The sequence below is a fragment of the Hirundo rustica genome, chromosome 5, assembly GCF_015227805.2.
Source record: "Hirundo rustica isolate bHirRus1 chromosome 5, bHirRus1.pri.v3, whole genome shotgun sequence".
NCBI classification, from domain to species: Eukaryota; Metazoa; Chordata; class Aves; order Passeriformes; family Hirundinidae; genus Hirundo; species Hirundo rustica.
Window position 1 is genome coordinate 28,299,815 of NC_053454.1, and position 576,716 is coordinate 28,876,530.

The following is a 576,716-nucleotide window of genomic DNA, read 5'->3' on the forward strand; positions in this document are numbered from 1 at the left end:
ATGATAGTTATACACTATATATTTTTAAAATTATTACTCTTGACATTTTGCTGTATAATGTTGCAAATCTAACAACAAATTGTGGTATTTGCACTGGTACTAGTAGGCTAATTTAAAATATTTGATAACTATATAACAATTCTGCAGAGAACCATGTTTGTAAAGATTCTAATTTGTAAACTGATAGCTGAATACTAAGCAGGCTAATCAGTCATCTTATTGGAAATGTACAGTAGCAGAATATTAGGATAAAAGGGAATTTGAAGGTAGGGAGGGAATTTGACGGAGTGTTGCCTTAAGCTAGTCCAATCAAACACATTGCAGCACTAATAATGTTGAATTCACTTACCCATTCTCACTTCAGAGGGTCCAGTGGGTTTTTAAAAGTAACAGATTCAGACACTTATTTTTTTCTAAGACTGAAATCTGAGATTCCAGAGACTTCTTTTACTACATGTGTGTACCCTAAATTATCTATTAATCTCTCCATTTTGTCTTGGATTTTGAAGCAAAGAGATAGCCTACAATCAATAAATATTAGACACACTATTTCATGAGACTACAGACAACTCATCTAGGTGAGTAACTACATCCTGTATTAAATCTTCCCTTTAGAATTTACCTACATATTTGCTAATATGTGCCTTGTGTTTTAAGACCTCAGCTTTTTGAAGAAAATTGTTTCATATGTTCTCTTTTCAAAGTTCCTGGTTTGTTGCAAAGCATGGCAGACAAAAGTAAGCAGAAAATGAATGACACATTATCATTTAAAAATAAATGGCAAACACTACTAACCAGAAAATCTAAAAGATCAAAACATTGAGTCCTTCCAACTTATTTGCCAATAGAAGTGAGAAAAAAAGAAATAGAAAGCAAAAGGAAAACACAATGTGCTTCCCTTTTCCCACCTCATTATCTGTGAATCCATTTGGGAAGAACTCATCTGGTTGTTCATTAGAGGTTTCAAACTAGCAGAATGATCACTTTAAAAATAATTTTAACAAGGGGCTCCAGCTTTTTGTAGTTTAACTATACAGCAATTAGTGTATTTTTCAGCTGACTTTTACAATCTTTTGTTGCTGTGTGGTAGAGCATAACTTAAACTGCAGCTCCCCCTGAGTACAATTTGCAATATTCAACATGGATTTAGATTAGACAGTGAAGAACACAAGTGAGCTGTAATACATAACACACAGGTATCTTTATGTAACAGTACATTTGAAGAATGTGTTTGATTAATTTATTGACAACTGTTAAAAAACTTTTTGGGGTTTTCTCAAAATACATGGAACAGCAAGAAATACACAGTGGTATTATTACAGCCATAATAACTGGTAGGATTTGATGTAGAATTTATAATGCTGTCAGACTGGGAGTTCTGCAGAGTAATAACTCTAATTCAGTGAGAAAATATGTGTTAATATGTCATAATTTATAAAGATTAAAAAATGAACCTTGTCAGAATAAATACAGACAAGAAAAAGTTGCATTTCACATGAAAGGTTTTTATGTATTAGAGCAGAGAAGTCAGAGGCATGCTGTCCTAGTTAATAGAAGATTTTTACTAACCAGAACAAAAATGAAGGATTATGCTATTATCAGGTGCTAGTTGAGGGAAGAATGCAAAATAACTTTCTAATTAAGATAAGGATGTTCCAGGATGGAAAGATGATGTTAAAAGTGAACAGAAACTCTTAGCAGCTTAGCTAATATGAAAAGAAATAAAGTAATAACTATCATTGAAGAATTGGGGTTGAAAGGGACCTTTAAAGACCATCTAGTTTAATCCCATATAAGGACACTACCTTTCTAGAACATGTAAATATAGAGATGAATAGAAGTGATATTTCATAGCAGAAGCTCTGAGTTACATTCATAGGGGAAAAAAAAAAAAGTATTTTAATGCCAACAGAAAGAGATGATTACATACACACAAAAGTGATAAAATATTTAGAATATTTTCCTGTTACAAACTAAATACAGGACATGATCAGAAGGTTAATAATAATTTGATGTTCTTTTATAAAGCAAGCATTTCAAAATAATTCATATCATTTGGAAGCATCCAAATTCTGCTATTTATCATGCAACATTAAAAAAAAAAAAAAAAAAAAAAAAAAAAAAAAAAAAAAAAAAAAAGGCTTCTGCATGACATGCCTCTGGATTGCTCAAAGGAAAGAGTAAAAACAGTGTGGGAAGTGGAAGTGTTTTATGCAACACTTTCTCTGTACAGCTGGGTAAGGATGGGCACTTTGTATGAAAGGGTTCTGCTTTCAGTAACATCTGTTAGTTTATCTCATCTGACTCATCCAGCCCCTGGTAATAATGCCACTCTTGCACTAGAGTTATTGCTGTATTAAAGCTGTGCCAGTGCAGATTAAAGCAAACAGCTGCCACAGGTACACTGCACATGTAGATCCAAGGGAAGGGGAGCTGCAGGGACAGCAAGCAGGAGGTGCTGAGAGACAAGCAGTGTGCAGGGCTGTGTCACTGGAAGGGGCAAACAGATAAGACAGTTGTCATCTTGCACCAGCTCTGTTCAAAGAGTTGTGGCAAATCTTGGACAGGAAAAGGTCCCTACCCTTGGAGGGCAGGAATGTTAAATGGCACCACTAGAGGCTTTTAAGAGAATAGAGACACTTCATGGCAAGGCAGATTAGAAGAGATTTATTTGATAAAACTTGAAATAGCAAGTAGATTCATTGCATGGTCAAAAACCAAGGATGTACTTGACTCCCTCAGACAGCATGGGAAAACATTGATAGCACTGCATAATGCAGGTTATATTCCCTAGTAGTGAAAGAAAAGTGGATAATATAGATTTATATTAACTTCATCTGAACAGGAAACTTATAAAACCATGAGCTTTTGAAATGCTGGCTTTCATTTGGGGGTGGGGTGAGGAATGGGGAAATTCAGAAGTCCATAAACATGAATAACCTAAACTGACAGTATTTTTAGGTTCAGCACAGTGGAAAACTGGGTATTGAAATTTCATTAGAAGCTTTGTTCATGAAAGCTACATACCCTGTATTTGAAAGAAAATAGTTTAATACACATTTATTTTAGCCTAGATTATGCTGACATGTTTTACTTAGGCATGTTTGAAATGCGAAAAACAATTCAGAGAAATATGCCAAAACTTACACTTTTCTGGAAGGCTGCCTATTATGATACACTGGCACTATTCTCATGTTTGAATGAAAACTATCTAATCTAAGCATCAAATACCAGACCAATAAGGAGACAATTCAACTGACACTGAAACATTTTTTGAATTATAGAGGGAAAAATAAACAAATTTATCTCCACTTTTTTTCTAAAGAAATAATGCAAAAGGAAAAGCATGTTTTCAAGGTAGTTAGAGTGTTTCTGCTGTATTGGAACTGGAAAGATTAATGATATCCAAAATTAGGAAAGGAAACTTTTTTAGCAAGGGCTACCTGTGGTGAATTGACTATCAAAGAAATCTGAAGAGCTGCATTAAATATGTGTTAGGCCTGGCACATCTGGCAGGTTGGGAGGATATAAGAAGCAAAACAGAGCAAAGAGAAAGAAAATAGCCTAAGATTAAGGAGATATACCAGCTTTCAGAGCTGAATATATTGTGGAATTTTAGAGGCGAAAGATAATTTTGTTATGTGCTTTGGGAAAATAACCTGAATGGGCAAGCTATGGTTGTCACAGCAACCATTGGTATGCAAAAGATCCCACAGAAAACATTTATTGAAAATGTCTAATGAATCTGGACTTGATTATGAGAGCTGGTGCAGGCTTACTTCTCCAGGGGAAGATTAAATTTGATGGTTTTTATTGGAGGGAAAAAAAGTATCTTTTATGCTCCTTTAACATTCTACCATCTTAGTTTTTGTCAGGCTTAAGTATGTTCATCACAAAAGTGAGTTTCACAGTTTTCTACATAACAAAATTTGCTTGACAAAAAGAAGTATCCAGCTGGTAATGGATAACAGACCACGGAAGTGATCCTTAAAAAGACCCATAAAATTAAAAGAAAACACTGAAGATGGACAGAAAGCTCTTGTAATTAAAATTAACTGGATTCTAATTTCTGTGAATGGAAGTTTCCTTGCTGAAGATTACCATCCCCTGATGACTACAGAAGCTCTGTTAAAAGTTATTTAAAATTCTGATTTCCTTAAGAGCCGACTTTAAATTATGCCATTTTTATATTTTAATACAGAAAGCCTTGCACATTCCTGCTGTATGATGATGATGACCTTCTCTAGTAAGGCAACATACAGTAACAACTTCTTCTTCCTCAGGTCTAGAAAAATTGATCTCTACTATATGTAATAGCTAACTGGAAGGATCCTAGAGCCAGAAATATCAGTCCGTGATGAATAATCCTGCAGTACTCAGTTTTGACTGATAAAACAAAACATTATGAGGAAAAATGTTAGTATTTGGAACAACCATTAGTTTGTTGATTGTGGATTGTAATTAAACTCCTGGAAAAGAATGTTACTGTCAAATGAGCTGGGATGCATGGCTGTGTTTGAGGACGAAAGGCACGCCTAGTCAGATCATGCTTGCCAGATCATTCAAACATCAGGAATCAGAGAAATAGAGGAGAAAGAGGGAATTTGTTCAAAGCTACATACCCTATATTTAAAAATGTACACATTTATTTTAGCCTAGATTATGCTGACCGGTCTTACTTAAGTAAGAAGAACACTTAGTGCCCTTCCTAAGGTGGTGCCATCAGTTCCACCACTGACTGTAACAACACCAAGGCACACTTTTGTATGTCCTGCACTAATATTAAGGTAAACATTCTTATTCAATCTACTCATATCCTCATTTAGAATCAGGTGCTTCAACAAGCATCGTTAGTTTAGCAACCCTCAAGCACGCTCCAATTGATATGTCCGTGCTGTAATCTAAGAGACTATGCCATGTCTCTGTCGTGCTAAGGTTTCACTACTTGCTCTAACACATTCAGTTGTTAAACCAATTCTTCCTGCTTATATAGCAATTATAAGGATGTTTAAAAGACTCATATGGTAAATATCCCATGATGATAATCTGCTCCAGAAATAGCACTCACTCTCAAATGATTTTGGATATTTGAGAGTGAAAGTTTGAGTAAGGATGGATGTTCATTTTCTTGACCTTACTGCTGAGGTGTAGATAAAAGAAGTAAAATCAGGAATTTCAGTGGTAGCAAGAGGTTGCAAACTCTTGGCAGCTTTTGGCTGAAGCACAGTGGAGATATGTCATCCCTGAGAGTTAACTGTCTTGTTCATGTGGCTGGTAGCACTCTGCCAGCGTAGCTTGCATACTGGCAGCATGCTGCCCTCCTGACAGTGGGGTGGGGAGCAAACTCACAAGAACATCCCCATAAAAACCTCTGAGTATTAGACTGAAGGGAAGCTTGTTCAAGGTGCTGGATATATAGTGGTAGGCTGCATGCAAATCAACATAGAGCCTTCTTCACAGCTATTTTACTACCATGGAACCAATGGAGTTACATTCTCCCATCTCAGTTTTCCCTATGTCTATGTTTTCTTGCAAGCCCTACTTCATCTGTAATGGTTTCTTTTAAAATAAGCAGTTCTAACAAAAAGGTATTTCTAGTTGTTCTAAATAGCATGGTGTGGCTTTCCACTTGTAGTTCATACGAATAGCACCTGAGTATTAAATTTCAGGGCAGAAACAATTAGCTATTTTATGCAAGTCAGATGCACTTATACTCCTCATGAAACATGTCAGCCTGACTCCTTAATTAGGTAAGAAGTGTTCAGACTTTGCTCAGGGTATAATCAAATGTTAAAAGTCAACCACAAACAAAGCTTATCAGCTAGAAAAGTCATTTGAACCTAATGGCAAAGGAAGTTCTGAAAAGCGGTGTGCAGCTAGGAGGCTCAAACATATTCTCAAGAACAAAATCTGCTACAATAATAATTAAAATAAAATCCTCAAGATAAATCCTGTAAAATGGTGCTTTGAGTGTGTGCTCTTTTTATTGAAATAAAAAAGGAGTTGAGAACCAAAGATGAGCAAACAGACATTTAAAAAGTGCTATTACTAAGACAATAACTGTAGTTTCCCCCACGAGATTAGACGGCCGCCAATGGCAAAAGAAGAGTCTGACTCTCTGGCTCCGGGTTGGATATTACAGCTTTTATTCTCAAGTCCTGCTCAGCTTTTGGAGACCTTTCCTGGTGACTCGCCGATGCCAGAGAGACCCGGCCCCTCCCCTGCTGCGGCTTTTTCCCCCAGGGGGCAGGGCCCAGAGGCACCACCCAAGCAGTGATAAGTGGGGGGGAACAGGGTTGGGTTTGAGGGGGATGGTCACTGCTGGGCAAGGACAGATAGAAAAGAACATTACAAATCTGATGAAATATAAACCCAATTAATGCATTACAACAAATAACGAAAGCAATTTTTTTTTTCCCGTACAAGCTTCCAAAGTGAGGGGAATTATAGATTAAAAATATGGAATTTTGCAATACTCAAAGAGCTCAATCTTTCTTTATCTGTTATAGTATGAGATTATAAAACAGAATTTCAAAATTCTTGTGAGATTTCTAGCTTAATGAATATTTGCATTTTAGTAGCATAATCCATTAAGTTATTTGACCTGGCTGAGAAGAAAATTCAACTGAGTTTAGATAACTACTGTCAGATTTGCTACTTGAAGTAACTTAAATTTAAAATCTTTAACCTATGAACAGTGTATTTTTATATATAAACAACATCTTCAGGTAAAATATTCTCAAATTTATAAGTAACCACAATTAAATGTATTTTTGGTATTATAATTTTAACCGTAAACATGCTGGTTTGATGGTTCATCGCCACATAAAAGGCAGCAAATCAAAGCGCACACTGGGCATTTTACTTACATCATTTGAAGAAAGAAAAACCTTTTGCAAAAACACACCTGGGGAAGATTTATGGCTGCATGGGTTCAAATAAGGATTCGCATAAGGAAACAAGATGAGGTAAAAAGTGAAATGGATGTCTCATCAATGCACACTGAAATGAAATAAAAAGTTCTTTACCCATTGTCACAGGCAAAACCATTATGACTTCCTGCATCCTACAAAAGAATAATCTTCACTTCCCTAGTCTTCACAAGCACTGATTTTGCTGTGGTCATATTGAAGCTGTCCCAGTCTCTCCAAGGAGGTGAGGCGTAGTTGCAGGAGTTTTGTGTACATTGTTTTCTTTCTGCTTTTCCATCATCCTTCTTGCTATATTTCATCCACTGCTCCAGGATTCTTTCTGTTCTTGCCCTGCCTGAGGTCACTTACAGCGTCCCAGGGTGTCTCTGCCTTGGCTTGTCACCTTCAAGGCTTCATTTCAGTGCAGGCTCTGTCACCTGCAGCCTTGCTACCTAGGCCCTGCCAGGTATGCTGTAACCTCACTCAAAAGTAATTTCCTGGAAAGAGGGAATGACAAATATTTGGAGAGTCTTGTCTCTCAGCCTTTTCCCTCGGGAATAAGTACTGATCACCATAAAAAGTTATTGCACATTAGTGCAGACAAACAATAACCCACCCCCCACAAAGAAACCAAATAGCAAGGTTGTCTCACAAAGGAGAAAAAACTGACTCCTTTTCATAAATAATAAATGAATAAACAAACAAATAAATAAATAAATAGTCTGGATCAACACACCCACAAAGGGTTTAAATAATTAATATACTTCTATGCACCTTCCCTCTCAGTTCCTAAAAGTGTTCCTTTGATTTAAAAGAAGTTGTAACTGAAATTATTGGAGCAGAACTGAACCAAAGCAGTAACCTACATTTTGAGAAGTCTGAGAAATAAAAAATGCAGATACTTAGATTTTGCATTCCCATGTTTATGACAACCTACCAAGCAAAACAAATAAACCTATGTATGCTTATAATTTAATCTGAGAACAAGGCTGCAATTTTAGACTTCAGATAATGCAATTCAGTTTCCTCTGACCTTGAACGTTGGACATACTCTCAGGCCAAAGACAAAAACCAAGAAGTTTCTTCTTCTGGAAGGTACCCTTTCTAACATAAGACAATGGGATATCTTAATAGGAGATTTTAATATCTACACAAATTTCTGAATCTTCTCAATATCTCTTAATTAAAGACATGATGCCATCAGTCTCTGGGAGGGAGGCATTAAACACGTATCTCAAATTAATCTTGAATCAAGCTGAAACACAAAGATTTCTTACACAAGCCTAAGGGACTTCTGTGCTGCGCATCTTGGTAGGATTTGTAGAAACCTCTCCTCTGCTGTCCACTGAAGTTCCCTCTGATATGAGAAGCAGTGGAAGATGTTCCCACAAGGAACACAGTAGGACAAGGATTAGCTAAGAAAAAGAGAAAGAAAAAAATCACTATCCTATAATGTACATAGCAATTTTTGTGATTCACACCACTCATTAATCTGATCAATCTTGTATAATGTGGATCCAAGAAAGCCAGGATATATAATTGGGTTTTCAAAGCTGATTTCACTCAGCCTAATATCAATACTTACTGAGATAAATTTACCTTCTGTTCATAGCCATATCAGGTGAATGGTAGACTGCTTAATTTTCTAGTCTTGAAAAGCTAGTCCAGCATAAATGATGAATTGATTGAATCTGTCACAGTTAGAGATCCCATATGGATTGACTTTAAAAGAAAATCTTAGATAATGCAAATCTTACCTTTCTACATAATGATGAAGAGTCCACTGGATGAATAGGTAATGCATATCTTATAAAACAGAACAAAAAAAGCTATATTTTTCAGTGTATACTGAAGTGCTAGGAATTAAAGTTCCATTTTCTGAAAGACACATCAGGCAAAACCAAAATAAAACTCAGGGATTAAGGCTTGTCTTAACAAGTAGTCAACTATTTCACTGTTTGTTCATAAATTATTCATAATACATATGAAATTGAAAACCTCCATGGTGACCTCTATGAAGTGTCAATAATTCTGCTTGGGAAAAAAAAACAAAAAAACAAAAAAACCAAAAAAAAAACAGAAAAGAGATTTTTCTACACATTTTTATTCATCATGCAGAAAAATTTATTCCCTTAGATCATAAAAAACTTTTTCTACATTTCAATAAATAAATTGTTGCATACAAAGATCAAGTGGACTTCAAGGAACCAACAGAGACCAGTGATGTGCCAAGGTAGATTAATGGTGTAATGGCAGTTGGGGTGGAGTGTGAAGGGAGAGAAGAATGATTTATAGGCTAATCCTTGAAAGGTTGTACATTAGTTTGTTTAACAGCATGAAGATCTAATTATATGGATACAGATACTTCCTTCAGGGAAGTTCTTGTCCTTCTCCTTATAAAACTGTCAGTAGATAAGGACCAGTTGCACTGATGGTGGGAAGAGAAGAAAGAACTCTAAAAAACTTTGTTGGTTTTATGTACATTTTGTTCCAGTGAACTTGTCCAGTTATGTTTAAATTACAAACTATTCGTAAATAACACAGCAGTGGGTGACTGTATAGCACAACTTCTCTAGCTGCAACATTCAAACTCATATCATTTGACCTGCTGCTGTGAATAACATGCTTTCAATAGACCACCAAAGAAAGAAAATTTCAACATCTTTGATTTTTTTTTTTTTAAAGTTCAAAATAGTGTAGAGAAAGAAAGGTGAAAAAGTTGGGTACTGCCAGCTGATATTATTGTCCCTGTGCTCTACTGAAAAAGAAATAAATTTTCCCTGTGTTGTAAAACAAAAGAAAAGAACTAGATTTTTTTTTTTTTTTAAGATATACTGTCAAAGGCTAAGCCCTTTGGGCACTACACAAAACTGATTTTCAGTCTGCTTTACTGACTGTAGTGCCATTTCTTTCCTACTTACATAGTGGTAAAAAACACACCTTGTTTGAACATTGTGTAGCTCACTGGAAGGTCTGTTTTATTTGTATTGCAATACTTCAGCATTAACAGCAAGCAAACTCAAACTAGCAACAGGAAGGTTCAAACATGAAAACAAAATTGGTTACAACACAGAGTAAATTTATCCACCCCACCATGTGTCTTTTAAAGTAAATCTGTCACAAAACAACTGCATGCACCTATACTACTTTATCTTCTACTTTACTTAACTTTTTTTAAGCAGCTCAAGCATTCAGGTTGACAATATACACATTCAATCTATTTTTAGACTTACAAACCTTCCTAGGTGGATTTTCTAAGTGGCTAACCTGTCTTTATTGAACTTTTCCACAGTGGGCAAAGAAAATTATCTATCTATCTATCTATCTATCTATCTATCTATCTATCTATCTATCTATCTAATCTATCTCCATCTATCCATCTTTAGATGATTTTGATTGGGGCTATTATCTGCTCTCCCCTCATTCTTAGATAGAAAATTGTAGACTGAATCACCTTATTTCTTTAAGCCTTTTCTGAATGAGTTTTACATACTAGAAATCTAATTGCGATAATCCTATGTGAATTGCACTCCCTATTGCTGAATTGCACCAATTTTTTTCATGACCCAAAATTCTATTTAGTTCTACTTGTGTCCTATGCTTTTAGCCCTGTCCTTCTTGATACATCTTGTAAGTTCTCTTTATTTCAACAAATACTGAAAAATAATAATACTGGAGATTCTTTTTTCTGTGCCATTAATGCATCAGAATCCCAGAACTTTGCTAATCCTTGGTTTATCATATCAAACTTGCAGAAGAAATGTAACACAGCACAGTAATATGAGACTAGATTTTCAAGAAGAAATTCAGAGCAGTCTGAGAAATCTGAGAATGCAGAATTCTTAGATCTTCTTAGTTTTAGCAGAAACAAATTTCTAGACTTGTATTACATTAATAGCACCTCTACTTTTTTTGAAAGAGAGGAAGGAAAAGACAGCTTCATTGTTTCAGTGTTACTGCAGTAAAGTATGATTAAGTTTGACTTCAGATTACATCAGAGGCTATGAAATATCTTGGAATATATTAGTAGGGGCTAGAAAACATAGAAAATATTATATGGGATAAACTACACCCTTGTCTACTATTTAACATGCTAAAAAATACAGTACTTAGTATTAACCCTGATTTATTCTGTGGGGAGCCCATAAATTGTGTGGCAAACATAGGACTCTGATGTGTTCTCCTTTTTACAGCTCCCTGATTCTCTCCATTGCCTGTTAAAAAATTGCTTCCTTTTTTAAAAAGTTATTAGAACTTGTGAAACCTGTCCCAACAGATAAATCAGATTCATAATTTAAAACCCAAACCAAACCCAATGAAAAGAAAGAGGTGTGTGCCTAGAGATCTCCCTCAGTGAGATCTACTTCCACACAAACTGTTCTGTCAGACAATTCCTGGTATAAAAATACTTCATCTGTGACCTGCTACTTTGTTGTGAAATATACTACAATCCTTCCAATGAAAAACAGTCTTCCAAAAATATTCTTAGCATGAAGATGAGCATGCCTTTTTCCCTTACATTTTTGATAAGGGATGCAAACTGCATTTATGGTTTGATGCAATTTTTTGTGAGGTAGGTAGCACCTACATCTGGGAGCCATTCATCTATTTTGGGTGCTTCTAAACCGGTGTCAGAAACCGTCAGCAGGAGGTGTGAAGAGTTTCAGAGCCACTGAGGTCTGCCAACCATAGCACTGACAAGCCAGGGAGGAGGAAGTAAAATCTGGAAACAAAACTGAAGAAGCAATTTGAGAGTTAGAAGAATTAGAAAAATTGCAAATCCCACACAAAGTCTATTCCAGGGTTCGGTGGTTTTTTTGGGGTGGCTTTTTTGGTGGTTTTGTTGTTTTTTTTTTCCTAAAGAGGATGGTATAATGAACTTATCCAGTCAAGGCAGATCTTCAATATAACACTTTGTCCTTTTATCTTTTTCAGCATTCTACTCTTTTACATGAACCTTCTATAGTCTTAGCAATAGAGCATTCCTGAAATATATATAAAAAAAATTATCTACCCCCTGTTGTATTCCAGAGCTTTGACATTAACTATGGTGAAGTTTGAAATTGAAGAACTGGGAGAAAGAAGAGGAAAGTAAAGAAAAACTTTTTATTACTACACCCTTTTCTTTCAAAATTTCCCTTTCAGCTTCTTCTTGTGTTCTAATATTGTTCACACAGAGGGTGCTAAGCTTTGCCCCACATCTAATCTCCTATAAAGTGCTCTGGCAGAGGTTCTCTCCTTTAATTTGGATTTTTTTTATTATTATTATTATATTTTTATTATTATTATTATATGGGCTTGCAACACATACTTCATAAATGAGTGCAGGGAAGACTACAAAAATACATATGGCTTCAGAAAGACATAAAGTACAGTTAATATCTACCTGTGACTATTCAGCTGTTCTCAAGTCCCTACCTTCAGGCAGATGAAAAGCTATGTTAGTAGGGTGTAGTCGATACAGAAAGCTTGTAGTAGGTATAACAGTTACTAAGAAAATATATTATTTTTTTCCCACTCTTTTTTTTTTTTTTTTTTTTTTTTTTTTCTTTTCTTTTCCCCTATGTTATGTAATCTTCCTTCAGATTTTGGGCCTAGAGAATATATTTATATCAAGCAAATACTTGATTTGCTTAACCAGATGACAGTACATCTATTCCAACCCAGTGGCCACACTCCATATATGAGTGTGTGTGTGTATACATATATATACACATACATATATATATATGTAATTTCGCATATAGATAATGTCAGTGAGTTCAGGCAGAAATTAGTCCTAGGAAAACAAACTTGCTGAAGACAAAACAAAAATCAAATGAACATTTAGTAAGGACAAATAATTTTGAGAGAGAATAACAAGTGTTCACTGATACATTTGGGACTGTTTTTGGAAACCAATGAATTGAAGCTATGTTATTTTGTACACATAAAAATTCTCGTAGCATGGTAGAAAAAAAAAAATAGATATGCCAAATTCCATTAAATTCTTCGGTAAATATTTTGAGAGTTTTGAGAAAAGTAATTCATGCAGACTCCAACTTCAGCCAACATGGTAAGTACAACTACATTGGTATATGTCAAGATTTCAAGAAGTACATTTTTTTTTTTTTTTTCCCCATAACATATATGATAGAAATATTTAAGACACTCAAAAGTTCTGTTTGCTATGATGGTTGCAAATATAAAATATTTCTATGAACATTGGCTACTTTAACATGTAAAGAAACACTCTTTCTTTAACATACTTTTTCCCATCCAGTCTTGAGAATGCATTGAGATTTTATTTAGACTGCATTGCATTCCCTAATGATATTAGAAAATATTACTTATAATAATTTTTGCTAGGTATCATCTCTGAAACACAGTAATGTTCAAAAGGGAGGCTGGGCCAAGGATTAGGTTTTGAGATCAAGAAATCTGTTATCTTATCTTTGTACATCCATCTAGAAGAATGAAGAAATCTGTATAGACCTCAGTGTCCTTTAGAGGGTCATGATATCCAGCTCCTCACGAGAAGGAATTGGGTACCCATTTACTTTTTAAAAAATAAATCAACAACTAAGGTTTTTCTTAATGTCAGCATACTTTATGATTGCCTGGATTAATTCTTCATGTTCAGACCAGCAAATTCTTCCCTTTCAGAGCAATTTAGAGAAGATGGTGTGATCTTGTAACACTGATGACTATATTTATGCTTTTACCAGTTTTCAATAGAATGATAGCTATAATTCGAATCATTGCATTTTGATTGGCACTACCACCACTATGTCTACCAGCATAAATAATATAAGACCATTTTTCTATTATTCATAAAGGCTAGTTTTTGTTTGCTTTCCTAATCAGTTTAGATATTTAGTTTGTTGGCAGAGAGATGAGTTAGCTATGAATAGCTTTAATTATTTTTCTGCAACTTGACAAAACTGATTATTATCAAGGGAAATTAGATTTTCAAAAGCAATTTTTAAAAAAAGGACAAATTAGCTATGTCAGAGGTCTTCCATACAAGAAGAAGTGAAAGGACTTATCAAGTGGTTTCTAATTGCGACTGATGGTAATAAAAAAAAAGAGAATGCCATTTAATGAAAGATATATGCATCCTTTAAATATACCTCCTGTTGGGTTTTCTTTGTCCCCATCAATTGCTGAGGCTTTCATTTTATCTAATTGCCCCCTATGGGATGTAGGAATACCATTTCAGTGAAATCATATGTATTTTTTAATCCATTATGGTTCTTAAGTGAGTAGAACACCACCATGAAGGAATAACATTTGAAATACAGTTTCAAAATTATTAGATAAATCCAAAGTTATCTGGCTTCTTGCTCAGAATTCATGAAAAATACATCCATGAAAGTGAAATCACCATTGTTCCTTAGCAACACATTCATGACCAGCAAAGTATTGGAAACTGCTTTGCAAACTTTCCTTCCTCTTCACAAATAAAAACAAAGATTTCCCATCAGTAATGATGGAAGTTTTCCATGATCCTAAGACACATGCACATGACAGTTGAATAACTTATTATAAATTTTCCAAAGAAAAATATGTTAGAGAACTGAAACTTGTACATGGTCACTTAACTGGGCTGCACTGGTCTGCATTAGAATAGGTTTCAAGCCAAAATTAATTGAACCTTGGTGTTGGTTGTTATGCTGAGGGTTTTTTTTTTTTTGGTTGGTTGGTTGGTTGGGTTGGGTTTTTTTCTTGTGGACTGGAGGTGGGGGGAGGATTTTTGTTTTGGTTTTTTGTATTTTGTTTTATGTTTTGCTTTTGTTTACTGTGGGCAGGATGGAATTTTTGCATATTTTAGAAATCCCCACTACTACTTTTTACAGGAGAACATATTAACAAAACTATTCAAAATCACAGATTCCAGATACAATGTGATATCTAGATCAAAACAGCAAGATGCATGTCTTCATATTGCGGCAGTATATGTAATGTGCTAGAATTGCTCATTAGAAAGAAAGTCCTTAAAACATGAAAATGACAGCTTTAGACATGCATAGGACTGTAATACTAGGTTCCTCTTAACTGCCTTAGGTCAAGGGCCTGTAATTAAATTATTCTATCCCTACTGAGAGAATAATGCAACAATAGACTGAGAACATTTTAAAACAAATTAAAAAAGGTCAACAAATTAATGACTGAAAAAGACATGCAACTTTAAACAATTTTCCAGCCTGGCAAAACAGTATATACTAAAATATAGAGGATATAAAAGCATCATGAGCAGTAAAAAAAGACTCAATGGAGTTTTCATTGAGAGATGACATCTAACTGATGATATATAAAGCAGTCAAGGTTTACTTAGAAAAGCACTCAAAAGTATCTGCTGAAACTGATCAAAGCAGACAACAATATAAAAACTAAGATTATATAGCAAATTGATATGAATGGGAATGAAAAAACACAACATATTTTGTGATATTAAATAATGCTTGTAATAATTACCAAATTTCAGTGAATTAGACTAATTGTACAACAAACTTGAGTAGGTTTTGGTTGGTTAAAAAGAAAGATTTTGATTCTTTGGTTACAGAAATTAAGAAGTCTAAATTTCTTCAAAATATTAAAGCTTTATAATGTGGGTTGTATTAGAATAATATAGGTAGAATTCCTATAGCTTTTCTATTATTTATTACAAAATGAACCCAGATTGTATCAGTACTTTTGACAACAAACTGGATTTTATTATTTTGAGATTTTTGAAAGCCTTAGACTTGATATATATCACTTTATGAGATTATTTCCATTTATTATTTAAAATGGCAAGTAATAGTAAATGAATAGAGGGATGGAGGAAAGACAAGAAACAGGATGTAAAATTATTTGTATTAAAACAGCAAAATACACAATGGCATAAATAAAGGGGGAAAAAAGTTTAACCAATTTTTTTGTCTAGAACTTTGAAACACTATTTTCCTTTAAAAGGTATTTATACATTAATTATGTGAAAAAAAAATGGCAAAAACATTGCAACAGCTACTATGATATATAATCAGCTCTTACATTTATTCCACATATATGTGGTATGTATATACACATATATACCTTGCATTTTCTCATTATTGTTTTGAGCACTTATATTTTTCCTCTGGAAATAATACAAGTTATATAAATCAGATCATGTTAAAAAAAAAAAAAAAAAAAAAGATAAAAGCACAAGAGTACCACACTTGTTTCATAACAGAAACTTATAGCCCCAGGATGCAAGTGCAAAGCAAATTGGGAATTCAACTAACAGCCAGGGCTTTGTTTCCTTGCAGACTTTCTCAAAGGAACTCAGCAAGAAGTTGTTTAAGACACACAGTTAGTACTGTACTGTTCCTGACTTTGCTTTTAACTGTCTGCCAGAAGTACAAGTTGAGTTAGCTTGGGCTAAATACAGGAAATATGACCCTGCATGCCTGCGTTTGCTGTTGTTAGTTTACAGATCAATTTTGTCTTTGAAGCCGGTTTTGCTCTAAGGTGGGACTTCCAGAGATCCTTTCCAACCTAAATGATAACCAAGCAAACCTGTGAAGCATTGGTTTAGACCTCACAATGTCATAGAGAACAAGTTGTGAAATTGTGTGAGTTGACACATATGGGTAACCGGGCCAAACACCAAACTACAGCGGAAATGCAGAGTAGATTATTTAATTCTGTGTGGCAGAGAGACTCAGTCTGTGCCTTTATGATCTCTCTCTCTCTTCCAGTAGGACACTCAAGCATATCTGTCAGAGTGTGTTATCTCTACACAGGAATTCTACTTCTCAAAACAGGCAGAAGATGAACAACACTAGGCACAATGAATGATAATCTCAGCAATCCCAGCTGCAAGGCCACTTTGAGCAGAACTATTCTCTCCTTGCCAAATCTTCCAGCTTTGACCCTTTCCTCCCAACAGATATTATTACATGCTTTGCTATTCTTAAGACTATTTGAAAGAATCATTAGGATTTCACGCATGACAGGGGAAGTGTCTGGGAGTATCTATGAATCTCCCAAATACTCACCCAATCTAATGCAGCTGCTTTGATGGGATCTCTCTTAGGAAATTTATTACATGGCAGAGGCAGTAGCTCATTAAAGTTCTGGCATCCCTGCTGTATTTCTCAGTCTTTTGATATCAAAACCCTTGCACTCCACCTCCTTCCTTCTTATTCCTTAACCACTGTTCCCAGATCAAAGACTATTAGAGGGAGATTACACATTTAAGCATATCTAATTTCCTGCACTCATCAAAGAAGCTGTGGTTGATACAGGCAATGATGATATAGACAGTGCAATCAATGGAGTCCAGAATTCACTATTGGTCAGTTTTTCTCAGCAGCAAGTATGGATGTCCTTTAGGGAAATCCTAGCCACAAGCATTCCAGCCTCCATGGACTGTACATTGCTGTTGACAGTAGTGAGAGCAGCCCAGATCCTGATTTGCAGACATGATAGTTAAAGTGCTTTAATTAGGAGCTGAAACCCACACCTATGGACTTTATAGGCGAGCAGCTTATTCTGCACTTGGCAAAGCAAGGGAAGCACAACAACACATAGAGAGTAAGAGGTGCTCAGCATGTCTCTGCTCCTGAGCTGAGAAGCTGTGCTAATAACACCACTCCAACTCTACCAAAGTGATTACAGGAGGAAGACAGGGAATGGGAGGAGATGTAAGCAGCAAGGGAAGAAAGGCATGACCGACCCTGGGGAGAGCAGGAGACAAACAGAAAGCCCAGCATAAGGCTCACAGTGACAGTACTGACACACAGTGCCTTCAATATCAGCCTGCACTTACAGCAGCTGCATTATCATGGTAGCATTTCCTGCCCTTTTTAGTGGGAACACATGAGGCTTTATGCTTATCTAATATACTTTTAGCAGATTGATGCTTTTGGCATCTTAGGTAGCTTTCTTAATACGATATAAAACAATGTTCAGTTATGTTATCTCGGGACTCTTAACACTGTTAAAGTGCAAAAAAGCTGTCCTGTATCTGAGGTGTTCTCTGCTGATGCCTGGAACTTCACCAAGATGTTTCTAACCTCAATTTAAAAATAGTCCAGATGGCAACATACACATGCAGTGCTAAAACCATATTATTAAACTATTACTGAACAACACCATAATGATCTTTAAACTCTAATTTTAACAACAAAGTATTTCAAACTTGATTCCATATAAAAATACCAAGCTTTGATTTCAAAAAAGATCATTTTAATAGCCACTTGACATCATACTTGCTTACTTATTCATGTATTTAATGTGGCACATCTTCCTCTCTTATCCACTTAAATAAAAATAACTAGCTGAAGATGTAATTTCTCATTGAGGTATATACTGGGAGTAGGTGACTTGTTGTAGTAATTTCAAGATGTTACTGATAGTCTTCTAAGGGCTACTTATAATGAGAATCTTGCAATTCCTACGGTATTTGTATTTCTAATAACTTCATTTTCTACTACACAGCAAATTAATTTAATAAAAGTATGTGCAGTCTGTCTAAGATAATACAGGCAGGGAATAATGAGCTAAACATAAAAAAAATTCATTTAGAAGAAAAATTCAAAACACTGTAATTTGGAGTGTTCCAAGCAACCTAGTGGACATGACAAAAAGAAGAATAAAAATCAGGACAGGGAAAAAAATAAATCCATTTAATGCTGAACATACTGAGTTGTTTTGACTTGGTCTCTAGAACTCTTAAATCTTCTATTTTGTTCTCTGAGAGAATGTTGATAAGACCTCAAGAGCATAGAAACAACAATGGCAAACAAAGATTTTTAGTTCACACTAATTTTTTTCAGAGCTATTTTTAGGGCACAATTTTGCCAAGTTTCCTTTCAAATCTGGGATTTACATTCAGTTGCTTCGGTAGTAACAGAGGAGTTCTATGCAAATAAAGCATCAAATAACCTGCTTTGTGGCTGCTGATTCAAAACAAAGCAAATTAAGGAAACTCTTAGATATGTGCCTGCTATCCCTTCTCCTTCCTATCACACACTCACATAAAGTAGAATATAATCTCAAACTAGACTAGGAAAAGATCCTGCCAGAAATATGGTAACAATTGTGTGCTGTCTGGGAGACAGACTGAGTAAATTGGGCTTCCATGACATTATGCTCATATATAATGGTAAATTAATGTTGGCACTGCTCTTGGCTGTCTGCATTCACACCCAGAAATGTGGAATTCATTTAATTGGATGAATTTCAAGTAATACTGGAAACTTCTGCCAATAACCAAATTGAATCTTCCCAGAATTAGAAAGATAGAGACCATCCCTGCAGAAAAGTGCTGAAAGGTTTGACAGATAATTGCTGACCCAAACTGAAATAAGTATATGTTTCAGATTGAAAGGCAGAGTTATTCAATAGCTCAATTATATAAAATCTCTGTGTAACCCTGTTTTAGGATATGTGCCTAATTAAAGAAGTGTTTCCCTTATGATTTATACTAGCATGACTAATACCCTAGAAACTTTTTTCTCCCAAAAGAATGTTAAATTTAACCATGGCAGTGGCTTTCTGTTAAGAGTTATCTACTTTTTAGGTAGTAGCTTTTTAGTTTATGTCAGTCATATTTCAGAATAATCTTATCAGTAACGAAATGTGATACTCTGGAGTGATAGAATGCTTATATGCTCTGGATTTATACTATTTTCCATTATACTGCATGAAGACAACTTTTATTAAATGAGTAATGAATTATGGTATTTCTTAATATCATATGCTGATCATATTAATCTCATCAGGTTCAGATGAATTTGTCACACATACCTTTAATAATGACACTAGAAATAGTGATATAACCTTCTTTTTCTTATTCTTCTTAGCTGACAACACATTTGTCCATTATTCTTATTGATTAACCTCGACACTTTCTCTCTCTTTTTAGATTCCTCTTGAATGTCAGATTCTGTTTGTCTGTTTCCCTAGTTGAGTGGCAAGGGAGACAAAATAAGATGAAATTCCAGCAGCCAGAACAACTTAGTAAATATGCTGCTTCAAACACCTCACCTGGCAGATTCAGTTATCTCTTGTCTATATGCAGAAAAGCAATGCATTATTTATAGTAATTTCCATACCATAATTATTCTTACATAATAAAACCATACAAAAAAAACCAGTGTAAAAGACAATGTTCATCAGGTGCTTACACATCTATTATCACAAAATTAAATTTATTTCTTTTATATATTTTTTTTCCTTGATAAGAACAGATCAAGCTTTTATAGATTAGGTCCAGCCATAATAAATGCCTATGGTGCATATAGCTGACATATTAGTAAAGTTAAGAAGAGATTGCTACAATGCTTCAAGGTCATGTCACATAACACTTGTTTAAAATACAGTGTTACCAAGAATGATTAACTGCCGCATTCTAATCACAAAAAAAGGAAAATTTTAAATGACAGTTCCTGTCCCTAAGCATTTTCACATCAATTTAGATATGTGTTAACTGAAATACACTGAATATTGACTTACTCATTAAAAAAAAATTAAAAAAGTATTTAGCATATTTGGCACAGTGACAGACCACATACAGTCTCTGAAATCAGTAATGTTGAATTGGGAATAAACCTGAGTAGGTTGGCATGCTCTGTGCACTTCATAAGCTGCTTTAAACGTAGGCAGTATAGAATCAAGGTATCTACTCTACATCAATGGCAATAGACTGTTATTTCCCATTTGCACAAATTTTTGGTGTGGCTGTTTATCTCCCACTGGAGTCCCATTTCCTGCCAGCTATTATCACCCTAACTCCTTCCACTAATGTGGCTCTTATTTTTTCTATCTATTTCCTGTGAAGTGAGTGTGCAGAAGAGCCAGACTAGTAGTATGCCTTGGATTTTTTTCTCCAATAAAAACCAATCCTAACAGTTTTTCTTTTCTTATTACAGAAATATCTGTGCTATGGACTTCTCAGATTCAGCACAATTTTAGACTTCAGGCCATGTAGGCTGGGAAATTCAGGTCACTTCATGATCTTTATCACAAGGACAGATGCATGAGTTTTTGGAAAGGTTGTTCTCTCTTTCCTTGCTTGGCTAACATTTACCTTCAAAAATGTAGGGGTTGAAGAGAAATGGAAATCCAATATCCATCATCACGTAAAAAAAAAGCTCTGGTGTGTATTAGCTATATATATATGTATAGGTATTATAAAACTGCATAGATATAACCAAACTTCAGGAAGTATCATTAACTGTTAAGGCATTTGAGACAAGCCTCAAAATGTAGGGAAGCCCATGTTATCCAATATGCTGCCACAGAGGAAGAAAACTCACTTTGCCAAACAAAACCACCTCTTCTCAGCAAGAAGTTAAAGATACCTAGCTAAAAAAAAAACCAACAAAACAAAACAAAAAAACCCCCACAAACCCAAAAACAAAAAACAAAACAAAACAAACACCCAAAAAACAGCTTAAAGGACAGCATAATTTCTCCTTTAATGAAAATCATTAACAAAGAGCTCAGACTTGCATTGTGTATAGTGGGAAAAATTGTAGTTGACTTGCATTGTTCCAGCACACATGGAGTAGCATTAAAAAAGTCTACCAGTGTTCACGCTGTGAACCACGCAAACATTTGGCTTTGTAAAATAACAAAAAATTTGCAAAATCAAAGCCAGATCAACAACCTTTTGTGCAATTCTTACTAATTTTTGTAGAGCTGAACTAAAACTGCTCAGGAAGCGAGTGCACTGTGGCCAGTGGAAAAAGGCACAAGATGCTCCCTGTTTTCATTTGTTGAACAAAATAAAGAGAGATGCTGACAGAATTTTCATTAACCAGCAAAATAAGGGAAGCTTATGGGCTAGCTTGAAGAAAATGGGGAAGCTTGGGGGAAGCTTGAAGAAAATACTTTTAGGGAGCTAATTTAGATTGTTATGACAGTAATGACTGTCAGATCAGAGCCAACATTACTATATATGAGGTGATTTAGCAGCAAATGACAAGCCACACTGACTCTACCTAAGGAGTTGTTTTTCAGAACCATATTACTTGAATACCTGTAGGTATAAGGAAAATACACGTGACCAACTGCAGGACCACCTTAAACCAGTTTTGGCTTTCCCTTGTATTCCCATGAGCTGCTGCAGTGTCAGAAAAGGTTTAGTTCTCTATTGAAGAACTGATGCTTGCATAGGAATGGAAATGGTTTAGACTAGAAAGTGTTAATGCACTTCAGACATTTTCTTCTTTAAGTCTCTACAGTAATAATGCATGATTTCTGCTTTGAGAATTTCACTAGGAAGAAAAGATTATAAATAATATTCTTTTGCTCATGAATTCTATACTTTCCCTGCTGTTCAGTGATATTTTCCCTTCAGTAGAATTCTACAAGAGAGAGTGAAATGACTAGTGATGCCTTCTGTTCCTGTCTCTCTCTTTGCTGTCACACAGGAAAGAGGTTTGGCTTTCTTCCCTCTTTTGGCAAAAAGAACTTAATAAACTTTCATTTTTTTCCCCTTAAGTTAGATTAAAAGGTTGCAGTTCTGCCAGAATAAAATAAATGTAGACAAAATCTTTTTATCAATACATATTTCAACATACCACATTCATTCTTAAAGATTATAGTCTTCAGAATGATGTTACTCAACTAATTCATTTGACAATTTTTTTTGAAGCCAGACAATTTAGTAACTTTTAGTAACCAGGAAGAAGTATCTATTATTTAATACTTAGTTTCAGTGGTCCTTAGCCTACCAGATGCTACCTTCTTTTCAATGAGCTTTGGCAGAGATGCAGAAATATAAAAACTAAAGGACAGGATGCAGAATCACATTCAAATAAAATTTATCATCTGACAACAGCCTACTGTAAAAGTACCCCTGCTCTAACTAATGCCAAGGCCATACAAAAATATGTACATAGAGACAAAAAGCTATTGCACACTGGGAGCTCTTGTGTTTCTGTAAAAATGCCTCAAAAATGCAGTTAGAAGATTTATTGGTGTCTAAAATTATGAGCCTTAATCCAGACCTAGTTACTTCTGCAAAATCAACTGGAAATGGACAGGGAGGAAAAACTGGGAACCTAATCCTCTTGGCAGACAATATTCACTTGTTTCAAAGGCCGAAGACTTCTGTGTATTTGTTTATTGTTTGCATTGGCAACCAGTCTGAGCGCTGGTTTATCAAGCAGCACTACCCACCCATGGTTTGACAGCTGAATAACTGAGGAGGAAAACCTGGAGAAAGCCAAGGGACAGGACGGTGGCAGAGCACAGCTGACTCTACACAGGCAGATTAATGAGTCTACAAAGATTGGTGTAGACAATCCCAATTAAAGACACCACTTCAGGCTGAAGACGGTACCAAGGAAACCTCAACCAGCACTTTACGGGTATTGCCTACTCTATCCTTATCCAGGATTTTATGTCAAAAATTTCTGACTATATTCCTTATGGATGCTGAAAAGGATTAAAAAAACATGTACCACAAAGGTCACAAAAGTATGGATTACTGCTAGCAAATGTAAAAGAATATAAAATATGCAGTAAATAAGATCAATTCTACTATTAAGTAGTCTTTAAACTGCTTATTTTTGTAAGCATGAATAAATACATGACATTTCCCTTGTCAATGTTAAACCAGAAAAATACTAAGTTTTGTACAAAGGTTCAAGTTCTTTCAAGTCCCTCTTGACTTTGTTTGGTAGCATTAGAAACTGCATTCATCAGTTAAACATGCAGTGATGAAAGGCAAAAAAGTGAAGATAATTACATAAATTGTTTTCACTCCTTTGCTTTATCTGTGAACATTGAAGGAATGTAAGAGAAATGTTGAAAATTCTCTGATTAAACTCAGTTTTTCCTGCTCTAGTTTATAATCTCTGGAAATTCACTGAACTGAAAGGCATTTTAGGACATTAGAGGACACACAGACTTCCTTCTCAGATAATCTTTTTTCTATTTAGCCCTTCAAGGAAAAGATTCATAAATACAATTCAATTTTTAAAAATTTAACCAAAATTATAATTAATGAAAATATAATATAATATAATTCAAAATAAAAAAAATTATAATTTTGGTTTGATTTCATCACACTGTATTAAAAATAACTATTAAGGTTAAGATCAACAGTTCTTCTTGACAAAGATTTTCCACAGTGTTTGTTGTCTAAAATACAAATTTTCACATTGCCGTTGTTTTTTCAGATGAGGCCTGTATCCCCAATGTTTTTATTTTCAAAGAAATAGAGAGTCTGGAGGCAGATGAAGGAAAAAAAAAACCCAAAACCAAAAAAGGGTATGTGTAGGTAGTAGGCACGTTTGTGCTTTACTTAAAAAATAGTAAAACTAAGTAGTAATCCTCATTTAAAACAAATAATATAACATTATTTTGTCCTGTATTTGCAGTAATAAAAGACAGGAACAACAATAAAAAAGCAACCCAGCTCTTGTAGACAACCAGTAATACTCCAGGTAGAAAAATTGGTGGTTTTAATTTTTCCTTTTTTTAAAATTATCTCCACAATATAGACACTTTTATGGTAATCTATTAAATGCCCAAAATAGTGCAAGTGACTCCATGACAAAATTTGTTTCAATCAGATACAAAGGGCATGAGCATCTGTTCTAGTCTTTATTACAGATTAAAACAAATTTAATGAAGATGTGATTACTTTTATATTATTAATGAGACATTTTAAAATTTAGCAGGAAAATTCAAGATGTACAAAATTTTTATTCAATCTAAGAAACAAATTTGGACTGTGGTGGATTGACCTTGAATGAATACCAGGTGCCCATCAAAGCCATTCTGTCACTCCCCTCAGCTGGGTTGGGGAAAGAAAATATAACAAAAGGCTCATGGGTTAAGATAAAGGCAAGAAAAGATCACTCAACAGTCACTGTCACAGACAAAATAGAATCAGCTTGGAGGAAAATACCCTGAATTTATTACTAATCAAAATCAGAGTAAGATAATGAGAAATAAACCCAAATTTTAGAACACCTTACTCCTACTCCTTCCCTCCTCACAAGCTAAATTTCACAACCACGTTCTTTACCTCCTCCTGCCCAGAGGTGCAGGGGAATGGGAGCTTTGGTCAGTTCTTCATAGATTGTCTCTAATGCTCCTTCTGATGCTCAGAGGCACAGCTGCCTCACCATGGTCTGCACCACAGGCTGCAGGAGAATCTCAGCTCCTGGAGCACCTCCTCCCATCCTTTACTGACCTTGGTGTCTGCAGGGCTTTTTCTCTCCTAGTCTCTGGCTGCTGTTGCACAGGCTTTTTTCCCCACCTTAAGCACATTACCCAGAGGTGCTACCACCATCACTGCTGGGCTCAGCCCTGGCTGCTGTAGGGTCTCTCTGGGAGCCCTCTGGCTTTGGCTCTGCCGAACACAAGGGAAGCTTCTGGTGGCTCCTCATAGAAGCCGCTCCTTTAGCCCCTCTGCTACCAAAACTTTGCCATGTATATTCAATATAAACATTATTTACTAATTTCAAGCACTGTCTTTTGGGCCCTGTAGGAGCAGGAAAACAGATATCCAAGAACAGCTGAAGCTATATCTGTGTCACCTTTAATCTTTAAGCAGTTGATGAAACACTGAATTAATTGGAACTACTGAACCAACCCTAACCTTTTTTTTTTTTTCCCCAAAGTTTTAACAACTTTAATTTGCAAAAGAACAGTGCAAATAAAAATATGTCTCTTGTCCTAAATATTTTTTTCATTAATTCAGAAGGACCAGAAGCATAATGGTAGGCTTCTAAAGGGCTAATGTACCTGAAAAGATGAACTGTCATATATACATATATACCCTACTGTTTTAGGTTCACTGCACTGAGCTAAGCTATCTGTCTAATTTTAAAAATTCTAGTAAAGCAAGCCTTGTACAGAAAAATCTACTTCCCTGTGGATAGCTAACTTTTCCTGAACGTTTTAAAATTTTGAACTGGTTTTGTACATTTCCTCTTCCCTTTTAGTTTCTCTAGGCTGCATACAGAATTCTGTTTAAAACACTTTTTTTTTTTTTTTTTAATTTTTTGTCAGGAATAAGTAACTGCTCAGCTATACTGGGATTAGCTCTCACGATTGTCTCAGGATATTTCAACCTAGAAGAACTATGGAAAAAGGACTGGATACTGCTGTGAGGAACAGAGCATGTTTACGTATGTATTAACACAAAACCCTCTGATCTGAATGCACTCATAAGGAAAGGTTGCAGGCATTTTTGTTAGTCACTGATTTCTAATAATTCTGCAAAATATGCACTGAAACTGGGCCCCATATGTTGTGAATGCACATACTTCCATGTTATAGTCTTTGCTTAGGAACTTTGGAGTCATTATTCTTTTGCATACCTGTGAGGCCAAGATCCAGGTTCGATTTCCCAGACCCTGGGGAGTCCAGGCAGTGAACCAAAATCATTTACTCTCTTTGGTTGTAGCTTAGCTGCAATCTCTGGTCCTCAGCTGTGGATGAGGAGAATGGGACAACTCAAGCAGGGTGTGTGTGGGTGTGTGGGGGTGCATGTGGAGCTGTGTGAGTGTTATCTTTCTTTTCCTTCATTCTCAGCATCTCAACACCCAGTCTCCTGACTGAGCGTGTGAAGTGCCACATCTTATATCCTGTTTGTCCCAACACTTTGTATTATGCTCCTTAGGCTTAGGAGGAAGGTAAGCCCTTCACAGGAGCTGCTCAGATGGCTTCATGCCTCTGAGTTTTCACCGTTTCTGATTCAAAAGAAACACTCTTCCAAATGCTGATTGGATAGTGTAGTGCCATTTTCCTCCAGGAAACAAATCACCACCACTGGTAATAGCTCTCTAGAGAAATACTCACAAATTGGATGACTAATAGTAAAAGATGCTGAACTGTTCTAACCGGATAAGGGAAAATTCACACAAAAGATCTTGTTGAGGAGCATTTCCAAAGAATCCCTTGTGTCTCTGAGAAATATTTCAATAATACTATTCCTAGAACTTAAAACAAATGACTGCTTTATTGAATATTTTTTTTATCACTAAGAAACCAATAACATTTTAATTTTCTAACACCTAATACAGGATCATTGAGCTGAAGAGGAAAAAAAGAAATTACTCAGACTAAGCCCTTGTCATGAAATTGTTTGAAATACCACCAGTTATAAAGTCTCCATAACTTGCATAGACTACACATCAGAAAAGCTTCATAGTATCCACTTCCAATAAGTGCTGTATTGTAGCTCTCTGCTCATTTTCTTACACTCTTGTTGATTCATTCCAGGTACTATTTTTTCTTTAACTGTAACACTCAAATCTGATCAAAATACTGAATACTGATGTTTTTTCAGTGATGAACGTACATATAAAAATGGCCCAACCTACAAATCAGAGGCAAGAATATACTGAAAAAACACTTTGAGCAATTTAGTTTAAAATATTTAATACATCATTTAGTTTGGATCACCTGTGACCTGAACAATCACCATTTTCAGACACTCAGTACAGTTAATTGATTCTCAGTAAATTAAATGAGTACCTCCTGGATAGGTAATTAAAGTAATTAAAGTATTTGATAATCATGCAATACTGTCAAAATCTGTAATGTGGAATAATAGTGTTTGATAGTTCAATGTTTGTGTTTCTCCTTTGTGATACATACAGTTTAAGGACTAGGCATTACAGGCTGCATACTAAACTAGATGTCTCCAAGCAAATGATTCTGCTGAAGTGGAATTATCCCAGATATAGATTGGTATGAATGTAATTGATTGTATTGTGTGCTTTGACAAAGGTAAATATACTTAAACTGGAACATCCAATAAAAAATTCCAAGACAAAAGTGAGTGTTTTAATAACTGATTTACCTGCAATAAAGCTGACCTCCAAAACTTCTAAAAATCTCTTAACAATATGCAAAATGCAAAAATCTACATGTTCTAATAAAAGAAAATCAAAATGTCAGCGATTCAAAAGTAATTTAAAAGATAATAGCACAGAGTTAATGTGGGAAAAGAATGACTTGGTGGGTAAGATATTTTTTTTGACACTCAGATGAAATGTAAAGTTAACTACATTTAAGGTCAGGTGTTTAGATGCATTTCCCTTATTGAGAGCAGAAAAGTTACCTGGCAAATGTTGAAAGCAAAAAATTAGGTAAATTGAAGAAATATCGCTAATTTTAAATTAATTATATTTTTGCTCTACCTTTTAAATTCTATCTTTTCATGATAGAATTTGAAGAAATATTAGATCTCACTAATAATGGGGCATAAGCAAGCCTCAGAGCCCATGATTTAGGAATTCTGCAGGTGTGGCAGCAAATCCCTCATTCCAGTTTCCTATTTTGAGAAAAGAGGATCCAGCCTCACTCAGGATACTTAGCTAACCCTGCAAATAGAAATAAGTGAAAAATAGCTCATATTGTGGTGTAAGAAGGAATGGTCATAGCTGTAGGCAGTCATTGAGCAGCTCCCCCTCTTATTAAATGAACTGTGAAAGCAGGAAAAGGAAGGTGCAAGGCAACAGTTTAAAAGACAGTTTAAAAAACAAGTCACCTATTACTGGAGTACTCAAGCACTTCTGCATCAGTGCTGCACAAATTTGGTTTTTAGGGTTTGTGAGCCTCCATATTCCTGCTGCCTAACTTGGAACAGAGGTGGCTAAAAAATATTGATGAGACTTTCCATCAGCCTTTCATTTTTCAGCAGCATCCAAATATAATAAAACTGTGATCTTAGTATAAAACATGCTGCTGCATGTTTTCTACTCAGAACTTGATATTCTCTATTTTGAAATTTTGTATACAGATAGAATAGGAAAAAAACCCCAAACATTTAATCCTTATCATTAGAAAGAAAACAACTTAATCCACAATTTATTGGTCATAGCCCAAGAATATTTGGTAGCCATGTGTTAGTTTTATTTCCTAAAATTAAATTGCTCAAAATATTGTGGACTGAAAACATCAGGTGAGAAATAATCAAGAAACTATCAAATAGCAGACAAAACCCTCATGACTTTCAAGTCTACTTAGTCAATGTTCATCTGTGCTTACTAGACCGCTTTTCATTTTAAAACATCATGCTATATGATTCGTAGCAGCTGAAAATCTGATTATCTGTGCACATTTACATTGCATGTCTCTATATTATCTGTGTCCAGATATTTAGGAAATCAGAGTTACATCAACTTCTTAATTTAATTACTTGTTTTCCTGAACATGACATTTGAAACAAAGTAATGGTATGGATAAAATTAGAAGATAATAGAAGGTGCATTTCCTTCAAATACTTTAAGATTTATTATTGGTATCAACAAGTGTGCAGAATTTTAAAATCACTTTTTTTTTCGCTCATCATAAACACAGAGAAATAACAAATAATATCACTCAAAAATACATCAGAATAGGGCAAAGCAAGTAAAATAAATATTTGTATAATTTTTCCTGCTAGAAAAAAATTCTGCTTTTTAACTGAATCAGCCTAGTTGGCTCCCATAATTTTGCCACGAGCAGAACAATAACATACCTGTTTTCCACCAGCACCATTGTCCTTTTCTTCATCTGAAATTGGCATTGTAGGGCAAAGCTAAATACACAGCCTTCAGTATCACTTCCAAAGTTATTTGTATCTCTCTTGAAATATAAAATGTACAGAACTTAAAAGAACTTACCTCAGCAAAACAGCTATCATTTTATCAGATTAACAGAGAGCAGAAGTAATTTGAATCTTTACTCATGATATGCAAGAGAATAAGCCCAGAAAAATATCCTTGAAACCAGAGAGTAGCATGCCCAGAGATCTCACGCACTAAGCAGTCACCTCGATTGTTATTTAAACTCAAGATCTTCTGCCAGGTCTTTGACACCAGCAGTTTGGGCATCGAGGCCACCAGCTGTGCCACCACCAGCTGGGCTGCCTGGCTTCTGGGGTAGCCCTGGAGACATTGCCACCCATGGAGCCAGCAAAGAGTGCATCACCCACCCCTGGCAATCGGGTCTGGGACACCAGCAGCTGGGAAACTGCCCCAACCTTCCCACGACTGAGGGGACCAGCCAGTACAGAGCCTGAGGCAGTAGGGAACCTGCAGTGGGCAAGAGCAGAGAGCTCAGAAGAGCTCCGAAGGAAGCATTCTGACCTGTGACTCAACTGATCCACTTTACAGAACCCAACATGTGGGCTGCACGGGAAACAGAGATCCCATGCCAGTGATCCCATGAGCTAGTTACCAGTACTTCTAGCAGCTGAGAAGCCAGGCATCCCAGAGCCATTCGTTCAGTCTGATGACACTACCGTGTCTGCTTTGGAAGGGAGATGGGTAGCAACTCACATCACTGATCACAAGAAGAAAAGAAATCCTTTTGCAAATTGGCAAGGTCAGAAAAAAGGGCCTTGATTTACAAATATTATTGGAATTCTGCACAGCTAAAAATATCCACTAAGTTTGTACAGACCAAGGTTAGAGATATGAGACTGAAAGATCACAAGATTAAAACCTTAGATAAGCCACAAAGCTCTACAACAAAACATTCTACCAGCAAACTGCCCTGAAGGAGATATAACAATCTAGTCTGCATCCACATCCATCTGCTTGTGCCTAAACACTGGTCTCTAAAATTTCAGTGCAATGTGAGGTACTGTGACCATCTCAGTGTAGGCCCAGTGATCCGTTTGCACTGGTAGCCTGCCCATAAGTGGGACATCTCCAACAGCAGAATTGGGGTGCCACATTCATTTTCCTACATTCCAATCTCTTTGAGGGTTTTTTCCTTGTGTCCTAAGCTAACTTTTGAAACACTGGACTCTGGAGATAAAAGGCTTCAGCGCTCTTCAGCATGCTCAGACAAAATACTTGGCATTTTGAAGGCTCACTCTAGCAGCAAGACAAATAGCTGGGGACAGCAAACAGCAAGATGACAGTGTGTGGAGATCAACAGTCCTGTGAATGATTTCCAAGAAACTTGTCACTGTGAACCAGCAGCTTAATGCCTCTCTAAGAGCACAGATCTGCGACATCAATCTGTGACATGCAGCCATTGCTTCAGAATCTTAAAAAACCCCTTCCCACATTTTTCTGGGGTTGCATGACAAACTCCCTGCAGCTACTCAGCAGGTATTCCCTGAGATGTAAGCTGGTCCGACAGCAGAGAATTGGTTGGTCGAACATTATGAAGTGAATGCTCATGCTCTCAGCAGGGAAAATGTTTTTGTGGATGCTACTACATGCAATGGAATGTACAGTGAAAACTCTGCTGAAATGGATGTTCTTGCCTTGATAAGATGGATGGGATGTTTTTGAATATCCTGCATAAAGCTAATGCAGGCAGCACACCACTAACAGAAATTTTAAAAGTCAGTTTTCTGCAGCAAGCCATCATCAATTCATAACTTCCACAAAGAGGTGCTACTGCTCTGAGGATCTGCACTGCTGTTTCGCCATACTTATTTTAGATGCAAATATAAGTTGCCCACACTACTTCCTATTTAGAAGTAAATTGAGTATTTCTAGGCAGAACAATGATTCTTTCTGTGGTGGGTGCTTCAGTCAATAATTTCTTGTTCATTATTTCAGATACTCAAAACACACAGTTTTTCTGACTTCCAAAAAAATGCTAACATATTTATTCTGTTTTAGCATCTCAAATCATATGCCCAAGCTTCCACATCACCTAATTTTGGGCAGAGGCTTTTTACAAAAGCATGTACTGACAGGACAAGGGGGAATGGCTTCAAGCTGAAAGCTGGTCGGTTTAATTAAAAATTCTTTATTGTAAGGGTTCTGAGGCACTGGCACTTGTTGCCCAGAGAAGCTGTGGCTGCCCCATGCTTGGATGTGTCCAAGACCAGATTGGATGGGACTGTGAAAAACCTGGTTCAGTGAAAGGTGTCCCTGTACATGGAAGCAGAGTGGAACTAGATGATTTTTAATGTCCCTTCCAAGTCAGTCTATTTTATGATTCTACAAAGCCTAACATTTTTCTTTATAATACTAAAAGAGGCTTCTTGAAATGCATAAACACATCACCAGTGTCTTTCAGATATCTAGATGGAGACTCTTCTGCAGACAATTGTCTCTGTGAGAGCCCACAAATAGTCCTCTTTTTGTGTATGCAACAGAAATGTTTTCAAAACCAGTATTTTAGAAATTCTTCCTTTTATGCCATGCATTTAATAGTGGCATTCACCTATGTACTGATACTTTAGGTAGGGCTTTATCTTTACCTAGATCTTGGATATTTTATGGTTCACTATGACCAGGATCTTTACTCTCAGTTATCACCACTCCTTGTTTTTAAAAAATCATCCTCTGTTACTTCAAGATAGTGATGGGAACCTAATTAACCATGGCTTGGAGTTAATCTCTCTGCTGAGAGATCTAGGGTTAAAGTTTGCTCTATTTTTGTTCTGGTAAGCCTGCAGAAACCCTTTCTTTCTGCTTCACACAGGTACTAGTCTTGCCAACATCAGATCTTTCTTATCTTTGAAAGTATGTGATGCACTTCTGCAGAGACTTCTCCATTCTTTACATGAAGGAGACCATTTCAAAGAAAGCTGGAACTTTTCCCCTGAATAAGACTACAGCTCAAGATATTACTTTAGCTTGACAGAGCCTTACTTGTAGAGGTGAAAACAGAATTTCAAACCAAATTGATTTCCAATTCTAGTGAGCCCCGAGCTCCCACATATGGAAACGGGACCAAAGTATTCACAAGAATTGCAGGGATGGTTATATTTGGTGCTGATATTAAGGGTAGAAATAGTATCACATGCACAAAAATCCCCTTCAAATCTATGCTGTTGAAAAAGATGAAGTGTAGAAGTGTAGAATATAAAAACCCTCTAAGTACTGCTTGCCGTGGATTTTTGTTTTGTGTGTAGAACGTCAAGACTCTCAAATACTTCCATCTAGAAAAATGACTGCAACAGATGCCAAAGGTTGTACTGCCTTCCTGTGCCTTCCCTTAAAAAATATCCAAATTACTATAATGACCTACTTGGCACATTCTGTCAGTTCACCTGGTAGCCTTCTAACTTCAGTATTTCCAGAGGAGCTGAATGCAGCCCTCTTCATATTTCAATCCATCTGGCCTCATCACAACCCCTTTTCTAAACATTCCAATTTATTTAGGTTTCCTTCAAAAGTTTAATTGGTGTGTAAATACTTCACAAATTCGCTAGAGCCAGGAGTTCCATCTTTGCTTATACTTAAGAAGTATATCTACTACTTGCTTTGTCCAGTAGATATTCCATCTCTCTCATTATCCACACACTATGAAAGGCAAACATGGGATAATATAGACTGATTTTTTTATTCCAAGTGTCCCAGTTCACAGAGAATGGACATTTTGAATGCACCAGACAATCCCCCTGGTAGTTTTCAAGAGATATTTTGCTGGTTTTCCCTTCTGTTTTACAGGGGCTTGGCAGTTTAGCTAAAAAGCCTCCATAAATTGAAGTTTGCTGGCTGCCACAGAAGAGCCTTTAATTTCCTCTATGTCTGCCTGTACTACTTAGCATAGTTCAAGCAAAGAGGAAAATATTACCTTATGAACCAATAACTTAAGGTAAGTCTTACACCCCTTTATTATTTATATACTATTAAAGGCAGGCAAAAGGCTTTAAACATAAATTAAAATATAATCTTCTCTTTGAAAGCATACATTCAAACAGGACATTAATTTTTAAAAATATAATAGACCAAGTATAAAGGCTGGGTACAAAGACTAGAGGTAAGAATAGAAAATGGACTATGAGTAAAAAATAACTTAGTAATGATGGTTCTATGCAAGTATGCCTGTAGCCTGACCTGGTTATCTCAAAAGGCAATAATGTTAGTGACAATATCTCTTTCTGAGAAAAGGTTTATCTTCATGCTGTGACAGATCTGAGCCACTCTGAATTGAGTTATAAGTTTTGTTGTTTACAGCCTGAATACTTTGAGATGCCTCCGCTGTCTGCGAAACAAGTGGGATGTAAAAATCAAAAATTTAAGAAACAGTAAAGGACAAATTCAGAATCATTGGCTGAGAGGATTATGTTCCAGTCTGCTTATTATACATTTCTGTAAACCAGAAACCAGAACAATTGCAATTCTACAAAATCGGTTTGAAAAATCCTAGTTCAAGAGAAAGTTGTGAGAAGCATGAGTGTGGTTTGCAGAGACAACAATACATACAGTAAGAGAGACAAAAATACACTAAAAGAAGCAAGAAGTATTTTTTCCATAGCGTATAGATGATTTATCTTATTTGCCATAGTAGCCTTGATTCTTTCCTTCTATTGTCATGTAAATAAAGGTATATGCAGAATAAAATAAATATATCCACAAGGGAGAGAGGCGGAATAATTTGCCTTCAACGCTTATTCTGTGCAAATGATTCTAAACTGCTCCCTTATGGGCACATGCCTAAAAGCAGGAGAACAAATTTGTCTCTAAACATATGACAGCACAGCTCTGCCATCTGAAGCTTTCTCTCAGACCTCAGGGGTCAATTTCAGTGCTACTCAAATCATTCAGTAATGTAGAGCCAGGCAACAATTATATTTTATTCATATAATGCAAAGTAATACCTTTAAGTCCAAAAAAGGGGGAAAGGGGTAGTGAATCTGAACAGGATATGGAGATTAGCTTTTATAATCATAACAGTGAATATCCTTAGCTGTAAAAATCAGAGAGGTGCCAAATACAGCCAAAAAGCTGTATCAAGAAGCTGCTGTTGTATCAAGAATCCAGGTACATAAACATCTCCTGATGCGAGACTAAAGACATCTCAGAACTTGGAGAGAGGTCTTAACCATCCTGTGTGAAAACCCAGAATCTTAGGTTGTCTTTTTTGTTTGTGAGAGAACATCAAGTTTCCAAAAGGATAAAGAAAGAGGGACCTTTACAGAAGAAAGACCGGTATAAATATAGGACTGGTGGGGAAAAAAAAAAAACTCCATGAATTTACATTGCTTGGACAAAAAAGAAGGTGAAAAAATTACTAAGAACAGTGTGACATCATATTTATTGAAAACTTAAATTGATTGAATAATGATTATTACTAGTAGTCAAAAATTAAATAAAATTTATTACACTTAAATTCAGAATATAAAAAAGGCACTCTGGATGGAAACATTCATTAAGAACTTGTGAAATTTGCTAGGTAAGGTGATGGTAACAGAGTCTGAAATCAGGGTGGCTTTTTTCCCCAAAAGATTATAGCCTACTGGAACAAGAAACAAATTGGGCAAAATCTAGTCAGATACCCTTCAGCAGACAAAGGCTATTTCTTCTGTCTATGTATGTGACAAGTGCTAAATTGAAATTTCTAAAGGTTGAAAAATCTAAAGGTCTCTTTTATATCTTTAAAACATTTGGTACTAAGTGTCTTGTGCTAAGCTTCAGAGAACATAAAAATACAAAATACTTCCTAAAAGACTGTAATACCCATTCACTGCATGAAGAATGAGAAAAAAAAAAAAAAATTACACATATTTCCATTCTCCTTGTTAATGTCCTTACTAAGCATTTAACTTTTTCCTTGAAAATTTTATTTCAGAATTAGGAGAGTAGCATATGATAAAAAGAGTGGTTACTGGAGACTCTGAGTGAAGTTCAGCAGCATATAATCCTTGCACAGCATGCCAGAGTTGCATCTGAAATTTCCTTGAGAGAAGTAATAACAGAAGTTGGTTACCAATCTCTGATGTCTGCGATTACCGCCTTTGGGAAGACTCAAACGTTACAACAGCAGGGACTTGATAAGATATGAGATGGAAGGGAAAAAACCCCAAAACTATTTCCCAATAGAAATGAGAAAAAAAAAAACCAGATACCAGTACAAAGTGACTAAAATCTGACGGAATCATTACTTGTAGAGCACGCAAGTATAGGGAGGCAATGGAAAAGTGACACTAAAACCATTAAAAAAACCCAAAACTAAACCAAAACAGAACAAACCCTAGCTGGATCAAGACCTTCAGAGGCAAAGAGCTCTAAACATAATGTTAGTGAGGAAATGAGAAAGGTTCTTGAGGAAGACACTCATAAAGAAATAAAATATTTTAGATTTTGTTCTTTTTGAAACATAGAAGATTTAGCAGGAAGATAAATACTGAAATAAAAAGGTAGACAGCTCTGGTTGGTTTTTTTGTTTTTTTTTTCCTACAATATACAACTGGAAAGTATTCACAGGCTAAAGAAAGGTAGTGCTAAATAATGTCAGGAAAAGACAAATAGTAAAGTGAACACTCATGATAAGAAGATCCACTTCCTCAAACGTGAGTTACCATTAGCAAAGAGATGGAAAGGTAAATTCTTTAACTCCATAAACATGGGAAATGCCTGAGGTAAAACTGGCTTTGAGGAATCACTAAAAAAGAATTTATCATCACAACTTTCACAGAAGATAGTGTAAACAGTAGGAAAAGAACACTTGGCCCATTAAAAAAAGAGAATTTCAGTGCTACTCATAGTCAAACAATGCCCACGATAGATTTATATCATCAAAATGTGCATATTCATGAAGAATGTGAACGACACACATTTGGATGCAGAGCTAATTTGTATTTACACTGTATTGACTGGGGGAGGAAATCAAGTACAGAGTCACAATAGGCAAGATCAACACTCTGACTCTCTATCATCCACAGTGTAGATGCACCATTGTAATGCCTTCCTGGCAGAGCAAATGACTTACAAGGCAGACAAACTTTGACCATAATTGGCATTGCATCCAGCATATTTTTACAGTAGTTGAGTCTGACCTTATAAAACCAACTCTTCTTTTCCACAGACTTTTTCAATTTGGAGTTATCAGTTCAGGCTGAAAAGGCTCTTAAAACATAACAAGAGTTTCTAGCTATGGGAACTGAAAATACTGAGTCACGTCAGATATCACACACTCTTTTGTCTAAGGCCCTGAGTGACAGGTTGATTTGATTGATATATCTTGAAGTCCCATTACAGCTAAGAATGTCAAACTGCAGTCAGCTCTGTATACAGCTGTTAACTCTCTTTATTCACTTCTGCTACGATAAAACTGAAGGGTTTATTCTACGACATAATAATTAATACATAGAACCTGATTTTTTTCACGTGCTTGTCATTCCTAAGATAAAATACAATGAGAGCAAAGCAAACTGTCTAAGAACAATGCAGTTCCAACTTAAGAATTTCTGTGTGCTGAGGAAACTTATTAAGCATAAAGAACAATCTGTAAAATTTTACTCAGAGACTAATCTGCCTCTGGGAATCAGAAAATCAGACTCTGCATGGTATGAGATCTATCCAGGACACCTATGAGAAGAAGCTGCAAACAATTCCCTTATCCTTATCTATCATGGCTTTCAAAATCACTTTTCCTCAAACTACTCCGGTATCAAATATAACTCAATTATTTCTTAATTCAGACTGTTTTGACCTCATCAGCTAAAAATGTTTTGACATTTTCTCTTCCAAAACTTTTACTACAGTAATTTTACAGGAAAAAAAAGTCCTGGATTTATATATTTTTTTTTCTTCCACTCATTAACTTAATAGAAATAAATAAATACAAGAAATTTACATGTGGTGAAAAATAATAATATCTGAAAGCTCATTCCTGGGTGCTGAAAACTGTAAGAAAGGTATTGAACAGTTTGAGAGTGGTTCATCTAACTTCCCAGTCCACTACCAGAATTCTGTTTTATAGTGGTTTCTATGAATGGAACTTCTTCCTTTTAAAGTTAGTAAAGGTTAATATTGTAGACCCTCTCTTGTATATTTGTTTTAAAGATGGAGTTCTGCCATAAAAAGAAGGAATCAAGAAAACCTAGTCTGAGTTTATGAACTGTTTATATTAGTTCCAAGTGAAGACATTGATTTGAAAAAGAATAGAACGGGGTAGAACTGGAGAGGGAGGAAAAAAGTCAGACATGTGTTGGGTCAGTCATTATATATTTTCTAATCTTTCTTGGAAATGATCAGTGAATAAGTTTTCATAAAAATCAAGAATCTGGATGAAGACATATGAGAAAAATATGAGTTTGCTCTCCGACAAATCTGAAAGCTGTTTATAATTTTACTTTTTTCTCCCTGCTTTTTCCAAGCTTTCTTCAAAGTCATACTCTAGAAAACTTCGATTCTATCTACGAGTCTTTTTTTTTGTTTTTTAAATCTGTCAGTGATTAATATCTCTTCAAGACCTCTTTGTTTCCTTGCATATATAATTTTAAAGTGTATTACAGATTATAAAGTGTATAACAAAGTTAGTCTTCACGCTAAAGATAATTTTTTTCTTTTCTCTTTTTTTCCTCCTTCTTTCCTCTCTCCATCTCTCTCTCTGAATAATGCCATGCAAAAGACTTGGGAAATGAGAGCCTGGCAACCACAGTCATGCTGCAAAGATTGTTGTAGGAATGAGACCTTTATATAAAAACCCACACAGGTAGCAGCAGTGCAGATTCCTAGAACAATTACCTTATTATTTGCTAGTCCAGTATTAGTGCAGTTACCCATAAAAATTAGAAGAGTTCCTCATCTCTGTATAAAGGCTTCTTGCCAAGGCTGTTGTTTCCACCCACTGTAGTGTATTTTTGACATGAGGACACTAGTTCATTCAGGTCAATGATTCACTTTATATGGTCTAGTAAACAGCCAACTTCATGAAAGTTTTTGGCTAATAGTTCCTTATAGCTGGCATAACAAACAGCTGACTAAAGTATTCCAGTGTTCAGGGAACAATGATAACAGCGTCTATTAGGGGTATGCAGCTACGCCAAATACAATCATATATAATCAGCTGCACCAGAAATCCCTGTCGACACATTGCAGAATATCATCAGTCAGATGATGCATCTGCTACAAGTGGCAGCTGTTGTGCTCTGGAGTGCAGACAATTAGACATGAATATACTCCTTGGGCTATCTGCAGCACTCAAGCATGGTATTAACTGACACCTGTTAAGCTGTAATCCCTACAGTTTTGATATCTATCCATGATAATTATTGAAAATACAATTTGGGATATCTAGAGACATGAGATCCCATAAATAACAGTGAGCAGAACAGGAATACTTCATGCATTTTTGGACTTTAGGAAAAGCTCTTTAAACAGTTCACAAATGGTCAGGCTTACTAAAATTATAAAAGCCTCTTAGCAAAGTCATAAATGCCAAGCACCAAATGTATTGACATGTAATTTAATATGTGCTACAGTGTGCCTTTTTATATGTAATTAGTGAAGTAGCAATAAGTAATATTGCAAGATGTATTAGCTATGTGAACATAAGAATCAGAGAAAAAAATCCCGGTATGTAAGGTTACAAAGAAACTGAGCATAAATCACTGCCTTTGGCATAAATATTTACACAGTCAGTGAGCTGAGATTTTTATTGGATTATGCTTTTTTTTACCAGATCTAGGTTTTTCTTTGTATCACTAGATTAGGTAGTAATTTTGATTATCCATCTGACCTTCCCTGGATGACAAATTTTTCTTGTAGTAAGAAAATAATCCAGAGGTTTATTAAATTGTTACATACATCTATAAGAAATATGGACTCTGGCAAATGTCCTTAAAAAATACCAATCACACAAAGATATTTAAAAATGTTCCATAATTAACTCTTCCTAAATCTAGAAAAATATGACTGGGCAAAACATGATTAATCATGAAAGTATATCTGAAGGCCAGGGGTTTGCAGACTGTTTTCAAATCCTTAAACTCAAAGTCTGTTCATTATTGATTGAAAAGAAGCAATGAGAACAATTGTTCTCATACAAAGTGATAAAGCAGATATGAATTAAGCACACACACTTACATACCCTTAAAAATCATGACAAAAATTTCTGTCTAGGTTTATTTCCCTTTCTTTCTGATAATTTTTCTTGCAAAGAGTGAAAGAGAAAGAAGAGATTTTGTATAAAATCTAATTGCATAGAATATTAAAATTATGGCTCTCAAGACACTATAAAACATGTAATGCCTTATTTTACTAACTGTAAGAGTTGTTAATTTGCTAATTGAAAATCTATTATTTTTTAATTTATTTTTTTAAGCACAGTGGGCAGCATGAGGTTAACATCACTAGAAAAACAATATTTTTTTCCTTTAAAACCTGTTGTGTTGCTGAAGATTTGCTTCTTAACTTCATCTAGTTTAGTGGTTTTTTTTTTTTTTTTTTTTTTTTTTTTTTTTTTTTTTTTTTTTTTTTTTTTTTTTTGTTTTTTTTTGTTTTTTTTTTAAATATAATCCTGAATGGTCCTTAAACTGTATCTAAGGCATTAAAAAGAATCTGGTCTTCATCACTGCACGTTACTTTATTATCTGAATTTGGGTAAAGCCCATAGAGTATGCAGTATAAAGTCATTTACTGATGTCTGTACTGATAACTTAGCTATTAATCCAGTGAGCAGCCTCATAAAACTTACTGAAGATTGTAGCCTACCAGCACTTAAAGACTTACATACTTGTCTGTAAGACTGGAATCTTAGCAACTGGCTAAGAGAAGGCAAAGCACTTATGATATTCTCCAATAATGGAGAAAAATCAAACATTTGAAAACAGCTTAGATATCCTTTCCATGCAGAGAACACTAAACAACAATCCTATTGTGATGATTACTCAGCTCTCTGGAGAGCTTTAAGGCTGAGAAGGCACTGGCCACATTGCATGCACTAAGAGACAATTCTTTTTTCTCCAACAGTACTTACCATGCTGCTTCACACATCAGACTGAAGGCACAAAGTGTTACAGGATACAGAACATGACAGCTACCTCAGAAGTCAGCAGCAAAAGCAGCACAAGAGTAAGGATTGGGAGTTGATCAGGAACTAGAGCCAAATCTACTTGGGAAGAGAGAAACCTTGCAGGAAGATGAAGCCACCAGCTGCAACAACTCCAAGCACTGATTACCAAGCAAACACAGCAGGCCCACCTGTAGTCTTAGATAATTTTTTTAAATCCCATTTTCCCCCAGCAAAAAAACCCTCATTTTGTCTTGCTGAATGCTCAGAGATCAACATAATTTATATGCCAGATGAATATGTGCAATGAATTTTATTGCAATAAACATTTTGGGAGTATGAGGATAAGCAAATTACTAGGGAAAAAGGTATTACTTGGAAAGGAGGAACTATAACAGGAAGTTATTCATAAGCTATTTCACTGAACAATAAAATAGTCAAACAAAACTAAAAATGCTGCTTCAGTGGTATATTTTTAATACAGGTTTGGGAAATGAGAGCTAAAGGTCCAACCAATGGCCTGAGAACAGATTGTTTTTGCTTTCTTGCATAGCTTGATTCATGTGCATTGGGAAGGGTGGTTACAGGTCTCTGTAATTTCAGCAGTGTGTACGAATTTTGTCATGAGATCTGAATAACACTAGAGGAACACGTGTACACTCTGCAGCAACACTTTCAGAATTGTAGATTTAAAACCCTCAGTCATCCTGTTAAGACTGCACTTTAATAGAAATTGAACCAGTCTTCCGGCACTTAAAAGGGCTGTAGAGGAGTACTTATGCTAGGGGCTAGGTGAAAGTCAGCAGGCAAATAGGAGCACCTGATTCAGAATGAGGAATCCCCTGAGAGGATGTGGTTGGTATTCATGTGTCTCCAAAAGGCCAGGAGGGAGTAAACATAAAAATAGGGTGGACAAACCAGACTGATAGCCAGGCTGTCTGACTGGCATGTGCAATGACAAATGCAGAGTCACAGAATCACACAGAAATAATCAGTCCAGAAATAAAGACCTCTGAGGTCTTCAAGTCCAACCTATGACCCACCACCACCATGGCAGCTAGACCATGGCACCTAAGTGCCACACTCAGTTGTTCCTTGAAAACCTCCAGGGATGGTGACTCCACCACCTCCTTCATCAGCGCAATATTTTATCACTCCTGTGAAGAAAATCACCCTTTCTTTGGAAACAAAGTAGAGCAAAGGTAAAATTTCCTTTCTGTGCCAGAACTGCAAGGCTTACGCAGAAGAATCAGAACAGAATGCTGATGGTAATGAGGGTATTTCCACACTCAATGTATTCTGTGCAGCAGACAGACCAGAGGGGCTAAATCACTAGAGTATATACGCAGAACTACCAAACCAAGTAAATGAGGTGTTAGTGACCAGGACAGAGTGGGATTTATCTGAGAGTTCTGGAGATTGTAAGAAGACACTGCAGAGAAGATGGGGTCAATTAAAGGGTAAAGAAGATATGTTCAACTTTTATGGTGGTAGATAAAGTGGTTGCAGAGCTATCATTCATCCGGTTAGGGGAGGTTCAGACTGCACATTAGGAAATATTTCTTTATGAAAAGGATGGTCAAACACTGGAATAGACTTCCTAGAGAGGTGGTTCATACCTGTAGCCTGTCAGTGTTTAAGATCACGCTTCAAATTTTGGGTCAGCAATGAAGTGGTCAAGAAGATGGACTAGATGATCTCTGTAAGTCCCTTCCAACTTCCAATGGAAGCAGTCCATTCTGTTATATTTTAAACCCCACAATAAAAGAACTAAGGGCAGTCAGTGAAATTACTTGAAGATGTGTTTAAATTAGATAAACTAATGTTCTTGTAAACTTGCTGCCACAGAAAGAAAACTGTCAACAGTTTTAAGAAAGGATTAGAGAAACCCATGCACAACAGCTTCATAAGCCAATACCAAAGGTGTGAGGCAGGGAATATAACTGTGGATACTAGGGGAATCTCTGGGGAAGAGACTGTGTAAATTGGCCAGACACCCATGCTGTCCTTAAATACCATCCTCTGCTGCCACTGCCAATCTGACATAGACTTGGACATTGCTTGGGCTAAGTGCATTGATGGGGTATTGTTTCCAGGGTTCACAGAAGTCTAAGGGGAGTGATAACAGGAAAACGAAGGTGTTTTATTCAGAGGGATATTAGGATAATTTAATTTGTAATTATGAAAAGATTTTTTAAAATTATCTTATAAAATGAAGCATTATTTTCATGTGTTATTCTTTTAATCTTGAGAAGTTAAGGCTGTTAACCCAGAGATCTTTCCCAATACTAGCACTTGCTACAGGTTCTTACAGAAAGAGTCCTAAGGAGTTATAATGTTAATGGATAAGAAAATGAGATGCCACAAGCAGAATAACTCCAATAATGATTGAAAATACATAACTAAAATGTTTGCAGATAATTATTCTCTACAGAGCAAAGATGACAAAGCGGTCAATTCTTATACAGCTGACACCCAGACCTCCCAATACAAAATCTGATATTACAGAGCTGATATTTTAATGGGGGCAAAACTAAAAACTGTATTTTTCTTCCCTTTCTCTCTTCCATTATACAGTGATTATTGCAGGTATGAAGAAAGTTCATTCTCCTTTCGTTCAAGATCCTCTGTGTCTCATTTTAATAAATAGGGCAGTCATGAAGCTCAGAAGCTTTTTAGAATTTACAAACGTCTTGATTTCTTGTTTGTCTTTTAAATCCCTCTCCAGAGCTGTGGAACAACTGGCAATATATAGTGACCATCTGCACCACCTTCATTTTTTGACAGTTCAAATTGATTTTCTTCATCCTGTGGAATTCATGTCTGATGTTATGTGTTCACAGCATCCAATGCATCTGGGAAGACATTAGTAGAACGTCGGGATGAGCAAACTGCACTATGGCAGATGAAGTATGGAATCAAGCTGTTTTTGCCCTTTATGTGCAGGGTAAAGGTTTTATCCATGTTTCAAGGCTTCAAATTCAGATAATTTCTAGAGCCATATATGTGAAATATAGCCCAATGCCACTGATTTACTTTGCTGATTGATGGCATTTATCCTCAAAGACACAATAGAGTATGTTCATATAAAGTCAGCAGGGCTTTTTAGGACTTGCACAAACCACTTTAACAGAATAGACACTGATATAATTCAAATCAGGAATAAAAATAGTTATGATGCAGAGAGCCAGTGGTGCATAGAAGTCACACACAGATCGGAAAGGGGAAATAGTGATTAATGCCTCTTCTCAAGAACAGCTTTACTCAACTAGATGAAGCAAAAGTGAAGCACAGTTAGAACAGTCTTCCATCTTCATTATTTTACAGTAAATAATTTTTAGACTGGAAAGGTATTGCCTTAATTTGCTTGATTTATGAAGACTGATCCAGCAAAATATTTTATCATGCTCCTGCAAACTTCTTCTGCAGTTCCATTAAGTTTACTGGAATGACTCACATAATTAAAGCTAAACACATATTCAGAACTTTGGATGACTATGACCTAAATGTTAAGTGTAGTGACAAAATTGCATTCAGAATTATTAAATGCAAAGGATAAGTTGATAGGAATTTAAAAATAGAACAAAAATATATGAATTCTGCACAAAAGCCATAGAAAAGTATATCCCACTTACACAAAAGATATCTAAGAGAATGCAAAACACCATAAAATATGAAGAGGATTAGCATGTAGCTTAACATATTTTCCCAATTAATTATCTTAGCAGAAAAGGTCAATAAATTGAAGTTTCACAGAAGTTTTTCTACTAAAGAATTTTATTTACATTTATTAAAAAAAATAGTATACCTTAATTTGTAATACTTCACAACATCATAATACATTACTTACTTCTAAAAGGGAATAATACACCATTCAGATTTATTTCTTTGGAATGTTAATATTTTGTCACGCAATAGTCTAACTGAACTCATATTTCTTAGGCAAACCATACAGTGTCAAATTTAATTAAATGTTTGCTTGTCAGGTTTCCTAAAAATAGATAGGAAAATCACCTAAAACTACAGAAATTATGCTGTTCTGTAAAATGTGAGACAGTATGATTTAAATGTATTTTTCCCTTTCAGTTCTCAGGAACATATGGCCATTAATAAAGTTTTGTGGTTTAGGTGTATAACTTAAATCTCTTAAAAGAACAAAATGTACTGTAGTTAAACAAAAAGATAAAACCCACATTATATTAAAGGCATGCAAGATTTTGGAAACTGGAGGTAAACAAACAAATAATTTTAGAAGCAGCTCCAAGAATCTGGTTAAGCCTGTGGTGACTTGCTCACAAATGTATGCTAACATGCATGTGAGGAGACGCTCATTATCATAGCACCGTAAAAAGGACTGGCACGGTGTCCTAAACTTTCCCAAAGTAAAAGTTGATGTACCAAGAGTTTAAGATCAAAATTTTGGTAGGTCTAATAGAGTCCAACAGCTTATGCTAGGAAACTTGAAGATGAGGTGGCAATAGTCATCATAGAGAAAAAATACATTTATGGAAAATTTGCACTGTATATGAACTAATTCATATGTAGAGATATAAAATATTTCTTTATATGGTAATATAAGAGGACTCATCTGGGCTTGAAAACTGTAATGTGATGTGAGTAGAGATAAATGTGCTTAAAAACTCTTAACACAAATGTGTGTTTGCATCAGTCCCATTCTTTAGCTGATGGATCAACCTCTAATAAAACAAGAAAACTGCTGTTTCCAAATGCTTGTAAGTGCACTGCTTTCTATTTATTCTTTCTCACATATAGATATGCATTTCTTGACTGCTTTGAAATCACAGCACAAGTCTCTTTGTTCTCAGATGCTGTTTGGAAAACATAGTAGAACAAAAGGAAAGAGAAATAAGAAAATAAGAAAATACCTTACAGTCCAGATTCCCTCCTCTTAAAAAACCCTCAAATAAAGAAACAAAACCTCACCAACCTATATTCTCCATTTTGTAATTCTTACTCCAGCTACTTTCCCTTCACACCACTGTAATCTAATGTAAGCCTCAGTGACTTCTTCTTCCAGAACTGTACTTTTGTACATAAAACTTTTTGTCTTCTATACAGTTTCTATAGCTTGTAACCTCAACATCTGTGCCTCTCTTCACAGCAAGGCCAGAGAAGCAACAGAAATTTTCTAAATGTTGTTTGTACAGTCTTGTTCCTATGAACAGTACATTTCTGATCTTGAAAAGGACTTCTGAATCAATGCTATCCGGAAGCTTTCCCCTCCTTTCTGCACTTTGGCGTGATATACTTGACAAGGTCAGAGAGGTAAAGAGAAATTTTAACACTTATTTAATACTTCTCCCTTAAACAGTAAACCTGTTCTAGTACCGCTCTTTGTCTCTTTTCCCATGCCATTATTCTCTTCCCATACTTTTTCTTTGTATGCTCCCTTTCTCCTCCTGCATTTTGTTCTACCATAGCAGTAATTATTATCTTGAGCAATAACCCAATCCATGCTGCAATCAATATTGTCAGCCTTAGTAGCTGCCATCAGATTTTTATCTTCCCTTTTTACTTAAAACCAGGGATTTAGGTAAGTACAAAGATAAATCATGCAACAAAAATCAAGTCCAAACACAATGGAAAGAATTAATTTCCCTAATTTTTCTCTCCTGTGCAAAATGGAAGTGAAGCAACATTGTCTGCAGAACCACTTTGAAAATTAGTGGAAAGCCCAGGAAGATTAAATCTACAGCTTCCAGAAACAGTGTAACTCCATCACTGTGAGGAAAATACTGGGCCAAACTATGAAAAGGCAGTAGAAGTAGATTTTTTTACCCTTTTAAAAATTATGACTAATTTTGGACATCTTGTAATTTTTTCATTTGATTTTGACAAAAGATTTATTTTATAGACACAATTATTTAGTGTTCTCCTTGTGGGGGAGTCAAAATGGTACCTTCAGTTAGAAGCTGGAACAATCTGCAGAGGAAAAATTACACTAATGTTTATGACACATTTTAGATATGCACTAAAACGTCATAGACTATGACAATTTTTTATTTGGGTACTAACCTTTAATGAAAATATAAAGGCTAATCCAGAGACACAGAATTTGTCAGCCAATAGTATTTCCTATTGACTTTACTAAAGTTTGAATCTACCCTACTGTATTGGCCTATTTTCACCTCTTTCTGTCATAAACAGAGATACATGTTCAAACAGAGAGTTCATTGTTGCCTTCTATTTGAGAAGCACAAAATTCATACCTAGGTTACTGCTTTCTCCTTCCTGATGCTGTTTTTTAAAAGAGCCAAGGAAAGAGAGGAAAAAGAAAATTTCAAGGATATAAAGATACAAAAAGGACTCCTAGACCTATTGGAGTGAGTTCCACAGAGGGCCACAAAAATGATTACAGGGATGGAACACCTCTTCTATGAGGAAAGGATGAGAGAACTAGGGTTGTTCAGCCTGGAGAAGAGAAGGTTCCAGGGAGGCCTTAGAGCAGCCTTTCCATACCGAAAGGAGGCTTACAAGAAAACTGGAGACAGAGATCTTTTACAAGGGTATGTAGTGCCAGCTGAAGGGTTACTGGCTTTAAATTGAGTGAGGTTAGATTTAGATTGGTGAGGCACTGGCAGAAATTGCTCAGAGAAGCTCTGCATGTCCCACCCCCAGAAATGTTCAAGGTCAGGCTGGATGGGGCTTTGAGAAAGCTGATTTTGTGGAAGGTGGCCCTGCCTTGGCCTTGCCTGGGTTGGATCTAGGCACTCTTTAAGGTTCCTTTCAACTCAAACCATTCCAGGAAGCTATGACACATCTTCGCTTGACTTTCTTTCCATTTCCCTGAGGCTTAGGGAGAAATCTGGTGACTGTGTTTACTGTTGCAACATGATTTGTGTTTGATGCCTATGCATCACTGTTCTGCACATCCCGATGCAGACCAAAAAAACCACTTCCTTTCTGTCTGTCTCTTGAAGGTTGCAGCACTATGTCTCAGTCATCCTGGGGAAATGGAGCTGGAAAACATCCTGACTATTTTCTTAACAGTATTAAAATACTGTAGATGATCCTCTCTCCTCACATGAGTAAACGCCGTCATAGCTTGTCTGGTTCCATGGTAGCATGGAGAATACTATCACAGATGCTTCTTTCAATATTGTGTAGTTCTTTCTTTCTTTATTATCAAGGGTTTCCTATCTCCCAGATAGCACACAAAACAACAGAAAGGCTTGCCACTGTGTAAGAAATCAGAACATTAATTTACTTAAATTATCTAAATTCATTTAAGATGAATGCAAATGTCAGTCATGAACTAAGAGGAACAATATTCTATTATTAGTAGGGGTTTTAAATAGTTATCTTTATACTATTTAACATTTTAGCTCTGTTTTTTCCTTTCAGATTTGTAAAAGTAAATAAGAGCATTAGTAAAGAGGGACAAATAATGAGCTCAGTGATTTCCTTTCCTATTTTTTAAAAAAATGTAACAGGATAGGATAGTTTGCATTTTTATTTTATGTTTTTTAAATACATTCATTGAATGACAAAACTTTTGAGAAATTAAAAGTTATTAAGGAGTCTACAGTCTAAAATCTTTCACTCTAGAAGTTTCATTCTAATAAGACAGACTAAAAATTATATTTACCTGTGTGTGTTTTTTCTTCTTATATAACTTCTGTTGTCACAAAACAAATAACCTTCTCTTTGACACAGTTTAAGTAAGTCACACAGGAGACATCCTGATAAAGAGAAAGCAAAATTCTTTTTGTTGCCTATTCTTTTGTTATTTGTGAAGAGAGAAGGATGCTTAAGGGGACAACTGAAGCTCAGCTGAAGAGTTAAGAGTGGGTGGGAGTTGCGAGGGAAAATTTGACTTACTAACTGTTGCAGTGTTTGGGACAAGAGAACTGGGTAAACATCACCTAGAAAGAAAATAATGCATTTTTTAAAGAATAGTTTTGAAATATATAAATAGCTGTTGTGCTAGAATGAAGATCTTACATTTGTAAAGAATGACTGTATGCCAGCTCTCAAAATATCATAACGCACAGAAAACAATACATCTTGCCTTCTATAATGTATCTCTAATGCTTCAATCCTATTTTGCATTGTGGTCTAGAGGATGCTGAAAGCTGAACTTCTCCCTCGCGGGTCTCTCAAACAAGGAGGCATACATGTCACTAAAAGCTACTTTTATTTCTCAGATCAAGTCATGCATTAAATGAAGCTGGTTAGCCCCAAGGCCTAATTTTTTAATATACATTGCTGCCACTGCTTAAACATGTCAGAATTTAAGATATTTCTAGAGCTGGACACTCCTTAAAAAGGTGAAATCCACTTAAAGTTTTCCCAATATTTTCAAATTTTTTTTTTTTTTTCCCTTAGTCAAGTAGGCTAGATTTTATTGTGGTTAATAGACTTTAATCAGACTGGATATTCAGGATAAGATTTTACCTCAGCTCTTCTCAAATGATTCCTGTCCTGGCCTCTGTAAGAAAGGTATTGCTTAAAGATCAAATGATACTTTCAAATTCAAACAAAATCTGAAGCTCAGTTCAAAGTTTCAGAGGAGACATATCTATACTTTACATAGAAAGCTTGTATTAAATTCTAGTCTCAGTGTGGACCGTTGAATCAACACAATGCATATGGCATTTTCTTTTTCCTCTTATTTTCTATTTATCTTTTACTGTCAGTAGTTTCCCCAGATTGGACTAGTTAACACTGAGTAAAATGGTTACGAATACGTTTTCTTGTTGCATCAGCTATCATGCTTTAGTTACTTGAGACTTATCAGTCTATTTACTGATTATATTGTCCAATTCTATACAACTGCTGGTCTTGTACAGAAACTGCTGATATTTTAGGCATTGTGAAGACAGCTGCTGTCTGATTATTGATGAAATCTTACTATGGCATCAAGGAGCTCAGTGTAAACAAACCCACTAAATGCTCACCTTGCTTTTTGTCCGAGCTCTGTGCAAGGCTGTCCTGTTACCAGCACTGACACTGCCCAGGGTAAGCACAAAGAGCATTTGTTTGCATTGACAACATCACCGCAAAACATTTTGCAAGACTGTGTAATTCTCAAGTGGCTTGTAAACAAGTGCACTTTAAACATGAATACGCAGCTTAAGCTTATTCTGGCAAGATACAAAGGAACTTGAGTAGTGTAATATGCTTTTATGGTAGATGATATAGCAGCACTGTAATTTAGACTTTACTAATGCTGTTGTAGAAGTAAAGCTTACACTTCTTTTTTTTTTTTTTTTTTTTTTAACATAAGCACTGCACTTAATTGCAGTGTCTGTTGTTTTTTTTAAAAAAAAATTAAATAAAACTGTACAATGTGTGTGAGGACAAAAAAACTGAAAACAAAATTAAAGCTAATACCATGCTGCTGATGTAGACAGAGGTAAGGAAATGCAAACAAACAAACAAACAAAAAAATCCATCACAAATATACAGAAAATCTAAAAGTGTCTCATCAGCTATTCTATATGTTCTTCTCACCCTTAGCAGGATTCCTGTTTGATTATTCTTGAAATTAATTCTGATATGTTTCCTGTTAAATGTATCACATTTATTTAGGGTTATATGGTAGCACCAGATGGAAATGCTATGACCAAAAGTAAGAAGTACAGGAGACATTTCAAACTGACAGTGTTAATTACATGCTGAAAAAGTTCTAGCTTTCCAAGAAAAAGCAATTTCCAACTTCCAAAACCTTGCTATTATTTCCAAGAAAAAAAGAAAAATCCAAGGTAAATAAAATAAAAATCTTAAAAGTTTCAGTGTACTGCTTCTGAATAATATTATCCACAATTTTAAGACAGACAATCCATTAAATAGAAAAAAGATTATTTTTACATAAAGCAAGAGGGTACAAAAGCACAGCTTTTGTAATTTTGGTAATATTGCAGTTCTACAAACATATTGCATAGTATGTGTAAGAAAATAGTTCCCATCTTTTCATATATACTTCTATACACAAGAAAACCATTAACATGAAGGTTACAAGACAAAAATGGTTAGCAGACCTTTACTGAGTAGTGTTTGAAACAATAAGACACTCAGACTTTCATCCAAGTTTCATGTGCATTACAGTGAATCCGCTGATAATTCCATAGTCTAAAATTTGTGGGTTTTAATTTTTTTTTTTTAATTTAGCAATTATTTGGAAGCTAAAAACAAAGCAAAACAAACAAATATAACAAAACCCTCCTAAATGATACATTGTGTTAGTAACCAAATATCTTAAACATCCTTCATTAAATCCTTCTACACATTTACAGCTGTATCTTCCAGACTTAACCCTCTGCATCTAAAATGGTTGAAAGCAAATTCTTTTATCCAGTCAAGCCAATTTTGCAAGCAAACCAGCATAACTTCACTTCAACGAAGCAATGTCTTGGTATGTTTTCTTAGGAACACCAAAAGACCCACATGTGCATGAATAGTAACATAACTGCAAGACACTGACAAAAAATGTAAACCTTGGATAAAAGTGAAAATCTACAGCTCAAAATGCTGCACAGATCTAAACTATGTTACATTTCATGTTGTAATTACAACTTTTCATCTCTTCATTCCAACAGAATTAGTAGAAACAGCAGTGTCATAGTGTTGGATATAATAGAAGTGTCTCTCTTTGGTCTTAACACTTAACCAATGGATGAACTGCAATATAAACCATACAGCTAACAGTGCTCAGAGAGGTTGGCTGATGCTTTTATTTTTCTCTCTCTTTTTTTTTTTTTTTTTTTTTTCCAAACAAGAAAGAGACAGTATCCTATAACATGACACAAATATTTTTTACAGGAGAAAAATCTAACATATATATTAAATACACGTAGCCAAAATGGTCTTTGCAGATATTTCATTGTTGTCATAAGGATGGCATCTTAATTTTTTATTATGGTTAATGCATTGAAATTACTTTTCCAATACTCCCTGAAATCATGTGGGCTGCAAATATTTTTTGAAATAAAAATATGTTTTCTTCCCTTACAGTTTTCAATGGATTTAAAGTAAAACATCAATATTATGAAATACACCAGAATATTATGAGAACTTGCTATTCTATCCCATAGGTTGTTGAAGCTCTTAAGTATATTCTACTTCATATTGATGAGACTCCAATAATGAATATCCTGACAGTGCAGAGCTACGTGAATTTACTGGTTTGTTTTTTAGGACTCCCATGTACTTTCCACATATGTCTTCTGAGTTCTCTTCATACATAAGTGGCAAATTATTTCAGTCTTGCTGTTAAAATTAATCTAGTAAAAAGATATTTTCTTTTCTACCTTCCCATTCACAACCAAGTTGGTGTGAAATTTATTAAGTTTGGGTCCTTCCATCCAGTGAACAGAGACATTTTTTAAACTAATAACGGGTAAATAATCTCAGAACCTGAAGAACAAACAAATAAGAATTTTTCAGCAGAAAATTAATGACAAAGTATCTGCAAGTCATCCTGCAGGTTTGTTTGAGGAGAAAAAAAGCTTCTTAGCTATTTGTAGGAAGCCACAGTTTAATTCACCAAATAGATCTGTTCATCTTTTAAGCAACAGGTGTATGTAGGTGTGAACAGATAATGAATACACATAGATGTATTCTCATACATATCTTTATCTTTTCCTCCCGAAATTAATTGTCATTCCACCATTCTATTACTTGTGTGCATAAGAAAAAGACATCTATATCGCTACAGTTATAAGGGTGTGTTGTATGGCTACATTTTCTGATGTCTAATTGTCATCTTCTTTGTCACCTGTAACTCTTTTTGTCCCTTTTACTGTCTTCAAAATCCTCATGTTCTAATACATTTTCTTGCAATATTTTCTAGTATATTTTCTTTCAAAGAAGATATATCTCAAACAGATAACAAGTCAACTGTTAACAGCCTTCTTCTGAAGACATAAAATAATAAATTTTAAATCTTCATTTAGCTGTTAAAACCAGCAAATACAGAATTCTTGCTATGAGGTAAAATTCACACCTCTGAAGAGGGCCAATGCTAAGGCAAACACCAGTCAAGCCACTGACACATCTTGTACTGGTCTTCTGCATAGGAGTGAATTTCACCTTAAGTGAAAACAAAGTCAGCCTTATTAGCTGTTAATATGGTGCCAAGGGCATCACTGTACTAATTTCCTCATTTTCATTTCTTTTCTCTGAGGGAAAAAAAAAAAAAAAAAAAAAAGGTAGAAATACCCACCTTGCACTATCTCCCTTGGCTTTAGAATTACTTTGCAAAAGCTCTCATTTAATTGGTAATCTTTGATTCAGAAGCCTCTAAAAATACAAGCTAGGTAATGTAATTTAAATAATAGAATTAAAAAGCAAACTTACCTCACACAATCAAGCCATCTTCCACATTAGGAAACAATTTTATATTGTTTTACTGTCCTGGTTTCTGCAACTTTCAAGATACTCTTGTTAATCAATATTGTGACAAATTTGCCAGCAGCATACCAAAGTATTTTTTATAAGATTTCAATTACCAATCAAGCCAAGTAAGTATGAAGATTGATAGAAGAAAGAAATCCCACATGAAACTTGTAAAAAAAGAAAGTTAGTAGGGAGATCTCAATGCAAATGTGGCTGCATAATTTAAACACAGACCTGGTAAAGTCAACATAATATCGATGTACTTTTTAATACTGAATGTCATTTAATATGTGGCTTTATATATAGTACTATTACTTTGAAACCTCAGCAGCAGATGGTAAACAAAAGAGAATAATAAATGTGAATGTCATACAAGTTATTAGTGCACTGCTTCTCAGTATCACACATTACATTACTACCAATGTTTATTCTGTGTTCAAGTGGCAGCAGTTAGACATAATCAGAAAATGGGCAAGATGTACCTTTGAAGATTTCTCTCTTGGTTTTGTATTTGCCAATTATAAGAACCTTGTGAAGAGCAATACACCGATCAAAAAACATATAATCAGAATTTCCTTCTTTAGCCCGGTCTTCTTTTCCAGAAACTGCATGTTCTACTTAAAGCAATCACTTCACATGCAACGGCCATGAAAATACTATATAAGGTCATTCAGATCTGGCAAACAAGAGCATGTCTTTTTAACTTTTAAAGTAATATTGCTGAGCACTTCCAAAATTTACCTAGTGTACAAAACCCTAGACTTAGTAGACAAATAGTAACAACAAATTTTTAAAGAAACCAAACTCAGGGAGGAATTCTGTCTCTTTTTGTATTAAAAACCATTTACTGAATTTGTTTAGTAAAGCAAGCATCACACAATGCCTTAAAATTTTAAAATTCAGGGATAAAAGTTTACATCCAAAAACATGAATGGAAAATTGTGCTTTCAGACAGTAAAGTTATATATCACACAGGGGTAACCAATTCATCTCATCATCTGATTCTGGGTAAATTCATGTACTGTCTCTCTCTCTCTAGGTACAAATTTATGTGCAGTTCATATCCAGGTCCTGCAAAAATCTAGAACAATGTGCTTCACTTCAAGTAGCAAAGGCACCTGTGTTATTGTCCCTTTTGGAAAATAAGGTGATCTTATGTTCTAGGTTTCCTGATGAAGAATACATTGATTTCTGAATATCTCTCTCCCATCTCTGTGTTGAGTGGCAGCACAAACCACAAGAGAAGGCAGCGCTGTATTCCTGCTTACAGTGGAAGAAGTTGCTCTGCAGGCCGTTTGAAGCGTCAAACTGGTCACAAGGGAAACCGAACTGAACTGTGAAGCAGAGGGATAGTAACAAAAGGCTATTCTGGTGTGAGGATAAAATGGAGTCATTCTAGCTCCACAAGCAGATGTTGCTACTGGATTGACATGTGGAGCCTGCTCCTGCTGGGGACAGGTAAAGTTTACCATTGGGACAGGCACAGAGCTCATAGATAGTCTGACGAGGAGCTGAAGAGCTGGGTGAGGAGGAGGACGAGGAGAAGGAGGAGGAGGAGGATGAAAAGGACCCCACTGGTAGATTTCCCAGGCGGATTGTATCTGCATTTAAAAATATCTAGAAGAGGGATAAAAAAAGAAGTACATAAATTTCTTTCAGCAGTGAGACACATTTTAAAGAAGTGCTTTGAGGCAGCTGTTATGTTTTAGAAATATATTTAAAATTTTAGAAATATTTTTTGGAAGTATTATAAAGATATATTTGAAATTACTCTTTTCAGAAATAAAAAAGCTGTCAGCATTTATTGTTTTTCGTCTCTGTGTAGTTATTTCTGCATTAATAGTCATTATGACAATATATGCAATTACTTCACCAACATGCTTAGTCAGGTACAAACATTATTATACAAAAACATTTTGACAATACTCTTGAATAGGATGAATTTTCACTTGTACACTTTATGATCAACATTTATTCATTTATAGCAGCAGCATATACTTACTCAGGCAGACTTTGTATTTTAATAAGTGTGAAGTGATATTAAAGCACATTCCCCAGTGTGTTCCTGTAAGCAGTTGAAAATATGTGCTGAACTCTGCTAAATTGTAGGGGCTTAACAATAGCTACTTCTAGAGAATAATTAAATGAGGTTACAAAGACATAGGCACAAAATAAAAAGCTTCTTTGTCCTAAATTAAGAGGAGGAAATATTTCAGGTTAAAGTCTTATTAAGAAGGTCATCAAGATATTCCCATTTGTTTTTGCACGCTGAATGTGATTAAAAAATATTGTGGGTTTTTTTCAATCTGCCACTGGAAATAAAGTAAGTCAGTATGAAACTGTAGATACCAGTAACATTCATGAATCTTTTTTGAGTTCTCCAATACTCACACTTACATTTGCAGAAACCTACATGTCTTTTACTGCCACAAATAGTAATAGTGTCCAGCTGCTCAGAATTTGCTTTTATTTATGGAAAGAGTAAATAAGAGCTAAAGTAAGATCAGTCATTTTCTCAGGAGCAGACTAAGAACTTCTAGAAGACAGGTAACAAATCAAAAAGGCTTTAAGCTCTGGAGGTGACACTGTAAAGCTTAGGAAAAGATGAGTTCCTTAAATACTTGCTAGTGTTTTTTATATGGTATCTAAAATCACTGAAGCCAACTTGACATTGTTATACCACAGTGTTCACAGTACATGTAAAGAACCTGAAGAAATATGGAAAGTATTGCGGGTTTTGTTTTGTTTTTGTTTTGTTTTGTTTTTTTCTGCAGGAGACAAGTATTATTTTATGATGAAATAAGTGATAATGGCAGCAAAGCAGTGCAGAAGCACTAGTGATGTCTTGCTGTAGAGAAGTCAGGAATAGCAGACTGGGGGGGGGAAAAAAAAAAAAAAAAGTGTCTGGATAAAATTCCAAGCAGGGATTGATGCATATTCATGTTTCCATCCACAACAGAAGCATTGTAAATTACTGGAATTACGGAAGGTTATATAGTCTGAAAGTAGCCCCAAACACTACAACTCCCCACCACTGCAAGTTCTCCAGCTCCCACAGTAAAATACGGGAGGAAATACTCACTATAAGGGACAGAAAGGGAGAATCTCAGAGGCAAAGGTGACATCTGCATGTCACAAGGCTTGCTTTTATTCATATTGTGACTGATAGGGGAAGTGATCACAAAACTAAAATGTAGCAAATTATGATCTTTGTTCTGTACCTTAGATAACAAAGGAATGATGTATTTAGACACACATACACACAATGTTGCTTGGAAAGTCCAGTATTACAGGCCTGAGACAATTAGTACCCATAACTCCTGCAGAAATAGCTTTTATATAAGAAATGTGGGTGGTGTTTGAAACAATTTAATAATGTTCTGCTAGAATTACAACTGAAAAAAAGTTACAAAACATAACATGTAACATTAAAATTTTTAGCTCAGCTAAGAGTAAATGTGAAAGTAACAACAGCAAATATAAAACAAAAACAAAATAAGAGATGGGTGAAAAAGAGTTCAATAACAAACTGGACTACGAACTGGTAAAATGTGGGAAGGAAACAACAAACAATAATGAATGGAGTGACAAGTAATTAAAAGTATTCTTTTATTTCTCATATAAAGAAAAAACAAAAGGTAACAGATCCATTATTAAAGTAATAACAACAGAGTTATCAATAGCATTGCATAAAAATCCAGTAACATTTAACAATGTGAGGTCTATCTAAGTATAAGTGTATCTTTTGTACTAAATAATACTCAGCATAGTTCTGTACTTGGAGAAAGATCAAAAATTGATGTCAGAACATGACTGTGATAAAATACTTTCAATTTCAACAGTAACTCAATAGGATATTAAACTGGAGCCAGTAATGTCATATACTTTTAATCAGCAGTTCTTGATAACTTTTAACAAATAGAGCTAAAAAAAAAATCCGAGTGGCCTTTTGGACTTTCAATACTGATTTTGAGTAAGCCTTGTGTCACGGTTTAACCCCAGCCATGTGCCACACAGCCACTCACTCACTCCCCCACCAGAAAGATCAGGAAGAGGACTGGAAGGATAGAAGCTGGAAAACTCATGGGTTGAGATAAAAGTTCAATAGCGAAAGCTGTGCACACAAGCAAAGCAAACTAAGGAATGAATTCACTATTTCCCATGGGCAGGCAGCTGTTCAGCCATCTCCAGGAGAGCAGGGGCCCATCACACATAACAGCGACTTCAGAAGACAAACACTAGCACTCCAAAGGCCCTTCCCCTTATTCCTTCTTGCCCTAGGAGCTTTATCTAGTGAGCCTGATGTCACAGAGTATGGAATGGCCCTTTGGTAAGCTGTGGTCACCTGTCCTGACTGTGTCAACTTTCAGCTTCCCAGGTATCCCTGGTCTCCTCCCCAGCATGGCAGTATGAAAAGCAGAAAAGTCCTTGGCTCTGTGAAATCCCAGTTCAGCAATAACAAAAACATCTTTATATTATCAACCTTGTGTTCAGCACAAACCCAAACCACAGCCCCATACCAGTCACTGTGAAGAAATTAAACATGATCCTAGTCAAAACCAGCACACCCTGATATACTTGCAATATCAAAGAAGAAAAGAAAAAGACTATTTCTATGGAAGCTGGAGGCATTAGAATATTATATATGTAATAATAAAAAGCACTTCAATATAGAAGATATAATGTAAGGCAATTCAACAAAATACAAGATGAGTTCTTTATGCTTTTGGCAGATTGTGTGACTGGCCATTTTAACATCTTAGCTGCAGTCAGGATGGGGAAGGAACATGAGAAATCTGTAAAACAAAATTAAATAGGTTCTAAAAGACACATTTTGATTGAAACAAGAATTAACTCAAAAAAGTCAGAGGGCCTGTGTGCCAGAGATCTGGCTGGAGTTAAATGTCTTGAACTTTATTATATTATTTGCTGGGAGCTCAATAAATTTTATTTGTTTACATCAGGACAGCTACACTTCTACAGTTTATCATTGCAGGTGTTCTGCAGGGTACTGCTCCAAGACTTTAATCCAGAGCACCTTACTCTGATGTGCATTACAACACAGTATACCTCAGTTATTTTGCTCATTAAATGAAATTATCTTTATAAGCATAGCTATGCAGACTTCTCCACTGGTACTTTCAAACTCCACTCTGTGATGTCCAGCAGTCCAGGTTTATCTGGTATCATAATCCTGCGTGGTAGCTATCGAGTCCTGTCCCAGCATGCATCCCAGAACATCTGGTGAGCAATGTGGATTCTAGGGTATGGTGTCTGAGAAAAACTGAACTGGCTTCTTAAGAGGGTATCTGCTGCAGTGAGTCCAATTTAATCACATCCCTAGAGCTGCACCCTGGTGAAGCCTGAGATGAAGAGGATTAATAAAGATGGTTTAAAGCCAGTATTAAAATCTACCTTGTACATATGCTGTCGAGGTTATAAATGAAAGACAAAATTTAGAGATGCAACATTGCTATTTTTAGTTAAGCAGGAATCCAAATATACCACCACAATATCCCAACGCATTAGGAACTTCAGTGTACATATTTGAGGATATGCATTTCCTCTCCTCTGATCTACTAAAAAGTGAAATTCATGTCCTCCAACAGCAGCAAAACTTAAACTACTTACTGTTTAATGCCTGATGTTATCAGGCATTTAAGGAGAAGGGGAGAAGAGGCAAGATGAAGAATTAAACAGTATGATGTTTCTAGGGAACACAGTTGCTAGACGACAGTAGCTAATGGAAGTGCCTCTGTACATGGTCTTTCTCTAATCTGTTTTGCTGTGAGAGGTATGAGATAAGCCATTTAATACCTCACATGCATCAAGGCAATGTAGGCCAGTCACACTCTTTCTGAGAATCTCACTCCTCAGTAGATAAATAGGCACAAATAAAACCAAAGCCTTCAGCCATTCTTGAAACATTGTAGGAGACTGACTGACAGATCGCAAGATGGAAAAGGCAGCAGCTACTCAGAGAAATGTTATTTCATGGAGAGCAGAATGCTGAGCAGCATTATTCACTCTAAGTGCTTAAGGTTTAGAAATCCCAGATCACTGCTTTGTTGTGTGCATCTTAGTACAGAGAAAAATACATTCGTTCTGTAATATTTAAAAGTAGATCTGATTTCTGACTGATTGAAGCATCAAACTGAATCAGCCTGTAGTGTATGTGATAGGAATGGAAAAATGGTGCTCTTTTTAATACACTTTTTGCTAATGAAGATCTGTCATTCACCTGCTCATCAGCCTGTATTGTTAATCTGAACATTGAGAGGGAAAGAGAGAGCAAGGCAAGCCAGAAAATATAGATTATCTACAATACAAAGAACTAAACTGAAGGAGCAAACTTTCAGTGGGAAATATGTAGGCGTGAAGTAAAAAAATCAAATAGTCGTACAAGCCCTTTAATACAGAGATATGAACCTGTCACGTATAAAATTCTCCAATGGATTTTAGTCAAGACAGCAAATGACAGTTTAACTTGATACAGCCAAATGAAAAACTTAGGATTTATAGACAATGAAGAATTTTCTGTATCCATGTACTCTTTGATTAAACACAGGACTGCAAACACATATTTCAGGTCTAACGTAGATAAGAAATGGAAGGAAATTGGAGGAAATGTGAAAGAAAACAAGGAAATCTGGTAGGTGGGTGCTAACCAGCCAGTATGAGAGGACACTGTAGTGATGTCTCACTAAAGAAACCTTTTGGATTCCCTTAAATATTCAATTATTCTGAATTACAGGAATGCAAGGTTTTTTCTTAGTCTTTTTGCTATTCTGCAAAGGCTATCAGAAGCATCCTACAAAAAAGATTATACAGATTAGGTCACTAGATTCAACTACATAATTTTCTTATGCTGATGTGTTTCAATATTCAAGGTTGAGATGAACTATAGGGTAAATTGAAGTACTTTAGTTTGCATGGACCATTTATTCTAACACTTATCTGTGGCTTTCATTAAATCTAAATGATAGGTCTGAGAAAAGGAGCAAAAAGTCAAAATGAAAAATGAAAATATTAACTTGATAGCATATATACTGGAAAATTTAAGCATAGGGTGGCACAATATTTGGAACCATGTTGGTCATAATGATTAACAGTTTTGAGGAAGAGTTTAACAGTGAAATTAATGCAATGACTGAGATGAAACTGGATATACTACAAATTCAGAGAAGACCAAAATATCTAGTAGAAACTGTGTACTGAAATTGTATTCTCTACAGTACTAGGACCAGTTGACCGCAATACAAATGAGACCTTCAAGCCTAAGGGTGGCCTGGTGTGGTGCATATTCTCTTTCTAAAGATTATACTTGGTACACCTGAGCAGAGCCACCCTTGCAGTATTGCTCCCATTCCCATTTCCATGTTATGACTAAAACTACTGACAACTGAAAGGGATTTGAAATATAATTCAAAATATTCAATATAATTGAAATATAATTATCTATACATTAAAAATTACACTGTACATTAGTAAGTGTACAGTTCATTCTTGAATGGAAGAACTTATGTTTTGACTCATCAGCACCAAAGAGGTGTTCTTGAGGGTAAGATTTCATTTTAAGTATAAATTTTTGTAAATTTAATATATAAAAGTATGTATTGGTACTTCTGAGTTATAACCCCAATGCAATATATGTGTTCCTACTGAAGAAAAACACTTTTTGGTGCATTTATTCTTTCTGTTATGGAAATAATTTTAAGTCTTTGCAAATTCATTCAATCTTAGACGGATGCGACTACTTTGTGGTTTATGTACACAATCCAGAAAAGAAAATGTGCTTGGAATACTTGTGCTTAATTAACAGAGTACAAAAACTTAATTACCGTTTGAGTAATCATTAGATTAAAAGGTGATGCTAATTTTTTTTAATTATATAATATATTATTCATTGTCATTTTTACCTTTCTAATAAAATTTCCTGTGGTGTGGATCTTGAAAGTTTGGCCATAAAAAAAGCATTTTAAATATGGGTGCTGTCGGTTAAATTGCTTTGCTTTTGTAGTTTTGTATTTTTGATTTTAAACTGGTACAGAAGTATTTTTTTCTATAAATTAAATGACACATGAATAACTGGTTTTAAAATGAAAGGTTTTTGGGTATTTTTGTTTGTTTGTATTTCAATAATATGCATTTGATTTTAAGTATCTGTCAAATCATCCTAATACAATTTTTCAGACTTATAATTTTAAAAAAATACACAAGAATTTCCCTTCATTTTCACTAATCTCTTTCCTCACAGACAACAGTAAGAAGTCAACTGCTTAATACCATGAAAAGGCTTTGAAAACAAAATACAGCACAAGTATTAGATAATTTTTGGTGAATAAACAGTGGATCTTTGAGCTGTAGAGCCTGCCATTGTTAATTGTCTATTGAACTCAATTAATGCATATAAACATTTAAATTTTTTGCATTTAAAATTTTTGCATAATCTCAAAAAAAAAAAAACTTGGTTGAATTGAAATAATCTATAAAATGTTTTTTTGTCTTTGATCAGCCATTCCTCCATAGTTATGGCAAGCAGCGTGTACAACAAGGTAATTCAGTTTCAGCGTACTTACTTAATTTAAAAAGTCCTGTTTCTTTTTTATTTTGTTTCAGAACATAAAAACTACCCATAAAAATGCCACCAAATGTTTTAAAATGGTACTATTATTTGAGTTTACAAGTGAAGATTACTGCAGTTTTATTAAATATTAATAAATCTTAATTATTAATCTCTGTGTTAAATGCATCTCCTGGATTTAGAACTGGGTAGGATTATAGATCAAATGTTAATACTATATGCATTTGTTAGACTCTACAGAATAATACCGTGTTTCATTAAATGTGCTGTGCTAAAACAGTAAATATAAATCTGGCCTCTTGTCTGCCATGCTGATTTTGAGTAAACTTTGTCTGTTAAAGATTATTGCTCATTTTTAATGTGACAGCTATAAGCCTTAACGTAATGAGAGATAAGACTCATTATGCCAGAAACAACAAAATATACTCTATAAATGATGCTATGACAGAGTATAATCTGACTGGGAAATACAAGGACATAAATAAATAAATAGGAAAAAAGTCACAGACAATGTGATTAATATGAATACATTTATAAAAAAGAGAGGCCTCTGTACATCTTTCTCCTTTTATTGACTTCATCTTTGACTTTCATTTGCAATGAAAGTGCAGAGCCTAAGTTACAGAGAAGCTCCTTGGAAAAACACATAGTAGCTGCCCAAGATTCCTAAGAACTGAGCCAGCTGAGCCTTCTGCTTCAGAGACTGATGCAGCCAATACCCCAGAGTGCTGTGCAGCCCTTAAGAGGAGCCTTGACAGGCTGGAGAGATGGACAGAGAGAAACATTCTGAAATTCAACAAAGGCAAAGGCAGGGTCCTACAACTGGAGAGGAATATCCTCATGCACCAGCACAGGCTGGGGGTGACCCTCTGGAAAGCAGCTCTGCAGAGAAGGACCTGGGAATCCTTGTGGACAACAAGCTCCATGAGCCAGCAGAATGTCCTTGTGAGCAAGAACACCAATGGTGTCCTGGGGTGCATTAGGAAGAGCATTGCCAGCAGGCTGAGGGAGATGATCCTGCCCCTCTACTCAGCCCTGGTGGGGCCACATCAGGAGTGCTGTGTCCAGCTCTGGGCTCTTCAGGACAAGAGAGACATGGAGCTCCTGGAGCAGGTCCAGTGGAGGGCAATGAAGATGTGTAAGGGATTGGAGCATCTCTCTTGTGAGGAAAGGTTGAGGGAGCTGGGCCTGTTCAGCCTCAAGAACAGACATCTGGGAGGGGACCTCATCAATATCTATGAGTATCTGCGCGGAGGGTCTCAGCGAATGGATCCAGGCTCTTTTTTGTGGTGCCAAGCAACAGATCAAGAGGCAATGGACAGAAACTCTTTCACAGAAAGCTCCACCTAGATATGAGAAGGAACTTCTTTACTGTGTGGGTGACTGAGCACCGGCACGACTGCCCAGAAAAGTTGTGGATTTTCCCTCACTGGAGATGACTGTCTGGACACAATCCTGTGCTGTATGCTCTAGAATGACTCTGCTTGAGCAGGGAAGGGGTACCAGATGACCCATTGTGGTCCTCTTCCAACCTGACCCATTCTGTGATTCCGGATGGTCAAAACTACTAAAATTAGTTGTTAGGCAAATGAGTGGACACCATCAAGAAGACCTTTCAGCTTGCTAACTTTATAAAATTATGTGTTTCAGGTTCAGTTTGAACATTTTTATGTCTAATAAAATCAAGTACCTACAGAAATCAAAAGTGTTTTGTACATTTGCATTACACTTGTATGTGAAAAAACAGCAGTGAACTAGCAGTCATTGTGCTGAATTTCCAGGCAAGAAATGATCTTTTTCTTCTAGTGTGAACCAGTAGATTCAGCTGTAGCCTGGAGCTTCACATTTCATGTTTGTTGTAAATGATTGCTGCTTTAAACCATTGGTTATGGTTTATTTATAGAATAATACATAGTTCAAAATTAATTGCCAAGTTATAATTGAATCAAAGGATTCTGCTGATGCCTGGACTCACAAGGGTGCAGATCAAGAACTTTAGAAAGGGCAGCAGAATTTGAACCTAAATTACAGCCCCCAGTATTCAGTCTGGGATCACACATTATAATGTGTAATAGGGCTAAAAGGATTATTATAATACTGCAGTAAATAAAAAGAAAACGTATCAAACAGCAGAATTCAGGATGCTTGCAGAGGCAATAAGTTTGAGATGCAGGAGGCTAAAGATTATACTGCATAGAAATAAAACTAGAGGAAAAATATTTAATAAAAACATTTATGGTCTTAAAAATATTTTGAAGGTATTCTTAAATAAAAAGAAAATCTATGCTTCATAGTCAGTAAATGCATAATGCTCTGTAACATGACTATAAGTGGTTAATTCCAGGTGCCATTTGCTGTCATAACAGGGCAATAACTTTGCTAGAGAAAAAAAAAAAAAAAATACTAATTCATATATCTTTTATTTTTGTAAAAGCTTTCAAACATTAAAAAAAAAAAAAAAAAAAGTTAGTTAACCAGAATTACAAACCCCTTACATTTCTTTCTAGTACAAATTGCCTTATCATGAAAATGGTTCACAGATCCAATTCATAAAGACAACACTAACTTACACTAACTTATTTGTGGAGGAAACTTGACTGATAAGGCATTCAAATCTTAGGCTAAAATTAAGATTATTTTTAACACAGATACTTTGTCATTTTAGAATGTGTTTTCTTAATAATGAATAATGATAAAACTATATTTTTTTTATACTCTCTGCTAATCTGTGGTTTATCTGTTGAGCTGTAATCAGGAAAAGCAATCAATATTTTGTTGTGTAGATATTTAATCCATCGGACGGTTACCCTGGTTCCTCACACCAGGCTGTAATTAGTCCAGCAATTCCCTAACATAGTAACTTTGCACATCAGTTAATGCTCTGTGGTTGGTGCCTGTCACATGCCTTCCAAAGTGTTTCTGCAGTTTCCTCTAACCCTCTTCGGTGGAAGAGATTAAACAGTGGACTATAAAGGCATTGGTCAGACTTTAGGATTGAATTTCTCTGTGGATTTAGGCTACAGTTCATTTCAGATCTTTCTGAAATTGCAAGCATTCAAGACTTTGAACTTTATCAGATTTATATTTATTGAACAGTTCATTGGGAAAGATGGGAGAAAGGTTGGTAATTTGTTTTCGGATAATTTTCAGTCTAACATCTATGTAGGAAATGATAGATGTACAAAGTCTTATCACATAGAGAAAATACTGATTTTTAATAAGAAGTTCAGAAAAGTCAGGTTTTCACTGGCAATTTTTAATTCAAAACATTTGATACCAAATTGAATTCCATTTCTGAATAATACATAATATAAGCATTATATCTTTTCTTGGATTCCCATTGTCAAAGTCCAACTGAGATGATAGGACATTATTTCCAAAACTACCTTTTCAACAAGGTATAGTAAATACTTAAGAAAAACGAGAAGTCATGCAATTAAGTCACAATGTTGATATAGAGAAAAAAGATGAATCCACAGATAAAATATTTGAAAATACATTTGATAAAAATGTATGAAGAGGTGTATAATACAAAGCAAAGAGAATATAGAAACAAGAATAGCTTAAAGAATAATGGAAGACTAAAGAAAGATAATAGTCTTTCTGTTGGCTTCTTTTTTAATAACTTTAATTTAAGTTTTACTTTTCCTCTCTGGCAATATCATGAAGGGAAAGAACAAAGAAATATTTGTAAAATTTATGTTAGTAAATTTAGGAAACACAATTGATTTGGCAAAGTAGGGAGTTACGAAGGGAAAACAAGACAGGTTAAAGGACACGCTAGACTCAAAACACCCACAGAAAGGACAGTGGTGAGGCAGGACAATATTTACAATTAAAAGAGGACTAGACGTTTTACATCTGCCTCAGTGATAGGAAGTAGTAAGAGAGGTAGTAAGTAAAGATGAGAGACTGGGGAAAGAGCTGACTTTTGGAGAAACTCAAAAGTAAGGTGGTGCATGTGGTATATAAATATTTGAGACTCTAAATTAGAAAAAACATTGTGCTTTAATGGACAGATATTTGCATCAATAAAAAGTGTTATCAAAACGGGCTTTTGATGCAGTATATTGGCCAAAATGTTCCTGTCTACATTGGGATGCAGTGTGTGTTCCAGGGGACTATCTGTCACAGATGTGTATGCTGGTTTTGTTTGTTCTTTCTTATGTTGGATAGTATGTAAAATATCTGGAAAAATTTGGTAGAGAATACAAAATACAAACATAAAAGGCAAAAATTTTCTAAAGAGCTCCATTCATAATGAGATATTTACTTTATGGATTTCCAAAAATGCTGCAATGTAGCAAGCCTCTCTGAGAACAATTTCAAAATCTATAAATTTCTCCAAAGTGCCTAATAGAAATCTGAGAGCTCTTGATAGCCTTCAACAATTTTTTTGCCTTTTTATTTTTGTTTTGTTTTGTTTAATGTTATATCATTTTATGGTCTGAAGATGAAAGGACTCTCATACCAGCAAGCCTTTATGCATTTCTGCAATACATAGATTGCCATCCCAACAAGTGACCCAATTTTGTACAATTTTCATGAGTTCACACAGGTTTACATTTGAAGAATCTTTACCAAAATCTTTTTATGTCAATCACTTATCACTGATATCTGAAACAAGACACTAATGAAATAGGAGAGAACATACAATGGAAGTACTCTGTCTCTTACAGCGATAGTAAAAAATTATGAAGTTAAACTACAGGTTTAACTCCAAATTTCTTAATCCTCTTAATCATGGTTTAACGATGCATTAATCCAAATTAACCCAAACTTCTCTGTTTTATTTTGACAGATTAATCCAAATTAGCTTTTTACCAGTGACAGTTAACCTGCTCTGTTCCATGGAAGCTTTTTCTTTGACTCTTAATTTACAAGAAATTCTTATCTGTATTAATTTAACCAAGTTTACTTTCAGTGTGAATGAAACTTATGGATTCAAATATTTGTAAAAAAAGGAAATAAATATTAATAGTTGAAAAAGCTAAACCAAAATTACTTTAACAAAGGAAAATGCAGAGCACTTTTTTTGTTGTTTATGTTCCTGCTAAATAAACCCTCCTCACTCTGTGTTTTGATGGGCAGAGCTGTAGAACATTTCTCTGCTGGCTGAACTTACCTCCCCTTCTGTGGACTGTAAGTGCAGTTCTTTCCTACAGGTAGCCTTTAAGTCTCCTGCAGCTGCACTGACTTGCACTCCTCTGGGAGCTTCCATCACCAAAGATCTAGTAGGAGATTCAAGTCTGAAAGACAAAAACAATCCCTGAGAAAAAATGCATTTAACTGAACCACCAAAAACTTCCCAGCCTCAAAAGCCATGATGCAGGTAGATATTAACACATTTTGAAAGGTAACAAAGGAAAACCAGATCATAGGTGTGCCTATGACTACCTTTTATGAAAAAGAGAAAGAAAAAAAGTTAAGCATTTAAGAATATACTGATATAAACTTCTCTGCTTAGTGATGTTTTCTGGCACTAGCACTTAATGCATCGAACTGTACTAATACTGAAATATAGGTACTTAAGAATCTGCACATCTCTGTTAATCCTTCTATAATAAGAGTTTAGTACTAAAGTCTTCTTATTAAGTGATGACAAATATTTAACAAAATAAAGAGAAAACAAAACCTTTAAATGTTCTAAATTATGTGAAACTGGTTAAAATGGTTTTGCCTTGACAGACTCATTCATGTTGTGGGTATTAGCAGCTTCGTGTAGAAAGGGAAGAAAATCTGTTATGTTGCTATTATTTGGGGGGCATTGTATGGTTTTTCTGTTCTCTAAAATACTCATTATGTTCATATAACCCTGTTATAGTAGGGTTAAGACACACATCACTGCTTCTTGGTATCTTTACTCAAAGCAATTCTTGTTCTACTGTTAGTCTTTCTGCTTCTCAGTTCCCTATGCTTAAGATCCTCCATCAGCCTTGATGCAGAACTATGATACTTTCTTAGCTGTGCTTTCTCATAAGATTGTAGAGATTTGTCTTGAAAAGGAAGTACTAATGCCAAGATCTTGTAGAAAACATGCTCACATGCTCAATGGTGTTCAGTTGTAGACATTGCGTAACACTATAAGGGAGGGAGACAATTTTTTAAAATCTATTTATAACTTAGTAATATAATGGCAGGACACAGTTCCACTTTACCTGAACAAAGGCATTTTGTAAGATGAAATATGTTAATGATAAAAATGTCTAGACTGAGTAGCTTGAAGAAAACACTATTTCCCTCTTCAGTAAAGTGTTAGGGTCACAGCTACCCAAAAATATAATGAGGTACTAGAGGTATAATGGAGAGAGTAGTTTGACAGAGAATTGGTGCAGAAAAGCCAGATGAAATCTGTCAAGCAACGGAACAAGAGAATTTCAAAGTATTTCAACTATTGCATTTTTTAAGTACAGAGAACAGTACTGGACTACTATTTGAAAACCAAAGTGCCACATTTGCATGCAAAGAAAGTCACTGAGATGGCATCTGTGAAACATTTCTGTTTGCTGCCTGTCAATGACACTCAATAGGGAAAGGAAAAAAAGAAATGGAGGGAAAAAAAGAGAAAAGCATTTATACATCAAACAAAATGAAGCTATTAAAAGCAGGTGTCCAGATAGAGAGAAACACATTTTGTAGATACTGATATCAAAAAACCAAAAAACATGGGATACACATAGATAGGAGCAATAGAAAAATATCTATCTCTGCTACTGCTAAGCCATTTTCTTTCCTTTTTTTGACACTTTGTAGAGAAAAGTTGATAGAAGGTTCTGCAGTTCTTTGTACTGGGGAAGAATCTAAATATCATTAATTATTTAATGACATACACAAGTGCTTTTCAGGGGTTGGTTTGTGAACTTCTGATGGCTACAGGTCAGCAGGAAAAGAATGTTCAAAATATTTTATAAATTATGTAAATTATAAAGTTTAGAAATTAGGTTTCTGAGAGCACTCCATTGCCTTAATGAGGTTTTACCTTGAAGTTAAAAGGAAACTGAATGAAATAAATTTTATTCTTCCATTCCATATTTTTCAGCAGCTTATCATTGTGATTTACAACCTACTTTACAGGAATATTAACATTTCTCCGTGGTTTCAGATGTCATTTCATAATCATAAAGAGAAAAAAGTGCTCTTAGCTACATTTATTGCATTGAATTAATGTGGCTTAGCCAAGTCACAAATATTTCTAGTTTTATAACATCCAAATCCCTTAGACCTAACTAAAACTTTTCAGTAGGTGGACAATTAAAATCTGTTAAGGAACATCCATCAAGAAACTATGGTTTTCTTTGTAGAATAAACTTTTGACAGTGTATAGCTTAGAGTTATTTAGTCTAGTTGCATCACAGTTTTTCATGAAGTACATTAACACAAATAACTTCATGTTTGTCTAAAAAGAAGATATTTGGCCAATTAATTTTTCAGCTTGGAAAGTTGGTATTATCAGCCTTCTCCACACCATAGAGAAGAAATTTGTTTTTTTAGACAATAGCAATAGAGAATCTTAGCAGTCTTCGGAAATTAAATAATGTGGCAGAAATGTCAAGGAATGACTGACGATCATCAAGGAAGATTTTAAAACACCAACCATCTACTAGTAAAACTGAATGCCTAAATCTGTTTTAAAGTTCTAATTTACTTTTCTTATTGTTATTCTTTCGCTGATCTGCATCTGAAAAGAGACTGCAGTATGCTACTGCAAATGCAAAAGTCTATACACATAGATTATTTTCTCAATGTTTTGCGATAATTAGGTTTGATATGCAGCTTCTTTATAATATTTTTTCTTTGCCATATTTCTGATACCTTTAATCTCTACTATAAACTCACTGTGTAACACTCCACATTGTAATGATCATTCCTCCAAGGAAAAGTGTTTTATTATAATAGCATATGGAGAATTTGCTTTCCTTTCAGGTTTACTGATGGCCTGTCGCAGAGGCGTTTACATCTATGAGTGAATCCTATTCATAGAATTAATTTTTCTTTCCCAAACGACAAACTGCTCTGATGGAGAAGATAACTACTGCTATTATTAGACAGAAACTACAAAACTGTAGGAAAGCCAAAAAGGCTTTTAAAAAAAGTTTTAAAATAATATAATTGGTCAAATTGCTATACGTGATGAAGCAAGATATCTATCCATGGCAGAGAAGAGCTTTTTCTTTTTAATTATCAGCAGTTAATTTGTGAAAAAAGATAAATTTCATAAGATCAAAGCCATATGAATTTTAGCTGAAATAATGAATTACTGCTAGAAAAAGGGAAACTTTTAAAATATCTTGAATATGTTCCTTTGAAGGTATTAAATATTTCTCATCTGAAATGCAGAGTCATTTTTTCTTCATTTTGTATTTTTTGTTTGCATGCTGACCTATATTGTATTAGAGAAAAAGAATTTAAAATGTGAACCAAAAGAAAAGGGTTTTAACCAATATTTTAGATTTACCACCTGCACATTCCTCATACTCACATGGGATATAATTTATCTATGTTTATTTTTTTGTGTTGGCTAGTGGAAAATATTTCTTAAAATAGAAGGAAATATAAGGTTATTTGCTTGGTGTCTATTTAAGCCCTATATCTAACCCATGCTACTTAATAAAACAACTCATATAACCCCCCAACAATCTAAAATTTCTATTCAAAACTGTGAATTAAAAATATGTCAGGTAGAGATCTCATATGTAAAACAGGTACTCATTTCCCCTTTATTGACATCTTCATATTTGGCGGTCAAGAAATTAACACTTCCCAGTATTTAACTTTTATGCATGATAGTCTTGCCAACACACATATTGTACTTTTTTTTTCAGTGAGCATAGGAACCCTGATTTAAAAAAAAAAAATTTTGCAAATATAAGACCAACAGAAAGTCTACACATTCACTTGGTAAGCCTTTTGTAGATTTCTATAGGTTAAAATAATTGTACCATTGATCTTGCTACCTGTAGGTCAAGAGCTGTGGCAGACTGTGACAGTGGGTGGGGAAGACATACAAAGAGAAGAAGGAAGGCAAATGGATGTGCCAAATCTCTCTTCTTCTTCCTACTGTTTTATTGTAAACAAGTAGGCTCAATCCCAAAAACCTCAGAGAATGCAGGATCTTTCTCTCCCATGAGTGAAAGGATTTTGGTCCAAATTAGAACTGAGATTTTTTTCTAAATAATTTTGAAAATGTTGTTTTCCAGAAGCCTCCAACAATTAAAAATATAGATTCTTTAAATTTCTATTATTATGAAGAGTTAGCTGTCCTGATGATAAAAGAAAATTATTTCAAGAGTCCTCCAGTGGGACCAAGGGTCCTTAAAGGAGTCCAATGAATACTTATGTTGATAGATAAGATTATGCTTTCCATTCAGTCAATTTCTTGGAAGTGAGGTCGCAACATGAAGAATAGCCAGTGACTTTTATGATCATGGTAACAAAAAATCTTAAAACTTTTCATTAAGATATTGTAATTATTCAAGCAGTGGATTCTTGAATAGCCACATTTGACATAACAGTGGGAATGATACAAAAATAATTATCATTCAATCATTATTACTTGAACTATTTACAAGGTTATATATGCACATTTTACCATATAAAGTGATTAAAAATAATTTGATACATTTACATGTATCAAAATATGCACCTCTTCAAGATACATATGAATCACTGCCAGAATATTTATATTTCTTGAAGCTTGTTGTATTTTGATGCTTTTAACAAATCGCTTTTATTTTCAGGATGATTTTTTTATTATCGTTATTGAAAAGCAGGGGTAAATTTGGAGGCCGCAACATTCTTAACATTGTTTACTGATCATCAGCTTTTCTTTGTTAAGAAGCAAAATTCTTGTATGCTCATAGGAAACTTACTTTTATTTACCTGAAAACCTAATCTTGAGCTTGATTTGTATCTAGTTTTTTTGACAACACACATAAGTCATAAGTAACAGGGAGTTAGATAAGTGCTTTTTGAAATTAGTATTGGTCCAAACCAGTAAATATTAACTTTTTTTCCTCCCAATTTCCAATTGTGCAACTCACAGATAATAAGATTAAACAAATAGGAAACTTCTATGACTGAAATCAAAACAGTAGAATGGCATTTGGTACAGCACTTCATGTAACGTCCATGCTATGCATGTCACTGACTTTGGCATTTGTCAGCATGCCCTTATTATAACTTCTAAAATTCTCACTAACCTAGAAATTCACTGGGCTCAAAGATGAGTTCTAATTGCCCTGTACATGCCACAGATTTAAATCCAATAGATCTGCATTGCCATAGCAACACCTGAGACCACTGAATATTTAATGTTATTTGGCATAGACGATAAATCAGGAAAATTATTTCCCATGTAGGGAAATAAAGGATCTCTTATGAGAATAAGAGGAAAAAAAAAAATTATTGAGAAGGAATAAAAAGGAATGAAAGATCATTGAGGACTTTTCCAGAAGTGTTGCTTAAGGAATAGAAACAGTGAAGAAGCATCAAGGCAAAGAGAGAAAGTCTTGGAAAAAGCAAATATTCAGTACCAGAGCTTGATTAAATAAGCAGGTGATATGAAGGAGGTTAAAGAGAACTTAATGCATGATTGTTTCTTAGCATGGGTGAAGGCATAGCCAGAATACCTAAAGACAAGGAAGCTACCATAACCAGAAGTAATACTAAGAAGAAAACAAATCAAAAACTTAAGTGGCATCTCAGGTAGTAAAAAATCATGCAGTCATAAATCAACTAAAACACAAACCTTTGAAAATGTAGAAAATTAGTAGAAATGTGAGGTTTAGAACATGAGCTTTTATTTCTTAGAGAAATACCGAAACATGCTTGAAAGTCTAAACTTCCAGGCTGTGAGAAAGAGTTCTGAATATGAGACAATCCAAAACAGTTGCTCAAGGAAGGGTACGGGAAAAGGATTTGTCATAGTCATGACAACTTAGAGCTACTCCATTCTACCCCAAAAGTTTCCCTCTGCATTAGCTTCCTTATTTTTATTCTGGCTTGAATCCCTTTCTACACATGCCCTGCCTTTCTGCTAAACATGAAGTTTTACATGAAGTTTATCTTCTTTACAGAAATAGCTCCATTACCTGAGCTATCTTTCAGAATACAGTTCCCTAAAATAGAAATTTGTCTTGTCAGAAAGAGACTGAAGCAACATGCCCACAGAAAATGCTCAAGTGCTTGTCAAGAGTTAGATCTGAAGATAAAGTGCCTGGGGGCATCTGAAGAATCTCAGTTTTGAAAACCATTAGCTTCCTGTGATTAGGAAGTAACAGTCCAGACCACCTGCAATTGTCTAATGATATTTTCTATACAGTTTCTCTAAGGGGTCTTAAGCTGATATAAACAGATTTATTTTAGCTGATGCAAACAGATGTATTTTAACTGAGCCAAAGACATGGCTGATGCACATTTTGAGAAAACTGCATCTCATGGAAAATTATTCTGCTGAGAATCCTTTGACAGGTCTTCGACAAACTCTGCACATTAGGCATAGCAGAAACCTTGGAATATACTTTCCAATGGCCCATATTTGGATTTTATTCAAACATTCAAAAAAAAAAAAAAAAAAATCAGTCAATCACAAAAAAAAATCAGAAAAGTTTTGGTGAGCTTACTTTCAGTCACTTTTTTAGGACAACTGCCATGTTCAAGCAAACTAAAGAGATACTTAGATACTTTTACTTTCTGCAATACAAAATTGAGTAGTAGATTGTGAAGAATTCAAATAGCTTTTTAAATTTTTTTGGCAGTAAATTCCACCTTGAGATCCAACAAATGATAAAGTGTGAATTGCATGATAAAGCATGTAAAATCATTCATTCTTCTCTATGGCTAAAAGTTATCTTCAGAGTTCTCTGTAAAATCATAGATAAAAGCAATAGGACTTTTTGTTTGGTGGACTGCATAACTAATAGTTTCATAAACTCACACACTTCCTGTAATTTCTGAGCCTCCTTTTTCTTATATCCAGTCTGTATGAGCTCCAAATCCTTTGCCTGGCTCTGGCATGGTGCTAAGACAAGAACCCAAACCATACTTCTGCACACACAACCACAGCACTGCTGCGAACTCCATGTACTCCACGTGCTACAACCTTCACCTAACCATGAAACAAGACATTTCTGAAGCTGAGGGTATTCTGAAGCCATGTGTATACAAATGGGTAAAGTGACAGCAGGAAATACTAGTACAGTGAGCTGTTTTTAGACTGTTTCTAGATGGCACTGGCTTTCAGAAAACACACAGAAACCTAAAAAACTTTTGCCTTGTATGAAACTGCCTAACTCCTTCACAAATGATCAGGAACATGAGAGGGGAGAATAGACAGACAAATTTAAGAAGCCTTGTTTTCTTGTGAAAGGGAGTAAACAGTGCCACTGAAAATGGAGCTACACCCAGGAAGGAAAAAGGAACATCTGGAGTGAGGAAAAAATCTCTGTGGAGAAATTTAGTATAAGAAAAAACTTAAAAAACTAAAGATTGCTCAAATGGGGAAAAAAAAATCAGTAGCCTTTTTTAGTAATGCTTTTGTAAGTCTGTTTGCTTAGGATCAAAAGAAAGACATGAAATGAAAATATTATGCATGCTACAGCAGCATTACTTAATGAGATGTACTACAATTTTTATGGAATACAAGTAATATATCAAATCATGTTTCATCAGAAAAACTACAGCAAAATGCAGATATGGGCATGGTGAAACAAGACCATATTTAGAGTCCAAAGCATGTCAGAAATGAGTTCTGGTATCTCTAATATCTCCTGGGCATGGAGGACTGTTACTCAACTTCCATTTAAAAAGACAGTGAAACACTTCTACCTGCAGTATCTGTGAAAATGAAAACCTTGAACATATTGTGGACTGTTGTGCCTAGTCCTAGGCTGGATCTATGTGAAATCAGAATTAATTACGCAGCATTTTGAATCTAGAAGCAGTGTAAAAGCAACCACAGTTGAAACAAGCCTTGCAGGAGCCAAGGGCACACAGGAGGGCACCACTGAAACCTTGAACATCTCTCTCTGGCACTCTGAGCACTCACTGGTCATGCCTGCTATTAGACATGACTGAGCTTCATGTAAACAAAGATCCTCAGCTGCCTTCATAATAATTGCTGTGTAAAGTCTTTCATTAAGTCAGCACTGTGCAAATGCTTTCTGCTGCTACAAGCTTTATATGGGTTTTCAGACGAGTTTGATCGAGTAATATATTTACTCTCATAACCCTGTGCAGGCTGAGACAGCTGAGCTTGGAGCCCATCTGTGGGTTCCTGAAGCCATGACAGGCTATAATCATAAAGCAATCACAAATGTAAGCCCCAGAAGAAAAGGACCTGGGGGTGCTGGTGACAGCAGCTGAACATGAGCCAGCTGTGCCCAGGTGGCCAAGAAGGCCAATGACATCCTGACCAGTTTGAGCAATAGTGCGGCCAGCAGGACCAGAACAGTGATTGTCCCCCTGTGCTTGGCACTGGTGAGGACAAAGTTTGAATTCTGTGTCCAGTTCAGGCCCCTCACTGCAATAAAGAAACTGAGGTGCTAGAGCGAGTCCAGGGAAGGGCAACAGAGCTGAGTAAGGGTCTATGGTGTAACTCAAAGGAGTGGCTGAGGGAGCTGGGGTAGTTTAGCCTGGAGAAAAGGAGCCTCCAGTATCCTAAATTAACCATATGAAACTCAATGGATTTTTCTATCTCTTGTGATAGTAATATTTTTATCCTTCATATCTTGGTTCCTACTAGAGCATTTTCCCTTTCCAATGTCAAATATAATCATCATCACTGAACACTAAAGCAAATTATTCTTCCAGTTTAAGACCCAACTATCTTTTGTTTCTACTCTGTCTTGTCTACATAGCAATTACAACCTTTCATTACTGGTTTTCTCCTCTGTTTACATCAATATTTTAAAAATTATTTTATATATATACATATATATATATATAAATGTATATAATGTATATTTAAAAAGAGAAGAGCACATGCACATTTAAAAAGAGAAGCTTAACTTTTGGAATTTTTTCAAATTTTACTATACCCATACCTATTTTTTTATGAACATGTATGTTAAAAAATCATATTTTCAACAGCTAGTGATAAGACTAAGCAAAACAACTTTCTGTCAATATGTGTGCCCAAACAATGAAATAACTAGCACAAATTATGAAAACAAAAATAGTAAGTATTACTATTTTTTTTCTCAAAGGGCACGGAATGTAAATAGCATCTGATGTCATTAAAACAGCATAGGAAGGGAGACAGGTTTTTTTCACTCTGCTGCATCTTCTATCTTTTGATGAAGTTTTGTTTATTATTTGATTGATAAAAGATGAAAAGAGTCATAGTGATTTTGTCACTCTCAACCTACTCAGATGACTAACAAGTTAAGTTAAAAATTTCTGATGTGCTCTCTGGCTCCAGGCTTTTACAAAATACGTATTTTGACCTATTAGTAAACCACTCCTTAAATGTCACAAAAGGTGTCTCTTACAAACAATCAGACAACTCAGAGTGAATCAGACCTCCTGTGCAAGATAGAAGTATTTTTAATTCTTATTAGAGGTAAAGTAGAATCCAACTATCTTGCATGGTTTCTTGCCACTTGGTCAATTTTCACCTCATTATTCTCAGCATTATCTTGCAGGATTAACTGATACTGGTGTGTGAGGCATGGCATAGAAGAGAAAAAATCTTTTAAATTTGATCATGCAGTTATCTCTAGAGGACAACAACAAATTACTTCATCCCTTTATTAAGGATGTTATCAAGGGCAAAGTTATCTGCATTTAACTACTGTCTGTCTATTTTGTGCCTGGATATTGCCTATTAGTGCAACATTTCTTAATGCACTATTGGCTTAAACACCGTATTTGGGGAATATATGGGCGGTTTGGTTTTCCTAACTGTGTTCCTGTGAGAAAGAGTAGTGAAGGAAACAGGAAGATTAAATAATTAAGATATAATTCATTTTCTTGATTCTAATGCATGATTCTTTTATGCTACTTATCCCAACTAATGAAAATAATCTTTAATTAGTTTTTGGGATTTGACACAAAAGCATTCATAAAGGATTGTGTAAGAGCACTGTATGAAAGCAAAACCTTTCTAGCTATTATTTGAAAATGCAAGAAAGGAGAAAGATGTGACCAAAATGGTTGGACACATAGGAATGAATTATAACAGTACTCAACTAAAGTTTATTTTTACATAACACATTTTTAACAGTAAATATTAGGGGACCTTCTCTGCATGAAGACCTCAAATCTGGCTATAGAACAAAGAGTGTCTGAGGCAAGGCTTAGATACGTAGAGCTAGATATGTCAATCTGGAGTTCAGATATGTGAATCTGACTTTATCTTTTTGTCTCCCTGACCATGATAGATTAAACTAAAATCCCAGGAAGTACTATGATCCTTGTAGGCATCAAATTCTTAGACCAAATTTTCTAATTATGTTTCATTTAGAATAACCAAGGTGGTCATTATTCCATTGTTTAAATTCAGTAGTCAATCTTTTTACATACACAAGGCTACAAGGCTATGAATAGGTTTTCAGCATACTTATTTTGGAGAAAAAGGAAAAAAAAAAAAAAGGCTGATTTTGGTGAAAAAGGAAAAAAAAGTCTGACATCTGAGGTTTATTGATTGACCACAAATACATATTCCAACATGAAAAATATAGGGTGATTTATATTTTAATTAATGATATAATGTATATTCTATTATCTTTCAGCCCTGTATACAATAATTCTCATAACCTAATACATTTTCATTGATGCTGTCAAATTGTATTCAAATGTGTCCACTTAAAAATGAATAATGTTCATCCAGCAAACTTTCTACCCTCCCATTACTTACCATTAAGTTCAACTATCCAAATACACAGGGATGCTGCACTTGGAAAATATGCTAGGTGATTTTAGGATTGCCATTATTGGACACCTTGGGTAAGTTTATTCTAAAACATTAAAAAATAACAGGACCCTGACAGGCCCACTGAAATGTCCTAACAGTAATTATAATTATTTTAATATTATTAAATTGACTTGAGAGTTTTAAAAAAGAATATGATGGAATCCAACTAATAGAGGAGCACATGTGTACAAAAACTTGCAGAACATAAAATGGATTTAATATATTAAGAATAAAGTACTTACAAGTATACTAAGGTTACTTGACTCAACTCCAAGAGTGTGTGTTTCCTCAGTTTTTTGAATTAAAAAAAAATCATTAAAATCATTATTAATGAGAGGACAGAAAGTTGAGTGCCAAATGCTGACTAATTTAAGTCCATCTTGGAAAAATGAACTGAAGTGACAGTGGAGTTGAAAACATTAAGCAACAATCGGAATCATGGCAAGGAATAAAGACAAAAGACTGGAGGGGTGAATGTCCCATGTGTGAATTGCAGAAGTGAGGTGATTTTAACCTTACTTACATTAATCCTGAAGACACAAGATTATCTGTTTTACCATACATTTTCACTCTGTTAATATTATTTAATGATTAGAAAAAAGTAGAGAAAGCAGTGTTTCCAGGTTCTTTTGAGTGGGACAAGTTCCAGCCTCTTACCCAAACTATTGGTCCCTTGAAAAGAGAAAAGCTTGTTATGTTTCTTTGATTTCTGCTGAACTTCCTCTGATTAGACATCATATCACCTTGGTGATTGTCATAATGCATGCCTTTACAATTATTTTCCACAGAGGACTGACAAGAGTCATGGAAATGAAAAAAGATTTTTCAGACAGAAATCTAGTGAGCGGGATGCTCCAGAAGAACCCAAAGCTATACATGACTTTAAAATGTTTAGTGCACACACTCCATGTACAATGGTCAAACTTGTCTACATGGACAGCTTCCTCAAAATGATTTCTGCAACATTGTTATTGGTCAATGAACATAAATACCTTTGCAAATGTAAGGCTGAGAATTTAACCATGCTTTCCTGCAGCACTTAATCAGAAACACTTCTGAGCAGGTAAGGAGTTTGTTATATAATGTTCAAAATTCATAGTAGAATTGACTCAAAATCCATACTGTTTCTCACCAGTTCTGCTGGGAGTAACACAAGGAAGAACTTTTGATTTTCTGTGATTCTAATTATAAATCACATCCACATAAATCACAGATTTAGCAATGCACAAACATGCACCTCAAAGAAAGCTTTCATTTTAATTTTTTCTAAGTTTTCTTTTCTACAGATTCCTTAGTAAATTTTAAAATTACTCTTTTACTATCTACTGATTTCTCCACTTCTCTTACTACATACAGAAAAATTTTACATTTAGAAAAGTAGCCTCACATGGTAATGAATTTTTGAAAAGTGTGTGTGGTAGCATTAAAAACCCCAAAACCCAGGAACACCACTAAATGGAAAAATCTGTGACTTTTTACTTCAACTTGACATATATATTCTGTAGCAGCTCATAAAAAAATCAAACAGCTGGTCTGATGCTATTGAACAATACTACACATGTTGGACCTTGAAAAACCTGAATATTCCAGTCTAGGAAAAAATTATTTCTCAAAAATTTCTACTATGGGAGGCAGGCCATATATAAAAACCACTCTGTTTTACTTTTCATGTGTAAGGAGTTTGTGGGGATTTTTTGACTAATTAGATCAAACTGGAGTCTATCAGTGTTTTTGTACCTATGAGTCATTAAATAGGCAGTATATATATTACTATACAGATACTGTTCTTTTAATCCAGACTTAATTTTTTTGGGAGAGTACTTGATTTTAAAACAACTTTTGAACAACACCTACTTGAGGTCTTGGGAAGGTTCTGCTCTGATATGGGGTGTCTCCACAGAGTGCCCAAACACTGCCCCTTCCGTGCCTAAAATACATAAATAAAATAGAGTACAATTACTTTGGAAAATAAAAACACATTGAAATATATGACCACAAATTGACACTATTAGGAAAAAAAGTCTGATCAAATCCTTTATTAATAATTATAAATGTTTCTTCATATTTACATTTTCATTTCTCTATCAAAATCTGGACGGACATCCTGTGAAACTCTGGATTTCTGCTTTTTCATGTACAAATTTGAAACACCGATCCAAATTTTTCAGCAATGGTTTGCCTGAATGCTTATCTTCATATTTTGGAGAACAGTTATTTTACAGAGAATGAAAATAGTATCATAAACTTGTATGGCAAAAAAACAGTAGAGAAATATCTACTGTGGTTATTTTGATTCTGGTTATTTTGATTACTTAAATTGAGATGTCAAGCTTTTAGCAGGTTTGAGATAACTGTCTCTTGCCTGAAATTGCTGGCTTAATTTAGGTATCTGCCAGTTTCAGAATTTCTTTCCATCAGATCTTTCTAATTGAAAAAATTTATTCTCATGGGAAGTTCTTTAGGTTGTGTTAGTAGTGGACACTAAGGTATCTCCTACTGGGCCTTTAAAATCCAGGCCAAGAAAATGGTTAACAATGTTCCAAATGTGAATTGCTTCTCTATTAAATTTTGATTTATATTACTAGGTCCAAGTTGAATATGGCAATTCCACAGTTTTCATTAGATGACCAATATTTTTAATTGAGAAACTCCAAAAAATAGAACTCTAGTAAACATTCACTGAAGTTATTAAAAAAACAAACAAACAAGAAGACCCAATTCTTTAATCAATTGTAAATGCATTTCTTGAAAGAAAATTATGCAGGAGGGGGAGAAAAAACTAATAAGAATCTTTCTTAAGGAAATAGAAAACTCAAGAAATTTATATGTAGGGAACAACACTAAAATCAGCATTTCTGTTACCTCTCCCTTCTAAAGACTGGACACATAAAAGTTATTTATACCACTTACTTTACATTTAATAGATAGAAATAGCCTCCCTATGTTCTCTGGCATTTGAAGTTTTCCTCCTTTTTCCCACTTGTTGAACAATCATCATGCCTATCCTTGTTTACTGATTTATCCAATACCATTGATTTTGTCATCCACTTACCAAAGTTTTATTTTCCTTCTCTGAAGGTGGTTTACTGGGCATTGTGTAAGACAAATATCCTAGAAGTAGGGATTGAAAGTCTTTCCAACAGAGAACTTCCAGCAAATGTGACTCAATAAAAATGTATAAAACAGATAATGCATTTATCTTCTATTAAAATAAGATCAAGGAAACTGGGATAACTATAATTCATTATTAAATTTTCTTGAATTAATTGCTATATTTCAACAGCAGAAGGCTTCTTTTGTTCTGAGACTTGAATTCTGAGTAGACCTAAAAATATACCTACAATATCTCATATTAGCTCTGCAAGAAGTGCTCAGCAGAACATAGGCACCACTCTAATTGCTACAATATTTTAAATACAATAATGCATTTTCAATTTTAAAAATATTTAAATATTTTGCAAACTTTTTCAGAAACTCTGGATGTCAAAGAAGATAGCTATTAGATACTTTATGGTATTTAGTTTCAAACCCTTACCAGGATTTGAAAGCAGAATTAGGTTATGTCAAATTAGTAACATTATTTTTTAGTGTTTAAGGGAAAATAGCCAGAACAAGAGGAAAAACAAAAACAAGCTAAGCAAACTTCAATTTGGTAATAATTTTCTAAACTCCACCTTCATTAAAAGAAAACAAAACCAAAAACAACCAACCAACCAACCAACCACAACAACAACAACAAACCAAAAAACCCCCCCCAAACCCCCAAAACAACAACAACAACATAAAAACAAACAAAAAAACCGAAACAAAAATCCACTCCCCAAAACCTTCATTGTAAAGTGGTCTACTAGTATGAAGTATTGAAGACAGGAAGAGAAGAGTAATGAATTAAAATCCTAGTTTTTTATCTCCAGAAATCTATAACCTTTACAAATATTCTAGTAAAGAACACTCAAAACAACTTTGTTACAATTGCTGCTTTGAAGATCTCACAAAAAAACCTCAACAAAATCCACTTTCTATAAGCAAGCTTTGCTGAATGTTATGGAAAACCACAGGAGGAAAAAACCCGACATCTCTTTCTTCCTAGGTGCAGAATCTGTTTTCTAAACCTGGCAATTACTTGAGGTTCTGTTTCCTTTGAAAGACTGGAATAGTATGTCTGTATAGCCAGGCCTTCTGTCACTCAAAATAAAGCTCATCCTCATCTATAATGAACCTTTCTTTTCATTAGTAAAATGAAATGCTTTCAATAGCAAGGGCCCTTTATATTTTTGAAGGTGGCAATGGGATATGAAGATGTAAATAAGTGAACAGAAGGCAGTTGAGCCCTCAGCTTCTACTCTTAGGAGAAGACCATGCCTGTAATATTTGAAAGAGCATTATGAATGCAAAGATGCATAAAATTCACTCTACTATGAGTCTGACATTAAATCAATCAGAAGTGCCAAAGGTAATATCAGACAAAGACTGATAATAAAAGTTAAATGACAGCTGGTTATAACCCAGCTTTAGTATTTCCTCACTTTCAGTATCATTTTTTTAAAGGATGAGAAGGCATTTCTTCCCTAAGAAATTAGAAATCTGAAAGAAAGATCAAGTTTGTTAAGCAGACTGGAAATCCAGGCAGGTACAATTAAAGATAAATTGATATAATTAAATGAAATATAGTTAAAGCTAAAACCAGACCAAATATGCTCCTTTTGCTATTTGAAAATGCAATCTTAACATTTTTTCTTCTCATACAGCCTTAAAAGAAGAAGTTTAACAGTTCTTGTGGTAAACATTTTATCCTTAAAAAAAAAATACTTTCAACAAGCTCAAGAATATCTCCAATTCCCTTTATTACATAGTGGAATAAAAGCAGACACTTCCAATTATCTTGGGTTTAGCAAGAAAGGTGAAAAAGATCAGCCAACCAGAATTTACTGATATGTTTCCAGCAGTTAAACAGCAGGATCAAGGAAAAAAAAAAAAAAAAAAAAAAAAAAGATAAATGCGGCCAAAAAATACAGAAGAAAAACTATATTATCCTTTTTTTCAATTTACTATATGCAAATCTGTAGTAATTTGATGGGAAGTTGGACCATGTAGTTCAGTATTCTTAAGAAATGCTACTATGAATGTATCTTCTAATCATATAACTAAATTAATAGAACTATAAAACCAAATTCAAACCCCATAGCATTATTTTCTAAATTAAAGAAATATAAGTATTCGATAAGTTACAAAATTAAAATACTTATGTTTTTACAGAAATAAAAACAGTTCTAATAACTGTATTACCAGACTTACAGAATCATAGCCAAGACCTAATTTGAGATGAGTGAAATTCTAGAGACAGATGAATGAATACAAAAAGGTATAAAAATAAAAGTCTTGAACCTTAATGCCCTTTCAAGTACAGCTCAGAAGGAAGTGGTTAGGAAACTGAATTCAAAGGAACATGAGTTAGAATTAATAACTACAAAAAGTGATTCTTTTAGAGGAAATAAAATCAGAAGGCCACACATGGAGTAGGAACAAAGGATCTAAAATCAAAACTGTAAGTGTAACTGAAGAAAATGACTCACACCTTCAGCTTCCAGTTGAAGAGAATGAGTTAAGTAAAGACTTCACTAAGAAAGAAGCATCTTTCATGTGTACAAACTACATGGCATTGCAGCATCACAGACACAGCTCAGTTTTATCACCTTTATACTTCACTAGGTTTTTCAGAAATGTCAAGAAACAATTACCTGAGATTATGCAAGTACTAGACTAGATGCCAATTTTTCTGCCAAGTTACAGACTTTAAAGAAGGGTTTGTAAAATATCTATTATTTTTGAAGCTTGCAATTTTATTTGTTGCACATTAATTAGTTAAGTTAAAGCATTGACAGATTTCACAAAGAGGGATAGACATTCACTTTTTTTTACCATTGAAGATACCTTAAAAATACAGACTATGTGTTTTATGCTTGGAACTTTTATGTTCTAAAATTTAATTTGCAATAAAAAATAAAATTCTTAATTCTTTTGCCATGTGTACATAGATAAAATTTAAAAATGTTTTTGTGAACTTCAAAAACTGTTGTTCAACAGTAAGACCTTGGAAGAGCTAATCACTACCAGACTGGGAAAAAAAACCCCAGAAATATTCAACTATGCAAACCAATGATCATTAAAAGGTGGCACAAAATGTTTGTTCCCTCTTTTGTAAATGCCCAGTTATTATAGTTTATTTTGGGATGAGTAGGAATGTAGCTTCTGGCCTTCATGTTGGTTGTTGCATCTCTTCACGACTTCCAATTTTTTAAACTACTTGAAGTGTAATTTAGCTAGATACTTGTGTAAAAAAAAAAAAAAAAAAAAAGATTCAACTGGATTTTTGATATGGAGGTGTACATGACTAAAATGAAAGTAAATTAGTTATTTTCTGAAAATATGATTGACATAATTGCTGGCATTTCAAGCTTGCAAGGTCCCTCAGCAGCAAAACGGACTAAAGTTAAATAATAAATGTTTCAGATATGACGCTGATGTGGCTATATATGAGGCCATACATTATAGGTAGGAGGCTGTAATACAGCCTGACTAGATGCAGTTGTTTACTTATAGAAAAAAGCATGTGCATTAAAATCTTAAGAGGTAAGCTGTTATTAAAAAGTAAACTCTAAAGGGAGTGTTTTAGATTTATTACTCAAAGCCCTTGAATATGACTAATTTGTGATGCATATTTTCTGTATGGCAGCCTTACTAAAGCAAAACTTCTACTGAGGTTTTCATTTAAGTAAGAAGAAAAAGTCCACCAATAAATTAAAAGTCAGCATCTTCAGTGAGCAAAATTTTGACCAAAGCAAATTGCAACTCCAGGAAATACTTGCAAAATTGCAACAGCCAATATTTGTATTCTTAAATAGCATCTTAACATATTAAGTACAAACATCTGAAATATAGATTCCTAGTGGCGGGCAGTTGAGACGCCCCTTGTCTTGCAATGCAAAAAAACCTGGATCCATTCAGTTTCTTATCCACAGAAATGTTTGAAGGTTCACATCCAAAAAAATCTATGTTTGGCCACCACTTGATTTACTTTTCTGAAAAAGTAAATCTATTTGAATAAAATCTGGACTGAGAACAGCAGTAATATAATTCAATTAATAACTGGAAATGGCTATTTGAAATACTCCCTCTGAGAGGAAAAAGCCAATAAATGTAAATGAAACTGCTGAGAAGTCACATTAAATCTGAATAGTTCCTCAAAACATGAATGAAATCACAATATATATAAGGGGTTTAGAGAAAAGAGGTTTTAAAAACATAATAATTTCTGTAATATCTTTTACTTTTCCCCCTATTACATATGGCAGACGGGGATACACGTGACAATAAAAATGATGAAATACAATCATTTTCTGCTCGAATTGATCCAGTCTCCTTGAAATTTTACAACAGCTAGATATATGAATAGACTTAAAGCTTATATTGAGATTTCACAGTAAATAATTTCTAATACCTGCACTTCAAAATTCATCATCTTTTCATATAAATCATAATCTGGACTTGCACTTTTTAAATTGTTTAAATGATTTTGGGTACATCATAGTTCATCACATACAAAAAGTGTCTCTGTCTACATTCAAAAGATAGCATTTTAGTGGGACTATTTTCATATTTAGTAAGTAAAAAAGATCACATTTTCAATTTGTTGTCACAGATAACCTTAGATTTTGGAACACTCAGGCTTATGCTCTAATGAATAGTTAATGAGTTTCAAAGCAGAATTGTTATTTTCCTGAGGAAAAATGAATGAATCAATGAATAAGAAGATGATCAAACAGCAGTTAATACCTTCATAACCAGGGGACTTGCCTGGAATGTAAAGGAATGGTACATAAACTTGGATATCCCAAATACAAAATGGGAGAATGAGAAAATTGCTTCTCATACAGTTTCAAGAACTAATAGTGCTGCTTCACATTATGTTATTTTTATATTGGGTTTTATGTTATAATTGTTTGTTCTGTACTGCCCTGTTCTCCTGGAAAGTGTTATGTTCTGAGGTTTGTCCCTGCCTCCCTTCCCTGTCCATCCTCCCACGCTCCTCCCAGTCCCCTCCTGAGGGCCCTGTCTGTCATTCAGCTGTTCCTCCCAGCTTCTGGAGAGTTTGGGTAAAAGACACTGAATGACAGGGCAAGAGCTGAGGAGGTTCCTCCCTTTATGTTCCCATCGGTTTCTTTAAATGTCCGTCCAACCCTGTTCCACTCCCACCTTATCCCTCACTGGGTGTTGGTTTGTCTCCTCCCTTAGCCCCTCCCCTGCATATAAGCCTGGAACATGAGGCTGGGCCAGGACTTGGCCTGAGCAGCAGAACTGAGGCAGATGTCTGAACAGGATGGAATAAAAACCGGAAGGAATAAAGGCCTTGGGCTCACCCTCTGACCAAGTCTGACTCCTTTCCGCAGCCAAAGACGTGGTCTCTCTCATAAGGGGAAAAGTCCCTTCGCTGCTCCCTGGGTTTCTAGGACCCAAGGGAGTTTTCCTGTCTTGTTGCAGTCTTGAGCTAGCCTGGGCAAAATGGAGCCAGCGGTTCCGGTAGAGACAAGCAACAAAATAGCAATAATTTCCCATTTTGAAACTTTCTGGAAAATACATCTGCCCACCCACAAAACCTAGCCAGGAATGTCTATCCAATTTCATAGAATCATATAATCATTAGGGTTGGAAAAGACTTCCAAGGTAATCAATCCCAGCCCTTAATTGATCACCACTTTGACAATTAACCATAGCACTAATTGTCATGGCCAGTCATTTCTTGAACACTTCCAGGGATGGTGACCCTGTCTTTTCCCTGGACAGCCCATTGCAATGCTTGACCACCCTTTCAGTGCACAAATTCTTCCTGATGTCCAGCCTGAACCTCCCCTGGTGTAACTCGAGAACATTTCCTCTTGTCCTGTCACTAGTTACTGGAGAGAAGAGGCCAACCCATCCACTTTCAGAAAGTTGTAGAGAGCGATGAAGTCTTTCCCAAGCCTCTTCTTCTTCAGGCTAAACAATCTCAGATCTCTCAGCTGCTCTTCATAGTGCTCTCTAGACCCTGCATCAGCTCCATTTCCCTTCTTTGTACATGCTCCAGCGCCTCAATATCTTTTTGAAGTAAGGGGCCCTGAACTGGACACAGGACTTGAGGTGTGGCCTTCACCAGAGCTCTGTATAGAGGACTATCACTGCTGTGGTTCTGCTGGCTGCACTATTTTTGATTCAGGTAAGGGTGCATCTGCTTCAAAAAGCTCTAAAATAAAATAAGGCAAGATTCTTTTTTTTATAAAAGTAATGGGCAGTTTCCCTTCAGTGATGATATTCCATAAATAAATTGATTTTGAAAAGTTAAAAGCTCAGAGGAATTTATCAAGAATTTGTCCATTAAATGTAGACATCACATTAGATGACTAAATTAAGAACATAGATTACTTATGGAGAAGTTGGCATCTTTAGAGGTTACTAACTAATGATAATGGACTGAGACTAGAGCAACAATGGAGATACAACATGATACAACCTGATCAGCCATTGACGATCTGAATTTTATCTAAATTGGGAAAATCTTGTTTGAAAATCTCATTTTAACCATATCAGAAGTCATCTAAATTTCTTACCCTTATCATTTTAACTGCTTCATATGGTACCATATTTACTTTTTAAAGGCAAGTTCTCTGTGCCATATGGAAATGTGCATTTATTTCTGTTCTCTTTGCCATTACAATAACATACTGAAGAACTGTTACAAGTATGTGATAATTACTGCTGCATTCATACATCTTTATAAATTGTTTTATTTATGCTAAGGAGGCCACAAAGCAGCAGGACAATTATCCAGATTTTTAAATAACTGTACTATAGTATTTTTACTGTATTAGAATTAGCATGCCATTGATAAATTAGAATCATATATTTAGATGAGTGCATTTGTGCACTCTGTAGAAGTTCATCAAATGCAAGCACATTGTATGTATTTAAAAAGTTTTCAAATGCTTCCAAATACTTCTAAATAAATGCAAAACGTAAAATCTGTGAAGAATCCTCACATTTATTTCCAGAATGCCAAAACAGGGATATGTGGATATAATACATTTTAATGTCTACTAGACCAAAATTACACAAAAATACTAGTAACTTAAATTATTGAAAGTCTTTTTATTTTTCAGATATGAGAAGTAAAATGTAGATATAATATTAATTCCTTACAAGGTGGTTAAAAGCTTTTTATTTGGCATTAGCACTAGTGATTATAACCTACTATGCGTTCCTATTCCTGCTATTTATTAATCTTCTGGTTTTCTCTCTAGAAGTAAAGTACAATGATGAATACAGCACATTTAAACCTGGAATTAGGTAAGTCTTTATTGAAGCTTTAAATGGAAATTCTGCAGCTGTGAGTGGAAGTGTGAATGTGGAACAGTAATTTTGTCACTCAGTATTCTCACCTTCAAGTCTGCATAGCCATGAAGCTATGCTTTTAATTTAGGAACAAAATGGAAGCAGGTGTATTTCAAACTAATTAATTGCAGTGACTGTAAACCACCAATGGTTGTGTTAGCAAACACGTGCCTATTTGTTATGTGTACTAACCACAAGTAAGACAGCCTTTTCTGCAGGAAAGAACAAGATAAGAAAGCATAGTGTAATATGGGAAAGTTGGCTGAAATATGCATCTTTTGCCAAAGACTCTGATTTTTTTTCAGGCAAGAACCGCAAGAGATGCGCCACATACCTTGCAGAAGCTGTAGGAAGTGGGTTTATGGCAGTAATTTACTGCTAGATCTACCACTTTGTTTTCAAGATGGGACTGAGCTGGTCACAGAGTAATTTATCAGTGCCAGTCTCAGTAGTTCCTTCTATATCACCAAGGAGCAGTATCCAGGACTCAGACTACAATCACAATTCAGATTACTTGGCAAATCTAGCAACAGTCCAGCTCTGCTGTGAGTCTTGTGGCAAAACCTTCGTCTAGTCTTTGCTCTTTTACTGTTTGTGAGTCAGGAGAGACTCAAAAATCACATTCTCATTACTGCTGCAATACAACTACCATAAATTCACCTTTCACATACCTGTCATAAATTCAGACTTTTAAAATTTAAGCACTTTCCATTGCCTTGCTACATACCAAGGCATGTCTAGCTAAAACTAGCAAAGCAGGCTTTACTGCTGCATGAAAATTCGGTAAGGTCAACTGCCAGGCAAACCTGTTATTCAAATCCTCTTCAAGTACGTTATGTTCAGGCATTTTCAGAATAGAAAACTCAATCCTGGGCACCAAGACAATCATGCCTAGGGAACAGAATGTCATACAATTTGACAGTCATCATGAAATAAGTTATTTTGCTTTATAATTTTTAAGTTAAAAATGCAGAAAAAATGTATTTCTTTTGTCCAGCTATAAACAAAAGCTCTTACTAGTTTCAGAGACAGGTTAAGCAACAACAAGAAAATCTTTTTTATTTTGCGTTTTTTTTTCAGATCTGTAAGAACTAAAAGAGGTATTTCTCCATATTATCCACTTAATAAACTGCCATGATGCTTACCACTCCAGCTTTTCAGCTTACACTGAAGAGAATGCGACTGGGAAAACCTCTATTCTTTTATTCTTAAACATTCCAAAGGAATATACTTATTTTAGATTTAATCTTCCTTGTCCATTAATCTCCCTCTGGCCTCTAGACATCACTATGAGTAAGATATTCTGTTTTATTCAGCAGGATTCTCCCTCTGCTCCTTTTCTTGTTTTACATTAAAATTCCCTTTAGTATCTATACAATCTTTTTACATTAATTTTTTGTCTAAATGAAATTGTTCTGAGTTACTGTTAGATTTGCTGTCAAGAAGGAAAAAAAAAAAGTGTTCTCATTAAAACTTCAAATTCAGAAATTCTAATTGTCTTTTCCTTTCTTTGTAAATCTATATATAAACTAGGGAAGAAAGGCCAAGAATGACAGTGACAAGAAAAAATTGCAACAATAAAAAAAGCTTGAAAACAGTTCTGACAGCCAAAACACAAAACAAAGTTGTTGATAGATACTCTTTCTGCACAGTACGCTTTATCTGTTGCATTTTCTCTGCTCTACACTGAGAGTGTAAAAATAGATTTAAAAAGTAGTTCATCATTTGGTAATGCTGCTAGGATAAAAAATACCCCAAATAATACAATTGGCTTGCTTGATATGAAAATAAATACTTTGTAGAAAGCTATCTCCCTCTGATGTTTGATGAGAAAAAACTTTCAGATGCAGCTACCAATCCCACTACCATAAATTAGGACAGGAACTTTTCAAGTTAACCTAGCATTTGGCTACTTCCCATATCTTGTTTTGTTGAACTTGGAACCATCTGGGGTCATAGAACGATACCCTAGTACTTCTAAAATTTTTCATGCTGCTGTTATCTAGCCCTCTGACCAACACAACACACTTTGCACACAATGATGCAGATAAAGGACAAGAAAATACCCTATTATCCTGTAAGTAGTGTAACCTATAGTACTTGCTGTCATTTCTATGACACTTAATGAAACAAATTGGTTTAGAATGGTTATAAAGTCTCTATTTGAGCTAAATGACATTTTGGCATTTTTAAAGTGATAAGGCTGCCTGAAAGGACAGGAAAACTATTTGTCTGTACATGATTGTGCATGTGTGCCTATGTATATGTGTGCTCAGATCTACTCTCTAGTAGTGTTTTTCTAGCATACTCACAAAATAAGGTTCAAATGTTTTAGAAATCTGATAGCTTCAATGAAAACCAAGATGTATACTAAAGAACAATTACCATAAAGCTGAATTCTAATGCTGTCTAAGTAGGAAAAGGTGGATAATCATACCCCACTATACCCGTTACTGACATTACTGTTGTCAGGATCAGTAGAAATGTTCTTCATACATTAAAACAGGAAAAATTATGCTATTCATATTCAGTTCAGTTTAATGATGAATGTAACATAACATCAGGAAGCATGGATGTGTAGGTTTTAGTGTGGGATACCAGCTACAGTATGATGGATTTCTGAAAAGAGAGGACCTTTCTTCTGACTGCTTTACCTTGCTAAGCTCATTTATTCTATCCTTTCTTGTAGCAAAGTGTGCTTATTTATGCACAGCTTTCTCATCTTCCCCTTGCTGCACCAAATCTCAGTCAAAAGTGAAGCTGGCAATACATCTCAAAAGTAATTAACCTAGGTGCAAATGCATGTACTGATCTCTAGTTTTGTGGTCATGCTACCCACATTTCATTCTAACCAACTTGTTATAGCTTAAAACACCCCCTTAATGAATATAAATAGGGCTACAATGAAGAGGACTGTATCTAGTATGTTAGTAAGAACTAAGATTAGAAAGAAAAAAACCTTATCGAATTTATATTAGATGACTTGTGACTAAACATAAAAAGGAAATATCTGAAGTCTACTAAGGCTTATTCTTCTCATTATCATTAAATTCAAAACCAAATCAAGATCAATCAGTTCATCTGCAACAGGTTTTATAATTAGCTCTGAAGTAAAAAATGAAGGAAATTCTACATTCTCTACAGCCAAACTTTTTCCCTGTTCCTCTATTCTTTCATTTAAAAGATTTGTTTATTTTTTGTTGATTAGCTGGTATGAGGTGTTTCGTGGGGTTTGGGGGCTTTTTTCCCTTGGTTGAGGGTGGTTTTTTTTGTTCGAGAGTTATTTTTGGGTTTGGGTTTTTAACTAGTAGATAGCATCCCTTGTTTTCCAACAGCTTGTTTATCAGGGCCTCAAGACTGATACGAAATTATCTTTGAGATTTTTTTCTTCAAGGTATGCAGAACCAGCTTCTCTTTTCCTCAGAAGCAATTCTTCTGGACAACTGATCAGTCTCATGGATGTAGATTCTATCCAGTTGTTTACTGAACAATGGTACACCAACCAGGGCTAACTCTTTGAAGAGGACCTTGCCAGTGTGGAATAGGTGAGAAGATTGGCAGGGTCTACTCCTGTTTACACATTCTACCTTCAAATTTGACTTTCTTATTTCACATGATGCTCTTGGCCTTTGATGAAAATACTTTCTAACTTTTTCTAGGGATACTTTTAAGTATTACTCATGATTTCTTTGAGGTTTGAAAACTGACCCCTAGAAGTCAATTTGATTTTGTTTTGCTGTTGTCTTTCCCTATAATTTTGGAGCAGGGAATGTTTTATTTTGAAATCATTTTAAGATTTCTTTTCACCTTCACATTCTCAATTCTTCCCCACTGATCAGCAACACTCCTCACATTACCCGCAATCTCTATGTCTTTTCTATAATCTTCATATTTTCTTTTTTTTTTTTTTTTTTTTTCCCTGATGGATGTCTGTCTCTGTGTTAAAAGTCTTTTGAAGTTAAAAGAAATAAGAGGCCCTCAAATATTCCAAAATGTTGTCACATGAATTAGATGATTCATTTTCCTTATCAAAAGCCTAATATGTTTAATATTTTTGTTCGATGGTCAACATTACTATACAGGTTATTTACCCTTTCTTCAATATCCATGAAATATAAACAATAATTTATTTTGAATCTCAGAGCAGTTATATAGCTTTCAGATGCATCCATTTCTGCCTGGATATTGAGTTTTTTCTTCATTCTATTTTGTGGGATAATTTTTGCCACAGATAATTTCACGTCTTTCATAGAATATGTGTTGATTTTTACCACTCTTACTTCTGGAATTTACATTATCTATTCTGAATTTTTAAACATTTCTATTTATACTTCTTAAACTTCATTACACATACATACTTATGTACTTTCTGAACCTTGAGCAAAGCCACACTGTTACACACATTTCAAATACAAAATCCTATATATATATTGATGATATTTTTATACAGCCAAAATGATAGCTTATTATGTTTGTGTATTGGTGTTCTGAATTTAATGCTGTCAGACACTGTGAAATTTAAACTCATTATTAGCCACAATGAGGATAGGAATTTAAATCCACAATGTAGGCTGAAAGCTGCAGGCCATATTTTTTTGGTTGAATTTTTTTTTTCTGGAGTTGCTTCCTGTGTGTAAAATTATTCCTAGCTTATAGGAGGCTGCTATGAATAAAATTTGAAATGTATTGCAGAGCAGACATTATTAGAATTATGTTTTTCAGAGCTTTGCCTGCATACCTGTTTTGCAAACAGATCTAGAGAAAACAGTGAAGTCCAAGATGTTACTGGTGGCAAGCTAACTTTTCCTCTGAGTAAAGCTTTGTATCAAACGATGACTGCCATGGACTCAAACAATACCTTCATGTGAGGCTTTCTACTACTTTCCACCTAAATTTAGAGTCAATTCATATAAGTTTATAAAGTATGATGTATGTCATGACAAATGCTTGTATATTCTGACCATGCAGTTTGTGGTTACTAAATACGTTAGCCTGTGCTTAAAGTTGGGATAAAAGTTTGCTTAAGGTTGGATAAAAAATGAAAAAAAAAAAAAAAAAAGGACTTTGTAGGGGCTTCTAATACCATTCAGAGAAAATGAAGTGCAGTTCTGACACGTCTTACAGTAAGAGGTACATCAGTATATTAGTGAATACATGTAGATGCTTACAATATCTCTTGAAAATGTAACAGTATTTCTCCTATTCTGAAACTTTACAAATTGAAATCCAAATTATTTCATCTGCTAGCACCCAATGACAATACTGCTCCAGGACAAAGAAAAATATTTTTGGCCTGTAGTGTCACCATTGCAACGTGAGTATTTGGAACCAAATGCTCTTTTTTATTGAACTGAAATCCTAAAGTGTTCTACAGCCTGACCCTTATCTCCAACAACAGATTTTTTTTTCCAGACATAAATAAACCACCACCACCACAAAAAAAAAAAAAAACAAAACACACCCACAACAACACACCAAAGAAACCCCACAAGCAAGTTCTTTAAGGCAAAAAAGAAGAAAATAGGAATGTTGGAGCTCTTTTATGATTCACCTTTCCCTCCTGTGAATAGCTATATTTTAAAAATAGAGATGGTTCTGTCTGCTGCAGTAAAAATGTGCATTTTCAAAACTACAAAGCCTGAGGGCATGTGAGTGTCAGACTTAGCTCAGGTTTAACAGTTAGAATGTTGCTATGAAATCTGATCCCAATTAATACTCGGTTCCTGCATCAAAACCTTCTGAATGTTTAGTGTGTGTTTTCCAAAGAAGCTGTTTTGGTTTGATTTAAGAGTTAGCTTACTAATAGTGGGGCAATTTTCCACGGAGCTTTGACCCTTCCCTAGGTCATGTGGATTTGCCTGGCATCATGTAATTCAGATACTTCAAACTAGAATTATTTTAAATTGCATTTGTAGACTTTACATAGTCCTTCAACAGGAAATGTAGAATATGACTAGGAATATGATACAGACATTGGCAGCTTTTCCTAGAACTATTAATTCTTACGTTGGCCACAAATATCCAATAGCTTAATCCTGGTGTTAAAGGTTTAACCTGAAAATCAGAATCACTTGGCAAGTTGTAACCAACCTCTGGATTGATGCTACTCTGTACCAGAACAGCGAAAATGGTCTCCACTAACCTTGTGAAACTGCTGTCTGCATTGTGCAAAGAAACAGCTCAGACAAGAACAGAATCAGCTTTTAAAAAATAAACCCTATGTAACAGAATTAAATAGATTACAGCCGAGAAGGAGAGGAAAGAATTAAAATCTCTCTTCTCTTGTAACTGATGCTATAATGAAAAAAAAGTAATAATAATAATAAAAAGTTGATTATTTAAGGAGAGTTATTCAGAAAGTATGGATTATACAAAGGTTACTCTCTAGGTAGGAGATGCTTTTCTTCTACCTCTGTTTCAAAAGTGTTGTTTAGCTGTTTGGTTTTTTTTTTTCCTTTTCCTTTCTTCTGCCTGACTATGTGCTGGCCTCCTCTATGTCCCAGTCCACAGAAAAGCCTAGAAGAGTATATTTCACTGAAATGGCTGTAGAGGAATAGAATGTGCTTTCCTGCTCTGACAGAAGTGTTTGCACGTTTATATGCTTTTTGGTTTATTCTCTTTTCAGAAAAATTTCTTTTACCAAGACTTATTTCACTTTACATATGTTTCTGAGACCAATTCTTCTTTTTCTTCTTTAAGTATCAAAAATCAAAATCTTTCTTTTGCCAATAAACTCTTATCCTTAGATTAATGTATTCTTCCAACAGTCTACACAGTCATCTGCAGGCTGGTGTAAGTACATGCTCCTTGGAGTCTGAGCTGGCTGGATGTATTCTACCCTTAAATAGAAGATATAAATATATTTAAGTAATGTCCTGGATAAGATATTTATTTATTTATTTATTTTTACCAAATGTAGCCTGCCCATAAAGTTTTCAGTTCATAGACAAATTGGAGTCATATATATATATCTACATATATATCTATATAGATATGTGTGTGTGTGAGATAGTAATCAGCTCTGTAGTTGTACCTCCAGTGTCATGCCCTGACAGGTTGTTTTATCAAATGGTTAGACTCCCACAAAATATATTTCAGTCAGAGCTCCCTTAAAGGAAAGAATAGACATTAAGTGCTTTCTTGAGACCTAAATAAGCTTATCACAACCTTATTCATCATTGGAGTACATCTTAATGTACTCATTACTCAGGAAACACAGAAATCCTATATATGTGATGCATTTCTTTTACTGAAAGATGATGATAAAAGAATTCGGATTCATTCAGTCTTGAGAGTACCAAGAATTTGTCATATCTGCTTAAAGGATTAAATTTTAGTACAACATCAAATACAGTAGTTTTACTGTGGTCAGATAATTTGGCTCCATTATCCACCTTAAAATGATTAAGTGCTGTCTTTCATTTTATGCCACTTCACTCTCCAAACTCTATCTGTCCTGAACAACAATCCACCCACTGAATGTGGCAAATCCAAGATCTTCTTTCCCATTCATACTGAAATTCCTATTCAGTCTCTTAATGCACTAGATATAAGCCTGCTGTAATAAACACATACATCAAATAATAAGTTATTTTTCTACATTTCAGTACTTGTTATAAATATTTTATTTCTACTTCTCCAACCTAATTTACAATTCACATATATTTCTTCATAATTCTGTCATATTTCCTTTTTATAGCCATAAGCCATATTTCTATTTTATCATTTCCTTTTAACTACCCTGGAAGACCTTTCTATATTTCAATTACCTGCAGACTCCCAGTCCTGTAGCATAATCTTAAAATCAAAACTGAAGTACTGATTCACTCCTCTACATATTAACTCTGATTATTATTAGAATATTATCAGAATACAAATATGCTGGAACCTTCTGAAGCTTCCTTGACACATCATCTTTCATCTAGTGAAGTCAATCACTGATCAAAAGCCAGACTGAACCCATAAAAGTAAGCATATACTTTTGTGTAATGAAAGAGATACTTGCAGCCCTTCACACATTTTTTTCCTGACACTGTTTTGGTGTCAAAGTGGATCTGACCTATATACATCCTGCTATTAGTGTGAGAAAGTTACTAAGGTATGTACTCTACTGTTCTTTTCCAACTTCCATTTTTCTATATGATTGTTCTATTTGACAAGGAAGAAGGGTCTTGGGAAATAATAATGGCCTGCAAATTTTTTACGCCTCTTTTGTTTCTCCTAGTAGGGCTAGCAACAATGTGCAAAACTTTGTACAACTGCAACTGCCTCAGTGAGAACTTTCATGTTTGACATATGGGAAAAAAGTGATCTTCAACCAATTAAATCAGGTCATACGATACAGACGTGGAACTTCACGTGTCTGAAAAATTTGTGTTTTCAAAAAAGCTGAACTCTAGAGAACTAAAATGTTGGTAAAACTGTAACTGACAATTTTCTAAGTCGCTCATTTTTTTTTAGACAAAAGTATTACTGTTGACATGTTAATTATCATAATAATAGTTAAAAAAAATAAATCAGTTCTATCCAGAACTGGATAAAGGACTTCAGGTCCTGTGCTGAAACAGACGACACCACCCAGATATGCAGCAATTAAGAAAGTAGTAGGAAACAAGGTTAATTTGATTTCCTTAAAGGTAAGTAATATTTTCCATCCAATTTAGACTGCATTATTTAGAAAAAAATTATATGCTGATTTGCTACATCTAGAAAACATAATTGGACTTGACTGCAGAACAGCAATGGCTTCTGATTGATGACCTATCTCATTTAATTTGCAATTCTATTTTTGCTTTACCTTTTAAAAGCATGATTAATAAATATAAAAAACCAAATATGCATGCATAACATATTAGAAGCTATATAAACTTGGAGCAAAACAAATTATACTATAGCTTTTATGGGTCTTGGAAGAATGGTCAGAGATAAAATCATGTTTAAATAATGTTATAGAAAAGTGAAGGAGTTGTATAAATCAAAAGAATATGTAGGAGACAATGAGAGTTAAATTACTGTCTCTCCTTCGAAATCATAGGGAGAAAAATTCTTTTCAAAAAGAAAAATGTTTGTAAAATTTGGATAGAAAAGTATAAATTGAATGGGGAAAGGAATTTCTGATAATGTGCATTTAGCCTTAGCTAAGAAAGCCACCTCAGAAGACAAAGGAGAAAAAAGCCTTATTTACATTGTCAAAAAAGTAGCTGTAGTTTGATTAAAACTAGGTGAATTCCAGGTTCCTTCATCTATCTTATAGATCCTTCTTAACTGCTAACTACAAGTTTGCTTTAAGTAAAAAAGAAGAAAAAACACCCCATGTTATACTAACAGAACCATCCAGGGTAGGTTTTTTTATAACTTTATTTCACAGCATTTTCTCAGAAAAATGTATGCTGACCTAAGGGATTCTTAATCTTTCTCAAAAGTGCTCTGGCAGGATAAAGCTACCTCACGAAATGTACTTGTACTCTCGTGAACAAGGCTGACCAGTACAATTCTGCTATGAGAGTATCTTGCAGAGATCATATTCCAGTTAAAAGTGAAATAAAAGCAAAGAGGAGAAATTTTTGAATTAAGATTTAAATAAGAGAAGTAAAAATCTAACAGATGTTCTTGTTCTGTACCTGCAGAGAGACAGAAGAGTCTGTGATGCTATAGATGCTGTCCATTAGAACAGCAGGGTGAATATAAGAAAATGGAGAAAGGTTTAACCATGTGCAGAAAGGAGCCTGTGAGCCCACCAGAAAATGAGCTTCTTGTTACTACTTGTTTCCTCAGTCCTTTAGCAATATGTTCACTTGATCAAGCCTTTCTCTTTTCTCCCTCCAAAGCTCTATGGCATGTGTTAAACATTGTGGCAGGAGGCATCTCTCTGAAAAAGGCCAATAGACAGCTGCAATTCTAACAGCTCTCTCTAATAACACAAAATTCAAATCCTTTTTCTTCATTACCAGAAAATAGCTAATGCAGTTAAAAGAAAAAAGCAAAACTAGCAATGTAAGGAAGAATAAGAAGTTTAAACTAAACCAGCCCAGCCAACTGCCGAATTTTAAAGTGAGAGACTCTTAATATACAAATATATAACTGCAATATCTTTAAACCAAAACGTACTACTTCTGATTCTATATATATATATTTTTTTTTTAATCTAGGAAAGAAACTGATATCTGGATTACCATGTTTCTACTATGCCTTTCTTATTGGAATAGGCTGCCTATATAAAAAGCTTTCAAAAAATAATCACAGTGAAGTGTTTCCAAATACACACTATTGATTGCTACAGAAGAAAATAAAATAATTTCATTGTAGTACCACCCTTAAATAAATACATATGAGAACTTTATCTCCAAATAAGTACATCTTGTTTTCCCTTTTTTATATTCAACTTTTGTTTTATTTCTTCTTCCATAATTCCTTTCTTATATTCACCCCAAGGCACCATGATAATAAAACCACAAGCTTGAGAAGAATAAACTAAAGAAAAAAAATCTGGTTGATGTTTGACATTATGATTTCCTGCCAGATTTCATCAGTCATATCATGCCATGTGGAGTAATACAGTCTGATTGATGCTGTTCACAGGGACTCATCACCTTTCATGTGCTTGCTGAAGAATTTAAAGGTATCACACAATCTTTGTATAAAATTAATTTCTTATGGTGCCAAATTTTTGATTAAAAAATAATGGTCATGACATCAAAAACTTGTGATTGCATTTCTCAGTGGTGGGGAATCTAATTCTTAGCACCATTTGTAAGATGTTTTATTTTTTAACTTATGATAGACATATTTGACGTCCTGTGTTAGTTTCATTTTCTAAGATTAGTTTTCTCAGCCTGTAGTATTATGACCAAGTTTGAGCCCTAGCACGATCCAGCATGATTCTCTTTTTCCACATTTTCCATCTGCTTTCCTGCAGATTGCGGATCACCTCACTGCCCATGGAAAGCTGTGAATTAATTCCTGCTTTTGCTTTTCTTCTGTGTAACTTTTGCTTTACCTAATGAACTGTCTTTATCTCCACACATGAGTTTTTTTATTTTCACCCTTCCAATTCTCTCCCCCACCTGCACTGGTGGGGGACGTGAGTGAGTGGTTAGGGCTTAGTTGCTGGCTGTGGTGAAACCATAACAGCAACCTTTATTTCACTATAAACTAATATAGCCATGTCAAGGCAAAGTATTTCAGCTGAGCCTCATGAAATCTTAATTCATATAGAAGTTTTACTTGATACTTTGTATAGAGGAAAAACAAAGGTCGTCATATATAATATTTTTTTATCATTTTGAAGGAGCATTACCTAATTACCAAATGGCACACACACCACAAAACAATGCTTAATAAAAGCCAGAACACAGTAGTAAGTACCACAGCTGATCCTGCAGAGTTTAAATTCAGATCTACCTTTAGAGGAACTGATATTTGGATTATTCACTATGTTTTGGTTGGTCAAACGATCACTGATAATGAGAAGATGTTTTCTTCTCCAGTGGATTGAAATTTTGTAGAAAATTGATAGTTTAATTACTACTAAAGGTATTAAAAATATATATGTTTACATCCATTTAGAATCTTTATTATTACCATACCTGTTACTTTCAGTCTGTCAGCTCCAATGACAATCTCATCTTCATCTGCAGAAAACAACACTTTTCCACCATCTCTTGCTCTAACTTCAAATCTCTTACATTGAGCTTCCACAGCATCAGCTCCTGAAATCAAGGAAGTGATCATTACATCTAAGATATTTTGTAAGAACATTTCATTGGCATAAATGGAATATCCAAAACATATCAAATCCATGATGTTTTACTAAAGTACCTGACTTTCTGTAAGCATGATAGATAATTTGCATTACTGTTAAAATAGTTTACAGAAATAACAGTGAAAAACATCTATTTCAGCATTATGTGGAAATCAACACTAAAATTTAGAATATACTAAAACACTGAGATCTTGAAATGCCAATTCAGATAGAGCTTTTGGGGGTTTGTTCAGTTTAAATTGCAATTTCTTGCCAATGAAAAAGTAAAGTTAACATACGATCCTATTCCATCAAGACGTACAAATCAACACAGCAGAAAATGGTATTTTTCATTCAGTTCTACTGCAAGCTTAGGCAATGAAATAACAAAAAAGCCACAAAAAACCAAACAAAACAAACAAAACCCATGAACTAACATATCAAAATTTATGTCATATTTTATGAAACAATCTTCCCAAATGTATCAAAACTCAAAAATCCTGAAATAGTTCTGAAACTGGACAGATATATGAAATTGATCTATCTGTAATGAAGAAAGTTTGCAGGTATTGAGACCTAAATTTACTATGCTTTTCAATTACAAGTCTTATTCTTACCCTGCAGTGTTTTATATACTAAATTGTTTCTGAAAATTTTATTTGACTAATAAGTGAAAGCAAACATCACTTCTGAAAATGGTGTTGAAAAGCAACCAACTGCATATGGCACAACAAGATATAAAGCAAGATACATTATTTCAGGGAATAATAATCTGAAATTTTCTCTATGATCCCTAATTAGACTTGTAATGCATTCCTGGAATAAGTCTATATGTGTATAAATCTGGAAGCCATTATGGACAAAGAAATTTATATATGTTATTTCGGTTTAATAATCTGGTTTAAAAGTTTTTTAAAAACTCCTGCCTCCATAATATCTGAGTTTTTAGTTCAATATGCAAATGTATAGTGTTAAAATATGTAATAAAGACTATAAAAACTGTGATAACAAATTTTGGTCAAAGAATTGCTTTAGAAGCTCATAATTAATAGGATCAGCTATGTAATCAAAACAATTCCTCTCACTTTCAGATGAACTTATGCTTTTGTTGTAAAAAGAATTTGGCTATTTTTGATTCACAAAGGAAAAAAGAAAATAAAAAGGAATTATCAAAATACTTGTGATGTTGCATTTTGTTGAATTTAGATATGTTTATTCTGTAAATGTGCAAAATGGTGTTTTCTCCCCCTCTCCTTCTGCACTGAAGCTTTTTTAACATGTGTTAATCAGGTTGTTGGCTTTGTTTTGAAAAAAATACAAAATGTTTGTTAAAACAGACAGGGGCAGATTTCAGATGCAGATGTTTGGGGATGCCCTTGTCCTGCAACCATACTTATGGGTCAGGTAACCAAAGGAAAATTACAAATAACCTAATATGAAATAGTTTCATCTTTATTTAAGAGCTGATGATAGCTTAGACATCTAAAACTAAGTAGCATAAGTACTGTGATGTTACTATTTTACACCCATCAAAGTTGTTAGCTCTGTAAGGAAAATAAATTAACAGAAAATGTGTCAGAAATCAAAAAAAGAAAAGACCTGCCACATTCTTACTCATTATATATCACTGTAAGTGACAGCCCATGTTTCAATAATGGCTTTTTAAAACTTGTGGTGTACTTAGGATAATATAGGTTTTCATGAAAAATGACTTAAATAACAATGATCTGGAACTTTGACTAAGGTATGCATATATTCTAGATGTTATTTGTGCTTCTTCAGAATCACATTGCATAAAACTACACCTAGAATTCAGCTAGTCCAAATTATCATTACAGGAAGTAAATAAATTTTAATGTTAAAATAAATGTGCTTTTATTTCATGTTTCACTCTGGACTTTATAGTTATTACTTGGTATTACTTATTGCTGAAGTGGTAGTTAGTGTGTTGAAGGCACTTGAGAGATTACTAAAAAAACATAGTACATGTTAAATCTGTCTCTTTGACATTGAACCAGGTTGTGAATGTTATAAATCTGGTTTCAAAAAGTTAAACTGCCTACAGAGTAATCAGTGCTATCAAAATGGAATTCTGTTTCATTATGTTTTCATTTCCCAGTTGAAATAGGAGCGAGCAGTTGCATTTGCAATGTATTAGGGTATTATTCTCTTAGCTGTAAAGCAAATTGCAGTGTTCCAAAAACACTCTACAAACATACACATCTCCTAAAATGTCTGAATCTTTAATAGTACTACTAATAAAAACGATGCATCAAGTCTCAGGATGTTATGCATGAACAAAGGAAATACTTTGAAATTCTAATGTCAAACTTGTAGAGCCATCACTATTTTCAGCAAATCATAATCTGTTTGAATAATGCATACTTCAGTCCAGAGAACCAGGTATGAAAATCTAATTCTGTTTGTAAAGGTAATTTCTATCAAGCACATGACTACAAGAAAAGCTGTTTAGCTTTGCTACTTCTTACTGTATCGCTATTCTACTTCACACTAGACAGGGAGTTGGCTCCGTAACAACTTTAATCCGTTCAAGAGATGTCTATGACAAACTCTTTTCTCATCTTGTGTTCAGGAAAACTATTTACTTGTAAATTCAGTTATATGATTCTCAATTAAATGATTATGTTTCTGCAAAATTCCTTTCATTTAAAGTATATAGATGAAAAATATATGTATCGTATTCATATATACATGGTATGTAATGATCGTTTATAACACATGCTTGTTGCACAGCAGCTGTATAATTGAAACTATCATTAAACCAGCTACATTTAAAATGGTACAAAGCCTAAAACTGTTCCTTTTAACTGTAGTGAAGATGCAATAAATGAAAAAGTTGGGCTGTACACACAGTAAAAATACAGAAAATTATGGTTCTGTAATCAAGATTAACAGTAATAGAGACTAAATTTCAAAATAAAACTATCTATTTTAAACTTGTAGTGCCTTACTAATTAAGTAATATAATAATATGAAGAATGCATGTTCTAACGTTTTGCATTTTAAATTCAATGATTACAGTACTTCATTATTATTTAGAAATACTTATTAGAACCCTGTTTGCTGTGAAAATAAGTAGTAACAAGAACTCTCCAGTCTTACAAGGTTTAGATATGATTACAAACATTAGCAATAGTGTCTGATTTGTCAATCATCTTCCATGCCCACCCAGCACACAACAAATTCAGACACAGAAAAAGATAAAAAATCAACAACCTTAAATTAAATATAGGGATTAGAATTCAAATGGAATTAGCACAAATTGATCCTTGTAAATAGGAAACATAATAAAGTTCAATATACTTTCTTCTGGTTCTCCAATGAAAAATGCATGATTTAAACATTTATTAAATGCAGAGTTTTATGCAAAGTCTGGATGACAAAGAAAGATACTTTTATTAGTATGTGTTGATGCTTCTGAGTTTGGAGATTAAAGAGATAAAGCATTTTTAATAAAGATTCAACACTCATCTGGGTCTAAGATCAATTTCTGTGAAGTATATACCTAGATAATTTTTTTTTTTTTTTTTAATATTCTTAGGAATGTTAGATATTGTGGTATTTTGGCCAGCAGAGATCTTAAAAAAAAATCAGTGAATGCAAGAGTAGTTGTGAAAATGAAGGATTCATAACAGCTTAACAGAAGCATTGAGGAATTTGCAAAAGAAAAAGAGCTTTCAGCTGAAAGCATATCTGCACAAAGATTCACAACAATCAGAACACATTCTGTGTTCTGTTTGCTGAGGAAGAGAAGCGACCATCTTCATTATATCTAAAAAGTGTGAAAGTAGAAGTTATAAGACCCCTTAGCTTGCTCTGTCAATAGCTGGTGGTCAAGCTGTAGAGATGTCAGAAAGCTACTGCTTCTAGGAGATGTTGATCTTCAAGTTTTCCTATTCTGAATGATTATCTACTCAGACAAGGGAAGCTGAAGCAAATGCTAGGTGAGAAGAAACAAAGCACACATTTGTTACCTTTTTTGAAAGTGAACAATAACAGCTGTCAACATAAATTATTAGCATAGGGGTAAGCCACACATTATTATAAGAGGAAACTTAGTAGAACCATCTGAATCAGGCCGGACACTTCCTTCATCATAACCTACAGATCCAGTAATATCCATGAAAGATTAGTGATATTACAGATTTAGGACTTTGTCAAATGAAATCTGACAGAAAAAGGTCTGCCCTCCCAGGCAGATTTTACTTCTAGGAACTTTGTAGAATCTTAGAATCATTATGGTTGTAAAAGACCTCTAAAATCCTTGGGTCCAACATTAACCCAGCACTGTCAAGACCACTGTCAATATGGTATATCAGTTTCACTGAAAAACACATATGAAATAGTGTCTGTCACCTCTGCAACAGATCGAATACATTCCTCCTGCTGTCTTCCTGGTGCATCTTGACAGTGAAACCCCAGCTGTGGTGGAAGTAGCACACAAGTTGCAGCAGACAGCACTTTCCATGCTACTTCTATATGAGGCCACAAAAACTCAAGAGCAATTCTGTGCTTTTCTGGATACTATCCCTAACATAAGGTAATTTCCACGAGACTCAGAAATTACATGGCTGAACAGACCTTTGGTCTGATCAGATACAGCTGTTCATAATTCCGTCAGCTGTGAGCAATACACATGGGTGAATGAAAGTAAAATGTGATTCTTTGCTTCTTGAAAGTTGTTTGAGCTTTAAGTCAACACATTTATTTTGCTTCTGTAATGTTTAAAAGGATGTGCATTGTCTGTAATTTTAGCTATATCTTAATTGCTTATATGGGTCCTTAGATAAGAAAGCCAAGCAAAACACAGGAAGTTATGTCAGGCCCCATAATTTATCTGTAGGACTTCACACTATGTTTTGCTCCACTTAAAATCCCATTAAGTTTAATTTACTCAAAACATGATCTAGATTCTTGAACTGAGGCTTGTAGCAAGTGAAATGACTTTTGTATCAGACTGATTTTTCTCATAATACTATAGATGTGTTATAAACATATTAAAATATAAAAACATATATTAATAATAAAAATATACTTTTTTGTAAAATTGATATATTTTAAATGATATTATTAAATCAAGTATTTTAAACATAAAATAAATAGTACGTTAAATTATAAATAAATAGATACTATTTTTTACTACCTATTATATCTATTACGTTTCCTACACATTTTTTCTTTATTGCCCGGGAATCTTTCTTTGTGACATCAATAAATAGTCACAATATGTTAACTTCTTTTGACAGCTGCATTTATCAAGTTAGCTTTCACTGACAAGCTGTTGGGGGTTAAGTTTTCCTGTGGAATTTTTCCCCCCGTAAGTTGCTAAGAGACTAAATACTGATGCTTAAAGGGTGCTTGACCCACACAAAAGGTAGTAGATCACTTAGTTTTGGGGTGGAGGGAAAGGCTCAGGGGCTCCGGGAGACGAGTGAGGTTTCTTCTGCCCTCAGTCTCGGAGATGGTCGGGCGACTGCTGCGTGCGTGAAGAGTCCACTGTTAATGGAAAGTCCGGTCCTGGGAATTCTATCATCAGCTGGAGCGCCCAGGAATTTGGAGTTTTTCGCCTGCCCTGCTGGAGCTGGGTCAGCCCCTGTCCAGCCATCGCGGCTTCTTCAGCACTGCTCACTTTGCTTGCCGTGACACCCCCTGCCTGCTGGGACAACCCACCGTTTCCAGTCATCAGCCCCGGAGTTTTCAACTGTTTCCGCTTGGTGCTCTCAGGGTCCCAAGGGATCAGTGCCCCAGGCTTGTGAGACAAAGCCCCTTGGGGTTCTCGGTTCTGTGTATTATTATTATTATTATTGTAATAAATACGATTCACCAAATTTGATAAATCAAAATTCTGGAATTTTATTGAGAGACAAAATGACAGTCTCGGACAGCCACAATTAAAAGGACAGCGTCGAGCCCGGGATCGGCGCTGGGTGAACGCGGCAACACACTTAGCCAGTATGTTACCCCCCAAGTTCACATTTCTGGCTTGGAGCCGTCTCTTTTTATACACTGGATCGCTGAGAGAAACTCGGGACATCGAGGTTCCTCCTTCTGAGGCAGCCTCATTAGACATTCATGTTCCAGTTCTGGGATTCTGAACAGAGTTGCTCGAGAAGACAATGCCTTTTATCGTCGGATCCAGGTGTGGCGTGAAGATGTTAATTTCAGGCGGAGACGGATGAGATATCGATCTGATGTAATCATCTGGTTCTCTGGGCTCCCATCTCCTTTTTCCGTTGTCTTTGTTCTCCTGTTAACGATTCCCGGCAGAGGCATCTTTGTGTCCCTTTTGGGGGTAATTCCGATCATAGTTTCTTCATGTCCCCTCCTATGTCTTTGCTGGCAAAAGAAATTCCTGTACCCTTCTCTGGGCCGCTTTCATCTGGGTTAACTCTTACTATACTGGATTAGAAACAAAGCTTATATTTATAGGGGTTGAATTACATCTTACATCTTTTAACACGAATTAACTTTACGACATATATCACAATTATTATTATTATTATTATTATTATTATTATTATTATTATTGTTGTTGTTGTTGTTGTTGCTGTTTGTTTGTCCTGTTATATTTACTAGTAAAGGACTGTTATTCCTTTCCCCATAGCTCTGACTGAAAAAGCCTTTTTCATCTTCCAAATTATAATAACTTGGAGGGAAAGGATTAGAATTCCCCATTCCTAGAGAGGCCCCGTCTGTCCCGAGCAGATACCTGTCTTTTCAAACCAAGACACAAGCTCAAAAGTCCAGCTCATACAACTGTATTATTCATAACTCTGACATATTTTGTGCACTACAAAATGTGAATGGGAGTAGAAAACCTCTCAGTTTTTCTTACTCATGATGAATGAAATCTGAATATTATTAAATCCTAAGAAAATTTTCCAAGTTTTCAGTCTTATCCTTAAGATAAGACTGTAATCCCTGTAATTTTTAACTTTCTGTGATGTGATTAGTTTTTACAACGTAAATAATTTACAAAGCTGAACATATACCCTTTGGAAGTTGAGGCTTACTGAAGCAGTCTGGGCACTACTTTTCCATACAAAATTAGTGGGAATATATTCCATTCTCATACAGCTAGGCTGTAAGGCTATAATTATGCTGTTTGGTCACTATGTTTTAGGAAAATACTGAGTTGTTTCTAAGTAGCTGCACATTCCACTGAAGAGAAATGAGAGTTAAAATTAGACAGAACAATTCATAGTGAGAAACCTGACTACCTGCTGTACTTGATGAACACCACATTCAAATCAAATAGCAAGAGAACACAGAAACAGTAAGGGGAGTTATGAAATGCCTTCATTAGATAGATGAAACTCAAGGACAAAACAGGACTCTTGCATTTCTCCTTGGGAAATACAACATCTTGCAGATCATAAGGCCAATCATTTCTTGCTAAGCCTGTTACTATTTATTATTATATATTTCCTTTAGGTCAGACTTCTAGCCAGACTTCTCTATTGAATGTTCTACCAATTTACCAGAATTTCTACTGAAAATCCACTGATGTATAAATCTCTACATCACTGTTTTTTTATTTTCTTAAAAACAAATCTGATTTTTTACTTATTTGCATTTTTGAGGCCTTATCTCTCATCTGCATGCTGTCTAAAATACCTGCTAGTAGTACAAGGACCTTTTACCTCACTTTGAGGTAACTGGACTGAAAATGAAATTGGATGAAGTGAAATACAGTCATGTAACCCAATGGTTCCTTACATTTCCTCTTACTCATTTAACCTATGACCTTTTAACATAACTGTTACAGATTTCTGTGAAGAAAGAAAAGCATTTCAGTTTCATTGTTCTTACTGATGATATTCTCTGAAAACATTAGACAGTTATTCTGAGATATTTTTTCAACCCTGCAGGTATTTTGAACTTTTTTTGTGTTTTCTTAATAGAAATTAAAAGCTAGCAAATATTTTTTGCTCATATTCACAGAATCATTCAAGTTGGAAAGATGTCCAAAATCATGGAATCCAACCTTTGACCAATCCTCACTTTGTCAATATATTCTCTGCGTAATTTTGTTATTAAGAGGCTAGCTTTGTATCTTCCATTTTTTTTTTTTTTTCTCCTGAGTTTATTGAAAAGATACAAATTGTTCCCCCAGATGTTTTTGGCAGTTTCCCTTAGACTTTAAATAAAATTTGTTGTGACTCAAAGTATGGTGTAACATTACTTACAATGTAGGGCATTAGACCATTATAACGTTCCTGAAAGCAAATCAAAACTTTTTGAGATAAAAAATTGAATTAATCACACTTTCAGAGAGAAGACCCAAACAAAGGACATGAGCTACCAGAGTACTTAGAAGCTCTCATGAAAAAGAATTGTTAAAACCCACCATTTTTATAATATTAATTCAATACTATTAGTTACTATATAAGGAAGACTAAAAAGTCTAATTTTGACAAACTACCTATTTCCACGATTATCTGCTTTAGCTAGAGAATATCCTGAAGCTATCTATGCAAAAGGTCTTAACACTTCATATAATTACACTTTATCTGAGAAAGATTTAATGAAAGAACGTACAAAACACTAAATGATACACGACTCATCCACCAAAAGGCTACCACTGGGTTCTTCTGGGTAGTAAAACAAAAGAAAAAAATATAGCCTCATGACGCGAAAATGATAATTTTAAACCCTTCTGCTACTTGGCAGATGAGTGAAATGCATTTGCAGATTTCTGAGCAGCTAGCATCCACTATGATTATGGCACAAGATGATGAGGGCTTAACCTAGCTCTCAGGATTTCTACATTATCCATTCAGGAAATTACGTCTCTCCTTGTTCTTGACAGTGGGACAAGTGCCAGAAAGCTGCAGAAGCAGGATAAAAGCATATTTGGTCTCTTAGCTTCTGGAAGTGTCTCTTTTGATTAATGTTCTCGGTGGAGTTCATTGTTGACTTGTAACACATAAGATGCAATTCAATTCACCAATGGAGACATCTACCTCAGCCAGTTACCCTGCTGACACTGAAATTCTGTGTCTCTGTGATTTGAACCACTGCCAGATTGTCTACCTTTGAAATACCCCACTTATGGAGGCTGCACTGATACCCTTGGGAAATCTGAAGTGTCCTTAAAAGAGTGCATGATTCTGTATCTGGAAAGAAATATAACCTAGATGCAAATGGATGTTCGAATTCAGAGACAAGACCTGCAGCATAAGTGGAATTTTTGTCTGGAATAGCTGAAAGCTTTCACATCAGAATTATGGCAAGCCAACCAGAATCACTCAACTAGAGAAAAATAAATGTGCTAAATTAGTACCTGGCTGCCTCTTCTGCACCAGAAACAAAATGGGTAGAAATTTAAGTGTGTGAAAAATTTGAGGTTGTTACAAGACCAGATACCTTGGCAATATGTATGATAAAAGAGCAACAAAACAACTGCAACCAAAATATCTGTGCAGAATAACACAAAAGCAAAATCATGAAGTTTTGGAACTCTAATGTTGCAACAACTAGATAGGCAACTATAATAAATAGAAAGGCAAGGTAATCCTTAATTTTAATTTGAAAAAAAATGCTCACTCTGTATTATTTTGATCTCTAACTCGTGTTAGTGATTAAGTGAATGGTAACTATTTCCAGTGACTAATTAATTTCAGATTTATTTTTTCAGAATATCAGAATTTTTTTTTCCACAGGAAGAAATCTAGTCAAATTTAAAAATATTCAGCTAATCATTAATTCAATGCCATCTGTTCATAATTCAGTTACAACTACAATATTTATCACTCTAAGAATAGCCTAAGGAAAAAGAAGTTATTTCCAAAGATATATTTATGTATTATTTTTTTTAAATCCATAATAAATATACTTTTAACAATGTTGTACATGCTTGAGACAAATTTCATCCAGACAGCTCTGCCCATCTACAAATGGCACAATTAAACACGTCTAGGATTGGCATAATATGGACTTTGAAACTTAATCCTGTTCTAAATAGAGGCAAAAAAAAAAAAAGGCAAATAAACAATTTCATTTATAAATAAACACAAAAAAGCAGTAGTGTTCTATGTGTGGTAATTAATTGCTATTTTCCAATGTATTTTTAAGATTACTGTGTTACATTGAACATGGTTTTGGAACTATATTTTTTTATGGGACTTGGTGAAGTGCAATAAATAGAAATTAAACTTCAATATTGATATTTTTAGAAAACAATATTAATTGCAACACTGAGATGAAATTTCTGATAGTCTAAAGATATGTGAGGGGAAATTCTATAAAACTGTAAGTTAAAATTTTTAAAATAAATTTATTTTAGAATAATATAATATAATAATTTATAAAAATAGAAAATATTTTCTATTATTTATTTTGTAACACTAGTCATCTAATTGATATGAACCAGAACTTGCTAAGAGGTTCACAATCTCATACGGACAAATAATTTTCATGGGCAAACACAAATGTTTCCAAGCCTGACTTGTAAGAATCTCTTTCATGAATAGAAAAAGGTTAATCTCCCATAGATATTTCAATCATAAAACAGATAGAAGTCAGACTTTTTAAAGATAACTTAGCTGAAGAAAGAATCTAAGTCTACAATCAAATTACTTCTCACCCCGGTTTGACAAATCTCTTTCCTGTTACTTCAACACCTTTAAGATCAGCATGCTGTTGAATTTCCACCTCCTTCCACCTCAGTGTTTTCTGCAACTCTGAAATAAAGGAGAACAGCAGGAAGATCTCACTGCTCTTCTATTTCTTTTAAATTATGTTTCTGTATTTAATTAACTTAAAATAGGCTTCTCATTTTTGTTCCTATTCTGTCCTTCACCCCTTAGAATAATATATTCCTGACAATATCAGTGAGCTGTCTGAACATCAGGGGAAAAAGGGGTAAAAATAAAATCTTAATGTCCTGTCAGAGACTTGTTAAAGGTCCAGATGTTATAGGTAATTTAATAATGCTTAGCACCCAGCAGCAGGCTTGTGAATGTCACAACACAGACACAGCAGCGGCTTTTGAAGTTAAATGAAGTACTAGCTTCAGGTAAAGCCGAAGACAAAGAATTAGAACCATCTTTGGAAGATGTATGCTGCATCCTTCAAACCCACTCCTATACCTCTAAAATCTACTTATATACCTCTAAAGACCCCCACTTCTTTGACTCTTGGGATGTCTCTCCTACAAACGGAAATCACTTCTTCCCTGCTCTGAACTTTTGGGCAGTAGTTACACGATCTGTACTGGCCAACAGCATGTGGGTAACAGCAGCAGGACAGATGGCAATGGATTAATGTTTAAACACTAACACTTCTGCACCACCATGAAAACACTAATTACTTCTTCCCACTCAGACTCTACTTCTACAGTTAAATCAATCAACTGCTCATAGTTCCAGGTTCTCCAGTATGTTACGGGGTCAGGTTGGGTGAGATGGGAAGAGGATAAAATATTTGAGAATTACAACCGAATACCGTTTTTTCCTGTTTTTCAGTGCCAAGTTTCTAGAAACAGTAGAAAAGTCTAGGCTGGTATTTAAAATACAGTAAAGTAAAATAAAAAGACTGTAAAGCACCAAAGTAAGCAGACGACTGCAGCACCACTGCCAAAGAGCTTTTGATAATTAAAATTTTCTTCAATATATGTCTAGACCCACTACAGATGCTCTGGGGTCAAAGTTAGCATTGAGATGAAATACTAAGGCAGCGAGCTGAGGCTCATACCAAGCTGATTGGACCTCTCTGCACAGTAATTGCTGTACTCCTGCTCCCCCTCTATAATCCCTGCCTGGAAAACACTGATTTAGTGCTCCCTTTCATCATTTCCATATCACCTGGAAAGTGACAGTGGGTATAGACCATTGTGCTTTCATGAGAAAAAGAGGCTTGCAGTGGCTTCTTTTTGAAGGCTCCCCTGCAGGAAGCCAGCACCTCACCAGTCCTTAGCATGCCAGGTGTTCCTGCCTGCACCACATCAAAAATAAGGTACCGGACCTTAAAATTCCCTCCAAATTTAGATCATGGACAAACAAGGAGAGAAAATAAGCTGCATGTATTTTGTCTATGATACAGAAAGCAAAAAATCAAGTTATTTATAAAAATATGCAGTGTATTTTTCTGTTTGTCTGTCAGTTGCAGACAGAAAAGATGCTTTCCATGTTAGATCAATACAACTTCCGATATGAATTAATATGAGCTGTATCTTGTGTCTGAGGTAAAAATAGTCTTCCTGAGCTCAGACTGAGGGAAAGAAAAAGAGAAGAAAATTTGGATCAAGACTCAAATGACAAAAACTTCTAGAGTCTGAAGAAGGTAGAAAGAGGAAAGAAAATATACTGAATGCAGAAGGGGAAGAGGTCTTAAGACATCAGCTCTGGAGTTACTGAAGTTATTAGTTTTAAGATTCAAAGAAGATTATGTATAATACACTACTGAGGATGATAAAACTGAAAGCAAGGAATCATATCCACTGCATAGACATTTTGGATAAGCTGTTTAATACCAACAATGTATAAGCACTCTCTCCTCCCTGAAATAACCATGCTGAAATTCCACAGAATTCAACTACTGTCCTACTGCTGCTTGCAGTTCTGTTTATTCATAGAGAATTTTTAATTCTTGACATCTCAACTGATGTGATATGCTCTTGTATTTCAGGAAGGACGTATCATGATTAATAATGGCCTCACCTACAAGAATAGTTACCAATTGGACCTAATAACTTACAGAGAGATAGCTTACTACTCTATTTTTTACAGCACAATTTTCATGTAGAAACTCATGTAGAAATGAGGGAGACTGAAGATGTATTTTACACCAGAGGGTATTTCAAATATTAAACAGCAATTTAGTGTTATGTCTGCACATAACATACAATAAGATCATCAAAATGATATGAAATATATTGCTTAAAACTGAAAATATAACTAATTTATCAAATGCAATCAGAAGTGCTGTGTAAAGCATCTCTATTTCAATGAGATCTTGTTAACCAAGCACATGTTTGGTTTGTGTAGTATATTTAATATTTTTATGAGTTACTTGTGTAATGGGTATGTAAAAAAGCACTATTTTTCAATCTAGTTAATGCTATTTGCCATAGCTGAATTTCAAATGCACATATTAAGATTAACACAGAAAATGATGCAACTAATTTACAAGTGAAACAGAAATAAAAATTAGAAAGGAGTTGTCTGCCACTTGATGCTGAATCAAAACAAACAAACAAACCCTGATGCTTTCTATTATTTGTAAATTAGTTAAACAGAGAATTACAAGAGAAATATGGATGAATTTCAAATTATGATGTTAATTTTTTCAGGATTACTTTGGCAGACCCATGAAAGTGCTGGCAAATAGGTCAAAGTTTGGACCAGAGCTTCCCATTTTCCTAATACCGCACTTCAGGATAATTAATTAATGGGAGTGGATTCTCCCATTGGGATTGTTTAGCCAAAGTCATTAAGAGTATATATTAGGTGACTCCTATCACAAAACCTGTTACGGCACAGATGGTTTGTAAAAAGACTTTTCCATGGACTAGACAGACAGAAACGTAGGCAACGTCACGTTGCACTGTAAATTATGAGGAGGGATGAGACTCAGATTCCAGCTGGACATTTCAACTGTTATGAGCAACATGGCTCACTTTCTGACTGCCTCTTGGCTCATCTCGTGTGCTTTGCCAGGAGGAGACATAAAGCCATATGGCCTTCCAGGCACTGCTCCATTCCTTCTGCAGTGAGTCCTGAAGCTGAAAGAAATCCTTTCATCCCACAGTTAAGTACAAGGTAAACTAACCTGTATAAAAAAGAGCAAGTTATCTTCCTTTTACCTCCATTTAAAAGATCTGACAATGGATTTGTGCCACAAACTAGCACACGAGTTATATTTCCACCTCCTGATAAACGGTTTATATTCCTACATTTGGGAAGAGTGCTTAACTGGCCATAAAAGTTTCAGAAACATTATATTTTAAAATTAGTACACTCAGAATATATAAGATTTTGCTGTGTAAATTATCCAAATATTCTCTGAATGACAAGTACCTAATGTAAAGGCAACAGGGGAAAATATCAGAAAGCTAAGTATTGTCAACAAAAAATTTAAGGTGCAAAAAAAATCTGGCAAAATGCAAGCAATGCAAGTAACTTAGCCCAGAAATTATGGATGCTGTGTTCATTGATTTTTGTAATAGAAAATTCAGAGGAAGTGAAGTAACTATAAGCTGAAAACCTTTGCTACAATGAGAATAACTTGATAAATGATGAAGTGTCCCAAAAGAAGATTCTTAAGCTATTACATATTTAGTCTGAATTTCAGTGAGAAATACTCATGGTTGTATATAACTGCAAAAACTGGAGTACTAATTAATCTAGGTATGGTAAAATGAATTGTCTACATTTCTTATTTGCATACATTAGTGGTATTAGGGACCAAAATTTGTGTTTATTCAGTCTGTATTTCTGTTAAGGAATAGAAATTGAGAGAATGCTGAGAAACAGATAACTCATTTATCTGGGTTTGTTTTGCCATATCTTAGCAATAATAATTACCCTACTCTACCACAGTGGTTACAAGAGCAATTGCTTTAATATGGAAATTAGAGTTGCACATATGTTTAACATATTTCAAATTCTGGAATCTCACTGTAGTTTAAAATGACAGGTAGGCAAGCCTCTTTGTAGGTGGAAGGAGAAAGTCTTTATTTCACATATTCCAAACAAGTTCTAATCCATGTTTGCCCATTTGAAGGGGAGAAACAGCTAATGAGGGATTGTAAACTAACTCATCCCTCCCCTCCCAGCACCCTACTACAGATAATGCAAGAACAACTATGAGGGTAAGAGAAAAGCTGAGACCATTTTTTCCCTTTTCCTACAGTGAGGAAAGGGTCTGTATATATGATCATTCTAAAACCACCCTCTTCTTGAAACACTCAGGAGAAAAGACCTTACATTTGAGGCTACTAGTGTATGCATAACTAGTGTGTGCAAGTAAGATTCTAAACCAGAAACACTTCTTGTCTCATTAAGCATGTTATTAATGGATACTTAGTTCAAGTTCATAAAATCTTAAGTAAATGTCTGACAATAGCACCAAAGATTTAGAGCAACATGTATACACATTATTACATGTACCATATAATTATTGTTTCTACCCCATAGAGTAAGAATGTATTATAACATTTTGTTACTACCACAGATGATTTTAAAAGGAAGAATACTCGAAATGTTGTATTGTGCTTCAGATCTTCATTGATATATAAATGTTGCAAACAGAACATCAGGAGTGGCATTTAGGTGATGAATTACTTTGAAAACCGCAGAAGTGAAGGAGTAGTAGGATGTGTTACTTGTTATCACTTGATACAAGCATAGGAAACTGCCATATATGATACAGGTATGAATGATGAAGGAGACTCCCACTCCCATGAAGTTACATACCTGCAGTTTCTAATGTCCAACAGTTTCTGCACAATAACCCAAGCACTCTTGATGGAACACCACAAGCAAGCACATTATAAAGATCTCAGAATACAAAAGACAAGTTTTGTGGCAAACGTATGGAAAAGATGTTTGACAAGTTATTTGACTATATCTTTTAACAAAGTTATGAATCTTCAGCAGTGCTGTAATTGAAAATCATCTGCCTTCTGTCTTCAAAAAATAACTGTAAGAATGTGATATAGCTTTGGTATTCAAATATTTTTTCTGAATTTGTATCTTCTGGAGATCCCAGTGACTAGAGCAACAGGTTCAGGAGCTCTCTAAAGCTGTGACTTGTGCAACAGGTCTGGATGTCTGTGAGAGTTATGATTCTGTCTGAGGGCTCAAATGAAGCAGAAATAAAATGCACCTTTTTTGCACATTTCAGATATCCAAGAGTTCTTTATGAAGAGGGTCAAACAGTAGCAGAAATATCTGTCAGAAACAATTATTGCAGTAAGGAAGAAAGTAAGTAAAAAACCACCTCTCACAAAAAACAAAAAAAGAATCTGAAATAATAATCCAACCAGAGGGCAAATTTACATTAAGTACAAAAGTGCATTTCAGTTTCAAATGTTATATTACATTTTTTTAGTGCTTGAGAGCCCAATGTACTCCACTTAAAGGCAGGCAGAGATATATAAGATATGTGCAGACAGCATGGAGACAAAAGACTTGTGGCTCTAGGTGAGCAACTAATGTGTTTCAAAGATCAGTAGAAAAACTAAGTTGAAGAATTTCCTTACAAACTGCAAACACTGATTAAACAGAGAAATAAGTCTTGTAAAGCTAATTCAGTAGAATGCACAATGCAGAAGTATTAGTAAGTAAGGGTTGGGAGAGGAGAGATGCGATAACTTATCCAGCAAAATTCAATGGTTTGTTATAGTTTCATTTTTATTTTGTACGCTTCACATCTGTGCTGCATCTGCTCCATTGGTCTTAAATGGCATGTCTAAAAACTGAAGGCTGTGGAGTTCTCTTGGAGATCCAGACACAAACTTGGCAGTTTCCAGACCATATGCCATGAATAGACTGGAGTACAAACCAACATCTCTTGCTCAGTTGGTACAGATCACAACAGAAAGCACTGCTACAGCTGTGACTTTCTCTCTGTACAAGTTTTAGTGCTACTATAAAAATACTGTACTGCAATAATGGGTGTACCCTTGGTATTGTATGACCTGAAGCATAACTTGAATTTATACCATTTAAACATGCGACCACTGAATCATCCAATACACTTAATTACTTTTTTAAAATTAATTTATTTAATATACTTTTTCTTCACTCCTCCTAGATAAGGATGTTTCCTGATATGTCTCAATGATGCATTTTAATGACATATTTTGTCTTCCATAGTCACTTACAGAATTGAATACCCATTAAGAGTTTCACTGGATTCTTTCCATCTCCCTGAGCAAACATACAGCCTTCTTCCTCCCAGCCCCAATACCATTTTTTTACATTAATCCATCTTCCCATTACAGTTCTAATTATATGCTCTTAAGGCTGTTGTAGTCTTACATGGCATGGTTTTGAACACCACAGAAAGAATTGTTAATTGTCCTAAAATTTGACATAAGCAGCAATTTGGTTGCCAAACACAGGATGAGACCAACCTGTCTGCTGGTTTGTAGTATCACTTCAGTCCTGTGAAAGGTGGATAAAATGCCAATGATATCACATATATAAAAAGTGCATTATCACCCTTTAGAATACACTGAAAGAATCCTTCTTTCTTTGCAGAATGCTCCTGCCATGCATATTAAATTGTAGTCTATTTTTTTAATGATTATTTTTCAAGTCTTTAAAGACTGACCAGATAATGACATTTCAAAATTTAAACAAGATTTTTTTTTCCCCCCCAAGACATGATAACTTGCTTTTTTGTTGTTTAAAACATTTTTCCTCTCACTGTATATTTTCATTCCTTTCACTGGACAGCCACACAAACACCACACAGCACTAGTGAATGGACAGAGAGCATTTTTAAAGACAGGGACTTTTGGGGCACATTTAAAACTAATAGTAGAACATCCAGGTTTTACTGATTCTACTGGCAATTGTGACTGTCTTTACTAACTAGGAAGCATTTAATAAGAGATAAAGAATATTTTCATGTGCATCTTGTATAGGGATACTATATAGGGGATTCACAAAAAAAAAATTATACTGATATAGGAAATAATAAAGGCCATATATGAAATAAAGAGGAAGATAGATTAAGAAATAATGTAAATACAATACTGCAATTTAACAAGCTTCTAGTCTCCAGAGACAGCACCAGCTGTACACCAAGCTTAAGGTGTTCACCCTAATGATGGTAACATAAAAAAACATGTTTTTTTTCGACCCTTCATGTTTTTAGAATATTAACCTCTAATGTCATGCCTTTAAGTAGGTCAGTCTCAATACACTCATGCTCATTTTCAGCACTGGATTCACTCAGGCAGAATGGTGTCAATGATAAAAATATTATATCTATTTTGGCCAATGTGAATATCTGTCATGGGCGCCTCACCTTTTTGCAATTACCAGCTGAAGTAGAGGTTTTAACAATAGAGTCTCCAGATGATAGAGAACTACCTTTTGTAATTGCACTGGGCAAGTACAATATGTCCAGAACAGGTGTTAGCTTAATTTTCCTCATCTGTACCTGCTAGCAAGTCTGGTTACCTTTGCACACTCATTCGATGTGGTTGTTCAGGGAAATCAGTGCAGATGGTGTGTCACTGTGTGCACTTGGCAAAGATTTTTACAGCTAGAAGCCACTGTCTCCAGTCAGAATGAAAATTTAGTACAGATTAGAACTAGAGTCTGACTCAAAATTATTTTTGGGTATAACCTCAGCACATGAGGAAAAAACAATGAATAAAACACATCTTAATCCAGGAGTAAAATGAAAAAAAAAAAAAAAAAGAAATCACAAAGTCTATGGGGTGTCTCCTTGAATTTTATATACTATATATATGCATGTGCATTGTTATATTTTTTATCCCACTTGCAGGTAATACATATTGTTTTGTATCAGAACTAGTACATAAATTTTCAGTGAATTTTTTTGCCAATTGTTAAATTGTTAAAAATATTTTATTGTTAAAAATAAATTAACATCAGTACTCTTCTAGTTCAGAAAATATAAAAAAAAATTATGTCATATTTATTAGCACAAGAAGTATGATTTTTACTAAAAACAAAGTATAACACAACTTCATAAAATGGGAGGAAATAAGTGAATTAAGTGAAACATATTAGAGGATCTTTTTATTTCCATTTCATTTGGAACTGCTATATTTTTTTACTTTGTAAAATATCAGTTTTAATGAATGACTAGCAGTATGTTAGCTTTTCATCTGAATTTTGTAGTGACTAGGAAAGCTTGTTTTGTTTGGGCTTTTTTTTCCCCCTTATTTTTAACATTTTGTTACTCCAACTACTTTGAATATGTGCTAATACAAATACCTTAAAAAAGTGACAGGGCCAAAGCAATTGCCACTGAAGTAATGGGAGACTGACAGAAAGTGTAAGAAAATTATGATTATTTTCCCACTGAAAGTATTGTTGAAACGTATTTTGCTGAGGCTTTTTCAGTTTGTTTTGTTACAATGGTCTCAAAAATAATAATTTTTCATTAAGCTGTTTTAATTTTAGCTATTTTGAGGCATTTCTATTTTTCTTCCTTGACCTAATGCTGAATCATGCTCTTATGACCCATTGTATACAATGGTTTTTGAGTATGATGACGATTACTTTTTTCCTGACTTTCCAGTAATATTTTATATGCAATGGTAATTAATGAAATCTATTAATAAAGCTAAACTAATAAACATAACAGTCAATAAAGAACACTCACCTACTGTCAGTTGTCCAGTTAACTGTCCCATGTGATTTCTTGCATTCACTGTTACATTTCTGTCAGACTGTAAGACCAGTGGGCTATCCTGGGAAACATGTATAAGACAATAAATCAGAGAACAAAAAATTGAGGTAAAATCAAAAAATCAAGTTCTAACTTGATATAAATATGCATGCTGAGAGGGAAGTTATGGCAAGTATAATAGCCCTTTTTAATAAATTCATTAAATATTTTACAAGTCAAAATTTTATATTAAAGAATACCACGAATATTATTTTAAATTTGAAATCTTTGTGTATACAACCCCTGCTTCAGAAATCAGATTTGAAAATCCAGATCTGGGTTTTAATTTCCTGATAATATTACAAAGTTCCAAATTCAAAAAACCTTAATGCAAACCTGTTTCTCTAGCCTTTCCCATATATTGTTGACCTATACTTTTCTAACTACTTAACCAACTATATTGTATTATTGTATTAACCTGCACAAACTATAATACTTGCATTGCACTTACTAAAACCTTACAAACACAGACAGGCATTTCTTTGAAGATAAAGAGAACTGTTACTCTCAAAAAACCCCCCCAAAAAACAATGAGAGCACTGGAAGGCGAGATCTTGTAACAGAGAGCCCTGATCCACTGCTCCTTACAGGTACTATTAGGGATCAAATTGGTACAGCAAGGAGACAAAAACTTTAAGTCAAATACAGTCTTAACAATTTTGGAGTCAGCTGGCAGGATGATTCCCGGCTCTCAGCATCCAACTAGGTTTGAGCTTTTGAGAAATGTCTGCATGTATAGGTGTAAGCTTATCCTGTGTTCAAAGCCAGCATAAACAATCACAAAAATAATTCAATTTTGCTTCTTGAAGAATGAGGAGCCAGATGCACTCCTCTAGGGGAAACACAGATGCACAGTAAAGGGGAAGAGCTTCAACAGAGAGCCAAGAGAAACAGCCTAAAAATAAAAAGAGCAAGCTCACCAATCATGCTCTCACTGGAGTGGGGTGAGCGCACAAGAGAAGGAAAAAAATAGGATTGTGATTGCCACTGCAGAGAGGCACTTTTCTCCCCAGAATCACCTGATACCCCACTGTTCTTTCCCTGAAGCTTGCAGAGAGACCACGGGTACTTAAAGCTGTTGGCAGTTTGCTATCACTCGGTATGCTTATGTATGTTTATCCAACAGCATGAAGACATCTGACAAACAGCTGGGGACGTGCCTTTGGTAGGAATGACTAAGGGCTAGGAAGATATTTGGGAAATTTATTATATACTTGTTATATTAGATTCTTCCCTTGGACTGAGCATCCAAGGTTAAAGAGACTTCATGTGTGTGTCTCTTAATATATAGGTTCTTGCTGATCTTGAAAGTTTTTTATATGAGAAGGAAAGGACATAAGGAGACATGAAGATTTATTTTTACCTGAAAGATGCATTAGGTTTTCACTAAAAGTTTCTGTACTTTACAGTCCTTTCCTTTGAATCCAGAGCTTTCCTGTACAAGAAACAGTCTTCCCAGTTGTTTTCACTATGGTTATTAATTTTAAATGATAATCAGATCCCTGGGAAGACTGAAATGGTTCTGAGGTAATTTCAAAGAGTTCAGGTATATTTATTTTCTCACTGGACTATGCTATAACCTCTCTAACATCCTGCCAATTAGCTCTGCTTCACAGATTCTGGCAGATGAAAGTGACTGTTTGGCTTGTCCATCTTTCTAGATAAAAATATATAATTATCAGTGAGACACTGTGTTCCATTTTACTAGTATGAGCTCAACGTGTGATGCAATCAAGGGAGCTTCTGGCAACAAAAGCAGCTGTTAAGGACCTTTTTCTCACCACTTAATTTCCACTTTCCTTATGGTCCTTTGAAAATCATTAGTCCAGGAAACTGCTGCTCTGGGAAAGGCAGGGGTCCTAATAGGCATCTGCAAGGCCAAAGGCTTTTACAGAGCTGTTTTCACTTTTGGTTAGTCACTTTTTGGTGAGAAGTCTTCTCAGTTAGAATAATCTTATCCTTAGCAAGGGAGGATACTGCCATGCTATTTCTGCCAGTTCAGCAAAGGTCTGGGAACTTATGCTCACAAGGACTGATCACAATCTGATCTGAAGGTTTCTTTGTTTTCACCATAGAAAAATACTTAACACAAGCGCAGGCTAAAATCTCCCTCTCAGGTTCTAATTTTAAAAAAAGAACCTTGGATATCAAATTCTGAAATACAGGATAATGAAAAATTATGTGAGCCAAGCCTTCTTTCCTTGTCTTATATAAAAGATAAAATGAGGGCTGAAGAAGTCAAGAACTTAAATCTATATTCCTCACTTTCTGGATGAAAAATATAAAGGAGAAAGCTTAAATTCTGGATCAAAGAAAATACAGGGGCAAAATTCCTATCAATATAAGCAGTCCAGCATTTCATCTACATTGTTTATCTGCATTTTATTTTATGCAGGAAGTGCCTCAAAATAGAGGTTCAAGGAATTCAAAGATAGTCTACACAGAGGAGCTAGAGATTCAGAGAAGACTTAGCTGAAATCAGTGGAATTACTGATCTGTAAGATGAAGCATAAAGTGTAATGGATATTACTCAGGGAAATACAAACATATCTAAAGCATAAAAATACTGGATAATTTTCTCTCTCCTTTACTAGACCTGTTACTCTTGACGCAAACGTTAGCTTACAATGAGTTGTGATGCCGTTTCAAAAATGTTACTGCAGATAACAAAACCCAACAATGTAAGAACATTCTTACAGTTACACAGAGCTTTAATAATGTCAATATGCTAATAACTAAATTATCACAGAAGGCTACTGTCAGGGCCATGAGGGCTCTACCAAACCTCCCTGTGGCGACATTTCAGTCGAACCCCACCTGAAGCCCTTATGCTTCATCTATGCTACTTGTCTCCCCTCACTGTTTAAGGAGCAGTCAACTCTCACTGCTTGCTGACAGATATGAGGACCTCAAGAATTAGCTGATGTTCATGATACTGTGTGAGATGACTCTTCTTATAAGCCCCAAAGCATTACAACTTCAAGATTAAAGGTAAATCAGATTAAAATGTTACAATAGTTACTTCTTATCTGAAACAGGTTTACAGCTAGGATTCATAAAAGTAAAAACAAACAAATCAAGTTAAGGGATATTTTCAGAAAGCTTTCTGAAATTGTAATCTAGTTATAAATATAATGAAAAGTTTGAGGAAAAAAAAGTGTTTGTTTTTAATTTTCATGTTTGGTTTGGGTTTTTTTGAGTAAGAATCACGGTTCAGTAATAAACATCAACTTTTTTTTTGAATTGGATGAGAATATTATTGTAAGTATACAAAAGACTGATCAATTGCTTTATAAAATCATTTTTCAAAAAATATTCTGCATGAGAAATCATAGCAAAACTATTTTTTTTCTTCTCACAGCTGGTTCAATTATTTTTAACATATTTTGGACAAATTTCATGCATTTTGTACAGCATTCAAATAGGCAATCCCAGCTAATTAGCTCAGTTTTGAAGAGACTTTCCAAAATGAACCTTTTAAATTAGAAACACTTTAAATGAAGCAATTTAATTCCAGTTAGTTTAATAAAACATTGGTTTACTTTAGGTAAAATGGTACTCTCTAAATTGAATATAATTACAGACTTACGCTCAGAACACAGATAATTGTGATAATACCACCAACTCTGACACTCAGGAACAGTTGCTGATATATCTACATTGTTATAGTGCAAGCAGTGGCTCTTTTACGATTTGTTTTCTGTGCTTAGGCAAGTGTAACACTGCAGGTCTCAAGACTTCTACAAGGTCATACAGATCTAAAAAACAATGTAATAAACAGGTAGGACTTGAGATATGCCACACTATCTGCTGGCAGTCTGTAAGAGATGTAATGCTATATATTCTTTTATTTGAGCCTATCGCCAGTATGGGCAGCTAAAACAATTATGGCAGAATCTTTCTTTATGGGACAGTTCTCAAACATACCCTGATACACTAGTGACTCAGAACAACCACTGCATTACCAAGGCACCTTTACAGAAAAAAGAAAAAAAGAATCAGTATTTTTTAAAATAGTATTCTTTATTCTTTATAAAAAAAGAATCTGATTCAAACCAAGTAAACTTTGGTTTGTCAAGAAACTCACCACTACGAGATTTTAAGAAATACAGAGATTATGTTTCCCTACTGCTACAGCGCACCACACTTCATCTGTTGCTTTAGAGGTTCATGCTGTAGGTGCCACAGAACAAGCTGATGGTCTCCATCTAGTCAATGACCCCAACAGAAGAATGAAAAATATATGAGTTATTTGACAACACAATAGGAACTTAATGAGAAATGAAATGAGAACTGAAAAAAATAGAAAGTACTTAGTACTCTGGTCGGTGCAGCAGACCAAGGGAGCCAAAGGACACATGAGTAGATGGGCAATAACTACAGGGGTAACTGCAGTTAAGGCCAAAGAGAGATAACAAATGTGAAGAATATCTTGGAGGAATTAAGTGCAAAAAGTTTAGAAGAAGGAGATGAAAGACAGTGTCAGTCAAGAAGGGTAGAAAGCAGAGCAAAGAAGATGCGAGACGATGGAAAAAAACCATTCGTTAGAGATTATCCATTGTCCAGAACCAGAACATCAGTATATTTTAGCAACATTCCTTGCAAACGGGGAGAGATGGGAAATAAAGTTACAGAGACTAAATAAACCTACATATTTTTAGGGCTTGGAGTCTCAGAAACAGACTTTCTATCATTAAGGTTAATGCCCTAAACAAACATGAAGACATTTGCATTAGGAAAGATATAAAAGAAAAAGGTCTACAAATGAAAGCAATTGCTGAGTGCTTGAGCGCTTAAAAAATTGAAGGCTCCATTAAAACTGTTGGAAGTTTGTACGAGTTTGGAACTGTTAAAACATAAATTAAACTGTTCTTCATCAGAACATTCTCATGATATCTTTTCCAAAAATTTTTCCAATATTCTGTTATATCAATATTTACCAATATTCAGCATTTCCAAGAATATTCTCAAAAATTCCCAAGAATCCTCCCAGGGTATCAGGACAGCAGATTCGGTGGATAGACTGTTCAGTGGATTAGGAATTTGTTGGATGATCACATCTAAAGGGTGGTGGTCAACAGCTCTTGATGGACATCAGTGGTATGTTGGTATCATTTTGGGGTCTGCATTGGGAGGAGCATTATTTAGTGTCTTCATCAATGACAAAGGGGTTGAGTGCAGCCTCAGCAAATTTGCAGATGATCCCAAGCTGAGTGGTGTGGTTGACACATCTAGAGGATAGGATGACATTCAGAGGGACCTGGACATGCTTGAAAAGGGGTCCACAGGAATCTCACACAATTTAACATGCCCAAGTACAAGGTGCTGCACCTGGGTCAGCAGAACCCCTGGGTATCAACAAGGCTGGGGATGAACAGATCCAGAGCAGCCCGGCCGAGAGGAACTTGGGAGTGCTGGTGGGTGAGAGGCTGGACATGACCCAGCCATGGGCACTCACAGCCCAGAAAGCCAAATGCATCCTGGGCTGCATCCAAAGCAGCATGGGCAGCAGGAAAGGGAGGGGATTATGCCCCCTCCTGGTGAGACCCCACCTGGAACACTGCATCCAACTCTGGGGTTCCAAACACAGGAAGGATATGGACCTCTTGGAATGACTTGAGAGGAGGCCACCAAGATGATGAGAGCGATGAAGCACTTCTCCTATGGGGAAAGGCTAAGAGAATTTGTTTTGTTCATTCTGGAGAAGAGGAAGCTTTGGGGTTACCTAATTGTGGCCTTCCAGTACATGAAGAGACCCTACGAGAAAGATGGAGAGAGATTTCTGACAAGGGTATGTAGAGACAGGATAAGGGGGAATGGCTTCAAACTGAGAGAGGGTAATTTCAGATTACATATTAGGAAGAAATTCTTTACTATGAGTGATGAAGCACTGGAACAGGTTGCCCACAGAAGCTGCAGATGCCCCTGCCCTGGAAGTGTTCAAGGCCAGATTGAATGAGGCTTTGAGCAACCTGGTCTGGTGGAAGATGCTTCTGCCCCTGGCACGGGAGGTGGAACAAGGTGATCATAAATGTGCCAAGACTGAAATCTTCAACATTATTGCAAAGGTCTCAGCATCTATTTTACAAGCTCCTCAGCAAGAAATTTGGTCGAAACTTGTCTGTGCAATTTTTTCATGAAAACAACTTCTGTGGTGTTATTGAGAAAATTCAGTTTTGACTGTCCAGCTAGCTTTCCACATGGTCTGGCTGTAAAAGAGCAGAAGTGAATTTTTACCTGTTTTAATTATGGAACGATTACTTACACCTTTCCATACTCCCTGCAGACAATCACAGTCTTCTTTTCATGACCACCAGTTCTTACATTCCTGATATATCCTATCTTCTCATAAGAAAGGATCTGTGTCATGATTTCTTATCATTTTCTCTTCTTGATCATTAAGCCTCCCTAGGTGATAATGGACTATAAAAACTTCTATTTCCACCTCCTTTCTTTACTACACACCATTCCTGATTCTATGGTTAGGGCTGCTCTGAATTTCCTTGGGGAAATGGGCAATTTCTCACCTGAGGAAGGAGAGCGTGGTTTTCTCATATTGAAAGACAACCATAAAACTCTCTGTTAACAAACTTTGCCAACATAAAAAGGAATGAAGATGTTTCATACTTTTGGTTGGTACAGCATCCTCCATTTTTGAAAGTATGCAAACAGCTAATAAGTAAGTCAGAACAGTCTTTGTTTTCTAATCCTCCAGGCAGACCCACACCAAGGTCTTAATCTTATTATTTTTTAACAAAATATTCATTTTTTATCACCATAGGGTATGAACAATCAACAGAAAATGCTATATTATCTTGAAAACAAAAAGTAGAAGAGAGGATGTTAAGATTTAAAACCCCAAATATATCTTACATATCATGTATTCACCCTCAATCCTTACATATCAACATCTAAAATGTGACCTTGAAAAGTGTTATCTCAGGTTTTGCAGTTAAGCATTCTTTAACCTTGCAAAATATTTAATAAGTAGCTTTGACATTAGTATGACACAAACTCAGCCAATATGTGAGCTCAGAATCCTCTAAAACTTGTTCTCTATGGAAAAGAGATATTCTTCCCTACATTTATTGTAGGACATATCTTGGTGGTTCAATAAATTGCTTTTCTCTTAGGAAAGGTTCCTTGAGACTTGCCAATCACAGACTCAAACAAGCCACCAGACATGTTCTGAAGGTCAACACTGAGGAAATAAAATTCTGTAGAAAGGATTATGGTTCAGGGAAGGATGTGGCACATGCCCCTTAGGGAAGCATATTATTTCCCAGTGGGAACTGCGCAATTGTGCACTATCTCAACTCTGCCATTGAGATAATTGCCACCTTTTAATAACATACATCTTCTCCAAAGGATATAATTAACAATCTGACTTTCATTTCATCACTGAAGCTATTCAGAATTTATTTCTGTTTCAGTAACTGGGTAATTTTTTTCCACACTAAACACTTTTCACTGCAGATTTTAAAATACTGAGGAAAACTCTCCACTAACAAAGACTACATCAAACAGAGCTTCAGAACTGCACTTTTTCACAGATAACACTTAGACTAAAACAACATGAGAAATACCATGGACCTGGATCACTTCTGCAACCTGCAGAATTAATCAATAGAGTCCTAAAGATTGAATTCTTTTAAAATTCAAGATCACAGAGCAATATGAGAAAATAAAAATGGATGTATTTCCTTAGCAACAGTGTTAAATCACCAAAAAGATCTCATTCTGGCTTGCATTAGCATTTGAATAGCTCTCATGTTTCTGCATACACAAAGCAGAGCACACAGGGTATTGCAGCAGCCCTCTTATTAGAGGGTAGAAATGAGCAGAGGTACGGACTTCTTGTTTATCACAGCATAAAAAGGGTCCTGTTTTATTCCTTTTCATGGCTTAGTCATCTTAACACCAACTCTTCACTGACTCTGGCTGCAGCAAATCCCACTGTAGGTTTCCCTTCCAGCCTCTGACTGCTGGTTATTTCCAGCTAAACTATGACTGCATGTATTGGTTTGCAGACTCCAACTGCAGGCTTTTACCTAGCTAGACAGTGACTGCAGGTTCCAACAACAGGCTCTAAGTGCAGACCCAGACTGACCGTGCAGCAGTGATTCTCTCTCCCCAAGATCCTACTCCATGATTGTCACCTTTATGCTCCTCAAGGTTCCTCCTCCATGATGATCCTCCCCTTACCCCCATACCTCCTCTTTTATCTCACTCATCCTTATTGGATATAGCTGTGACTCATCAGGGGCCAGGCTGTATTGGGTAATTAACACAGCTGTTACTTATCAGGGGTGAGGTCACCTGTATTCCCTTCTCCTACAACAGCATGCCAAAAAATTGAGAATGCTTTCTGCTTTTTTTTCTTCATTGCTGGCACAACAGTGGTTTTAATATTTTATGCTGTCAAGCTGTCCTAAATGTAAAGAGATTAAACAGTTCCAGGTGATTCTGTATCAGAATTTTACACTAATTGTCACTAAAAACCATTATAGTTAACTTTCCATTGTAATCTTATAATATTATTCTATGAATTTTTAAATTTATTTTACTCTTTAAAATATTTCCAGTGCACCTTAGTTATTTTCATTGAAACTTTAGATGTTATTTTTTCCCCCACATTTATCCTAAGAGGCAGTGAAAAAAGGTCTGATTTGTGTTTTCAGCTCTAACTTTTGAACAAAGGTAATGAACAAAACTTAATCTTGGTTAGTACATCTCATAGAATGGTTCCTGTAAAGCATAAGGCCTTTGGTTTAGAACTGTCAAAGTGTTTAAACACATAAAAATTATGTCAAAGTTGTACAGATGTACTCTGAAAGCTATATATATGACATTTTCATAATAAATTAAAAAAGAAATTAACAGTGAACTTTTAAAGGAAATTCTTGACTACCTTAAGTAACATATCTAACCATTTCTTTCTTCCTTGAATTTTGTCAGGCCTTCTAGGATTCTGGAGCTTTATACACATTTAAAACCACTGTGACTTTAAATATTTTACCCTTAAACACAATCCTGCACTTCAAAAAAATAAAGAAAATTTGTCATAAGAAATGAGTTTATATTGAACTAAGCAAAGATATTGTTCAGTCTAGAAATAGTATTTTAATAAATATTAAAATGTTTTAAATTCCTACTCTTAGTATTATAATTAAATCAATATGTCTTCCTATTTGATTCTAAGTGGCAATGAAAATAATTTACTAGTTTGTCATATAATCAGGTTTAATTTTGTTAACCTCTTTTTAACACTAACCACATCTATCAGCTGATCTATATTTTTAGAGCTAATTCTACCAAGCTTCCTCAGACAAAATCTTGCCTGTGAGTAACAAACTGTAATACACTATTTGGTGTAGGGAACTGGCTTAGTGACTCCTTTCAACAAAGATTACTGATGCAAATGACCAGTTCTTCTTCAAAATTTTAAGGACAATGTATACATAAAGGAAGGCACTATAGAAATAGTAATAAAGATTGGAGAAGTCCTCAGAAGTTTAAAAATAAATAAAAACAGATACTAACATCTCCCTGGAGTGCTTTCAGTAATGTAGGCCTGAATTTTCAGATTCTTCCAGACCAAATAAGAATAATGAAAGAAATACTGTTTTACTTTCTCTCAGTATACAGTTGTTTTGTGGGTTTTTTTCCTTCTTGGCTAAGGAAAAGCATTCATCTCATCGCTCAAATGAACTTTGAAAATTTACCAAAGAATAGAATATAGAAAATAGAATTTAGATTGTTTATTAAGACAATTTAGAACCACAGCTCACCTAAAGTCGTTGAACTGGTAGAAGTGAGAGGGAAGTAGTTGATAGAGTTGGCCAACTAGGAGTAGCAAAAAGCAGAGACTTCTTAAACTATGTTTGAGCACAGAGGCATATTTCTTTGCCAAAGGATCTAATGTGCAACTGTGCTATAGTCTACCAATATTTATATAATTTTCATCCAGATGATTTATTGCCAAGTGAGAGAATCTACGTCAGAACTTTTGCAGAACATGACCATGTATTTGTTGTCACATTCATTAAGAATTTAAACAAGCTTCAGACATTAAGTACTTAAAGTTGAAGAGACCAACAAGAATTGATTTGAAGGGTTCCAGCTTCCCTTCAGATAAATATACACAATATTAATTATCCCTGTGATAATTCCTTACTTTTATACAGGGTTGGCATTTATAGTTTAGTCCTTATAGACTCTAAAAATCCAATTTTGTTTAAAAATGTATTTTAACTAATGAATTACAATGACTTTTGTGCTAAATTGCAGCACATTCTTTATAAGACAAACTGTCCCATCAGAGAAGCTGAGTCCTCTGGGACTCTAATATATTTGTAAATGCCCTTAACTGGTAACTGACTGTGTGATGATTCCTCTCCTGAAGAGGATGTTTCTTTTGTTTTTACTTTATCCATTTTGCCATGGGAATTATGTAGATGATTGGCACATTCAGTACAGGAGATTGCCAGTCAAAAAAAGTGGAAAGTAATTTGAAGTCAAGTTTTGTAACTAATTCTCACTCCACTGTTAAATATTTTTCCCTGTAAAAAAATTATGAAACATCTATTTGGAAGAACAGGTTTGCCATCACTGGAAAACTTAAAATCTTTTAAAGAGAATCCTAGCTAAGTTATGCAGTATTCAATAAAGTATTTCAATTTTTTTTTTTTTCCTTCATCAATCTTGCTCTTCTATTTGTCAATGCCATGGATGTGGGGGAGGAAGTTTAAGTGTATTATTTCAAGAATACAAGAAGATATTATCTGATTAAATGTCAATCTAAAAAAAAAAGTCATCTAATTTTAGATGTATCTGTCCTAACCTATAACCTTTATATAAGAAAATCCGAATTATTATATTTTTATCCTCTGAAAACCCTATATTTATATTATATTTTAAATTTATTAACTTTTAACCCAGTGTGGTAACTTTTCAGCAAGTAATGGAAGACATTCTGTGTATATAAATGATATAATGCATAAATTAACTTGTACCAGGAGACCTTTGAATAAAATAATGAATGTACAATCATGCATGTATCTTGAAAATTGTTTTGGTTCCTCTAATAATATGGCAATAATTCTACATGTCATACTCCAATGTCAGCTTGATACCATCAAAAATTTTCTTTTAAATTCCCTTGTTAAATAACTTCATTTCATTAAAAATAAAATTTGATCAAACACTTTTTGAATTTTTATTTCAGTTGGCACATCTCAAACCGCCGTGACTGAAGGAAAGACCAGGGGTGAGGTCCAGCTGTACAGGGATACCCCAAGGTTCAGGAGCCTCATCATGACCCTTGTTAGCTAACTAGGAGAGGAGGGCCAGTGCTGGGAACAGCCAAGGGAGATTTAAATGTCTCGAGGGTATTCAGGCAACCAGGAGCACAGAAAACGGGAGTTAGGCAAACAGGTGTGGCACATCAGTAAGGGTGTTGCAAAGTAGTCTGCATGGCAGTTCATCCTTCCATGGTCCTGTGATCTTCAATGTCTTCATAAATGACTTGGACACAGGACTTGAATGGATTCTAAGTAAGTTTGCAGACAATAAAAAACTGGGAGGAGCTGTTGACTCCCTTGAGGGCAGGGAGGTCCTGCAGAGAGACCTACAAATTAGAGGACTGGGCAATCACCACAACCATATGAGCTTCAACAATGAAAAGGATTGTGCACCTGGGATGGGTAATCCTGGATGTATGTACTGGGGAATGAAATGCTGGAGAGCAGAGCTGTGAAAAGAGACCTCGGGGTCCTAGTCAACGGCAAGTTGAACGTGAGCCAGCAGTGCCGTGGCAGCCAGAAGGCCAGCCCTGTCCTGGGGGGCATCAAGCACAGCATTGACAGCTGGGAAAGAGAGGGGATTGTCCCACTCTGCTCTGAGCTGGAGCAGCTTCACTTCGAGTGCTGGGGCCAGTTTTGGGTGACACACTATAAGAAAGACATTAAGCTGTTGGAGAGTGTCCAAAGGAGGACAGCCAGGTTGGGGAAAAGACTTGAGGGGAAGCTGTGTGAGTAAGAGCTGAAGTCACTTGTTCTGTTCAGCCTGGAGAAGAGGAGACTAAGGGGGGACATTGCAGTCTTCAGCTCCCTCTTGAGGAGGAGGGGCAGGCACTGATCTGCATGTGGTGACCGTGAAAGGACCTGAGGGAATAGCATGAAGCTGTGTCAGGATATTTTTAAGCTGAATATCAGAAAAAGGGTCTTTACACAGAGGGTGTTTGAGGACTGGGAAAAGCTCCACAGGGAAGTGGCAACATCATCAAGCCTGACATAGGTCAAGAAGTGTTTGGAAAATACTTTTGGGCATGTGGTGTGAATCTCAGAGATGGTCCTGTGCAAGGTCAGGAGTTGGACTCAATGACCTACGTGGGTCACTTCCAACTCAGCATATTCTGTCATTCAGTGATTAACAGTGCTAGCAATTACGAAATGAAATTATTTCATCTATCGTTCTATAATAATACACCCCTCCCCCACCCCAAAAAGTAGAACTATACATGAAATGGGGGAAAAATCACAACAGAAATAGTTTTATTTCATCATATTAATATTAGCTAGTGGTGTTTTTTTCCAACCAATAAAATTACAAAAGCCATAATGAAACACAGTCACATTTCCCAATTTCCTGAACTTGAATTTCATAATTTTTTTCCTGCACAGACATCAGCAAATAGACCTATGTTAGCCAAAGGCTGTGAATGCTAGTCATCTATCAATTTCTTTTCGAGGCTCTAGCATAAAACAGTATTTTAACAGTGTGCTCTTTCTAGGTCAGCGCTTCTGAAGTGTCAAAGATCCTGAGGGAAAAGAAGAATTTTAGTTTGGAAAAAATCTACCCTGAGTCAGCGTCTATGTGGTTTATAGTGTGAAAAGCTCAGGCAAATCTTTTAAAAGAGAATGCAAGAGACAAGGAAAAATGTAGCCATAACCTACAGTATCAGCCATATTTTTATGTCTCATAAGTTATACAAAAGGAATTACAGCAATAGAAGACTAGTTGAAATTTATATAAAGGGAAATGGAGATTGTCAAAATCTATGATATTCCCACTGTGTCACAGGGACAGAGTTCTATACTAGCATCACTTTAATACAAGATCAGGAAGGAGAAATTCAGTTTCATTATTTTTACCTGAAATATTTTTATATATCAAATTGATAAAAAATATTGAGTATCCCTACCAAAATCAGGAAGGCTGTATTTTCAAAACAGCATTTTGCCAACAAAATAGAAATAAATTTTCAAATATAAAATTCCCAGTGGTAAAAATAAAAACTAATAAAATACTCTTCCATATAATTGTCTCCCATGTTGCTTTGATATGATGCTCCTTTTAAATGCCTTAGCTAATTCCTCAACAAGCAGTTAGGGAGAGAATTACAGCTTTTAAACTTGCATTCCTTCAGGAGTAGAATTCCTTTTTATGTCATGTGTAGACAAGAAGGCAGGTGCTTATAGACCTGACTCCCTTTCCAAGGAATAACTGAAAGCAACCACTTCTTCCCTTGCTCAGGCAACTGGATTTCTTGCTGCTGAAGGGTAAGGAGGGACACATGCAATTTGTCTGAATTTCATGCCAGGGTGAAGTCAAAAACAGAGAAGACTAAAACCCAAGACCTGGGAATCGAGTCCCACAACACATTTCTCCATCATCTTTTTCTCCTGACAAGCTGAACTGCAAGATTGTATGCTTTAAGGAAAGGGTCCCAAATTTGTTCCAGATTCCCATGGAATTTCTTCCCAATTTGACTCTAGAGGAAGCATATGATTTATACAGCTTAGCACCTTTTCCACAGGGGCTTTAAAAATACCACATATATCAAATAATCTGTCCACTTTTACACCCTTAATTTTTTTTCATGAGATTAAGCTACCAATTCCTATGAGGTGGGCAGAAATCTTGCCAAAGAACTTCTTTAGTGAAGTACATCATGCAAGTCCCCTTCTACTTAGGCAAAAATTATTTATTTTCTAAGATGATTTTCTCTAGTCCATTCAGTTTTTAAAACAATGTTCAACATTAACACTTTAGAATATTTTCATTAAGGGTAATGAAAGAAAAATGAATTCATGCACACAATGAAGTTCACGGCAAAAGAGTCAGAACAGAGTAAGGAATTTCTAATGCTATCGATAACACAAATATATTTCCCAGTTTTTTTTTTTAATTTATTTTATTTTATTTTTTTATTTTTATTTTTATTTTATTTTTACACAGAAGATTGATTTTTTTTTTTTCTTCCCCATGCTTTATACCTTTCAGACATAATTTTCATGTTTTTTCACTATCTGAGGTGCTACACTGAAAATAATCCATTCCCAACATTTCCAGGATGTAACACAGATTTTGGTAGATATTAATGCAACAGGCTGAATCTGAGCTGATTTTAAAACAGATTTCCACATGCAAAGAGGACTGATATTTATCTCTGTGGGCAATTTACCTTCTTCTGTACAACTGCCTTGCATGAACAGTTTCAGTCTTTGCTTTAACTTTCTAAGAAGATGCAATAAATACCACAGCCACCTTTTAAGGCAGAAATGTATCTCTTATTGTGTCATATCTTCTTTTCACTAATGTATTGTATAGTACATCTACCAGTTCTCTTTTATTAATAGAGACTCATTTGGAGTCATTCAATTGTACTATGCTACCAGAAATTCATGATATCTGCAGGCTCTTCTAAAGCCCTAAGTGAGCGGAAGGATTGAATTAGGGATAAACTTTATTCAAGTGTTGTAGGAGAATTATAAACACAATGGAAATTTCACAGAATTTAAAAGTAAAATCAAGTTCTGCATAGCCTGATTAATTTTGAGGATCCCCTCCAGAAAATGTAAGTAATAATTTCCTTAGCGTTAATGACAATGGATTACAAAAGTTTAATTTAATTTTCAATTTTAGATAGTTTTAATGACAAGTCCAGTCACAAGTTGTAGACTGCTAATAGCAAAAAGGGTTTTTGAAAGTCTTTAATTCAGTTCTTTGACATAGATTAGATCACAATGCGTTTTATTATCTCTGGAACTGGAAAAAGAGATGCTGGCTTGGCTTTGCTGTTAGAGAACAAAGGCACACGTATCAGTCAGTCACTAGTTGACTTTGTGATGTAGATACTTTATCAACCAAAGGTTCTTTTGTGCTCAAGTATTACATAGGAATTCTAGGAGGTGTAAATAACTAATAACAGTTGTAGAAAGACAGGTGCTAGAGCTGACATAAGTTTCTTTATGCTGCTTCAGATACAGTGACCTTGTGTGTACTTCGGGTTCACAGTACCAGTTATTTCTGATGGTCTCTGCTTACTACAAAATGGCATTTCAGGATCTGTGTGTGGCAATGATACATCTGTACTGTCTATACTTTGCTGCCACCTAAAATGAGGAAATATTTTTTTGATATAAAACTGCAATTACAAGATAGATGGTAAAATCTGAATCTCTCAACTTTCCAAAATGAAGTCAAGCAAAACAGAAAAAACAGCAGTATTTTCTTTTCTGCTCTGCCACAATAACATCAAAGCACCAAAGCCCAACGCTCTCACACTTGGTGAAACTTGAGAAACTTGGTGAAATTTTTCTTGTTGAACTGTGGGCTGGATACCTGTGACTCTCCCATACCACTAACTGATTTTTGGAGAAGGACCGAATTTACAACATAAATATGTGTTCTTTATAATTTATTGCCTGAAAACTTTAAATTACCTTGAAAATATTCATTTGCTAGTTCAGAAAAGTGTCAGTGTTAATTTTTAGTTAATTACTGAGAGTAAAAAAAACCAGGTTTCTTTCACATAATAATAGTAAGTAAAAATCAGTAGGGAACACTGGTACCTGTGTGGTAACACAGGTTAGGAACCAACCTGTGAAACAGTGATTTGGGGGGAAGAAACCTAGATCCAAAATCATTTAAAGAGCTAAAACTGCAACCAAATATTAACACAGTGAATGACCAACACTTTAGCAAATTAGCCAATGGCCATATTTTAGCTCATTTACAACTTTCTGGCAAAAATAAGGAGAGAATAAATATTTGTGCTTAAAACAAAGGAGTCTTGATTTTAGAAAAATGGCAGGGTGAATACAGCTATAAAGACAAAAGCATAGATTTAAGTGAAATCAAGAAAAATCCCAACTTCTACCATAGCCTTTTTGGCCACATCTATGCTGCCTTTAAGAGCCATTCCAACAAGGCCACATAAATGCATCCATCTATCCTGTCAATGTTTCAGTCTCTTATTATTCCCACAGGCTTCATAGTGCATAGGGAGCCCCTTTGGAACTCTCTGGGGCAAGCTCTTCCTCCATTTGTCTAGCTGCATGTGAAACATAATGATTAAATATAAGGAACTCTGCCTCACTCCTGGCTTACTGAAGATTGCTTAAAATTGCTGGCATTTTGCTAAGTGTCCAGGCTTGCAGAAATGTCTCTGAATTATTAAATCATTTTACTAAGAGTGACATAACAAAGAATTATATTTCAGAGCAGTGTCCCTGAACTGACACTGCTCCACTTGCTCTGTATGACTACTTGTACATGGATCTCAATAGGTTAAGACAAAACTGCATGGCAAAATGACAATATGTATTTGTTCTAATTGCTACATTACAGTAGAGGAAGTACTTTAGTCAATATATCACTTTCAAACATTCTTTCTCAAAACAAAACCAGCCTCTGTCACAAGGCCAGTGTTTATTCTTTAAAGTTACAAACTTTGGATGTGTAAAAACCTGAATTTGATCATTAGTCTTAGTTTTTTAGAAGAATTACATGAGCTTATCTGTCAAACACAGAAAGCAGAAACAATACTGAATGCTTCAACTCATGGTAGTGGGGTTGGGACTAGATGATCTTTATGGTCTCCTCCAATTCCTAATATTCGGTGATTCTATGAACTATGGCTTGTATCTGTTTTCTCTTTCAAGAATTCATATCATTCTATACCTACTGAAATGAAACAGTACATATTTTCCACACCTATAACACAGGATTGTCTAATTTGGAAGTGAAAATTGATGTTTCTATATAATGAAATATTATCAGAAACAGCAGATTATGTAAAAATTTGACATCTTTAACAGCTAAAGAGTGGAAGCAGTTTTCTCTATGGCTGATCTGTTCAGAAATTTAGTTTAAATGGTGTTTCCTAATTCTCCTGCCTCAGTTCTCTTCCCTTAAAAAAAGATCATAAACTCTCTAAGATAAATAAACTGCTACTTATGTGCACTGCCTGCTGTGTCACTCAAAATTCGAATCACTGAGCTTAAAAGTCATAACTGTCTAATATATCACAACCATTTCAAGGGGGTTTAATACCCATGTATCTTGTTTGCATCATAGTTTGAATGCATCTTTGGGTTCTCTCTGAGTTATAATTGTATAAACTAAAATGTTACGAATTCCTAATACGTAGTGTTTGTGGTTTTTTTTTTTTTTTTTTTTTTTTTTAAATAAAGTGGGAGACTGTTCCAGAGAGATTAAAAAAAACCTAAATTTGAAAAAAAAATCTTAAAATTTCAGTACCTGAAAAATCTTGTTCGTTTTTCATCTTTGTTGTTCCTTTGTAAGAAGGATTCTTGTGCTTTTGCTCGGTGCTCAAATCTCCAAAGTATAACTAGCTAAATGTAGTTTTCTCCTTTTCTCTTAATTTATTTGCAAGATCTCCTGTCAAGCTCAGACCTTCCCAGAATATTTCTGGCATTTATGATATCCTTTCTGGAGTGAATTGGCTCTACAGGGTCCTGAAACCACAACGGATTGCAGCTTCCCTCACTCTTTTCCTTGAGGAACATATTGGGTTAACTTAAAAATGGTTTACTCTCATCTTCTGAGCACAGTAAATGGTATTGGTGTAAACCTATGAAGTTCTATATAATATGGAGAGCAAAATTAACTATTATATAGTGTATTTTCTCTTCCTACATGCCACAACAGAAGCATGTCAAACCAAGGATATCCACGAACAATGATGCACCTGTATGTCAAAAGCTACTAAGAAGGCAAGGTAATTTCTCTCACCAGTCTGAGTCCAATGTAATTCATGAAATTATTATCTCACTGCTTTGACAAAGGACAAAAAAAAATTGAATTGCTATATACATGTATTTTCAAGTCAGAACAATTAATTAATTTATCTTTCATTACAATCTAGATCACAGAACCTTAAGCCAATAACTTCTGCAATGGTCTCTTTTCCCCATCCCTTAGGCAAACCATGTTCTTTCCCAACTAATCCAAATGAATTATATGTATCAAAATATCAATGCAGGCCAAGATTTGTAAAAGAACTAATTTCAAGTGTAGGAAAACAAAATATAGACAGAGGTGAAATACAGAAGATTTCTTCATGAAGAACAACCTCAGTCACATGAGTTGCAACATGTAGCATTCTTGTACATCTTCAAGGATTTGTAAATTAGTGAGAACTCAAAGGCAAACTTTGGTGAGAAAATCCACAGGTATTGAGTATCTCTCCCATAAACAGCTTGATGGCAAAATTCTCAAATGGGAATTTCGCATTTTAACAAGATTGCCCTATTCAGAGAAAGTGCATAAGTTCCTCAGTTTTATAGTTCAAATTAATTCTTGATATAAATTCAAGTTTCAATATACTAATTCCAGGTACCACATATAAGCATAATTTTCAATGTCTTTTGGAAGAGAACACATTTCAGGAAATATTGGACTTAAAGTACCAAAGTACTGCAAAGACAAAAAAAAAAAAAAAAAAAAAAAATCTGTATCCTTTCCTTTAAGATACTTACAGGGAATAAACTTAAAAAGAACTTTAAAAGTACATGCAGCAGATGATATTGCCTTAGCTAAGGCTTTACAATATGTATTAACATTTAAAGAACTATCAAGCTCTAAGTATTACCATTATTATTATTTCATGAGGACAGGGCATACACTGACTTTTACTGCTAAGGCAGTTGCCTTCCCTGTCATTCTCATCTGTTGAATTGCACAAAAACAATTCAATCTGTGAAATGACTCCATTTTATATCACAGATTTACCAAAATCTACAAGGCCAGGGTCTGGTTTTTTCCCAAAGAAACCTGAATATCCTTTCAGAACAACACATGGACAGATGGCCTTCCCTGCTGATGTTACATTATAAAAGTGCTTAGAGGGAAATTCTGTCAACTTCCCGGAGTCATATTTTTTACCATATTTAGTTTGAAACATTACATAATGTGATAAAGTTCTTTTATACATATTATATTACTGTGGTAAAGTTCATGCTATATTACTGTTCAGTGTAATTTTATTGATACAGAATGTTTTATATTTCTCTTTTCCTTTTGCAGGGAAAAAATAGCATGCAAATTTACCAAAGTAAAAAACTTAAAGAAACAGTATTTTATAGATGATTCTTAAACTATTTTCTTCAGTTATGTTCACTTAAAATAAACAATGGCATCCCAAATACATAGATGATGCTGAAAACATGCACTCTCAAAATGATTTTAGCAACTACAAATTGATGCAGTAGATCAGGAATAGTCAGAATGGTTTTATGAATAAGAAATGTCTGACCAAACTGACGGCCTTCTACAATGAAATTACTAACTCAGTGGATGAGGAAAGAGCAGTAAATGTCGTTTTTCTTAAGGTTTTGACCCTGTCTCCCATGATATCCTCATAGACAAAATGATAGTTTACATAAAATTACAATTAAGTGGACATAAAACCTGCCTTTTAAACAGCCGTGTTCAAAGCATTATGATCAGCGGCACAAAACCCAGCTGGAAGCCAGTGAAGTAGGAGTGTACCTTAGGGATCTATACCAGGACCAAAAGTGTTTCATTCCTTCATTAATGACCTGGAAAACACCATAGAGTGCATCCACAGAAACTCCATATGACATAATATAGGGAGAAGTGGTTGATACATCTAATGGATATTGTCATGGGTTAACAGTTTGGTTTTTAGTTAAAGAAGAATATGGAACATTGTCCTCACAGGACCTTGGAATTGTTTTAGAAAGGACAGGGACCTATCAGAAGCCAGTTCTTAGCTACTGGCATATGGTTTGACTACTGAGAAAGCAGAATGAGACTTTGGGAAGTACCCATATAAATCCTGCTTTTGTCCGAGCCAGTCCTTTTCCTTCCAGCCATTTAAACAGGTAACATCGAGTCAGGCCATTCTGTCGGCCAGCCAGGCCTGCCGCTCCCCGCCTTGGGGGCAGAGCTGGGCCCAAGGCCTAGTCAGGCTCCATCAGCTCCCAGCAGGGGACAAGAGGCTACAGCTTAACATCAGCTATTTTTAAATCCTGCCCCAGAGCAGGAGTGATCTCCACCGGGCCCCTGATAACAACTATGGGCCCAGTTGGGCCGAGCCCACCTTGATGATCACCAAGGGGTGGGCAGAGCTCCCCTCCCCTCCTCTGGTGATTCCCAGGTGGAGAGAAGAGTGAGGGGGTGGAACATGGCTGATCTGAGGTACAGTGGCCAGAGAGGCTGCTGCCCAGCAGAGGTCACATAACCATCACAGGCCTAGGCAGATTTAACCCTGTTCCTGGCAAAATGAAGCTTCCAAGGCTTAACCCTTCCCTGAGAGAGTGAAGAAAGAGACAGAGTGAATGAATGACAGCATGAAGTCAGTGGAGAAAGAGTGAAAGAACTGATAAAGACTATTGGAAGAAGGGATTGAGGAAGTGGGCATTTTTAGCTGGACTTCTCTAGTGTAAACCATGGAGAAATAGACTACTTCTTATACTATCTTAATGTTGTTTAGGAGAATACTAGTTCTAGTCAAAAGTTGTGCATTGACGTAATTGAGATTTAATTGAGAATTTTGAACAAAGTAAGACCCTCGCTCCTGGGGTAAAAAGGGGTCTTAGCCTTTGAGACAATGATAATTTTAGGAAACAAGTGTTTTGAGGCCCTTCGCTCCTAGGGTAAAAGGAAGTCACTATTTCTGTTGAGACAGAGATGATTTTAGGGATAGAAGAAGAGAATCTTTGTTTTATACTAGAAGAATCATTCTTAAACAGTACCCCAAATACACTGAAGAAGCCTATAAGTAGCCAGGGGAAAGGCTGCTAATGGGTGGAACAGCACAATCTGCAAAAATTCTGGGTGGTTGCAGATTTGTGACCTTGGGAGCCATCAGATGTTTTTTTTTCTTCTAGTGAGTGTCTCCATAAGACTCTAAAGAGGCCCCTCTCCCAAAGTGATGAAAGATTAATTTTAGATGGTGAAACTGACTGAAAATCACAGGTCGAATCTCTATGTTGTTTGTGAAAAAGTGTACAGTTTGTGGGGGGAGGAGAAGTGTTTTGAAAGTTTCATTTGATTCTTATTTTCTCTTTTTTTTTAGTGTGTGTTAGTAGAACTATTTGTTTATCTTTAAGCTTAGGCCTGCTTTGCTTCTCTGGTCCTATCTCACAGGGAAAAAAGAGAATAAACACTAAGACCACTACACTAAATTTAGCAAACAGAAACAGGTGAACATGAAACCACTACAAATGCTGTCATTCAGAGGGACCTCACCAGGCTAAGATCAAAAGTCTCCTGAGCTTCATTAGGAAGAGTATCACCAACAGGTCTGCCTAGCTTGCAAGAACTGTCTGGACTTCTAGGACCAGTTCTGGGCTCCCCAATATGAGACAGACATCAACCTACTGAAGCAGAGAGCCTCAAAACTGGTGAAAGAATCTTAGCATTTGTCATAGGAAAAGATGCTGAGAGACCTACACTGTTCAGCCTGCAGAAGTCTTGAAGCAAAGGGTCTTAGTAATGTGCATAAATACCTGATAAAAGGAAGGAGGAACACTGAGCCAGGGCCTTCTTTGTGAAGCCTAGTGACAGGAAAACATGCCATTGGCGCGAAGTGAGATATAAGAAATTCCATCTAAATGTAAGGGAAAAAAATAATCTGAGTGTATTAAAGCACTCACAAAAAGGTAGCCCAGAGATCTCTTGGAGTCTCCATCCCTAGAAATATTCAAAACTTGACCAGGGAGCCTGCTCTCACTGAACCTGTTTTGAGCAGGGGAATTGGACCAGAAGACCACCAGAGGTACATTCCACCTGCAGCAAATATTCAACTGCAGTGATTCTATGAATATAAAAAAATATGGAGTGTATTAAGTCTTGTTCCTTAGGTCCCCATGTGACTCCAAATAAGCTGACAGCATTTTGTATTTTCAGAAATATATTGATGGACATTGTGATAAAATCAGTGACTGCACCCCAAAAGAACATTCAGGTTGTTCTTAGACTTTATAAGCTTCACAGAAACATTCAGTATTTTATTTGGTATGTGTATTACTTAAAAACATTGTAGGGTAAACAAGTCCTTTGACAAAACTTAATTCTCCTGTTCTGAAGAGTACAACAGCTTAATATTTCAGAATTGTATCATCTATATCATCATGCTGTCATCTAAATAAATTTTATAATGTATGTTATTTATAGATACCATATTTCAGAATTGTATCATCTATATCATCATGCCATCATCTAAATAAATTTTAAAATGTATGGTATTTATTATTGCTAATAAATTAAATAATATTAAAAGTATTAGTTTACAGTCATAGCCATTTGTTAGAAAGATTCTGGTTTGTAAATGTGTACCTTAATGCTATATCTGGTTCTTCCTGGAGAAGTTAAAATACATTTATTTACCAAACACTCCTCTGAGATAACTAATACTCCTATTTTATCACCAGCAAATATTAAGAAGGTATTGTCCTCTCAAGAAAAAGGAAACAGTGAGACTAAAATGAAGTGTAAATCAATTCTTCCTTGATTTTTTAAAAAAATCTTTGTCCCTTAGTTCCCTTCTTTCTGCAAGCTACAGTCCTGTTTCATATCCAATATTTCTACACTGACTGAGGAAATACATTACTGCGCTCACTAAGTGCATCATCAAGACATACGAAAGGAAACTTCTGTGAACAATAATCCAGAGGCATGGAAACTTCTACACACTAAACTGCTAAGTAATTTTCATAATTTCATTATGGTATAGATGGAGAGACATTTCTGAAGTAAAAGCCCTTGGATAAAACCATGCCAAATTACTCTTGGCAGGAAATCTAAATGGGAAAATTGAGTAAATAAGTGCATCTCTAAATCAGTACTGATCGACCAGATCTTCACAGGTTGTTATCAAAATCAGTGATGCACTAAGATAGCTCCAACACATTTGTACCTACTGTATCTTTTCAGTGGAGATATAAAGCATGGGATTATGTCTTATACACCTTTTTTCAAAAATATATTTTAGAACTAGATTAACAAAAATGCATTGTCCTTATTCAAACATATCCTGCTATTATAACATATGAAATTCAAGCCATATTACATAAACTTTATGCTTCCAAAAATGCTTATATAGGCATTTGATCCCTATTTACAGTCATGAATCTGCAACAGATATTTTTATGGGTTTTTACTCCTTCTGAGATATCTGTGGCTTTTAGACACAAGAAAGAAAAGAGGCAAAAAGTCTGGAACCAAAACTCATATGAAGAAGAGTGAGGAAAGGTAATGGGGTCTGAAAGGCTGGCTATGTTCAGATATAAAATACAAATCATATATAAAGAAATGTAGGGCTCCTCTTTCCCTTCTGTTCTAGCACACTAACATGAGATTGCTAAGGAAGCTTAAGGTCAACAGATTTAAAACTATTACGTTCTTGTGGGATTTTTTTTGGTGGGGAGTGGAGGGATGAGGATGTGTGGGTGGGTGGGAAGAATTTGATTTTGGGGAAGCTGTATTTTGGGGAAGGGGTTTATAAAACAAATAATTGACCTAAGAGATTTAATAGGGATATACAGCAGTCTACATAGTTTGAGAAAGGATTAGAGATTATCACAAGGAAGCAGAACACCTACTGCTACAATAGATATGGCTGTAAGAAAAAAAGAAAACAAGCTGCCTAAATCTTCATGTTGCAAGGTCTAAATCAGTCATTAAGTGACAGAAACTGGGAAGGCTGAAGGAGCATAATCAACATCACACACATTTCTGTGATTCATTCTCGAGGTTCTCTGGACAATTACAGAGAAACAAAACTAGAATAGCAAATCAGTTACTAGCATAAAATAAAATGGTAACTGTGCTCAAGGACATGGCATTTTTTGGTTATCTCCTGTCTGATATTTTAAGTCTGAAAAAAGTTTTTTAAAATGAATTATTTTATTTTAAACTAATTAGTTTAAAAATTCATTTAATCTTGTCTTACATTTACAGAACACTACAATTTTTTTATTTAGAAAATGAAATGAAGAAATTATCCTGAACTACTATGGAGTTAGGTCAAAATCTTAGTAGTTAACAGCATCTGAATTTTGGCCAAAATCTGAGTCATATTAATTATTTCTTTTGTCCTCCACAGAAGCTTCCTTACTCCAAAGTCCATAAGAAACAAATTAGCAAATGTAAAAAAAGGAATGATTTAGCTTCTTCCAAAACCAAAATACACCCCCATAAACAAACAAAAAAACTGCACGAGTTCCTCTTGAGTACCAGGGTTTTTGGTTTGGTTTTTTTTTTTTTCCAATATTCTTCTATTTTTCATTGCAAACTGCAAACTGGATATGATTGAATAAAAATCAAATACTTCAAAGATGAACTGGAAATAATATTTTCTAATTCCTTTTTACTTGGGCATGCAAACATAGTCACAGTTAACTTCTGCAAGTCCTTATTAGATGGAAAATGTAGCTGATATTGCTAACAAAATGAAACCCTTAGTAGCAATATTTTTTTTTCTTTAGTCTTAAAACAATAGTATTTATATATGTCAGGATTTGTATTGGGACTGAAGAACATAGAAATATTTTCAGTTTATATATTTAAACTGAATCCTTATTTTGTTCAAGTCAAATCAAGCTCCCAGAAATTTTAATAAAAGCATGATTAGTTATTTTTGTCAAATTAGAAAAAAGTAAGTCTTTATTTGACAAGATTTTCAACGTACTTATCTGCCCCATTGACAGTAACACCTCAGGCTTGGTACACGTTTTCTAAGTCATTGCTATTCCAATTAGGTCCATTTGCTGGGCTATTTCAATTCAATCAATGGCTCTCAGCTGGTGTAAAACTAGTATCTCACGGTTGGCATATTATTTCCTTTTATTTTAATTGCCTTTTCAGTGTGTGGGGGAGCTAAAGGAGACATGAACAATTACTCTAAGACTGTAAAGGAAGAAGCCTGAAAATCATATCTGAAAAGATATGATTTACACAAGAGGACAGTAGGAGTGAGAGACACCTGAATTATGAGAAATGACCAGTCAGTACTGTGGCTGTTGAAAGAGGTGAGACACAGGGCACTGGTAATTTTTTTTTTTTTTTTAATGAAAAAACCAACATGCTTATATCATAATTAAATATCCCAACTTATAATATTAACCCTTATGGAAAATCTGTGATTTTTTTCTGTGAAGTAGCCACTTAGCTTCCTAACTTGAACAACAACAACAACAACATCAACAAAATCAGACTTATACTTCTATACTTCTGGCATGGAATAAGTCTTCACATTTTAAAATACAAATGATATTTGAAATTTTGTATCTAACATTGTATTTAATGGAAATTACACAGGTATTATTTCAGTCACGTTGGCTTGCATGCCAATAAATTATGCTTTTTGCTGAGAAGAATAATGGGATGAGAAAATTCGTCAGACCCTACCTCCTGCCTAAGGAACAATATGCTATACCTGCATGAAAAATTGGATCATTTCAAAAAACATGAAAAATTTCCAGCACTTAAAAAAATTCTAATGGTGGGAGTCCATTCTCCACTCCACATTCCTCTGAAGGATGAGAGGAAAAGAGACTAACTCATTTACACACTTCTTTATCTTTCAAACCAAGACCTGAAGCTACATCAGAAAACAATATTAGTCAACTTCTACAACAACAAAAGGCAAAATAAAATTCAAAATCTTTTTCACTGTACAGAATTTTTCCCTCAACCTCGCACCATGAATCCAATGCCAGGCAAGCCAGCTAAAGTTCCCACACTCTGTAATCATTATTTCATCGCTACCCAAGCTGGCTTGGAAAGTTCTTTTCCTTTCTTGCCATGCTTTAAAAGCATGAGAACCAGGTAGGACTTCTCCACTTATTCTGGGAATTAAAGAGATGCCTGGAGTCAAACTAGTTATGAATTGCTACTTAAAATGAGAAAAGTTTTTGAACTGAATTTTTTTTTCTTTAAGTTAAAACCAGGGGGGGGAAAAAAAAAAAAAAAAGCATCACCTTGGAGACCACAGTCTCCAGACCAGTCCTCCTGTCTTAAATCACCTTGACCAAGATCAGAGACCTGAATATTAATCTGGTACAATTCTATGTCTGTGATGAGGATATCTTTCTCCCACTTTTGCACACATGCAGAAGTATATGCACAAGAGAATCAGAAATATTTAGATTAATTTTTGCAGAGGATAATGATTAATTCTCATGGAGGATAGAGAAAAAAACAAGCCAAAACCAAACCATGCTTTTCATAGAGAGAGGAAAGCAAGTCAGGGTGCTTTGCTCCAGAAAGTCAGTGATACCTTCAGTTCCTCAGAACATGATACATTTTGCATACTTTATGATCAAACTTCATTTACTTTTCAAAGGAAAAAAGCAAGTGCTGTGAAAGTGTTATAGGATGTGATGTTCCATTCCTAATGCATTTTTGTAAAAAATATATTGTGATGATATAAATACATTTGCTGAGAGTCAGCACTTACTTGTATTATCTTGGAAGGAAATCTTTGAGAAAAGATAAATCTTTCCTAGTTTTCCATCTTACTTTGACAGAGCTACTGCTTGCTTTCATATTTGTAGTGTTGGTGGTCCTGCCCATAAAAGATCTCAAAGCAGGAAGATATTTGCTAGAAACAATTCACAATAAAACTGTTTATCCTTCTTCCCAATCAGAAGATATATCATCATGAGTTTCATCTTTCAATGGGAACATTGTATTAGTAGCCTCATTAGTAAAACTGTTTAGCAAAGCAATAAAATAATGCCAGGCTCTACTCTTTACAGCTTCTGATTAGAAAACCCATTAAATCTCATGAGCAATTTATAGCTCATCAGTCTCAAAACACAAAGGAAATAAATTACAAGAGAAGGATAAGCTTAGAATGATGCCTACAAGCCTGATCTTCAAGTCAGGAAACAAAGTAATATTTGTAATAATAACAGAGTGCACTGAAAATTAATGGGTGATCTCAGTATGCTTTATATAGAATACTCTATGTAAATAAGAATCAGTAATACTTCTGTATTTTTTATTAATACCCCCATTGCCTGATGCTCTTATTTGCTTATGTTGTCTAACAGCACACACAATAATTTAAAGTATACAGCTGATAACCTTCTGTGAAACAGAGATGTGTTGTTAGCCCTGTTTTGAAGAGTAGGAACTGATTGTGCAGAAACCATGTTGCCTGTAATGCTGGAGAGAGCTATGGATCTTAAATACTGAACCTAGTCCTGCTTCTCCTAACATTTGTACTCCATCATCATACAAAACACAAATGACATAAAGGCAGTAAAACCAAATTCGAAGCATTAATGAAGCATGTCTAGAAATGTTGCCTTCTGGTCTCAAAACGTGTAACATGAAGGCACGGCATAAGGGCAAGATAGTCTTTGTAGATATCTTTTATCTGTAAAGGCTCATCTCAGTCTAAAAAGTGTATTTACTGCTAATGTATTTACTGTTAGAATCTTACCAATTTTACTCTTCATTCTTGTGTTAAATGGAATACCAAAACACATAAAAAGTGAAGCAGATAGTAGTTCAGTTTTCCAGCCTTCTACAATAATGATTTGATTTTTTTTAATAACACATTTTTTTTTTATTTTGACAATATCACAGCCAGTTTAGAGTGGCATTTATGTTTGTAAAAAAAAAAAAAAAAAAAAAAAAAAAAAAAAAAAAAAAAAAAAAAAAAAGGCAAAGAAGTAAAACATTGAGCCAACAAAGATTATTCCAAGATACAAAAAGAAGACTGAATAAAGCTAGAGGCCTAATAAGCATATAAGTAGACACATATAGCAAATTCTCAAGACACTGTGATCCTAAGACATTACAATGATTTGTAAAATAAAATTTTAAACACATTTCCTAAATGTGCACTAGATACTTGAAGATTCAAAAGTGACTGAATTAAAAAAAAAAGAAAAAAACTTTTAGCAAGGAAAAGATGAAATGCGAATGTAGTTGTGAAATTTCTGAAAAACCCTATGCATATGCACAGAGAAATGTAGATTCTAATTCTATAAAGATTGCCTGCCCGCAAAAACTTAGTTAAAACAATTTCTTATTTGTATGGGAAAGCCCAATAGGTTCACAAGCAAGAAGATTAGATATTCAAGGTCTAATATAATTAAGATATTTAAGAAACTAATGGATTTCTAAAGGTCAAAAATAAAAAGAAAGTTCATTCTCAGGACAATGATTTCTCAGTTACATTTCTGATTTGGAACTTTCAGCCTTTAGAGATTTCTAAGTTCTCCTTTATCTGAATCATAGGGATCTATGCAAATTGTGACAGAGTGCATTTTCCAGATCACAGCTGAAGACATTAATTAAGCCTTCTGCTTAAACCCCCAGGCAGGCTGACAAAAGAACAGGGCCCTTGGCTTCATTTTAAGGAAGGGAAGCAAAAGAAAGTGTATAGGTTGATTAGCAGAAGGGAGAAATTGGTTATACATATAGCAGCATGATCCAATTAGAACAGACTTTTACAATGAAGCTTGCAATGCTAAGGATATAGCATTAGGAAACAGCATAAATACTATTTGTATTTTTTTAGGTTATACTTCTGCAGAAATATATACTTTTGCAGTAGTAAATCCAGTTTGCGTGCTGCAAGACCAAGCCATAACACATACCAAAGGACAGTATTTGGAAAGGATTAGGATAGGTATTACAGAAGTGCTCTTTTGATGAAAAGTGAAATGCTGATTATATGGATCAGAGAAGATTCTGTTTCAAAGAACCAGAATCTCATTTAAAAAGACTACAAGTTGAAGTTCTGAGGGATTATGACCAGCATTAACTGACATTCCAAAATACCTGTACTTTCAAGCAGGGAGCACTTTCCTTCTGGGATTTTTTGCTATACTCAGAAAGAGAGACCTCATATTTATAGGAAGATTCTAATCTGGTAGATGCCAGTGGAAACTCAGAGGCAAAAGTAAACTTTGTCCAAACTTTGTAATTTATATGCTGATCTAGCCAGAGGAAAATAAAAATAAAAAAAAAAATCTAGCCAGTCTGTACTCTTACTATAAAATTCAATTTTCCTTTCTACTAAGAAGCTTCTTTCATGTAAAACACCATTGGACTGCCAAGTTTAGTATCAACACAGATTTCACTTTTAATAATCAAAATTATGTGTAATTCTGTATTTTAAAAAATAATTTTAGCTTCAGGCCAAAAGAAAATTCAACATCAGCCTTCAGCAAACTACTGCAATTATCACTCACACTTGCAAAGAGTTCCGCAAGAGTATGTGCTGTAGTTGCTGTCATAGAATTATGCATGACAGATTGCCACTCTAAATTAAAAAAAATTGTGAACTATAGTACCTTCCTTTGCAGAACAACTGATTTAAATTCAGCAAAAGATACAAATGAGCCTCTGGCTAAAGCCCAAGAGCCAACTTTACTGTAAATCCTCAGCTGTTATTGTACAATCATAATGATGAAGCCATAATTACCAGTTCCAGTACAGGATGTTAACGTGTTCAACTGCTTCCATTATAAGATTTCTACTTGGGAGTTTGATTTATCTTAATTTCACCCATGGATTTCACCATGTATAGTTTGAAGTTCTTGCTAGTATTTATTTCCTACTAAATTTCTAACAGACAAGCAAAGAAAACCTTTCCTTTACTTTTTGTCTATGAGAGAGAAATAATACACCGTACACCAATGAACTAGTTTGCTGTTTTAAGGCTTTCATTCTTTAATGTGAGGTCTTTGCATGGTTTGGAGGTTTAACCTTGAAAACCTACACACTTAGTAACAATATTTTTTTCTTTTTTAAATCTAATTCTAAGACTTTTAAAAAATAGCATATTTCAGTGAATTAGCAGAGTCTAATCAAAACTGAGTTTTAAAAATTAACTTGTTAAAGATGAGAAGGTGGGTAATTTTTTTATTTTAAATTTTAACATATCATAATAGCTCGAGATTAAAGGAAGTCACTCATCATATACTTGGTAATGAAAAGAATATAAATTGTTTGGTTTTGTGCAATTATTTCCTGAGGCTGCTCTTCAAGTAAACAAGGCTTTTAACTAGTGTTAGCATTACTTATCACTTTAGGATGGAGGCCAGTGTCAAAACACAGTCCTTGTTATGGTATAATCAATGCTTCAATTTCATTTCCTCAAATAATAAATTTCCAGCTGCTTTGAAGTAACTATGTTAGCAAAGATTCAAGAATATAATCCATAAGATGATGAAATGTGGTACTTACTTTGCATCTAAAAAGGAGAATTATTGTTCTACCTGCCTATTTTTAAGGATGAATTGAATTAACCATGTATTGAATATTTATAAGAAAAAAAAAAAGTTGCACATATTTCTTGCACTGCTAAAAAGGGAAAGAGAAAAAGGATATTTTTATTCTAAAATATTTTAGTAAATTGTACTGTTTAATTGAAATGCTTGTAGCACATCTTGCATCTCTTTATCTTCTTTACCTTATTTTAACTTAATGCTTCCCCAATACATGTAATGCTGTGGCCATATTTCTTCCTAAAACTGATGTAGCTTCAGCAGATTCCTGAGAAATTGATCTGACGTTACAAAACCCCATGAAGTTTTAGTCACTTTAGTCTCACCTGAGGGATGGATTTCAGAACTATATAAAATAGATGGAAGTTTAAGTCACAACACCAGATAGACAGGGAACTCCTTCAGGGAATTGTAAAAAAAACCCCAAAAAACAAAACAAAACAAAACCAACCAACCAACCAAAATAAGCCCACACCCCAAAGTCACTCTTTAAAGGTATTTTCAAAGCAGAAAATTTCATTGTTAGAGACAAGTTGTTTCTGAACTTGTTTATCGTGACATATATATTATGACAATAAATTCTATGATGTACAAAACCAAAAATCATTCTTGCTATCAGGAATAAAACACTCCAGCTCTTAAGACTGACCAAGTAGGTCATAATATATGTCTTCATACAAAAAAAAGTTGCTTATTATGAAGCAGTAAAATTCAACTTAGTTCTTTCTGAAAGCAAGAAAATACAAAGCTCATTTCAAATGGGAGAGGGACAATATTTTAAATGAAATCATTGTATTTGCTTGTAGGGTCTATCAGAAGCTGTGAAGGAACAAATTTAAGAGAGCAATGGTGTCCTAATAAGACACTGTCATGAAATTATTCCAGAACTTATCTTTTGAATTTCAATCCAGCTAGTTGATATGAGATTAATTATTTTTTCAGCATTAATTTTGAAATATTTATTAATTTTTCTCTGTTGTGATGTCAGACACAATATTGTATACAGTGTCCCAAAATGCAGAGTACTTCTTAACAGTTAGAAGGCAATTTTCTTTTTTTGCTCAGGGACTTTCATTCTTCCTGACAAGAGTAGAGAAATATTGAGAATGCTAATAGGAAAAAAACCCCCTCCACCCAACAACCCTGGTTCTAACACAATACCATTATGAAAAATACATAAATAGATAGGAGAATTATTTTTTCTAAACTGCTCATGAAACTCTGGGAGTAAGCTTCTATGACTTTGTCACAGATGTCATCAAAACCAAAACTGGTTCAGAACTTCTCACGTCTGATCTGTAACAAGGAGCATTTAGGTCTAGGAAATTTGGGGAATTTTATTGATATTTATTTTTGTAGATTATGAATGACTTGACTACTTTATATGATTGCATTACAAATGTTTTAAAAGTGAGAAACATCATGCAAGACAAAAAGTATTCTGAAAGCAAAACTAACCAAGTAAAAGAAGATTGTAACTGTTCTGTTCTATTTCAAGATTAAATATATATATATGATGGGTAAAATTTATTTCGTAAGTTAACTCATATTTCTGGAATTTACACATTCAAACTTTAGGATATCAACTTCTGTTTCAGAATAAATACCTTGAGAATCTTTCCTATATTAATTTTGAAAGTGATATCTTTGAAGTTATGATTTGATCATTACCCTCAATACTTTTGAGGTTCATTTGTGTGAAACAGGAAAAGCAAAAAGAGTGCTATTACTAATGAGTTGGAAATAATTAAAATTTTGAACAGTTAAAACCGAAATACTTTCATTTTTTTTCTTGTTCTCTTTTGCTTCTAAAAATTACTTGCTTGTACACTCATCCTCCTAGTTATGTCTCATATGCAATCATGCTGAGATTGCACTGTGATTGTCCAGGTCATTAATGAAAAAAATTAAACAATACTGTCCTCAGCACTGACCCCATGACTACACCATGAGACTAGCCTCCACTGCTCAAAGCCTTGGAACCCAGCAGTTTAGCCAGTTTTCAGGCCACATCACTGTTCTTTTAGACTGTACAACATCAAAAGAATATGTGATGGGAGATTAAAGTCAAGATGGAAAATATTAATTGTCCTCATCCACCAAGCATGACACTGTTGTAGAAGACAGCTTGGGCAAGCATGATTTCCCCTTCAGAAATCCATTCTGACAACTTCCAACATCTTTAGACTTATAATTTTATTACATGAATATTCTTAACTTTTATCTTTGGATATGAAGTATCTCCTTCTAAATTAAAACACACCTGTTTACAATGTTTTTGTGAAAGCATGTCTTTTGCCTTCCAAAGGCCTAAGACTGAGAATATTACACTGCCAAACTTTTAAGAAATACATTTAAAATTATCTCAGCAGCCCTCAAGTCAGGGCTAAAAAACTATCAGTATTTTGGGGAGATAAAATTATGTGAATGTATTTTGTTTGTGCTTAATGTTTTCTGTGGATATTTTTCTGCCATAATGACCCACATTTTTTCCTCTGAGTTTTACCTGTGCATCCATAGTCCTAAGGCTTACAGAGGAGTAAAAAAAGGTGTTCCTCAAGATTCTAAAATGTCATGCAAAGGATAAATGAAGAAATAAAAGCAAATTCATACACAAAGGGTTAAAGACAGATTTTTCCACTTTTTGAGTCACTTGCAAGTCATCTGCTTTTACTTTATTGTGTTGGATCAGATTTTCTATGGAAATATGAAGAATTGCTTTTAAACATGTAGAATTTCCTTAATTGCTTAGTTTGTGTCAACTGCAACTAAATCATTTCAAAATTGTTCAGGAAATAAAAGGTCATTCTTTAGCGTAAGATGCCCATACAGTTAAACCAGTTCAATTTAAATACACTTTACATGAGAATCAGATAGAAAACACGATGAGCATCAAACTGAGATATCACATGGTTTCAATGAAATTTTCCCCAGCAGAACACAGATGTATTACATGGAGGAAGTACTTGGAAAACTGAAAATGCAATTGAGGCCAAAAACAACAACCAACCCAAAGAAAAAACAGTTCCAACTTCAATGACTTTCCCACATCCACCTGAAGGAGTGTTCCCAAATCAAATTCAGTTCCTCAGGCTGATATAATATTGTGTAGATATAGGCCTCTAATGACTTGATTAATGAACCATAATCAACCAAAGAAAAATGGATAATATTAACTCAGATTTCTCAGTGTAAAAAACAGAGATCCTCCTTGACTGAGCAACAAGTCTCACCAATAATAAGAGGAGTAGTGGCTGACATGAAAAAGCAGTGTTCAAAAGATAAAGCTATTCAACTAAATTATCCCCCGACAGGTCTGTTGAAGTATAGGAAATCAAGAACAAAGTCATGAATCATGGAAGTTCTTATCAGCTGTCAGCAAAGAGCAAGCACAGCCAACACAATTTCAGAGTGGTAGTCCCTCCAGAGACCACCAGCAAATATAGGAGTGACTTGTCCTTTGGCAAAGCTTGTGATTAAGAAAACCTTATATCTTGTTCCTACCAATATAACTGACGCTATTGGAATGACACCGTGTTGAGAGCCAAAATGACTTAAGAAGTCCTATATGACTGTCTTAGTTCTCAAAATCAGGACAATGCCATAATAATGACTTTATACTTAGTGACAGGTGAGTGATCCCAAAGGGCAAGGCTTGAAGAGCAGGTATCAGAAAAATGAACTGAAAAGCATTTAAAGTTTTATCTGAGTGGATTGTGACATGTAGCTACAGAAACAGATATTGCATTTCATTCTGTGCAATAACAGTGGTAGATTCTTTGGGTACCTTTGTGGGGGTTTTTTTGGTTTTTTTTTGATATTAGGAAAAAGTGTGCAATAACATCTCCCAAATGAAGTTTCTCTGATACATATATACTTCAGTAGTGGTAGGACTCCATGATTCCTGAACTACTTTTGACTGCATCGCAGAGGGTTATCTCACAGGGCAGAAAAGAGAGTAAATACAGCAAATCTGACCTTGACATTTTGGGAGAACATATCTGAGTGGAATGTGGGGGAATATGCTCCTCCTACCCAACCCCAAAATAAAGGAAAACCCCATCATGGCAGGCTCTTACAAGAGAGTATGAGCATCTTGCAAGGAAGGAAGACTCTGGGACCCTGAAAACGATCACAATGCAGGTATGAAAAGAAGGCAGTTGGGACAAAATGAGCATGGGTTAGTAAAGGCAAGGAGCACTGACTTGAGGTCTTGCAAAAGGAGAAGCTTGTCTCAATGCACAAGAAGAGTGCATGTTCTTCCTCAGCTTCATAAAGGCTTTTGATGGGATCTCCTATGCAGCAACCTTGTAACTTGATCAGAAAGAGAGAAGCTCAACAGAGAAATTGTCTCAGAAAAGGAATTCGACACGGTCACAAAGGCACCTAAGGCCCAAACAAACCTAAATATATGCAGTAATTTGTCTGAAATTAGCAAAGGTTAATTCTATTTTGATGATTATATACACTCAGAGAAATGGTGGTGAAAGAAATATATTGTAGATATGCTTTTGTCAAGATTGATCCAGGTTTGGAAATAAAACTCTGTAAAATAAAGCTCTCTAAATACAAGGCTATTCAGTCCCTAAAGTAAAAATCTGAAGGAAAAGATACCTGAAAAAACCCCTGCTTTCAACCCCATCTACAATTTCTGAATTCATACAGAATTGCATATTTTAAAACACAAAATATATGCTAAGTTTTCAGAGTTTCACATGTTCAGTAAGAAGTTAATATATACGCACTATTTCTTGTTTTCTTGACATTTTCCCAAAGATTTTTAACTCAATTAATAAATTCTGTGTTCTCTAAGGATATCTCTGGAAAATACATGCTAATACATGCTAATAATAATAACAAGGAGAATACCTTTTTAGCCTTATTGTGAATAAAAAACTCCAAAATTATTCCCTCTGCTTTAAGGACCAATGGGTTACTTCTTTCTATGTAATGGAAACAATTTAACAAAGAGAAAACTGGATTCTTTTCAGCCCTTAAGAACTGTATGTGCAAACTAAAAAGATTCATAAACCCAGGAATACGTTCTCAAGAAAACACCACAAACCACTTTTATTGTTATATGACAAGCTAAAAAGACTGTACCTTGATTGTTTCCCTTCAAGAGTGCAGTACTATGGATGCAGTAACATGATAATAACAACATTTAATTCAGAAGAACCAAAATATTGAAATAATTCAGGAAGTTTTATTACGTGCTATGTGATTTCATACATATCATTAATATACTATAAAGAATTAAGTTTGCATCACATCAATGCAAATGATATAAACATGGGAAATATAACATGGTCTGGATGAAACTGACTAGTTTTAGACTAGCAATTTGATGAAAGGTATACAGCTAGACCATTCATAGCCAAAATGTAATTCTCTGTAAGATTTATTTCATAGAGTACATATGTCCTGGTTTTGGGGATATAAAAACGTGAATTCAGGATCAAATGAGCCCTTATCTGCTCAGGGTCTGACGCATCATTTTAAATTCTGACATGCAGCGAAGCCATTTGATGAAAATATAGAAGTTTCTTCTCTGCATAAACCTTGATTTGGGGGTAGGAATCCCTAATTCTTCGGACACTGCTAACTATGTATGGTAAAAAGGGCAAAGCGAGAGGAGCAGGGCAAAGGAAACCGCACACTTTGAGTAGCCTTCTCATTTACACAACTTATACACAAAAGAAAATATTCATTTTAGTCAAGACCAGGCTTTTTCACTGCTATATTTGGAAAGAAAATTTTATACTGTCAGAAGGAAATCACTACACTTTTCTTCTGTTTTTAAGAATTCACATAGATTTAAGGTAGTTAGAAAATAAATGTAAGTATTTTTAGCATTTACTTTGAATATTCAGGGTTTCAGGGAAGCAATCACAAGATACAAGTCAGTATTTCAACCTATATACAAAGTTCAGTGCCACTCGATAAAGGCAGTTTAAGGTCTGCATTTTACACTGCATAAAGGATCTTATTTGGTCATCCAGGTATGCAGCAGGCAAATGGTCATCAGTAAGCATGTGCGAGCTTTACAGTAGTAAATCTAGCCACTCTCAAATTGCAGCAGCAGAGAGCTCAGCTCCGCCTACCTGCTCAAGAGCTGCTGGGCACTCTTATCAACAGTAAGTCACTATCAGAATCAGAAGTAAATGCTGCCCTCTCAATAAACATTTTTATCACTTTCAGATCGAACTTACTAAAAGATAGCACCAGCAAACATACAATAATTCCAGTCATGACTCTTAGGCATAGCACAGCACACTGGCTGTTGTACCCCACTGCTAGTAACACTGGACTTCTCACCTCACCCTGCTCTGTGCTGAAATGGGAAAACAGTGAAGGCCTGACCTCCTGAGCTGAGAGCCTCCATGGAGGCCCCTCAGATGCCATTCCACAAACCATGTTCTGCGGTGCAGAGGAAATGTACTGGACCCGCACAGTTACTACTGAATATGACACAAGACATCTCAGGAGTTAATCAAACAATGTCACTTTAATGGATGTGTTCTTTTATAGGGGAATGAGTGTAGGCTTAAAGAACTAACTCTCCTCCTAGAAAATAAGCAATGAGTTGGTGATTTCACAGAATATTTCAAGTTCCGTATACATCCAGTATACAAACTTAAATCATTATTGCTTCCATGGAAAAGGCAGACAAAAGCCTTCCTGTCTACCCAAAATAAATACTAATAGCTGGTGAGCAGGGCTTTTTCTCAGAATCTGCTGTCAGTATTTACTAGGTCACTACTGACTGTGATCAAAGCTCAGAAAAACCTAGCTTACTTTTAAATTTTAACAGCACTGTGGCCATTTTTGTAAGAGCCAAAACAGCTCATGTCACATGCAGATGTCATACAGCTCTAGAAATACCCTGCAGAGACATTACAAAACCCTACTGCTAATCAGGATACAGCTCCAGAGGTTTCTTTCATCATTCCCTGGTGGCATTCCCATTTGCGTACAGAACTTCCTGAACTTCAGCACAACTACTGAGAAAGCTGGCATAAGACTGGAAAATGAACCTAGTTCAAAAGTGCTGCAAAATGAAAATAAAGCCTGTGTAAATACCAGTTTTTTATCTAGGTGACAAGTCCCTTAAAGTTAACACACAGAAGTACACCTGAAACTCCAAAAATATTTTACTTGAATTATTTTGTCCAGTTAATGATCAACTCTATTTTCTGCTGGCTTAAGAATATTTACTGACAAGTGTTGTTTTTTTCATGAGCCTCACAGGACTAGTGGGAGCTTATGTTAGGCATCTGGTAGATTCTGCATCCCTTTCCTTTACAATAATTATGCATTAAATATGAATAAAATACATCTGGTACATTTTTTTCTGAGATTTGTTAGCAGCTAAAGGAAATTAGGACCCTACTCAAGTCTAATTATTATCACTTGAAACAAAAGTTTCCATCTTCTCTTTAACAGAACCAGTGTTTTGCAATATGAAGCACCAGGCAAGAAAATATTCCAAACCATTACTCTCACACACAATAACAGGACATGAAACAACAATACACACTGTCCACTCACAAAAAAGAAACGGGAAAAGTGCACATATCATGAGTAATGTTCTGCAGCCTTGAATGAAAAGTACGCTCCCTGCAAGGTTACTTAAATATTATAAAAGTTTTCATTACCTAGGACAATACTGCTACTTGATTAAACATTGAAAGATCTTAACTTTACAGAAAATTAGGATGAAGAGACCACCTCAAGGATTTATTAACACAAGAGTGAGATAATTGAGAGAAAAGGGAAACTGTCATCTCATTTATGAACGTACTCAAGACAGATTTAAACAGACAAAGATTTCCACAAAGGAATTTAGGGTCAACATACTTGTGACTCTTGTCAAACGTTGCAATATGTACATTAAAATTCTTTTCAGATGATTGACTGAAAACCACCATAACATTCTATGCTGATCATAGGTAATCGGTCTCATGGAAAAAAGATGACTTTTCCAGCATTTCAATTTTTTTTAAATCCATTGGCAACATTAACATAAGCAACATAACTGAATCAAAACAAAGGGGTTAAAATGACCTACACTGAATTTCATAGTACAAAATTTCTTGCTTTTTTTTCCCTCTGTAATAATCTGATGCTATATGATAATTACATTTAAAAAACATTTAAAAGGGTTTGCTCTGAAAAAATTAAATCCTAGATATGTTACATAGTATAGGAGGATTTCCTCTACCTAATGAGCAAAATAAACCCAAACAAAACCTAAAATTTAAAAAAAAATCAAAAAAAAAATAAAATCATGATTGCTAGCGATAAAAAGAAAAAACCCATTCCTTATTTCACTGCACTTTGAACTTATCACCACTCTTGTTTTTCTGGACTTTACATCAAGTGAGAGTCAAATATTCCATTCCCAGTGCTGAGGTCATTTGAAGTATAAAATATACATGCTTTGAATCACCTTTCTTTAGGATAAAACATTTCTTTAAAGAAGCAATCAAGGTTTCAGAAAAAAAAATATGACATGAAGGAAGCTTTCACTGTTAAGATATTCTCAAAGCAAACCTCTACTGACTGCTGATCTAGGAGGTGAAAGAATTAAACTTTGTAGTTTGAGACTGAAGAGATCAATTTATATTAGCTGCAAATTAAGAAATAAAGATGAAAAATACCTACCTTTCGGGAATGGATTTCTTTCACATATAGTGGAAGTAGAAATTCAGATATTCCTTCAAGTCGTATTCCTTTTTTAGTGACTCTCAAATTTCCCATTCCATCCTACAATCAATAATATATATATATATTCACTTTAGGAAATAACCTTATCCAGAACAACCTAAAAAGAAGACATTAGTTGGCTTAAACCCTAAAAATAATGAGTGCTGTCCCACTGTCCCCAGCTCTTCTCATGATCTTGGGCAGGAGGTAGAAGGGCACATTTATAGCCAGAGCTTCACCTAGAGCTGAGGTATTTAACTGTGCAACCTGATGGTGACCTGCACGCTTTATTCCTTGGCTGCACCTAATGCCAGGGTACAACTGTGGATCATCATTATTCCCTTCATAGGGTGAAAATAGATCCCGAATTTTACAATTTCTCTGTAAAAAGCCTAGTTAATCTTCTCTATATATTTAACATTTGGCAAAGCAGTTTATTCATTGTTATATCTTGAATCCACTGGTTTTGCTTTTCCCAGTGATTTAAAATACATAGGAAAATATCATGTAGGAAGAATGAAAATGGTTTTAGTTGTTGCTCATCACTACTAAGAGCATGTTGCTGATGAACAACTTAAAAAATGCAAATTTTGATTGTGTTTATTTATCAAAACAGAAATAGCAAAGGCGCCATTGTAAAAGTCTGGATGAAACAAGTAAACCACATAATTCAATGCTGAATAAAATATAAGAATAGAAAAGTGGCATAATTAGGCTTCAACTGTACTCTTACAGGAAAAAAAAAAACAACAACAATGAAACGTGCTTGATACTCAAGAGACAAAATTATTTTGCATTGGAATAGAAAAATCAAGATTTTTTTATCCAGAGAATCTCATTACTATATTCCTGACAGAAAAATAATTTTTCACTGTACAGCCAATGGAATTTAACTGGATCTACTTAAGTGAAAAATAAGCACATTTAATCTAATTGCTAATTACATATTTTGAAGACATTGTTAACACTAGTGTACTGGAACAATGAGAACTTGCATTTTTGCTCGGCGGGCTGAACTGTAAAACAAGTAAATTCTGCCTATTGGGTAAATAGCTTGGTATCAGTCCTTGAATGCTATAGCTGAATTGTCAAATAATGCCTCTTAAGAAAGGCCTGATATATGTTAAAGTATTTATGGTAAATCAAGTAATGTTTATACAAATATTTTCACATAGAAAATTTCAGGTATTTGTAGGCTTTCTAACAAAAACAGTGAAATGAAACAGTGATGCCTGTTTTTGAAAAGAAAGTAAGATAAAGAAATTAGAGCTTGTTATGGAATATGCAATCTGCATTAACAAAAATTAAGTCTCAATCAGTCCTATTGTAATAGAATATAAAATTTTAATAGTGAAGGATAACCTGGAAAAATACAGCAAGCATGCTGTAGTTTTTGCCAGTGAATAAATACTCAACAAGGATTGTGTATTTTATTGATTTAGATATAAACATATTTTCTAACTGAAAAGGCAAATTCAATATTTTGTTTTTCCTGCTTCTATGGAATGTTTGTAATTGACACACATAAAATATATTTCCAATAAAACAGGGAAGGAGGGAAAAGGAGGAAGTGAAAAATAAACAAAAGATACACAAAAATGTAAAGTCAAGCTTTCAGAAAACTATGAAATGCTGAAGTTAAAGTTGCCTAAGAAGCTTCCATATGCTCTATCTTTAAAGTATGTCTAGGATAAATTCTATACTTATATGTGATGATTACCCTCCTGAATCTCAGCTTGTTCCACAGAAGGTTGGCGCAAACCTCAACCAGCAGCTACTCACAATTTTGCTTTCATGTAATTATTCTCTTTGCTCCTCATTTATTGTACTCGGTTAAAACTCTGCTTTGAAGACAGTACTGTCAGTTTTTGCTAGACTTCTCTTATCGTGTTTATTACTGAAGTTATATAGTTCCTCACAACTCTTAATTTTCAAAATACTTTCAGCAACTTTATATGGGAGTACTTTTCTTATATTACTGACAGAGATCTAAACCACAAAAGCATTTTGTTCACTATTTTTTGGTACTTATCATATTTTCTCTTATTTTCAGCTGTGGGAAGTTAATTTGTGTAGCAAGATTAAACTGTCAGAGTCTCAGAAACAAAATAATGATAGAGCCAACTGTGTCCCTAAGGGCTTTCACTTTTCTGAGTGACCTTTCTAAGTATTCATTCTTTAGTCCTTCAGCAGAGAGATAACCTTTTAGCAGAATCCAGCAGAGTGAATCCAGACAGAAGAAGCACAGACAGAAGCACTCTAGCTTCAGTAAAATGACATGATTCAACACAAAATACAGACACTACATTCTGGAGCCTAAGTCACAAAAGGTGTTATTAAACTGGAATAGGGTGATTGCAACCTCAATTCCTTGATAAATACAATAATTCTTCCAGACAATAACTTCCTGAAGTGTGTAATGACCAACATGAAATAGGGTTGAATAGCAAAACACAGAAAATAGTCAGACATGTACTACTACAACATGTTTAATGAAGACGACCCTATTCAAAGAATTATTTTCTGTATGTTTTTTCATCAATAACTCCCCATCAAGTTTAAACAGGGGTTGGAATAAGAGGAGTTTCTTGTTTCTTGAGTTAGAACTATGCTGTTACAGAGAAAAATTCAAGGGTTTTCAGAACTAACACAACATGATTAAAAAGTTATTAATATTAAAAAGATTAATCAGAGGAAGGTCCTTCTGCTTATTTCCCAAGTAAACTCCATAAAGTTTAGGTTTTCCAGGTAAATAAAGCTCAGATTATCCTTGTGGTGTGATTTGATTTTATTCAAGTACAAAAATAGACTCGAATGAACTATGTCTGTACTTAAAGTCAGGTACTGGGGCTGACTGGGATGGAAATTTTCTTTCTTCATAGCAGCTGGTACGATAGTGTGGAGCTTTGGCTGAAATAGTGCTCGTAACACACCAATGCTTTGGCCATTGCTGAACTGTGCTGCCTCAGTTTAAAGCCTTTCTCATTTCCCCCCCCCTCTCTGCCCCCAGTAAGTAAAGTGGGGATGGCCAAGGAGTCGAGAGGGAACACAGCCAAGCCAAATGACCCCATGTGGCCAAAGACATATTCCATACATTGTGCTCAACAAGAAAAAGTGGTGGTAGGGGAAGAAGGGGGCTGGAGGCATGGAGGGCTGGAGAGAACAAGGATTGTCTTTCAAAGTGGCCGCTGCTCAAAGACAGAGGGGGCATCAGTCTGTGCCAGGTTGTGAGTGATTGTCTTTACATCACTTTATCTCCTCTTTATTATTATTCAATATTTGTTATTATTCTCTTTGTTATACCATGTAGAACTTTCCATGTTTTTCATTTAAGAATATGAAGCAAACTAATAATGACTCTGTCTCACTTAAATTGTTCTTTTCCCTCAAACATTAAGAAGAAAACAACCCTTTACATCCAAAAGCATATCTTATAGAGACTGGAAAAAAAAAATCAAACGTCACTAAGAATAACATAAAATATTGATAGAGTACATCACATTTCACTTATTAAAACCAAAAATTAAAATAAGCAGTTATTAAAATATGAAAACCAAGCACTTATTTTATGCTGTTGTCTCACAACTGCAGCAACCTAAGGAAGAGTTTTACTGACTTTGAAGAGCACATTAAAGTCAATGAAGTCCTAAACTATACTTACTATAAGTCTGTGCTAATGAGAGTATAACTTTGAAACAGGGCATAAAAGAACTCCCCAGAAAAATATTCTGGGAGGCAAACAACAATACTGACATTCAGAGCTTTTTCAAGCTTTGACCTCCTTATAAACAAGCAGAGATTTATGTTCTTCGATGATCCTGTAAATGGCATATATGAAACCCAGAGATTGTTTCACATTGTCTTTAAGCAGACAGGATGATCTTTTAAAAGATTAAGTTATTTCTTCACAGTGTGCTGAGAATTCTACAGGGGTGTATTACTTATACAGCCTGTATTATTTCTGCCCAATAAACTATTACAGCAGCATGTTTTATGATAACTACAAATAAAAAAGTATATGCTAGAACTATGAATACTTCTCAGAAAGTCAGGAAGTTGGCTAAAACTACAATCTGCAGTAGCCTATCGACAATCTAAACTATTACGTCTAGTCCTGGACTACATATATTGCTATCTAATGAAATATGTGGTGATGTTCTTTCTTTCTTTTATAGTTCTCTCTCTCTCATTTTTCCTTCTTTCTTTCTTAATTTTTTTCTTTTATTTCTTTAAGTGCTAAGGCATTCTAAGAAAAAAAAAAAAAAAAAAAAGAGGATAAGGAATTCTACACAAATTGCTGATAAACCAGCAACGTACAAGAAGCTTAGCTGTCTACACGATAGAGCCAGTCCTCTGCGACGCGGGTGACAACAACTGGAGACTTAGGACAGGATTCATTAGACTGGCATAGATGATCTTTCAGCTACAAAAAGGGCAGTTTCGAAGCCAAGCTGTGGACTATTTCAATTAGAAATAACATTTTGGAAGTCCGTAACTATATCTTATAAACACACTCCACCTAGATGAAATAACACCTCCTTGCATGAGATCAAACCCAGACCTTTAATATTAAAAAATTCTTGACACCTATCAATAACAGTGCTATATGAAAGACTTAAGGTGGAGAATACATCTGCAATTCCTGTGTAAGACCACAGAATTGAAAATTCCTTGGTCTGGAAAAAAGAAGTTGGAAGGCATGATGATCCAGGTCATGAATGAAAACTCTCATGTGGGGTGAGAACAGAGTTTTGATAGATCCTCAAATAATTTGTCATGCATCTTATGATGTCATGATCTTATGAAGTGGGCAGTGAGAAGGCAGTAAAGGACTCTGCCAGCTAAAATGCAGACTTTTTCCTTAGGATCGTGAACTTACTTGCAGAAGCACAGTGAAAAGTGAACTGAAGTATTGGTCATTCTGAATTGACTAAAATATTTATAAATAGTATTTTGTATTTCAAGTTTGCATGGTATTTTTTCTGACTTCCTCAAGAATAACAACATACACCAAATACATGTTTCAGTACTTTACAGTAGGAACAACCAAGTAGTTGGTGGATCGGGAAATCCATTCTTATGAATAATATTCAAGGTTTTCAAAAGTTCTGATGTTAGATGTGATATCCTGCATGTTTTGAGTACATATTTAAGCCCAAACTCTGTCTCCAAAAGCTCACATTCTGAAGAAGGAATCATTGCACAAAACAGGGAGGGAAAAAATGATAGTAATAGAAAAGCAGGGTTTAAGCAAAGTGCTTACAATCGATGTCCTATAAATTAATAAGCATTCAATGTCTGTTACCTTGTAGGCATCACAGCACAAGCTAAACATGAAATGGAATTTGGATGATGTGGCTGCACTGGTATGAAAGGCACAGATGAAACATCTAAGCATAAAGGATATGATATCAGAAGAAAGGTGATTGAACCAATGTAGCAGTAGTGAATTATAGTGAAGATGGAGAAAGAATACTGACCTTGATAGGATGGCACAAAAAGCAGGTAATGTAAAGGCACAGTGATGGGGATGATTAGGAAGATTAAATATATTAACAGCTATGTTGTTGGTAAAATGGAAGATGCACACAAAAGATTGGAAGGAAGATGAGAAAGGAGATTACTTTTATTGTATTCACACATGCAAAAACCTGGATCTAATAAACAGAGTTGGAAAATAATTCCAGCTGGAGAAAAATGGTTCTTGGATGCGATTATGGATGTATAATTTAAGGAAAAAATATAGGCAGCAGAAGTTTTGCATTTAAAAAATGGGTAGTAGTATAAGCAACAAAACCAGAGTATTTTCGTGGATTACTAGGAAAGATAACTGAATTTCAATAACCAAAAATAAAGGTGAAAAGATATCAAGTTAATCACTGGAATGACAAAAATCTGGATTGATGGAAACACCTGTCTTCATCCATCTGCTGACAATAATAGCTGACACTTTGTAGATATCAGGGTAAAGCTAGGGAAGAAATTACTGTAGTACAGTGCAGCAATGTTTAAAGAGAAACAAACTAAGGAAAAAAAATAATATGAAAAGCCATTAAAAAGAAAGTTAAGTCAGACTACTATCCAAACTAACTGGAATTAAAATTCCCTGAATATATGTTAGTTTAAAACAGTTTTTGAAAGTGTGGAGCATGAGCTGGTTCTTCAAGTATAAACTACCTATATTAATTTAAAATATATACTTATCATGAGACAATAAGATGAAACCCTTATTTCATTTTAAAATTTTGATTTTATACCATGATGAGGGGAATTATGCTATTTTTCATTTGAACATAGATCTGTCCATTAATGTCAACATTGTGAGGCTGCTCACTATCATCTTTGAAAGGTTGTGGCAGTCAGAACTGAAAGAAAGCAAATGTTACCTCAGTCTCCAAAAAGAGTAAGAAGGACCTATAGAAATACTGGCCAATCAGCCTGATCTCAATCTCTGGAAAAGTGATGGAGTGTCTGATTCTGGAGACCATCTCTATCTATCCATGTAGGTAACAAGAAGGTCATCAGGAGCTTGGATTCAGTAAGGGCAAATCATTGCTTGATGCCTTCTACAAAGAGAAAACTACCTGGAGGGATGAGGGGAGAGCAGTGCATATTGTCTACCTCGACTTTGCAAGGCTTTCAACACTGTCTCTCACAACATCCTTGTAGGCAAACTCAGGAAGTGTGGACTGGTTGAGTGGACAGTGAGATAGATTGAGAACTGGCTGATCCCAGATAGCCACAGTCAGGGGCTTCAGGGTCTAGTTGGAAGCCTGTCACTAGTGGCATCCCCCAAGGTTCAATACTGGGCCCAGAATTGTTTAACTTATTAATTAATGACTTGGATGAAGGGGCAGATGCTTCCTCAGCAAGTTCACTGACAACAGAAAGCTGGGAGGAGCAGCCAGTACCCCAGAGTGCTGTGCAGCCCTTCAGAAGGGCTTTGACAGGCTGGAGAGATGGACAGAAAGGAAATTCAGTGAAGGCAAGTGCAGGGTCCTGCACCTGGGGAGGAGTAACCACATGGACTGGCACAGGCTGGGGATTGGCCTGCTGGAAAGCAGGTCTGTGGAAAAGGACCTCAGGGTCTGGTGAAAACAAGCTGTCCATGAGCCTGCAGTATTGAGTGTGGGTGTGCTTATTTTGTCCTCATAAATTGCATAGTTTATTTAATCCAATTCCCTGTGTTTGAGTCCTGGATGTAATTTCACCACAAAATCTTGAAGATAATTTAGTCATGCTGAAAATGTAATCATATATTATTCCTTTATTTTTCAAGTAAGTGATTGCCTGACTTCAGAAAGAAAAATTAAAAACTGATATAAGAGGACAGTAAAAATAGCTTGTGTTAATGCAATTATGCTTTTTGTGCCTTTCATGTTTACACCTTGCCCTTTCAATGAGACTGACACATCCAAAATTTCAGCTGTTGTGACAGTAATCTTTAAGTGGGGCAGCAGAAAAAACAAGTGCTAAACAAGCATTAGTAACTATTCTGGCAACATTTATATCTATTCAAAAATGATACAGCATGACTTGAACTGAGCAGCGGGTTTAGTGGAGAGGTTCTGTAAAGAATATCTTGCACTATTGCAAAGTCAGCTCTGACTTAGCTACTACAGAAATAATGGTTTGGTTTTCTCTTGTTCTTTCCCTTAAAGGCAGATTCCATAACTTCTTTAGGCAAGTTATTATATTGCCACTACCATCTTTCAAAATACTTTCTTCATACATAGCCTGAAACTCCAGTGCTATAATGCAATTACTTTTGTTTGCCCTTCAGATACATTTTTGCCCAGACTACATAATCTCAGTTCACTTTCTTTGTATGTTATTTGCAACTCAATGCTTCACATTGCTCCTAGTCTGCCTTTATCACCCATATCTCTCTAAGTAGAATAAAAAAAAACAAAACAGAACAAGCAGAGCTTATGAACACTTACCATGGCTAAGCAGAGAAAAACTATCACACTTGTTGATTTCAGGTGAGATTGATGTCTGGTGTTTCTGCAATATTATTCTGATTGATGTTATGCTAAAAATCAGATATTGTCATCAGAACAAATGAATTTAAGTATTGGATTCTACAAACTGGCTAGAAAATAGCTTCTCTTTTATGTACTTATTAGAGTACTTACCCCGTCTATGAAAGGGACAAGGGTTTTTTTTACCTCCTTAGTATGTGACGACTAGTCTAGTGATATAATAGTAGAAACCCATTATTCTAATGTTGCTCTTTTCTAGGTAACCACCCAGTTCATACAGGTAATAAAAAACTTATTGGAAAAAAATGAAGTAATTTGCCCTCAAAATCCTTAATACCAAAATTCTTTGTCCCAAAAGACTTTTTTAATATTAAAATCCATGCTGCTCCATCACAGAAGACTGAGAGCCATTTTAAGACAAGTTTCACAAGCCCTGACTCTCCCCTGCAGATCTGAGTCCTAGATTTAAAATATTCCCTGATTTATTTTTACTTTCTTATATTGAGGCAAACATACCTTCCTAAACATTTTGCTATACTATGACTCTGTATTGATTATAAAAACTTAAAATAACCTCATGAGCCATATCATGGAGGCACTGAAGTACCCACAGCCAAGCACATCCGTCAGTAGCTCCCTGGACTGGGACTTGTATTTAGCAAAGTGTGCTTTTCTTACAACAAAATAAATATCATTAAGTAGGATCTATTATACTGCTTCCTCGATCACACTGTAGCATTAAAGAACATTAAAGAAATCAATTTTCAAAGCAGTCCAATCTAAGGAACCTATTACTGTCAAAATGAAAAATGATCATTTTCATGTGAGGAAAAAGTGTTGTATCAAAGAACATTACTATTCAAGAATTGTGACTATATAAAATTGCAGTCTTAATATTACTTAAGTTAAGACAGTATTACTGTAGAAGAACTGCATGCCTTTCAAAAGAACAACTACACATCTTTCAATAAACAAAACCTTTCTTCATTGATATACTCAATAAAATAAATGGGACAAAGAGCAAAGTAGCTTGCTGCAGAGATCTATCTTCTGCTATCAGGGCAAAGAAAATGAAAGTGTAAGAAATGCCACGAATTTGCTTGAAAATAGCTCCTCTTTTATCTAACAGCCTGTTCAATAGAACACTTCTCTCCTAAATTATAGCTTCCAGTTCCTTCTCTGCAGTGCAAAGGGAGCAAAAATACTAACCTTTAGTTTTTCAGGGAGTGTTAAAACCACAGTTGGAAAAGGACCTACCTAATCTCTTTGCATATAGCTCAGTACAGTAAAAATCATTGAGAAGTTACCGTTTATGTTGGCAAATGAAAAGCCTTGTAAAGGGGATCATTTCACAAGAAAACATGAAAAAAAAAATGTACTGCATCCTTTCAAGGGATGATAGCGGGTTCTCAGATATCATAAATTTCCTACAGTGTGTCTAAACTGATCACAGAAGCACAATGAAAGATATGTATTTGTGAATCAACACTTCAATGGCTTGCTGACTTTTCATAACAGGGAAACTTTAGAGACAGATTGGAGAAGGGACTTGAGAAAGAAGTTCAGTATTACAATTCATCCCTTAAAAGCACAACATCAGAATCACCTTTGTCATCAGATAATTTTCAGTATACAGCTCTAAGGATGCAGGCTGGACACAGAGCAGCTACCCACTGCTGTGCCCACAAAGGAACTATGGAGAGAAATTATTCAGTTCAGGTTCTGTGCTGAAACCAGGGAACACAGACCTATATCTTCCAAAAGCAGAAATCAGGACTGTAAGAGTCCTCAAAAGTTTTCTGTTGTAGTGCATTAACTGGGTTTATATAGTATTTCATTTTTATATTGGGTTTTGTAAGGTTTCTTCTGTACCATCCTGTTCCCCTGGAAAATGTATCACGAGGTTTGTCCCTGCTCCCCGGCCCCGTCCATCCCCCACACTGGAGTGTAATCCAACTCTGTTCCACTCCCACCTTGTCCCTGACTGGGTAGTGGCTTGTCCCTGCCTCTGGGCCCTGTCCCCTGGGAAAAAGCCCTGGGAGGAGTGGGGAAAGCTCTCTCTAGCACCGGGATGGGGAGGGATGGGGCTGAGCTCCGGACTCTGCAGGGGCAGGACCCCTGAATAAAGCCGTGATCCAACCCAGGCAAAGAGCAGACTCTTTCCTTTTGCCATCGACGGATGTCTGCTCTCTCTAAACGAGAAGGTTTGCAGCCTCTGGGTAGCTTTAAGGCCCTGGAAGGAAGACTCCTTCTGAAGTGGTTTCTCTCTCAAGCTAGCGGAAACGGAGCACGGGCTCCAGGGGGGAGAGAGCCTCTTCAGTTTTCCCTTTAGGAAGCTGGCAGAAGTCCTATAAAGAAAGTGGTGAAACAGAGAAGCCTGTATGATATAAAAGGATATCAGTAACATTAAGGATGAGGAATTCCAGTGAAAAAATAACTGGCCAGTTGGAAAGGAATGCTGGAGTACCAGACATGGAGGTTTAAATGGACACCCTCCAAAGTAGCTGATTAAGGAAGCAAATGGTCCAACCCCAACAGCAAATGTAGAACCCATCTCAGTGCTAGTGGAACAGAAGCTATACATCACTAACACCCAGAATCATAAGTTAGACTGGATTTGAGATTCACCATCCACCTGATTATTACTTCATAAAGCTGATTTGTAATGATAGTCATAATATAAGAATCTAAGGAGAGAAGGAGATTGAAGAATTCAAATTCACATAGTACATCGTGTTGAGAAGAACAGTAAGGGAGTATATATGAATTCACTTGTTTTGAGGTTCAGACGAAAAAGGAAAAAGAACTGCTAGGTGACTGCAAAAGACATGTACAAACTTAAAGAAGAAAACCAAACCAAAACAAACCCCAAACAAGATTACAACTTTGGGATTTCCCTTGAAGACCAGGAGAATCAATTAGATAATGTATTTGTGAAGAGTAAACCAGAGCACAGATCTCAGTGATAATATAGGTTACTGGCCAAAATCTTTTATGAATACAACAGGATACAGGATGAAGAGGAAGCTCCTGAAATGCTTTTGTGAGGAGTAATAAGGGTGGATAGGCACTGCTTCCCATTTGGCTCCAATTAAAGAGAAGGAAGAGTGAATGGGAAGATTAGGTGGTAATATACTTGAGATTGGTCACAAAAGGACAAAATTCTTGAAAGCTGATTAGAAGGGAATTAAATCAAAGTAAAAGCAGTGCTTTTCAAGAAGGCAAACTCCAGTGAAAGGACTCTTAGTTAAAATTTCCTGGGAGATTTGCCAAAGGTGAAAAATAAATTAGAGTGAAGTGGTAGCTCTTTAACAAACTAATTTACCCAAAGGAGAAGAAAGACTTCTGATAGACACTGAAGAATATTGGTATTTCTTATGCAATTTTTCCTGTTTTCTAATTTTTTTCTTTAGTCGAAAGGTCAAAATAAATTGGTTTTCTGTTTTAATTGGTGCACTAGTGATAAAGGATTAAGATCCTGCAAAGAAAAGATGACTGCATTTATGAATACTTGTACAACCTAGGTATTTTCAAGCCCACTGAGTGAAATGAACTTCATCTTGAGATATACAAAATCAGCAAATGATAAAATATTAGCTAAAAGGTGTCTACAACAGTGCCATAGCTCAGAGCAGTAGAGTGCAGCAATCCCTCATTTCCCCACTTACTCCATGTTGGCTCACACTGTGGGGCAGTTTTTCTGCATGTGAAGGGGATTCCTTTTGGATGAAATTAAATCAGAAGTTCTGTTCAAAGTGCAGCAACAGTCTCTAAAAGGAACAGAAAGGTCTGAATCAATGTGTGATCTGCAGCACAAGCAAGTCCCACAGCAAGTACCAAGTGCACATGCACCAACAGAATGCTCTCAAATCACAAAGACCTCCTCTGTCTTTCTGCTTCTTGTACTGCTTAAAAGGCTAAACATCTCAAGGTCAGTAACCAGTTCACACATGCCCTCAAGCTAAAGGTATTCTTTTATATTATGTCAAGACCTCCTATAGTTGAATATATTTTCTTCTTGCTTCAGCTGCTGTATCCCTCTTCAGCCCTTTCCTGATTTTCTTGTCTTACCTGCCTGGCTTTTTTTCCTTTTTTCATCTAAATTAACAATAAATTCCCTTTTCCATCCTTCCTTTCCCATCAGCTGCTGCGATCTCATAAAAGATTCAATACATTGCAGTCACAGTACAGGTACATGGTCAAGGGTCTCAGCTATGTTGCTTTCTGTCCATATGTTCTGCATCTACTGTCAGTTGTCCCCAAGATTTTGAACTTCTGTCTGTCCAAATGCAAAACTGCCCATCCTCTCTCATTTATCCTGCCTCTTCCTCACACAAAGGAACAAGTAAGACATTGAAAGTCATAATTTCATGATGTCCACTTGATCATTTGCTTCCACCACAAGACTGAAGATACCATCTCTTCCATTCTAACCAATACACAAACACAAAGTTAGGAAGCAACTGGCAACTATGTGTTGCATTTAAGGGAACAGCAACTAAAATGAGACTTGCTTTGATGGAAAAGAGTATGAGAAGACCCATGTGCTCCTGTCACCTCCACTAAACAGATGAAAGTATGCTCTGGCATTTGCAGAAGCAATACCAGGAAGCCTAGACACTTGAAAGCAAGAGTCTGTAAAACAGCTTTCCTCTAGCTGCCTTTGAGCAACACGTACAACAGGGATGTTTTTTCCAGGGCACCAGAGTCATAATAAAGTAAACAAATATGCATACCCCTAGTCTAGCTTTTGGATCCTTGGTGCAAACTGTTTTATCTACTGATATACTCATATTGCACCGCAATAAGTTTTGCTGTGTGGCGCATAATTATACAGCCTATGAGCACAAAGTCTGTGAGAGCTCATAAAGGATGGATGAGAGCAAACTGTAAAGGTGAAAACCAGAAGGCAGAATTTGTATTTATCTTTTAAAAGGCAAAAGAGTGGCAGTAAAGATCAACTTACCTTGAATCCTTTGAAAAATATCATGAACTCTACCAGAAGAGATAATCAAACAAGCTATTTGTAGGAAGCTGGAAGATGCCCATGAGATCTATGAGATGCAAAAGCACTGAAAAACCAAAACAGGATAAGGATGACACAAGGGACAATGCAAATAAACATTAAATAATAAGAGGGGAGGAAAATTAGAGAGACATACAAAGAAGGGCTAAAATTGATGACATTGTTCAAACTGGTGAAGAGAAAGTAAGCGCACGATAATAAAATACAAAAACACATGATTCATGCCTACTTATAATAAAACAATAAACAGTGAACTTACAATGAAGGAACTGAGAATCAAGTGGGTGTCAGTAGAATATTTTAGAAACTGAACCAGAAAGATCTTGCAAGGTTGTGCAATATCCATTCGAAAAGATTTCAAATAACTTTTTGGACAGACGCATCAAGAATGATCACAGTTTAAGCTATGTTGCAGTTGAGTTTTGGAAACCTTTTCCTGACATTCTCTCTATAATTCTTTTAAGAATTTCCATGCAGAAGCTATTACATACAGTATGTATTTTTACAAGATGCCTCATCTTTGTTGAGGAAATCCTTGTACAAAATGCATTTAAATCTCTTTTAAGCCAACTCTGTAACACTGCACATATCTAAGCCACACAATTAAAGAAAAATCAAAGGATGGTAGAATATATTGATATTTATACTTTGTTTTTTGCAGAATATATTTCACCATGCTTACAGTACCTATTATGCTTACTAAATCTATCCACAAATAGAAATAAGAATGTTGTCTCCATACATCTTACAGATGTCCAAATGCAGCATATCTGAAAATTTTCCAAACATTTTTAATATAAAAATATTTTTCCAAACAAACAAACAAAAAAAGGGAAAAAGATGATTACAAGAGATGAAGAATGAAGTATATCTGAATTTCCAGTGATTGCCCTTTTGGTTGTTATAGGCATTATAATTTGTTCTACTATTGCCATTGAATCCAAACAGAAATATATTTAAGTTTCAACACTTACTGCTGACTTAATTATTCAGCAAAATGTGTGCACACTTAATTGGTTTAAGAACTACACTTGCCTTGACTGTTTCAGGATTATGATAAAATTACTGTCACGATCACCAATAACCGACAGTTTTATTGGATTGCAAGAAAAAAAAAGTACCTTTTTCTAGTCTAAATAACTGTCATAATCTATATGTGTGGGGTGTTTTCTGTGGAAGAAGTAGTAGAACAATGAAAGAAGCATAATTTTTATTGCGCAGGCAGTAAGGTAGTTTCAAGAATACCTACCTTACTTGTTCTGTAGTGCAATTAAATGTGCAGTAAATTATTCAGATCATTTACTTTTATTCCTCAACATTCACAGGAGAAGGGTGAGAAGGATCTTTTTTTTAGATACAGAATGGAAAACAAAAGAAGAAAGGCCATGAAAACTGGGCTGACAATAGACTGAGATCAATCTGTTCAATTATTTGACATAAAACTGAAAGGAAACCCCAGAAAAGCACAAATCCAGTTGTGAGTAGTTTACCACTGTACACACTGCAAAATAAAAATATCCATATGCCATAGTCAGACCTAAGTGCAACTGTCAAATAATAAAACAAGAATTACTCAAATAGAGAAAAGGCCATCAAGCTTTTGGAGACATAATATATAATATTTGATCTGCCTGGTATGCAAACCTATCAACTTATCTCACACACACCCAGAAAACAAGTCTAAAAAACCATGGAAACTTAGAAGTGTGTCTTGGATTACAGAAAATACTTTCATGCAGCATCAGTTGTACTGCATGTATTCCTTCAGTCAATTAAAAACAGCAACAGAAACACAAAATCATTGCAACTGGACTGCATCTCTGGTGTTTGACTCATCCAGCCTACAGCAGCTTGCTCAGGACACTGTCCATTTTGAACTCTGACTGCTTCCAAGGACTGGGACTCCACTATCTCCTTGGGCAACCTCTTTCAGTGACTCAGCAACCTTACAGAAAAAAACAGGTCCTTTGGGAGCACTTTACTTTACTTTGAAAGCTAAGGATTTTATCTCATTTTTTTTGCATTACAGAAAGAGAAAGAGAACAGAACATATTGTCATGGCACAAACCTGAATATGCTGAACTAACACAAAGCTCATACAGTGAAATGAAGAGGTTCCTAGTGCCTGCTGCAAGGGAAATCATGGGTCAGGTGAAGGCACTGAGATTTCTGCTGCCCACTTCTTGTAAGTATTTCAGCAAATATATGCAATATAATTTTGAGTATTGAAGTTTTAATATCTTAATAAAGTTTTTAAAAATAATCTAAATGTGACAAAGTATGAGATCTAGTGCTTTTGTCTTTTTATTTTTCTCTCAAGTGAAAATCAACCCTATAATGACAACCTGGTCAAATGTGAAGTATATTTCAAACACTAATAATAGAAGCCCAAGAGTTATCATAATATTCACACACAGGCAACCATGCTATGGAGACCATAAGGAACCTGAGTTGATTCCTTCAGCAATTCAATTTTGCTTAGTTATCCTTACACTGAGGTTGCCCAGAGCTTTGAAGTTTTTCTCTCAGGTAGGTACTGACTTTTGATGCCATGATACAAAGCTATAGATGTCATAATTTAGATTGGTACTACTTTCCACTGCACCATGCACACTTTTCTCCAAATGTTCAAGAATGTAAACTTAACAGGTTTCATAAATGCTCTATGCATACTGAAAAGCATCCTAGCTCTAAATTTCTGACTTTATCTTTACAAATCCAAAGTTTGCAAACATTCAGAGCCTTGTTAGTATCTTCACCATAAACAATTTACATAACAATGAAAAAAGTAGAAGGAAAAACATGTTAACCTCAGTTCCCCCAAAGTATTCTGTCTCCAAGCTCCTGGTTGTCAATGCCATAAAGAGCTTAAAGAAATCAATTATATCAAGATCTTAGATATTTTCAGAAAGGCACCTTTTCCAGAATGTATTTTCATATTTTAATTGCATTTTTCATTGTTATTTCATAAGCATCACACTAACAGATATGGTAACATAATGCTGAGTATCTGCACTATTATATACCACTCTAGGGAGACAGATTGAAATGGCTCAAGTATTCTACATTACAAAAAGGTTTTCTTGATATCTAAGAATACACAGTATATTTCAATAACATATTTAACAATTGCATGATGAATTAAAGCTGCCACTGAATGATATTAGAAGGAGAAATAAAACCTCCAAACTAAACAGCAAAACAAATATGAACACAGAGTAAATAAAGGACTACATTAAAACAAGCAACATGGTACCAGAATCCTAAATGCTCTTTTGCCTCATAATCTCTAACATTCACTGTTTTAGCACATTTCTCAAAAATATCTGGTATCTAATCTCTACAGATTTGGAGATAAATATATGTAGTACCATTCTGAGATCAGAGTCTAAGTTTAAATGTGTAAGGAATTAGATGGAATCAAGAGTAATAAAACAGAATGTTAACAGGTACACATTATATAATTTTTTTTTTATTTTTTTTTTCTGCATAGGTATATCATACAGATTTCAATTTTAAATAATGAAAAATTGTTGGCAGCTCCATCTGTTTTGTTATTCCCTTTGGCACAGGCTAAATATAACACAGAGGTCTGGAATTGATTATATGTTGTTTTAATAGGTTAATTTGATCTTGTATTGACATTAGTAGATGTCAAAATTAATGGCTTTTTAATGACAGTACATGCTAATGATTAATTAGAAGTAGGTGAAGGCCTAGATTTGAAAATGATTAATATGACAAGTTTTTCAATATTACTATACATAAAACTGAGAACATGTGAAAAAAAAAAAAAATAAAAGAAAGCTTAAGCTAGTTTCCCTCTTCCTTCCATTCTGGGAATAAAAGGAGAACAATAAACTACAGAAATAATATTTGCTTATATTAAATCTGTAAGTATTCTTTCTAACTCCCCTTTTCTCAAAGTATTTTTCCCAGAAAATAAAATAAAGCCTCCTAAAAAAAATGTGAATACCACATCAGTATGATAATCTATCTATAAAAATGAAAAATACACAGTGCAATTGTCTTTTTGATAAAAGTTCATTAAAGTAAATTATACTTGCAAAGCAGAAAAAGCACATCACATTCCCCTGCAAAATAAGTTAAAAAACACAAAGAAAGGGAGTTAGAAACAACTCTTTTAAATGGTAAAAATATTTTAAAAAGGGAATTCCTTAAGCCATTTTCTTCAAGAATTACAAAAATTAATTAGAGTGAAAATTTATGGAGATAAAACCATTCAGGGAGGGAAAAAGGTCAGTATTTGTAAAGGTACTTAGAACAATGGGATTCAAAGGATCCCATTTTTCCAGACCTCTGCCAGCAACTAAAATGAGTAACATATATTTTACTTATATACAAACATTTAATGTTATGTTGTAATGATATTGTTTCACCAATTGGAATACAATATTTCTCCACTGCCCTATAATAAGCGTGACTAGGAAATAGCTGATATAAAAAACCAACCAAACAAAACCCCCATAAATCCTTAGATCCTAAAAACTAGCAAAAAAAAAAAAAAGTGGATTTTGATGTGTTAATTGTTCATTTCTCACCCTTATTTACCTCAGTTATCTTTATGACTTTCTGCTGCTACTCCATGCCCCTTTAGCCGTGCTGTTTCATTCCCATAAGTCTCTTTCCATTGAGCTGTAACTTAGGAAACCAATTGCTTGTTACTTGCTACTTGTTACTGAATAGTTGACCTGCTTTTCATCCTCATTCTTATTCAGCAGTGATCTTGGTATCAACTAAACTTGCTGGGTTCAAAAAGCTTTCTGTGGGTTGATTTTGGCTATATTCAAGGCCTTTTGTGAGGCTTTGGGGACTTTTTTGTTGGGTTGTTTGTTTGTTGGTTGGTTTTTTGTTTGGCTGGTTTGTTTTCAGGCTTTTTGTGTGCAATCACCTTAATTTCTATGTGTACTAGATTATGTTCTTTTCAAATATAGTAATTAACAACCTCTACACATTCCATAGTAGTTCTATATCAACTCTATCATAACATTTTCTTCAATAATATTGCATGTTTTGAAAATTTTGTTAAAGGTAGATTATTTTTGATTGATGCTTAATAGCAGCCTAAAATATAGACCATTCTAGAAAAATTATATAACTTGCAGAACATTCCATAACAATTAACATGAACACTGAGCTATATTCAGTTTTCAAAACACTTGTCACTTTATACAGACAATAATTCCAGTCTGACTAATGACATTTCTGAGTCATATATGCTTGAAGAAATGGCTCAGCGTATTCAACAGCCTGCATGTAAAATGTCCCCACACTCTGCTTAGTCAGGAAGAGATTTCTGTATGGAAATTTATATATATGCAGACAATGAGAAACACACTGCTTTAGAAAAGGCTTTTGACACAGCCAACCATGTTCTTGGGTGGAATCTGAGGAACTGTGAATCGTTTACAAGAACAAACCACTAGCTGGGTAAAAAAGTAAGGAAAGAGACCAGCATAGTTGAGACCTGCTGATGAAACTAATGGACAAGAAGCAGATGCACAGGCAGTAGAAGCAGGGACATATATCCTACTAAGAGTATAGGAATGCTGCCTGGCTGTGTAGGAATGTGGTCAGGACGGCCAAGGTGCTGCTGGAGTTTAACTGGGCAAGGGATGTGAAGAGTAAGGGGTTCTACAGATATGTCAGCCAGAAAAGGCAGGTCAAAGAAGGCATGCCCCCATGATAACCAAGACTGATAATCCAATAACAATGGGTGAGGAGGAAGCTGACATACTCCAAACAGTTTTTTCCCCCCTACATTCTTCACTGGCACCTTCTCACATCTCTCCAGTGGGTGGACAGCAGAATGGGGACTGAAGTAGGAAAGCTTCTCCCACTGTAACAGAAAATCCACTTTGTGACCACACGAACAGAGTTGTGAACAGAGTTAAGTCTATGGGACCTGATGACAGGCATCCGAATCCTGAGGGAATTGACTAATGTAGTTGCCAAGCCACTCTTCATGATATTTGAAAATCAGAGAGGTGGTGAATGTCCCATTCCTGGAAACATTCAAGGAGGTCAGGCATGATGGGCCTTTGAGATTAACCTAGTTGAAGGTGTCCCTGCTCGTTGCAATGAAGTTGAACTACTTAATTTTTAAAGGTCCCTTCCAACTCAAACTACTCTATAACTAGTCCTACACTGTAAAATTTTGTTTAAGACTGGGATGAGGAAATAATGCTAAATGGGAAAGGTAAGTGAAGAGCTGATAATGCTGAATATCAGAGCTCCAGAGAAGGGCTATAAAAATCTAACAATTTCTATTAAGACACACAAGGGAAGAATGAATGTATGCATGTAAACAGGCTGTTAAAAAATTACCTGAGTACCAATCCTGCTGAAATACATTCAAGGCTTACAGCACATACCAAGTTAAATATGAGATCAAAGGAAATTTCTATCTCCCTCTACTTGGTCCTGATGAGGTCACATCTGGAATACTTGGCCAGTTTTGCATTAGCCCCACACCAGCTCAAGAGTGACTTAAAACCAAAGAATGTTCTGTGCAGGGCTACTAAGATGGTCAGGATCCCAGAGAATATGACTTAAAAGATGATGTTGGGGGAGCTGGAGCTGTTTAGTCTGGTGAAGATATGGATAGGGGGAGTTAAAACAAATTTTAACTACATGAGGAAGAGTTACAAAGAGGTGGAGCCTCAATTATTATAATATAACAAAGGTGCATCACCACAAATTACACATTGCTAGTCTGAGGCTGAACATTAGGAAAAACCAGGACAGTGTGTGAGCACAGTATTGAGAAATACTCCATACTTGGAGATTTTCAAGACATCAGCTGAACTTGCTCTGGTGTTCACGGCACTTGATGCACTGGAACAGAGGACTTCCAGAGGTTCCATCTATCAATATTCCCGTGAATATTTATGCACAAAAGAATTAATTGGAAGAATCTCTACAGATTTACTGCTATATAAAGAGGTATATACCTTTGAAAAATGTTGCTTCCTGGAAGATAAAGCAATGTAGAAATGGAATAAAAATTTAACTAAGGAAATTAAAGCTTTGCATATAATAAACAAGGTTTAGAAAAGGAAATTATTTAATTTAGAGGTGGTATGAAGGTGGTACACAGCAGAAAGATAAAACACAGCAAGAGCAGAGAAAAAGTGAGTGCCATAGAGAGTTGTCATATGAAAATGAGAGAGGAGCAAAAGTAAATTAAAACTTAAAAAAAAAAAAAAATAGCCCAGCTATGTAACTAATTTGCAATGCCAAAATTCAGCACTAAATCCCTGTGATTCAAAAAATAAGCCCAGGATTAATAGAAATTCGAAGCTGGAAAGAAAGCCATCCTGTTAGGATTTCAGTAACCAAGGATTCACTGACAGACTTTCTGAAATATTTCCTGCAGTCTGTACTGGCCACTGCCAGAATGTAGGGCAAGACAGTTCACTGGTGTCCCTGGAAAAGGCTTTGAAGGGTGGAAAGCCTCACATACACAAAAGACAGGTTCAACACAGCCTCTACCTTTTAAAAGGTTGACAGCACTAAAGTACCCATGTGACAAGTCCCAGGAGTTTGATCTTTCCATTTTTACATAATAATAAATCAAGTGGTGATACAATTTATCCTACTATGCCTTTTGAATTCAGTCTGATAGAATTATGCCCTGTTAGCATAAAAAAAATGCATTATTACTGCCAAGTGCTATTTACATTTCAGATGTTAAATTCTTAGTGGCATTAATTATTTATAGGGCAAAGCCAACTCAACTATGAAAACGTAAAATAAGGATGCAAAGTGTCCTTTGATATATATCCTTTGAAATACAGAAGTGTCATAAATCTTTCCAGTTGGGTCTTTTTCCAGTTTAAACCCATCAAGTTACATGAACTTATCAGAAGTGCTTTGTGCTGTTCAGTTTAAGTAAGCCACCTATTCACTAGGTAATACAACGTGCTTTGCAACAAGATCAGATAGTTGCAATTCACAGAAAACATCTTGTAAGAGCAGACTCCAAAGCCCTAGTTTTGTAGCTCACTTTGCAGCAGATAGGAATTGCTGCCAACTGAGGTACAAGCTTCTGCAGGGAAGAGCAAACTATGCTTGCAAGTATTGTAAACACACACACATAAAAAGCATTTTCCATCAATATGACAAAGCATCAAAGTTTTCCTCATAAATAGGGGAATGGCATTGCTTTAATTAGAAACCCCTGGCTTCATAAATATTTGATATTCTAAACCATGATGGAAACTATAAAAAATGAGAATCAGTCTGTTTGTACATTAAGCCAGGTGTTTTGTTAAAATTTAAATAATTCTTCATGATTTTCCCCTCTTTAAACAAGCAGAAGTATAATCAGGCAAAAATTCTTTCTAGACATTAATATTTAGTTTTAGCAACAATTATAATCCAGAATAATGTTTTTAAAACAAGAAACTGGGGAAAGGGGAAGGTGAATCAGGGAAGAGCCCTAAATTTAGGCAAAGATTGGGGAAATTATTTTATTATCTTATATTTATATATCATTTATATTATTACATTATACTTCTAAGTTTAAATGATCATATTTTTAATTAACTTCAAATGTCTTTTTATTTTCTGGTTAGAAATAACTACAGAGTCAAAAATATGTGACTTAAGTCTAGATCGGGGTGAATAAAAGTACCCAAGAATCCTAAAAAAATCTAGCAGTTGCACTGCAAAGTGTAATTCAGCAGGTTTCATGGAAATAAAAATATCAGTAAATAGGCTGATCATGAACTACCTTTTCCTATCAGGAATGTTATTTCAGAGATATAGTTAGATCTAGAAAGAGTAGTGCAAGACTTTGCAATATGATGACTGTATATTCCCTTTACAAAATATGTCAAATTATTCTGTATTAGGCATTTTGCACAGTCAAGCTATACAAAGCAGATCCTTATGTCATTTAACAATAACAACTATGTAAGGAGTTTGTAGCTATGATTTCAGATTAAAAGTGGCACCAGCAGTTCGGTTTGGAAAAAAATGTACTCCTTTTTAGCTGAAAGCAGGGAACAAAATTTTCTCAGACTGATGCCACAGGGTGGGAGAGTTTTGTGTGGGGTTTGGGGCTGCTTGGTTGGTTGTTATTTTAATGGGTCACAGTTATGAGATGATTGAGGCAATAAAAATCTCAATAATAAAAATAAAGGCTGCTAAGGTTTTCACAAGAAAAGACTTCAACACAGTACTGAGAGATCAGGGAATTTGAATTGCTAAATCATGGGGTAAAAAGTAAGATTTTCCGAGTTTGCATAGGCAGAGGTATAACCTATATAGTATGAACCTTTTTGATGAGATGGTGAGTTATCTCATAGCCTTCAATAAGTGAGATATTACATCCAGAGAATAAATAACTACCCCTCGCCGCCCCCCCCCCCCCCCCCCCCCCCCCAATTAGGAGAAATAAATTGAGCTCCTAAGTGTTTTATTTTAGAACTCATTTTCAAACACTGCATATGTACACAGTTGAGCCTTAAAGTTCTTTTTGTCTTATTGTCATTCATTTGGGAATAAAAATACAGCAAACAACCCAGTATTTCCATTGTGGCATCAACCCCAAATTAAATTCAAAGTCATTGGGGGTGCAGGACATGAGTGGGTGAGCACTAAAGTTCTTCATTTTTTCATTTTGAAGGGTTTTTTGTTGATGTTGGGTTTTGGAGAGTAGGTGTGTTGAGAAGTTTTATTAGGTTTGGGGGTTTGTTTCCTTGTCTTTAAATATGTCTACAGTACCATGAGTCTCTTGCCATGCTACATCAGGTTATCCATTATGACTTTATCTCTTTTCTAATGACTTTCCTTCAGGTTAACATTCCTCAGTCTCTTCAAAGTCAAGGATTTTTGACCCTAGCTAAATAACTTCCATTCCAATTTTGATCTGTGTTTGGGTTTTGAGTTTTGTTTGTGTGTTTTAACATGACATTACAACATACTGTTAGCGATTTTTCATCCTTAAAAATGTTCACACATCCAATACATATGTTATGTCCTATATGCAGCTAATCTCTGGCATCAACTACAGATCATCAATAAAAATACTAATAATAAAATCACTGAAAAGATTATGAGATTCATTTATGCTCCAAAACTAACTAGACCATTTTTAAACTGGTAAATACATCTAATTCATTTTATATTGAATAAGAAAGCGTAATAAAAAATTATTTCAAAAGCCCTAAATTTCATTGATCACAACTGTTTTATTAAGCAGTATGCAATACTGCATTTTACATAGTCTTTGTTATAAATGCTGCATGGCGGGCCTGGGAATAACCGCAATAATGCTTTCCTCAAGTCTCTTCTGGGTTTTTCTTGCGGCGCCAGAACCACCACAAAAGAGGAATTCTTTGCTCAGCTGAATGCAGGGATCATTAGGATGACACTAACAAGACAGAAACCATCAACTTTCTAATACATATCTGAGTATGTGCACAGCATGAGTCTCATGTAAAAGAAAAATAAAAATCTCTATGTTCTGAAGTACCCTTAAGAAACTAACGCAGTATTTCCACTTCTATTTTTTTCTTCTCAAAAGGAGAAGGAAAAGAAAGTCAAACAGTATTTGCTGCAGGAAGAATTTGATGTACAGAAAGGAATTTCAATTAAAAGTTTTGCTGTTCTCTTCCAGTGTTTTGAGAAAATGATATCCTGCAAAACACTAGATGAATTATTTTTGAGCTGGAAACCAATTACATTATGTTCTGTTTGTACTGTATCACTGTAACTTGCCTGAAGCATACAAACTGTGAACACTGATCACTTACACAAGTTTCCAACATTTTCTTTCTTATATGTATGTTATTTCATAACAAAATGAAGAAAAACTCCAAAAGGTATGATATACATACATATAAAACCACGTAAATTTATATTTTTATATATATACACCCACATGTGTATATAGATGAGAAGAAAGAGAGAGAGAGTTGGATGGAAAGCCAGACATCCCTACCTAACAGAGCAGGAATGTGATGTTTTGAAGTGCAACTATTTTTGGGGAAAAAAAAAAAAAATCAGATATTTTAAAGGTACTTCCAATATTTTTGGCACATTACTATTATTGAAATTTTTATTTTATTTTCTCACACCAGGGATTAAAATGAAAGATCACATCACTCTCAAATATCTTGTATTTTTGTATGTGAAGGACCTATCAGTAACATTTGATATTAGATATCCTGGATGATAATGTTCTAATATTATCTTAGAAACCAAGAGATAAAAGTATTTCATTGCAGCTAAGCTAAAAATGTAATCTCTTTGTGGCCCACTGATCTCCAGTACTTACATCTCAGTAGCCCTTACAACAATTTGTTACAAGTGCAGAGAAGGGCTGAACACAAGAACTCCTCTGCTCTCGTCATTCTGGTACTGTGCACACAGTACAGCAGACTCAGAATGAACAGGATACCCAATTCCTTCTTTGAAGAAGTGGGGAGGAGTTTTAGAAATTGTTTAAATACTGTTTTGGGGAAATCCCTCCAAAATTGTACACAGAGTTAGGAGCAGGCTATTGTGAGCAGAATAACTTGTCCAGCTCACCACTTCAATCTGAAATGCCCACGAACAAACTGGTTACTAACAAGCCCTACAGGCTAGGTCAAACCCTGCTCTGTTCAAATCCTAATACATCAGAGCCAAAAAGCTTTTGTCAGAAAAGTGAAAACAAATACACCAACAATCCAAAACTAGAAAAAATTCTGAACAAAAACATCAAAAACAACATATTCAGTTATGGGTATAAGAGGGCTTTCTTAAAAAAAAAAAAAATCTTTATCAAAACCAAGTAAAAAAAAAAAATCCCTCCAAGAGTTCCAAAACGGCTCTAAAAATCCAATGCACAATGACAGAATTAACATTTTAATATTCTTAAAAGAAATTTCAAGATCTCAAGAACTGCCATACTAACTCAGACCCAAGGTCAGTCCAGCAAAACACCATGTGCTGACAGCTTTTAGCAGCACTTGAATAGAAAAATAGTAAAACAGTGCAGAATGATACTTGCCCAGGTACAAAGGCTCTGAGGTGAGACCTTAACTCCTGTGTTTAATGAACACTGATGAATATATCTTCTATTAGTTGGCCTAAGATTTTTCCTTTAAAACCTATTTATACATTTGCCCAGCTGCAATCTTCACAGTTCAAATGTGCATAGAACTAATTTGAAGTAATGTGTTTGCCTCTTTATTTTACAATTCCTTATCTATTCTTCCATGTTTGAGAGCCATTCTTTATAAGGCATAGCTTTCCATTCTATGATCCATTTCTCCAATATTTTATTCTCAAGATGCAATGAGAAGACTTTCATGGTACATTTGAAGTGGGAACTTAGGTATGGATGGACAGAGTAGGATAATAGCATACTTCAGGTGCTCAGGAATTCTCTGATAATGTCCAAATCCCTAGTTTGGTATCTGACCAAGCCACTGGCCTCAAATTTTCAGAAGTTCTAAAGTTCATGTGCTTTATTATAGCTGTAGACAGTATACTACCTTCAGCAAAATAACAATGAGTGGAAAACAAAAGACCATCCACTGAAGATGAAAACGTTTTGTTCTTAACAAAAATAAATTTAGTCAGATAATGGAAGCAGGGTTATGGAGGATTATTTTATGAATTATTGTTAATTTCTGCAGTTAGAAAATCCAAAACATTAGGACATATAAAGATGTGTTTGGATCTTTTCCAGCTCCCTCATATAGTAAAAAAATATTTAAAGGTGTGAAGGACTTAAATATCTTCCTTGTTTTCCTGCTTATATGGAACTTGTGAATCTTTTTTCCTTTATCTGATGTTGAAGAGCATATATAACTTTGAAACTTTAAGTGTACCTATACAAAAACCTCTCTCCTGTAAATAAATATTCTCACCCCATAAACGCAGTGTTTGGGTATCAAATATGAGATTACACTGGGGACAGTTCATAATAACAACAACAAAACTTAGTCAAGACATTAAAATCAATTTCACATTAATAACTGTGCTTACAATTACAAAGCTAATTCATCCTACTCTGTTTAATTTTATCATTAAAGAACATATTAAAAATAATTTAAAAGTACAGTTTCCCTAGCAGGGGACAGAACTCTGCAGAGCACAATTAAATTGTTTTCTCACAGGGACAAAACCTGTGATTTTCACAAGTGGTTGTATACTTTTGAATGCTAGTAACACTTAAAACAGGTTACTACTGTTTTCTCATTATTTAAAACTAAATTACATTGTTTAGCTAATTTATTATGAAGTCTATGTAGGTAGGGGAAATTATCTCAAAGAAGAAAAAAACTGTTGACTCCAAGGCTAATATCCTTGATCTCCTGAATGCCACAGGATTCAGTGGCAGTCATACATAGTGACTGTTATCATCATCCAACAAAGCCTCACAAAACACAACTGGAGTTTTGTCCAAATGACACTTAACATGTATTTTCCCATTACCTTCACAGAAAACATGAAAAAAATACAGGCAAATAGGATAATGATGTGACTGATTACTGAAGCGATTCAGATGGCAGAGAGTGAAACAACAGTGAGATAATGGTACTTTCTGAGCTACAGGAGATATTGTTCAGCTAAATGATCCCTTCCTTTCTTCTATGAATTTCTTGTAATTTTTTTTCAAATCTGTACCTGAAATACACAAGTCATGATAAAAGCGAAACAAACGAAATCAAAACAACCCCCCCAAATAAACAAACAAAAAAACCCAACAAAAAACCCAAACAAAAACAAATAAACAAGAAAAATCCACTAAACCCCTAAACATCAAACCAAAATCCACACAAGATATTTGTCTACACTGTGGGTTAAAATGCTCCACACTCCACCCATAGGCAGTTTTTGGCTTTGGAATCGTGAAATCTGTCCTAGCCAAAACTTTGTAACTCCCCATAAAACATTCTTGGGTATGTATTCGCTATTGCACTGTGACCACCAAAGCAACTAAGGATTAGAATAATCCTTGTAAAATGATAACTGATGAGGCAAGACAATAAGGAGATTAATGCAGAAATAATTCAGAGAGAAAAAAAAAAAAATACCATCCCACTTGTGGCTTCATATTTTCAATATTTTTCTTTCAAACACAAAACAGAGAGTATAGTCTCATCATGCCTATAGATTTATTTTCACTCTGCAGAGCACCCAACTGTCTCAATTGTGCAGAGCTAAAAATGTGGTTCTCCATCTTTTGAAAGGAATCTATGAAGTCAAACTCCATATTGCACGTAAACTAACACTGTATTGATTTCTGCTATTCTTACTGAAATTGCTCTATTTCCCAAGAAAATATTTAATATTTATGGCTTTAAAAAGAAATACATACATATCTATGCCTTAAAATACTTTGAGTAATCATATCAGTATTCTGAGAGTAGAAGAATATGTCTAAGCATGGGCTGCTGAAAACAGATTATTTGCATAAATGCTTCAAAATAATTTTACTTATCCCGTGACTGCACTAATATAATACATTTGATTTATTACTTATGTTACAGTTCACCTGGTAAAAATCCAACTATGCTTCACATTGTACAAAGAGAAGATAAAGCTTGCTGCTATCTATAACATAAACCTCATAATCTAATAAATCATAGGCATTGAATAATGGATGTGACTGCAAGAAACAAGTAATGGAAAATTATGTGAGCATTGGTAAGAACTTATATTTACATATACAGTAGAATTATTGATACACAGCTTTAAGTATAGAAATTTAAATATGGAAATAAACAAACATAATTGCTAAGCATACTTTAACAACAACCCCTGAAATTTCTATGCTATTTGGCATCGGCCACTTGTCTTCCATCCAGAAAGCAGGCTCTACCACAGGCCCTTGCAGGAAGAGAATCCCAGGAAAATGGGGAATGCACATAATTTTGTGTTAGCAGTGCTGAAAAGCCTGGCAGGTATTCATGCACAACTTCATTTAAAATGTGATAATGTTCCAAATAAAATTCAAATTAATTACATGAAAGCTAGGTTTACTGCCACTGAAATCAAGTTACCACTATTTTTAGATTCACAGCCAGGCACAGTAACTGGAAGCAAAGTGATAAAATGAGAGCATTCACACAGGAAAGGTGATTTACTCAGAACTATAAAAGGACTAGAACTGTGTATTTGATGGATGAAGAAAGGATCCAATAGCAAAAAACCCTAGGTGGGTTGTCAAGATCACAGTAGTTGTTCAGCTACAGATTTGAATGGATATGAAGCTTTTTGGTAGAGGCACAGAGCATGTAGCTCCAAGTTTGAGAAATGAGATGTGTTCCAACCCAGAATTTTATGGTATGGAATAACTGTCCTGGTTTGGGCCAGGAGAGTGTTAATTTTTTGCAGTAGCCAGGAGGGGACGTGGTTACAAGGACACAGAGGTTTTTCTATACCTCCTCAGGTCATTGCTGAGGATGGGAAGAAAGGGACTCCTTCAGAGAAGAAGGTTCCTGAAGGTTGAGGAAATGTGATGGGAGGGAGATATCTAGTATTATTATTGCGTGTTTTCCTTTTAAGTAATTTCTTTTCTTATACATTTTGTCATTAATTTTTTTTTTCTGTTACTGTTAATTCTTTACTTCATTGCTGTTTCAAGTAAATAGTTCTTATCTCAACCCATGATTTTTCGTCTTTTTTACCTCCAACTGGAGAAGGGGGAGAGGAATCTTCCTGTGGTTTTAGAGGGAACACTAAATTCAAGAATACCATTCCTAACCCACCACAATAACAAACTTCAGAAAAAATTGGAATGATGGGGAAATGCAAAGCATTAACAGAAGCCATACAGAAGCAGAGCACAGTTTAAGGGAATGCCATGGATCTTCAGATGAAGAGGAACAGAGTTGAAAAACAGTGATGCTGGTTTCAGAGTCTTTCTTCTGCCCTTTCTTGGAGTCAGTGGAACTGTTACTGCATTTTGAGAGAAAGTCTTCAAGGACTTGGCTCGCTCTGAAAAAGCACATCTAGGTCTACGCAATTCCCACCTCCTACATCAGAGATATATGAAGGAAGGAGAACAGATACATTCATACTGTTGTAATCTAGAGCTAACATGGCCTTGTCAGAGATATAGCTTTCCTCTGAACTATTTCTGTTCAGGATTTTAACCTCTACATACTTCTTAGAGGATCAGCTATAATTTATAAAAATTACTGTAGGCTACAGTTCCAGTCTCTCATGTCTCTGCCTCCATCTATTATTCCCACAACTTCATTATTAACTATAAACTATTTATTAACCTTCTTTAACATCTACCACCTTAAAAACTTCTGCTCACACATCCAAACCCCTCAGTGAAGTACAGTCCCCTGAAGCATTACTTTGACTTTCTTCAGTGACTCAGCCACTTGATAATTAGCAAAGTCTGTACCAAGATTGATCACCTAGAGTCTAATTAAATACCCAGTGTGAACATTTCCTGATTAAATTCAATTGCATTATGGAAAATCAACGCCAAGCCCAGATACCTATTCTTTTCTTGAGGAATCTGCACCAGCAGTAGTCTGTTTTATACATGTATTTCAACCCAGCTTCACTTTTTCAAGTTTTTTATTATAAAACTATTACTATTTTTTACAACCCTATTACAAAAAATATAGAAATACTATACATTTACTATTATAAAATAACAAACAAGAAAGAATAACAGCTGAACACAAGAACACTCCCTTCTCTAAAATCAGTGAGACTTAGCAGGATCACTTGCAGATTTCCCTCCAATTCAGAGGGACACCAGACTGCCACTCTCAACTACTTAAAGTACAGACTACTGCATATGTTGATATTCCACACAATTGAATTAATATAAAAGAAAAAAATTCTGACACACTGTTGGCTTTTTTTTGTACCATTGCACAACAGTGCTGTCCATTGTAAACAGACAAAAAAGAATCAAAAAGGAAATACCAAAAATTTAATCATTATCATAAGATTTGTAACACCACGAAAAGTGGATATAAAAACCAGCTAGTTCTGCAATGTTGTCCTAGTTACAGAGAGAGGCAGTGAAGTTTTTTTTAGCACTGACTGGGGATCACCACAATGTTTATTCAATGCCACCAACGTCATTGCTGGGACAATGGTTTCAGAAGGAAATGCCAGGGACTGGAAACCAGAAGTTTACCCTTTCTGCCAGGGCAGAGCCGACAGTTCCCTTAAAACCCCTGCAGCACTTCTGCTGCCCACCAGCTCCCACCTTCCCTTTTGCATAATTTTGCTATTAATACTGCTGTTGTTAGCATGTTTTTTAATAAAGTGCTTTTTCAACTTATAATCTCACTTACTGTCCTTCCCTTGCCAAAAGGGGCAGAGGAAGGAAAGTGGCTTACTTGGAGTCTAATTTTCCTGTTAAAAATTAACAGGAAATTTAACACCTGATGGTGTTAAAGCCAACACAAGTGTAATGGTTTCAGGTTTGTATACTACCCAAACTAGTTTAATTCTTTTTGACTTGAAGTTGACTGCTCTTTCCTGTTTTACAGTGTATTGGATGATATATTCTTTTCCCATTTATGAAAGTTAGCAAATACTTTGTAGCAAATAAATCTGAGCAAAGGGCAACTTCCTAAGAATGTAAACCCAGCATTTTAAGAAAATATCATTATTATCACTATCATTATTATTATCAATATCATATTAAACCAAACCTTAATATCAGGACAGTGAATTTACCTTATTTAACTAACAGAATATTCAGAGGAGATCAATGAAGGTATTTTCAAGACTGCCTATCAGGGGTTTCTGCACAAGATTTTGTGCTTGTCAAGGAGAAACAGAACCTTTCAGCTACATTTATGGTTGGTTAGATCCCAAGGGCATTTTTAGGCCTCCCTAATTAAGGCAATGCTTTACCAGTGCTCCTGCAGTTGCAGGTAATTGGCAATCACTAACAGCAGGGTTCTGATGAGGATTTACTTTGTTAAAGTAGGGGAAAAAAAAACCAAACAAAAGCAAGACAAGAAATCTGTTTTCTTCTTTTATTTATCTAAGCCTAAGCCTACAAACAATGGTAATGAATTTAAATTTGGCTTAGATTCTACTAGGTGAGCTATTTTATCAGTCAGTTACATGAAAAATTCAAAGACTCAAGCCATCAAAACAGGGATTTCTCATAGCTGCAAAATGTTGAATTTTAATAATAAATGTTAAATTTTAAACAGCAGGTTTATGGGGTTTTTTTACAAATACTGATAATACAGAGTCAGAGGGAGGAAAACCACTGATGATTCATTTTTCCTGAAAACCTAGATATATTAAATATTACATATGAGATAAGAATTGCTACATATAATGTGATGTGGATCCCTTCAATTAACTGTTGCACAAAGTAAGAACCCCAACCTCGCCACCTGAGTCCTCCAGGCTTCTCTGTTTCGAGAAACAGTTCAAAGAGGTGAGCTACCAGCAGTGGATGAGGACTGAAGCAAGGACTAATTGGGAGAATTCAACTCATACAAATCAGTGGGACCCAATGGGCTAAATGAGGGTGCTGAGAAAACTAGCTGATGTACCTGCAAGGCCTTTCACTATCATCTTTGAAAAGTCATGGAGACCAGGGAAAGTGCACAGCAACTGGAGAAAGATAGCAGTTGCACCCACCTTCAAAAGAGGGCAAAAGGTCAGTCCAAGGTTATAGACAGGTGGATAAGTATGTGAGTAAAAGTGGGCAGGACAATTAGACACACAGGATAGTGATTAATGCTCATCCCCTATCTGGAGACTGGTGACAAGTGGTGTACCACAGGGCCCTCTTGTTTCAGTGCCTTAATCACTTGGAGGAGTGAAAGAAAGGTGGGCTGTTAAGACATTTTACTGAGATATCAGTCAGATACAGTTGTAAATTTGGAAAAATTATCAATTTTTCTGTTTATAATCTATATATAGATATTTATATGTCTTTCCGTGTACATAATCACATAAATAGTAGTTACCTCAAGAAGGAACTATCTAATGAAAAGCTTAATCATGTTGAATTCATTTCTGATGAAACATCATTGAACTTGAACTTCTACTGGGGAGCTGGAAAACATAAGAAAGCTCTTTTATACAACTCTTAAAAGAATAAACCTATAAACCTTTTGTTGTTACAAAAAGAAAAAAAAATGACTCAGATATTTATTGCAGCTTTTCATAGAAGTTCTTGCACATTTCTACAAGTCATATGTGAACATATTTTTGTTTCTATGAATCACACCCTCTTCTTTAAGCTTTACCTAAGTTAAGTGTAGGTAAAACTCAGTGAACATTGTCCTAGATTTCAATGTAAGATGTGCCCAAATTATGTATTCTATCACCATCTACATGTGCAGTGTTTCCCTTGCCCCCTCCCTCCAGACTATCTTCTGTTAATGGCCCATCAATGCCCTGCTGCATGACTCATAGATAACTCCCTCCAGGAGCTATCTCTGTTTAATAGGCAATCAAGGACCCATTGCAAGACTGATAAAATTATATCAGCCCATTGTGAGATGCTCCGCCCAGGGGGAGGAGCCAAGCATTCCCATCTGGATATAATCTGGGATTTGGGACAGCACAGGCAGCCTTACCTTCTGGATCTCCAGAAGACAAGAGCTATCAGACCTTTCTGTGGGAACACTGTTTCAACAAGGCCACTTCATCTGGACTGCTACCATCATGGTTTCAGGTTGTATTCTGACTCTGTCAGTGATCTTTTGTACTATTGCATTATTTTATTTTATTTTACCTTTTTTTCCCTCTCCTATTAAATTGTTTTTTTTTTCTGACTTGGAGTCTCTCACTGGTTTTGCCTTCAAGCCAGCACAACATAAATGTCTTATGTGACCTTTCTGATTTATCAATACTAATAAATCCAGTTTTGATATCAAGTGATGCCATTTCATCTGTTGTTGCAGTGCATTATTTGTTTTCATATTGTATTTTATGTTACTTATTTTTATACTGGTTTTTGTGTTACAATGGTTTATTCTGTACTTCCCTGTTCTCCTGGAAAGTGTTATATTCCAAGGTTTGTCCCTACCTTCCCTGTCACTCCTCCCAGTCCCCTCCTACGGGCCCTGTCTGGCATTTGGCTGTTCCTCTCAGCTTCTAGAGAGTTTGAGTAAGGACATGGAATGACAGGGCAAGAGCTGAGGAGGTTCCTCCCTTTATGTTCCCATTGGTTTCTTTAAATGTCCCTCCAACCCTGTTCCACTCCCACCTTATCCCTCACTGGGTGTTGGTTTGGCCCCTCCCCTGTATGTAAACCCAGGACACGAGGACCAGGCGAGGACTTGGTAAGTGCTGCACAACTGATGTCTGATCAGGATGGGGTAAAGGCCTTGGACTCGCCCTCTGACTAAGTCTGACTCCTTTCCTCCCCCACAGACATCATCGCCCTTGTGATAAGGGGAAAAGCCCCTTCGCTGCTCCCCAGGTTTCTAGGACCCAGAGGAGTTTTCCTGTCTTTTCGCGGTCTTGAGCTAGCCTGGGCAAAACAGAGCCAGCATCTCCGACAGAGACAAGCAACAATCTGTGTATTTGGCATAAATTTCTATAGTCATTAAAATGTGTTGAACATTAAATAAGCAAAGCACAAGATGAATGATGCAGAATTAAAATATTTCTGAAAATGCATCTATTTATAAATAAAGAAGTAAAAAAAAAAGATTGAGTGAAGTATTTTATGGAAATAATTTTTCTTATTTCAGTTGGTAAAAAAATATATATTTTATACAAAATCTACACACTATCAGATGTGCACCTAGGTTCTGTATCCACCTTTAACTACAGATGTTACTCTTTTAACAGCTTAGGACAATTAAGCAGATTATTGTGCTGTATCATATAACACAGCAAGAGGCAATAAATATGAAGTAAATGAAGTCTCTCTTCTGAGACTTAAATTTACTCCTGAATTCTCTACCCTTTTCCTCTGCAGTGGTGCAGAGAAACAGGGAAGAGGGGGTTATGGTCAGTTCATCACATGTTGTCCCTGCCACACCTACTCATACTCTTGCTTCTCACTCTTCAGTCTGCATCTTTTCAGAGAAGCCATGCCTATGGATCATTGTCACATCCTCTACCCCATTGTCAAAATCTTGCCACTCAAACCCAACACTGCGTTAAAAATACTTTAAGATGGGAGACTTGCTTCTGAAAAAAGTTAATCTAAAAAGTAAAAACTTTCTTCTGAATCTTCATGGTGGAACAGACAGATAGGCACCTGCCAAGTTTTAGGAGTTTAAGTATTGTCTCTTTCATTTTTATATGAAATTCAAAGTGTAAAGGTCAAGAGAAAATCAAGAAGTACATTGATAAATTGAGGAGAAAGTTTAGGGATGAGACGAACTATTAAAGGACTAGGAAAAATGTTGCAAAGACTTTATTTTGAAAATCTCATGGATCTTTAAAGTTATGGACAGAAATCAAAGTTAAGGAACTACACTCAAAAACTCCACTCATTTTGTGCAAGAAAAATTCTGTAACGATCTTGACACAGTACCTAGGAACTAAATATAAAAGCAAGGTACCATACATACTGTACTATCAAATGAGTGGACTTTCTTGTTAATATTACATAGAAGTTTAATGAATTTGCCACAATAGATTTTTACCAGCTATGTGATATATTAATCCCCCCCTCCTCTCTTCTTTTTCTTTTAAATTAAACTGCAGTACTGCATGGAGAAGCGAATCATGTTAGAGTGATTGTGGTAGCTGCTACACAAACACAAAAAACAATACTATTTTTGAGGTCTGCAAATTAACACATCAGGAAAGAGAGATTACAGTGAAACATATCTCTATCAACTGGTCAAGCAGAGATATGTGGCTGATGGCCACGTGTCACAACCATACTTTTCTAAAGAAGTAACACCGTTCTGTTTAGGTTTATAAAGGGTGCTATAACATAGCCAAAATCTCAGAACACTGTGTATAATTAAATTTCTCCAATGTGTTGATATGTTGAAGAACATGTGAAAAAAAGAGGCATTGCTGATTAGATCTTGCTGACCATAACGAAAGTTTTTTGCGATCTGAACTGAGCAATTCTGATCTTTTAAAAATAAGACATTGTAAAAGAAATGCAGTAACTCTGTCACTTATTGTGAGAGACTCACATTATCTAAAGACTTTAATAACTGGATCATAACATATAAAGAAGGAGAATATGTGTAACTCTTTCCCTAGGCTCACTGCTTAAGCTGAAACTCCTTGTTCTGCATACTTGTTTAATGAACATAATTTCTATGGCAATGATGCTCTAGCAAAAGTGTCTTGTAGCCTTCCAGTATTTAAAGGGAGCTCATGAAAAGGAAGAACAGTGACAATTCACACATGCAGGTAGTGATAGGCCAGTAGGGAACAGTTTTAAACTAAAAGAGGTGAGATTTAGATTAGATGCTATGAATAAATCTTACTGTGAGGATAGTGAAGCACTGGAACAATTGCACAGGGAACTTGTGGATGTCCCATCCCTGGAAATGTTCAAGGCCAGGTTGGAGGGAACCCTGAGCAAACAGATCTAGTGAGCAGTAACCATGCCATTGGTGAAGGGATTAGAATTAGATGATCTTTAAGGTCTTTTCCAACCCAAGCCTGTCTACTGTTCTGAGAAAATCAGGTTCAGCTAGCATACTCTCCTCTAAGTTCAGAGCATCCTGAAAAGGCATCACAGGTAATTTACAAGCAGCACCTAAACTTATAAAATACAAATTCACAATATCCATCCAATATGCATACACTAATATAGTTTGTTATTTTACAAATGATGCTTTTGTAAAACCCAGATGTAGATACTCTGAATTGCTAAATGAGCACCCCCAAAAAAGTGGAGCTAGTAGTCCTAACAGAAAAGTCTATGTTGTCAGAAACCAGTATGACAGGATATTGTACTTGAATTTTTATTAAGATTAATTTAAGCAGTACTAGATAAATCCTATTGTAAATAACAAAAAGTCCTTTGGAGGGGATTTTAAGTCCCAGTGGCTGTGGCTACTCCTTTGAAAATGGTTCCACGAACATCCAAGAATTTTAAGCAGTGGAGTTTTGTTTAGATAGGCATTATTCAACTATGAAAAAAAGCCCCCAAAGAACTACAAACATCAATTGAAAACTAAAATCAATAGTAACATGGTACTTATGATAATCTACTCATTATCCAGAAAAACAAAGCCATAAGACTAACCTTATGACTAATTGCATTTTTGCACTGCACAATGCTTTTTGCCAAATCTCCCCTTACCACAGTTAAACTGGACAATTGGAATGCAAATTGAATTATCAGCTTACAAGAGCTGTACAAGGAAGCACTACACAAAGCAAATCAATATGGATGAAATGAGAGCAAACAACTTCATTCTTGAGGAAGAGCCATCCTAAGGTAGAAGTAGAAGGTGAAGTAGCACAGAGTCACAGCTGTTATCTCTTACATTCCTCTACAGCCTATAGCATTTGCTCCCTATTGGTCGTCAAATACTCCGAGTAAATTAACATATTTAGATTCAGTCTGGTCTCCTCAGTTTAGCCTCAGTCCCATTAAGGCCAGAGAAATGACAAGCACCAGCTGCATGAAAGGAATGGGATATGAATGGGATCAGAGCTATCTGTGGAAGTCTACATCCTTTGTTGTGGTCATATTTGGAGAACAGTATCTTAAATACTCTTGCCTTCATTATTCAAAACCATCTATTATTATATAAACAGTTCTTTAATGCAAGGGAATATTTTAAAATACTAGTGGCCATAAATCACAATCTAGCTCACTTATACATAACTGCAATTATATTCTAAGTTTCAGAGCCTGAGGCATTTAGGATTTTTTCAGTATCAATATATGCAAGCCATATATAATAATTTTCAATCGTTAGAAAACTTCCACTGCTCTACAGTACAGTAGAGCTTTTTTAAAACAAATACTAGAGCCAGTGCAACACACAGAATAAATGACAGATAAATGTACTGTGAAGTCAAATACTTCTATGTATTATATTTGTATTGCTTCTGTCATATATAATTACATAAACTTATAATAAGCAAACATTTGGATAAGACCAAGGCAATTTAACATGTTTATTAACAGAAAAGGTGTAGAGATTTTCAGAGAGCAATTATAAAAGAAAGTACTTTTCAAACCAAGCACAGATAAAAAGTGTAAGAATTTGCCAGAAAAATTAATCTGCAAAAGTTGATATTACTTTGGATGTATTACAAATAATATTATTTATGCTTGGCTATTTTCTATGAGTTATTATAGAGTAGCATATAAAATATCTATTACATTCAAACAGTTCTGTGAAATGGAGGCATAAGAAATCCTACTCTGAAGTTGAATTTGCTCTTTGACTTAGGAGTTCTACAACTGGGATCTGAGTACCTTGATTTGTCAGACTCCTTTAGGGATTTTTAATTGTCGGGGGAAAAAAAATAATCATTAGAAAATTGTCATTCTATGAAGGTTTATAGCAAGTCTTTAATCTCATTCTGCAATTCTATGATTTAAAAATTTCATCTGCAAACACAAGGGTAGATTATTTTTTAACTTGATAATAAGATATAACTCTTGCTTTAATAAATAAAGAGGTTTGAATTTCCTGCATAAATGACATCTCTTTTACCCATGACAATTTTTCTTCAAGCATGGGCAAAGGCAGTCTATCAATGAAAGTCTTCAGAGGTGGAAAATAGAAATCTCCACTCCTCTTTGCATAGGCTTGCATATACCTCTGCAAGTTGTATGACCCACCTGTATCCTGTCTGTTCTCACCCTACACTTGTATCTAAATAGCATTAATTGCATGATTTATCTTAGAAGAGATCTGATATGATGCATACAGACAATTGTAAATGGTCTTTGCTTGGATTGCTGGAATGGTGTACTTAGCATATACGAAACCAATATCCAATAAGCAGTAACCTATGTGCAAGGACTGGCTAATATTGTTTTTGCCATTATTTTTAACACCGTCAAATACAAACAAACAAACAAAAAAGGAATGACAAATCAAATTTTTACTCTGATATGAAAAGGTGACTAACAGCTTCCTCTCCCTAACAGAGAAAAAAAATCTTTGTTTCCAGCTAGATCAAGCTCTTGACAGAGCAGGACAAACTTGATAAGTGTTCTTCATTCTGAAGTCCTTCACCTCAAATTTTACTGCAGAACACTTGTACCTTCCAGCCCTTATCTAGCTTGATCCTCATTTTTCTAAACTTCTTGAAGACCTGCACAAGCCTTGTGAATAACTTCAAGAGCGAATTTAAATTTATAGTTTTAGTTCAGGTGTGAATCTGCTGAAGATTATCTCCAAATCATTCTTACTTATGCTGCTTAATTCTCTAAGCATGTGAAAACCAGAGTTTCTAAGGAAACTAGATGGACTCTAAATCACTAAAGGGTATTCAGTCCATGGGATATACACTTCAGGACAATAAAAGCATGCTTCCTATTTTATCACTTTCACCCCAAAACATTTAAATTTCTGAAGGAGATCAGAAAGATTAATCCCTTTTCATTAACAAGAAAATGCATCCTAAAAAGAACCCTTCTCACAAGTATTTGGATATCTATGATGATATAAAATAGGAAAATGAGCCAAGTAGGTTGAACAGAAAACAAGAAAGGCAGCCACATACCCAGATGCTACTGCTGCTGCAGAAAAGCAGAGGTTTTAGTTCACCATCTGGAGTTTATTGCTGCCAAGCACATCTTGTGGGTAGTCAATGGTACTGAATCCAATGCTGAGGCACATTACCTAAGATGGCACAGGATTACACAAAGATACTTCTCTTTGCAAGCAGCAAGAAAGACTAACTGAAATTACATAAATCAATCCAGTCTGGAGAAAACAGTCAGAAAAGATCTTTCCATATGCAAAATTGCAGCTTTAAAGTCTGGGCAAAGCTTTTAAAAAATTAAATAATACTTGGGTGAACAATAGATTTTTTTTTGTCAGCATTGTTTTGTATGTTTTTCTTCTGGAATATTTGCTTTCTTTTCAAGCATGTTCCATGTACATTATCAATACACAGCTTTGATATGTGGTGACATACCAAATGCAAATATTTTAAACTATAAAGGGATACAAATAAAACAATGGAGGAAAATTATGCCATAGTGTCTATATTCTATTCTCTTTCACTGTTGTAGTTCTAGTTTACATGAGCACTAATCTGTATGAATTGAGTAAATCATCAAAAGCAATTAAAATAATACATAATTCATGTAGTCACCAGGTTGTTCCATTAGTTGTAATTCTACTAAGCTCACGATCATATTCATAAAAATCTTGGACTTCTCAGGCATAATCAGCATGAAAATAATTATAACTTAGCTGTGGCCATCAGAGTACTGTCAAAGTCTGCTTTGTAAGCCTTAAGACATTTTCTGTGGAGAGACACGAGCAAACAGTAAGATTCTATTTTATTTTCTTACACCGTATACTTTTTTAGCTGTTGAATTAAAACAGGATTATACAACTAGAAGAGATACCCCTACTCATGCAGCTCAGTCCCTTGACCTTCTCTAAGCAGTAACATTCCCTCAGTAAGGTCTCTGATTTTATCATCCTCTCAGTTGCAGGCGCTGGCTTCATCCAAGAACACCCAGAAAAGTGCAACATCATGAATATTCATACACATGCTGTGGGAATATTGATAGAAAGACATTGTGGAAAATCACATCTACACTAGAGTGCAGTTAGCAAGTAAGTAAGTAAGTAAATAAATATTGTTCTTGGCAGTAGAGACTGTTAATATTTTTCTAAATTGTAAATGACAAGATCCTCGTCATAAGGGGCAGTGTGTGTTTATTCCTTCTAAGGGCAGACAGACTTGTTTTTAGACAGGAATTGATTGCTAGATCCTGTGAAGAATCAAGACTACTTCTCCAGTATAATCTGGACTACGATGCACAGGTTATGGGATGTAATAGGAACATCCCATTTTCACATTGCAGTTGGCCCATGTTCTGCTGGTCCTGGACACCTCCTGATCACATCACCATGTCTTGTCAGATATTATCAGTGGGTGAATGCCAAGCCTCCACTCACCCTCTTCCCCATTTCCCGTCTGATCATGTGAAAGAAACAGATACAGATAATATTGAGTCTCCAGCTCAGATCCCTTTAATACCTCTCATGTATGGTGATCCGCAGTCAAGCCCTTGCCAAACAATAAAGGCTTTCTAAGAGTGAAGGTCTGGGCATTGGGGTGGTATAGCTAATGTATTTAAATTATTTTTTTCTGTAGTGGATTTTGATGTTTGGATGCAGTTAAGAAGGTAAACAAAATTTACCAGTCCAGCATACACACTGAAACAGTGATGTAAATTAGCTGCACCTCTATTACCAAAAGTTATTTGGATTTCAAATTGCTTTTAGTTCTCTAGACTATAGGATTTTTTCATTCATTGCAACACCATTTACCCCCAAAATAGCAATGTTTTCTTTAGTTTTCATTTTCAGAGATGATTCCTTCTTCAGAACAAGTTCTGAGAATTAAGATGGTGGTTATGGTAGTTGAGAAACATGCCATTTACAGGGTCATAGCATATTTTCTGGGTATTATATATACAAGCCTGCATCAGACCTATATGATTGCATCTATTTTCAACAGATTGTATCACAAAGAACTTCTACAGTATTTTCATATGTTGTGTCACAATGTACTGGTTTTATCTATCAGCGCGCAATAAAAGGAGCTTACATACAGGAGCTGCTTGCCAGATTTCCAAGTTTCTTCTCCTTTTGATACTGTGTGGTATTTCTCCACAAGACTACACGACCGCCGACGGCAAAAAGAAAGAGCCTGCTCTTTGTCTGGGGGGAAAATATTGCTTTATTCTCGAGCCTTGCCCTGCTTTGGCTGGCGACCTTCCCCGATCGCTTTCTTGTGCCAGAGAGAGCTAAGCCTCCCCCGAGAGGGGGCATTTCCCCAGGGGGCAGGGCCCAGAGGCAGGGCCAAGACACCACCCAATCAGGGAGAGGTGGGCGGGGAACAGAGTGGGGTTACAGCTGAACAAGGACAAACCACGTGATTACAAATCTGTTGAAACACAATATTAATGCATTTCAACAATACTGCCAGTAGTCTTTTATTTCTATATAACATATTTTGAGCGCCACTGTACTCACTATAATCTCTGGATTGCACCAGTAAATTCAAATCCATTTATTTTCACTGATGAAAATAATGTTCTGAATATAAGGCACCAAAAAAATCTGTATTTAAATCTTAATTTGGTAAATTAGTATTACTACTATTGAGTCACTTCAAATATTTTTGTGTGTTATTTTATTAAATACTTTAGTAAGTTGCGAAGTACAAAAACAGGTGTGTTCATTGATGAGAAATTAATCACATTTCCTTCACTCTCATGTTTCAATGTGGTTTCTAATATAATGTTTGAATGTGGTTTCTAATATATCTTGAAGATTTGAGATCTGTCTTGCAGCTAATACTCTACAGGTGGACCCCCACCCCTTTCTTTCTGATATATACAGGTATTAGAAAGATAGACAGATAGATAGATAGATATAGATACATATAGATATTCAGAAATAGATTTCTGATCCAAAATAGCTGATAAGGTTTCTCCTTTAAACAGGTCCCAGTAATGGTTCTTCACTAAACTTTCTGTGCATATTCTGTCTGTCATTCACTAATGATATAGCATAGTAGGTTGTAGACTATTTTTAAGAAAATATTTTGCTCTAAATTGTAGCGTTATCAACCTTATCCAGAAAAGAAGTATAAATTTCTGTAATGTAAAGAAACAACATGGAAAGAAACTTGTGCCTAAAAAAAATCAACAAATCACTATCTTTTTTACTTAAATGCTTGAAGAAGAGGAAGGTAGGATGCCAGTTTGAAAAGTTTTCAAAAATTTCTGAGGACCAAAGAGATTCATCAGCTATATATTTATAAATAATTACATCGTCCTTTATTGCTTGTTTTTTTGAATCTCATCTATGCTTTTTATTTCCAATTGTGGGGGTTTTTTTGTTTGATTGATTGTTTGTTGGGTTTGTTTGTTTGTTTTTGTTTGTTTGTGGTTTTTTGTTTTGTTTGGTTTTTTGGTTGTTGTTGTTGGTTTTTTTGTTTTGTTTTGTTTTTTCCTTGTTGTTGTTCTTTTTATGAACTCAGCATGGATATATATATATATGACTGGTCTATAAATTATTCAGAACTTTATGGATCCTCTCATGTATCATGAGAGAATGAGGGATCAGCACCATCATTGATGGCACTAGAGCATCCTTCCACTGAAAAGAACTTGTTAAGACACTGTTATTGATGTAACCTACTAGAGAATTAACTTATTATGCAAAATGTCTAATAGTGAATTTAGAAGACATAATCAACATTTTCCAAGACATTCCATACTCCCAGATTAAATGAAAATGTGTATTTCCATACTCTACTATCATAATTTTCAAAACAGACTTAGAATATTCTCCCTGTCAAAGATAGTTTTACACCAGATTAACCTGCAATGATTTGAACATACTTCTTTATTTCAGTAAGATTGGCAGTGCTTTGTTGCAAATAAAGCTATGAAGCCAAAGCGCACAATACTCCTTGATAAAATTTATCTGTGCTAGGAAGGATGGAACTTGGCTTTTTCATGTATGCCAGTATCAATTACCAGTGCCATTCAGGAAGGAAAGGACACAGTATTAGATGAAGATTTTTAGACTAGAACCTGAGCAATTTTTCTGTTATTTTTGAGACCTCTTAAAATAATCATCATTATTCATTTCAAAGAATGCAAAAAAGAGATGTTTACTTTATTCAAACAGATTTCTTCCTAGCTGTAAAAATCTATATTGTATTTCTTCAGGAGAAGATCTTCTAATGAATGCTGCACTGCTCATTATAACACATTTGTACACTGCAAGTTGGGGGGAAGTTGATTTTTTGATAGTTCATTGTTAGGCTGCTTTCTACTGACATGACTTCCAGTAAGTTTTATACAGAAAGCATAGAAAAGTCCAACTGTATATGTGAATCTAGAATCAGAACATCACAAATTCTTGGCTTTTGTGAGCACCCTAAAAGATGGCCTAAAACGTGGGGGTTTTTTTTGGTTGTGTTTTTTTTTTTTTTTTTTTTTTTTTTTTTTTTTTTTTTTTTTTTTTTTTTTTTTTTTTTGTCTTCATGCTTCACAATTGTAAACATGTTGATCGTGAGGATTATGAAGAGGACAAATTCAGAAAATCATAGTCATAGGCTTTATGCTAAGATACTCAGAAATTCTGTGAAATTCTGTCTTGCAGAGTATCTGCTTTTTTCCCTGATATGTCATTGTTAATTCCCATTTAGGTGACAGCTAAAAATATTCTTGGTGAGATGCTGCTTCAACTCAATAGTCAAAGGAAAATATCTAACAAAGAGCCAAAATAAATTATTTGAACTCTGTCTGCAAGGCAGCAGCACATACCAGCTTGTTACTGAAGACATTTTTGAGGCAATTAGTTTACATTTAAAACCAAAATAGACTGCTCAGTTTAGATTCTTTGCTCTTAAATAAGCTCCCTTTGGAAGGGTCATATATGGCCATAGACAAGCACACACATTAGATTTGACGTTTTTTCTATGATAAAATTAAGGAATGACCTGGTAGCAGCAGGAAACAGAATCAATGCTTTTGTGTATTGAGGTGAGCTAACATTAAAGATTCACATTCAGCTAAAATAAATATTTTGGGATTTAAGACATAATAAGTGCAACCTGATAAACTTCCATTTCACTAAAGTAACAGAGTAGAACTGACTGTATCCATTCTTCATATGTATCTTGTCACATATAATTTGAAAGACAATGGATGCATTGGCTGATTCATGTGGACTTCTGCGATTCCCTACAGAGGAACATGAGATGGGACTGCAGTAATTCTGTCAAGACTACATCATAAGGAATAAATTCACTCACACACTGCCAGACTCTCTAGGATGAATAAATAAAATATAAAAAAAGGTCTTGCAAACAAAAAAACCCCACAATGGACAGATAATGGTTTCAGACTACAGCTTGGAAGTGTGGTGTTGACACTTCTCATAGGGAGAAAAAAAGTAATTCCAGATGTTTCAGGGGCTTTCATACCAGAAGTGTAAATGTAGAGGATTTAACTGAAGAAATTTTTATTCAACCTGCGCTGAGCTCTCTCTACACTTGGATAACATCAGTGTAGTATAAATGCATGGAGAGCAGCACTGAGCTTGAACTTCTGATTATTGCACAAGATTTTGTATTTTTCTTACTCTGTACTGTCTGATTTGAGGAGATAGTGGTGTATTCTTCTAGCACTACCACAGTTAGCTTTCTTGGTCTTCATTTTTATATAGGGAAGAAAAGGAAGGTAAGGCTGAACAGATTGAAGTAAGATGACCTAAGCTGACTGAAGCAAGGCTAAAGGATTTTACTTTCCATGCTCCTTATGTATCCGCTTAGTAAAGCAAGAAAGACATTGCTCTGAAGAAAAAAAAAAAATTTAGATTGAGCACAACAAATCTATCTCTAGATTTTGTTATTTACTCCGCAATCTTTTCCATAATGCCTCTAATTATGTGCAGCAAATCTGAGAAAAGACAATGCCTTCATGTTGTAAACCTAAAACAAGTTCTACAATCTCTGTTTCAAATCTCTCAAATTTTGTCATATCCCACATTCTTCTACCTGCTGGTATTGTTTTCCCTCAGGGCTCACTTCTGGCTGTTTTGTCTAACACCTGGACGCAGGGGTATTGCTTTCCCAGCACACATCCAGGTGGCTGAAAACCCCAGTCGGGATGAGAGCTTATGAGAGTGATGCTTCCTGTGTCTGAAGCAAGAAGCTTCATCAAAAGGTTTCTCCTGGTCAGGCACCCATTGAAGACTCCAGCTGAAAAGTGTCCTTTTCTGGTCCTGGCCTTCACTTTCACCCACAGGCCCTTAACCTGTTTACAGCTGTTGCTCAGAGGCAGCTCTTCACAATCCATCTATTCCTTAACAAAAACAGCAATATCTCTGCCCCCCACTCCCAGCCTATCCTTCTGAAAGCTTGTAGCCCTCGCTGGCAGTTCTGTAACTCATCCCACCATGTTTCTGTGAGAGCAGTTAGGTCATAGATTTCTAACTGCATCACGTTTTCCAGCTCCTCCTGTTTGTTACTCACACTGCATGCATTGGTGTAAATTCATCAACTGCTGCATAAAAGGAAACCAACTACATGTAATTAAAATCAGTCAATTACACTGTGAGCTGATAAGTGCCAGAAATGGAGGGAAAAAGTAAAAAAAAACCCCACCCACGAGCAATGATATCTACTAAACTGAGGATCCAGATATAGGGTGTAGGAGACTATCTTTTGAGGACTTTTTTTCCTATTACCTTTCCCTGCCTAGCCGTTACCTAAACTAATTTCAAAATTTTCAAATAATTTACCTTGAAAGATGTTACATTTAAAGATAATAGCCAACACTTAATAAACTAAGATTTTTATTCACTTATATAGAAATCTGACTGCAGAATATAATGAAAATGTTAATGACAAAGAACCATTTTGTGTTAATCTTTCCAGTGTTATGTGATCCTTGCAATTTATAGACTAGGTTAAATATTTATCTTTCTTCCTAGGATTTGCATGATTCTATGGCATCCATTTCGATAAAAAATATAAAACTAGGTATAAATAATCTCAGCATGCAGCACATTTCTAATTCACAATATTAAAATGAACAAATATGAAAGACTGCACCAAATTAATTTTTATTTCCAGCTCTGCATGTAATAAACTACCAGAAAGTAGGTTGTGTAAATATTCTACATGAGAATAAAATTGAATTATGTAAAGTGTTGTGAAACAAACTGTATTGAAACCCAAGTTTTACAAACTTTATCTATTCCACATTGAACACAGAGATCCACAAGCAGCAACCAAATTTGTTACAGACTCAGGTGAATTATAGGTAAATTTTATGCAGATAGTTTTTCCAGGTATTGAGTAAAAGCTATTAAGCTACACAATCTGATGTCACCAACATAATCAGGAATTCCTGCACACTGCTTGTTAGCTGCTTGAAATGGCAGCATCTGAGCCACACAGATCCATGCTCCACATCCTAACACCTGGAAACTCTAGGAGGATGGTTCAGCACTTCGAGGTGAGTTCCTCTCTGCTGCTTTAAGGAGCAAATTTATTTGGCCAACTTAGGACTCCTTCCATCTATAAATTTAGAAACTCAAGCCAGAATTGGTGCAAGAAATTCAAGCAAGAAATTGTCAGAACTAATGCATTTCTTGAAAAACATTTCATACACACAAAAAAATAAATAAATAAACCCAGACGAAATCCAGAAGATACAGAAACTTAAAATTCTGAGAAAGCATAATTCAGAATTTGTCAACCAGTTGAATAACAGCTGTACCTTGAAATGCTATAGTGAATTTCTGCTTAAGGCAACAGTAGAATGTATATTCTCCTTATGAATACTGAATAGTCAGCATTTAAAGAGAATTGCTAAGTAACTGATACATTTGCATGATTTCAATGTCTAAGACTATCTATTTTGCAGTGATATAGAAAACATTCCTCCTGTATTAATATTTAGTTCCATCTAGGTGTGCATAGAGACTGAAAAATGTATAATTTTTTTCCATTAATTTCTGTAAAATGTCATAGGAAATAAATAGTTTTTGCCATAACTTGCATATGATGTAATCCTGCTGGATTTGTTCAGTTAAATGACTAATATTGTATGGGCACCAAATATTTTGTCTTATCTTTTATGATCATTTAATAGCCACATGAATCTGTAGGGTGATACTGCCAATTGTTTGCTGTATTCAAGATTTGTTTGGTGGCAAAATAAGGTGTCACCCTGGTTTTTCTGAGTTTTTTAAAGCCTTTTGATTGTTCATAAAATGGAGTCAGACTTTTTAGCTACTGTACAATATTAGGAGCAGTTTCTACCTTTTTCTCACAGATGTAACATAAACAAATCCTTTGTTTTTCATTCTCTGTCCTTTGTTTGCATATTTCTAACCTGAAAACAATTGTAACTGACAGTTGGTCTGGCCATTTGGCTGGGAGGTGAAAACTCCAGAAGCCAATCCACAGCCAGACCCTCAAATGTATAAAAAGTAAGAAATAAACAGGCAGAGAGGCTCTCAGCCTTGACTCAGCCTTGAGCTCACTTGGAGGACCTCTCTACCCTGTGAAAATTTCTTGTCTCCGTGTGATTGCTTTGCGTATCACGACCACAATAAGGCTCATTCATTCAAGACCGTATTTTTAATAGTCATTTGTTCTCCTCTGATCTGACCACAAGAGCTTTTATTCTACTTAAAATCCAAACCATATCTTTTTCTGCAGTTTGTTTTTGTTATTCCTCTATATGATGTAGCAGTTGCATCAGCCACTAATATAGTCTCTTATATGAAAACACACACATACAACATAATTTCTTTCATGATTTTAACCAGAGTGACTTACCCAGGAATGATGAGGTAAATTGCACTGGCATTACAAAGACTTTTTTTACTGCAGCTACACTAATGATCTAAACTACAGAGCTGAAAAAATCTAGACCATCTGTTTCCTGCTAAAGCAACTTTAATATCAACACTTACGTATCGTACAATCTCTACTAAATTCTTTGATTGGAAATCTGGATAACAATAACTTACACCACTACAGGAAAAACACTGTTTTATAACCCATTTATATTCCAAATTTACCTATTTGTACTGATGTCATCTGAGTAACTATCATAAAACTTCTAAAACAGATGGATTAAATGTGAAGTTGGTTTCTAGTGATGGATCACAGTTTCTATGGTCAGGGTGACTTCAGTACTTACTGCAGGATTTACTTGTCATTCAAATAGCACTGCAGTTTAACCTGAGTTTCATTTTTGGGATTAGAGACAGACAAATCTACAAGGAAAATTTTTACAGTGTCATGTGTGTCAATAACAACAGAAATGCAACTTGCTTTTCCAATTCTGCTTGGAAAAGATATCTATTTTTTGGGCAGTCTTGGGCAGGGACATCTTCCACTGTAACATGTTGCTCAAAGCCCCATCCAGCCTGGTCTTTAAGGTCTCTTCCAACTCAAACTATTCTCAGATTCCACTATGAATATTTTAAATATATATTGTGTAAACGATGTGTAAACTATTTAATATTCCAACTACAGAACAAAGAGGGAATTTACCAAATCACACTTGATTAAAATAATTGTTTCTAAAATCAAATGAACAATTCTGTAGATGGAAGGAAAAGTAGATGATGTAACTGATCTTGATTTTACAAAGCTTTTAGATCTTGGTAGCCAAAAAAGTACATATGGACTCGATTAGTGAACTGTAAAATTAGTGGAAAATTGGCTAAATTATCAGAAGTATCAGAACATTTAAGGGGTAAACTTAAGAGAAGCAACACTGATAAGCAATTTCATATGACTAAGCAGCATATCCAGAGGGCATTAAAATCCATCATTCAATCCCAAACTTTTTGTCTAGAAGCCATTACACTGAAAATCTGAAAATCTAATCATTCACATAGACAGAATGATGTGTCAGTAACAAACTGGACTGTCCAAACAGTGTGAGGAGATTCTGCACTTGCTCTTTCATTACATCTAGATTGTGCTAATGTACTTTCAGAGTTGTGCAGGGGGATTATTAATTTCGACAATATAATCAAGCCTTCTATGTCAGTAGTTTAAATCTATATCGATAAGTGTCTGAATGTATATAAAGTAGAGGCATGTACTTTTGAAAGGAAAATACAAATGAAAATTGTCATTGACCAAAAAACCCTTTTTTTCAAATGTACAGCATATAAAAATAATACTTGGATTTTAAGGGGATAATAGCAGCCACCTTACCTAGTTGGATTTTACATCCTGTTAGAGTTTGATTAATATTCTTGAGCACTTTGTGAATGTTCAGAAAAATTAAGCAATATATTATCAAGGATGTTGATGGAGGAAGTCTGCAAAAAGCTCAAAGTGAGGTTCATAAACTTGACAAATTTCAATGGCCTGCAAGTGACAGCAAACACTTTGTAGTTTTTAAATGTAATCCTTTCATATCACGGTTTGAATGTAAGCAGAGAAAGGGTCAACCACAGGAAAGAAAAATATTTGTATCAAATACACATCATAATCACTTTGCAAATAACACAATATTTTTTAATCAGTTGCTGTCTAGGCACAGCATAACACTCTTAATTGCAAATTCTCCCCATTTAAATAAGATGTTAATTTTTAGGGATTTTAGGTGTACAGTTTTCAATGCATCAAGGTAAACATTTCTAAGTGGATATGAACATGGTCTTTCAAGTTGTGAAATAGCACTTAAAACTGTAGGTATTTCTGTTTCAGAAGTAAAAATCACACAGCATTGCCAAAGAAAGGGGGGTACTACTTCTCTGTAAGACAATATTTTACTGTGCCTGGTGCATCAGTATTTATGACTATTTAATTGGAAGTAATTCTCCAACATTATTAGGTAATTGCTGCATAAATTGCATATGCTGAAAAACTCTTACAGCAAAATCAGTAAAAAAAAAGAAAGTCTCAAATCTTAGGGTAACCTCTATCCTTATATTAAGTTATTAAAAATATTAGGATCCAATAATATCATACTTTTTACTGTCTACTGACATTAGACTTATTAAAATTTTTTCTATTAAAACATTTAGGTTAAAGTCCCTTCTTTTTGATCTTCCAACATCACTTAAATTTTGAACTTATTTATAGTACTGAAGTCTAATATTATAAAAGCAGAAAAATTTGATGGATTATATAGGGGTAAATTACAGATATCATAGGAAGTTTTAGAATCTGTTCATTAATTCAGTGCAGATTTTTGTGGAGGTTACAGAAAGCGTAAGAGCACAGTTCCATTCCATAAGTCTACATGAAGGTATCATTGGAGCAAAGAAATACATCCTATTACAACCAAGTATTTTGAAAAATCACTATTCTGTTATTCAATATTACAAATGTCTGGGAGGAAAATTTTCCTTTGCCATAGGGAAAACCAATGTTTCATCAAAAATTTGTACAATAAATAAATTTCAACCAACTCTATAGCACTGAATTATTTTTAGCTTCAGAAGAAATTTCCTGATCATGTACTGTCTCTATCAATTATTTACTGAAAAATACATATTCCATTGCTTTGCACAGAACGTATTTCTTGTACTAAACTGTGCAGACTTTTAAATGCAATCATGTTCTTTTATACAAAACTACAGATCCCACTTCAGAGATTCCATTTCAGGGTAGTATCAAAGCACACTAAAAAGTGACGCCTCTGAAGAGACACAGATCCACCCCACTTCCTCCCTCTGCAGTCTCAGAACCCATTGCGGTTCATAGGGACACAGAATGCTCTTAATCTCTTCATAAAGGGTTAATATCAAGTCCATCACTAGCTCTGGGTGGATAGAATGATTCTTATAGAGCAGAATGAAGAGACTTCATCCTAAATCCCGTAAAAGAGACTAATGCCTCTTCTGAAGCAGAATTGGTATTCCAAAATAGTTTTCAGAGTTTCAAATCATTCTAACTTCACAAAATAGCCTAGGGAAAAAAAAAAAAGAAACTAGTGTAGTAAGATGGCAGCTTTGAAACCTTACTCCTACTAGAGAACGGTAAGCTATTCATTTTTTTCCCCCTTTGCTGTAAAGTGTCTATTAAGTTTGCAATATCTTGAAAAAACTTTAAAAATACACATCCAGTAAAGAAAGGCATAAATTGCCCACCATAGTAACTGCAATTGCTACTGACTGTAATCAATGAAAATTTCTGTGTGATAGCCACAGACAAACTCTCTCATCTATCCACAATTCTGTATTTTCACTTGAATCCGGGAGCACAAGGCATATATTAAGTTCTCTGTCAGACTCTACCAAATCAAATGGTAGAGTGGAAGAGGAATGTGTGAGACCTGGCAGACACTTGTAGTAGCAGCCAGACTGGGCAACAGTGACTGACACTGCAGCACTGACTGACACTGGCTCAAGATGTAGTCTCACAAAGTAAAATCTGCAGCAGCAGTTGCTGTGCTACTTTCTATTTTTTCTCCCAGACCTCTACCGTTGGGAAAATGAACTGAGTTAAAAACAAACACAAACAAAAACCCAAACCAAACAAAAAACCCCCCACATACGAAAAATGAAAATAGTCAGATTTCCTGATTTTTTTTTTCCCTTCCTGACTCTGCATCCAAATGCCCAAATGAAAAACAAAAACAAAAATGGAGGGGGGGGGGAGGGGGACACACCAAACAAGCAAACAAAAAAACAACAACAACAAAACCAAAGTAAAACAACACCCACCAACCAGCCAACCAATCAACCAACCAAGAACCCAAACAAACAAGGAACAAAGTATTAACATCAGAACACAGCTAGTCCATTGTGTTGAAGGAACAGGAATGTGTGGTGGAAGAAAGAAGAGATTATTTCTTGGAAAGGGGCTGCTTAAGATTTCCTGTCCTGGTACCAGGGTACAATGCAGAAACTACATTACTCTTTTTAATAAAATCAAGAGAACAGAGGTTTACAAATGTCTAAGAAGTTGACTCCACTAGCTTCAGACTGTGGTCCTATGAGAAGAGTGACCTGATAAAAGAGTCCATGACAGCAGAAAGGCAGTTCTGACACTGTTCCCATCCCAACTGCAAGCGCTACCCAAATACTATGACATGCACAATGGACTCATTACAGTGGTTAAGAGAATTAAGAGAAGAGTTGAAGTGTTGGGGTTTTTTTTACATGATTGTATTCATATATCCAACCAAACACTTTTGGAGTAAATAATTGCAGTTAGTGAAGTCTCTTCAGCTCTATACCAGTTCAAAAACATTTAAGTGTGGAAATGCCTTTCCAGCAAACAGAAAAAGTATTTTAGCTTTGCCTGTAGTTTGTTACTGCAAAAGAAAAGGTGGGTTGGGTTTTAAGATATATTTGGAGACAGTGTTTTTTGAGTGTCTACAGCTATAAGATGCTCATGAACTGAGAGCCACCGCCACTACCAGAATAGATTATATACTGACAACTCACAGAGCAGCAAGTAAAAATTGCAAGAAATACTACATCAAGAATATCTCATTTATAAAAAAAGAAATCAGAGATAATTTCAAATCTGGGGATGCACTATAGTAAGCTTGTCTGTTGATGAAACATAATAAAATAATGACAAATTCTCACAAAGAAAATTGTGAAATGGAATTATATGTTCCATTGATGTAATCCCAAGTAGTACATCCCAATAATTCAGATCCAATTTTTGTTATTATTCAGGTAACTGCAGCATTTTCAAATGATAAACTTTTCCAAAAAACGGACTAGTTTATAAGATTACTACAAAATATGTTCGAAATGTGTTGACTTTTAATTTAGAAAGATATCTTCAGAAGTCCTGAAATGCATGATCAAACACTATATAAAGCTGCTGTATTGCTTCCTTTGAACTTTGTCTCCTACATCCCATAATTGCAGTTCCAGTGCCAAACTACTGGATAGTTCTAAAAATTGTGAAGTTTATTTTTGTTTCAGCGTAAATAAGAAAAATTTATAAAATTGCAAAATATTTTCCTCCCGTTTTTATCATCTACTGAAATTGCTTAATTTCTCTAGATATTTTCAGTATTTCAAAGGAAGTTTCATACTGTATTTCACATGTATTTCCCGCCTTATAATCACTTCAGTGCACTGATTCTATGACTACATAGAAAACAGTTTCCATAGCAGCACAGATATGCCCATGACTTCATGAAGTTTCTATTCAATAATATAATTTAATAGAACTTTATTCCTGCATTCCTTGCTGGCACCTCCCTAATGCTCTTCTAGTCTTCTGATAACCTCAACCTTCCATTCTTTTACTGTAGCCTCATTACCCTTTGTTTTTTCTTGTTTTAAACTTAATGCCTGCTCAATGAAGTTGCATAGTCTTGGTCCTGAGGAATCACAAAAGAACATGTGAAGTTACAGTGCAGTGTGAAAAAAAATACAGACAAACTGAAAAATATAAAATAAACAATTAATTTGACTGAATTATTTTTCATATAGTAAGTCTGGCAATTAAAAACTTTTGTTTATGTAATGCAGCATACGGCTAAGTTTTTTTTATCTAGTGAGATAGAGTAGTAATGGGACAGGGGAACTTCTGTGATCAACATGATGTGAAATCCAAATAAAAAGCATAAATCTATTCTTATAAAATTCATGCTGCTTTTTACAAGTTTGGTTTTCCTTGGATGTTACTGTAAGTAATCCCCAGAGGACAACTGCTTGGTTGTAACCTGGCAAGAGCCAGGTTCACAACCATACAGGCAGGCTGAAAGAGTAAGTTTCCTAACTCCCCAGTCACAGTTCTCCTCTATCATCTGTACTTCCCAGCAAACTGTACCTTTTTTTTCTTTCTTTTTTTTTTTTTTTAAATGGGTTATTTCAGTCATGTCGTGATGCAAAAATTCAACTCCCGTACTAAAATACTAATGATTACTAAGTTTGGAGAGGAATTTCACAAGCCAGTATTGCTACTATATCATATCTCTGATCTTGTAGCTCTTCCCTATGTTTACATTCTGATAATTTTGCAGTATCAATGAAGATTTACAGAGACCACTTACAAGTGTTGATCATCATCTCACCACCTTTCCTGCATGACATATGAAAAACATTGAAAGTAATTGTCTGGAAATTAGAGGGCAAAGAAACAAGACAAAGTAATATCACTTATTAGCCCAAATGGTGTAGTTAAGGGGATAAACTCACACGTTGAAAAAAACTCACACTGAAACAAAAGCAAACCCAAATTGAATACAACTGCTTTGACTCTAACTTAATTACACTAATTGGCTAGGTAATGTGAGAGATAAGTGTGGTTGGCACCTATGCAGAGAAGAAGTTATTAGCAAAGGAATAAACTTTGGAGAAACAGCAAGGGAGAGAAAGCTAATTACCTATGGAAAATTAGGGTCATCTGATAGAGATGTGAGGAAGATTACAATGTGTCATAAACCAAGTACCTTCATTGAGTTCATTATTTCAATATTGTTTACTGCTGCTAGCTTTAGTTCCAAGATTTATTTGCAGAAAATATTTTGCAAGTTTCCATTGAGAATTAAGGAGCAGAAAAAAGGTCAGATACAGAACAACCATTTTGGTAAAAATATTTTCCAACGGGTCACTGAGATTTTCTGTTCATTATTGTCCATATGAATTTATTTTGAAACATGGAGTATCTGAGTATCTGGTAAAACTTCCCTGTGATAACTGTACATTGTATTTTGCATTCTGTAGTGCATGTGTAAGAATGACACTAATTGTACAATATAGTCAATATTCTCCCTGTACAAAGGGAAAGCATATTTTTATTATTTAAAAAAAAATAGAAAATTAATAATTATTTTGTAATATAACTTTAGCCAACTCACAGCAGAGGCACAAGGTATGTCATAATCCTTAGCCTATGAAGTTAAATTAAGATTTAACCACTGAAAGTACCTGTTATTGTCTCTCTTCAGTATTAAGAAGGTGGAGCATATAAAGAGCAAACACAGAGTGATTTGAATAAAGAAGAGTTTTGTTTGCTTAGGAATATACATTGGTTTTGTCTTAACGTGTTTGTATTGATAAGAATAGCTTTTCCAAAAGAGGATGTGCTAGTAGATTTTAAAAATGCAAGAGTGCCTCAAATCACCTGATTTTCCATGTCCTGAAATCCCAAACATAACTATTTGGGAAAAAAATAATACAAAAACTCCCTGTCCTGTGTAACATGCATCAATTTTCCCATAACCAGAAAGGATTTTTCATCACCATGCTCATGCATCCCTATTAAGCATTAATGAAACACACAGTCAAAAGTGCCAAACTACTTCCACTAACAAGATGCTCTCCTAAGATGCTGGAAATTTCACAAGAAAAAGGAAATAGTCCTTTCTTGAGGATGCATACTGATCTTATTTGGATCATTGTGAAGGTTATTGAAATAAATATTACAAATTTTGAGAAAGTAGGTTTTACCTTTTCCAGCTAATACTCAATGTATATCTAAACCAGTAATACTGCATCACAATTTTAAAAATAATCATCATAAACTAAATCAAGAGGCATGAAATTTGCCATCTATGATAAATTAATGCTGAACAGGAGCTAGCTTTTTGTGCCACTCCATTATATTTACTGCCTTGGATTGTATACAAAATAGTAAAATTTTTGTTGTTCTATGTGAATCCTTTTTATTACCTAATTAGCTTTTTTATTTCTAAATCTGTCTGTGTAAACAAATAAACCTCTCAAACAATTAATGTTTTTCACCACATCCAGGTCTTTAACCTTCCTGAGACAGAGAGCCTGACTGAACCCTTTGCAAAAGTAACTGTCATTTCCTACATGCTGATGTCCCCCAGTCCAGAATAAATTTTTGTTTCCACTCATGTCAGGCATTCCTGTAGCTTGTTTCAAGAAAATCAATCACAAAATCTCCATCCAGTCTATCCAGATTGCATTGATCTATTATTATATTCATCTTTACTGTTTATTAAATTTTACTTCAATTGAAAACACATTCAGAAGACACATTTATTGACTCAGATGGAATGTACTTTCAATAGATTATTTCTCAAAGGATCAAGAGAAAACCCATTGCTTAGTCTGAGCAGCTCAGTTTGTACATGTTTATTACACATTATACATGTGAAATTGCATCTAAAGTTGTGATACTTCATACTCCAGTGTGTTTAATTCGCCTGCAATTTCTCAATCTCCCATAATTGTTAACTGAGGTGACACTGAAATTATCATCTACTGACTAATTATTCTGTAGCAGAAGTGCATGAAAAAAGGTAGCTAGACACAAATGTCTCTGTTAACACCTAGATTCTAAACAACCGTGGGTTTGGCTAAGTAACAGTATTTAAATGTTAAAAATCAGCATGTAGATTATTTGAACAATTATTTAAGTTCTAAATAAAAATTGGGACTCTATTTGGACGTACCATCATTCTTCCTATGCCATTAAAAAAATATAGTATGTCAAGGAATAAATGTAATTCTAGATAATGGTTTAGTTCTGCACATCTTTTCCTAAACTGTGCGTTACAAGTTGCTTTGTTGAAATCAATTTCCAGTATTGAGAATAACTTTCAATAATAGTTTCTACTCTTCAATTGAAGAGAATCAAAATAGATCAGGAATAAATTGTGACAGATTATATAACATCTGTAACAGCTGCAAAAATCTACAACAAATAGCATTTCAGGCATTCTCTGCTGAGTCTTACATTTTATTTAAACTCATGATCATCAGATATTTCCTCAAAAGGAAAACACACACCAGATTTAGGCTGTCAACCTCCATGCCCACAGTACCTGTTACAGAAATTTCAGAAATCTTTTGAACTCATACAAAATGCCAAGGCAGTTTGCACCAGCAGCATGAAATCAGATGTGCCATATTGTTCAGCATCTGTTCCTAAATTCACACCAGTGTTTCCCTGGAAAACACAGGGCTGTCAGCATCAATAATTCTATGCTAATCCATCAACTTTTACCTATATTTTGTCTCACCAGTTACATTCCTTAGAGCTTATTTAACTATGTATACCCAGCCAAAGAGTCTCAGATCACAACCAGAAACTGCCAACATAATTTGCATTGAAGAGATGTTTTTTTCTTTCTCTCTCCTTCCTTCCTTTTTTTCATTCCTCTATTCTCATTTTCAAGGCTTGGCCTGTATTGCACTGCCTTAATATGAGCCTGAAACCACTTCTTCCTGCAGGCCTATCTCTCCTGGTACTGTAATTTTTACAGTATCATTATAGAGTTTAGAGACAGTTTTATTGTAAGTAATAAATAATTCTAAAATAACTGCAACATCCAGCAATTGTGTTTATTTAATGTCACTAGCACATCACAAAATAACATAACCATTAGAGGGAAAAAGCGTTTCTAAATTAATATAAAATTTATACCCCTTCATTAATTGAACAAAGTAATAAAGAGACAACTAATGAGTACCTACTAGATATTTCAAACACTTCTAACATACTTCAATATTTCAAGATACATTTTAACCTATAAATCATATAAAAAGAAATGTGCCATGTACTTTGTGCATCTCCACTAACACACACATCCTGCATCTCTAGCGGCACTGTTAAAACTCACACCTGCATAAATAACACCTTGCTGGTATTGCTAAATATGCTAGAATTTATCTTCCAGTGGTGTGAAAGGTAATCATAATTTTTAAGAATAGATTTATAGTTTCCCTAGCAAAGATTTTCAGAGAAAATAAACCAAGAACCTTTCTCCACTGAAAGGTAATAAAGTATATTCAGGATAGTTCCACATGAATAAAATGCCAGAATCACTCTAAGAACCTAGTTTTAGGTATATATTCAGAGTCTATCTTTGTCCTTGTAAAATTTGCATAGTCCTGTATAAGGCACGTTAAAAAAATAAGGAGTACAGTTTTGGGGTTTGTCCTTATTTTCATGTCTTTTTTCTCATTTCTTTCTTTTTTCTGTTGCTTCCTCTAACCATAATTTTTTCTTGACTCTAATTTCCTTTTTCTTACCTTTCCAAAACTATTAAAAAAGCTGATTTCCATAATCAAGCTGATTACTCTCAGAAAAGCTTTTCTTAATAACAATGTTTATTTAAAGATAGCCTTCCTCCTTGTGCAAGAACGACAAAATCTAGGAAATAAAAAAAATCAGATGCTTGTACCGGTACTCCAGGTGTGGTTTCACAAGGGTGGAGTAGAGGGGTAGAACCACCTCCCTCAAACTGCTGGTCTCATTCTTTTCATGCATCTCAGGACATAGTTGGCTCTTTGAGCTGCACCTGATGGGTGATGTCAAGTTTCTCATCCGCCAGAATTCCCATATCCTTCTCAGGACTACTCTCATTCAAGTTGGTTTCCAAAAGCTTTAATTTAGAAGTAATAAATCATTAACATTCTCAGCTAAGCAACTGCAAAGAGTGCTAAAAATCAAACTCTGATTTTCAGAGTCCTTGTTCAATTATTTATTCAGAAGACAATTCTTTTCAATATATCATAGCTGCTAGTGTTGTCACCATTTTAATTTTAGTGATCTAAAAATTATGTATTGTTTTTCATTTTTAAAACTTATTGCTGCCTGTGGCAAATACATCAATTAGCTAAGAAACCTCTTTTATATGAAATATAAATGGCTTTTTTTATTTCAATTTTTTCATCTCATCATACTTTTTTATTCTCATATTTTTACCATATTTGATTAGTCTTTTCTTCTGCCTCCTATTTCTTCTTCTCTTGCCTATACATCCTTTCCTATACACTAAGCTTTCACTTTGCAGCACAAGGAAATTCAAGCATATGCAACCAATTCTGAAGTATAGCTATATAAATAATTCCACTCACATAAAATTGAAGTAGTAAAAGCATCCTATTTCTTGGAGTTTCTGTTCTCATACTCATCACTGCAGTATGACTACATCAAAGAAACATGCAAATAATATCAGTTATTCACTGAGATAACCACATGGGATGGTTTGATAACCACGAGTGATAGTGATAAATACAATGAATTGGGGAAAAATAGGAACAGAGTTAACACTTGGTCCAGAGGAGGGGCACCAAGTGGATCAGAGGGATGGAGCACCTCTCCTAAAAGGAAAGGCTGAGAGAATTGGGACTGTTGAGCCTGGAAGAGGGAAGACTTCAGGATGCCGTAAGTACATCCTTCCAGTATCTGAAGGGAGGAAAGATAGAAACTATTTACAAGAGTGTGTGGTGAAAGAACAAAGGGAAATGGATTCAACTTGAAGGAGATTAGATTTAGATTAGATATTAGGGAAAAACTTTGCTGTGAGGGTTGTGAGGCACTGGAACAGGTTGCCCAGAGAAACTGTAAATGCCTCATTCCTGTTCAAGGCTGGGTTGGATGGGGCTTTGAGCACCTGATCTAACTGAATGTGCCCCTGCCCACAGCAGTGGGGTTGAAACTAGATTGTCAAGGCCCCCTTCCAACCCAAACAATTTTATGATTCTATGATGATTCTGTGATTCACTTATAAAAGTGAAAAAAGGAAACATTATTTACTATGTCTTTACCTGAAGATTCATTAAATTTTTGCTGACTTCTAAGAATTTTATAGACCTCATAAATCTGCTTTTATACTGGCATATAGATTTGTTTTGCTTTCCAAGGAGACCAAATGAAAAACAGGAGAATGTTGGAGCACTCAATATAAAGACAATTTTCATCAAATAACAGAAAAAGACTTTCCATCAAATAACAAAAAAATACTTACTGAAAACATGCAAGGCTTTTCTGCTTTCACTTTACATTAAATTTAAATTAGAACGATTGTTTTGCCTCTTACACTGAGTGTTTTTTAGTTTCTAGGTAGTTTTGGAAAATTACCACCTCGGATATCAGTAATACAGCCGCCAGACTTCTAACCTGTGTGTCGATCAGAGATTATGGCATTTTTCATCTCCTTCATCTGATAGTCAAATAAAAACTGCCATTCTGGAAAAAAAAAAAAAAATGGAGGTGCATTTTTTTTCAAACACTTTTAGTTTCAAAACTAACTATGGGAAGTATTCTAGCATTCTGTCATGATACTCAATTTCAAAGACATTAATCAGCCCCAATCACATGGGCAAAGTCAACTAAAACGATCATTATATGATGTTTCTGTAGCTAGATCTTAAAGTATATTCAAATCTGAATATATGGACAAGCTCCTGGCAATCCTTGACTTGATTAAGGCCAGAGGGCAAACAACAGATGAATATTAAAATGCAGCCAGCTTAAGAAAGGCTGTCTGTGACTCACATGGGTAGCTGTACACACAGGTATGTTTCATACATACATAAGGAAATACAAGGCATACACTAAAATGGAATAGACACATAATGAGCTCTTAAAAGACAGTGATAGCTTAAACATGGTTTTACTTCTCTAAACTGTTGTCATAAACAACAATTAAGAAATTAAAAAAAAAAATCTAAATTATCTTGGCTACCCATATAGTGGCCTCTTCCTTGTAGATTTTGCAGAGGGACAGAGAGAAAGGTCTGAGAATAAGCATGGAAAGTAATCTAGGTATACGGATTATATGGATTAATTTTTAAGTAATTTGAAGTGAGTTTCAGCCATTCTAGTAAACTGAAAAAAATATTTGAAAAAAAAAATCTATAACATTTTGTTTAACAAATCTATACAAGTGTAACAGTGATTGCCTAAGATTTTATCTGAGGCCAAGGGCAAAAACCGAAACAACTGATCAATGCTTTATATTCAAGACATTCTGTTGGGGTTTTTTTTCAGAATTTATACAACCAATACAAATATAGTTATATTTGTAAATGTGAAGGAAAGAAACTCTTTGAAATTCTAACATGGAAAATATCCTAAATATATACATAAGCTGTTATTCCAATAGCTTGCCCAGTTCTTTTTACCACCTCTTCAGAATTTCTATTACTGTTCACAAAATTATATAAAAGTAGGTATTGCTTGGAAATAGCTTAGTTAACTAAGTCACACTTTTATGACAGAGAGCAATAACTTGCAGATCCAAATCCAGAATTTAATTTGACAATATATCAGTTTAGTTTTATTCTGCTGTGCTACAACACTGCTACCCAGCCTACCCCTTTATTTTCTTATCTGTCTATGGGAGGAAATCAAGATTTTAAATAATTACTAATTTCTTGGGATTAGGATTAAAGCACTTAGTTCTATTGACTTAAATATCCTTAAATTCCTGCACACTTTGATGGATTGAAATACACAATACAATCAATATAATGTATAAGTTCTGTTGACTTAAATATCCTTAAATTCCTGCACACTTTGAGATGGATTGAAATACACAATACAATCAATATAATGTATAAACTGAGAATCACATCTTCAACTCTGCTTTCATAAAATCATAATGGCCATTCTGGATGAGACCAAAAGTTAACCCCAATGTCTCATTTCCAACAGCATCAGACACACAAATATTAAAATAGGATATTCAGATCCAGGTGGGGGGTTTTTTTGGTACATTTTCCTTCCATGCATTTATCCATTCAATTCTTAATCATCCATCAATTTTTTTAACATTTACATCACGGGGTGAAGTGCTCCATAGATTAACTACAGATGATGCTGTCAGAGTAACACTTTTCCCCAACTTTTAACAACTCCTCTCCATCCAAGTGATTACCCACCACAGAATGTTCCTTCCATGGTCTGAACAGCTGTCTCTTCTCTGTAGCTCATGTTCAGCTGGCTTCCACACTATGTGGACAGCTTTTCCTAACTACCTTATTTTCCTGGACTCACCCTGGAATTGGTACTTCTAATCATCAGTAAATGAAAAGGAAGGTGAAAGACTTGTGTGCCTCATGTAGACCTCTAATGCACAGCTCCTGGTCTTCACTGTCCTGCCCAGTCACAGAAATTCTTTGTACACTTTATTGCTCCACCTTCATGGGAATCTGTACTTCCAGCACGATACTTTGTGGTTTTAGAGCCTGCATGAGCATACTGCACTTCAACATCCTTTACAGCAGAGTCTTTGTTTGTTTAGCTGTTATTTCCCACAGCCCACCCAGCATACTACATATATGTACCACGCACAATAAATACTGTGCTCAATAAGGAAATATTTCACATAGAATGGATCCAGAGGGTGTCATACAACATCAACAAGCATAAAGCTGTGCAGGATTGTATTTTTCAAATAACATACATGCCATCAAAATTGACTTTACATTATTTCTGAAAACCCAGCCACTAACTGCTAACCTAACACTTGAATCTTTTAGATTGTGTGTATAAAAACATCACCAAGTGTTAAAGCATTCAAAAAACACACACAGAAGTGTGAAAAAGTTTATATAAATACTTATAATCACATTCAACACAGAGTGCACTACCAGGTAGTGAGAGGTTTCAATGCCCAGTAAACTAAAAGCTGTAAAGTAAGATTTTAGAAATATTCTCTGTAATACAGAAAGATTACTTGATGTAAAAAAATTATTTAGGAATATCTTTGTGTATGTATGTGTAAATTTATACACTGTAAGCTCTTTGAATATTCAGTAATACTCTACTAATAAATTTCAGTTAACTAGAACAGAGCATTGTGAAATATTTATATGACTGGACTAGTTAGATGGACTCCTCAGATCTTCTGACAAGAAACAGTAATTGTCTGCAGAATAGTTCAGCTGAGCTTATACCTTTGAGAACCTGTGCTTATATTATATCCTACTGTAAAACCTATACTTACTTTCATTTTGATTGAGGCAGTGTTTTTTCTGCGTTCAGAATTTTTAAGAATGGTTAAGAATTATCAGGTGTTTTGTTATACTTTTACTTTACATATGACTCAGGTTTCACCTGAACCTTAGGGTATCTGAAGTAATTTTATTCATACACACCATGAATCCAAAATCCATTAATGTTTCCCTTCAGACTAAAAAAACTATTTCTTTTTATTTGTACAGTAATAAATGCCCTTATCTGCCACTGAATTTTATTTTCTTGAAAGTAAATGTGTTAACCTTCAGCAAGCTCCAGGTTACAGCTTTATTAAACCTTAAAACAGAAGTATAAGAGTCCTTTGACAGTTAGACGAAAGCTCAGATAACAATTCATAACAGGATATTTATTTTTCCACAGTTCATATTAAGAACTGCAGACCATAACACTCCAGCTTAATATCAAAAGTGACGTGAGAGTTTAGAGGAAGCATATTCCCCCCAAAGTTTTATATCTGCCAGAGACTTTGTATTGCTATACTCTTTGCTCCTTTTTTCCTGTACAACAGGTACTCCTTAGGTACCAAAAAAATGTATGACCTTTTTGTAACCATGACAAAAGTATTTCCATAGTAGCATCCTGTAGATAAGATTTAATTTAAATAATTTTGCAAATAATTAATGAAGTTTAAAGTAAGAGCAAGATAACATAGAACTAAGCTTAAAAATCAACCCTCCCCCTTTATAGTTAGCATTATAATTACTGAAGAAGCAAAAAAAAAAAAACTGTGAAAACCACCAGGAAATTCAAATGTAAATAGTTTACACCCCTCTTGAGAAAAAAAAAAGTTTGGATGTTTGTATACATATCTTTTAAGAATTCAAAAAAATCCACAGACAAATTGTTGGCATCATACATTTTTACTTTAAATTGACTGCTGTAAAAAATGAACACATATTTTAATAGTGATTATCATCTTTCGGTAAATAAATAAAATGTTAGAGTATGTGACAAAAACTATTAAAAATAAGTGTCTTTCATATTACTTTTTCAGCCAATAAAGGTAATAGAGATATTTGCCTTCTCTGTTAATTCTGTGTTAAATGACCAGACCCCAAAAGATGACTGATATGAATTGCATATTCCTGAACATAATGAAGGAAATGAGAACGCTCCATCTCTAAAAATGGAAGAATGATTTGAAGATGACCAAGTATATATTTTTAAATTTCTATCTTTACATCAGTTTTCATCTACCTTTATTATTAAAATATCATCTCAACTGAGCATAATATGATAGAAATTTTGATTTTCATTTTATGAAAAGAATAGCTTTTCATTTTTTGACTTGTGTCATCTTGGTATATGAGAGGAAAGATGTGTTAAAATTTGAACTAGTCAAAGTTAATATATAATAATTCCTATTGTATTTTTATTATGCTTATTCCAATTTTAGTTTTTTGTTGATGTAGACAGAAATATGTTACCCTCTTGCACGTCCTTGATGTTATAAACCTGAACCTTGAAGATAATAAGAAAAGTAAACACAGCAATTAGAAATTTCTCTCTGGGAAAACGTTTCTCGATGTTGCTCTACTGTATAAATAGATGTCAATGAGGTAAGAGGAAAGATCGATCTATAATTTAAATGATTGTATAGATTGTGATTTTTCATCAAAAATGCTGATTTCATTATTAGAGACATTAAAATATGTATCTGGTGTTTGGGGGGGTGTTATTTTGTAAGAGGCAGTAAGTTCAAATCTCTTAAGATCTTACACAACACTGTGCACAATTTGTTGTACTTAACTGAATGTCACAGTAAAATGGTGAGGACTACATTATTGATGGACACTGATACGACAGACCATGATGCTTGAATAAAAAATTCATTGGACAAGCTCTGATGCACCAGGCTTTTCCAAAAAAGGCAGCCAAATTTAGGTTATGATTAAGAGGTTTAGGACTGTGTATTAACATTTACTTCTATTTTGTAATCATTTATAATCTGCTTTTATTGGATTTCTTGATTTTCATTCCTTGATTACACCTAGCAGTAGTGAAATATATTTGTCAGGCATAGAAATGATACCTCCATCATTGTTTTATCTTTTGGGTAAAAGTCTTGAAATTTTTTCTCCTTGTTTGCTGCAGGACAGACAAAGCCCTTATTCACATTTTTAATTAAAGAAAAATGTCCTTGCTTCTGCATCAGCGAAACATTTGATTCATCATTTCATCCTGTCTGGGACTCCTACCACACACTTAATATCCTGACTTATAAGAAAGAAGAGGAAATACTCTGCCATGTAAGACATTTATCACTACATATTCTATCTTATCTTCCTGTTTCTTTTTTATTATAATTCCTAAATGTGCTAAATCTAATTTAGGCTAGATTTACATAAGTACATTATGCTCTTGTACTTAATACACACACACACACTTGCATTTATATCAAGATAGAAGATTTGCACAAATAAATGCAGGATTCCAAGCAGAGAATGTAATTTTTTTTATTGCACTCTTTACTCAGATAAATCATCCCAATAATAGAAAGGAAATAAGAATCACACATTATGTTATTCATACAGATTGTTATTGCTTTTAAGTAACTAAAGTTTGTTCAAGTGGTTTGATATCTCTCTAATCATTGCAAAATAATCTCACAAAAATTACTGCTTGGCCTGAACTACAAAATTACCTGTGATTTAGCTGCACCACTTGAGACAAACATGCTGATACATTAGCCTTCTTTTCTTTTCATTACTTTCTCTTGATTATTTTCATGAACCCTGGTATACAAAATTAATTTTTTTCTCCTTTTCCCCCCCCTTATTAAAAATGACTGCACATCAAAAACATTCTTCAAATATCTGCTATTCAAGTTACGCATTTGGACAAATATAAGTGTCAGAACTATCCTACTCAATAATCTTTTAAGAATTCAAAAATATATTTATATAATATTCTCTTGAAAATCTCATTTTCTATAAACACTGATGTCATGCTAGAATACACACAGAAAGGAAAGAGAGAGCCTTTAATGGAAATTAAGTTAATTCCATTTCATGAAAGCAAATATTTGAAAAAAAATCTGAGGTATTTGTTCCGGCCTATTTACATAGTGAATGATTAAGAATAGGCTGTGTAGTAAACATTGTTCACACAGCTCAAGCACAAGATTATTTCAGATAAGGTAGACGTCTCAGAGTATATACATATATATATATACACACATTTTTGGCTAACCTACTATATGAATTTAAGCTGTTGCTCCCTTCTGTACATTCTAAAGCCACAGCCTGTGTCTTTTTTGGAATGTTAAGGAATGAGAGGTTGCACCAGTCATGGTTTAATGCACAATGAGAATCACTCCAGTGAAGGGTAGAAGAGGTAGCCATCCACATTTTGAAACATGGGGCAAGCTATCTTTGAAATGCTGGTCAACCCACATGGCATAAAAGTAGAAGTTGTATCTGTGTCTCTTAAACTGAGTATAAGTCACTCCTGACACTTATTGAAACAAATCTAAAGCAACGAGACAAATGAGCAAGAAGTGGCCTTGGAAAGTCAAATGCCTCTTCATGTTCTCAATGCATGACTACAAAGTAAACATTTTTTATAGGCAGTTTTCTCTAGGAAGTCAAGGCCTAGATACTACAGTACAAATTTCCAAAGCCACTGTAAAGTCAAGTTGAAACTGTTTAAACAATTGTGTGAATAGATTAAATTTTTCTACAGTTAATTAAATCACATTTTTTCAAGACTGTTCAAGGTGAAATGTATTTACTTCCCTTTTCTATTGGGAAGTCTACTAGTACTCTGCTGTTAAATCTGAATGACCAAACAAATACAGAAATGATAAATTACTTTTATCCCATTCTTTCTTCATCAGAGATAATTTGTTAAAAACAAACCCCAAAATGTACAGCCATATCATCTCAGAAACAAAATAAATAATTTAAGATCTGCAATCAGCCACACAGAATCAATAATATATTCTGCACATTAAGCAAATGGGTTAATATTTGCTGAGAAGTGCTATTAAATAGGATTGTTTTCATGCCTTCCATTTTATGAAAAGATATCTTTCCATGAGATGTCCAGGACTATAAAATACCTAATAAAATATGTTTAACAGTCGCTTGACTGTTCATGTGAGCTGTTGCCTTATATATGACAAACATGACATCAGTCATCTTTCCACAGTGACACAACAGATTTCATATTAATTACTGTACAGTCAAGTAATCTACACTGTACTTGCACTGACACTGATTTTTTTTCCTTCCTATAAGGACTAGGAAAAGAGGTAGACAATACAGGAGGTACACATAAAAGATGAGATAAAAAAGTGGAATCATTTAGAGGAATGGTGCTAGAAATACTTAAAATTAATGTTTCACTGTGCTCAGGACAGCAAATATATGAAATGCTCAAAAGAGTAAGAATAAATCAGTTCATTCTTGCCTACGGCACTGAAAATTAAAGAGGACACGAGTTGTACAAAATACCCTCCAGCTCTCTAAAGTTGTGCTTTTACATGAATGTTAAAAAATGGCATTAAAAAGTTCAAGCAAAATTAACTCATAGCAAGAATAATTTGCTGACATTTTTTGAGTAAGTTGATGAATTATTCATGGAGCTGACAGGTTCACTCAAGAAGCTGAAATTTCTGATTTCCAGCACACCGTTAGGATATGAAAACATAGTCAGATATATAAATAAGACTTGGTGCATACATGTATACATGTCCATGTGCAGACATCTAGTGTCTAATACTCATTTTAGCTGGCTGAATATTTTCTAGACATTCTTTCAAATCATTTAAAAGTCAAATTTTCAAAAGAATTATAAATCTGTGCAGAAAATATTCCTGAGGAATACACAGCCATTTCATTGGAACTGTCAATACAATTTGTTACAAGTTTGATATGTAATGTTTGAGATTAAGAAATAGTAAGATAGATTTCATGGATCTACTAAAAAAAAAATCAGAAATCAGGACTAATAACCTATGGATAAAACACTTATCTGGAACACGATCTACACTGGAGACAATTTGAACCTTGGTCTCTCATATCTTAAGTCTCATAATAATTAAAAATTATTATATCGTCTGACCTAGACTGCAACTTTGTCACTATAAAACCAAACAAAAAGGGAACAAGAGCTTTCTTGCATTCATCCTAAAACAGAACATGATGTTCTTGAGAGCTAAAATACTGATGGATCTAGAGAAATAATTTTCTACCTAGTTAATAGATAAAAAGTTAAAGAGATAATTTACAGTTTTTAAATAAAGGTATTGACAAGAAATTATTGTCATTGGAGTAAATTAAACCTGCAGATGTGACAGAATATATCAACTGCTGCTATTCATACTTATTCAAAACCTAATAACAAATTTCTGCCTTTGTCAAATGAAACAAGTTTTCTGTTTGCCAAATGACAAAAATATTTTGAGATAAGTACAATTAGAAAACTTTATAATTTTTAAATGCCAAGCTGCTACAAATTGAACATGTCTCAAATATTGTCTAAAAAAAATGGAAAAGACCCTTGCCCTAGTTCTACTTGAAATCGTATCAGTTATTATGTGAAAATGCTATCTTCATCTCCTAGCCCAGCAGAACCAACTGAACTGATAACTAAATATTGTTTTGACCATCAGATAAACACATAAGGTTGGCCAAAGACTACTGGAAACATAACTATTCATATCATTGCAATGCTTGCTAAGAAATTGATAATTTTTATAACAGTACAGTTTCACAAATAGATTTTGTTTTTCTTCAGTATGCCAAGACAGTTTGGTCTACATCTAGATAAAAGCACTGAACAGAACTGATTTATTTCTGTACCACTAACAAATTTAGGCATCAAATTATAACTTCAGTGGAGAAATTGTACTTTCAAGGAAATTGTGAATGCTGTCTCCACATTGGATATTAAGATCAGAAGCATGTGTGTGTCCCAATACAGTTAAATATCTGAAATATTTCTACATTCTTGGAAATTAACGAAAACTCAGGAAAATATATCTTGTTAACTGGTGTCTATAAGTAACCTTAATATAATATTATACTTCAGATTTAGATTCTTACAGATCTGAAAGTTTCCAACTGTAAAATTAAAACTTGTAAAGGAATATAGGGATAATCTGTAATGATACAAAAGGCTGGGAGGTAATGGTTGCATATTTCTGCCTTATTACATATGCTGTCACATAAAGAAATCACAGCTTGATTTTTACTTGCCTTGTGTATATTCAGGCAGACATTCCACCTGCAAACTACCTGCTGTCCATACAACGTGAATCCAGATCTAGGCAGCCAGCAACGAAAGTATGCTCAATTGGGGGCACGAAGGACATGCATTCTAGCCAGGAAATTCAAACTGCTCTTTACATTCTGCTTATGTCTGAAGCTAAAGCTCTGTCCCTGGAGAAATAACCGTCTCTACCCAGATGCTAAGCTGTCTGGTACCTGGTCTTAAAAGTAATTCCCATGGTAGTAGTGCCAAGAAGAGTTTAACATGGATCAATAAAGACAACACTGTGTCATGACAGCGGTCAAAACTGACTGCAATACTGCAACCACACCATAAGAAAACATCTGAAGTAGGTGGCAGCATTCTTACAGAGGGTCACAAAACGTCTTTTCATTTATGGATTCCTAGGGGTAATCAGAATATGAAGACACACAAAACCAGACGTATAACCAAAACCAGTAAAATAACTTTGTGCTATAGGGCTGCCACAGGCCACAAAAAGAGATCTAAGAACTAAAGGCATGAGTATTTTCTCTAACATTACCATTTTTTAACTTCAGTAAACCCCAGACATCAGTGTCATGTAATAAGCAAAGAAACAACATAATATTAAATAATTATTGATATTAAGACCAATTGTGCACACATTAGAAAATGTATAAAAGAGTTATTATTAAATGCCTCCGCCAACAAGAGCTGGACCTACACTTCTATGTTGCTTGCTCCATGTTATTTCACAATGTCACGTCCCAACAATAAGAAGAATACTTTGAATTCCCCTTTTTAAAGCTAGTTTGAAATATGTATAGAAAACTTTCAGTCACGTATCGTTACACTGGTATTTGATTAGTAACAAAAATAGACAGTAAATCTCTTTTACAAAGTAATTCAGATTGAGAGAGTATCAATATGCTTTATGCATTATCAGCTATATGAAGAATAAATTATATAAAAATTATAGTTCCGTTGAGGTTAGAATAACAAAGATGATACAAAATAAAAAAATTATCAGAGAATAGTGCTAAATTGATTGTATATTTTTTAAAAAAATCAGCTAATTACTTATGCTGTGGTCCATATACATACAGGTCAACAAGAATGCAAGCACAGTAAAAAAACCATATTTCTTCACAAGCCTTTAAAATTCACATATATTACATATATGAAATAACCAGGATGTTCTAAACACAAAACCATTAATATTTTACCCCTTGGCTCTGGTAACAAGTAATGACTTGACTGTCCATCCTTCCTGAAATCCCTAGTATAGTAACTTTACAGACAGAAAAAAAAGTAACTAACAGCTTTGAGCTTCATTAAACTTGTATAATATAGACTAAGTGAGAGTTAATTACATCCTGATGAAAAGTGAAAGATGTTTCCATGGGGTAGCCTATGAACCATGCCAAGCTTCGTACAAGGAAAGGAAACTATAAGTGTTCCATGAAACCCAAGTCCCCTAAGACTATTATTTTATAAACTAACAAAAGTTACAGATTTAGTTCCTGGCTTGATTCTTCCAAGATATTTTGTATGTCCCCTTTGAAAATCAGACCTTCAAGATCATCCAGTTCAACCATCCACCCAGTACCACCATGACCACCCCTAAACCCTATCCCTAAGTGCCACATACAGATGCCCTTTGAACACTTCCAGAGATGATGACTTCACACCTTGCCTGGGCAACTTATTTCAATGTCTAACTACTTTTTCAGTGAAAAAAACCCCAAACTGTTATGTAATATGAACCTCCCCCAGCACAGCTTAAGGCCATTTCTTCTTTTGAGACATGGCAGAAGAAAACAATCCCCATCTCAGTACACCCGCCTTTCAGGCAGTTGTAGAGAGCGATGAGGTCCCTGCTTTGAGACTCTCCTTCTCCAGGCTAAACACCCCCAGCTCCCTCAACCATTCCTCATAAGAAATGTTTTCTAGACCATTTGTCAGTTCTGTTGCCTGTCTCCAGACATGCTCCAGCACCTCAATGTCCTTTTAGAAGTGAGGGGCCCAAAACTGAACACAGTTCTTGAGGTGTGACCTCACCAGAGCCAAGTAGAGAGGGATAGTCATGTCCCAAGTCCTGATGGCCACACTGCTCTTGATACAGGCCAAGATGCCATCAGTATCCTTGGCCACATCTTTCTAAAAAGATAATTGAACAGTGAGGTCACAAAGTTTGACTAGATATTAAAGGACAGTAAGACTGAGCTACTAGTGGGAAAATGTCTTTCAAAAATTATTACTACACTTATGATTCCCCCGTCTAATATTCCTGCTCCACAGATATTAATTACCTTTAATTTTGCTCATCAGATACATAATATATATCAGGGAAGTTATTTTTAACTTGTATTTACTTTCAAATTTCTTACCTTTTACACTGGAAGAAGAGATTGTATCCCAGAACATTTGTCTACGTTTCCTAGTCGTGTTACATAATCTGATAAAAGGAGACTTGTACACCTTGCCTGTACTATGTTTTTACACAACTGCAAAGAAACTTTTTTTTTAAATTACTTCTTTGATAAGTTATTCAACATTTCTCCTTGAGAAAAATTCGCATCAGTTGCCTATCTTGCTATGAGATGAATGCTTTACAGAAGGCCCTGTTTCTACACTCTAAGTATAAAAAGAGCAGTGGATAACTAGCTCAGACTCAGAAAGAGGCTTTTATGTGCAAGGTCAGTATATTCAGAAAATTTTTACAACTAGAAACTTGATCACTGAAAGGCTTTTATTATGCCAAATTATCAGTGACTGTAGCTTTACAGTTAAAAATAGAAAGTCAACAGCTAATACAAATAAATGGTGCTGCAATTGTCAGACAGCAATGACAAACCTGGCTCTTCATAACCCCTTAAAATGTTGCAATTGCTATCATATTTATAGAAAGCTCAGCACTGGCTTATGCTAAAACAGGAAAAAATTTAAAATAATGTCAAAATGTCAAAGCAGTCCAATTTCAGCAATTACTTTTATCATGGCTATATTCCTCTTTTGAGCAAACACTCTTGAGGTTTCCAGCTTCACTATCACTCTCCAGTTATACAAATAGAATTTCTTCGTTTATATCTATCTGTACATATATACATGCACATAGAATAAATATATATATATATATCAAAGCCATTGTCTTTTTAAATACAAAAACTTTAAGTTTATAAACTAAATTATTTTACTCTCAAACACCTGCCCCTGAGAACGTGACTCTTTCAGACTTAATACAAATTTCCCACTTGCTCAAATGTGCATGCGAGGACATGAGCATGAAGATGTAACTTTTAACATGACAGTCTTCTACCAATCTTCTAGCATACAGAGCTTCCAATGTGAACACTAACTACTCAAAGTAGAAGACTACCTACCATTCCACGAGTCTGCAAAATAAATTCATTCTTCAGCACATAATCTTAAAAATGTATTTGAATATGATCAAGGAAAAGGTGTTTTATTATAAGAGCTGCAAAGATCTGTTTGCTTTCTGCATTAGATTCAGTAATTCACCATAAGTTTTAAAATTTCTAATAAACTTTGATATGAAGGAAAGAAAAAATTTTGAAAATTCTCTTTTTTTTTTTTGTTTTAAATAGCTGCGTGATCAAATTTGAAAAAAATTAAACTAGATAGCCTTTGGATAGCATTATAATAGCTTGTATTGTGGAAGGTCAAACAATCCCTAGATATGGAAACAGTACTTTCAAATATCCTATTGGAATGCAATCTTCTGCACAGAGAAAAATCCTGTGATTTTTGAAAATCTATTTAAATTTTTTTAATAGAGTTATGCCTAAATATGTTTCCAGTACAAAATGAATACTCTAATAAGCAAAAACGTATATGAGCGTCTTATTTTGAAAGCACATTGCACAAAAAAACCCAAAACAAACAGAACCAAAAAAAAAAATAAAGCCCCCTCAGAAAAAAGGCAACTCTCCAAAAGACTCTTACACACTTTTATGTACATTAATATTAAAGCCATACAGTTGTCAAAATATGAATTCAACATGTTCATCCACTAATGGAAAGCTCAGAAGAATAAATGTATTTGCACAATATGTCTCACCAGACAACAGATTAACATAACCCAGTGCGTTACAGATCATCAACGGATGCAGAACAATTTTAGACATGGGTTTTATGCTGGTTTTGTTGGCTATTCTTTTATTTCCGATAAACTAATGGAGAAGAGAAATGTGCTGTGAAATAGGAATTGGAAATTTATAACCACTGACATCAAAATATGGATTATGAAGGTTAAAATCCAGAGAGGAAGACTGCACTGATCCTAGCAGAAACACTGCTATTTTAAACTGTGTAGAGTTCTGTCTTTTCTTTTGATGTATGAAAAGTCACTGCTCTGCTGCCAGCTAGTGCACACTCCTACCACAGTTTCAATTGAACACAGATGATATTTCAAGTGTACATCTGCAATATTTTGCTGATATTAAATATTCCAGCCAGAGATTGACTCATTGAAGCATGTTTCTTTTAGACTCACCTACCCCCCTATCCACACCAAAACAGCCACTCTAAGTTCTAGACGAAACAGTCCAAATTGCCAGTAAAATTTAAAAAATACAAAGAACAAACAAAAAAATATAAAAGGAAACATAAGTTAACTCAACCAACCCAGTTCCCTTCTAAGAGAGCTACTATGCAGAACATATATAGTAAATTGCTCTTGCTTGTTATTTAGTGGTGACTAGAAAACAAAAGTTGCTTGGGGCAGTCATCATTACACTTTTGATTCAGGCAAATAACTAAACAAAAAAATCTAAGATCCATATATAATTTCAGAAGATACGATTAACCAAAAGTATCTGAATAGATAGGGCACCAGTCCACTCACTGCAGAATATACGTAAAAAATATAAATATCTGAACTAACATTCAAGAATTACATATGATTTTTCCTCCAAAATTACAAGATTTCAAATATAATATGATAAAGGAAAAAGAAAAGACTACAAGTCAGAACTTGAAGAAATGAGGTACATAAAGTTACTGTAATACTTACCACTGTGAAATTCATAACCTTCAAAATCCATATTGTCATTGCTAAATTAACAATCATGGTAACCAAGAGCAGAAGGACAAAGAAGTATAAGCACCTCTTTCGCCATCCATAAATCCCTACTGGGTAAAATTGAGGATGTTCAGTCCTTGGAAGGCTGTTCTGTTGTGTTGCTAATATATACTGCTCTCGTGTCATCTGTAAAAGAAAGATGTAAGTATAAGTAAGTAAATGAGAGGTCTGTTTTTCACCTGTAATATTATGTGAAAATTATCTCAGAATGTATAGAAAATCAGTTTCTTTGGCCACAGAAGAGATACATTCTTCTATTACTAACCACATCAATGTTATTTTTACTAGGCACCTAGTAAGAATTTGATGGATTTAATGAATTTAAATAAACCTTTGGCTTCTATTTAAAATTGGATTTGTATTTCAAATTTATCAGCAAGAAAATATTAAAAATATAAAAGTAATCCATGCATGTATCTTACACTCTATTTCTGAATATTTTTTTATTGTCCTTTATGAGATAATTCAGCAAAATTTGGTTCTGGAGAAAGAGTCACACACCTTTTTTTTTGCACTGGTTTTGTCTGAGGTAAAGGTAGTTTTCTTCATATAGCTTGTAGCCAGTACATTCATACAAATAGAAGAAAAAAACCTCACCTTTCTAAAATACATCTTTCATAAATGAAGTTTGCACTCTTTTTTTATACTTAGCAAATTAAATTAATAATTGATGTTTTTATACATGCCTCCATATTTTAAAAAGAACCCCAACATTTTGCCCTTTATGAGATGGATACAATTATAATCTGTTGAATTCCTGAACTAGTTTGAATTCTCCTCACACATAAGCAAGCAGTATCTGCTTGCAAACTACTTAGAGAGCTTACTATTAGTATTTCTTTAGAACAAAACTATTCATGCTATTTAATAAGAAACCATTTGTTTTTTCCTCCTTAACTTTCTTTTACAGATATTTATATTCATATTCAGCAGTCACATTGCTTTTAGTCTGGAAGGTACTAAATTTTCTCTGTGACTTAAAAGTTAAATTAAAGCAGTCTCATTCTATTTATGTAAGAGTTCTTTCTGTAATACGCCCATTTAAAAATGTTGTTTTATTAGGCTTTGTGCTCAGGAGGAAGAAGAAAACACAAAACAAAACAATCCAAAACAAACAAACAAACTCAACAAACTTACAAACCAGATGAAACAATCTATTCTGCACTTAAAAGCTGCCTTTGACTAAAAGAAAAGTAAAAATGCACAAAAATGAGTCACTTGATTCAATGAGAAATAAAAAACAGATTACATTGATTTGAAGGATCAAAGAAATGTTGATTTGTAAGATTTTTAAAATGTGAAGCACAAAAATGTTCATGTAATTATCTGTGTTGCTAGATATTTATCCAAATCAACGCTCTTTAGGTTTCACCATTCTTCTAGTGAATGAGATATTAATGGAATAAATTAACCCCCATAAGTCATAGAACACACATCCATATTGTGACAGCATATATATCACTGAAATAAATCAAAACAGAAATAATGAATTTAATAAGCAGATTTTAAATAAGTTAGCAAATAGGCACTTTGTAATTTTTTTTTCCCCATCATGATTTCTTCCCTTTGTCCGCAATTTCAATTAAATGCAACATTTAGCAGTTTATTTATGTGGTAAACGTTACAAACAAAATTTTCCTCAACGGCAATTCTGAATCCTCCCAAAACAAAGTATGTCCAGGTTTTAAGACCTTGCATCATCTTCTTACCATATCCTGGCAGTTTTCATCCTAGTTGTGTGAAAATGCCTTATTCATCCAGAAACTGAGTACACAAATAGGTTAATCAACTTTCTCCTTATAATGAGTTTCTACACATTTATTTAGCCAGCCATTGTAACAAAAATGAAATGTATGATTAAATTTAGAGATTTAAAATAACTGGTTAATTTTACATAATTTCCATTTTCTTGCAATTTATCCTTGTATATTACCTATGAAAAAATTATTTTCATTAAAAATAATTGAAAAGTAGACTTCCAGGTCATGACAAAGTCAGAAGTAGCACTGGTCCTTAAACTGAATATAGTCCCATGAAACAGACCCTTTGCAACACAATCATTAAATACAAGGATATTTCATTCCATCACCACAGTAAGGCATCACTGTTTGCTCTGTACACTGTTCAACTCTGTGAGCCTTGGTGAAGCAAGCTATGCCCTTGCAGCTCATGGAGGGCCATGACAGAGGAGACATCCATACCACAGCCCATGGAACATCCCATGCTGGTGTAGCCTGAGGTGTCCTAGTTTGTGAACCCATGGAGAGCCCATGCTGAAGCAGGAGCCTGTCTGGACCTGTGTCCCCATGGAAGGGGGCCCACACCTCCTGTTGAAGCTGCCACCAGGAACATAACGCCACTTCTAGACATTTTCATTACTGATTGATTCTCTGTGCCTTATTTCCTTAATTCATAGAAAGAATGAAAAAATAAACTTTGAAACATAAATTCATAGTATGACAGCATCTAGACCAAATAATAATTTAGGCTGGTAAGGAACATACTGGAATTGGATGAGCTGTAGAGCTTCAGATATAGAAAAAGAACTATAGGTACCAGGGAAAATTCTTCATACCATCATTTAGAGGAAAAAAAAAATCCCAAAATGCAATCTGGTCGTGACTAGCCATAGCTCAAAACCTCATACAGATGATTTACCTGACCGAGTTAGCTCTCTCCACTCACCCCGAAAGTAACGCAGTCTCTTGGCCAGCAGGTAATGCTGTGGAGATCTCTCTTTTTGTATGACACTACAGCAGGTCACTCATTTTGCTTCCCCTCACACAGTACATGGCATTAAGCTTACAGCAGAAAATAATGTTACTGTTTTCTTTATAGACTTTAGCTGGAAGTTTACCATACAAAGTGAAAAATGCATCACACAGAGCAGGAAGTGCAATAAGTGTATTTGCTACACTTGTGTAGCAAATATACAGATGCTTAGTGTATTACATCCCAACCTTGGCTCTAAAATCAAGACTTTGGGTGAAATCAGGAGGCTCACTATAAAAGCAAATATGAAGATGGCAAGCAAGTGGTTGATATCTTTTGAAAAACACTGATGCATAAAAAAGGATGAATTTTCTTGGAAAGCATTTAAAATGCCTATACCCAAAGTTCTTACTGCCACTTCCAGTATGTGTTGAAGCAGATGAATTGTCCCTTCTCTTCTGCAAGTGTTTGGTAATCTAGAATTCTTCCAGTATATACAGAAAAATATTGTATCATCTTGATTTGGTTAGGATTATGTCAACTATGACAAGGTAGTAGAACTGCATTCTTAGAGAATTTAATGTTGGATGGAGAGAGCAGCTTCCTCTGAAATCATTTTTACATGGGCTACACCTGACACCTGCTAATTCCCTTATGGTATTAGCCATTCAAGCCTTTCAAAGGCAGCCAAAACGATGTCAGCAACTGACTCTACTAAAGCCATTGGGCCACAAATTGTCGGTCAGATATGATAAAAGCCTTAAGACTCTATTGTACATTACGTGCACAAAAGCATAAATCCTTATTGCGCTGATGGGAAATTTTGTATTTTTTGGATTTTACTTATTTTTCTTTTTATTATAATTGAGATCACTACTGAAACTGCTTCAGTAGCTCAAATGCATTTGGAGAGTGTGGTTCTTCTGAGACCTGTACTAGGGTATGTCACTGAATCACAGAATGGAGTTAAAAGAGGTGATCTGGTCCAATCCCAAGGATGGAGACTAAACAAACTCTGCCTCGCAGTAAAATAAAAGAATTATTTATCATAGACTACTTTTGTCATGTAGGTGTCAAATCAGACAGATTTCAAGATTCTAATCTGAGGGTTTGATGCTTTTTTTGTTCTGCAGTGGATTTTTCTTCTCATAACTTTTAGAAATGAAGGTAGAATTGTACACAACACTCCAAAACTGTGTTTTCTAATCAAGACATCTGGAAATCCCTTTGCACCCTTGAAAATCTAAAGGAAATCTATATGCAAATAACTTCACTATCAAGCTGAACAAAAAGTCAGTTGATTACATAATTTATGTGATCTGAAGTTTAATAATTCAGAAGAATTTGGGTTTTTTCTTGCCCACAAAGTACACTTTTGTCATCAATGTCAACAAGGCTTAAGTCAGTATGTTTTTATTGACAATTTTCTGGGCTTTATGTTGACAATTAGAATTTAATTTTTTTTCCTAATTCAATAGAATTAGATTACTACAGAGACTTCATTACAGCCACAGGCAGGGCAGCAGCTGAGGTACACAATTTTCTCCCTGGGATGCCCGTGCTCGCTAAACACTTACTGAAACAATTGTCTATAAAAGGACAATAAATGTTTGCATCTCAAATATTGTTCTCCAATAAAATTATCACTTCACAAAAATGAGTATCAGTGACCTGATACTATTACCATTATTAGTATGAGTGTTTATGACTGTTCTGTTCAACATATTTAATTGTAATATTCTCTGCACAATGAAGTTCACAGCATGCTAAAAGAATAAATAATCATGTAATGAATAGAATCATATTTTTCCCACTCTTCTGTGACTTGAAATGTTTCTAAATAATAATAATGTGCTATACTGAAATTTCGAGGAAGCTGGATTCAAATCCAGCTCAGACTTGATGTTTCTCAAAAATATGCCTTTCTAAGCTACATTTTCAAAACCCAACTGCAACATTTCAGTACACTTTCGGTGTATTTTTAAGAGAAGCTTTGGTTTTAAAAACTTACTTGTTATTCCACTTTATGTTGGGGGTTAAGTGGAGTTCCCCCCCCCCCCCCGCCCCATAAGTTGCTAGGAGACTAAATACTGATGCTTAAAGGGTACTTGACCCACACAAAAGGTAGTAGATCACTTAGTTTAGGAGGGAGGGAAAGGCTCGGGGGCTCCGGGAGCTGAGGGTGTTTGTTTTTTTTTTCGTTTCTGCTCCCGGTTTTTGGAGAGGACGGTCGGGCGACTGCTGGCTACATGAGGAGTCCACTGCTAATAGAGGGTCCGGTCCTGGGAATTCTATCATCTGCTGGAGCACCCAGGAGTTCAGAGCTCTTTGCCTGCTCTGCTGGAGCTGGGTCAGCCTCGTCCATCTGTCGCGGCTTCTCCAGCACTGCTCACTTCGCCTGCCAGGACACCCCTCTGCCTGCCAGGACACCCCTCTGCCTGCCGGGACACCCCACCGCTTCCAGCCATCAGCCCGGAGTTTTCCATTGTTTTGGCTTGGTGCTCTTGGGGTCCCAAGGGATCAGACTGCCCGGGGCTTGTGAGACAAAGCTCCTTGGGGTTCTTGGTTCTGATTATTATTATTATTATTGCTGTTGTTGTTTGTCTGTCCTGTCATATTTACTAGTAAAGGACTGTTATTCCTTTCCCCATAGCTCTGACTGAAAAGTGGGGTTTTTTTAATCTTTCAAGTTATAATAACATGGAGGGAAGGGATTGGAATTCCCCATTCGTAGAGAGGCTTCACCTCGCCCTAGCAGATACGTGTCTTTTCAAACCAAGACACTTTATTAGCTTTAGAATCATCTAAATGTGCATGTGGTGTTTGAGAGTAACTTCTTGGGGTGTTCCATCTAGCTGCACCTTAATCAAACTAGGTGAGAAGACAAGTCTAGTAACAGCAACGGTAGATTAGCTGAGTTGTCTCAGAGAAAAGCAGATGCCTAAGGAGACAGACTGCTGAAAAGATACAGCAATATTCTGCACTACCACCTGTGATAGGTCTCTGGACTTTATCTCAAATATTCCTTCTGCTAGACAAAGAGATAAGTTTTGCATTACTGAATCAATTCTAAAAGACTATTAAAATGGCAACAAATTCAGGAAAACTACATCAGACCTTGGGATCTCTGTTTAACAAACCCATCACTTTTCTGTTGAACCTGATGGGCCCTCATCCCTGTTGCTCTACATATCCCAGTACAACATAGCATATTCACAAGTGCTAGAACCAGGACTTTATATCAGCTCAGCTCCCTCTGTTAAGGACACTGAGAAGATAAGAGGAATAATGTCTTCGCTAAGGATATTCCACCAGGAGAAAACTTGGCAACCACATAAATAGAGGATGGCAAGACCAATATTTCAGTAGCTTCACAGAAGCTGGCACTAATTTTCCTCTGTGAATGATGCTTTTTATTAAATCAGTTTCAGTAGATGGTGGCAAAAGGGTAATCTTCAAGAGTCAGGAAAGATGTTTTAAGAGTGGCAGATTCACCAAACTCAGCTGGACTGGAAGTACCAGGTGGAATGAACATTTTATGAGGAAATACCTTCTTTAAATAGTTCATTTCTGCCTGTAGTTTGAATTCTAAATTTCACATCATAGGGTAATCGTGTAGTCCACAATGAAAGAAGAGGAAAGATCAGAAATACAAATGAAAACTTGAATTTCTAGAAAGATGGAAAATAACCTTTTCCTCTTATTTGCAGATATTTGTAGCATAATTCTGTCACATGGCTAGAAAACCAATACTTGTAGATCTGAATCCACATACTTGGCTCTTCTGGCCTAAAACACATAACTCTGTTAATTCATATTTAAAAGAACATGGATCAGATACCAGAGTACAGAAACAGCTGCACTGAGTAAGGGCTATGATGTGAAGAACAGGTGTATTTCTTAAAAAAAGACTGATTATTTTTTGGGTTTTACTTGTATTTGTTGAGCTCCTTCAATAATATACACAGGCACAGCTATACTGATTCTTTTTTTCATCAGTTTTACCTTAATGTGAATTTAATGTCCTCATATTCAATATTAATAGATTCTCCATCCCTTCAGGATACTTTTTAATCAATATTAATCCCAACCATATCGATAAGTAATCATAATTATATCAATATGCAAACTAAAGTATTGGTGTTACAGGAACACAAGAATGGCTCAAATCTTACCAGTATCCAAAGCTCTAAAAATATAAGCTATTTTCCCCTGTCTGCCTGATAAGAATACAAGCAGAAAAGAGCTGAATTCATCTTAATGGAAGAAGACAGAGTCCACTGTCAGAATTAGATTTAAAAATACATATTTGTGTATTTGTAAATACAGATAGATGATACAGATAGACAGACGATACAGATAGACAGACAGATACACTTACAGTAATCTCTAAGTTTGTAGCACCTACTGATATGGGTTCCTGCTCCAGTCTAAAAGAATAACATTTTTAAAATATAAGAGAGAGTTGTTTTACCAGGGCATAAATATTAACATTCTGGTAACCACTGCTTTACAGAGATAACACAAATGAAAAACGGAGTTCTTAAAATGCTCTCAGAATACATATTTAAGTCATTAATCTGTAATTTTTCCATGCATTTCAGATACTATAAAGCAATGGAGAACACCTAAGTAGTTTGTGCAGAGATGAGGAATGTAAAATGAAATTACACCTCCATTTCTTAAGTTTACATGTTTTTAATTTCATATAATATATAGGACTAAGACTATATATTTGTTTCCCTTTTTGTCTTTGGCATTTCCTCCCTCTAATTAGCTTCTTCATCTTCCTTGTTAATAATGGATGCAATCCTCATCAGCAGTTTTATAATTTATAAATGTGGTTTCACCATGATGGCTTGTTTCCATGCCTGCCTCTTTATAAACCATCTTCATGCCATCCTAATAGTGCAACAAAAGACTACCCATCTTTCTAGCATCCACATGACCAAAGACATCTCACCAAAAAATAATCTAATACCGAGAGATGCTGAACATGTAGTGCAATTTGTAAAACTTTCAAGTGAAAGGAACCTTCAGAATCATCTTCACCAATGATCTAAAAGCAGCATTAAAAGTACATCAGCGGAGCAATAACTTCTTTTTTATTACATGATAGTTGAAATTATTGCTCATTGCACTTTTAAAAATATATTCAATAACTAAACGATCTAGTTCTATGTTTTAAAGTGCAAAAGAATTTTGACTTTCTTTTCAGATGCTAGTTGATATTTTGGAAAGAAATATAGCAGCTTTGGTTGCAAGCTCCCAAATCACTTAAGATTCCTAGATGAAAAAGATTTTAACAATATTTTCCAAACCTATTTGAAACATGGCTAGCAGTGTTAAAGGTGTAGTATTAACTATGAAAAACAGATCTAAACTCCTAAATCACCCTGGTAATATTTTTCATCAAAAATGAAATCCCATACTTTATTATTAGAATAGTTTCCACATTTTCACTTTCTCCATTCTACTTCTGTTTGCATTTGCTTCTTCCAGAAAATGCATACAGAAGTATATTCATTGATGAACAGTCAACTTGATCAGATTTAGCAAGATACAAAGCACTGAGGAAGGAAGCTCAACCACGCAAGGGTTGTTCTCTTATTGAAGGGTTTTAAGTACTTAAAAATAATGAAGACATCTAATATGTAATGATTCAATCATACATTTCTTCCATATTCACTAGCTAAATTGGCAGTACTAAGAATGTTTTTACTTTTATTTTCTTTAAGCAATTAATAGGATGCTACCACATCATGTGTTAAACAATAGAAATGAACTCAAATAACTACCAGGTGAAAAATATCCAGTCCTGTCAGGTACTGTGGGAAATCTAGAGAGATTCAGGTGTTCATCTATATCTCATTTTTACTGCATTCAACTACCTTCAGTTTTCTACTGGAAGGAACTGGGCTAAATCCTTTGATAGTCTAATGCAGATAGAGGTTTTTCCTGACTTTCCTTAAATGATTAATGAAAATGAGATGAGACTCACCCTACAGGAAATGTGCTCTCCCTGCTGTGAAAAGCAAGAAGAATCAATATAGCTTGATGAAGAGATGACTGATTGGAATTGAACAAATGAAGCCTTCCTTTCACACTAAGAGAATGAAGGAGGGAGGAGCCAGTGGCAATGCCACTTTATCTTCTGGGATACACATAAGCACAGTTGGAAGAACGGAAGAAAAAAAATAACTGCTCTTCACTGGAGCTCTACTGAGCCAGCTTTATCAATAGACACTGTGCAGCTGCCTGTCCCTGCAAGAAGCTGTGGTCAGCAAAATGGAAAACCTACAAATATCAAACACTTGATTTGTTTGAGACTCCTACTCAAAAGTCATTACTCAGTCTAATTCTTGGGAACAGGATATTCAAAGGATATCAAGTACAGAAAAGATAGAGAGATAAATTATCTGGAAGAAAAAAAAAGACTGGAAAACAATCTTTGAAGATGCTAGTGTGAAGGCACCCATAAAAATACAGAAAAATTAGATGACCTCCATAAGTCCATTTTAATCCTACAAGTGATTCAGACTGGACTTTTTAACTAGTTAGATATCTGTGGGTAAGGGGAAAAGCTTAATAAATGAGCTGTGAGAAAGACTGTCATGATATAATAAGTATGGTTGTAAAAAAAAAAGTGTAAAGAAAATAATTTAAAGAACCCACTAAGAATCCCCCCCAAAATACCAGTAAAAGGGACATAGCTGTGGCTCAAGAAACAACAAATTCTGCAGTAAATAAAGAACTGGGAAAGAAGCCAAGCATTCGCTCTTCAAATTGGCAAAAGTAAGCTAATTCTCTTGGTGTTTTGGGATGGCAGATACTGCGTCAGCAGGAAACACCTTTGCATATCCTAGAAAATGTCTAAGACTGTCAAAAAGCAAGAAGTAACTCTTACTTAGAACAATCCAGCAAATCAACAAATTTTTCCCGAGTCAGCAAAAATCCTCAGCAACAAAAACCAAGGAAAAAAAAGAAAATATTATTTATCCAATAGTTTGCTTTTACCACATTATCACACTTATAAACAAAAAAGAGCCTCCGGAGTTTCCTTTAGATAAAACGTGTCATATTAATATTCCGTGTTTCTTCTTCTTCAGTGCTAATTTGGCTACTATAAGCCCCCCAGTAATGAAGTTACTCCTAACTACTCTCACCAGAATCTCAACATGAATGATCAACTTGGTGACAGAGAAAAGTTGCAGGAAGTATGGTGAAACCAGAATCTCCTGTTTGACCAACTACCCACTCAATTTTGGATCAATGAATCAAACCTTCTGATCAGAAATGTTCAGACTAGATCCTGTCTAAAGTTAGAGGTTGCAAAAATCCAAATCAGCATATTGAAATTCATCCTTTATATTTCTCATAAGGAATCTTTTCTACAAAGAATAGTTAGATCTCATATTTCTGATAAACCAACCTACTGATAGATGACATTAAAGCATGAAAATAGTTTCTAACACTTACAGAAAATTCCTCATGCATCGATGCATTTTTCTTCAGCAATAGTAATTTTTGGTGGACATATCCTATAACTTGGTATATTTTTTCTTCTTTATGCAAACAGCTGTCAATGCAGCTTTTGCAAACTTTCAGCTTTCAGATATCAATGGACTTAGAATCTTGATTTAAGATTCTAGACCCATTCCATGCTGAAGTCCATCTCTGTGGAAAGCTAATTAATTCCTCACTAGCTTCAGCCTATTAGTGAGGTATAGCTATAAAGCTACAAAGATATTCTGTTAAAGAAATTGACTTCATCATTTCCCTAAGACTACCCATTCCTACCATTCCTTATTAGTCTCTTGCCAATCTGCTAAAGCAACATGGAACCTGGCATTTTTAGGGTTTCAAAGCTTTCCATTCCTTACAACATAATTAGTGCATTGAAAATAATAAATGCATATAATTATTTGCTTGAATCATCTTCCTTAGTCACCTGAATTAGAGGAAATACAAATCAATTAGAGGAAATACACGTATTGGGAATTAGCTATCATATATACTGAGCTTTTGACGACCAACAATGGAGTAGGCCTATAAAAAAAAGTGGCAAAAAGTAAATACTTCATTAATTTAGGGGATATGTTTAGTGGAAGTTGGTCAAAAATCAGGATTCTTTCTCAAAGTATTTATTAAGAGAGGAAAAAGAGGTTAAATGCAAAAATTTCACATATCTGTTTCAATTCTGTCTCAAAGAACAATTATAATGAAATGCAAAATGGAAAATAATAACTTGGTTTCTTAAAACATTTTTACTAGTGCACATAAACATTTTGCAAAACAAATTTTCAGTGGATTAGCTATCATATCATATAATGTTATTTTTCTGAACTGAATAATGTATTATCTGATTGAATGCAGTAATTATGAACCTCTTTTTGTTCAATATTTTCATGAAAAAACTTCAGAGAATTGCTATACAGCATCATTTATTCACAAAAACTCCACTGAGGATTAAGAATTGGTATTCACCGAATTTTAAATTTCCTAGTATTATGAATACTAAAATATTAATACAGCAATTTTTTTTATTTCAAAATATGCAAGCTGATTCTCAGAAAGAAACTGAATAAAAAGTCTGATGTTAAGTGGGGAAAAATATTTTAGGAATCTTCAAAGGAACAAGGAAACATGAGGCTGGTGATGTACAGGGAAAAAATGGTAAGTAAAGCTGAGAATGCCTAGCTTAGACAAGAACAGGCACCATTTTCAAAATTCATAGTCAGAAGTATCAGTGCAAAAGAGGACAGTAACACTATTTCTACACCTCAGGGAAGACAACTTCAAACACTGCATTTCTAATACTTCACAGAGAATAATAAAAAAGAAGAAAAACTACTGGACAGACAAAAAAGTAGTTATCTCTGGCTTTTTCAAATGAATATTAAGACTCAACCTCTTATGCTCACATATTCTAGTTAGTGATTCTAGCAATTGCCCTACTCTTTTTAAATTCCCTGGAACTTCACCTTACACGCTTCTCGCTAGAAACTGCTACTGGAGTTGCAAGGCACTGCACAGCTACTTGTTATGGTGTTGGATGAAGCATGATTGCTCATTAAACCTTGACAATGTATGTAAAGCTTGCTTTGAGCTTTCTCAAAATACCGTAGACTTCTTTCCCTCTGAAGCCTCAACCCCTGTAACCAGACACAAGCTCAAGAGGAAACTGACCACTTCCACATTTGTACACCAAGTACACATTCATCACCATCAGTACCTTCCTTTTGTTTTCCCTAGGCCATCTTGGGAAAACACAAGAATGCATTTACAATAAGCACTACAAACGTACATAGGACAAAGAGAAATGTCAGATCCAAAGTACTGTTTTTCCCTGAGCCTACAATGCCATTCATTATAAGAAAGGCAATACTGTACTATGAACGTGAAAAATTTTGTGTGCATCTAGGATGGAAATGGCCACATCTTCAGGATTCTATGACTGGGTAGGAGATTTTGTCTATTTATTCAAAACTACTACAAAAGAGTGGGTAATCATATTGTTTTTGAAATTATAAGACCTAAAATGCAATTAATATTTCTACATGATCTAAAGATATAGAAATATACATATATATTTACTTCAAGGATAGAATTACTTCTTGTTTCAGAACAATAGGCATGGCTTCTGTAGTCATTAAATATTTCAACCCAAAATTTTAGTGCTGTTAGGATCTTCTAAATTAAGTAAAAATCTATCCATGCTATGTTATGCTAGTCCCATTTTGATATATCTAGATTGAAATCAAGGATATATAATGGATAAATCAATGCAGCAGATAAAAACAGTCAGAGAAACCACTATCGTTTATAATAAGTTTCCCTTAGAGAGCTTAGATTAATCTTCTTGTTTATGTATAAAACATCTCATTTTATCATACAGGCTTTTAAATTTTGGGCAGACCAAAAAAAATACAACTGCTGTATTCCCCAAGCCCCCTATACAGAATGATATTTCACTTAGTGAATGCAAAAATCCTTCAGCTGGCTCTTCATTTTTTGCTGTTTTTTGCTGGGGTAGAGTTAGCTTTCTCAATAGTGGGTTCTATGGGGGTATGTTTCAGACTTTTGCCAAAATCAGTGTTGATAACAGAGGGATGCTTCTTTCATTGCTAAGCAGCAGTTGCACAAAGCCAAGGCCTTTTCTGCTTTTCATACTGCCCCACCAGCAAGGAGACTGGAGGTGCAAAAGGCACTGGGAGGTGGGACAGTCAACACAGTGGACCCCAACTACCCCAAGGGAAGGGTCACACACCATGTGGCATCCTGATCAGTATATCAAGTGGGGAGAAGAAGAAGTAAGAGGAGAAATGTTCAGAGTGATGGCAATTGTCTTTCCAAGTCACCGTTACATGGGGCTCTGTTCTTGTGGAGATGGCAGAACACCTGCCTGCCCATGGGAAGGCAGTGAATTAATTCCTTGCTTTGCTTGTTTGTGCAGCTTTTTCTTTACATATCAAACTGGTTTTCTCTGAACCAATATGTGTTTTTTACTTTCACCCTTCTGATTCTCACCCTCTTTCAGTTGGTGGAGGAGTGATCAAGAGGCTGTGTGGGACTTAGTTGCTGGCTTGGGTTGAACCATGACAGAGGTAAAGTCTCTGCATTATACTTAGTGTAGGAGAATAGGAAGTACTGCAATTTAAGCTTATATCCCTTTAATGACAAGCAGCATTTTTCCTGAGCAAGACTAACTAACTGCTCTGAATTAATACGGATAAAAAATTAAAAGAAGAAAAAGTTTAAAATTTTTGTGCTTAAAGGAGACACTTATTGCATCCTTTTATTATGACCATCTTGGATTATGAAGTACCTATTGCCAAAAGAAAATCAAATACAGTTCTACTTTAGCTTATTAGAAAATACTACTGAAATACTATTTCTGAAGCACCGACAAAATTGGTTAGGAAGTAACTTCTGTTTCTACTTTGTGCCCTATGCATTCAGCACATACAGACTGAGTTGTTCTTGCCTTAAAAGTCAAGTTTCTGGGACATCATCTCATGAGATCCATGGAAAATATTTTCAAGTTGATCTGGCACATATACAGCTAAAATCTGGGCCTCTGTCCTAGAAAGGAAATGAATTTAATATTGCAGTTTAAATTTCTAGGTCAGCTGTATCAGCATAATGATTATTAGACTCCTTGGAAACTCAGTTCTGTGTAAATATAAAGAAAAATATTTTATCTGAGACTTTCCCTTTTTTGAATGCACATTGTTTTTCTGCTCTTCATAATGAGGCATATTCTTCCAGATGTAAAAATTATTATCTACAAAAATATATTTAGAGTTGCTTTATATTTGTTGGTAAATATTTCCTGCTACAACATTATTCACTATGCTATTCATTTGAATAATTTATCCCATTACTTTTACAAGACTGGTAATAGAAACTTGCAATGGAAAAGCACTGAAAGGTATTAAAGGCATCTACAGTTTATGATTATTTGGAATAAACAAAAGAATCAAGACTGCTGCCATATCATTATTTCATTTTAAAAAAGATCTTTATATCCTGGCCTTTTTCTAAAAGCAATTTCAAAATCAGGGGGAAAAAGGTGTAGATGCCAATGGGTATTGAGGATATAACCTAAAATATTCACACAAACTCGACTAATACTGAAAGCAACAGGCCACTGTGAAGTCCTAGACAAACGGCATATTTCGCTTAGTCAAACTGCAAGTTCAGGGACATGAAGAGCAATTAAGAGAATGAAATTACACGATCTGACATCACTACGGATACAATCCTTGCATGGCATTTATGCAGTCCCTGTCAATCCAAAAAGAGAAAGAAAAAAATAATGTTTCTGAGTAGAAAAGAGAGAAACCACAATTGGTTTCTGCCAAACTGCCTAATTCTAGCTATAGCATCACACATAGAAAAACCCTCAACAGTGTATTTTCTACACTCCACAATGTAAAATACACTTCAGCTGTATTTCAGTTATTGTGCATCAAACAAGTTACACACACTATAATAGTTATAACACTGAACAAAAAGAAAGAAAAAAGATGCAATAAACCAAAACCATAATAGCAGTGTACCAATGAACTCAATTTACAGCAAATAAGAAAGACTATAACTAAGAAAAGAAGCAAGCTCTTTCTATGCAAGAGCAGCAGACTATGAAGAGATGCCTAAATTTGAAATCAATATTCAAGAGTGTACAGGTATCATTCTCTTCAGTCAATGGTGTACTTATAACACACTGACAATTGTTTTTTCACCTGTGTGCTGTTGGTAGGCCTGTTTTTTTCCCCCGTGTGTCAGTACATTTCAGTAAAATATACTTTTATAGAAGTATGTTTATAGAAGAAGTAGGTTTTATAGAAAAATGTTTATACCCTTCTGAATAAACATTTATAAAGCACAAATATGGTATACATTCAGAAGCCTCTAACAGCAATATTTCACTACCAAATATAGCTTTTGAGTGTTTATGGTTCAGGAGGATAATAATAAGAATAGAGGTATTCAAAAGAGAGCTGTTAAAACTGTTATCACGGTTTTAAGAAAAGTATAAAAGTCAGTTTTCATGTTTAAACAAAACTGCACTCAAGTCAAAATTTCTGAAGTTAATTAGCCTAAAATCTATGGATTTTTTCTCTTCATACAACTTGCAAATTGACATAATTATCTCAAAAGCATGACTACAGTAGTGTAACTGTGGATAAATCACCATCTCACACTTTTCAAAAACTGCTCCTTGTAAGCATTTTTTTTTTTTTTTTGAGCACAGAGCTAATGAGTTGTTGCCTTTTGAAAAGTAGACAAATTATCAATATTTTATACAACATGATAGCGCCTTAAAATATGTTGCAAGAAGTACTTACCTTTGTCTTTGAAAACATGTGACCTTAAAATAATTTTTTGAAAGTCTCTAAATGCATAACCTGAAAGTATGGCCTACACTGATAAAACCAGCAGTTCTCCACACTGTCCAAGATTGGTGAAACCACTGCCAGGTACCTGCTGATCCAGGAATAATTAGAAATCACATAGCTGGACAAGCCTAGGATCAGTCTCAATACATACATATTTCTAGCAGAAGGACAGAAAGATCCTTAAGGTCCTAAACACATCATGCCCACTCCTCATATAATTGTTCTGATCGCTTGTAATTTGGACAAGAATTTCTACTTATTTTCAGAAAAACAAGGATACAGTGAAAACAAAGGGACAAGGAGAAGAATAGGAGAGAACAATTTGCCCAAAATTAATTAATTAATTGTCACATTTGATTTAGGATATATCAAACCCTAATAAAGTCTGCCAGCCATGAACATAGTCTAAAATGGTCTGGAAAGGAAAATCTAATCTCCATCTGCAGCCTTATTTCAGAGACACCAGCATCACTGTTTTGCATGAAAATTTCCAAATGTAGCGACTCTGCCTCTCCAAAGTGGGCGCACATGCTTTAATAAATCCCATTTACTCAAAACAAACAAACAAAAAAGTGCTTCAGGAACAAATACCAGTTAATTAAATAAAATTATTAGTTTCTTTTGTCATATAAGAATGTACTTACCAGAGAATACATTTACCACCCTATACAGAGCTAAAACCCTATAAAATCTCTACTAAGACAAAACAGATCCCATTATTACTTGATCTGTTTCCAAAATGCACATTATATAAGAATTATCCTGAATATAAAGAGATTCTTAAAAAAGCACAATAGCATTATAATAATTTTCGCTTTTAATTATCTACTCTTCAGTATTAAAAGATACACCACCTATCCATTGTAGAACAAAAAAGGATAAAAACTTGAACACTAGTGGACAAGTTTCTTAAAAAGCAATTCATTAAACAAACTCTTTTCATGCAGAATTCTAGTCTACAGAGATTTTGATAACATCTTGCTGAAAAGGAAACAAAAGTGCTTTATACTGTCTGAAATAAGTGAAAGGGAGAGGAGAGGAGGAAAGAAATGGGAATTTGACACTAATCCTATATATGCTGTTGCAATAATAGCCTCTGCTCTTTATTTCAAAGGAGAAATCTGTGGACAACTTTTTGTTCTTTGGGTAAACCCTTCAAAAGCAGCACAATCATTCCTATGAAGCTCAGTGAAAGAGACTGCCACATATTTTGAAAGTAATTTTGGAATATCTGGAACAGATTTCTTTCATTAAACTACTTCTTTAAAGAAGCAAAATTTAGCATTTGCGGTTCAACTCTGTGACATTCCAAAGCCAGAAGATGATTTACTTTTAAATTAGCCTGCATTGTGAATTAATTTTCTTAAATAAATGTGCAAATATGCACCTGGCGGCTGATGCCACTAAAGAATGAAGATCTGCTTTTAGCCATACAGATCGCTGATGCCAGGGGTCTTTTTGTTTGGTTAGATTGTTTTGTTTGTTTTTAAATAATTACTTGGAAACCTATTAAAGTTGATTAGGAAATAGGTGCTTATGTTCAACTGAAACATTATCCAGAATGAGATTGTTTTTCATATGATGGTCTGATTAAGGAACTTCAGAATTTCAAGCAGTACTTTCATGAAGAGCAGCATTCATTTTCCTGTTATGCAGTTCTTAATGCCTTCCAAATATTTCTTCTTCCCATCTGAGTCTCTGCACAAAAATTTCAAAGAGAGACTTGAAAGACAGTGCATTTCTTTCTCGCCACATTACTATCTCTTTACTTGAATTATTGTGTTGCTTTGTATCTGACAGCCTAATTACCTGTCATTAGTTATGACAAACCCTTTAATTTATGCTGCATTTTCATTCTGCTAATATTTCAGCCAGATGTACAAAATTTTATGATGCTATACACCAGGTGCTGTATAAAGGAAAATGAAGCAATTTTTTTTCTTCCACCTTGTCTGTTGTACAACTTGTAGCTCCAAAGAGAATTAGTAAAGGGTATTTAGAAGCATTTTACCCCACAATGTCCTGTACTTTCTTCTTAATGTGATCACAGTTTAAAAAATAGCCTTTGCGTGGCTCTGGTTTTCTACAAGCGGTGTATACAGTTCCACAAAACCGTACTCGTCAATGGGAGTATCTAGGTAGTTATCACAACATTGACGTATTAAATGCTTAAAGAGGGACATATCAAAAATGTCCTCCTTGCAAAATCACACACTTGCCATAGGCAGAACCACAGATCTTGCGCAGGGTATTCCTTTAAACATTAGGCTTACATGACAAGCTTCAAAATATCTGAAAAAAACCTGCATCTATTCAGAGGCCCTGAAAGCTGTCAAAGATTAAAATCCTCTTTATTAAACAACTATTAATTTTCCATTATCAATTTCAGCATTTCCACTTATTTCTAACCACTAATCTTAAAAAAACTTCGAAACTTAAATGCCATGTAGAATGACAATGAATTAATCACCACAATGAAAAATCATGTTATCAGTATTTGTTTCCCTTGATTAAGCAATTACTTTAAGGAAAGAAAATTTGAAATTTAACACCTGCAGTTCAATTTTCACTTAAGAACACTGAAGTGGGTTGGCACTTTCTATTAACAAATCAGTCATTTTCTTCTACATTGCAAATAACCAATACTCATTGAAAGCCACTAGATGAATTAGAAACACAACACACAAATAAAAAATGGAATTAAACACATTAACATACAAAACTTTTATGAAAAAAAGCAGGAAGCTATATGTAGACTGACACATTTAGCCAAGAGAAAAGTATATAAAACAGCTCTATTTCCAGCTTCAAAATGAGATATATGACAAAAAAAAAATTCCCTGAGCAGTAGTTCAATCTGAAGCTAACAAGTACTGGCACACCCCTCAAAATAACTTATCATCCTTAGTTGTCCATCTGACAAAAGTGAGTTTAACAATGCCAGAAAGATTATTAAGACAGGAGCACAACTGGCTACAGGAGAATTCTTGGCTTATCATAAAACAGTGGATAGAAAATCCAACATATACATATTTGTGCAGAATCACGCATATTTTATCCTAACACATCTTATATAGCATTGTTTTCAAATTAATGATGCTTAATCAATGGTCTGGAAGATAAAAAAAAGCATATGTAGTCCTAACACAGAGTAAAATGGGGGGGGGGGGGGGGGGGGGGGGGGCAGAATAAAAGGGGGAAAAAAAAAAAAAAAAAAAGAGAGACACTACCGGAGATTCAAGGGATAAAATCTCATAAAAATCTTCACAATTCAATCGATACCATTTTCCAGCTCATATATTTTATATATTTAAAACTGGGTCTTGTATCTAACTGTTAGCATTTTTCTTTACTTTTCCATCTTTTATAAGGTTATGTCCTCAGTTTTATCTGATTTTTCTCAATTAATTTTCTTTGTGAAAATATCTAAGGATGCAATTGGCACATTGAATAAAACAAAAACAAAAACCCCCACTAATCAGTAACTGGTCAGACTCTTAGCAATCAAATAAAAAAAAATAATAGGGAAAATAGCGAATCTGTCTGTTCTCTATCAACTCCCCACTGATTAGAGGTGTTTAACAATGTTTATGCAGATTATTAGATTAACAGGCAAGTTAGGTGCTAGTTATCACTTGCCCTGTGTAGTATTCACCCCAAAATACCAACTGGAACTGCAGAACTGCTGGCAAAGCTCTCCAATGTCTCTGCAAAAAACTGAGACAGCAGGACAGCCTCAGGTTTTCAGTGCAGCAGCCATCTGCAAAGAGAACTGGTATCTTTCCAAAGTGATTCAAGGAACTACAGGCCACTGATCCTGACTTCCATTTCTGGCAAACACTTAAGACTCTGGAATACAGTGTGATGTCACTGGCTATGCTGACAAACATGGTCCATTGGAAAGAGCCAGTCAACTTCTGGAGGGTGAATTTAGCCAAATCAAATGAGCGTGATGACCTTCAGCACTGATAATTGTGAGGTAATGTATCTGTAGAAACAATCTAAGCCATGCCTATATAATCATGAGTTCAGATTTAGGAGCAAAATGAAGGAAAGGGATCTAGGGGGTCATTAGTAATTTTCCCCTGAAGTAACCAGCTCAATGAATAATAACAGGTATAATAAGCCAATGAAATGCTGGTAATGATTTAGGAGGGACATTGAAAATTTAGTGTTGACACTTCAGAAAACCTTCATTAATGTTTCTCTGCAACCTGCTGTTTGCCTAGGATTTACTGTGTAAATTTAAAACAACAGCTGTTTTAAAGCAATCATAAAATATATCCACAATAGGTCATTTAGGCTGACTCTAGAAATAGAATAAGTTCAAAAATTCACATTCATCATAGGAGTAAAAAAAAAAAGCTAAAAGACTTAGCTCTAAAAGACTTAGCTATTCTGAAGAATACCTCTACTACTTCCTTTAAAGTAACTTTCTTCTTGTTATTAGTATTACTCAGCTTTACAGTTAAAAAAAATAATAAGGGGGAAATAGTCCAATTTTTGGTAATGGATATTTTAACTAATAGAAAATTGCAAGTATTACAGTGTCAGATATCTTCAGGGAAAAATAACTGTGACTTGATTTAACATGCCCATAGAAATAATTTCCATTAGTAAAAAGATGAAGTCAAATATCGTAACTGCTATCTAATTTTCTGAAATATCTAAGTCATTTAAGGAAAGAACCACTGTGATAAGTGCTATTCTGAGGAGAAAGGGAAAAACCTGTGGATATGAAATATGACTATTGAATGTAGTGGATAAGTTATTACCAGGTGAAAGAAGTTAAGAAACAACTCTCACTACTAATCAATGTAAGAATAACTAACATTCTTTAATTTTTGTGTTACAGTCATCTTATTATTTAATTTTACACAAATTTCTAGAGGTAAATATCAATGTACAAAACTGATGGTGAGGAGACAAATTTGCAAAGGAAAAAGGTATAAGACAGATACAAACTCAGATATCGCATTATACTGAAATATTTTATGGGAAGATTTTTTCAGTTAATATCCAAAGTTAAGCCCCTCCAACTAAAAATTGCTCACATCATTTAATATAACCTCAACCTGACACTTCACTTTTATCATATTCCAGCACACCACTTATATAATAGGCCCATACTCTTAAAGAACACATTAGTATCTAAAAATGCCAGACTCCTGCAAAGATTTGCAGTCAAATTGCATTTGTTTTCTACACCTTCATTTCAATGCATGTGTAGAGAATCAGTGCTCAAATCATCAGAACTAGTTAGATTCTAAAGTTTACCATTAATATATTATATACCTTCTTTTGTTTTCTAAATAGTTTTAATATACAGAGAATGAGTTCCTTTTCATTCTATAGGTAATAGTTTATTTCCAATTCTCCATCTAACAGTAGTTACTGTTGCATGAATTATTGAGATCCAAGTAAACTAAGAACTACCAAGAAATTCTCCCTTATCCATGCAAAGAATTCTTCAAAAATATTATCTATAGATCTCCTTTTACAAATACTACAGTTTTCCCTGATCTATTTTTTCATTATGCCACTAATCCTATTCTTTACTGTAATTTCTTCTAATGCATTTAATGTTCTAAAGAAATTGATTTAAAATCTGTTACTCTAATAGTCATAAATTCCTGTAAGCAGATACCCAGAACTTTGCTGTTTCCTACCTCAGTTCTTGCTGAGGGTTAGAACTCTGCATCCACTTAAAAGATCTGCATGATGTCTGTCACTTTCTCACCCCCAGTGCAAAGACAACTTCAAGGCAGAGGTTATATATGGTGCTTAGTACCTCCTCTATCCGTTACTATGTTCTTAAGCATTCTTAAGACTAAGTTCTCCACAGTGATTTTGTCTTCTGTCAACACATTTTCTAGCATGATATGATTAAAGGTGGATCGATGAAAAAGATGGATGCAAAAGTATTGCTGCACCTTTCTTGCACAGCCTTATCTTTCAGAGACTTTGCCTTCTCAACTGTACATTGCTCCTACAGGGTCTGAAAAATGTTTTATTTCTGATACCATCAGAAAAACCAAAGGGATTTATCTCAGCTTTTATAATTTCTCTTTCTAAAGTATGCGTAATCACCACCAGTTCCCCTACACTGAACTTTCCTATATGCTCTGTACTTTGGCATTACAATTCTCTCCACTCTTCCTCCCACTAAACTTTTACCAGTCCAGTCATCATCCTGAGAAAAAGACAGTATTCCTCTTCCCTCTTTGATTATGTCAATTCAACTGAAACAGTTTTGTCTCTTCTCTCTCTGTCATCAGCCTGATTGGGACTTTCACTCTCCTGGCTGTTCTGCATCATTTCAAAGTTTAATTTTGTCACTGCCTATCAATTGGCTGAAGAAAGAGAACTTATATGTGGTTTCATGTCTAAAACATTATCCTCGACCTCTTGCTGTTTCATATGTATTATTTCCTGCTGCATTTGTGAAGAAACCCTATAAATAACCATGTAAATTAATGTGAATGTAATTTACTTCCATTTACTTGAGAAATAAACCTCTTTCCTTTGGCTTTTGATGATGATTCTCATCACTTTGGGAGCTCCTGCCACTTCAGAAGCTACATCAATATTTTATTGGATGTGAACTTCTCGGTCCTGCATTTACCTGCCAGTCAGATGCTAAGGCTTTGCCAGTCCATCCAGTATTATGAACATTTTCAGACAACCACCAGCAGCCTGCCTTCATCTGCCCGCTTAATTCCCAGACTCTTCCTCTAGAACTGCTGCTCACCTTTCTTTGAGTCCAGACATTGCACGGCCCTTTCATCCTTCACATAATTTTGTAACAAGTTACCATTTAAGGAACCTTTTGAAGCCTGACACATAACACAGTGTAAGCAGTTTCATCCCATTCCATATGTTGCAATATTTGCCTGAACCATTTAGCAAAGTCACAATGTACAAATTAATTGCTATAAAAGTACTACAGTTTAGATTCTCAATAATGGTAATATTTTAACCCAATCCAATATGTACAATGTATTTCTAAATCCAATCTTTACTAAAATAACACCATAAAATATGACAAATGAAAGACCTTAAAAGAATGTATCTTTTCAAGAAGTTAGTAAAGTCTCCCCAGAAACAGCATAATTTTGGAACATCCCAGATTTCAGAAGTAACTTTTTGGAGTCTCCTTTCCAGAAATGTCTTTGTACTATTAATTTATAATTACCAATAAGACCTCCAGAGCATTCTTTTTGCAGCCTCTCATATTCCAGAAAACACAATGCAGATGTCGAAGTATACAAAGAATTCTACCCTAATAAAAGTCCACTTCTGAAATGACACATATCTATGAAGATACTTGTAGTTGAATAACAATGTATCTCCCAGCTTCAACAAAACTTTTCACAATGGCCTGAAATGAAATAGCCTGTTGGAGTAATCATTAAACTTTTATAGGATGAAATTGATGTATCGGTTGATCTTGGGCTTCTCTCCTGCGCTTTTTTTTTTTTTTTTTTTTTTTTTTTTTTTTTTTTTTTTTAAATTTTTACTTTCCCCTCCTTCTTGGATGGAATGTAGAGAGGTAACAAATAAATTATGTATTATATTGCATTTAATATATTTCAGGCATGTTTGCTTTGCAGGCAAAGAAGTTCAAAATAAAGATTTTTTTTCTTCTTCTTAACTAAGAATACATACAATCCTTCAAATCACAAACCCCCCCAAAATTTAAAAAATGTGTTTGAAGTAAGTTCTCCATAGTCAAGTTTTACCTCAACACACATTATATCTGGAATAATTAACCCTTCAAAATTCAAAATTAAGTGGGGAAAAAAACCCCATAAACTTATGCAACATTTTGTTATATTAATGCTGCTAAAATAGTAATAATAGTAAGAGTAATCAAATAATACCGGAAAAAGAAGCCAACAATTCAGCAATTTACAGCAAATTCAAGAAATCTTTATGCTTTTAGCTTCTCTGTATTTTATAACCCGTTTCACCAAATCAAAAGAAAATATACTAAACAATACATAAATTTCTGAATTTTTCAAAACAGCACAACCACTTTATGGAATTTCTTAGCCATGAATGAATCTTGGCTAACTAAGGGAGAACAAAGGATTCAGCTATGTCAATACCAACTTCTTGAGGTGCGACCAAGTAGTAATAAAAGCATAAGTGGTTATAACAAATAACAAATAGTTAATCTATGCAGCATGAAAATATTTTGACTTAAATAATTTGGTGACTAATTTCAATCTTTTAAATAGCAATATTTTCTAGAACATTCTAACTTTATTCCAGTCAGATGGTGAGTGTTGCAAAGATACTAAAAAAATAATAAAAAAAAGTAGAACACTAGTTTAACCGTTTCCAAGTTATGAAAACATTTTAAGGCTCCTCAAATACCTGATGAGGAGTTGAACATGAAAATGGGAAAAGGCTGCTGGCAAATTTCAGGAATATGTTAGTTATAAGGCAGTGGCAAGTAATTTATCCATGACCATGAAATAAAGCTCTACTCTGACAGTGAATTTGGGAGAAATTGAGAGAAATTCATCACTCCTCTGGGACACATTAATGAACCATATACTCAGTTTGTAGTTGTACTCCTTAGCATAATACTTTTATCCTTGAACACAAGAGAAACACCAATGAAATAGGACAATTGCCTGAATTCTGAGATCTGGATATATTGAAATATCAAAATAGCTCAGGATAGTTAAAGGAATTACAAATCAAACCTCCAACCAACCGAACATACGTACAAAAAACCCCCCGCAAACCTAACAGAGACCACACTCCCCCAAATACTCGCCCTAACACAGCAAAATATATACAGGTGTCCTAGGCTTTTTAAATTTGGAAATATGTTCATTTGTTTTCATCTGGAGCTGGTAACTAACAGAAGATTTTACCATACTGTAAAGTACATTAATAAAAATATGTAGCAAGGGGGATTTTTTCAATCTTCTCACCAACCAACAGCATCTAAAATATATTAATTTTTACATTTCTCCACCATAAGCCTTACAAAAGAACAGTTAAACTTAAATAAACAACATCCCTTTTAGATGCAGTTGTGAATTTTATTTTGCATATATGAAAAGAAATTCCCTAAAGCCAAGCTGCATATGCATATTGACAGAAACAGTAAAGTTGTGATGATAAGATTATGCATAATTGAAAGTCCTGTGAGAAATGTGTTCCTTTTTTTTTTTTTTAATCATTCACAGATACTTTTAATTGGGTTTTGGTCTTCAAGCTAAGGAAATTTTAAAAATGACATTATTTCTCTTACTTTTCATAAAAAACATGCATTTCTGCTTAAAGGAGAAATTAGTGAATCCTAAATTAAGAGAGGCAAACAGAAATGGTTTAAGCTATCTTCAACAACCCTCAGCTTCGACAGGCAGCACACCAAATATCCTGTAATATTTCCACTGTAAAATAATTACATATTATATTTCTTATATTATACCCCTTTAACCTAAAAGATTTTTCTTTTTCCCACTATCTGTTCCATTTTCCTATCTTTACTTTTATCTTGTAAAAATTGCTAGAAGAAAAATTTTCTAGCTTCCTAAAGTCTTTCTACATTTCAAAGGCTGACTAAAGTCACTCATTTCCCAGTCTCCAAATTAATAAATCTCCAACTAGAAGTGAATTAAGCAAAGAGATAGAATTACAGCCATCTATAGTTCTAAATTTATTTCTTGCGACTGAGCATTCTTTCTCAATTCAGTAAAGAACTATCATATTTACAATCTTTTCCACATACATTTCTTTATCCTATATATCAACAAGAAAACGAGCAGAATATATCAATGCTATGTTAGCCTTCCTCTAAACAGCAGCAATGAATAAGGAGAATAAGCATGTTACTGATGATTAATCCTGCAGCAAATGCATAGAAAAATCTCAATATTTGCTGTGAATATGCCCATGTTGTTTTTTAAATCTGAAGGAAGAAGAAATAATTTTACAGCTAGGTTTTTTTCCCAATCTTGGGAATTTCACGTCTTGGAATTTATGAGAACAAATGATAATAAAAATCAAAGCTGAAATTGAAAAATGATCAGCATTTGGGACAGTGAAGAATGTGTATTTCTACATGGGTGCCAAGAACTAGCATCACGGCCTATTCCTTTTTCCAATCACAAAACTCAATTTCCTTGCCCGGATCTACATGGAAGCATGAATTTCACTAATGGATTGTGTTGATGGCTGCTATTTATCTATACGTACCAGGTCTTCAGTATTGGGGAACACAAATAGTGTGCCTCTGAGTATTGGTAGAACATAATTTGACTTTTAGACTTGGAAAGTCAAGAGTCCTCACTCAGAAAATGAAAGCTCAGCTAAGCTGAGGAGTAATGGACAATGTCCTTTCACCTAACTCCCTGCTCTTTCCCTGGTTAGGAAATGAAATTCACTGCTACTGTACAATCTTCTAAATGTATTTTATTCATCATTTATCCTTCTGTCATAATACTGTTTTTCAGGGCTTTTAATTCCTTGGTTTTTTCCCACTGAGTTTTAAAAATACACTTACTGCCTGCTAGCATTACTGAAGCTCAGATACATTTTCAGAGTGATGTGAAGAGACTTTAAATTAGCCTGCTCTTTCACTACTGTTTACTCATTGAGTCACTGCCACAGCAGTAAGTACTTTGCCAGCAAGAGTGGCAGTAGACTGTAAAACTAACATGAGACAAAAAAAAATAAGAAGCTATTCCAAAAGCTAGAGAGAGACAATGAAAAGTAGACCACTTGGGAAGAGTCATAGCTTAGATATTCAACTGGACTCTTCAGCAGAATGAGAATAATAAAAAAAAAAATCGCCCATAAAAAATTAATAAAACATTTAATAAAAATATAATATTAAAAAATCAGGAGAAATAGATAACTGCTGTTTCTCAAGCATTATATTGCTATATAATAGGATCCCATGCAAGAATAATATTGGCAGTAATATTTCAGTTCTACAATCCTGATCTACAGCACATTATATAGAGTCTCTTAAGACTACCAATACTCCTGTTCAATCTCATTAACCACAAATATCTACAGAAAAGAAGTTATACAAATCCAGTTTCATTTGTTTTAAACACAATTGTGGAGATAGATTTGCAATTCTAAGCACAAAAAGATTACTAAATAATTTTTCTGCAGTGGCACTCATTTGCATAATTAAAAGCTGGCAACTCTTCATTCAGTGTTCATTTCCTTTACCTACTTGCAATATTCAGCTTTCTCAGTGTACATAATTAAAAGGAAAATTTACTACTTCTACATAAATAATACTAATCACCAACTATCTAATTGAAACGACATCAGTCACCACTGAATTTTCTGTTTCTTTGTATTGCAGTTAGCTGTGTTCCTGTCTACGCAGAAACAACATGCAAAGTTCAAAGTTCTAAGAGGTGAAGGTTATATATTTTCCATGACACAAATGCAAAGTAGTTCTGGTCCTGAGTTCTGCTAATCAGCCAGTGTAAATATACTGAAGAATATGTACAAAATACCATAAACAGACCACTGCATGATGACCCAAACCTTTACAGTGTCTCTCCTAAGGGTAAAAGAGCCAATTCTACCAAGAGAGAAAAAGCACTCCAGACCCACACATACACACACACATCAACTCTACTCACATCTAGCTCAGCACTGCAATTTAGTAATTCCAATGAGCTCTCAGACAGGTAGCCTATATGTTGAAAGCTTTCTCTGTTACAGTAGCAAAAGATAAGTACCTTGACATGGTAAATCAGCTCTAAGGTCAGATGTATTGCACTCTGGAAGTGTCATTCAATGTCCAGCAATAAAACATGAACCATCCAGAGTAATTAAGCTTCTCTCAGAACAACATTCTGAAACAAATATCTATATGCATAAGTAAAAATACAATGTACTAACAAAATTGAATACTGGAGCAAACCAAAGCAGCGGGAAAAAGAACTTAGTACCCCTAATATACCTCAAAATATGTCTATTAAAAGATATTTTCCTCAGTTTATAAGGAAAATACAAATAAAATTTGTACTAAAATGACAGTTTACATAAATTTAGTGTATAAATAAACTATATTCACAATATACTGTAAAAAGTAAATGTATAGAAACAATACAGAGAATATTGGAATAAGTAAGAAACACTGATATGTGGTTTTGAGTTTGAATTCATATTTACCATCTGTTTTTCACTTGAATTTTATTTGAGATTTTGATATTCCCATAATTTACAAGCTTTTGATAGAAGGATAAAATAACTTCAGGCAAAGCAATAAGAGGGGTGGCTTTCTTATCACTGTCCCATATCTTTGCAGCTGACATCAGTTCAGGCTATGAGACTCAGTGACACCAGGTTCCCATATGCTCTTGCATATTTTCTTGATTTTTTTCTAAACCTATCTAAACCTATTTATTTTCACACTTTTTTAGAAATCTCTAAGGAACCATCCTTACTCTCTAAGACTTTATCAAATGGTCTTTCTCTGCCATGATCTCTGTAATGGACATCTTCCCACCAAGACTGTCTTTTGCTTTCCCTTCCAATACCATTTTGAGTATTCCTCCTTCTGCAAGTTTCATTTTCTTCACTACACACAAATTTTCAGTCCCTGCTTTTAAGTTTCCATTTTAATTATTTGCAGCTCTCACTGATTGAAGGTATCTTGCAGTTATGCCTCATTCAAACATTTCTTGAAAACACACCCATATTTAATCACTTATCAATCAAGCCAGTATTAATTGAACACTGAAGGGTTTTAGCACCCTAAATATATGGTAAGTTTTCCTGCTTTAAGTGATGTGACCTTATTTGTTTCATAACAATGGCAGCATGATTAAAACCAAGATTTTTCAAGTTCTTCTAGCAAGTGTGTACTTGGTGGAAACTGATATTCCTTTACCAGATCATCAATTCTACTTTCCAAAAACAGGTAAAAGCCGACAGAAACGCAGCACTGTAATTCACCAACAGAAATCTGGCAACAGTTGCAGCTTAAAGGGATTAAGAAAACAAAACAAAAAAGCCCCAAAACCCCACGAGTTCTAGATAAGGAATTTTACTCCTAAAAGCATCCTAAAATGCATAAGCAAATGAATCTCTTAAAACAGAGGTTTATCCAAAAGACTTTCTATTAACTTTTGCAAAATTATCTTTAGACATCTGAATAGAACCCAGGGTGCTGAGGTTTTCCTGATACAATGATTAATACTTGGTTCCTAGAGTTTGAGCAAAGAGAACAGAATTATATTATTGCAAAAAGCAGGGGTGACCTGTAATTTGTTACTCTGCTGATATGGATTCCTCCTGTCTCATCTTTGTAAGCATAATGTCTGAACAAAAGAAATCTAAGTAGAAAATGAAAACAAAACCACACAGCCTTCATTGTAAGCTACACATATACTGTTCATCAAATAAAAGAAAGAATCATATGGAATATGATTCATAGAAGTCAGTTGATGTTGTTACAATATCTAAGGCTTCCATAACCTTTTCTAAAGGTATTTCATGATTCTTCCCTTGTGTAAATTATGTCATTGCCCAGAACTCAAATCAGAACATAATTTCCTCAATTAGACAAAGTTGGAGGAAAGGTGGAAGTGATCAGGGAAGCATAACCTGCAATCTGCTTTCTAGATGCAAGCAATCATGTCTTGCATCTCTTGCTGAAGCACAAATGAAGAGAAAGATTTTCTAGTCCAAGAAATTAACATTTATATATTTATGTGTAATTACAGAGAGAACCACACAGACACTCCATTGAAAAGCCTTGATCACATAAGATAAAATTTTTATAAACATAAAAAAATCATAGCCATCTTCTCTGAAATGACACTGAAAGCATAAAATCAGCATAATTATGGTATAGAAGAAAAAGTATTTAAGAAATACCAGCATGACAAATGCTCACATGGTAAAGGGACATTAATCTCAGGAGTTTGCAAATTTACTGTGAAATATTGACACTTCACTGTTAAGTGAAATGTAAAAGTTTTAATGGGCATTGATACGATTAAGGGAAATGTAATCAAAAATATTTTAAGAAACTTCAAAACATTAACACAGATTTTGAGTAATCCTGATAATTCAGATATGAAAGGTTAGTTGTTCTGGAAGAATGGGAAAAAAGCATAAAGATTAAAAAAAAGTAAATGGTATGAGCAGATTGCATTGACGTTAACGTGGGTCTAATTGTGGGAAAGCAGCTGTCAGAGTAATCATGAAATCATTAAAGTGTAATATAACAAACACAATTTGTTACAACAAACAGCTGATATTTTATTCTCATGAAATTTAATTCATCCTATAAACTGAATTAAAATTAGATATATCTAGGCTGACACACAGCTACTTATTCGGCACTCCCACAAAAACTTAGAAATGTAGCTTTTACGAGTATCCCACATCACACTCAGTGCCTAGCAGTGACCAGCCCCAAATCTCCCATCAACCACACCTTGGTTCCAGCCCGAGGTTTCTTGTTCTCCTCTTACTGTGGGAACACAGCAGGTAAACCCTGGCTTTGATTTCTAAGGCCAGTGGGAAAACTATTTGAATTATAACATCTAACTGCAGGGCAAATGCGTCTTAGTAATCAAAAGTAAAGCCAGTACTTTCCAGCATAAGATCAATTGATTTCAAAGCTAGTACTAATCATATTTACATCACCTGTACTGAGCACAAATTTCACTTCTGCTTTTCATGTACATTTGCTAAAGTATGAGCAAACAGTAGGCTGAATTTACACTCTGATGAACAAAACTCCTGCCACATATTTACAGCATCTACCAAACCCAGAAATAAACTGAGAACCATAGAAACAAATTACCAACCAATTGTTATAATTTCTCTGACTTGTCAATTCAGGTAATCCAGAGAGGACACAAAGTATCCCATTTCTGTGTAAGAATTATTCTCTTTTTCTCCCATGTTTTGATGATAAAATTCTCTATTCAAAGTACTCAAAGAGTCACATTGATCTGCTTTTAATGATACATAGATTTCCACCAAGAAAAATTAAGCACTCAAGTGACATTCAGCAACTTAATTTTATCTGTTTTATTCAGTTTGTGATTAGGCTATACTTCATTAAATGAAAATTTTTGTAAAGTACAGAAAGAAGAAAGAAAAAACATGTTATAAACTCTCTTGCATGTTAAGAAATCCAAGTGTCAGATACTTTCGGGCTAGACTAAGAGAGTTGCACAAAACTACATACTTAATATGAAACCTACATGCTACTACTACGACATACTTAATATGAAACCTTCTCTAAGACTAAAATTTCAAATAAAAATTTCATATAAATCCAAGGACAGAAATAGGTTTCACAACTGATAAACTGAAAGGAAAGCTTAAAATTCACAAAATTGTATTAAAATTGATTATTTAATGTTAATCATTAGTTACTGAGGAAAGTATGAAGCATAACTAAGATTATGACTAGAGATGTGCTTCTACGCAAAACATTCAGACTTCATTAATCATACCCATGAATATTAGTGTTTCCATAGTCTTCCTAACAAAAACATTTTTAAACTTAAAAAATTAATAACATAGGCTATCACTGAAACTTTTGTAATAGAAAAGTAAAGCTACAAAACTCTAATGAAGACTGCCACTATATTAACTACAAATGCCTTTGTTTTACTTTGTCCTTTTATTATCCCAAGAGGTAGGATTATTGATTACAGAATCCAGTGCCAGGTATTACCTCAAGTCAGCCTAGAATGAGCCGAACATTAAATACAATATAGAAAATTAGAAGTCAAATCCTGGATTAATTTTTTTCTTTACTCAAGTGAGTTATATCAGAGTTAAGTTCACAAGCAGAACTAAATTGTGAATCATGAGAATGAAGCTTTTCATGGTAAATCTTACAAGCAGAACTAATCAGCAATAACTTTCAGTAATGTAAGCAATTTTAAAATTGTTGTACAAGGTATGAACTAGGAAAATTCTTCAAACTTAAAGCAGATATGCTGCCAAAATTGAAGTTAATTGTATGGTAGCAATTGTGTCAGGAATTATTTGCTAACAACTCCCATGTTTTGTATAAAAATTATATGAGATTCACAGTATAGCTAGCAAATCAACAGAAAAATCTGGTGGAAGAAATATTAGAACTATAAAGAAAAATAATTACCAGTTTAAATAGATCAACATTCCATATAATATCTTGATTAAAATACAAAAAATACAAGAGAATGTGGTCTACCTTTTTTGTTTAAATATCTTTTTTTTCTATGCCCACCTGGGCATTTAACTGAAATTTTTATCAGAATCCTGCACATTTTCATTAACCCTTAACTTCCTCACTTGGGCTCTTCCAAGACATTCCATATAACTCCTGCTCTGATTAACTTCCCACGTTAAAAAAAGCAAAAAAAGAGATTCAAGATGACAATATTGTGGAAACTCATACAGTATTAGGCTAATCTTGAGGCCGGGGTCACACACCAGCTAAAAGAATATGCCAGTACATAAACTGAATTAGCTTATGTCAGTGCACAAAATAAAGGTTAGACCTGGAATTCCCTTAATAAATTCCTGCAGGAAGAAGAATGTGCAAGTTCCTAGAAGCATATATGAAACAGGAAAATTGGTATATTCCAAAATGCTACATAAAAATAAATTCCTGCAGGAAGAAGAATGTGCAAGTTCCTAGAAGCATATATGAAACAGGAAAATTGGTATATTCCAAAATGCTACATAAAAATAAAATATTGTCCTAGAGAACTTTTTTCCTTAACAGACAATTATTCTATTTGTTTTATGTTTTTCAGGTGTTCAAAATTTCCACAGTTTTCTACAGCCTCTATAAAATTTAAAGGTTGGTTGGTTTAAGTGAAACATACTGTCTGCCATTTTTTTTTAACATGAGAAAACAAAATTTAAGGACTAAAAGAAAAATCGGTGCCTCCACCATGAACATTTTCTTAGCCCCTATCTGCCTACTAATTCTACAAACCAGGATTGCAGTTTGAGAGTAATATTAATTATATGCAAGAGCAGACCTAAAATCAAAGGTTCTAGTGCTGTGCATTTTTTAATGAACACTTAGGTGTTCAAGGACAACGCTAAATTCTCCTTCAACAATAAGAAAATCAAAGACAAATATCTTTATACCAAAAAGTAATTTCTACAAAATCACAAAAAATAGGGATTTTTTTGACAAATCAACCAAAAAACACTCTGCCTGGCATCCCAGGCTGGGCAACCCTAGAGTGAAAAATCCAACAAAAAGATTCTTCGAAGACCGTAAGAGATTCTGAGACCTTCTCAACCAGTCACTAGCACATTTCTGTCTCCTCATTTTACAGTAAAAAAAACCCCCTTTTGATGTCTTTTTCAACAAAATACAGATGTCTGTATGGACCAAATATAATTGCCTTGCATGCAACTTTTTGCATGCAACATCATGAAATGACAGCAGTTACTCTTGGTCTTCTGAGGTTGCAAATGGCTGTTCCTGTGTTGAGCTCAACAGAATTGTTTCCAGCTTTTGATTTCTAAGGAGGTACCACCCATTCTTTCCTACAGTGAAGGTGATTCTTCAGGGTGTAAACAAATCAGAAGCCTTGTAAGATTTCAAGCACAGGGATTTTTACAGTTATTTTGATATTAAGTTGGGCAAACACCATATGGTGTTTTGATTACAAATGTGATGTTCTGTATGTTCTGGTTTGCACTGTTTAACATCCTCAGTTATGATCACAAAATTCCTGCTATCATTTTATAAAAGAATTGATTTTGAGTAATCTACTCTAAAAAACATCCATGTAAGTGTTAAAGAAAAAAAAAAAAAAAGGAGTCTCCTACTGATTTCAAAGGATGTTAAAATTCTTGATGTGTCTTTAGGCCAAAGGAAAGTAATACCATACACTTCAAATTAGATGAATATATAAAATGAATTAAATATGCCTAAGCTGCAGAAAATTAGGCAGTGATATACTTGAGAAGTTAGCTTCATCACTACCCCTAATTTTTGAATGAATAATTCCATATATTTCACCAGGTTATTAACACATAAAACTTCTAATGATAATTTCTATATAACACTGTAATGGATTTACGGGCCTAACTGATTGGAAAAAATAAGTCTCTTACTCCATAGATTTTTTTTTTAAATAATGCATTTTTACTTCATTATTCACTTATAAAACAAGTGAAGACTATACAAGATAACAGCATCATGTTGTAGCTCAATGTTAGCTAAAGAGAAATTGTTCACAGATATTAACATCGTGTAGTTTTTACACATATTTCTTGAAATAGCTAGCATTCCCCTTTCCATGTGCGCTTTAAGCAACTGGTAAAAATATGAATCACAGTAAGAAAAATATCATCCTGGAACTCAGCTAAAATTCTGCTCCAAAATTTACAAGGAAAAAAGGTACAAGCCAATGAGAAAAACATTAATCTTTGCATTTTAGAAGTCCTTCCTGTTGTCCTGGTTTTTTTTGGGACATCTTCAGATAGATAAGATAGAAGGATTGCACAACAAATGCATAATTTCTTGTTATTTTTTTCATAATTTGGGTCCATATTTTTCTTTATTACCTGTAAAATCATTATACTAAGATTGTGATCTTGATTTCCTCTGAGAAGCCTGGACAGTGTGGTCAAATCATGGATGGCATTTTCATTGCAAATTCTGAGGTTTTCTTTTTAATTACACATATCTAAGGGTTTTTTTCATTTGCTGAAAACAAAAACAAACAACAACCCAACAAAAAAGCTGCGTACTGGTATGTCTAATTCTTGGTATTATTTGTCTCTAACATTTACCTCTTCCACATATTTTGAATTTTTTCTTCTATTATTAGCATTTAATTTATAAAAGAATTTTATTGCGTAAGTGACAAAAAAACTCCCAAACCGCCAAACCCAAATAAACCCTCTAGTGCTATTCCAGATTTTTACAAATACATTATATGGCATAAATAAACTGGTTTTGGTGACAGAGTACTGGTCAGAAAATTTCGCTCACAATTTCCAAGGGCATTTTTAAAACAACCTAATTACAAAATGATAGGGGAAAAACCAAAACAAACAAAAAAACCCAAACAAACAAAAAAACCCACAAAAACCCCACAAAAAACCTTAGAAAAAAAAAAATCTGAATTCCAATTCCTGAAAAAATAAAAAAAATTGACAGTATATTTTTAGGACTCCAGGTTTCTAAGGTAAAAAATCAAAAAGGCATATTTCAGAGACATAAAATTTTTTTAGAAAAGTAATTCTTGTCAGTGTAGTTAAGTGCATATTATAAATTCAGGAACAGTAACAGTTAGGTATCATCACATACCACTGGCTTTATTGGAGCTTTAAAACCTGTGAGTGTTTAAATGAAAGAACTATCAGAAGCTACCAGACTGGTACTAATGAGCAAAAGGGTAATAAGGTAAGGTTAAATAAATGAGCTGGAGGATATAAAACATATTTGCACTTTTTTTCCCTCTTTTCAATTTTCCTTTTGGAAAGTACTTATATTGGATATCTTCCTGTTCATAACTTCAGCACTGCTTATGCAAAGTTTTCCACCGTCAGAGGGCTGGGGTCTTTATTTTAACAGGACTAACAGTTTGTAAAAATATTCTTTTTTTCTGTGTTTCATTATATCACTAAACTATTTCAACAACATAGCACTTCAAGGACCTGAAAAACTTAATCTCTCTTCAAATTCTGAAATCTTCACTCGTTCTGATGCTGGACAAAATATAAATGCACATTCATTGCTTAAGTATTTCTTAGAAATTTTAGATCATTGCGTTAAATTTATTACTTTTAATATTACTAAGGAGTATTCCAGCTAAATTTGCCACAATAAGGAACATCTAGCTGCAAATTATTTTAAAAGGTCAGGCAACTCTTCATCCAATTAAGAATGAATGCAGATATATAAAACTACTTGTATGTTTTCCAGATGGACTTGCAGTCCAGTTATCCAGAATTAGATGATATTCAAGAGGTTAGCTGAATAATTTTAAACACATCTTCATGCCAATCTTTTAATATTTACCTCCACCAAAAATAAAAAAGGAAAAAAAAAAAAAGAAAGAAAGAAAAAAATCTACTTATAACATGTTAACTAGAACCTACAGTGTTATTTATAGAATCAAATATGTTTTCACCCAGATGAAAGATACTATTATGGTTATCCAATGGAAATTGGAATACAAAATTGGATAAATGTACGACAATTTGAAACTATGCAAGCTGTAGAAACTTTCATGCTGAATCAGTGCATCTAAACAGAAATAAATAATTAATATGGTATTCCATAAATATCAAACTGACTAATCAATGATTATTTGAGATTTTACAGGATTTTCATTGATGTCCATAAGGAAGCTACTGTTTGATGATTCCTTAGGAATAGAGATGATATATAGAACATTTCCACCAACAGACTTGCAGTCTGCCTACAAAAAGAGCCAAAAAAGCAAACTGCATTCAGTGAAACTATTTATTGGAGGTGAAAGTAAACATGACTATTAAATCAGAAATGTGAAACCTGATTGTATTTTATTCCCTTATAAAGTCTCATTCTGTAAGAGAATGTGGGTTTATGTCATCATATTACTATAATGCCAATATGGGGAGAGGGGTAAAATACCTCAAACCATCCTCTCCCCCCCACTCCAATACCTGCCTGTACACTCCAAGCTGAGATTATCAGTCCCTCTCATTAACAGTTTGGTAGTTATCTATGTGAATGGTATTGATCCTAACCATAAAATTTAAAGGTTTTTTCCATTCTCAAAGTGAATGACTAAAACATTAAAGTATATAGTTAATAATGCTTCCAGCTTGTACAGATCTAGAATAACGCACTGCCTAGTTCTCACGGCATGTCTCTCCAATATCTGTCTCCATCATTTCAACAAAGCAATATACATTGCTTATGACACATCAATTCTATTTCAAATTTATGAGCCTAGTTTCAGTTTCTAGCTTTATTATTTCACAATATTTACTAATTCCAAGAATTTATTTCACTCAGGGCCTTGTTTAAAAAGGAAGGTATTTTTATTCATATTTTGGACATAGCTGATTCACTTCACAAGATCTCTGTGTCTTGCATGTGTTCCCAAACATCTGTTATTGTATTTTTCAAGAACAAACTACTTCTAGTTGTGTTTCATGGTAGAAAATTGGTTACCATTATTATCTTGACTACAACTGTCCAAAATTTCACTTACAGCAGTGACAAACAAAATCTGTATATTCTAAAGAACTTGCAAACTGACAACAACAAAAAAGGTATAACATACTGAGGCATGATATTCAATTAATTATTATTTCATGTATTTTGGAAAAAAAAATTAAAAAGTAAACTTTTAACACAAGAACTAACATAGGAATGAACAAAAATAGGATTCTGTATGCCAGAGAAATATTTTTTAAAAAAAATTAACAACCAAACCAAAACAGTCACAAACTGAATTTGAGGCACCCAAATTAGTATTACTAGGATGTGAAGGTGAAAGACAAGTATACAGGTTGATGACTAGATAAAACTACACAGTATTTCATTTTGAATGCATTACCTTCACAATTAAATAAGTCACAGAAAAAAAGATGGGGGGTAGAGAAGTCTGCAGAATGAATAAAAATTAATTATTTACTGTGAAGAAAGAGATATCAGCCTGTTGCTACATGGTAGAAAGGACAATTTAACTCAGGGGTGAAATCCTGAGTGTTAATGAGCTGTTAAAACAATAAAAGACAAGATGAAATGTTTGTCAAAGCATCTGGGGTGAGAAGAGATGGGAGGAAAAACATTTTTCCTAAATTGCTACCAAGCATAGCAGAATTTAGAAATGTTTAGTTTGCAGGGCAGAGATACATGGTTTTGAATAGCTTTATTAATGTACTTCCTTTTTGCTCTCCACACTACTTAGAAAAGACTCCTACACCATAAAAAACTTTCACTTACATGGCCTCTATTTCTGGGACAAACAGCTCTTTCAAAACTTCCTGAACAAGAGATGAACATCCCATCAAAAGCTGTAGCAGCTAATTGCTATAGCAAAGCAAATTTTTTCCAAAAATGTTTAAGAAACCTTAGCTGCACCTTTACTAACTCACATTAATATGAGCAATTAAAGTTTGGTCATGCTAAGAACTTCAGTGCCTCTAATTTTAGTTACTTCAAATCAATTCTCTTTATTTCTCTGAATAAGGATTCTAGGCTTCAGATGCTAGGTAATCATGTATGCATTACATGCATAGAAGAAGGCAATTTTCAGTGAGGAAAAATGATAATGAGTATACAAAAAATTATAAGACATTATACACAAATTGCTGTCAAATGAAAGAGACAAGTTGGAAAAGAGAACAGTTCTAATGGCTTCTCAACTTTTAGTCATAGGCATCTCAGATAACATTTGCACTCCAATCACAAGTATCTCTTTTTGATAGAAAGGGCTTCTAAGTATATACCAAAGATTTAAAGTGTTTTCACAGTTCATTCATTTGTGCAAGTGTGGTAACTTAGGAATTACAAGAATTTTCAAAATATGTTTCATTTAGGTTGCTTCCTAATAGATCTGATAAAAACTTCCTCAACTGGAAGTTTTTATCCACATCCACTTATAGCTGAGGTTGCTGATACCTGCAAGCCATTTCGAAGTTCATAAGTGTATTTGTAAAATCTAATGCATTTAGTTTCCAGCAAGCTGTGTGTTACATTCAAAGAAGTGGCAATAATGTAATGTCATTATATTATTTGCGTCATATCTTTTGAGATCCAATATTAATTAATATCATCTCATGGCCATCCTAATTTATATCTACAATGTACTTTATCTGATCATCCACAAGAAGTTCTCAAAGACAGAGTATGTTTATGCTCCCACTCTGATATTCATACATTAGAGTGATCATTTTATTAAAATTGTGTTTATCATTTCAGAGTGCCACTTGGTTTATCAATTGCCTCGATTGGTCCAATCTATGCATTACCTCTCAGAAGTTTTCTAATCCTCCAATGCATTAAGATTCATATTAAGCTATAATGATTTACACTGCTAGAGAAAAAGACATTTATGAAGTTTTAAAGATTAATGACATTGGGATGAATGCCAAGACAGGATATACTGAAATGAGAAGGCATGCAGGTTTTGTGAATCCACTTTACTGCTCTTCAGGAGGACACAAAAAAGTGGCTAAACCAGCTACAACAGTAGATACAATATAATACTTCAAAATATGTACCAGCAATTATTTTTTATTAAAGAAAAAAAAATACATTAAAAAATGTTGGAAGATAGCTGATAAAGGCATTGAGACAAGTCACATTACACAGGGCAGTGCATCAGAAGTTATTAGATAAAAAATTGTATTTCTGAAACATGTCTTGTTTCTGAAGCTTATCTGACTAGTCTAATTTCCCTTCTCTAGAAATTCTTCAGTCCATAATAAGCAGGAGTGATCTTAACTTACACTGACAAGTACATCTTTACTTTCCCTCTAGCACTTATGGTCTAAGATGAAGCTTGTATATTTCAAAATGGTTTTAAGAACTCACATTTCATCACAGTAGCATTCAGCTATCATTGCCTAGTCATAGTAGAATACTCCCTCTACCCATGGGAAAATATGAATCAAAACAAAAAAAAAAAGATTTAGCAAAATATAAATCTACAAGAGATGACAAATTTAAGACAACACTACCAGCATAACTGTGCATGAATGTATAAACACAGAACACAAATGCACACAAGAACTGCAGAAGTATTCCCCTTTTCCTGGAACCAATCCCTTTGTAAACTTTTTGTTCATTTTTGAATTTCCTCCTTTCTTTAGTCTTCCAGTTTATGATTCCATTAACCTTCACAAAAGCTGCTAAATTTATTGCTGATTTTCCCTGAAAAAGGATTGGCTAATTACTGACACAATTTTTAGTGCAGAATGTTCTCTAAATATTGTATAACTCAATTATCATAAGGTAATGCCTTTACTTAATTTACATTAAAATTCAAATATAAAAAACCAGGATTTAGTTTCTTCAGTCTTAGGGGAAAAAATTTTGACAGTATTGATTCACAGACTTTCAACACCAAAACCACAATACTTGATTTTCAAGAGTTTCACTGAAATTACACATAGTAGATTTCTCATTTTTTAAATTAATTCAGTAATTAAACTAAAAATTTCATCTGAAGAATCCAAAACAAAACAGCCAAAATAAGGAATGGTTCAGCTTTTCCATAAGAAAAACAATGAATTTAGACTGGAATGTTAATTTCTAATTAAAAGCAGTGTGTTCCAAAATTCCTCATTCATTTTACTGGATAACATGAATTGCTAGTTGGCATGTTTTTCATTACCTAGGATATACTCCTATCACGCTTTTTAATGTTTCCACTCCTTAAATAAGATTTGATACAGATTGAAAATCAGTATTTCTCCAAATAGCCTGCATACTGCAAACTATTAGAGAACAGTTTACACTCACTTCACCAGTTAAGGGTACTAAATATGGTAGTGAAGCTGACTTCTAGAAGTGTAGAATTGCCTGCTATTATGAAACAGTGAAAACCAAAATTTAAATTACAAAAAAAAAAGGCTTTGTAATTTACTAAAAGAGTATAATTTTTATCATTTCCTGTCATGTAGCAACATGATGGATCAATGTTAATCAAAGGTGGGGACACACCAATGTTAGAAGATAATTTAGAAAACAATCAATGAAAAAAAAAACCCACTTTATTTAAAAAAATGAAACAAATATCCTCGTACAACAGCCAATCAGAAATCATACCAGACTGAGAAAGAAAATGCCTTTATAGACATTAACTCAGGTTTTCTTGAGCTTGTACTTCTTCAATAATGCCGCTACTAATTAATAGTTTTAAAGAAGACAGTTTTCCAGAAATCAGTCCCAAATGAGCCACTATTTCCATTTCACTGCAGCCATAATCTCCTCTAGGAAATATTTCCTAAGGAACCATGCTCAAAAGCTTTCTGTGCCATCATTTCACAAAATATGGTATTTCAATCCACAGGTAACTCCTAATCTACAGGTAAGTTATAGTACCGAACATCATGGAAATGTACTTTTTCTTCTATCTTATTTGGAGACAAGGGAAGATCTTAGACTACCTCAAATTTGGTTCTCTAGCTCTTTTCCAGCAGCCCTGAGGAGACATACCATAGACCTCTGTTGCAACCACAGTCAGCTCTCCCCTTGTGATTCATGTAAACATAATTCTCTTCACGTTTCACTGTCTCCTCCAAGATTACAACTCAATTTTCTTTGCCATCTCCAAGCACCAATTGCTGCATAAACCCTGTTTAAAATTGGCTTACAATAATTTTATTGTCAATTTACAATTTCAGACTGAAGGAAAAGTAAACACACTGATGACTAAACAACCACAATTTTCGCTAGAATGCACATAAAAGCAGACCAAAAAACCAAAGATATAATTTTGAAACGAGACAGAAAAATGAAAAAGAGCAGGTAAAATCCTTTCATTTTACTTATGTGTTTCCTTTTCCTTTAACCCAACCCAAGTATAGAGATACAAAATCCTAGCAGAAGAGGTTTTGTCTTCTGATAGGTTAAAGCTGAAGTCATCAGTTATGAATAGCCATTTTTTCATCTGTTAATAGGTTTTAATCTCAAAAAGCATGTGTCTCATCATCACACTGTGACGATGCCAGATTATAGATAAATCTAAAACAGCTGTAAGCATTCTCTCTGTGATATCAAATAGCTCAAATCAAAACAAACTGAGCAATTGTATAGTCAAACTGTGTATTCTAGTTCTGCTTCTTGAGTAAGCTTACATTTTGAGATACAATAATTAGGCTTCTTTTTGCACAACCTGCCTAAAACAAGCCTTATGCACACGTAGCTGCGTGCTATAATACAGTCAGCTTTTTACTTCCATCCCTAAACATACACCCTAAACTAAGGAAAAGTCTCATTGGTCTCTCTTATTTCTGTTATTTCCACACAGAGATGGGCTGCATATGTCTTCAAAATGTGTTATTTTGTGGAGAAAACAATGGGTTTTTAGCATGAAAAGAAAAAAGACCTCCAACCTACATTCTAACTGAATAAAATGTGTCTTTTATTCAACAGAAAGTATTGTTACAACCATTCATAGTCACGTCAAATAAAATATTGCTGCCAGATCAATGTGTCTTTATGCCATCTACCAGTGCATCAGGAAAAAAGAAGCCATCATAAAACACTATATCTGTTTAAAATTTATAGGCCACCTCTTCAGACATCAGCCATCTTTGTGGTATCATTGAAGTCACAAATGAAGATTCATCTTACTCACTGTAGTGCAGGTAAGGAGCTAACCAATTCCACCCACAAGTGAAAGCATGATAATCACTTGATATCATGTCATAGTCAAGTCATTTATATTTCAAGAGTTTTCAATATGTATTCTTAGATTACTGCAGATACTCAACCAGGACACAAGTACCCTATTTACTCTGCATTAAGAAACAAAACCTATTTTGCAAATATTGACAACATTGACTTCTTAGATTCTTCCCTGCCTTATTTATTAGTCTTCTGGGCTCATCAGTATGTGCAACATCTTAGTACTATCTGGCAAAACCTGATACCTACTTTCTTTGTGTTCTCAAATAATGAATCCCCCCTGATGCGTACACAGATGTAGATCAGCTTCTCACCACAGACAGCAAGGAAGGATGACTCCACAGAAACAAAAAAGTCAAACTAACTAGTGAAAAGATCCAATATTACATTTAATTCATTTTTAGTGCCAAGTGTACTATGAAGTACTATTCTTTGATTAATATAAAAAATGTTAATCTCACTAGTAATGCAGCTGCAACATTCTCTAAGATAAAGGATAATTTTGATATATGTCCTTCCCCTGGCTGGTGGCAACCAGAGAGAAACACAAAAAAAACCCCCAAACCCCACAAACAAACAGACAAAAAAAAACCCAAAATCAAGAAAACTCCCCCCAAAATAAAACAAAATATAAAAACCCAAACACACACAAAAAATATTTCTTCTGATACCCCAGGTCCTGCTGCACATTCAGTTGCAACAGAAGGAAAGGGGACGTAGAGGAGATAGGAATACAAACAACCTGAATATGTGTTTATATACATTGTGATTAAAAATAAGGCTGTATTCTCCAGTGACAGCCCATCACCAGAATTGCGCAGAAATGGGGCCTGTGAATTAAATTTTCCTATTCCTGAAGCAATCTTAGAGGTAAGACTAAAAATATTGATTGCCTTGTAAGTTTGATACATATTTGGGCTGTCATTATTGAAGTTATGCTACACTTCTGAGCCCTACTTTTTGATTTGTGACTTTCCAAAAAAAAGCCCAAGTTAAATGCTACTCACATCTGACCCACTTTTTTTAATCTACAACATACCCCTTTTACTGTCTCTGCATAATCTAATAAACTTTTAAAATTGGTATTTTAATTAGAAAGTAATTAAATAGCAAAGCAGGGTACTTCCAAGATACACAAAATGATTGCTTTATCAATAATAAAAAGATTCTCAGCTCATTGAATGGACTGGGAATACCAATTTAAGGCAAAATGAATACTGCTTGATAACAAGCTGCATAGCACTGCTCTCAACCCAAGAAATATGAATATATGTTATTCACACCTTAAATAATGAGGATGCAAATAAAAGCCTGCTTTGCATTTATAGGGTAAAATGCACATATCACCAATGTGCCTCTCTGGAAGTGTGATTTACTTTTCATCACTGCTTTTATTTGCATGTACTCATTATAATAATCAGGATAGTTTCTAATTTTTGCATTTGAAAATATTTTTTTCCTTATATTCCCATATATATATATATGTATATATATTAGTACTTGAAAATTCAGGGTGTATATGCCAAGTACTAGAAACATGCTTCTACAATAACCTGGACCTATCATCTAAAAAGAGGAAGCAAGTACCTGTATTCCATAGCCTGTATTTATTCTGCAACTTCTAACACGACATTTTAAAGACACAGATATAAGGTCTAATGACAAATTAACTTCCATTTATATATATAAAAAAAGAAAATAAATCCAAATTTCTTTTGGTTAACTGTATGTATTTTATCCTGTAATGTGTATTTAACAGGATCTATAAAAATTTCTATGCAAATGATGCAGAAAATATTCACTATAAGACAGCAATGTCTTCTAAAGTCAAATGTACACTGAAAATGCAGACACATGTATGGGTAAAGTAATATTGTTTAGACATTTTAGATCATAGTGAATAAGACATGATCCATTTACAATATTTAAAGTAACAAAAGTTAATCTGAAAAAACCTAGAAACATCTAACAGGAAAGGTAAGGAGTACTAGAAAGATTTATTTTTGACCTCGCTGAATAATTGATGCAGTCTGACTTATATCTGGAGCTTGGTACTCCATGACTGAATCAGCAGCAGTGATGTCTGCTCTTGTGTTAGACTTTCCTGCCTCCTGACCATTTGCCAACTTCTAACTGTGTGAGCTCTCATCTATCTACACACAACTACGTATTCCTAAGACTGAGCACCCTTTGGCTTTCTTTATGGAACCTAACTCAATTTAAATTTTACCTGCTGCTTCTTTGCCTTTCAACTTAACATTAGTGAAAATAATGTGGTTTATCAAAATATTTAGGCACAACTTTGGTCTGAGAAGACTGAAATTTATTTTAAGAATTCCAAGTATTACCTGAACACTGTCACCTATTCTACTGTCACAGCACTTGGAAAGTTTAGTCAGTAGACAAGGGGAGGCTGAAATAAATGCAAGACAAACAGGCTCAAACAGTTTCTCAGTTCAAGCATGCAGCATGACTTAAGACAGGACCTTGGAACAACATGCTCCCATAAAAGCATTTCTATGCTTTTATTCAGATACCATACCAACAGTCAATAAACTTTCACCTTTTGAAAAAGAGGTTCTCTGCTTTTCATTAGTCATTCTACTTGACACGTATTTTGTGGCTGTTCTTTCCCTTTGGCATTCTTGCTGGTCTGAATTCATCTAGAGTGAAATACATTGTAGTAGGCTTTGATGAAAACCAAACCTATGTCTTTTATATTTTAATCAGAAAAGGCTGAGTCTCAGCTGTTGGTTATATGGCATTCAGAATTATCTTCCATCATACTTTGGGCCAAATTTCATCTAAAGGAGGAAACACTCAGAACTCCACTGCACTTGTAACTGATCAGAACAGAGGATGAAATTTGATCTTTAGCGCTCACTTTCAAGCACATTAATGGTCCACAGTTTCAGTACAAGTATTAGAAGAAATGACAATTTACCACGAAATCCTCTGCAGACAAAAGTGCTGACAGCTTTCTTAGCACATTCTGTTTTCTTTTTGCAGGTATAGGAAATATCCTATATATCCATTTCATGGATAGAATACTCTCCACAAAGAATAATAAAAAACCTGAAAAAAACCCCAAACACATGAACTTAAACCAAAGAACTATACATAAAATCTTCCAATGTCTCTTATAACCATTATGATATCTGACAAATATTATGAATGGTAATATATGAACACATGTCAATACAAGCCCCTATTCTAGAGATTGACACTTTATACATAACAAGGTAGCAATACAATTCCCTTCATTTTGTGACATATATGCTATTTTTGGTTGCATTCACTCCCCTAAAGGAAATAAGAATTTTTGCTACCTTATCTGCCATTGCAGTAATTGTATACCATGCATGTATCCTTCTAACAGAATTTACCCTTATGCATAATAATGTGGGCTAAACAAGCAGCTGCCCTTCCACCTGCATCAGCAGCAAACTTCGGCAGGTCAGTGGAGATGGGGCTCATTATGTCTGCGGTAGAGTTAATTTTCTTCATACTTGCTAATGTGGGGCTGCATTTCAGATTTGTGCTGTTGATAACCCAGAGATGTTTCCATTATTACCAAGCAACATTAGTTGAGGCCTTTTCTGCTCACCACCCTACCCCACACCAGTGAGGACCCTGGTGGTGCACAAGGATCTGTGAGAGGACACAGCCAGAACTGTTGACTGTCACTAATCAAAGGGGTATTCCAGATCATTTGGTGTCATACTCAGCACCAACAGCTGGAGAAAGAAGAAGGAAGGGGGGATATTTGGAGCAAAGGCATTTCCAAATTACCATTATGCAGGATGAGGCCCTGCTCTCCTGGAGATGGCTGCCTGCCCATCGGAAGCAGTGAATGAATTGTTTTGCTCTGCATATATGCACAATTTTGCTTTATCTATTAAACTACCATTATCTCAACGCACAAGTTTTCTCTTTCTTTTAATCTTCTGATTCTTCCTGTTCCCATCTGTGGAAGAGTGTGCCAGAGGTTTCATGAGTTGTCAGCTGGGGTGAAACCACAAGAGGTTACCTCAGCTGCTGGCTCATTAGAATCCCTTGACAGTACGCAAAAACAAGATACTCTACCACTGTTGTAATAACTGCCCCTTCTTTCCTGCCATCTTTCTAAGATGGTAACCTATTAAGTGTCAAACTGATTTTTTTTCCTCATAAATACCTATTGATACAATGTTTCCTTCAAAATCACTATTCTGCTAAACTATAAACAAACCTCACTCAAACAGGATTTAGTCCCCGGGTTCTCTCAAGGAATCCATTTGAAGAAAAAGAAAATAAGATTTCATTTTTCTTTGATGCACTTACTGGACTATGTGAGATAAATTAAAGGCCATGCTTTGTTTTCTTTTCTTTTGTTTCACTTGCTATAAATACATGCCTTGCATCCCACTTTACAAGGCAAGGTGTTCTGTCCTAGTGTTTTTGTTCAGAATAAGTCGACCAACTAGGAATGAATAATACCATAAGAATGCATTAGAAAGAAACTCCTAAGGAGAGAATCAAAAGGATCATGACAAGACTGGGCACATAGGATGAATTACTTCAAAAACTCTTTAAAGGCTTTTATGGGAAAAGAAGAAAAGAAAAAATGTAAAAAAAGAAAGGCTAAATCAGTGGCTCTAAGTCAATATTTCTACTCCTGACACTGCTACCATATACAAAGGTGGTTCACAAATATATCTTGTGGTGAATTTTTGAGCAAAGGAAGGTGAAAAAGAGAGTGGCTGATATAAAATAAATGAAGGCTAGATCTAAAAATCTAACTAAAAGCGATAATGCCCAAGTGCTGCATAAATAGCATACAATATTTCAGTTGGAACAGACCTCTAATGATCATCTGGTTCAGCTGCTTGGCTGCTTCAGCAATGACAAAAAGTTTTTTATTGAGGGCATTGTCCAAATGCCTCTATAAGACTGACACAATTGGGGTACCAACCATTTCTCTAGGAAGCCTGTTCTAGTATTTGCCCTACCTCTTGGTATGGAAATGCTTCCTAATGTCAAGTCTGAATCTCCTCCAATAATAATCAGAATTTTAAGATTCTCTCAGATTATTTCAAAATCCCACTCATTTAATGAAACAAAAATCTCTATTAAGAGAATATTTGAAACTGACTATGAGGAAACAAATGTCATAATCTACTTGACAATATAGCTCTCAAATAATGAATTTGCTACTGAAGTCACAGAATCATGGAATGATTTGTTTTAGAAGGGATCTTAAAAATCATCTAGTTCCAATCCTTGTCCACAGACAGGGTCTTCTCCCAATAGACCAGGAAAGCCTATCCAACCTTGTCCTGATCACTCCGAGGAATGTGGCATCCCCAGTCTTCTCTGGGAAACCTGTTGCAGTGACTCACCATCCGTGCAGTAAAGAACTTATTCCTACTATCTAACCTAAAAACCTTCTTTCAGTTTAAAGCCCATTCCTCATCATCCTATTACTACAAATCCTCACAAAAAGTTCTTCAAGACTACAAAGCCTTGTAGCCTGGAGGTACTGGAAGGCTGCTGTAAGATCTCCCTGGAACCTTCTCCAGGCTGAACAACCTCAACTCTTGTATTTTAACCAATGAAGCACTAACAAAGTCAGAAGAATGGCCACACAGATAAAAGGTTACTGAAAATTTGCTAACTGGCCAAATTAAAAACATAATGAGACCAAACTGAAAAAAACCCACCTCAAAACAAACACCATCATTGTAGGCTTTTTTTCTTCATCTACATCACAGAATAAAATCTATGCTGCTGGCTTATTTGATCTGAAAATATTTGAACTAAATGGCATAAACCATCCTAGATGACTAGAGATTACTAGAACCTAAAAATCATCCTTTCCTCATATCCTATCAGCCCCAAAATGCAGTGGGACCTAGAGAGGCAATCTGGCAGAAATTAACCCATTTTTATGCCTTTGTCACCGTAAGTCCGCATCCCCAGCTCTCTTTGTACTCCACCCACATGCTGCGGAATGGTGAGGACTACCAGAATTCCATTAAGGCATGGAATTGAATGCTGAAAACTATCTTTCTGGTTACTGTAACTTTAGTTTACTAGATTGAAAAAGGTTCTTCTAAAAGTGATCTCAGTCACAGCACTGTTCAGGGTCATTTTGTCTAAAACAGAGTAATGTTTGGTTCATAATCTTTCAAAAATACTCATGTGACAGGCCAGTATACCAAGACCAACACATTTTCCATAAAAGCTGAAATTGCAACTATGTAAAAATGCTGACTACGTGGGAAAGGAGGTCCTTCAAGGGTTAGCTGCTCCATAGTAATCACATCTATCCTTAAGAAATTGTAATACAAATTAGCTGGACTCACTATTTTTTGTATACAAGCACTCATTTTACTACAGGTGTTTTAACTAGTCACTTAGCCATAGTTGAACTCACATTAAAGAATTGTGTTGAACAAAAAGCATAACTCGACAAAGAAATGCTCAGAGTTGTATTTAGCAGTTCACATTATGGAATAGCATCAATGAAGAACACTTTCACCTATTGATATTTTCTTCAATATACAAATTTAAAAAAAAAAAAAAAAACAAACAAAAACAAGCAAACAAAAAAACCCCACCAAAACAAACAAACAAACCAACCCCAAAACACCTGTGATGTTAAAAACTGACATTGATGATTCTGGGAACTTTCAGACATGTACCAACATAGACAAAAGCAATCTGAGACATAGGAAAAAGCTATTACTTTATGAAAATGATGCTCTGCGTCTCTGCAACTGAAAACAACACAAAGAGGAATGGCAGCAGAAGCAGGAAACACAAAGAGAGTATGTCTACCACCCCAAAAGAACATTGACTAGTTGTAGAAGATACACAAATTGGAAAAGCACAAGTGTCAGTTGCTTTACTCTTAGATCTCATATCAGTGAAAAGAGACCAGAGAGAGAACAGCATTGCAAGTGGTAAGATATGACACCCAAACTAGTGGAAGCGCTAAGATCTGACAAAGAAAAAGAATACTAAACCAACCAATCAACACCAATCCTACACCACCCAAAGAGAAGATGCTCTTAGGACTTCTACTCATACAGGGTATTTATTACATCTAAGAGAAGAATTGATATTTTACTACCCATTCCTTTCTCCCCAGAATCCCTGCAATGACACCTGAAACTTCTTCAGGCTATCTGCCTCTTTGCCTGGTATAGTCTTACAGAACAGCCATAGTTCAATAGGTCAAAAAATTTACCTCTTTTCTTAGGCACAGAGATATTACTATAGAATGTGTTCAGAAGTTGTGCCATTAGATGACACATTCAGAGTACTACAAAGTATCACAGATCAGTCCTCCCTATCATTCTTACCATATGCATAAGCGCACAGTGCAATGGACACAAAAGCCTTTATGTATTAACAGGGCTATCAAAAGACCACATAGGATGGCTACATATTATGCTAGTAAGTCTCCAAACACTTGTATTGTGGGCAAATGCCTCACACTAAAATGCTTTTATTTAGTTTTTAAAGATAAAATATGTTTTGCTCCTCATAAGTATATTCTTAAGTAGTAAAAAATATTTAAGTGAGGACCCCTCTTAAACACTGTACCTTGACAACCTGCTGAAAGAGCCCTTGCTCTGTCCTGGAACTGTTTTTTAAAATCACTCCTCACGAGTTAAGAACCAGATATGCAAAATCAAAACAAGACTGAAGTCTTTATCATAGGAGATCTATAACTAAAGCATCCACCCAAGATGAGTGCGATTCTTTCTGTTCTAAAGCACGATCCAAACCTTTCAAGAAACTGTCCTGAGATCAAACATCTGGCCTTTTTTCTCATTAGGAATTCAAAAATCACACACATGTACAATATAATCCAAACACAACAGCTTAAGCAGCAGGAAATACAAACACCTTTATCAGCTGAACAAAGGGGAGAAGGGAATTGCAGAAATACTGAAAGCATGTTATCTATTCCTTTCATTTATGGCGTGTAATCTTTAAAATTAGAGTGAAGAGTATGCCCTTTGACCTGAAAAGCTTAAAGCACATTTTTAAAGATGACAAGACACCTCTTGACTTTGTGGCCACTCATTTCTATCAGCTCAAGGCGGTCACTAATTTACATAAATAAATGCATGTCAACACACGATGACAAAAAAAAAAAAAAAGAGAATACAAAAGAAAAAAGAAACTCAGTATTTATTAAGGAAAGTTTCTTATTACTACAACTGATGAGAATAAAAGCCCACAAGATTCAAGTATATAGTTTTAACCTTTTTGTTTAGATATTTAAAGGAACATTACTATCAAACACGCCAAGGAAGCATCTATATTTCAGCAATGAAAGAATACAAAAACTAGATATCTCACTGTCTGCTTTCTTACCTTCAGACAGTATGAAGTGAAAAAAGAAAGAGAAGTCAGACTCATAATCTACAGCTGAACATTGCAGCCATTTTTAAAGCAGCTGGCTCCTGTTATACTTGACATTAAAAAAAAAGTAATTTTGTTCTACTGCTATCCTGATAAAGGACAATTTCCATATTTCTTTTTAAAGGAGTGTAATGTGAACTTAATTAACATGCTTTCCTGTTTCATTAGCTGAAAATACTATTGCTTGTTCAGAGAAAGATGGGCAGAATTCTATAGAATCTGACGTAGTAATTTAGATGAAATTCCTGTCTTCCTTTTCTCACCTGCACAACTGTACTATACTTAATAAAATAGGTCTTAAATTTGAATGCACAGCATGAATTACAGTCCTAGTTCTCACCATCAATTCAATCTTTGCTCAAAAGAAGTTCTATTGTAACTTTAGCTACATTATCAGGCAGTTTAACTCCAAATTTGCCAGTTTGAATTCTCCATGTCTTCAAACAATTTCCTTTAAGCACTGCTGGCCAAAATCCTCCCGTGTGTGAAATGTGGAGAACTTAATCCCTTTTCTTTTTTGGTTCTTACAAACCGTGGTCATATTTGCAACTTTCTTTGGAATATTTTGGAGGAGTTTTTTAATCCTCATTTTTTGTAAAAAGAAAGTAGAAATAGATGTGCTCTTGGGAATACTGCCCAGAGACTAGAAAAAAAATATTTGTCATTAGAATTGCAGGCCATTGGAACAAAAGAAAACACCAAGATGGTCCTCATAGAATTAATATTTTGTAGGATGATACTCTCACTTTTGGCTACATGCAGCTGTGAAAGTCTTGCTACACCTAAAATTCTGAACAGATTTGTCGTTTTGAGCTTTGTTGTGAAAAGAGACTTTTCAAGGAAGAACTGTTCAGTGGACTACAGCTACTTTTATTTTTCCTGTAAAGAATTGTTTACACTCATTTAGGTGGAAAGTAAATGGAATTAGAAAGGATAACAATTCTAGCCATTTCTTAAAAACTTTAAAGCAAATAAACCCCACAAAACTTAAATGCAGTTTTCTTCAACACAGTTGCAAGTAAAGGCAACATGAAAATACGTATCCTTTTAACTGTGGAAAGGTTGTAAGACCTTTTAAGCAATACATTCAAAACTCTCAGGGCATCTTCCATTGTACGAAAAGTCACTACAATTAGGGTGGGTTTTTTTGTTTGTTGGTTTGGTTTGGGGGGTTTTTGTTTGGTGGTTTGTTTTTTTTGGGGGGTGGGGGGCAAGCAGAGGGTATCATCCTATGCCCAAGAACTGTTATATCAATAGGCCTATAAATATTTCCCTAGCAAAATAATGTTGTGGGGAAAAAATGTTTTTCCAAATTTTACCAAAAAAGTCATATTGATAGGTGTGGCTGTTGTAGCAGTAGTATGTATAACTTGGGCATATTCCAAGTTCAGCAACTTCATTGACTTTGCTAAGTTGACAATGAATAAAACTTTGTAGAGTCTCTTCCCAGAAATACTATTAGCATGGCTTTGCTAAACACAAACAACTTTGAGCTAGTATATCAGCTCAGTTTCTGAGGGGAAATAGGAAATATACAGCTCTAAAACCTGCTAAAGGAGCTAACTCATAAATGGAAAAGTCAAGATTTCATCTAATGATCTCATTTAGAAAGTCTCAGTCACTTATATCTGTTTGGAACTCTTTATAAGCCCTCAGTTGCTTACTTTTAATAAAAAGTAAGTAAGTAGAATAGAATGAGTTCTAGCCTGTTAAGTTATTTTCATGGGAGTTTAAATAAATTAGTTATAATTAGATCTAGTGAAATCTAAGAGTGCTGGGTTTAAGTGCAGAAATTATTCTATTGCCTGCAACCACTACAGTATCGGAGTACACTCAAAACATACTTTACATGTGAGCACTCAAATTAACAGAAAGGTCTAAAATAAATATTTACTTTCTCTTATCATTCATTGTTCTTATATATTATTAAAATGTGTAACAAAAAGATCAAAAAGTAAAAAATACTGAGACAAAAAGGATTGTCATAATAACTGCTGGAGAAAAAAAAAGATGATAATAGGCTCAAGAAAATATCATTTAAGTTGAATTCCTAGAGAGACTGGAAAATTAAGTCAACAGATCTTTTTGCAGTACTTCTAAGTGGTTCAGTATTAATATTATATACAAGAAAGAAATAAATGAAAAGCCTTGCTTGCAGTAAGAAAACAATCAGCATTTTTGACAAAGTGATCACCTCCAAAAAGACAGAAGAACAAAGGAAGGAAATGAAGTTCAAGTTTAGAATAAAAACTCCATTTTATATCTAAAAAACAAACCACCAAGACTCACTCTTAAAAGATCCTAGTGCTCCCAGAAAAGTAACAGATCTCTTCATGACTGCAGTTTCTATTTTTTGTAGTAATGAAAAAACCACGGCACAAACCATGTTTTCTTTCATTCTGAAGTGCCTAGTACCTTCACTTCTTTTTTTTGGGTTTTGTTCACTTAAGTACACATGCTTAATGTGCCTCCCCTTTATTATACTAAGTAGAATAAAGGGGAGACAATGATAAAAACTTTATCCTTTTTCCTCTTCCTGTTCATTTTCTAATTTCACAGTTCTTACTCTTCTTACACTCAAGTCCTTACAATCCACAATTCTTTTTCCTCTTAGGTGTTCCAAAATCAGCACATGTAGTGCTGAGAGTCTATAGACTCTTCCTGGAATTCATCTCGTTATGGACAACAGTCCACAAAAGTTACATTATTGCTGGCTTATTAAGCATTCAGCCAGAGAGAATTTAAAAACAGATTTCAGTTTGTGACAAATTTCACTGTTGACATATTTCTTATCTGAGTAGGTATCACTCGTCTCAGTCCAACCACTTTCTTACCACCAATCATTATCCCTACTGCTACTCACAACCATTCGTGTTATACCTCATCTGAGAATGTCCACTGAATGAATAGCACATTCAACTCTTGCTAAATGGTTATGAGCATAAATTCACTTTCCTTCCTTCTTGGAAAGACTACTCCATTTGTCTTTTACACATTACTAAGCTCATCTTCCTATTAGCATCCTCATCAGAAGTTTCTTCCCTATGAGAGAACCTCCTGCACTGGAAAGGCTATTTAATTATATTCAATTGGTCACTGCTTTGTTACATTACAAATAGGCAAATTCTTCAATTACCTTTATGACAAAAGATTTCAGAAATGATCACTGAAACACATTGAGGAGGATCAGCAGACCTCTGCTGAATATCTTGAAAACTATTTTGCAGAAATTTCACTTCATTATTTTCTGCAGTCAGACATTGTCAAAAGATTCCATCCAACCCATCATCATGTTCCATTTTTTTAGATGTAAACTCTAATAGTAAAAGTTGAACAGAGTTTTATTTCAGTGGGGCACAGTGGCTGCTTATCCCCATTTTACCATCCACTGTTGGATCACAATAACAGGTGTTTCCAAAGAGGTATTTACCTTTAACACTATAAAGGATCTGTTTTTCATTGACTAGAAGAAAAGCCCAAGCAGACTAGGTTCAAAAAGATTGACAGACACCATAACATTGATAAAGAAGAATTATCTTTTTGTAGTTTCAAGACAAAGAGATATTAATTAAAGCAGAGGAGTTAGAAGTCAGCAGATCCAAGAAATTTTATTCTGTTTTTTCGATACACTGTGAAAAAAACTCCATACCACAGCTGTGAAAGTTTTCTGTAGAATCACCACTGTTTTCTTATCAGAGTCCCTCTTGTATTTACAAAAATTATTTCAGAATTGGCTCAGCAGTTAACATATAATTAAGAAAGCAGAAGGAAAAAAACAATCAAGACATGTTCACAAGCAAAAAACCCCACAAAACTCCAAGAGTTCAGAAATATTACAATGACCTTTTTTCTTCACTCAACTTGTTTTATTTTCTTACTCAGTGGCTCCATCTGCCTAAGTGCCAGCTTTTTCAAAATTCCCACTGGTCCTTTTATTTAATGCAGAATTTTTAGAGTATACAAAGTCTAATCCATAATTATCAATCCTCTCAGGATACCAGTAACTACTAAAAAATGCCTAATTAAATTATCCTAAGATTAATAGTGCTTCTGATATAAATATGGCATTCAAACCAACATGAAAAAGCATACAATGGAAAAGAAGAAATAAACAGCATCTTCCTAAAGCCCCAGAGGCACTTACATTTCTTCAGTTGAAGTCTATATTTTAGTCCCTCAATGATTTCATCCCAAAATTAGATTTCTAAATTGTAACACAGTCCTTTCAAAGCAATAGAACAGACTTTTAAGTTTGCCTGTGAAAGCCTAAAAGATCATATAAAGCCCTTGAGCAGCTTGAGAAAAAAAGAACTGTAACATGCAAACCCCAGCAATTTTGTCACCTGCTATTTATGTTCAGGGATTACTGAAACAGCTGATATTTTAAGCAGTCTGATAGCCATTAACTCCACAATCATCCTTTGACCACCAATAAAAAACCCCAAAACCTTCAAACAAAAAACCCCTGACAATTAAACCCAAACAGAATCTAAGTGTGCTCAGTATCTGTTAATCAATTACCAATAAATCACCTAACTGATATAGTTTGAAAGTGTCTCTCAGAAGGAAAGAGATCCAGTCTAAAGGAAATCTCATCCTCACAGCATTTGCTATCATCCTTACTCTAAAGAAGAAAATTAACAGAAGAAAGAAAATCTTCACATTTTTGCAATCATCTCTGTTACATGACTTTACATTACTCCCCTTTTCCTTGATTTTTTTTTTTTTGCCTCTATAAATTTAAAGGCAGACATTTTATTTTACAACATCTATGAAAAGGAGTTCCTGCATAACTGTCATTCATCAGTGATAGAAAAGAGTATAATATGTCAAACCATAGAGGTAGCTACTCCAGAGAACATGGACTAGATACACATTTCATCTTCTGTGTAATGATGCAAAACATCTTCAGAGTAACACTATAGTTTAACAGTCTGTAGAAAGCTCTAAGGATTTCATAGTCCCAAAAGGAAACATTTCAAAGCAGCAGTGTAAATCATTGCTTTCATATGCAGAGATGTGACATTACAGCTGGTAGTTAAAGGAAACATGGTAATTCCTAAGTTCTGAACTCCCAAGAACAAAATAATTTCTTTTGTTAATTTTACAGTTGTGTATTTGTTACAAGAATGAAAAAAGGACTAACAACTCCCTCTCTGAATATTAAGACAGTTCATGCAGAAAATCTTGCTCACCATTCTGTACCCAAAGAATCAGTCTAACCATATCAGAAAGATTAGTTTAGATTCCAGCCCTCAAACATAACTAAGATCACCTTTTTTATTTGCAAAACACCAATAAAAGGCTCTGTATAGTGATAATGAAATTTTCCTAGCTATCAATAAATTTACATGACCATTAATAAATCTACAAACTTTTAAATGTTCCAGGCAGCTAAAATGAAATACTGAAAAATCAAACTTAAAAAGAGTGCTTGTACATCATCCCTGCACAATGAAAATCATCACTCTCCAGTGAAAAAACAGTAAGTACCAGATCTTCCACCTTACACTATGATTAGTAGCTGAGGCTTGTTTATCAGCTGGGGTAGCTTAGTCTGGAGAAAAGGGGGATCAGGAGGGACTTTACTCTCTACTGCTACCTAAAAGGAGGTTGGAGTGAGAGGGCATCAGTCTCTTCTCCCAGGTAAGAAGTGGCAAGATGAAAGTAAACAGATCAAGTTCTTCCGGGGAGATTTACAGGAGTTATTAGGAAAAAGAAAACTGGAAAGGGTTTAAAAGCATTGGACCAGACTGCCCTGGGAAGTGGCAGAATCACCACCCCTGGCAGTGTTAAAATAATGTGGATAATGGCACTTGAGGACAAGTTTAATGGTAAACATGGTGGTAGTGCTACGTTGACAGTTGGACTTGATCTTACAGGTCTTTTCAAACCTTAGTGATTCTGTGATTACAGTAATATACTAAACAACCCTGTAAAAGAAATATTATCTAGATAATTATTGTTTGAATGAAAATTATGACCATTGTGCCTCTGAATTATAATAATAATTAAAGTCATTTACATGGTCAGCTTCGAAATTGTTTTTGTTCAAATAATTCTAATTCCTTCAGTCATGTTATAGATTAAAAATATTTTATCTTTGTAGTGTACCCACAAAATTAGGTACCCACAGTCTTGCACAACAGTGCTTCAGATAATGTCTACAAAGGTGTTCTTAAATGTTTTGCACTTACCAAACTAAAGGTGTAATCCATCTAAGAAACAGTGCAAAAATGTTCTTTGATGTTAAGAGAAAAAAATGTTTAAATGCTTTCAAAACTACCAAATATGAAAATACTTGCTAGGAGCATTTTTTTTTTTTTTTTTTTTACATAAAACCTAATATATGGCTTATGTAATGAGTATCTGTATTTTAAAACTTGGATTATTTGCAAATACATTCATTAAGATTTAATTAAAAGTGAAAGCTATATTTTAAAACAATAAACAAATTAACATCTACCAGTTCATGAACTAAACATTTAGACAGCTTCCACAGCTCACAGAATGCTCTGCCTTCCAAAATAGTTAAACTTCGAATGACTAGTTAGTATTTCAGAGGCATACCTAAGACAAAAACTATTCTCTCAGGAACATCACTATGTTTTATTAATTAAAATAACTGTAACACTTCTCAAATTCATTGTCTTGAAACTGAGGCTTGTGAAAGACATTAAGAAATTCAGGCCAGAGTATTAAAGTAGGGTAGCCCGTCTCATTAACTTCCATAAATTTTACTTAAAAGATGTTTATTCAGATTGGCACGTTTCCAAGCAATCCACTGGGCCTCAGAGCAATGCAATTGGCCTCAGTAATTCTGTAGTTAATTCTGTAGTAAGTGCTAAACAAATATATTAATCCAAATAATTTCTAAATAAAACACAAAGTTATTTGTGTAATTACAAGAATAAGTAAATACAGACAGAAAAATCTAGAAACACAACAAAGATATGGTATCTGGAAAGCAATTTCTGTAGAGGATTATTTTTATTACATGCTTTCTGTTATTTACAGAACTGTACTTGATGAAAATGAATCAGAGAAACTTAAAATCATCATGTTCACAGACTGAAAAAAAATCCTTATAATTAATTTTCAGAAATAAGAATCCATTATAGCTTCAAAAAGTTGTGGTTTCACAGACTTGTGTGAAAGTAAAAATCAGTTGACAGCCTCACTTTGCTACAGATAGTTACCAGACTTCAATGGTTTTGACTTGTAGAATATTAGTAGAAAACAGTCTTGCCTTTCGAGACAGGTAGTGCTTTAAGCTAAGCAGACATTTTGTCTGGCTCTCTCTCTCCACTAATGTAGGACATCTTTTCCCTGAAGGCAATTTTGCAATTCATTAATCATTCTAACTGGAAAATTTCAAAGTTAAAGCTTCATATTTTTGCAAATACGTAGATCTAAGTACAGATATTGCTTTCAACTACGCAGAAATGTAACTGGAGTAGTTTCTGGTGACTTCCAAGATCTAGGGAGCCTGACCCAGGGACAACAGAGAAATCACTGCAGTTTCTCATTGACCTCATATCCTACAAATTATGGATTATAAACGTTTTTTATTCTAAAAACAAAACCTGATTTAAAGTGTCAGTCTATAAGAACTGATTGTATTTTACACACCAATCTTAAGTTTCTTCTTTATTTTAAATACTGACATAGCATCCTGGTGTTTCTTTAGCTTCCAAAGAGTCTCTGGGAAAACGATAAGAATGATTTATCAAAGTTAAATTATACTTCAGTACATGTAATTCCATAAACAAAAGAAAAATACTTATGGCAGAACTTCCATTTTACCAGCAGGAAAATAACTGGAATACACAGGGGCCATCAAAGTAGCTAGTATCAGAGTGTGACACAAATGCTCCTGTTTCCATTATTCAAAATCAAATTTAATAATTCATTTTTAAATTTATAAATCAAACTGGTTTATCTATATTCTTTTTGTACCTTCACATCAAAATGGAACAAAAAAAATATCTACCTAACAAGCAGAATGGAAATCATTCAATTACCTTCTTCCAAGAAAACTGTCTCTCAATTTTAAAGACTTCTTTTACTGAATATTTCTAATGGTCACTGAGAAGATACAGATTCTTGGCGCTTTCTCAAAATTAGTTCTGTAGAGAGAACAAATTTTGATATGGGTGGGCAGAACTCACACAGCCCAAAATGCAAGCACCTCTTTCTGATAGTTCGTAAGAAATCATGGATTTAAAGCAAAATTTATCCCAAAAAAACCCTCAAGAATGTTATGATGTTTGCAACTTCAGAACAAGCAGAACTTCCTGGGTTAGGTGCAGCCAGTGCTCACTGGAATTTCACATAAGACAGAACACAATTTAAAGCAGAAATCTATAAACAATCACAAGGAAAAAAAGAGTACTAATATTTTGCTCTCTGATTGCTATCATTAGGGTCAAAAAATAAGGTGTTTGCTTGTGTTGGCCACTAAAGCAAAAAGAATAGAAATCAAAGTGACTAGAGAGTGAATATGAATGACAGTCAGCAACCATGAAACCAAAGAAACAGATTCTGGATCAGATGCATTGTTGAGAAAATAGGTATTATATTGAGAAAATAGGCATAATGATATTAAACTTTCAATTACATATAACTGCCTAGATGGGATATTAAAGATTTTTAGGCCTGACCTGTATTCATTCCTGTTCCAAATGCATGTTACCTGAAAATACAAAATAATAAGAAAAACAACTGTTAATTATAATATTTAGCTAGTTACAGCTTCTACAGATATCCCTTAAAAAACCTAAACATGGCCAGTAAAGTTGGTAGAATAAAGAGGATGAGAAGAACTGCTGTGACTTTAAACTTATTTCTGTCATAATGAAAATTTACATTTCAATCAATTCATACCAGTGCTGTAATCTATTCACATCTTTTAAAACCATTGAGACATTTTCCTTTTACATTTTGCATTGAAATAACCTTGATTAACTCCAAATTCCACAATTGCTTTACATAGAAGTCTTCACATTAGTACTGTATAAATAAAAGGCTAGCAAAATCAGTATGATAACATCAATGACAGAATATGTGCTTTTTATTTATACCTCAAAGGAGAGATTTTAATAAATTAAATGCATGTCAGAATTTGTAAAAAATATCTGCATCAACACCAGTGTATTTCTCCTGCTCTTCCTTCCTACCTCCAAATATATGCATCTATCTATTTCTTGATTGACAAATTCTTTTTATTATAATGTTAATGCATTACATCACAGTCGATAGCATATGCATGGAGGAGAAAGATAAGTGATGTATCTTGGTACCTTTTCCTGTGAAATTACATTAGCCTTCTGGGATACAGGATAGGATGAAGCTGCGGATTTGAAGATCATTAGACTGCTTATAACCCTTTGTATTTATCCTCAGTGCTGCTAAACTTCACAGAAAATCTAATTTCTCTGAAGCTGCATTAATGTCAAACCACCATTTTTTGTATACCAGACTTCATTCCGGCTGGCAGATAATGCACAAAAGGATCTAATATCAATCACAGGGAATTACAAAAAAAGCCGAAAGGTTTGGCATATTTGGCAAAGAATTCAACCAGTGCTCTACTTCTAAATTACTATGGCATCTTTGCTCTCCTATTTCATTTGTGCTTTATTAAGCAGAAAGATGAAGTGATGCGTTATGCAGTCAAGGCTGTAGTTAATCTTTCCTCATTTTCTTGCCACCTGGGAGGTCTTTTATGACTAATACAGGTAATTTTTTCAACCTCAGAAACAGTCACTTTACCAAAAATGTACAGGGCATGCCTAAAGGAAGAAAATACAAGGTCCAGCTAATATTCCTGTCAAAACAAAGAAACCAGAACCTCTCTCCATTCACACATCACTTTGAAACGAAACTTGACAGCAACAGCACAGTCAATGAAAACTGTCTTATTGATCTAGTCCAGTGACTGACTGCTATGTCAATATTAAGCTTAAGATTGCAATTATAAACATTAAAAAATGTACATATTTGTATTATACAAAAGTAAAAGACAGTCCATGTCCTTCAGAAAGGTTTCTGTTTTTTCACTGTGTTACTTAGAAACAACATCAAATTTCATAGGAATTTTACTTTTTTTACCTCCATATCTTTCTTTTGATGATAGCAAATAAATGCAGATCTTAAGATTCTCTTCTGAACAGAGTAATACTCAAGTGGTGTTTTATACACTGTGCCAAAAAGAAGGATTCCAGCTTTCAATCAAAACAAGAGGATTTTATCATTACCAGGTGGCTTTAAAAGAAAGAACATTGCAAAGTGCAACAACAACAAAAAAATCATGGAATGGTTTGGGCTGGAAAAGACCTTTAACAATCACCTGGTCCACCAGGCCCTGCCACAGACTGGGATGTTCTTCACCGGACCATGTTGATCAAAGTCCCATTTGCTGTGAATTTTGAACACTTCCAGGGATAGGGCACCCACAATTTCTCAGGACAATCTGTTCCAGTGTCTCAACACTAGTGCTGTAAAAAAATATTTTCCTTAAGTTTAGTCTAAATCAACCCTCTTATACTTCAAGATCATTATCCCTGGTCTTACCACTACAGGTCCTCCATCTTTCTTACAAGAACCCTTTAGTACTGAAAAGATGGAATTACACCTTTCTACAGAGTTCTCTCCTCCAGCATGAAGAACTCCAACTATTAACTTTTCCTTGTAGGAGAGATGTTCTATCCCTCTGAAATGTTAATTATTTTTGATCTAAGTTTTATCCATCTTAAGCTGGCTATCTTTTATCTATTACTTCCATGATGATAATGATGAGCCAATCTTGTTGAACTGATATGGTTTTCTCCATAAGGACACTGTCACCATAGAGTTTTAGCTTCTCTTATTAATGCTTGATATCTTCCTTCTTGGAGCAAGAGATATCTTTAACTGATGAAACCTGACCTATTGCATGAACATGTGCCTGTCAGCTACTCTAAGCTAACCTTACAGTAAAAGAAAGGCATTCAAGTTACTAAAGAGGAGGCAGAGTTCATCTATAGTAGGTATGTGAAGCAGTTCAGATGAAGCATGTATATATGGCACTTAGGCACATGATTAATGGTGGACAGTTGGAGCCTATGACCTTAGGTGCCATTTCTAACCTAAAGGATTCTATTATTCTGGTACTTCCCACTTCCCTTTGCTGAATTCAAACAAGTGTTGAGCTCACTAGTTTCCAGATGTTCACAGAGCTAAGTAAAGGGACTACAGATATAAAAAGCAAGACAGGAAAATCTGGCTAGGTATAAGAAAAAAATATATGACATGAGGATGGTAAAATAGTGGATAAAGACTTTGAATCCTTAAAACATTTGAAAGTTTATGAGGGCTAGACCTGCAGAGCCAGCTCTAACTGGAACTGCTATGAACAAGGGGTTGGATAAGAGGACCTCCTCTCCCAATCTGTCTATGATTCAATTTGCAATGCAAATTACAGGAAAAGCTAGTACAAGCATTAGCTGGCAACATTTCTCAAAGGCCTGAATAGACATCAAAGCAAAACTTCAAAACAAAGATCAAGGAATATTAAGTAGTACTGTGACTATTTCTTTCCAAATGCAGAGTTATTTTCTTTCAAATCAAATGACTCATCTATGACCGATATGTGTATGTCATGTCACCTATATCAAGCACTGAAAAAGCTCAAGTATCTTCATTAACCTAGTTTTAAAACTGAATTTTAAAAATACATAAAATATACCCACATAAAACCACATACTGAAAACTGATGATTTCTTGAAAGATTTGTTACTGTAGTTACCACAGTTTAAAGCCATTTCTGTATTGCAGCAAGTATTGAATATTTTGTTTCTATATTTTCTTTTAATTCTGCATTTCAGCAGAAGAAACAAGCCAAAGTATTCTAGTGAATGTGCAACTAAAACTTTTGGGATGTCAGACATTAATATTGGTATCTTTCCACAAACAAAATAGGGGAATTTGAATTAGACCAACCAAGGAATATAATGTACAGAAATGCTCAGAGGTTCTACCTGGAACTAAAGCCAAGGCAGCTGTGCTTGAACCTGTTGAAATTAAATACTGATACTGTTTGTAAATATTCACTGTTAGAAAAGGAATATTTATCTTCAGTTGATACTTCAGACTCAAAATCCCACCACTCATACTTTGTCACATATTATGAGAGCAAGGATGGAAACAGAATTCCACCTTTCATGGTACACTAAAAAATAAATTTAGGATTGTGATGCATTTGGGAACCATAAAGATAATTGTTATTAAAGAAAGGTAAGGCAAATTAATAATTCTATATTTAGAGCACAACACAATAACTTAAAACTAATGAGGAATCATTCATGTACAGAATAATCAAAAGAACAAAAAAAAAAAAATTAGCACTTACTCTCTGAACTTTGTGCATCCTATAAAGTGAGAAAAAAAATAAAAACCTGAACAAGTCTCCATAGAAATGCTACATACATACAGAGTAACATATTATGTTATTCTGTATGTAAGGGAGAAAGATGTGATATAAGGTGATATACAGCTGGAATTATGTCTGATATTTCCTGACTCTGAAAGACTTAATTATATGATTTTGTTATCAAGATGATTAAAAGGTTTTATTATATTATTTTGAATCACTAATACCATTTACACAGAAAAATATCTTCAATAACATGACATTTTATCACCAACTATCTTGCTTAACTTTTAGCAGTGATTCTGTACTACCCAGGATTATTTTTCTTGTGAGAACCTCAAAATAATTACTACGCAGGCAGTAGAGAGAACTTGTATTGTTTCTCATCTTCTTACAATTGCTGACTGATATTACCCTTTTGCTTTTCAATCCTCACAGTTGGAATAAATAGTAATTAAAAACTGGTGCAGGCTTTATTCACAAATATTTAAGGACTCAGATCAAAAGCCGTGAATTCTCACAGATGAAAAATTCAGTAACCTTCTGCACTATTTTCTATAAACCTGCAAACAGAAGACAGCATGGCATCTTTTACTTTTTTCCTATATATATTTCTAACTCATTTGAGGAATAATCTAGAGGTGAGGCAACTGAGCATTTAGAAATAGATTCAAATTCTGATGTCTTCAATATACGACTTCCCTTTCTAAATCAAATTGCCAAAACTCTTAGATTAACCAAAATATTTCTATTTTTTATATTATACTTTTTCAGTTTTAGAAAAATAATTTACTTTGACTCTAATCTGTTCTAATTTCTAAACAATTTTTTATAAATTATTAACCATAGCATTCATTAGACTATAAACTATTTGTACCAAAAATATAGCAATATTTCAATAATGCTTTAAAGCACTATGCTCCTAAAATAAATATTTATGGTAGATAGTTATAACTTAAAATTAATTCTCTATCATAGGAAGTTTAATCTATTAAAAAAATGTAATTGTTCTAAAGCAGATTACAACCCTGTAATATATATATATATTAAATCCTTTAGAAACGCCAGGATGATAAGCAATAGAAGGCTGTAAGCCTCAAAAATCTCTCTCTAGTAGATACAAAAAAGTAATAAAATATCACACAGGAAATATCTGCCAAAATAGGTAAGAAGCAGAAAAGAAAACAAAGACAGCACTTGAAACTGTTTTAATCTAATCTGCAGAAATACTGCATTATCACAATTGTAATTACGGTGCTGGTGAATAGTACTAAAAAAGATTAGAATTAAAGTTATTTGACTGTCTTAATAATGACTTCATCTAAATATATTCAAATGTCACATTTAATCATAACAATTAACTTTACTTAATAGTCAGCTTGACATCTCTCTAATACCTCTTTATGCTATATTATTAACGCCACATCAACTCAGCTTTCTTTTTCATACATTTAACATTTTGACTATATACAAACCCACAAATATACACTCACAAATGTAAACTTCAGATTAACAGTACAATTACCCAAACACCAAAGCTTATTTTATGTAATCCCAATCATTTTCAGAGGTTTTCCTTTTCAAATTTTAATTAATTTTTTCAACTTCTAGCCAAAAGGATCTGTTGGGTTTTTTTTAAATGTGGCAATGTACTTTTACCACTCAAATCTTGATTCCAAAATGATGGGGTTCAGCATGCAGGAGGAAGGGGGAAAGAAAGTGAAGAGATAAGGGACATACAGACCTTGACAGGAAAATAAATGGTCTGCACATGTACTGGCAGTTGCAAGCTGCAAACAAGTGGTAAGCAACCCCAGTAAAGATTGGGGAAAATTCCCTTGCAGTTCATACTACACTGTGCACAAACAAATATAGCTTAAGATATCTCTTTATTCAACATAGTAAATAAGAGCCAAAGCGCCATGAGAGGTTGGCTAGAAAGCACTGCCTCTGCACTGATATTTCAGGGATTGTCAAGCACAAACCAAAAGTTCATGCATGATAATTATGTGTACAATGATGTAATAACCTATCTAAATACTAACACATGATCCCACTGTAGGAATATTAGTCAGGAAGTATATATGTGAAACATACAAAACATACAACATTGTCCAAAGAATACATTTAGAAGTTATAAAATTTTTTGAGAATCATACATGTGTACAACCACTTTTTGCTTTCATTAAAAAGGTTCTAAAAGGACAGTCTTTTTTTGCCCAGAGATGCATGAGAAATAAAAATTACAACGCAAGAAAGATTTTAGAATTTTGCCTTATTAAATTCATAGACCCTCTCCTTATTAGTGTGCTTTTAAAAGCTTTTTTTAAAAGATCTAAAGCCTTTACTAAGTCGACTAAATTATTCCTAAATTATCATTTCTTTTACCAGAAGGACACAGAACTCTATAAAAACAAAAGACTAATTAATTAATTAAATAAACATTGAACAAAATCTGCTACTTATGTAAATCTTGGAGAAAAATATTTAGCATGTATTCCGTGAAGAAAGAGGAGGCCACAGAGTTTCCAAATTAAGGGAAAAATCTAGCAAAAAAAAAATGAAATAACTGGATTCCAATTCCCACACATGATAAAGCAGGTACAATTTTCTATTAATGACAGTTTATTTTTACATCAAAAAGAAAATCCTTAAAATAGATTCTACTATTAAACAAAATAGTTTGCACTATATTCTGACATTTCCTATTTAATAACATAAAAAGACCCACCTTTATCTATTTTATACACTGAAGCATAGCAACCTTTCTTAAAGTCACACACAGAACAGGTTCCATCTTGACTTACATAGTGTGAAGATATGAATACCTTTTCTGAGTATCAATTCAGAAAAAATGGACAAAAAACTTACATGATTTTTAAAAAAAATTTTTAGAAAACAGCCTTTACTCAATTTTTAAGATCTCCTGCTCAACAAAAAAAAATATTTGCTGAACTATATTTTCAAGTCAACCAAACAAAATTGTAATGAAGTAGCTGAGGAAGATAGAACTCTACAATTTTTTCTTGTTTTATTACTGTATATGTTGAAAAGAAAAATATATAGATTCAGTTAATTTTAAGCACTGCTCAAATCTTCTGAATCCATGTTCATACATGTGGCTTGCAGAAGAATGCTGAAGTAATCCACTGATATCTACTTCTGGAGAATGTTGTTTAGGATTGAAACAAGCTCATAGGCCATGTTGAAACAACAATTTTGATGTTTTGTTAAACCCGAAGTCCCATTTCCAAATATAATTTTTGCAAATTATGTCTAGTCTTATCGATTTATCATTCCTTCTATTTAACTACCATGCATAATTTGAACTGAACTATAATAAAGACAAAAAGATTCTACCCTGTTCAGGTTCTACCCTGAACAGATTTCACCTATTGTCTTAGCAAAGTCCATCTGGAATATCACAGGACTCTTCTACAAAAACTGAAGAGGAACAGCTCTTGCACACTGCAATCAGAGGAAAAGTTACAGCTTTTGTCACCAGTTATTTCTGATCTAGCAAAGTGCATAAAAGACAGAATGGTAGCCTTAAAAGCAATAAATTGTAATTATCTAAATCAATGTTACCCCTTTGGCAGAACATCCCTCTGTGATGGTCTCTAACCTACTCCTCTCACGAGCTGAAAGCCATAAAATGAACAATCTGTCACTGCAGGTTGTGAAAGAGCTTTGAGTAGAATATTCTGATGTTTGGATAGTGAGGCAGGGTGCCTCAGTCTGATGCAAACCCATGAAACATGCCTTCATAGGAAGTAAATAGACAACATTTTACAAAAGCAATTTATAAAAAGAGGTAAGATCACATATTACAGAATTTTAGTTACTTTTCTGCTAAGTAGGCTAGATTAACATTATTTTTCAGAGGCTATCTTGTAAATTATGAGCTTTTTTTTTCTTCCATTCTTATTCTGAGGAATCCTACTACTCCTCATTCAACACAGTACATTTGTGAGCAAGCATTTCAGTTCTCAGTTTTAAGAACTTGTGTGGGAGTATTCACAGCTTACTGGCTAGGTTTTACAACAGAAAATTACAAACAGTGTTAAGCATCTATAAATCATTGTTCCTTAGACAGCCTGGCATTTTAGGGGAGAGAGTAAAAGGGCTCTGGTGCTGGTCACAGTGAATAGCTCATCAGGGAGAAGTGCTGATTAAACCTAAAAGTAATTTTTAAAGCAGAAATTCTGCAAAAATAATCCATCCAAAACTTTTAGCCCTCTGAAGAAGTAGGAGAGTACACCTTTCAATTCAACTGAAGATTTACTAGGACTTTTATACTCAGCTTTCTAATGAACTTTACTTTTTAATACTGAAATTATTGTAAGTGAGAAGACAATATATTACTTTTGTAAGACTGCTTATTTAGTTTTTTCTTCCCATGATGTACTGTCTGTATCTTTGTTCCTAGATTCCAGCCAGAATACATTTAACCCCCTAGCCTCCATGATGAACCTGATCCAAGAAAAAAAAAACTAAAAAATGCAAACAAAACCAAAACCAACCAACCCAACACACTCTGGTTTGGAGGCGAGAGTGCTCACAAGACAACTGTCCTTCTACATTCATTAAATTCACACAGGTTTCCTTTATACAGAGAAGTACACACATCCAGGGATTCTGAACAGAGGTCCCTCTCTTCCTTTTCCATGTTACACTCTTTCTACCTGTCTATGAAAGCAGAGAAGAGGTATGGAAAAAGGACAAATACTGTGATACAGATACAGTGACAGAACCAGTGCAACTTAAAATAAAAATTCATTCTAGTATTAAAAACTTATGACCTATTAATAAGACCAAAATGTTCAAAAGTAGGAAAGCACCCTTCTGAAAAATAATGCTCAAAGCATTCAGACAGTTTCTCCTGTATAAAATATACAATTTTTTTTTACTAGTGTAAGTCAAGTCAAAATGTTCTTACTACTTTGTTACCATATAAAAACTTTTAAACTATTTAACAAAAACAGAACCTGAAAATTTCTGTGACAGGCAGCATTTCATTTTTAATCATAGTAGCAGATTTTCTTTCAATCTAGAAAAAACCTTGCATATAGGTACAATGCACTGTTTTCTTGTAAGTGCCTACTCACATTCATTATTTGCTAATTAAAAAAATCTTCCCCTACCTTCCTCTCCTTTGACACATGAATAGAATACTTTATTCTTAATTGAAAACTGCAGTCAGAAAAGAAACCAAACGGACTTGTTTAATAACACCAGCTTCTCCTAAAGCATCATTATAAATGAAATTGAAAGCGTATTTTTCTTAAATATGAGATCTGCTCTTGTTATTCTATGTGAGCTGTTACTCAAAGGGGCTTAAGAAACACAAATAAAAGTCAGCTTAAACATGTTTTTTGCAGAGGTCTGGACACAAATATCATCTAAGGCATACATTTGAGATCTACTATTGTTATTTTATTTCCCTAATTAAATCATTAACACAAGCCTGAGGAAAAAAAAAAAACAATACTAAACAAGGTTCCTCTATTATCTAGAAATGCATTTTCACTGGGGGGAAACTAATAGCAGCTATCATAATGAATTAACCTGCATTGAATTTAAAGTTCTTTATACAAGCATCATGTAAAAAAACCCTTACTTTCCTATAAAGATAAAAATTATAGTCCATATTTATTTCAGAATTCATAAAACAAGCTCAAAAAGAAACATTATAATTTGCCATATTTAGAAAAAATATCTTGGGACGAGCCACATATCTAACGTGTTATGCAACAATGATCTGTCATAATATATTGTAAGTTTACAGTACTTCCATAGCACCTAAGTCCAAACCAAAATATTTAAGCATCATATTTTATTACATTAAATTCTTGACTAATTTCTACATAAAGCCAAGAAAGTGTCTTGAAATTTTATAAATAAAAAATTGTCTCTAAAGGTAAATCTCTCTTCTTCCTGTGCAAACATTTTAATGAAAAAAAATTATTTATGTTTTGATGTTATGTTCAACTTGATGTACCCCAAAGTCTCAAAGGCACAATCAGGGTTGCTTTATCTTCAGTGCCCAGCACTCCACACATCTTTTGACGAAACTCTGAACCCTTGAACTCTTGTTATTCAACTAATATGAATGCAGAAGGTTAACATTTATTCTAAACTAGACTGACTAAATTTAACTCTGTATATAATCTATAGTAAAATTTTTCATTCAATATAAAAGCAAAAAATCACTGCATCTTGCTATGCAGATGTAATTAGCAGAAATATGAAAACACAAGATTTGATTTTTAGGCTTCATCCAAAAACCAGAGCAGTGCAATAAGAAATTATTTGGGAATCAATTCACCTTCTTCAGTGAAAGGAGACAAAACAGGAAAATATTACTGGGCATTACATAATAAAAAGTTCATGACTAATTAAAGTGCCATAGAGGATGGATGGATATCTGAAAGAGGTGCATAAGATTTAAATATCCTTTCTTCTAAACATTAGTGTTTAGCAACAATAAAAGCCTCTCCTTCTTCAGAAAAGTAGGGTGAGCAAGGCAGAAAACAACACAATATCTTTTACAATTATTCTTCCAGCTAGAGCAGCATCATCGATTGACCATCTTTCAAACAATTGATCATCTTAAAAACTCTAAACCACACACAAAAGTTTTATGTAAGATAGAGTTCACAGTGACAAACATTATACATCCAGCATACATTGGAAAACATTTCAATTTCAATGCCAAATTATCAAAGAAAGTACTCCTCAGGAGTTGATAGAGTATGTTATGAAAAATGCTTACTGACTAGAGAAGGCACGCGTTTCATAAAATTTTTAAATAACCGTTGTATTAGCAAATGAGACCAGCACAAAACCTATCATCATTGCTCATTTACACTCAGTTGTAGAAGACCTAACTTGTGGATCAAACATGAAATAAGAAGCTGTTGTTGAAACCCAAATTGTAGCAATTGCAAAAGTGTATGAAACACACTGACAACATAGGGGCAACTGTGATCATCTCTACAGCTCTCTGTAAGAGATCAAGTGTGGTCACAACCTGAAATTTGGAGGAGTGACCCAGTAGCCAGAGATCAAAAGACTTTTATATGCTCAAGGTTCATACTTGGAACTAGTAATCAAAAGGGCAATTCTCATACAGTTCTTTCTAATGAGGAATATCAGTGGGACAATCTTACATCTCTTTTTCTACAGTATTTTTGCTTTCCTGAATATTTCTAAAACCTACTGACATACAGGTTCTTAAGAGAACGTTAAGGTTTTTTTACTGAAGTACACAATACCAAGAAAATGCAAGAGAGCTGTGATGAACCTTGTAACCATTTGTGGGTTTTTTTTCTTTACTTTTAGATTTTTGACCATTTGTGTACAATCATTTGTGTCGTCACGTCTAATTATATAACCAGTGTGAATTCAAGTAGCCACTAAATGAGAACATTTAATTACCTATGATTTATTGAGTTGCACAACAGACTCTAGATGAGAAACAGGTTTATCAATGCATCTTGTTAAGGAAACTTTCCTTTCTCTCCACCCAGGACCCACTCCAGGAGTCACACTCCCAACATCTGAAACTTTAACTGCCGAGATTGAAGCCCCTTCACAGCAGAACAGCTCGAGTGAAGCAAGGAGGGCTCCACCTGACTCCTTACATACCCCCCCACTCAGTCTCAGACATTTTCCTTAACAGTTTGGAACACATCTGACAAATGCAAATTTTTCTTCTCTGAAAATAGGAAGTCTGAAAATCAGGTAGTAGTGAAGTAGTGAAGATGTAGAAACTAAATAGATTTCTTCAACAGAAGAAAGTTAGGGAGATGTACAAAACAGGAGACATGAAAACACCTTTCCCTCTACTGTCTGTATAAACTTCTGTGAAATAAAATACTTAGACATTTAAAATAAAACAAAACCAAGACAAATAAACAAACAACAACAACAAAACCTCAACAACAAAAAAATCCCACCAAAAACCAAAGAAAGTCCTCTATAAACTCCTAAATATATTCAATAACAAGTACCCCCCATGCATGAGGAATATTCCATCTTAAGCTTTATCACTGCTCTTTCATAACGTGTTCCTCTCCATCCTTCCAAAACCAGCTTCCTGTCATTATTTCAAGCTTGTCACGCTCAATCATAGTTGGAGAAAAAAAAATAATAATCTCCTACATATATTTTTCTTTTAATAGAAGCATGAATGTAATTTCTATGCCCTCCATAGAGCTCTCCTACATAAAGGCATAGTAGAGGAGCTGCATTTTCACTCATACAAGTACAGTGTTAAGAACTGAGAAACATTATTCTTTACATGTGTTATTCACAGTGGGTTTTCAATCTCAAGAGAAATTTGCGTGCAGCAATCCCTAGAGACTCAGGCATTTCTGAAGAATGAACTCATATTTCTGAGCATTAAGAGACAGTGCTTAATTTCATTATGAACTGCCCGCTACAAGACATAAAAAATCTGTGGAAGATCAGATTTCTTATACATATATATAGTGTTGCTATTGTTTATCATGACATGAGCTTCTCTTTGGCTGAAGATTGGCTCAGTCAAGCTCAGACGTAAGCTTGAATGACTAAGTACAGTATGCAGTGCCACTGATGGGGTTTTTTCCCCACCTTATAAAACAAGCCTTTTCTGATAATTAGAATAGCCTACTTTGTCTGAAAAGCTTTCAAAACAATGACACAGCCAGCTACTTCACTTGAGAGACTCAAAAGCAATCAAATTTTTCTATTTTTGAACTTCTACCTATATTTAAATTTTCTTCTGCTCACACCATTTACAACTCCATTCCATCACTTTCCAGGTTCTCAGTTTTGTTAATGTCAAATATCAGCCATGAAATTGTCATATTTTTCAGTTCTAAATCAAGACAAATTCAAAATATTAATCTGGAGATAGACAACTGTAGTTGTTCCTAATGGTTTTGTGTAATCCATTCCTCCGCAGAGGAGCCAAAGAATGAATTTTCCTTATGTTGCATCACTCAAGTGTAGTTATACACAGTTACCTACATTTCAACAATTCTGAAGGAAAAAAAAAAATATTGAGAAATAGAATACAGTTTCCCCATATTTAAATTAATACTGAGTAGTTTTGCTTCAGTAACATGATCTAGTCATAGAATCATTTAGATTGGAAAAGATCCAGTATTTCAAACTATTCATAACAAGATTATACATTGTCAGCCTGAATTTGAAGAAAGAATTGACATGCAAAACATGTTCTTGGAAATTAAAGAACAGCTTGTATTATAGGGAATATTATAGAGAATACAGTTTCTTAATTTAGGTACAAATAGATTATGCTTAAATTTAGGTACCTTATATCAAATAATTTGTTACTAATATATTCTGTCCAGTTCAACAAGAAGTTCTTGACAACATATTTTCCTTGTTAACACGTGGGTAGGAAAAGGTTAAAACTGGAAGGCTGGGGAGGAGAAAGACTCGCTTTTAGAATTGTTTTCTCTCATGACCTTGCAGTTGGGGGAGTGCTAAGAATATTCTCTCTGGGAAAATTCACTGTTTCTGGCTATCTTGAGAAGTCACGTAACAGACCACTGTAAAAGACCTAAAAAGTGTTGTTCATAGGCCTAGTAAGGGGGGAAGGGAGATAAGAAGCCTGGAGATCATAAAACACAGCCTTGTGAAGAACTGTGCCTGCGCCAGACCTTTCTGATATGTGAGCCAGGAAACAGCCTGAGCACTTTTTGCGCCTGCTAAGATGACATAAGCTTAGCAGTGCATGCGTCCCTGTTTTGCCAGCAAAATAATGGAATACACCTTTTGTTCACATTTCAGCTGTGGATCATGGCCACCTTGGTGTTACCTGTATGTATCCGGTTTACATAATGCATCTCAGTCAAAACCAAAAATGTATCACCATAAAATTTAAATAAAACATTAAAAGATTAGATTCTGAAAAACTATCACAGTACTATAATATAGTTCTTAATACTGTGCGTATTACCAACAATGAAGTGCACCCAAATGAGAATTTATTTACCTTTCTAACTCTCTAAACAAAGATGTGAAAGTAAAAATAAAAAGTAAATATGCTGATGAAAAGGAATTTCAAATCTTAAAAAAAATCAATCAATGAAGAAGAAAAAGAGTATGGTTCAGGGCATACTTCTTGATTTTATCCAAAATGTACACAAATTACAGCTTTTATACCTCTAGCATGATTTATGTTTTTATATAGTTTAATTAATAACATTGTACCACACTTAATATCACATTTAATATCATTACCTTTGTATTATTTTTTATATTCAAGCCATGGATAACCTACCAAATGAAATTAAAACACTACACCACTTGCCCTCAACTTGCCACTAGAGTTTTGGTGTTTTTATGTATATGTTCATATAGCTAAACATTAACCTATACAGAGAGAAAAAGATTCAAGATTACCTGAATCTGAAATGCCTAGATTTTGGCATTTGTTGAAAATTACTTATTTTCATCAAGTAAAGCCATCGGTTATTTCTTCATCATTACATGAAAGCAGTAGCAAAAGGAAGTTATAAGCTACGCTTATTAATGAAATAATGCCTAAATATTGAAATACACTTAGGTGAAAAAACCCAAACCTACTGTAAAGACATACACATCATGTTACGCTTATGTGAGTTCTGATTAAGACACTGTCATTATTTTATGTTCTATTTTATTCAATACATGTTAGGACTAAGATTCTGCCTTATGCACACTCTAAATTTTTAATTAATAAAAAGTATAATATACTTTTCAAACTACAAACTATTAACAGAACCATGAGATTGATCAAAAAGACTACATGATTTTAACATGATTTTATAGAGTCCAGCAGTATGGATGAGAAGGTAGCAGAGAAGGGTATGCATATATAAATGCAAAATATACAGATATATTTATGTGTAACTATTTCAGTACACACAAATGCGCATGACACTGCAAACTACAGGTGTGTGCATCAGCAACCAAACACACATAGCCAGATTTCTTGGGTTTTCGGAATAAATATTCAGCCTTGCAAGTTAGTAAGAAACTGATAAAACATGAACAGTTAACTTGACTCAGTCCTTCCAGACACATAGAAAACAAGCTAAAAAAAATTATTAGAGGAATATTAGACATAAACATTTACCTTTCTGGTAGAACTATGAAAAGAGGAAAAATAAAAATAAATAATAAAAAACCCACCAGATTTTGCCTTCAATCCAAATATACATTTACGTGTAACACTATGACACATAGACTTGGCAACATGTAACCACAAAGTAAAAAATACCAGTAATGTAGGTTCACAAGTTAAGATTAAAGCTTCTTTTATGAAGCAGAGAACATTGCTCCAGATAAAACTCATTACAAGATACACAGGTTCTTTAAGATTTTTGAAAAAAGATGTCTGGGCAAAAAGCTGCTAAGCTGCTATCATTTTTGTCCCCTTCTCACAGTACTCAACATTTGGATACTTTTCATTTGTGACAATGACAACTCTCAATAGTATTAAGTTACTAAAATATTCACTTCAATATTGATAGTTGATAAACACAAAGATCACTTATATAAAACTAATGTGGGACATAAATTACAATTTTTAGTGAACTAAATTTTAATCAAGAAGTATATAAATACGCCATAGAGAGAATTAAAAGTAAAGCAGAGACTAGAGTCTAGTGTTACAAGATGCTAAATTTAAGAACTAAATATACAAAATGGGTTTCAGGGCTGTTATTCTCCAACCCATTGTTTTTTTCTGGACTCAGTCCCTCTCACATTTTTTTCTGAATCATCAATAATTGTTTGCAATTTCTTAGCAATATCATTAGCTAGGAATAAATAAGACTTTGGAAAAAGCTTTTACAAGTAACTCAAATGATGCAGGATATTGCATTTCAAAAATGAAACACTGTGCATTATGTAAGGGGAGGATATTTTCCAGTGATCAAGTCCTCAGTCTCAGATGCAAGAAATTCACACTTAGTCTTTCAAAACATAAATGTATAACATAAGGTTTTTCCATAGCATGAGATATAGTATTAACAGAAATAATAGTACAAAAGAGATCATGGTGATATGGCCTAGCTAGCTATAACCACGGTTGTTATCATGTTTTGAATTACATAACACTTTATCTTATTACCTATTACTAACTGCTAAAATGTGTGACATAACTTCATCTGCTGGCTACCCCTGTCCACACACCTCAGAAAGCAAAAATAATATTCTTGGACTAGAAAAGGTATGGGGAAGACAAATAAAACAAACCTAAGGAATTGATAAAACTGGTGAGGATGGAAAGAGAGAGAAGTTGTGGATGAAAGAAGAAAAGACAGGTCTTGTAACTGATTACAGATAAATGTAAAGGATCCCAAGATTCTTACCAGCACAAGAATTTTCAATTTTTCAGGTATAATAATGGCTATGAAACATGCAAGATACAAAATAAAAGTGATTTGTCTCATTTAAATGATATATTAGATGTCATCCTTAAGATCAACATCATTATACTATTTTGGCATTCCAGTTACTCTCAATATAAACATACACATTTATGCATTTAAAAACACAGTGCCACGCTTAATATTTAATTCATTAATCTATTCTTTGAACTTGCAACTGCTCATCATTTGTGGTGGGTTTTTTAAATTTTGTTCTCCTTAATAGTTCCATTTGATAATGGTATACAAGGACTGGACAGTAAAAAACTACTGTAAAAAAGTCTGCTTTCCACAACATCCACTCCTGATATAATTATCCATAATTACACTTCTTGCACAAAACTTATTCCTACAGCTTATGCAGAAATGTACATACTCTCCCACTTGCTGCAAATTCAAAGTGATATTTGATGGATCTGTTCAATCAAAATTATAGTTTTGTGCTGCTTTTTATGTTTCCTCGATCCTGGTGATTAGCAGCCATTTCCACTGCTATACATAAGTTTAAGCAACTGAAGATTGTGGCGGTGCAAGAAGTGTTTTGTTAGGCTTTTATAAGAAGTTTTATGTTATGGTTCATTTCACTGTATCCCAGTTCTGTAACCCTTTTGTATGTTCTGTGTAATAAGGTGTTTTGTGTCAGTCTTCCCACCCCCCACCTGACTTGTAACATCCCCCCTGCCCCCCATCGCTCTGGAGCAGCCTGTCTATCACTCCAGGGGTCCCTCCCAGATTGCGAAATCTCAGGGAGAGGGCTTCAGGTGATAGGTCCCCTGGGGGGAATTCCTTTAGCTCTGGATTTTAATGGTCCGAGGCTTGGGGATGGGCACACCTTGTTACCCCCTGAATCCCCTGATTTGTTGTCTTGTTGTATCCTCCCTGGAACCCCTCCCCTGCTTATAAGGTGGAGGAGGGAGATTCTCGCTCTCTCACTCGCTGGTCTCTCTGGCCTGTGGTTTGGACCAGCTGCGGACTTCCCACAGCTGGGCCTGAATAAACATCTTTTAACCTGCTAAGCTGAGAGCCAGCCTTTTCTTCTGCTGCCGCTGCTGTCACGACACTATTTGGTCCAGCTGCTGCTGAGAAGCCGAGCCAGCAGGTAAAGATAACCTGCGTGCCCATCCGAACTGGGAACATCTGTGGCTGTGCTGACCAGAGCTAGCCGGAGGTCAGCTCCCACCCGGTGCGGGGACAGAACCAGACACAGAGGATAAACACTGAGAACACCTGTTTCAACATAAAACTCAATGAGCTGTCTCCTAACCATAGTTGTGGAGATCACGGGTGTACAAAACACAAAGAGTATTCCAGCCACACTATTCCCAAAGCAAGCCAACAATGTTCAAAGCCAAATGTTAGCAGCTATTCAAAATTTATTTAATCATATAATTTTATTTAAGGGTTTTGTGATATCTATGAGGAATAGTTTCAAATAATATGTAAGAAGCATACAAAATCTGGCAGAACACTGCCTTGACACAGCTTGGTTATTACAAACAAGCTACAAGAATTCAGCTCCCTGGTGGCAATATTGTTTTGTTTTACAACCTTCATAAATCAATTCCTCATAAAAATCTGAACTGCTAGCTGAAAAACAGTTTGTGTATTTAAGTATTTCTGAATTTATCCATTCCCTCTATAAAAATGTTAAGTGAGATACCAAGGGACTCCAGCTTTCCTAAATATATACAATGCTTTTTAGACAAAAGAAATTAGATTTTTCATTTAATTATATTTAACGATTTTTATTGTCAATTCATGGCAAACTGGTGTTTGTTTCTATACATGTCAGGAATTGCCTGACAACAGACATGCTGAGTCCAGATTCACCTGACACAGTAGAGGAGTATCTTGCAGCACAAATCACTGCCTTCCCCACTGTTGAATTCTCAGAGAACTCAGAGCATTTGGGTTTCGGGGGAACTTCCGAACTCAAATACTTTCAGAGCTAGGACATGGTGCTGGCAGTAGGGGCAGACAAGGGTCATGACAGGACTTTAGAGTTTTGTACCTAAAAGTGCACCAAGCCAAACTGGCTGCTTACCTAACCCTGGCTTGCTTTGTGCTCCTGGCCTTGAGAACGCATTTCACTCACAGGGGGCTGCAGTGGCACAACCTATTGCTCTGAGATTAAGATACCTTCTAGCTTCTCTCTACAGAGTTGCAACAGAATACAGAAATGAAGGCTTTAAGATGTGGGGAAAACCAGCTATTAGTGGCCATTCTCATTAGAAATGTAGAAATTTCCATTTGTATTACAGCTTCTCCCTTTTAAAATACTATCCTCAAACAGCTCAGGACAAACACCTGTTCTTACTAAGAGTCATCACATTGAACATTGGTAGTAGTTCACTATAAACCAGTAGGATATTACATATACTATTCTGGTTTTGCAGTCCAGCTTCTCTATTTCCTGTGATGTTGCAGTGCTAAGTTAGAAGGAACTGTTCTGAAATGCCAGACAATTAGTTCCCTAGGATATTTTCTATCACAATTAAGAAATAATGAATGCAAAGAGGCATGGGTTGTATTTCAGAAATGCAAATGGGTTAGCCAAGTCAGTTCTACCAATGGTGTTACAATGCATAACACAGCTTTGTACTCATGACTTCTTGAGAAAACAGAAGAAAAACCAAAAAAGCAAATAATGCAATTTCCATCTGCAAAAGAAAACGTTTCAGTATGCTCTGTGCTATGAAAGAGTGAAGTCGGCAATCAATAGAAAAAGAAAGCTGTTCTAGATGGGCAGATGGTTGTTCTACACAGCAAAACCTTCACTGTGAGCACAAAATATGTTACAGGAGAGTATCATGGTAATGCAGAAACTAGCTCTCCTCCCACCATACTGTAAGCTGTTCCCTAGAGAACTGTTCTAAGAAATTCAGGAATCACCTAAATTGAAACCACTCACGAAAGTAAACTCCTCTATACATCTCTATGTCTATCGACACTTATAAAAATAATGGAGACAAGGAAAGGAGAGTGCGGATTTCTAACACTATTTTATTTCAGAACCTGTTCTTGTCTCCATATTATTTCTATAGACCTTACAAAAAGAGCAAACATGTAAAATACAAGCAAAATACCTGTAACAGATGTCACCCATTACAAGCAAGTAAAATACATCCTTTCTGACTGTAACCTGCTCCTGTCTAATACCACTCAGTAGAGGTGCCATCAAATATTTCCAGTCAGATGCATCCTTTAAACAAACCCACTATACTCTCTCAGATTACAGTTTGGTGGTTTGTTGCCTCTTGTTTTAAAAAACCATGGATCTGGCCTTAAGAATGGCTTCACTTATAACTTTTGAAGCAGCAAGCAGCATTCTCAGAAATCTCATTTTCCTTTGTACGCACTTCTGTACAACAGCTCATTCTAGAAATTGATTTTATGCCATTATCCTGCAATACACAGAAATTTTATGATTTTTTTCAACTCTGCATATGTAATTGCATAAGACTACAGACTTTAAAACCTGTTTCTCAAAACTTGGCTGGCAAGATCTCAGCCACAAACCTACAGAAAATTAGTACTTCAAAAAGCAAGCTGACACATAAGGAAGCTAGGATGTCCCTTACCATTAATGATGGAGAACATTAGCACATAGAAATGTTTTTTATATCTCCAAAAAAGAACTTGGTTTTTCACAAGCTACACTTACTTGGTAAAAACTCAAATACACGTCCTGAGACAAGGGATTAGTACGGTACCTTGCAGAAATTGCTTTGGGTCTAAAAATAAGGTCTGCTTTAGGTCTGAAAATCCTATTATCTTACTGCCAAGAACTCATTCTTGGCTTGAAAAAATTGTAACCTTATACTCTTCTAATACACACACTGCTATTGATGTTTTTAGTTAGCTTAAGCTAACTACATTGATGGTTATTAGCTAAAGATTTTAATTAATTAAAAAGCACCAAATCAAATAATTTCTCAGTCAAGGCCCCTTTGACATACTAATTTAACCAAAATATCTGAGAGGTCTACAGTCTTCTACATAAGAGATCAGGTGACAAAATCAAATGGATCCCATGTTAGATATTTTACCATTAAAAAACAAACAAACAAAAAAACCCCCCTAACAACAAAAAAACCCCACAATGGATTTTAAGAATAGTCCTGATACAATTCAAACTTTAAAACAGCAGTATTATCCTTATATTCAGGAGACCTGAAATAAGTGAAGGCTTAAAAAATGAATTAAACCTTCTTGTTGGTAAAACCAAAATTAATTAAACGCTATGAAATTTGTAAATCACTACTCATGGAATGTAAATAAACACCTCAGAAGTTTGAGGTGTTCTCCACAAAGAAAGCCAGGAAAATACAGTAACTATGCAAAATACTATTGGGATATTCTTAGTATTGTGACATACATGGCTGTTTTTACTGACCATATAAAACGTAGAAGTCAATATCCACCATTACTACAAAAATTCCGCATAGAAGTTTTACAGAGTTTATCTATAAAATTATGCAATGCATTTAAAGCATTGAAGTGGTACCTGGCATCACAGGAACAGAAATACGGTACCGAATAACCTTGTAAACCTAAAGAAATAGATCATACAAATTCATTTGAGCTAAAGGGGAAATATTTATTCCCCCCTCCCCAGTCTCTATGAATGGTTTGGTTATTTCTTTCTCAGCTATTCCACATGAGCATAAAAAGAGGCTCAATCACCACTATGTAGCAACTTGGTAAGGGAACAGTACTTGTCTATGAAGGTGGCTCAGCCGGGCAGCCCCTAGAACAGGTACCCCAGAGAGCACTGAACTCTGCACGATGCTTCTGTTCTGAAAGGAACAGAAGTCAAGTACTGCAGAACAATGAGACCTTAGTTACTGCAAATCAAATGGCAACTGCTCTTTCTCTCACTACTATTAAAATGAATAAAATAAATATACATTTTTAAAGAGCACCTAAACCCTGCCACTTACTGAGCCCCAGTCTTAGCTGCTGCCCTGCTTTCAGGAATGTCTTGCCTGCTGCCCACAGAGAGCTAGTGCCCTTTTCCACCCATGCACCGAAGCACCAGCAGCTCTACCAGGGCCAGCAGGCAGGGCAGGACACACAGGAGCAGAAAAGAGTTGAAGAGTATGAACAGGCCTGGGAAAACAGGTGCCAGGTGTGCCCTGGCAGCCATTTATACAGACCATGCTAACTCACCAGCTGTGAAAAGAAAAGCTTCCCCCTTTGCCTCCCTGACTGACCATCCTGCCATGGAAAGCTTCTATCCTTGGAGTGGAAGGGAGGGCAGGTAGAGCAACAGGGAGGGCTTTAGTGGGGCTGATGAGGTGGGAGGGGAGAGCACGGAGAGCTGCATTGGCTGCACCTGTGCCATGGGGGACCACAGTCACCTGTCTTAGTGGACCCTTCAAGAACCACAGAGGTAGCAGGACCCCAGGAGTGGACAGTAGGCTGGCTTGCCCCCTGTGGGAAGAGGTGTGGGTGGGCTGGGTCTTTCTGGCAAATGGACTACAGGCCTTTTCTCATCAAACATGAAGGGACTGGAGGAATTTTATGCCTGGTGAGTGTCTGAGTTGATGGAGCAAAGGACTCACCCCTGCAAGGACACAGGGAGCAAGGGAAAATAGGTTGGCAAACTTGTTTATTTTTATTCCATCTTACCCAGCAGATCTGAGGTTTTCCTATTTTACAGGTCATCTAGGTCTAATAAAAATCAGATTTAAAAATTATAAAGCTTTGGAGTTTTGAAAAGGAGTAGGGCTCGGCTATTGTGTCTGTGAGATTATCATGAGCCCTACTTCTTGTATCAGTTTACTTAGCAAAATGAATTTGGGCAGAAAATCAATAAGGCAGCAACAACTTTCAAAATTACTCAGTCTGATCTGAAAAAACATGGACTCCCAGAAGGGACAAGTCCCAAAACATTATGTGCAGTGTATTGTTCTAGGGAATCAAAACAAGCATAGAAAAAAGAAAATCAATAGTTTTACGGCCACATATAATTTTTTAGTATCAAATATGTGCAAATATTTGTGGCAAACGCTACTGTTTTCCTAGCAGATTGGTCAGTTCAAAGTGTTTGGAGCTGGTGGACTAGAAAGTTCACCATTTAGTGCTCTAGGCCGTTGCCTCACTTTACTGATACTACTCAGCATGAATACAAATGCATTATGAGCCTTTTCTACTGAGTCCTGCATGGCAAAATGCTCCCCAGAATATTACCAAGTTTTGAGAATAAGTTTGCCCTCTGGAGCTGAAATGGGAAGGACTTTAGAGAGACCATATTTCTGACCGTTGCACTCTCTCAACATGTCTGCACTTTTCGAAGACTCCAGGGAAAATTTGTTCTGCAGTCACAGGGCTTGTCACATGAAAAGGCAGATGTGCTATAGGGAGTCTCCTTGCTCACCCTGGTGAATGTACAACAACAGCAGGACAAGTCTGCCACTTTTCCCTATTGTTCCCATTCTTCAAGGCAGCTCTTTGCTGGTGATGGTGAGAGATTTAGTGCATCGTGTAACTGCAGCTGTGTAAAGTCAGGCATGTGTCCCTCTCTGAGATATGTCATAATCCTGCTACACTGCCATCCTTTGCACATTTGGATGTTCTGCATCCTTTCATGAAGGTGCAGAGAAATTTTTATGATCTGCACTTCATGAGCCGTGGACTAACTGATGGACTCTCTATGTTGAAGCAAGCCTTCAAATTGTGTACAAAGGTTAGGGTAAAACTGAGATGTAATTTAATGTAACACCAGGCCTCTTCAGATCAGTTCCTACTTTAAAAGTAATCAGTAATATAACATGGAGATTACATGAGAAATTTTAACTACTTTATTTGTTAAACCTTTTGTGGGAAACAGTTGGATACAACAGCATTAACATTCCCAACAGCTGTGTGTCACAAATCTCCTGACTTGTTTAATATAGAAGCAATTTTCTTTTTGCAGAGAGGAGAGGAGATGAAGGCAAAACAAAATGTTAGAAAAAGACACTGCAGGCAAAGGCACCTTGCACGTAATTCACTTTTTAAGGAGAGGATAAAACAAAAAACAAGGAAACCACACCATTAGTCATGCCATCAGATACTACTTCAGACTACCCCATGAGTCAGATGCTTCACTAGGTGGGATGCACTGGAGATGCTTGCAGAAGCCTGATATGCTCCCTGCTAGCAGTCTTGTCTCTTAATGGCTTTCTTTCTAGAGCTACATTAAAGAGCAGGTGAGTTTTTTGGACGCTTAGATGGTGTCCGTATGCAAATACAAAATACCCAGAGGAGAGAAGCCTTCAGAGAATGGTCCCAGAGTTCTCATCATCACAGAAATCTCAACATTTTGTTCCAGACCCACTAATTCTGATTGTATCCTTTAATCTTTTTATCATGCCTGAAAGGAGAAGGTGATCAAAGAATACTATCAGAGAGGCTAGAAAATATGTTCAGAGGCTATAGATCCATTAACAAAGACTGATTTTTAAATGGATCACAGACAAAGCAATAAAGAAAAAAAAAGATTTGTTAGGTGAAAGGATACTTCATGGATAGCATTACTTTTATAATGAAAAAGGCAGCAAATTCACTATGTTTTACTAGATTAAAAAAAAGGCAATTTAACAGCAGGGAATCCTCACAAGGGAGCTGCAGCCTATGGAATTGCCAGCATCGTTTAAGGCTGGGAAGAGTTGAGAGAGATGTGTCAAAGTATAACTGTATTTCCCTACAGGGATGGGACAAAGAAAATTCTTCTGAGTGAGAGGAAGACTGCCTTGAAATGAAAGAAAATAATTAAAGGAGAAAACTTCTTTCTCTTTACCTCAATAATTCATTAGAAGTGCTAATACTGAAGCCACAATGTTATAAGGGGAGCTGGGACAGAAGAGTGGGTTGATTGTTTTTGTGTTCCTTTGGGGGTTTTTGTTTCTCTTTAACAAGCTTCAAAAATATTTGGAAGAAATGCTAAATAAAGGTTTCTGTATTCCTTACAGGGAGATAATTGAACTACTTCAGTACTAACCCATGAAATTTCTAGAACTGTTCTAAACACGAGAAATGAAATATGGTGAGAAATATCATAAATTTTGATGAAATTTTTGTTATCAATCTTGGCTTTTGTCAGAAGAGGGCACTGGAAGCGGGAAGTACACATACATTTTATTATTTTCACTGAGGTGCCATAGTTGCTTTCCTGGCTATGTCTCTCATCTTGCTTAGAAGATGCAGACAAAAGAAAGATTCTGATTCTTAGCACAGTAATATTTTACTTTGTAAGCACTTACCTATTCCTCTCCTCCTTTCTTACTAGTACTCTAAGCCCCTGAGTCTTAGCCACCTCATATGAATGCTGCATCCCACAACTTGGTTCTTTTGGTCTATTCTGCAGCAGATTTTTACCTTTTTAGGTTCAGAGAAAGTGCGTTAAAATGTGCCATTTCCATTAGAAACTTTTATCTATATTTATTGTGTTTGTTGAGGTGTGGAAGGTGTGCTGTGAGATTTGCTTTCTTGAATTTCAGCCATAATAAACTGCAGCAGCTTTCAGAGCTCTTAGTTTCTGCTTACCTTAAAAACTATTATAAACAGTGTCATTTAGAGGTGAAAGACTTAGGTACTAGACAGTACAACTGATCCGAGGACAAATCATTATCTTTTGGTAATCAGTTTCAATAACGGTTTCCAAGAGCTCCTATCAAAACAAGAATGAAATTGAAAAGCTCTGTGATAAATTGCAACAGCAAATTGCAGTTTGATCAATTAAACTTTTTTAAAGTGTGTGGGGGTTTTGTTTGGTGGGTTTTAGCTAACAGGAGCAAATATTAACATGAAATAACAGCATGATACTGTTCCTTTCTCCTTACATCTGATTAAAATAAGCCTTAGTGGACTCCAGCCAAGCTTTTGAAAGCACTTTGTCTTGGCACTGATGATTTCTACTAGGTTTGGCAAAAAAGATATTTTGTTCTCACATTCAATAGACATATTCAGTTTCCTTTCCCTTCCAAGGAAGTGTTGATGCCAGATGCTTAGATGTGGCTAAGCGTTTCCATTTCCAAAAATGCATAGCTGATTTTTGTATAGAAATTCTGTTTTTCTAAGAAACATACTGAAATATTTTATTTAATGTTAGAATTAATCCTGTGATCTATACTGTTAAGTACTGCGGGTATTTGGGGCATGGGGTTTTCTTCCCAGTTTCCTGATTCAGTATACTGCCTAGATTTCTTGATTTTAGCATTAGTCTATTTTCCTCTGTTTAATAACTGGTAAGTAATCTGTAGTCAGCAGGGAGAAATAGCCTTGGCATAAAAAAGAGGGTCCTAGCTACCTTTTAGTCAGTATGTCATGCTCTTAAGTACATATTCTTTTAAAATTTTGGTAAAACAGTGCTGAAACTTTGAAAAAATATAGCAGTCTTGATTTATTTGATTTAATTTATGACCACTGGTAAGATCTCAATTTCAATGCACATTTTTTGCTGATTATAGGGGAGATACAAACGCTCTTAATACTTGAAAAGTATGGTCTTCTATTCTGCAGTCGAGAATACTTTTTCAACCTAAAACATAATCTGTTGAGCCATGTTAAATTGAAACATCAGAGTAACACGAACTCAAGCTAAAGTGGTTTTGGGGTTTTTAAAATATTTAGTATGTTTCCCTTTCATCTGCAATTAATGTGTATGCAGAGAACAGTAAGCACAACAGCAGTATTTGAAACAATACATCTACTAAACAACAAGAATAAAAAAAATAAAAATCTATGCTTTTTAAATCCCAAAGTAGAGGTCTTCAAACAGACATGAGAGTAGTAGCCCAATGACCTTGGAAAGTCAGCAGCCATCAGTACGATTGTTTTCACAGCTGAAAAAACATAGTATACAACAGCTGATATCTGTGCCATCAAATACATATAACCAGTTCTAAAAGATTGGTGGAAGGGAATGAGGTGGGCTTCCTCATTTGATTCTCACTTGCTGCCTGAACTTCCAGTTGCATTCTTGGTTTTTAACTCTGTTCAAGCGCAATTCAGCTGAATACAAATGGGCTAAGACATCAAATGAGTGCATAATTTGCATGCACCGATCCCTTCCAGTCAGAGGTATGAGTGATTCACATAAGTTCTTGTGTTACAGAGGGTGATGCACAACTTTTTACATATTTTTCATATGTACCCCATTGTTTTTCACATCACTGTTCCTAAGATATTACTGTTGGAACTAGCTAGGAAGAAGGTTACCAACATGGAACATTCTCCAGGGCTACATATATATATCAGAATATTAGTAACATCATTCCCTGTATCTTCCTGTCCCAGACAATACAGGAAACATTCCTTATTTCAATTTTTTTTTTTGGAAAGACTAAAAATGAAATTCTGCTTAAACATCCTATCAAAGTCCTCATTCCACAGAAACTGACACAGACTTATGTTTTCATAAAAACTATGAAATCAAATTACTTGAAAATATACTTGATTATTTGCTGTGAGTAGATAACCTGAAAAAAATAAGAATAGAGATCCTTTCCTTGTCCGAACCGCTGAACTTACAATAGTGTCTTCGTTTATTTAAAAAAAAGGAAAACAAAACCCCTAAGAATGCAATTCTCAGGAAGAGATAAAAGTTACCCACCATAAAAAAGTTTACCTCAAATTGTTCTTACTATGCTGCTTAAAATATTAAAACCCCACTACTTTTTAACAGATGATATTTGTCTATTTTTATAGACGTCCCATATGGAACATTGATGCATTTTATTTTGATTTGAGACTAGGTTTATATTTTAATCTTATAATAGTTTTGGGTGTATGTATCCCTGTTGTAGTTCTGCTAATGAAGAAGCATACAGATTGGACATAGAAACATCAGAAAGTTAATTTCCCTTGTTTAATATAATTTGTCATATCAACAGGTCAGAGGAAAAAGAAGAGACAACCATGCAACCCCACACGCATTTTTATCTGATCAGTCATGAACAAAACACCATCTCCACCACGAGTCATCAGAGCCTGAGCTTTGAACACTTTGGTGCCCATTCACGTCATCATCTTCTGCACCAGCCAGACAGTTTAGTTTTACAGCTAGACCACAATTTCCAGTACTCCTGGGCAGAATCTCAACTGCACTGAAGTCAAGCTTGCTGAGCATGTAGTGACAGATGGTCACTGAAAACATTCTGAAGCTTTCTAAAATCTGTATGGGACTCTGTCTCAGGGTCCCATTCTTGGCACTGGCAAATGCATAGAATCAGTAATATATGACACACAAAATATTTGGAAGCCCTACTAAATGACCAAATAGGCTATTATTCAATACACAGAAATATGCATAACAGAAAAATCTACTTTGAAAAGTACACTTTTATAATGTGAATAATAAACTATAAGAAACAATGAAAAACAAGTTACTCATTTACTTAAACAGAAGCATAAAAACAAAAATGAGGCAGCCACTTTTCCCCCAAAGTGCTGTGATCAGAACTCATCTTCCCCTTTCTTTGTTCAGAAATTAAATATGTATACTTGATCTTTCTAAATGAGACATGAAAAGAGGAGTCTATTCTCTGTAAACAACAGGAAAAGTGCAGAAGTAAATTCTGCAGTTACCAAGGATGATACTGAAGATTTCTGCAATCAAAAACATCCCATCAGTAAAAAATAGATTATCATGCTAAGGCTATCTTGTAACAAATATGACAAATAAAAGATTAATGGGGTGAATCTGACACACACATTCAGGCTTCCTCTAATTTCTTGGCTCAGATCCTTGTGGCAACAAGCAGTAATGTTAGTATGGGCTGTAAAATCTAAAGCGCTTCTCAGTAGACAGAGCTCTTTCATTAAGATTACATTAGACTGGTGGAACCTCAGCTATGTAAAGATAAGTCTGTAAAAGTAGAGGATATATCCACATTCTTTAGAAAAAAATTACAATGAAATAAAAATATCACTCCATCTCAAGACTGGTTTCATTTACTCATGCAAACATGCACTGGTAATGTCATGAGAGCAAGCGCATTCCCAAATAAGGATTAAACTGTTAATCACAATATATACTTTGTGTAAAATATTCTAAGTTCTTGATTTAGGAGGAGAAATTAGATGTTAAAATGCATCTGCCTGAGTCACATTGGAATAAACTTTACCAGGACAAAGTATAACAAATGCAGCTTGAGAAGTTTGAGATAGCTCTCAGTTTTAATATGAAGTTTTATGAGGACTAAAAGACTGAGGTTGCAGTTCTGACACAGCTTTCCTGGGTGAAGGCAATGCTAATGAAAACCAAAGGGAAGTTATAATGAGTAGCTCCCAGGTTTTTTGTTCTTCTAATATTTGGAATTTGCAAACACTATATGAGTAAGTTTGTAGGTCAGTATCTCCTTTTTAGTTTTCTTCTATGAAAGCAACACACCTACCCATCTTTCTAGATACATATAAAGGACTTTCAAATAATAAAATGTGTTTGAAAAATTCTTTTGTGTCTTTTCTATTTCTGTATTCTTTAAAATTTCTCTTAAATGTCTTTTAAACATTTGTATGAGCAAGCAGAAGGTACTTGTCACAGACATAGGTGTATCTAAGTCATATGCTTATATTAGTGAAAAGGGAATTGAAACATCATTCTAAACCATGATGGAATTACTGATTAAGAATTCTAAACATTTAATCAAATATTAACATGCACTTCAAGTATCTTGATAGCCATATAAGCTGAATTCTTCATGCACATGAACCAAAATTTGACTAGTCATTTTCACAAAATATTTCTCATTTTTGTAACATTACTTTAATGACTGTTTATGATAATTCTTATGGCATTCTAAGACTTTATAAGACCGACTAAAATCCCTAACCTTATAACATGTGATAATTGGGAAAGTATTCAAAAATCAAACCCATTGATATTTCTTTTAATCCTGTTTTGTCCAATTAATGACTCTGAAATCAGGTTATTGTCATATATTGCCATATACAGCTTCATGCTAAACAAGTTTTGGCTTACATGAGAGCACATTTAAGTTAGTACTGTAAACCTAGTGAAATATGTAAGATGATCTCTACAACATTACTATCATACCTACAGAAATCTAGTGTAAATTATGGATTGATAGCGTAGAAAAAGTGAACATAAACACAAATTAATATTAGTTAGTACGCAAAAATTGATGCAATGGAATGTTTGTTTGCATTGTTTTTTAAAGAACACCCAAATGGTTATGGTGTTTTCAGTTAAACAAAACACTTCATAAATAGAAATAGAAATAGAAATAGAAATAGAAATAGAAATAGAAATAGAAATAGAAATAGAAATAGGAATAGACATAGAAATATATAAATATATAACTATAACTATAAATTCATACCATGCATTTTCATGGACAACTCTTCCAAAACACTTACATGAAAAGAAGTAAAGTCTTTAAGAATTCAGTTACTTGCTACACTTGGAGCTGGTGTGTGAGAGTAGCTTACCACTGTTAAATAAACACAGCATAGGTCCATAATCAAATGGAGCAGACACAGAGTACATGCATATTTAGGACTACATTTTATTTTATTCAGTTTATCTCTTTTACTGCAGTTAATTGAAAAGAATTGTCTTCCTGGTTGCTGTGTTGCTGCACATATGCTGTATTTTCTCCAAGAAAAACTATCCAGGAATTATTGATTAAGAACTTGTCTTCACTTTTTCCTGTAGCTTGCTACTTCTTGTGTTTAGAACAAGCAAGTGTATTTCTTAGCTTGGTTCCCTAAGAAAGTGATATGCCAAGACCTTTCTCTAGCTGTTCTTCGGCTGTTCTCAGGAAAAAAGAGAAAATCCTACCATTTTTAAAGTCATTGTCCATAACCAACCAAATTTCACCTTGGTATGAAACTCTGTACTCAATGAATTTTCACTTATTTAATCAGAACAGCAGTAAGATTCAAGTGACCCTGTTACTGCCCCCACTGAAGGAACATCTAAAACAGAGACAACAGTTACTGGACATCTGATCATTCTTGCAGAGAAGAACCAATATGTTAACCATGGTGAGATCTTAATACTTCATTTTTCAGTTTGTTTATTCAGAGGGAGCTCTGTTTTCTCCAGAACATCTGTGTTTCACAGTATTGAGACATGTCGCTTCACCAAGTAAAATAGTTAATTTGAACATATTTACAGTGTTACTGATGAACTGGACTTGCTTCCTTTATAAAGTATGCTGTTTCACTGCTGCTCAACTGCAGTGACACACCTGCATCACAAAAGAAAGTGACTCAATGGACTAGGCAGGCCCAGTATTTAGTGAGTATTTAATTAAGACTACTTTTTTTGAACAGTTGTTGGTTGATGATTCAAACAATAGCCCTATGGCCTAGACAGGCCACACAATTTCATCATTTTCTAAATCTATTTGTTTACAGTCTTACTGCCCTCAGATACTCTTGAAGAACAGAGTATTTTCATGTAGTACAATTGCAATGATCTTTAGGATCTAATTACAGTCTGAAGCAAACATGGTACACATTTTTATTCCATTGAGATTATAGTATTGCTCTTCCAAATCACTATGTTCGTTCTTAGCGTTTCAAAGCATCCACATTATTCTTTATTTCTGTAAGAGAAATTAAATAGATTTCAGCTCCATAAAAGCTTAATTTATTCACATTTAAGAAGAAATTACATTACAGTACTTCTTACTGAGCATGTCTTTGTTTTTAATTGCAAAAGTGATTAGAGGTATAACTTCAAGAAAACTATTTTCTGTCACAGGGCAAAGTGCAAGAAATGCCAGCTGTCACAAAGGCTGGCATTTTATCCCTCACCTGTATTATCAATATTCTGCTCCAGGATTCTTCTGAAGAGAGCTAATGGCAAATGATACAGATTATATGGAAAGGCAGTTTGCAATGTGGCGTCCACAGGGAAGCAACAGCATTCTCTTCCAGATGTCAAACATTAGCACTTCATGAGGACCAAGATCTTCAAGATGTAAAAGGCTAGTACACTTGCTCTTTCTGACCAGGCAGTGCTGTGGCTGCTTATTATTTACTCAAAGCCACAATCACCTTCTGATCTGAGGAGCAGGTGACTTGGCAATTCTCTTCCATCCTGATTGCTATGCAGAGACAGTCATGAAGAGGTAGAGTGTAAAAGATTAGGCAGATTCTAGTAACCCAGACAGTTTACTTTGCCCTTTTGATAATTGGTCCAGTGCATCATCATCTATCATAAATGGATTTTAATATGACAGTGCTGGATCTGTAAGGTTATCTTTGCTCCAGTGCTAAATAAGAAAGATAAATCTGCAGAAACAGATTAATTGTAGTCAGTAGTAAAGGGCTGGTTTCCTTTCCTAATAGGCATCCAAGCCTCAAAGTCCAACAGTTCAAATTAATCTTGTGCTTCAGAGTATGAAACATCTGTCCTGAGCTACTAAGAGCAGATCTACAAATGGATTGTGCAAATGTCTGTTTCAAACATATAGGCACTGCCTGCTGCTGAAATAAAGTTAACAGACAAAAATTCACATTTTGGTCAGGCATCTCAGAGTATGTTTAAAAATTAATAAGGTGCAATCTTACCTTTGCATTAAAGCAACTTCTTTACTTTCCAACATCCACTACACACAAGATCAAACCAAACTATAAAGTTAGGATGTTTCCAACAACTTTAGATTAAAATAGAAAAGAATGTCAGAATTGTTTCTGTTCTAACACACAAGATACTGGCTTATACACTCTTAAAAAAGAGAAAAGAATAGATATCATTAGAGATAGAGAGCAACTACCATATTATGTTTAGCATCTGCTATAAAAATATTGACAGAAATACTGAATAAATATAGATTTTTTTTCATGAGTCTACATTGTAAGATCATATTCCAGATTGATATAATCAAACTAAGAAATAATTACCTTCTTCTGAGATTTATTAATTAATATTTTCATCAGTAGACATTTCTCTTCCTCCTGGGAGTACAAGCATTTTCTAACCATGGCTCAAATTAAAATAAACCCACATAATAAAGGTATATCCTGTCCTATCAATCCTAAGATAAACCTGGTAATATAAAAGTATTTTTATCAGTGTAGACAAACTACCCAGTGCTGAAATATTATCAAAAATACTAGAAGGAAATACATGATTGAGCTTGGTAGTGGCAGCTCAGGAATTTTTCTCAGCCTTTTGAGATCAGACTATTTATATATACATATATATCTCCAGTAATAAAATACTGAACAAGAAATTAATCAGATAAAGAGGTTGGCCAAATTAACAGAGACCTTGATATACATGACAAGGAGGCCAATCTCTCAGGGGCAGTAGCAATTTGAAATGCAGAAATACATGCAATCACATTGAATGTCTAACAGCAATATATTCTCTCATAGTAATTTAAAGTGCTGGAAGATTACCATGTGTGAAAATAATTATGGTAACAGAGCATTTGTGGGGGAAAAAAAACCCCTTGAAGTAGCAGCAAGCCATCAAAACGAAGTAAGATGCAGAAAAGCTTAAAAAATAAGCTAGCAATTCAAAATACATAACTCTGTTTTTAAAAAAGTAGGATGTTTTAATGTTTTGGTGTTTTTTCACCTTTCCTTCAAGATCTAGCTTTTTTCAGGTTGAATTATGAACTTTAATTGAATGCAAACCTTTACTACATCTCTTTCAGTGAACAATTCAAATGAGTAAGATTCAGTGTATGATATCACTCTGCCTTCACTGAGGCTAGGGGATGGAGATAGGCACAGACCATCTATCTAAAAGAAATTCACCACTAATTACTATATTTTAAAATAAATAGTAAATACTACCTGCACCATCAAAAAGCAAATATCAATCTGAAGAAAGTATTTTAATACCACCATTCCTGTTCTACTGCAATTAGAGGAACCTTTCACAGGGCAAAATGCGCATTTACTGAGCATTTGTTTGTCCAAATACAGGCTGATAATGAATACAGAATTGAACACTAAAACATTTACACCATGATCACTTTTGAAGCATAAAAATTACATTTCTGCTGAGTTATACAATATTAAATATTTCACTGGTAGTAGCATTTCCAAATGTACATGGATGCTGACACAAATGGTATTGAAGTGCCTAAAAGTTAGCTGCTGGAGTTAAATAAATTCAAGTCAAACACTTTTTTTCTCTGTTACTGAATGGCAAAATACATGCCTCTCAGGGAAAGCCTCACAGGAGGCATATCCTGTACCTACCATTTGGGAATAACCACCAGTTTCTGGAATTCATTCCACCCAGCTTAAGCACTTGGCTCAAATTTTAGACACCTATGATAAAATTAATTAATCATCTATATGTCTAACTGTATCTTAAGTCCAGCACAACCAACTTCTACTTTTGAAGATACAGGGCAAATGAAGTCACCACTCCCTTTTGCTTTGAAACCAAGTGGTTAAATTATTCACTAAGTGGGAGACCAGTGTGCCTTGCTTCTCAGAAGAAACTCGAGTCTACTTTTCCTTCACCTCAAACAACCCTAGTCATACCGATGAAAGCTGAGTGGTTTAAGAAAAGATTTTGCAGAGTGAATGATGGAGAACAATAAATACCATAGAGAAGCAGTAAAATAGGAAATGGCAGAATAGTTTTGAAACAAGTAAAGATATAACATGAACAGAGGAACCTTGAATTACATACTAAATGCTGTATTTGGCCATGCATTGTAAGTTTTATTCAAGCTGGCTAAATCAGCTAAAAATTTGTCCTTCAGATGAACTTTGCTCATTATAATGTGAAAAACACACCTCTAAATCTTAGGCTACCCACCTCCAAATAAAAGTCTCTACCCACTGAACACGCAGACTAAATTTAAGATGCACTTTACCATTAAACAAAAAAGGAGCAAAAGATTGTCCAACAGCTAATAAGTAGGTATATATTTGGAAATTAGATAAGCCTGTACTGATGTGTTTTGAAACTATAAATATGCTGCTTGGCTGTAACTGGCTGTGTTAGCTTTATGCATTTACCTCCTAGCACACATCTCTGCACAGACATGAAACAATAAACAAATATCCCAATTCTTTCTGTGGCTCAGCTTCTTGGAAAACAAGAGAAAAAACCCATTTTTGAGACAATATGCCTGTAGGGTAATTTGAGGAAAAAGAAAAGCTATCCAGTCACTAAATAAGAGAGAAATGTGATTTCAGTTCCACTCTTTTAAGGAACAGGGGAACCAGTCTCTGGTTCCTCTCCCTGCTCTCTGGAATAGGCCCTCTCCCTAACCCCTCTGACTCTGAAAGCTGCAGGTCATGAAAAGGTTACAAACACTAATTGTTCAGTTATCTATAAATCCATGGCATGGGAAAAGGACTTTAACAGCGAGATGAGAGACCTTCAAATTTCTGTGCTTGCTTGCAGAACACAGTCATGCAATTGTCAGATGTATTTAACAAAATTGCTGTGGAGAACAACCTGGCAAAAATGAGAGCAATACAGCTGAGCTTTCTGAGAGGTAATTGGTAGGCTTAGTGTGAAAGCTCTAAGCTTCAGCTGAAGTATGTATTCTGGCCATTCAAACTTTCAAGGTAATTTTCTTTAGTTACTGGCACCAGGGTTTTCTGTGGAATTTTTAATCAGTAGCTATAGAAATGCTTACATGTATAGCTCTACACCCCGGCCAGGAAGACGGTCTCAAAGCAGTATCCCTGTTGCCATATGCTATTGTTTAACTGAATGCCAAAGTTTACTTGGTCCTGTAAGGTCAGAAGCTGCCTCACCAAATATATTTTGCCTTCCAACAGAAAGGTTTCATAGAAGTGACCCCGGAGTTTTTCACATGCCAGTGTGAAAGTAAGTAAGTTAGTACAAGTAAGCTCATTTAATTTATAAACAAAATTTTCATTAAATAATTGGCAAAAACAAGTGTGCATGTTCATATTCTTAATCTTCTGTCCCTAGTATCTTTTACAGATTAGAATTTATTTCTCCAGAGGACAGATTAATAATGAAATTATGACTGTATGTATTGAGCAAGAAAGGAAATACTCTGGAAGAGTGTAATTCAGGAAAAGAATTTAAATAAATTCTGATGGAACAGATTTGAACTTAGCATGGTATGAGAGAAAATACTAATATTAACATATAGATGTGGTTTTTGAACAACCTCAAACATCAGAACTGCAATGATCTCTCTTAAAAGCAAACCAAATCCAAACCCCCATAATTAAAAGCACCAATTTTCAATGGAAAGTTGAAGATCACAAAGAAAGCACAAGTTATGCCCACATCAGTTCTGACAGAGTGAACACTCAAGCTAATATTAAGCTATTTAAGCTATTTAAGAAGCTTACCACTGCAGTGTGGTTTGTTAATGAACTAAGAGTTGCCAAAGTTGTAGCTTTAATTTTTATGAATACATGACCATTTTTAAGTAATTCCTTGATGAAAATGTGACTTTGACTCAACCAAAGTAATTGTCTTTCAAGTTCAAATACTATACTTTTAAAAATATAGAACAACAAGAAGTAATTGACTTTCAAGTTCAAATATATTTTTAAAAATATAGAACAATTTTAGAGCTTTGACATTATAACAATACTACCACATTTTCTAAACATCCATGAAAATTTCTTTACATGTCCAATCTCTGTATGAACACACAGCCAGAAGGATGTTATAGAGAATTAACAAGATAATATTCCTGCCCTGCAGCAGGCATTCTGATTAGATTTACAACTCTCTCAACTGTTTCTCCAAAAACACCTAAGGTGTTAATTCCTGCAACAACATTTGACAGGAGAACAGTCATGTACTTGAATGAGAAATTCCAAACCTGATTTAATTACCTAACCCAAGCTGAAGTTATCTGATGCACACATCTCATGAATGCCCTACCTGCTTAACATACAAAGACAGTAATCATCGTGCATTTTTCACTCACGCTAGATGGCTCTGAAAGGCCATGCTACCTTGTATCTATCAATATAAAGAAGAAATCAGTACTTGGAGACATTTAAATAAGCTGAGATGCCAACCCTCTTAGCTGTAGTCTGTGTGACTACCTGAAGCCAGATGCAGTTTAATTAAGTTTTTCTATTACATGCACCACAGAGATATGGAACAACACTAAAATGTTACAGTGCTGCAGGCAAAGGGAAGCACATGGGTTTGCCATGCAAGATTAAAGAGAAGGATAAATTAGGATGGTAACAATTCATCTTCATGTATTTTATTCCAAACAGGCATGGGTTTACCTTGCATAAGTAATTGCCAAATTAAAGAAGAATAAGTTTGAGCAGAAACACTGATCAGGAGTTTTTCAGTGCTTCTTTCTATATTTGTTCTTGTGTTTCTGTATTCCTTTTCTCTCCGCTAATAGGCCCTAAAATCATTGTTAAGATGGTATGCATAGGTGAAGCAGCCATCTGATGCTCATACATTCTTTCCACCAGTAATTTTTTTCAGTAGATCACATGCATTAGAAGCAGGTTAGATAAACCAGTCATTCTCGGAACAAGAGAAACGTTTGGATAGATTTCATTTTCTTTTAAATAAATTATCTTAATCTCTTTCCTTTTTTCTTCCAGGTCTGGTATTTTTCATACTCTCTTCAATATTACCAAACAAACAATCACATCCTTTAGTGCATACAGACTTCAAATGGTCCTGTGCAATGCTACAATATAAGGATTATTACAGAGCCTTTTCTGAATGCATACAATGTGTCTGCGGGAAGATGACTGCAGGTAAAACTAGAAACTTGGGAAATTATATTCCCGTTCTAATAGAAGTTATAATAGTATGGAAATACAGGGTGAAGTACAGCTGCTACTTCCTGAATGGAATGCAGTTGGCATGCACAAGATCTGTTCCATGATGATTCCCCACATACATTCCCCACAGCCTGCAACCTTAAGCACATGCTGAAGGATGAAACGGAGGATGGAGCAGAGCAGAAACACCACAGTCAGGCTCTGCTGTAATCCTTGCAGGGCTGGGATCATGCTGGTGTCATGAGTCTGACGCAGCACATAGCAGCTGTCAGCCCAGAGAATGTCTTGCTGCTGAACTAGCAACTGTGGGGCTATTGCTCCCTTCAGATGAACTCAGTTCATTATTATCTAATTGTAACACTAACTCACACCTCCATCCCAAAATTACCTGCCCCCATGGTATGACCGCCTCTCAGCAATTATGCACTATATTTTATTGACTATTATCTTCTGAGCAAAGCAAAAAAATTTTATAACAACCAGTTACAAAAGTGTCTATGGCTAGAGTCACTCAGGCTTCACTTAATGAAATAGTATAAAAGTGAGTTAAGAATGGGGAGAAGTTAGGAAAGACTCCATCCATAGTATCTTCTGGGATCAGCTGGCTGGCTGAACAGGTCTTCTCTTCCAAAGGGACATCTATTGGGTAAGAACCTTATGAACACTGAATTACTAACTTGAACTGGCTTTCCCTGGTGATTAGATCTTGCTTGTATATTGCTTCAAACTTGCTTTTGCAGTCAGTTACTGTCATCAGCAATCTTCAAAACTTAACTTGTCCCAATTTTCTAACATTAGTATGCTTATTAATGAAGTGTGTTATATGGTAACCTCTGTGTGATGAATAGGGATTTCAATGATAATTGTTAAATATGTGATTCACAGAAGTGAGGGAGGGAACTTGGCACCACAACTGTCTGTGCTACACTGGATGTTTGAAGGAAACACCCCTGCAACACATCACACCACCAGTGCAACATGGAGGAAATGGGTGGCATTGATTACACAAAGGGCCTGACTAGGGAAATCCAATTGCCCAGGAATCCTAGAAGGGATTATGGACTGGCAAAAGGCAGGAATTTTGAGAAGGCGACTCATACCAAAAATGCATCACCATAAAATGAATTATCAGAAGGTGCAGGAGGCTATGCTGTATTTACTGATGGATCCTGCTGGGGCAGGAAACCATCAGAGAGCTGCAGTGTGGAATCCCACGGACAAGTCACTGAGGCTGCTGAAGCAGAAGGTGAGTCAAGCCAGCTTGTGGAAGTGAAAGCCTCTTAACTAGCCCTGGAGATTGCTGAAGGAGAAAAGTGGCCTGTACTTTATACTGACTCCTGGATGGTGGCTAATGCCCTGTGGGGGTGGCTGCCACAGTGGAAGCACAGCAATTGGCAACACAGGGGAAACTCATCTGGCCTGCTGCATTGTGGCAGAACATCTCTGCAGGGGGAGAAAACATGAGCATTTTCATTCACAATGCCTTCTGGAGCAACCACTATGCATGCTGAAGCCCTGCTTCCTGGAAAGTGGCTGAACGTCACTCACTGATGGGAAGTGAGGATAAACCTACTTTTTTTTTTTTTTTTTTCTTTTCTTTTTTTTTTTCTTTTCTTTTACTAAAGCAAATGCAAGCTTTTGCTTTAGTAAACTGTCATTTTTCATATTATTTTCTCTCCCATGTCTGGCTGGGAAGGGGAGCAATAGAGTAGCTTGGTGGGCACTGGCATTCCATGAAGGTTAACCCAACACTGTGCTTTTTGGCACCCATTGTGGGTTTATGTCTGTGACTGCAGGCTATGGTGTTTTTTTTTTAATTTGGTTCTATATCTCTAAGCTGCTGTAGTTGTGAAGACCATAACATCATGCATGGCTTCATAAAAGCCAGGGAGCAATAACATACTTTGGATAAGTGTGTGCCTCTGTGCATGACATGCAATAAGAAATAAATTTGGGGGTTATTATGTATATAACATTATAGAAAAATAAATATTTGAAAAGGGAAACTAACAAAATTAGGGAGATACCAGGTTGTTGGGTTGTTTTGTTTTGTTTTTTTTAAGAGAAGTAATTTGAAAAGGAATGAAGTTTGCTTTTAGGCAGTAAAAAATTCCTAAATGAATAGAATCAAAGTTATTAGAAGAAAGGAGCCATTCATGCTCATTAAAAGATGTGAGAAATTCACACTGTTCATCACACAGCCATGATTTTGTTTAAACCTTCTTCCTCCGCCCCTCAAAAAGTTCAGTTTCAAAGGGAAATAACTGCAGGAGTTTATTCATTAAAAAAGCATTGACCACCACAGTGAAGTTAATTCCTCTCATCACTTTCATTAGACATCTTTTGAAGCACATATTTAAGTATATGCTTTCTTTTTCCTAAAACTAATACCTATTCTGAAAAGAAAATATTGACTGTCAATGCTATCTCTTCAAAGGAAAAATCAGATTCTCATTTTTCTTTACACAGCAAAGAAAAAAAAAAACCAACCAACCAACCAACCAACCAACCAGCCAACCAAACAAACAAAAAAACACAAAAAAAAAACCAACAAAAAACACCCAACAGAATTTGTCCTTCTAGTTAGCTTCAGGAAGAAATGGGTAGTGATTTGTGAAGGTGCACTCACCCAGAGCTTTGGCCTGGTCAGACTGGAGGACCACATGTGCACGTGAATGAATCACTGAATAGATCTGGAGAAGGATAAAGCAGACCTGAGGTACACCAGTGTTATCCAGCTTTCCATGCTATTTGTGCACTAATATATTTATTGTTAACATGGTTCAGACTGTGGAAAAATGCATAGTTTCTTAATTATTTATGTGTACATGAAGATTAATTACACACCAGCATTTACAAAGTAATGTAGTCAACAAAAGAGGTAGTGTTGGAAGGGACAAAATAAATTTCTTTTTAATTGCTTTCCATCACAGGGGGCTGTCCCAAATAAATTCCATCCCTTTCCAAGATCAGCTGATGTCTATTGCTGTTTGTACTAGTATGTTTTTTTAACCCTCTCAGAGCAGGATATATATACACATTTATAGCGATAGACAGATATGAAAAAGATGACAAGAGCTTATTGACAGATATAAAAAAAACTAACTCAGGTTTACAGAAAATTAAATGCCTAACTTCTGACAGTTGATTAAATAGAATAACCTGCCAGTTAAATTCAGAACAGAATCACCCCTCTGGCTCAGTGCAAAGTTTATGTCAGAATACAGGGAAGATATTGGAAAAGAGGTTATTATTAGAAAATATCTCTCCATTCCACACTCACTCCCCCAAGAAGAAAAATTGTGGGAGCATTCAAAATTTATTAAAACATTTTTGATATTTGCATATTATGCCTGACAAATACAAAGAAGTAGATTTGGTACAAATTTAGTCAGGGTTTTTTTTCTGCTTTTTAGTATTTAGGTGTACACGGTGAATGTTTTAAAGTGTATAACAGTTACATTGCTGTAGTTAGGAGCACAGTAAATCCAAATAATAAGAAAAAAAAAATAAACACATTTAACTACCTGTGACTTCCCTCTAGAAAGCCATTGTGGTAGAGTGAACCTTTCATACATATAGGCAGCTTTGGCTTTTCATGAAAGTGTCTACAGGATAGATGCAGACCTCCTAGATAATGTGAACAATTGAGTTTAACACTGAATGCTCTAAGGAAAAATTATACAAATGTATTTATTTTAGTATGAAATAAGAGTAACTACTTCTGTCTAAAGGAGACTCATCTCTTAGTAAGCCATATTTTGCCAACAAGTCCTTCCATATAAAATCATTAGCAAGTTCACTTGAACTGTATTACTTTATGTTCAGTAAGCAGAGCCTCCATAGAAGAGATAATAGTTCTGATTCAAATTTCTGGAATAGAAGAGGTAAGAATTGAATTCCACCTTGGATGGTAGCCCTCACATTTCTTTCAATTCTCTTTGCTGTGAGAACTACATAATTTGTTCCAGTCAAAAGGGAAATTTATTACAGGGAAATGGAATAAATACCATTGTTCCTAAACAAGAAGCCTCTGCTCAATTTCATTTGAAAGAGCTTTGGGGCTGTACCAATGCCCCTGGAGAAGGAGATAAGATCATTTGATTCTGTTTTGGCATTAGCACAGCTGCCACCCTAGGCAGCCTGCTAAACCTTCTCCAGTGTCACAGCTGCAGAGACCATGGAGAACCCAGGCTCAGGTATATGGTACTGCCTTGTGTGGCAAGGTTTTTATAGCGGTTGGGATGGGACAGAGACTACAGAGGTGTCTTCTGTGACAAGTTTCCTCTATGTCCAACTGAGTCAATGCCAGCCAGCTTCAAGATGGACCTGACACTGGACAAGGCCAAGCCCACCAGCAATGGTGGTGGCACTTCTGGGATAACATACTTAATAAGGAAAAAAAATACCCCAAACAACTTTCACAGCAGCTGCAAGTGGAGACAGGAGCAAGACTTCCCCAGAGGAAGAAGCAAAAGAGACAAGTGACTGCAATCCCCATTCCCATCTTTCATTTGTTCTATATTTTCTTCCTGTCCAGCTGAGGCGTGGGGTCTTCCAATGGCTTTGGTGGGTGCCTGGCATCCAGCCAGGGTCAGACTACCACAGTGAGATAGCAGGGCAAAAGCCTACTTTGAGAGAGTACTCCACCAAAGCAGCACTTTCCTCTTTTCCTGATCATTGTCTTGCTAGTATATGGATTTTCTCAGCACCTCAACAGATTGTCATGGTAGACCTGAGAGGATACAACATAGAAAATGTGATTTAGGAAACAGAAAATGAGAGAAAACAGGTGGTATTTCTAGCATTTCCTTTTCATACCATACGCTAGTCAGGTCACTTAACTTTCAGTTACTGTGGTAGCACTGCAATTTTTATTTAAAAATAAAGCAGAAGATAGAGGCAACCAGAATCCTGAAGGCTAAAATCATACCAAAAACGACAATGAAAACCTAGGAGAAGAAACCACTAGGGAAATTGTATCTTCATGAGGCAAACACCTTGTTTTTCCTACAAACATACATTTAGAGAACTGCTTCTAAGTCAGATATAGGAAGAGGTATGTTCAGTTGTGCAGCAGTTACCAGTGCACTTACAGATAGTTGTTTCTGCCCACTCAGGGACGCCAGATGTCGGGGGCTTACTCCAACATTGAGGTGGTTTCAGGGTCCTTGCTCCCCTGCACAACTCCGAGCCGAGCCGAAGGAAGGGACGGAGTTCTCAGGTTTAGATTTTTCAAGGTTGCATACTTCGTTTATTGTTTCTTATCTTACAATTTTCTCGGAGTCCGACAAGATGTTCGCAGCTGCATGGATTCCTCACGTCTCCCCCCGAGCTGGGCTGTCCTTATCTTTTATACTAATTGCTACGTATTTCTTATTTACTATTTCTTACCAATGTCTATCACTATTACTAAAAAGGTCATCTTTACTTTGACCCAATCCTCACTAACTACTTTGTGCCACGTCAATGCAGCAATGGAGTGAGGGAAGGAGAAGGAGAAGAAGAAGGAGACAACGCCCCAGATTCTCCATCTTGTCCCCATTCACTCCAATGCTAGAAACCTAAGACTACTATTTTCTCATCCTGTAATAAGCTAAACTACATTCTTGTGGCCTGTAAACCTTCTCTCAGTGTAGGAAGTTTTTCCCATGGACTGAGATCAAAGCCAGTGTCTCTCTGAGCTCTGGGCTGGGGTCCCAGACCCCCCTGCCCAGGTCCCTGACCCTCCAGGGCAACCCAAGGAACGCCCTGGACTCCAACAGATAGTTAGCAAGGAACAGAATAATCTGGTCAAACACAAGCTCATCTTTCTCACTTGTTTGGGCGTGGGTTTTTTAAGTAACCACCCACAGATATCAAAATTATTTACTGGCCTTTTCAAAGAAGTACTAAGTCAAATTACAAATGCACACAGAATTAGACTTCCAGAGAAGTGTCAAGAATATTAGGTTTCTACCCATATAAGAAGAAAAAGGAACCTTAAATTTATATTCAAGCAATGCAAAATAGTAACTACAAATAGAAATCAGAGAAAAGCCTATTAGTATAATATCACAGAAAATTCCATAGTGTTTTTTTCTTATTCCCTTCCAAATGAAAGGAACTCTTTTCACCACGATAAGAATATACTTCCATGAAATTGATAAATTCCCTCCTAAGGCAAATTCACAAATATTGTTTTTGCCAGACTCTGACCAGCATACATAAGTCTGTTAATATAACTTTTATCTTGCAAAAAACTAAGGAGTTCGTGCTTGATAGAAAGATATGTGTTCCACAGAAACATCAGCACATGTTCTGTTATGATATGGTTATTTGCAATAACATTCCCATCAGATTGATTTATGCCAGGAAATTGAAGATATTTTTGTCCCATCTTAAGGCACGACCACAGAAGATTTCCAAATTGTCTCTAGGTAACAATCTGAGAAGATCAGTGCTGTAGAAGAAATGCACCATAACAGCTTTCTGTCAGCTCCTAACTCAGAACTTCTGTGCAAACCTTTTTGGTTCAATAAATACATGGCATATAAGAAGTTGATATTTATGAAAAAAAGTGAAAGTCTCGCCTTCAATTTTCACTGAATTTTTCTTTAAAACTAACAGCAGAACTAATATATTCAGCTCAGATGCTACCTGGTAGGGCATTAGGAATCCAGGCAGACAGAGCAACAGTATGCTGAGTGTTCCCTTTACACCTTGTTACAGCTCAGGAATCAAGAATTGACTGGGCTATGAGGACAGGCACCATGATGAGTCCCTGCCTGAACAGCTTGGAATTTAAGGGAAATCTGACAAGGGTTCACACAGCAGTCTTCAAATATGGAGAAACCCACTAAGAGATACCAAATCTGGTCAATTCTTGATTAGACCGTAAAAGAAAGGGATCGTGTTTGAACTTAGGTTAGGTATTAGGGAAATATCTTCAAGGAAGAGATAAAGAAGAGAATAGATTGAACAGATGTATTGTGGAATCTCTGCCTCTGTGAGGTTTGTCTTTGGTAGTTTCTTTGGTGGATTTTTTTGGTTTCTTAAATAAAGGGTAGCTATCTCAGAAAAATACAAAGTTGGTCCTTATTTGGGCAGATGTTCAAATATAAAATATTATTAACTTCCTTGTCTGATTTTCAAATGCTGAAATTTCATCTCTAAATCTACATATGCAGTTACTTTGTCAATGTTGAATATTTGAAATACATAGTAACAGCAAGAGAGCAAGCTCATAGCAAGAGCTTATCAGTGCTTCATTAAATTTTTAGAACTAAAAATTCTAATTAAAAAAAAAGTACTGTAAAAATATTTTTCGCTGTTTAATGGTATTGATTATTCCTCTGGACACTCACGGTATTGTGCAAGTCTATGAAATGGTGGTAATCTCTTTGGAAAAGACCCCAATATGAAGCTCTGTTTCCTTCTTTATGACAAATCTTACAAGGAAGAGAATAGCTGCATTCAACTTAATACAGATATAGAAGATAAATGTAATCTAACTGGTTTTGCCCATCCCTAACAAAGGTCTTTACTTGGGATGTAACCAGAGATGATCTCACTTTAAAAGGGGTTGTCAGATTTCCACAGTCACAGAAATACCCGAGTGAAGTACATCATCAGAATTGCAGGTAACAGAGGATTCACAGCTCAGGAAAGACTAGGACGTACTATTTTTGGAGGTGACAAGAATTTCAGAGCAGAGAACACAATTCAAACAAGAACTGAACATCATCTGCTAGCAACAGACATCGAACAGGAAAGCTTAAAGATTCTTCTTGGCAAGCAGCCAGAAGAATTTCTTAAGCCATTTGTTTCTAAATTCTTAGCTGTGGAATATTCTTTTTTTCTGGATTTTCAAAATACTTTTTGCAAAGATGCAAAGCAAGCAAACTGAAGTAATTTATGTAGCAATTTTTCTGGACCTCAGAAATACATGGAAATAACTCATCCATTGTCCTGCTAGTCTGCATAAGAATTTTGTCTAGCTCTCTCTGTCAGAATCTGACAACACTGCCTTATGCTGTATTTTTTAAAACAGGCTTGGTATGTATTTTCCCTTGTTGTCATCCCATTATCAGCACTAGGAAACATCTATAACTTTTGCTGACTTTATTAGGATCAGTGGATATTTTGTACCAACAGAAATCATCCTGCTCCAAATTTAAATGAAGGATAAACAAGTGAATAGTTATCTCTGGAGATTCATTGATTAAATATCCCTATATTAACCTAACTCAGGGCAAAAGGAAAATCTCTGACATTGGTAAATGTGGCATGTTTTCCTCTTTGTGAGATATGGCTTCACTTCAACAGAAAATTAGATAAATTTAGAATTTTCTATTTTTTTGGCAATGCCCTTTAAATCCTGCTGAGCAAAACCAGTTCTCTGCTTGAATATTTTTAATGGATTTAAGATATCTCAGGCAGACAGTTCTGTTTCACAGGGAGTTTCAGACTGCATCTTTCCAAACAGAAACCAAGACCATGCTGTGAGACAGAAGAAATAAAAAATGTTAGACTCAGCATGCTCTTTCTTTTGGTAATTCAAATAATAGTTTTTTGGGTTTTTTTAAATCCTGTTATCATGTTGGGTAGAAGCTGCAGTAAGTGAAAATAATTTAATACATCACCATCTTAACTGCTATTGTTTCTTACTCAGATTCTGGTGCTTAGCTGTGAAGTAAACTCATACTTGCTGAAAATCATTCAGCAGATTTGCCATGGAGATGGCAAGAAAGTTCTTCAGTGATGTTTGAGGCACTTTTTTAATAAAATTCTTTATTTTACCAAAATTTCTGCAAGATGAAAGTAAAAACCAATATAAGGTTAAAAAGGACACTTGAACTAGACACACAAGTGAATGCAGTGGGAAAACAAAAAGAATATTTATAATTTATGTGTAAAATTTCTGCACATGGAAATAGAATTTATTATGATAGCTATATGATTATATATTTCTGTATCAAAAGAGTAAAATTACTTTTAGTTAATAAAAATGTGTTTAGAAACAGCCTTTCCTTATCTTTTTAAGAATAAAGTGTAAAATGAAAGAGCAAATGTGGTGGTGCAGAACTGTTTTATTAGATTTTTGTAAGAAGTTTATGTTATGGTTCGTTTCACTGTATCCCCAATTCTGTATCCCTTTTGTGTTGTCTGTATAATAAGGTGTTTTGTGTCAATCATCCCATACCTCACATGACATGTAACATCCCCTCTGCCCCAACCCCCCTCTCTGGGGCAGCTTGCCTATCACTCCCGGGGTCCCTCCCAGATTGTGAAATCTCCGTGAGAGAGCTTCAGGTGATAGGCAGCCTGGGGGGAATTCCTTTGGCTCTGGATTTTAGTGGTCTGAAGCTTGGGGGTGGGCACACCTTGTTACCCCCTGAAACCCCTGATTTGTGGTCTTTTTTGTATCCTCCCTGGGACCCTCCCCCGCTTATAGGGGGTGGGAGGGAGGAGCAAACTCTCTCAGCCGCCAGGTTCTCAGCCTGGAAACTCTCTCAGCCGCGGGGTTCTCAGCCTGGAAGCTCCGAGCCGCTCGCCTCGGAGCTTGGAGATCTCTGCTAATAAACATCCTTTAACCTGCTAAGCTGAGAGCCAGCCTTTTCTCTTCTGCTGCTGTTGACTGTCACCTTTGGGTCCAGCTGCCAAGCCGAGAAGCCAAAACGAACTGGAAACTTTGTGTCTGTGTTGACCCGAGCTAGCTGGGGGTTAGCTCCCACCCGGAGCGGGGACACAACCGGACATAATTGGCGCGCCAACGTGGAGCAGACCACGCCGGCAGAAGCAGCTTGGACCACGTGGAGCACGGCTCCACGGTGACAGAGCGTCCAGCGCCCACGCAGGGCCCTCCCGGAGACGAGGCGGACCCTGCGAACGGACTGGGGCTGATTTAGCCCGAGGAACAGTCTCTGGGCGTCACGCACCCCCGTGAAATTGACTTTTAAACAAGGCAATTCCAGGGGAAAGAAGGGGAGCTTCGAGCCCCGACCGGAGTCCTTCTTGCAGCAGAACATCCAGACCCACGCACCCCCAGGCACAGGAACAGGTAAGTATACCCACAAAGGGACATACTTACTGGTTTTAGGGTTCCCCCGAGGGAGGGGGATCTATTGGGGAGGAAAAAATCCTCCAAAAATAGCTGCGCAGCTAAAGGGTTAAACCTCCTGTGATTTTGAGCGAACGGGGTCCGCGGGGGGAGTGCTTTTCATCTGGGTTTGGGTTCAAAAGCAACTTAGTATCGAAAACATGGGCGGAAAGCTCACAATTTCTCAGAAAAGGTTGTATTATAATTATGCGTCAGTAGTTAACGATGCCAAATTGAAAATCTCAAAAGGCGAGTTAAGAAGTTTTGTTCGCTGGGTTCATGTGCATTTTCCCCAAGTCTCTCCGGACAGTCTCTGCAGCCCACATTTCTGTGGCACTGTAGAAAAGGAATTAATTAGGTTGATTCAAACTGGGGACAAAAAGGCTACAAAGTATTTTACTGTAGCAATGAAGTTAAATTCGGCAATTCAATTTCAAAAGGGAATGCCGAAAGAGCCCAACGGAGAAACGTGTTCTCCCCCTCCTCCCCCCACCTCTTTTCCCCGGTCCCCATGTCCCCGGGAAAGCGTTCTCGATGGAGCGGCAGGGGTCCCGCCCGCCCGCTCTGCCTTCGGGGCACCCCAGCCTCCACGCCGGTGCTGGCCCGGTGGAGCCAGGAGGGAGATCTCGGGCAGCACTGGCCATGCTGCATGGGAAAACCCTCCCTCCCCGCTTTTAATCGGGTCCAGGTCCGCGTGGTCCTCTCGGGGTTCCCAAGATGGCGGAGACCGCATGGCGGGGGACTCCCCCGCCCCCTCAGCGCCGCCCACCCCTCCCTACCCCGGTGACGTGGTGCCCGCAGCGCGCGGCCCCGCCCCCTTCCCCGCCCCGCCTTACCCCTGTGACGTCGGGTGCGCGCCGCGTGACCCCGCCCACCCCAGCCCCGCGCCGCGGGGCCCCGCCCCCACCCCACGTGGTACCGGCCCCGACCCGCGCGGCCCCGCCCCCACCCCACGTGGTGCTGGCCCCGACCCGCGCGGCCCCGCCCCCGCCCCACGTGGTGCTGGCCCCGACCCGCGGGGCCCCGCCCCCGCCCCACGTGGTGCTGGCCCCGACCCGCGGGGCCCCGCCCCCGCCCCACGTGGTGCCGGCCCCGACCCGCGCGGCCCCGCCCCCACCCCACGTGGTGCCGGCCCCGACCCGCGCGGCCCCGCCCCCGCCCCGTGTGCCGCGGCCGCGCTGCCCCCCCCAACCCCCTGTGGCTGCGCGTGCGCACTGCGGCACCCCTTCCCCCCCGCCGCCGCCGCGCCGCCGCCCGCCCCGGAGCAGCCCGGTCCCGGTCCCGCCCCGCCGGGGCTCGACCCCGCTCCCCCGGGATCCCCCCCGCCCCCCCACTCCTCAATGATGTCACCCCCCGGGCAAGCCGCGGCCCTTGCAGGGACTCGGTTGCTAGGCAACCAAGTGCCTCAGGGCACAGGAGTCCCAGCGCCCTCAAACCCGGAAGTGCCCGGGCAGGGAACGAGAGCAGAGACAGCTGCCAGCTCCTGCTCCATTCCCACCCTTGCCCCTGTTACCTTCCGCAATGCCCGCGGTGGTAACAACAGGGCAGAGTACCATCCATTTCCCCGAGCCACCATCAAAGAGATCTGCAAAGCTCACAGGATATATGGCCGTGATGGACCATATTTCAGAGGGCTTCTCAGAGCAGATCTCTCTGCAGAGGAGGTAGTGCCTGCTGATTTAAAGTACCTGTTTTCTTGTTTGCTGAACTCAACAGAGTACATCCTATGGGTCACAGCTTGGAAAAGGCTGCTCCAGGAGGCCTTACCAGGGCTCCTCAACCATGTTAACACCAGGGTTGATGCTCAGGGAAACCCTCTCACTCTCGACCACCTGGCTGGGGAGGGGCAGTGGGCAGAAGCCACTGACCAAGTGGTCATTCCTGTCCAGTGCCTCCACGTAGTGAGAGAGACAGCCCTGACTGCATTCTTCAGCATGCAAACACAAGGTCCTGCGATTTCTTATTCGAAAATCAGGCAGGACCAAAGTGAGTCTTTCACAGATTTTGTGGAAAGGCTGTCCCGAGCTATTGAAGCTCAGGTCAAAAATGAAATGGCTCGGGAACACATTTTATCGGAGATTGCGTTTTCAAATGCAAATGATTTATGTCGTGCTGCAATTTTAAGTTTACCCCTACACCCCAAACCAACCTTACCAGACATGCTTCAGGTATGTCACGTAAAGCTGCCTTTTATAAGCTCCTCTACAGGTCTACGGCCCAAACCTCGTCAAGTTGCAGCCATGGAAACTGAAGATTCCCGAAAAACACCGAACACCGGGAAGAAGCATTCTGCGCAAAGCTCCCAGAAGTGTTTTTTGTGCGGGAATTTGGGGCATTGGGTTTCCAAATGCCCCCTCAAGAAAGAAGAAGAGGACCTCAAAAACAAAAAAGGGGGAGGGGAAGGGGAAAAAGGGAGAGGGTTTAAACCCTCACAAAAAAACTGGTGAAAGAGCGCAGGTCCGCCCTGCGTGAGGAAAAAAAATGGGGTGGACCGGGCAGGAGGGGAGGGGAAAGGGAGCCAAGGGAAAAAGAAGGAGAAGCTGCAATGCCCCATTCAGGGTGGCAGCAAACATAACACACTGGAAATGACTTACACAGACCATGACATGGCACAACCAATTTTGACAACCAATTCTAAATATACCCCCTACAGGTTGCAGCTCACGGAGGGTTTGCACCTGAAAGACGACAACTGGAATTTTGTGTCAGTTGACAACAGTGAGCAGGGTACCTGGCCAAGGGTCAAAGGTAAGCTCATCGTTGTGGGAGACTGCAAACACACCCCAAAAGAGATCGAAATTCTTCCAGGAACACTTGATAACAATCCTGGAAAATTCGTTCTCTGGCTACGCTGCACTCACCCACCAACATTCCTACCTAAAGGGCAGACAGTTGCCCAGATCATACCCACCTGGGAACACCTGGAAGAGGACAACATACCAACAGCTTGTCCCGTGCACAACATCACAGAAGTGAAACCCCAGGTGGGATGTGAGTTACAGGTGGGTGATGAGGCCATTAACATCACAGGCCTGCTCCACACGGACATGGACGTGACTGTAATCCCAGCTAAGCACTGGCCGTCACGTTGGGCCTTGGAAAACGTGGCAGGACACGTGCAAAGAATAGGGGGAATGCAATTGGCCAGACAATCAAAGAGTGTGGTGCAAATTAAGGGGCCAAAAGGGCAGTTGGCCAGTTTACGCCCTTTTGTTTTGGATTATAGGGAACCCTTGTTGGGGAGAGACCTGATGGCCCAGTGGGGAGTCACGATTGACATCCCAGACCCCCCACAGGATTTTTGGGCGGCGGTCGCTGAGGAGCGCCCTACCCACAAGCTGAATTGGAAAACAGATGCACCAGTGTGGGTTGAACAGTGGCCACTTTCAAAACAGAAATTGAAGGCGCTCGAAGAGCTCGTGGAGGAGCAGTTAGCTAAGGGTCACATTGTAGAGACCACCAGCCCTTGGAATTCGCCGGTTTTTGTTATCCGGAAGCCGGGGAAGGACAAGTGGAGACTCCTCCAAGATCTCAGACAAATTAATAATGTGATAGAAGACATAGGCTCTCTTCAACCTGGGATGCCTACCCCGACCATGCTCCCACAAAATTGGAAATTGGCTGTTATAGATATAAAAGATTGTTTCTTCCATATTCCCCTACATCCTGACGATGCACCACGTTTTGCATTCTCGGTTCCCACTGTTAACCGAGAGGCCCCGAGGAAACGCTACCATTGGAGGGTTCTTCCCCAAGGGATGAAGGTGTCACCTATCATCTGCCAGTGGTATGTGGCTTCCTTGCTGTCCCCGGTCCGCGTAGCCGCAGAGAAAGCAATCATCCATCATTATATGGATGATGTGCTTGTGTGTGCTCCCACCGATGATGTCTTGTCCCACGCACTTGACCTGACAATTAATGCATTGGTTGTTGCAGGGTTCGAGCTGCAGGAAGACAAGGTTCAAAGGATGCCACCTTGGAGGTACCTGGGGCTGGAAATTGGCAAGCGGACCATTGTGCCGCAAAAATTGGAAATCAAGGCCAAAATTCAGACCCTTGCAGATGTCCATCAGCTGTGTGGGGCATTGAATTGGGTGAGACCCTGGCTGGGCCTCACAACTGAGGACCTAGCCCCTCTTTTCAATTTATTGAAAGGGGGAGAGGAGCTGAGTTCTCCCAGGGAACTAACCCCGGAAGCGAAGGAGGCGCTGGAAAAGGTACAGCATCTCTTGTCCACTCGGCAGGCTCACAGGTGTGATCCAGACCTGCCTTTCAAATTTATAATAATGGGGAAATTGCCACACCTCCATGGAGTCATTTTCCAATGGAGAAATAACATCAAAAAGGACCAGGGCAGAGAGGACCCACTTCTAATCATAGAATGGGTCTTTCTCAGCCATCAAAGGTCCAAGAGAATGACACGTCCACAGGAACTGGTGGCTGAACTGATCCGAAAAGCCAGAGTTCGGATCAGGGAATTGGCAGGGTGTGATTTTGAATGCATTCACATTCCAATTGGATTAAGATCGGGCCAGATTACAAAGGCAATGTTAGAACACCTGCTTCAGGAAAATGAAGCACTGCAGTTTGCTCTAGATTCCTTCACTGGGCAGATCTCAATTCATCGGCCAGCCCACAAAATTTTTAATCAGGATGCCAAATTCACACTGAATTTGAAAGATGTTCGGAGCAGGAAGCCTTTAGAGGCCCTGACAGTTTTCACGGACGCGTCCAGAAAGTCCCACAAGTCAGTTATGACTTGGAAGGACCCTCAGACTCAGCAGTGGGAGGCAGATGTTGCCGAGGTGGAGGGATCACCTCAGGTTGCTGAGTTGGCCGCTGTTGTCAGGGCTTTCGAAAGGTTCCCCGAACCCTTCAATTTAGTAACGGACTCCGCTTATGTAGCGGGGGTGGTATCGAGGGCAGATCAGGCAATACTGCAGGAAGTGTCTAACACCGCACTGTTTGAGCTGCTTTCTAAGCTTGTCAAGCTTGTCTCCCACAGGGAGCAGCCATTCTTTGTGATGCATACAAGATCACACACCGATTTGCCGGGGTTCATAGCTGAGGGGAACAGAAGGGCTGATGCTCTTGCTGCTCCTGCAGCGATGGCCCCATTGCCAAGCATTTTTGAGCAGGCAAAGCTCAGCCATCAGCTTCATCATCAGAACGCGCCTGGCCTTGTTCGCAGGTTTCACATCACCCGGGAACAGGCCAAGGCAATTGTGGCTACGTGTCCCTCATGTAATCAGCATGCACTCCCCACCTTGAGTGCAGGAGTAAACCCCAGAGGTCTGAACAGCTGTGAGCTGTGGCAGACTGACGTGACACATATCCCCCAATTCGGCCGATCTAAATATGTGCACGTGTCTGTGGACACTTTTTCCGGTGCAGTTTTTGCTTCTGCCCATGCAGGGGAGAAGACCTTGGATGCGATTAAACACCTCATCCAGGCTTTCTCCTTCATGGGCATCCCAAAAGAATTAAAAACTGATAATGGCCCAGCGTACCGTTCCAAGGAATTCTGCAGCTTCCTGCAACAATGGGGAGTGGGTCATAAAACCGGCATCCCTCATTCCCCAACAGGCCAAGCTGTAGTGGAGAGGACCCACAGAGAAATCAAAAGGGTCCTTAACCAACAACAACCGGTGTTGAAAACAGAAACACCACAGACCCGATTGGCCAGGGCTCTATTCACTTTGAATTTTTTAAACAGCACATTTGAGTTTTTAAACCCTCCCATTGTTCGTCATTTCGGGGCAAACCCTCAGCTAAACATCAAAGAGAGGCCGCCAGTCATGGTCCGGGACCCTGAGACTGGAAGGACAGAGGGACCTCATGATTTAGTCACGTGGGGCCGTGGGTACGCTTGCGTGTCCACCCCCACGGGGCCGAGATGGTTACCATCAAAATGGGTGAGGCCCTATGTCCCGAAGGTCTCGGGGGAGAAAAAGAAACTGCCACAAGTTACTCAGGCAGCTTTTAGGAGGAAAAGGAGGGAAGATTTTTCCCCGGATGGTTTCGCTTTCCTGAATGACCCCTGCTCGAATGCTGATTGTTTGTTTTAGTTCTTCTAGTCCCGATGGAACCTGTCCAGCGCCAATCCCCTGTGCTGAGGAAGTTTCACCTGCTCCTTGGTTGGGGACTGGGGAATTTCGGGCTGGGTGGGTTCAATTTTGAAATCAGTTTTGTTATTTTTGTTTGTTATTCTGTTAATTTTAATTGGATTTGGTATCATCAAAAAAATGTTAAGTAGATTAATTTCTAGCACCACACATGCCCCCTCTGTGAACCATGTTGCTGTATCATCCGTGCCTGGATGGGAGGAAGACGTGGAACTGGAGGAAGACCCAGAAGACAGAAGACACCCAGAGGATGAACCTCAGATGGAGTGGCCCACTCAGCCAGAGTGGCTCACCGAGAGTTACCCGGACTTCGAATATCATCCTCCTCCGTTCTAGCCCTCCTCCTGTCATTAAAACAAAAAAGGGGGAGATGTGGTGGTGCAGAACTGTTTTATTAGATTTTTGTAAGAAGTTTATGTTATGGTTCGTTTCACTGTATCCCCAATTCTGTATCCCTTTTGTGTTGTCTGTATAATAAGGTGTTTTGTGTCAATCATCCCATACCTCACATGACATGTAACATCCCCTCTGCCCCAACCCCCCTCTCTGGGGCAGCTTGCCTATCACTCCCGGGGTCCCTCCCAGATTGTGAAATCTCCGTGAGAGAGCTTCAGGTGATAGGCAGCCTGGGGGGAATTCCTTTGGCTCTGGATTTTAGTGGTCTGAAGCTTGGGGGTGGGCACACCTTGTTACCCCCCTGAAACCCCTGATTTGTGGTCTTTTTTGTATCCTCCCTGGGACCCTCCCCCGCTTATAGGGGGTGGGAGGGAGGAGCAAACTCTCTCAGCCGCCAGGTTCTCAGCCTGGAAACTCTCTCAGCCGCGGGGTTCTCAGCCTGGAAGCTCCGAGCCGCTCGCCTCGGAGCTTGGAGATCTCTGCTAATAAACATCCTTTAACCTGCTAAGCTGAGAGCCAGCCTTTTCTCTTCTGCTGCTGTTGACTGTCACCTTTGGGTCCAGCTGCCAAGCCGAGAAGCCAAAACGAACTGGAAACTTTGTGTCTGTGTTGACCCGAGCTAGCTGGGGGTTAGCTCCCACCCGGAGCGGGGACACAACCGGACAAGCAAACTATTTTTACATTGAAAACTTGCTCCTCCATGGTTTTGTTAAATACTTTCATCCTACATACAAACCAAAAAAAAAAAAAAAAAAAAATAGATAAAGCTACTCTCACTTTTTGCTAGCCTCCTCAGAAATTAGGATTATGGCAGAAGCTTTTATCATGGTAGTTTAACCCAATGTACACACACAATTCTAAAGTTTATGGTCTTAGTTTTCCTTATTTTAAAATTAATATTGTGTTTTAGCTGATATCTCCATGAACACTTGACACAGTAAGCTTGAAAAATGGAAAATAAGAGTCAGAGAAGAACTGAGTACTTTGTCGCTAAGAAAAGAAACACGAAACACTGTCACAGTTTCACTCTAAGTAGGAACCTGCTTACTTACTTCACATTTGCCTTTTACCTCATGACTCAAATCTACCCACAATGAGCTTTTCAAACACAAATGATTGTGGAAATTAGTTTTAAAGCTTTTGACCACACACACACACACACACACACACACACACACACACACACACACACAAAAGGCTGTGGCAAGTTTTTCAGAGTGACCCTTTCCATACAGCTTTATTTTATTACAAAATTTATTTGAAGTGGAGGGTTTATTTGTTGTTTGGCAGATTTTTTTTCTTTTTTTTTTTTTTTCTTTTTTTTTTAGCATAGTGTTTTACTCCTTTTCTGTTTGTAAATATTTTGCAATGTGAAAGCTGTTCATTATAATCATCATTTGTTACTGAGATAGGAACTAGGGGAATTCTTGTCCTATGCACCCAGTTCTTAATTAAAATACAGGTGTTCTGATTCAACTGTTTGGTGGCGTGTTTTTTACATTTATTTATTTTGACCACAGAATAAAAGCAGCTAAATCCAGCTTCATTAGCTGTAAATCTAAACAGCAATGCCTACCACAGTGATGTCAGAAGACATTCAAATCCTGGTGGGATACCTGGGCTGTTTAGCCATTTACAATCATATAAACTAAAATATAGTGATAACAATCTGCATTTAGGATTCACAAGTTTGCACATAGCATTTTGATTCACTCTAAACTGTGCCAGATGCAACATCAAGTTTCCTGCTGGAATGAAAAGAAAACTGGAAAAGCTCTATGCTGAGCTAAAGCTAAGAAAAAAAAAATCTAGGAAAACAACATGCGTTGTGAGAAAAGATGGGCTGGAGGTGGTAAATGAAGTCTGTATACAAAAAGGCATTATTTTTCTGAACAAGGACAAGTTAGGAAGGAAAAAAAGCTTTCTTGTTTAAAATTGTACTACTAGACTTAGTTTCTACTAACCTATCAGATGTATTTTGAGCAAAGGCTGAAATATTACAAAAAAATACTGTTTAATCCTGACAACATAACTGAGATTTCAAGAACCAGCATCATCCTGATCAATGTATTGCATGGAGGTATTTAAATCTCTATGGAAGGGGAGCCAAGTTGCATGGGGCTGAAATACAAATTTCCCTGGCTATATTTTAAAAAAAGTAAGTTACTAAAAATCAAATTAATAAATTCCACAGAGAAAACTGGAGGCTGAAACTGCACACATACTACACCAGCCAAGAATATGACAGCTAAAAGCATTGTTCTTCACTAATGAGATATTTATCTTCAGTAAAGTAAAAAATATTTGTCACTGCAGTTCCTACAGCCATTTATGAAAGAAAATAGAGAGCCATAAGTACATATACCTTTAAAAATTGGCAGTTTCATGCCCCCCCCAAAAAAACCCCAAAAATATTTCTTAAAACATACTAGCATCTATCCCTAGCTTTAGAATGATAAAAATCCCACTTAACGACTTCCCGCTATGAAGTAGTGCTAAAGGAGAAGTTTTACAAAAATGCCTGCAATAGAAGGTTTATCTATGGAGATATATTACTAAATTTTCAAGTCCCTAAAAGCTTTTGCAGGCACAATCACTGAATGAGGTATTATATTACACTAGAAAAATGCCTTAATCAAGTACCTAGAAAGCATTTCTGAGGAAAAAAAAAGAAAAAAGTCAGCCAAAAACCTTTAAATGAAAACAAAATCTTTGTGTGAACATGTGTACACAACTCCTCTATTCTTCTTCCTAGTCATTTTTGCTGCAGTGTCAGCCAAACGTTCTCTAGATCTCTGCGAACAGTTCACAATATATCATAATTTAACTCTTTTTTCCTACCTGTGCGAATCCCATAGAAATGTATATTTATCAGATGAAATTGTAACATACAAGTGTAAAAAAGCTTGCACAAAGGGAAATACTATATTGTTCAAAGCCTATGCATGTATTGCACTTTGAGTTTTATAAACAAATAAGCCACTTACAGACCTATACATGGCTATCATTCAACTTTTCTGCACTGTTGTACTTGCCACAGAGAGCATACAGAAAGAAAGCAACTATTCAATTTTTGAGTACAGGTGTGAAGAGGCAAGAAACAGAACATAATAAAAACTTTTGAAAGGTCAGACTTGTAGGTGTTACAGCCCTTAGAAAAATATCTGCCTATCCTCAAAAGTAATGCTGGCGTAGAGAGCTGGGTTAGAGAGAAGGAACAGATCAGAAAGAAGACTGATGCAAGTCAGAGGGTAAAAATAACCAGGCTGAAAAGGAGAAGAGAAAGGCAGCTAGAGCTGTTGAAAGAAGGATGAGAAAGACAAAAGCATGAGGGGTAAAACATGTAAGAAGCACTGAAGGCATCCAGGACTGCATGGGTTGCCTGACTGCTACAAGCCTTCAATTCTGAGCTGTATCATCATCTGTTACAAACACGTAACAACTCATTAGCCTATATTCTAAAACCAGATTATTTTTATAGTATAATGAAGTTTCATGGTCTGAAGACCATGAATGATTGGATTGATGCAGGATTATCTGCAGATACAGTAATACAAACTCATGGTTGTGTAACTCAAACTCAAGCAATTTGGAACTGTTTAAGGAATGAACAGTATGTCACTTAAATATGAGTTTTCAGGTTTCTGTATTATTATTATTTCATACAGAAGTTCACAATTATTATCTATTTGTTAATTAAAAAAGCCCCAAAACACTGATAAGTTTAGTATTTGAACCAGTTGTTATTAAGTTGGATTGCAAATTCATCTTAGCAGTTGATCTTCCTTGACTGGACTGTCAGAATGTCTATCAGATCTATTAGTTAAGAGATGTGCTGGTTTATTACATAGTGACAGCAGAAAAAATTGGCCAATCAAGAATGCTACCAAGCAAATCTTGCTTCTTCCAAGTCAATCATTGATCAGTTTCATGGAAAAAAGCAAAAAGATATATAGGCAAATTAGAACACAAGATTACTTAAATTGTATGGAATTTTACTGTTTGGAGGTACTGGTTATCATCCACTTTCACAAGTTATTGACTTCCCTAATCTGATTTTCTCTGCAGTGTCTTGGTTATTGTCACTGGATTCTTAATTACTCTAACTTGCTGCCTGCCTGCACTGTGTCTTGTGAGTCTTTGCTGCAGAGAATCAGAGAAGTACCAAGGTCTGGCCACACATTGTAGACCTATTTGACCACAATTATGATGCCACAACAATTTTGCTATGCACCAACACTGAATTTTGATCATTGTGATTTCATCCCTAAAAACATTCTCTATTTTGATTTATGAGACTTAGCTCTGAGACTACTTAGGATAGCAGGTTTTTGCACATCACCACAAAACAAAATGTATTCACTGACACAATGTGCAGCTGATAAGGATTAATTAAACTTTTCCATCTCAAGACAAAAATTTGAGGGCTAACCACTGCATGGGTTTTTATATTTTCTTCCTCTGTAACTCATTACCTTTATCACTAAGAGTACTGGATACATTTTTTTTTACCTATAATGACAGACAGATTTACCATAAGTAGTGACAGCTGGTGTCACTAAAATAAGTGGTCTGGTAAAATCAGTTGCACCTGTGCCAGAATGACTGCTTATAACTAATAGATGTTATCTCTGGGCAAGTGACGAAAGATGAAAAATGAAAGGAGTATATAAGAAGAAAAATACAAAGAAATTCTCTTTGAGAAAGCAAAAAAATAAATAAAAAATGTAGTTTTGTACCAGCATTCTCTCCGCAGAATCACTATTGTTTTTTTTTTTTCACTTTCCAGTCTGAAAACAAGAAAGGAAAAAAGCCTTCTTGTTTAAAATTGTCAATGACGCCAGTTAAAATTTCTTCAGTGCTGATATCAGCCACTAAAGATGAGGTTAACACATTTCTCTAGGACTACTCTTCAATATTTTCTCATTCTGAATATCTTATATTAATATAGTGTTAAGAACACAAGCAGTCTTTTATCCAAGATTCCTCAGTGCACAAGAATATTACTATTATTAAGACATTCAAATACAAAGTTTGATTTGGTTGGACTGTCAAGATGTTTTTCCAGGAAAAAAAAAGAATATTATGATACATATAACATATTGCTTTGCTTTGTAAACACGCCTGGTTTTGTTTGGTTCATCTTATAAGAAGTTTTAGGTCCTAATACTTTAACTTTAAAAAAAATAAACAAAAAAATCCCCAGAAGTATCCATCTGATTTCTAAGACAGAAATACTTAATGCACATATGGGTTCTCAAGGTTAAGGAACAGGATAATGTTGCTTAAGTAACAGACAGTAAACCCAAGATCTGCCCAGATGTTCTTGGTGTATTGGCCAGGCACCACGTCCTGGCACTACAAAAACAGCAGAGACCCTGACTGAATTGTTGACTTTAAGGAACCTTCAGCTTTATATACAATTCTTTCTATACATGCTTCATAGGCTTGGGTAACAACCACAAAAAACAACTAGATACTTCAGCTGTCATAATCGAGTCACATCGTGCAAAACCCATCCCCATAAACAAACAAAAAAAACAAACAAACAAAAAATAAAAAGCAATAATCACTGTAAATTGAAACACAGAAATCTCTGACAACTTTCTTTCCACAGCTGTATTTTCCAAACCCATCTGTCTTGAAATATACCCTGAGAAACAGCAAGCCAGCTGGAGAAACTACATAACATCAAAGAAAAACTTGACAGCTTCTTGGTTTGTTTCTTGAAATTAAAGGACATAAAAAGAAAAAGGAATACTCAAATAATAGCATTTGTGCTTCCGGGGCATGGTGCACATCCTGATACTACAGCAAATGAAGAGTCAAGAGACATGAAATGCAATTAGCAATAAGGTGATGGCCTCACAGAAACATATTTTTCTGATTTCTAAAACGTCATCTTGGAGATCAGCTGTCTCTCAGATTAGGCAGAAAAGCAAAAGAATTTGCTTGCTTCATTTTCCAGCTATCATCTTAGAATTACAGCAAATGCAGCAGCCAAGAAACAAACAGCCAGCCCACAGCAGAGGGTTTTTTATCTTTGGGGTGCAATTCTTGCGGAGAGGTGTGACTTCACTGAGACAACCAAGAGACAGCAAATGTATTTTGTATTATTAGTTAACTTCCCTCACTCTGTAAGTCCCTCTACAAGTGGCTGCTTATCAGTTTCCTTCATCATCAGTAGATGACAATTAGAGTTGGGAGATCTTGGTAGATAAGAAGCAAAGTTAAGACACAGGCTCAAGCACCTTAAGCACAGAAAGGTGACAGCATAAAAACATCTGGTAGTTTGCAGTAGACCACACAGTGTGTTTGGATTAAAGCCTAGAACTAACCCTAAATACAATAAAATTTCCTACCAGAAGCAATTTCACTTGAAAATATCATCTATGTTGCATTATAACCCATCATATCCTTGTCTTTGTAGTTAGCATCTGTTATTAAAATTATTTGTATTTCAATGAAGTTTTTCTAGTAGAAAATTATAAATGGTCTGTGTTTGAGCATACAGAAGAGGGTCATCCAAGTTCCAAAAACTGATGAGCTATATTGCACACTTCTGGTTCTCTGTGTTCATCATCAGGATAAAACAACAGTGAATCAGTGTGAAAGATATAATCTATTTTTACTGTACATTCTGGTTTTATCTTTTTTCCTCTAGAGAAAAAACTGTCAAGTTAAAGACTGGTATCTCAAAAAGTTAGCTTTTCTCCGGATTATTCATTTTCTTGCTATTTTCTGTCTTCTTCCAAAGTATAAAAATTTGATCTGCAGAGATACACTAGCTCTGTGTCAGTGGAAGGGTGCACATTTCATAAGAGAGTTGTGTATATCCTGGCTACAGAGGTCTCAGAAGATGTGAAAGATGACTTAGAAGTAAAAGCAGAATTCCAAATCCTTGCATAGAGCTGACTCTCCCTCCACTGAATTTACCTGTGTCTCCAAAACTATGTTTGTCCATCTGCCTTCTCTGTGTCCTGCAAGATCTAATTAATTTCCTCCCAAGTAAAGGATGTTTACAGCACTCTTTATAAAAATATATAAACATCCATACAGTCTTTGCATGGTACAGCATATAAATCTACCCAGTAACACCCCAGAAACACACATTTTGCTTAATGCTGCCAGTTTGATGTGACTGTCTAATATATATGTTTGTATTTACTAAACTGTTGTTTGTATCTATAGACTTGTTTTTCTCTGGCTCCTTTTACCGGTGAGCTTGTAAACATGAAACCAAGCTAAAAAGAAAAATACTTCAGTCTTCTTAATCTTTTTCCAGTTTTCATTCAAATAGAACTCAGCTTGGCTTCAACCTTTTGGAAAATGGCTAAGCTATAGATAAGCAGATCCTCACCAGGGAACACCACTGAAATTAAAAGGCTGGTATTCCTTCAACATATTCCCCTTCAGCAGAATAAAATAAGACTATTCGTTTTGTATATGTAGTTTATAGAACATCCACTGATCCCATGCACTGTTACCATTAAAACTGTTGTTTTCATGCTTTAAAATTTTAAAGAAAATATTGTGCTTTAGAGCCTAATTGATATTTTCAACTGAAAAAAAAGTCATCCAAAATTGATGGCTTACTGAGAACAAACAAATCTAAAAATTCAACTTGCAGAGTATTCCAGGAGTGATTCCTATGTGAAATTTAGGTGGATGAACATTAGCAGACAGAACAATGTGAGCAATCCAGTCTTTTGTAAATACAGCAAGAGAAACTAGCCTAAAAGGTCCATGCCAACTTACACAAATTGCACTGAACTCTAGATTCTCATTTTCTTCCTACCATGAATTTGCTTAGTTATGTTATTCAATTTCAATTATTAAATATTTACAAAATCAAAAGATATTCTGTATTTGAAATTCACCATGAAAAAGGCAAAAAGAGACAAGATCTGTGGAGCATTTGTAAATCTTAATTATATAACTTTGTAATGCATCTCTTTGGCTAGATAAATCTCTTGGAATGAAAACTCTCCTTCAGTATTCTAAATATATTCCAGTATTCTAAAGAAATATAGACTACTATATCATTTATCTAAAGAATACTTTTAGTCATACAGGTAATTATATGGAATTTTCAAAAGAGATCTTTTGTTGGCCAGTACTAAAATGTAAAACTGATAATGCCTGGTTACAGTTTCACCTACTGAAAATCAAAAGGTAGTATAATATGCTTGGCATTCTTTAATACCTTCCTATTCTTAGGATTCGCATCCATTACTAAACCTATGATGTATATGATTAAGTCCTCAAAAGGTGTGTATGTACTTATAGTAATAAATAACCTGTTAGCATTCATTCACTGTAGATTTAGACCTGACAGAAAGTCAGTTTACAACTTGGTTATGAATATTCCCAAGAGGTTTGCAGTAGATATGTGGTTCCTTTTTTGCAACCAAGCCTTTTAAATTAAGGACAATGCCTGGAGAAACTGGGGTCTGATCAATGCTTCAGATGTACCTTACCATCTTCTTTGAGCTATGGACATGTCCAGCATTAGGACATGTCCAGCATTAGATTTGTATTTCCTTTAGTATGGCTTAATCCCACATAGAAATATGAACCAGGCTATTTCTTGAGGCTTTTCATCCCTTTTTATCTCTAACTCTCAGTCCTACTGATGTTAAACATATACACAGGCCTGCAATTTTTCTAATATCTTTTAACTTTTGGGGGGAAGATCATCATGGCTAGATCAGCAAACAATCCATTAACTAGTCTAGCTACATATTCAACTCCAAAAAAGTTTTGCTTTTATGAAGTGATCCAGACGCATCTTCTTCCCAGCAGACTTTACTGTTATAATGTGGACAATTTATTAACTGTGAAAACTATGAGGCAGGGATCATAGTGGAAAGTAATCTGGGCTATTTAAAAGTTCTGTTAAATCCTCCACACTTTTAAAAAGAGAATGAAGGGAAAAGTTTTGAGCAGAAGGTGGTTTTTTCCTTCCTTATTTTATTCTTTTTTTTCATTGTTGTTGTTTTTTTTGTGAGGTTTCTTTGGTACTTTGATTCTGTAGCCAAAGCCTCACAGGCTTGGACAATTAGTTTCACCAAAACCATTTGATGACATCCCAGAAGGCAACACATGCTGCAGAAGACTTTTTGCCTTTTATCAAGGATATGACGCATTCAAAAGTTCAATAACTTGTCGGGGATTTGACAGAAACCAGAAACTGCTGAAACAACTAAGCTATCAATAACAGGCACAGCAAGATTAGAGAATTTCTGAAGCCAAAGAACTTGTGTTTCTCTGGGCTCTGATTCAGCCTATAGCTAAACCATGGTTGTCACAGTTGGCCAGCAAAATGACAGGACCATCATTAACGACAGCCGTCTGCATGTCTTGCAAAAAGAAGAAAAGCTCAGTTTGTGTCAAATACTGCAGAATAAAGTTGGCATAGTACAGGCTCGGTCATAGAGATGAAATTTGCTATTTCAGGCCAACTCTCATAACAGAAGAACTACACAGACCCCAAAGAAACAATATAAAATATCAGGAAGGATGTCATAAAAAGAGGATCTCACCAGGATTGTTGCAACAACCAAGAGGAACTACTATATTCTGTCCCTTAAGGCAGAAGAAAATACAGTGATAATTTGTACAACAGAAAGTTAACATACTTCTTGTTCATAATTTGAAGCATTTAACATGAGTAAATTGATCTAAACCTTTTCCCAGAAGTGTTCTTTTGCTGGTAATAGCTAGCAATAAAATGTGCATAGCTACATTTTAGTCCAATCAGAATTAATAATTCCAGAGAAACAGGGGAGCAACTCTTTCCATGATAGTATTGCAGATAGTGAAAACGTCTTCCTCTCTTTCCTCTGTACTTTTCAGCACAACATCTATGTTTTCCATGCAAATATCTCATAATCTTTGCAACTTTCAACTGTCAAGTCCATTAATTAGCAGGTTAATAAAGCCTTCACTTTAGATATGTTTCCCATATTCCTAAGAAGTATGGTTAAAAGATTGTATTCATTTTGAAGCCAGCAGTAGGGCACAACAAAGAATACTAAATTAAACATGATAAAAAATCTGAACAAGGATAAGCTCCTTAACTCTATGTCATATTGGAACCTGGAGGAAGATAAGAGATTGTTTTCTCCATAAAGAAATTTTCATTTAATCAGTCCTGATTTATTTCTAACTTTTCCAGAAATCATAGTGTACGGTCACTTAATCTAATTCGTACTGCAGCTAATCCCTAAATCTCACTTCCAATCCCCCAAAGCACCTCTCCTTTATCTGTCTTCTCAACTATTTCTGTAGGTGTGCCTATGCATGCAGACATCACAGACAAAACAGATTTGACATCATAGAAGAAAACAGTTCCATTTCTTATGGCCTGGTATGTTTCTTACACTCATTTTTCTTAGATGCTTACATTGGTTTTTATTTAAGCATTTTACACAAAAAAATTATAATAGCACTGCAGTAAATAGTAACATGAATTTTTTTTTTTTTTTTACTTTTATTTAAAAAGTAGATTTTCCCAATTATTCAATTTAAGCTACCTTACGCAATTGCTGAGGACAGAGTAGCAATTGCTGAGGCCTGCAATGATTCTGAATTCTTTATTAGATATCACTGCACAATTCTTAATTCATAAAGGGCTTCCAGCTAGTTGCTGCAAATAAAGGCTGCCTTGTTCCTATATACTGTAGTCATCTGTTTTATCTTTTGGTACAGTTAAGGATGCTTCCTGAATAATAAGTTGTAGCTTCTCAAAGATATTTCCATTGACACTAGAAGAGGTAACAGTGTTAGGGATTCATGCAAAAATGGAAATGCAATTATGCCAAATATATCTAGGTTTTGTTAATACATCAAAACTATGTGTGCCAAAGGTTATCACATCAATCTGTAAATAAGGAACAATTTACTCACATAGAAAATAACAATAAGATGTGCCTACTCCATTAAGACTACTTCTAATCCACACTTGTGTATGTGCATGATTTTTGTGTAGCATATTTTAAAAGAAATATAACAGTTTTCAGAAAATTGGACCAGTTCCACATTAATTAATGAGGTATGGTCTAGAAAATATTACACTCCTTGCTTAAGTAAACAGATTTTTAATTTAAAATGCCATTTTAATTTTTTTTTTCCTAGTACAACCAGATTTTTCAAATAATTTAGAATTGAGACCTTTTTAAATTGGGCTATGGCCACGTTGCAATTCTTGCACTTGAACAGCAGAAGCATTTTCCTACAGGATTCTTATATATCAAAGAAAACAAAACCAATGTCAAATCCGCATTGCTATAAAGAATAAAAATTAAAGAAATGGTTCTCGTAGTAGATATGTGAGGAATTAGACAAAAACTGTGCATTGGTTTAAAAATACAATACCTAAGCCATAATAGTAAAAAGCTTCTTGTCTTTTATCCAGGAAGTTCTGAAATCTTTTGGTACTGCTTCTGAATATATCATACATGTCTGAGAGGAGCAGTACTAGTAAGAGATCACATATTCACTAGCATTGCAGATGAGGAAGAAGTCTGAATTACTGCTGAACTGCAAAATATTGCTTTGATTTTCATTCTTTAAATGTTAAATTCAGAAGTGCTGAGAACAAAACCACCTTCTTAGATGTCTTTCTTGGTTTTGTCTGGGATAGAGATAATATTCTTCCTACTAGCTGGTCCTGCGTTTTAGATTTAGGATGAGAACGATGTCAAAAACACACTGATGTTTTAGTTACTGCTAAGTCAAAAACATTTCAGCTCCTCAGCCAACCCCACCCCACAGGTGAGGAGGCTGAATGTGCACAAGAAATTGGAATGGCACACAGCTGGGACAGCAGACCCTCACTGAGGCCAAGAAAATTCTATACCCTATGTCATTGGGCTGAACAATAAAACTGTGAGGAGTTGGCCAAGGGATGGTAGCCTGGTGCTTGAGGACAAGACTGGAGATTGGTCAATAGATAGAAAGCAATCATATTGTGCATCACTTGCTCTGAATATTTTTTTATCTATTATTATTATTACTATTATTTTCTTTCTTTTCTGTCCCTTTAAACTGCCTTTATCTCAGCCCACAGATTGTTACCTTTTTTCCAAGTCTTTCACCGATCTCACTGAGGAGTGAGTGAGTAAATGTCTGTGTGGTGTTCAGTTGCCTGCCTGGTTAAAGCACAAGAGTACCTTACCTGAAAAAATATCTTTTCTTGCACTTTCTCAGGTGCATTTAACATCTTTTCTCTGATTTACTATTCCTTATGGAAGACCTTGAGCAACTTTTTTTTTTTTTTTTTTTTTTTTTTTTTTTTTTTTTTTTTTAAGTTTTGCAGGACCTCATTGATGTTAGTATTGATAAAAGTTTACTGTGGATCTAAACTCTCCTTGAAATTCTTCTATTCCATCACTATCACAGAGGTCACTTTCATATTAAGCAGAACTCAACAAGTCATCAAGCTGATCACTCTGTAACAAGTTCTCTCTTGTAGATTTCTTTTAGCATCTAAATTGTAGATACCTTTAACCAACCAGCTAACATCATGCTATGAATTATATGTTTAATAAATACCTTAATATATGGATCCCTTCCTGACCAGAGGTCAATCAGAACCTAAACTGGGTACAATTACTGCCATTCTTTGTGACATTTGTGTATCTTCCTAAGTTTCCTTTTAAATTCTGGCATAATTCTGTCCATACAGACTTAATCCTTTGGAACAAAGAGGCACTGATTTCTGAATGAATCTATATTAAAGCATATTTACAAAGGAAAAATTATAAGAAAAATTTGGCATATTTGGAGTTTCTCCTCTTCTTTAAATATCAAAGATATTTTGTTTAACATAAATCGGAAATTATTCAATATGTTATTTTTAGGTTTTTATATTTCAGAAATGATTTGTTGATACAGCAGGCAGTATTTCTCTTCTAGTGATTCCCTACAGGAGATTTTAGAGGAATATTTTATTCAGCAGAAAGCTTTGATAATATTTCTCCTTTGTAACTGAATGAATGGACAAATCCACATGAGCAAGCATACATTCAAAATTTAATTATACAGCTACTCACAGCAGAAGTTAGCTTTGAAATCTGATTCATAACCTTAACTCAGAGATAATTTTAAGTATTAGGAATAAATAGTGTGTTTCACCTGTCAAAACATTTTACCAATAGAAACTATTCATTGCTCAACTCACTACTCACAGCAGATATTTCATGAACAAATTTAACTTTGAAGACAAGTGACTGTGGAGCATGTTTCAGCACTTAGATGTCAAGTACAATACAAAGTGTCATCAGAAAACAATCCCTGTGAACGCTGAGTTTGGCTCAGTTGGTTAGACCATGGTGCTGAAAACACCAAGGTCGTTGGTCCAACCCCTGGATAGGCCCTTAAGAGCTAATTGATGGACTCTCCATTATCCTTCCAACTCAGAATATCCTGTGATCTGGAAATCCAGATCCTTTTCAAACAAAAGAAAGGTTGGTCCTGGAATAATTCAAAATTTTCATTCTAGAATAAAGTCACATAAATTCTTCCCATGTTTTTTTATGCATAATATCTATCAGTTCAGATCTTCTGCCATGGGTTTCAAGCATGCCATTTTAGGCCTGCACCAGAGCTCCTCAGGCTATGTTAACTGTTATGGTGAAGAGAATGTCCAAAAGCAAATTTCACAGAAGAGCCCTGTGACCTCCATGTCCTTCATCTGTGCCTCTGTTTTTGGCTTAGGCTCGAAGTGTTACCACACTGCCTGTAGGTAGAGTTCACTATACATCAACATATTATGACCACTGTGTCACACTCTGAAATTCTTTACCTTTCCCACTCCATTTGGCCCAACTAAATTGCTGGGAGCTTGGCTCTGGATTAATTCAGCTTCCAGCTCAGGCTCCTGGGAATACTCTGCAGTCTGTCCTAGGCCAGTTTTTGGCCTGTTTCTATAAATACTGATGAATAATTCAACACCAGATTTTATACTACGCTGGAATCAGCACAAACTCACTCATCCCTTCAGAAACAAACATTACATAATTATCTCAGGCAGAAGTTTTGACCAGATATGTTTATCATAGATGTTGATATAAAGAAGAAAGCATCAGAATAGATACTTTGCACTGAAAGACGTACTCTCTACTCAATACTGCAGAGAGAAAAAATTGCATTACCTCTTGAGCAAAACTGCAAAAGTTCACAGATTAGTCAGTGGTGACATGTACCACTGTAAGAGCTGAATAGTTGAGTGCATGGCAGCATCACACTGGTAGGGAAAGGAAACTGATGCTCAGGAAGCTGGCAGGGAAAGAGATGGAGCAGACTGTCAGAGTCCAGACAGGAGCTCAGAGTTTCCATTTTGAAGATGGTTCTGGTGACACATTTTGAGCTCTGTGGATCAGCATCTACAGATGAAATGTTCACCGGAACATTTCAAGCCAGCTTCAGTAATGGGATTTTCATGGAGTCATTAATCATCATTATCACACAGCCCTGCAGCAGTGCTGTGGACCAAACCAAGAGTGTGATAGTGCCTCGAGGAAAAACAGCACTTATCTCCACAAGTTTACAGTGAGAGTAGATAATTCTGATTATGGATATAGGAAACAGACACAGAATGCAAGAGCAGATTAATAAGTACCACAGGCATTTGCCAGAGACTTTGTCAGGAAAGGTACAGACCAGCATAAGGCAAAAGCAATGAAGCTCTTGAAATCAGGATGGGGTGCCAAAGAAATGAGTGCTGAGCGAGGTGTGCAACACAGTACTGAAAAATCCATCAAAACTCCAAACCTGAGTGTCCCTGCAGGGATCTGATTTCAACAAAGCAAAGTGGGATGGGGGAAAATCTTTCTCCTCTCTAAACTTCCACTTTTTAAAGCAATGTTCTGCAAGAGAATACAATTATTCTCTTAAATAAAATTTTAATATTTCTAACTGTTATCATGAATTCTGTTATTCCCCTAATGATAATTTTACATCTTACAGCTATAGAAATAAACAATTTTTACATCCTATCAATGCATATTTTACCTGGATTTATTGCAAGCATATAACGCTATCTAGGAGAAAAGAATACAATTTTCTCATGAATGCATATCAAACGTATGCAGATATCTATCTGAGAGATTTGGTAGGAACTAATTATTTGAGGGGAGGCTGTTTGATTAAATGTTGTGATACATTAATTTGGTTTATATTTGTAATGTTCTTTTCTATCTGTCCCTGTCCAGCTGTGCCCACCCCCCTCACTGAGATGTAACCTAATCCTGTTTCCTCCTACTGAACACTGATTGGGTGATGCCTCTGGGTCTCACCTATGGGCCCTGCCCCCTGGGGCAAAAAGCCATGGCAGGGGAGGGGCCAGCACTCTCTGGCACTGGCTCTCCATCGGGTAGGGTCTCAAAAACTGAGCAGGACATAAGAATAAAAGCAGAACTATCCCACCCCAAGTCAGAGAGTCAAGATTCTCCTTTTACCTTTGGCGGCCGTCTAGTCTCACGGGGAAGGCCAGTTGTAAACTGGCACCCGAACTGGGGCTTGAAGCCACAAACAGTTCCCAAAAAGCTGGAAGAACCACTCAGAGAGCAGGTGGCCAAGGAAACCCATGCAGAGACAGACCCATCAGGCTTGGCGTTCGCTGTGGAGTCTCCAGATACAGGACTCTAGAGGCCAGGGCTGCAGTTTTCTTCCTTGGACTCAAAAATCCCATAGGAGTGCTGCAAAGAAGCCCACGACTGGCAAACTGCCTAGGGATGGCCACATGCTCATGGAAAGATGACCCAAGGATCAGAGACTAAAAGCTCTTTATGCACCAAAGAGGGGTCTCTAGGTAAAAGGAGTGATTGGGAAAGAAAGGAAAGAAATGTTGGAATTTTGGTATTACTTTCAGTTTTCTAAGGGAAAATCCCTTTCAGAGGTGGAATTCCTCAGGGAAAAGGGTTTTTTCCTCTATCGGGGAAGGTTTTGCTTTCAGAGTGAACATTCAAAGTGCTTTTCGGCAGCCTTGGGGGGGGTGGAACCCCTTTTGGTTTTTTCTCTCCAGCAAGTTTTTTTTCTTTTCAGTTTCTCAATCACAATAGGGAGGACACAGAAAATCAAAATCAGAGCCAAAAATGGGTGCAAGATTGTCTGTTCCCCACAAAAGAGTCTATTATTACATTTTCTATACCTTGAATAATGACGAGACCCATTATTCAAAGAAACAGCCTGAAAAATTAACCCTCTGGTTATTTTCTCAGTTTCCACACTTGTCATTAGAGCAAATAAGCTCCCCAGAATTCTGGGAGGCTATAACAAAAAAAATAGTTGAATCTGGCCCCTCAAACAATAAAGAAGATGCAAATTTTGCCTTTTATGGCTTAAAAATTAAGTTTGCTTTGCAAAAGCAAAATAAAAAGGAAAAAAGGCCAGTTCTTTGTGAATTTTCCCCAGCTTGTACCTTTGCAGGCAGTCCGAGTGCACAAACCTCCCATCTCGGGAGTCCCCGGGTGGGGGGGTCACAAGATGGAGGAGATTCCTTTGTCCAAAATAGCCGAAGCCATGTGCTCCAGAGCCATGAGGAGCCCTTTGTCCCTTCGGTGCTGCCCCCGGCACCGCCCTCTTCTCTGACTCGGTCCCCTACCCTCAAACCTCTGCCCTGCGACTCCTCCCCGTGTGACTCAAGCCTCCAGCCCCTCCCTGCCCCTGGTTCCCGCGGTTTCCCCACCCACAGCCCCGGTTCCCACGCCCTGGAGAGGGGGGGAGCCGGGAACCCGGAAGCAGGGAGTGATCCCGACTTTTCTGCCATTCAATTAGCAACCCAGCCCAGTAAGTCTTTCCAACCTTACAGTAAAATAAAGCAGCTTCCATCAGAACCTTTAGTAACATTTGTGGAGCAATTAACACGAGCCATCGAGTTACAGGTTAAGAATAAGGAAACCCAGGAACATGTCCTGGAGGAGGTGGCTCTGGCCGATGCAGGCGAACAGTGCAAGGCAGCTATCCTCAGCCTGTCCACAGAACCAGCTCCAGCTTTACATGACATGCTCCAGGTGTGTGCCAGGAAGATTCCCTTCATAAAGGCTCATCAAAACCACAATTCCAGAGTCAAGTCACCACAAAAAGCTGCTGCAGACACTGTGCTTCCTGTACGTGTACCACGGCCACCGCCCAAGAGAAGAACAACGTGTCTCCTGTGTGATCAGGCTGGACAATGCCCTTTGAAGAAGCCATTTCTGGACTTTTGGGACAATGGGGGTGGGAGGTCTCAAAGGGCTAAAGGGAATTTTTCAAAGAAACTAGAAAATGTAAATGTTAAACTAAATAATCCTGCTTTAACCAGTTCTGCCTTTCAGCAAAAGTCACCAGATATGATAGTAAAGGATCCAGCGACCAGAGAAACAAAAAGTCCTCATGATCAGGTCACCTGGGGTCGTGGGTACGCCTGTGTGTCCACTCCCCCAGATCTCAAGTGGGTGCCAGCTGAGTGGGTGAAACCTTTCATCCCCAAAACTGCAAAACCCCCTGCAGAGGGCCCACAAGTGGCCAGTGCTGCCTGGAGGAGGAGAAAGTGCCGAACCTTCTCCTTCTAATTATCATTATTCCTTGACAGTGTCTTTCTAAACAGTTTGCACTAAAGGTCATTTTTCTTTTGCAACTTCAAAGGTACTCAAGGTCTGAACTCTGAGCATCTCTCACGAACTGAGCCGTACTGCTTCTTAATTTAATAAGGGGAAATCTTGTAATGCATTAATTGGGTTTATATTTGTAATGTTCTTTTCTATCTGTCCCTGTCCAGCTGTGCCCACCCCCCTCACTGAGATGTAACCTAATCCTGTTTCCTCCTACTGAACACTGATTGGGTGGTGCCTCTGGGTCTCACCTATGGGCCCCGCCCCCTGGGGGAAAAAGCCATGGTGGGGGAGGGGCCAGCACTCTCTGGCACTGGCTCTCCATCGGGAAGGTCTCCAAAGCTGAGCAGGACATAAGAATAAAAGCAGAACTATCCCACCCAAAGTCAGAGAGTCAAGACTCTGCTTTTACCTTCGGCGGCCATCTAGTCTTGTGGGGAAGGCTACAGTTAAGAGGATCAAATATTCTTCCACAGACATGACAACGGAACAAAGCAAAAAGTTGTGAACTAAATAACTCTGTGTTTAAGTTACTAGTACAAGCTAAGTAATTCCTCAGTTTTATTGTGTAAGAAAATTTTGAGTTGGATACTACATTAAACTTCCAGCCACTAACTTAGAGAGGTGTTGAATCAGATCTTGGTTTGGCACTGACAGATCATATAAACAAGAAAATAAGCTCTGCATCATTACTGTGCTTGATTAGCTATTGTTGTTCACGCATCTTAAGAGCTTTCTCTTGTCTTTCATGCTGAGGTCAGAGTTACTAAGATTGAGGTACAGGTAATGGAGAGCAGAACTTTTCAGTAAACAGCAAGAAATTACCTATAGAATTATCTTAATCATGCTCTCCTGGACAAAAAATGAGAAAATGATTAAACCAAAAGCAGCTTCAGAAATAACAAATGCAACTTGGAATATATTTTAAGGGAGTTTCTACGAATAAATCAGTGTCCACTTAGACCAACTATGATTTTTGCACTTCAGTATGCAATTAAACTCTATGCAGTAAGAGCTGCAAATGAAAACGTTGGCCCTCAATCCTTGCCTATATTCTCCCCAGAAGGGAAAACTTGCCTTCTATCCTCCATTCCAACTCTAGCATTATTACAAGCCTTGGGTTTTTGCCAATTCCAGATGATCAATGCAAACAGGTACATGCAAATAAGGAATGAGACTTTTCTCATTAACTTTCCACTTTGCATTTTAAAAAATTGCAAAGAGATAAACTCCTCCCAGTTCTCAGCAGTAGCTGGGCTTCAAGACTTGGGGATCACAAACATCAGCTACCACAAACAGAATACTGTGATGTCATAGACCAGGATTTTAAAAGTGAGAAAACAACTTTTACATAGGTTTCAAAAGGAAATTTTAGTGTGGAATTCAGAATATGCAGTATACTGCAGCTGGCTTAATAGTAATATTAAAGCTGTTAAATGCCATGTCTTATGAGGAAGAATTCTATCTGAGTGCAAGAGTTTCAGAGATTAAAAAAAAAAACAAAAAACAAGCATACAAAAACTATATAACTAAGGATATCAGTGACAGAGACTCTAAAAATGTAGAGGGAATGAGTATATCTTTAAAAAATATGTATTAAGAAACTTTCTCTGTCATCAAGCCATTCTATAATAATCTCTCTGAGTACCTTGCACCTTCTTTTTGTACATCTTATATTGTCAGCCATTGCGTATTGGAATCAACATATGACTGGGCTTGCTTCTCGGGTTAGCTCTTATCTATCAGCATGAAGTATAGATAATGAATAAAATAAAACACAACTACTAAAGGCTAAGAATGAATCCGAATCTACTCACTGCTTTCACCTACTCCTCAAGTAGAAGGGAATGTCACGGCAGAATTAGAAATTAGAATATTTTAGATATGACACTGTGCAGTACAAAAATAAATCACAGATACTCACAAGCATTCATAAAGAAAAGAACTTTTTAATAGCAGAGAAAATTAGGACATCCCTCTGAGGTTTTAAACTAATGTTTATATTCTTCCATCCTCAAATTAATTTACAGTGATTATTTCTAAAAATAGATGAGCTTTTTTTGCTTTTATTTAGTTTTTCCACAGGAAACAAAAAGTTAATTGACTACTTTGACTAATCTGGGTACAGTGACAAGACATTTTGATATTAAACTGAAGATATATTTAAATTCAGTTATATTTCTCATATGAATAAACATTAAACTATCAATTATTACATTCAAATTAATTAATAAATGTATATGTATGTTATAACTGAAATGTTTTTTAAGACCAGTTTTTAAATGGAGGTATCTTCTAATACCTTACTTGGCATTTTTAAAAGTAGTCTGGATGCAGAGAATCAAGCTTTAAGACCTTCATCCTTTAATGTAAAGTAGGGGAAAAAATTGCATTCCTGAGCCCTTGCCCTAAATAGAAAATTTCCTACTTAGAAAACCATCCTGAAAGTGGAGTTTGCAGCACACTTGTCACCTGGGACCTCCATTTTGATTGCTACAGGTCTGCAGGAGTGCCTAGTACCTCCACTTCCAGCTTTTACCTTTCCAGCTACCCCCCAGACAGGACTGTCACCCTCCCAGAAGAAAGAAGTAGCAGGCCTACAACATCCAATAAAGAGGCACCTTCAAAATTCTGATTCTTGTTTGTAGTTCACCAGAAAGACATGCATTCATTAACAGCAGTATCATAAATCTATAAAATGAAGCACTTCAAGAAAACTAAAATACCATTAGGCTTATTAACACCCATAATCCCTATACTAGAAGAGACTCAGGAATAAAGCTCAGCTCGTCTCAGATATACAGTAATTGTTTTTCTGGTCACAAAACAGATTAGAGAAGACCTGCACTGAACACAGGTGAGGTGGGGAGAGAAGGATGTTGAAAACCAGGTAGTGATTCCAATCAGTACCTGCAAGAAGGGTGGCCACATTCTTCCTTGAACAATCCTTTCCATACGAAAGACATCCCCTACTTTCTCCCCAACAGATGCCACTGCCATACTGAGATAACTGCTTGCTCCTTCCACGTGCCACCCAGCTCCATCTCTTGTGGAATTTTCAAGAACCTGGACCTGGTGTCCACTTATGACAAATTAGCCCTCCAAAATTAAATCAGTGGAAAAAAAACAATGGACGAACTCATGGAACCCCTTCCTTGGACTACCTGGTAGTAATAACTATTTATTTTGGACAGAGAAATTAATGTGAAAGAATAGGAATTTCAGGATCATTTCAATCAAGATGAAGGGAAGATAATGTTAAAATTAAGACTTTTGACTCAGGCATTCTTGAGCAGCACTACTAATAACAATAATACATGACGATAATTACTTTTTTTTTTTTTTTTTTTTACTGATAGGTATTTGTTGTGTGGGCAGTTTTCGAAGAGCGAAATACCAAAGACTGAATCAAGCTTTATATCTGAGGACTTATTTTCCATCTAATTAATGCTATCCCATATTGTTTGGAGATGCTGAATAGACTTTTGTTTTGTTTTATTTTCCTTAGTAAAAACACTTAATGTCCAGCAAGAAGAGCTAACAAGTCTCCTTCCTCCACGTTCCATTGGTATCAAAAATGGAAACATTTACACAGCCCTGCCTATGACAATAATATATAGTGCCTGTCAACATGCACTATTTGTTACAGGACCTACCACTATGTACCATTTCTACAGCTTAAAATCCTTTTGAAAAATTTAATGGAAATTTTCTATTGAAAGACTGCTTGACTTAATTTAAAAAAAGAAAAAAATAGGGAAAAAAAAAAGAAAATAAAATTTCATCTGTTGCCAAAAATGAGAAATAAAATGAATAATCTACAATACCAACAAATCTCCTGACAGCTTTGACTCAAGATTACACCTTTTAAATAACACCTTTTCTGGCAGAATCATAAAGTTTGTATTTTGTTTCTTCTGCAATAGAAAAAGGATATGAAGTGTCATGTCTTTCATTGTATTCTTGGAGGACTTTAAAATATCTGTCACTAAACATAAACATGTAAAGGGAACATTTTACAAGTTCTTAGAATAGTATTATTCTTTACACAGATCCCTCTTCCAGAGAAGTTAGGATTTTACTAAAGCACAAAATTACTCATCTCATAATTAGGTAATACAGCAGTAATAACAAGCAATTACTGTCGTCTGTATAGTTGCTCATTTCATACCATATGGAATATATATCTTATATAAATTAAGTGAGAAGAGATTGTGAAATGACAGTTTCCCTATGGATTCAATTAATCCTTCTTGGTAGAGGAATTCATGTACACTTTTTTTTTTTTTTTTTTTTTTTTTAATTAGTATAATTTGCAAGCTCATTCAACACATCTCAAAATAGTTGCAAGACAATTATCGAGTTAATGCAACAAATTTTTTATTAATTCCATCTGCAGCAAGATCAATACATCTACATATTTTCAGTTACAAGGTATATGTGGAGCTGTGGGTATTTTGCTCAGTAAGCTCAGCTTCACAGGATAAAAATAATAGAAGCAGGGAGCTATGCACTTGCAACTAATACTAGGTAATGAGCTGGATACTTTTCTATCCACTGGAAAATCTTTCCACTATGAATTCCTTTACATTGTTTTGAAAAATAATATGATAGCTACTTGCCTGTTTAAGTAGCATGATCATAAATATTTCTCTCAATCTATAAAAAATGAACAATTAAAAGTTCCATGAAAGTTTTTGTAAATCTTGTTTTTCAAGAAAATTCATGATGAATTTTTTATCAATTCATTCAAACTAGCACAAAACATGAAAATGCAAGAGGATAATAATAATAACAGCTTTGGTATTGTAGGAAACTTCATAAGTTGTTATGATCTGGATTGATTTACTCAGTAAGTGTTTGTCTACAAAATATGTTCCATCTTACCTTGCTTATAAATCAGTTAGAATTGGAGCAATTAGGTGGATTGTTTAGATTTGTCTTCAAGTGGAATGAAAATTAGTCATTCAGCTGATTACAATAATAGCAATAATTTGGAAACCAATTAAAGATATCAAACACCTACATTTCTATATTGTCTAAGAACTGAGAAATCTGACAAAAGAAATGCTTTCTAAAAATGTAATTAAGAACTACTTGTTTGCAAATGCAAAGCACAAAACATTGAACAAAGGGATATGAACTAGGGAGAATACAATAATTGAAAAGACTCAGTGAATATAAAATTTGATCGCTTCTTCACAGAAACTACATCTAAGATTATAGTTCAAACTGAACATAAGAAAGAGACCTGTTGCATTTTCTTAAAAATTCTCTAATATGCACTCCAAAATAAATCAAACCCATAGTTTACATCTTACCTTAATGTAGCAAGAGAATAAATCAGTAACAGAATGCCATATTCTCCAAGAAAATAGATTTGTGATATTACTGTGTGTGAAACTATCTCGGTTACAGAAAAGAGAAAGATGTAAAATAATGCATTCACAAAGAAGCAAACACCTGTGAAGAGCCTACTCTCAGTTTTTCACAGTGATTTGAAAAATTACTGAATGTTTGCATCATCTTACATGGAGGGATCACATGTGGAGAAAAAAATTTTAAGTGTGCAGAGGAATAAAACACTGCATTATTGTTGGAAACACAAAAAAAACTCTGGAAGTAATACAGGACAATAAACTGAAGTAGTGAGGCATCATCCAAAGATTTTGACAAAGGTGTAAAGCATATAAAAGCTTTTAGTTTATCTTTAACAGAAAAATAATGATTGATTTCATTTGCTTATAATAAAGGTAGAGATATTGGCTGGTAGCAGAAACTCAGTGGTTGCTATTGAATAGGAAATCAAACTAAGTATAATGTGTATCGTGGCCAGGTCCTCTTCTTGATTATGTTTCCAATCAGAGAAATCAAGAGACTAGTTTTCATTAAGGAAAATTCTAAAGCTGAGAACATAAACAACATTGATGTGACAGAGACTGAAGCTAAGGAGTTTACAGAGAACTTGAATTTATGCTTCCTGCGGCATATGCTCTCTGTGTTGATTTCTTTGTTGCTAATATATATAGTTCTCTAAAATATGAGGCAAAACAAAATCTTAGAACCCTGAACCAAAACAAAAAAAGAGAAGCTCATATCTTCGGTATAATAATATAAGACAAGGAATGGTGGCAAAGAGAAAATGATTGTGAAATGGCAATTGAAAGGAAAAATATTTACTGATAAACAGAAAGGTAAGTATGAAAGACAACACATATTTTAAGGAATAATAAGGAATCATTTCAAATTCTTTAACCTGGAATTAGATATTAAGCTTTAGTGCAAATTCAGGAGTTTTACCCCTATTTTTTAAAGAACCTGAATTAAATCTCCTTCAAATATCAGTTGTTATTGAAAAATCCAAGCTCTACACTGATTTGACTTTGCAAATACAGCAAATTATCTGTGAAATTAAACAACAGTGACATTGTCAAATGAGTTTTGTATTTACCGATGACTGACTCCACTTCATAAGAGATACAGGGTGTTTTGTAGTACAGATTAGGAGGCTGCATTCCATTGAAGGGACAAGAGAAAGGAGTTTGGATAGTAGGATATATTTTAGGGAATACATGAAAAGCTTCTGAAAGGATAAAGAGAGAGGGTTTAAGTTTCTGTCAGCTTTCACTACTAGTTTTCCTAGACTTGACAGCGAGAGGGGGATACATCAGGGCTGTCACTAATGCCTCCTCCCTCTCTTTGCTTTATCTTACTGACTCATGCAATCAAGGATATGCAACAAGGAAGAGAGTGGAAAAAACATGAACTTTATTGAGTTCAAAGACAAAAAGTCCTTCACCTGTGACAGAGTACCATACTGCAGAATTAGCTAGTTCACTACTGTCTTTGAAAAAAACAAAAAACCCAAGAAAGATTAAATCCCCTCCAAACCAACCAACCAAAATCAAACCAAAACAAAAAAACACAACTTGAACCTCAGTGAAGAGTGGAGATAGGTTGTGGAGATGTGTGCCATTCTGTTTGCTAAATTTCTTGTCACTCCAGCACAGAAACACAGAGAGCTTGCTAGGGCAGGTAATCATCCCCCAAAACTGCAGTAAGAATTTGCATACTGGGGACACATCCCCAGCTTACATTAGGACACAAAAAGCAATTCCCAAATTCACGCTTAGAATATATCTGGCACAGTCAATACGGCTGGAAGATTTTCTGGGGGTACTCAGGTACACGTTTCCTGCTAAGAGTGATGGAGTTTCTACCATTATATTATACTCAGATAAAATTATTTTTAAAATTATCTCTCATAACAAAAAGAGAGAGGGCTTCTAAACTTTGGAAAGTAAACACTGCCTAAGCAACTAATTATCTTCTCTAATTTGCTCAAGCACTGCTGCTCTTGTAAGCAATAAGATGCAGAACAAGGTATATGATTCTACTCTTCAAATATATTTACTGTCAGATCTTGTGTGAGGATCCTCAAAACCTTAGAAAAATAAGGTCAATACTATTCATCTCTATCTAGAAAAGTTCTGATCAAGAAGCCTTTATCAAGCTGATAAATGTCAAGAAAAAATAGTAATCTGTTGAGTAGCCTTGGGAAGTATTTATTAGACTTCTCACAAGATGATATTATATTCCCTTACTATATTCCATTCCAGATCTACTTATAGCTCTTTAATGAGTTTCTTGTCCTTAATGGGAAAATCTTTTACATACCTCTTTGATCTTCAAGTAATTTCAGGTAAAATACACGAATGCCATGTTATGTTACTCCTGTTAGGAAAGGAAGACTGTAAAAATCTTAAACTTGAAGCATCCATCTTCTAATAGGAATCAATCTAGTTAAAGAGTCTGCTTAAACTTTATATGAAAAAAATTACATACTGTTTCTTCATCTTCTGTCAAAATCACTGCCTATTTTGACAGAAAAAAAATTAATAGATATAAAAATGCATCATGGTTTCTTAGAATGGAAAATGAATTTGAAACTTTTACATTTAAGAGATTAACATCCAGTTTCATGCTTGATTTTGAATAATTGAAACCTTATTTGTTTTTTGCTATATTTTCTGTTGAAAAGAAAACGGTCTTGTAAGTCTGTCAAGCTGGAAGATGGATTAACAATTTGTGTATGTCCTTTTTTTCTGCTTAGAACAGCAGCTTCCCTAGAAACATCTTTTTCTTCTCTCAGTATAGGTAGGCATCATTTTTATACCCTGAATAGTTTGATAAGCAATTTTATTTTCCTACTTTTTTTTTTTTCCAGTTTTTTGATAGAGTAGGGATTCCATAGAATATATATCACACACTACCAAAACTGTCCAGTTTTGACTGTATCAAATAGTGCAGATGGTAATTTTTCAAATGCCTGGAGAAAAATTAAGTATGGCAATGGTAGTTAATTAATTTTTGAATATGACCTGAACTTAGAGAGGTATTTGAGTTAAAAAATACACAAATTTAACTGTTATCAGTTCCAACATACTCCACTTCCTTATAAATGGCAAGAAAATGGAAGTGAGATGAACAGCAACTTTTCCAGCTGAGACCTGGATTTCTCCAGCAGGGCTGCACAGTACATACACTCTTCTAGGGAGGGAAGGCAGCTTGAGCAGGGCCTCATCTTCCTTAGGAGGGCTTAAACACCCCATTCCAAGATCCTAGATGATGAAAACCAGGTGCCTGACATTTTAAATATCTCCTGCCACCCACTTCCCACATCAGAAGGGTATAGGTACATGGTATGTCATATCCAAACTCAGAACTGCAACCTGGAATTGCCAGAGGACTGACCTGTCCCAACTGTCAGAGATTTTCTCAAGAAGACAGAGGCACCAGCTAAATACATCATAGTATCAGAGTGTTTATAGAAACAAGAACTTGTGAGAATTAGGTAAGAAAAACAAAAAAATTGCCAATATTTCCCATGATAAATAATTTCATCTCATCTGTACTAAAAACAGTCTGTAGAACCCCAAATCCAGTCATGCAAATGTTTTCTCCTAGAAGTAAAAGCATATTTATGAAAAGAAGAAAAATCTCTAATGATTAGAATGCTCATTAGAGACACTATCTACATCTAAACTGAGTACAGCTACAAGGCTTAAAGTTTCATGGGAGGTTTTTTCTCCCTGCCTGGATCAACAACAAAAGCCATTTCTTATTCAATTGTATTATGCTGGTTTTAACTCTAAGCTAAGGAGTTGACAGACTATGGGGACCTTTATTTGTCCTTCGCCCCCTCCTCCGTGAAATAAGAAGCTATATTTTAAAAAGAAAAAAGGTTAAGTTATATTTGTCTTTTTTAGGTCAGTGCACTAGTTTTATTTCTTTATTTTAATGGTCATGTAATCTGATTTTTTTTTTTTTTTTTATTATTTATTTTTTTTTTTTTAGTGGGATAGTGCTATTGGGGGGGATTATATTACAGCTGCAGTGATCACTTCAATCACTACAGCTGCAATTAACACTTCATCAAATACTCTAATAAATAAGAATGAACACATTGCTTATTTTCCCATAGGAGAAAATAGCTATAGAATGTTTTCACTGACAACCAAAATTGCACCATTCCCTTCCAGCAAACACAAGTATTCAAAGCCTAGTTTGTAATTTCTGCCATTTTGTAAGGTTATTGACATAAATTTAAAGCAAATGCAAAACAAAGTATGATGAAATGTGAATTGTGTTTAACTCCCAACTTTGATTATTTTGAATACTTATGCCCAATATCTGGATGATGATAAAGTAGGCAGTCAAATGTAGCAGCATCAAAATTAGACAAATGCTGTAGAGTTTTAGAGGACACCTTATATATATAAAATAATTTCTGAAGCTGTTACATTATTTTTCAAAGTATAGACATGCAGAAATTTCTGAAATTATCACAGGGTTCACAACCACATGCCCATGAGGGCACTCTGAGTCATACCAGAAGACTCCATACACACCCACTGCTCCTTGTCATTCTCACCTCAGACACAGGCTGTCATTTCACAGTCACAAAACATAATTCTCCCTTGTTCCCTTCTACCCCCTTCCACTAGCAGCAGGACTTTGGAGTTTTACTCTGTCACAGCACTGCTATTCTATAATAGAATGGCACACAATTCCATAATAGAAGAGTTTTAGGCAGGGAAAAAATGGAGCTCATAGCAGCACAGGAATTGATTGCCTCCTATTCCTTCAAGGAAACATTGCCTATAACCAACTGGCAGATTAACAAAATTGCTGCCATGAGGCAACCCAGACTGGCAAGGATAGAACTCATGTCACTAATTTGATTAATTTTATTTCTTGTTAAATGCAATACTTTTAACATTTATTTGTTAAAAAGATCAAAAATTACAGTTTTGCAAGCCCTTAAATCCCACTCTGTAGAAACTGTAAGCAAGTCTTTAGGCTTCTGAACAGTTTTCTTCTTGTACAACAGACCCTAGACTACTTTTCAAATAAAAATGTGTTTGGTTACTTCTTGTCTATTCAGAAAATTAAAGCATTAACCTTGAATTGTGAAACTGTCTTATCCAGGGATTATAAATTAGTGGTGGATTACAGTGTGAAGAAACTGAAAAAAATTCATACTATTCAAAATCCCTGCAAATATCTATTGAGTAGCTGCTAAAGACCCAAGAGATGAGCATACAATTAGATCAAGCAGAATATGTTATATATATTAGTATGGCTCATTGTCAGTCTGGCCTCATATATGTTGAAGAAAAGTCCTCTATCCACAGCCCACTTTCCCCTACTCCCTCCTAAGATTGCCCAGCATAGTAGGAAATCCTGACCATCCTACTACTTCTTGGAGCAAGAGCCCACCTGGGATGAGCTTCCTTCAGCAGATATGTGCATTAACATCAACATCCAAGCAACTTGCTCCAAGTCAACATTTACAAGTTTCTTAGAGATTTAGCTCACTAGATCGCTCACCTCTGGTCAAATATGTTTAGACAACCACTGAGAATGTCTCACTGCTCCCAGGTGCTGTCTTTGCTAAACACTGATTACTAAAGACTAAACTTGTCTCCAAGCTGAAGACGCAGAGCTGCACCAGAAAACTCTTCTGACAAGAAGTTTCAAAATTGACCTTTTTCAAAAAAGACACGTTACAGGAAGTCAAATTCTTTCAAGTATGGACACAGAAAGAGAGAAGTTCAATGCATTTTTTGGCTTAAATGTTTATTGTCGGTGTTTGTGTATTTTCATGTCATTTACAAAAAGTGGTTCTTCCTCACAGACACACTGCAGCTTCAGTGTCTCGCTTTATAAAAGTTCAGCTTCTGTTCAAATATCAGACCTATAAACTCAACAAAACATACAGCAAGCAACTGAGTTTTTCCCAGGCTGCAAAATGTTTCTGAACTTGTCTGAAGCTTCTTAATATGGTATTGCTCATATCTGTACCGTGCAGTAGTCTCTGCTAGAGATATGTTATGTTTTTATTCATTATATTAATAAACACTCTGATTAGCACATGGTCATTACAGCACTTTTTAGAAAATTATTTTCTTATATACAGATAAACTATTTAACAAATAGTTTTAATTAAAGAATTTATGTTTTATCTGAGCTCCTGTCTATATTCTGCCCTGAGAAATAATGATTGCCGTTTAATGGTAAAGTGATTTCACTCTTTTTTCTGTTTCCCTTGTCTATACTGCCTATATGCAGTACTGCAGGAACAAATACTAAGGAGCCACAAGAGGGAGTCTACTCAGACAGGGTGAGTATGAGTGCAGCCAAGAGAGCACTTTGGTTTTGCCACTCTGAGAACAACACATCACTTGTCCTGCTTCAATGCTTAAAAAAAAAAAAAAAAAAAAAAAAAAAAAAAAAAAAAAAAAAAAAAAAAAAAAAAAAAGCTTAAGGGTTTTCACAGCACCAGGTATTTTGCTGCATCCTGCTTTCTTTTGCAGCTGTCACAGCACAACCAGTTTACCCTGATTACACATGAGCCTCTACCTTCACTTAGTGCCAAGAATAGTGCTGCTCAGCAGCTGTGTATACTCATAAGAGTTCTCCAAAGCCCCTACTATAACGCAGTAGCACACTGCTATTATTTTCCATGTGTTGTTTGGAGGGGAGCACAAAGCAGAGTCTTTTTGATGCTAAGATTTACTCCGTTACCCACATCAGAACACTGATACTGGTAACAGACCGGAGTCTTTTAACCTTAACAGAAAGACCAGAGAATATTTGGCTAACATGGCTCACACACAGATCCATGACTAGATCAGACAAGAACAGTGAAAAATGCTGGTGGGTCAGAGTTCTCTGTCTTCTGAGGTGTTGGCTAATATTAAGTGCATTTCAGGTGTGAAAGTGTACTATTCTATCTAAGAAGCCATGAATCTCAAGAGGATGATTTATCAGTATTTTCAGGAAGTTGACACAGAAATATGATGTTCTACCTTTTCTACTATAAAACTAGTGCTTGTGCTCACACTAAGGGATTCAATTACACTCGTGTTGCTTCCCTTACAGCAAGTTCCATCAGTATTTCCTCAAGTTGTTTGTTGCTCTTACTTCCAGTATGACTTTTATTTTGCTCCTATGAATATGATAACCTAATTATACTCATCATCTGGTAATTTTGGGAGGAACAAGGCTTTCCGAGAAAAATATATTCTATTTTTACTTTGTTGTTATAGAAGAAGTATTAAAAAAAGCAAGATCAGCTAAGCAACAATCAAGGTTAAAATAAATTGGCTTAGATATGCTGACTCAGATCCAAAGATATCCACCTGCAAGATTTCTGGATGGCAATGCATGTAGGTTAGAAGAAGAAAAATACTAAATTTGAGCAGTTAAGAGTAACACGCTTTTCTAAATTCTTCTGGAACTGTCAGGTTTAGTGCTGTGACTGCTTCCTCAGAGAGCCTGTTCCAGTGCCCAAACACCCTGTGGGTGAAGAATCTTTTCCTGATATCTACCCTAAACCTTCCCTCCCTCAACTTCATGCCATTTCCATGAGTCCTGCCACTGGTCACAAGAGTGAAGAGATTAGTACCTGCCCCTCCTCTTCCCCTCACAACAAAGACTGTAATGAGGCGTTCCCTCAGTCTCCTCCAGTTTGAACAGACCAAGTGACCTCAGCTGCTCGTCATACGGCTTCCATTCCAAACCTTTCACCATCTTTGTGGCCCTCCTTGGGACAGTCTCCAATACCTCAATATCCTTCTGATACTGTGATGTCCAAAACTGCCTCCAGCACTTGAAGTGAGGCTGCCCCAGTGCAAAGCAGAGCAGAACAATCCCCTCCCTTGCCCGGCTGGTGATGCTGTGGCTGATGTCCCCCAGGACCCAGCTGGCCCTTGTGACTGCCGGGGCACTGCTGACTCATCTTCATCTTGCCATTTACCAAGATCCCCAGGTCCCTTTCCTCAGCTCTGCTCTTCAGCCTCTCATTCCCTGATCTATACACACAACCAAGTTTGCTCTGTCCCAGATGCAAAATGCTGCATTTGACTCTGTATGAAGATGTTGAGGAGAACTGGGCTGAATATGAGCCCTGCAGAACACCCCCAGCAATCAGTGCCTGATGTGGCACTGGGTGTTTATGTAGCAGTTTCCCCCAGTGTAGTGTGCCTTGAATGGCATTTTCCGCTGCTGTACAGGAATAGGACTTCAACTGATGGACATACACAAACAGAATACAGAATATGCTACTGAGCCAACAAACTGCCCTGAAATGAATGTTACAGTATACTTGCAGTTCTACTGGCTAGACAGAAATATATCTGTAGCATTCTAGGCATAGCGGGGAAAAAAACTATTGGCTCATTTCAGTTTGTATTAGCACCAGTATTTCATAGAAGTTTGAATTAATATGCTGAAACACCAATGTGTCATTCTGAGCCACCAAACCAGAGTCTCATAAGTATGGAAAGAATCTGAAGTGTGTTACTAAAACATTTTTAGGAGGACTTCATTTTGGAGGAATACTATTTTGTTTTACAGACTAGAAGAAATGAAGCTCTTAGTGATCAACTCAAAGGTCATTCAGTGTGGAATTAGAAGTAAAACAGGATGATTTGTCTTATATTCTGACCAGACGAAAATATGCTTCTTCAAGGAAGGGGAAAAAAAAAAGCTTCAGAAGTTCCATCAGCTGCTTATCTCTTTACAGAATCTAAGCATATTTCTTCAATATTCATCTAATTTGGCAACTATTTAATCACTGTTGAAAAATACTGAACATAGCGGAAGAAAGACTGTTTTATAATGAATGCTATTATCTTACAGTCGTCTTTAGCACCAATAGTACATTATCTTATTCTTGGCCTTATTTATCTTCAGTATATTAAATCCTTGCAAGAGACACAAAGAAACAATTGTCCCTCATGAACTAATACATTCTAATAAAAAAAAAAAAATACATTAAGTACCATCACAATAACCAGTGAGTACCAAACAACTCAGTCATTGTGCGCTCTGGTTACATTAAAAATGTCGTTAGGTATTGAGTTCATCAGGTACAAATTAGACAAGTCCTTCCTTTCATTTCAAGTCCTTCCTGTCATGTTTATAAATCACTGGTGAGACATACAGATGAGATCTAAGAGGAAAACTAGACCTACAATTAATATATGTGATCACAAGGCTCAAATAAATCTTTGACAAAAAAAATTGTCACCTATTGAGTCACCTTGATAGCTTCACCTAAAGTAACTTCTCCTCAGCTTCATTCAGAATGTAAGAAATTTCAGGTGTAGTCCTAACAGAGCTCCTTATCTTTCAGTAGTTGGATCACTTGACATATTTTACCTCTTTTACCAAATATTTATTCGATTAATTGGCTGTTCTTTAGAATCTACTCATATATCTTTACTATCTAGCTGACCTCTCCCATAACAGACATTTAATAAAATAAAAAATAATGAACAGCGACAAGGAAAGATAATGTCTTAGGTTAATTATGCCTGTCCTCCAGTGGATTTACAGTCACAGATATGAGTGTCACATATTGTGATGTTTATTAGCAAATTTGTAGAAAAAATTTAAAGAATAGCCATTCAACATTCTAAAGATTTTCCAAGAAAAGGAACCATGTCCAGTGAAGATTCTACTGGACAAGTTTCCTTCTTTGCATAGTAGATTTTCTGATCATATTCATATCCCTCTGTAGCCATTTTGTCTAGACTGTGGAAGTCATAGAAAAATCATATTTATGCCTAAACTATCCCATACCATCTCCACCCCTCGTAAATGTTCAAGTAATGTGGAATACACTGGGCTTTGCTCTACTATAATGAAAAAATGTCACAAAATCATGAGCAGGCATTCAGTAAAGACTGCTCATGATAAAAATTTCATAGTATAGGGGAGACTGAGTCCAAGTCCTTGATCTAAATTAACTAACAAGTTGTTGTTTTTTTTTTTTTCTTCTCAGTCTTGAATGTGTGTTGATTGTCACCACGGTATTTAACAAAATGTAATCTAAGGTGTCTTATATGCAAAAAATTCAAAGGGCTTCACATCACCATCCAACTGAAGTTTTACAAAGCTGAAAAAAATTAAGGAATGGGGAAACTGCTACTTGTCTAGTGTTGTAATGCATTAATTGGGTTTATATTTCATCGGATTTGTAATGTTCTTTTCTACCTGTCCTTGCCTGGCGGTGCCCATCCCCCACACTGAGATGTAACCTAACCCTGTTCCTTCCCACTTCTCCCTGCTTGGGTGGTGCCTCTGGGCCCTGCCCCCTGGGGGAAAAGCCACGGCGGGGGAGGGGCCGGGTCTCTCTGGCATCGGTGAGTCACCGGGAAAGGTCTCCAAAAGCTGAGCAGGACTTGGGAATAAAAGCTGTAATCTCCAACCCGGTGCTAGAGAGCAGACTCTTTTGCCGTCGGCGGCCGTCTAATCTCGTAGGGGAAACTACAGTCTAGATCTACTTTAGGATGTAAAGCTCCCTCTGTACATCTTTTACCCTAAGCAGAAGTTACTGTTCTTACCACGGGAGTCCAGCACAAGAAAGGCTCAAAAAACATTGCCTTCTAGCTCCTGTTTTCTATTTCTGTAGTTCGAGAGCCCAGAATGCACTTTTTTTCATCTTTTGACAAGCTTTCACTAGTTACACATTTCACCCAAGCCTCTCAAACATCCTTCAATTTCTGTAGGTTTTGATTGTATTTTTTTGTTTCTTTGGATGATTTTTTGAGTGGGTTATTTTTTTTTTTTTTTAATGAGCTATGATTGGTTTTGCATTTCTGAGCTTTCTATTGTGCTATATATGAAACATGTCAAAGCTTTTATTTCCACTTACCACCAAATAGATACGAAAGTAAACACACATGCAATAAACTAGTTCCTTTTTAGGGAAAGTACATTGCAGATGGAATGCAGAATTGATGAGTACACAGTATCAGAAATGAAAAATTCTATTTCATGTTTAGAACAAAAAAACTGAGGAAGATCTTTTATCTAAGTAGTGTTCTCACTGACACCTGCAATATAATTGTATAAGTATCTGTTCCTATTATGCTTTATATTTACATTCCCCCTACCCTTCACTCTTCCTACTGCTCTGCTTTGTCATTTATTTTAAATAATTAGGAGTAACACACAAATGATAATAAATTCACCATTTTTTCAGTTTCCCTTCCCATCCCCTCCAAGTATCATTTTTCACTTTAATACAACAGGAACTATGCCTCTAGTATTGCAATAGGAAACAGTCAGCTCAATCCTAGTAGGAGTCAAAATCAAACTTAAATGAAAAATCTCTACTATTTCAATTGCTTGATCACAACATTTGTCTCTTTCCATTCCAATAACCACTAGATGACAACATGAAAGAAATACTTATTTTGTACATCAATCTGTACATCAATAGCTTTCAAGTAACAGTTGTTCCCTCTGCCCGCTAGCTCCTAAAGACCACATCTTAAATAAACGTGATTGATCTTCATATTCTAAGTTTCCCCAAAACCTAATTTAGATGCTATGGTCTGCTTTTCATCAGTTTTGGGTTCATACCTCTTATTCAGACGATGTTGCAAAGAGCAACTCCTTCACCTTGACAGTTTCTTTATACTAAGGTTTGCCTTGCTGGCTTTTCCTACTACTGTTCATCCCTTTGCTACTCATCTCCTCTCACAGTCGGAGGTGTTCATGGATGAGGATGGTCAGTTTCCAATCAATCTTAAAGCATCCAATTCTTAAAGAAGTTTACTCACATGTGGCCAGTGTACTAAGCATATCTATCTGTAGCTATTTTTTCCGCTGCTGAGTTAAGTGTACAAAGGGAAAGTCTGTGTCAATTATGCTGGCCACACCCACTGAACTGAGACACTCCTTATTAATCTCAAGCACGAAGTAAGAGATATATATATCTCCTATCCATAGGAGATACAATTTTTAGGGTACATTCCTCACAAAGGGTGTATTATTGAGAGGATGCTATTGGAGCATCACAGAGACACCTGATTAGAGCTGAAAGCCTAAAGAAAACCCATCCCATGCTAAAGCATCAGTGTGCTGGCTTGAAGGCAAAACCAGCGAGAGACTCCAAGTCAGAAAAAACAATTTAATAGGAGAGAAAAAAAAGGTAAAATAAAATAAAACACATGCAATAGTACAAAAGATCACGGACAGTGAGTCGTTGAAAACTGATATAATCACGGACAAAAACCCTCTAACTAATTAAAGTTAGAAAGTGGTATGTTTATTCACCAGCGGGCGGCACGGGAGTCATCTCCGAAAGGCGTGGCCGCCCCGAACAAGGCTCTTTGCTCTCTATTTATTCTCCAAGATTTTACATACAATACATATGCATAACCCCAGCACCTCCCATCCCCGCTCTCTATTAAAATGAGGCTATTAGTCCTTCACGTGTGCGCAATTCTTCTCTTGAATTGGGTCGGTGGTCTTGAATTGGGTCAGTGGTCTCAAAGGATGAAGTCAGGAGAGTCTTCATCAGGTCTCTGTGACCCTCTGGCACAATCCAAGGTCCCCTGCTTCGTGATTGATTCATACCAAGTCCAGGTGCTGGCCATTGTTCTTAGTGGTTTCAATCTGTTCTTATGATGGTTCACTTACTCCACTTTTTCTATAAACAAGCCTATAATATAACTGTTAGCTCGAGCTTGGGCATCTAATAATCATTAACCTACCATTTACTAATCTAACTTACATTTTGATCAATATAAATTGCTTCTAACCCTTAGCTAAAATCTTAACTCTTTAAAATCATGTTTCAACAGAGTCAGAATACAACCTGAAACCATGGTGGTAGCAGTCCAGATGAAGTGGCCTTGTTGAAGCAGTGTTCCCACAGAAAGGTCTGGTAGCACTTGTCCTCTGGGAATCCAGTGGGTAAAGCTGCCTGTGTTGTCCCAAATCCCAGGTTATAGCCAGATGGGAATGCTTGGCTCCTCCCCCTGGGCGGAGCATCTCACAATGGGCTGATATCATTTTATCAGTCTTGCAATGGGTCCTTGATTGCCCATTAAACAGAGATAGCTCCTAGAGGGAGATATCTATGAGTCATGCAGCAGGGCATTGATGGGCCATTAACAGAAGATAGTCTGGAGGGAGGGGGCAAGGGAAACACTGCCCAACTTAGTTTCAACAGCTCATGTAGATGGTGATAGAATACATACTTTGGGCACATCTGACATTGAGACCTAGGACAATCAGATACAATGCACTTAGGAGGATCAAAGATTGAAGAAGCCCATCTCCCCAAGATAAACAGGTCTACTGGAAATGCTGTGGGGTCTTTACTACTGACTGCAAAGAGGATTTAGATAAAGATCTGACATTAAAAAGTGTTTTGCATTCTATAAAATGTTAATGAATGCAAAAAAACCCCAAAAAACATTATTGTTTGAGAGCTTTATTGGCTGTCTCTGTACAACTGTATTTAAATAGTTAGACAAGAAAAAGTATGAAAAGCAGCTCCAGTGAAAGCTGGTTATGAAAACATGTCACAGAAGAGTGGTTTCCCAATAGACTACATTGATATCCACAAGGCAAACAAGTTCAAATGCTGCAGAGGATAGAATGTTTCATACTTGGAATATTCATGAGTTCATTCACATAAATCCATTATCTTGTTATTTACAAACAATCCTTGAAAATTAATTTGAAAAATTACTTGGGGTTCTTTTTTTTTTTTTTTTTATAGTTTATACACAATATATTTCAAGCTTAGAACACTCATTACATAACTTATACTTAATCTCATGAGAAGACTAAAAGTTTTTTGTTTACTGATTTTAAAAGCTTGGGTTTTTTGGTTGGTTCCTTTCGCTGTGAGTTTTTTTGTTATAGTTTTAGGGGGTCAGGATTCTTATGTTATAGATGGAATTTCTTCAGTTAAAACCAAATTGTAAAGCCTTTTTGATGAAAAACAGGAGGGTCATACTCAAAGCTTGTCCAAGAATATTTGTTGCCTCCCACACAAACTTCTTTTTGTTATTTACTCAAATAAAACAGCACTATTTAGAGCACTAATTCACAGGTTTTCTACCTCCAGTCTCTCTTCTACACACATCTACCAGCACTATATAGCTGTGCAAACTTGGACAACACAGATGATCTGGCACCCTTGTGGATAATATGCTTTTTAAATAAATCAAATTTAGCTTTGTACATAAAATATTCACAATACACCACCACATAAAATCAGACTGGGGGCAGAGAGAGAGAATGTGTGTGTGTGTGTATCTGTATCAGCAGTGGTGGAAATCAGTCATTTAGTTTTGCGCAATAGGATTCAAACAGTTCAAAAGCCAGCAAAGATGTTGCCATTTCCATTGATAAGCAGATCTACACTTCCAGGTCTGTTTTGTTGAATGCTTATTCCAGAAAGCAAATGGTTCAACCTTTCTGTAATAGTAAGATTTTTCATTCATTCTGAACTTGGGAGACATAAATAGTATGTGTATAAAGCTTACATTAGAAAGGAGAACTCTCACCATACGATGGATATTATTCAGCAGTGATTTTTCTTTCTGTAGCTCCATGTTGAGTCTCCAGGCAGCAAGCATGTAAACAACAGTTGCTATTTACATTCCACTGGGAGATGTAGAAACTGCATTTGTTATTTATAACATTTATGAAATTAAAGCAACGAGTTCAGAGTGTATATACAAAAGTCTGCAGTAAATTGATTCTCTAGTACTTCCATTTTAAAAAGTGGCACCTGCTATCTTTCCTTTGTGTACATTAGTTCTCTTTCAATTATAAGCACCAAAACATTTTTTACTCCTCAATTTGAACCAGACTTATGAACACTGAGATAGAGTTCAATGTGCCCACTGATTAAATTAGAGCACTCTACTTGATATGTACAATTCAGAGTCTAAAAGAATCACAGATGAAGTAGTGAGACAGATACTAATGAAAACGATCAGTCCTTCCATTATTTGCTGTAAGTACTTCAGATAGTTTAATATTTTTCAAGCCTTCAAAATATTCAGATTTTGAGATTATTGTAAGACAATTTTGAGAAGTAAGTAGGCAAAAAGTCAAATAAATATATAGCAAGAATACTGATGTTAATAACATAACACCAGTTTATGCATAAAACAAAAGTTCATGATGCTTATAATGACTGAGAAATAGTGATTTCTTTTTTCCTCAATTTCAGATGACTATTGAATTTTTTATTACATTTCAGAGCATTAGAAGGTCTCCCCTTTGAGTTCCTCTTAGTCACACTTTTATGCAAAACCACAGGACACAAATTTTTCAGCAAGAGTACCAATAAGCAAAAATAATCTCTTTTACAGAAGCTCATTATATGGGGAGAAAAGCATAATGAATCCTTTTTGTTTGTTCAGTAAATCAAACTCAGTTGTGTCTCCATAAAATATACCAGTTAAGAAACCACTTTACTGACAAAACCAGCAGTTTCATTAACCTAAACTGATAATTTAATCTGAAGTCTGCTAACAAGTCCAGAAAAAAAGTGCTTAAATATTTGCCAGAGTGATCAGCACAAAACAATACAAATTCAGAGACATTATCTGAAAAATCTTGAAAGTATCACATATTTTAAATCCTTAGGGGTTTTCTTCAAACATGAGAAATAGTTAATAGAAGTTTATATAAAATATATTATTTAACAATATTATCTGTTTAATAGTTTTCTTCATCTAAATACATCAAATTACTATATGCTAATATCCTGTGTGGTACACAGAAACCATTAAAAAAGTTCCATCTAGTTACTCTCTGAGTAATTCACATGCCTGTGAAAATGTTGTGGTTTAATCCGCTAGGTAGATAAAACTCAAACAGCCTCTTGCTCACTTCCCCCACATCAGGATGGGGGAGGGAATTGGAAAAAAATGAATTCAAATGTATGGACTGAGATAAAGACAGTTTAATAAGACAGAAACTGAGGAGAAAATAATAACAAAGACAAAAGTATTACAATTAGAAAAAGAATTAGAAAAAACAAGTGATGTACAGTGCAATTGCTCACTACCCCCCAACCAATGCCCAGTCAGTTCCCAAGCAGTGGTCACAGAGAGTTTTCCTGCTGGGCATGATGTCGCATGGTGTGGAATACCCATTGGGCCAGTTGGGGTCCTGGCTCCTTGTGCACACCCAGCCTCCTCACAAGAGGGGTGAGCACCAGCAAAGTCCATGACTCAATGCAAGCACTGCTCAGCAATAGCCAAAAAGTCAAAGGTTGAACTCAATGACCTTGCAGGTCTTTTCCAACCTTACTGATTTTATGATTCTAAAACAACACCATTCTTATCCTACATCTAAAACATGGCACTATACCATCTCTTTAGGAAGAGAGGTAACTCTATCCCAGCCAATATCAGGACAGAAATTCAATGTAAAAATAGTAAAAAGAAGTGTGCAGGAATACATAAACAACCCCCATACACTTCCATAGTCTCTACCTTTACTCTGATCTTGAAAGATTTCCTCTGCTCAGTTACACACAGAATTCCTGGTGTTACCCACTAATGGTTATGCAAGGCAGGCCAGTCTAACTGCTCATACAATATCTATAGTTCCAATGGCTCCTCGAAGATTAATGTTACCATGGTGCTCTTTTTGAGCACACCTAAATGTATCTCCTGGTGCCTCAGCTCCTTATGCCCATTGAAATTTCCAAATGAAACATAATGAAGCGAAGGTGTTGCAATGAATTAAGATATCAATGGACCCAGAATACTGATGGATCATTTTGTCAAATAACTTACGTTCATAAATAATTATGAAAGTAAATATTAATTCTTATTCTAATTATTTTTTTGTATTGAGAATTAGAATTACTTTACTTGCACAGAATCTCAATTTAATTAAATCTGCTATTAAAGTATTGAATTATCAGGTAAAATAAATTAAATATAGAGCATGAATTAATACTGATAAAATTTGAATAGTGCTACAGTACTTTGCCTTGTTTGTCTTTATAAGTGGCTTGTTAAAAATCAGATATATCTCAAGGACATTTTACAGTTGATAAAACCAGTACAAGTGAAAAATTACTACAGTTACATCTATTATCATTACATAGTTATCATACATTAGTTAAGAATTTCAGGAACACAAATGCCTTGATAGGGGTTTTCAAAAATTAATTTCATAGAATATGCTGAGTTGAAAGGGACTCATCAGGATCATTGAGGCCATGTCCTGGCCCGGCAAAGGACACCCAAAGAATCAAGCCACATTCCTGAGATGGTTGTCCAAACACTTCTTGAACTGAGACAAGCTTGATGTTGTGACCACTTCTCTGGGGAACCTGTTCCAGTGCCCAGCCACCCTCTGGGTGAAAAACCTTTTCCGGGTATCTACCCTAAACCTCCTCTGACTCAACTTCATGGTATTTCAAGGAGTCCTGTTATTGGTCAGGGTGAAGAGATAAGTACCTGGCCCTCTTACTTCTCATTGTGAAGATGGAATGAGGTCCCCTTAGTCTCCTCCAGGCTGAACAAATCACATGACCTCAACCACTGCTCAAAAGGCTTTCCCTCAAGACCCTTCACCATCCTTGTTGCCCTCCTTTGGACTGTTTTCTGGTATTGTGGCACCCAAAACTGACCCCAGCACTGGAGGTGAGGCCGCCCCAGAGCAGAGCGGAGCAGGGCAATCCCCTCCCTTGCCTGGCTGGTGGTGCACCCCAGGACAGGGCTGACGCTCCTGGCTGCCAGGGCACTGCTGGCTCATGGTCAGCTTGTCATTGACCAGGACCCTCAGGTGCCTTTCTGCAGCTCTTCTCTCCAGCATCTCACTCCCCACTCTGTCTGCACATCCAGGATTATTCATCCCAGATGCAGAATTTGGCACTTTCCCTTGCTGAACTTCATATGGTTGGTGATTGTCCAGCTCTCTAATTTGTTTTAGTCTCTCTGCCTTCAAACAAAACAAGTCCTCCCAGTTTTATACTACAAACAAGTCCTCCCAGTTTTATACTGTCTACAAAGCCGCTCAGTATTCCTTCCAGTCCTGGGTCCAAATCATTTACAAAGATGTTGAATAAATGTTGAGGTTCTAAGATGGACCCCTGCAGAACTCACTAGTGACAGGTCACCAGTCTGACATCACACCATTCACTATAACCCCTTGTGCCTAACCCATGAGCCAGCTGCTCGCACACTGCATGGTATATTTATCCATCCAGCTGTGTACTGAACCTTTCTTTAGAAGGGTAATGTTGAGCTTGAGTGAAATCCAGAAAGATTACATCAACATGTTTCCCCTGATCAGCTCATGGGTTACCTCGTCATGAAAGGAAATCAAGTTTGACAAATTGGACTTGCCTGAATCCTATCAGATCCCATAGATTTGTAGGGATCCAGCTGCAACAGCAAAACCCACACAATTTCAGGGTCAGTTACAAGTCAATCATTTTTCCAGCCATGGTCTTCCAGTTCAGGGCACTGAAACTCCTTTGGTCCATCATTCACATTGAAGATGGAAGCAAAGAACACATTAAACACCTCTGCCTTGTCCCTGTTTGTGAGCTGATCATCCACATCCTGTAATGAGTCAATGTTATTTCTACATGGCCTTTTGCCATTAATATATTTGGAAAAACTCTATTATTTCCAACATTTCTGGACAGTTTTGATTCCAGTTGTGCTGTGGGAATTCCCTCCCTAAAGTGGCAAGAGGCATCTCTTATTCTTCCAGTGTCACCTGACCTTGCTTCCAATTGACATACACCTCCCATTTTTGCATTACTTCTCCAAGAACATCCCTGTTCAGACTGGTCAGCCTTCTGCCTCATCTGCATGATTTGAGACATTTAGGAATTGCCTCCTCCTGTGTCCTTAGATGATGATATTTAAAAATTGAGCAGCAGTGATGGACCCTAGCATCTGCAAAAACATTTTCCCAGGGGACTTTACTCACTAGTCCCTTGAGCAGCCCAAAGTCTTCTCTCCTCATGTCTAGAGCTGAGGTTTTGGTGGTACTACTCTTCCCATCAATAGAGATGTTAAACTCGATCACTTCATGGTTGCTATAGCCAAAACAGACCCCAAATCCTCTCTGTCAACAAGCAGCAGATCAAGGACAACTTTTTAAGTCAGCTCCATTATGGTATGTTCCATAAAGTTGTCATGCAGGTTTTTTAGAAATCTTCCGGCCCCAGTTTTACCAGCTGTGTGATGCTACCAGCTGATTACTGGCAAGTTGAAGTTCCCCATAAGGACGAGGGCAATTGACTTGGAAGTGTCCCTTTAGTTCCTCAAAGGATAATTTTTCAGTGTCATTGTCCAGGCTAAGAGGCCTATAGAACACTTGCATATGACATCTGCAGTACTTTTTTGCCCCTTGATTCTTACCCAGAGGCTCTTAACTGTGCCATTGACAATTGTCTTCCATACATTCTAACCTTTCCATTACATTCAGTGCCATTCCTCTGCCTCTTCTGCCCTTCCAATCCTTCCTAAAGTGCCTGCAAACATCCAACAGTCCACTCCAGTCACAGGATTCATCCCACCAGGTCTCACTTATGCCAGTGATGTCAGATTTCTGGGACTAGGCCAAAGCTTTGAGCTCATATTGTTTTTCTTCATGTTGTCTATTTATGAAATGTGTTATTTTACCTATGTTTTGTGGATAAAGACAGGCATGCTAGGCAGCACCAGGAGAAAGCTCTGACACTGCAGCCAAGGCTGGAATCCATTATATCATAAAAGGGAACAGTGATCTCATAAGAAAGTATTCTGAAAACAGTTGTTTTATCCTGATGTTACTTTCATTTTTTACCCCTATGAGGAGAAACTTACTTCCAGATTCTGCGGTCCAAACTATGATGGGGCTGAGGAAACACAGAAGCAGCATAGAAAGAGGGATCAGCAAATCTTGTATTGATAAATAACTACTACATAAAATAAAGATGGACATATACCAAAAATCAATCCTTGCCATGACAAGAAAATACAGAGAAGTCCCCAGAACTCAATGTTGTTGAATGGTACGACCAATGGGAACTCAGGAGTACTCTGAAGTTCATGACATTGACAAGTACAAAACTGTAAGAAACTCTCACAAAACGGCTTGGGCTGGAAGGAGCTCGAAAGATCAGCTTATTCCAATCCCTCTGCTGCTGACCGGGACACCTGTCACTCAACCAGGCTGTTCAGAGCATCATTCAACCTGTCCTTGAACACTTCTAGGGATGTGATACCCACAACTTTAGACAACCTGTTCCAGTGCCTCATCACTCTCACAGTAAAGGATTTCTTAATATCTAATCTAAACCTACATAGTAGGCATATTGGGCCCTCTGTTCCCCTTAGAAGGCACTCTCCAATTCTAACAATTCTAATCCTACTGTTTTATATACAGCTTTGTAATCCAAAGAATTGTTAGAGATACCAATAGTTGTAATTCTGATTGACAGTTGAACTGTTACCTCAGCTGAGTGGAGACATGCAGCTGTCAGAAGAACAAGGAACTTTAGTAGTACTTGCTTCTCCCAGTTACTAATAGGGGCATAACAACATGCTCCTTCTACCAACCAACCATGGCTTGCTTGCAAGTGTAGGTCATGATGGCACTCCTACCATTCTCATGCCTGTCCTTGGCACTGCTAGTACAAACAAACACCTCCACGTTTATGACACATGGACTTCCACAAATTTCTAGAGACAGGACTTAGAGAGGAGCCTGGCTATATTGTCATCAAGCAGACTACTGCATGTGAACTTCGTACCAGTTAAGACAACACATTTAGGGTTCCCCCTGGTCCAGGAGTGGTGATACCTTGGCAGGTAGGGGAAGAAACATGTTGACTTTCTTTTTCTTCAACTGCACAGATAAAAGGTTATAGTTTTATTATTTTCTCATCTGAGATAGAGTGTATATTTTTTCCCATCACTTTTCCTTCAGAAAATCTCTGTAGCATGCTCTTTTCCCCTCCCATATACCCATTCTGTCTAACCCTTACTTTTTTAAAATTTTCATCATCTATTCTGTGCTTCTCTTCATCTTTAAAATGATCCTTTATAAGAACTTAAAACCCACGTTACTATTGTAAAATGGTACTATGTTACAATGATTGATTTGACCATCTTTAAAACCTTATGAGAAAAAAATTTAAGACACAAGAATGAAACAAGCATCCCAAAATATTCTATCCAGTACACAGTGCTATTCTTGCCAGCATAAGGTTTTTCATTTTATCCCCAGAAGATTGAGAAACAGTCTAACTTGAAATTATAGGAGAAAAAAAAATGGAATTACCTCCATCAAGACAAATGAGAGCCAATTTCAAAATAGCTTTAACATACCAAGAAGTTTCAGGGTGGAGCTGGATAGGTTGACTTGCTATACACTGTGCTATCTGTAGCAGTTTTATCTGTAACAATTTCTATTACAACTACAGCTCACAAGTACTCAGGGAGCACATTAACTTGTACAATGTCTCAGTTATTTCATAAGACACACTATCTGGCAGAAACATCTCCAGGACACAATACAGAAATATCACAAACAAGACTGTTTATGGCTCTTATGTGCCAAGGAGTAGGAAATAGAAATCATACACAATCAATATTATTTCCTAAACCTACAGCATAACTCCTAAATAGCTGAATTGTGCTGCTAAAATTAGTGTTTTACAACAAGAAACCACTAAATAATGGGATGGTTCATTTAGATAAGAATGCTATATAATGAAACTATACAGAGTTCTAGATTATTCAGTTTTGTTTTCAGAAAATTTAGATTCAATGTCCGATAAAAAAAGAACTAAGCCCATTCTGCTTCAGATATTTTTAACACCGCACTGGTCCACAAGAACCTTTAGCCTCAAAATATTACAGAACTGACCTCTGTAAAAAATGTTTATTTTACTGTTAAATCATCTGCATTATGTTATCAGATTATTATAGGAAGTGAGCATGTGTCTTGGTCAATGTGCTATTGGTGAGAAAGTAAAGGGCACATTAAGATTCAAGGTATGTTTTACAATGCAGACACCTATACGGAGATTACAGAAGCCAGTTGAAAGGTTTCCTGTTAAAATTACTTGTATCATTAATAAAGAACTTCTAGTCAACAACATCAGGTTCTTAGCTACTGAGATACTCAGTATAAAAATGGTCACACTAATATATTTTAAAAGTGGTTCTTAAATTTACTTTTGTACTTTTTTTTTTTTTTTCAAGATCAACTTAAAACTGTAGTTTCAGGATACAGGCCATTGCTGAACAGGTGAACTACTGTAGTTGCACAATACACAGCATCAGGAGAATGTCAAACACATACATACAGTGGCATACAACTAATTTATGCTGCTTGAAAACAGTTTTCTAACTCCCGAATGAAATATGATGGGGGAGTTAGTAATCTCTCATCCACAGAATAGAGTGGGGTTTTTGTTTGTTTGTTTTTGGGTTTTTTGCCTTCATCCTTTCAATTAAAACTAAAGCCTATTAAAAAAAAAAAAAATAATAATACTTTCACAGCAGTTCTCAAGTATGAGCAGCAAAGGATCTCATTTAAACAAATGTAAAAAAAGTTCTTTCAGTTGTGTTTTTTCCCCTTTCCTGAAGCTGCTACATGCATTTTATTGCTTTTTGACTATAAAATTGCACCATAGCATACAACATATACAAGTTCCACATACATGAGTCTATTCATACAGAAATTTCTAACTGGAAGTCTTCTTTCTCCTTTGCTTCTTTCAAAATTCCCAAGTCATTGTTTGTTTTCCCAAAACAATGCACAAGTCTGAATGACAACATTGGAGGTTTTGTTTTTGTAGAATTGCTTTTAGTTTAATTCTACTGATACGTACTGCTGTATAAAAGCTTTTGCTAGCCTATCACCTATAGGTAGAAATGTCACTGCAGAGATTCATAAAGATTCACAAGTGGGGCCTTTTAGATGGAGCAGCCAAAGTAGTGTTTCATTAGAGAAACAAACGTCTATGTCTTTAGAACTAGATAGCATTCACTTTCCACAGCTAATTTTAAGGAAATTATCCTTGAATATCTATTGCCACTTAGGGAAAACAAAAAGAAATTTGTAGAGTGGAATAGTTATGTTAAAGCCACCAGGAACATGTCAAATAAAAGAAAGGCACAGGGAAGTCTCAATTACTTAGTCTAATTTCCTTTGTTATTTTCAGCTTTTGTTTTTCTTGCTAATACCTTATGACTAAAGTATAAGATCAAGCTTTAATGACAACAGCAGATTAGTTTAAATTTGCTTCCACTTTGACCTGAAGCTATATTAAAACTTGGATATATATGTTATTACCCAAGTCAAAGCCTATTGAGAACTACAAGTGACCTGTTTGTTAAAGTACATTAATACCTTGAGATCCTGGGCTGGACCACGGTTGTTTCTCAGTTGCCAGACTGCCCAGGGTATGACACAGGTCCAGAGCAGTGGAAAAAGGATTAAAATAGCCTGGTATAGAACAGATATTTTTAGTTTGCAGGAAATCACTAAGCAGCAGAAACTATAGTAGAAAAGGAACATACTCAAAGGGGCAAAGGTGCTCGATTACTGAATCTGATCTACTCTACAAGCCAGTACACATAAGACTGTGAAAAGGGTTCAAGAAAGTGCATAAGCCTCCTCAAGCAGCATACTGGAACCCCTCCGAACCTCATCTGGCTGTGTGGGCAGGAAAACACTTCAGCTAGGTTATTGTATTAAGTATTTGTATTAATACAAAACAGTTGATCCACGTCCCTAACATCACACTGACAAATAGGTTGAAATAGAAGAAAACAGCAAGGTATGAAAGTCATAACTATAAAGAAACAAAAAGCTTCCCAAAACCACTGTCTCTCAGTTCAGCATTCAGCAGAAAACACCTCTCTTTACAGGTGAACAGCGGCTGTACACTTCCCTGTGGTATAAAAACATAGCTATTAAGTAAATGTAATTTGTCAGAGGAATCCACTGAGGCTCCCACCAGTTTGCACTTACTGAGATACTCAAATCATTTGTGTTTCATTAAAAGGCTTTTAAGATGGTTTAGGCATTCATGTGGAGTTACAGTCACAGCAACCCTGCTCTGAACAGCACAGGCAGCATCTGAAAAATCAGTAGTGGATTTTCAGTATGAATGGAATGAGGCTGGTATCCTGACACAATACACTCAACAGTATAGCTTTCTAGGTGCTCAGAGGAGGGTAAGAATGTCAGATAAACAATTATAAACAATTTGTGCTTATATGCAATTATTTGGAAACCTCAGGTTTGATCAAAAGGTACCGACACACACACACACACAAAAAAACCAAAAAAAACCAAACAAAAAACCCCCCACCAGTTGAAACAAATGTGTATATTAGCACGCCCCATAATTCAATCACTGCTGTAGAAAGGTTTTTTCAGCTAGAAATGGCAGCATGTAATTAAAGGTGCAGACATCAAGACAAGGTGGTCCTCATCCTCTTTCACCTCCACATCACCTGAATGTGCAAAAGCTACTCCATAAAGAAATTAACTCAAAGAAAAATTACTTGTTCTTTATCGAAAGTTTGACTGTCCTTAGAAAAGAGAGATGTTCTTTTATTAATTCTAGATAGATGAACTGCCTATAGATGAGTTGACTCAAGATGATTTAACAGCCAATTATTGGTTAGAGATGGAATAGCATCTACAGTGCATGACAGAGGCTGTAATGAGTTACATCCCTGAAAAAAGAATTCATGAGCCAGATATTCATAAAACACTGCTTGTATTATACGGACTTAAGGATTTTTAAAGTGCTCTTCTTTACAACTCCTTACTGCTTGCTTTTAAGATCTACAAGGTTTCATTTTTGTTTTATAACTTAGGAAAGAAAAAAAAAAACAACACTTTCTTACTTCCCCTACTAATTATTTCGTGATGACATAGACTGTATCAGTCAGAGCAAAGTCAGTAATAAAGGAACATTTAATGACATGCATGATATCTGAATGCACATGGTCCTATAAGTAGATGGTATGGACTAAAAGGTACTTAATAAGTGAAAAAAAAAAGAAGCAGCCATAGCAGCTGTTTCAATAGTACTTCAAATTGTAAGAAGTGTTTTCATTTGCTTTCCTTTTGGAAAAGATACCTTACCTCATCTATAGTGGGAAAAAACACAGAGGAAACAAGTTTGAAAATATTTTCTTCAAATCATGTTGAATAAGTCTTTGACTTACTCACTTTTTAAAATTATGAACAATTCAATGACTGTGATTTTTATGACAAACACCTATGTAATTTGGCAGAGGAATCCACTGAGGCTCCCACCAGTTTGCACATACTGAGACACTCAAATCATTTGCGTTTCATTAGAAGGTTTTAAGCTGGTTTTAAAATTATGAACTAGTCAATGAGTGTGATTTTTATGGCAAACACATATACTTCCTTCATTTCTAAAAGGATTGAAGGCTCCTGACCAACTAATCTCTTAGGATATGTGGGAGATCACAGGGTGTGAGAAGAAAAGGACTAGGGGGGAGAATACTTCCTTAGAAATAACCTCAGAGCTTCAGCTTGATGTGAATCTAATTATTGTTCAGTATCAAACAGCAGCTAATTTTTAGTAACTAATTAAAGGGAAAATATTATTGTGTACCACATTCAGAGAAATATTTCTTCTCATCTTCCCTTATCACACAACTGCATAATGACAGGAATTATTATAAGGAAAAGAAATTAAAATAAGAACAAAGAAAGTTTTAAGTTAAAATATAAACCAGCTTTAATTGACTGAAAATTAAATGGCTTTGAATGAAATTATAAAACGTATATTTCAAAATTCATTGTAAATTTTCTTTCTGAATGAGGGAGACAAAAGAAAGAGTGTAAGGAAAGAGGAGCAGACAACCAGCCCAATAATTAACTGCATTTCCTGTTATGCATTTGGACACATGCAGATTTCTTGGAGAAGATCAATAATGAACATGGATTGAGCATTAGTACTAGATACAATATATGGATTTTCAGTGTTTCTTTGTTCAGGGGTGGCGTTTTGTGTTTCCTGAACCTGAATGTTTAATGTCAAAACACTATTAAAAATATATAAATCAGTCATCTGAAAGAAGCACAGTGCTATCAGCCCCACCTATCACTGCTAAGATGATTGGCAGCTTTATGAGAGTCTCCTTTACTCCTCTTTCTACCCCCAAAAAGGCAAAAGTCTTAGAACTCATTTAATCATGTCATAAGTTAATTATGGCAATTAACATGAAGACACACTTGATTGTGAAGACACTGTAGCCTCCAGTCTGACAGAAAGTAGTATCTGTTCCATTAATCCACTATAACTTGAATCCACAGGAAAAAAGAACAGGTTAGATCCTATCATAAAACTTCCCCTGTTCTTTTAATTACTAGTAGTATATCTCCATACATCCATTCCAGTTGTACATATGTTGAGACACAAATACATAGGTATGTATATACATATTTATGCATAAAGACATGCATAATCATATAACCCAAGCAAGATAATTTGTCCTTTCACTTGTAGAGGGTTATAGGTTTTTGTATTCTCTAACTTACTGTATTAGTCTTATTGCAACACTCACATGGTGACATTCAAGAATGACCCATCTTAGGAAGCAATAAAAAAAATGTTTTGTGCACTCAGAGTCAATGCAAGCTCACTAGCATGCCCCAGTTAGCTGGCTCCTTATCTCCAAAACAGAAAATGAAATTGGGCAAATGTTTGGCAGATGTAATGAAACCTTCTTAACACATTTTGGTTGGGGTTTTGGTTTTTGGTTGATTGGCTGGGGTTTTTATAAGGTTCTTTTTTTTTTTGGGGGGGGAACATTTTGTTGTTGCTGGTTAGATTTTTCTTTTTTTTCTCCTCCAATGACAGCTTCTGTAGAAAGCGCTGGCCTTGTTGCATTCAATGTTTGTTTTCAAATGAGAGGGTAGATGAAAGAACCCATTCTATGGCCAAGTGCATATGAGCTCTCTATTTCCCTACATGTTCCTAGAAGAAAACTTTAGTAATGTTTTAATAACGTGTCCAATATCACATTAATAGATCCCTTATCACAATTTTTAACAAAACTGCAGTTTTGAGAGCCTTTCTAAGTACTTTTCAGAGTCTACTCATACAGTTTTCTTCTTAGTAACACAGACACTCAAGTGCTTGTATGAAATGTCAGTCCACAGCTTTAGTACATGGTTATATCACCAAATAAGATATTTCTGAATGGGAAGTGTTGCCTGTCAGTTAGATAGGCCATTTTGTTAGCTTGAGTCCCAGGAGCCCGAGAAAAACAAACCATCCATTTTAATGACACCCCATACTCTACCATATGCAATTACAGGACTCTTTCTGATGAGGTCCCAGGGCATCAAAGCAATCATGAGTACCTTCCCAGATTCCAAAGTATTACTATAGAACTGCAGCATGTAACAGGTATAAGCACAAACAAAGCCAGGCGGTTGCTGGGATGAAATTCTGCCTTTTACATTCCAATGAACAGTTTGCATTACAGACCTATTGCTGGATGCCAGGTGGATGTTTCGACCTGAATGCACTGCCATACATGGAGGCCTTACATTTGGTTAAAACAAAAATTACCCTGCACCACACATTTTATGCTTCACATGCACAATGCTTGTTGGCTCGTTGCACAAACAAGAACTCAATTAGGTCATTACCAGCTGTATTCAACACACTGAGTCACATTTCACTTGTGGCATAAGTTGCTTTATCTGAGAAGAAATACCACCAAAATCACTGGCCAGACTGCATCACAGTAGTTTATAGCCTGGAGTATATATAAGTAAACAAACCCACCGCAGCGAAAGAGAGCTGGCTTCATTATAACGTTCATGTATATATCATTGCAGGAATCAGGTCTGGAGTAGACATCACAGCAACAGCAGTATTCCCTTTTACATGCAGTGCATAGTACCATGCGCAACTGGAGGCAGATTTAAGGTTATGCTGACACCTAGAACTAAGATTTCCCTCAGTGTAGACAGAGTCTAAGACAGCCACATTGATTTCAAATACTTGGTTTATCAGAGCATATGTATATGTTGCATATACATAAAAGCACATCAAAGTGCTACTTTGATAGAAATATTTATGAGACAATTTTGTGCTCACTCTTTCTTTGATGATCCTGGTATGAAGGTGTCAAGGGTTAATACAGTTTGGTTTTTTAGTTATAAAAGAATGTAGAATAATTCTCCAGGTCAGGATCTGGGAATTGCTTTAAAAGAGACAGACCTATCAGAGAGTTAGTTGGAATATTGGCATGTATTCTGACCACTGAAATTGTTGGCTACGACTTTGGGAAGTACCATATAAAACCCCATGAATTTCCTGTAGGTGAGTCCTCTTCCTTCTTTCTTTTGGCCAGAGAGAGACAGGTAACATCGAGCTGGGCCTGCTGCTCCCCCCTTTTGGGGGGCAGAGCTGGCCTGAGGCCTGGCCGGATTCCATCGGCTCCCGAGTGAAGGGGTGGGAAGGAGAGGTTGTTGTTTTGTAACAGCTGCTTTCTTCAGACTTCTCTAGAGCAGGGAAAGATCTCTGCCAGGCCCCTGATAAGAGCTATGGGCACCATTTGGGCTGAAGCCACCCCGATTTACACTGAGGGCTGGGCTGAGAAGGCATTTATGATCCTGCCTGGGTTTTTTTATGATTCTGGACTGCCTGAGTGTTCCGATCTATGATGTTTCTGTGAGTTCTTCCTCCCTCACCAGAGCAGCCTTGGCCTTGAACATCTAACACCATGAGCTACAGAGAGAGACACAAAGACTCTGAGCAGATTTAACTCTTTCTTAGCAACATGAAGCTTCCAGAGCTTAGCCCTTCTCTGAGAGAGTAAGAAAAGACAGAGTGAACATAAAGACCAACAGCATGAATTCAGCAGCAAGAGTGAAAAGACTGTTGAGACAGAGGGTTGAAGAGTTGGTTGTTCTAGTCTTACTTGAGCCATGGAAATGAACTCTATATTTAGATCATTCCTTTAAATCACAGGAAAGATAAGCATTTAGGGAGATGATTGTTTTAATTTGTGCGTGGATTTGAGCAAAGGTGTTTGTGATGAACTAAGTAATATCCTATAAGATACTTAAACAAAAATAAAGATGAGAAGCCCCCTGCACTAGTGAAGAAGTGAGAAGATATCTCTGTACCTTGAGGTGAAGAATCCTTTGCTTTGGAGTTATTCATCTTTAAAAGGTGCCACCCCAGTATGCAAAAGTCTAAGACCCATGACCCATAAGCAGCTTGGGAAACTGCTCCTGGGAGGGTCACAAAGGCGGGTTTCTCCAAGGCGGTTGTTTTTGTGACAGTTTAAAACCCACAAGAGAACTGTTCTAAGTTGTCAGTGGGATCCATGACTCTAGAAGATACTCTTTCCCTAATGAATTGATGAAAAACTATTGTCAGATAGTGAAACTGACTGAAAATTACAAGTTTTGTCTCTTTATGTTGTTTTGTAAGAAAGTGAACAGTTTGTAAAGAAAGGGAAGAGTGGTTTTCAAATTTCATTGTTTTAGTTCTTTTCCAACTTTCTTTTTTTCTATACTTTTAGTGTATGTTAATAAACTATTTGCTAATTTTAAGGTTGAGCCTGCTTTGTTTTTTGTCCTAGTCTCTCTCCCACAGAAAAAGTAAGTACTAAGACCAAAATTTAGTGAATGCGAAACCACTACAGAAAGTATCTCACAATTAGATAATCTGCATCTGTTGTTTAAAATGTTGATTTGCCTATGATTCTAAAAATCAGCAGTTTGGTAGTATTTTTCAAGTACCTTCTTAAAATTCTTCTGATAAATTTCTTCCCTGAAGTGAATGATTTATTTACTTAAGTGGGCAATGAAACTGGTAGCTCTAGGATAAAGGATTTTAGTCTCATTAGCAAAAATATCCCACTTTAATGATAAGGGGGAAAAAAAAAAAAGCTACTGCTATAAGATGTTGTCATCCATAAAATAAGGAAGTAAAATAGATGTACCTTTTTCCATTAAAATGTAAACTAACACCGCATAGTAATTACACTTGAGGTTTGCAATGAGACAGCTAGGTTTTAAATAAGATTTTAAGATAAAGGTTTACATTAGTATTAATAGAACACTGATTGAATAGCTACAATTCAACTATACAAACCACCCATTGGCATCCAAGGAAGACAAAATTAACGATAGCAATAATAGCCTGTGAAAAGGGAGCCTTGATTATCCAAGCACACACTGGCCATCTGATCTTAGATGCTGGCAATATGTAGTGCAATTATTTGTATAATTATAGTATTGGTTGCTCCCATATGTTTCATTAAACAAACCTTTGACTTGTAGCAGGCTGTAAGCAGACCTGTCAGAACTGAAATGGAGGTACCTGAACTCTTAAAAGGGGTAGCAAAGCTTAATGAAAGAGAATTAATGGCAACACAAGCCTAAATACCAGCTATACCAGAAAGGCAGCTTAGCCTCCAAAAAGATACAAGGTGATGTCAAACCAATGCAGACAATTCAGCAAAGTGGCATCTTTTGACATTCAGCAGTGGACAAAACTTTTTTTAAAACAAAACAGTATAACATTTATGAAATAAAACAAGGTTCCTTCTTAAGAAGGGAAAATTCAGGAACATTTAGAATCATGTCTGTTGTCTCAGAAATTGAGTTATTTAATTAAATAGCTCAGACAGCAGAGTGTTTAAGTAAAATTCTCAGCAGAATGAGCTGCTCAGGTTATCTTCACTTAATATTGATGGTAATTGAGCAGAGAAGATGCTACTTCAGTAAAATTATATCTCACTTTATTTTTCTTTATAGAGGTACCATTTACACAGTTTGGTAAACATGTTTTCTGTAGACATTTTGCATCTGGATTAAAATGCTCACCTGTCTGTTCCCTCTTACTCTGAAAACAGTGTGCAAGTTAAAATAATAGAACCTGAGAAATTTAGTCAGTGTCTACATTCTGGATCTGTATTGTCTTGTTTTCCTAGAACAGAGTCTCTTTATCCCCCAAATAATTTTACCAAATTAAGGGCACAAAGAATTTCTTCTCTGGACTCTCCACCAACAAAATTTTATTCTAGGGTATAGCTCTCAAATTAAATTGTTTGAATATTTGTGCAGAGAAGCCTTTATACTATATTCATTCACTATCCTCAAGGCACCATGCCCACAATAAAAGAAGCTTATCTCCAATTCTGCTAAGAAAAAAAAAAATAAAATCCAGAAATTATTAAATACATTACTAAATTAATGCCTATATAAATGTATTGATACCACTGCCAACAAGTGTAATGTAGGTGTAGAAGTAATTTCTTGCAGATAATCAAAAAGCAGCCTTCAAATGGCTGTGATTCATTTTAGAGGAGCACATATCTTACAGAAATAAAAATGCATTGTCTAATTTTGTTGAATGGATTGTCAATATAAATTGAAAGAAATACTACACTTTCGCATGCTTAAACAGTTTATTGTGGCAACTTGAAATATTTTGATATTTTTAGGCCATGGTTCTAGAATTGCTTTATCATCAGATGATGTACAGCTGCAAATTCAGAGGGATCTACCACTGCATCAGCCATTATGGACTCCAGCCATATGCTCATGTGCCAAATTGGTACTCAAACACTCCCTACTGGCTGGATATGACAGTTACCACTTGATCCAAATGATCTTTAATTGTCACGTTGCAGCACATTGATCATGCAAAACTTGGTGGAGTGCTCTAACTTGTCATTGTGTTTGGCATAAAGCACTGTTATTATAGTTTGTTACTATTCAAATATGGTATCAGGTGTCATTTTTATTTTCTTCCAAGAAGCTGATGAGCCTGGGCACCAAAGCTGCCTGGGCACCAACATGGCCTGCTGCACAGAACATCGGCATCTGCTCCTGTCCCAGTGTCCTACAGCACAGAGCACTTCCACAAATTCATCCTTTTTGCAAACCTTTGTTTTCTTTCAGATTTCAGTAAGGAGCAGCTAAGTGGTTTGTTTGCCCTTATATGTCTAATATCATCGTGAGAAACTAAACAAGTAGCTAATTTTTATGACTCAAATGCCTGACAGATTTTCTTCCTGTGCCTAACTGGGGGCAAGGGGGGAATATATCAGGCAAGTATCAAGAAGAGCTATTGCTTAAGACTCCCTTGTTACCTTGCCATTATAGGCACGTTTGCCCTGATGCCCTAGATTTTGTCACTTTTATTTGATTCTGGGTTTACCAAGGAAACTACAAATCTTAGCAGCTTTGCATAAAGCTTTCATTGTGAAAAGAGCAGTTAAATAGCTCTAATGCTCCATGTTACAATTACCAGCATGTTATGAAATCTCATTCTTATAAAATACATGGATCTTTTTAAAATATAACAGTTCACGAATAGCTCTTTGAGAAGTGACTAGTCAAAACACATTTTTCCTGTTAGGTGGTTGAAATTAAGAAGATCATATAGCTCATAATGGTTATATCAAAACATTACAAATTTTAACTGAAATATCATCCCAACCATCCTGCATCCTAGTGTATCTCTTGATAACTTCCTTATCCCTACCATTTGGCAATAAATAGGTATTTTGTTATTTCAAAAACAAGTACTCCACAATTCAGAAAGTTTCAATCTTACACTAAGTATGAAAAAGAACCTTCCTTAAAAAGACACTATTGGAATTAGTATTTCAAGCCGAGTTTCCAATTTCTCACTAGTAATATTTCACATAAGGGTGTCTAAAAAGCATAAAGTCAGAAGGCCAGGAGTCAAGTACTGCTGCTAGCTGGATCTAGAAAACAGTCTCTAAATATAGCACTTAGAATTCATTTAGTGCCTTCTGTCATGTCACCAGCCCTTTATGCAGGAAATTACTATTCTAGGGAAGAACATTTGCCAAATAGTCACTTCCTTTTTTTAAAAAAAACCACAACACCTCAGTCCTTGTTATCATTTCACACAAAAATCCCATGTTTTTTTCTTTCAAGATCACACAAGCTCCCCGTAAAGGGTACAGGCTTACGTGAACATTAAATTAGAATCCACTTTTTTCTGTCACACATTGCTGAATGAATGGCAAGTGCCTGCTGCACTTTAGGCTTAGGGCTATTTCATTTTGACCACTGAGGGGTCATTTCTGCTTCCTCCTACTCCGCTTTCTTACACACCTCCTCCTCACTCCTTTTTCCTCCTGTTGTTGTCCCTCCTGGAGAGCCCGGTCAAATAGAGCCATAGCAGTCCTGTGGGCAAAGAAAGTAAGAGTAAAGCCCCCTCATCTGTGAGAGCAAAGTGGTTCCTTGCCTTAAATATGCTGACACTCTCTGTCTGATCCAAGACTTAAAAATAAGCATCAGCTTTTCAACAACTGCTGCAGTAAGTGCTACACAAGAGTGCAGATAGCCTTTATCAGATCAAGATAACAGTGAAACACCCGTGGTCACAGCAAATTGGAGGGGATATTCTTGGTTGAAGACACTTACTGTTGAGTAGTATAATAAAAATAAAATCTGATTTGACAGTTACATCTGCTTTTCACTGAACTGCTAAAACACCCTGAAGATAAAAGATGCCCTGAACAACTGCTTACATCTAAAGCTACTGAAGTAAAATCTTAAAAAAAAACCCCCTCACCTCACACATACAAACTTCTTATCCAAAAACAACAGTAAGGAAATCCACCCAAACAGGTAGAGTTGGCTGACTGCTGCAATTCTCACATAACCTTAGCTAGCTACTGCTTTTTTTTCCTGAAGACACTGAATAAAAGCAGAAGTAAAGAGCATCAGAGAAAACTGATACTATTTTGTTAGCACCTAAACTTAAACAAAAAGGTAGTTTATAACATTAATGAATTTTTTTTGTTTTCCCCCCAACTTCATAATACACCCTAAGGTCACACAGACAGGAGGCAAAACAAAAATGAGAGCTGTCTGTAAGACAGCTGCCTGAATAATCTTACAACAGAGAACAAATGCCTCCAATCAATAGCAACAAGCAGCCACTCTAGACCACCTGGGATTCAAAGAAATCATTCCAGCAGACAAGAACTTCGAATTAGGGAAGTTACTCGCCTCTTTGTGAGTTTTGCTGATTAAGCCAGGTCATGCCTTTCTTTAAATACAGACATTTACATAAGGAAGCCAAAAGAGAACTACACATTTTCTTTGCATTTTTCAAAGCTCTTTGACATACTGACTTTTCCCCTAAAACTTGAGGCCTAAATCTAGACGTAACTAAATGTTAACCACAATATTATTCAGAGTGACACAGAAAAGTCATCCTTAGAGAAAGAAAATAACTAAAACAATTGAAAACACAAACCTCCTCCACTATTAGTAAAAATTGGCATTTTCTTCACTATCAAGTGCTGACACAATTATGGAAAAATCAAAAGCAACAACTGATGCTTTATAGGGAATTTTGGCTTACTTGAAGACCAGTAGCTGACAGCTTACCAAACAAGCCTGTACACAGCAGATGCTCTAATAGAAGCTTGGGCATTTTAATACTGACAGCAAACAATCTAATATTCCCCCCACGAACCAAAGCTCTACCTTCAGGAAGATTCAAACACCACTAAAATATCAGAAGTTACAAACAGCTAGTCTTTCACAGCTCTCTCAGTAGAAGTCTAATGCCTATATCTTACCCAGCTGTTTAATCCTCAGAAGGCTGAGGGCAGCTGCATGGCCCAGTCAGATACCCTGAAGATCACTAGAGAGAAAGATGAAACTATCACTGCAGCTGCTTTGGGCAGCAGTCTAAAGCCAACATGTTTCTTGCAACAGGGAGGTAAAGGGATTTTCGGGTATTTGCAACCTCACTTGTACTGGAGAGTCCTGCATCAACAAGCACAATTTATCTGCATAATCACTACAACTCCAGTATTTCAGCTCAATGACATAGGCAGCAATTCTAAGAAAGACTCAGCTGCTGCATCTGCGTAGCTCAATTATACACGAGTTGTGCAGACAGCAGGCTTCACAGTGGCTGAGTGCCACAGAGCTGGCTGGGCGAAGAGGGAACACACACATGTAATACTGACAAGAAAAATATCTCAAGTACAAGGAAGTCCAGGGTTATGCTGGTAAACGAACACTCTTCAGGGACATAGCTATAACATAGATTTAGGTTGGGAAAGAGGACAGGTTACTCAGCTGTCCTTATATCACTTAACATATTTCGACCCCATACACAAATTAAGAGTACTCTTGCTTACCAGAAGCCTGTATTTCATAGTTTGTGAAACTGTTGGACTACCTTTCATAAAACAAACAAACCAAAAAGAAACCCCCCAAAAAACACAAAAACCCCAACTCAAACCACAAAAACTTATTAAAACCTTAGCTATTTTAATGCAGTAACTTGATCTCACCTACTAAATTACCTCCTTGCTTTGCTCTCCAACACTCTCCAAGAACCCCTCTCCCCTAAACAGCTTTTAAATAACACACCGTCTCACCATTTCACCTTAATTTGAAATTGGTGAAATTAATTAGACTCAAGAAGGTTAATTAGAATCAGATGATGAAATTTCCTCTTTGGGCTTGTTTCTGTCATCACAAAATGTAAGAATGAAGTCATATTTGCAAAGAAAATTTGGTCTGATCAGTATCTCCTCTAATGTTCCTCTACCCATATATAACTAAAGCATGGAAAGCTCAAAAATAAAAAAGCTTGGAAAACAAATGGTCCTGCTGGATAAGAAGTTGACCATGACCCAGCAATGCCCCTCTGGCAAACACAGCCAACAGCCTTCTGGGCTGCAGAGCATTGCTATTAGGTCAAAGTGGAGGTCCTTCCCCTCTACTCAGCCCTGGTAAGGCACATCTGGAGTGCTGGGTCTAGGGCTGGATTCCCTCATATTAGAAGTAATTGGACATACTGAACAAAAATCCAACAAAGAGCCACAAAGATGATTAAGGGATGGAAGCACCTCTCATATGAGGCTCAAGCTGAGGGAGCTTGGAGTGTTCAGCCTGGAGAAGAGAAGGCTCAGGGGGATCTCATAATGTATATAAAATCTGATGGGAAAGGCAAAAAAATATGAAGCTGGACTCTTTCCAGCATTCCCCAGTGAGAGGACAAGAGGCAACAGGCACCAATTAAAATGCGGAAATTTCATTTTAAATATAATAATATATTTTTCTTGTGAGGGTGGTAAAATACCAGCACAGGTTAACCAGGGAACAAACCAACCCTAACTAGGCATGGATCCTAACCTACTATAACTAAACCTTCTTTGGGCAGGGGAAGTTAAATTAGATGATATCATGAGGTCTTGGCCAACCTCTCATGTTTTGTGATAAATCTGTAATGTGGTATAACTTTGAAAAACATTCCTTCTGCAAATACATAATAAATGTGAAACATTCCAAATATAACAAATCTTTATAGCTGCCAGGAAAAAAAAAAGTTTCTGCATACAGAGAACTGATCTTTGAAGTATTTTTGTACCTTTTAAGGTAGAGAATTCAAACAAGCATGATTTTAAAGGAAATGACTGAAAAATGTCTATTTTCAAGCTTGTAAGGGAATATTAAATTAGCAGTCATATAATGAAACAAAGTTATTTGACTAATAATCTTCTTTGAGTGTTCCAAACCAAGTTTACTCTTTCATAAAATTCAAGTCTGCAAGGATTATTCAATGTTAAAATTCATTTAAATTTGCAATGCAAATATTACTAAATATTCCTCTGAAGGGTCCTCTCAAGGAATTTCTGTGGTTGGGTTCCACTCTCTTCTATATCCCATATTCTGTAAAACCCAACTCTGTTAATTACAGATAGTAAAATATCAGCCAGCTGCATATTTAACCAGAGCAAAAAGAAAGACTTTAAGAAACAATCATGTTCAATGTTACAGCTAGATTGTAAGATTTTGAGATGTGATTGAAGTTATTCTGGTTTTCACTGCATGGTAACCATTAAAAGCAGCACAATCTTGGGAAATTGTGTGTTTTCAGAAATATATAAATATTGCACCTTGTACTACTATTGCTATTGAATATTGTTGTCTGAAAAAATAGTTTACTTCAGGAGAGAGCAATTCATAATGCCCAAGACTCTAAGTAACAGAGTCTACTTAAGTTTTCTCATTGAAGATACATTCTGAATATTTGAAGATAGACTCTAAAATAAGAAAAGGATGAAACTACCTATTCATGGACTTGCCAAGCTTTCATTTGTTTCAGCAGCAGTGAAAAAATGACTTATTCTTGTCTTACTGAGGTTACTGGCAAATTTCCCATTACCTTCAATGAAGGGAGGGACTGTCACTGTGGGTCTCTGAGGGTGAGTGTTATTCATAACAATAAAGCAATGCGGATCACTGTGCAAAAAGACCAAAGGGTGCATCAAGAACACACAGTGAGACGCTCTGTTGTTCATCTCTCTCTGAAAGCCTATGTTGTTCAATGTCCCTTTTCCATGGAAGCCAGTCTTCTTCAAAGCCTGACTGCCAGAATGATATCTCATAGGCACACAGTCCAAGATTCAAATATTATGAGGAGATGTCTGATGTCTTTCTTCTTTCCCTTTTCAAAAGAAATTAGCTATATCCAAACAAAGAGCACTTGCATATGGTCTCTAATTCAATTCATGCTGCACAGTAACCCCATTGACATGATGTTGTGTATGTTACCTTCCTACAGTCTCCTTCCCAAAAACATTGCTGTGCATGGTGAGAAAGCAGACAGTGGTTCAACTAATCGTAATCCTGGTTTTATAGTAACTGAAGCTGAGACAGTGCAGTTTGTTCTTTTGGAAAGCTGTGAAGCTTGTGTTCCACCAACATTTCTGATGTTTGCTTCTATCCAGGAAGATAAAATTCTTCCTTCTAGTGCCATTAGTCCAACAGCTTCACAAAATCTAGGAGACTGATACAATGCCAGCATCATAAACTGCTGTAAGGCATTTACAACAGAAGTAGACACGTGCTCTGGAGTTTTCTACGGTTTTCCACATCAATTGTTTATGTTGAAATGCCAATGAAACCCTGCATATACTAGCTCCTGAAAGTACCCTGGTAAATACTTATACTCACTGTTTAAAGAAGGGCATGAACTCAAAATGCATTAACTGGCAACACTTCTGTTTGCTTGTTTGATTTGAGTAAACAGTATAGAATTTCAAGTAGTGAGTTAATCTCCATGAAGATAATTTGAGTTATTTTAAAATTTAAATTACTAAGGGAGAGAGAAAATTCAGACTCTGCTATTTGTTTCCTTTTTTTTTTTTGTCTTTTTTTCTTTTATGTAGAGTTCAAATATGGAGGGTCAATCAAAAAAATTTAAAATTACATGCCACATTCTTTCCTGTGTTGTATCCTGTATGTCACATCAGCAACAAAATTTGCTCATGTGCTTCATGGAAGTGTTATTGTATGAAGGGTTTACTCTTGAGATCTTTCTAAATGGTGTTTAAAAGGTGGGGGGAAAAGGGATGACCCTACCCAAGAGATGTTGCAGGGTCAACCACAAGGCTGAACCTGCAGACACGACTGGAGTACTTTCTGTCAGGGTAGGTCTCCAGCTGATTCCTGTCATTGGTGTAAAAGAGGGTGGTTTCCTCATCACCCATCACGACCAAGAAACACTGCACATTTTCATCAGGGCAGCTGTTCTACAGATGTGCACCAGGAAACTGTGGCAGTAAGAATAAAGGTGGCTGCTGTGCAAAAACTATTTTGGAGCTTAAATAGGAATATTTAGGCCTATCATCACTTAGAAAGTATTTTTGCTGAGGAAATGCTTAGTAACAATTCAGATATTACCAAAATAGAAATAAAGAGTTTCATTTGTTTCACTATGGCACTCAGTAATTAGCTTTTAAATCTTTCAAGGCTAAAGTTTCCTTATTGTAATGCAATTACTATAGTTGTTATGTTATCCTCATTATAATGGAATTTCATTAACAATACCATCTAAAACACAAATTGTCTTACCACTTAAAGGTCAGTTACTTTCAAATTGCCTATTCCATATAAAAAAATAATCATAATCTGAGGCCTGTTGCAATTCCAGTTTTTAAAGTATCTTAAGGTTGTGTGAAACTTACTTAATAAACAATTGGTTATTTGCTTTGGGTAGATGTACTGAACAGCATTAAGAGACAATTTAATAGAAAATAGTAGATTTATGTTTACTGCAGTTTATATTTGGCATGTTTGTAATCATAGTTTATACCTGGTAGAAGACAGCACTAGATCAGAATTCTAACAGGTGTGTTTATATGATTAGCATGCATTAACATTAAATAGGTATAGTAACTAAATCTGTTAGTACAAAAACTGAACTGTGAAGAAGATTTTCTTTCCTTTCCAGCTACTTTATTTTGCATTTTTTAAGTCCTTTTTTTTAAAGTTAGAAAATTCACACTAAATTTTAATACAATCTTCTTCACAAAGAAACTCACATATCTGTTTTAAATCTTTAGATTGCTATGAAAATACATCATGGTATGATTTTCAGAGTCTTAATTTCTTTCCTTTCCTCCCCTCTACTTCAGTCCTCATTTTAGCAACCTCTGTTTTGCTTATGACAGAATGAAGCTCATGCAGGCAACTTTCAGATTAAAAGGCAAAAGATTTTATTCAAGCTTTAATTTTTTTTTGTTATTGTTATTAGATTCCTTGTAACTTATGAAGTCTAGCTTCATTCTGAACAATTTATCAGCATACTGAAATGTAAAAGAATATTTGCTAAATTAAAAGGCCAAATATCCCTTTATTTACTATCTGATAAAGAATTAGAAATTTAATTAATTTCACAGAGATATGCAGGAGTGCATTATATTCCCTTAATAGCTTAGGAGGCCTTTAGGAAAGATTTTAAACAACTGCTGACTGAAAGAACCAAGAACATGGCCATTGTATATTGAAAACAAAGTTTGAAGGAAAAAAAAAATTCATTAAGTAATGCCAAAAATATTTTCAAATATGTTTTCATTTTGCCTCTTAAAACTGCCTGTAAGATAAGCAGACTTTCCAAACAAAGGAAATTTCCAAGATAGCTAAAAGCCAAAATATTTTGTTCCCAAAATTCCAGAGGAGTCTATATAAAACCAAGAAAGTTACTGAAAACAATGCAAATTTAATATCTATATTGTATTAATAAATATTCTTTTTGCCAAAAAAAAAAAAAGAAATTGTCACTGTTGTGCAAACATAGTTCTGGTTGTTAGTTCCACTGAAGATAAGAATTCATATCACTAACTATCTGCTCTGCAGTTTTATTTGAAGCCATGAGGAAAAGTATATTGCACACCTTCCAAAAATTTAAGTGAATGTAGACCTAATGCCTTTATAAATATGCAACTCATCCTGAATTATTTTTGATTAATTTTAATCTGTGAGCGACAACTAGCACATAAACCAGTTTCAAAAACTGGCAAAGTGAGGATTGCATTACATTTATCCTAATGTTTTCTCTTAGAGGTGTTGCAAAACTAATTCACGAGAAACTATTACTGAAAACTATGATTCTTCCCTCAGCCAAGTTATTTGCTTTGGGGACAACCTTTGAAATTAATTCAATAAATGTATATGTTCCAAAATTATTAATAAAATTGTACATTATTTCCCCAAAGTCACATGGATTGGTGGAAATGCTAGTATGTCATAATATATGTCATTGCTTTATTTAATTCTCTATAGAAATCAATTATCTATAATGTGACAGGTCGTCACATTATTTTGTTGTTGTTGTTGTGAAAACAGCAACAATATTTGTAACAGTAGATACACCAGCCAGTAATATCAGTATCATTTCTATAAAAATAGAATACACTAAAAGATGGACTTGGCATCTGTAAAGAAATATAATAGCAAAAATAATTTCTTTTTTCAATTAAGTCCTGTTTCATATCATATCAATATGACATAATAGCCAAATATGGAAGTGGTCTTTAGACATTTTGCAGCCCAGAGCATATTTCTAGAGATTTTCTTCTGAATCATGAGCTGTATGTAGCAAAGACCTGTTCTTTGCTGTTAACAATCACACTGTCCTTGTTAAAGGGGGAGGAAATAAGGATGGGGCAGGGTGAGAGGCAGAAAGGTTTGCAGGGTCCTTCAAGATAGGAGTTCCTATTCTTCTGCATCAGGCAAGCAAGCTGTAGGAATAGCCCCAGAGAGTGGAGCAAGAGCAATGGAGTAAAAACCTAGTTTCCCTTGGTGGACATTTCCCATATTAAACACAGGAGATATTGTTACTCTTTTCTTCCATTTGAAGAGTGTATTCACTCCTTAATCTTCAAGATTTTATTACAAATTGGCAATACCCTTCACCTGTTCCACAGATCTCTTTTTGTTACGATTCAGATAATTCAAATAATTTTAGTGCTTTTATGTACAAATCAATGAATTTCAGTACATAGGGGTTTTTTAGACGTTTTCTGCAGTATTTTGAAATCCTATTTTTGCTTTAATTTCTTTAGAAAAAGGCTTATACTGTTAACTTGAACCTTCATAAACTTTCAACATTGTTCCTACGATTGTCTTGAAAATCTGACACGGTAGAAAAGAAGTTGGTCTCATTCCACCTAAGTTTTAGGAGACAGAATTGTGACTTTATTAGTATGAAATGGCAAATGAGAAAAAACAATCTCCACATGTGTCTCATACCTTTGTTTCTCTGCAGCAAGTGGAAATAGCCCATCCCAACGAGACTGCGGCACTGCTCTGCAAACACCTGAAGGCTGACTGCAGCGACAGCCTCTTGAGGGATGGGAGGATGTTGCTGCTCATCCATTTACTCCACTCTGTGTGTTTCAGCACAAAGTCAGGGAGAGTGGAAAGTTTGTTATAACTACTCAGACACAAACTGCTAAACTCTGAATGGGTGTCGTAGCAAGCAGCGGGTTGGAGCAGAAGGTACGTGCAGAGGGTACATCCTATATGCCCAGAGGCATAAACATTCAGTGTTATCAAAATTACATGTTCCCAAAATTGAAAGAAAATATTCTCTGGTTACAAGCTGCCCTCAACCCCACACAGAAAATTTGCTCAGTATAAATTATCAGATGACAAAGTACAGCAAGTACTGTTTCTTTCCTTACTTGTTCACTGAAACAACAATTAGATGCAAAAAAACTAGAAGGGTTAAACACCCAGTTTGAGAGCAAAACTGTTTTTCCTAGAGTTTGCAGTTTCAGACATTTGTTCATCAGAATTAAATCAACTCCTTACAGCCTGATCTGATCAGAAACTTGCCTATTTTAAAGGATCTGTTTTAAGTTTTGAGGCCAGCTTTAATTATGCACCAAGTACTCTCTGTGCAATTTTTCAAATAAGCAATAAAACAGAAAGCACACCTAATGCTACTGAATGAAATGTAGGAAAATCCTAACTGTAAACTTAGGACAATAACAAAGTTGCATTATGAAAAAAGTCATTGTAATGTGAAAATTAAAGTTAAAAATAAACTATCATGTCCACACTCTTAATTGCAATATAATGCAATATAAAGTAAGCGCCAAAACTTATATATATTCACGTTTTTCACAGTATTTGTAAGCAACTGAAAGTAAACGTGGTTTAGCTTTTTGTATAATTCACATTGCTGTAATAGAGATTAATTTAAGCACAAAGAATAAGACTGATTTAAAAAAAAAAAGATGTTAAGGAAGAATTTGATTCTGTATTGTGCAACTTTCATAATAAAACATCATTTTATAATAAATTTTCTTAACAGTTTAAAAAAACCCATGAGCTCTGTCTTTTGGCAATATGAGAAAATTAAATTGATAGAATTCTAGATTAATTATTTCAGAACATAATTTTTTCGTTCTTTCATTATTTCATTAGTTTTAATTCAAGATTAGAAATAAATAGAGAAAAGGAAGAAAAGCTGCTTCTAACACCTTTCTTGATCACTACATTTTTGCAAAAACAGTTTTTTCACCTACATATTTACATATTATTCCATATTGTGAGATCAAGCAAAAAACTACAAGAAGTAATTCTTCTTTTATACTCAAATACAGCAGTGATGACTCTTTCCTAAAAATTATTTCAAAATATGCTATGATGGGGCATATTGTACTTAACATCTTGAAAGGCAATTATAAAATTCATACTTTCTGAAAAGGAATGAAATCCAGAAGATTTAAGTTCAAGTTACCTTCCTTTTAAAACTGACTCTTCTGCTTTTTCAAGAATCTATTTTATTTTCCATCAAAAATATGGAATCCTTAAGTCATTCTGCAATATTTATTGCAGAATCTGTGATTCTGTGATATTTATTATTTATGTTAAATGAAATTGTACAGCTACCACTAAGTAACATACTTAGCACTTGAGCATTAGCATGGGGTTTTTTTGGTTTTTTTTTAAGGTATACCTTGATTTATATGTAATTCTTGTCTTGACTCTAGAGCTTTTATGGTTTCTACTAACTGTACATGTTACTTCTCTCACTACTAGAGACAATTATTTTGTGCCAAGCATAGCCAACCTTTTATGGCTTTCTTTGTTTTATTGCTTTCATCTTATAACATGATCATTGCCTTCTATCCTAATTTAAATGCAAAATCCATTTTTGGACAACATGAGTAAAAAATATTCAAGTTCTCAAATGCCAAAGTGTGTAAATAATCACTACAGAAATTTAAGGGATGTTTTTTGCTAGAGGAATTCATGCTCCTTTCATTTTCTATTCTCTTTCATCCTTGTAGATTCAGCTTTGAAAATCCATGTTTCCAGGCAATAACAAGGGCATAAAGTTATTTTCTGCAAATTGTGCAGTTCTAGCAATCTTTGTTTCTCTTAAGCATATCTGCCAAAATGGTTGCATAAGCATTTTCCAACTACTCATCGAAATGTTAACTAGTTCTAATACATGCAAAGGCCAGAATGCTGGGTACCCTTGTACTAGGTCTTCTCCATCAGCTTCTTATTTGACCCACACACTTTTATCATGGTTATAAGAGGAGCAAAATGCCCTCTTAGTAGTAAAGAAATAGATATAAGACAGAGAAAAAACAAATAAAAAAAAAAAAAAAAAAAAAAAAAAAAAAAAAGGAAGCAATGGGGAAGCATTTTCGTTTTTAAGTAAGACAGCTGTATATAGCAAGCCCACAGTTCTGCTCCCTGCTCAGTGCAGCTCTTGCAGCTGCTGGAGTAAAAGGCTACATTTGCCTCTCTCACTTTTCCTCCCTTCAAGGAGGCTTCCCACAATTCCCCTGAGCCTCAATGCCCAGAAAATTTGGGATCTCTATGTAAATGGACTTCTAAGCTTTTAGAAAATTCCCTTTCCTTCTGCAGCCTCCATTTCTCATGTCCTCACAAAGACAACTTGGTATTTCAGTAATACCTGCAGGATAAATTGCATGAGGCTTTTGGGTTGCGTTTCCTCTTCTGTTTGATCAGAGAGGGAGGAAAGGTGATTGTGGATCAAGTTTAGCTGTGACCAAAGCAGTTCCTTCAGAGGCAGCTGCTAGAGCTTCTTGGACCCAGCTTGTAAAAGAATCAGCAACCACTTCAGCTGTGCCCCAGGAACCATCTCATAACTTCCCATGCAGAAAGGATTTTACCTTTACCCATTTGGTGCAGCATGAATGGATGGGACAACTGGTCTATTCACTGCACAGCTGGTGAATTAGAATCATATTCCTATAAGTAGGCACACCAAAACAATATTCCAAAAGGGAAGGTACAGAGACATGGCATGTTAAAACATGATATGATGTAAGTAGAATCAATGTAATAAATCAGTATATAGACTATCCTACTCTCCCACTATACTTAGCAAATGGAAAACATCTGTGAAAAAAACCCCAAAACATTCATTAGTTTACACAATCCTAAGCTGTGTAATCAGCTATTTGGAAACTACTGCTCTTCCTTTGCTGAAAATGAAGAAATAAAAAAGAAGAAAAATTAATAGGTTGAGATGTAGAAATATGTGATAGTGGTGGCTTTCTTTTCACCCTTTAAATACTTATCTATAACTCTTCATATTTCAACTATAGCACTCCACTTGCCCATTTTTAAGCTTGCCTTTCTTGTCCTTGGAGAAAATCTCATCACTCTCAGCTCAAAAGAAAGTGTGCTGAAGTCAATGACAATCAGACTGATTTCCTTGCCAACTGATAAGCCTGTCAGCTTTACTAGATATTTCAGAATTTAGAGCATAGATTGCATCTTCCTAAATTAAGAATTCAAAACTACATGTGAGTATTTTCATATCAGCTGATGACCTTCCATTTTGATTATCCTCAGTACATAGTCTGTTGCAGGGAATACAGTCAGGAAAACCTGCTGAATTATGTTCTTGATTTTAAGTTCTACATCTCTGCTAGTTTTTGCCAGGATAGAGATCATTTTTTTGACAGTAGCTGCTAGGCAGTGATGTTTTGGTTTTGTGCTTAAAACTCAGAGATATTTCTGTTATTTCTGAGCAGCACTTACAATGTCCTACAGAGCCTTTTCTGTTCCTCACCACAGCCCACCGGTGAGGGACTTGGGGGTGCACAGCAAGCTGGGAGAGGAAACAGCCAGGACAGCTGACCCCAACAGACCCCAGGGATATTCCAGGCCCTGTGATAACCACACTGAGTACATAATGTGAGGGGGAAGAAGAAAGAAGGTAAAGAGGGCGTTTGGAGCCATGTCATTTGTCTTCCCAAGTCACCCTTACCTGTGACAGAGCCCTGCTTCCCTGCGGATGGCTGAGCACCTGCCTGCCCACTGGAAGGGGTAATTGAATTCCTTGTTTTCCTTTGCTTGTTTACACACTTTTACTTTCCCTATTAGACTGTCTTTATCTCAATCTACAAGTTTTCTCATTTTTCCCTTCTAATTCTTTCTCCCATCCCATCAGGGGGATTGAGCAAGTGGATCTGTGGTGCTCAGTTAGTTGCAGGCTGGGGTTAAGCAAGACAGCATAAATAAATTCACAATGAAGGAAAATATTTGCAGAGCAAATATTTGCAGAGTGAATATTCCAAAGCACACATACAAGATAAACAGAGCAGGCACAGAAATCAGAAAGTGACTTTCAGTCCAACAAGAAGAACAAGGTCCTGAGCCCATACCATTTTGTGAAAAACAGAATTAACGCATCAGTATAATTTTGCAGACATAAATTTATCAGGGTCTGAGAAACAAGACAGTCCCAGTCACCTGATGCATAATGCAAATACTTGTTTCCTCACATGTAGCCAGATGAGACATATCCTCTTCCTTTTAAAAGTTGTGGGGTTTTTATTTGGGTTTTATTTATTTATTTATTTATTAACTTGAAGCATATTTTAATTTATAAAACAATATTATTTTAATCTTTGGTTTGCTATGGACACAACCATCATACAAATCTAAATCCTAGTGATACAATGACATCGAGTTTAAATAAATTCCTTTAGCTGAAGAGTGGAATATTTTTTATAAGTGCTGTATTTAATATTTTCCTAATTGTTTAATGTTTCACATTTATTTGTATTGTATATTACACAAAATCATGACCTATAAGAGAATTAATTTTTTAAGAAAATATTTCAAACAAAATGTAACAGCAGTTAAAGAAATCTAATGAAGTATCATTTGATTTTAGTCTTTCCTATATTAGTTGTTTCTCTTTTCCTCTTGACACTTATGTTTTCAGTATAATCCTTCTGTCTTTTTGTGTTTCTTTAGTTACCTTTTTCTTCTTTCCGTATTTTCTCTTATTTCTTCCTGCACTGCTCTGTCTTACTATTTCACTCCTGTGCCTTTTTCAGCCATCATTTGGGCTCAGCAAGAGAGCAAAACTATTTCACACAAGGAAAGAGCTGCATGGAAAAGAACAATTTTTTTTTCTCAGTCTTCGCTAATGAATCTGGGGCTTTTTCAAGTGAAAATACCTGAAGAAGTGATTTGCTGAAATTCACTAGTTTAACAGGGAAAAGTTGAATTTATCTGCCATTTAAGCAGTAATGTGCTTTGAAAATAATTCAGTCAGGCAGCACAATTATGGTGACCACACTTATGAAAGTGATATTGAAATTGTAATTTATGGCAATCTGTGGTTTATAACTGGCAGACAGATCATCTCTGGCTTGCTAAGATTTTTTTATTCTTTCTTGGGTGCATATTCTTATTGTTTCTCAGAGCTGCAAATTCCAAAGAACATACACATGAGTGCAAAAAGTTAGTAAATTCTCCTTAATCACCACTTACATCCTTTAGTATGTTGGGGTAAACCAGCGACAAAACAGTGTTATAGAAATACTACCTATAAAAAAGTAGAACAAAGTCTCAAGAAATATTATGTGCTATCATTAATTTATTACATGCCTTGATTTTTATGTACTACACAGTTTAAAATAAAAATATTTTGGTATAGAAAAAGTTTTCTTAGACTAACTTCACCTCAAAAAAGAGGTTCAGAATGTGACAAGTGCAGAATATGTCAATCCAATTTGGATAATATTTAAAAAAAAAAAAAAAAAAAAAAAATCCCCTTTATCAACTCCAAAACTGTGCTTTAAACATAACCTTTCAGCTTCATAAGGAAAAAATAATTCTGATAAAATCAAGCAGCAAGTATTTTCAAAAGTTTATTTTTAATAATTGTATTGTCTTTAATACCTGGTAATTTGGGAAAATGTTGGAACCCCTTTTGCACATGTACTGCATTATCAGACAGAGAAGAGTTTCTGCCCTCAGTGGAGGATAGAGCACTGTCTCTGGACAGGAAATAAATTCAGGAGAAGTACAGTATCTTTAGCACATCCTAACTTAAAAACTACAACTATCTTCAAGCAACATTAACAGTTAAATTTCCAAGTGTCTAAACATTTATTGCTTATAAAATTCAGTATCAGCACATACTTAGAGAAATGTAAAATCATGCATTATTTTAAACAGGATTATTTTCCCATACCCTGGAAAATGATATGAATTTCATGCACTTTAACATGGCAAAGTAATTATCATCTTAAAGAGTTCTAAGTCCTGGTATTTCAGTATTCAATAAGGTGTATGGGAGCTGTGGAATAACCATTTTACATATAAAGTTTCTCTGTGAAATTCAGAAATAATGAAAAAATCATTCCAAAGGAAATAAGTGCAGGAAATATCTGCTGTTCTATTTCACCAAAGAAGCTATTTGAACCTTAAGACATTTACAAAATAATCAACTCCCATTTTTAACTCTGTATATTTCTGAGTTGAGTGGTAGTGTTGACACACCTGAGAGACAGGATACCATCCAGAGGAACCTGGACAAGTATGAGAAGTGTGCATATGGGGATCTCCTGAGGTTTAACAAGACCAAGTCAAGGCACTGCACCTCAGTTGGGGCAACTGCCACTATTAACACAGGCTGGGGAGGAACAGATCCAGAGCAGCCCGGCTGAGCGGGACTCGAGCGTGCTGGTGGGTGAGAGGCTGGACATGACCCAGCCATGGGCACTCACAGCCCAGAGCCAAATGTGTCCTGGGCTGCATCCAGAGCAAAGGGGGCAGCAGGGCAAGGGAGGGGATTCTGCCCCTCTGCTCTGGTGAGACCCACCTGGAACACTGCATCCAACTCTGAGGCCCCAACCCAAGGAAGGATATTGACCTGTTGAAGCAAGTCCAGAGCAGGCCACGAAGACAACCAAAAGGGATGGAGTACCCCTACTATGAGGAAAACCTGATTGATTTGGGTTTCTTCAACCTGGAGAAGAGAAGGCTCTTGGGACACCTTACTGAGGCCTTTCAGTACTTAAAGGGAGCTTATACAAAACACGGAAACAGTAGCAGGCCCTGTCACAATATGACATGGGGTATTGGCTTTAAACTAAAAGAAGGTAGAACCAAATCGTAAGGAAGAAATTGTTTTGTGTGGTGGTGAGACATTGGAGCAGGTTGCCCAGAGTGGTGGCAGATGCTCGATCTATGGAAACATTCAAGCTCAGGCTGGACAGGACTCTTAGCAGCCTGACCTAACTCAAGATGTCCCCACTCATTGCAGGGAGATTGGATTAGATGACCCTTAAAGATCCCTTCCAACCCAAACCATCCTATGATTTTAACAAACGACTCCAACATATTTCATAAATGAAATAAAAGAGAACATTGCTTATAATGGCATATGCTTAAATGCATGGTCCATTTCTAGACCTCTGAGAATCCTCATCAAGTCTATTTCAGTGGTAATTTAATGGAATAATTTTAATTGTGAACTATATGGTATATTTCTATGTATTAGGTAGCTGAGCCCAGTGTATTCAGAAACATACATGTTATATTTCTCTCAATAAACAAGTCCAAGCACCTCTCTTTTCCTTGCTGGTTTACCTCACTATTTGAGGATGAAGGCACACACTTCCTGGTCAAGTTAAATGAGACCTCTGAATCCCAACATATTCAAGATATTGATAATAGGTTGACAAAAATTTTTGGAAAAATTTTTATCGTGGGTCTGCTTAAAATCTTAACACACAAGGTAGTCCCCAGACACTTTTTGCTTTAGTGATCTATGGAGTAGCCAATTACAGTCCGTAATATTCTAAACTCATGAGATCTGATTTCATAAAAGAGCTTCTGAGTTCTAAAATCGGCCCATATGAGCACATTATACTACAACCCAATCAGTTCAGAGCATTTGCTAAAATTGCTATTTTTTACATTACCATAAATAGTTGTTGCTCCTCTCAACATAGAAAACTTCACTGTGAGAAAAAAAAGTCAGAGATGAGATTTTCTTAAACTATCTTATTTTATCTCCAAGTAATGTCTAGCTAAAAGCTAAGATTATTTTTTACATAGCTAATTCTGAAAGAATCATATGAATCATCTTGAGTACTCTCAACCGCAGAACTGTGACCTCAGCAGTTTATGTTCAGTACTGGTTTTGCCATGACTGAGATGCAGTTGTAATCAGGACAGAGCAGCTGTAAGTGAGCACAATTCTTTGTCTAGCACATGATCTTGGTCATGCTGAAGCTGGTCCCTATCACAGGAAGCAGTTAGCACACACTTCCACATCTCCTTTCCCCTTTGATAAGCATACCTCTGACAAAGATAACTGCAGTAGCACTCTCATTTATTCAAACATCAAAGGACTATGCAGATTTGATTTGACATACATATTTTCCCAATATGTGAGGCTGATAAGCTTCAATGAAATGATAGTTCTGAAATAATTGTCTAGTTTGTCAATCTTTTCTTAGGCAACTATGACATTCTTTGATTTCACTATTTCTACTTCATTTGGGTACTGCAGTGGTTCCCCTCCTCAGACCTCTCTAGGAGGGCTATAACTGGCATCTACATTACCAGCAACTAACAATTGTCTCTTTTTGACCAGAAGTCATAGCAACAGTCATCTGGAGAGCATCGAGCACACTGGTATGTGACCTAAAATTGTATAGGGACTTTCTCCTTAAGAAGTTAGGTTTATGACCCTCTGGATAGAAAAAAAACAAACCGGAAAGCAAATTTCAGACCTTACACTCCTAGGAACTTGCCTATGACTTCAGTCAGAGGCAAGTATCAATATTTGTTCCATAAAGACAAATTTTCATATTTAACCTCCAGGAAGCATCTAGTATTCAAGTTTAATTAGAGAAAAAAATCAATATGTTGTTGCAGCCACATAGAAATTATAATCAGACATTTATTCTTTTGCTATGTATAATGCTGGCTTCTCAAAAGACTAATCTTTTTTTTTCCCCACAGGCACACATTGGAGGGAAGATTTTCCAGTTTTCATAGTCTATTTATAGATGGAATTTGTATTTTCATTTTTCTCTTCCACAAATAAAGAGGTATTATTCCAGCAAAATGCAGACTATATATCTGTCTTTCAGCAATAACAATGAAATAAGCAGAAGCCGAAAATCTAAAGTTATTGTAAAGCTGTCAGAGTGGTCACTGCAAAAACAAAGACTGTTTCTTTTGCTTATGGCATGATTTAAGCCCAAATGTCAACTAAGCACCATGCAGCCCTCAGTCACCCCCCTATCAAGCAGAATGGGGAGGAGAACCAGAAGTAAAGCCTGTCAGTAAAATTTAATAATTGCAACAAAATAAAATATAATAATAACAGTACATAACAGCAATAGTAATAACAATAATAATAAATAGAACCCCAGAAAGAAAGTGATGCATACACTTGTCAATCTCTCACTGACCAATGCCAAAGCCCATCCGTCTTTCAGGTAACTTCCCTGTTTATATACTGGGCATGATGTTGTATGTTATGGAATATCCCTTTAGCCAGTTCAGGTCACCTGTCCTTGCTATGCTCTTCCCCCCAGCTTTTTTGTGGACATCATCCTCAATGGCAGAACATAAGACTGAAAGAAAAAAAAAAAAAGAAAAGAAAAAAAATAGTCCTTGGCTTAGGACAAATACTACTTAGCTTCAACCAAAACATCTGTGCGTTGTCAACATTATTCTCATGAATCCAAAATGCAGCACTGTACCATCTACTGTGAGGAAATTAACTCTATCCCAGCCAAAACCAGGACAGCTTTCTTATAACTAATTATTGAATTAAAGCACCAGTGTCTTCTTACCTATTCTGTTTTTCTTCTTTATTCAGATAAGAGTTGCTAGTTTTAGTGGTGCATGCATCTTGAGTTAAATCTGAGCACTACTTATTAGTCAAAAATTTTTCCTAGTTGACAGAAGTGTGGAAAATGCAATTATACGAAGCTGATAGATTATTTCTTCTAAGAAGCAGAAACTGTCACATTTATTCAACCTGCATGTAGAAGCCTGCACACAATTATGTCAAAATGTGAAGATATCATGGAGAGCAATTGGAAGAAATTTTTTCAGGTTTTTAGTGTGTCCAGATTTTGCCTATACAAACAATACAAATTAGAAAGCACTACAAAAAATAATGCATTCAAGTAGGATATATTCACTTCACTTCTTAAAAAGGACTACAATGAAGTTTCTCCCTTTACCTGTTGGATGTTACTTTTAAGTGTTATCTTTATGTTCTCATCTCTCTCTTCCCTCAACAATGATGCTAACACATACATTGAGAAGACTAAAAAGGAAGCAGGGGGAAGATGGGATGACCCACATAAAAAAAATACTGTAGTTGATAAGAGCTTAAGTCTCTGCAAAATTTCACTTTTTTTCCCTTCTCCACTTCTACCAGGTGCATCACAAAGGAGAGAGCATGACCTTTACAAAGCAAGTGACCTTGTAACTGCTAAAGCTGTTTAAAAAGATACAAGCTCTCTCTTATAATGAAACTGTCCCACAGAAACATGAAACACTTGTCTACTCACAGGACAGAGTAGGGCTTCTTTCCAGCCACAGAGTAAACTGAACTTCCAGTCCCTGGGTTTGAAAACTTGGACCTGAAAATAGGAATGAACAGTCTCATAATGTCCCAGGAGAATATGACTTATTCTGCTGCCAGGTGACTCTTTCTTAATTGATCTCAAAAACCAGTCTCTAGGCAATTAAAAGCTAAAGAAAAACCTCTTATAATATAATAGAAGAGGTGTAACAATTGACTCTTTAAATTCATTTATGCATGCATATTTGCAGAGAGAATATATGAGAATATATATGAATGTAAACGAAAAAATTGACATTTAAGATGGAAAATACAACATAAAGTTGCAATTTTTTTCTCCAATTAAAGCCATGCTAAACTGCTAAAAGAAACTTTATGCAAAATAACTTATTATTCTGGATTTGCTTTAGAAATCTCAATCTTAGGTTTTGCACTCTGGAGAGTGGGAGTCAATGTTTGCTTGTTTTGTTTTCAGAACTTAATTAATTAAATTATTATGTAATTAATATTTGTACCAAAAAGCAAGACAAATATAATTACAAAGTACAACTGCAGAAAGTCTAACCTGGAAACTCAAGACCCAAACCCGAATATTTCTGCAGAGCGATTAATATAACATTCTGGCTAATATCCACATCAGTTAGATAGAAAAGTAGATATACTTAATGTGTACTTAATAGAAAGTCTTCAATTGTTGTCATAGAGAAGACCCCAGAGAGAAAAAAAAAATCATATTTTCCCTTTCTGATGGCTAAAAAGTTTCAACTGCTGTAGAATAATTCCACTGTAACATGTGGAGACTATCTAAAACCCTATTAAGTGGCTCTGTTTGCCATTTAAATAGAGGTTTTAATGTGCAATGTAGACACGTGCTGGGCAGATCCATGCACAGGCATGTTCTTACAGTGTCAGAGGCCTCATACAGAAGTTTCCTCAGCTACTAGATTAAAATTTTGATATAACTTGTCACTTTGGTGAGAGCCCATGTCAATGAACAAACCCAAAAGATGAAGTGGCTTACTGGGGGGATATAAAGCCTTAGATTTTTTTTAAAATGTATTTATTTTTAAAAGGCTCAGAACACTTGCAGCAGCATGAGAATCCAAATGAAATTCCATCAAACTTCCATTAACTTCAACCAAGCATTTCACACATTCATAGCGACACAGTCGAACACACAAAACCTTTGACAAAGTGTAAGCCCACAAAACCAGCTGCTTAAGATGGGAAAGATGCCATAAATAACATCATCAGAACAAAATTTTCCCAGTTTGCAATTCAAAAATTAAAATAACGTTCCATCTCTAGCATTTTTTGAGATGCCTGTCGAGCTTGGCACCAGAACTGAAGCATTAAAATCTATTTCAAAGCTGTTGCATGAGTATAGAGAGGATTCTCTAGAAACAGTGAGATATCATCACAAACTAGCACAGGAGGTGGAACAAGCAATATTGATTCACAGACTTCAAAAATAGACTCCAAAGAACAGAGAAGTATTATCTGTCAAACCACCTATTGGCAGTGCTCTCCAGAGCACTCACAATCAGTCTCCCCATTCCATCCTCATTTTTTCCCAGGCTGGGCTCAAGACCTCACATGTCTCAGTGTTCACAAGACCTCCTCACAGTTCCCTCAATGGGCTTCAGCTTTTCTAAGCAAGACTGACACCATTTCTCTCTCTCACCTCACCTCTCTATCCCTGTTCACTTGACAGGTAAAAGAATTACAAAAGAAAGGCCTCATAAAATGAGGCCTGCTCTGCTACATTGCCAAAGTTAGCCTAGCACTTCTTCTAAGTAATCTTCAAGTTCCCATACGATAACAACCGTGGTATGAAAGCTCGTTAGCATAACAACCTATTCTTGGGTTGAAAAACAAATGCACCTGCAATAATAAGGGATTTGTCCCATGAGAATCAGTAAAGAAAATATGTAAACAATCCAAGAATAGAGAGATTTGACAGACCAGTAGAACACCTTTTACTAACCAATAGAGTAACAGGCAAGAAAGTTATTAACCAATTAAAGTTGCACACAAGGTCTATAAAAATTATAATTTGTAATTTGGCTACAGAGCACACCACTAGACAGTTACACTGAAATTATGTTCTATTGCATTCTTTTTGAAATACATTTTACTCTTTGTTCTAGGAGAGGGTTATTTCTTAGAAGCACAGTAAGATCCTTGCTACTCCTAAAGCTGAAAACTGCCTGAGAAAAACACCAGTTGTGACTTTATGAGCTTTTTTATGTGGAAGGCAGGTCTAAGGTAATAGATGATTTAAATAGAAAACAGTAATTTTTTTTAAAAAAGTGACCTATAGAGAAAATGCCATTATATTTTCACACAGAATATTTACACACATAACAAAAAATTAGGTCAGTATTAGCTTATGATTCCAGCTCTATTCCATCCTCAAATGTCTGTCACTGGCAACGTGTCTCCTTTTGTGTTCCTGTCAGACCTTTCCCATTTCCGCCTTAGAGAAATAAAGTCCACAAAAAACCAACCAACAAACAACAACAACAAAAACATCTCTTTTCCCACTCTTCAGTTTAATAATTTTTTTCCTCCCTGTCTACTTCAATCTCCTTAGTCACTCTCTGGCAGTTTTCGTATCTCCACAGAACACTGTTCTTTCCTTTCCTATGCAAGTTCCCCAACAAAAGATTATGAAGGAAAGTAAGTCCATTACAGATTAAGGTTGTTACCATTGTAATGTTTAAGAAAATTTATAATAAAGAAAGCAAAAATCTCACATCTGTACCTCCCTACTTCATTGGAGAAATTCACATGTAAAATTTTGAGAAACTCTGGATAGCAATTTTCACATATCGTTCAATATGTTTATAATTTGAAGCCTGCCTGATATGCTCAAACATCTGTTAGGCTTTGCATTTTATATTCTAAATAACACCACTGATTGTTCAAAATGTTTGGATTCTAAGCCTAAAAAGAGTGAAATAAGACTAATGCTGTATTTAATTTACTAAATTTATATTTCATCCTGAAAATCAACACATCTGCAGAAGTGTATGAATAGACTTATATGTTTATGAACGATCTGTCCGTCATATCTTAAGACATGCAGTGGTTATCTACCTGTTACATTGCTCCAAAATCATTGTGTTCTCAAGAAGAAAATCTGAAAATTACACTTTTTTAACTCCTCTGTACATAAACCAGTCATGCATTACACATGCACTATTGATTCCCAGGAAGCCAGAAGTCTGGAAGAGATGTTTATGTCAACTTGCCTCACATATAAAGAAGTTGAGGCTCTTTCAGCCTGTGTTTCAGAGATATAGTTTTCAGCTAATTATTCTGCTAATTTTCATAGAAAATTATGAACTTGCTTTATTTGCACATTTCTTAAATGCTAGCACATTTATTCATATATTTTCCAGAGAATAAAAAAAAAATTCCATTTCCTATTTTGAAATTTGTGCAACTTATCAATTCAAGTTTTTGAGAACCAAGTCAAATGAGTTCAAATGGGAAAAAACCAAATACCACCACCTCAAACTCCTCCCCCCCCATAAAAAAAAATAAACAAACACAAAAAAAACCCCTAGATGCAGCTAAGCATTCAGCCCATTCTTCCATTACAGATCACTGAGAAAAGGTGAAAAGAACGCTGTATGAGAGCTTAGAGTACAAATCCACATTTTTTCCTCTAAATTTTGGTGATAAAATGTATCACTCAAAGAAGAGAAGATTTTGAAAGTGTTTTTATGCTGCTCAGTTTCTTTCTTTACTTTCTACATCTACATCTATATACTCACTTGTACACATACACAAATTCATACCTTTATTCCCACCTTTCTCCCATACATTTGGAACAAGCAACCCCACATTGCAAATCCACTGAGAGGTACTTAAAAATAACTTCAAAGTTATATAGTTACACATTCAAGAGACAGGAGGCAGAGCAAAGTGAAAGCTAAACTTTTAGACTTATAGCAGTGACTATCTCAGTAGTGTTCTTTGATACAACAGAACTTACACCTTCCAGTACTTCAGAATCAAAGGAATAATTAACTATTTCTAAATCTACTTCATTTTAAAATCTTATTACATTAAAAGTAAGAAAGTTACTAGAACAATAAAACTGAGATAATTAACAGTTTGCCAAGAAACTCCAGATCAGTGCTATCCAAGGTACCTAAATGAACTACATGGGGAAAAAAAGATGAGGAAAATTATTTTTGTTCTTTCACAAATAATAATTCTACATAAAATGAATGTGATGAATGCTGGTACTAAAGTGAGTGAGATTTAAATGCTACTCTCAGCAATTAAACTAAAAACAGTTAAATAGCTGTTCTAAAGTTACTGAAGCATAACTCAAGTAAGTAATTAGGCAGGGCATAAAAACACTACTTCAAATTTATTATATACACAGCTCACATCTAAAGGAATATGTTCTTTTGGGATCCTTTTTTCCCAGTTCTGTTTCTTGGACAAGGATGAGCATAAGAAAAATTAATTATATTTTCTTTCTTTGTTCTGCAGTGATAAACCAGACTGTAGCTGCATATTGCATCACTTGTTCAGGAATCTGCAGGATTCCTTCCCATTGTGGAAGTGAATGCAGAAGGGTTTCTGTTAGTATTTGAAAAGATTGTTTTAAGGAGGCAGATGTCATTTTAATGGAGGAAGTGGGATGGTTTTTCTTGGGTTTTCTCCTGACTCAACTGCATCTCGTCTTTTTCCTGGTTTTGTGTTAATTAAAGTATCTTTGACACAATCAGGTTAGAAATTCTGAATATTTATGCCTATAAACTTTATATAGAAAAAGGCATGGGCTATTAAAACCAAAATGCCCTACTGACAGTTCAAGATTTTCCAGCTTTGGTATTGATGTAATCAGCAACATGGTCTCCTTTGTTTTCCAAAGGATTAAGAATACAGAAGACCACAGTAGGAAATATACAGTAAAGCTGAAGCGATGGCATAACATATTGCCATATATTAATTGGTATAAACATTACTATAAGCACATTCAAAGCATTTACCTCCTCCTTCAGTAGCTGCCGGCAGCTATGCTAACCTGGTTCCTCAGCAGCTCAGGCACATCAAATGGAGAGGGCCAAAGGAGACTGGAAGATCTCCTCCAGATGATCTCCAAAGCTCAGGGTATGGCCTGGAAGTAATTTATCAAGCATACTTATTTGGCCTGAAGGAGATTTATTAAAATTTATTGTTTCCTCTGGAGTAACACGCAACCAAATTTAAGTACTGACTGAGGTGCTACCTCCGAATTCATTCTTTATAGAACCTCGGTGGTCTTCAGTTATTCCAAAACTTAAATTTTCTAAAGGTAAAGGGCCCTTACTGGCAACCTAAGTAACTCAGAAGAAGACTGGTGAAAACAGGAGTTGCCTAAACAACTTTAATAAAGGTATATAAATCAAGAACATTAATAAAAAAGTCAATTACATTTCTTAAGCTTCAGAAGAAAAGGCAGAGCACATTTTATCTGCAACAAAGAGGGATAAAAGATACTCAGAACTGTGAAGCAAAGGGGTAATATGCTAGACATTCAGACTACTTTGATATAACAGTGTCAGACAGTCTAAGAGTAATGGGAATGCTATTTTCTGTAGCTTTCAAAGCCAAAACCTTCCTTGAGATTCTTGGAAGAGAAGTATTAGGATGAAAATGAACTGCTATTAAATATAATTTGGAGTTGTTATGCTGCTTTATGATTACTTTTGTTGACAATATTTTCCACTTACCACCTCTGTAATAAAAGATTTCTTTTATTTTGTTAGAAACTTGTTGAGTTGTTAGTCTTGCCTAGTTTCAAAAGTGGCTCCAGATAAAGCTAACTAGTAAGAATAGAGAGGATTTTTTTATAACTTTGTAAATTTTATTAAACCGTGTGTACATGAACCTGAAACAGATTTGAAAGACCAAGGTATAGGGGTAAGCCTCTTTTAAATTTCAAATGTCAGTATCAGGGGGTAGATTTTGAGATATCGCAGGCACAGACAAGCAACTCTGGCAAGAAGCAGATGGTAGACATACAGCTGAATGCCCTGAGTATTTACCAAGACCACTCAAATCAAAAAGGGAAACACAGAATATACAAATGAAGGGATGGAAGTAACTGTCAATGCTCAGATTTGCCTCAAGACACAAAAAAAAAAAAAAAATTAAAGAAGAAGAAGAAGAGAAAACCACTACCTCTTGACAAACAAAAAATAAAATCTCACTTCTTAGCTCTGTTCTTGGGACAGGTAGGATTAATCACTAATTGATTAAAGATTAATCAAATCTTTAAAAACTGATCAAGGAGAAAGACTAAGTAGGATTAAGAGATACTGAGAAGAAAATAATTAATCCAAATGAAATTCCTAGCTTTGAGTTTAAAAGCAAGTCAAACTAATACCATTTCAGACTGAAAGAGGGAGACACGGGGTATCTTGGTCTACATAATTTTACTATTCAAGCAGATTATCGTTCCTCCTTCATATTTATAAACTGCATATGTATACAGATCAGCCCCAAGAAACTCTTGAATAGAACTCAGTTTTCAGTTCTGAAGGCTGTATTTAAACAGGCATAGATAGGAAACAGAATCTTAGTCAACAACAACAATAGTACTATAGCAGTGTCCATCTATTTCCCCAGGGTTACAGAACTGGAAGTTGCATAGCACTTGGACAGAGCATATCCCATTGTGAATGGTTGCAGTCACAGATTGCATATATTATTTTAGTTATGACTGGTTATTTTACAGGCAAATTTATCAGCTATGGTAAAATGCTGTGATATTCAAGCATACAATAGCCTCCCATATTGCTCTGGGGTCATAATTTTATTCTTATTCTGAGAGGTACTTTGGCACCTTAACCAGTATTGACTTCAAAAGTGATCTGTAATATGCGTTTAGAAATCAGAGAATTCATGATTCAAGATTTGAAAATGCAGCTGTCATATTATTCACTTTGGTGTCAACAAAAACAATTGCTGAATGCCCAAAACAGTGCACATACTTGATACAAAAGCAATAATGTGGTTCAGCTTTCCTGGTGCGTTTGTGAAAAAACACATGGAGTTATTATCCAGTGGACAAATCATCAAGTTTTATATTATTTTACTTTTAATTTTTTAATGATGGGATTTGAAATTTTTAATATGGAATCTTCTTTCTAAAACCAAGAATAATTTTTATTTAATTCCTCAGACAAAATGAATTTTCTTGAGTGGCAAACTTCAGTTCAAGTACAAAGCCTCTTTCTGGTACTGAAAAATATTAGATTCCAAGGAGAAGACTCCTGGGCAATAGAACAGCACAAACTCTCAGCAACAATATCCTTGGAGGTAAAAACACCTAGAGAATCAGCCAAACATTGAGACTGGTTGCCCAGAGAGAAAACAATTTGTGTCCTTGGATATATTCCGAACTCAGTGAACAAACTGAGATGGATTGGGCCAGCTTTAACCAGGGTGTGGGAATAAGAGAGCTTCAGAGGCCCCTTGCAACCTTTAACATTCTGCACTTGCATGATTCTATTTTCACTAACTCTATGCAAGTAATTTTCTCCAAATCACTCTATTAAGAGACGATAGACAAAATAATTGAAGAATTGAGAAGAGAAGCACAGGAGGAGTGAACTGGTTGCTCAGAGGTAATTGCTGAATTATTATCAGAACCAGAACCACTAGATAAGAATTGCTGACAGTAAATTGGGCTGTTTATTCAGTAGTATTTCTAGTGAGCACTTACTACTACACTTTTGTTAGAATTGAGTCTAAAGCCAGATTGAAAGGCAAATATAATGAAATTCACAGAAGCAAAGCAAGTAGCACTGAAAAGTGAATAAATACTGGGAGAGACATATGGAGTAATTAAGATTCAAAGTACTCAGATTACAGGAACTCATGATGTGTTTTGTATTAAGAGAGACAAGCAGAGAGAACAAAGCTAGTGGAAAGAGACTGAGGTCAAATTAAGACATGAAGCAGTATGGTACTGGTGGAAGGAAACCTATACTGAGTGCCTAGGATGCATATGTGATGGAATAATATATTTATTGGCAATGGCAGTGTATAGTGACAGACTGCAAAAGAGATAAGACCAACAAAGACCTCCTTATGCACATCAGTTTTGCTGCTACAGCAGATCACATTCATTCAATTGATATGCCAAAGGGATACTAAAGAATAAATAAAATCCATTAGGGTTGAGAGGATACAATTTGCACCAGTTAAAAACAAAAACAAAACCCAAAACCATTTACTTAACTGAATAGGTTATAGTACATTATTACAGCTGTATAATAAAATTGGTTTTCTAAATTTTGGATGCATTTTCTCTGCATATCTGGATACTTGTTTTGTGAATGAAGCATTTTCTGCATACTTTAGAGATAATGACAAAGCTGGCTACAAAATCCTTCTAGACATCCTCTAGTAAAATTAAATGCCTATCAGTTGACAGAATTTGAAAAAGTTTTAGAGAATGAGGCAGGTCATTATAACAAAAAATGATAAATTATATTTTTGAGCAATTGACAATGACTTAGGTGATAGGTTATGTGTGCATGTTTAGGATGACAGAAGTCAGATGTGTGGTATCAATGTTTATGGCAGACCCTGTCTAGTCTCCTTATAATTATGAGGTATGCTTCCTCAACATATTCACTCCTACCAATAATAGGGTTTAATTAGTGAAATTATCTGTTCTCTCATCAGGGTCCTATAGCCAGAAATAATTTTCTGAGTTCTTTAGTAGTACATGTGACTTCAAATGAATCTCATGTGTTGCATATTAGACCCTTCATTAAGTATGTTTCTGCTGTCCTTACAATCTTTAAAAATGCTTATCCAGAGCCCTGGATATGCAAATAATGCAAATACTTAATTTTGCTATCTTTAGGAACAACCATTACAAGTTTCTGTGCTGGAAAAAATTCAGACAACATTCTAGCAGAAAAAATAGCTCTAGCAAGCTGAATATGTGGGACATATTAATTAGTACCAGCTCTGTTCATCATATACATTATAGACCAAGGACAGATTCGTGATTCTTCCAGATTCAGTCAGGAGACCACCAATAATTAATGTCTCTGAAAACATGTAGAAAAATAAATTATGCTTTGGTTAGAACCATACTTCCTATCCAAAAGTATGCTAACACTTTCTTCCTTGTAATGACAGAACTTGAAACATTTATGCCAGTTACAACCAGAGTCTTTGTATTTGACATGCAGTGGAACCATTTGATACCTTTCTGCCTACACCAAGAAAGAATGCATAACCAATATTGTAATAGTCCTCTGACTGTTCTTTATAAAGTGTTACTAGACCTATAGACAGTAATTATGGGCAATCCTGTTGGCTTTAACACAAGAAAATCAACTAAGTGCATGATAATGGGCATCTACCTGGTACTTTTAAATACATGAGACTTCTTTTTTAAAAAAGTAGGTACAAGTCTGGGCCTTCATGGATTTTCACAATTGTAACGCATTCCTAATATGCATGGACATCTTCCCAATCCCCTCACACTCCTTGATTCCTCATCTTTACCATCTAGAACAGATGCACTCAAGATTTTCCATACAGCTTTTTTTTTTTTTTCTTTTGAGACGTTAATTTTGAGGAACTAAGGATTTTTTGGGAAAGTTAAGATAATAAGTTGCTGAATTAGCTGAAGTAGATAGGTAATCTTTGTTAGCAGTTAACAGAAGCCGGATCTTAGATAAGCTACCCCGGATCTTGTAACTCATTTCTTGTCAGGTTTATGTTTATGTAGTTGTCCTTGTAATGAAAAACAAAATGTGGTAAATAGGACATAAGATAGCTGCAGATTTCCTGCTTAAAGGACCCATTGAACACAGGAAACTGTAAGTTCTACCAAGGAATCATTTGTCATGAATACATTGAAAAGGTAGAAAGGTCAGGACGAGGAAGACTCATCTTACTTCCTCATTTTGGGTGACCCCTCCCCAGAACAGACCCCCGACTCATTTTAAGAAACAAAGTAGGCATGCTTAATAGCCTTTTTGTCAATTAGCATATGAAGCGAGGAATGGGAGGTGACAGGGGTATGAATATGCATTTGTATTTTGGATATTCAACACTTTTGTAAATAAAAGACTTTGTAATTACCTGTGAATTTCGCAGTGCGAATTAGGGAACTATCCCGCGTGCTGCCCGGCCGTAATAAACATACACTTTCTAACTCTAAACTGTTAGAGAGTTTTTGTCCGTCACAGTTGGGTATCAATACTAGATCAATAGCCATATTTCTTTAATAAGTCACTTTTTCTTTTTTTTTCCTTTTTTTTCTTTTTTGTTTTTTTTTTCCCCCACCCTGGTTCTGTTGTGAATTCAGTACACAAATTTGAATCTGGGAATGACAAACCTCATCTGATGTACTACATTACAGTTCTGCCCCCTACAAATGGAGCAGACACTTATATCAGTCATATATCTTCAGGTCCCTCATTTCCTGAGAACGCAAGCAGCTATTTTCCTTACCTATTTTTCAGTCAGGGGTAAGAATATGACAGTCTAAATTTAGGATCATCTCAGCCACAGGACTGTACAGATATGGTAATAAAAAAAGACATTTTTTTTTCTTTTTTCATTCATGTCAACCTGAATAGACATGCAACACAGTCTTTGGATGGGGAGAAATTAGTTTTGCAATCCTTTGTAGAATATTGTTGCTCAGCAGCTTCTTTGTGAATCAGGAAGGTGACCCTGCAATGACCACAGCTCATCAAATTTCACTTAATAAGAACTCAAGAGGGCACTGGTGAGAAATTCAGTGTAGAGGGATAACTGGAAAGAATTTGATGATACTGCTTTACAAATTGTATCTAGTACTATTTAATTAGTTGATGTGTTGAAATCTCAGCAGAAAAATTAAACAAGGCAAGATCTACAGGAAAAAGAGACTTCTCTCAACTAATATTGCTCAATACAAAAACTAAACTTTCAGGTCAAAAGAATTATGTCAGATATTTTCTCCCTGTAATTCAAGCAACATCAGCTGGTCTCACAATCTTTTCCCAAAAGCCAGTGCTTTACTCACATATCACAGTAGCCACAGCATTGCTATAGCAACTGAGAGGGAGGGAGAGTTGCTAAAAACGTATACAATTCAATCATTCAGCAAGACTAATTTGCAAAAAGTAGCTAATTAAAAAAAAAAAAGGCAAGGAGATGCCACTATTACACACCCTTCCATATCCGCCCAACAGAGAGCACACACATACACACTCCCACTCACCTGGCACTCTCCACCATCAGCAAAAAAGAGAAGTTTTAATTACTGATGTAATTGTCAAAGACATTTATTGGGAACTAAATTGCACGTTGGAATGATTGTTTTCTCCCTCAAGATTTGTCACTACACCTACTCCACTAAAGTTTAACGAAGTATGTAAAACAAACACATTTTTGGAATTACAATTAGTTTAAAAAAAAACATCTCTCTCAGGCCCAGGTGACCATTAAACTCTAGCCCTCAGAATGCTGCACGTGGCACATAACACGAGTGTACATGTCTCAGAAGTCAGTCCTGTTAGTTCCAGCAAAACAGTGGAGAAAAATATGGTTAGAAATCTTCATTGCCCCTTGGAATAGGTGTTTTCACACAGGAAAACAAGGTCTCACAGTTGTAACTTTTCATGGGAACATTCCCAAATTTTAAAAAAAAAGCAACACAAAACAAAACAAACCAACCAAACAAACAAACAAACAAAAACCAAACACAAAACCCAAAAAAATAAAAAACCAAACCACACACAACAAACGAAAAAACAAACACACCAATTTAACTGGAAATTACCTTTAAAATAATTTAATTTTGTGTACTAAATACTATGATCTTTTTTGCAATATGTGCACTTTCAAAATATTTGTTCTGCTACCAAATGTGCTTATATGAGGGCAAAGCTCAGATTAAGTTTTATTCCTCTAACTTCATACACATTGATAATCCCCCCAGAAGTTATCATATTTTATGTCTTATCTGTTAGGCATAGAAATTAAAGTGTCTCAGTCTTCCTGACATGACTCTTCAAAAGCAAATTTGACTGCTCTGTTCATATACTAGAACTTAGGAGCCATGGTTTCAATGCCATGTGACCAATACATATCACCTCCATCTATCATACTCAAACACCTACCTTGGTTTCAAAAGCATAATTAGCTTATTTTGCATGTGAGACCTCAAAGACAATTATATTGCATAAAGTACAACAGTCCATCAACTTTTTATTCTTTTTCTTTCCTCTACAATAAATATAGAAATACAATTTTTCTTGCCCTCAAACTCCCAGTGTCATTGTCTAAATACTCAAGTCTAATAGGTTGGACTGAACTTTTAGTAGAAAATGGTTTTAGTCCTTTTGGTAAAGGGTGACTTTCAGCATCCATCGGCTGTGGTTCTGAAAGCACTTGAAAGGTGGTGTTCTTTTTTGATAGCACCTTGGGTGATAAATATGCCCATTGATAGCAGAAACCTGCAACCAAATCTTCCAACTGATGTCATGCATAACCCATAATTGCTTATTAGTACTTCAGCTCATTTCAGATAAGAGTCTCTCCAGCCTTCCCCCCGCCCTCCCCAATCACAAGAAGTCTGTAGTGCAGTGTTTTGGGTAGAGCAGACACACTGGAGACCCACAAGTGCCCTCTTCTGGATATCCGATGCTACTCCAATTCATCCATGGACCAGCACTGAGGACTGATTCGTGACCAGATGTCTCAAACACTTTCTGCTGAAGTGTTTTACATTCTGTATCCCTTGTCTGAAAGTGAAGAGACTTCTTGAATTGTAAGCTTTTTAGTGCAAGCTCCACAGACTAAAGACCATCAGCCAAATAGCTTAATAAGAGAATACCTAGCTGTGTGATTTAGGAAAGATTATTTCCCCATAATTCATGGGCAATGTCTATCAATATATTTTTTAACTGAGTACAGAAAATGGATCTTTAGTCCTAAGATTTTCAAGCATCATTTAGATAAAGAACACTCCTTTTTTCTCCAAGTCTGACTTTATCCTTATTGATATTATAGGACAAAATTTGAAAAAAATAATCTATATATGAAGGAAAACATTAGAATGTCAAAACTCAAACATTAGTATATCTTATACCTAGCTACCAATCTTCAGTGAGGTAGATAGTTTCTCAATTCCCATCTGCTCTGGGAGTGTTCACACACTGAACCATGCACAAAACCATATCCATAAATCAGTGCCTAAATATTTAAATATTTCCTGTAGGTTTAGATATGTGCATTTAACAATCCAGGCACATACATTCACATACATTAAAGATCAAAATTCATGTTGTACATGACAACACAGTTTACACACTAGATGACTACACAGCTACTGAAAGGAACACTATAGACATGGGTTTATTCTAAAAGCAGCAGCATTTGGAAAGTTACGAATGAATTTGAAAAAAAAAATTGAGAAAATTTTATTTAAAATATTGAATGTATTTCACTTCAGCTCTCTAAGAGAATTATCATTTTGACATATAAGAACAACCAGGAAGGTCACATAAGCTGTGTCCAAGCTCTTCCATTTGACTTGTGTCTACAGGATATGGGGGAAAACAGGTTGTGAGACCCAGTAATTCCGTATTATATTTTGTTCAGCATATGTTACTGAGATCTAGTACAGTGCAGCAACACATCTAAGATCCATTCATGTGAGAAAAACCTGTCATATTTCCAATGTATAGAATAAAGGCAAACTTTAACCTTCTCTGCTTAAGAATGGAAAGCCAAGTCAAAAAGAAAGAGTAGAAATCAAATGTTGAATTTGCAAGCACAAGTGTAGTTATTGTCATCAATTTTTTTGCAATTTTTCTTTTCAACTAATATCATGTCATTCTTTGAGGTGAGTCTGGAAATCAACATAAAAACATAAAAGTTCTTTCCATCATGACTACCAAGTGATGTGGGGAAGCCAGCCAGCTCAGCTGTGCTCAGGCTCATTTTTCACTGCCTCTAGATTTCAAATGTTGAAATTCCATTACAGTCTTAAATATATATATGTATTTTAGTACCTCCACTGTCTTGGGTTATGTAACCAAAAAAAAAAAAAAAAAAAAGTGTATTCTATTTCATCTGTTGAAAGCTGGTTTTTGGGAGATGTTTTTTCTTTATCTCTTGTGACTCCAGGTGGCAGGAGGCAGATGCCTTCTGATAACAGCCCAACCATTAAAACTAGGTGGGGCAGTGTTTCTTGTCTCTTTCACCACCCCTCCATCCTCCAGGGGGACATCTTCTGATAATGGGCCATTAGGGCCCACCAATGACATGACACATTCCATCATCCCATTGTGAGATGCTCACCCAGTGGAGGAGGAGCCAATTGTTCTTAGCGATATAAAAACTAGGATTGAAGGACACAAGGTATCCGGTTTTTCCACTATATCCTGAAGGAAGACCGGACCCATCTCACCACCACTGGACTTTCTACAGGACCATCTCTACTCCACAGAACAACATCTGTTACTCCAGGAGGACTTATTTGGACTGCTTCCAACACCCTGAGAAAAAAGGGTGTCAGGTCCTATCCCTGACTCTGTCAGGATTTTTCCAGGATTTTTGTTTGCCTCCTTATTTGGTTGGGGGTTTTTTTTGTACTACTACATTTGCTTTTTTTTTTTTTTTTTTAATATTCCTAGTAAAGAACTGTTACTCCTATTCCCATATCTTTGCCTGAAAGCCCCTAATTGCAAAATTATAATAATCTGGAGGGAAGGGGGTTTATATTCTCCATTCCAAGGGAGGTTCTAGCTTTCCCTGGCAGACAACTATCTTTCAAAACCAAGACACTTCACCTATATTTTATTTCCTCGCTTTCTGCACAACAGCTTCTGTAGTTATCAGATCCACTGCTAATACAAGTCACTATGGGTTCATAGGTGAGAAACTTAGGAGAAGAGGAAAGATCCAGTCAGCCAAAAGGTAACTCCCAGATGGCACTACAAATTGTTCTAGAAAATCCCGGCCCCAGCACAAAACATAGCATTAAACAGTCACGCCATGCAAAAAGTAAACAGATGTTGCAACAGAAGTCACATGAAAAGACATACTGGTCATTTGTTCTAGCCCGGACTTGGAACATTAATCAAAATTTATCAGATAACCAGCAAGTGAACTAAATACTAAGGCAAAAATTTTGAAGCAGCGTTCAAACTCTGCACCCCAGATGTGCATTCCGATTTTCTTTTGCCCTATGAAAAAATGCTGATAAATTTCTGTTGGGTGTTAGGTTTGGTTTTGGTTTTTTTATTCTTTCCCTATAGAATTTTTTCCCCCCACAAGTTGCTAAGAGACTATGTATTGATGCTTAGAAGGTGCTTGACCCACACAAAAGAAGTGGCGAGGGTGGGGGAAGATCACTTAAGTTTGGAGGAGGGAAAGGCACAGTGCTCCAGGAGATGAGTGTTCCCTCCTCCTGCACTCGGTTTCGGAGAGGACGGTCAAGCAACTGCTGGCTACAGGAAGAGTTCACTGCTAACAGAGGGTCCAGTCCTGGGAACTGTACTATCATCCATCATCTGCTGGAGCTCCTCGCCCGCCCTGCTGGAGCTGAGCCAGCCCTGCCCAGCCATCACGGCTTCTTCAGCACTGCTCACTCTGCCGGGACACCCCCTGCCTGCTGGGGACAACCCACCATTTCCAGCCATCAGCCCCAGAGTTTCCACCATTTCAGTTTGATGCTCCTGGGGAGGGGCCCAAGAGATCAGAGTGCCCCGGGTGTCACCCTGGTTTTTCTGAGTTTTTCAAGCCTTTTGATTGTTCATAAAATGGAGTCAGACTTTTAGCTACTGTACAATATTAGGAGCAGTTTCTGCTCTTTCTCACACGTGTAACATAAACAAATCCTTTGTTTTTCATTCCCTGACCCTTGTTTGCATATTTCTAACCTGAAAACAATTGTGACTGACAGTTGGTCTGACCATTTGTCTGGAAGGTGAAAACTCCAGAAGCCAGTCCACAGCCAGACCCACAAATGTATAAAAAGAAAGAAATAAACAGGCAGAGGGGCTCTGGGCTTGGCTCAGCCTTGAGCTCGCTCGGAGGAACTCTCTTCCCTGCGAAAATCTCTCTCTCTGTGTGATTGCTTTGCGTATCCCGATCACACCCGGGCTTGTGAAACAAAGCCTCTTGAGGTTTTTGGTTCTGTTTTATTATTATTATTGCTGTAGTTGTTGTTGTTTGTCCTGTTTTATTTACTAGTAAAGAACTGTTATTCCTTTCCCCCTAGCTCTGACTGAAAAGCCTCTTTAATCTTCTAAATTATAATAACTTGGAGGGAAGGGATTGGAATTCCCCATTCCTAGAGAGGCCCTGCCTCTCCCTAGCAGATACCTGTCTTTCAAACCAAGACAATTTCTGATTCACTCCTTGAAGTATTTCCAGTCTGAGCCTGAAAGTCCACATAAATGAATTCAAATAAAAGATCATTCTTTTATTTTATTTTGCTCTGCTTGTATAGGTAATACCAGTTTATGTCACTGTCTGTAGGTGATTGGAAAACACAAAGTATAGAGGATGCCAGAAAGCAAAGAAGAACTAGCTGTTGTGGACATCGTAGCAACTGTGGAAATGCCAACTTACTTCATGTGTAAACACTAAAGAGGAGAACCAAGGCATTAGTTATCTTCCTTTTGCCTTGCATATAGATCTATTTGCAGATGTATAGCACCTATTGATCAGGATTCGCACATTTTCCTGTTATCCCAACAATAGGTGTGCTTATAATACAATAAAAAAGCCCTCAATTACCTATGTCTTAAAGACTTTTCACAACATATTCAGTTCTGTGGCCTCTTGGATCAAATAGCTTCCTCATATTTTTTATCCTCTCTAGACCTCTGAACTAACTTCACTGGTCTGTGCTGCTTTTTAGTACACCTCTATCTAAAGAAACTCATTAACAGGCTGGCTATATCATTTGCTAATCACTAATGAAAATGTTAAATTAGATCAGACATAAAACTGATCTCTGTGACATCTCACTACACATTTCTTGCCCTTCACATCCCAGCTCAATATACTGTTGCTTACCCTTATCTTTTATTTACGTTCAGTCTTTTGGACAGTTTTCAGCCTCTCTGTTACTCAAGTCAATTTACATTAATTTTTCAATGAGATTTTGCAAATCACTGTGATTAATTTTTACTATCACAAATACTTCATTAAATATTATGTAGATTAAGCTTCCTGTGTCCCTATTTCTCCTCTGTTATTTACCAGATCATTTAGAAGTTATTTGTTCCTGATATTCTTCATTCTTCCCTTATTCTAGCACTAAGTAAGCTTTGAGGGCTTGCAAAAACAGCATCTGTTTCCATATACTACCAAGACTTAAAGTTAAGAGCCTTGAACAGTGCTGAAATTTTTAGGATCATGCATTCTACCAGCAATATATTTATCCCATCTCAGTGGCAGCTTCTCAGTTCCCCATGATTTTCATAAATCATAACAGGTCACCACCCTCTAGATTCTGGGATCCATATGCTCAGAATAGCCAATATATGCTTTTCTTCCCAACCCTCTGGTCCTATCCCCATAAATTTTTTTATCAGTTCTGATTTGCTTCCTTGGTAAACCCTTCCTTAGACAAAAAGGCAATATCCTTTACTTATGCTGGAATATGCTAAAGAACTTTCATTTCTGCCATTTCTTTTTCTTTTGCTGTTTTTATGCTGCAGTTAATAGGAATAGTAATACATTTCCTTCCTTTCTACAGACAATGAAAGTATATACTGGATTTATATATGGGTCTTTAAACATAATTTTAAAACCCACTGACACCCAGCAAAAATCATGTGGCACAAATCTGAAGAGAAGGCTTTTGTCTGGTCCATTTTTAAAACAAAGGCTACCAACATTTCCAAAAAATAACCAGGTTTTTTTAAATCTTTTAAGAAATCTTAATTGAACATCTGAGGAAAGATGTATTGCTCTTATTTAACTATCTAATAATCATTAAATATATAACCAATACTTTGATACCAACCTTACATTATTTATTTTGGAATTGGTTAGAGTGATGTTGTGTGTGGAAAAAGCAATTTTTGTGCAACGAAGATCATATACATCCTTAAGGAAAAATTCATTATATCTAGATCTAATTTTATTTATGAGCTTTCAGGGAATAGTATTAAGTTTCTGACAGCATAGAACTGATTCCTCAGATAAGATGCAAAAAAAATGTGTAGTAAATATGCCTTTGAAAGGCTAAACTCAGAAAAGAAATACGTCTTTTATATATATATATATATCAGTATTTGGCACATGTCATATCAAAAAGAACTTGTATCTTTTCATGGATAATAACTTAGTAATTCATAAAATGTTACTAACCAGGATTTAAAACACATCCAAACAAACAAACAAAAAACAACAAAAAAACCCACATTGATTATATGTATTGTGACTGCGTAAGAAAAAAAGCACAAAGACACTTTGTTTCTTGTATACAGCAAAAACACCAAAACAAAGAAGAAAAAAGCCTGAAATTACAAGAATTATTTTCAAAATAATTTTATTTGGCTAACTTTATGGTCAAGAGAAACTAATTCTTACCTATCTGGTGGAGAGAATTATGTCAGGTGCCCAAATGCAAGCTGCCTTTTCAAAGTTTTTTAAGAGGCTGTCACACATGACAGGGGACATGGGGAAAGTCCGCACTCTCATGCATGGAGCCATACTAGGAGCTCCAGGACATAGGAACAGCAGTGAGCCTTTATGTATCAGAAGCAGGTAACAGAGGGTGAGATAAAGTTGCACATCTTTGCTTTAGATGGCTACAGACAAATGAAAGTAATTTAATTCCCTGTATATTACTTCATATAAGCAAAACAAAAGGAATTTAACTTAAGTTTGAAGACAAATGAAGAAATAGTGGGAATGTAATTTTCAGTGTGAAGGTCTGTGAAACTTGCATAAAGTGTAGGGTATTGTGGCAAGGAAGTCTGTTTCTAAGTTGCTTAAAAGCAGATTAAAAACTGTCCTTTGACAACATTTTTCGAAGTACTGAAACAGTGCAAGCCATCTTGAATAAAAGACTGGTCCTCCAGTCCTTTGGGGCCAGTTTAGGTTTTGAAATTTAGCTTGATTTAGTGATCATGTTAAACTATTACATTATCTCTTTGAATGCATATTTTTATTAAAGAACTTTTTCTCCAGAGGGAAGCTTATACATGAGTAGAGAAGTTACCATTAGATTTATGGAATACAAATTTACATTTCCAAATTCCTTTTTCTTATATCTTTATTAAATTCTTTTTCCCCATGTCTTGCTTTCCTTATGATCACACTTTGATGTGTAGTTGATTTTAATTTTCAGCTGTTTATAGTATATCCCCCACCTTTCATCTGTTATTTGCATTTCTTGTGATGTCTTCAGAGAAAGGAACAAAGACTCCCATCTTTACAAGCAGCACCAGGAGTATTGTCGGAGCTACCAAAGTAGGCACAAATAATGACAAGAGTAATAGTTTAGACTGTTCTATCTTGTCTGCTCCATCGGAATCAGTTCACCCATACAACATTAGCAGTTCACTATCATCCAACAACAATCTGCCAAAATATTTAACTTAAAAACTGACAAACATGCCTTGGCTGCACATGCACTGAAGTATTAAAAGACTGGAAAAGAAGCTGTATGCTGCCTATGTGCATTTTATTTATACACAGACATGAAGCCTCATTATGAGTGTCATCAGCCTAAAAGCATTTCTCACACTCAGTAAGGTTTTGGCCAGTAAAATCAGTATCACATTAAAGCAGTCACCTGTATGCACATATACAAGATTTCAAATGAAAGACTGCATCAAAAGACCTAAAATCCTAGTCAAAAACAAGCAAAGGAATTCTATTAAACTGAGCATGCTAAAAGACATTTGATGAGTTTTCAAGTTCCTGAATGCATAGAAACAATAATCTAAAAGCTGTATCAAAGGTCCAGAACTGAAAGTGACAATATAAGGAACATTTCCTAGAGTAATCATTGATGTTTCTCTGATCTCACTAGCTCAACATACCACAGGACTCCAAGTGAAACAACTTCAGCCCTGGGTATCCCTCAGGAAGGGTATTAAAAATAAGTCAGAAGAATATAGTTATAAACCACCCCACCCCCACAAACAAGCAAACCAACCCCACTACTTAACAGCATCTTATCCAGAGCAGCACATGCAACTCCACATCTCAATTGAGTTAGACTCCAAAGTACCAGGGACTCAATGAAGTAAGGACAAGGACAGCTACAAAGATTAAAGGCTTGCAGCAGCTACCCTACAGTGATAGATTAAGAAGGCTGAGATGCCTTAATTTGGAGAGAAGAGCACAAAGGAACACGATTACGCTTCGTAATTTTCTCTAGGCAGTGAATGACTGCGAAACTATTGCTCACTAAATGAATAATGCTAGAACTAGGAACCACTCAATAAAGCTAGCAAGAGTCTACATTAAAGCAGATAAAATACCATAAAGAGACAATAGTACTCTTTATATCTTGTTGTTGTATCTCAAGATTATGGAGGTAAACTGTACCAGTAAATTAAAAAATGCAATACAAAAAAAAAAAAACCCAGATAAAACAAACAAACCCCAAAACAATCCACATCAAATCAAAACAAACAAAAAACCCACCCCAACTAAAAAAAAAAAAAAAAACCAAACAAAAAAAACCACAACTCACAAGGCACAGAAAGAGAAGTTAAAAGACAAGAAAGATCTTACCTGCCAATGTCCCAGAAAATGCAGCTCTGGGACACACACACACACAAAAACCCAAAAACAAACAAAACAACCCAAACAACTATTCCTCAAATAGCACTTCTGCTAATTCTCTGCTGAACATTAAACTGGATGGTCAGTTGATGTGACTCAGCTCTTTAATTTGCTTTACCTTTTATCCTGAGAAATTGGGGGTTTTTTTGTTACAAGTATGAAAATGCAATTATTAATAAAGCAAACAAATACTTACCAGACAGCCTCTTAACTAAGATAATATACAGTACTTCAAAATAAAACACCATAATTTGCTTACTACAAGGAATAAAAACTTAACAGAAAACACCCCACCTCCCAAAGCATTTGTCACTGTATAACCTGGAAGTATTGAAGGAATGTGTGCACCCTGTTTACTGACATGACTATACACCTGCAAAAAGTCAGTTGCAGCTATTCCTGACTTTTAGGGGCATCATATTAAGGACTATCAAGTAACTGAAGCCGGCAAGGTTTTTCTTTTAAAAGAAAGAAAATCAGTTTCTATACTTGTGATATTGAACTGCAATGCTTTCTCAGAAATAAGTATTTTCAAAGAGATAACAGCTACCAACCTAGTGAAGAACAATATAAAAAAATTAGAATTTGATAGAGAATCTGGTCACTTATCTAAGGTAAAGGGGAAAAAAAAAAAAAAAATCACAATTAAGTTTTGTCCAAGTCATCAATATAGCCCAGTTTTTCAGGTCACAAATATGTCCTTTATTGTTTTCTGCACTCATCTGTTGCTCTTTTGGTTCTGTTAAAACCAACCAAACAAGAAAAACAATAACAACACTAAGGATCTATTAAATAATTAAGTATTTGATCATAAACTTTTGATTTTTTATCTATGATGCTCAATCTCTTAGAAAGTATTTTTGTTTATAAACACCAGGTTGAATCCACTTCAGCACCAGTGTCTTTTGGCTGTTGGAACTACAGAGTACAGAACCACTCATTATCTATTTGCATCTGAAGTCATTAAAAGTGGAAAACAGTAACTCTGTATCAGCACCCAATCCTGCAGATTGCTGGCTGATATGGTGTTCCGTATTGCAAACAGTTTTATTCACTTTACTGGGATCTATACATATTCATACTCATTAAACTATTTTAGTTCTAAGTACTAAATCTAATAGAAGTACCCAGGTCCAGATATCTGGTGGAAATATTCAAGCTCAAGTGCTCCTTTAGAGCTGACAAAACCAAAAACTTCACAGTCAGACCCTTGGAAAGTCAGATTACACAAACTCAAAAAGCAACGTGATCTTTGTTGTAGCTGTCCACTGAATAGAGGGTAGAAATGAGCCAAGACACAGACATCTTGTTTATCACAGCATGAAAAGGGTCCTGGTTTACTCCTCTTCACAGCTCAGCCCTCCTGACTCCAACTATTCACTGACTGTGACTACAGCAAGCTCCTGCTGTAGGTTTCCCTTACAGCCTCTGAATGCTGGTTATTTCCTGCTATATGATGGCATGAATTAGTTTGCAGACTCTGACTGCAGGCTTTTACCTAGCTAGACTGCAGCTACAGGTTCCAACAACAGGCTCTAACTACAGACCCAGACCAACCTTACAGCAGTGAGTCTCTCTCCCCAATATCCTTCTCCACAATCCTCTCATTCCCTGTTCCCCCAATCCTCCCTCTTCAGGATTCCTTCTCTTATCACCCAACCCACTCCCTTTTATCCCACTTAGCTTTATTGGCTGTAGCTGTGCTTCATCAGGGGTAAGGCTGTCTTGGGTAATTAACACAGCTGTTACTTATCAGGGATGAGATCACCCATATTCCATTCTAATACAATGTTATGTCTTCCAAGAAGAAGCCTAGGAAGCCTAAAAGGACAAAGCCCGAATTTTGTGGGTTGATATGAAATTAAAGCTAAGAAAGGTCCATTAAATATTCATCAATTCGTAAGTGAAGGTGGGATCTTAAACTCACTAATTTTAGTTGTGTGTGCATAGGAGATTTTACTTCAATTACTCAGATATCCTGAAAAATTCTGAAGTTAATGAATTCTAACATAGTAATTGCACTATGTCACTGACATAAAACCACATATTAAATGCTAATTGCAATTAGGTTCAGTCAGAAAATTTCTAGAAAAACAGGTTCTGTCACTGAGCTTAACACTGAAAATTGCACTCTTTCACACCAGTATACTGCACTGAGGAAACTGTTCTTTAGTTTTATTTTTTATTTAAATAAGATCCAGATAGCAGGTAATACAGAGAAAAACTGGAATTACACTGTTTGATTCTGGAATTCCTAAATTTCAAATGAAAAATTGAAAGAAAAAGCCTTTTGAGAATGCTTTCTTTAATGAGCAGTCCTGTGCCACTGGTTAGAATTTGGCAGTGAATCATCAGAAATCACTGAGCCAGAATATAATTAGGATGAAAATGCAACTATACATAATGCCCATAATTAAGCCTAAGAAAGCTGAAACAAGCAAAAACCATTAAATCAGTCAATGCTTAAATCAGATGGTCACTGCACCTACTCAGTAAGTTGTTTGCACAAGGTTTCTGAAGCCCATAGGTGAACTGCAGCTCGTACATACTGTGAAGGCATTTTTGCAGGGAACCACACTTTGTTAGCTCTGACACTGACTTAAGATTATCGCCTACCACGTTCCCAGTACTGTAGCTGTAGCAGTGCACTGCAAAGATGGCACACTACACTAATGGGACAGTAGCCTTTTGAATAAAATAGAAAATAGATAGCTCAAGTTTACAAAAATATAGACAGTTAGTGCATATGGCATATGCATATGTATTAATGTTTTTAATGTCCTGAGTGTCCTGAGTGTTTGTTGTAGTGAATTGACTTTGTATATCCTTAGCAATTACTCATTTTATTTCCATGTTCCAGTTTCTTTTGTGTGCTTCCTTGCTTCAGTAATAATTTTTAAGTTCAATGATCAACAAAGCTCACCTACGCAATTGCCCTTTCCCAACAAACACATGGCACAATCTCTGATGAAGTTGGACAACTTCATTAGAAAAGATCTGGGGGGTATTGTCTGAAGCTTTTCTACATGTGACACACAAAAAGAAATTCTTTAAACGTACTGATTTGTGTCAAAAAACACTCCCAAATCCTGGCAAAGTTTTACAAAAAATATATTCATAGCACACTAAGGGCTTTACTTCTGCTATTTCTGCCATGGGGTAACCTGATTACTCAGCAGACTTGTGACATTTGAACACAAAGATTTGCAGAATAGTGTCCTATATACTGAAGTCCCAGGACTCTGAATTCTGACATTAACTGTATTCTTACCTACACTTTCCTGAAAAACAATACCCGATAAAAAATAGTTTTAAGTATAGGGACTGAGTAACACACACTGAGAAACAACAAAACAACACCAAATGCCCATCTAATTGGATATAAAAAATCCTTTTTCACTGCGAGGACAGTCTCTACCTGTTGGATTTCCACCAAAACTTCAATAATGAAGTTAAAATAATTATTTTTTCAGCCCTCTTGGGAGTGAAGGGAAACACTGTTTACAGATATCATCAGCACAGATACTAGAGTATGGAACACATTCCACAGTTCCTGTGTTGTCCTGACTGACCAATTCCTTTGTATGAAATCTGTTTATCTGCTTTATGCCAAAAATCAGGAGGAAGACTCTAATACTGAAATTAAACTAGCAGGAACATGGAGTCCTGACTTGTAAAAAGCACAGGAATTATGCCTGTGGCTATCCATCTGGTATTCAATCCAAGTAATCTAAGTTGATTGTTCTTTCACAGTTTCTGTAAATCTACCTCTATATGTCCCTAAAAAGAATCTTAATACAGCACCCACTGGACACAGACAGACAGTACTTCATTAATTTCAATGTGTTTAATGTGTTTTAATATGCTAGCCCTGCAGCAGTGGTATTCAGTTAGGAAAGATTCACTCAATGCCTTACATATTTCTTAGCTCATAAAGAGCTACACAGTACTGCAGGGAGCATACAGTAGAGTTATTAAATGCTATTATTAAATATGTCATATTATTGCTGTAATCCATACAAGGCAAAAAACCAGAGAACCCTCAATATTTGAACTTTAACTATTACACAGTATTTCAGTAGCTACATTTTGATTTCATAATTCCAAAAGGTCTCCATAGCTAGAACCTACCTATAATCACTACCCAAGCCGAATATATTACAGTAAATGTGACAAGGTAGATGATAACTGTGGTATTATGGCTTAAGGATTTACAGTAAGAATGTGAATGCATTATGCACACTGAGAGTTTTCATCATTTATTCATAATTTTAGAAATACTATGAAAAATATAGAGGCACTTTCAAAATCAGATCAATGATATGTGCATCACTGAATAGTTGAAACTCATTTACTGTGCATTCCCATGTGCTTTTGTGCATTGTTTTGCTGAGAGCCAGATTCCAAAATAGTAGCAGTTTCCTTGCTGCTTTTGTCATTTTACTGGAGCACTCATAAATGTTTGGATTCTCAAAGATCTTTTATACCATCTTCCAGTAACAATCCACAATTTACCGAGATTATGGATTAAGAAACTCCCCATGGAAGTAAAAACTGAAAAAAAAAAAAAACCAAAACAAAACCCATAAATTTATATTAATAATTAGAGAAGTCAAATCATTGGTACTTTCCATCCTCCCTGTTGTCAAGACTTGGTACCACACTAGAAGATGCCATGTCAGCCTCCTGACCTACATGACCAAGGAAATAAATGCTGCCTAGGGATAAATGGTGCACATTTTACCACAGCTGCAGTGTGTCACCTCCAGAGCTGTCAGTCTGGGCGCTACAAGGGACAGAGCCCCTTATGGACTGTGTGAACTTAACTAATACATACCTAGGAACAAAATATACAAATTAAATACAGACTAAACAGAGAAAAAATGGACTAGTGCTCTGGCCTACAATGAAAACATGCTCAGGAAGTCATCTACAAAATGCCAATTTAAAAAAGACAAATAAAACCTTTGACTGGACACACAAACACATCTACACACAGACATATGTACATATTTAAAAAATCATATTAATATATACTGTAAGGTAGACTTTGCAGAGTATCTTTGCAGCTTATCAGAGAGATCTCAATAGTTGCGTGCTTCTTTCTCAAAATGGATTCTGAAGAATTAGGAAATATGTTGAAAGAAAATTTAGTTGTTGAAAATTTAGTACCTAAGAATCTATTTTACAATTAAAGATTCAAAGAGCTCAAGCTGTTTCCTTTAACAAAAAGTACCAGGAATAACTTGATTACTCTATGAAAGTATCTTCATAGAGTGAAAAAGCTAGGTAGAAAAGAGCTCTTTAACCTAGCTGAGAAAATGAAACAAGAAGAAAAGGTTAGAATCTAAAGCGACACATATTACAATTCGAAACTAGGCACTCATTTCTACCACAACCAATTAACAAGTACATTTGTAAATTCTTTTCCTATTGAAGCCTTTTCAAGAGCTCTTTTGTAATCTGAAAAGAAATAATTTTATCTGAAGTTTTGATCACACTTCCTGCTGCTTCTCTTCAGATTAAAATGTAACAACTGATTATATAAAATGAACTGCCACCTAGGATAAAAGGGACAGGGAGGAGAAATGCCCTTTTTTCCTCCCTATGACAGAAGAAGTAGAACTTGGTAAAATACTAACTTACATAAGTTTCACCACACATACTATAGTTCAAAGGAGTCAACCAATTTATCAGTATTGTTCCCATAAAAAGAAGTTCACTGAGAACAAGTTAAAGCCTTAAATGTTGAGTGCCTTAGGACTTGGGGTATTGCAGTCACAGAATTTTTAGTTCTAAATGAACAACCAGTAAGTTTTTTGATACTTTTGGACTCACTTCCAAAACCAGAAGTACAAGCTCTTAACATTTTTATTTAAAAATTCTGCCATTTCATGTCAGTAATTTTTAATTCTGAATCTAAAAAAAGACAACATAATGAAAACTCTTACCAGTGACTGAACAAACTGAAAAAAACAGTCGAGTTTTCAGTAACATTAGACAGACAACACTAACAGATTATATTCTACACTGAAAATTGTAATAATAATAACTGAAGTCAATTGCCACATCAACAATAATGTAAAACCTGCAAGTAGCCTAGCTAAAAGGTTTCTAGTCATTTTTCCAAGTACACTTACTGGCTTAAAATAAGCTGATGAACTAAAAGCACCTTCTTTAAAGAACAGGAGAGTAGACAATTTTGATTAACTGGCCGTTTAATATGCAAAGCATGAAAACATGGATACTAAGGAATTCACACTATTCTGCAACTTTTTAATTTTATCATTGAAGAGTCTAATACATAGCAAGCTGATTGAATTATTTTATTTGTTGCAATTTTTTTTTGCTAATTGTAATGCAAATATAATTTACTAAATTTTTCTTCCAGATAAGATAATCTTATCCTACCACCAGTAGTGGGGAACACAGCCTTTTTCATCTCTTTCCACAAGAAACATGTATATATTTCAACCTATTTAATTTTATCTCTTTTCTTCTGTCTTTTTCCTAGAAATTATACATTAGATTAATTAATATTTGAATATACAAAAAAAGCTATTTTTTTCCAAGTTTGGCAAAATAAATTTCTTCAACTGCAATGTGTAGAGTAATCTCTAGAAGCTATTTTATTTCTAGAAGTTATATTAACTCTAAAGTTCACTGTCTTTTCACATTTATTCCAATATATGTGAATTTTACACTTTTACAAAGTTTTGACTCCGTGATTATTCAGGCATATATTCCACTCACTTTCTCGAGTTATACAGTCAATGAACTGCTTAACACTGAAGTCAAACTGTTCACTGTTGCTCAAGTGTGCCTGCCCTGCAGCTGCCCGGTTGTGTGGAGCTTCTGCTGCTCCAGAGATACAAATAAGCCAAGACTGAGTGCCAGTCAAAAGATCTGCCTTAGCAAAAAGATGTATATATTCTTCTACAGGGAAAAATAACTTCAAAAGTGTAGCTCTTTCAATGTATCTTTCTCACTGACCAGTCTAGGGTCTAAAGATGGGGAAAACAGCAAAACAGAAAACAGCAAGAGAAGGAGCACCATTTGTGATCTTTGTAACTCTCATTTGTCTAGCATTAGTGAATTACATGAAAATTCTCAAGAAGAAACATAAAAATGTGGTAAACTGTGAGAATAATTTCAAAAACTTTGTCATAGGTTTATGGTGAGAAATGTGTGTTGCATGAGGAATTACACTTGAGTTTTAAAAAAACCTTGGTGGAAGAATGCAGTGCACTCTAGGATTAGTTTTGTTTTGATTCATCTTGTTCCAGAATCTCACCAGAAACAACAACATTATCAAAATTCTGATTTTTAAATTGTTTCAATAAAGATTTTACCAAAATTCTATCTTGCAAAAGTATATCTTGTAAGTTATTTTTGAATCTACAACTCAATAATATAGATTGAACAGAATGAAACAAAGGCTTGTTGTCTCTTCAAGAGAGTTCGTCTATTGATTAGTACTACAGAGTACTGATGACTCAATCAAACTCAACAAATTAATGGGTTCGGGCTGCGGTGGGCCACCTGCAAGCCAGGTGCCCATCAAAGCTGCTCTATCACTCCCCTCCACAGCTGGACAGGGGAGAAGACATAATGAAAGGCTCACGGGTCAGGATAAATGCAGGGAGAGAGCACTTGGCAGCTACCACCACGGTCAAAACAGACTTGACTTAGGGAAATTCGTTTAATTTATCATGAACCAAAATAAGAATAGGGTAATGAGAAATTAAAGCTAAATTATAAAACAACTCTCCACCACCCCTTCCTTCTTCTTGTGATTAACTTCACCCTCAAATTTTCTACCTCTTTCCTCCCTACAGTGCAGGGGAATGGGGAATGCGAGTTATAGTCAGTTCATCACACATGCCTGGTGCTCCTTCCTCCTCAGCAGGAGGGCTCCTCACACTGCCCCTTCTTCAACATGTCAGTCCCAAGGAGACAGTCCTCCACAGGCTTCAATCCTTCAGGCCCTGGTTACTCTAATATGGGTCCTCCGTGAGGTCACAAGTCCTGACAACAAACCTGCTCCGGCACAGACTTTCCAAGGGCTCACAGCCTCCCTCAGGCTCCAACTGGGGTCCTCCACAGGCTGCACATGACTCTCTGCTCCACTGTGGCCCTCCACGAGCTGCAGAGGCACAGCTCCTCACCACTGTCTGCACCACATGCTGCAGGAGAATCCCTGCCTCTGCAGCACCTCCTCCTTCTCCTGCACTGACCCTGCTGTCTGCAGAGCGGTGCTGTCCCATATTTTCACTTATCTTTCTGCCTCCTGTTGCACAGCTTTCCCCCCCTCTTCTTAAATGCATTATCCCAAAGATGCTACCACTGTGTCTGCTGGCCTTGGCCTTGGCCAGCAGTGGTCCACCTTGGAGCCAGCTGAGACATAAACTTCAGAGAATTAAGGATTTTAGAGGGGTTAAGATTTTAGTTAGAGATAAGCTTTGCTGGAATTAACTAAAATTAGATAGGTAGGCTTTGCTGAAATTAAAAGTTAGTAATTAACGAAGAGAAACCGGATTTGGGATCACTCTTCCATATTTGAATAACTGATTACTTGTCAGCTTTATGTTTGGTTAGCTGTGTTTATAACGAAGAATACAGAAACTGATAAATATCTTTTAGGAACATAAGACAATTGTAGGCCTCCTCTGCCCAGAAACCCACTGAACAGTCACGAAGACAGGAAACAGGAGTCCTACCAAGGGTTCATTTATCACATTTGCATTGAAAAGGTAGAAAGGTCAGAACGAGGAAGACTTCTTTACTTCCTCATTTTGGGGACCCCTCCCCATGAAAAGGAGCACCGACCCATTTCAAAGAACAAACTACGCATGCTTCATATCTTTTGAGCTAATTATCATATGAAGTGGGGAATGGGATGTACCAGACTTACAAATACGCATTTGTGTTTTGGGTATTCAATACTTTTGTAAATAAAAGGACTCTGTGATCACCTGTAAATCACAGTGTGTAATTGGGAGCTATCCCTCATGCTGTCCAACGTTGTAATAAACATACACTTTCTAACTTTAAATTGTTAGAAAGTTTTTGTCCATCACAGTTGGGTATTGATACTAGATCAGTACCCGTATTTTCTATAATACGTCAAGCTGCAATTGGCTCCACCAGATACAGAGGAAGTTTCTGCCAGCTTCTCACAGAAGCCACCCCTGTAGATCCCCTGCTACCAAAACCTTGCCACACAAAGCCAATACATGGGGCCATGAGCCAGGGTGATGCTTTTGATTCAGGCAAGCTTGGAGATAAAATTATAATGAGATTGTAAACTGAGAGCAGTAGGTCCTTTTCCAGTAGAGGAGAAAAATATTTTTTTATTGGGCTTGGATTTAGGTATTTTTTGAACTTGGGCGCATGCTCCAAAAATCTAGTTCAAAATCTGTGACTGTGGAAAGAAATATATCGGTCTGTTTTAAAAAAGGTTTTAAAAAGTCCAACAACATAAAAACAAATAAATTTCTAGCAGATGGTCAAGTTTTCAACCAGCTGGCAAATTACACTTAGGTAGTGAAAGGGGAAAGATTTTTTGTGATAATGGGCCTGCTGATTAGTTCCCCTTTACAGAAAGAACTTAATGAGTAAGTAAAGCTTGATGCTCTATCAGAAATATTCTCCAATCGCTCATTCCTTCTGTATGTCTGAAATGGAAGTCCAATATTTATTACCAGTTAAAGCAGTTTCCAAAATCAAAGAAAGGTACATCCGTGATGACATCATCTTCTTCTCTACTAGGAAAGAATATATTTGGAACACTACTGAACCAATGTGCTGCTGGTAACTACTGTGGAATAAATAACCTAAGAGACAGAGTGAGATACACAAAGTTGTCATAAAGAAATGTGCTCCAGGCTCATGACTCACAGCAATGGTTCTTACAGCACCAGGCCTTCTGTCTTCCTCACTTATAATTATCCACTTTTCATCCATCTGTGGAAAACAGAGGCCATGAATGAGAAATTCAGTCTTGTGGAATATTTTTGTTCATGACGTCCATAAAAAAGGAACTGTGTTATAAAAAGGTTCCTCTCCCTCTCTTTCCTTGATATCATACTCCCAACTGCCATGGGAAGCAAAACATTTTTGTATTTGTTGCTAAAGACATTAAGCACGTGTGATATAACACAGACATCCTACGCGGCACCAGCAACCCTGTGACCCATTTTTTTCATTACTACTGTCCACCTTTTCTTCTAGAAATGTGCTTCTAAAACTCATGTTCTATATAGGCTTACTGGATAAGCATATTTTCTCTGCCTAGAGATTTATCATAGCTGAGTAGAAGTTGTACTTGGGACAAAATATGTGAAGAGCAAGCATGGAAGCTGAGATGCATGAAAGGCAGTTTTTGGACTTAGTTCTAGGACCTCCTTTCCTACCTGAGCACATGGGGACACAGATGATGTACAAAATAGGGAAAATGTGAGGTGGGTGTGGCTTTTAATGGCAAGCAGACCTGTTTGGGGGCCGCAATTCCTGTTTGAAAGATACTGGGGTGCAGCATAAGGAAAGATCTTGGGAGAACAGAGTAAAGTAAAGAACAAGAGAGGGTTATTTATATGCCAGTGCTGAATCAGAGAGGTTGAAAAATGGAAATTCCTTTAATTTGTCTCATTTATCTAGAATTTTCCCAACAGAAAATTATAGGCAATCAAAAATCAGTATTTGAGTCAATTGTGGTAAAGTATATGGAAATTTAATTTCCTGAGGTAATTTTGCAAGGGAAACCATTTTCTTTCTGAAGTGGCAAAAAAACCCTAAGAAGGTTAAAAACATGGCCAATGAAGAATAAAATGGAGAAATAATGCAGTCTGGAAGAGACTGCAAGATTAGAAACCTTTTCCTATGTTCTGCTTTTCAATTTTACACCACTTTTTTGAAGGCCATTCAGCTTGACTTTATTCTTTCAATACATTTTGACTAGAAACATAAATCAGCTGACAGAAACAAACTCAAGAGAGCTGAGATTTGGATTTTATAGCAATATTGATAAAAGCTAGTGGGCATTCCTGCTGGAACATTGGCATTTGCCCTGAGAGAGAATTTTGAGAGATTTTTCAGATTCTTGATGCATCTAAAGACATATTGTTGCACTGAAAGTAATAAATGCAGAAAGAGCGAAGGGTGGGGGAGAAAGGTTCTCTCCATGGAAACAACAAAATAACATTTTTTTAACAAGATTCGAGGATGTAACTTACTGAAGACGGGGTAGGTTTCAGAGCCTAGATAAGTTTTAAGCAGAGACGTAGGGAAAGGTAAAGTAATACTTTATAGATTTATTTGATTAGTTCCTATCATGCAGAAGGGAATATGTAAGGAATGCAGTAACTTTTTATGTCAGTTTAACAGGCAAAACATAAGCTGAATTAGAGTGTATGAAAGGTGAAGTGAAGCTATTCAAGGTGGGTCATCATCATCATCATCATCATCATCATAAGTTAAAATATCCTAAGCTAAACTAAACTAAACTAAAAAAAAAAAAAAAAGTGAATAATTCAAAGTAGCAGGGGTTGGTTGGTTGGTTTGGTTTTTTGTGGTTTGGTTTGGTTTGGTTTGGTTTGGTTTACTCTTTCTTTATACAATTCTGTGCTGGAATACCCACATTTACTAACCACACCAAATTGAGTTGGAAGGATATCTCATAAGATCTTTGTCTGTTTCTTCCTCCTAAGTCAGAATCAACTGTGCCAAAATCACCCTCACAGGCTTTTGCGTAGGCCATTCAATAAAAATATCTATTGTTGAATACTCCACAACAGCTCTCTTCACTCTGCCCCCAGATCTTTGAAAATATGTCTTAATGTCTGCAAATCCCTTGTTCCAATATTAGTCATTCCTTCATGTCATTGGATGAAGGAAGCAGATTATTTCCTTCCTCCTCAGGTCATGTTTTCTGGACCTGATCATTCACCATGCTTTTCTCCACAATCTCTTCAGCTGGCCAATGTTTTATTTTAAGTGCAATAACTAAATCAGGATACCAGGTGCCGGGTTTGGTTGGGTTTTTTTCCCCTTACAAAAATATGAATTTGACAGCTGGTGTTGCCTTCAATAAAGCATCTCAATTTATTTTTTTCCAATTTTTGGCCTGTTAGGACGTTTCTATCTTTCATTGCTCAGCTGATTATTTTTACTGAAGTGCGATAATTTCCATTTGTCCTGCTTGAACTGCATCCTGCTTTACAGACCAAATCACCAACAAGATAGTTTTCGATCTTGAACATCTCTTCCAAACTACTTGCAAACATGCCTCTCTCCATTTTCACTTGATATAAAAGAATACATCATCTTAAACCATTTTGAGATGATTCTCCCTGGCTTCCCTTTGTTTAATTAGAATTACGCAAGAATTTTTGACTTCACCACACCAAAGTATCAGTTTCCACCACAGTTTTGCATTTTGGGGAGCTTAATGCAGGTGACATTGCAATTATTTTTTGTGTTTTGGCAGCTATTGTAAGGAACAACAACAAACCTTTAATCAATATCTATTAGCTGTTCCATTATGAAAATCCAAAATAGACAGAAATTCAGATTTGAAACTATAATAACACTTGCTTAAAATTTACAGCCAAAATAAAACTTTTTTTTTTTTTTTTTTTTTTTTTTTTTTTTTTTTTTTCTTTCCCTAGTATCTATTAGAACATACATCTAGATTTTCAAGCAGCAAAGTCACAGTGCAGGAAGAAAAAATGTATAAGACAAATTTTACTGAATAATAAATCAGGTATATATTGAAAGAGAAAGAGAACAAGAGCACAACAAAGCCTTGTTCTAATTGACTAATATAAACATTTACAATTTTCTTAAGGATTACTGGATTAAGCTGCTTTATCATGAAGGGAAAAAATTGCTGTTTATGACCTAGTGTTACACAACAATAAATGGCTTAATCTGGTGTTCTCTGAAGGCAAAGCTGTATGTAGTAATGGATTTAAGAGTTATGTACATAAGATTCTTATTTAATTTTATTAGCATGCGAACTGTAAAAGATTTTGGTACACATATATCTGTGTAACCTTTTACAACAAGCATTTCTCTTCCAGTATTGCATGGGCTTAATTTTTTTTTTTTTTTTCAAGGAAAGCAAAAGTACCCTGTGCCAGCTGAATGTATGGTGAGACAATCTTCCTAAAATGGTGCTTGAATGGAGCAACTGGATTCCTAATCTCAAAGTGAACACCAATCAATATGTGAATTAGCAAACTCATGCTGAGAAAAACCAAAGCGCTTAGAGGCCACAACCATACACTAAGCTCCAGGCGATCTTCTCTCTGTATCATATTACTTCTTTGTGAGACAGCACTCAGCAAATAAAAAGGCAATGTAATTTATGTGTTGTGTTCAATAGAAAATTTAGAAATGTTGTGTTATACTCTAGATATATTCTGTGGTGAAAAAGAGAATTATGAAGTATAACAGCTCAGAATTTTTAGATAAATAAGGACGTTTTGTCAGCAGAGAGGAACACTGAGTTTGCCTCTGAGCTTGGTCTACATAATCCTTACATTTTATGCTGCGTTTGTTGAATTAAATGCCATGCCATGAGTAAAACAGTCTGGAAGAATTAGTTTGGAACATGAGTTGGTTTCAGATAGAAAAAAACCCCAAAATTATATCTCAGCTACATACCCATCATTATTAATTTGGTTACATTATAAAAATAATGATATTTATTTTTGTAATATATACTGATGAAATAGTAGTATAAAATAAAAAACATTACCTGTGGTACAACAAAAATTCAGTAAAATGAACTGAGCAGAAATTTTTGCAATACAAATAATGTATTGCAAAATATGTACTGCAAATAATGTATTGCAAATAATGATTTTCCAAAAGAAAGAGGTCAGAGAGCATATATGGGCTTGATGTTTTATTTTAATTCCAGTAAAGGAGGTTCAGCATCTGGAAATCTAAAAAAGGGCAGGTGACCACTCAGTTGTCACTGCAGCATTGCTCAGTTCTGGGTTCAGGCTTTAGATTGTCAAACTATTCATCCTGAATCTCCAGTGTTACTCTGTACACATTTACTGAAAAACTAAGAATGGATTGCATGTTTTACTATGTAAAGTAAATTTTTATTTCTTGATTTCAAGGTTTTAGAGAGCAGGGCTAAGAAAGATTTAAAAGATGTATAGTCAAAAGGCCACAAAAATTCAATATCCATGATTTCGTTGAAGGCTGAAAAATGTAAAGCATGTAGAATAAAATTTAGAAGAAATAAACCTTTTTTCTTTATAGTTTAGTGTTATTGAAATACAGACAGCATCTGAAAGTTCAGAAGAGCAGAAGCAGCAGCATTGGTAGGCATAGATGCTTAAGGAAAGAACTGACCAACATCATACATAATACAGTTGAAAATGAGGACAAATTGTTACAAAGTATATAGTGGATTTTAAACACTATATATTCTATACTGTACTCTATACTGTATTCACCAGTGTATTCTGTCATTTAGAAAATTGTGCCAATTTACAACTTTGGGACTGAACTGGGGACCTGCAGACTCCACCTGTGCCTACTGCTTCACAGCCAAATATCTGCAGCCAGAATCTGCAACAGCTTGACTCTACTTGCCACTGACATGGACAAAAACTTATATAATGTGACATAAAAGCCTACACTTGTAAGCTTGGTGCAACAAGAAAATAACTAGAGAATAACTGATTATGATTTTTAAGCTTTATGTCTCCCCATTTCTTTTACATGTTTGAAAATAAGCTTTAGTCTCACAGTTAAGGATTGTTAAATTTTATACATTATTTTCCAATCTCCTGTTTCCTTTTTTTTTTTTTTTTTTTTTTTTTTGTTCCTCCATCTCCTATTTTTTTTTTTCATTTTGAAGTATTAACCATATACCACCAAACCTTAAGGGTCACAAAAGTAATCCTGAATGTTCCTTCAGACAAGAAAGATAACCTTTATTTATCTAAAGTCTAACAATAATTGTATAGCAAGTTATGAGAAGTCCTTATTTTTCAAACCAAAGATTTTGTTCCTTTTGCTGGAAAAATTGAAAGGGAACCATTTCACTTGTGCTCCTGAGAATGCTGTTTTTCTTCAGATTAGTTCAATGGTCCAGATAATATATGAATAATAAAATCACTACTGTGCATGATATTTTAATTAGGGACTATATTACAACTCTTACTTTATAGTCCCAGGCAGCAAATATAATGCTCTGGATTTCTGCCTAGAATACTATTACCATTTGAAAATACTTTCTAGTAGATTCTAGAAGAACAGGAGGGTTGACTTTCCAAACAAAAGATGATGCTAAGCCTTTTTGACTAGTTAATATCCTACAAATCTATTTTTCACATATTTGTACAGCTAAGTTCTTCTGAAAATGTCAGGAAGAAATTAATCCTCACAACAAATGCAATCAAATTCAAGCTGTGCCATTTGGATACATATGCACCTCTCAAAGGTGCTATAGCACATACATGCAACTCATTCTGGCATGGCTACACTACCTTCAGAAATGCAGTATATCTTTTCCATAAAACCTGGGTCAAAATAAAAAGTGAGAAAATTAATCTCTGCATGTACATACTAAAAAACTGTGCAGCCCTTCTGAAAATGTGTTTATGGCACTTGCAAACATTGCTTCATTTTGTAAATTATTTAGTCAGCGACTTTGAGATTACTTCATTTTTCCAGATATTTAATGTCTTAAGGAACAATTGGATTATTCTCAATGTCACAGGTTTATTTCACCCATTTACCTTGTTTACCCACATTAAGCTAGTAACATAAATTAGAGTAAAGCATAATGACTGCCTTAGGCATACCATCTTGAAAAGCATTCAGTCTCAACCTGTAAACATCAATGGACTGACAATTCATCTCTTTCCTGGTAAATTTACTCCAGCAGCTAATCATGTTCCCTCTGACAAATTTGTTTGCCTGATGAGGATATGTACATGCCCAGTGCACCTATTATTGTGCCCTTCTCCACAACAATGAAGTCCTTTAATATGCTAAAGTTGCCCTGAATTCTATCAACTCTTACTTGTTTGCTTGTTTATTAAATTAAACAGCCAAGCTCACTCAGATTTTCACCAGGGGACTGGGGGGAGGTATTTTTTTACTATGTTGCTGCTTCAAGATTCTCATGCAGGCACTAGAAGCTACATTGCAGGAGGGTACTTGGAGACAGCATATAAGGACAGGATAAGTATTTAGGGATATTTCCATCCATTTCCATTCCTGGAGAAGAATGTATGTCCCCTCTTTTATTCAGTCACTGCTTATGAGAGGATTTTTATGCTTAAAGGTTTTAAGAACCTTTGCTAAAGACCTCATTAAAAGTATTTGAAATGGGCATGAGATCTTTGAGACTTGCCTCCTGTTGCCTTCTCCAGCAATGTGCCTCTCCAAACAGACCTTGAACAGCAATTCTCCCCATGTGGAGGCTCTCCTCCAAACCACCCTGTCTTCAACCACTCTCCTGCAAATGTGGGACTTTGTACAGCAAACAGTGTCTTCTCTCCTACACCAACAAAGGATTATCTAACCTATGCATGGAGCTGCTTGGGCTGGGGAAGCATCTTCAAGTAAAGAAAATTTCTCTTGATATATATAGAAGGTGAAAACACTGTGATAAATTACAATGGAATAAAAGATGAATTTGCACATGGTTAGAAATACTTATGTAGGTTACTAATGAAACTGCTGTCACCCAACACCAGTATGGCTATTAGAGAGCTGCTCAAAAACTTTCATAGAATATTCCATATTTGAACAAGGGTGCATTACAATGCATAAATGATCTTTATGAATAATGATTTAGAGCTAGCTTGATTATTTGGTTCCAACGTGGTTAAAATATAATTATTTCACTCACAGAAAGATTCCTATTGTGTTTCCCATAACTATGTGATACATTCTCAATGCCCTATTGTGGCATTTGCATGCAGAGTACTTCTAAATAGTAATTATTGGTATAATTCTCACACACAGCCTGTATGTGTATCACAGGCATGGGTGGATTCACTTGCTTGCTAGAAACTGAGGGGCGGAAAGGAAATAAAATCTCTTTTCAGTGTATTACAGACTGCAAGTGGCTCAGTGCAAAAAAGGAAAGAATATTTTTGATTACATGGCTGCAAAAGCTGTAACACTGCCCCTTATTTTGATGACTAGCCTACATTTTCTTCCATCCACTATAACTACTTATGAGGTGTAAAATATATGCCTGGGCTTGATTTTCTGAGTTGAAGCTGAGCTGACACTTAGTCTTCTGAGGAAGAAAATGCTTCATGGGACTCAAGCCAAATTAAACTCAGGAACAGGACTGCCTTTCTTTACAGATATCATAAGAGAAACTAATATGGCCTGAGATCTCACTGTCCTTTCAGCAGAGCTACTTTTGCAAGGTGGAAGTGTCTTCCAGCGGAGCCAGCTGAAGAAACACTAGCAGTGCAGCATTGGGAGAGGTGGCTGCAGCAGAGCCAGGCCTATGCTCCAGGGTCAGTCTGTCCCTGGCATGATGCAGAGCAGGAGGTGAGTTGGTAGCCAAGTCCCCTGCTTCTTCAGGAAGATACTTGCTGAGAAAAGATTAAATCAAATTATGCTCATTTTGTGATTATTGGCTCAACTGTGATTATTGGCTATGGCAGTTACTTAAAAAGTGAGGTGTCCTTGCCCATTATTTTTGAAACCTTTGAATTCTGATGCTTCCTGCCTTTGCTGTTTTCCTCTGAGCTACAAAATGCTCATTGTCACATACACACATAGTGCTGCATAATTAGACCCACACACTGCCCTGGTTCTATGAGTTGATTGAACTTCTGCTGCCACCAATGAGGGAGTATATAAGAAAGTCTCTAGACAGCAAGAATGTCCATGAGCATAAATCTGGTGCCAATATCACTGATCATGACATAGGAAAATTCTTCTCACCTGTTTCTGTCACTATTTCTTCTATTATATATATATCGCAATACAGGGCACGTATTTTTAAGCCTTGAAAATCTCAGAAAATATTTCCTCTTTTTACTGAAATTAATGAGGGTGTTCTGATATGCTCTTATGAAATCAGATGCAAACCAAGAGAGTCTATAACTATAATACCACCCCTCTTATAGCACTGTTGAGAAAAAGTTTTAAAACTTGAAATGAGAGAAAATGAAAAATACAGTCCTATAAAATTTGTACACACATATGACCCTATATGTACATACACACACTTTTTAATACGTACACTACTTAGAAGAGGATTGAATTATTACACTTAGAGTAAAGCAGAATTCAAAGAAAACAATGGCTTTGCTTCCGTTAATATAGTACGTTAAATCAGCAGACTGCCCAGCAAAAATCTTTTATTTAGGGAAGTTTTTCAGAAAACAACTGAAGGGCCACAAAATCAGAAAGGGTAAGGTAAGAAAAAAAACAATGGAAAATAAAAATAAATAAATAAACAAACAAAACCACAAACCCCCAAACCAGAATCAAAACTCTATAGTATACTAATTACATTTTGTCATCTTTATCCATATGAACTACCAGCTATTGAGGATGAGTATTTTCCTGCTTATGTATCTGGAAAACAGAACATGCTATTCCCTTTAATTTTGCAGATAAACAAAAGTCTCAAGCAGATCCTGACTTTTTAGAAAAGAGAGGAAACAAAATTATTTCCCAGAAGCAAATTTTAAATTTCTTAAAAACGTGATGCAATATATTAATTCTAACATCAATTTCTGTACCATCACTGTTGGGGAGGATGAAGCCAGAAAGCCCTATAAATATGATTGCTTCGATTCTGAGAATGTGAAACCTGTAAATGAGATAGAATTGAAAGTAAATTTTGATGTTTGAGACGTCCTAGCTACTGGATGTCTGGGAAAACAGTTACGTGACCAGCTGAAGGTCACCTGCAGCCAGACCCAGAGGTCAAATGGAATGTCCTGTCTCATCCCACACCTGTGACCCTCCCCTGACGTATCAGGTATCTGTAACCCCATTGGCCCAAGTCCTGTTCCAGCCCACCTTGAAGCCCCCCGATAAGGGGTCCCGAGGGGGCTGGACGCTCTCTTTGCCTGGCACCCTTCCCCGAGCACTTTCCTCTCTGGGAATTTCCTCTCCCTACCTCTCCCTTCCCCCACTTCCCTAGGCCTTGCCACAAGCTGTGCCTGGCAGCTCAGAGCAAGGCCTCATATCCTTTACAATAAACCTCATCCTCTAAAACCCAACTTCAGAGATCTCTCTTCTACATTCATCCACACCATCCTGGAGTCTACAGCAGAGAAGCAATTTCTACACCACCTCAGTGGTGGAGGAACTAAAGGCAGAAAGCAGGCAAGGCAGTCCCTAACTCAGGGGTGCATCTCTTTACTGTAATCTCTTTCACAGCTGAGGCATGGTCTGTCTACCTGATGATCACTTCAGATGAGTCTGCCTATCCCATACTGCTTCTTCAAGAAGAGACATAGGTGTGTGTGCACATATCCCATCAATGAAAGAACTGGAGGAAGACTCTGAACAGGCATCTCATGGATTATGAGCTGGCCATGTCTGGTTCCAACCCAGAGTACCAACAGTATCCTGGGCTGCATCAGAAGCAGCATGGCCAACAGTTACTTTTACCTTTACTCCCCTCTGATGACACCCCGCCTGGAGGGCTGCATTCAGATCTGCCTTCTTTGGCACACAAAAGACACAGACATATTGGAGCGGGTCATGGAAAGGATCAAATGGCTGGAGCACCTCTCTGATGAGGACAGGCTGAGACAGTTGGGTATGTTCAGCCTGGAGAAGGCTCTGGGAGAACACTAAGTGTGATCTTTCAGTACTTAAAAGGGGCTTATAGGAAGGATGGATGAGTGATAAGGATTCAGATTAGATATGAGGAAAAAGTCTTTTGCAAAAAGGATGGTGAAACATTGGGACAGATTGTCCAGAGAGGTGGTAGTTGGCCCATCCCTGGAAATAGTCAAAGTCAGTTTCAATGGGACCCAGAACAACCTAGTTCAGTTGAAGATGTTCTTGTTCTTACAGAGGGGTTGGATTCGATGACTTTTAAAGGTTCCTTTAAAATCCAAGCTGTTCTATGATTCCTTGATATGGTATTTTGTCACCAACTTTCTTTTTCACTGATATTTTGCTAAAGTATTAATTATTTGGCCTAGCTAGTGACAGCCTTTCAAAACAACTGTTCAGAAAAGTTTAGAGACCAATATCCTTCATAGAAGCATAACTTCCCTGTATTCATTGTGTTCTAAACCACATCTAAAATCAGGTTTGCTGTATTTCTTTCCAGGAGTCAATGGGTAACCATACTATCATCCAGAAATTGTATTATTCCATGTGAATTAAAAGGACAAGAGTTATTTTATTTTTGAGGTTGACAGTCCAAATAGATGTCTAGGATATAATACTTTTTATAATGTACAGTGATCATGAACAGATCCTTTTCTACCAGCCTGTGTGGATATTTACATAATAAATCTAAACAGAGCATATTCAAAGCACAAGGTGTAACAAAGAGTCAAGTGAAAATGGGTTTCCTCCCTGCACCATGAAACACAAAAATACACCTGGAGCTCATAAAAAACATAAAAAGTTAAATTCCATGGATTTATTTGTCCTTGATACAGGCTTGCCAAAATTGTTGGCATTTGGTCAGAATCAGAAACATCCATTTAGTCATGATGCAGGCTAGTGTTCCCAAAAGCACTGAGATAGCTTTACTGGCATCTCAGTATTTTGCTTTCCACTGTGCCCTTAGCCACTCAAAATGCTACAGGCTATCAGTTCTGATACTGCAAAATGTAAAAATGGGAAATAGGCCCACCTTCTAACCTCTCAGGCTGCAGTCAATGGACATTGGCTGAGCTGACATTTACATTTCCAGACCATCAACAACTCCCTATCCCCAGACAAACAGTCTTGTGAGAAAGATTTTTTAACACTAGAACAGGAAGCACAGAGTTTTGAGTAGAAGGCATTTTCTTCTCGTCCTGTTCTTCCCCTGGAAACTCTCTTTCTCTACTCAGTAACCACCAAGCAGACCCATACCCTACAAAGTAATGCCATTGTGCTGATGTCCCTGAATAAGCAAACAAAAGAATTCAAGATCTCACAGGTTAGAAAGAAAAAACTAGTCTCTAATGTATGCAAACTGCATCCCTCAATGCATATTTTTAGGTGTGTACTGATTAACTTGTCTCAGTGTTTAAAATTAAGTTGCCTTTAGGCAGCCAAGTCTCTTTCAAGAGCTACTGATGATGATATTATTGACCTTTGATATTGAAACTTTGTTAGTAACACCTGATTTATCCCAGTAAACAGCACTACCATTTCATCCTTAACCATGGACTGTAAAAGTTTACAGCTTTGAGGTTTTCATCTGTTTTGTTTTTCCAGAAGGTGCCAATAGAAGCAAACTACCCATCAAACTGATACAAATACAGATTGTCGAATGAGGGATGCATTACAATTTTACCTTTCTTTTTAAATGTATGTTTTCTAAAGGTAGATTTCTTAAAAATAAGTTATTTTAATTGGCTCTAGAAACAGACAAATAATTATTCCTCCTCCTGTCTTCTCTTCCCTTGAAAGGTTCACAGAATGTTGTGGTTTTTTCCAATAAAAAGCTCAGATTGTATCTGTCATTAAGATTTAATTGTGATACAACTTGTATTAATATAAGGATTGGTTTTATTCAGATGTAATAATTACAAAGACATCCATATTAAACTTAGTTCAACAATGGATACAGGCATGCCTAGGTTCCCCATGAGATAAACAACTGAATCTTGTGTTTTCTGGTTGAGGCAGTTCAGAAGGTCAATAAGCAGGATTTCTCTGTCATTTAGGAATATAGCATTTCCTACTCTTTGTTCAATTCACATTGTTGTAACTACTTCTGAGCAGGTGTTTAGAACACAAACCTTATAGACACTAAAGTAAGGAGATGTTTGGTTCTTGAAATGTGTGGTCTGGTTTACTTGCAATTGACAAGGCATTTTACAGGAACACATCTGACTTTTTACAAGTTCCAACAGTAGTAAACTTTATTCCTGCTGACAGCAGAAGTAATTGCTGTGTTCAGAATAAAATTGATTGGTTTAAAAGTTTAAGTCTGTTTTCTTGTTTCATGTTTTATGCTCTAAGGTTACATTTAAATCTTTTTCAGATAACCATTTTGTGAAAAACAGTTATTTGTATGTTACTGGGGTAAAAAAACACCTGAGTGAGCACCAAATCATTGCAAGGTAGGGGAAAGTAGGGTTTATTTGAACTGGAAATAAGTATTTAACTTCCTGATGTAGAAAATGGTATTTTCATAGAGAAACCTTCACTACTTTTTTTTTTTTTTTTTTTTTTTTCCCTTCAGTTTATAAGATAGGAAGAAAAAAATTGAGGCAAATAATATAAAAAAGCAAGAAATAAAACCACCATCATAACCATCTAGAGCAATCAGGTACTTTGTGTATTCTGATCCAAACATCTGTCCTCATGCCATGATTCCTGGGCCACATTTTGGAATAATATCAATAGTGGCAATTCAGCATACACAAGTCTGGAAAATATCATATGCAGAATGGGCACTTAACACTGCTGCAACCATTCTGCTTTGTGAGGAATGATCCAACATAAGATGCTCCAGCTACTAGCCGCCACTGCCAAGCCCCCCAACAGAACTTATTACCTCTGCAGCACTGCTGAGTCAGCAGTATTTTATTTGGGGTTTCATTTGAAAATGTTTGGGTCCCATAAAACTAGAACTTATGTCTCTTTATTACTGCAAGAAAAATTGCACCATCAATCTGTGCAACTGGGTGGCAGGTCAAGCAAGGGTGAGAGAAGAGCGCAGAATTGTGTACGACTGCAGTAAGACAGGGGAAGGCACCTTCATTTGGCTCACTTGGTGCTATTGGCTTCTTCCAGTAGATTTGCATCTCTCCTGTTTCCTTCTTCATGCTACCAGCTTTATCTGGGAGAAGTCACAAGATGCATGAAACGCATATCAATGCTATAGGATATTTTGGCCTTGTTATCAATTATTAAAGAAATCCATAATTTAAAATGTAAATGAGTCCATGAACAAAGATGCCTTGTCAACTGTAAGTAAACCATAAAACACATTGCATACCAATTCAGTGTTAACATTCCACTCGGACAGTAATTTCATCTGCTTTTGTAAGTTCTGAGATTTTCTGGCCCAATCACCTCCTGTGCACCTGAGTAAGCCATTTGACCTTTCTAGCACCTCAACAAATGAATGTCACTCACTTTTTTTCCACATGCTTTAAATGTTACATATGCCACAGACATATTACTTATGAAACAGTAATATTAGCACAAAACACAGGGTTCTGCTTTGTCTTAAATATTGCAAAATATAGTAATAATAAGTGAATAGTTAAGATATGCCCATGAGGCATCAGCTACAGTGTAGAGAGCTATTACACCCCTTTTGATTCAGTTTGTCACCACCTCAGCACACCATCACTGTCATTTGTTATTGCACCCCTCAGCCTTCCCTTCCAGCTTCAAATCTTTACATTCCACTTGGTTATTCTAAGACTGCACTGGCAAGCTCTGCATGTCTATTACAAAATAATAGCATTGTAGTCTGATGCAGCAGTGTACACCCAAAACCAAAATAAATTTTACTCAATATAATCTATAATTCTTGACATATCAAGGTGATAGGCTTCTGCACAGCTTCCCTAGTGCTCCCTCTTTGCTCTGCTCATCATGCTGCAATTTTCTGCCTACTAGGTACATTCATTGATTGATCAAGGCTTGAAAAAGTCCTCGTTCAATAGCATAGACAGGACCTCAGCAAAGGGTGCCTCCTGTTTTATGCCTGTCAGTAGTATGATGAAAATTCTATCATGGGACACAGAGACTACTCACAATCTCATAATTTTATCAGCAATAGTGCAAGTGGTCTTGCTAGACTAAGTAGATGACATATTTGCATGAACAATGAATGTTATTTACCTCATCTAAGATCATACTGAACTAAACAGGGAGCCTAACTAGAGAGAGGTCTCTTCTGAACAAACAGATCATTTTCCAGTCACATACTCACAAGTTAGTTGGGGGAGAAACAAAGGTATGAGATCAATTCTAAAAATACTAACTCACTCTCCTGAAAACAAGATATACTTACAGAAATTACAATGTCAGTGCCAGTATTGGGGAAACAGCATGCGCTAAATAACTTGTTAATCTCTGAAGAATTATATTCTTCTGACAGCTTTTTCAGGAAAATCTAATAAAACATTGATGAAATAGAAGAATAATTTTCTCTGCATGAAGATTAAGTGGGAACATGAGTCTATCCGATGGACAGTTTTTGCACTCATCTCATGTCTGCTCTACTGCAGGAATCATAGGGAATGGAACATAGAATATTTCTAAACTGATGCGTATCTGAAACAGTCAATGTCAGCTCGAGTCCTACAGGAAGTGACAGTCAATACCAGCTTGTTGCCAGCTGTTTCTGCAACAACCTATAAAGCTTGACACAGCTAGGTAGTCTTGTGCTAGGACTAAATCCTAACATTTCAGAAGAAATAAAAGGGAAGACAATTATTACCAAGCTGTATCAAAATGCATAATTATACACAAGCCTGTATGAGGGTATCTGTCAGAACCTATGTATCTTGATCCAAATTTTTGTGGGGTTTTTTTGTTTGTTTGTTTAGGTTTTTGTGGGGTTATTTGTGTTTTATTTTGTTGGGGGCTTTGGGGTTTTTTTTTTTGTTTTTTTTTTTTTTTTCTTTGTTTTGTGTGTGTGTGTGTGTGTGTGTGTGTGTGTGTGTGGTGGGTTTTTGTTTGTTTGGTTGGTTTTTGTTGTGGGGTTTTTTTTTTTCCCCCCTGGGTTTTGTTGTTGTTTTTTTTTTCCCCCTGGGTTTTGTTGTTTTTTTTTTTTCCCCTGAACTGTTCTAAACCTCAGAGAGGATTTTGTGTCACTTTGGACAAATGGATTTTTATAGTTTCTCTAAGTTTGTACTTACTCAGAGCTAATTTTCAAACTACTTATAGTAATAAATTATGCCATGAGTTGCAGCTTTAAGGCTAAGTAACCTTCTTGGAAAAACATTGATTCTTTTTGTAATGCATTCTGAAATTCCCTCTTCCATTTACTGTTTGAGGCATAGATTATTCAACCTCCTTCCACACACATATATTACACGGTGAATGGGATTTACAACAGCCAGCCTGCTCAGCAGGGTGACTCCTAAATTAGCTAAGACAAATTACAAAAAAAAAAAAAAAAAGGTGGAAAAAAAGCACAGGCTGAATTCTTATGTATCAGAATTTTCTGTACGGAATGCAATTCACATCCTTAAAATTTCTACCAGACTGTCATAACCATGCAATCACACTGAATACAGAAAACTGGCTCTATCTTCTCTTCAACATAGAAACCACCCCTCCAAGCTGAGTTACAGTCTCCTTTTATTATTTAAGATATATATAGTTTAAGCTAGTAGTGAAAAAAAAAAAGGCAATTTACCTCATTTGGCCATTTACCCAGTGAAAGCCATCGGGATCACTCTTGTGTCCTAAACCCAGGTTTGCAAATAAATCACCTTTGAGCACCCTCATTGGGGGTCCCCAGGAGAATTCAGTATAGCTGGGGGTTGGATATCAACAGCCCTGAAGCAGGATAAATCATAAAATACTTCTCTTAGTCCAAATGGCAAGCATATGCAAGCAAATGTGTTATCAGTGTGATCTGCCTAAGCAGCATGATCAGGGAAAACTGAAATGCTTCATGTCTTTTGACTAAAGTGGGGTCTTTGTGAATTCCTTTACAGGACAGTCTCTCTTGCACTGTAGGCACCTTCCCTGTAGCAGTTCCTAAGGGAAATAGTGAATGTTCCTGGAAAACAGAACTTGGAACTCTCATAGTGAACCTAGTAACTGCTTGACTACTTGCAAAGCTGCCTACAGCCAAACGATGTTTTTTGCCCAAGCCTCAAGTGCAATCAGGAAAAACAGTGGAGAGGGGGCTGCCCAGCCCTGACCCCATCAGCACAGAGCAGGCGGGCTGGATGTGTGGCAGCTAAGCACCTTTCTTTGTGAAGAAGCCTGTTGTGAGGTTGCTATCCGCGAGCACTGGGTTTTTGTTCTTTGTCACAGGAAGGAACTATGAGTTCAGGTTTAACACTGTTTCCAATATAAAGCTTTAAATTGAAGGAGACGTAAAACACAGATTCTGAGGTTTGATTCAACTAGCTCTCTTTCCCTTTGTTATAGGTAGCTCGTGAAGTTTTAGACTGCCTTTCAATCTTTGTCATCTGTTGATCTATACTCAGAAACTTACTAGCTTATAAAGGCAGCAAAGGTTATATTGATTCTTTACTTTCAGTTTTGTTTCACATATGCTGGAAATTTGTTAAATGGAAGAGTCTAAGTTGAGCAAACATGAAACCTTCCTCTAACACAGTTCATTTACTTGTCTTCAATCAGTTAAAGGGCAGAGCTTTACCGAGTCCTTTGTGCATGTGGACTAGCTTTAACAAAAAGTAATAAAATTTAATATTACTAATTAATTTCATTTGGAAAGAATGCTTTCTGTAATTTCAGTGGCTTACAGCATTACTTTCTCAACTACAGGTCCCAGTATACTTGGACAATTGCACTGCTTGTGTTCAACAGGAAGTGAGGAAGTTTTCCCCCTTTCTTGAATCCCACTCAAAATAACTAATAACCAATTTTGTGTAGAAGATGACCTACATAACTGAGAAGCTGAAGCATCATCAACCCCCATCTTCAAGAGTGAAAATAACAAAGATGCCTTTGTGGATCTGATCCAACAATCTGTACTCTGTCCACCCTGATAATTGTATAAAGAAAACTGCATTTTGAAAGAACAGGTTAAAATTAATTCAATTTTCACTTTATATGCTACCATTAAATGTACACTATTACCTAATACAAACTGGAAGGGATGTGATTTTTCAGTAGTGGCAGCCTCTGTTTGCTAACATAAATTGTTCAACAGTTGTAGGAGCAGGAAGGTACAACCTATGAATTCCAGACCATGCTGCCCACATGAACTGAAGAGAACTGCTAAAACAGAGATATATGGCTGAAGGCCAGATTTTTATGGCTGAGGCTTTCTACTTCTTATGACACCAACTTTTAGGCATATCACTGATGTGCTTCTGCTGATGTAACTGCAGTGATTCAACAAAGTACTGCTAATTTTAAACTGCAGAAAAAGATACTGTGTTCCCATTTATTACTTTTCAACTGCAAATACACCGAGTTTATATCACACAAACCTCCTCAATGTATTAGCTAGAGGTATAAAAAGGTAGGTACAGAAAGAACACTTTTTTTTATTAAAGTTGCTGAACAACAGAAGCTTGCTTTGATTTACTCTGTAAATCTGGCCTTGTGTGATTAGCTGCAGTAATACTGCTGAGAATAAAGCCTCACATTTTGTGTCTCTTACTGCTGTGGCTTAGCCAACCATCATTCCTTCCTGTGACAAGGAACAAAAACCCAGTGCCCAGGGATAGCAACCTCACAACACATTTCTTCACAAAGAAGGGTTTTGTTGTGGATCAAAGAGTTAACCTATAATATCTAAGAATTAGCAAAGGATCAGATGGCTTAGCAGATAAATGTGTCTTCCTTCTTGGACTAAGTAATTCTGGCTTTACAATGCATTATACATGGCTGCAGTCAAAAGTACAACAGGGTGTTAAGAACATTTCTGTAAGCTCTTTAAATGTACAAAGTGTTTCAAAATAAAGGAAACAGTACAACTTCTAAGCCATGTTCTCCAGGTTTCTTTTGAAGGAGAGAAGAAAATGACAGTTCTTTCTCTACCGGGAACTTCCATGTCAAAGTAGGAAAAGTGTCTATTCGTAACCCAGAGTGTCTTTTTATTATTATTATTTGAATTCTTATCTTTGTCCTTTGGAATGCTGTATCTTTAGAGGACATAGAAACAACTACATTAGATATGCATTTACAAAATTTATATAAAATACCTCAAGGTGAAATGATTTCACAGGAAATGTCTCTTGTGACATTTTTGCCATAACATTTTATGCAAAACAATCTTACTCCTGGCCTTATCAGGAAGATGGCAAAACAGTAGTAACCTCCAAAACATTAAGGAACATAGTACAAAATCATAGCTGGAACTCACAAATGTGTCTTCACATTACAGATTTATCTTTGAAAGGCTCTAGCATGAATACGTTGTCTTCAAATCTTACATTCAGACCTATAGAAGCAACCCAGCTTACAGTAGCATCACACACTAACCTCTCCCATTTCAGTAAGAAATGTGTTGCTAACTTTCATGTAAATCTCTTTCATCTATTTTTTTAAAAAAATTTTTTAAAAAATACAAAATGCAAAATACAGCGGCAGAGGAAAACACGGTATTTTTCCCGAAACCATGAAGAACAGGAAGACAAAGTGTTCTTTTTTCCCTTAAACCAAGCTTTCAGATTTTGATGTGTTTTCCATTTAAAGAGTGGTGAGGTTAGCAAAGTTGTAACGCACAATGTCAGAAAGCTCAGCCACAGGTTACACAGATTCTCTGCAGTGATAGTACAGGAATGATTTCTAAAGTGTATACTGAGAGCATTGCCATCGTCTTGACCTTTTTTCTATGTTTGCTGAACAACTATATCATATGCATAGAATTCCCTCCAGCTTCCTGAACTATGTCTAGTCTTCATACATTTTGAGAGATGGAGAGGAAGTCCCACAATAGGAACACAGAGAAAAGAAATTTGCATGTATATTACTTTAAAACCAACCATTTTAGCTTGACCTTCCATGAAGAATGGTTTAAAGGATGAATGCTTTGACTGTGAATGCAAAGGTTAATTGTCTTTATTGAGCCCTGCTAAAGGGACCCCAGTAAACCATGAAGGTTTCTTGGAGGGATGTACTAAAGAAGGATAGGAGAGAGGTTTTGCATTGAAAAGACAAATCACTTAATATCCACACTAAGATGCCCATGTCCCAAGCAGAAGACTTTAATAAATGAAACAGACTTTCATAAGAGGCTGTTGAGTATTATAGAGTACTACACTTCCCATTACAGAAGGACTGACTTTAAATAGAAATAAAACCACCTACCTAAACTCATCAAAAGTCCTCCCACACCACACCACACCAAGCACATTAACTTCTCTGACTCCTTCTTTTAAAACATAAATAAATAAAAAAATACAGAAATCCTCAGAGTATTAGTTCTCTTGTTAACTTAAATATCAAAGTGATTTACATGTTTAAGACCACAAAAGTATTCTTTGTTTCAATTTTTGTGGTTTCCTTGTTTGAATTTCTTTTACAAATTACATAAATCGTATTGGAAGACTATTGTCGCAAAAACCTCTTCGTGATCAGTTTCATGCAATGTTATGTCAGTAGTTTTATATCACCAGGAAATGTAAAACTGGAAACAGACTATAAATATTCTCTCATGAGCATAATAAAAACATCGGCTAATATTTACAACATGATTCAGAAATAAAGTGTTTAATTCTTTTGCATATTAGAAGTGGCAATTTCAAGACACTTAAGCACATGATTAATCAAACATCTTGGGATTGTAATGAAGAATTCTCACTGAACCAGTGCCTTCAAGTAATAAATGTATTCCACAATGTTTTTTAATCCATCATATTAATAATCTCACTGTTATCATACATTCAGTTACAAACCAACTTTCTTCCAGAGAAGTATCAGTGGTTTACACACTACAAGGAATATTATCTCGCTCTAAGACTGGACAAAAAATTGTGGTTGCTAAACAAACATAAAAGAAACAGTCATGATACATATTAGAGGAATTATATGTCAAATGAATGAGCAAATGTGAAGGACAAAATCTGTAATAATCTATCCAATGTCAATGCAAATCACAAGTCAACAGAGTCCAGCAAACACAAATGGCTACTAACTCTTTGCAAATGACATTCAGACAATTTCAAGAAATAACATGCCACAACATAGTTTTTAAATACACTAAATGCAAAGTAAGTTAATTTATCATCTTTTATGTACATATACAAACTACAGAGTCCTATAAAATGCGTAATACTCATATAACCACACAGTTTAATGTAGGTTCAAAATGTAGCTATAGACTTGCATATACATTAGGTAACAGAAAGCCCCTCACAACATTAAACCCAAGAATACAGTTCAACTATGACAGAATTATTTAGTTTGTGTACTACTCCTTTAAAACAAAAACCTCACCAGCTTGTGAGTTAAAAAGTCAGAGAAAAGTTCTTGTATGCATCTGAGAGAGATGAGACAGATCAAAGGAAAACCAGAACAGTTCAAAACCTCTGGAAAAACAGCCTCTGTTTTCCATACTGATTACTTTCTTCAGGGTTTCATGCATGGACTAGTAAGGGGACGCACACCTACCTTCATTAGCAGATGTTGCACACATGATACTTGTTGAGCTTTTCACAAAATCACCTTTCAAAATGTCCATTATCAACACAGAATTCATTACAATCAGCGCAATAACTAACAGAGATGTTGAATTTGTGTTTAATGCCTGATTTGAGGTGTATGGAAGCTTTATAGATAACATAGTATAAGTTTTCAGTGTCATTATTATTATTTTCTTTAGGGATTACACATTTGATTTTTATTAGTAGGGAGGTTGTCACTATTTTGGTTTTATGTTTACTGGCATATATTATCATAGCAGAAGAAAAACCCAGTATCAAGAGTGTCCAGCCTTTTTCGAAAATTCTTGGCAAGCTCTGCCTGCGACAAGCTGCTACCATATTTGACATTCTTGCCGTGAGCTCTCCATCAGTGTGGTGTGAGAGTCTGCTCACCCAGACATCTCAGGACCTTTGGTCGCCTGATATCTGTGTGCCCTGAATGTCTCTTTGGCCTGGCAAGGAGCTGTGTCGGCCCAGGGGAAAAGGAGTGGAGCACTTCACCCCTCCTGAAACTACCCAGAAACTGATGAAAGCTTTCACGGCTTTGAGCAATATGCTCAAATGGGCGATGCTATTTACTGTGCCTAATTACAGCAAGGTCACCAGCTGGGAGCTTCCTAGACCCCCCCCCCCCCAAAAGCTTTGCCCTCACCGTGAATTCCTGTTGTGGGGGGAGCGGCTGGACGGCTTGCACTGAGAGGAAACCCCAGATCGCTGGAGGGAGGTGTGGAGGAGCTGCTTCGCCGGGGGCTCGGCACGCCCGGCACTGCTGCCGGAGCTTCTCCCGGCCGGCGGGGCTGGCGGGGCTTGGCGGGGCTGCTCCCGGCCGGCGGGGCTGTCAGGGCTGGCGGGGCTTGGCGGGGCTGTTCCCGGCCGGCGGGGCTGTCAGGGCTGGCGGGGCTTGGCGGGGCTGTTCCCGGCCGGCGGGGCTGTCAGGGCTGGCGGGGCTTGGCGGGGCTGCTCCCGGCCGGCGGGGCTGTCAGGGCTGGCGGGGCTTGGCGGGGCTGTTCCCGGCCGGCGGGGCTGTCAGGGCTGGCGGGGCTTGGCGGGGCTGCTCCCGGCCGGCGGGGCTGGCGGGGCTTGGCGGGGCTGCTCCCGGCTGTCAGGGCTGGCGGGGCTTGGCGGGGCTGCTCCCGGCCGGCGGGGCTGGCGGGGCTTGGCGGGGCTGCTCCCGGCCGGCGGGGCTGTCAGGGCTGGCGGCGGGGCCGGCGGCGGGGCCCGCACCACCCTCTGCTGGCCGCAGGGGCCGGCTCGCGCTCCGGCGGCGTGCTGCCGGCGCCCGGGACCTCTGCCAGCGGCCACACATCAGTAAAACACCCGGGAAAGCCGGGAAGTGCAACGTGCCAAAGCGGCTGGTCCCAGAGAGCTGCCCAGACCCTAACAGCATCTAAAGAAATTGCTCCTTTGGAAGCTCTTCTCATCCTTATGAGCGGAAAAGGTAGGGAGGAGACGATGAAAGTGCCGATGCTTACTTCTCAGCTGCTGCTTTGCTCAAGGTCGCTCAGCCTGTACACGCTGCAACGAGAGTCCTGATTGCAGTGCAGATAACTACGGGATAACTAGAAACCCCCTGCTCTCCAGCCTAGGCTGGATGCCCTGCTCGCAGCGGGACGTGCCTCAGGCTCTACGGACTATTCATGCGAAGTGCTGCCCTCTTGTAGCATAAACATATTTTCTTTAAAGACCTTTAAAAACAATCCGGTACAGTAAAACTTCCAACACCATCCCCCCACACACACACACACCCCCCACCCCCCTTAATCGGAAAACTCGTCTCTTGCCTTTCCCGCACCAGCTGTCTCCCGTGAATCCTGCGCAGGCTGAGGCAGGAGGGAGAGGATTCCCCGGCAGCCCGGGCAAGCAGCGTTTGCGGCGGTGAAGCCCTGGAAGCGCTGTGAGGATCAGCCCCTCTCAAGCAAATTGTTTTATCTATCGTCTTTCCTCTCCTGCGCTTCCGTCACCTCAAATACTTAAACAGCGCTACAGTCCTGGGGTGCTTCTTCCTGGGGAGATCAGTAGGAGTTCCGAGCAAGACTAGGGAGTCCATATATTTATTCAGTACTTTCAGATCTGGTTTATAGGAAAAGGAAAGGAGCCCTCAGCAGCGCTTCAGCGCTCGCCAGTTTAACCTTTCCAGAGGCAAGCCCTTCTTGTCGGCGGGGCAGCCGGCGTCCTGAGAGGGTGTCCCGCGGATGGCCGTGCCTGAGGCGGCCGAGGAAGGCAATTTTCCCCAGCCTCTCTCATCGCTTCTCCGGCGCTACCTCCGCCGCCAGGGCGGCGCGGTGTGTGCGCGTCCCGCCCCTCCGGCCCGGCCGTCGCTGCACTCCGGCCCAGCGGCCCCGCTGAGCTCGCCCCATGCGCCCGCTCTCCCTCTGCTACCTTCCTGAGCCAGCCACCCTCTTTTGCCGCGTATGGATTGATAGAGAGATTTATGTTATTATCATTAGGATGATGATGATGAGATGATGATGATGATGATTGAGCCAAATTCCGCTCAGGACCGGCGGGGGGGAGTTGGCAGCAGGTGTAGGAAGGCTCTATCTTCGCAAAGGAGCATGCTCAACGCTCTCAGACATGCTCCTTCAGCGTGGAGGGAGCCGGAGCTGGGCCGGGGGGCGGGGGGGGAGCAGAATCTTCCCAGCTCGCACAGTCCTAATGCAAAGTTTGATTGTACCAGCGGCCCCCGGGCTGCGGCCCGGCATCCCACCGCCGCTGCCTCAGCTTCGCTCGGCTGCGGGAACCGGACGCCGCGCTGGGGGCGAGCTGTGAGGGAGGATGGAGGGGTGGAGAAGGGTTTCCCCGTCTCTCCCGGCGCAGAGGGAGGAGGAAGAAGAAGAAGAGGAGATGCCCAGGCCAGAATAGCTTCAGAGCCAACTTCTGCCGGGAGAGCCGCGAGTCGGTTGCCGCTTCCTCCCAGCTGTCGCCGGCTCTGCCCCCAGCGCTCATGCACAGCCGAGAGCACACGGGCAGTACCATCAGCACTCCCATCATCACCAGCACTATTATTATTAATACTATCATGACGATGCTGTTGCCGCGCAGGCAGAAGGGAAGCCGCCCTCCCGCGCTTCCCCCGCCGCGGGGCGGCTGAGCTCGGCTCCGCGCCCCCCGCCCGGGCTGCGGGAACCCCGCGCAGCGCCCCGCGCGGCCCCCGCCCCCGCGGCCGGCAGGGCAGGAGGGGATCCAGCCACAGCCACGGCACCCGGCGAGTCGCCTACCTTGAGCTCCTCCGTGTCCAGGTTTGCTGATCTGTCCATAGAGCGAAACTGAACGGAGCGCACTGGAAACTACGGAAGTTGTGCCAAAAAATAAAGAAGAACAAAGGGGGGGAAGGGAGGAGGGGGAAAATCTAGTCTCTCAGTTTCCAGCCTAAACTCAGCCTTGTCCTCCAAACCCCGGCAGCTCCCCTCAGTCTCATTCTCCGCGATCACGCCTCCACCGGTTAAAATGAATAAATAAATAAATAAAATATTTCACTTTTTTTAAAAAATAACTCCCTTAAGGATTAAAGCGACAGGTGATCCTTCCCTGGTGAAAGAGATTCGCGTCCTCTGGCAATGAAAGGAGACAGGAAAAAAAAAAAAAAAAACCCACTCAGTTTAAAGATTTTTTTTTTTCTTCTGCAATAAGCTCAGAAACCGGTGAATCTCTGTATCCCGAGAAAAAATCCTTCTTCTCTGTACAGCATCATGCAGCAAATTTCAAGCAAATATGTTCAAACTGAAGAGAACAGTCTATGATAAAAGCCTTTCTCCGTCACGCTACCAGAGTAGTCTGGTAGCTAATTTAGCACCCTGTGAGCGCAAGACATTAGCGATGAACAATTTCGCTGGCAAGATAACAAAATCCCCCAAGTCTTGCACAGGCTCAAAAATTGTTTTGCAGCTAAAGACAGTCTATCAGTAATAATAATAGTAATGTATATAAACACACACATATATATAATAAAAGTCTGTAGGTTATGGTCTTCTTTGAAGGTTATGCTGGAAGAGTTGGGAGGAAAACAGGAGGTGGATCTCTTGCAGAAGAGAAGGGAGAGAGAGGCAGAGATTTCCCTCTCCGTCCCTGTTTTACTGTCCTTCTCCGCCAGGTGACTGACTTCCCTCCTCTCGGCTCGCGCGAGGGGATTTCTCCAGCTCTGGAGCAGCAGCGTTTCCTCCCCGAGCAGCCCCGGCTCTCAGCGCCGCCCTCCCTCCTCCTCCCCCCGGCCGCTGCCGCACGATCCCAAAGGCTCCTCTCGCTGCTCCCCGGGGAATTGGAATAGCAGACACTGTGGGCAGTTTAAAAGCCAGTACTGCCTTGTATCTGTTTTGTAACTGCCTTGCATGACACTCATGTATCATTCAGTATAAAAATAATTCTATATTTATATCTGCAGGTGCGTCTAAATTAATAAGGTGGCATGGAACTTCTCAATCTTTGGCTTGTAGCGCACGGTTTTGTGCAGCTGTTGAGTGTGTCATTGATGGGCTGCAGCTGTGATCGAGCAGCCTTTCTGATGGCACGTGGATTAAGTCTGAGACTCGCTCAGGGTGTTACTTTTACTGATCCTTTTTTCCAAAGGATTCACCATCTTCTAGTTCTCAGATCACCCCAAAGAGAACCAAAATTAGGTTTAAAAATTCATATCCCTCCCCGCCAAGATTCTATCACCGTCCTTTTTCATAAATCTGTCACTTCCAGTTTTGGCGAAGATTTTTGTGATTTTTCGCTTCCTCTTATCAAGTCTTCTGGGGACCTTATTTATGAACTCCATTAATGGCATATTCAGAATTATCACTTTCTAGTACTATCCCTTGCTTTATACTCTGCTTTAAATAGGATTAATACTCCTGATAATTTGACTTAAGTAGACAGACCTAAGAGCTCAAAGTGTGAGCTTTGTTTCCAGTTCAATATAGATTTGCAGCTTCCACCACTCTGAGGTTAGTATAAGTGTAAGCCCTGGGTGATGGCTGGTGGTAGCTGTTTCTGAAGATTGGATATAGCCCTGATTTTCTGGACAACTACAGTTGCGAGGCAGATGCAGGTAGATGATATTTCTCCTCTTTGCACAGATTGTACATGACTTCCAGGTTCATTGTGAATGCATTGTTTATAAATTGAATGCAACTCTATAAAAGCAGAAGACCAAAGACCTGCAGCACCTTGATCTTCTGCTGACTTATTCCTACACTATGGAATTTTGTGGATCTGGCACTCCTCAATTTGTTTTGATATTGGCACAAAATCTGTTGCCATGTGATACATTTGAGAATCCTCTGCTGAATTTGGCTGACGTTGCTCAAGAGTTCAGGGAAGAGACAAGGAAAATTGACAGGACACTCATGTAAGCCTAACTTCCTTAGTAAACAAGACAAAAGAAATTGATTTTGACAGTCCCTTGAATCATCCTTTAAAATATGTTTCACTCCTCGTAGTTAATATAGCTTAACAAGTGACTTTAAAAGTTCGGGGTTGTTGTTGCTAAGGCAGGCACACCAGACTTGATTACCAAACTTGTAGTTGCTTCAGATATCTTAGTTTTTTTAATCTTGTGTATAATCTCTAAGGCATTTCTTTTCTCATGGCAGGTCTCTAATTTATGAGACAGGGCTGGCATTTTCATCTTCCTTATTCAAGCATGCCCCTGTCTTAGTTGTTGCACATGGTGTGGAATTACTATTTTCATTAAAGAATGTTTTCTGTTTCATTCAACACTCTTAACAACTGTGTTTGGTGTGTCAACACAAAATTTTGCAAACTTAATATGAGGGAAAACTGAAACCAAGCCAAAAGGCTATATCCAAAAAGGAACCAGAAAATCTTTAAGCAAATCAGAACCTGAGGTCTGAAAATGATGCCTGAACCTGGTTCAGATGAGTGTCTGGAAATAAAAAACTTGAAGAAAGCAGTAGTCTGCAAACTCACCAAGCAGTGACTTTGAACCCTTGATTCAGCAGGTCAACATGTGGTAAACCAGTGAGGGAATTATGCTATTTTTTGTAAACCAAACTACCTTAGCTACTATTTTGCTTCTGTTCCTGTATTCATCTGATATTTTTTGCAGTTTGGGGTTTTTTTCCCTGTTAATAAATCCCTGTGAAAATGTCATTCACTGCCTAGTCCTATATCTTTCCTGTCCCCCAGCCTTTCTGGTATGGAAGGCTTTCCTGGTAAGCATAATTAAATATTATAAATCCAATATAATAAAATATTGTGTTGTCCGAGTATAATTAAAGGGTGTATGGTGGGAGAATCCTTGAAGAATACACATCCTTAAAAACTGAGTGCTTAACTTTGAAGTACTAGACTTAGGTTAAGTTCAAGTGTAGGTTATTTTTTGGTGTTAGTCTTCTAGACTTTTTTTTTTTTTTTTTTCTTTTAATTAGGCTAGAAAGACTTGCTTTCTCCTGATTCATGTTGTACAGTTTTTAGTAGACCAGATTCTGAAATACGAGAGCAGGATAGAGAACGTATGGAGGACTTCACAATGGTAACTCAGATCAGAGCAGCATTTTACCCAGTAAAGAAAAGTTGCCTCCTGAACTTAAAAGAATTAAATTCTGCAGCCATTTAAGACTGCATGCAAACAACAGGGGAGCATATTTTCCTAAATATGCAAAAGCATTTTTATAATCATAAGGAACTATCAAGCTAATGTAGAGATTGCAGCCAACTCTCCCTGTGGTACATCCAAACACTGTCCAAACACTGAGCAAGTGCAGTTACTGTGCTGGGGGCAGTAAGAAGGTACAGCTTTTTAGCAAGGACTCATGTTTTTTTTTTAAACAGGCACAGTAGTTTCTGTACTAGATAGCTATCATGATTTCTTTCTCTTTCCAGAGATGGAGAGATGAGCGCCATGATGTCCCAAACAACATCGCACAGAGTGCTCTGTCTTTTCATCAGCACGTCTATCTCATCTTTGGGAGACACTTTTTCTCAAATAGAGGATTTTCCAAGACAGGGTCACCTAGTCATCTTGAGTAGGTTTGTCTTCTCTGGGTATGGATAACTTACTGGGTTCCTTTGCTCTCGGATAGCCCATGCAGGATGATAAACGCCACTACTTTGGAAAAGGCATGAATCATCTCTGGAAGTTTCCTTCTGACTGCCCCCGAGTTCCTCAGATGACTGAATCTGGGACCACATCCTCAGTAGCTTAATACAAATACAGTTGAACTAAAGACAGAGTTACACATAGCCATATGAAAAAAGAAGTTGTAAATCATGATGGAACCATGGAAAATTATGAAATCTATCATAGTGAAACCACAGGTATTAGCCTTTCACATTTCTCCTCCTTTTAAAACAGAGAGGACAATTTTCCTAATGTACTGTTTGTAAGAATGACAGGGTAATTCAAAACCTAATACAACTATTTTGATACATTTAATAGGTATTTTACATTTTAAAGTAGCCAAAATCCACCAAAACTCCTAAACCCACAAACACATCATTTCAGGCTAGGCATACAGATTCACATCAAATATGGGAACAGATGAGTAGTAATATAGTTCTTAAACATAATGACTAAATTTTTCCCGAGTAAGAAGGGAAATCTGTATACCTGAAAATGCTTTTTTATGCTATTCCACATCATATAACTTTTTTTTTTTTTTAAGTGAATGTCAGGCGAACACAGGTATGTGTATGTTACATTATAGTTCCCTCTCAGGAAGAGTTTTTGGAATAACATAAAACAATTGGGCTGAAGGTACCAAATTTGTCTTCCATGCTTCAGAATCCATCTCAAGCCAGAAGGAATAACTTTCTTTGGCCTAGCAAAGGCTACAGAGGGGCCTGTAAACCATTGCTATGCCCTGGGGCTTTTGAGAGGTAAGAATAAACAACTCTAACACTAAAAGAAGTAAAACAGAGCAGAGAACAAATTATTTTTTCCCATTAGCTGTTATGTTTAGCATTATCATGTGAGCAGATAAATATGTTGGTAACAAAAAAGTCTAAGACTCATCCCAGTCTTCCATTCACTGCAGAAATACTTTTATATTGAGAAAAAAATTGTATATTTAAAGATACATTGTGATTGATGGTCTGAGTTTGCATTGAATTGGAATTACTATGATCATGGATACAAATGAATATAGTGGCAGCATTATACAGTATGTTGCCCTATAACTTGAGGGTTATGTAACTTTTTAAAGGCCACCCTTCTTCATCATCCTAGAACACTTTACAGATCTTTGAAATGCATGAATGAAATCTGAAGGCAAATAGGAAAGATGGAAAAATAAAGGCAATATTTAGATTGAATTAATAACAAAAAAGCCTTAGGAGATGAAGTAGTTTGACTTGAATTAGACTGAGAAAGGCCAGGTTTTCCTTCCCAAAACATTTGTGCTTGCCTTTCTCACCATTCCACCCAATCAAATAACTCTTCCCCTTTTTCTTGATCCCTGTGCTGTTTCTTTCTCATTTTCCAAAGTCTCCACCACTAACTTCACATGTTAAATGAAGTTACATGTGAATTCTCCAGTATAAGGCTTTTTATGAGCTGATACAGGGGAACCTAACTTTTTAATATGACTATTTTAGATTATGTTCACTCTTAGGGGTTGGTATTCAAATGCTGTCTACCATACTTATAGTTCCCTGATGCATTAGAAATTGTACAGGAAATATAGTAGTTGGAACCATTCTTATAATGCCTAGTTTTCCAATTAAATTAACACAAAATAAGCAATATGATGTTCAGAGAAAATGTAAGATGATGACATTATTTTTTTTTTTTTTAACCAAGGACAAAAATGAGGTAATCTTTTTCATTAAAAGGTGCATTTTCTACCAAATTGCTCCAAGAGATCAAATGTATGCATAGAATAATCCAACTGAAGGATGACATAGAACTGCTTTTGCTCTGTCAGTGACCTGCTCTGTGACCTTATACAATTCGACAACTCATGTTCCTTATTGCATACGTTTCCACAATTGTTAGATGAAGGAATTTATATTTATCCATCTGTGTAAGTTTATGAATTAAGGAGTCTGCAAACTATCATCACAAAGTAATCTAAATTGCAGCACAACAGTTTGGATATTTGAAAAAGAATGTTCACACTTCCAGAAAAACAAAGCACAATATTTTTGCACCTCAGATAATTTTAGATATTCTAATAATGTATAATCCATATGCATATTTTTAATGCATACAGATTCCTGAAGAGCTAAACTTCCTAGCAAAATTATTCGCTGACCTCTAGCACGCAAAGTGGGCACTTCAATGAGTAAATATGCAAATATATAATTAGGTTGAAAAAATCTGTAAACCTTTAGCTGTAATAAAAAAAAAAATTAAAATTAAAAAAAAAAAAAAAAAAAAAAAAAACCAAAAAAAACAACAACAAACAAACTGTGAATCAGGGAAAAAAAAATCCCACTTCATGTTGGAAAAAACATTGATATTCCAGAGCACTGCTTAGAGAAGCTGGACATTTCCATAGGAAAGAAATAGTTTCAGAGAAGGTTCAGTTTCATCAGGAGGCAAGTGCTTTTTACAACAATGATATTTGGACTGTAAGCTCTTGAGGACAGAGACCTTTTCTTTTTAATATCTGAAAAGAGCCATGCAAAGATACATGTATACATTAATATTTATTACACAAATGTTAGTAATATTTCTGATGGAAGAGCATACTTTCACAAAATCATGTTACTTTACAGCTCTGAATGTAAACATAACATTGTTATGATGATAACTAGAGCTATTTCAGAGTAATGCCCGGGTGCTGTGTGTTGGCAATCTGCACATATCTGTAAGTCAGATTTCTGAGGGTAAGGCACACTTTGAGATGCTGCATTTTTATATGTGTGCAGTGACATCTCTCTGGGACCCATTAGCAACCTTTGAACATAATGGCCAACTCCAAACTACTTCAATTGAAGTCTTAAATAGATCCTCCCCATATTTGTAAAAGCAAACAATTTGAAACAGGAGAGAACAAGACTCTGCTAATGCCTTCACTAAAAGGACAACTACAGGGTGAAGTTAGTGTACTTTAGTAGGTATCCAGAAATCTGCAGGAAAACAGTAAGAAGCTTTATGCACGAATATGCAGCTATAAGGCAGGAAAGCAGACTCTACGCATTCAAACTTGGTGTCCCTTACTCATCCTCTCATATGTAACAGGAAATAACCTGACAAACCCTTTTTTTTGCAGTTACCGTTAGCTCCTCATTGGAGTCTCTGCTGTCTGGTTAGGGGTGAGCTCAACTTGCAACCTTTGACTAATTCAGTTAAAATGTTTGTCAACCATAAGAGAAATCCCATGGAAAACAGGCTTTGTAAGGTGCAGTTCTCAGATAACTTCTTGCTACACAGTTTTTATATTATATTGCTGTAATTACTGCATTCATATATTACATTCTTGTTATAATCTTTATACACATGCATGCAATTTTATCTATTTTAATACTTTCAAGCGGCCATACAGCTTGTAAACAATAGCATGTCAATTGAACTAGGGAATGTATGAATCTGGTTCTGTTTCGTATTTAAAAAAGAAAAAAAATCATCTCTGTTTCTGGACTGAGTGCAGCAGGCCATATCCTGTAGTTCTGTCAGTGGGCAAACACAGCATGGAGTTCCCATATATACAAAAACTACACAGATTGTGTAGGCAATACAAAAACTACACAGTTTTGGGGGGTTTTTTTGTTGTTTTTTTTAATAAGTTGTTGGTCTAAGTTACTACTGGATGTGTATTTCAGCATACTGCTGAAACTTAGTGCATGAATTTTGGGTTTGCTGAAATGGTGTAGTAAGAGAACTACATCGGGAAATCTTAGATATTTTTTAGCATTTCAAGTACAAAATAAGGTGCACAACAACAACAAAAAGTGTTCTATTATCTAAGACAGCATTTAAAAAACAAATAAATATAGAAACACAACATTACATCTGGTGAAACTTATTCTGCATTTAGGGAAATATTTAAGTGCAGAAGCAACCATGCGTAACTGGCACAATGCACCACTTCTTGGAAGACAGTATCTCTAAGGAACAAGTTCATCATGGAGGCTGCAGCCAGCCCTTTCAATGCGTAAATTATTCCTCTTTTCAGGGCTGTGCATATCTAAGGGCATAATCAAGTTTTCGTGCTGGAGGGAGATACTTTTTGTTCTAAGAAATGAAGTCTGGAAAGAAGCCATTTTGCTTAATCTCTGTGAGGCATTACTCTTAAATTTCATGAGGAAATGGTCTGCAATCTCACCATTCTTCCCAAGCTCATCCACACACTGAGAATTTCTTGAACACTTTAAGACAGATGAAGGCTGCCGTACCCATCTCCATTGCTGCTTAATGTTTTGTAAACCTTCAACAAAAAAAAAAGGCTGAGTTGTTCTAAGGGTTTTTTAGTTCTCGGGGTCTGTTTCCTCAAACCCAGTCCTTATAAATGTTGACAGAGGTATGTGGCACATACCTCTGAACTAATAAGCACACAGCAGCTGAAAACCTGAGCATTACCACCTGCTAGTACCAAACATCTAATTGCTCTCCTCTAGGAGAGGATGGTCTCTCAGCAAAGCAACATGCACGTGTTAGGATTGAGTAGCACAGTTTATTTCAGACTTCCCCCCTTTTTGTACTTAAATGATATAAAGCCTTAATGATCAAAAGATCTTTCTTAGAGATAAACTAAATGTAAATAAGATGTCAGGACAGTTCAAGACCACTTCATGTGTAGCAACTCCAGTAAGACTCTGAATTTTTTTCACAGCACACAGTAGTTTTAGAAGCACAGTATTTGAATGGGTTGAACTACGAGGTAGAAATAAAGGATTTTGAGGTGGCAAAAAGAGCTTAATTACAGCATCTTTGTACCTGTTAAGAACTTCTCCCATAATTGCCAAGACACCATTTCTCACAAATGAAGAAAGGCTCAATTTTTAGGCTATTTTTAATACTTATTGTGTGTTCTTTCCCATCCAATAAAAGGAAAGCAGATAGTCAATATTGCTGATTATAAAAAGAGGGAGTTTATGACTGAAGATGAAATGTGACATGTTAACCTTTTCAAGCAGGCTCTATTTAAATAAATTGTTAGCATCTGTTCTTTTATCTGATTTTTATGAGTCATTCATTCAGGTCCTAATATATAGAGTGTGTGCATGGGGTTATCTCTGACAGCAAAGATTGATCATAGTAGTCATCCATTTTTGAAAGAAAACAGTGCAAATCTTGATATGGAATGTTAAATCCAGAAATGACGGAGTATGAACTATGCTACTAACTTCTATGCTACCGCTAATATTTTTCCATAAACCTAGCCTACTTTTTCTCACTTCTTTTCCAATGGGATTAATCTTACCTTGTATGAGGAATCAAATTGGCAGGGGTTAGGAGTTGCAGGAAATAAAACTGTGAGACATTTTCAAAGTAAAGTTTTGTGCTAAGGAGCAAAACTTAAAAAACAACCACCAAAGAAAACCCAATGCAAAACATGCACTTGTCTAAACTATGTATTCTAATGATCTGTTTAGAGATTTTTTACATCTTGCTCTACTCTTTTCCCTTTTTTTTGCTACTTCTTTTCATCAGATCTTATTTAAATTTAGTGCTCTAAATCCAAGGAATATACTTCTCCATTTTTTAAGAACAACTGAATAAACTAATAATATTAATAGTAATAGATACGTATTCTGAAATACTCTCTGACTTTATGCAAGTCTACATACTGAAATGTGTTATGAACAAATATGAAATTATCCTCTTTGATATTTATATAACACAAATACATAGCACCTTCAGGAGTTCCTCCATCTGAAACGCTAGCTGGAAACACTTTAAGTGTTACTGTCAAGTTGGTCAATGGTTGCAGCTGGTTTGCTTTGAAACACTGACATTTCTTAGGTGGCTGAGCAGCATCCAGCCTGTCTTTTATCTACTTCCCACCCAGGGTCCAGCCAGCAGTGTCTGAGTGGCCTAACATATTGATTTTCTTGTTTGCACCAGTAGAACATGCTATTTGGTAAGACTAGTTGAAAATAAATGTTAATCACCTAAAGATAAGCCATATGAAGATCATTTGATAATCTTTTTTTCATGTAACTACAGATGGAGCAAAAATTTAGAAAAAAGTGACTTTTATGTGTAAATATGCATATGTCTTCTGAGGCAATGCCTGTGAACACATGATCTCACACATAGCCGGGAATCCTGGGCACAAACTGATAAGGAAAACATGATCTTTGCTCATAACTATATGTCCCCATCCTACTGACTCTACTAACTTTAAAACAAAAAGCTAAATATATTGAAATTATGATTATTATAATTTTTACTTTTTGCTTATCTCTTTCAATTGGTTTAAATTGTTATTATCTAAGATGTAACTGAAATGTTGGAGAACATTTATTTTTCAGAGTGTCTTTTTTCATTTCTAGGTGGAAATAAAATAAAAAATATTATTTTGTATCACTGTTATTTTTTCAGTATTTGAGGCAGTACTTTTCTTACAATTGTCAGATATCAAATAAAAATCAAAACCTTCATCTCAGAAAAACACAAGAGCATTTTATTTATGCTCTGTTACACTTCATTCCTCTTCACAGATTTCAATACTTCTGCAAATGTATCTCTGTGTTTGATGACTAAGCTGTTAAGTTGCTCATAACAATTCACAGTGAGTCAGCATATGTGATTTCCAACCTGTTCTGTCTTTCATAACTTGGAATCAAGATTTAAGCTCACACAGGACAAAACGTAGTAGAATAATGGCAGATTGAATTGTGCTCTTTCCTGAGATGTTAAATCTATTTGGCTGTTTTCATGATACACAGGTAAGATGATTCCTCCTGAACACAAGTAGAATGTACCTCCAGAACCCCCTTTATACTGTTGCTACCCCAACTTTCAGTTGTTTCTAGCTATTTTCACATCAGAAACCTGGCAGCAGACTTCTGGGGTAGAAATCCAGCTTTACAATTAAGTGAAAGAAAAAGAAATGTTCTGACCAGTATCTTGTTTTATCCTTGAAAAATGTGGGAATATTTCCAATTTTCAGGGTCCTTTCACAAGATGAAGTGAAGAGAGCAGCAGAAGCATTGTAATGCCAAATTACAAAGAACTGGCTGTACAGGCAATCCCATCCTTCATTCCCTCTGTGCAGCTGAGAGGTTGTGCCATCTGCCCTTTCAGCCTACTGCATGCTGTGTCACTCATGAAGATGCAAATTTGGACTCTTCTTTTGTCAGAGTGGGTGCAAAGCAGCCCCTATATCTAGCAGAAGATGTGCTATAGGGGAAAATGTGCTAACCTCCAATATTTGTGTCATTCCAGGATCAAAAGTAGCCCCTCTTTTACAGAGTACATGGGGGTTTTTTAAATTTTCCTCTGAAAAAAAGAAATGCAGAACAACCTTTTTGCTGGGTCACTGGAGGATCGTGCGACCCTGATTGCCATGCCAAATGGAGTAGTCTATCATGTCTTTAATGAAAACTTAACCTTTTTTGTATGAAGCCAGTAAAAAGAGCATTGCCTTTATGGTTCTGCATCTGAATCTCACTTCATCCTCAGACCTCCTCTATGATCTCAGAAGCTCCCTGAAAAACTTTGGCCAAACAGCTGAGAGTTGACCAATCATCCCTTGACCATACTAGCTGGTCTGAGAGGCATTCCCCAATGTACCAGGAGCTTGCATGATAAAGATGGTAAGAATCAGAAATATCAGTTGCCCAACCTAGGTGGGAAACAGAGGATAAGCAATTATAATTTGTAGCTCTGGCAAACCATTTTCCTGAATCATAGCCTGAATGGAGTGGCACCATTGGGAATTGCAGTTTGAGAGGAACCCGCATCATTGTCACTGCACTTCGGGAAAAAAAGTGCAGTAGTTGTTAACTACTTGGGTTATGGCCAGGATGGAAACTTACTGATGACCAGAGTTAATCATCTTGTAACCCTAGAAACAGCAGAGAGGCTCCTTGAGCTTTCCTGGACTGCAGCAGGCTGAATGAGCTCCTCCCTCTGAGTGGGATGACTCTTGGAGCTCACAAACCCTCAAGTTAGCAGTATTCAACAAACTGTCTCTGAAGATGAGCCCTGGGCTGATAACCTGACCACATTTTCATGCTCCTTGAGCTGCAATCCATTGCCTGTTGGGAAATGCAAAGGACTTTGGCATGCGTATTTCATTGAACCTGAGGGTGATTTTTTTATAGGTACCTTTGCACACAAAAAAATAGGTGTACATATTGCTTTAACTCTGTGAGTGTGATTTGATTTGATGATTTGATGATTTCAATGTTACTATCTGAAATCTGTAGCTGTCATTGTAATGATTGTAGTGAACCCTATCAAATTGCTTTCTAAACGTTACTCAATGATTAAGCGCTGCTAAATCCTTTTGCACCCATATCTTTACATCCATATTCTTTGCATCCTTATCCCCTTTTGCATTCCCAGCTGCCCTGCAAATCATTCCAAATTGCTTCCAAGTTGATCATCCTTTTTTGTGCTTTGTTCTGGGTCGTACATAATAGAGTGAACCTTGCCATCAAACTCTGTAAAGTCACGTTCTCACAAATTGATGTGAAACCCTGTTTTCGCCAATACTTTCAATGTTTCTTTAAGCAGCCAAACCACTCATTCGTGACAGACTTGAATGGGGTGGTGTGGAATGGCAGCAATGCATTTACTGGAGTTCAAAAGGCATTGCTAGTATATAAGACTTCTCTAAAATAACATGGAATGTTTTGTGGTTATACCTGACAAAAAAAGTTGTATCATTTTCATTGCAGTAAACACTGATTAAAAGCCCAACACTGTATTAAGAAAATAAGGATATTTCAAAGGGCTCCATTTGTACTGTATGTTGAACATTAAAGAAATTGCTGAAAGAACTGTGAAGAGGAGGGCAATTGGGTCTGGCTTTAAAATGGTAAGTGCAAAACTTAATGATTATCAAAGGGATACCTTAGTACGCTTTTGCTGCAATAAACCATATGTGTGGCTGTGTCCAAGATGCTTATTTAATTGTTTTCTGTGGATACCCTCTCCACTGCAGCAGATACTTACTAGGCAGCGTACCATCTCCCATACCTCCAGCTGGTAGAGGGGTGTGGACCCTCAGTGCTGCATTTTGATATTCCAGGAGATGTTGTGTAGCATTGAAATGGCCACTTTGCATCTGCTCTGCTTGTTTGTAAATAACTGCATTTAAAGTCAGAGATGTTCAGAAAAAGGGTGATGCCTGCATTGCCTGTTAAGTCCAAGAAATGTGTTTTCATTAACGAACAAAGAGCCTTTAGTTGAAATGCTCTAAAGAAAGCTCCTTTTATAGAATGGAGGGTGCTAGAAAGTGTGTGTCACTGCCACTATCAACTAATAGAGGTTATGCACTGATGGAAGGAACAAGGGAGCTGGCAGAAGCCTGTCTCTCGCTGTCAGTTCCAGGCTGCAGGCTTTTATGTTCATTTGTATTGCAATCAATAAGGAATAGCTTAAATTGGGCTCTGGAAACTTGATTTTATAAATTGCTAAATTTCTCTTTTAAATTTGTTTAAAATAAAAGAGAAGTTTCTATGGAAACCTTCCCTTTTATTCAAGAAAAATATCTCCCAGTCTTCATCTCCTCGGCGCACAACCAGGGCTGGCTGGATCTGTGCCAAGACCCAGCTGCACTCTCCCAAACCTGCCACTCCAGCTCAGTGCTGGGCAGTGAGGCAAAGACTTGCTAACACACCCATCGTGCAATTAATGCTGTCTCCCCCTTCACCTGTAGGTGATGCTCCCTATTCATACTCTTCCAGCTCCCAGCACAGTTGGCAGCAGGAGACATTCCCTGGCCTGGGAAGGCCTGGAAGCAGTGGCAGTGGCAGCATATGCTGGATGTATCCTCACTGTCCTGCAGCACTGCCCAGAACAATGACAACCAAGCAGAGTCAGCAGAAGCTGTGTGGTTCTTAGAAGTGGGAAATGCTAGCCACCTTGGTCTTCCTAGGAGATTAAGTGGTTTCAGTTGTTTTTTCTCATAGTTTTGTATGTGGAAAAAACCAAAAAACAACTCCCTGAGATAATCTAGGATTCTGAGTTACAAAGCCTTAGGGCCTCTTTCCCAAACCAAAAAACAACTCCCTGAGATAATCTAGGATTCTGAGTTACAAAGCCTTAGGGCCTCTTTCCCAAATAATGAAAAAATATCTGCTGATATCAAAGAAATAAGATGATGGAATTGCTTGGGTTTAAGATATTATTAGCCATTATTGTCATTACCACCCGATGTATATGATTTGTTTTCCTGAACACAGAGACCTTAAAAGAGTGGTCTGCTTAGGGTTCCTAAGTCTCCTTTCCAAACTGCACTCTTAAGCCTCTCTCCTCTCTCAGTTTGTGGTATTCTGATTTTTTTTTTTTCCTTATTGATGCAAAATGATGTATTCGCTGCTGCTGTGTTTGAGATCTTCCCTCAGCTTCCACTTCCATGAGTCAGCCTCTGACCAGTCTTTCACAGCATGACCCAACCTAGGATCTGGATAGGAAATGCCTGATAGAAATTAGACTTAATTTTTATTTTATTTTTTTTTTTTTTTTTAAATCTTGAATTCCCTGCAACCGCTTTACTTACTAGCTTCACCCATCATTCATTCAGTCTGAGCTATAGCAGTACGTATGAGAAAAAATTAACCTATAAAATCTGTTCAGAAAGCATCTATACCAGTTTTTTATCACAAAATACAGTAGTACATTTGTAGGAAGACAAGATAACAATCAGAGTAAGTCTGGCTTTTCATAACTTTGATAAAAATTCCTTAAAGATAACAAGCTTTATAAATTCATAGATTATTTTATATCTGTGCTGCATTCAATTCTGTATAATTAATTTTCAGTACAGCACTTCATTACATGAGCTGTTGAATAAAGAAAATACTCAGTTTTGCAGTTCTTTATTTTTAAAGTCAGGAGTAAGATGTGCTAGACTACAGGCAGGTATACAGTTATTATTTTTTTTAATAAAAATGGAAACAACATAAAATTAATTGAAACTTTCCTCAGCTGGATTAAATTAATATAAAAGAGATCCTGGTGATGAAAATATGTGCATTAAGGTATTTTCTAGACTTTATTCCCCTAGTAAAAAAAAAACAAACAGAATTGATGGCTCAATAGAATACATCCTTTACCTAACCTGCCTGGTCATTCCTCACCTCTTAGGGAAATGTTGTCAAGAGAAAAGCTCCCATGCGTGTTCCTTATGCACTGCTGTGCAAGTCACCAGTCCTAAATTAACAAAATAGAAAAATTTCTTTACATGAGGAAAGGATTTTTTTTCTTTAATTTAATTTTGAGCTTTCTACATAATAATGTTTGAATCAAAAAATCTCAGAAAACCATTTGAGTACTTCAGGAATTTTTTCTCAGTCCCTCAGATGACTAGGTAACTCTGCATTCTCACTGATGCTCACTGTAACTTAGCTAGCCTAAGGGTGATATAAAACAGGACTCTTCAACTTCTTTGACAACTATAGCCAGATTTTATTACAGTGTGTTGCTCATGGACCAGAGAACAAACAAACTTTATAACATGATGAATCACCTGGGGCATAGGTTCAATCTGCATGCCGGGAGTTGGGCAGCAGCAGTGTGACGCAGTAATGGCTCCATTATATTGCAGCTACCATGTGAACAAGAGCTGGAAGTTGATGCATTTATTTATGCCGTTAGCAAAAGATGTAGTAGTTCTTCCTGCATAAACACAAACAAAATCAAGCAAACAAGTGTCAAACATTAAATCATCATTACTAGCACATAGTCTGTTATTTTGACTGTATTATTCTTGTAAGATGGTCTCATGGCTGTCTGATTAAAGCTGCCAGAAATTATGTCCTTTAACCTCACTGTCATCAAGAGTCATTCAAATGGTGGCATTTTTAATTAAAGATAATTTTTTTTTTTTTTTCAGTAAGAGAAAAATATCACATTAGATAATGGTCAGAAGCAAAAAATAACTTGTTCTGCTTGTCAGTCTCACACCACTCTTATGCTTAATTACTTCTTGTTGTTTGCAGTCCCTAGGTGAAAAATGAAAACAATCAATTTCCTAGCCAATATAAAACACTGGGATTTGCCCTGATAAGGAAACTACTTGAGAATACGTGTATGATGATACAGAGAACTCCTTAGCACCTGAACTAATGTTCTTTATCTCATTCAAATGTCCTTATGGCTTCCTGTTCACTCCAAACAATAGAAATTCATGAAGACTCCATGGAATACTATATCACAGGACTTGTGATAACTTCTCTGTTTCTCATGTATAATAGCACTTTTTCTTTGGCCCCCCATATCACTGAGAGAATAAAACTGAGATGAGAAGGGAAACCTCTGGACCGCTTTTACCTACAGTACATGTCAAACGCATATAGAAAGGCTGCAGCATCTTTGTGTAGGAGAAAACATGCAAAATTTAGGTTCTGTTTCCTTGGCTTTTGCCTTCAGCTCATGCTTGGGGTCTTCTGACTGCCATTCTTCTGTTGGTACAGAAACAAAGGTTCAACTTCTGCATGCAAAATATTGCAAGTGAATTTGGATGCTATAAAGACAGAGCTTGATAGACTCAGACTGGAAAAGTGTTGGTCACATAAAAAAGAAAATGCATTTTCTTCATATCCAGTGAAAAGGCTTCACTTTTCTCTTGTTTGTCTTTTTCTTAAGAGGTCAAGTTATGAGAAAACACAGAGAAATGACACTATCTAGTCCCTTTTGCAGGAAAAGGCCTGAAGATGGACACTTCCCTATGTTTCAGCTACTCTTTTCTCAATTTCCTCTCCAGGCTTTTTTCAGACTGTGCTTTTTTTAGGAGGCTCTTACTTTGCCTTGACCAATTCCTGCGGGTTTCCCTGTCTAAAGAATCCCATCACCTTTTCCTACCTTATTTTACAGACATCCTCCCGGCACCTGACTTGTATTTTGGACCTTCAGAATAATTTCTGGACTGCCCTTCTGGCCTTTGCAAATTGCTGCCTCTGTTTGATTAGACAACACTTGTTAGAGGAAATATCATCTCTCAGCTGCAGTCCCATTGTAAGGGCATTTTACAAAAGAGATGTCTTTTTATGTGAGTACAGTTAATGGATAATGGCCCATTATCAAGAAGCTGTGACTTTGCTCATAGGTTTTCTTTCAGCAGTTGAAGTCTTTACTGTTGTTAGCACACAAATTTCTGGAACATTTACACAGAAGCAATTAAGGCCATATTCAGATAGGCTATTATTCTACCTAATGGGTACATAATAGGTACTTAATAGATATTTAGATACCTATTATGCTTACCGGTTCAAAAGAGCAAAATGATCAGGCTCTTTTCTGAGGCCAAACAGGAACTGTCATGATGAGGAGGGCTAACAGACATCGGGATGTGCTATATTATGGGTTCAAATTCATTGTTCTGGGCAAAAGCACAGAGGATTTCTTCTGTGCTTCGTCTAAAGGGGTTTTTCTTTTCAAAGCAGTGCTCTGGGAATTTGTGCAGCGTCACAGACTTGGTGTTTGTATGAAAGGACCTGATGCAAGGATCAGGTGACTTTATCATAAAGTGTCACAAGCTTCCACGAGTGCAGGCTCTGTAGTTTAAAAAAAGATTTTTTTTTTTCTTTCATTTAAAATATAAAATGCTATATGGAAGTTATTTAAACACTTGTTTTTCATTTAAATACCTTTTATCATTTAAAGTATGAAAAGAAAAATGTAAAATATGTTAAATGTAGGGTTGTAAAAACTTTTAGTTATTTTTTTCTGTAATTTGCAGAATAGACCACAAGTACTAACTGCTCTGATAGCTTGTAGAAAATAAGCACATTTTGGTTTGTTGCGGAAGTATATTAATAGATGAATTAGTTATATTCCAGATGCATTCATGTGTAAAACATCTATAAAACTTGAATAGATTTTACCTCTGAAAAAGCACATGGGGCTCTTCACTCCCTCTTGTCCTTCCAACTTTTCTGGTCGTGCAGATTTAAAGTAGCTGCCAGGAATCAGGCTGCCATTCAGCGAGTTAAACAGAAACCACTGTAATGGAGAGTGATAAACCAGAGGCCCTTGGCAGTGGTCAAACAGCTTGAAAGAAGAATTTTGATCTACAAAAAGACTCCCAAACCAACCAATGTAAAACAAAATCATCGAGGCCCTTTTGGAAAACATGCCAAGTTTAATTTTTTTTCTATGTAACTTTAGTCAGGGGTTTTGTTCAGCTTTGCCCCGGGGGAAAGGAATTTTAAGTTCCTTTTCAGAGGACTGTTTCATCATTCAAGGCTGATCTCAACAGACTGGGAGTAGCACAGAAGATACACAAAAGGTAACGACCATCAGCTTCAAACATCACCCCTGGCATGGGTGGAGAAACCTGGCCTGGGAAAGGAGACATAAGGGAACCAAGAATGAGAACCTAATTAACATCGAAGGCGAGGAGATCGATAACTAATAGGAAACCAAATACTAGGAACTGCACAGCTTGGGACCAATGAACATTGAACCAATGAATTTCTATGGGTTTTGACTGTATAAGTATATGAAAAAAACTAGTAAGGAGTCATGTGTCATGGAATGATTTTCTCTGCACACCCGGGCATGATTTCTGTTGCACATCCTGGCCTGAATAAAGTAATGCCTTGATGGTTTTGGGCAGTTTTTGTTTTTCCTGCAGTTTCAGAGACAGCCCCAGAAGTCCAAAGAAGGTCTTCTAAAAAATCCAAAGTCAACACAAAAAGAGAATAATTCCAGAAGCTTTGCAAAAAAGATAAATATTCTCCCCCTTCTCATATAAATTATAATCAAGCTCAGTCAGCCACTTTAAGTTTATGGGTGGAAATCCAGCCTCTCCTCTCTCCATGCTTCCCCCATCTGGTGCTTTCTGATGCCTCCTAGGAGCAGTACCTACCTTCTTACTCTGCCTTTGCTGGAAATTAGGAAACAACTATGAGGATTTCTCTTGGAAAAAGCACTGAATTTATCCCAGATGTGGTATCAGTCACACTATGGGAAGAATGGAAGCAATCTTTTGCTTAAGCTGTCATTAAAACAACATCTGTGTAGTTTTTGAGCACATCATCCTTACATAAAACAATAGCTCTGATGATAAAATATTTAAACCTCGTGCTCAGAGGATCTCTAATTCTGCCTGTGGATCCCCACAGAAGTTCTTTAGACATTTAAGGCTCCACAGAACTGTTTTTACTGTCTTTTGGTGATGAAGCTCTACACCATCGTTTCCTGATGCAAGCTGAATCCCAGCGGCAGAATGTATGATTTTAAACTCAAATTTGAAGAAGTCTGAGTTTCTAATGCTCTACGAATAACTATGCTTTGGTGGCTTGCAAACCAAATGCTCCAAAGGTGAGAAAGAAGTAAATCAGATCAAAAAAATTCCAATGACCCAAATGCAAAGCAGGAATAACGCACATTTCCAGAATTCCTTCTGGTTTTCCTTCTGGCCTCCTCTTCCCAGAAAAGTGGAGAACAGAATCTCTGGCATTGGAAGAGTCCCTCTCCCCAGTGCAGCTCTGGAAGCCACAGCTCTTGGTTGCTGCCCACACTGCCTGGTGGTGCTAGGGCATAGATTTAAGAAAAATTATTTTCAAAGCTGAAGAATTAATGGCTTTTAACTCATGCATCATTGCAGTGAGGAAAACAAATCTCATAAACTTCTGGATTTGAAAACATTTTTCCTTCTTCAGTTGCTTAAAAAAAGTATCTGCTGTGACCAAAAGATTGAATGTCAGTAGCCTCAAAAACCTGCTGAGCTGACTCAGAGAGAAGTCAAGAGCTTAAAAAGCAGTCCTCATCAGCATAATTTTTCTATGACATTCTTAATGGACCCAAAATTGCAATGGTCAAAATAATCACATTTTGATGTTAATAAAAGATGTGTTAAGAGGTCTTTCAGTGGCAATCCTATTAAACTATCTCAGTTTTAAATGGTCTCAGACCCTGTCCATCTACTTGTAGTAGTTCATTGCAGTCTCAGCTGAATATGCTACAATCATTAGATCAAACATCTTTCATTTAATACCAACCATTTACCCAGGATTATGCAAATAAATAAATAAATAGAAATTTAATCCTACTAAATCACCCAGCCTTATTGCTTTATCAGAAACTTCAGAATGTTTGTCTCACTGATTTTTGAAAAAAAATGCTGTTCATAAAAGATAGAACTGTGCAGACTCACAGGTCTTAGTGTCTACATCTGTATACATGTTAATGAAATGCTTTGGAAGCAGAAGCTGCTGTCTGAGTGTCTGAAGCATTGAAAAGGAGGCAATACATGAGTTAAAAATGTGCTTGACATATATGTGGAGAAAATCAAAAGATAAATATGAAAACCTTTGTTTAGGAAATTCAGGAGCCACAATTCTTAGAGTCTAGGGAGGTATCACTGCATGCTACTCCTGTTCTTTTGGGGTTTCTCTTCGTGCATGATGCGTTAGGTTCTGCTGCAGTTTGGAAACTAGAAGTATGAGAAGGAACAGCTAGGAGAGTGAAATGTTAATGACAGAGTGAGGACTACTTAGCACTACACATTATCCTGCACTTCGCTTATCAAAATTCCCCTTAAAATTGGAAGTAAGCAACCAAGCAAGGCACCTATTTTACTAAAACAGAAAAGTAAAAGATCTTAGGAAAAAAAAAAAATAATTTTCACAAAATTAAAGCCTAGTATAAGAAAAATATGAAGTAACATAGAAACTTTAATCCATTAATACAAATTTATTTTTCTAAATACAAGCCCTTATCTTATAAATAAAGGCAAAAAGAGATTTCAAGGAACAAGTTGTTAGCTGCATAAAAATGAAAACGCCCAGTTTTCTTCGAACATATCAGAAGCAAGAGTCCAATCACAAAGTTTAACAGGCAACTGAAATACATGCCTGATCTTGAGAAAGACAAGGCCATAGCATAATATTTAAATTCATTTTTTTCACTAACACACAAAGAATGAAGACGAGGAGGGAGCAGCTGTCTCAAAGTGTCAGATGTCAGAATAGTTTAATAGAATGCCTTGTAGAAGACATCAGTACAATTTCTGAACTAGGAGAACTAAGGAAATTCAAATATCAGATTGCTGAAATACTGACTATGGTAGCCAATCTGTCAGTCAAATTAGCCTCTCTGAAGGGCAGCAAGAGGTATCCAGATATTTCTAGGTGCTTGATTTCAAAACTGAGCCTATAAATAAGTGCTGTGGGAAAGATAGGCTTATTAGATAGTGAAGTGACTATAATACATTGGAAAAGGTCAATGTACTTTATGTAAAGGGAACGTGATTTGCAACATAATTTTTGCTTCTCAAATCTGCTGGAGTCCTTTGACAGAGTCAGTGGTGTGACTAAAAGATATGTTTAGAATATTGAGTTAAACTCTACAGCTGACTGTGAAGACCTGCAGGAATATCTTGTGATATGAGCTCTGGAAATGGGAATGAAATGGTAGATAAAATTCAATGCCAATGAATGCAAAATAATGCATTTGGTGGGAGAAATACAATAACCCTACTATAGATGCACAATAATGAGCTCTGAAAGATTTTGTAGTCATTATAAGTAGATTTTTGAAAGCATCAACTGAATGTTCAGAGGCAGTTAAAGTGGTAAATAGAATTTAGGAAGTATTATGAAAGTAATAAAGAATAGAAATTGTCATTATGACAATATGTCTGGTGAGTTTGCGTCTTGTGGATGTAATTCTGATCATCCTTGTTAAAAAAAAAAATAAAACTCAGAAGAAGTAGGGCAGTTTGAGACATAGAAGATAGATTAGAAATACGGAGATTAAAAATACTCTTCGCTTTGGAAACAAGATGGCTGATAGGAGGAATGTATAAAAGATATGTAAAATCTCAAACAGCACAAATACTATAACCAAATAAAGTTTACCTTGTAGTAAAATTGTTAGGGAAAAGAAATTAAAAAGAAGGTCTTATAATAAAGTACAATATAGTCACAGTTTTCATGGAATGATAAAGCTCAATAATAGGGTTAGAAGAAGAATTAGGAAATTAATGTATGATAAGTTTCTCAAACATCAGTAGAAGTAAATGTCCAGAGAACAATCTCAAGATCTAAAAGTCCTTAACTGCTAGTCACCATCAACTCAGTGACTGTACCAAGAGAGGTGCAAATTTTTTGTATTTACACTCCTTTTAACCTTTCACTTGAATCATCCACTCAACAGAACTTCTGAGACCTGGTGAGGTTTGCTGGGTTTGATACAGGAGAGAATCTTGCCAGCATTTGCATTCTCTTTTACTGACCTTTGTCCAAAATCAGACCTTTTTGGTGAGCTCACTCCTGTAAATAAATGGTACTCATCATATTGAAGATGTGTCAATAGCCAGGAAATTTCAAAAGGCATGTAGTAATTAACTCCAAAGCTCCTGCCTGCCTTAAAATTTAGGAATCATCAGTACCTTTTCTACAACTAGTCAGAAGACTCTGAGTTGTAAGTTTTCTTACTGTCCAAAGCATCCAGTTTGAACTATGTTTTTTTAAAAATAAATTTTTGATACAGAAAGCTTTGTAATTCTTTTAAGTAGGGCTTTTGTGAAGCATCTGAAAGAGAATCTGTTTTGATAGATAATTTGCTGATCACATTATCTAAAGCCTATCCTATTCCTCACTGGGTATTGTTTTAAATATGGTTAGAAATAAGCCATTGAAAACACACACCCTGTATTTGTTCTATTGAACTTTCTAAATAAATAAGAATATACTGAAATTATATGAATTTAACTAACCAAGTAAGATTTCATTCAGTAAAAAAGAAAAAAAAAAAAAAAATAGAGGTTAGAAAGTAACATGCATGTTAATGAAAGGAAGAATTTTTTTGTATGCGTTTGGGGTTATCTTTCCCCAGATCTCTTGTCTAGTATTATATTGAGTAACAAAATGGCTGTAACACTCTGCTTTATTTAAGTGATGAGCAGGGAATTTTTTAGTTGGATTACGCCTTCCAAAGCACAGATGCATGCCTGCACACTGGAAGAAAGGGAGGCTCTTATGAAATCTGTTCTTGTTATCTTCACATTTCAATTGTCAATGATTTCAAGGAAATATAAAAATATAGCAAATGCAGCTTAAAGGTTCCACACAAAAACTAGGGAGCAATAAATTTCACTGATGATAACAAGAAATTGTGGAAAGTAACTTGATCATTTACTCTCAGGCTACAGGGAAACAAAATGTATTTTAATCCTTCCAAACATGCGGTTGCATATCAGGGACAGAGGAGCAAAGTAGTTCTTTGGAGAGAAGTGAAGTAACCTAGGAAGCAGGAAAAGAAAAAGTTTTGGAATATAGCAAGAAGGAGGGAGGGACAAGATTTCTTACATTTTCTTACATACAAAGTAATCATTCATGCTCATACTCCCCACAAAGGTCAGTGCGATTTTTGATTACGGAAATGGGAGATTTTCCAAGTTTATGCTACTGTAACATTTATTGGAAAATTCATAGTATATTTTTGTAACATCTTTAATGGTAAACAAAGATCCACATTTTTTAATCTTTGTGAAAATAATTATTGAGATTGGATGATGTAGAATAGTTCAGTCTCAGCTAGAAACAGATTATGGGCAGGAATAATTGTTTCTCTTTGGTAAATTCATACTTTACATATATTTATATATGTCATAATTTAAAAAAGATTATATTCATAGAACCCTTCTAAACACGTAAGGTTGATACAGATATATATACAGAATTTTAAAAATACATTATCTCCTTTTGTTTTTATGATATATATATATTATATTGCTTTTATCATGCTATGAAATGACAAAGCATTACTGAAGCATAAATACATGTATTTCTGGAAATATGAATATTGAAAAAGTAAAATTATTTTTGACCCATCCTTTTAAAAGGATGGCACAGAAATTATGTATTAATTAATATTAATTAATATTATTACTGTATTAGATAACATGAAAACAGTTTTTCCTAATTTTCTTTTTTTTGCTATTGCCTTGCCTTACGTCTCTATGTATTTTTTCTTCTCAACGTCAGTCATCACTAAAACTTAATGATATAGATGAAGTAAATACTCTGCTTCAAGCTTTCCTCTGAGGGAGTCTCATCAGTGACAGATGTTGATTGAGAAGTGCATGCTGTGACTATCCCAGCAGTATCACATAGCCATGTTTCCTTTATTTTGCTTTTTTCTTGAGCTCAGCTGCTCTTCAAACCATCTTTCTTACTTGACCTGTAAAGATTTCAATTTTATCTGGCAAAAGAAGCAATTCAACCAATTTGACTGCAGTTTTCTAAACTAGCCCCATCTCCTCATTGCCTTTTGGAAATGAAAGCTTCCAGATATAAAATCTCCAATTGTGTGAAAAAAAGAACTCCTTAAGTTATTGGAATATCACTTTAGATTCCCAAAACTACAAAATGACAATATAATATAAAATGTCTGAATTTAGCAACTGAATGTCATAAATCACAGCTTAATTTAGCAAGAGAATATCACAAATCACACACTTAAAGTGTACCTGATCAGAGTGTTTGAGACTCTACTTGCTGAAGCTCTGAGAGCTCATTCTGCCGAGCTAGGTAAAACAGACAATAAAGAGATTCATGGGATAATCATCTGCAGTGCAGGAAAAAACTGTTTGTTACCATTTTTACGTATGTATTCACAGCCACAAGCTCAACTGGTACTAAATGAAATGCATTCTTGGTTTGAGAAAAAGGAAGAGTTGAAAAGAAGGTAAAAACATGTAATCTCCAATTTGTATTACCATGTTATTTACCAAAATCAAATCATGTGCATTTTTGCTTGCTGCTGTCCACTAAGGCAGCAATGCTATGTCAGAATCAGTAGAATCTTGCTGATGTTACTGTTTTTGAGTTCTTTGGAAAAGGTCATTGATCTACCAGCAGCTGTGGTCTATATACTGATCTACATACAGCCTAATACCTGTACTGTTCTCATTTATTCCCCTGTGCCTATTCCCTGGCTCTTACTAATTAAAATGTAATTCTGGAATAAATAACACATCAGAAGACTAAAGGACTTTCTACAGCTAGAAATTAATAATATTTTACTCATTATGCTGAATATATTTTCAAAAAAAAAAAAAAAATCAAATTCTAAGAACAAACCAAGCTCTCATTCTGAGACCTACAATGTTTATACTAATGTAATTTTAAATTTAAAAGCATATGAAAATTGTTAAAGACAGACCCTTTGTGTCATGCAGTTGCCAGGACTAATTTTGAGGCCTTCCCTGAATAATTGAACCAGTGAAGGTGATGCCTTTGAGGTTCTTTGTGGGTATTTCCACAACAGATTAAACATAAATGTAAATATTAACAATAACAGTTCTCAGATTACTGCTCTCAATATATTGTTAAATTTAAAAAAAACAAACAAACAAAACCACTTTTACATAGAAATACAATGTCAGCAAGCAGTGAAAAAGTAAGAAGCTGGCTGAAACTATTATGTTTCAATATAGACAATATAGATAAATTAAGGAATTATTTGCATTTTGTATGTTGATAACTCATTGGATATTTATCCAATGTTAAGTACAGAAGATAAGGTTTCTGGATTGCTTGAATACACTGTGGTTTTTCTCAGTGATGATCCAATGGATTATGATTAAAAAAATCAGGAAGTGATATGTTTCATTTTTGATATATTGGTCATACAAGCATACACCCCTGCTTACCTCCAATAGATCCAAGCTTAAAGACAACAGAATATTTACCTCCTTTTCAATTATACTTTTATTCATTTTTTTCCTATTTGTCTCTCTTGTTTAGAGGCAATAAAGCCTAGCCTCAAATGTTTTAAAAGTTGCTGTTACACAGTTACTTATTTTATTTTGAGGTTTCGATGAAGGTATGTGACAGATTCAATGTACATTCCTGATGCATTGATTCCAACCCACATTGCAATAGTTCAAGAAATTTATATTTTCAGGAAAAAAAAAAACAAGCCAAACAACAAATTCCCCATTCCTGTTCTTTATTGGGAGCATATGTACCATGTAAATGACTGTATGACCATACGTTAGGAGGTGGCACAATACCTTCTGTCTGCTTGGGGCAGGGTTTGCTAAAGACCACAGGAGGAGCCTGCCCACTAAGTGGAAAAACTCCCAAACCAATTTTGCAGGAAACTTGAAGGGCCTGATTCTCGGGAACTGATCACAAAACATATGCCTAAATTCTGTGAACAGTCAGATTTGGCAGGTATTCTCAAGTGTAAGTACAGCAGGCACCAAATAGCACACGAAGTGGTTGTACAGAAGACTTCATTAAGGTGCACAGTGGGTTTTCTCTCAGGAAATGGCAGCCAGGCAGAGCACCACTGATACTACCACTGTTTTATCTAATTACATCACTAACCCAAGCCAAGAAGGCCACAATTCATTCCCTTCAACTGTCAGGAGATATTAAAATTTGCACCTAATAATGCTTCTGCAGGTGCTTCTTCATTACTTTTTTATTTTGCATTGGGGGTACGCTTTTGAAGAGCCTTTCCTTGTTTTCCATATAGAGCCCTCTGGACAATGGTAACAGCGCTGTCATTCCAGTTGGCTTCTTTGAAAATCCTGAAGTGTTTTTTCTCTTGCTCCTTTGGGTAGTGAGAAAATAGGAAATGTATTCCAAGAGGACCTTTCTTCCCTCCAATTACTGGTGGGCATTCAGTCCTTCAGGGCCAGGCTACAGCTAGCCTGAAATAAAATTCTGAAAAGCATGTACTGCATGTGTCAGTCCTCAGCATTGTTCCCATCTCCTGCTGCTGGGCTGTTCAATACAGTGCAGCCATAGCTTGAGAGGTTGCCAGGCACCTCATTGCCCATGACCTGAAATTGTTTAGTGTCACAGTGAAGAACTGAGAACCTACTTCACTGGAGACACACAAGTGTGTGCACACAAATTCATAATGGTTAGTGTGCTTCAAATGAGGCTGTGATCTGCACACTCATTCCTTTCTAAGAAAAATTCTATTTTTATAGTGCCAATTTAACCACAGAGTGTGGGTTAATTTCTGAACACTTCCTGGTCCAGCAGAAACTGTCATTCTCATGGACATTCAAGTAGACTATTGGTATATATTGTTTGAGCTCTCTTTGGGTCAGATAGACAACAGCAGAATTACTATCTCCAATAATGTCTCTTTAAGAGAGCGATGGTTATTAAATACAATAAATGACAAACAAGTATTGAAGTTGTTGCAGTGGTCTTGGGGTGATCACAGGAAGGATTTACATAAGATTATAATATAGACTACCTTCAGGAACATGCAGAGATAGTACTTAATTTCCAATGCAGCAGAATATTTTGGATTTTTTTTTTCAAATTTTCTCTTATTTGAAATCCAGAGTATCCCTTTCTAAATGTACAACATATTTAGGAGAGGCAAAATATAAAACATGAATAAGACCTTTCTTTACACCAGAATAGAATACTTTGTCAGGGACAGGGAGGGGAGGGGAGGGGAGGGGAGGGGAGGGGAGGGGAGGGGAGGGGAGGGGAGGGGAGGGGAGGGGAGGGGAGGGGAGGGGAGGGGAGGGGAGCCCGTCCACCACATCCCTTCCTCAGGAAGCTGTAGAAAGCATTGAGGTCACCCCTCAGCTTCCTATTCTCTGAACTTGACAAATCCAAAGTCCTCAGCCCTTCCTCACAGCACAGGCCTTACAGACTTTTCACCAGCTTTGTTACTCTTCTCTGGACCATTCCATTCTTCTTAAATTATGGGGCCCAGAACTGCACACAGTACTCCAGCTAAGGCTGCACCAGTGATGAATACAATGGGATAATCATCCCTATGTTGTGCTTTTAAGGAGATGAACATTTCTCATACCATTTTCTTCACCACGGAACTTAGTTGCCCTGACCCGTTTCAGTGAAAAATACTGAAAGAAAATATGCAAATTAAGTAATTCAATAGAGGTTACAGATAATCATAAAGAGGAAATTGGGAAAAAAGTGTGATGGATAAGAAATAGGGCAGATGCACACGTCAATCTGCTAAACTTCTGTGCTGTTGTGTAAGCTCCCCGCATCCAAGAAGTATTTCTATTCACTGACGGAAAAAGTAAAAACTTGATTCACATCATTCTTCCTTAAGAAAATATTACCACTCAGAATGGATTTTTGATTTAATTACAGTCAGATCAGTGAAAAATATATTGAAAAAGCACATGCATAGGTATAAAAGTTCTTTTGCTATGTTTACTCTCTGCAGTACTGAGAGTTATTGCTTAGGTTTAACTGATGATTAATTGATGAATCAATATTTCATCCAGACTGCTCTTGCATCTTTATGGTGATAGGAATAATGAAGTTCTGATACAGCAATTGGAACATCTAATCACTGTGCATTTCATAGCATTGGGTCAAATATTACTTGCACAGTCATACTACTATGGTAAGTGAGTGAGAGTAATGAGTATTAATAATTAAAATATAATATCAAACGGTTCTAGTTACATTCCTGCAAGATGAGGAGGGTCAGATCAGAGTGTGACTTGAAAAGAATAATCCAGCTAAAGTAGGAATGGCAGAAACTCTTCCTATTTGATGCCTTGCTTTCTGAAAGTAAATTGACATCAACTGATGTGATCTAAATCACATCCAGCTTGTATGTGGTCTCCATGGCTGACCAAGCCATCATAGTGTAAAATTCCTTGATACAGTCTACTTGACAGAATAAAAATCACTTCTGTGATTGCTTTCTGACATGCAAAATCATTCTCAATCCTGCAATCCCACAGTTAAAAGCTTTTATCCTGAGTCTTCAGTTCCAGCCTTAAAAGTAGGTATTTATACATGTGTATCTACATCTGCTTATCAGAAAAACCAAGATCTCCTATCTCCAGAATATGCAAATATTCAAATTAAATTCATTATTAAAACAAAATATTACATTAACAGTGTTTATTTTTATGGTTGTATATATTAATTGATTAAATATTTAATCTTCATAAAAGTCACTGAGGGACATACTGTCACTTTCTCCAGTAAAGTAAACAAATGAAAATATAAGACTTTGAATTGATTTTGGGATTTTCAAACAAACCTTTTTTTAGATCATGGCAAGAAAACAGTGACTGAATCAAACTATTCCACATGAATATGTACAGTTCAACAAAGATGCAGATATCCTCTAAATTAGAAATACTGATTTTTCTCGTAGTTGAAGCTTCCCTGACCAACCCCCTGCAACAACTTCTAAACGAAATGCCAATTAAAAAAAAAAAAAAAAAAAAGTAACAAGGCAGCAATATTTTCATTGGCTATTTTATTATTATCACAATTGGGACCTGTAATGGAGAGAAGACACTGTCATTTCGTTTATGCAGTGCCAGGGAAGTCCAAGTGATGGAGACCTAATTAATTATTGTAGCATATTTTACATTTGGAAAAACCCTCTATGAACAGACCATTAATGGAGTAAAGTGTAATACCCAACAGTTAGAAAATGAAGTGGTTTTCTGCTTATGCATCAATCTGATAATTACTCCATGTACTTGAGGTAAGAGAGAATTTGAAATACTTTAAAATACATTTCAAAAAAATGCAAATATTTCTCCTTAATAAGATGCAGTGCTTGACTTAATTCTGTGAAACTACTTAAAAGGTAGATGTTGCACTGTATGTAACTGATGAAAACCAATGGGAAACAAAATTCAGATCATGCAAATAAAAGTACACCCTTTAGACCAAAAAAATGATCCAAACCACAGGTGCTCAGAAGATGAGAGCACATCAGATCTCACATATCTAATTGAAGTGTGCGATACATCCTTAATGCTCTTTCTAATGGTCACACTGACAATCAAAGCAAAATCATGGACCAGATCAGGGTGGACTTTCAAGTGATAGGAGTCAATTTTAAACTGCAGATAAACAAAATTGTTGTAATGGTTACTTCTTGTCCTGAAACTCATAAATCTTTTGTCACATCATAGTTAAAAACAAAACTGCAGGAACCTGTCTCTTTGGATACCCTAGTTTGACTAAAATTATGATTTCTGGACACATTCTACTGTTCCCAAACAAGTTTTGAATCTCATTGCTGATAACAGTTTGTGTGCAGTATTTCATGATTTTAATTTCTTAGTGAGGATTATTTCAAGGAGAAGTGGAGTATTCACTACTGTCACTAGAGGACACGAATGATACTCATAGAATCTGACTCCAAGAAGAAGACTGAAGAACTTTATTGTTTACCAAGACCTCGCTTATAAGGATTCTGACCAATGACCAGGGATTGGAGAACAAGGTCACCACCTCTCCATCCCACTGGCTAGACTAGAAGTCAATTAGATGACTTTCATCAGAAAGGAATGTAGAAACAATGATTGTTTATAGTACAAATGTGGGAATCTCAGCTACAGAACTGTAAACATCACAAAAAGCTCACATAACACGGCAACACACTATCTTTCACCTGTCCCTTCATTCTCTCCTTTTTTGTTACTCCCTTTGTTTCCTTATTTTTCTCTTCTTTTTTCTCACCTCCATTTGGAGAAGCCACAGGAGAAATAAGCCAAGGAAGTGCATTTTTTTGCTTTGCTCTGGAGCCAGGGAGGTTTGTGTTAATCCTAATGTCCCCTGGTAATGAGTTGCCAAGCCTGGGTGTTGCTGCTGAACAAAGCATCTTCATCTCCTACGGACTTCGCTCTCATGATTGACAGCTTTATCACTCCAAAGGAAAGTAGCTGTCAGGGCATAGCTTTGTTGCAAAAAATACCAATAATCCCAAAATCAATAAAACTGTACTTTCTGGTATGTCTGAAGGTAGTACCTCAGCTAGCTCTAGGCTAACATATTCACGCACAATAAAATCCAGTGCCTGCCCTTATAGCACATTTTTCCTGGAACATGTAAGATGGAAATAAATGGGAATCTTTTTGGGCAACCTTTTTTTTTTTTTTTTTTTTTTTTTTTTAATCAATTAAACGCATCATTATGAGCTGGAAGAGATATCTACTCATATAGGCCAAATCCTTGACTAAAACAATGCTATTTTTACATCTTCATTTCCTGAGTGCTGCTGCACCTCCAAGCCAAAAGCAGGAAACCTGTAAAACTAAGTCTAGTGTTAAGTTCTTAAATTCACATTTTAGACTTTAATGAAGACCCACTTGGGGGATTTGTTTGAAACTTTGAGTTGGTGGAAATGCTATACTTTTGTGACTCAGAATAATCCTTCAGGCATCCAAATTTGGGCACAAGCATCCTTCCTCAGGACTTTTGTTTAGCTATGAATTCATTTAGATGGTTTGGGGCGACTTATAATTTCATCAGAGAAGTTGCTTCAGTTTATCACTAGGTAAAATGATTAGGCACGACTAGGTAAGATTTAGTATCTGTTTTTTTATTGGCACGTTATTGCCAAAATAATTAGGATTGAACTGAGCCACCCCTCCCTCTCAAACTTTACTGCTGCAAATAGCTAAAGAAACCACTGGATATGCTCAATTTTTATGACTTCTATTATTTCAAACAAATCAGCACTTAGTGTTTTCAGGGCCATTTGTCTTTGTTTAAATATTTTTGTTGTGTTTTGTAAGAGAAATTTTTAATGCTTAATTCCCAGTGCCACATCCCTAGTCATTTCAAACAATTATTTCAAGGCTCTGCATGGCAGTGGCGGGCCCCAGCTGCTCAGCTGTAGAAAGCATTTTCTCCAGCAGCAGCAGCAGCTCCTTGGCAGGCTCGCAGGCAGCTGCAGGGCTGCCGGCACCGCTGGGGCCGCGATGCAGCAGCAGTGCTGATGCGGCGGCAATGCTGATGCAGGCTGCTGCTGCCACCCTCTAATTCTACTGCAGGAGACTTTGCACACTTGTTTCAGCACGAGGGGCCGCAAGAACCCATTAGAAAATATTTTTTCAGTAGGAGCAATAAAAATGGGGTCACTGACAAGTCAACATGATCCGCTTCCAGAGTCCCAGCCTTAAAGAATTGCCCTCCTTGAATGTCAAACTTTCTGAGCTCAGTAGGCAGGCAGGCTGTCTGCCAAGGAGGAAAAAAAAGAAAGAAAAAAAAAAAAAAAAAGTTGTTTTTGCGCACTCTCACACATGACCCGTGTATTTGTGACTAGGTTTTCAATGATGCCCCGAGGAGCCGAGATGCCTTCGATTCACTGCCACCTGGAGGAGTCAAGTTAACCTGGAAGAGTCTCTACCTCCAGCGTTTTAACTCTTCAGAATGGATTTCAGATTAATTGGGCACCGTTGTCAGAGAAATTAGACTGGAGGCTAGGCCTAAATATAAATAAAGTTGTATGTGTGTGCATGTGTGTTTTTAAATCATGATTTATTAAAGAAACAGAGAATCGATATTAATAAAATATGACTTCCCTTCTCAGTAAACTGTCTCCATTGCCTTATTGCCTTTAATCATGAAATGCAAACACAGCTGGAATTTTTTTATTTCTCCACTTTCTTAATTTTAAAATAGGCCTATTTATTCATTATTATAAATAATATTCATGGGATACATTAAAAAGTAATATTTTATAAACTGTGCCATATTTTTATTTACTTAGTGATTTTTAAATTCAATCAACTTTAGTGAGAGCTAAAGCTCTGTTGTGTTCTTGAACATTCAGATTTCAATATGAAACCTCTGGCTACCTAATATTGTGAAAAAATTCATAGTGTTTTCTAGGATGATGACAGTCCAATAAAAATACTTCCTCAGCGTTCTAGAGATATTGAAAGTAGTGGGTCACATCTACGAAAAAATGTTTTCCCATTTGCTCTGATATTTTGCCAATTGAATGCACTTTCTGTTCTGATGGTATAAGCTTGTGTATACACTCCTAAAGTGCTTTTTAAAGAATATATTTACTTAGTAAATATTGCTGAGTTCCAAGAGCAATTTATAATTCATATCATGGACTGGAGCAACATTGATTCTTAGTTTTAAATTAATATTTTTAATGTATAGTGTTAATTATTTAGCTCTATGGCCAACCAATAATTTACATGGGGAAATGCAGATGCCTCCAGCCAAGCACACCGGGAGGCAGCTCAGATGAGCTGCGCGGTGATTTGGTCAAAATCTGTCTGAGGTCTGTACACCTCTTCAAATAAACCTTTTAAGTGGCACAGCATAAAAAGTATGGCTTATCTCCCTTTTCCCCCGTGAGGTGCTGATGGGAAGGAAGGTAGAACTTAATCTGGATGCACACCTATGGGCGACTATTTTGCCCTAGGTGCTGTCTGAGTTGCAGTCTGGGGCAGGTCCTGGCGCGATGAAGGCGCTCCAAGGTGCCGCCCCAGGCTTGGTCTGCCTGTCCACCCACACCTTCCTGCCTCCAGCACACACCCCAGGGCACACAACGCCTTTCAAAACTCTTGTGGAGCTATACAACTGGCAGGATTAAAACACACCAGCCTCTAAGTTTGCACAATTGAGCTCTGCCTCATATAAGAGCAAATAGTGGGATCTCCCACACTTCCTTTCTTCTGAGTGCAGTAGATAAATCTATTACAGGAACTAAGTGTTTGAATTGAATGGTGCTTTTAGGCATTTTGTCCATAAATTGTCAGCAAATGTAGCACTGAAGAAGATACTTTTCAAGGCTAAAAAGAGGTTATTTGACTTAAGACAGAAATTAAAAACACTCGCCCATTTTCTCACTAAAAAATAAACGAAAAAAAAACCTGTCTTGCAAAACAAATTTTACATGAAAGTAAGATAAATATGTTTTGCCGTTACCTTTTTTATAGAATTAATCAACAGGCCCTTTAAAAAAATTAATATTTTATTTTAAATGATTCCAGCCTAATCTACCTTAATATTGTATTTTATTTTATTTTAGGACTTTATGGTCTGACAAATTTTAATTTTGCCTATAAGAGCAGAACTGTTTAAGCACAGCTGTTGTGCTCTTCATCATGACACCTAACTTCTGACCTGACTGCAAAATTTGAAACAAGTTGATAGAAAAAACATTTTCAAGATCCAGTGGACTAAAGTGTCTTAAAGGATTTCTAAAAATTGCATAAAGAACATTCAGTTTTGAAATTTTTCTTAAACAACTAAATTTATAATCTGGATTTAAAAATTGCTGACCACACTCTCAGTTCAGAAGAAAGCTTTTTAAAAATATACGCTGGTAAATTAAAGCAGCCCTCCATCCCTTAATTAGGGCTTAATTTCCCGCTGTATTTTCCATTAGGATTTTAACAGACATTATTGAAATCTTTATGACTAGGAGGATAATCTCTTCTCCATGGAAATTGGGCTTTTTGCTTGATTTTTCACGTAAAATAATTCCTCTCAAGATCTGTCCTTTACTGATCAACTATCACTCCATATATTTTTGGCATATTTTGGCAAGATTTTTCTTTTAATTTCCCATATTATGAGCTTTCTCTTTCTCTTTTCTCATTGGAAATGTTTCTCCTGTTTTTCTCCTGTACTCTAGGCTTCTGAATTTTTTTGTTTGTCTCATACTATTTTAATATCTCATTGGATTTACTTCTCCACTCCTTTTCTTTTCACGTATTTTCATTTATTTACTTTTTTCCTCATATTAATCTTCCCCCTCATTCCCTGAAGCTGTCACTACTTGTTATCATTTGGCTTTATCCTGGGGAATTGTGAACCCCTGCAATTTGCCATTAGGTGGTGTGTTACGAGGGTAGAAAGGAGTAGAGTTGTATTTAAGGTATTTAAGGTTAGCTGAATCAATTCCACTTAGTGGTGATGAGTAGACAGATAAGAGGTGAGATTTTTTTCCCCTTCTTTAGAGGGAGAAAAAAAAGCATTTACAAGATGTTTTTACCTAACTGGAATGTTTTCACCCAAAGCTAAATTTAGAAGAATACTAGACTTAATTGCTCTTTCAAAAGTTTCTAAGGGGGCTTAGATAACCACAGGCAGTTCTTTGGCTTACTAATTTTTCCTCTTCATGGGGGAACATCATTAAAGTACGCAGGCAGGGAATCCTGGCCTGAGGTTTACTGAACAGAAAATGAGAAACTACTGAACAGAAATAGTTTGGTATAACAAATAAAGGGAGAATCTGAAAAAAGGCAAAGAATGTGTGGAGTGACTAGCTTTTACAGACTGTTAGGGTGAAGTTCTGTGAAAAATGGCAAGTCTGCAGAAAATTAGAGGAGAACATTGAGAACTCTTTGGGGAGTAGGACATGTTGCCAGCAGTACCTAGGTGATCTGAAGGACTAGTTACTACTTGTAAAGTAGGGAATCCCTATCAGCTGCCTTTTCAGTCTTCACTCAGCAGGGTTTTACTCTCAAATTCTAGTTGTGTTTCTTGAAAGATAATTATGCCAATTAAAAAAAAAAAAAAAAAAAAAGTAGGAAAAAAAATGGCTGTATAGATGCCTGTAGTTCTCCTGTATTGAAGTGTTCATAAATGAGCTTGTGAAGAAGTTCTTCTTGGGCTTGGGGTAATAATGGGCCAGAAAGTAAGATTTGCCAGGAAAATAAGTCTAACTTAAAATAGAGAAAGTTATCAATAACAGTTTATAAACTTCAATATTTTTATATATTATTAATGGTCTAATGAAAGATGTCCCTCCCATCCCATAGAAGGGGCATTGAAACTAGAAAATTTTTAAGGTGCCTTCCAACATGAGCAATCCTATGATTCTATAATTCCATGAATCTAGAATTTTTTAATATTTATTTATGTGTTTTTGTAATGGGTTAGGTACATCAAAGGTGCTGATTTACCGCATCTCTCTCTTGAGCAGAGCTCAGCTCCATGAATGGCGCTATTGCAAAGCCAGTGTATTGCCTGTGTTTCACATAAGGCCTACCTGAGGCCACAATAAATCAGCTGTAATGAGACTTCTCTAGCCCTAATCGATGAAAACTCTGATCTGGACCTTCTCAGTTACATGGTTTTCTAATGATTTCAACTGTTCAGTTAGGTTTTGGAATCCAGTCAGTTTTAATACACCTCTGCACCCCTGAGTGCATCCCAGTACCATTGATTCTTTTAAGATAAGACCACTTGATTCCAATACATTCCATAATTTCCATGGCTACAGAAAATGTCAAGATTTTTTTTCCTTAATCTTGATTCAAAAGTCAGAATGTTGTCTGAAGAGTGTTTGTATTTCCTAGGCTTCTAATTAGCCTGATGTTAAAGCACAGCAAATATCTTGAACTCACCTCATTAAGAATAAAGGTATAGTTATTATTTTTTTTAACAGTTCTCTGAGTATATATGAATTTGAAGCAGATGTAGATACTGGGGAAATATATACAAATTCACTTGTTAAACATCTCTGTGTTTCTTATTAACTCAGTATGTCACCTTTGTGATATGCATGTACATACATGAATATGCTTATACACCTGCACATGCTTATGCTTATGTAGAGGTATATGAATAAAGGAATAAATATTCCTTTATGTACTAATTATTGGGTCAAGGTTAAATGATTCATACAACAGTAAGCTTTAGAACCTTCTGACTGACTATGGGATCACAAACATGCAACACCATCATATGCTGTCATTGAAAACAGTAAATGTTATTCCAGTTTCTTAAGAATCAGCATACAGATAATAAAGTCTCTTTAAGACTAACCACTGTAGAGCAGCATCATCATACATAGGGCTTACCCAGGTATTTTCTTTTGAACTTTTCTCTATGAATTATAACAAAGGTTGTATTATTTAACTTTTCCATTACTCATTTTCCTAACATATAAAAAATCTTCATTTGTAACAGCTGTGTTAGTGCTTGACCTTGATGGGCTGGGTGTAAAGCGTGTAAACCATTTTCAGATTTGAAAGCCATGTTTCTGTCAACACAAGTAGAAATACAGCCAGTGATCTCATTCAACTTCTATGTGATATTCTTTTCACAGTGAAAAACCATTACAAAATGTAACACATTATTTATGACTGCTAGTCTCTGGTTATAAAAGGTTCAGGGCTGGGATCAGAACAAGTGAAGAAGGTCAGGATTGAAATACATTCATTTTTAAAAATGCAATAGAAAGCTTGAACATCAGTTACTAAGGAGTATGGGTCGCTGACTTTGCCCATTCTGGACACAGATAACCAGCATGTGTCAAAGAGATTGCAGTAAAAGGCATGAAAATAGAATCTGCTTTATATTGAAGGATACAAAGTATTTTTAAGAATATTGAATTAATTCAAACAGTGAGAGAGCATAGAATAAACAAGCATGCTTTTAAAATCTATTTAATTTTCTCTGGGCTCTATTCATATCAGCATCACCTAGGATACCCATGAAAGGTGCATTTGTTCACAGTTCCAAGTCAGCCCAGGTGGGAAAACTTACAGAAGTTTGGAAGCAGGGGTTATCTTTCATAGTAAGAGAAGAGGGGATTTTGCTTTGGTTTGGGGTTTTGTTTCTTTTACTATCATTTACTTTATTCACTTATCTTTTGACCAGAGGACTGGATTAAAAAGAGGCAGGTGACAGCATGTACTGCTCTATCAGTACAGTCATGTGTGACTCCTCCCTAAGGAAATCACTGTGTTGCAGAAAACTCAGTTATGTGGGCCTGAATATACAGAACATGCTCGAAGTCCACTGTCATTCAAACTTTTTTTACTTTTTTTTTTTAAGAAAAACTTTAAATGCTAGGAGAGGCTTTTGAAGTATTTATCTTAGCATGGTATTAGTGTTTATTACTTTAAGCCCCTTGTCTTATTGCTTGCTTCACTGAACTGAATGTTATTAGGCAAATTATTGTGAACTGCAAAATACTTCTTTCTGTCTTACCTTCCCTAATTAGAGTGACAGAAAATATGGTTTTATGGAGTTGACTTTGGTCTAGAATTCAAGATATTTAAGCTTCTCTGCCTTTTCTGATCACAAGGATTCAAAGATGTGGATCACTACATATCAAAACAATCAATATTTCTAAGAAACTCTAACTTCCTCAGTTTCTAGAGAATAGAAATTACCCCAATATTTTTCAGAAGAGGAATAGAAATAAATTTTGCTGTTCTTTTTCGGGGGTTTTCCTTGGCTGTCTGAAGTTTAAGTGAACAGCTTGGAGTCCACTAAGTTTAAAACTTAAGATTGCTCCTAAGCTTTTGGTTTTTTTTAACAACTAAACCAGAATGATATGGTTATATAAATTATGTTAAAAAAACCAGAAATATTGAAAGAAATATGACAAAATCCATTACTCTAAACCATATTCAAGCCAGCCAAATTAATATATTACATGCAGTAATTCATCCAAAGCATCACAGTCAACACTGAAGAAGTCTAAATATGTGGCAAATATCACTTTTTGGTTACAATTTTTCTTTCAAATGTTCCGTTACTTTGATAGCATTACTTATGTTAATAATGTGCCCATAGAATCTACTAATAAAAATGGTTTATGTCTTATAACCCCTATTTTGATATGAGCAATATGTTTTGGTGCTTAATATATTGAGCTAAAGGAAGATCTGTGTTTAGCAATGTTTCATAGACTATAATTGAAAAATTTCTAAATCCTGTTGTTTCAACAACAGTAGGTTAGGTTATGCTTGCATACCAATTTAAAAATTATATATCTTAGTGTTCATTGAACCCTGCTAGTTCTTAAGATATCATGCTCCTTCTATTCCAAATCATGTTACACCCTGGCTGTAACACTGTCCCTGTAAGGACAAACTTACAGCCTAAACATTCACCATTTCTAGGTTAGATGCATGTTATACAGTATATTAACTCAAAGAAAAACCCCACTTACTCTGAAGTGATTGAATAATGCTTTTCACTCTGATAAGTGATGAAGACTTCTTAAACTCATGTGGGAGTAAGTCCTGAAAAGGCCATATTTTTTTCTACTGGTAGTGAGATTTTTGGTGGAGGTGGTGCTGGTTTGGGTTATTTCTGTCTTCATGAAGCATTTGCTACTAGACTGTTACACAAATGCAATTAAAATATATAAAAATACAGAACATATATATATATATATATATACACACACACACCCCTAAAATATGTAAAATAGATATACTAAGATAATACAATACTATGGTAAATTTCAAACTTTATAGGGACCATTAAAATAGCCCCTGTTCTTCACATTTCTCAACTACAAGCTCAGACTTCTTAACTGTACATCAACTATAGTCTTGGAAATATATATACAAAAACTTTACTGAGATAAGTAAACCAATATACTATGAAGGAACTCACTGAGAGCATTAAATTACTTGTCTGTATTAAAAAAGTACATTTTTGGTGAGGATGTTTAGACTTAGCCCTGTAAGAGAATGATTTTTCAAACTTTCACAGAAGTTAGAGGTTTTACGGTCAGAAACTAAGCAACAATTCTGACCATAACTTAACAAACTGTTGCTCAATGGAGAAATATGCTCCATAAAGAATTCTTTGGAAATACTTGTTTCATCTTGAAATATAACAATTTTGATGTGCCAAAAAATTATGCTAGAAGGGGTTCACTGAAGATAGTAAAATGTTTTGTTTGTAAAAATTGATTCCAATAAAACATTTTCAAAATGTCACAGTGTTTACATTTCAGAATGCCATTTTGTTGTAAACTTTCACATAGAATATTAAAATTTTTGGTGAAAAATAAAGTACACTCTTAACATTAAAAAAGGAAAGGAAATAAATTACTTTTTCAAAAAAAAACAATTAGGAGGGTAAAAAAATTCGGAATAAGTGTAGAGATTCATCTGTACTTTGAAAAAATCCAAGGCAATTGTTCTATTCTGTGAAAGATATAACCACTCCAAATAACTTACAATTGTTGTGGAAGACAAGTAAATGATGCATTGTATTGACACAGACCCTGACAATCAAATTGTGTGAATTGTATGTGCAGGAGGTTTACATGTATTAGTAACCACGTCATGTTCCTGTCCTGCTATTCTTCAGTGCACAGTTACACTGAGGTTTTTTTGAGAAAATTTTCCCCAGAAATTTATTTTACATGCTAGCACTGATAGTAGCCAGAATAATGATGCTCTCCTGACTGAATCAGTAGTATGTGGACAGTGGAGCTACCTGGTCTGAGTTTCTAACCGTTGGTATTAAACTATGAATAAATATGTGGTCATCAGTCATACAAAAGTCAAAGAACAATAATTTCTCAAGAACTGACACCTATTATTAAGCACAAAGAAATTGCTGTGAACTAGCTCTCTGACACACAGGGAACATCTAACCTTGTCTACCAGTAATAACCTTGTCAAATGAGCAGATCCTCACACATACATTGAGAAACAGACATATCTTGCTCTGTGACCCCAATAGGAAGAGAAAACACTGTTTCTAGGAGAATGTGACTATTTGTATCTTATCTGTCTTCTCCTTCTTTGTCCTCCTGGTGAAATTGTTTGTGAAAGCACACTGGGATAATGTAATCAATCTTGTAGTTATTTAATGAGTTATTTAATTAAAGTGATATTTTATGATCCATGTATGGATTGCATAGTGTTATTTATTGATATTATTATAATAGAAAATAAATACCCACTTAACCAAATGTACCAAAAGGCCAGTAGCTTACCTACACATCTTCTGTTATAGTAAGACAATAACATCATATAATAATAGCAATAATAATAATAATAATAATAATAATAATAATAATACCACCCCAAGCATTTTATTCTGCTTTGTAATAATAAAAAATGGAGCTTTTAGTACTCTTCTCTCACTACATTTTGTGGTATTGTTTGTTGATAATATATATTTATCAACAATCCCAGATCACTGAAGATGATAGCATGCTAGGTCAACTCTCTTTCAGGTTAAATGAAGGAACTATTAAATCCTCTTATTTGGAAGTAGTTGAAAGGATAGAAGTTTCTTAAAGACTCAGTCCTTTCATAAAGAGGCTGAAACAAGATTCTGGAAAAACCAAGCTGTTTCTGGAATAGATAACAAAAAATGCTGTGGTAAAGGAATTTCCAAGCTGTATGGAACATCTCAGGGGTAAAGGACTAAAAAGATAGGAAAAGTGAATTTAGCTGAAGGTGGAAACAATGAGAAAGATACTTTTGGACAAATATTTAGCTAAGAACACTGCATGAACTTCTGAAGAATGAAATCTGTCTTTTGTTGTTTATTCCATTTCTATCCAGGGAGACAGGAAATATTTTGGAAATATTTGAAAAAAAAAAATTACCCAAATTATTACTGAATGCATAAATCAATTTCACCTCTGATTTGAAACAGATTTTAAGCATTAGCTAATCAATCACAATACAGGCAGCTCTTTTACACCTGTTGAGGAAGAGTGGTTTCTTGCCTTCTATCATGTTCTAGAGCTCATCAGATATGTGACAGATGATTACTTTGTAGTTTTCAAGCATTTAGCAGTACACATAGGTGACTCTGGAAAAAGTAATATTATTTCAAATAAACAGGAATTTTGGAGGTACATGTATGCATTGTTTTATACAAACTCTAAAATTCTACTGGTAGCTGGGTTTTGCTGGCAGAAAGGCCATCATGTGTGCCTGGTAAAAATTCAAAGGTAGACAGACTAAAAATGCTTTGTAATAAGAGTGGTGGAAAAGTGGATGGGATCTTTGCATGGCTGGAACTCAAAACAAAAGAGAAACTCATAAAACACTAGCATTCCCTTTTCCTAAGTGTTCTCAATAGAGGAATAGAGAGCATGAGTGGGACATTGCTGCTGACTGAAGTTATGTTCCTACTCAGTGGATATGTTGACACCATTGGAGATTAAGACTACCACTGATGAAAATCAGTAGTGCTATGGCATTGTGCTTATATAACCGTTACATCTGGCTATAATTGCCTGTTGTAGCTGCATCACAGCCAGTGGTCATCACAAACATGATTTCTTTTTGACAAGATCTATAGGCAAAGTAAGAACACCACAGTAAAAGATGTTGGATATCCAAAACCCTCTAAGTGCAAAGAAGTCCAAAGAACACACGCTGTCATGGCAATAACTCATGGATATCTGTTTTCCTAGCAGCACAATTAGTGCTGTGACATAGCAGAAAAAAAAACGTTTAATTACCATTGTCCAGCAGAAAGCACATACTTCGGCAAAACTATCAAAAACTGTTTCTTCAGGATGTCAATTTGTGTCAGTTTTGATAGATCCTTAGTACAGAACCAATTTATTACTGGCTCAGCTGGAGCCGCGCTGCTTCCCTCCTCTGTGCCTTACTCCAAGGACAGGGGATATACCTTCCCTTTGCTAATCTCAGAGTTCAGATTTCACTCCTGTCATGGGAAATCAAATTACTGATTATGCCAAGACAGACTATCCATGCTTGCCATCCCAGTTAGGGGGATTGATTCCTTTTGTCTTTGGTGTCCTCTTCAACCATGAATCTACTGGCTTCCCTGGATCCTGCCTTTTCATTTCTGCTTTTACATGTGGTCTCTGACAAATTCCTTTTTTAAAATAAATAAATAAATAAATAAATAAATATATATATATATATATAAAAAATAATAATAAAAAAAAGTTTAAATTTTAATTTTAAAATGTTCAGATTTTTCAAGTTTTGGGGGGGGGTTGAAAAAAATTATCTACACTGAGTCACTCTTCAGTTCAAGATCAGTTAAATGAACAAGCTAAGTATTTGTGTTCTGTGAAACAGAGCCCAGGTGTAATATCCCAAGCAATAAGTTAACATAAAAAACCCAAGCACAGGAATCCTTAAAATTTGTGATGTTTAATATGATTTAAGATGGATAACACACAGAAGTTTAGGTGACATTCCAAATCTAATTTGATTAAATTGCTGTTTCAAGTAAGTGGATTGTCTATTCCCTTTTGAAAAAGAGAAGTATGCCAAGCTATACCTAATAGCTTGAAGGAAGAAGTCTTTTAAAAATATGATGATTTCTGAAAGTGACCCCTATGCTCTTATTTTCAAGGTTAAATATATTATCTGAACCGGAGATAACAGAGTAGGACCAGACTTCTAAGACTGATTTCTGACCAACTATGGTTTTAGTATTTACGTTAACATCATAAGAGATTCCTGTAGCAAAGAAGGCAGTGCCTTCATGAGGCATGATCTAATACAGTCTATCCTTCTAGGAAGTTTTGTTTGTGTTTAATGATGTGCAGATTAGATTGTTTTAAAATCAATAAGATTGATATAAGATTAGAATGTAAAACTTCATTGCATTTTTAAACAAACATTCTCCTTATTTTCATAGCAAAAATATATTTGATGTATACAAACACCTTTTTCTTTTTGTAAAGCAAAAGCAGAATCCATCAGCTGCTTGCTCATATTGATTCTCAGCAATCCCAATTAAATAATGTAGTGCAATTCCCATCGCAAGATTTTGTCCTGTTGTTGTAAGTCTAAATCCATAGTTATTTAAATATATTTAACAAAATGGGGTGGTTTTCCCCCTAAATCTGGCTTTACTGTATACAGTAAAGTACTGTATACTCTACTGTTTGTTGCTTTAAAATACCTTCTGACAATAATTTTTGCCATTGATTTTATACATATACCAATGCATGTTAATTTAAACACTTCTTGCAACTACCTTCTGGCTAGCTCCATTGTCTCAGCCATTTGGCATAAACTATAAGGAATATAAACTAAATCATAGAAAAGTAATGAAAAGAAAAATGCAGAGGTGAAGAGAACAGCATTCTGTCTTATAAAATTACCTGGAGGGGTTGGGGGGTTTTTTGTAATGAAGTAAAGTTTTTATTAATTAGACCTGTTCATAATGTTTTAGTGAAAGCTGAAATATAAGATCTGAGAAGACATAATTTATTCTATTCATATCTGCATGGATATTTTAAAAATTATGCCATTTCCTACTAAGTATTGCTTGGCTGACTATTTATTGACATTGTTCTTGGAAGAAAATGGAAATTATCTTTTGCTTATGCAGACAAAGAAAATCAGTTTTGATTTTCTATCAGTGATGTTTTAAAACACCACATGTAAAATTTCAAATACAATGGTCTTAATATGTGTTTTATCAGTCTATGAAAAAGTCCAAGTACAAAAGTCCAAGTACAAAAATTCTGTTTCTGTATACTTAAAATATCTCCATTTGATGAAGTGAGCACTTTTCTTAGTGTTTGTTAGTATTTTTTGCTCAGTTTTTTAGTAGGTAGACATTAAACTCCATCCTGCTTCTCAGAAACAGTTTCTGTGGAACTGAGCGCAGTGAAGGATACCAGCCCAGCAATATGTCCTCTATTGTCTAATTTAATTTTTTGAGTAGTCCTACTGATTTCAGTAAATGTTATGAATATATAAAATTATTCTCAATTTCAAGTACCTATATAAACCGTGATCTAGGGGAAGTAGCTGGTTTAAGAACCTTTCCTACATTGTCTTTGCAATTAAATTCTGTTTATAATTTATCATATTCTACTAGTATAGCCCATCTAGTCTAGTCAACTAGTTTCTCTAACATATCTAGTAATAATACTAAAAGAGAGATTAAATATATAGTACATCATAGTATCATGGCATAACTCAGGTGAGAGGTCAGTCCAGGTTGCTCAGAGTTTTACCCAGTCTGGTCCTGAAACAGTCCACACCTGCCTGACCTCTCTGGGTGACCTGACAGACTTTTCTCATGGGGAAAACATTCCTCTTTACAGCCAATCTGAACATCTCATTTTGGTTTACACCCATTGTCTCTTGTCCATGCACCACTGTGAAGACCCTGGCTCCATCTTCTCGGTTATCTTCCTGAACATCCTGAGGACTACTCTTAAGTCCCACACAGGAAAAAAATTTCCAGGCTGAACAGGCTTTGGCCATCTAGCCTTTGCTTAGAGGCTTAGTGATCCAGTCCCTCCCATCTTGGTCTCTATCCTCTAGATTCACACTTTCTTTGTACAGGGTGGCCCAAAGCTGGGGAAATGTCCTGAAGGTGATCCAAGTGCTTTACAGAGGGAGATTTTAACTGACTGATGCGCCTCTGCCAATGCACACAAAGAGGGCGGTGGCCCTCTCTGCTGCTTGGGTACTGCCCACCAGCATCTCCACAGCCTCTTCCAGAGAGTTCCTCCAGCCCAGCAGGCCTCAGGCTGTGTTGTTGCAGGGGGTGGTTTCCATGCAGGTGCAGGATTTGCCTTCACTGAATTTTGTAAGGGTCCATTTGGCCCATACCTCCAGCCTGTCTGGGTACCTCTGGATGGCAGTCCTGCACATGAGCACAAGGAGCTGGTGTCCCCAGCATGGTGTTACCTGCATATCTTAGAATCACTGGATAATTTAAGTTGGAAAAGACTTCTACAATCATGAAGTCTAAATATAAATTTAATGCTGCCAAGTCCACCACTAAGCCACATCCCTAACTGCCACATTAGGCAGTTTACAGCTCTTTTAAATACCTCCCAATGTGCGTGTATTTGTGTGTACATGTGTACATACATACATATATCTATACTTACTCAAATTATAGCTTATTTACCAGTGTATCAAGCATACCCTGTACATGGTATTTAAAAAATAATTGTACATTTTTCTGGTCTGATTAAGGTGCATTAAACTTTTGCTGAAGTGTAGTGGTGCTAAATTAAACTAGAACTGAAAGTGAGTAAGACTTGTGCTCTCAAAATTCAAGTGCATGTTCATCTTATTAATAGTCTTGTCTAAATGTTTTCTTTTTTTCTCCACATTTTGTATGGAATGTTACTTTGAAAAATGGTGGCTTTGTCAGAGTTGGTGGAATGATAATTATCATACCATTAATGAGGAGAATATTTAAAGCTGTGAAACAATAAGGCACAATCACGTCTATCAGAGATAAGTAGGAGGCCTTTTATCTCCAGGAGTCTTGATAAGTTGATTCAATTTTTTTTCTGAGAGTTGATATACCCCTCTAGTTTTAACCCACAAGCAATCATTAAAGTTCAGTGGGATACCAATGTCTCACTAGGAGAAACCTTTACTGCACATTCCTAAATTGAATTTCTGTGGGGAATCTTGAAATACATAGTGCCTTGTAGATGGTAAATTGCACCTGCAGGTTCTCACTGTTCTTAGATGATGTCTAGGTGTACAGTAAAAAAAAAGTCTCACTTTAAAGAGCTGCTAGCAGTGTGAAGCTTCCCATGTTAGCAGACAAATGCACCCTGATTTAGAGAAATACTGCTTACAATTTGTCTCTGAATGATTTATAACCTTCCAAGACCCCTAAGAAGTTCATTATATGCAGGGATTAGTAATCCTACAGGTTCCTCATGTAAATAAGTGCAATTACTCTTACTTATTTATCTTCTACAAGTAATTTTTTTATATATTTGATCACATTCTGAGGTCTCCTTGTTTTCTCTTATCTGCAAAAATTTTAAGAAAGAAAAAGATTTCTGGTTAAATGCTATAAAGGTGGAATTCTATCCGACTGATGCAAAGTTGTCTGAAGGCTACTTATCATCAGATAATAATCTCAATTTTCAGTGCTTTTGCACAATATTTTCTTCCATCAAGGACCTGCTTGTTTTCTTTTCACAGAATCCTTGAAGAACCCTGAGTAGAGCACAAATTCCTCATTCTCTTTCCCCTTAGCTAAACTGTCAAATAACGGCTCATGTCCTTTACACTCCAGTTTTTGACTTTGCACAACCCACAGGAAAAGAATGGAAGCGAATGGGGCTGTTTTTTCTGGAGTTTGCAAGCTGTATCAGTACAATGAAAACAGATATTCAGTCAGATACAGAGTTAAGAAGAAATGTTATAAATGTGGTCAAAGATTACCACGTAAAACTAACGCACGAGCAAAGCAGCATTTAGAGATTTGCCTGCCAATGGAGGAGGGTCTGCCAGTTTCACTACAAGTGGATAAGAAGCAGTCAGCTACTGACCAAAGCGATGTTCCACCAGCTGTAGAGATCACAGGCAGTCTGCTCACTGGCAAGACCCTGAGCATTTTAAAAATTAGTATGATTAAGTCATACATTTCAATCTGCCAAGGGTGTGGATAGGATAGAGTATGTTAGGTTTAAGCTAAGAAGCCTTAGCAAACAAGCTTTGAATGTAGATCAAAAGACCATGTGTGCACATATGTAAATAATATATTTAATGTTCTAGTGGAAATATATTTATTATGAAGAGCAACAAGTACAACTGATGTTATGACAAATGCCAATTGATCTACCAACAGCTTCTCATTAAAGAAGGATGAAAATAATCTTAATTGAATGCATATTTTTTCAGTTTCTTGATATTACTTTATTATTGATAAAAAAGAGCACATGATATTCAATCTTTGATGAATATAAGAACCACAGGTATCAACATATCAAACACAGGAATTTAAAAATTCCAGAAAACAACCAGTTCTGGGCCTCTATTTCAGTAAAGAGTTAAACATTGCTAAAGAACTAAAAGATTATAGTTGTTATGTTTTTAGTGTCTTCATACTGCATTTATAAGGTACATCCAATTGCTTCATATTTTAACACTTTCCCACATCTCTACTTACATTCTGAACTCTTCATTATTTAACTTTTTTTTTTTCTTTTAATAAGATTTCTTCATTTTCCCATGTACATTCTAGATTTTTTTCCACAAGATTTTATATCAAACTGCTGCTTTTGGAATACTTGATTTGCCTTCCAAATCTTTTACTTTATTTTTCAGTTATTTCTTCATGACTTCACTCTTAGTGCCTATTCAGTCTATCAGACCGTCCTAGGTATTTTTAGTCAGCTGGTATCTAGGCATCTTATTACTATTAAAGATATCAGAAAATGCTGTAAAATAACTCTATAAAAGGAATTACTCATCATGAGGACTCATGCTGCAGATATACAACAAATGCTGACAAAGGATTGGTCATTCTAGCTCCAGTGCATTACAAACCTGCAGGACGACCAACCCCAGAATTAAATGAATCAGGCAGAATTACATTTTTTTCTGTGACATGCCTGTGGTACAAATGGTGACAACAGGCACGTTTGGGTCCACATAGGAGCAGATCGGTACAGACATAGCAGATACTGGGAGGGTATATGGAGAATCACGCTGGGGAATACATCCAGTGCCCATAGCTCCACAAGCAGCTGCAGTTCCCGCTCCGGTTCAGCTCTGCTGGTAGGGCCCCAGACAGGATGCCATGAACTGGAACCAATATTTGCACAACAAAAGGCACAGGGACCTGTGGTGCCAGCCAGGGGACCGGACACTCAGAGACATGGCAGGAACTGAGGACACAGCTGGAAGACCTCAGATTTCCCTGCACTTGACTGTGAGGGTACAAAAGCCACCGGGTTCCTTTGCTCAGGGTCCCTTCTTGGAGGCACCAGCTCAAGCCGCTATTCTGTTGTTGCACCATGATTAAATTACTGAAAGGATCCAGAGGTCTGAGATCTTGCTATGGAAAGACTGGGGTCAAACTGGTAGGGAAACCTGGTGTGCCTTTGTGAGCATGGGGTGTGCAAAGAGTCAGCTGGGGCACCCATAAGTCATTGGAGCTTTTGGAAATTATGTAAGTGTCGTAAATATTTTTTCTAAATAATGGTTTTAAGTAACTTTTTAACTGACTGTTGGTCATAAGGGGTGTCCACCTTGCCATCAGGCTGGGTTTCTTTTCACGGACTGTTATCGCTGGTTTTGGGTTTTTCTGGACTAGACCTGATCAGCTGCAATAAACAAAGCCTGAGGGAGTTAAGATTGAATATCTGGGATCTTATATTTATTGCCCTTCAAGATGTTGGAGTAACAAGAAGTTACAGAGGACATTAATAGAGACATTACAGCATTAGAGTTGAGGATTCCCAATCTGAAAAAGGACAATAAGAGCACTAAAGAATGTGGACCAAATTAGCATGAAGTGCAAGAAATCAATAACCAATACATAAAATAGAATTAATAGATAGAATGAAAATTAACTAATAGATTTATATAACTTAGAACCAATGAATATTAATTTATTTATTTGCTAAAAATTTATAAATGAGTGAAGTCTTAAAAGGTGTATGTGTAGCTGGAATGATTCACTACATACCCTGTTCAGAATAATGTAATGCTTTGCTCACTAACACTTAAAAGATGGTGTTGGAAGGTTTCCTTTCTTCACGATGATTTCAGTGACAAAGCCTCCTGCTGTAAAGGGGCCTCAGTTCCAGCTCAGGCAGCCTGAGTGACTGGCAGAGTGGCTCCTCAAGGGACAGACAGGAAAGTCTGACTGTTTTATGAAATAGAATTATGAAGTTGGTCAGTGGGGAAGGACACAGCCTCTTCTTCTCACTTGTGCTATGTTTGGATTTAGGAGGAATCTTTTGCCACATCCTGCTCATATGAGCACACAGTAACATCCTTACTGGTGTGAAGAAAGATGAATACAGCCTGAGAATTCACACTTAGGTATACACAGTGCTGTCATAGCTACAGAAGAGTAATAATATTGTACTACATGGAGAAGCTCTCACTCCCATACCATCATTATTATCAACAGCTTTTCTGTGTGAAGTAGTAAAATGTATTTATAATTTGTCATCAAAGAAATGGACTGACTCAAGCAAAATTAATCATGATCCTTCCTTTCCTTTTGCTACCAGAACTCAAGCTGCCAAACTTCCTAATAATCTTTCTGGTTTCATAGATCTCAGAGAGGATATTTTTTCTTTCAGATTTTTGCTACTTTAAAGTATTTCACAAAAATAACACTATTCATTCTCCTTTTGCGTTAGTCTCTCAGATGAACTAAGAGCTCTCAGAAGTTTCTGTGTTGGTTCTGGACAGATTTCTTCTCCAAACTTGAGGCAGCAACTGCTTCTCATCTCTAGTTTTCCATCTTGTATAATAGGGAAGACAGAAATGGAAAAAGGCAACATAGGCTTGAGGTGATATAAGTGAGTATTTATTACCTGATAAAATAGAGCCCAACAGCCTGCCAGTGTTGTTTGGAAGCAAAGAGAAAATCTGGCAGTCCTTTTGGCCAGGAAAGCCCTGCGGCTGCTCTCTGTATGTTTTTATATTGGTGATGCTCCTAAAAGTTGCCAACCAAGTGTAAACTCAGACCCAAAAATTCTCAGTTACTCAGTGAGCACAAGTTCAAGAGACCCTGTAGAACTTCAGAAAACCATTGATTCATCCAGTGAAAAATCACAAGCAGGATAAGATCTTACAGGAGTAGGCTCCCAACACTATGTCAAATTATATTGTGGCCACACACACACACACACAAAATTGAATCAAAAAATTTAAGGCAAATATCAATGAGAGTTCCTTTAAGGTTTCAGAAGTGTCTGAAATCTCAGTACCACATACCTTATTATAGTCTCAGACTGAAATAGAGAAAAAAAGCTCTTCCTGATCTTATTTGATTTTCCAGCATTCAATGAAGTTGTTATTGAACTGAATTAGCTGGAAACTGAACCAAAGAATTTATTCTTCCTGTACATGCAGAAGAAGAAGCACATGTGAAAAGATAGATTGCTCTTCCAATAAAATAATTCCAATAATTAAGCTAATGATGCCTACTTCACTCTCATTTGCATTTAGAGCAAATTCTTACTGCTTGTTCCATTTTATTTAAAAGATAATTAAATTAATCTAAGTTCATACTACTTAGAATTTTACATGGCTCTCATTTTTATTTTTAATATCTGTTGAGTTTCACCTGCTTATATATTCATGAGCTCTTCGTTGGTCCCATTCTACGTATTTGTATTTTTCGCTGGTTTTTGATTGGAAGTTTGGTTTCTATTTTGTTTTGAGGTTATACTTCCATATTGCTGTTTCTTAGTTTGTTTTACCATGGCACATTGCTGGGATTAATCTTGAAAATTTGAAGCTAAATTTGCCCTTTTATTTAAAAGAGGACCACAGATCATTTTCAGGTCTAGCATGCAAAGGGTCTTAAATGTTTGAATTAATGGTATATTGAATATTTTCCTGCCATTCCACAGGCCCTGTGCGATGCTTATATGCTCCTAAAGAAGAATTACCATCTGTTGAGTCTGAGGTGGATATTTCCAGTCTAGAGGGCCTAATATGAATGTGACAGCTGTGTTGCAGCATGGCAGAGTGAAGTTTACCTACTCCATAGATTTTGTGGAGTACAGTGGGAGGTTATGTGGGAGACTTGAGGCTGCAGAGTCTTCTGGGATAGTACAGAAGATTCTCTAACAGGAAAGAGACCTTCTGTCTTCACCATAATTTCTTTTGGTAATTATTGTCTTGAAGTCAGGAAGTGCATTAACAACTAAAGAGATAATAACCAGTGATCCCATGGTTTATCTTGTTTTCTGACTTTGCTTTACTCAACAACATTAAAGGTAACTATCTTGAACAAGAACATGCTCTGAAATAATGCTCTTGTACAGTGTTGTACAGTCATAGCGGGAAAGATTCTCAGTGACTTCCTGATTTCTAGCCTTCTTGCACAGATACATTTGGATAGGCTCTGAGTGATTATGTTCCTAGTATTGACATAATTTGCTTGAGCTGGCAACCTTGGACCAGCTGATGCTGTGAGTCTGTGGTGGTTTTCACTGTCAGCCCTTGGAATTCTTCTGTCCCAAATGGACATACATTTGCCCCATTCAGCAGTCAGAATATCTGCTTTCTTTCTGGTTGTGGCAGATACTTAATGACTACTGTTGCACTGAAGCAAAGAGTATATTGTTCATTGCCATGTCTTGCACTGGGCATGCAGTATTTCAAGTGTCTAGAACACAAACTGAGAACTGCCTGGTTGGGAGCCTGCTTCAGCTACTCAAAATGTGCACAAAGTCCGTACAAGCCTTTTTCTGTTGGAATGTGGGATTCAAGCACTCCATGCCTTGTTAAATGTGTCATTGAAATTTGGATTTACTATTGCTTGTATTCTAGAGTTTGTTTATTTAAGGCTCTGACTCACTGTGATTTCACAGTCTGAAACAATCCACATATTGGTGCTGTTTTTAAGCTGATACAGAAATTGGTCTATCACCTGGAAGTTCTGTACTTGACTAAGGATAAAGGCAAATGCGGCAAACAGTGCATATACACTCTTGTTTTTGTAGATGAGGTCACACTAAACATGCCTAAGATGTGTCTGAACTGTCAACTCTACAGGTCACTCTCATCTAATGGAAGTTACACAAACTGCCCTTTCCTGCTTCTTTCCTGGCCTACTTCTTGCAAAAAAAACCCAACTCTAATTTTTTACTTTTTGATGCTTTTCAGTTTGGTTTAAAGCATATAAATATTGGAGGTCTAATCTAAAACTGTTCCCATCCAAAATGTTTGCTCACTTTGTTCTGATCTCAATGAAGTACTGAACTGCATAAACATGTTCTACTTAGATTTTCGTATCAGTACACAGGAAGATGTAAAATAAACTGAATGGAAACATAAATGACGATGACAAGGGGAATACTGGTTTCAGGAATGTAGAAGGGAAAAAGTTCTCAATCTACATAAAAGCCTTGGAGGGCTACATAAAATTAAATATTTATGAAATTCACCATACTTCTGTAGGAAAAGGATAAAAACAACCATACAATATTGGCAAATCTTATCTCAAAACTTGATATATCAGATGGGAAAACACTTTTTTTTCCCCCCCTCTTCTCATGTGCATATTACATAGCAATAACCTCTAGAAAATGTCTGCAAGCCCCTTTTATGACCACCACTGAAAAGAACAGGAGAGTAAGATCTACCTCCTAGTGTCAATCAGGAAAGTGTCAAGGAAAACTTCCCGTCTGACTGTGCACAAGCCGCTCTGGCAGTCACACTGGCACCACCCGAGCTGGGACTGAGGCCCCTCAGCAGCACATGGCTCCAGTGACCCTATGGGTGCCCCCGTTAACTCCTTACACACCCCATGCTCACACAGTCACACCAGGTTTCTTTACCAGCTCAAACCCATGTCCTCCATATCAGAGTCTCAGACCTCTGGATCCTTTCAGTAATTTAATCATGGTGCAACAACAGAATAGCGGCTCGAGCTGGTGCCTCCAAGAAGGGACCCTGAGCAAAGGAACCCCTGGGCTTTTGTACCCTCACAGTCAAAGTGCAGGGAAATCTGGGGTCTTCCAGCTGTGTCCTCAGCTCCTGCCATGTCTCTGAGTGTCCGGTCCCCTGGCTGGCACCAGAGGTCCCTGTGCCTTTTGTTGTGCAAATGTTGATTCCAGTTCATGGCCTCCTGTCTGGGGCCCTACCAGCAGAGCTCAACCTAGAACTGGAACTGCAGCTGCTTGTGGAGCTATCAGCACTGGGTGTATTCCTCAACAAAAGCTCTCTGATATGATACAGACCCAGATTCATTATTTAGTAATCTCTATTAGATATAAGGAACATGATTTGTGAGATTATTATAAAATGCTGTGGTTGCAATGAAACATTTTTTTCCCCTTCCACTGAGAAAGGCTGATCAGTGAATATTAAATTTCCCTTTGTGCTGTTTCAATTACACTCCATTTTGATTTCTCATTTCTTGGCAAAGTTTCAAATTAGGGCTATATTAGCTTGCTCTTCTTCTAACTGGTGGTAATTAAATCTGTTTTAAAACTGGATTTCTCCCTAGAAGCTTTTGTTTTCTGCCTGGTAGGGTTTATTTTTGTTGTTGGTTTGGGTTTCTTTGGGGTGGTTTTTTTTTTGGGGGGGGGGTGTTTTTTTGTGTGGTGGTGGGGTTTTTTTGTTTTTGGGGGGGGTTTTTTGTTTGTTTGTTTGTTTGGGGGTTTTTTTGTTTGTTTTTTGTTTTGTTTTGTTTTGTGAACAACTAGTTGGATCAATCACAACCTTGTTTATATCTTCACTTTTTTCCCAAACAACAACTAAGAAAGTACACCAGGCTTTTGGTGAGCATGACTGAAATACTAAGGTGTTAAAAACTGTTTGTAAAGTAAGACAGGTTGGCAGAAGCAGGAGGGAGAAAAATCAGGTTAGGTCCTGAAGGCCTAACCTCAAAATCATGGTGTGTGCCTTGAGGCACAGTAGCAAAAAAAAATAAAAGTCAGCTCTTCCTAACATCTCAGGTGATTCTTTACTGGAGTTCAAAAAGTGTATTCTTGTACAGCCTTCTAAAATCATGTTTGCTCTACATATCTTATGTCATGGCATTAAGGAAGGAACACTGAATTTCAAATGTGCTGAGTATATTTGTGACAAATTTTCTCATTAGAATGGAAATTAAGTTTGGGACTGTCAGAAAGATTGAGTTCCTGGTTTGATCCAGATGTTTTTTAGCTGAGCTTCTGTGGTTGAAGGTTTTTATAAAGATAGTGAATGACTGCAGACTTGAATGCAATCTTGATGTTTAAAGTCTTTCAATATATGTACTAGGTATTTGGCTAGTAAATTCTTTCCATCTTTTTACTCTATAATGCATAGCCCACAGCAGAAATTAAGTTTCTTACTTTGAATGTTCATTTCCATCCATTTGTGTAATTCTGGACTTGCTGAATTATCTCTGTCTTTGTAATGTTAAAAGCTGGATATTAAAGCAAGCCAGATATCAGCCTACATTGTAATTTTTTTGTCATGACTATAAACAATTCTGCTTAGTCTTTTAAGACAAATATTAGTAAGTTTATCTCATATCATTGTTAATGGAGCTCCATTAACTTTTGTGTTTACTTTTTCCCTAAATTCTGTTAGAAACTTTCTTTTTCGCTCATTTATAACATCAACAAGCCCAGTTGCTTAAATTTGCATTTAGGGATAAAGGACTGTAGTTACATGAATCATCCCACAGAGAATGACTCTGGACATGTTCACGCATGGATGGATGGATGCATGTAAGTGCTAATTGCCTTGATTAAATACTGTACCCATTAATGCCACAGGAACTTTAACTTTAGAATTTGATGTGCTCAGTTCTTCAATAGAGATAATATGTATTCAGATTCACTACTATAAAATAATTCATAAACTTAAGTCAATAGTTCCTGCTCTAACTTTAATTTAGAATAGGTTAAAATATGAATAGCTACATTTCGATTTCCTCTTTGATGTACTTAATGCATCAATTTCAAGAAAAAAGTTACGGACAATTCATTAGTGCTTCTGAATATATATTTCTTTTCAATAGGCCTAAGAACTCTCAGAAATTGCTGGAAAAATGAGTTTAGAACAACCTTTGAAAACATACAGAACATATAGGTATAGAACAACCTTTAAAAAGCTCAGAACACAGAATTAAGTTGTATTATCTCTGCAAGTCATCAGGTGTGACAGGAGTCATATTTTAGGGTTTTGCTGATTGTGTCACTCCTGGAATACACCATGGGTAATAGTCATGATGATTAAGTAAATCTTTATTAAAGATGACAAACCATTAGCAGAAACAACAGTCAACAATAAATCTGAAAAGTATGAAAAAAGGAGTCTCTATGATGGAGCATTGTCATGAATTGAGTAGGAAAGCAGATAATTAATAAATAATTATGTTTAGATTTTTGGCTTGTTATTCATAATCACAAAACTACTGTCCTGGCTGTAACAGTTTTCTCCCAAGACAACACCTTGGAGTAGTTGCTACAGCATTATCTTCCAATACTTGTCCCTCCATTCCCCAACAGTTTTAATAATTTGGAAGAGCAGCTAAAATCTGACAGAGCCATACAGGAATTACAGCGCATACAACAGTGCATTTCAACTTATTCAGTCCAATTTTGATGTACTGCTGTGTGTTATCAACTGTTCCTGTGAATTTTCTGTGTAAACCCACTGTTCATAGATAAACTTTCATTATTTGCTACGATAGAGTCTAATTGCCATCTCTGAGACTAGAATGGTATAAATGCCTCCAATTAAATAAGGAATAGCTTCTGCTCTTGGAAGGTTATCATCTAAATAGAATCAAGGGGAAAACAACAGAAGTATTGTTAAGTATTTATTAAAGATGTGCAGCTGAGACACAGACTCAGGAGAAGTGTGAATAATAATTTCTGAGGAAAGACTTAAGAATAAAAGCCCCAAAGCTGCATGGACTGAAAACAAACTTCTTTTTCATCAAGAGTTTAAAAGTGTTTATTTTTTTGTTGTTGTTGAGAAGTATTTTTTGTTAAAAAAAAAAAAGAAAAATCAAGAAAACCATGGAAAGGAAGCACTTAATTTACAACATATCCCTCCATTTCTAAGGAATATGTCTTGCTCCTTTCTAAGGAAGAGGTCTTGCTCCGTTCTACAGTTCATCTTACAGAAGTCTCCTAGAATGAATTTTCTCTTTTATCTTCACTCCATCTTGCCAATCAAGTTCCTAATCACAGCAGCCTGTGGAGCACTCCCTCCCTCTAGTAAGGGTAAATTAAATTATTTTCATTTTTTCATGTTGACTTAATTCTACTTTATATAAATATCTGAGACATAAAACTCTGTTGTTTCTTGTCATTATTGGAGTTATTATCTCTTTTTCAATGCACAGATAAGTATTCCATGTCAGACAAATGGCTTTGGCGGAAAACAGTGAAAGTAATCCACATCAAGATGTTATGCAATACCTTTAAAAGATGAAAAAAAAAAAAAAGTTCAAAGTCTTCCAGGATGAGGGGAGAATTTAGCAAGGTTCTATTAATTTCCAGGAAAATTTAGGTTAAGTAAATGATGGTGTTAGTGTTCTAATGGATTAGAGAATGCAGACTTTACTTTTTCTTATTGCCATCAAAATGTTTCAGGGTTGCCAGCATAAGCTATCTTGATGTTTCCAAAAATTTTAAACCTCAAAAATTCAACCTCCTGCAAACAAAATTTTTGATTAAAGGACTCAAATTTTTTTTTATGAGAAGTAAAGTAATTTCCTCAAGTAAAAAAAGAAATTTCAATTGGGGACATGAATATAAGTATGAATAGGTATGAGGGATGAGTATCTGCGCCTTAGTCCATATCTGTTGTCCATGATTATTGAATTCAACAAAGAAATTATATGGCAGACAACTTTACCAAAAAAAAAAAAAAAAAAATTGGCATATAGAAAAAACAAAAACAAACAAACAAACAAACAAACAAAAAACCACCAAAAAAACCAAACCTGCAATTTCATGAAGCTTCACCTGTAGCGGCCCTCTCTCTCCTTCGGAGCCCGTGCTTCAGCTAGCTTGAGAGAGAAACCACTTCAGAAGGAGTCTTCCTTCCAGGGCCTTAAAGCTACCCAGAGGCTGCAAAACTTCTCGTTTAGAGAGAGCAGGCATCCGTCGATGGCAAAAGGAAAGAGTCTGCTCTTTGTCTGGGTTGGATCATGGCTTTATTCAGGGGTCCTGACCCTGCAGAGTCCGGAGCTCAGCCCCATCCCTCCCCATCCCGGTGCTAGAGAGAGCTTCCCCCCTCCTCCCAGGGCTTTTTCCCAGGGGACAGGGCCCAGAGGCAGGGACAAGCCACTACCCAGTCAGGGACAAGGTGGGAGTGGAACAGAGTTGGGTTACATTCCAGTGTGGGAGGATGGGAGAGGAGGAGGAGCAGGGACAAACCATGTCATACATTTTCCAAGGGAACAGAAGAAACCTTACAAAACCCAATATAAAACTGAAATACAATATAAACCAAATTAACTCACTACAACATTCACCTAATTCAGATTTCTCACAGATGTCAGCTTTCATTTTCATTATCTAGTTTTCTGTTCAATTTGGATTTTTCATGTCATATCAAAAATTTCATGTTTGACTCCAGAACCAAAATGCTGCATGACTAAGGTGTAAAAATCCTTTTTATCTTCCAAGACTTGAATGGCATGAAATTTTGTTTCCAAGGAAACTGCAGATTTTAATTGCTAGAAGCCACATGACAAAGAAGGTGTAAAAACCATCTTGTAAATTGTCTCTACAGATGTAAAAGCCGTGTATCAAATTCTTTGGTTTAACATTCCCCTTCTTCCTGCCATGAAATACAGGTGAAGCTCATTTTGCTCTTTCCATATATATGAACTGGCCAATGCAGTAGTTCTCTAGTGTGAAAATGTAGAAAAACTAGAATTCACGTATTATTGCTATCCAGGAAAGACAAAACTAAAACCAGAAAGTATTTCTAGAAATCACAGTGAGGCCCATTCTCTTCTATCATAATAATGGCAAGGTAGGATACCTCCACCCTTGTGAGTGGGATTACATTCTTGCCTTTTGTCCTGGTTTGGGGACAAATTTGGGGGAAAACCCCTGCATAGGATCCCTCTAAGGAAGCAAGCCCAAGTGGCCCCTCCCTCCAACCGGTCCGGAAAAAAAACCTCTTTGGAGAAAAGTGGAAAAAACTATTTTACTCAACAAATGAAGTGCATACAAGTATAAAGAATGAATAATATGAAACAATAAAACCTCTCTTTCTGAAGTGAGATGGCAAATTGAGAAAGTCCTTGCCGTGGGTGTAGCTCGGCTCTCTCTCAGCGTCTCCTCAGTCCCAGTCCCTCCGGCGCTGCTGGAAAATGCCGAGGTCCAGGCCCCGGTGGGCCGCAGGTGCAGCCCCCAGTGCTCCCCTGGGTTTTCAGTCCAGAGCAGGTTTAAACAGTTCCAAGAAAAAGGAAAAAAAACAGTCCAGGGAACTTCTCTACCCTAGCTAGCTGAAACTAACTAAAAGCAAAGAAAAGATCTCTGTCCTGCAGTCTCTCCAAGCCTCCGCCGAACACCCCGTCCACAGAAGAATGTGGAGGAGTCAGGCAGTTTTCTCAAAACAAACTCCGCGCTTCTCCTTGCTCTTAGAACCAGTCTTAAAGGCGCAGGACTCAATATACAGCACAAACAGAACAGACGATTGGGGATACAAGCATCATAAAGTTACCCTAGGACACCTTTATAGACAGATTTTTACATGTTAGAAAGAGCCATCACCAGTAAGAACCCATGTCAATCCACTAAAGTTTAGTGTAATTTTAATTTATATCAGTTGAAAACTTAGTGTCTAGACTGTGGTCTTCAGTATTTATCAAAATAGGCCAACTTTATTACATATCACTAAATGCCACTAAAGCCAAGCATGATGTTCATATTTTTTGTCATCTCTTACCAATAGTAGACGTTTCTTAGAATACTTTTTGCTTTCATATAAAACCTCTCATCATTACTTATGCCAGTTGCTTGAATTCTGTTGATTATTCCCCAGCTGATTCCTAAAACCAATTAATTTAGCATGATGTTACAGCAGTCATTATAAAATGACCAGTCAGAAATTTCTTTTGCAGTGCAACATGGTGAGATCATACAGTACACTTTCCTCTTATTGCTATTTTTCCTTAGCCTCTGTTGTGTCCTTCAATTTACTAATACCTCAGATTTGGTGAACCAAACTCTTGGATGGAAATTCTCCCTGTCTCAAAGGAGCAGCAGTGAAGATTTACATCATTGCTGGAATCAGCTGTGGAGTTCCAATCCGATAAGCTTGCTTGGACTCCTCTAAATTTAAAGTGACCTGTATATCTTTTTTCCACAGAAAAACTGAAACTATTTCACAAATCCTACTATTTCTGAAGAGTCAGCCATTGTATATGAACTTCACATTCACCTAGTGTTTGTTCCCATTCTATCAGCACATTATGCCCTCTTCATTCTGTTAAGTGCTTGTCACAGTTTAATGTAAGCTTTATTTCTAGTATTGATGTTAACTATTAATTTGATTAACTCAGAACAGGGAATGACAGTCCATAACAGGATTTAACCTTGTGAACAAGCAATAACTAATGAGTGAAGGTCTTCAGAAACTCATGTCCTTACAGCTAAAATCTGCCCTCTAAGCTGCTGACATTCTAGTGATAGGTACCAAACTCACTTATCATTCAAGCCAAGAATCTTTATCATTAGTAACACTGGGAATAAACATCCATCATGTAGGTTTTATTGTCTGCAAGGGCTGCTTTTATGGCCTTAGTTTTAGAGCTCTCTTTAAAACAATTTGCCTTGCATTGCAAAGAGGGAAAAAGCATTACTTTTCCTGTTAGATGACAAGAGCTGTATTTTGAAATCTAGACCATACCACTCATAGGTTTCACTAAAAAACTTCTGAAAGCAATGAGTACCTCGGACTGAGAGTAGAAGTGACCACAAAGCAAAGACCAGTCACAAATTGAGTTGTTGCCTTGATTATGTTTGGAGTACATGTAATTCCCTGAATACCTTAGCAAAAGACATAAATCTTGGACCTCTGCCCTCACTGGAATACACTCAGACAATAAAACACATTTGCTTATATAGAATTTTTTTTTTCATTCTATATCCTAAATGATTCTTTGTGATAAAGATGAAAGTTCACCTTTACTCCTAAGCAGTCTGATTAAATGATCCAGATTTAAATCACTACTCCAGAAGTTGTTGATTGGGATCATGAGTGTCAGTTTCCTATTAGCTGCTGCTTGTCTCTTCTAGCATGGCAATCATTTTTATGAAATTCCTGAAAAGAAACATCCCATATGAAATACCACCTTCAACAGATGAAAGCACATTTTGAATGGAAATAATGACCCTAAGTCACTGTTTCTGTCTGTGCTCTATTTGGTCCTGCCAAAAGGTTCCATCATTTTGTATTGTTATTATAACCTTTTACTTTCTCTATAAAAAGTTTCCAACTCAGTTATTTAAAGGTATTAGCAAACAAAGAAAATATAGCTTCAAGGCCTTACAAATTTTAAATCCTTATTTAAAGGGAACAGCTTTCACCTGATGCTCCATTAAGGTCCTTATGGAACAGCTGATAGGATGCAATGTATGCATAGGATGAAATACGTACCCTAAAAAATTGTCATCATGTGACAGACTCTTTATTCCAAAAGACTAATTTATTTGGTGATCTCCTTGTTCCTTTCTCAATTAACTCAGTGCATCTCTCAATCTTGGCACTGCATAAAAAAGTCAGTTTCAAACTGTTTGTGGAAGGGCCTGGCTGACTTGGCTCAATCAGCAGCACAGGTGGGACCCAATTTCAGGCAATACAATGACCTCATATAACACAGAAGCCACTATATAACTTTATAGGAATAAAAGTTCCAATGAAGCACTCCTGTGAACACTGTTCTTTGCTATAATTTTAAATGCTTTTAAAAAAAATGTTCTGCCATTCATATTAACTTTATTGACATTTGCTGTAGCAATAAATGAAACAGTTAAAGACCTGGAGGCATTCTGAAATAATTGTCAGCTGAGAAGAATATGGTAAAACTCATGAAACTGTTCCTTTTAGTGGTTTCAAAACCTGATTCTGAGACAATGAAGTGTATCTTGTCCTGTGCAAAGTGGGGAATAATTTCTGTGGAAAATGCTTTGAGAGGAGATCTGTGTCATGATGGGTAAAATATGATTTAATAATTTAGTAGCTGAGTGGAGGTAAAATATATGAAAGGAAATGGGGACAGCAGATAGAAGTTGTTATTAATCTTTTGCAAATTTCATTTAAAACAAAAGTCAGATCTTCACTCAAGTGAAAAGTCCATTCTGATGCAGCAAGGAGGAGGTTAGCCAATGTAGAGTTGTGCTATTCCAGAGCTTGCTAAGGACAATTTACATGATAAAAATGGCTTCAGCAGGTCAGAATTGCTCTTATTTTATTCTCAACTACAAACACCTCACTTCAGTTATTCTTAAAGGAGTCAGAGTAGAGACATCATGCAATGTTCTTGTCTCATGTATGTTATTCTAGTATAATGGAACCCACTGCCAGGCCAGGGAGACAGTCAGAGCTGCCACACATCTTCACTCCTCATCAGACTGTATTTGACTGTGGAGAGTGACTCTAAACTCCCTGAATTTTTAGAAGCATGTTTATGGGCTAGCAGGACCATAGACCAATGCTGTTAATAAAGAAGTTGCAGTACTGCACTCACAGCAGTGTATATAACTCATAACCATAAAAAGAAGCTCTCCAATCATGTCAATAAGATCCACTCATAAGGTAAGTCAAAAATGTCAAAATGTATGAGACTTCTAATATTTTATTCATCATATATTAATATTACAGGGCAGTTGGCTTTTCTATTCAGGCCTTTTAAAACTTTTTAGATGTACTATAATACTTATCCCCTCTAATTCCTCAAAAACAAAAACAAAACAACGACAACAACAAAAAAAATTAATCCCTAAGGTTTTATGAGAAAGTTTCCTCTTTTCATTTTAGAGGTCAGAAACCAAATGGCACAATGTTTCCAAGCCAGGGGGAAGAAGCATGTGCTACTCTTATCACTTCAGCTTTCTACCTTACTGCTGCAGCAGATTCAGGGGGTAAAGTACCTAAAGTACGCCTAGAAGTGATCCTTAAAAAAAAAAAAGAGTGAAGGGAAAAAAAAGAGGAAATATTTCAGGTTTGCTCTGGGGAAATTTCATCAGTTAACATTTCACCTGTTTGGCAATGCCCTTATTGCCAAATGGCAATAAGGCATCATGCCTTCTCAGAAAGCATTTTCAAGTCCCTGAGCAGAAAAATACCTAGCAGAAGGATTTTTTAATATATACATATGTGTGTGCATATGTATTCATATGCATATGTGTATGTATATATGTATCCGGTTTTTATTCTGGTGATGTTAAGTATAGAAATATTTTAAAGGTTAGTTTGAATGTGTTTTGGGTTTTTTTGCTATGTAGGGAAGATTTACTGAAACATTTGTGAATTTGTACAAAAAGTTCATAATTTAAAGCAGAATTATGTATTAATGGAATCAGTGTACATCCTTTTTCATAAGAAACAGTTTATAGTTTATTGTGGATGCAGTTGGAGGGGGGTATTTTTGTTGTTTGATGTTGTATAAACATATAAAGAGAGACTGACAAGCAGAACAAAATTTACTTATGTCTGTATGTCCTTCTTTAGTTAAAAGTAGAAAGGGAATGATAATTTTTACTTATCTTCTCTCTTCAACAATACAATTAGTATTATATTTTAACATTATTGTAGAAGAGAATAATTTGATCAAACATGATTTATGAAAAATGCAATTTATGAATATTTTGTATTAAGCTGTTTTTCCCAGATATTCATCATACAGCTTGGTGAAAATTAAGGTGAACTGCTTGCAAAAGCATGAACTCATATTTGAAAAAGAGGAAATTGTAACATTTTTCTTAATATAAGTTTGTAAATGATGGAATTGAATTTTTTCTCATGATCTTTCAAGAGTTTTCAGCAAGGACAATTTACACAATCATTTTCTGATATCTCTAGATTTAGGAGGAAGGACCAAATGGGAAGACATGTGCTTTAAATGACTATTACTAAGCAACAGGGCTTGAATTAAAAAAAAAAAAAAAAAAAAAAAAAAAAAAAAAAAAAAAAAAAAAACAAACAAACAAAAACTTTATGAAAACAAGTATATATATATATATATATATATATATATATATATATATGCACAGGTTCCAGCACATGGAGTAAGTTTGAAAGATAGCAAACTATCAAGATAAGAGGAAATTAGCTCCTAAAGGATCCAATAGTTCTGTCTGCCCTTGCCCAAATTTGGTTATGACAAAATTAATCAAATTAAATTTAAAAAGGACCTATGCCCTGTATAACTAGAAAAAAAAAAAATCTATGAAATCCAAAATTCTCATAATGTTAATAAGGATGATTAGAGTTTATGCTACAAGTATGCTAAAAAGATAATACAGGAGATATAATTTAATCATTTCAGAAACCTAAGTGGATGAATCTCTCCTTCAGATTTAAGACTCCATGCATACAATTAGAGAATGAATCAACACAAACACTCTGCTCCTGGTTGCATAAATGCAGAACCTGGGGAGAGTTCCTGTCCCAGAGGTAATGTGACCTCATTCCTATTAACCCTTTCCCATCTCCAGAAAAGTAATTTGGTATTTTCTAGTGAAACAAGTAGGATATTAAAGCTTGTAGCTGTGGTGCTGTATCTGCCTAGACTTAATGCATCTTCTTTGCTCCATTGTCTTTCCAATGTAATATGATCCCCCGTATCATTTTTTCATATAGACACAGAAATATTTATTTACAGTACTGCATATCCTTGTCTCCCAATTCTTTCTCTATTTTTTTTAATGTTCTCTATACCAAATTTCTGATTTTCATATCTAGTGTTAAAGTCTCATACAATAAAAAAATAACTATAATCCAGTGTAATTAGTTACACTGTCTGTAAAAGTCTGGTTTTACTGTACATTTATTGGCACTGCTGATCTCTTACAACATCAGTTTTCCCCTAGAATATTTTCCTACTTTACAGTTTATTTCATTGCTCTTCCTATTTATTTCCTGTATGAAAATCTCACGTAAAAATTGTGCATAAGGAGGAGCGAGGGGTGACTTACTGAAAGATTTGTGGTTGTTCATATTTGAGATTTATATTCAACAGAACAGTGCCTTTACCATAAAGTACATCTGCATTGCCCTTGAGTAAATCACCTGCTGTGTGTTGGTATACTTGGAATACTTACTGTGTTTCATTTAATTAATGAAAGAGCCAAGGACAGTTTAGGATCAGGCCTTGGGGGTATTTCTGAATTTTCCATGCAAAATAGACTCTCTGTGTGTTCTGTGATCATTATTCCTACCCCCTGCCCTCTGTGTAGTCTCTCCCCTTTGTGACCAGGTAATCTTCTTGTGCCAGATATGAAGAGTTTTCAGAACAGCAATTGTTAACATGCCCCTATGGATATTACACTGAATTATACATCACCCTCTAATTTAAACTCCACCCACTGATATTTTTTCTCTCTTGTAATCTCTGTAAACATTTGTTCTGTACCTGGCTGAGCTGTTGTCACTAGAATTGTTGTTGCTGCTGAGCTAGCATTGCTGTTTGCTCTAACATAAATATGTTCTCCATTGAAGCTTCTCAGAGACTATGTCTCATTTTGATTTCTTGTGGCTTTGATATCTTCTTTGAAATATTTTGACTTTTAAAAATAATTGATGGATGTTCATGTACTCTCCCATTTTCCCACACTTTGAAACACCACTTCCTTTTCCATTCCCTTCCAGACATACAAACTGGCTGTTGGTTTGTGGCTTTTGTGGTAGACAAAAGCTACTTAAAACTATAGATGAAAATTTTACTTCTATTCAATTATAAACAGAATTTGAGTTTAAACCCTTTAAGAAATATTTACTATCACCAGTAAATAAAACTCAGCAATAATTCTTTGACATCAAAGATTTTATTTTGAATATTATCCTGGTTGAAGTGCTTTCATATACACTATAAATACAGGTGTTGATTTTTTGATTTTATCATTAAACTTATATATTCTGACATCTTCCATTTAGTTACAGAAAGGCATGACACATGCACTTTTGGCTTTAATACTGACACTATTTTTTATCTGATTGGCACATAATACTAAATCTCATCTTTTTCTACAATAACATAAGGTCAGTAACAAAATCCATGCATGTGTACTTGGATTTCTTGAGTTGATCTACATGCAAAATGAGTGATTTCTATTTCCTTGAGAGATATGTGCCCCAATGGTTCATTCCTGAATTCAGGCTTTAGAAGACTTGGGTTACTTCAGCGTTTTTGAAATAAGAAAGTGTTATGATTTACAATTTTTATTTGGATACTGCAATAAGTTAGGTACTGTGTCTATTAATTTATCTTTAGATTTTATCTCATTTTCCATTATACGAAAGAAGAATATTGATATTTCATTTCCTCCTGCTTTTCATTTAATTTTCCATTTGAACCAAAATTATTAAGAAGTTCTGACAGAGAATAAGAGTAGGTCAATGACTTAAATGTTAAGGTAAGACAGATGGTAGCTCCTAATAATAGTGCTGGGAGAAAGCTGGGAAAATCACCTTACAAAAGAAGTTTTCTAACAGTAAATTCTTATCGCTCCCTCTAGCAGACTTGTTAATGAACTAAACCACAGCTGGAGCACAAAGCATGAGGCTAACCTATGGCATTTACTATTTTTGGTTAGATCTCTCTCATTAATATGTGGGAAATTTTTCCTTCTGCAAACAGGTTTTGCAGAAAAACCCTAAAGAGGCAAAACACACTAATGGGTCTCTATTTCCCTTGGCTTTAACTTTCAAGCAAAGCTAACAGATTAAGCAGCCACTGAAACCTCCCTGCCTCAGGGTTTTGTTTGTGCATAAAAGAACAGACAAACTTAGACTAAAGGCAGAAGGTTTGGGTAAGATGTAAAATGCACTGAGATGGCAACATTGGTTAATATCAGGCTGAAATTCTTTAGAACAGTTGTGCTGAAAAAATTGATCATACTCCCCACTGGCCTCAAATTTGCCTCACCCACATCAGAGGATCCAAACCAAACAGGTACCTGCTGAACCCTCCACTGGGTCTCCTGACAATAATTTCATGCAAAGAAATATAAACTTGTGTAATAACCTTCTTAATTTTTTTGCCATGAGATCTGTCTATGGGATGTGTTGTTGCCTTTTAACTTTGCAGTGACAAATAAGAAAATCTTTTTGTATTTTTCTTCCAAGAACAGAAATAATGAATATTTATAACAGATTGGGTCTATAGGGCATAAATTGCCTTTTGGTTAAACTGTACCTAAATGCATTCAGGTTCTTTTTTTAATTACTTCTTGTTTAAAATAATACATTTAAAATATTTGCCTGTATTACTTTCATTCCCTTAGTCTTGATATTTATGCCAAGCACTTTCTTTATTATATAAAGCATATCTAGATACTTATGCTTTTAATTTTGCTAGAGTAGTTGCTTGGAGATCACTTAGTTTAAAGCATAACCTTATTAAAATTTAATAAGAGTTAAATTCTAACTCTAACTCTATCACAGGAACAAAACTCTTACAAAAAGTGTGTTTATGGAAAAATTGTGCATACTGCATGCTTTCCCTGAGCCCTAGCTGCAGCATTTTTTTTTTTCTTCTGATACATAATAAATTAACTTTCATCCTTTTGTTAAATAAGAGAATGAAGATTACTCTATTACAAATTTAAAGCAGAAGGTGAAGTATGTGTAAAAAAAACTGTGATATTTTTAGAGAAATATTAAAATGGCATCTAGTTATAACAAAGATTTTGAAGGCATGCACATGTTGTTTTTTTACTTTATTTACCAATCTTGTGTATGGCAGGTGGGCTTGTTTTTAATATGGATTCCCCAGTAATAGAAATGGAAAAATTTAATAAATACAGATATGACAGCACATGCAGGTGATATAGAGAACAAGGTGATTGCTGTTGCATTATTTACACTATAGAGAAAAAGTTGCAACAAAATAAAAGAATTTATTCAAACCCAGGATTTTTTAAAATTATATTTGTTGATGTCTGCTAAAGGAAAACAGAAACCTTGACTGGAACATAATGAAAATGAGCCAGTCTCTGTGTGTTTCAGAAAGAAACACATCAGTTATAGAATTGAAGACTTTTATAGTCCAATTAGAACTCAAATAAGAACATCCATTACAATGACATTAAATGAGAATGTTTGAGTTTTGATATTTAACAATATGAATCTGGTACACATCATTTTAGAAATCCTGAAAAAACTACTTTTAATTAGAAAGTAGAATAAAAATTATTTTCCTGACATTTTGTTTAGTGGAAATAATGTTAACAGTTAAACAAAAATGCCTTTTTAAGGATGATTTGTGAAGGATTGCATAGTAGTTGTTCAAGTCCTTGCTGGTCTTCACAAAGAAATGCTCATGCAATTAAGAGATTGATCTTTTTGAACCTGATAAATAACTGTTCACATTTTGAAGTGTCAGCTTGCAGTTCTTTCCCATGTAAACATAACTTTGAAAATGCAATGTAACCTAAGTTGACAACATAGACGGAAAGCAAACTACTATACTCACTATAAAATTAAAAAGATTTTCCTGCTCTTGCACTAACAACCTTATCATTCATGAGTGACATTTAAGAGCTATTAATCCCTTATCTATATTTTTGTGTTCAAAATCTTATTTCAACTCTACTAACTTCCATGAAGGCATAGAAACTTCACAGAAATGAAAAAATAAGTCAGCCAAACATCTTTTTGCTGGGGGGAAGGGGGTGTCTTTATTTTCTTTTTATTTTTCCCTTTCGGACTTTAGCCTTATAAGAAGACATAGTGGATTGTTGTGAGATCCCTCACTCTTCCAGGAAAAAAAAAAAAACCACTGGGATATTTGATACTAATATCTTTGTACCACTGCTTTCAACCATCTTAGAGCCTCTCAAAGAGATTTAGCTTCTGGGATCATAGAAAATTAAAATAGAACTTGACATTTAATAACAAGTTTCACTTTCTAAAGAGGTGAACTAAAAGATATGATCCTACTTGCTTTAAACATGAGCAAAAAAAAAAAAAAAAAAAAAAATTAGACTTTCTCACAAATCTACTCTTCAAAGCTATTAATTTTTGGTACTTGGCTTAATAATTTTTACATGACTGAGGTATACAATGATAATTTAATTTTTTTTTTCCTTGGCTTCTCACTGCTTAGTTTGATATAAGGAGAAATATTCAGGACAAAGAGTGGCTAACTGTTAAATTGGGACATTAGGTATAGAACTCTATATTCAAGATAATGTCAGAATTTCTTTCCAGAAGATGAATACAGAAGGAGAAGAAATATCCAGTCTGATAAATTCCAAGTTTCACTAGTATAATTGCATTGCTGAGATAGAAAAGCTATCTTACTTGACCTAGAAATGAGTGGTATAATGAGTGACAGTGGGTGTCTCCACAGTCTTCGTGGTGGCCTAGTCTTCAGCTGTAGTCTGGTGGTCCCTGAGATGCTGGCTAGAAGCTTTATTTCCTTTGGATAAGACAAAGAGACCGCATCTGTTTTTAAACTTAAGTGTCTGTGAATGAGTCACTAAATTTCTTTCTCGAGACAAAGAGAAGGTGGACTGGAGAACCAATAGATCACAGAGGGAGTGCAACAGAAAGGATTTTTGGGGGGCGGGGGGTTGCGGAAAGACCAAAAACACACTTAGAAGAGCTAAAATCCAGCAAAATTATTCTTTGATGAAAAGGAGTAAAAGACAATTTGATTACATAGGAAATATCATGTGATTAGTGTTATGGAAGAGATGATCCATTGATTAGGGAGTCAACTGCAGATGTTGGTAAGTTTCAAAGATAGCGAAGAAGAACAAGCAAGAAATGCAATTCAGATCCTACAATTCAATATCTATAGACATCTATTGAATGTAGCTAATGTAGAGTATTCCCAGATTCTTTATTAATAAAAACTGATGTTCTAAAGAGGCTGTAGGGGACAGAAAGATGCAACATAAAGGTATCAAGGTGTAGCACAGAAGCTGAGGAAGGGATTGGCAACCCTGCAGGGGCTGGGATACAGGCCCAGGGTAGTGAGGAGTGCAGAGCAGAGCATCACCTCAGCAGAGCAAGACTCGGCCTTCCCTTTCCCCTCACACACACCTGAAAGGTTTCAAGACAGCAGCTTCTTCCAGTCTCTCACACCTGAAGCTGATTGAAGAGTGGAATGGAGACAAGCAACTCAACAAGGCTTGAGGTAAACTAAGGTTATATCTTACAATAATAGCAAGGTAATGCTGGAAGTTCATTTTACTCTTATCCTGTGTTTTTGTGCCGGGACCATTTTATATTCCTTTTCTTATAAACTTATTCTTTAAAAGTAAATAATTAACTTAATTCAAGCCATGACCAAAATGTTCACCTTTTGTTTAAAATATGGACGAAATCCTAGCCTTATGTCTTTTTTTCTAACAGGTGAAATAACTGTTGTCACTTTCAAATTAAAATTCACTATTCAATGAAGTCACAAATAGAAGAGGTAGCAAAGAAAAATGTAATAAACTCTAGAGCTACTGGAGCTACTAGCACACCCTTCTGTTTTCTGCCATAAACCTGAGGATAAAAGAAAACATGAGGCTTTGTAGAAACTCAGTAGATTTCTCTGGATTCTATCTTAAAATTATGTAGAAGAACTTTGGAGGCTATATACAAAACTACTACTTTTTTGTGATGATGCCAGATGAGTTTTTCTGTGCTATCTATATTTATTGCAGTCTTTCACTGCATGCAGAAACAGCTTATGCACATTTACTGGTATATCTGTGGAAAAAGTTCCCTGTTATATTGCTTACTTATTTAAATGTCTAGTGACAACACAAGATTATATTAAGATTAACAATCTACTGATTAATACCAGAGAGCACATTTGCAATCAAATGGTCTATATCAACGAGGCATATGGAGAACATTTCATATGTGAGTTCAGCAGTTCACGGAGTGGCGCCATTACTCACATAAAACCACCCGTTATTCACCTCATGAGCTCAGTGTTGAGCTTCAGAAAACCTAAACTTATGTAAAACACTGTTTCTCATGTTTTGAAAGAGATGCTTTTTAAATGGTTTAGAATTTCCACACTGGCAGTCACATTTGACCACCCTGTGAACCAGAGTGCAATACAATGCAATATGCTCCATGCTTATAGGCAGAGGACTGCAGAAAAAGGTCAGTGGACATTTTGCTCATTATTCAGATGAAGAAATGAACAACAGCTGTGTTGTTTTGGAAATGAAAATCACTCTTAACACAGTACAACGCAGCAGAGGTTCTGCTACTTCGGCATTTCTGATTTCATCTTTGGGGACAAGAATTTCTTTCCATCTTTAGGCACAATTTTTGAAACATATTGCTTTAAAAAACAATCTAATTGCCTTTTTTATAAACAGAGATGATTCTATTCTTTTTTACTTTAATATGCAAGGTTTTGAAAGTTGATGTTTATTTTATAATTATTAATTGGATAATATATTTAGCTTTAATCTCACTTGTAATACTTCATAGAAGGTAGATTTTAGGAAAAGAATTATTTAAAAAGAGGAAATAATTTTAAGCATAAAGTATGCAAATACTGTGAAATATATTCTACCTGCATTCATCATCTCAGTTGCTGAAACTGGTTCTTTTCTATATGTGTGAGAAACAGTTATTATGAAGCCTGTTAATATAAAAATTGCCTGTGTATACATGAGCAATTAGGTACTAAACCAGCAAAAATGTCTGTAGCAAAGAGGAATATAGGTCATCGTGGGAGTTCTTTTGAGAGACCCAGACGACCGTCGATGGCAAAAGGCACAGAGCCTTCTCTCTGTTGGGGGGATATCATGGCTTTATTCTGGGGTCCTGCCCTCGCCGGCCAGAGCTCTTACTTAGCTCCTTCCCTGTCCCCATCCAGTCCCAGAGAGAGCAAAGCCCGGGCCGTCCCAGAGCTTTTCCCCAGGGGGACGGGCCCAGAGGCAGGGACAAGCCAAGGTGAGAGTGGAACAGAGTTGGGTTACATTCCAGTGTGGGGCATGGGCACCGCGGAGCAGGGACAAACCTCGTGATAACAGTTTCCAAGGGGGACAAGGAATACAGGAGAAAACATTACAAACCCCAATATAAAAGTGAAACACAATATAAACCCAATTAACACACTGTAACAGGTCATTGTTGCTGAGGTTTACAAGATTTACTGCTTCTGTGCCATCTTTGTACCTGCAGATCTTCTCAAGGATCTCTGATGAAACCCTCTCCCTGCAATCCTTGCCATGGGCACCCCCTATTCCAGGGGTTTACTTGTGTGGATATGAAGGATTCAGGGTATATATAGTCCACGTGCCTTAGATGTGTTACCTTGACTCATGCTGTAGAGAAAGAGCCAGGAGAGACAGTGTGAGATTTCAGAAATAGGACTCCTGAGACAGGATCATTGATAAAGCAAGAGGAAAAACAACAGCAAGGAATGGTTTAAAGCCAAGAAGAGCAACAGGGAAGCTAATTCGTTTTGCTGGGGGTCATTGGGTTGAGTGGTCAGAGCTGTAAGTTCATGGGAGACAGGAGCTCAGCAACATCCAGAACCAGTGACATGAAGATGCTGAGGCTAGCACTGCTGCCCTGGGGGCCACCTGTGTGGCACCTGTGTGTTGTGGAATACGGTCTTGGTGTGCTGTATCAGGAAAGATGAGCATGATAATGTTTGGCCAAATAGCTCCCTAAAACTTCTTTATACTTTAAAGTTGTGTCTACACTATTTGCAGAGTCTCTGTGCTCCTGGCTAAAGATGTCTGGACAGAGTCCCAAAGGGGGGCTGTAATGTCAAGAAGAATTCCTTGTGCTTCATCATGGAGGCTACATGGCAACACCTGGTAATACTCAACTCCACGGAACACATGGCTTGCTATCTGTCAAGCAGGATCTCAGTCAAAGAAAATTGATAGACCTTTTCTCATTGTGCAGACTTAAAAGGACAACAGGCACTTTTCTATTCATGACCCAGCTGGTGCCACTCTGCAGCTTTTCTGTTAACTACTCACACTCTTTGCCTGAGCTCAGCTATAAGAACACCACAAACCTTATGCTTTTAATGTCATGAGCTTTCAGCACTGAGCATGTAAAAATGTTTCTCATTTAGAAGTAGAGAATGACTGTAGAAAAATGTAATTTCTGTTAGAACACTGGCAATAAATGCTCGGAGTGTCTACAGAAGCTTTAAATTAAGATGAAAGAAACATATTATGAAAGATTAAAATGAAAGAAACATATACAGATTTTTGAGCAATAATGGTTGAATACAGGATATATTTTTGAAAGATATAGAAACGGGGATAGGTAAAGAAATTATTGTAGTAGGATAAACTGGCAACTGGATATGGTATTACAGTGAAGGTTTGGGAGCCTGGACTAATTGTGACTGAAATTTTGCCTTGTTTATTACCAAATGCTGTAGTCTTCTCTAAAGCAGCACAGACATGACATTGTTTAATGTATATGCACTTTTGTGAATTGATGTTGGCTTTACATTTGGCATTTGGCTTTAGTACTCTACTTTTTTTCCCCTTGTTCCAAGAATGAGGAAATTTCTCCCTCTTTGTAATTATCGTTAGATATTGCACACCTTGAAGAAGAATACCTGTGTTTTGGGGGTTTCTGGACACTGAATAAAGCTGGAGGCTTTGTTTTTTCCCATTTGATCAGTGCAATTACAACTTTTATAAATCTGTTTCATTAACAAAACAAATTATCTACTTCATTGCCATATGAATATGTCACTTTCCAAATCAATCTCAAGAGCCTTCCACTATGATTTATATATATGCCTTTGTGGACACATATAATTAATCTAAAATATCATAAGAAAACCTGCTTCCACTGGGGTGTCCTCTCTTTGGTGGTACGATGCATTCTCTGCTGCCTTGTTTACTTATATAATATACATTCCCATAAAGAAAAATAATAAAAATACAATACTCAGTTATGTGCTTGAAAATATGTTTGTTTATTCCCTAACTTTCATGCAGACCAGATAGAGTACTGGAGCTCTTCATCTGCAACATACCAGCATTATACTTTTTTTTTTTTTTCCAGTGATTCATAAATACTGATTTCCTAATAGAACTTGTCACTTAGTGACAATAAGTGTCAATTTGTGCAGATAAAATGACTTAGACAAAGTGATGACATGATGTAAAATCCTTGTGATTATAGCTGCTTTCTACAGATAGATCTAAAACATTCCAGATTATGGCATACAAACTGGTTAATGATTAGGATTTGGTCATGGCACTATAAATCTGGTTCTTTCAGGGTAGAAATCTGAATACAGGTGTAGCAGAAGAAGTCGTTATTCTATTTGCATCATAGGAAAGAATACACTTTTTTTCCTTAATATGTTATTTATCTCAAGGACCAGAGCAACAGATCTTCACAATCACAAGTCAAACTTCTTTTTTCATTCCATTTTCACCTGATATAGGATATCAAAAAACAGATTATGCTGAGTTGGAAGGGACCCACAAGGATCATTGAGTCCAACTCCTTACCTTGCACAGGACCATCCCTAAGAGTCACACCATGTTCCTGAAAATGTTGTCTGAACACTTGAACTCTGACAGGATTGATGCTGTGACAACTTCCCTGGAGAGCCTGTTCCAGTGTCCAAACACCCTCTGAGTGAAGAAATTTTTTCTAATATCCAACCTAAACCTCTCCTGACACAACTTCAGGCCATTCCCTGGGGTCCTGTCACTGGTCATCAGAGAGAAGAGGTCAGTGCCTGCCCCTCTTCTTCGCCTCATGAGGAAGCTGTAACTGCAGTGAGCTCTCCCCTCTGGCTCTTCTTCAGGCTGAACAAACCAGATCACCTCAGCCACTCCTCATGCAGCTTCCCCTCAAAGCCTTTCACCATCCTCCTGGCCCTGCTTTGGACACTCTCCAATAGCTTCATGTCTTTTTATTGTGGCACCCAAAACTGCCCCCAGCACTGAAGGTGAGGCTGCCCCAGCTCAGAGCAGATCAGGACAATGCCCTCCCTTGCCTGGCTGGTGATGCTGTGCCTGATGCCCCCCAGGACAGGGTTGGCCCTCCTGGCTGCCAGGGCACTGCTGGCTCATGTTCAACTTGTCATTGACTAGGACCCCCAAGTTCTTTTCCATGGGAAAGCACTGCTTTCCAGTATCTCGTTCCTGAGTCTGTCTGTAAATCCAGGATTTTCCCATCTCAGGTGCAGAATCCAGCATCCCCTTATTGAGCTTAATATGGTTGGTGACTGCCCAGCCCTCCTATTTATCAACGTCTCTCTGCAGGGCCTCTCTGCCCTTGAAGCAGTCAAGCTCCTCCCAGTTTTGTATTGTCTACAAGCTTGAACTCTATCCCTTCCAGTCCTGCATCAAGTAATTTATGAAGATTTTGGAGAACACAGGCCTAAGGTGGAGCCCTGCAGAACTCACTAGTGACACATAAATATACATATCATATATCATATATCATATGTCATATGTCATATATCTTATATCATATATCACACACACACACACACACATATATATATATGATGTGGTCTATTGCTTTGCCAAGATAAAGATTTTTCTTCAGAATTATAGCTATAAGAAAAATGCATTAAAAACCCCCAAAATACAGTAGTGATTTCCTTCTTTTGATTATGCTTTCAATTTTCAAGTTTTGCATTTTTTGTTATTTTTTGTTTTGCATGTTTTGTTATTTTTATAAGGACTCTGGAAATATTGGCTCCTACTACTTCATTTTTTCTTTTATTCCTTTTCCCATTGGTATTTTTTTCAGGTCACAATATCCCAATTCATGACTTTGTCCTAAAAATACTTTGAAGACTGTGAGTGTCTGAGCTTTTACTCTACTTTTTACAATGAAAATAAATTCCCATTTATATTTGGAAAACTGTTGAGGATTTGGCTTTTTAAAGCAGAATTTTAACGATCTATTTCCTGTGTTGCTTCTGCTCCCTTGGGATGCAAAACTTCCTGGAACTCTGAGAGCAGCACTTCATAAAGGAAATTTACTATTATTGCTGTTTTTCCACACTAAAAGCTATTGTTAGCATCAACTGAATTGCAGCCTTAAAGCTCCCTGTCCAATATTATAATGTCCAAATCTTCTGTTCGGCCTCAAAAATCTTATGCTTAGGTTAAGCTAAAAAATTTGCGTCAACTGGTTGACTAAAGCTGGTTCAGCTTTTTTAGTGGGAAAAACATATTTTAAAAGAATCTGTATACAAACAAAACAGCATCTATTTACAAAACAGGGTGTATTTTAAAACAGGCATTTTCATTAGAGCACAAAAAATTTGGAAGAAGTTGAAATATGAAGGTCGGAAGTTTTGCTGCTGTAAATACTGTGTTTCATTCATTTAAATGAAGCTTTGCCTGTTCATAAATATTGATCCTCAAATGTCTCCTACTGGTATGTCTCAATGAGGAGTTATCATTCACAATGTGCTGATCTTTGTGGTGAGTGGGAGTCAGTGCATATGTGTAATTGTGATAGATGTCACTTGAAACTTAAGCCATCTTTTTCATGACTTAATTTTCTTGAGAAGTTTGCTAGATGCCTCATTGCAACTAAAGCATAACTTCAAACTCGAAGTTTTAAAATGGTACCTTGGTCTCATTTCATTATTACTTAATATTAGAGAGCAAGAAATTCAAAGGTTTCATTGTAATATGAATTCTATGCAAGACCATTTAGTGCATTAATACCTAGTCTTTAAATGAATGGATTATTTCTTAACGAAGTAGCATTATTATTTTATGGTTGAGATTATCTGACAGACTGTGTTAACTTTGTGAGTCCTGTGTGATTTACTGTGTTCCAATGGTCGTATTCCATAAAATTTCAGAACATTTCAGGAAAAACTTTTCAGGGAGAAATCAGTTAGCTGCCTATATTCAGTGTAGGAGATTTGGTGCAACACCGGAAAGGTTTTCCTTCTTGATAAAATAATTATTTAAAAATAGTCTAGTTCACATAAAGTCATTTGATAGGTTCTTCTACTAAAAAAAAGTAGGAAAGAGTAGATTAATAAAGCTTGGAAGAAAGTGATACAGATCCTATTTCTTTCTCTTCCTGCCTGGTTAGGACATTCATCTTGGTTGATGGAGGCACAAAATCAATTTCTCCCCTGCTTGAAAGGTATTAATCCCATAATGTACCAAGGACTCCTCACAATACTGTGATGTATATTGGGGTGGTTACACTCAGTATCTCCCCTTGATTGTGACCCTGTAAGTATTGGGTATGCATCAAGAAGACTGACTCTAGAAGCTGATGGCTTTAATGGTATTTCATTCATTCCCCCAAGTATGACAGGCTTTGTCTTCTGAACCCAGTGGCCTGTATTAATTGCAGATACTGAACAAATGCTGCCTTTAAATATCTTTCAGACAGATGTTTGGATTTGAGCCATGAAAATATTCTTCAGAACAAGAATTTCAATTAAATATGCTCCACTATTAAGTTGATGTGCTGTTGTCCCTCTCAAAAATTGAATATTTAAGTAGAAAAGCATCACCAGGTAAAACTGAAACTAGCTTATCCCAGAGTTTGGTATTATAAGGTACTTAGCATACTCTGGAGGTACAGAAAATGTGGTAAGTCAGAGGGTAACTGAATTTGGGTCAGGCACCATGGGGCGTAGGCACAGAGGGATATACAGAACACAGGGTCTGGAATATATGAGTGAGTGGTTATTCTCAGCATCACCATATGCATCCTTCAGTTCTATGGATGGTCTTTAATCAGGCTCTTTGTAGTTTTTTTTCCCCCAAATATTTTCAACATTGAAATAAATTACTTCCTATCACAAAAATATTTCATCCTGTCTACAGCTATATTCTTCTGCTTTTGACCTTCTATGTTTATCAATATATCTCATTTTGCATACATGCAAAATATATTTATATATGTTAGAGGTAAGTCCCTGAATAAAAAGGGAATTTTTTAGTCATTTGTCCCTTTCCCTGTCCTGGCATGCTGCGGGTGCTGGCTGAATTTGCTGGGAAGGGAAGTTTCCCCGGGACAGGATGTGTCTCACAGGGGAGAGTGGGCATTGTAAACACTGAGAAATGATGAGACAAGTAAAGGGCGGCACAAAGGCAACTCTGGGACTTGATGAGGGGGGAGGGGGAAGTGATGTTCCTGGAAGCAGATAACATGGTGTGGAGCTGCATGTGGATTAGGTGGGCACAGTGCAAGAAGTCCCTGAAGGGCCTCCAGGCTGAGGGAAAACCTAGAAGAAGCTGCCCTTAAGGGTGCATGTTTGGGATGCCTTTCATTCTGTCTCTCTTAACTACTCCCAATTTGTTCTGTTTTAAAAGATGTTTTTAACACTGTTTGTTTTTACTCAAGTAAAACCAGGATTCTGCACTTAAAAGTCCTGATAGCTTTTTGGAGGTGGTAGGCTGCACGATTAGATCCATTAAAAGTAGTGGCAAGATAATGTGTCATCATAAGGGAACAAGCAAGTGCTTCTTATCTGCTGCATCCCAGTTTTATTAGTCTCAAGGCTATCTTAAGGAGCACACAAGGAGCCATGCACAATCCCAACTCCTTTACTTTTTCTAAAGAGAAGGAACATGGTGGACTGAAAGGCTGCTAGAAGAGTGCAGTGATAAGCGCTTTGGGATGACTCTGTCAGAGTGGAAGCTGGCTAAGCAACATTAGAAGGTCTAAATAATACAGGTGTATCAGCAATCAGCCCTCTTTATCCTGAATGTTTGATACCTTTGAGGAATCAACAGAACATGCTGTGTTTGACAAAAACTCTGTTAGTTGTTTCAGTCAACTTTTGCCACAGTCTTCAGCAGAAGCCCTTTAAGGGAAGGAAAGATTAAGCCTCCTACGTTAACCCAAATTTGTACTCAAGTGTCACTCAGGCCTTTGTCTGAGCAGTATTACTCTGTTGAAGGTCACACATTGGAGTGGGTGCTCTCAGCAACACCCAGCAAAGCATGGGTCCTGAAAGAATCTTTTAGCTTAATAATCAGAAAAATAACTTTCCGAAATACTTTCTGCTGATGAAGAGTCCAAATTGTCACATCTGCTTGGTATGATTTTCCAGTGTATTCTCTGGATATCACCAGTGTTTTCAAAAATGGACGAATAGAGGAGAAGCCTAGTCCTAAGCAGAAATCCAGGTGCTCTTACATGAGGCAGGTGATCTGGGGCCAAGAGGAAGAGAAAGAGAGGGCTGTATCATGGGAAAGAGGAGAAAGGTTGTCTAACTCCTCACTTAAAACTAAATCACAAAAGGTGATTCAGAAGCATACACACTGAACATAATCAGTTCTCACAAATCTACAAAGGCATGTTAGCTTCTGGGGAAAAGGGTCTCTCTCAGCAGTATATTCAGAACCTGTGATCAAAGTCAGACCCCAAAGGCTGGTAAGCATCTTTCTGACCCATCATCCAAAGTGTTTTAATTACAAATCAGAAATCTTGTTCCTCCTGAGGGATAATGGAGGAGACTAGATGCAGGTTGCATGTGGAAATAAATCTGAAAAGTCAACAGGGACCCTTGGAGATGGGTAATGGAATCCTGGTCCTTGGCTTCAGGAGGAAAGACTGGTGAAAACTCGGGTCCTAATACCCTTCAGGTTGTGCTTAGACTGCAGGGCTCCCCCATTCCTTCCCTCCTGGGAGACGCTGCCTCAGCAGGGCTGGGGTCCGTAGCCTGCTAGCTGTGCAGGATGAGCAAAGAGCTGAAGTCCTGCAGCAGCCTACAGCATGCAAGGGAAAGCCTCCTTCAGCTGTGTGCCCAAGGAAACATCCTCATCATAACACCTAGGCACCACGCTGGTGTTTCCTGCTCCCAGCCTGCAGAGCAGAAACACTGCCTGTAGCTGTGGATCGCCCGCAGGGGAAGGTGTGTCACCATTTAATCAGTGATATGTGAATAAAAATACAATGAAATGTCAGTTTTCACAGACATTTCTTTCTGATACATGCTGCCAACTGTTTCAACAGCTGCAGAAAAAAAACCCCAAAAGAGTCCTTTTCCAAGCTTCTGTAGCTATCTAATGTATCAACCTTCTGTAGCTGTTTTAAGCTGATTCACTGGTAGTGTTCATGTATAAATATACATATATTTATAAATTATTATATGGTCCAGAAGGCTAACTGTACTTTAAAAAAAAAATATTAGCAGAGAAAAATGGAAAATACCATGTCAGTTATCATAATAATATTACATATCTTTATATTCAAATAAAGATTGCAGATTTGTTGGTAAGTGAAAAACTACAAGGCAAAAGGAAACTGACTGTTAATGGTACAGTGGATGGGATAATGGGCACCAGAGAGGGTGCTTGATGTGGCAGGTGACTGCAAGCAGTGAGCAATATTTCCACAATATTTGAAAGAAAAGTGGATGTGTTCCTTTCACTTCTTATGCTTGCTTTTTCCATTTGAACAGATGCTGTTGTCACTTGGCAAAGGACTCCTTCATAAGGTTAATTCCAAAACATTAGGATTGCTCCTCTTGATTTATGCTCTTATTGTTTTCTGCATGAAAAAGCTATGGCCTCTTCCTTCCAGTTAATGTGCCACTATCTTAATTAATTTTGAAAGTGGAAGAGAGTGCAGGAGACACCTGATATTAATGAGCTGTACTAACATTAGGAACTGACCGGAACTATTTATTTAAAATAAGAGTAGGGGTTTTAATATGCTTTGGAATAACTGCAAGAAGTAAATCCTGACTAAACCCAGAATTTTATGTTATGTGCCTATCTTCATATATCTACTGTACCCCAGGGAAAAAAATCTGCCCTGAACCTAAGTTTTATGTTTAATTCCATACTTTAAAAAAATTAATAAAACCAAAACTCCTGCCTACAAATGACTTGTCCATTTTGAAAACTGAGTTATAGCTAAGAGAGATATTTTAGTAAAAATTCTGCCATTTGGTGGATCTACACTTCAGGGATTACTTTGACTGTGGATAAGTCTATTTCCTCCTCTATTTTTATATTACTAGTCCCCAAGTGTCCCAGTTAAGTGGCCATTGTGCTTGGTACCATAAACTCATACATATTCAAAGCATGTACATTTTGTATCAACAACAGCAAAATGTTGTTAAGATGAGAGGAAAATAATGTGCCAACGCCACAGATATTCATGAATCTAAAGAACAGCTAATGGTAGGGGGGGAAAAATCCCAACAAATTCACAGTATTCCAACTTACTTGAAGGGAAGCAACCCTGACATCTTCAAAATAAGGAAACTGGGGCAACCATATGATTGCACATCTAAATAGATGTCTAAATCTATCCTGATTATGACATGTATTTATTTCTGTCTTAATATTCCGTGATTTGGAACGATAGCCTTCTATCTTCTTAACCTCCATTTTGAGCTGCTGTTGTTCTTAATGAATTTATTTCTTGCATTTCCTTATTACTTTCTTCACTATTCTGCTCCATTTGGGATTAAAAGGTATTTTTTAAAAATTTTGGTCATAAAGATTTCCCTCAAGCTTCTTAGTTTTGGCCCAAAATGTGTTCCTCTTCTTCGTCTTTGTTACCCTCAGATAGATACTATGTTAGTTTGGGCCTATTTCTTCCAAAAATGTGTACATTTGTTTATCAAGTGCCAGGAAATATTTGTTCAAGCTGACTATGAACAGGCTCTCAAGTGTTTTCAAGGAATCTAGTAAAGGGACTACATCATTATCCTGAACACAGTACAAAAAGGAGGGATCAACATAATCCAATTTTGTTTCACTGCTGTGATTCCAGTGCATTTGCAGTGTAAACAAGAGCAGTGTCTGACCAAGTCTGTCTACCTACGTACACGTTCACACGTGCAGTTACAGTACAGCACTAACAGCCGATGGAAGAACCCTTCTGCTCTTCGGCACAACATTTTCACAGATGTCGACAAGAAGTTTGTGTATTGAGAAAGGAAGATGCAGATGCTAACGAATGCCTTCTGCACAGGTGAAATTGTTTATCATTTTAACTTTTATACAGCAAAAGGAAAGAGGTCCAAGTTCCAGGGTGGAGGCAAGGAAGAGAGACCCAACTACTCAGTCCTAACACTGTAGAGGAATCTTTAACCTTGCTTGGAAGGGTGAATAAACTTCAGTGGATATAAATGAATCAAAGCTCACTTAGAGTTAATGCAGAAATACCCTTTCTCTAATGCTACATACATAGTGTTTTGAGATGATACAACATATATTAAATACTATAAAGTTAGATTTTACATAGAAAAATCATACCCTTCTCTGCAACTCTAGAAATAAGAATATTTTTTTATTGGTAATTAGTTCCCTTAGTGTGTACATTTACACAGGATTAATTGTAGAGTGGAAGTCATATTTTTTACACCGTGCTCAGTGATTAGTACATTTAGCATGTAATCAAATATTCAAATATGTATTCATGTGAAGTGGCATTCCAGACGTTAGGATATATTGATATTTATTCCAACTGAATACCTCTTCATTTTGAAGAGGTGATAAAATGTTTTGCTCTTTAAATTAACAGCTAAGTAGGACTGATGTGTATCCAAATCCCATGAACAAGGTAAATGAAATTTTCCTTTCTATAGCAAGATTGTAACTGTTATCACAAGCAGTGACTATTATGAAACAAAAGTATGCTTGCCAAGACTTCAGAGAAGAAGGCATCAGGGAAAGATCTTCAGCTGACAGTGTGAAAATCAATTTGCAAGTACATTTTAAAGCCTCAAACTAGGCTATAAGAAGAATTAAGCTGCTGCAGCACAGCTTCAGAAAGCTCATGAGTGAAGTACTTATCCACTGAGAAAAAAGGTAATATACTTACACTATAACAAAAATGAGATAATAAAAGTAAGTGATCAACACATGGGTTTCTGTCTGATGCAGATATAGACTTGCACAGTAAAGCCAAAGAAAATCTGGATTGACTCAAGCACAATATATACAAAAGAGAAGAGCAACTTTTATTTAGCAAATGAAATAGCAACAACAACCAAAATTACAGCTGGATGTCAGCAGTTATTTGCTGCATTATGCATGTCATTCAGATATCTCCTTTTCAGAGCAGAAAAGATTGTTATGTTCATTTGATGACTGATGGCCTCAAGGTGATTTTCAGTTAAGAAAGGAAAAAGAAATTAATTGCAGATTATATAACCCCTAAGCACGCTAGGAGTCCTCACCATGACATTTCCCTCCTGGATTTTTGTCATCCAACCAGATAATAAAGCTAAGCAATAATAGTAGAGGTACTTAATCTTCTTTCAGTGCTGGACCAACACCTTTGCCTTAGGTCTCAAAAATGAATTGGAAAAAAAAAGAAAGAAAATCTAGTATTGTTTGTTACTTAGACCATACCTGCTATCTTTACTGTAACATTCACAGCTAAAAATTACCACATAGTTACAATTTTATCATCTGCACAAAGATATCATTACCAAGATGCATTTTTTAAATTTCAGCAGATCAGAAACACAATATTACAAGTGCTAAATTAAGCTTGTAGGCTATCATGAGAGATTTTTACTTACCCTTGCATATACTGTGACATATGATACCTGAACTAAGGTAATCAGGACGTCTAAAATAAGTGGTCTTGTTGGGGGAAAAAAAAGTAACATATGAAATGTACTTTTAAACTCTGGTTGCCAGTATCTCTGAAATGGAAATAATGCTAGTAAAGCAGAAGTAGTCAAAATATATGAGAAATAATTTTTATATCAATAATGTTGTTACATTACTTATCATTGATATATTAACATTAACACTACCATCTAAAAATGGAAATATTTCTGCACCAAATTGTCTTTGCCGATATAAATCTAGGCTATTTCTAAGCCAATTATAATAGAGCCAGCCCATGCTATTTAGTCCTCTCTATTGCAGTTCCAATTTTGTTAACAAATGAATGCAGTGCATGCTTTAGGAGAAACAAACAAACAAACAAACAAACAAAAAACCCTTCTGGAATGTAAGGAAGCATCAATATGACCTTTATTTTACACTCCTAGACAGGTACCCTCATGATTTTTGGAATTTTAATGTTTGGCAGAGATTGTTTTTGGAAAGATTTCTATTGATGGTGAAATTGTAAATTACTCTAAGTAAGAATTCAATATTGCTATACAATATGGTGCATAGTTATTAGAGTATCACCTGCAGATAGCATTTTATGGTTTTCATTCCCTTTGGTTTCAAACATACCTACTGATTTCAATACATTCTGGAGTTATGCTGAATTTTAACATGTCATTAAATTAATAATTTCTGTCTGTCACATAATTTTGTAAGACAGGACCTGGAGAAAGTTTGTCTTAGCACCTTGAGGCATGACTGTATAACTGATATATCATTCACAGCACCAGCAATGCAAATCCCCACGAATAAGAATCAATTTCCATCAAAATAGTTTGGGTTTTTTTCTGAAACTCAAGACATTCACGAAGCAGAAATTATATGAATATTGTCTGGCTTCATTTTAAAGGTCATAAAATACATTTATCATCCCTAATATATTTTATGTTTCTGTAATAAAATTATATTGTTCATGTGTTTTTCATACAGTCCTTGTATGAAACCCAGGGAGGTATAATGAATACTATTTACAAGGGCAGAATGACAAGATTATTGGAATGAATGCTGTATGAACTCTACAGTTTAAGGTCAATGGATAAAATTTTCCATCAATGATATCCATAATTATTACAGCTTTTCTACTTTAGGAAAGAGTGAACTACTGTACTATGGTTCAGTTTTGTCTTGTAGTCAAATATATTGACTGGGGTAAGCAGAAGCCCAATAGTTACATCTCCTCAGCTGAATACACTGGGCATAGCCAGAATGTGGAGTTGTTGGAATCTCTGTAATGACACTCTTGCTCCCTGCTCTGGTCCAAACTGCAGCAGCCCAGGGAAAAGAGCAACTTTTACCAAATGGCATGTGTTGCACTAGGGACTTAGTGGCCAGTCCTAGTTCCAATCCCTTCCACATCCCCCCTTCCATGAACACCCAGAAGAGAGAAATGGTAACATTTGTTTTTGTTGTACGTTTCATAAAAGGTCCTGTAAGAGGATTATGTTGGTGAGGAAGTCCCAAAACGTTATGTAGAAAATGTTCTTAACATCCCTAAACTAAATTCAATTGGTGAAGTCCACATCGAGGAACTAGCAGTATTCTGGTTGTGTTTAATGGTTCTCTTTCTGACACACATGAATAAACAAAAGATGTTACATCTGAAGTACAGGATTTTGATTTTACACTATCCAAATTTGAGTGATGTTCTGTTTGTGAGGTGAAATTGAAAACGGTGCAGTAGTCTAGCCAGCACACCTGAATGGCAGCTACTAGCGTTCTGAGTTTATTTATTAATAGGTTGAGGGCTCCTACATAGTGAATTTTGCAATTTTATCAGTCATGTGGTTAGAATTTTTTTCCGAAGTTCCTCCTCTCTTGTTAATATATATTTGTTCTTTCCAATTTTATTATGGTTTTATATGTGAATTTTCTCTCCTTGTATTTGTATTTTGTAGGTAGTTGCTGAGAACCATGCAATGTCTTTTCAAGCTCTATATTTTTGCTAGATTAAACAAGCTTAGTTCTCCCTTCAGCATTTCAATAATCCTCAGCAGCTGTTCTGGTACAAATTAATCTTTCTTGAATATAGGTGACCTGCTTTATATATGGTATTCCAGATGGAGCTTCAGCAGGTATTTGTACAATAACTGTAATGTTTTGTAATATCTGATAGGTCTTTACACCTTCCTCATGGTGAATTAGCTTGATACATATTAGTCATCCTGTAAATTGGTAATTTCCATCTTGTTCAATGAAGAACTACAGCAGGCACCACAACTCAGAATACCCAGACTGCATTAATAGACTTCGTTTTCTGGTGCCTCTTTGGACAAAATATTTTCTGTAGTGAAAAACATACTTGTAGGATATATTTCTCTAAAAACCAAATGTCAAAAGAGTATGTATAACAGAAAACAGACCTTTTTTTTTTTTCCTCTTTAGTGCCATGAGACAAAATTTGTTTCAGAAAGAGAGTCTAAGAACATTTTCTTAATTAATATTATCAACATCACAACAGTAAATAGGTAAGAGTAATTGCAGACATAACAAAGTGAACATTTTTTTGTGTAAAAAAGGAATAATACACCTTTAACTGGTGTCCCTGTTAAATGTACATTCTTTCTGAAAAGAATAATGATACTATTTTGAATGGAAGATACACATAGAACTATAGAAAACTATTGCCCATTTTGCTGTCAAAAGTTGTAGTTTTCCAAGACTACGATGCTTCTATGGAAGTATTCCAATTTCAGCTGAGGATTCTGAACTTTACACATACTAAGCAGCAGTGTTCTCCAAAGATTTTAATGCGAATGGAATATCTTGCAGCATTAGATCCTAAAGGAGCTATATATCCCTCTGTAATATGTACAGAATAAAATTCCAGTGCTGAATTAGTCTCTGGACGACAGAAATGAATGAAGAGGCTCTGCCAGCATAAGGATATGAGATGGACACTGTCTTATGAATCCATGATCCAGATGAACAGTCAGTCCTGCACTATTACATTTATGGCTTGAGGGGTCAACATCCGTTAGTCTGATAAAACAGGTACAAGAATCCACAATTTCATCAGTCAAGGCAGATTGTGCAAGAACTAAAACTACAGCCTTCTTGGAAGTTTCTCTCACACACTATGGAAGAATAAAAAAGCTATCCTGAAAGAAAAGTGAAAACTACATATGAAATGTGTTCTACTAAGTAGTACTAGTCACAATTGTTTTTTTTATTTTCATTAAATTTTAAAAAAAGTAAGATCCAGTTTTATGCATCTGAAAAATAAAACTGGAATTAACACCTTAAGAAAACAAACTAATAAAAGTCACTAATGGTGAGGAGATGGTGCCATCTTTGAAAATATTTCAATATAATTCTTACCTTTGATTATTCAAATGCTTCCAAGACATTCTATAAACCAAGCAAGCAATTTTTTTCTGGAGTGGTAGATAAACACAATATCCACTCTAGCATTGTATGACATGTACTGGCTTTTAAATAATGACTTCTGTAAAAGTAAAATTTGTATCATTACACTGCAGTTTCGTAGAATCTTATTTCATGAATATTCTTGTTTGGTCAGATTACAAGCTATTTATTAGCAAGCACAGTCAGTAATTCACATGTTTCATCCCTCCTAACAATTTCAGATCAGCAGCACTGTGTCAGTTTTGCTGCGAGTGCAATATGGAAGTAATCTATAAAAGTACTGACATAAAAATCTGATTTAGAATGGTGTGGCTGAACGTTCTGAACAATTTAGAGTCTGAGATAAAGCACTTTAAGTCCAAGGTGGTATTTCTGGCAGCTGCATTGAGTACTTTTTGTAGGATGTGTGAACAGCCCAGACCCCTTGAATCACTACTGCATGCTACCCAGACAGAACATAGTTGTGCTGAGTGGGCATAGTCTATACACAAAGGCAACTCAATTCATTCCGCAACTTTGTAGTCTAGATCAATATATACTCTGATATATCTCCAGCACATTCTCAACACTTGCGTGTGACAAAAACAGTCTCCTAAAATCCTATAAAAAGGAAACTCCTCTCAATATTTTAAATCAAGCTCAAAAGTGATACATTTTCAATTGTCTTACATTTTTTAAGTGTTTACTCAGCCCTCATTTAATATTAAATGAAGTAAAATAACTTGAGAAATAAAAGTCTTCCTTTTTTCTACCTCCTACCAAATCCAGGCTGTTACCTAATAAAGTGAATTATCATTGCTATGCAGTGCATAAAAACTGATGAAAATGATCAGATTATAGAGCTTAACAATGCATAGTGAAGGATGTTTCATTTTATTTTAGAATGCTTTTTATGACAGCACGTTCTGGCAGATCATGTTGATTAAACAACTGATAGTGCCACATTGTAAAACACTGAGATTCTTGGTACTTTATGCAGAACTAGCACTAAAAACTGAACAGGACTTCTCCTTTCTGAACACAGTCTTATTGAAAAAGCATTAGAGTGCCATTATTATTTATTCTCTGCAATAGTTACACAGTATGCTGTACCTAACTTTGCAGAGAGACAAAACAAAGTGAAGCCTAGTGTCTAGATTTCTGATCAGAGATTTTTTTAATCTATTTTTTTAAATTCTGATGTCATATATGAGTTCACTACATGGAAAAATGCTTTTATGTTGCTTTAGTTCATTACTCTGTGCTGATCTTATCACAAGAATGTTATTAACTCTTCTTTTATATAATTAATATTGATTGTGTGTTAGTCTGTGAGCAAGTAAAATGGCCTTCAGTTCCAGTCTGTAGAAAACCTACTCAGAAATTTAATAGATATTTCTTTTCACATCTTTTAGCTTGCTTAATGGTGTGTCTCTCTTGCCCAAAGCACTTCTTATTGTAGTTAGAAGGTGATGAGTAAAGGAGGCAACCAGTTTAACCACTGTCCATCCACAGTTTTAATGCTTCTAGCATTTTTAATACTTCCAGATAAATCTTTCCAGATGAATCTTCCCAAAACCAAGATACAGCTTGAGAAAATTAAAGAGAATGTGAATGTATCTCTTGAAGGCCCAAAAAACCATTTTACATTTGTTGTTTGATTGTTTGTATTTGTTCCTTTCAGTGTTCTGTCAAATCTACCATGGTCTAATAATGAGAGCCAAATCACCATTCTTGCCTCTCAGAAATGCCTCAATAAAGCCATCTTTGAAAATAAAAGTAAAAAAATATTCAGCTCAGAATAGAGAAGACTCTGAAGTAAAATACCAGATTTGAAGACTCCTGAATTTTAATACAATTAATCTGTCTCCTAACTTTACATCTCAACTCTACCATGGCACTGTTGAAAAGTGTATGTAACTCATCATATAAAACAATAATCTGAAGAAAGTAAACTGATAAGATTATTTTACATTAAGACAGAAAAAAGGAGGAGAGAATGTAAAAAAAAAGTAACAAAAAATGCAGATAAAATATTATGAAGTAATAAAGTGATAAGTACTAAAGAAATGCTTCATTTCGTCCTTTAAAAGTTTTATATTTTTTTAGCAGAAAATCATCCCACTACAAACATTTTAAAACCAAATTGTGCATCTAATGGGCTCATAACAAGAGATTAGGGGTCTGATAAAGACCAAAACCCAAACTTTTGAAACTGGTGAATAAGAAGGTCCTAAAATGATGTCTGTCTTGGTAAGCATAGATTAGAAACACAACCCTAGAAGACTGTGTCACTTCATTTAAATGTCAGAGGATGGTAGTCACCTGTTAAGCTGAGTCTACATTTTCCCTAGGGAAAAAAAACCTATATTATATTTCCATAGAAAATAGACTTCCAATGAAAAATAATACTAATTAATAGAAAATACACTTTAGCAATTGTGTTTACCACAGACGAGTATTTCCTCACAAGAACAGCATATTTTTACAAATGTATTTTATTGAAGAAATCTAGTGGGTACCCTGCAGATTTGGAGTGACATTCACACCTCTGTTGATGGAACATGTCTGCAGTTTACCGTGTATAAACATGACTAAGATGCTTTCTTCCTTTGACTTCATGGTTGTTCACACAAACAATGATCAGCTGAGGCCAAAGGCTACATTAGCATCTAGCTAGGCAGAAAAGTACCCTGATAAAAAGCAGGATAGATGACAGAGGTAGAGAAAAAATAATACAGCAGCATATAGCACAGATATGGGTTTTTTTAGAGTCGGTAACAGTGATAGATAGGCACTGGAACACCTGACTGGCCAAGTTCCCTGGGGGCACACTGCAAATAGCTGACCTAATGGCAGGTGCTGGGATTGCTGTTAAAGTCAGCAATTACCAGCAGTTTCCAGAGAGTAGTACATAAAGATTTTTGTTGATTCCTAATTGTGGTAGAGTGGATTCGAACATTGTCATCAGCAGAAATTATTTATGTTCCCTTTACTAATACTAGGGGCATGCTATTCTCTTTTACTCTGCCAGCAAATTGACTAATTTCCCACGAGAAATATTCACATGTGGTAGGAAAGAAAAAATAGGAACTGCCTCTCAGCTGGTATCATGTGGTAGCAAAAAGCCTGCAAGTACATAGTCACAACAGAAAACAGGTGACCCTCCAACTCCTTCTGTCTTGCTCATGGTCTTCCAAAGTACATAAAAACTACTGAACTGAAAGTTTCAAGTAAGGAGCATCATGCTTTTATTAAAATCAGTTCCATATCAAATAGGAAAGTAAATGTACTTTCCCAAGAAATGTAATTTTCTACATTCACCTGTAGATTTTATGGCTAGAGGGGGTCACTAAGAATATTCATTTTGCATTAGGGGATACCAGAGAATACTGGGGAGTTGTTATCTCCAACCCATTGTCTGGATCAGTTAACACAGTTTAGAAAAATAACAAATTATCTTGATTTAAATTCTGCATGGAGGGAGGATAGAGTTGAGGATACACATCTTCTATAGAAAAGGTTTTTCAGAGAGTCTTTATTCTTACTCTTAAAATACATGTCTTATTTCTGGTTTTTGTTTGTATAATGTTAGGTTGGTTCTTGATATATCCACATGTAATACAAACAGACAGCAAACAGCTAGACCCTCTTCCAAGCTCTACATACCCCAATATCCCTGTCTTGGAAAGGAACACTTCTGTTAAATAGATTTGCTAATAAAAACTGATTTGTGATTCTATTCTTTGGCAATTCCACCCTTTGGAAAAACATATCTAATACCATCTGCAAAAATAAGAGAAAAATAACAGTAATGATGCATGGCGCTTCAGAGATTAAAATATTCCTACAAGAACCCCAGGTTGTAGAAGAGATTTTTTTTTTTTTTTTAATGAATGACAAACATTCCTTCTGAAATTAGTTAATCCTAAATAGTGTAAGCAAGTGATGCTAGCGATGGACACACTTTTATCTTAGACAGCTCAAGACAATTGTGAGACTGAGAAGGAATGAATGGTGTTTTGAAAATAAGATGGTGAATCCACTAGGAAGCTGCCCCTTATCCTAAGGAAAGAAGAATCGGCAGGCTATGGTTGGAGCATCAGAGATTAAATGCTTTCCCATTTCTTACTTTCATATTTTTCACCTTATGTTGTAGCTGTTTGTGTAGCTGCTTCTCTTCCCATCCACATATTTCCCCGCTGAATCCCTATACAGAGGAATGCATCAGATTACCTCTGTGTATTGACATGGTTGCTTGAACACTCACTAGTACTGCAAGCTGTGACACTGAAGTGGAGACCTTCCCCTTTAAAACATTAGGCTACCTAGGGAAAACACTTGAAAATATATTGAGTGAAATGTGATGAAGTGGGAGTTCCTAAAATCTGGCCTTCATAGTGTAGCTTTTTTTTTTGTGCAGAGCTGTGGAAGCATTAATGCTGAAGTCCATGGGCCCCAAATAATCCAGCACAGGAAAACCTTTGCTCATTAAAGTAAATAGAGTTTGACGATAGATACCAGTAAGACTAGAAATTTTTTATGCAAGATTATGGGCACTTGGATGCCTATAATCTGCTGAGAGAACAGAGAACAGAAGTTCTAAAGAAACAACCAAATTTGCAAAGGAAAAATGCACCATGTTCTTTCATTATTTGCATTTGAATTGATAAAACCATTCTCAAGATGAGCGGTTGTAGTGGTTAAAGAGTATGGGAACTTCAACTGCTTGAGTTTAATACAATACAGGACTTAAGAAAGCATGGAAATACAAAAATTCTTCAGCTAACAACAGTATTTTTATCCCACTATCTGCATATTCAGGCATCCTCAGAGAACAAGTTTATCCTGAGAAGTAGAAGATAAAGCTGTGAAGTAGAAGATAAAGCTGTGAATCAGCTGCTAATTTTTTTAGCCAATGAAAATATTGACTGAGCCATCACTCTTGGATTTTATACTCCAAAAATACTTGAATTCCAAATCACTTCCTATTAAGTAAAAAGCTTATTGAACTCAGAGCTAAACAAAGGAATCTGCTCAGCATACATATCTTCAGACTTGATAGGCTCACAGCAGGATTAGTAAAATACCATTATTTGTTTCATCATCATCTTGTGCCATGGAAAAAGTTATTTTTTAATTCGTAGTTATCTGTTTCCTTTGGTACCAAATAGAATATTTCTCTGTCAGTTGTTTAAGCTGTTATGGAGTAGTTTACAGCATTTTACTAAGCAACACTATAGATATCAGTGCCTGTAACAAGTAAACCCAATTCTTTCCAACTGAAATAGCTTCTGCTGTCTGAATCAGGGTGTCATATCTACCCTAATTTAGGACTTTTTTTTCATTTTTAAATACCAGTCTGATATAAAAGTGAGCACTGAATTCTGGCACTGCCTCATTGATATGTTGAATACTGAAATTAGCACTAGTCTTCCCATCAAGAACTGTAAATCTACTATCACGTGTGGTATTTGGAAAGTTGATTGCTGGCTCAAGTGTCTTATCATAAAACAGTTTTCAATTCAGTTACTGACATTTTAATTTGTCTGTTCTCTGCTGCTCAGAATTAAGGAAGTGGCATCATTCCAAACTATTTCTCCTATATCATTAGGAAGCAACATGTGTTTTGACCTCTGAATTAAACTGCAAATCTTTTTATATGCACAGTATTTTGCAGTGCTGAGTTACTCCTTACATTAAATCTCCAGCTGGTTTACTTTCCCACTGAGAAAATGCAACCACTTGTTCAGCAAAAAGGAGATTACCATGAAATAAATTACTGTTTTTTCAAGGAAATTAAAAGTTTATGGAGCACCTTGATTCAATGTAGAGCTTCATTGCTATTCTAGAACTCCTAGTTGGCTCAGCACAAAACATCTTAATTTATTTTTATTTATATACAGAACAAGGAATATCAAGGTCAAAGTTTCTTTCAGGAATTAAATTATGTGAAATTGCTTGGAGTTTATTTACTTCTCACAGTCACATTGAATGCAAGCTATTAAGCCTACCATATGCGCAACCATTAAGCATCTGACCAAAGACTTTTCAAAATGTCTTCATTTCTATTAACTTTAGACTTAGAACAGACATGTATTTTTTACCAGAAAAAGCACTCAGTGTGCTGAAGGACACATGAATAATAATCAAATGGGTGCATTTCATAATCATGATGGAATGAATAGAATTCACAAAAAATAGGAGTGGGAAAAGTTTGGACAGGGAAGAAAAAAGGTCGTGTCTCATTGGAACTCCCAACTCAAAAGAATTTTTTTATCCTTATATAAAAATTCTATGAAACCTTAATGGTAATATTGCAATGATGACTTGGTCTTGCTCAAATCAGAGCTAATGCAAAAGTTCCGTTATTTTTCAGGGGGGTAGGAAGTAATACACATATTATTTCTCTAAGTAACTTGTGGACAGAGTAACAGCAGCCATTAACTATTTTCTTTCTACAAGTTTAAGATAGACTGGTAGTTGGGTCATTCATTGTCTCTCTATTGTCTCTCCATTAGGGAGAGCTCCATTCCTTTTCTCTGCCTTCTCATCGTTCAGGAGCTATATAGTGCTGAGCTGTAGGGAGCTCATTTAACCTCTCATGGCCACATGTAAACCAGTCAAACTTACCTTCTTTATTGTCTAAACATTGGTCCAGTAGCAAAAGTGGCGACAGGGAACAGGATTTGTCCCAGATTTTATACACAGAAATTAAGAAAATAAAGGTATTTGTTAGGTTGCATACGTGGGGCTGTAGTCTCATAAACAGGCTCCTGCACAGGAGACAAGGAAGTGGATTGCAGTGCCTGTTCTATGGTTACTATTAGTGTGTGTTGCTAATCTATATTAAATGGAACTGCTTTCAGTTAAGGCAGGAAATGTAGCAGAATACCTGAGGTCCTCTTTTAAAGCTGATTCCTTATATCTTATTTTCTGTTTTGCTATGTACAGATTCTTTCTGTCGTATGTTCCAACTTAGTGTAATTTAAGTGTGGTCCCAAGAGACTGCCCATAGCAGAATTCAATATTCATATTTTGTCATCTGTTTAGTTCTGAACTGTTCTAAAAAAAAAAAACCTCAAAAAAAATTTTAAAATAATCCATGCATTTATAACAAGCAGCAGTAACTGTTAATAAAACCACAGATAGAAAGAAAAAGAAAGGGATTTCTTAGGTGCAGTGTAGAGCAAATTCAACCCTGAAAAAACTGACTGTCTTCAACGATTTGATGGAGACTCAACAACCATTGCAAAGTCTGGCAGAGACACAAGCAAGAATCTATGTAATCTCAGAGATGCCAGCATCAAATGCAACTTCATTTTGGGTTTATGAAAGCAATGCTAGCTGTGGCTTACTCAGTTACACATTTTAATTTGCTCTGATTTATATTTTCTAACGTGACTCCTGTATAGAAGTAATAAGCATATCCAGGAACTTACTGCAGCCACAGGAGGTTATGGGAGCTTTGGTTTTCTGGTTTTGATAACGTGACATTTAATCAATGTCTCTCTGCTAGGGTCTTACCTGTCGTATTACAGAGATAACAAGGGGGTTTTTTTATGGATAATCTCCTAGTATCTTAATGGGTAAATTTCAGTCACTTAAGAGACTTCAAGCAGGTGGTATTTAAGGTCTTAATTGTCCTCCATGTGAGCAGACAGTCAATGCCTATTACCATGTAATGGTTCTTCCATGGAAGAGAAAGATCAAGGAATGGATCTGAACACCTTTAGCTCTGAGGGTCCAATAAAAGTCTTCACATACAAAAGGAAGTATTACGGAAGCTTCATGTTCTCTCACCTACTGCACTCATACAAGTTGCTATGACTAAATCTTACAGAATGCATTATTCTAGAACAAACCTACCAAGGCAAAAAACATCTGTAATGTTTCAATATTCAGAAAAAGACGAAAGGAAAAAAAACCCAACCTTTTCCTTACTGGTAAGAATGGGGCACCCTGCAGAAGCCCTTTCTTCATCATTCTGTGATGAGCTGACCCTGGCCAGTGACTATGCACCACATAGCCACTTGCTCGCTCACCCTCCTGCAACAGAAAGAAAAAATTACACAAAAAAGCTGATACGCAGGCATTCACTCACTGTCTCCCACTGATGCCCAGCCAACTTCCACACAATGGCTACTTTCCCCAAAATACCCTCCTCAGATCTTGTTGTTGGACATGGTTTATAGATTCCTTTGGTCAGTCTGGGTGTGTCCTGCTTGTGTCTCCTTCAAGCTCCTTGCCAACCTCCAGCCTAATTGGTATGAGCAACAGAGCGGCCAACAGAGAAAGCTCTGAGGCTGTGAAAACATTGTTTAGCAATAAACCAAAGAATTAGACAACTGTTTTAATCACATATCCAAAACACAGTGTCATAGGGGCTGATGTAAGAGAAACTTACTCACTTCCAGCAAAACCCAGCACACAGTCATATTCCTTCCCTTTTAAAAAAATATTTCCCTTGTATTTAATCCCAGTGCACCCATTTTGTCATTTAGCCATGTTAGCAGGGCAATATGAGCGTCCTAAAAGGTTACAGAACAGGGCCATTTACACCTTCTGAGGGTGTTCCACCTAGATCTAGATAAGTGAGTGATATAGATCACTGCATCAAACTGTACATCTCTGGTTAAGATAAATTATTTTCTCTATCAGTCTTGAAAATGCTGCTAGAGCTTACTTTAAATAAAGTGGATTTTTAAAACTAGCACTCCTCATGGAGTATACAAAAGGAAATAGTCTTCTAGAATCTGGGAAGCTAAAAGCATCTGCATATATCACTTGTTAAATCAAGTTTAGTTACATATTGGCCTTTACTCAAGCCCAGTAGCATTCCATTAATCTGAGGTATTGGATGTACATCTGAACCAGATATTACATTTAGCTTCCAGAAATCAATACAGAAATCAGATATGCTGATAAGGTTCCGGAACTAATGTAAATAGGCTGCAGCATTCTCTATGAAATTTTGTGATGACTAGCTGTAGCATCTCCCATAATTTGCCTTTTGCTGTATTCCATAACTGTTCAAGACCTGAGTGATTTGTAAAACTCTTCCAGGTTCAGATGTTTCTGTTACGGAAGTAATCACTTCCAAAAGCTTTTAATTATCTAACTTCTCCATGCTAACCCCAAATGATATTTCTGGTCCTTTCATCATATTTCTGAGGTTCCAGCACCTTCTGAAATAGGCCACTTGACATATATTTTCTATGTACACCACTGGTACAGGATAAAACATGATAAATCTGAGCCCTTCACTGTTTCCTCACTAGCAACTTCCTTTGTTAAATATTCTGAGACTATAATATCAGAAGACTTTGGAGAAATTATTCATCTTCAGCAGGGGAAAGCAATAATACTTGATGGCTCCTTTCTGTATCAATAATAAGGATAATCTTATCAAAAGTTTTTTCTGTGTGCTGCTGCTGCTGACTGTAGATTTTTTTCCCAATGAAAATAGAGAAAAAATTGTACTTTCTTGCATCCCAGTGAGTGTTGTACAACATTCTGTAGTCCCTTGTTTCCTCCAGGAATTCCTCTAGGTGGGCCAGGAGTCCCTGCAGGTTGCTCTCCAAAGAGTACCATAAAGGGAGACAACCCAATAGAATCTTCCAAATTTTGAAGATTTCATTGATTCTGGTATCTACCAGAAATTTGCTTTTGAAATGCTTTTTCATTTAAACCATGCAGGCCCAGTACCACAAACAACAACAACAAAAAATTGCTGAAATTGTTAACACCAAGCAAATCATTGGGAGTATGTTTAAGGACAGGGTAAATATCCAAAACTGAAACACACACACACAGACTGGAGGAACCTCATGTAGGAGCAGCTGGTAAAAGTTGAAGGAGTGTCAGAATAGTCTTTGCAATGATGTTGTAACTATTTGGGGTCTCAATTACCTCAGATTTGGCACTTGGCTAATGTAGTGAGCACATCCCTGGGACTGTCTGCTCACACCAAGGGAGCAGCTTCAGCCTACGGCGCCACTGACTGGTAGCAAATCCCACAGGCTGCAGGTGAGAATAACCTGGAGTTTAAATCTTTCTACGAAAGCCATTTATGGATGGAAGTACTAGAAATGGGATGTGTCAGAACTGAGTTTTGTAAATCTGAGATCCAGCCTCTCGGCCCCTCATTCTCCTGACATACATACTTCCTGTTTCTTGTCTGATTAAACACTGTAATAATTACCTCTGTTACTGCTATCTTAGTATGCAACATATCAGAAAAGATATTAAGAAAATTCAAAATTAGTTTATCTTTTTCTAAAGCTGGAATATCTTCACAGGGGTGAAGAAGGAAAATAGTTGCTCAGCTATAAATTCATAATCAGTCATAATTTGAATTCCATGTATATCCATGGGGACAAGCTTTAAACAGCAAAGATGTAGTTTGCTAGACATGAAATACACAGTTATGCACTCCAAAATTATTGTATAATTGTCTTCTCCTAGGGCTGTGTAAAGCTGGGCATTGTAGTTCATGGAATCTGGACACTTTGAACAGTTTCATTCACATGGCTTTCCCCCCTTTTAACTGGTAAATCATTTGTGTAACAATGACGTCTTCTTCCAAGGCTTGCTATTCAAGAGTTTTCAGATTTCCATCATACTTATAACCATTATTACTCTCTACACCAGGTAACATTAGAGAGATGCAACAGTGACAGGACTGACATAAAAAGCTGAGTAACAAGCTAGGGAGGGGAGTCTGTCTTGTACGTCTTCAACAGTAGTGTTAACTAAATTCCATTAATGGTGTAAAATTCTACCTTCAATTACACCTGTGCAACCTAATAAAGAGAGTAGCAAGTGCAGAGAGACTTTAGCCTTGTATGTTGCAGTGCCCCCTCACGCTTGGCAGGCACGCAGGCTAGCTCAGTTCTGCACTGCGGCAGCGTGGATCGGTCGGGGTTACAGGCAGGGTGAGTAACCTCCTCCCGGTGGGTTTTTGGTTCCCCACACCAGCGGGTGGACCCGATGGAGTTGCGACTGCGGCGACGGAAAAAGGGTCGACTCTCTTTAGGCAGGGTAGAAGGGAGTTTATTAAGGGGAGTCTGGCAAGGAGCTCTGCCTCAGACCACTGCTGCCCAGAGAGAGCAGAGATCAAAGCCTGATGGCCACTTATAAATGGGGGAGGATCCAGGGGTGGCAACAACAGGTCAGCCAACCAGGGAACACGGGGGTGGTAACAGGGGTGTCAACTTCTAAACCATTAAGAAATCACGGGAGGGGAGGAGGGGATTCCCCAGGCACCAGCCTATCACTCGACACCTCTCCTGGATCTTTCCAGAATCCAGGGAAGGGTCTCAAAGTGACAGACAGGGTGACCAAGAGGAGAGAGGGGGGATTGACAGGGACAGGTGCAAGGGAGGAATGATTGACATAAAACGTCTGATTATATAACCAACTCCTAAGGGGGAAAACTATTACAGAACACAGGGGGGTACAGTGCTGACTGAACCATTACAAAAATAACTTATAAATCTTACAAAAATAACTTAATAACTTAATAAAATAACTCTTGCACCACTACACTTGTAGATGCTTTTATTACCAGTACATATAGGACAGCCTGGAAGGATATATGGCATCTGAAATCTCGGGGTGAGGAACCAGGGGCAGGGCTGCAGCTGGGAAGATTTTCATTTTTTACCCAGATCCTGAGCAAATATAATATAGAGTCACTAATCATAAAAAAATGCTATCACATTGCTGTTGCACTGACAGAAGACAAGACCGTTCCACAACTCAGGAAATAGACATAGCTCTATTGTAACATGGGCACATCCATCTTAAGTTGTATAATTTATATGTCATGAACCTGGCTCACATCTCAAAAGCTACATTTGCTGAACTATAACATCATCACTTCAAAATTGGCTTGTTAGATAAGAGTGGAATAAAGCTTGCTGTTTCTAAGATATAGCAAGCAGTAGCCTGAATATATTTTTAGCCTCCCCTTGAAATATGTCTGAAAAGTATATTGTAGAAACTCACATAGAAAATAAAGAAAAGACTGCTGTGCCGTTAAATGAGAAACTATACTGTAAATCTGTGATACTGTTTTCATTATCAAGGAGAAATTCCTTGAAGATGCTTGAAGACTGAAAATGGACACTTACCTGCTGAATCAGGCCTAAAAAGGAAAAAATTACTCATGCAGTATATGGATAATCATTTCCTATCACACATTTCTGGAATATTTCACTTAAAAATTTATCTAGAGAAAATATTCATGTAGTTTATTAACATTTTTATGGAACTCCCATGACAGCACTGCAGGGAAGTTTTGATGCAATTGCTGTATCTTTCCACAGAGCCCTGCAATGTGGATTTCAATGATTTTATAATACTTTTATCATTCACTTAAAATATAGAAAACACATGTTATCAACTTCTGTTTGTGGTTGCAAGATCTCACTGCAGAGACCTTTTAAATATAATCTCCAAGTATTCAAAATACAATAGAAAGGGATTTCCATGCATTATTACTTTTAGGAGAACATGATTTTTAAAGGTGTAAATTTAGAAGCATTGAGTAAACAGAACTCTTCTATTTCCTGGAAATAAATTTTATTTTACAGAAACATTTGTACATATTGATAATGATTCCATGTAGAAACAGCCAATTAAGGACAATAACAGTATCAAAGAACAGACCAACACATGGAATATATTAAAAAAAAAAAATCATAAATATAGAATTGAAATTTGAAATTTAAAATACAGCCTCAAAGACACTACATAGGAGCAACATAAAGAGAAATGTATTTAGACAAGTATTCACAAGTGAATCACACACCACAGCCAAGGAAAAGTGCACGGAAAGAACAGCACACTCAGAAGCACCTGAGAAGCCACCTGAGCACACTGACAGACAATACCACCTCTGCTCTTCCCCACATGGAACTGAAGCATCTGTACTGAGGGTCACCTCAGATCAGTGCCAGCCCCACAACCCCAGCGCCACATACGGCAGCTGTAGCAGCAGTTAAGGTATGCAAAAGAGCTGCACGAGCCTCCCCCACACTCCCTCTTTTCATTGCTTTGGGAGCTGCATTTGATCTCATGCCATGGCTTTTCTTTTTTACTTGGTGCATTCTAGGCACGTGTGTGCCTAACTTTTCACATTGCTAATTCTGGCTTCTCCCCATCTTGGCTGATTTGGCTTCCTGGCTTGACCTCAGACCTGTCTTGTTGCTACAGGTTTTTCCAAAATCCTCTGAACTGTGGTTAGCTCCAATTACTGCTATGGGACTTGCTCTGCTGAAGTGCCTAAGGACTGTATTATTTGCCAGTGAACCTACCTGGCCATCATCCTCAGCCCCTGGCTTGTCTCTGTTCAGAAGCAGCTCAGCCCTGGATGTTACCTCCCACCTTCCCAGCAAGTGTTTCAGGTGTGGATGAACAGCAATCTTTACAGACCCCACCGAACTGGGAGGACCCGAACAAGCTTCAAAATTACTAGGAAAGTACCAAAGGTTTAGCTCTGCAGTACAACTTAATGTGGGAGTAGAAGCTCTTCTGAGTGTCAAGCTGTAAGTAATATGACAAGTGAGGTCTTTAGGGTCCATAAGATATGCTTCAAGATGGAAAATGAGAAACACTAACATCTAAGTGGGATTTCCTTACCTCTTTGGTCCCTTAACAACATAATTATACAATAAAATAGCTTGGGAAAGTATCTTTACTGTAATTAGTCAAAGGTGATGTCACAAAGGTCAATTCACAATATGTTTCTTTTATAGGGGTAGTTATATAGATCTATATAACTACATAGGCCTCCAAGGGCTATACTTAGACATAAGAGCTAAAGGATTTATCTGAGTGCATGTCATAATATACCTAAATGTTTAAGGGCACTTCAGAATTTGTGGATATAATGCTGAAATCTGGAGAGAAATAAACTTTTACATATAACCCTTAAACACTGACATTCCCGCTATAATATATATCTCAGAGGAGAGAGACTGCCAGTATTGGAACATTTTGAATGATTGACATAATTATGTCCTGTAGATTTTTCCTCCAATGGCTGGAAATACTCTAAGCATGGGAGGCAAAGAGTGTAGTCATCTATTTGTAAGCTTTTAATTGTAACATTAGATTTGTGGTTTATAATAAAGACTGCCGCAGTAAGTACTCAGTAAAGCTTAGAAGCCAGATTCTTTTTAGCTAGTTATCAACGTATTCCTGAAAGCCCTCTTTTTCTAAGTGAAAAAGACACTCAGATCTAGGATGCATCTTGTGTCTGCTGGAGTTGTCATCTAACAATAAGTTTATTGAAGTCTAAATAAGATCGTATAATCAGCTGGTTATACTACCAGTAAATGGGCATGAAGATCAAAGGGAAGCAGAAATCTGAACAAGCAGTGTATAGGCTCTGCACAGAGTCCTGTGTTATATTTCAGCTGAATTTTGCTTCTTAACTATAGGGATCAGACATCATTAAAACTGCAGAAAGCCAGCTGAGCAAGCCCTTGCAGTATTAGCCTAAACTCACCCAGCTGAAACCACAGCACTGACAGGGTTGCTGACATTTCTTTTCATTCATCTGTGCCTCTGTTACTATTCAATAGGCCACCCACTGTTTCCTCGCATATTGCTGTATGTGCACACTGGAGATTATGCACCATCATGCTCTATTTCTCCAAATTTTCCTTTAAATAAAGGATCCCTAGGGCTTTCTAGATGCATGGCTTTCAAGCAGTATAAAGCTTAGATTAACGGTGCCTATAAAGTCATCTCTTCTCTGATAGGTGTTTTTCAGTTTAGCATGTACATAGTGGCTAAAATGGCAGGTTCAACACCTGATGCTTTTAAGTAGTACTGGTGTAATCATAAGTGTTGTTTGCATATAAGAAAGATTCAGATCACAAGAATGATTTAAAAGTCAAAGATATTGAGTGGATCATACAATATTCCTTAAAGTTTTTTGGTTTTGCCATGAAGAAACTACTAGCGTGGAGCAAGTATAGAAAATAGGCTACACTGCATCCATTACTCTGACAAAATCATCATGTTTTCAGGAGATGAGTAGTTAAGTATGACAGATATTATGCTATTACTAGTACTAATACGGCTTTTTAAAAAAGAAAAACCAAAACAATTAGTGGCATAAAACACCTTTTTGTCATTGTTTTATGTTGCACTCTACACTAATCTTAACATCTAACACTTAATTTACAAAAGCAACTTTGCAGGTCTATTGCAAAATTCTAGAGAAGTTATACCAAAAAATGATGCAGCTCTTCTGGAGATTTTTCTCCCAATTAAAACATGACTAGCATATATAGAGTAACAAAATATTGCCAATGGTCTGAAAATGTAGAGATTAGAGGTATTTGCCCCCCAGTCGTCTCCCTCTTAATCTATTTCAGCCATTCTATATAGCTCAAAAAAGTGTGCAGTAGAAAAGAAATTTATTAATGATTTCTGTGGGATGCTTCATAAAATATTTAGGACATTTCCATTATTCTAGCAAATTTCCTCCTCCTAATATCAAAGTGAGTAACATTTAACAGGTAAGCTAGTAGTAGCTAATGCTTTCTTTCATTTTCAAAAATCACATAATATTTATCTATGCTTTGACTTCTAAGTGCCTAATTAATAAGATTCTTAACATTTTAATATTATTTAGACAGAAGAACTAAAGATTTCTGTCCATTAAGAGGAACATAATAGCTGAATCACTGAAAGTTCAAGCTTAAAAATTATTTTTCCATTATACCAATACCAATATATTATTTATACCAAAAATTATTTTACCATTATACCAATAAACACATCTTAGCACTCTCAGAGCTTAGTATTTTTTATAGAATTTTCACTTTTTTTCTTCCCTTTCCTGAGACTTTCTAATCTCTGGTACAGGGGTTGGTTTGGGTTTTTTTTTTTGTGATCTTATTATAAGTAAGAACTCAACACCATGTCCTTTTGTTGATTTTTCACTTACTGTTCTAGACAGAGAGACTCACTGATAATGCTAGGAAATAACTGAGAAATAATAGCAATTCCCAAAGAAAAGCACAAAGGAGGAAGGGGAATAGGTGAAGGATTTGTTAGGATCAGAGGCTTGGAAAGGAAAATAATAATCCAGTAAGACTAAAGTTATGTAAGGCAGTCTTTAGAACTGGGAGGAGATGGCTGGAAAAGAGAGCTCAAGTTCAAGGAAAATGTTATAAGATTGGGGATTTTGAAAATGTGAAAACTAACAAGGAGTTCTGAGTATTCCCTAATACATCAAGAGCAAAATCAGAATAGAGCCTAACAGCAGATGAAGGAAGAATGAAAGAAGCCCAGCCTTCAGAAGACAAGAGGCTTTCAGGAAATTTTAGGATGAGAGACTTGTTTACACCTGCTCAGTGAGTCTGCAATCCTTACAGACTTTAAACCGTTGAGATATATTTCTAGCTAAAAGTGCTGCAACGTGATGAAGAGGCACAAAGAGAAAACTGAAATAAAGGCATGATCCTACCCTAAATTTGCATAATCCTGCTGTTTGGTGATACTCTAAAGAAATAAGTCATTGAGCTGGTCAATATGATCAGTGACAATATGCTTGATGTGCTTTGTCTAGTAAAATGTAGTACAGGCAACTTGTGCAAACACAGGCTTTATATCTTGTCTCTAAAGGATCAGAGATATTATATTCATTATATCAATTATATTCAGTGAAAAGTTGGAAGGAACATAGCTTTCAGCAGGAAGACTTGAAATCAGATCTATGTCTTAATGAAGGTTTAGCTTATTGAATATATTTTCTTTGATTTTTCATTTAAATTAACATACATATAAAAATTATTTGTCAATTATTTTTACACAATTATTCATATTTTCAGCATAAAATTTTGAAAAATAAATTGATTTTTGTACAAATTGTACTCAGACTGTCCTGCACATTTCACAGAAGCTTCTGTTAGTCATAATAGTCTAGCAAAACAGGACTTATCAAACTGG

The 576,716-nt window shown here is 36.0% G+C and overlaps 1 protein-coding gene and 2 long non-coding RNA genes across 14 annotated transcripts; all 3 read right to left on the bottom strand.

Annotated features, from left to right (window-relative positions):
- Positions 1 to 6,797: 6,797 nt before the first annotated feature.
- Positions 6,798 to 40,645, bottom strand: LOC120753219 (uncharacterized). Its single transcript, XR_005701021.2, has 3 exons — positions 40,506 to 40,645; positions 8,189 to 8,326; positions 6,798 to 7,408 (listed from the first exon to the last, which is right to left on the bottom strand). It is a non-coding gene; the product is annotated as an uncharacterized LOC120753219 (long non-coding RNA).
- A 12,628-nt stretch (positions 40,646 to 53,273) lies between these two features.
- Positions 53,274 to 474,736, bottom strand: SGCZ (sarcoglycan zeta). 12 transcript variants are annotated; one of them, XM_058420739.1, is made up of 10 exons: positions 312,216 to 312,294; positions 290,861 to 290,892; positions 290,222 to 290,326; positions 231,747 to 231,941; positions 158,159 to 158,260; positions 118,896 to 118,983; positions 99,403 to 99,525; positions 79,250 to 79,322; positions 66,608 to 66,731; positions 53,274 to 54,515 (listed from the first exon to the last, which is right to left on the bottom strand). In XM_058420739.1, the coding sequence occupies exons 4-10, from the start codon at positions 231,939 to 231,941 to the stop codon at positions 54,294 to 54,296; spliced, it is 927 nt and encodes a 308-aa protein (XP_058276722.1). In that variant the 5' UTR covers positions 290,222 to 290,326; positions 290,861 to 290,892; positions 312,216 to 312,294; the 3' UTR covers positions 53,274 to 54,293. The 12 variants fall into 12 exon arrangements, with proteins under 12 accessions (XP_058276722.1, XP_058276723.1, XP_039921352.1 ...); XM_058420740.1 differs by lacking the exon at positions 312,216 to 312,294 and adding an exon at positions 297,341 to 297,419; XM_040065418.2 differs by lacking the exons at positions 290,222 to 290,326; positions 290,861 to 290,892; positions 312,216 to 312,294 and adding exons at positions 450,192 to 450,257; positions 473,971 to 474,736.
- Positions 474,737 to 489,203: 14,467 nt separating this feature from the next.
- LOC120752513 (uncharacterized) lies at positions 489,204 to 493,866 on the bottom strand. The gene is made up of 4 exons (XR_005700735.1): positions 493,817 to 493,866; positions 492,044 to 492,096; positions 491,645 to 491,841; positions 489,204 to 489,437 (listed from the first exon to the last, which is right to left on the bottom strand). It is a non-coding gene; the product is annotated as an uncharacterized LOC120752513 (long non-coding RNA).
- Between the last annotated feature and the right edge of the window lie 82,850 nt (positions 493,867 to 576,716).

Coding starts and splice junctions, on each gene's coding strand:
- SGCZ (XM_040065418.2), bottom strand. CDS start 474,009: ATGGACAGATCAGCAAACCTGGACACGGAGGAGCTCAAG. Junction 231,942..450,191: donor GTGCTGTAAGAACCATTGCT/GTGAGTCATGAG, acceptor TTTCTTTTACAG/ATGACACGAGAGCAGTATAT. Junction 66,732..79,249: donor GAACCTTCCCAAGACCTCAA/GTAGGTGTTGTT, acceptor TTTGTCTTTCAG/ACTTGAATCTCCTACTAGAT.